Source organism: Pholcus phalangioides, unplaced genomic scaffold (assembly GCF_987345545.1).
Source record: "Pholcus phalangioides strain wild (caught in Gottingen) unplaced genomic scaffold, Ppha-v1.0 ptg000015l_1, whole genome shotgun sequence".
Taxonomy (NCBI): Eukaryota; Metazoa; Arthropoda; class Arachnida; order Araneae; family Pholcidae; genus Pholcus; species Pholcus phalangioides.
In genome coordinates this window covers 36,972,879-37,549,594 of record NW_028301608.1, presented here as the reverse complement: position 1 = coordinate 37,549,594, position 576,716 = coordinate 36,972,879, and the positions used below count along the sequence as shown (strand labels likewise).

Sequence of the window (576,716 nt, the reverse complement as noted above, 5' to 3'; positions counted from 1 at the left end):
TTTAATAAGCATTGTAGACCCCCCCGAAAACGACAATGACGTCCTATAAAAAAATCCATGGGCCTAAACATGCATTTGAAAGTTTTTGAGGGAAACATTTCAATGCCTACTTTCATGAATAAAAATATAAAACCAGCACATCTATAAATCGCAAATAAGTGGTAGAGAAATGAAGAAAGAGAAAACTAATATATAATTTGATAAATAAATAAAACCGAAAATCAAATGATATCACATTTCTCATGATGAAAGATTTACTTTGATAATATGATGAAATAAATGTAGTATATATGCAATGCATTTATTATTCATTGTATCAACAGATTCGAGGAAACTAAATTAGCAAGATACAATGAATTTACTTTCTACGATATCATGAGCAATATATATATATATAAAAAATTATCAGGTTATTTCATTTATTATGTCATGATTAAATCGATTGGCTACCTTTTATTGTATGAAATAGAAAGAATTCTGGTAAAAATGAAAGTAACGAATGGTTCTTTTCAAAAAATTCTAGTCGAAAATTCTATTGCGTCGTAGGTTACATCCGGATATAAACTTGATTAATCGTGAAGATGAATAAGAAAATATTCGATCTCATTTGTATACATTCGCAATTCCTTACTTTCACATCTACAATGTAAAAGTGATTTTTTTTCCCCGTGAAAAGATGTGCATCATTATCTATATCTAGATAACACAGTGGGAAACAAAAATGCTAAAATCTTATCTTTTCCTATTCAAATGAGGTTGTAGCGACTAAGATGCAAGCCAAAACTCTTCTTCATTATGAGAAAAATCTTTGAATATCATAAATCATGAATATTATGAGTGTATATGGGAACAGATTATTACCATGAGTAATCACTTCGAATATAAACGACGTTGTGATTTACTCCACAAATGTATTATTCTCATTCAAATAGATTATGAATATTTGATTCAGTTCCTTTCGAACATTTCAAATCTGAATTCGTTTCCTGCAGTATCATATAAACTCTGTCTCATTATTTTGTTAAAAAGAAGAGAATTTCTTTATTTTCAACATTTGGAAAACTAACGGTGTTCTTGTTCTTAAAACCTTTAGAAACAAAGTTTTCCTTCTTTAAAGAGCATTAAAAACTTGTTGTTGCGGGAACAAAATTACGAGTTCAACAAGATATTTAAATTATACATGAAAAATATGATGGAATTCTGACTTCGAAATTAATTTAAATATGTAAAGATAAGATTGTATGCATAACATTAGTTTTAGAATAGCATTCATTGAAAAATCCAGATACTCCTTTTTGAAAAATTACTCGAATGAACACGATTACATGAGTTTGAAGGTATTTAATTCATTTTGACAACATGCTTTTGCTTGCATTTTAAAATATCTTTATCAATGGAATCATCATATACATCCTGAAATATTTGAATCCATGAAAATAAGTAATTAATATAAATAGAGAAGGACATTTAATATTAGATTAAAAACAATATCATGATGATTTTTATATAGAAAATCATTTTTGAAAGTAAATCTTGATTTAAGTATTAAACACTTGTCAAAGGATAATAAAATTGCATGTTAAATGCAATATTTAAATTACGAATGAAAAAGAATATGGCATCTGACTTTCAAACCAATTCAATATCGCAAGGAAATGGTCATTTTCTGGATGTTATGCTGAAGTGAACTCGGAAAGAAAAGTTATCTGGTCTCCACCGGGAATTGAACCCAAGCTCACTTTCCCGGTTTGCAAGAGGATCAGGATTCGATTCCCGAAGGAGGCCAGATGACTTTTCTTCCCGAATTCACCTTCGTATAATATTCCAAACTTTCCTATTCATTGATGTATTGGGCTGAGGAAAAGTCTCTAATTCAAAGCTGTAAGATATGATTGTATGCAAATATCAGTGTTAGGGTGATAATTACTAAAACAAATTCGTTTACAGTACTTCCTTTTAGAGAATTACTCGAATTAACATGAGCTTGAATTTTCAACAAGAGCTTAAAATTAATTTTAAGAACATGCTTTTGATTTACATAATAAAATATCATCGAATACCATGAATCAAATCCTTTTATAATATAATAAACATCCATAAAAATTAGGGCAGGATCAACTGTTAATCGCAGCTAAAAATATTAGTTGAGTTAATCGACTTGATCAATTCGATTAAAATTTTTAATAAAAGCTTCTGAATTAACTCGATTTTTTTTTTCGAAAAACCGATTAGATGCCATAAAAATAATGTTCTATACAGGACATTAAGGATAAGCGACCATATTTAAAAATATTTGAATCGATATTTTCATAAAATTATATTCAACAAAAACTGATGATTTCAGTTTCAAATCGAGTTCGATGTGAGTGTTGATGTCACTGCAGAAATTCTATATCAAAAGAGTTTTAGAAAACGACCAAAATTTATTATCTCCACTATGAACAGAATTTTTTCGTATTCTTGGAAGCATCAGCTTATCTCCACACGAGTACCATTCGAGAGGAGTTTCTAGCAAAACAAGCAACACAGTATAATCGAAAATAGTTCCGAAATCAGGGGATAATAACCAAAAAAATAACCGATTTTTTTCTTAAAACGACAAGATTCAGCTTTCATTTATTCTGATGGAAATGGTGACACCTCAGAGGTCTTCTTTTTTTTTTCATTTTTCCAAATAATGGGATAAGTTTGCATGTGGTCTTTTAGAATAGCGCAAATATGTGTTTCTTGTTTTTATTTTCGGACTAGATGCATTTTTCTTCCATACTCCGTTTCCCACCGTAACTTCAAAACGGTTAGAGATAGAACAAGGTTTCTATGGTTTGTATTTTCCACTTGGGCTCGTCTATCACTCATTTTCGCTTGGCAGATTATTCGCAGTTCACCCCCCTGTGTATTTCACAAATATTTCACTGTATATTTCATCTTGTATAATTTCAATATTTTAATCTTATATACTAATAATTTTTTTTCATAAGGATGCCGGATAAAATTAATGCGACCACCGGTTCCTGTCGTTTAATGTGTCCGATGATATTTACTAGAGCCGGCAAATAAAAATGTAAGCCATTTCTTTAAAACAAAAATCTATATACACCACTCACACCGTTATTTTCCTCTAATATAAATTTTCTTCTATTTTCCCTTTCCTAATACGGTATTAGAAACTGATTTTTAATCTGTCCATTTAAATATGTGTTTATTGAGTCTGATAAGAATTGTGTTTTACGCTTTAAAGATTAATTCACGGCAGCAAGAGAGAGAGAGGGGAAAAAAAGTGATATATGTGCAAAAAAAAAATTCGAAAGCATTTAGATTCGAGCATTAGAAAGTAATGGGTCGTACAGAAGCCATTAGTACAATCGATTCTGAATTTGTTTCTAGAATTGCAAGAAGAAAAAGTTCATATTTGGCAGGAGCAAAAAAAAAAAAGAGAGCAATTTGCATAAAAGGAAAATCTTAAGGTTATTTCTCATGCGCACTTTTAAAAGCTCTCTCTCGTCTTGTGAATGAAATATAGTGAGCAATAAATGTCAACCGAGAAAACTTGGAATGTTCGACTTCATGACTGGTTGAGTTTTAAGTGCGAACCCCAGAAGAATTAACTAAAGGATAAGGCAATCTGTTTCGTAGTCAAGACCATTCGATGCCAGAGCTTTATCTTTTACAACTCACTAAGTACTTTGTGTGCTGTTTTTGTATTTTTTTTCTTTAGTGGCTATTTTGCTGGCTCTGTGTCAGTTTTAACAGTAGTTATCGCAAGGCTTCGAAGAAACATTCATCGGCTGCTACGAAATCGTGTGTAAAGTATACTCCTTTGATTTTTATCGTCCCGAAAGTTTTTACGACTGATGGTTATGTCGTTTTGTGACCGAGTTCTGATAAAAGCAAACATCTGTGCCGCATACTAAACAATGGAACGGAAAGTTTTCGAGGTGGTTAATAAAGGAGGAGAAAATTTCCCCCGAATTGAAACAAAAATTGTTTGTTACAGAATTTACTGGATTATAAGAACAATTGAACTAATATAACATGTTATGTACAGATATCATTGAACAACAAATTTTGACGAAATTTCTGCGTCCGAAACAAAAATAGTCATGTCTTATGTAATTCTGTATGCCGAATACGAATTTTACCATGAAAAATCTGGATCGAGTACAGTTTACTCTGAAAATGCTTATTTAATACACGTTCAATAACACAATTCAGTTCATTGAAACACAACATATGTACAGGATGATTCAGAAATAACCATCCGATATCAAAGGGATTTATTTTCTTTAAATTTACAGCGTAGAATCATAAGATGATCATTTGATCATTTTTGTCGCACCACGGTCATTTTCTGCTCACGAGGGTCAATTAGACCGGAACCTAGAATTTATTGCCGATTCAGAACGGCAGGCTTATTTTTTATACTCATCGAGCGGTTGGTGCGCTAACCCTGCGATGGGAGACTCCCTGCGATAGCAATTTTTTCTGTGGTCATGTCGTCGTTTCTGTTGTACCCCTGTGTCAGGAGTTTTCTGACAAGAACGAACCGGGTATCGAACTCGCAACACCTCTAAACATGCTTTGGTACTTCAGGCGACTATCTTATCGACCTGGGCTACCGCTCCCAATCATAAAATGAATATAAAGGGAAAATGTGAGGGTTTTTTTTCTCACGTGTTTGATATGACTTTCTTTAGTCACATGTATAAGGTCCGGGTAATATGAAAAATCTTGCAAAACGCGTTTCAATGGAAGGCAGATGCCAACGTTGCCCAACTCAACAGTCCCTTGCACGTAAAGGCAGAATTTAAGTCGTTAAAGCTAATCACTAATTTTGAAACGTGTAAGTCATGCGATTTATATGGCTTTTAGACTATTTTTTTCCTCAACACAAACAGCAGGTTCAGGAATACTCTGAACGTTGATATTGCCAACTGATATAACGCAAACGAAAGAACACAGAAAACTTTCTACTAACTAGACACTATTTTATATTTTCACAAAAAAATGTTCATAAATGACACACTAGAGTATATTAAATTGTTCATGATCTAAAACTTTGACACATTGCCCCTTTATGATCACATAAAAACAACACGAATATATATGAACTTCACCAATATATGTATGTACAACATTAATAAATATAAAGCATCACAAATACATAAAAACAATACAAAGAACATAAAACCGCATTATTTACATAAAACACAACATTAATATACATAAAAACAACGCAAAAACGGCATAATCAGTTCATTTATCTGCGACTGACGCGTACTTTGCAGGAGCATCTCTTGCAGTCGTCCAACTGTGATCAGCAGCATTGAGGTTGGCCATTTTAAATATTAACGTTGTTTTATATGGGGGTCCTTACCACTTTTTCTACCATATAATGACATTCATAAAGCACTTTTCAACTGTTAATAGGGTAATATTTCAAAAACAAGAGCCAATAAAACTTTTTTTTCATAGTGATATTCATGTTCAGCTGGTCAAAACCATTTGTATTTGTATGTTATTATGTATCGGGCGCAATATCATTGTTGTATAGTGCAGTGTTTCTAAACCTTTCTGAAAACAAGGACCATTAAAATGTCTAAAACATTTTGACGGATCACTTCTGTCCCGTATTACGGGACACATCTATATTTTTCATTTCAATAGTTTTTCTACATTTGTCCCGTTTTTGAACGATACTTATTTGAATTTGTGATACAGTAATTATACTAAAGTCGAAATACACAACGTTTTCATAATATAAATTTGATTGTGATAACTATGGGAAAAATTATAACTATTCACCTCACATATTTGTCAGCTTCAACGTTTTTTCCTCAATTTTAATTATTGCTTCAGCGATTTGCGTATTTTTGGCAATAATTTTATTACAATTGGCGATGTCCTGTATTTTACGGATTAATATTTGAGATCCCAATCTACTGCATTTTTCTGAATGAAATATGACCATCACATCATTTGACTACTTTTTTTCTTTTCGTGAAATACTATACATTTTTCAGTCCTTCAGCAATTTTATCAGTAATTAGCAAATTTAACATGAAGCAAAAAATTGCAATTTTTTGGCAAAATTTACTGTTATCCCATATTTATAGATCGCGATTTCCTGCTTTCTCCTCGATGATGTAGGATGAACTCAAGTATGAAGATATAATTTTATGTGAACCCATATTTATATATATTACTGATATCAATTACAACAGATGAATAATTTTATCTGCCTGCGGACCACCTATTCCATCGTCGTGGACCATAGGTTGAGAAACGCTGGTCTAGTACATTTGTATATCTAAACCAACACGGATATGCTAAACCCATTATATATTTTTATCCCTTCATACTACCCGTGTGTGAAGTATATTCCTTAGATTTTCGTCCCCGAAAGTTTTTAGAACTGATGGTAATGTAGTTTTTTGACCGAGTTCATATCAAAGCAAGCATCTGTGTCGTATGCTAAACAATGTAAAATTTCCGTGAGGTTAATAAAAGAGGGGAAAATTTCCCAGAATTGGAACAAAAATTATAGAATTCATTGGATTGTAAGATGGTAATTAACCCCCTATAATAAGGCATGTACAGATATTTAAATATATGAACAAACACGTGTGAATGCCCACCCTTTGAATCTTTAAATAACTTCCGAATTTGGATCTGACAATACGCTTAAATAAAATTCAAGAAAATATTAATATTCAGAACAAAAGCTATCGTAAAGCCAAACTTTCTCGTTCTGTAAGCGATCGATTCATATTCTTACTCTTTATTCCAAGGACCCAAGTTCATAAACATTGTTTAACTTATGCGCTCCCGTAGAGAAATATTTGTATAAGAGTAAACAACACCAAACAACGTTGAATTATGTTTCGCATTTGTATATACTCGAGTTTTATGAAGGAACGATAAATTCTCCTTACGGAAATTGGTTCTGTAACATTCGTAACATTTACTTGGCTTGTAATGTTTACTGCTCTCAGAAAGGCATATTTTTCCACGTAAAATATTTTTTTTTTCAGAGATTCCGTCTTGCACTCAAATTATTCTCTGTCGCAATCTCTTCTTACATGGTTTTTTCTTTTGTTTTTCTATAAGAAATTTTTGAAAACCACGGCTTTTTTTCTTTATTCTAACGGAATAAAAATCTCGTTAGTGAAATTCGTAGTATGTTACGGTAAATATGATATAAATCCAGTTATTATACATAATAACCTTCTCCAGACCAACCGTGACCCCCCGCTCTTGAATATACATAACAACCGGTTATTATGCATAACCACCGAGAATTTTCGTAGGTTTGAGAAATTTCCCTAAATTTATCACTTTTCCGGCGATTATGCATAGTACCTAAGAGTCTCGTTATTAAATTTAATAAATAATAAAAAATTATCACTTTTACCGGTGATTACGCAAGCGTCACGTCGTTAGTAAACATGATAAATCGTACTGCGTGATATACTATATATGTATTGCATCATTATATTGGGGTACGATCGTAAAATGTATTATCATTATATCTACTATATTCATCATACACATACTAGATTCATTTGGAATTTTTTTCATGTTTATCAAATTCACCAATTACGCTAGGGTATTATGCATAATCACAGGTAAAAGGCGATAAATTTCAAGTATTTCCCAAACATCTCAATGGCTCTTGGTTATTATGCATAATAACTAACATATTGCATTTACCATAAAAAACGGTAAATGCCGTTGACGAAGTGGCCGCTTCGTGAACTGGCTGGCCAGATTGAAGCGGCTAATGTCCGAAATTCATGGTTTTGCCGGCCCATGCATATTGATCCCTATATATTAATCCTTATGATTCAGGATCATCGCCACGTTGGCGTATTTTCTTGAGATAATTATGAGTGTTCGTAATTTGCCAGAACTAACCATAATTATTACGGTCAGCTGTGGCAATCCAAACGATCAAAAGAGTCTGATATCGATATCTTAGTGATTCATATATATAGAGATCGAAATTTTGCGGCCGGTCAAATCCCAGTGAAAGCCCGAAATTCGGACATTGGCCGAATCAACTGGGCCGGCCAGTTCACGAATATATATATATATATATATATATATATATACATTTACTAACTGATCTAACTGATCTTATATATATACAGGGTGATTATAAAAAAACTATCCCGACATATGGGCCCCTAACTATCATACCATTCACAGAAACTGAATGAAATTTTGGCATAAGGTATTTTGATGTATGCGCTCAAGAATGATATGGAAAACAACAGTGTCACTCTAACAGTTACGGTTACAGTGAGAAAATATCAAATGGCAACACCAAGTTTTTTGTATTGGAATGTGATCTCCATTTTGAAAAACCCTAAATAGCGTTCGAACGGCAACTGTAGCATGAAAATCACCGGCGGTAGATAGGCTAAAAGTGAGGACAACCAATAAGGACAGAGAAGCAGCATAAAATAAAGCATTTTATTGTGTTTCACAAATTTTCCACATGACCTTGTGGAGGACTAATCAGGCTGGGATCTCAGCCGAACAAACGGTGTGACGAATGAAACGAACATTAATGCTCTAGTGCACGGCAAAGTTCTTTAAATTTTTCCTTGCCTAGCTCCGGGGATTTTCGTGCTACAGGCGCCATTCCAACGCTATTTAGTGTTTTTCAGTATGGAGATCGCATTCCAATACAAAAAACTTGGTGTTGCTATTTGATATTTTCGAAATTTTCTCACTGTAACTGTAACTGTTAGAGTGACACTGTTGTTTTCCATATCATTCTTGAGCGCATATCTCAAAATACCTTATGCCAAAATTTCATTCAGTTTCTGTGAATGGTATGATAGTTAGGGGCCCATATGTCGGGATAGTTTTTTTATAATTACCCCGTATATATATATATATATATACACACACAAAACACATATTTATTTTCCTAATTGATCATTAAAACTTCAGCTTTGGAATATTGAACAAGAAGTATTGTGATAATAATGATAGTTATTTTTTGAAATGTGTATTGCAATTGAAACTATTTTTTTGGAATTTATATCGCAATTTAAATTATTTTTGAGTCTCATAATCATTATTCTATTCAAAGAAACGATAAATTTTTTTCTCGTAAAAATAAAAAAATCAGTCAAAGAATCTTTAATAATATATTTATAAATTTTTTTCTAATTAAACTGATCTTTAGGTTCTTTTTATTTTATCCTGTGTAGTACGTTTTATTAGAGATCGTTTGAGATCACTTCAATTTAGATATTTCATGAAGTTGATGCTCTAGGGGTCTCTTGATTTTTTTCAATGGAAAACTATCATCGTGAAACTTATTAATGATAAAAGAAACCGTTTTTCTACAAAAAAAATCATAAGTTTTAATGATTAATTTATATAAATTTTAATAAAAATTGATTTAAAAAAAGAAATTTCAAGTCTTCAACCATAAAAAGCAATCTTTTCAAAAAGTTTTTTTTTTTAGGAAACATAAAAAATCTAAAACGCCAAAAAAAACACATAAATTTGCACTTATATTTTTTCAGTAATATTTTTTGTCATATTGAGTGGTCTTGAGATAGGAAATATAATTTATGTGTGCGCGCAGAGTTTGGAAGGAAAAAAAGACGACGACCCCAGAGAATAACGAAAAACGTCAGGTCAGAGGAACGGCATTTACAAGAGAGAAAAATTACGAACATGCAATACAGATGCGGTCAACGTGAGGGAAAGAAAACAAGTCCCCCCCTAAGTGAGAGGAAAAGTTGCGCGCACTTGAAAATACGTGAATACAAGGATTGCCGCCAGACAGTCGAGTGGTTAGGGGGCCAGCTTCTGACTGTGCAGGTCTGGGTTCGAAACCCTGGTCGGGTATGGATGTTCACTAACACTAACTAATTCCCTGGGCAGATCGTAAAGACCTTTGGTGAATATGTGATGATCTTATATATTTAATAAAAAAAATTTACATAGTAGGAGGGGATGTTACTACTCCACACAGAAATTCAAGTATCCGATGAAAGAAATTTCAAAAATGCGTACTTGAATCGTTACTAGATAATGTTTCGTTTTTAAATAGAACAATACGATTATTTAATTATACTTGAGTGGTTTATACGAGGTTCTTCGCTGTACAGAACTGCGTTCAAATCCGAGTTTCAACCCCGATTTCTACCGTTTTTCCTCAAAATAGATTGTATCATTCCTTAAAATAAAATTTAAAAAAATGTATCGTAAAAGTTTTGCACATCCACTGTCTTCAATTATCTTTTATGCTAAAACGGGATAAATGAAAGCGATGTTTTATTATAAAAATATTTCTTTGTAAAATGCACCATCTGTATCAAAATGAAATAGATGCATTCTTAAAAAAAAATTATGAAAAAAATAATAACACTTATTCATAATTTCTAAGAATTATTTTTTTCTTTCAACACACTACTACCACCACCACCACTACCACGAAGGCTGTGAAATATAATGATAAAACATAAATAATATGAAAACGGTTTTCTCAAAAAAAAAGCGTTAATTATCAACAAAATATTAAGTGAAGATACATTTTTAAGAATTATTATTATTACAGTTTTTAATATACTTTTTCCCCCATTAATTTTGATAATTACTTTTGAAAGTCTAGGGAAATAAACATCAGCCATTTTTAAGATATTTCAAAATATCCCAAGAGAGAGACAGAGAGATAGATAGAATTTTTTCTTATTATTATTTTGTCACATTTGTAACTATGCTTATATTTGAAAACTAATGATTTTATTTTTTGAACATTGCCCTCGCGCGCCAACAATGATCAACAATAACATTCATTACGAAGCACACAGAAGAGAAAGAGATATATATTTTCCCTTGGGGAAACTGGAATGAAAGTCCAATGTTTCCCTTATTTCCTTGAACAAACAAGTATTTAAAAAAAAAAAAACAATATTCGCATAATTTTCCATCATATTTGAATTTCATTTTTTCAACAAAAAATATTAATAAATGTACACATTTTTTTTGTTTGGTAGTCTCATTTGTAAAATTCAGTTTTTTCCCCAATGAATGATAAATAAGATCATGAATTATTGGATTTCTCTACTCAAATACACACATTGCTATAATTAATATATTGTTTATCTTGAGCAATATAACTGAAATCTTATTTTCATAATTTAAAAATTGAGAAAATTCAATCATATTGAATTTTTTCTCAAATGATACAATTGTAATCATTATAAATATTTACTCAGACATTCCTTAACCAGATAGATCTTTTCATTTCAATTGTTGCTCGTAGACAAAAACTAATGATTCTGGGGAAAAAATAAGGATTTTTATAGAAAAGTCTTAATAATAATGCATTTTTTTACGTTTCATTTCCTGTTAATATTTTTTTTATTTTATACTGTTATAAGAAATGTTTTTTGTGGTTATAGAAGAGTGTTCATCCAAATAATAAGCAGTCACATAATATTTTGTTAACAGTGATTGATATTGAAATATTGATTTTTAAGTGATTTAAGATTGCAGTTGCATGGCAGTTATTACTTTACTCGTATATTATGCTTATATCTAATAAAATCACCATCATCATATCATCTTACAGTGAGCAGTGTTTCCCAAAATAAACGTCAGTATTTCTTAGAATATGCAATTTGTTCGCACATCCAGCGTTAGTGCATTTTAATTATTCTATAACCAAGAGAAAACAATAAATTCAATTTTTGGTACAATTTGGATTTAGAGCATTACACAAACACTGAAAGAATATTTTTATTATATTCGGGAAAAAAATTAGCAAGATTCCAACGCGATTCCATACGAATTTGAAAATATATCCTCGAAAAACATTTCGAAACAGAAAAATATGTCAGAAATTTCTGAAAAAAAATATCATTTTTTCCGAATGATTTCGCTGCTAACAACTCACATATAAAACGACGACTACATTACTATTTTCTTTTTCTTTTTCTCCTTGTATTGAATGTCGAAAAGTAGAGAAAAAATATATATTTTTCCGGAAATGGGTGCCTCGGGTGTCGTTTTTGCCCATAAGAAGACGAGTTATATATATACCAAAAGTTCAAAATTATGAAATATAAAACCCATGTCAGGGGGAATAAAAATAGTACGACTGCGTATATTTCTCTAGATTTATATACAATCATGCAATGCTTTCGAAATTTATGATATTGCTTCTCCAAAAAAATGTTTCACACAAGGTATCTCTGATGATCTCGTGAATCAATCACATGCAGAAATAGCTCTACATTTTAAAAAAAAATGAGTTGCGGAAAAAATGTGTTCATGAATGATGTATAACGTTTAAAAAATACAATTTATACACACAGTGTGTGTGTGTGTGTGTGTGTGCGTGTGTGTGTGTGTTCTATAAAAATCTAGAATTTTAGATCGATCGTTGCCGCTGTGGTGGTCGAGTGGTTATAGTGACGGACTCGCGATTCGAGGATCCGGGTTCGAACCCCACAGTGGTGGTCTGCTGAAGTTGGTTTTCTGTGGTTCCCAACTTCAAGGCGCAAATGCGAGCCGATCTCCCCGTTAAAAAGTCTCGCCACAGAGAGCAACAGTCCTACAACGAAAAATCATTCAATCATAACACTTCACTCATAGTTAGAAAAACTGGTGGCAGATGGCAGAACTACACATAACAAGTATTACAGGGAAACAAAAAACTTCACGTCAGGTTTCACTACACGTACACGCACATTCCCGCATGTACCGATTCGTTGGGGGTTCCGGGGGGTGTGGGCGGGGCTCGTAGGTGGGGTAAAAAAATGGCTCGGGGATCGATGATGTTCTTAAGTCAGTCACCTCGTTGGGCAATTTGCCTGTTGTGGCGTTGTATTTGTATTATTTGTGACACCAAATTTTGCAACTTTGCATATATACCAAATGGGATCCGACTTTAACGATAGGCCACTTTCAAAGTCCGTCAGAGCAAGGCAAATGCCCGAAATGGGCAAAAAAACTGTCGAGCAACAATGGTTTCTGGGCCTCAACAATCACTTTGAAAATTTTTATTTTAGTTACCGTGGTTCCCTAGCAATGCGTCCCAGGCGTGTATTTACGATGTTTTGGCACTTGTTTAATCCTCTGTCAGTATACATGTATTATACAGTAGTTTATGCCTTTATAATGGTTTGCCACATTTCCTATCCTCCCCAAAGGATGATTCGTATAGAAATCAGCATTAAAATGTCTGATTTTACTGTAGTAATGCGGAAATTTAGTGGGGTTTTCTGCCACATCAATAATTTTAAACATTCTATCGAATTCTCGATTTTTGAAATACTGAGTTCGCTTAAAGATATACGAAGCCCAGAAAATTAAATATGAAGTAATTAGCTGGACCTACTTTTGAGTTGGATATCCAATACAAAAGTAGATATAGTTCTACTTTTGTATGTTAAATTTTATTGCTTTCGTTGCAAAGATTCAGTATTGGTTCCCAGTGACATCATGTGTAGCACAAATTGTGGAAACTCATTCCACTATCAATGTGCGGGCTTTTCCGGAAAAAATTTCAGAAAAGTTACTTTAGAAAAAAAAATCGAACTGGAAATGCATAGCGTGTCATCAAGCTAATCGGTCTGGTGTTAAAACTAGAAGTGCCGATGCAGCGTCAAATTAGGTTCCACCCCCTGCAGCCGACCTATATTCAAAAATCTGAGTTGTATAGATTTATTGAATCGATTAACATCTCAGTATATATACCGGTCTAAAGACATTCATCTCTGACAAGTTAGAGGAATTGAAAGAATCATTGGAATTCAACTACGACCTCATTCTAACCTTGCAAAAATCCGTAGATGACTTGAAAAAACCCAACTCCGATCTGCAACTCGAAAACAAACGGCTCAAACTAGAAGTACAGAATCTCACGGTATCAGTTTGTGATCATCAACAGTACTCTAGGAGCAATAACTTAGAAGTTTCGGGATTGCCTGAAGTTGAAAATGAAAATCTGCTAAACGTCATGGAGAAAATCGAGAACATTATTGAGTGTGAATTCAAGGACAATGAGCTATTCACAGAGTTCCGACCACAAGAAAAGATCACCTGAAAAACATTGTGTTACAATTCGAATCAAAATCATTTAGAGATAGTTTTCTCAAGAGTTGGCTAAGGCAAAACAATTCAGAGGTAAAAACTTTAATTCTAGATTGGTGGATATTTCAATTTACGTATACGAACATATGACTCCTGATCTCAAAAAGTTATTGTATAATGTTAAGCAATTTAAAATAGAGCCCCACAATTTCAGTTTTTGCTGGTTCAAAGAGGGAAAGATTTTCTTACGTAAAGGTGAAGCGTCTAAAATATATATAGAATAAAAAAACTCAATGATCTCCAAAATGTTGATACAAACTGAAATGAACTGTTTTTCCGTTGATGTTCACCCAAATCAAACTCTATTGTATCTAGATGACCTTCAAAATTTTTTTAAAACCTTTTCCTCTAATCCACGTGCTAACTTAAATTTACTACATTTAAATATTAATTAGAATTTAAATATATATTAGAAGTATCAGAATTAATTTTGATTATTTCTTTATACTTCTTCACAAACACCTGATTGAAATAGATATTTTAATTTTATCTGAAATTTGGATATTTGAAAATGAGATTCATGTATATAATATTGAAGACTGATAAATCTTATTGTTGCAGAGATCAATCTAGATCAGGGTGTATTAGTTTTTTATAGGAAATGGATAAATTTTAACAAGATTGAAATGCGTTTATTGCAAACTGCCGAATACGTATTGTTACGTAGTAATCAGTTCATGGCTGTTTATCGTTCGCATGCTTATACAATCGAGTATTTCAATAATGAATTCATGGGTTTGATCCAGCACATTACCGCTGATAATCTAATACTAATAGGTTACCTGAATATTGATATTTTATCAGATCAACCGTACATCATTGATTATCTAACCAATCTCTCTGAAAATGGATTGACCTCTCTATATAGTGAACCAACTAGAGTCACTGCAAATACTGCAACATGCATTGATCATTTATTTGTTTGTCATTCTCCAAAACATATAGTTGTATCAGGCATTTTTAAATGTGATGTTACAGATCATTATGCAATTGTGTGTAGGGTTCAGTTTACTAGTCCATATAATTTAAATCTCAAGGAGACACTCATTCATGCAACTCGTTCAATAAACTATAAAGCGGTTTGTAATTTTCTCTCGAACTATGAACTTTTTCTTCTTCTGATATAATCTAGACATTCGATATAATAGTTTTGTATATGCTATAGCTTCTATTAAGCAAAATTTTAGTTTCAATAAAAACCAAAGATTTAAATACAGGAAGCCTTGGGTAGATGATCAGATTTATGAATTAATTCTTCTCAAAGAAAAACTTTGGAAAAGTGCCGTAGGCATCCTTTTGATGAAATTTGTAAATGTGAATATAAATCTGTTGCTCGAAATCTTAAATTACAAATTAGTACTGCAAAAAATAAATATCTCTGCGCTGAATTTAAAAAATGCAAAACAAATAGAAAACAATGGCCTTTCGTAAATAATTTAACTGGTAGTATTTCTAAGAATGTGTCGCCTGATAGCACTGACGATAACATTTTGGCTTAAGACTTTAATTCTCATTTCTGTAATATAAGCTGTAACACCTTGATTGATATACTGTTGATTTTAAAAAAAAATTCTTAACCCAATCTTCAACTTCTTTTATCCACTTGAGGGCTCTGAAACACTAAGCGTTGCAAATTTAATCTGTAGAAAGAATACTTCGGATTATGATGGGATTAACACTAAGATTTTATAATCTTTCAGTTTAAAAACATACAATTTCTCACAAATTGTATAAATAATTCCATCACTCATAATAGCTTTCCTTGTTCATTAAAATCTGCTACTTTGATTCCCACTTTCAAATCTGGAAATAAAAATAACGTGAGCAACACTATCCTCCTATTTCAATTTTTTCTAAACTGATAGAATCCGCAATGAAAATCAGACGTGTTCGTTTTTTACTTAACAATTTCTTTGCTCCTAATCAATATGGATTTTTGCAAGGATGCAATACCGAATATGCTTTACTAAACTTCTGCAAATTTACTTACAGAAGCATCGATAGAAATAAACAAACTGTAGCTATTTTTCTTGATATCTCTAAGGCATTTGACTCCGTGAATCACGAAATTTTACTTAGTAAACTGTATTATACTGGTGTCTGAGGAGAACCACTACTTTGCTTCAGATCATACTTAAGAAATAGAACACAAATAGAACAAAATGTTAAAATTAACAATTCATTTAGTTCTTACTCGAACATTGGTAGAGGAGCTCCTCAGGGATCCATTTTGGGTCCATTGCTTTTCATTATTTTCATCAATGATTTTTGTACTTCAAAACTTTTCGGTAAATTTATTACATACGCCGATGACTCTGTAATTCTTTATTCATGCGACGATCAATTTATATTGATATCTCAAATTGAGCAAGATCTTCTTATTATTAACGATTGGTTTGCTCAAAATGATATGAGGTTAAACCTTGACAAAACGAAATTTATGCGCTTTCGCCTCAGGGGAAGTCTCAACTCAAATCTTGTTCTCAAATCTCATGCAACAGTTTGTTCATTTCACGCTTGTAATTGTCAATGTCTAGGAGAGGTCTTCTCGTGGAAATATCTCGGTATCTACGTTGATTCCAATTTGAAATGGAAATCTCATGTTGAATTCCACACGAAAAAACTCAAATTTTTCTTGTATAACTTTTACCATTTGCGAAGAATTGTTCATCACACTTTCTTGCGCTCTGTTTATCATGCCTGGGTTCATTCATCATTACAATACGGTCTACTTACATTGGGCTGCGATTATAAGACTAACTTATTACCAATTGTAACTATTCAATTCAAATTTCTCAAGTTTTTAGGATACTCAACTTCAAATGACATTTATTTATATATTAAATATATCTTGAACCTACGACAACTTGCCTTCTATAAAGCAATCATTTTTCTGCACAAAAACAAAAATCTTTGCGCACCCAAAATGGATCTTTCCTTGATACGGCCTCATGTGGTCTTTGAGATTTCCTCATATAAAAAACATATTTTTTGCAAAGATTTTTTTTTTACATCGCTCCTATAAAATTTGTAACACTTTGCCTATTGAATTGCAAAACATACGTTTCGACGTTTCCTGCTTTTAAACGACGACTTCAACAATACATTGCTAACATACCAAATATTGAAACTTATTTTAATACTCAGACATAAACTTATACATTTTGATTATGTTTCACCGAAGCGATTTGTTTTTTTTTTTTTTTTTTTTTGCAAATAAATACCTGTCCGACACCTCTATTTTTTATACTCAGTGCATGTATTTTCTTAATTTACTGATATGTATATTTTTTTCATGCATGCATTTCTTTTCCTTCTCTTCGCTCTTTTAACATAGCAATACTAATTTCACTAGTAACTTTTAACATATGCTTCATTGTATGTTGTCAGTACGAATAATCAAGTTACCCCTTGTCAACTCATATGTAACTCACTGTATCAAAAATTACTTCAGCCTGTAATATATTTTGCATATATTTTTTCCCTTTCTTTGTACTTTCTTTTTCACTTTCTTTTCTCGGTTCGAAAGTGAATGAATGTCTTCTTGAAAAATATATATATATCCATGCGATATAATACATTGATTTCAACTTTTTATTTATATCTTCTAAAGCATGAAAATTAATTTATCCGTATTGTCTTTTAACATTCAACTGCATAAATTCATATTGTTTAGGGTGTTTTAAAATTAATAATGAGCCCGTAAAGTACATCGAAGAAATTCCACAGCTTTAATTAAGCATTTCTGGAAGCTGAAACAGGAAGATGGATAACTTGAAGTGCAGGGGGGAAAATCTAAATACCTAGCACCCATAAAAAGAAAAAATATATATATATTCACATTTCTACGTTTCTTTAAATCTAGATTTGTTTCTTTCATGAGTCGCGCAGGAAGTCACCATATTGGGTAACTTAGACAAGGTTTGAATGTCCCTTCCATATCTCTCATAGAAAGAGGGAGATTTCACGTGATCCAAAAAGCCTCATTGAAGAAAACCTGTGCAGTGCCGGGTATTATATCCAGTATTTAATAATTTCTATTAATATTAAACAAAATTAGTTCTAAAAATATTAGATATTGTTACAGATAGTTTTTAATTAATTGCGTAATTTTTCTTTGTTAGTGAACTTCACCATGAATCAAGTAAACTGATATTGTCATTCTCAGAAGTTAGACAGTATTTGGCTATTATCATTACACTTCACTCACTTCACTTCCGAAATATAGGTGGCAACGCTGAAAAATCACACACAACACTAGATACGCACATTTACACTTCTGGCACAACTCGCTAGGTAGTAAATTGCCCATGGCGATAGACCTGAGTTGTGACCATCTATAGCAGGCCTCCGTGCGAAGCTTTCACGTCACTGAAGAAGTCCATTTCATCTGGAGCCATTGGATATAGCAGGCCGACGCATGATATTTATATTTACCTTTTTTCCAGTAGATATATCCAAGTTCAGTTCCTTTCTTTCTGACCCCGACGTTTGAAGTGAACAGACGTACTTCTTCCGCTGAGCAACCGAGCGTTAAGATTTAGTATTCAACCCATGTGGGAAACTCGGTCAGCGTGACTAGTGGTTATATTTTCCTCTGAAGACGGCACCCATTGGTGTTGAAAGACATTAAGACTTTTTATTTTCGTGTATTAACCTTATTCGTTGGTGTCTTCTTAATATACGGTCCCTACTAAAATAAATGGTATCTCTAATAGGTATGTTATTTGAATAGCTTTTTTTATTGGAAGTATGCTTATATGACCGACGACGCGTCGGTTCAAGAGTTAAAAGGGGATGTACAGACTTTTATTAATTGACTTTTATATAACGTTGTATATGCAACCTGTATAGTATGTACCTTGTACCCTTTTGTAAAATGAATGACATATCTGAGATGGACACGTTACTTGAATACTTTTTCAAACTGGAACTATCTTTCTATGATCAGTTATTTATAAGTTATAGAATGTATAAGAGTATCACTCCGCACAACTTGTGTGTGACCGCGATTGATTTATTCAGTTTTCACATACAAAAACGGCTCATAGTTAACAGTTGCTTCAAAATTCTGCTTTGTCAACACACAGAAAAGGTCATACGTTTATAAACAAAACATTTTTTTCTCTAAAATATATATTGTCAGCAAAAAAAAATAAAAGAAAAGTAAAAGAATCGGCAATAACGTTGATCACGGCCATGAACAAATCGGGAAAATATGCCTTTCGGCAACTTCAATATTTTTACGAAATCCCATTCAAAACTGTTTTCTGAATGTATCAGAATCAGCAGTTTTCGCATATACTTCTTTCCTTTTTTTTTCCATTATTTCCACGCGATTTCTTCACCGTTGTACATAGATTACACACACACTTCCCGGTCTTTCTTTTGAAAAAAAAAGAAAACCAAATGACTGCGGGATATTGTAAGCATAAATTCCTACTCAATGCCTTTCTCTCGATTCTTTTCTTTTTTCTTGTTACACGTTGCAAATAGTTCCGCTCCTTCTCTCAGGAATTTCTCCATATCTCCTCTCTTTCTCATTGGCATTTCTCTTTTGCATCTTATGGAAGTAACGGAGCGTGCGGAGACGCCATTATAACTATCGATTCCCGGTGTTAAAACAAAACGTTCATCACTCGGAAGCCATTTCGGGGTTTGAACATCTACCCCTCTTCTTCCATCTTTTCTTTAGTGTTAGAACCTCGTATCCCTTAAGCTAATTCTCGAAGGTTCGTTTGTTCCCGAACCGAGATAAGCTTTTCTCTATATATACGTCCTTTTTTTTTTTTCCTTTTCCTTTCTTATTATATTCTTGTTCTTTATTCTCTTTTCTTTCTTGTTTTTAATGAAACCCAAGATTGTAGCATAATAAATCCCGTGTGCAGAACTAACGGTCAAATAAACTACATCTGTTCAGACGTTCACGACGCGTGGGCGGGCACGGATCCCATAAAAATGGTTCCGCGCAATATTGAGCCTATTGTTCTTTTGATCTTAAAAATGCTCTGATACAACGGATATTGGAACTCGTTGGTTGACTTGTTTTGAAAATATAAAGAACGGGTTATTGCTATATCGCTTTTATTACGTGATACTCACAAAAATTGAAGTAAATATTTTTAATATTTTTTGGGAAAAAAATTGGTGATGTTCATGGATTTTTCAGCAAAATATTAGCTTCGTGAATGATTTTCGGGAGAATATTCATATTTTTTTATCAAAACTCGACACCAATCAACCTGTTGTCCACGGAAGCATCTAAGAGTGCTTGAATGCTTAAGGAAAATAATAATACAACTTTTTTAAACGGGTTTCTCAAATGAAACATATTTTATCTGAATATGGCTTATATGCTTATGTATCGTCCTTGTCTATGTTGAAGTTATTCACATAGTACTTGATTAAAATTGTAAATGCCATTCCTAAGTAAGTAATTATCCCGAAGAGCTCTGTAAGGTGGGCATTCGAAAAACAGTGTTTCCATATTCCACTTTTACGCAGATTACAAAAGCTGCATTTATCAAGAGGCTCGACTATTACTTATTTTTGAGTCTAATAGCTGGCAAACCGAAACAAAGCTATACTAATAAGTGCTTAAAATGCATTTGTGAGTTGGTTAATAAGTGGTCTTCCTTACGTGAAAATGATTTAATCGATTCATAACACACTGCGGAATAGCAAAAATTTTAGAAATTGCACATCTTTTTGTGTTCACTCTGCAAAACATACCTTTGCAGGACATAGGGTATATAATGATTAATTACCGTAGGATCGAGGTTAAATTTTAAGAAGTTGTAACCACTCTCGTCAAAAACTTTCCAAATAGTTTGACGTTGTTCGCACATTTATCCGTCTGAGATTTAGTTTATCCTTTTTTGAGTGGCAATGGGGAAATTACATTCGATTATAACTGCGATGGGATAGATCTGTACGCTTTGTAATTCTGAACCCAATGTACACTTTCTGTATACATTGTACCATATACCCTCTGTAAAGAAGTACGATAAACATATCGGGATGAATCAAGAAGCTATCCATTCTTAGATGAAACAAACATAATTTTTTATGGGCAGCATACAGTCGACGCTAGACATAACAACCCCCCTTTGTCCCGTCGAAAATAGACATTATATTGGGAGGGTCATTATATCGGAAATTAACATTTAGGTCGTTATAATGGAATGGTCACTATAACGTTGGGTCGTTATAACGAGCGTCGACTGTATCTATATTTTATCATAATTATTGGTTTTTTATTGCATTTATTGGGTTACCGTATTTTTGATATAGTTTGTATATGTATTCGGCATTCATATTTTTTATGGGCTTCTTTTCTTTAACCCCCACCCCTCTCGTTTCGGTGCCCTTACGGCGTATAAATCGCATCTATAAGGTCACCCAGAAAACTCAGATTTGTATAAAGATGCGTATGCTTCAAAAATTACAGGTTTCTTAGCAAATTATTCCATTCAATATATTCATAGTTTGGATTTCCTCAAACAAAGAATTACTTTTTTAAAATTTTTGCAATTACTTTTTCTTCTTAGCCTCGATTTGGCACCTCCCATAAAAGCGGAAAGCTCCTGCGCCTAGCCTTAAAGTCGCCTCAGCTTGCAGAACCCTTACAATAATATTTATAGTGAAAAAGCTCCAGGAGACGTCTGAAAAAAATATCGATGTTCCAAGAAACAATTCAATTTACATCCATGTTTTTCGGGAACCTTTGATTGACCTTCTTTTTTTAATGAATTCTCAAAATCATATACATTTTCTATGAAGAATCCTTAAAAAAAACCTTTGGAATAATGTCAATGATCTGTGGGAATCATTTAAATAATGTTTATGGTATTAGAAACCCGATGTAGATATCATTTTATGATTCCCTGAAAAAAAAATAATTTCAAGAGTTACGTGAGGAAAAATGTTTGAGAAGGACTAGAACATGAATATTGTTCAATGACCTCATAGAACATAGGTGTTATTGCAAGGACCCAGTGGTAGTTAGGAAAACCCTAATTTATACCCAAATAGATATCTAAATGGACCTAATCACCCCGGTTTCTCCTCGAGAAACCCCTAGCGATGTCTTAGGAGATATAATCGAGATCAAACTCATGTAAGCATTTATTGTTATTATACTATGATTCCAGAATATAAACTTATACAATTTATCTTTAAAAACATTTTGTAACATTTTATTAGTCTCAAGAGAGAGATAATTGCTATACTGATCGAAACACACACGGCTTTCTAGTTTTCTTTTTCTCTGCTAATATGACTGAAAACACTTTGGAAAATATTACAGTAATTGTGAAATAGCAAAATTATAGCTATCTCTCTCATTTTCTTTAAAAATTCTTCTAAAATATCTTTTTTTTACTTTTATATGCCAATGAAATTTGAGCAGAAAAACAGATTAAATAATTTAATGGAGAAGAGAGAAGAAAAAAAAAAGTGTTATAAAAAGATAAAAAAACGGACGTTATTTTGTTGCCAGAGGGGGTATAATATCTAATAAAAGAACTCAGCAAAAACCAGAATAGATTTTTATGAATGAGGCAATTTAGCTTGAAGTTACATTGCAGATTATATCTCCCTTGCGAGTGATCTTTTCTCTGGAAAATTTCTTCACTATAATAATAAAAGATAACAAATGTCTCTTTATTTTTCGTTTCTTCGTTTATTACATTGATATTCGTTGAATGATGTTCCGCTTTAAACATGATTATCAAATTACGTATTTTTTTTTCCTTCTTTCAAATTATCGTTTGTCATACAGTTATATCAATCATATAGTTGTATTATTTTGGTTTCAAAACAGAAAAAAGCTCGTGGGAAATTTTTTGGATACGAAGGTAATGTTATCCAATGCTTCCAAAAAAAAAAAAAAATGTGAGTGAAATCATACATGTTTAGTGACCTTATGAGGAATCGATTAGTGATTACCACTATACTTTTTACCTCACGCCAACTCTGGCAATATCGCCTTACGGGAATTTTCTATCTATAGTCAAAAATGAAGGCGCCATCTATCGGTGATCACCTAGGGTCCGTTTTTCAAATAGAAAGAACTTGCTATCTAATGTTCCATCTCCAGGATCGAACCCTACGGCAACCTTCATGGCGGTAGACGAGTATCTTGCCACTTCACCACTAAGGCGCTGATTTCCACATTCGTGAAACAAGCATTTGCGTCCTTTGTTTATAGGCCCTAAATTAAAACAATCTCTCATACCTGAAAAGTTCGGCGAATGAGAATTAGGGAGGTTTACGCGTTCATCCGAATTCCGTAGAAAAATAAATATAAAAGGAATTTTTGAAAACGTTCTAAGGGTTTTTCATGGGTGAAAGTAAAATTGTAGGGATTTTTTCCCTTTGCAAAAACATGGCATTGTACAAACGATCGCCGTTTAGTGCCAATTATAGGCCAGCCAGTAGGTCAAATTAAAGTAGACTCTATACTATCCGACCTAATGCAGAGAAAGGGCGGGACTGATAATAGAAAAGCAAGATAGGTCGGAGTTAGGGGTAATATGAAGCAGGATATATGTCAAAAGGCCGAATTGATACTGGCTGTTGGCGAAATTTTCAATTCCACCCCCCCCCCCAATCACAAAAATAATTTTCTGTGATTTGACTCAATGGCGAGTATTTACATAACGTTTGTGATGTCATTTTGGGGGATTAAAAACAAAAGCAAGTCTTTTTTTTCCCGGGTAAATTCTTTCAAAATAATCCCCCCCCCCCTCAAAGTAGGAATTATTTGCAATCACGTGTAAAATTCGGGAGATAGGAGAATTTTTCGGGAGTCCGAGAGATGGAGTGGAAATTCTGGAGGCTCCCGAAAATTCCAGGAAACTTGGCGGCTATGATATCTAACTTATGGAAAAAGCTGTGACCCTAATTCGTATGGTGCTCGTATGAGAAATTTGGTGCCAGAAACCACCCAGACAATTTCTCTTAAGGATACGGGTACCTCTGTAACACCCCTTTCGGTCAATAAATAGTCAAATATAACAAGCAAATCGTCAAAATCGCATTAGATGGCGATCCATTAACAACATCAGCACTTGTATGAAGAATAATTAAAATCACGTCAATTATCTAATGTCTGCAGAGTGTCTGTGATAGCAGAGCGTCTTTTAAAGCTGATTGAATTGCTAATTTCCTCCATCAAACTAGAAAACCTTTTCTTAGACATGAGAGAGATACGTAGAATAAAAAATAGAAGTGGATGAGATTTGGCCATTGAAGGCAGGTTGGTATCTTTAAATTCCTGCTCGAGAGCAACCCCCCACCCCCGGTGCTCACTGAAGCACCCAAGATATTTCATTGTTTATTTCGGATTTTGCTCTCACAATTATCAGCACCCTTGTGGGCAAGCAGAGTGTGGAAGGGAAAGAGACGACGACGAGAGAGAAACGAAACGCACGCGTTAGTTTTACGAATAACATTTAATACAAGCAAAAAAAATAACGATCATACAGCAGTGATCAAGTTGAGGCTAAAAAGAGTCCCCAAAAGAGGGAAAAGTTACGTATATGGAGAAAGAACATGATTACACACAGAGAGGGGGTGGAGGAATTCCAACAGCCCTAACCTATAAATTTCTTTCAAAGAAATTAATTTGACATAAGGTTATATGAGCTTACATCACCTTGTGACTTACACACAGCAAGTAGTTATAAGTAGCTTCTTTTATCTTCAGAGACTGGGTCCCAAATATTAGAGCTAATTCCGAGCAACTGGAAAAAGACCCATACTTCAGCTGGGATTCGAACGCAGAGTTCTCCAACCCAATTCTTGTATGCACCTAGTCGAGTACCAGATTGCAAATGAGAATACGCTAGATTGACATGACTTAGAACTTTCAAGCTAAACCAATGTGGGCATTGATTGAAAGTGATTATTTGCAATCAGGGTCCTCAAAAGCTGTATCAGCTTTAAAAGGTCATCTGTGCCTCGTACGCATCAACTGCAGTGTAGAGGCATTGCAGGAAAGTGCTTTCAAACACCACGCTTCACTTTTTTTTCCATGTCATCGCAAAGCAAGGCGATCCATTAGAATCCATAGTTTTGTGATTATTTTACCCATGTTTGCGAACGACAATATCACCCACTGTTTAATAAACATTACACCGAGAATGTAGCTCCATCTATTATCCGAAGTTGTGACTAATTCCAGCACAACCGGCTTAATTCCAGGTCTGTCCATCAAACGAACTACTTGCCTCATGTTTCTATTTTTATCCACCTTTTCAACTTATGCCATCTCAATGTTAGGGCGTCCTTTCTGAAACGCCCTGTAGCAAGATGTATGGGAGTAATCTTAAGATATGCCTTAAAGTTAACTTTGATTAGACAATGGTGAGATTGCGGATATCAAAAATCACGTGATGGAAATTTTAATTCTGAAAAATCCCTAACTTTTCTACGAAATAATTGCTGTGTGATCTTTAGCGTCGCAATTTAGAAATAATTGCAATTAAAACACCAAGATTAGTTTGTGTGTGTATATATATATTCCGTTTACGCGTATGCGTTAGGGCTTTCATTCATCCATCTCGAAATGAAGAACCGGGAGAATTTAAGCAAACTTGCATAGAATCAGCAGATTGCACATGAATGAGCTGAATTTCATCTTCTTAACGATGGAGGAATCTAAACACGTTTTAAGAGAGGAGAACGCGTTCTTTATGAACTAATTCCAAACGTCAACGAGTCGCTAAAATATTCACAAATAATAGAGATTAATCAAAAGACCAGTATTCTGCATGACAGCAGCAATTACCTTCGCTCTGCTTGTCGTTGTATTCCGCATCATAATGACATTAATGGCTCGAGGAGAAATATCAATGCATCATCTTAAAGCAGTTTGTCTAAAATCATCAGATTCAAGTCTTCCGGGCCATGAACGATTCAAGTGGTTCATCTGTGCATTTTTTGAGGTAATATTTATTAACATTCTTATGCACGTACAAATTTAGTTTTCCGAAGCAAATATTTTTCTTTTCATGATCACTCACCTATTTATAATTTCGAGTTAAATAAGAATGATTCATCTTATTTAACTCGAAATTATCTTCATTATGGACCAAAAATCTTTGGAATTTTAATTGAAATTAATGGCAGAGAGAGAGAGAGAGAGAGAGAGAGAGCGGAAATTAATGGATTAGTGTTACACGCTCATTAAGGTATAAAAAATGAAAAATGTATATATATTTGAGAGTATGTACTGACCACCAAGTATTCAAGTTGTCTTCAATACGTACATTTAATTCTTTGGAGCCAATAGAGGGCGCTAACGTCCCTAATGAAAAGTAAAAATCTTAGGTATTTTGTGATCATTGTAATTAAATATAATTCTCATTTCATTTCATTTTTTTTAATCTGATTTATTCGAGAAACTTTATTACTATTGATCCGTCGTGAGTTTTCAATATGCAAACTATACAGGGTGATTCAGAAAAACACAGAAGCCGGATAATTCATCACCAAACTGAAAGGATAATTCACACAGGCATACCATAACAATCGAAAATCTACATAGCAACATAGGTGCTAAAACGCCATTCGCAGCCGCTACAGGGTATTGTTGCGTCATTCAGTTATAAAGCAATCCCGAACTCAACAAGCATAAAGTCGCTATTCTGCAACCATAAATACGTTATGGAGCCACACATACACTCAGGACACATATTCCGACATGCACTTATTCGTTAGAAATCCCGCATGAACTGCACGTCTGCTACTACTACTTAACCGCACATGTACTACGTTCACATTCCTCTGCGGAATTTATAACGAATAGGTACATGCTGGAATATGTGTCTTGAGTGTATGTGTGGGGCCCCTAACGTATTTATGTTGTCAAAATAGAGCGACTTCGTGTTTGCTGGGTTCAGGATTATTCACCTATTCTCTGTAATTTTGGATTGTTATCGTATGCCAGAATTGTCCTTTCAGTTTGGCGATGTTTTTTCTGAATCACTCCGTACTAACGTTGTAAAATGTAAATTGAATTGTTATCAGCATAATCGGATATTGCATGCCAGAATCGTGGATATCCGATTAAGCGGGGCAGACTGTGTGAAGTTAACTCTAAAATTTGTGTTACAAATTGCGATTTTTTTTTTTGCAGAAAAATTTTTCTTTTTAAACAGGGGGTGCTTACCATAAACAACTTAGATATGCAGGTGAATTGACTTTAAAAAAAAAATCTGTCCATAACTATATCTCATCCACCTCGTTCGACATTTTGCTGTTCTGGCGTTGTGTTTGTATTTGTATTTATATAACGTTAATGTTTGTGTTCAATATACGTTTGTACACTTGTGTTCGTATAAGCTGAGTTTAGTTGGTAAGGCAGTCGTCATCGATCATATTACTACACCTGAATAAAGAAATCCTCTGTTTCAGTTTTACGATAGTTTTGTACCAGATGCAAATTGACCATTTAAGTGCTTTTGTAATTTTCACTGATCCGCATTATGACTGTCACAGTGAAAATCAACGTCGAAACTAGAGGGGGCAGGGGTGAAACTGCCCCGGGCGGCACAATTTAGGGGACAACAATTTTAGGTGGGAACAAATAACACCATAAAATTATCGAGTTTTAAAGTTGTGGGCGACCCCCCCCCCTTCTTTCTCCCTCTGCTATCAGAATGTGAACAAATGCTAATTCCGCACATTGGCTGTTGTTTGAAAGCTTCAGAGGGGCGTAAAACATGCTCCAAGATGAAGCCTAAGCTCGTCATTGCTGAAATAAGAAGGTTTTAAGGAGGTGGAGATATCTCGCAATCGCCAGAATAGAAAGAGATCAAGTTAGCGAGATATCTCGTCATTGCGAGCTGAGAGGGGTAGGATGATATCCGGACAAACAATGTAAAAGAGCCAGTGGCACTTATAGAAGAACTTTTTGAAAAAGAAAAATTATTAAATAAAATCCAGCGTGATAAAAAAAAAATCAAATAAACTTCATGACATAAATTTCGATGTCAAACCGCAAAAATGACAATTTCTCTGATTTTTTTTCAGAAGTTTAACAACTTCTGTTTCATTTAGGAGTATGGATGGGATTGTATACAATTTATGAGTGGTGTGTGCAGTTGATGAGTGTGTATACAATTTATGAGTGGTGTGTGCAGTTGATGAGTGTGTATACAATTTATGTGTATGTGAGCAGTGTTTACAATTTATGAGTGTTCTATACAATTTATGTGCTATTTATGAGTGGTATGTATAATTTATGAGTGTTATGTACATTTCATGAGAAATGTGCACAATTTATGAGAGTCAAATGAAGCTTAAGAGTTTTGAATAAAATTTATGAGAGTCAAATGAAGCTTAAGAGTTTTGAATAAAATTTATGAGAGTCAAATGAAGCTTAAGAGTTTCGAATAAAATTTATAAGCGTTTTGTATAAAATTCACGAGTGGTTTGTGTAACTTATGAGTGTTACATACAATTTATGAACAGTTTATACAGTTTACGAACGGTGTGCATAATTTGTGAGCAGAAAATACATTTTATGAGGGGTGTATAAAATTTATTAGTGTTGTATAAAATTTATGAGTGTTGTATAAAATTTATGAGTGTTATATAAAATTTTTGAGCGGTTTTACAATTTATGTGTGTGTTTTACACAATTTAGGAACGGTGTGCACAATTTAAGAGTTTTGTATACAATTTGTGTGCTGTATACAATCGATGAATGTTGTATATAATTTAAAATGGTGAATATATATAAAAATCTGTATACGTTTCGGTGAAGGTGTTTTCTTATCGCAACTCGTACATGTAAAATATGGTCGAAAAATTGTCTAACAACTTGCCAAAATACGCAATCATTGCATAAAAACGGGACACATTTCAACAAATTTGTTGCGCAAACAAAGTAGATAGATACAACGTATATCTAACTAGAAACATTTATACACAAAACGGGAAATATCCAGTAAAGTATATTTTTTTATTATTTTCAATTATACTTCAGTGATTGCTATTCTTTAATACAATTACTACTCTTGAAAATCGAGTATTTGCTCAAAGAAACAGCTACTCCAACAGCCTAAGCAATAAGTATCACAATCCCCACGTTTTAAACGCAAAACTTCTTAATGACAGCCAGGTCTTGAATAGTTTATAATTCCACTTGCAGCTGTGTGAGTAAGGCTCGACCGAATCTTCATTAATCCGACCAACGCTCGACTGAAATTTAATATACTCGACAAAGTAGTAGTTGTTGATGACTTTGCAGCTCGAGGGGGTTGGGCGCCTCCCACCCCCCATCCCGGTAATGCACCTTATGAAATGCAATGCATCTATTATGCATGAATTCTCAGCGGAGAGGGAATATATAAAATATTCAAACAACGAATCTCGCGTAATCGGATGCAATGAGGCTTACCGACGCTTTTCATGATGCCAACGAAACAAATACCAAATAATCTTTTATACCCGGAGCTAATCATGTCAGTAGAGAAAATGATACCATCACCGAAATAGTATTAATTTGAATATACAGTGCACGCCGCTTGATGTGATCACACCGGGACTGGAGCTTTCTCATAAGAATAACCGAGAAACACCCCAGGCTCTATCACACGATGCGATTTCAGTACGTTGTCCAATGGGAACTTGAGTTTCTCCGGAGATTTATTCAATATTGAAATTGATAACAATAACAGATTGATAACTATATCCGAAAAATCCTGGTTGTAAGTATGATAACCGTGGTCTCTGTGCAATTCCGCGTTCATAGTGAACTTATAGTGAATATTTTTTTTTAATTCAAGAATTGTGAGGCGTTACAATATGGAACTGTCTAATTTGTATCACGTGAATTACGGTACTTTTTATAAAGAACGGTACGTTGCATGTGTCTCTTGAGAAAGTCTCCCAGGCAAGGAACTGTGAATGCTGTCAGTTGGAAGAAACTGACCAAGAACTGAAGAAAAAAACTTTTTTTTTCACCTTACATTTGCCTCAACTATGGGAAAGACAAAAGCAGCGCAACACGTACATGGAACATAGCCGATTTTACAGATCGAATAGAATATTTTGAGCCGATAATGAAAATTTTTGCAACAAACGCCTCCTGATCTACATCAGGGACCTTCAACCCATGGCCCTGTGAGCTTTTTTTCTGTTGCCCGCCGATGGTTTTTAGAAAACAGCTAATTTACAGAAAAAGTTAATAAATTCCAAAAAAAGAAAAATCATTAAAAGATCCCTGGTCATTGAAATCTGTACTGCTATACAGGGTGATTCAGAAAAGATGGGAAAATCTTTAAGAGGAGATAGTACACACCAATACAAACGATTGTCATCTAAGAATACATGGTCTAACATGAAACGCAAACGCGCTAGCGCGTTTCGAAACTGCCCCTCCGCAAACGTTAAAACGGCATTCCTGTTGAAATTTATCGGGATGAAAAAGAACACACCATACATGCAAATGCAACATAAGGAAGAAGGAGAAACCGTATGCAAATCTGCCTCACAATGAATAAAAGGTGCGGATTCAGTATTACTAAAGTGCGCCGTTACCCCGTACGTTATAACTGTTAGAACGGTTGCACGCTGGAATAACTCTTCACGTTTCTTCTTCTTCCCCAGTTGCACGCATGGTGTTCTTTTTCTCCCGATAAATTTCAACAGGAATGCCGGTTTAACGTTTGCGGAACGGCCGTTTCGAAACGCGCTCGTGCGTTTGCGTTTCATGTTAGACCATGTATTCTCAGATGACAATCGTTTGTATTGGTGTGTACTATCTCCTCTTAAAGTTTTTTCCATTCTTTTCTGAATCACCCTGTATTTGGAACTGTGAGATGCTTTCCAGATTCAACACTTCAGGCTAAGCATTTGATACATTAAAAGGGTCATCGTAACGAATTCTCTAGGGAGCAGGAGTCATATTGCGAGAGGCCAAATTCAGCATCCGTACGTGAGGTATAAATTAGTTACAGAATTTAAGTGAATGCAAAAAAACAAAAGAAGAAGAGTAGTATTTGAATAAGCATAATTGTTAAGATTAATTTCAGAATTTAAAGAGTGATTTCCGAATTGTTTTAAAAGTAATAATTCATTTTGAAAAAATCTAGAATTTTGGAAAGAAAGTTTCATAAAATTGATGAAAATTAATAAAAAAATAATTTCACGTTTGTCCGATGAATTTCTGATTTATATCTTAAAAGAAATAATCAATAAAGAATGAATGAAAAAAATTAATTAAAAAGACGAATAATGAATAGTAATTTATTAATTCGTGAAAGGAAATTATTTGAAAATGAATTAAAAATACCCAAAGTTAATGAAAGAAAGGAATTCAGAATAAATAAGAGTGTTTAATAATTTGTGGGACCCTGTTTAATAACCTAGTTAATTATCTGGTTCAACCTTAGCTCCAAAACATGCAAAAATAAAAAATTCTAACATACGCTGATGTCCTGAAAATCATAAACGTAGATGATAAACATTTAAAGTTAATGAAAAAATAATTTCAGGTTTGTGTGATGAATTTCAGATTTATACATCATAAAATAAATAATAAATAAAGAATGAATGAAAAAAAAATTAATTGCAAAGAACTGAATACAATGAATGAATGAGTTAATGAAAGGAAATTATTTGGAAATAAATTCCCCCCTCCCCCGCGCTATGATATTAGTTCGTTCCGATCTTTAAGGAAATGATAACAGTACCTATATGATAACAATACCAGTGATTCTAATAAGCGGCGTATACTGTGACCGAAAAGCTTTTGGGATCGAATTCATGCCAAACAGAGATTCCCAAGAAAATGGTTGAAAAAAAAAGTGTCTGATATTAATCATTCATGTGCGTATTCATGTCTATGAATTCGAATGTTAATAACTAAAAATACATTGGAAGAGTCCTATGTAATTTTATATGGGGACACTGAAAATATTATTAATATATTTTTATTAGTTTTCATTTCTCATCACATCATATATTTAATCCAATGTTCATTGGAAAGAACAAATTTGATACCACTCTCTCTTTGGAAATTCATTAATTAACTGTCGAAAATATATTCAAATGTTTTGATTGGATCATAAGACGAGTTGTTTAATTAATTCGATCTAATGAAATCTCACATTTCACATAACACACAATGTGTAATTTATATTTTTTTAAATTTTATTTCTCTACTTGAAATTGAAACGTGTCTGTTTTCCCCTTGATAAACTAATTTAATTAATACTTTGTTGACTTTCTCCAAGACAATGGCACTGCCATCTAGACAGTATTATCACAAATAAAATTTTAATTCCGAATTTCATATATATACATATAACCGTATTCTCTCCCTCCATATAGGTTCTGTACGTATTTTTGTTTTCTAATTCAATGCAATGTTTTGAATTGTAAGGAGTGTTAAAAAAAATTCAAATTATATTGTGTTTGAAGTGGGTCTCAAACCTTTTGCATCGAATTCGCTGAGATTTAATTAATGCTGTTCTAATTCTCTAAATTTTTCAACGGCTTTAATTCACGGAAATTCAAAAACCTTTTGTTAAATTTGATGGTATTGTGTCTGTATATAGTACGCAAAAGGATTTTGGTTTTACGGGCTTGACTTGAGAACACGTTAAAATTTTTTTGAAATACAAGATACGTCCCATAATTCGTAAAAATGCATAAGAAAACAGTGTATAATTATTAAATCTCCGATTTTAGTGAAGATTGTGAATTAAAGTTTGCTTCATTGGAAACGATTACAGGGATGTCCCTTATACGGGTCATACTAAAACGTATTCACACATTCGAACATTCCCTCGATGTGATAACCTCAAGAACTAACATTCCCTTAATATAATGTGGTCTAGTTCAAGACATTTCTGAAGAAAAAGCCATAAAACAATTAAAGAAAAAAAGTGTCATTATATACTTGGTCGTTAAGTTTTTATCGAAGTTATTAGCAAAGTTCGTTATCTCGCTATTCTCTATAGAAATAAGCCAGGATCATCAATTTTGGAGCATCACCACTGAGAGGTAATGTGGGCAACGTACTGGACTCTCATCTTAAAGATCCAGGTTCAAACGCCGTAAGCGGGGTAGTGGTGCTCAGGTGAATTCGGTTTTCTGCGCTTTCCAACATAAGGGTGCGGATTCCAGCCGGTTTCCCATTTGAAAAAATCTGTCCGCGGAGAGCAGACAGAACTACGACGCGATACTTAGATAGCATGAAAATGCAAGCACTTGCATTGGCGGAGATACGGGGGGCATCGCCCCCCCCCCCCCAGCATCAAAGGTGAAGTCGACCACCTAATGCATATATGTATAGATGAATCGACATCATCATTATCTTGCCCCCCCCCCAGCAATAATGTCCGTCCGTCCCCCAGACCTCCAAGTCTATCTCCGCCTATGAGCACTTATTATCTTCACTTCGAAGTATGGAATGCAGATGGCAGCACCAGCAAGAACACGAAATAAGCTCAACGCATATGATAGGAGATACACATCCACTCAGAACCAGTGCTATCCGAATACTAAGTAAAATTTGAAAAAGAGTAAAATTGTGTTTTGATGCGTGAATGAAGCATCCAGATGTCTATTGATGAACACTTACATTCCGGCATGCACGAATTCGTTAGAAATTCAGCAGAGGATTAAGTACCGTTGAATAGAACTTTTATTATAACCAGGGCCCGCGGATGTTTGTATTTTTTGTATTTTTAATACTTTTAAGCCATTTTTTTCAGGTTTTAGGTCATTTTAGGGATATTTCTGTTTGGAAATTCTTTTCAAAATAAAAAGTAGGCCAAAAAAAAAATAAATGTTCATTACTTTTATCACTTCACTTGTATTTTCCTTTATAGATGACAAGCAAATCTTAGAATCAATTCCAAGTAAATTTAATACAGTAAAACCCCTCTTAACGGACACCCCCCCCCCCAGATGCGGTCACCCCTCGTTCAAGGCCAAACAGTAATTTCCAATTTGTATCATGAAAATATGTTTTTCAAACCCCTGATTAACAATCACTCCTCTTTTACGGACGAATTTTTTTTGTCCCGTCGGTGTTCGCAAAAGAGAGGTTTTACTGTATTTAGTAAAAATTCCAATAGGTGGCCACAATAAATGAGAAACTTAACCAAACAATAAATAAGAGTGAATACAAGAATTTCCGATTTTATATGGGATGTTGAGGGAGAGGATTTTACGTTGTATAAAAGTGTGTATGTGTGGACATGATATAGTGCTTGTACTACAGGGGGAATTTTGAAATCTGCAAATTCATGTTGAATGATTTTGATCCGTAAGAATGCTGCATACAGTAAGATTTCGTAAGCTTAGTTTTGCCATGGGAATATTGAAGATATTGTCGTACATAAAATCAATCTTCAGCATTCTGGTTTTCGTCATTCAGTCCTTGGAGAAAAGCATGGAGCTTATTCATGCTATCTATAAACTCAGCGTCCTAAAAGTGGGGTAGGCCAATTTAGTATCATGAAATTTGAAAAAATAATATAAAAAGCGGACTTTTTGCCTGTAGAAAAAATTTTTGAATTTACGGTAACATCTAAAAGTATTGAGATTCAAGAAAAATTAACACTCTGAGTAAATCAAATCCCCTTCTCCTCAAATTATCCGCAATAACTTTTGCTGTTGTTCAGAAAAGATGTTGGGGAGAATCTTAGGTTTTCAGAAATTTCTATTTTGTCTTTAGATTTCCTAACCCACTCAAAAATTATAAATTGCTTATTTGAAAAAAATTCATTGGCAATAGTTGATGAAATCTAATGTTGCGAATGAGTGCGATTTTCAATGTATACTATAAGAATTTCTTTTTTCTTTGACCTCTGGTTTAGTTTCTAAAAAATGTGTTTTGTTATTTTAATAACATTTTTTGTCATTTTTGGGAGATTTTTCTTCAAATTTTTAAGGCATTTTTTGTTAGTTTTTTGGACAATCAATTTTTATGACCATTTTCCAGGATTTTTTAGGTCAACAACATCCGGGCCTTGAATATAACCATCAGTAATTATAACTTGTCGTTTTCATTTCAAAATTGTGAAGGCAGATGGCAGCACTAGTATAACATTCAAAATGCATAACTCCGACGTTTAAATATTCCAAGTTCACCCACAACATGTTCTGCATGTAAACCCCTTTAATAGAAATTCCCCCAGAGGTATGTATTCGAAGTGCATGTACGGTTAACTAGTAGTATCTATTGATGTAATAGCCAAACTGTGTGTCTCATTACAACGTAGGTCACAATAATATCGTCATTTCACTTTCCTTTGTATATTTCCCCTAGTATCTATCTTCTTTCCCATTCTACTTTTTTCCGTTAATAATCTGTTTCATCTCCCAAGACCTTAATACCTTCAATTCCCATATTGTTCGTGTCTCAAAAAATTCAAATAAAAAAAAATATATTTTTCAAGAAAAGCGGAAAGAGAAAACTTTTGTTGCTTTTTTTTCTAAAAAAAAATTGACGAGTTTGTGAAAAAAGAAAGGTCTACATCCCTCTAACACCTCTAAATTTATCTTCGTAAAATGTGTTTCTTTTTATTTCTCTTGGATTCCCGGAATCGCACAAAGAGATATAAGCGAAAAAAAGAAAATGCCTATTTTTTTTCTACAATCTCTTGAACCTTTCGTTCATATCTTTTATATCATCGAAAAGCGTCATTAAGCGATTCCTATCTCGTTAAGTTGATATCAGTACCTTTTCTGACTCTACAGAAAACATATACTGTGAGTATTACATTTATAATAAAGATGTTTCGGCAAAATCGATTCACATAAAAGTCTTTTATTTTTTCTCTGATTAGTTTTGATACATTATGTAGAGAACACTAGTATACTAGGTTTCCTAACATGGGGAAATTTAGCTGTTTTTAATTAATATTTGGGTGATCAGATGGGTATTATCTTGTTTCAAACCAGACGCTTTTTATATCTACCAGATATTATTTAATTATTAAATATTATTTATTTTATTTATTTATTTATCAAACCTATTATACAAAATACAAAATCTGCGTATAGCACAAGATAGACCAATGAATGTCCTAAAGTGAGTTATATGAAGTAATTTATTTGACCTGGTGTTGTACAACGTAATCAAGAATCCTATTTTAGATAACAGAAAAGAATAATCGATATTACCATTAACTAACCTCCATAAAAATTTAAAAAGAATGAAATTTCTTCTCTTTTGGAGACTGGTAATTCAAAAAATTGTCGGAGAAAAGTTGTTGTGGAATTGTAATGTCATATGCTCTAAATTTCTTAAAATACAAATATCGAATAAATGAATTTTGCATAATTTCAATATCATCAATAGCATTATTGTAAGGGGGATTCCAAACAACAGATGCATATTCAAGTTTTGATCGTATTATATAGTTGAAAAGAATAATCACATTGTATCCAAATTAGTGAAATCTTTAGTTATTCTTTTAAGCCAACCAATTCTGCGATATGAATTACTACAAATGTCGTTAATATGACCACGAAAGGTAAAATCAGAGGTGTAAATTACACCCAGGTCAGTAGCAGAATATATTCTCTGTAAAATATCAATTTTAATGTAATAATAGTACGTGAAAGGATTTTTCCCACGGGTGTAAGACATAACAAAGCATTTGTTAATATTCAAGTGTAGATGATTCTCTCGATACACCAGTAGTAAATGTAGGTTAATTTATCTTGAACAACAGAACAAGATCCCAAATTTACAATAAAGTCAAATATTTTAAAATCATCAACAAATAATAAGCAATTATGAACAACAGCTGCAAGGGCATTAATAAAAGGTCCAAGGACAGACCCCTGGGGGACTCCAGACGTTCATCACAAAATTCATCACTAAGAGACGAGCCAAAAGATACAAAAATCAATCTGTTATTTAGATACGAAGCAAATAAATTACATGTATCATCACAGAAACCAATTTTTTTTAGTGTGTGCATTAATATAGTGGCTAACACAATCAAATGCTTTAGCGAAATCTGTGTAAATTACATCGAGCTGATTTTTAATTTTTATTAGCTATGTCTTCAACAATATGGGTATTGAGGGAAAGAAGATTGGTAACCATAGATCTATTTCTAACAAAACCATGCTGATTTGGGGAGATACAGGTCTTAATTTGAGCATAGATTTCATCTTATAAAATAGACTCAAAAATTTTAGCAAAGCGTGACAGAATAGTCACGCCTCTATAATTTTCAATTTTATGTCTATCACCTTTTTTAACAATTGGAACGATTCTTGCTTCCTTCCATTCATCCGAAAAGATCCCATTTTTGACATTTTTGATTTATATTTAAATACTCAATTTGAGATTTTTATAACATGAAAAAATCCATACACATGCATTTCAATATACACGAAGGTTTGTGTTGTTGAAAACAACATGTGCTGTGCATATGTAATACGGTGGAAGTCAGCAAAAAACACAAACCTACACAAAATCGAGTTCTTCAAATGATGAATTTCGAAATTTTACTTATACATGAGAAAAATAAATTCTTTTACCCAAATTTACGAACTATACAATAGTAGATGGAATATAAGAAATATAAGTTAGACGGAAAAGAACTTTCCAGAAAGAATTTTCTTGTTGATGGGAAAGACGACGGTCGTTTGTAGTCTGAATGAAAATTGCAATGGAAAAAAACTCGCTTCCTATTTTATTTTTATCCGAAGAAAATACAGGAATTGAATAGAAAAGAAAAATTATTATTTCTCTTTCTTGAGTCTAGAATCTTATTTATTTATTTTCGATTTCTTTTTCTCTTTTATCCGACCTCATTTTATATGTTCTAGTCGATATTTTACATGTAAAGGAATCGAAACATCTTCACAAAAAATTGGAAACGCATTCACTTCCATGTCTGGGTGAATTTATTATCGTTTTTAAAGAAAAAGAAAGATTTAAATAACTCGACTTTGATTCTGATTTAAATTTATTACGACATTTCAATGAACTGTCAAGTAAATGGGGAAGAGGTATAAGTGCATAAAAAGAAATCTTAAAGACATTAATTTCACTTTTATTTTAGTTTGAGTTGCTATAGTACAGTCAAACTCGGTTATAACGACTTCGAACGTTGCGCGAAATTTTGTCGTTACAGCCGAAGTTGACGTTTTCAAAAACCATTTTTGACGAAAATTGTAAACAGCGGCAATCATATACTTTGCATGAAGTTTTTGTTTCCTTATCATTACGGTGGCCCATTCGACCGAGAAAACTACGGAAAATTTGTGTAATTAATATGGGGCGTCGCCGAATAACGCCAAACTTGTTGCCTAATGTGTACGAAATCACTGAATACTGTTTATAAATAACCCCCTTGGAGAGAATACATATACATATACATATATATATATATATATATATATATATATATATATATATATATATATATATATATATATATATAATGTATTTGGCGGAGAAAAAATTGGACTTGGCAAACATGTGAGATGAATATTCATAGTTATATTCATTATATCACAATTTATAAATCATGATCATTACTTTCGTTCTTTACTTTCATTACTTTCATTCTTTACTTTCATTACTTTCATTCTTTACTTTCATTCTTTACTTTCATTACTTTCATTCTTTACTTTCATTCTTTACTTTCATTCCTTACTTTCATTCTTTACTTTCATTCTTTACTTTCATTCTTTACTTTCATTACTTTCATTCTTTACTTTCATTCTTTACTTTCATTCTTTACTTTCATTCTTTACTTTCATTCTTTACTTTCATTACTTTCATTCTTTACTTTCATTCTTTACTTTCATTACTTTCATTCTTTACTTTCATTACTTTTACTTTCTTTACTTTCATTACTTTTACTTTCTTTACTTTCATTACTTTTACTTTCTTTACCTTCATTACTTTTACTTTCTTTACTTTCATTACTTTTACTTTCTTTACTTTCATTACTTTTACTTTCTTTACTTTCATTCATCATTACTTTCATTCACTATGTTCCCAATCTTCCCGTCTTTTCAGAGTTCAAGTTATGTTACTTTGTCACTAATACGGTCACTAATACATAGTCACTAATACGGTCACACCTTTGGTCATTCAGGCAGTCGTCCCCACTCACTTGGTCACTCATACTGTCACACACGTGGTCTATCATACGTTCACACACGTGGTCACTCATACGGTCACTTACTTGGTCACTCACATCGTCATCTAAACAGTCACGGCAACCTCAATGTCAGGAGTGAATTTTCTAGGTTCGAAATGTTATAGGTGAATTTTTCCGTAAACTGGACACAAGCATTTGAATCACACTGCATATAGTTCGCATGACTTGATTAGCTGAACCAAGTCATGCCCAACACCGAAAACTGAGTCACGTTGAAGGGCAGAACGCGCGTATAAAAGCCATTTTGTTTCCTTCAGAGAGACATTGGATGCAAAACTTCCGTTGACTTACATACGTGGAACTTGGCAAAGAAGCGATTTCTTTCACGGAGGGGAAACGCATTTCATTCAGAAATACCCTCGTTCTAAAAACTCTATATTGATTCAATCAGATAAGGCAACGGCTCCCTCAAGAGATCCGTCTCGTGAAATACGACTCGAAATATATCTCAAACCGGATTTATATATATATAAATTTTATTTTTCATTTTTTTATTTTATTTTACTTTGAGGAAACTTTTCGAATCCCTAATCCTGGTGCCAAGCAAAGCCTCAAGAGTAATGGATTTTTTTCCCATATATATATATATATATACACAGAGGGAAATGTTTCAGCCTTAGTGGTATCTAAAAAGCACATAACTTTAGCCATACATTAATTCGAATAGAAACTGACATCCGTTTCTAGCTTTGGGCGTGTGTGTGAGTATAGAGCCAGAAACCTTTAAATACATGACAGGTCTATATGAATCGGTTTCACAAGATTATCGACAAGATGTTTGCTTCTGAAAAGTGCTTCGATGTATAAATATTGGGAAAGAAAAAACAAATGACGCATATATATTCTGTACTTTTATTCGCAATAATTTTACTTGCGTTTTATCATTTGTACCAATGTTCCATGATATTTACAGTCATTTCCCGATAAGTCGAACTCCGGTAATTCGAATATCTGTTCAAGTCGAAGTTTTCCGACAGTCCGAGAACTTTTTCCTTATTTTAGAATTTTCTATTAACTTGAAAAGTCGAAGTTTTCGGGAATGAGAGAAATCGAAAGAAAATAGCATTTAATAATAGAATTTTTTTAGCATTTATATCAATAGAATTTAGCATTCATATCAATAGAATTTAGCATTCATATCAATAGAATTTAGCATTCATATCAATATAATTTAGCATTTATATCAAGAATTTAGCATTTATATCAATAGAATTTAGCATTTATATCAATAGAATTTAGCATTTATATCAATAGAATTTAGCATTTATATCAATAGAATTTAGCATTCATATCAATATAATTTAGCATTTATATCAAGAATTTAGCATTTATATCAATATAATTTAGCATTTATATCAATATAATTTAGCATTTATATCAATAGAATTTAGCATTTATATCAATAGAATTTAGCATTCATATCAATATAATTTAGCATTCATATCAATATAATTTAGCATTTATATCAAGAATTTAGCATTTATATCGAGAATTTAGCATTTATATCAATATAATTTAGCATTTATCAATAGAATCTAGCATTTAGCAATAGAATTTAGCATTTGGCAATAGAATATGGAATTCATTTAGCGGATTTATTTGTCGGCTTGCAAAAAAAGGGAATGGCTTTGTATACACTTTATTTATAATTCCTTTCATTTACACGAATAACATGTATACGTCCATTTGCATAATACAGTATGGGCGTCTAACCTATTTCTAAACATTCTCATTCAATAATTAAGTATGGTTAAATTAGATTAACTTATCTTTTCGAATTTCTTCATCTCCAGTAGTTTGACATGTTTTACTAATACGATATTCGCATAAATAGCAATGTTATTTTAATAAATCTTTTTCCCACTATGAAACCCAAATTTCCGATAAGTGGAAGATAACTCGAAGATTTTTGTCGGCCACTGCATATTCGACTTAACGAGATTTGATTGTATATTTTGTGGGGATGTATGTGAGTTTCGATATGAGTTTTGTATTTTTATTGCGATGTTCTACAGCAACCATTTTCCGCCTCCTATTTTTGACAAAAAATGGTTATGGTTATGTTTATTGTTTGATGGAAAATCAAATTTTACTTCTCTTAAGCAGTAAAAATAATAACCTATTCTTTTAATTGTGTAATACTTTTTGTTTTTTGAATTAGCCATGCGTGAAAAATTCCCGCTTATTCCATAAAAACATTTTATAAAAACTGGAGTAAATTTCTTCCAAATATGTCCATTTATCAGAAGAATGAGAAAAGAAAAGTCATTGAAAATACTTTGGTGTGAAGCCTTAACCCACAAATTTTGTAGAGATGATTTCTCAATGGGAAATTCTTTCCTATACCCTTTAGTTTGCACCTGCTGAAAATCGAAAGAAAGCCTACTTAATTAAAAAATATATGGCATTTTGAACGGGGATATAGTGATTTCTAATTGCTGCTTAAAGGATTAATCGCATATGTACTATCAATAGAATAAGGGCCTGCTCACGCGGAGATACTTAAGTCTGGCGACTTATAGGAGACTCAGTATCCAGAGGATCAAACACGTATATTTCTGTAGAGTTACTAGCACAAGAATATTGGCGTATTGGCGACGAAATATCCTACGGGGTGGAGTCACAGTTAGTCAAACACAACAGCGCTCGAGTGGCGTGGTGGTAAGATGCTCGTCTACCACTGTGAAGGTTGCTGTCACGGTGCCAGGTTCAAACCCGAGAAGGATGTAGATAAGATATTTTCCCTAACGGCTTGATGCGACCACCGATAGACAGCACCTTCATTTCCAACCCATCTTATTAATGACAGTAAATTACAATATCGCGATATGGTCAGATTTCGTGTTTGGTGAAGTAATAGATAAACGCAACAAAATTAACGTGACTGTTAAAATATTTTCGTCGGTGAATTTTGCAACAAGATGAACAGTTTTTTTCATTAAGAACATGCAACTTTTATTTTCTACAGAAATATTCTCTGATTGGCAACCCCATATCCCACTCGAATGGAATGCGTGTAATGCAAATATAAGTCACGCACACACACACGTGCGTGTGGAAGTATATGGGGAAAACCCGTACCCGTCCAAGATAAACACAGTCATATTTTTTATATCGGTATGATAGCAGTATAGTCGGCTCCTAAAAGGAAGTAAAGCTTCCTTATATTACATAATAACAAATCCCTCCAAATATATTGGATATTTACAACATGAATTTTGTTTGCTTTAATTAAGGATGATTAGCAGTCACTCATCGGGGCTCACAGGTAATCAGCTAATTTATTAATTCCAAGTAAGTCTCTTTTCTAATTTCGCAGAATGCAAGGAATCCGATTCCCGTTTGTCGTAACGAATAGTGAACGATGAATGTTCATTTTCAAAATGTATGGATGTACCCATAATTTTCTGCCATTTATCATTTTTGGTTTATATAATAACGTAGGATGATAATTGTTTGCAGTTATGATAAAATATCATCAACTTCGTCGCTGCTAGAATCACTAAAAGTTTCATTTTTTTTCCTTCCCCGGTTGATAATGTACAAGGAGAATAAGGAGATGAAAACATTGCATCGTTTTTACTCATTTTCCCGTGCTTTGAGATTTTTTCAGTTGCACCCTGTGGGGGGGGGGGCGAGCAACTCAACTCGTTCAAATCAACTCAACTCTCAAGTTGAACCTGCTTGAGTTTGATTTGAGTATCCCAGTGTGAGGAGGTCCGTTTTTGCTCTGAGTTTCTTATTTCAGAATTCTATAGGATGTTGGTACAATAATATTAGAGAGAGAAGTATCACTAATGCACAAGCCGGTCCCCAATTTGAATAAGTCTGTCCGCAGAGAGCAGGCAGACCTTCAACATAATACTTTGATAACATGAAAATTCAAAAGTATTTACTATATATATTTCTTTTAAATATGAGAGGCATATAACAGCACCAGCAGAACACAAACCACCCATTAACAACTTATGCTTAAATGGTATATTTCGGATACTACTGGTTTGTTGCTTCAGAAATAACAGCTTATAACAGCCGAGGACGAATACAAGGCCACAACGGGCAAAATGCCCAACGAAATGGCTGAGAAAAAGATGCCCGTAACAAATATGGATGTCATATATTTTAAAAATACAGCAATCCAATTAAAATGCAATTAAGAAAACTAAAAACTCGTAGTAGTTTCCGGTAAAGTAATACTTTACTTTTGTTGGGAATTTTCAGCTATTGGTTAAATTAATGGAAATGCACATCAAAATTTCTATTGATAGCTTATTAATAAGTTAATCTTGTTTATACAGAAATTTTGAAAACCATATTTCATAGGAATATTTTGCTAAGATACTTTGAGATACAGTCGGCCCAGCTAAAACGGGTTATGTGGTTGTGGATACCCCGCTTAAATGGATAAAACCCTCAGGAAACAAAATTGCTCCCTTAGATACAACGTTAAAGTTCCCTGCTTAATAGAATAACAGTAGCAACTTTCCCCCCTTAATCGAATAGTACGATTCGAAGGATGACTGTTAATGCACATCAAGCACTATGTATATAATAGCTATATTGGATGAAACATTTGGAATTTTTATGACAAATATGTTGCCAAGTTAAAACTTGGAAAAAACCTAGAGTTGAAAGTAAATACTGGTCTCGAAGTCTTTGAGTTGTCTTCAGTTCTAAATTTAAAATATTTTAGATTTGTTCTCGGTTCGACCCATAGAGGGCATAATTTTCGCAATGAGCAGTCTTGGGTAGGGATTGCGATCTTTATAATTCAACATAATTTTCATTTCATTTTGACGTCTTATTTGTTCAGAAGCTTTAATAATATTGACCCTTCATCAGTTTCAATATACAAATTATATTAACGGTTTTGAACAGCAATTGAATTGTTGCCCGCATAATTGAATACCCCACTCAATCGGATATTGTGTGCTGGAACCGTTGATATCCATTAATACGGAGCTGATCGTATTTTACTTTTCATTAACTGACTAGTATATAGGTGCCAAACACTTTATTCAAAAAAAAACCCGAAAAACATTAGAATCGGTATTTTGATGATATCACGGTAGACAAAAAACCATACATATATAATTATTGCCTAAATAATTTTTTGGCACCGTGTTACATTTGTATTAAAAAAAATCTGTGTAAAAAAATGTTTGAAAGCATAAGAAACATAAGAAAAAAGATTTTATAGTTATTTTGAGAGACAACATCAAAATTATAGTTGCAAAAAAAAAAAAAGCTAATGTCTACAATTTTAACAACAAAATTCAAGCAGTTTTTCGATTAATACATTAGCTATAACAGAAAATTCATCGAAAAACACAATACAGTTATTTCAATCTCACAACCAGGGCCAAAATTTTTTTTTCTCTACTCAGCAGCAAGTATATATCTTTTTAATAGTATTGGCACGAGTTTGAGACACAGAAAGTACAACAGCACGAACTAAATACCTCCACATCTATTTCATTTCCTACATACTATATCCACCTGTCTTTCAACACAAGTATATTATTTCAAAATAATAATACTGAAAACTTCCGAGCTTCTTTTTTTTTTCATTCTCATATATATATATATATATCATATCTGTACCACAAAAGTCATCTTCACAAAGCTTTGGCTGAATTCCATTTTCTAAATCTAGTGCAGCCGCAATAGGCTTAGCCAGTAATGGGAAATCTCTTCTTTCCATGTGATACCGCTGTTCTTTCTACTCTGCTTCCTCATCCGTCAAATCACAAAGAAAAAAAAGAAAAAAAAAGAAATAGTTCGGACTCTTGAAATGTGGCACGCGGTGAAATGTCGCGGAAAATTTCTTTTATGGCGGTGGTTGAAGCGAACCTTCTCATAATGTCCTCGCCATCTTCTTGTATTAAGTATAACGGAGGAAATCTAATCCTTCCCATCTTCGAAGATTTCCTAACGTGTAGTTTCGCACATTCCCGAATATATTCTTCCCGTCATTCGAGTGACTCGTTTTGAATTTTCTATGAATAAATGTATGTTCTTTTTTGCTTCGGTAAAGTTACATTTGTTTATCATGTTCATCTTAGTGATCTCGGGTGAATTCGTGAAGTTATTTCAGAAATATTTCATGAACCTTCAACATGTTTTATACATGTATAAAAGTTCAATGGAGATTTAACGCGTGTCTTTGACTTTATGTTTGTAGAAGTACTGTAAATATATATAAATATTTTTCCAAAATCACGCTCGTAGTTCACTATTTTCAGTAATATTCTCGAAATTTGCATATTTTACTTTGAAATTCAATCCATAATGCATATGATAAGGCAAATTCATTGTTTGCTCACGGAGAAATTCGTATGATGCTGAATATTATATCATTATATAAGAGCTGTCCCAAATTGTTTGCGCAGCAGATATCTCTTTGACAGTTAACCTTTGAAACGTATTTCCAACGGGGAAAAAGTTCTTAAATGACGTGCAGTTACTTAAAATCCCACAATTCGTTTAAGAGGTTGTCTATATAAAAAAATAAAGAAAATTATTTCCCCGTGTGCTGAAACTTCCAATTATTGAAATGTATATCCTGCTCTACACAAATACAATGAACTCAGACATTTTATGTTTCCATTCACAGTGAGTGATATGACAAATGTATATTTTGACAATTATTTTGGAAATTACAGAATTTTTAGAACTTTGAATTTAATTTACTTTTCACAACTTGTAAACCACACATATTGGCAAATAAATGCTGAAAATAAAAACTGCAAACTCTTGCTTTTTTGAGGGATGTCTGATAATTGTGAAAACTTCTTTATCTGATAATTGTGAAGATGTCATGAAACTCACATTTCGGTTTTATCCGAAATTTTTAATAAATTGTATGAATTAACACTAGAGAATATTAACTTATATAATCATACCTTCATTTTTAACCATCTTCAAATAGAATAAAATACATATAGTTAATTTTCAATGCAATGAAGTCATTTTGTCTAAAAATATGTAATTTAAATTTAAAGATACGTACCGTAAGCTTGGGTTGCTTGAACCCAAGACAAAAAAAAATTATCCATGTAACTCTTGGGTCTGCTGATATGCAAATATAGACATGATTCCACATCTCTTCAACAGATAGAAGTTTTGGCACACAGAAGTTTAGCATCACCAGCTAGTGACTGAGGTGTTAATTACTATGTGCCCAGTCTTCCCGTCTTTTCACAGTTCAAGTTATGTTACTTTGAGGAAAAAAAAAAGTTTTTGACCTGACAACTTTCACCTTCACTTCTTTTACTCACGGTAGTCACACGCAAAGTAAAGAGAAATTTATATTTCATGTATAGTCCTTAAAGAAATAACAATAGTTTCAGCTAGATAGAGAATCACTAAACACACGGTAAAATTTGTAAGTAATGAATGTTGTGCTAAAAAACTAAAAATGGGGTTACTTGGACCCAGACAAGAAATTTGCCCAAGTGTGAACCTTAGATACATATTTTTTTATACATTTTCGAATTTCTCGTGAAAATAATTGACATCATCACTTCTTTTGCCAATTTTCTTTCATAAACTGGTTTAGAAGGTTCATGCGCACATATTTGCAGATCTGCAACCAAAAACGTCCAGGAATCACGAAAAGTCTCCTGAAAACAGAAAGTATGCGGATTTTACAGTTGGGAAAATTAGAAGAATGTGCAGTGAGATGAGAATAAATGTCTCGGAAAGGCACATCAACTTACTTTAATAAAAAAATGCAAGTATTAAAAAAATAGCTTGAAGAATGTCATTTATAAAAATTAAACATACCAGCACGTTAAATTGTTTTTGCCAGCGAAGAAAAAGTGAGATATAAAAAATTAAATTAGTCCACTAAAAGTAATAAAAAAACTAGTTTTCAGTTATAATGCAAAGTAGCCTTTCATACATTACTTTTTCACCCTTAGCAGTACTAGTTAGAAAGATATAGCCCGAGTGGCGTGGTGGTAAGATGCCCGTCTACCACCGTGAAGGTTGCTGTCACGGGTTCGAATCCGAGGGAGTAGATAAGGTAGTTCCCCCCCCCTAACGAACTTGAGGCGACCACCGATAGACAGCGCCTTCATTTCCAACCCATTAACGGCAGTAAATTGCAATATGGCCAGTGTTGGTGTCTGGTGAATGTCTTAGAAAGATATAAAGGGATGCGAGAGAGAGAAAATATTTCATTCCAAATCACAGAGTAGAGTGTATGATGTATTATCAAATTAGATAAATATTTTTACAACTGATATGTTTCTAGGGGTTTTCTTTATAGATCGTAGAGCTCCCCCTACTTTTTACACCATTACCTATTTAAATTGTTTATTTGTTAGGAAATGTAGCTTGGGTCCAAGTAACCCAATCCCGGGGGGAGTCATTTCAACCAAAATTTCAATAGATTATTATATATACATGGAATTAAAATTTTGGTTTGGAAAAATTTTGGAATATTAGAAAATTATCACAAAAGTAGTGAAAATTAGTAAATGTTTGGCAAAAAATATGCAAAAATGTTACCTTTTTGGGTCAAAGTAGCCCCAGTTTACGGTAATTAAAATTTAAAAAACAAAACATAGAAAATATGTTTTAAAGAAATGATTTCAATGCGATGTAAATTAACAAAAATGTCAGTGTTTCGGTAAACAATACGTTAAATATAAATACTCGCTATATGGAAATTTTCGTTACATGGAAATTTACGTCACAAAGAATTTTTTGTTGTATGAAAAATTCGTTGCACAGAAATTCTTGTGGAATTGAAAAAAATCGTTATACTGAATTTTACGTTAGATTGAAATATTCATTATATACAGATGTTTTCACTGAATTGAAGTAATCGTTTATAAATAAATTTTCGTAGTATATAAGGGGTCATTCAAGTATTACATCAGCATCGATGGAGGGAAGGGTTTCCAATTTGCTGACTTTTGATGACAAGGGGAAAGGGGGTTAGCATGATGCTTACGTCATCAACCTTCCTTTATGAAGCCATGAGATATTCTCAATGACATTAAATGGAAAAACCATTAAATGGTGCGCCAAAAATGGAAAAACCTTTCGATAGTCTTTGGGCACCTGAACTAATATTCTACCTACTGATAAGTCTCCTACAGGTCCACTTTATTGATCTCTAAATGTTTCACGGATCCTTCAAATGCTCTGGAAATGTTTCCGGGCCGCTTAAGTGCTCTGGAAATGTTTCCGGGCCGCTTAAGTGCTCTGGAACTGCGCCACGCATCGCTCAAGTGATCCGTAATTATACCACGGATCACTTAAGTAATCTGGGAATGTTTCGCGTGTAATTTGAACGATGTAGAACCACACTGGGGGCCACTTAAATGCTCTAAAACTGTGCCACATGTCACTCAAGGGATCTCTAAATTTGCCACGGATCGTTCAAGTGTTTTGTAACTGTGTCGCGGGTTACTTAGGTGATCTTTGAATGTGAAAGTGATTATTAAGGCCTCTTTCAGTGATCTGAAAATGTGTGCCACGGACCACTTAAATGCTCTGGAATTGTGCCACGGGTGATTTAAGCGATTTGTAAAAATCTGCCGCTTACTTCATTTTTACAAAATTAGGTTTAAGGTGAGCAAGCCACATCAGATAACCTTCAGGGCCACATTTAGCCCGCGGGTCAATGGTTTATCGTATACGGCTTAAAGTGTGGATCGCAATGAATTTCTTATTCTGAAAGAGAAATGCTGAGGTCTCTTACCCTTCAAATAGCATTGAAATTAACAGAAATCCATTATAACATATAAAGGTATTTTCTTTCGAAATTTTTTTATAATATTTTTGAACAAAAAAATTAATTCTTTTTTCGTCTGGGTAGGGGAGACGTATGAGCCCTCTATGCCCCCCTCCCTCGTACGTTTCTGATCCCACCAATATGCGTTAGGAGATGGGGGCAGTGATGACGAAATTTTGCTGACGGGGGGGGGGGGGGTTAGAGTTTTGCTGACTTTTGCTGACAACGGGGGAGGGGGGTCAAAAATGCCTAAAAATTTTCATGCGTAAAACTTGAACGGCCCTTAACCATCGTACCTGTTTATAGACGAATTCGTTAGATTAGTGTAAAGTTGTTTCCACTGCTCAGTAACCCTTGTTGCCAAGAAGACGCACAACAGGATTGCATGAATTTCAGAATTTTCAGTCATGCATAAGGGGTGCCTATAAATTCGTAAATAGATTAAAAATTCATAAAAATTGAAAGAATTGGAAAATTTGAATGCAGTCTGAGATAAAATTATTCTCGCGAAAGGATTTTTTTTTCTGGTGCGCAGAAAAATAGTTTGCACTTTTTGTTGATAGAGGGCGCTGAAAGAAAACAAATCACTGAAAATATGTAAATCAGAGTCATCTAAAATGTACGATAAAAAGGACATTTTTTCATTTTCTTGTTACTTATGCTTGAATGAGTTTTTCATCGCATTGTTGGCACTGGTGGGCAAAACCACTACTTATCCGAGGATGATGTCACTCTCTGCTATCCACACAAAGGTTTTTATATTTTGGAAAGCGAGAAAATTCAACTGCCCCTGCGGGAAATTGAACCCATGTCATATTCATCCAAGGGCGTTTACCCGGGAAAGGAAAAGAACGTGGGTGCGAGTCTCCGCAGGGGCAGTTGAATTTTCTCTATTTCCAAAATATATCTTCGCATCAGCCAGCTGTTAAAAAACCTTTGTGTGAAAACCATTACTGTTGAAGTTGTTTTACCCCACTTACAAATCACGGCTGCAGCTTCACGAGCGTTTCAGACACAGAAGAAATAAAAGAAAGGTTCAGTTATAATCATTTCTGCCGTACTGGTTTCCCTAACCCTCTATCGACACAAATTTGAAATAATTTTTTTTTTCTGTATCAAAAAAAAATCCCCCTTTATGAGAATAATTTTTTGCTCAACTCATTTGTCAACCGTAAGTACAAACTCCTATTTTCATGAATTTTCGAACTATTTAGGAATTTATGGGACACCATGTACTATGCATACTTTTCCTGTATACTTTACTGCACTAGCTCTTTTATGTTCATGAAAGTGGCACATGTAATTGAATAATCACTGTTACTCGTACATTCTGAATGCTCCTAAATTCAGTACGTACCGAGTTGAAATCTTTATCTTTTCTTTCGACTTCAATAACAATAGTAGCCAAAACCAAAGAAAAACATATCAATTCAACGAGACATATTCTGAAAGGTACATTCAGAAGTTCATTTCGTCCTACATTCAATAGAAGTTTCTTATGAATTTTACTATTGCCAAAAATAGAACAGCTTCGCTTTATTTGTTGTTTTTCAATGCCGAAGACGAACAAAAATAAATTTTCCAGTGAAATGGAGGAATGTATAGAATTTTTGAAACGGTGGGTGGGGTGGGGAGAAAAGGGCGAAATCTGTGATGTCTTGAAACCAATCGAATATATGGAACCACTCATATATTGAAAACTGCCAACGTGATCTTCTCGAAATGCATCCATATCCAGCTTCGGACAACCGTATTTTATGGAATCCTGTCCTTTCAGGAGCTTAAGTGGTGAAGCAGAAAGTGCTTTCTTGCTCTCTCTCTCTCTCTCTCTCTCTCTCTCTCTCTCTCTCTGTTCTTTGATACACACGCATCCTAGGATTTTTTTTTTCCTCCTGCAAGATGTTTCCTATATAACATGCTCTCTCACGTTCATTCTTTTTAGTTCTTACACATTTTACGCTTTAGCTGTTCCTTTCACAGTCTTATTTTTCTTTTCTTATACATGTATATACATACGTACGTACGTATCTTGCCTTCCTCGTCCTCCTCCAACCCTGGCAACACGTTTCCTGGTTCATGTGCCATTTCCAGGGCACGCGACACAAGAAGTGACAGTTTCATGTGGCATTTTTCTCTCTCTTGTGATTTTGCTGTTTATTTTCAACTCGAATGTTTTTTTAGAACTGGGTTTTTTTTTTCTTTCTTCTAGAATTTTTATAGCGTTCGAATTTTTTTTTTCTTCAATTCCTGAAATAATTGAACATTTTTCATTTCATATATAACCCTATATGAAAATAAATGTAAATTCTCATTCTCGAATTACGGTTTCAAATTACTCCTGAAAAATCACAGGACGCATTAAAAACGTTTTGCCTCGAGAACCTTTTCCTCATTAAAAATAACAAGAATATACAGGATGATACAGAAGTCCTGAACTGTTTTGAATGGAAAAAGATGTTTAAAAGAAACTGAAAGATAGAGACAAACGGCTTCAAGAATTTTAAAGAAAAGATTTCATAGTTGACTTTTTTTTCAACTTAACTGACGAATTCCTACATGCAAGCATTAGTGCCACGGAGAATGTCAAACTTATACACGTCTAGTATTCCTTGTCATGTTATTTGCAGCATGGGTATACAAAAAAAGAAGTAAGGATGTAAGTAAAAAGAATGGAAGTAAGAAAACGTTTGAAATGTTTTTTTTCAAATGCTTTAAACTGTTTGTCTCAATCTTCAACAGCTTTTTTTACATTCATTTTTTTTCAAAACAAGTACTGACCACCTGGATCACCCAGAATTAATTACAAGTGAAAATGTGAAAATTTCAATCAAATTTTAGTGGCAACTGCCCAAAAGAAATAAAATCAACAGATTATAAAAAATGGAATAATGGAAATAAAATGGAATAAAAATGAAATAAAAAGAATGGAAGTAAGTATGGGAGTTAAAAAAGAAAAAGTTTTTCTTTTTTAACTCCCATACTTACTTCCATTCTTTGTAACATCCATGTAACTAATAGCATGGCAATAAATGTCATACAGGCCATACAAAATTTGAAACCTTTTCTTTCAAGTTCTTCAAGCCGTTTGTCTCTAGCTTTAGAAACTTTATCAAAATGCTCTTTTCAAAATGGGTCAGGTGTTCTGAACCTCCGTGTATTTAATTCGTTCAACATTCCAACGAAATTAATTCTTACGTAAAAACCAACTAGCGGAGTAGAGCTAAGTGCTTTTATTACAACGGGTGCTTTTATTCTCTGCAGCAAATGAACATATTTGTTCTCAACATAAATATAGCACTCAGTGCAATACGATAGTAACCATATCCGGCTTCCAATTGTTCAATTCCCCTGAGCTTCAAATTGTTGAATGAGTTGTTTTTTCATCCGACCCATCAAGCTCATAAGCTCGTAAGCTCTGCTGAAAATTCGATGTTAACGAATGTTTTCGCTCGTAAAATGGAATTTATCTCAAGTCGATTTCTCTCTCCATGACAAAAATTTGCGCCACTCAATTACACTAATCTATTCCATGACAAAAAATTTTCTGATTAGCACAATCGTTCGGAGAATGGTATTTTCAAAACAGTTAACATAATGAATGATATCCAATTTATATGATTATTAATTTGTAATTAATATGATTATTAACTCTAAATAATATGATAATTAATGTGATGATTGACACATTAATCATGATTTATATTACGCAATTGTACAGCCTGGACAGAATAAATGATGTAGGAATATCATATTTTCATATGCGCAGAAAGTATTTCATGAAAATGAAATGATTCTAGAATTTCTAGATTTGAATATGTTGACATTGGAGGAATGCAAGTGTCGAGGATATGATCAAAGACTATAATTTTCAGCGGGGATGATATAATGGACCATATGAGTTATTGATACACCGACAGTAAACCGCTTCAAGGAAACACAAGTATCGTTTATTGAGGGACGATTACAGGTTGTGTCGTCAGGGAGTTCTACTCTAATATGATTGTGGATGAACAGAATAGCTTACCTCTAGTGATAGCGAATTCTAACACAATCGACACGTTTAAGTACGATAAACACATTGGGATAAGTCGAGGAAAAGCATCACTTATATTAGTTTTTCTTTTGGTGTATATGCTTTTATACTGGGTTGCTAAATATTGATTATACTTGACATATAAATTTTTTTATAGGCTTCTTTTTTCAGCCACTTTGTTGGGCATTTTGCCTATTGTGGCCTTTGTATTCGTATTTGTATTTGTAATTCAAAAGATATTTAAAAATATATCAGCTAAGAAAATAGCGAAACTGATAGATCTGCCAATCACTAAATCGGGGCTTTACATTTTACTAACATGTGTCAAACAAACATTTTCCACAAAATTGCAGAATTTTTGTCGGAGTATTTTTTTTAATATATAAATTATATATATATATATATTTATATATTTATAGATTGGCTGCAGAAACTTTAGAAATTCGATCAAAGGAAAAGCATGTTCATAGTTTGTTTGTTGCATACTTTCATTCATACTGTCATTTATTTTACTTCTTTCTTTTATTTTGAAAAAAATCGATTGACAAGAAAGAGTTTTCATTTGATTTGAAATTACGCAAAAAATATTTTTTAAGGTAATTTTTCAAAAATTGCCATTTTGAAGCCTGAGAGATCGTGGCGGTCCTCAATTCTGAAATCAACTAGAGAAATTTTATTTCTCAGATATCCTCGGGGCACCATTTGTACTCGGTCCATTATAACTATGGACTTGAAGTTTTGTATATTTTAATTACCTGAGACTAAATTTATTTAACTGTTTTTAGCATATTTGTCTCATAGCTTTTGGCAGGATCAAAATCTTCAAAAATACCCTTTTAAAAATGTCATTAAAATATTTTTTAACCATTCTCTTATTTCAAAGTTTTCACACACATTTCCCATGGTATATGCTACGCTAAAATAAAATTTTACGTATCTCTAAGACTAATGTTTAGCAAATTTCCAAACATTAATAAAAAAAATTCATTAATTACTAACACCTTACGCGCATGACTAAATTGCATGACATCAGTTTGATTGAAGAAAAAATGATTCATAATAACAACAACTGTTCAATTCAAAAAATGAATAAAAATATTTGACATTTCATTGACTTAAAATTCAAATTTTTAAATACTCAATAAAAACAAAATGATTTTTTCATTTATGTATTATGTAGTAAGTATTATAATTAAATATTTATGAATCAATCAATAATATTTGGCTTCATCTGATCAACACTAAACAGTTTTCTTTATTTTGAATTGATTTTCATTCAATGAAATTGTCATTCTATTTCACATCAAAGTATTACGTACACTACATTTCTTTTATTAATGTTTAAAAATTTGAAAACAAAGTATTGAAAACATATGATATAAACATAGCATAGCATACGTAATCAAAAGTATGTGTACTAAATTTTGAAATAAATCAATGAACAAATACTTTTAATTACATTTCTATTAGAGCACAGTTTGTAAGGCTTTTTGATCAAATTAAAAGTTATGAGGGCCTCCCCCCTTAATGTTCCCGAAAAATGTAAATATATAATTTTGGGGAAAAATGCATCCATTCATTTTAATTCGTTGATTTTTATCGTGAAATAAAATTCAAATTTGACAAATTCGAATAACATTTTCGTATTTTATTTGACTTGTTATCATTATCAAGTGAGAATTCATTGAACTGCAATCCAGTACACAAAAACAGACCTTAAATAAAAGAATAACGGTGCCACCACTCGGTTGAAACCATAAAAAAAAAAAAGTATCGAGTTATATATTAAAATAAAAGTAAAATCAAAACAACGTGAGAGAAGGACAATGGCTAGAAGAAATCACAGTAAACCGTGTATTGGAAGTGAAAGCGGCACTTGTCAGGCACTAAAAGGCTCTGGCAAACGCAGAAAAGGGAGGGAGGAAAAATCACACAAAGGCACATTATTCCCACTGCCACCATCACCAACCGTTCGCTCACTTCTACACCATATCATCATCACCACGGTGGATTCTTTCTCGTCCAATGTCTGCTTCAATGGTTTCCTAATGTTGTTAGTTAAACAAGTGAAGCGGCAAAATAGTGATGCGGCCAACTGGAAACTAGATCCAAAGAATCAACGGAAATATCCAGTTCCTTAAGGATGAGGTCGAGGGACGGAAGAGGTTGTAACCGGGAGATAGCTTGTAATAAAAGTCTGGTAAAAGGCTATCGCAGCCTCCAACCAAAGAATCAAGAATGAGCTTTCCCCCCTGCCGCCTTCCCACTTGCCCCAAGGAGTCTTGCCAACAAAGTCGCAGATGTTTGGGAGTTTGCAGGGAGGAGAGAAGGACGCCAAAATCAACGGAAGTTGTGGGTGACAGCATGTCCGTAATTAAGCACCGAGCAAATGTATATTTAGTATTTCGAAAAATCCCAAGTTACCCATATATACATATAATCATAAATGTATGTCTCACACTGCACCACGTCCAAGTATGTTCTTGTTCTTAACGTTATCCTTTGAAGAAACGATATTCGTAACTGATTCCGGTTCTGATAAGTGTTTCAGGCTATTCTTAAATATCTTCAAGTAAGTAAACATTGAAAAAAAAACGAAATTAATTTGTTAAAAAACTAGAGATATGAAACCTGAAACCTCCCAATATATTAATAAAATAACACAAGTTTGTGAATACCCCTTTCAAAACTGATTCCATTCTATGATCAAAAATGCTTGTTTAGTTGTCATATCACCTCTTAAAGTTTGTCCCATGAATTTAGAATGACCCCGTATGAAATATATAGAGCGTGCTGTTGGTTATTGTGTATAGAGATTTCATTATAAGCTCTAGGATTGTCCGAATAGGTCCCTTAGAGCTGCATAGTGTATGAATTATTTTGTTGTGTTGCCTTTCTTTTGTATTTTTGTTTTGAATTGTATGTGATTGTGATTTTTTTTTGGTGTTGTTTTTGCAATTAAAAAAAGTAATCGTGGGGAACAAAATCTCGTCGGAAAACTTATCCAAAAGCTATCGGTTTTTTTGCTAGATGAGTAACGTTATTTTGATGTATTCCCGCAAGATCCGTAAGATTCCCTATCTAGGGAATTTGCTAGTGCTAAAAAACTAGAGACATATATGAAACCAGAAACCCTAATATATCAATAAAATTACACGTTTGTAAATACCTCTATCAAAACTGCTCTTGCTATCATGCAGGTGTAAAGTGTAATTCCTGAAGTGTGAATACTACTTAGGTGTAATAATACATGTTGATCTGAAAGAGAACAAATCACCAAAAATTCCCTTTCAAAAGTAGAAACATCCATACCCAAACCAAGATTCGAATTCAGACCCACACATCCTCGGGCTGTCGCGTCAACCAATCGACTGTCAGGAAGATTCATTTTATTTGTATAATATTTGGCGCTTCAGAATATGCGCCTGCTGATTTCTTTGGGGATTTGCTTTGCGGTTGCTTGTCCGGACAGAGAGAGAGAATTATGAAACGACATTTTGGAACTAAATTTATTTTCAAATACAAAATATACGCGAGCTAAGTACATGTGCGACTGGACACCACGATGTTTAGAATTCAACTCTGTTGCCTTCTTACAAACAGTTATAATGAGAATAATTGATGAAAGGGAAGAAAATAAAATCAAAACGATCTCCCCGATCGTCCAGTATTTTTTTTAATATGTAAAATTGAAGTGATGAAATCCATTAAAGGATCCTAAATATAATCCTTACTTGTACTTCTACGCAACCGTACACGTATACATTCCTTCTGCGGAATTTCTAACGAATCCGTACATGTCAAAATTTGCTATGAGTGTACGTGTGTCCCTAACGTATTTATTTTGCAAGACTTGCGCATGTTTCTTGTTCAATTAGTAAAAAGGCGAAAGATTTTTATCCGCAGTTTGAAGAGGAGAAGCCGGAGCTTTCAAGTAATGTTGTTATCTTTCTTATGTGCTTTGAAGTGAAAAATGGCACGTGCCTGAATTTTCGTGTCATGTGAATACCGTATTGAAAATCTGCCTGCTCTCGGTGGGTAGACTTTTTCCGAATGGAACCCTGGTTCTCCCATTCGCGCTTGTTGGAGAAACCGCAAGAGACGCCAGTGCGTATCTGTAGACAGATATAGTGCCATCTATCGAGTGTAAGGTGTAGCCACATCAGAAATGGTACCAGTGCATAGTTAAAATTTCAAACTTTTTTGTGAAAAATATTCATAACAACCACTGTTCTCTCTAAACACCACGCGTGATTGAAATGTTCCTGCTCACGTATAATAAAAGTTAGAGGGAACGTTGCATTTGTGTCACTCAGGGCTATTCGGTACTTCCATCAATTTTGGTTAAAATTTGGCAATAGACATTATCGTATACCATACAAATATCAACTAAAAAATTGCTTTTCGACTTAGAAGAATTAGTCCTGGGCATTTAGAAATTAATTTCTAACAAATATTTGCTTATACAATACCAGAAATGAGAAGTTAATGAGAGTCAGGTTATATACTAATAGTTGCGGTGCTTACGTAAAACTTTTTTTTTTTCAAATACCTTCACAAGGAAAACAGAATGATAATTCATGCTTTACTTGAAACCAGAAATTTTAAAAAGTATCACCTTTAATTAAAATAATTAATGCCACAAATATTTATCAAATATGAATATTCATCAGTGATGTTGTCAAACTTTAATTACGAGTCTTGAACTGTATTTAAAAAGTTCTCTGGCTATATGAATGCCATAACTGAAGATCTGTGAAAATGGAACATAGAAAAAAGTTCGGTATAAGATTTTTTTTTCCGTCTTCCATACCAGAGAAAGTCACATCCATTTCTATTCAATTCTTGCTGATTCGACAAAAATCTAAAATAACCGGCCTTTCTACACTCTTTTTTTTCCCCCCTTTTAGTACGAGATCCAGGAACGGGCGTTGGGAGAAAGGATATGTGGTATGGAATCGAACACAGGCAAACTGGGACAGTGCCTTAGAAGTCGGTGGATGAAGGATAAAGGATGCGAAAGATGAAGTCGCTATCTCATCCGCTCATCCCCAGCGTTTCCGCGTGTATTAATGCTTCAATGATCCCATTCTAAGAAGCATTCATCATTTTTCTTATATATTTTCTTTCTTTTTCTTCATTCGTCTCGTCTTCATCATCTCAACCATTTCTAACTTTTTCTTTTTCCAGTCTTTCCAATCAACCGCGCAACGTCACCTTCTTCTTCATCATCATCACTTATTCTTCTTCGACAATCAAAAAAAAAAAATTCTTTAAAAAAAAATATTTTTCCGACAATATTTTTTTCTTTTTTTTTATTCAAAAATAGTTTTTGTATTTCTGAATATTTAAAACAAATTCCATTTTGACTTTGAAACAGGGTGATCAAAAGGTCCTGTACACGCATAAAAATTGATATTAAAGAAAACAAATCAATCAATTGACGTAAAAATTGTAGTGTGTACGAAAATACTTATTGCATTCTAGTTTTTTTTTTAATAAATTAAAGTTCAAGAAAAATAGTTAATGAAAGTAAGTGAAAAAATAGTAGGATTAATAAAACATAGTTGAAAATTTCACTCACAGATGACGCTGTATCGCCAAAAGTTGGACTTACATAAAAAGTGTCGTGAATAGTTGGGGGAGGGTGTATATGTACCGAAAAGTTCTGAAGATTTGGATGGTAGTACAAAACAGTTTGGGAAACATTCAGATCCAGCCCAAGTTGCAATGGGTGTTCGTAATATTTAAATATGGTAGTTTTATTCTACGTTAATTAAAACTAACATTAATTATGTATTGTTTGTGTAGCAATTAACGTGTTACGTCGAGTTCAAAATATTATAGTGCCGTCTGTGAGCGAAATTTCAAACTATTTTTTCTTTTTATTTAAAAAAATTAGGCTATGATTTCAGTGCAAAAACCACACTTTTTTACGTGAATTGGCTTATTTTTTATTCATTTTTGAAATGTATCGAGGACTTTACGCTCACCCTGTGGTTTGATTATTATCCCTACGAAGAAATTACTTTAAAAAAACTGTGAGATGCTAAAGGTATCCAAAAGTAGCACTTCATATTAAAAGAACCACAGATAATCACTTTATAGTAATTACTTAAGTTATATTTGCATTAAAGAAGCCAGAGTTCCTTGAGTTTACATAGCAAGTCCTTACATATGAGAATTCTTGGTGACTCTGCAGGTGCCCAAACGGTAATCTATGAAGTGGAGATATTTTTAGTAACAAATTATACGTATTAGTAAGTGGATTGAGCCAGAATTCCAGAAATAGTTCGTGATGTTTTAAAAGTAAAATATTATTTCCAAATAAAAATTATAACATATATGCATTAAATAAGAAGTATTATTAATGAATGAATTAATTAAATAATGAAGTAAATGCATTAAATAAATGCATAACCAGTACTATAATTACCTAAATGTTAATTTAGAATCACACTTTTCGTTGCAGTTGATATTTCAAGTATAGCCAGAAAAACCAAATATAAAGAATCAACATTATATCATCACTAATTAATGTTATAATATAAATACGGGGTTTTTTTTTAGTAATAAGTAACAATATCTTTGTTAAAAAGAAATAACTCGTTCGTAATTTTAACATGCGTGGTGTCTTATATAAATTTTAATTAGTTACTACATTCCAACATTTATGGAATTAGAATTAAATAAGCTACTCGACGTTTTATTGTTTTTATAAAACTATGACTGAACTCAATCCAGGAATTAAAAGCAGATTTAATATGAGGATAAATTCTAATAATTAATTAATTATATTAGAATTTATGTTTTGAGAACTTTCATTCAAGCTGCTACTTTTAAAAATTAAAAATATACGGGGTGATTTCATTATTTACCTGGACACATTTTAGTGGTGAACTGTGTTGATCCTAAAGGCATTCCTTCAATAAAGAAAAAGTATCAAAATAACTTCACAACTCAGACACATCATTCATGCTGCAAGAGGTCGCGCAGTTATGAAATATAAAAAATAATTTAATACGCACACCCCTGTCTTCAAAAACTCTATAAGAAAGTTGTCACCCTATCTCTCCTGAGACCAACGAAAAAATTTTCACCTTTCTCTTTCTGTGTTGCCATTTTTATTTTAATTTGAATAATTTTGATTTTTTTTTTAGTTGACTAAACTAATTTTTACTAGCATTTACCAGAATGGGCCCTTTTTTGGATTGACTCCTTGGTAAATTTTTCTCAATTTTTTTTGTACTGTTATATGATAATAATAAATTTGATTTGATTTGAAAAAAAATTAAATAAAGTGCAACGTTCGTTCAGATATTTTAATTCAAAAACGGAGAAAAGTTGGGAAAGAATATCAAATACTAACAGGAAACGCTGCTTTCCCTCGTTTATGCTGTTCTTTCCCAACATTTCTCCGGATTTTTTTTTTTTAATTTAAATAGCTCAGTGAATATTGCACTTAGAAACGTGGTAATTTTTTTCTTGACCTCAAGAGAGACAAGGCAACAACTTTTTAATTGGGTTTTTAAGTACAGGGTGTCTTTATTAAAAGTTACAACACATTTCATCCTGAATGACGTAAATGTAGGCTCTACGCCAGAGATTCCGAACATGAGCATTAACACCCCCTGGAGGGCAATGGAATGTTCCAGGGAGGCGGTAGTGGCTACGGGTATAACATAGGATTCTATGGGTTAGATTCCGTTGGGGGGCGATGGGACAAAAAATGTTGGTAAACAATGCTCTACACGTCATTTAGATACTTTTCCTAATTGGAAGTATGCATCTAGGATTAACAGTTCACAAGTAAAAGACGGCAACAGGAATTGTTGAATCACCCTGTATATTAAATAACGCAAATTTTCAAAATCGAAAATATAGTAAGTATCAAATATATTGAGAATATTTTTGTTTTCCATAATTATAAATAGAGGAAATTTTGAGAGGTTTCACGAAGTTTATGAACTGAAACTGTTTAAAATCACAAGTACATTAAAAAAATTACATCCTGAATCCTAAATGAGATCAATCCACCTTGAAAAATTCCCACGATTTCATTTTTTACGAGAAATTTTAGTTTAAATTCGAAGTACATTTACCGTATCATACATGTATCTATACACACAAGGCAAGGTGAAGCAGACCTGTTCTGCCAAACGAAAGGGGTTAATAGACGAGCCCAAATGGATAATGAAACAACCCACCAACCCTGTCCTATCTCGGGCAGTTTTCGAGTTAATGGTGGATAATCGATTATGGGAAAAAAATGCATCAAGTCTGATAAAAAACGGAATTTTTGAAGTTTCTGAAAGACCTATGCACACGCAAACTAATCATGCATTTGAAAAGAACAGTAAAACTGCTATAAGGCGACACTAATTTCATGGAAGTATCTGGTTTTAATGGCGAGCTACAAGCGCTGAAAGATTGGCAAAGTTCAAAATCGAATTGTCGCCAAAATTTTTATTGCCGATTCCACAAACACCCTTCTATTCTAGCTACAATTGGTCAAATTTGCCAAAAACTTGTTCATTCCACCAGGTTCCAAAAGAGCTTACAATAAAGCATGTCGGTTTTCTGGTTCAGGAGAAATTCAGTATGTTGTTTGCAATATACATCATTGAAATCATCATTTGTCGAAGTAAATATCCGACGGAAATGCGGATTTGGCGGTCACAGATTTTGGTGACGATTTGATTTTGTACTAAAAATCCTATAAGGTGACACTACCTCTATGTACAGGGTATCCGTATTTAATGGCGAGCTACAAGCACAGAGAGATCGGTGAAGTGAAAAATCGAATTGTCGCCAAAACCTACTAAAATTACTCGACCAACGCAGATTTCAGTGATGCATTGCTAACAAACGACTGAATTTCTCTTGAACTAGATGACCAATTTGGTTTATTTTAGGCTCTCTCGAAAGCTGGTGGAATGAAAAAGTTTTTGGCAAATTTGACCGATTGTAGCTAGATTTATTTGCGGAATTCGAAATTAAATTTTTTTTTTTTGACAATTCGAGAACTTCGCCAATCTTTCAGCGTCTGTAGCTCGCTATTAAATCCAGGTATTTCAATGAAAAGTGTGTGACATCATAGGATTTTGCTCCACTTTCCAAATATCTTCTTAATTTGTGCGTAGATCTCTCAGAAACGTCAAAAATCCTGGTTTTTTCCAGGCGCATTTTTTTCGTAATCGATTATATATTATATTATTTATTATTTTCATAATTCATTTTCATTTTTCAGATTATATATTATTTTCATAATCGAAAACTGTTCAAGATAGTACAGGGTTGGTGGAATGTTTCATGATCTACTTGGACTCGTCTATCACCCCCGCCCCCTTTCGTTTCGTTTGGCAGAATAGGTCAGATTCTCCCTGTATATAAAGAAAGTTTCGTTTTCTGCATAGCATTCTCCCACAAAAGATTAAAAATTACTGAAATTAAAATCGCGTAAAAAATAAAAATTGGAATCAGTGGAATACAAATTCAATAAACCCACTCATATGTGTTAATATCTTTCTAAAATTATGACTGAACTGAATCCAGAAATAAAAGCAGATATAAATGAAGAGATATCTATAAATTCTCACACTTAATTAACTACAATATAATGAAAACTTGTACATGCATTCAAGATAATAAAAACGAGTATACAGATGTTGAAAATCTCAAGAATCAGAAATATCAAATATATTTGATCAAAAAAATTTGATATTAAACATCAAATATGTTTAAAAACATGTTTTCCCCAGAATTATAAATTGTTGAAATTTCGAGAGGATTCGTGAGATTTTTGAACTGAAAGTGTTTGAAATCCCAGGTGCATAAAAAAAAAAAATTCACATCTCGAGATTTAAACGAGATCAATCCACCTTGAGAAATTCCCACGACTTACATAAATACAAAAATTTCAGTTTAACTTCGAAGTAAATACATGTATCTACACAAGGAATATACATGCATGTACGGTACGGTATACACGTATCAAAGAAAGTCCCGTTTACTGCATAGCAACACTAGATTTATGTAGCACTTCCTGTAAATCGTAAATCGTCCCGCAAAAATAATAAATAAATAAAATGAAAAATCGTGAAGAAAAAAAAAAATTCCTTTAAGACACCGAAGAAATGTACCGTCATCTTAAGATATACAAGCTGTGTGTGTGAGCCTCACTTTGCTCCTCGAGGGCGAAGGGGGGTGAGTATATATGCAAATGAGTTGGAGGAAGGGGTAAGAAGAAAGACGGGGGGAATTGTCGAAGCTCTAGAGCGAGTATCATTTAAATATTTGCCATATATTTCACTTTTATGCGAGAAATCCTGAATGGAAACTCAGCGTTTCACTTTTTCGAAAAGCTTTTATTGCGCTCGAAAGTACGTTATAAATGTAGGACAGGATTCTTCTATATAAGAGGAAAGGCAAAAAAAAAGAGTATTAGTTCTTACAATCCCTAGTGATAAATTGGTCAATGGGAAAAATGAAAGAGAGAATTCATGAAATTACCATCGCGGGATTATTTTCTAGGATTACTGAGGAGCCTACTATATAATGCTGACGTGATGCCTGAAAAATGGCTACTGGTCAAGTATTAATCCTGGAGGAGTTATCGAAACTGTCCATTGCTTTGAAGTATGTGCGTTAGTGTTTTTATTTACTTTTATTTTTTTTAAGGGGAGGACGTGATAAACATTTTTTTACGTTAGAGATAATAATAGTAAATATGTGTGCAATGATTTATTATGGGTATTATACATTGTTTTGAAAATTATTCAAATGAATGTTACCTTAAATGTGATGAATTGGTTATTATGCATAATCGCTGAGAATGATGCTTAATAGCCAATCGTCTCTGCAGTTTTGATAAATGTATCACTTTTGCCGGCGGTTATGCATTATATCCAAGTTAAGTCGCAGTTGATATTCTTGTATAAGAGCTCTTTATATCAGGGTAAAAATTGTTAAATAGGAGTTCGTTGTATCGAATCCGATTGTAGAATTCGTCAAATTGGAGTTTGTTATATTGGGGCCTGATTGGATACAGAAAAACTAGTAAAAACTCTATGAATCAAACAATTTGTGAAATGAGAGGCAGCTATATCGGGGTAATTTGTTAAATGAGTGGCCATTAAATCGGGTGTGGCCGTAAAATTTGTTGAATGGGGCTTTGTTTTTTCGTCGATATACAGTAATTTTTTAAATAGGAGTTTGTTATATCGAGGTCCGACTTTCTTTCTTTCAAACCGAACACGGCCCTGGCACTATCGGCTTTAGCCAATTTCAGCCATTGGCCGTGTGAAAGGCCGTAGGAGAGCCGTTAACTAACAGTAGAGGTCCGACTGCAGAATTCGTCAGTTAAGAGAAATTGCTAGTATTTCGGGGCTGTTCGGGGAAAATTCGTTAAAACGGAGTGAATTATAACAGTATCAGGTTCATACCGGGCCTCACAAGTGCGGTCATTTAAATAATAAATCTTATTCCATCAAACGAGACTAATTTATTATATTTACCAATACGAAATAATGAGTATGTATAATAACTGGCAAATGTGATGAATTTAATATTATTTATCATGTTTATATACCGACGACGTTTGGATATTATGCATAATCACCGTAAAAGTGATAAATTTGTGGAAATTTATCAAACTTGACAAAGTGGCCGGCTATTATGCATAATGACCGGTTTATTATGCAAAATAACCGGATTTACCGCATTTGCCATGACAAATACATATTAACCTTTTTTTTGGCAGTGTGGCTCTCATAGTTAGAAGATTAATGGCAGCACTACACATAACAAGCATTACACAGAAACAATCTTCACGTTAGGTTCACAACACGTACACGCACATTCCGGCATGTACCAATTCTTTAGAAATTTGGTAGAAGAATGCGTACGAGGTGCATGTATAGTAGTAGTCTTATATGAGGTTTTCTTAAAATTTTTCAAGCAAAAGCATTATTATGTGTTACTGCCGAAGTGCGGACAATAAGACAAGTGGACGGCCATTTCTCCAAACGGCCGAGAGATTTGGGTAAAGTCTGATTTTCAGAGAATTCGCCAGCACTCCCTGGCCAAACTCTGATGTGCTTCTGTAAAGACGGTCCGATTAGCGCCAAATCCATTTTTTCATCGCCAAAGTGCGATACTTGGCTATATATAATATAAAATTTGAGAGAAAAACTATTTTATTTAACATATACGCGTATAGTTTTTTCTGTCAAATTTTAGAGAAGAAACCACATCGTGACTGTGGATTCACGGATTGCCATGCCAACATTGCTTCTAAGCAACTCTTAAACATTCACTTTTACTTGTGTGAGCTGTTCATGAAGTTTTTATAATTACCAGCTGATTGGCTTCAAGAACTACGTGTCTCCTATTTCTTGCATAGATAAGCCAGAACGATTTTTGACCTTTGCATTTTGGAGGGAAATACCATGTGTAGAGGAGACGTATAACTGTACATTCTTTAACAATGATATAAAAGTATGGTGACAAACAATAAATGACATTTTTGTGCTATTCCAATTCGATGTAAATCATAAATACAGCTTATATTTTTTAAATATTGACGATAATTTTTTTTTCGTGTAACAGCATTCACAGGGTATCTCATTTGCTTGATTCAAAATTCTTCTCCTTTGGATATTTCAATGCTTACCAATTGAAGAGTTAAGACACAGTCGTGAAGTCATTTCATTGAAATGACATTAAATTTGTCAGCGAATAGAAGTAAATTCACGTGAAAGTCAACACATCAAGTCAACTGATACGTATAGTTCGATGTGTTCGGGGAAAAGGACTCGAGAGTTTATTTGAGCATTAAGCCATTACCGCTTCCGAGAACTCAGTAGGCATTGGCCGATGCATAAATTTCGTTAATCAAATGCAAATGAAATATTCCATCCATAACATTAGGCAATTCAGTGCGCCGTTACGACTACTGTTGCGTCCATTTGCTTTCAGGATGTGACAGACAGGATGAAAGAGACTGGCTGCAAACTCGAACTGGTCGAGGGGAAGCACATTAATGTCGCTGCAACGTAGAAGTAGCGGAGCCGGTTATTCTTCTACACGTTAATTAACTTAAGTCTGTCCATCATGCTTCCCACTTGAATGCGTAAAATCAATAGTAATGATCTTTTGTATTTCAAAACCTTCGTAATATTATGAATAGGATGCTGTCAGAACTTGCCTCAGCGGACTTTGCTGGAAGGATTCTCAGATGGCTGAAGTTGGTCAACGCTAGAAGATTTCAAATTCGTCATGAATGCAACGTGACTTCAGGGAATGAAATCTTTCATAATATGGTTAAATACTGATTTCTCTCTCTCTGTTATCAATTATGCACTCTATTTCTTTTTCTTTTTTTGCACTAATCTTTTCCTCTTGTAATATCTGAAATAAAGAAGAAAATAACTGGGCACATGAAATAAATTATTTTCACTCACATTGTGAGGAAAATTATCTTAAATCACCATAAAAATGTGATGCAATAGGTACTGAAAAACACATACACGGGGTAAATGTGACATGTTATGCCAAACGAAAGGGGGTGATAGACGAGCAAAAGTGGAAAATGAAACACCCTACCAACCTGTCCTACCACGAGCCGTTTTTGAGTTTTAGTAAATAATCGATTATGGAAAAAAAAAAACGTCATGTCTAAAAAAACAGTATTTGTGAAGTTTTTGAGAGACCTACACGCATAGTAGGCACAAATACTATAAGGTGGCACTGTTTTCATTGGAATATGGGAGTTGAATGACAAACTAAAACTGCTGAAAGATGGACGAAGTTCAAAATTGAATCGTCTACAACATTTTACTTACCAATTTCGCAAATCATCTCGCAGTTAAAAACGATCAAATTTACCAAAAACTTGTCCATTTCAATAGTTTTTGAGAGTTAACAATAAATCATATCGGTGATCTAGTTCAGGAGAAATTTAGGCTTTTGTTTGAAATATATCACTGAAATTTGCGTTAATCGAAGTAGATGTTTGACGAAAATTCGGAATTGGTTTGTTACAGATTTTGGTGACAATGTTATTTTGATAAAAAAAATCATACAATGTGGCATTACCTCTATCTGCAGAATATTTGTATTTAATGGCGAGCTTCAAGCGTTGAGAGATCGGTGAAGTGAAAAATCGAATTCTCTCACCAAAACCTATTAAAATTAATTCGACGAACGCAGATTTCATTGATGTATTGCAAACAAACGCCTAAATTTTCCCTGAAGTTGATCACCGATATGGTTTATTGTAGGCTCTTTCGAAAGCTGGTAATATGGACAAGCTTTTGGTAAATTTTACTGATTGAGCTAGAAGGATGTTTCTGTAACTGGCGATGAAACATTTTAGCGACAATTTGATTTTAAACTTTATCTTCTGGAAAAGTTGACAAAACGGTAGTTCATTGGTATGTAATAAAGCATACAAACCAAAGCAATCTATGACCAACACAAAGATTTCAACACTGCTAACTACCCCATTTCTCTTCTCAATATTGTCGTTCGTTTCATCACATCCAACAGCAACCAGTTTAGACAGCGCAATTCCTTTCTGTGTAACGAAGTTACAGTGGCTTCGTATAATATCTGCACTGGACCCAGAATCGAAAGTCGCATGTCCTCTACAAACAGAACCAGGTTCTGATAAGAGAACGATATGCTCTTCTGAAGCTACCTGTTTCTAAAAGCATCAAATCTCTAGTTCTGCGACCATCAATATAATTGAATAGAAATGAATTCAAAATAAAGGAAACTTCAGTTCATAAAATTTTTGGGATAGATTCATAAATACTTGGGTTATAACCCAATCATAAATAATACTTTTTTTAAATTATAGAATTTTAAATTGAATTTTAAATGATATTGAGTCAATGAAATCTCTCGTTTTTCTTTATCATTTTATAAACTTGTCAGTTTTCTGTATGTTGAACCAATTTTCATTCAATTGCATCGATATCATTCTATTATGCACGCAATGTGTTAAATATGCAATGTTTTTTGTAAATTTGCGAAAAATCAAGTATTAGAGATATGTAAATTTTCTCACAGGCGTAGGTTGACATATACAATCAAAAATATGTGTAGTAAGTTTTATGTAAGTCAATAGTATTTATAATGATATTTGTACTAGAGAATAGTTTTTCGCACCGTGTTAAAAGGTAGGAGATCCCCTTTAAGTACAGGGCGTTCTGTTAATGGACCGACAAAATCAGATGGTTGTTAGTAGGCATCAAGAGGAACAAAAATAGCAATGGAACATGGTGTTGCAAACCACTTTGAGTGGGTGAAAATCGCGAAAAACGTATGCAGGTTTCGACGTCACGCTGGAATGCGACAAAAAGTACAATAATAACTACAAAAAGATTTATTTGATTAATTATTACAAGAGTTGTTGAAAGTGGTGTCCGCTGACGTCATTGCACAGTCTACAACGACGTAAAAACGATACCCGGACGCGCTCAAAGATACCAGCTATGATTATTACCCCAATAGCTCTAATTTACGTCGTCCGCCGCTCGTGATCCTACCCCAGCACATGCGTTTCGCGAAGCTGCTTACGTCAGATATGGTGAGCGAACCCATGAATGCATTCAGCGATCAACTGACATCCACCTTGCGTCTCTTCTGGACTCAGAACCTGCATGCGTTTTTCACGATTTTCACCCTCTCAACGTTGTTTGCGACACCATGTTCCATTGAAATTTTTGTTCCTCTTGATGCCTATTAACAACCCTCTCAGTTTGTCGGTCCATTAACAGAACACCCTGTATACAGTCAAGTACACTTATAACATACCCTGGATATAACATACGGTTCTGTAATCCCCGATTTTTGGCTCATTCTCTCACTTCCACATATTTTAACCTCTATTATTACATACACTGTGGATATAACATACCGAAAACATTCTCGTAACGTAGGAAATAATACGGATATAACATACTGCAAAAAAACAAAAACATGGAAAAATGAAATAAAAAATGACTTATTTGTACAACATTTACTGTGTGTGTGTATTCGGATTATATCTTGATGTATTCATTCACAGAAAGCAGTGGGAATTTCTTTAATAACGGAAAATTAGTCGAAATAGTTACATTCACTATTAATAGATGGCTGTGTAATGGCTGCGTAATCAGGCGGGGATCCGGGAGTGGGGGGAAATTATCACCCCTCCAAGAGCCAGATATACAATTGAAAAATAATGGATTAGTCCCGTGAAATACGGGATGTAATTCACTGTGCTCTCTTTGCTCCCACTGATTCGCTCTCCCTAAATATTGCTCAGGATCCACACCTGCGCTTCCGATATTTAGAAAGTGCTTGCAAATAGCTAGCAAGTGCTTCCTGTTAGCATCAAATATAATTGTTCTAACGATGAAATCTCTTGGTATTTAAAGAAACTCTTCTCCTTCCTCTATTTCTGCGAAAAATTCACGTCTTTGATGCTTTTCAAATCATCCAATGTTTATTTTTTTTTCTGACACTTTTGGATCACCTGGTAGATGGCAGTGATAAACTAACACGTGTTATGCTCAGGAAAAGCGGAAATAGGAACTGTTTTGAAAGCATCAAATCTCTACCCTTTGAAAGACGGTGCAAAAGCGTGTTGATTGATGACATGTAATGTTTTACGTGACCATTACTTTCCTTTCTCTAAATTAAGTTTACAAATGCTGACAAATTTATATCAGCATATAAACTCAAATAATATCAATAAAACCAATTCAATTAAGCAAAAAAAAAAATTAAAGCATGCTGGTATATTATACACTCTAATTAATTTCCAAAATTCCTCAGAAGATTCCAAAAAGTATTTACATGCGTAATTTATTACGTGATGAATAAGCTTATATCATGCATTACGAAATTGTATTTACGTACAATTTTGTATATACGAAATTGTAATTCATTACAATTATGTATACAAATTTATTTACGCTAATTTCAATACCTCGCTTATAACATACACCGTTGGTTATATATAACGTGCACTTCTTGAATCATCAAGGGAGTGGGGTTCTCATGAGCAAACTTGACTGTATATTAATAAATAAATATTCTCTTACGGTGTTGGAACCTCAAGTTGGTAATGGTTTGGGCTGAAACTTGACGAAAATTTGTTCTAGTCAGTTTTAAACCGTATAATGATTCAGGCAATATGAATTTCAAGAAAAAATTGGGGTTTTTTTCTTCTCTCCAGCCTTATTTTAGGCATATCTAATCAAAACTCATGGGGGTGTCTAAACAAATGTTTGAGCCCTTCGTCTCGAGCTCGTCAAGACGGCCCAGGCTATGAGGCATCATTCATAAAACCTCGTGAGCATCGAACAGCATACGGTGTTCGCCCTGTTTTAACATATAATTATAATTGAAAATTTCATTATTATTGAGTGGAATTCTTTATTATATTTGACTGGGAATCGCATCCTCCGAGATTAACGATAATCATCAAAGAGTTTCGAGGATCGCAAAGTCACTTGGAGCTTTTGTAAAACGAGGACGGAATATTCGGAAGCACGTTGATTTATTAGATTGATTGATGAATTAATTAACTTGGACAGGAAATTCGTTAATTAACTTCGGGTTCGACATGTGGCGGCGTCTTGTTCGGAAAAGCGTAAATAAGGAGAGATTGTGTATGCGTGAGAAAGAGAGAGAGAAAGAGAGTGCGCGCTTCTCTCTCTTACTCTGATGCTGCAATTCACCCCCCGAACTTGAGACTTCGGAAGCGGTCGAATTATATGATATTTCCTCGAATTAACGAGATCAAGTTCTAAAATGGATTAATCTGTTTAATCTCTCTGACAAAGTTACTATGCAGATAAATATATCTATATATGCATATGCGCTTTAATTACACGCAAACGGCTCACTCCGACATACTATGCTAATGAACATACCGAATATAATTTACGAGTAGTCATTTTCATCACGATGTATCACATCTTTCAATTCATTACGTCATGTTTATTCAATGTAGTACATTTTTTTATTATCTGTTGGTCTATTAGGCTGGCCAGTTTTGGTGAATGTCAAGCTTGTAACATCATCATAACAATATGCTGAGTTGGAAGCAATGGAAATAATTATTGGAAATATTTTTCCAGATTTGAATTCTGGAATAGTTTTAAAGGGATAAAATCAATATGGAGGAGGGGAATATTTTATTTTCACCGCTTACACATATTCCTATTTATTCTTACATGAAGATCAAAAAGGTAGTGAGCGAAAAATTCACCGACGAACAATTCATCGATAAAGTGACATAGTGAGTGAGGGGATGAGCAGGTGAAGGATTTATCAAGTGAGTCAAGGAATGTGTGTGAGTGTGGTGAGAGAGAGAATCACTCATACAGTCACTCACCCATTCCCTTGGTCATTCATATGGTCACTTGCTCAATCTCGCTCATGGCTCGTTCATTCGTTCACTTACACACTCAATTGGTCACTCATACGTAGACCAATTGGTCAATCGTACTGTCACTCACTCAATTCCCCATTTAGTTGGTTACTCACCAACTCATTCGATCATTAATCCGGTTAATCACTTACTGGTTAACTTACCCTATCACTTACACGATCGGTCATTCATACGGTGACTCACTCAGCCAATCTCATGTGTTTACCCACTCACTCTAGTAGTTATACGGTCATTCACTCTCTCTCTCTAACTTTTTCGCTAGCTCGTTCGTCAACTCATTTGGTTACACAATCACCCGTTCACTCACTCACCGGTGACGAACTGTTACTTATGAATTTTTCCAGCGGCAATTTTTTGTCGGTGAATTTTTCCAGCAGAGAATTACGTGGAGGTGAATTTTCCGTAAAAATTCCGTAAAAAAATCCAAATCCATAAAAATTGATGGAGCACAATTTTAATTCAGAGAAAAATATGTAAATATGTGTGTATTAATAATGCATATGTCGTTGTTATTATTGTTTTAAAAAAATTCAAATTTATAACTTTTACTACCAATGTGTGAGACAGATGGCACCGCCAACTAAATATACGACACACGCATACCTCGAACATAATACTTCAGGGCCACACAAACTCACTCAGAAAGCATTCCTTCATGAGTCAGTTCGTTAGAAATTCCCCCAAAATAGTTTATGAAGTGTATGTACGGCGAGGTCCTGGGTTCGAACCCCACCGTCACCATAGTGGTCTTCGGTTGAAGTTGGTTTTCTGTGGTTCCCAACTTCAAAGCGCGAATGTGAGCCGATCTACCCTTTAAAAAGTCTCGCCACAGAGAGCAACAGACCTACAAACAGTACAAATGTAATTCAATCATAACACATCACTCAATTCACTTCTGAAATATAGATGGCAGCACTGAAAAAGCAAACAAAACACTACATACGCACTCAAACTGTTAGGTACACACACACAGTTACACTTCCGACACAGCTCACTAGGTAGTAAATCACCCATAGATGGTGATAGACCTGACTTGTGCTCGGTTTGAAAGAAAGAAAAGGTTACTTAACAGAAATGTTTCTTTTACAGAAAATGCTTCCCCCAGTACGAGCCTTTCGGACCAGCAGCTGGATCTGAATCCCGATGGATCAACGGTTCCAGACGGGGAAGGGGAGCTAATAATGTAGGTCCACAAGTCAAGATAAATTTCAATTACGAGTGTAAAAAAAAATACCGAAACATAATCGAACCCAAATTTAAGTGACCTGTAAATATGCCGTGGGCCATATTCAGTGATCTGGAACTGTGCAGCGGTTCACTCACATGGTGTGGAAATTTCCTGCTCAGTTCATATTTACAAAATTAGATTTGAGGTAGTAGGTATTATCAGATAACTCCGAGGGACACATTTTGCCTGTGAGCCATGTGTTGAGCATGTATGGTTTACAGGGTATCTAGTTGTAATATCTAGTCCAGTGATTCTCAAACTTTTTTCGACCGTGGCTCTCTTGCCTTAGTCACTGTTTATCCAGGACATCCTAGGTAGAGGATATCCTCCTGCAGAAGGAGCCTCCACAGAATATTCTTTAAAAGAACCACTTCATGCATTGAATAGATACGCATCGTTATAGATAGCCCCTCCCCGCCGACGCCCCTGACAAAGGTTGGCTATTCCTCTAAGTGCCGAACGCGAAGCACACTTTGAGATACACCGGTCTAGTCTAACCAACGGTATCTAGCAGGTGACACGTATCGGGCCGGTGGTAGCATTCTTTACCCTTTCTGCTGTTCTACACAACATATACCTGTCACTTTCATTTCAAATTTAGTTGATGAATGACAGCACTTTGAACTCATAACACGCTCACTTCAAATATTCATATACAAATAATATCCCTACCCCTCCCTCCAACTTGTGCAAGCCACCTGCTAGATTTTGTATTTGTATTCGCAACATATTTTCTAGAATCCGCCATTTCATTAGAAATTCCTCAGAAGAGTATTTCATTTCCCTGGAAAGGTTTAATCCAAAACATTTCCTGCTAGTGCTGCACAATAAAAAATTTCGTTCATCCAATTACTTCCTAGAGACCCAAAAAAAGCAAGATTTTTTGGCATCTTTGGTCTAGACTCTAAATCATAGGTCATCACCGTCGAGAATAGCTTCGACATCAAGAGTTATTCACACACCGCATAAATTACGCTCATACAGATCCTCAGCCGGAAAATCCCGTTTCGGGGTAGAATTTTCAATTGTGAAGAGAAATTATTTTTTAGCAGGAGTTTCTCTCCGAAACGAAAAATTGTAAATGTAAACTTTTCTGCATTTGAAGAGACCAAACAGATGATCATCTATCTTCTCCTCGTACAAGACAGATGGTACTGCCACAAAATTAACCGGTCCAAGTCCCGCCGACCAGAAAAGTGACTAGAGGGTGTACAGCCTCTTTCACAAACGATTGATTATTATTATTATCATGATCCCATATGAAATCGCATGAATCCAAACGCATCAAGAGACGTCTACTTTTTTTTTTCAGGTAACACAATTTCTATCAATTTTTTTTTTGAAAGCAAATTAATATCAGAAACACATGAGTATAACCCTTGCCATGATGAATTTAGACATCTGTCATATACAGGGTATCCTGTAAGCGTTAGCACGGCATCAACCAATGAAGAAAAACTGTTTTACACGCATTTAACGCTGTTCTTGCCCAAATTTCCTTCGCTTTTCGAATTTGAATATCTCTGCGAATAATGCAGTTAGTAACATGGAGTTTTTTTTCGTTTTTTTTGTTTTTTTTTTTTGTTAGCATCACGAGAGACAGGGCAACAATTTTCTTATTGGAAGTTAGAGCAAATATTTAGTAAATATGTAGTGTAAATATTTAGATTTTTTTATTTTGTTACACACTGTATTTTCACGTTCGAAACTGGTACAGGGTAATTTTTGAACGGCTGTTGAGCATTTTGTAAATTGAAATTATACCTTTGTGACGGACGCACAGTGGTTCGTTTTGCGAAAATCGTGGCCAAAACCCCAAAAAAAAGTTTTGCGGTTCGACCCTGATTTTTTCACAGATGAAGAGTGAATAGCCCCCGTCTTCGGACGTATATTTTTTTTCGTTCATCACCTCTTAGTTTTTGCCCAGAAGGAGCTCCAATGTGGTGATTCAAGTAGCAGTATACCGCACATCAATCTAAACCTTTTACAAAGCCGCTCTCGTTCAGAAATTTCGTAGCTCTTCAGGGAATTTTAGGCAGTTATTTCTTTTCTTTCAAGTGTGTTAGCAATTTAGAAATGCATTTTGAATTTCGTTTTTGATATTTTTATTAAAAAATAAATTATTTTTAATGCCAAGTCATTTTTTAAAAAGTTCATTTTTGTGAGTGGCGGTAGAAACAAGTGACCTGATATGTGACCTCCTGGAATTCATTTCCCAACATACTTTAACATGTTTAGTTTATGAAAAAGGTGAAATTAGCTGTTAATATCTGCTACTCCGCTGACCCCAGCGACTTTTCTTCAACATGCCATAGCTGAGGCTTGCCTTTACAAAGGCGGAATAGATTTGAATTTGAGAAAATTTCTTTAAAAATGGCAGAAATTATTGCTCTGATAACCGCAGATTATTTGAGCTTTAACATTGGAAGCTGCAAAACATGCCTCAGATTTTTTTTTTTTTTTTTTTGTCTTTTTTAGCTTCAAACACACTCAGGGTGCTCCACTATCAAAAAAATTTAGATTTTTAACAAAATACTTATAAAGATTCGTAGCTCAAATTTTAGGCAGCAATGCACCGATTTAGAAAATCGCGTAAAGAAATGAACACAGAATGACGTTTTATAAATGCTTAAATTAAGTAAAATTTGAAAGGTGTACAGAAATCGTAAAAAAAAATGAATTGGAAATCTTGACTGATCTTAACAAACGTTCTCATTTTCTGCGAAGTACTGTACACACAAAGAATCGGTGGTGAACACATATCAGAAGTTGCTGAGACTAATAAGAGAACAAAAAGGACAATAACTGATTCATTAAGGAAACAGCGCACATGCATGAAAAGCTTGAATAAATTCGAAAAAGTTTCTTGCAAAAATTATCAAGATGTGATGCACGAATTAATAACTTTTTCTCATCCATTCATATCTAGCATGGGGGAAACAACGAAAAAAAAAATTTAAGATTGCCGCAAAACGTCTTCAATAACCCAAAACTAGTTTTGACTATTTGAGCGATATCCATAGGCCTATATGTAAAATTGATTTTCTGTGTATCTGTCTGTGTATATGTTCTCTCTAAAAATCCACAATTTTAGATCGATCGTTATCAAATTTTACGTCTACTCATAAACGATACAGGACCCGACTTGAACGATAGGCCACTGTAAAAGTTTGACAAAACAGGTCAAATGCCCGAAATTATCAGGTAAGAATGGTTCTTGGGTCTCAACAATGACTTCCGGAAAATGTTTACTTTATTCACCGGGGTTCCCTAGCAATGCACCTCAGATATGTTTATTCCTTTACAATGGTTTGTCACTTCTTCAATACTCGCAGTATGTTGAGAAAACCTGGGCAACGCCGGCTATTATAGCTAGTTGTTAATAAATCATAATTATGATTATAAAACTATGATACACAATTGATATATAGTAGTGACCATAAGATTTTACACCCAGACCACGACCAGAAACATTTTTCCATTCATTACAAACTGTTATCATAAATTTCTGTGTTTAAATTACGTTTTATGCTTATTTTAATTTCCTGTTTTTACTTCTTTTTGAATTCTTAATTAATTTTTTTATGCAGCATTTCTATGTTATTATAAGTTTTTTAATGCATCTCAGCAATATTCTTACATGTTACTGCAATTCAAATGTCGTATATATCATGATGAGATATCAAGAACAAATCCATGCTATGTTTTTTTATCGCAATTCTATCAATAGCCATAATGCAAACATATCATATTTTATCCATTTCATATCCTTAAAATCCCTTTAATCATATAATCTGCACCCTGCCGTTAAAAAAGCATAATATTTATTGTTCCAAACAGTTTTATAAGAAGATAATCTTGCATAAACTTTATTTACAATTCGTTTCATTTACAAGAGTATCATGTAAGCGTTCATTTCCTTAATGCAGTAAGTATGTCTAGTTTATATTTCTGAATATTCGAATTCAATAATTAAATATTATCAAATTTGAAAAACTTGTCTTTTCGAATTTCTTCATCTCCAGTAGTTTGACATGTTTTACTAATTACGATATAAAGTTTAATAAATAAAAATTTAAAAACTTTCAATAAATCTTTTAATAAAAATCTCTCTCTAGAAAATAAGAATTTCTGATAAGTCGAACTAATGATAACTCAGTTTTTGCCTTCCGCTGCACATTCCACTTATCGAGATTTGACCGAATTGCAAGTCGATTGTTACCCTCGTGGTGTTAAACGTCCATAACGACATACCAAAACAAGATGGAGCGATGAGATCCGAAAGGTGGCTGGAGTCAACTGGATGGCAAAAGCATCCGACAGACTGATATGGAAATATTTAGAAGAGACCTACATCCAGCAGTGGATTGAAAATGGTTGATGGTGAGTAGGAGGAGAGAAATGTGCTTAATTATTGCTAAAACTACCGGAAAGTAAAAGGGGAAATAAAAGGTTGCTCAAATCACAGTAAACAAAAATGTTTTTGATGGGAAAAAATCACGTTTATCTGACTAGGTAACCATATTTCATTGAGAAAAATACGAAAAATCGGGATCTTTTCAAAGGCATAATACAGGACATTGCCTATTATCACCAAAAATGTTCACGTAAGTCAGCAAAATTAATTGCCAAAATTACTGAAAAATTAACCGACGAATGGAAGATAAAAGACTGCTGCAAATCGCAGTGAATTGTCACACTACTCATGCTCTAAATTAGTTGTCGAATTATTTCAGGCATTTTACTGGTCCTTGGGTACAGAAAGGTTGAGAAAAGCTGATCTAAGGACCATTGCATTTAAAATCTATATCACATAAGATTTATTTTTTTCTATTTCGAATTTTCTTGAAAGTTATTCAAATCCCCAGAGTAAAAAACAAAAACGTTTCATATCCAGCCAGAAATATCTTTCAATTGATAATGGTTTCTTGATGTTCTTTGAATAGTTTTCAGACTTGTGTACTTTTCCACAGTGTGAGTTATGGAAAGCTCGATTCGTACCAAACCTCCAATCATTAGAAAAAAATAACCAGCGAAAACAATTCTTCGAGAGTTTCAAACTAAAATTCATCCTGAATTTATCACTTAACGATAGTTCCCCAATTTTATTTCGGAAAATTGATTCCTGCGTAAATATTAGATTTAGATGAATATATTCAAAAGAAAAAAAAAAATCTTTTTTTTCGAATGTATCCGACTCTAATGCAACTTAAGAACTTATCGCAAACAAAAACGTGTGTTCATTCATTCTTGTAAAACAAAAATAATAACAATAAAATAAGAAAGATATAATTTACAGCACATTTTTCATTCTTCTTCAAACAACTTCATTTCTTTCATCATTTTATCGTATTTATTCAACCGAAGTGTTTCACAAAATGACACATCGTATAGTTTTCCCTAATGGAATAAATATCTTTTTTGAAGAATGGGGGGGGAAAATACAAAAAAATAATAAAGAAAAATAATGAAAAATGTACTTTTTTTTTTTTTCGGAATGTGAAATATTTTTAAATATACACATAAAACTTTCCAAACGGATAAAACTTATAACATTTATTCTTCTCCAACAAACACTGGGAAGAAATATAAGTATGTATAAAGAAAAAAATGACCGTAAGAAAAGGAAGGAAAGGGGTAAAAGAACGCGCGCGCACACACTTCACGTAAATCTCAAGGGAACTGGAAAAGAAATTTATCACAGGAAACTCAAATGAAATTTTATTTCTTATTTTCACTTTTGAGATGAGAAGAAAAAAGAGAAAAACAAATTCTTTTTTTATTATTTTTACTTCCAAGAAATAAGAAAAGTAATATATATATATATATAAGAGAACAAAGCGTTGAAGAAATTGAGACCACTTTCCTAGAATGAAAGTTAATGTTTTGGATACAATAAAATGAGTGAAGTATGGAAAAGAAGAAAGAAAAAATGAATAACACTTCTTTGGTTCACTAGAACCAATGAAATTTATAAGATACGTATATGTGCATGTTAAGTAAATGGTTTTCATCGAGTAAAATTATGAACACAAGAGTTCTGACACGTCCTCAACTTTTAAATAATTTTCGTGGAAATATCTCTCATGTGAGTTTTTAATCAATATTTGTATTTAAGCGAGTCCTTAAAATAACAGTCTTAAAGATTGAAAATTAATTTAATACGAAGGAAGGTTCTGAAAATAATGAAATATTGTTCTATGTGATGCTTTTTGTTTTTGTTAACTTTTTATAGTCAGTTTAAGTCTAAGCATTATGTAGTTATATTCTTATTGGTTTTGAAGAAACGTATTATTTTATAAGGGTAATATAAATATAGATTCTGGTGTTATGTGGCACCGAAATCTATATATTTATATTACTCTTGTAAAATAAGACGATTGGTAAAATTCTGAGTTACGGTAATATAAATAAAAAATTCAGATATAAATATCTGAAGAAATTAATATGAAAATTTTTATGTGTCGGAAATTTGATGGTTTTGTGAATGGAAAGCTATAATGTGAATAATTTACTGAATAGAAATTTCATAATAGTTTGATAAAATAAAATGAGTATAGGATATAGAAAAAAAAAAATAATAAATAATGTATTCTTTGTTTTCTTTGGTTCACTAGAACCAATAAAATTTATAAGATACGTACATACATGTGAAGCAAATGGTTTTCATCGTGTAAAGTTATGAACAAGAGTTCTGACAGGTACTCAATTTTTAAATAATTTTCGTGGAAATATCTCTTGAGTTTTTTGTTCTTTTTATCACCAATTTATATTTAAGACACTCCTTGAAATAACAATCTTCAGGATTGAAAATAAATTAAATACGAAGGAAAATTTTAAAAATAATCAAATATTGTCAAGAAACAGGTATTTTTTGGATTTTATGGCGAGGTGAACTCGGAAAAAAAAGTCATCTTGTCCCCGCCGGGACTCGAATCCAGGCCATCCTGCATTCCGACTATCTGCATTCCACCGTGACTAAAACCCAGTAGAATATAGGAAATTTAGTAGTCGCAGATTCATTAATTGCTCTGGAACATTGCCGTGGGTCTCTCAAGTGATCTTTAAATACGCCGCGGGTCACTTAAGTGAGTTTGGTATGTTGCGGGCCACTTAAATTAAGCGGAAATATGCCGCGAATAACTTCACTGATGTGGAACTGCAAAACGGGCCGCGTAAGTGCTCTGGAACTGTATCACATGTCGCTCATTATGTCGCGGGTGACTCAAGTGATCTGGAAATGCCGCTGTGGTGGTCGAGTGGTTATAGTGCCGGACTCGTGATGCGAGGATCCGGGTTCGAACCCCACAGTGGTGGTCGGCTGAAGTTGGTTTTCTGTGGTTCCCAACTTCAAGGCGCAAATGCGAGCCGATCTCCCCGTTAAAAAGTCTCGCCACAGAGAGCAACAGTCCTACAACGGTAAATCATTCAACCATAACACTTCACTCATAGTTAGTAAAACTGGGGGCAGATGACAGCACTACACATAACAAGCATTACACAGAAACAAACTATACGTCAGGTTGCACTACACGTACACGCACATTCCCGCATTTACCGATTCGTTGGGGGGTTCCGCGGGGGGGGTGCATGTGTGGGGTAGCAGTAGTAGGTAGGGGCTCGGGGATCCATGATGTTCTTAAGTCAGCCACCTCGTTGGGCAATTTGCCTGTTGTGGCGTTGTATTTGTAAATGTGTCGCGTGTTTCTTAAGTGACCCGTGGCATATTGAGTGACGTGTGACACAGTTACAGAGCACTTAAGCAGCCCACGACACATTCCCAAATGACTTTATTGATCCGCTGCATATTTGCAGATCACTTGAGTGACCTGACCCACGGCACAGTTCCAGCACACTTACGCAACCCGCGATACATTTTCAGATCGCTCAAGTGACTCGCAGTACATTCCCAGATCACCGAAGTGGCCTGCCACACGTTTTTAAATCAATGGAGAGACCTGCAAAGGTTGAGTACCCTTGCTCAATATAAATCAGTATCTAAAAAAAATAAATTATAACTGAACTCATACTCTCTATAGCAAAAAAAAACTCTCTAATTTCATATTCACATTTTTCTACAAATAATCCGACTTTCTCAATTTGTTACGAAAATTATCCCGAAACAATTCAGAAATTTATAGCTCAGTCATGTTTCAAAACTTCAACACAATTGACAACTACATCAATTATTCATTCTAATAACACTGACAAGTAAAACATTCATTCTACGAGCCATTTTTCAATCATATAACTAGGTATAGAAATTTTTCAAAAAAAAACAAAAGAAATGAATGTTTTTAAAGACGGAATAAAAATGTATTAAAAATACAAAAAAACATTTATTACATTTTTCTTCTTCCGGTATCGAAAGTGCAAATGTATCTTGTCATTCCATGTGAATTCATTATCGTAAAGGAGGGGGGGAGGGGAAAAAACCCAATTTAAAATGAAAGCAAAATTAAAAATTAATGTCTATATCTATTTAAAAAAAGGGACACAACGAGTGTCAGCGAGTTTTGTCACAATTAACGTTCAGGCTCGTTTTTTATCAGCGTGAAAATTAATTGAATCCATCAGTTTACATCCCTACGGACCGAAACTGCGATAAATTAAAAGAGATTTACTTGCACATTTTTTATTTTAGTTTATAATTATTCATTCAACTTCAGCGTTGCTTGAAATATTAAGAAAATGGTTTTTTTTAAGTAAACTTTCTTTTCTTTTCCCATGTATCTTATAATGTTAATTACACGGGACTTTTATGTAGAATTAATGCTGGAACAGAAAAAAACTTGAATCTCATTCATCACGTCTAACGATCACATTTCATTCGAGTTTCTTTTAAGATATACTGATGATACCTGAGAAGAAAAAAAAATGTTTACGGGAGTTAAATTTTCGAAAATTTAAAAAAATAATCAGATACTATAAATTAAATGTTTTCATTAAAGATATGAAATTTGACTTACATGATGTTTCTAATTTCATTTTCTTTGAAGTCTCATCGCAAAGAAATTCAATTTCATCATTTCAGCTGAAATGATTTTAATAAAATAATAATAATAATAAATCAATGTGTGTGGTGTGTGCGTGTTCATTTAAATCGTCATAATGTTTTCAAAATATTTTAAATGAATTTTTGACATTATTAGATAGAAAACTCACAGATGAGAAGATTTCTATAATTTATTAAATTTTGTTGTCCTTTTAACAATATCATTTGAATATTATCAGTGGAGAATTAAGCAAATTCAAACCCATGGCACCCGATGCATGTTATCTCTTCAAATAATAAAATAAGTAATTAGTGGTAAATATTATTAATGCCCATTTTTACATTATAAAATAAGAGATCCACCGCTCATATAGCAAATACCGCAGCACATAATAATACAACAGAATGCCACAAACTACGTATAAGACAAAACTATACTTATAAGCTAATGAAATTTTCTTTTTTAAACCGTAAATGGTAGAAACGAAACAAAATAGAATCTCATCTAGGTTAAATAACATGCATCAAATGCCGAAAACAAATGAAACGTTATCCCAAAAGAGTTATAGATATACTGCCCCAAAAATAATTAATCTATATCAAACAATTAATCATACAAATAATAACGTAAGATCCAATCACAATATATTCATATTCTCAATATACACTAGTCTATAATCCATACTGCAACAATCATAGATTATAAAACAACATAAATACAATTCATTCTAAAAATTTTCGAAAATATATCCATTCCTGTTAATTAAATATAATTGAGCGTGAATTCTCTACACGACACAACAGCGTAATTTTATGATTTTATTTAAATATATATATGTATGTTTTCTTTGTTCAGTCAGTTAAAAATATAAAAAAATGTATATGATTTCATAAAATATTAACCAATCAGAGCACATTAACAAGGCGTTTGCTCAGTCCAATTAACTCTAATTGATTTTCATATGGAACGACATTTTAGGACTTCAGACCCACTGGAAGGACTTTTAGTCACTTGGGGTTACAAAGTGTTTGTGCCATCGTTATATATGTCATCTTGAATTTTTCTCGGTTGTTTTGAATGTATGTTTTATGTTCTTTCTGTTCTTTCCAAAAAAATAATTAATAATAATGTGATGTTGATTAATAAGTTTGATGCAAAGCCACTTGGATAATCAATGTTGTTATATAAGTGTGTGTGGCTTGAATATGTCTTCTTTAGCAGGTCTAGCACGAAGAAAATTAGGTCTGCAGAGCCACTTTTTCCCACAGGTAGCAAGTAATAATCTATTTTATTAGTTGTTTATGATCAAAAAATCCAGCAGTTTTTTTTAATTGAAGCAATTTATCAAAAATTTGACAGGGGACTTTTAGTAATTCAAACCAGTGACGCGTCTCGCATAAAAATCAACACTTAAATTTAGAATAAGTATGCGTCATGGTAAATGTGATAAATCCGATCATTATGCATAATCTGGTAGAGAATTTTGGTAAGTTTGATAAATTTTACTAAATTTATCACTTTTACCGGCCATTATGTGTCATGTTTACCATCCAAGCGTCGTTGGTAAAGATGATGAATCATACTAAATTCATCGCATTTGCCGGCTATTATGACATAATTGCTGTTTCACATTGGTAAATATGATGAATCAGTACCACACATTGCCTTGATAAGATTTATTATTTAGATGGATGATCGTTCTTGTGAGCCAGAGTCTGAAGCGGATATAATGTCCCCTAATTCAACGAATCTTTCCGAACACCCCAGAAATAACGCCTATTATTTACTCTTGTTGGACGAATTCTGAATTCGGACCTCGATATAACGAAAGCCTATTTAACAAATTTCACTATCGCACCTCCAATATAATGAACTATTATTTAACAAATTTTTAATTATAAGCTCTCATTTAGCAAATTCTCATAGGGACAGGATTCGAAATAAAATCGTTAAATCATGAAATTCATTAAATAGAAGTTCGTTACATCGGAGGTCGGATTATATTTATCAAACGTACCACCGAGAGTCATTTGGCAATTTTTTTTTTCAAATTTATCAAATTCACCAATTACACCAGAGTATTATGCCTAATCACCGGTAAAAACGTTAAATTCAAAGCATTTATTAAATTTACCAGGTAGTCTTGGTTATTGTGTATAATCACAGGTAAAAGTGGTATTTTTTTGGGATTTATCAAATCAAACCAGGGTATTATGCATAATCACCGGCTGTGATAAATTTATCACACTTACCAAAACTATTATGCGTAACAACCGGGTATTATGCATAATAATCGTTGTATCATATTTACCGTATCATATGCACACAAAACTTTGTTGTGAAAAAAAACTTTCTTTCAAACCAAAAAAAAGCACAACTCCTGTCTATCGACATGGACAATTTACTACCGAGTGAGTTGTGCCGGAAGTGTGAGTTTGTGTACCTAACAGTTTTAGTGCGTATATATATAGTGTTGTGACTGATTTTTCAATGCTGCCATCTGTATTTTAGAATTAAAGTGTAGTGATTGAATATATTTGTACCATTGTGGACCTGCTGCTCTCTGTGGCGAAACTTTCTAATGAGGAGATCGACTCGCATTCGCGCCAAGAAGTTGGGAACCACAAAAAAACCAACTTCAGCCGGCCACCACTGTGGTGGCGGTGGGGCTCGAACCTGAGTCCTCACGATGCGAGACTCACAAAAAATAGAAACCGGTGTCTGGAAACGTAATATGGCTACACGTTAATGAAGAGCATCCTCAAAATCGTCGAAGTGTCATACGCGTATCAAAAAACGCTGCACATCTTCAATACTTTTAAGTTCTAAATAAAATAAAGAAACATTATTTTTAAATAAATGGCATAAATTGCTAATAATGCACTTGAAGGAATTTTTTTTAAATTCGTATGTTTTTATTGTTTTGATATTATGTATGTACAATATATCATGATATTATGTTGTATATCAATTTATCAACTTCGCTCAGTGATAAACAGTCCTCAGCTATAATCCAGAATAATAATATAATATAAAATATAGAATCATTTTAGCAGCTGATTCGAATCGGTGACTATGCTAAAAATTACGTGAATTATTAAAGCAATTTCTTTCAATCTTTGAAAAATTAACTTTTTTATTAAATAATAAATAATTTCATTTTAAGTAAACAAATCACATGTGATAGCCATTAATGAAAGAAATAAAACCATCAATAAAAAAAAGAAAATTTCAATATTTTATTCAAACGGTTTCCTACCTTTTACCATGGTAAAACTATGCTCTGAAGGAAATATAATTAAAAAAAAAAATTAACCATTGGTTTATTTTAAATTTGAATATTTGAATTACATATATTTGTATATTCTAATGCCAATACAAAATTATACATATCTAAAATACTACATTTTCTACCAATTTAAAGGAAAAATGCATTATTTACATCTTGCGTGCATGATAAAATAGCATGAATTCAATGTAATTGAATAAAAGTTGATAAAAAACAAAGAAAACTGTTTAGTTCATCAAATGAGGCAAAATATTGAGACAAATTTGAGAAAATTATAAAAAATATCATGCAGCGATTTTTTCAAAAATCTCCTAAAAAATATTTTTATAGAGGGATTTATCGTAGTAAAGGATCTCATTATATCGAGAGAAGCTTAACAGTGGACATTATGCAATTCCAAACAAAATTCGAAAAAAAAATGTAGAAGAATTTATCGTTATATCGAGTATCGTTGTAGTGAAGTTTCACTATATTTTATCATTCACGTAAGATGCAATATGCATTTTTTTTAATTTACAAAGCAATAAGTATTGTAGATCTGTAACACATTCTATAGGCATAAGATAGCAGCATATACAATCAAAAATATGCGTACCAAATTTGAAAACAAATCAATGGTTAAATATAATATTTTTAAAATTTCTACCAGAAACTGAAAGAGCGTTGTTTTTCATCATATTAAAAAGTAGGACACACTCTATCACATTATATAAATAAATTCAAAATTCAAAATCAGCGCTACAGGAAATACTTTAATTTATTTTTATAACGGATTTAAAAGAAAATACTATATAACGCAGACGTTTCCCCATTCGCGATACTGCTTTGATTTTACAAAAGCTTGGGAGGCAAAAAAAACGGAAAAAAGATTAGTATGAAAAAGAGATAAGTAATGTTCATTGAAGCTTAATCATTTCTTATCGTTTTCTTTATTAATTTTTCTAAGTATTGAGATATCAAAAAAAAAAAAATTACAGAAATGAAAAATAAACTTTTCTATCAAATGAAGTGAAAAAAAAGGAAGAAAAATCCAAAGAAAAATGAACGAAGCTTGGAACTCTTCAAAACGGATAAGACCTATCACATTCTTTATATGTCCGCAAATGCTCTTCTAGCATGAAAAAAAAACGGATAAACGCTTCGGTAATCTCACGGGAACTCCAAAGAAATTTATCACAGAACATTTCCTTAAGTTTTATTTTTATTTTGTTTTATTTTTTCCTGCTTCTTCCCCTTTAGGAAAATCAAAGAAAAGGTGGAAAAAAAAAACCTAAGGAACACTGGAGAAGAAAACCAAAAAATAAGAGACTTGAAATCAGTCAAGCAAACAGAAGTTAATGTTTCGGACATAGTGAAATTCGTGAATGGTTGATCTTGCAGTATCTCAGTTTACGCTGTTTGATCGGCTGTCGCGAAGAACTAAAATACCAAAAAAAAATGGAACCTCGTTCTAGCATAAATGCGGTTACGTTTAAAATAATGTAGATAGAGTGACAACTAACAACATATAAAAGGGATATTTTAGCTGCTTTCCCTGCCCCCTTCTCAGAAGAAAATATTTTATTTCTTATTAGAATTTTTCATGAAAGTGGATATTTTTAATGATAGTTTAATATCGGAAATGTACTTGTCGATATTTTTGGGAAAAAAAATTAGTCATTTATATCTTATTTCGGAATCATTTTTTATGAGGATTTATTTTTATATGGATGAAAAAATATCTTATTTTTCGAACTTGGCAGAGTTTTTAGAACAGTTATCCAAAAGAAAGGCTATCGTAAAATGTTTAATTGATTTTGCTGCTGAGGAAATAAAATTTCAAAGATGAAAAAGATTAGAATTGTGAAACGGTATGGTTTAATGGGGATGAAGTGGGAAGCTGGTTGGTTAAATTGATCTCGGTTCTCAGTAATGATAGGTTTATTTCTTGCAACTAAAAAAGCGAAAATGCTGAATTTTTAAAACATCTCATATAAATTAATTTCTACGCCATTTTAGAAACTAATCCATTCCACTTAGTTTGTAGAATTTTAAAATGATGTGCTACACCTTTAGTTTTTTTGTGAAAAATGATTACAGTGATGCGCACACGCACCTCTGCTAACGAAAGCCTCGGCTTACGAATTTTTCAGCTAACGTAGGTTTTTATCGTGATTTCTCTACCTATCGAATATGAACATTTTTGTTGATATGGATGCAACGTCACTATGGCTCGCTAACATAAAACAGCCGCATCGTGAGCTAAATTTTAGTGCCATCCATCACCAGAATTTCTGTCACTCAAGCCCGATTAACTCATGTGCATCTCGGAACCATTTTGCAGATGTAACCTCCACTTCTCTTTCTGAAGTTTTTGAACAATTTCATACAAAATGAAACATTCGGCTAATAGAAAATACATTGGGGGGAGCTTGTATTTTTAGAAAACGCATTGTTTCAGAGCAAGACTTTTAGCACCAAATTGAATAGTCTGGACATTCTAGGGGCTAATTTTTACTACCTGCATGCATCAGACGCAATGAGCTGACCAAATTGCAATTGAATGGGGACATCTACTAACTCAATTGGGTTGTGTCAACACCAGATTAAGTAGATTTAAGCTACAAAGGCTTGGGTTGTGCTGCAAGAGGTGGGGACCAGCAATCCAGTCCCCTTCCCTTCCCCCCCCCCCCCGTGAAATGTGTGAACATTTGATTTTTATGGAGTAATAGTGTATTGCTCTGTCACTTTGGTCCCCTTTTTTGAAACATCAGTTTTCCCCCCACCGAAAGAAATTTCAAGCTATGGCCCTGTAAAGCTGGTGATGGTTGTGTAATTAGCGTAAAATAAAATTACCTTCAGTACCTTATCTTCCTGCAAACTCTCATTTATCAAATTTTGCAGCTGTTCATTTTAGCCTTTGATCAATTTTTGTCTTTTTTATAATGCTCCTTTAGTGTTTTATAAATCTTATCTTCAAATTCTGGGCTACCTGGGACGAATTAACTGATTTTCCATAGAAATCACTTTTCGGCTTACGAATATTTCAGAAAGAATTATGTTCGCTAGCCGAGATATGACTATTTTTAGTACATAATGTACTGAAAATTAAATTTACTTCAATAACACTCTAATTAATACTAATAATAATACCATCCACGATCATTATAGCGCGCCTCATGATTCCGTCAAAAATTAACATTAAATCGGGTGATCGTTACATCGAAAGGAAAATATATACGATCGTAGTTATATGAAAACACTTGGGACTTATCCAGTTATCCAGCATCTCCTAGAGATAGAGGAGGTGCTGACTTATCGCACCAGTATACTTGTAACGGAACGTCGCTATGACGCGTGGTCGTTTTAACCAAGCATCGACTGTATTATAATTTTGTTATGACTGGACATAGTAAACTCTATGCATATATTTCTGACAGGGGCGTAGCCAAAAATTTCGTTCGGGGGGGAGGGACCAAAGTGATAGAACAATAGATTTGGCCATCTTTTTCCCTTTTTTCGGTCATTTTCTCTCATTTCGGGGGGGGGGGGCAGACCCCATGCCCGTCAAGGAGTTCCATCCGTCCCGCGAAAGGCGTTCGCGGTGGTGTACACAACAAGATAAATATAATTGGCCTGACCACATTTTCTTCATAAGAATGCGGTTAATCGGGATCCATACGAGGTATCGCGCGTTATCACCAAAAAAGATTTTCAAATGCAAGTAAAGTTGCCAACCATCGCTAAAATGGCTGAAAAACCGACTATGACGGGAAATAAAGGGCTAATACAAGTCGCAAAGGGTAAAAATGTAATTCGCCATTAAAAGTACAGGGTGACCCTTGGAAATACGTAGGCATGAATGAATGAACGCCAGAACTTTTCCACTGGACTTATCCCGTTGCCGAGATCTCTTCCAGCCCAGCTTGGTGGCAGAGTCTGGAACACTTGGGAAATACGTAGGCAACTCTCACACCTCTGTAAATGCATAAAAGGTATGTGCAAGCTTGGAAATGTATAGGAGTCGTGTGTAATCCCAGAAACGAGTTGGAATCTTGTGTGATCGGTTGTATATATACAGGGTGGGCAAAAAGTCCATAAAAACTTTAAAAATGAATAAAAACCGGAAAAATAACCGAAATAGAAAAAGGTTTGCATTGTTAGCATCGCTAGGTCACCGGAATTTTTTTTTGACAAGAATAAAATAACTCAAAAAACATCCGATGGGTGGTACTAGTAGTAGCGACTTCTGTGGAAATATGCAAATGAGGCGGTTATAAGAACTTGCGTTCCTAATCCACAATCAATTCACCGTTGTGAACCATGTATGTGGACCTGCTACACTCTGTCGTTGCTGGATTTGTGACTCGCCTGCAATTTGTTATCTCTTGTGGTGGTGGTCATGCGGAACACATCCTGCTATAATAAACGATTTGGGGGCATTCTTTTCGTTATGTCCGTGTCGTGAATTCGTGAATCTAGTCATGTCAAACCTAGAGGTTTCACGTCTATCGCGCGAGATTCTCAAGCAGACTTTTTGTGTGTGGAAGAGTAGTTATCGTGTATTGATGCATTGGTTAAATCGAACATTTTTGCTGTCTCTTTAAGCTTCGAATTAACTAAGTTCAATTGTATATTTTTTTGCCTATCGTGAACTGACCACTCTACAGATGAAAATAAATTAGAATTTTCATTTTTTTTGCTTTTAAAGCAGTGTTATCAGAAATTAAGCATTAAGTATTGCCAAAAGGATATAAGCTTTAATTAAAATCCGAATTTGATTAAAAATCAAATAATTTCATAAATTGAGTTATGGGAAATCAGTATTCTAGAAAATTATCTTTCGATGGTTGATTTGAAATTCGCTGTAAAATGAATGGGGGGGGGGGTCGTGATATTCTTAAATCACGGTAGTTTTTTGCAGAGTCACTAGAAAATTTAACGAGAACAGACAGAAGACAAAAAAAGGGTACCTACAATAAAATATAGTGGAGAGAAAAATCGAAGTGTAAGAGGGCTTTTCCGTAATTAACGACATGGTTCTTCGGTGTTATCAGGTTGAGAGTTAATGAAAGCGATTCATCTTGATCCTTGGGCATCGGGGATGCAATAAGTTAATGCGATTACTTTTTAATTTATACTCTTTTTTTCCCTTAATTCATCCTTTTCATTTCGCTTTTTCTTTATAAAATCAGTTATTAGTATAGGTACGAAAAAAAAAAAAAAAAAAGACGAAAACCAGCTTTTTGAGAAGAGCTGCACTTTCTTGTTTCTCTAATTACGTGAACCTCTTAAGTGAAATTTTTAAACACATATAATTTCGGTTCACATAAAAGACTTTACTTACGTTTTTTCTATTTGTCTTCTTTTCTAAAACTCTTTCGATCCCGGCTTTTGATGAAGAGAAACGACAGGAGAGAGAATTTAAAGATATCCTATGAAAGAAAATCAAAGAAAATCAATTTTTTAAATAAATTAATAGCTTTAGATTCATTAGCTGATGAAAGATCAAAAGATTGATGATGAGTTACGGTAAATGTTATGTTACGGTAAATGTGATAAATCTGGTTATTATACATAATAACCTATTATTATGCGTAATCATCAACGATTTTTGTAAGTTTGATAAATTTCCCGAAATTAATCACTTTTGGACGCCTCATTTGGAATTTTTTCATATTTATCGAATTCACTAATTACACTAGGGTATTGTGCATAATCACAGATAGAGGCGATAAATTTAAAATATTAATCAAATTTATCAACGACGCTTGGGTATTATGCATATGCGTCGGTGAAAGTGGCAAATTTATCAAACTTACCAAAACGATTGGTAAATATGCATAATAACCGGTTATTATGTACATTATCACCGTGACATATACAAACGGACACGACTATAGAGAATGCTTTAAGATTGTGTAAGACTCATTTGCGTACTTGAAAATAGGGTTCAATATACGAGTACCTTATTATACATATTTTAAAGCTACTACCCATTACGGTGAATCCTCGCTACAACGATACTCAATACAACGATAAATTATTCTACAGCGACGGTTTGTTTTGTTTTTTTGCACATCTTGTTTAGAACTATAGTTTAATGTTAAACTCCTCTCGATGCAACGATATCCTTTACTATGATAAATCCTGCAATAACGATATTTCAGGAAATTCCGAAACTGCTACAACGATACATTTCATATTTTCCCCAAAATCATCTTCAATATATTTTCATATTCCACACCAATCTTTGGAGAGTGCGGGCCACTTCATTGGTTTGAAAACGTATCCCGTGCCACTAAAGTGAGCAGGGAATTTGTATAATTGTATTGCGGGTGACATGAGTGAACTGTAAATGTGCCGCGGGTCACTGAGTTATTTATAAATGTGCTGCAGGCTGCTACAAAATTAGATTTCAGGTTGCGGGCCATGTGAGATAACTCCGAGGGCCACATTTGACCCGAGGGTCATGGCTTGCGCTTATATACACTAGCCAGTATCAGTTTTTATTTTCTCCTCTCTTGCTTTTACCAGGTTCACGGCAATTACTGTAGATTGGTAAAAAAAGTATGACTTCATTAAAACTGCCTCTAATTGCCTATTCATTTGATCGATCTACGAGATATCGTGTGTTAAAATATCGATAAAAGTGTAAGAAGAGGTTTATCAAGTTGTAGATCTTTCTATACTGAATCCGAAGGCATCGGAAAGCACTATGAAGCCTTTATTAAAACTGGTTATTTCTTCCTATATATGATTATTAAAATAACACATTTCTTTGTCAAAAAAAAAAAAATTCCCACCAGAGTAACATTAAAACATTTTGTTTGTTTTCGAAATTTTCCTATCTGTATAAAGTAAAGAATACGAGAAACAAAGTTTGACAGCAACATTAGCAAGTTCATTATTTATTCTTCCTCGTACTTTATGCGCATATAAAGTTTCTGAACCCAATTTTTTTGTATAGAATTTTTTTTTCTATTTCTTTCTTTGCTTCTACGTGCTACTTTCAGCACAAACATGGCATAGCTCTTTCTTCAACATTTTTCAACTCTTTCGAAAACCTGTCATTAACTTGTCTCTTTTTTTTTCGGTCCTCTTTCTCCTTCTACTTTTCTTCTTCCATTTAGTAGGGGGAAAAAAGTAGAAATAAATTGCTTTCATGGGATGTAAGTAACATAAGAAACATGGAATACATTGCATAGAAAACAGATTTTCCTCAACTTATTTTTCCCCCCCTCCTTGTTGGAATGCACCAGATTTTCTCTTTTACCGGGGTTATTTTATTATGATTCACTATAATCTGGGTATAAAACAAAAATTTCTTTATACGAAGTTTCTAAAGAATTTTTTTTTTTCAAACTTATGTGATGAATGAAATAGTTGTGATTAACGTATATGTCCGAAAACTATCATGAAACTGTGATAAGTATATAATACTATATGGTGGAGCTGGACAAATATATAAAAAAATCCATTTGCCGAAACAATTTTTTAGGCTCCAAAATAAACTTTACCCAAAGAAAAAGGTCCAAAATAATGCTTCTTTTGACTTTTTCAGGGCATAGTGACCCTCTTTAATGTTGGCAGATATGCTATGTTGCAGTTTACTATAAATTCCAAACATTTTGTGCTGCTCTCATCTGTAAATTAGTAACTACACAAATAAATTTTAGGCACCAATACCGATTGTTTACTCGCCATGGTGACCTCGCGCGTGGGGTTTGTCCCGCCCTGCTATATGATATATTCAAAGTAGAATTTTTTTCATAGTTTAGATATTATTTTGGAAATGGGTACAGATTTTCATTCACGCATTAAGGGAACTTTGCTGAAAATAGAAGCTTGTTGTATGTGTTAATCAGTGATTCTCAACCCCGATTCATATCCCATTTCTCTTGGGACCCTGGGATATTCTAAGGGAGCCACGGATGAAAATCATGTAAAAAAAGTCACGGCAGATGGTAAAGGGGGCCCACAGAGAACTGTGGGAAAAACATTTATGTTCAGAAATAAACCTTTCAATCGACAAAGTGACACGTGGGGAGGGGGGAGGGGGTATGTGACTATTTTCAGAATCCAACAAAGTCCCCCATAGACCCTGGGCCATCTTAACTCATGGGCCCATCTAGGCATGAACCAGTATCTCATGTTCATAGAAGGTCTACGCAATGAGATCTGGTAATATGATCTTCGGAAGTAAGTACGCAAATATGGTAACGTTACTTCCAGCTAAGCATTGGTCTCCCAGAGCAAAATTGTTCATCATGTCTTTCATAGATAGAGTTTCTTTCTGTTCATTATGTATTCGACTTTTAGATATTACTGTTAGACCATATAGATATATTTGATGTGTCGGGATTGGCGATTTATTGTGTAGGTTCGTTGGATAGTATCGTATTTTATGAGAAATATATACTTTTTTTTCATAATTCGGCTTAGGAAAGAATGATTTCACCTTCCTTGGGATCTACGATTTTCCCAGAGTTCCAGAGATCGATCGTATTGATAAAATTTTTGTTCATTATGAATTTAGTTTTCATTAAATTCGACTGAATAAGTATAAAGAGTTTTTCTCCTACATAGAGAGTTTGGTTGCCCTGGATATGACAGGGAGGCAAAAAGAAGAAAATATGGTCCGAAGGGACGAAAAAATGTTGAGAAACAGCTCTAAATTATAGCTCTGACACCAGTACATATCGAATAGAACGCTTTTATTGATTATGATCGACGATGCATTAATGGCATAAATTTCGGAATCGATCGAGCTTACTTTCCTCTCGACTAAACATTCCCAAAGAAGCTAATCTCCAGATTGCCTTGGAACCATCCTCATGATTCATTATTTGCAGCAAGTCGGGCTAAAACAATGCCGAAGATGCTTCGATGCATCGTTCCGTGGTCATGTTTCTCGTCGATATTGCTATAGAAATATATAGATAAGAAAAGATAATTTTTTTTTTTTTAAATAGGTACAGCCCATTAATGGTATATTACATTTCATTTAACTTCAATTTTCTAATAACCTGTGAAAAATATGTAACTACTGGAAAAAATTTAATATTTTTTGGTGAAATACAGTGAGTCCCATAAATTCGAGAATAGTTTAAAAAAATCATAAAAATTGAAGGAATGTATAAATGCAGGTTGTGCGAAAAAGTTTCTCTCACAAAGGGGATTTTTTGTTATTACAAAATAGTTAACATTTTTGTCGATATAGGGCACTACACAAAAGCATACCAGGTGTGATTGGACCAGAACCTTTCTTCAATCTCTTCTGTATCCGAAGCATTTATGAAGCTTGAGCTTATTATTCGTGGCTATAGCAAAACAACTTCACCGATCGCAATGAAAACCTAATACATATAAGCACCAGTAACTGGAAAATTCAAAAATGAGCTGTTTATTAATAGCCTCCATTTTATGGGACTCTGATTTGTATGTTTCCAGAGATTTCCATTCATTCAAAGCTCTCTAGCAACAAAAATTTGAATTTTTTTTTTTTTTTTCTATACCAATAAAAATCATTCTTCGTGAGAATAACTTTTTTTTAACCGCATTCAAATACACCAATTCCTTCCACTTTTATGAATTTTTAAACTATTTAGTAATTTATGGAACATCCTATATCTGTAGGTGTTATTTTCTATAGAACAAATGACAGTGAAGCCATGATATCATTCTGTAAAATAAATTGTTTGATAATTCGCAAACCTCGTTATAATAACAATTAATAATAACCAATGTGTTGAAAAATAGTGTCTGTTATCGTAATATTATAGCCTATATTATTATTATTAAGTTGAATAGCGCCATTTTAATATTATAGCATATGTGGTGATTCTTTTGTCTATGCCAATCTGGACAAATGGAGTCTTTCTTCATGGCCCCCACATCCTGGGATCTTTGACGGACCCCCAAGTCAGATTTTCTACAGGCCCTTCGACAGTGAATTTATATCATGAAAAAACAAAAAAAACGAATGAAATTGTCTCGCTCCCCCTCCCATGTCTGGAGCCCCGTCAGCCCCACTCCTGGGGCGGGCACATGCCCTTCTTACTCTCATTCATAAACAGAGAATTAAATAATTAAATCAACACCTGAAAATGTGAGAAAAATGGGTAAGTTTTTTCTCAGGAAAAGACTGGTCTTTGATCTCAGGAAAAAAATTAACCATTTCTCACGTACACACATCGAAAAAAATTTACTAAAGTATGAATTTGAAAATTATGATTTCATATAGTTTCAAATGTGAAAAAATAATTTTTATCTTTTCCATTCATTATTTGTTTTCTTTTCATCAAAGAAAAGCTTTTTTTTCACTGGGAATAAATTGTTTGTAAAAAATCAGATCAGATGGATGAAAATAGTGGACTGTATCTTCACTGTGTTGCGCTCTGAGTAGGGGCTGATTAAGGGGGTGAAAGGAGGAAGCTTTCTGAAAATAATAACATTATTATTCTAAGCACAGCTTAGTGGGATAGAAGGTCGTCGTTCCATAACCATACCTTCCGTTTCTACAGGACAAAAACAGAGTTTTTCCATGTAGTGTTTTCACTTTCAGCCTATAAATTAGGGAGGGATGATTTCTGCAATATAAGCTACTATGTTAAATAGCTCAATTGTAAACGTTAAGGCAGAGGTTCTCAACCTGTGCTTCGTGTATGCTTCCCAAAGGCTCCGCTAAGGAAAATGAAATATATCAGTAAATTTTATGAATATACTGTAAATGAAAAACGAAATCTTAGAAGAGGGAGGGGGGGGGGCTCTATCATAGAAATAAGAGGCTAAAAAGTTCTCCGCTAATCAAACAAATGTGATATCTCTGAGTTAAGACTCCATTATTTGATATGTACGATCAACTGTCGCCTTATGAATGGTTCGGTTTTCGAACAGTTTGGTTTGTGAACTAGTCTTGGTTAACGAACGCACAAGCCAGGCAAAAACAAGCCTTACAAACATGCAAAACGGATTAAATCCCGAAAAAAACTTATTTTAGATGTCTGTCATCACATGTCGATTCTTTTTTATTTGATATAAGAGTTGGTTGAATGATCAAATTTCATCAGAGTAAAGCTCTCTCCCACAAATATGACTGCTGTTCTCCTGGATCAACAGGTCATTTTAAACTTCAAAAGAAGCTCTACGTCTACACTAAAGAATTTTATCAAAGATGTTTTGCAATAATATGTGAAATAGAATCATCCAACACTCAACGAATTCTGCAATTCTGATTCTTTGTTTTAATACCCTACGTTGCATATAGTTCTTATTGACAAAGCTTGACAGCAAGTATCTTACAGAAATATGAATTTGGCTGGCAGAGATTTTGAGGGGTTTTTTTTCGCCACTACGATTATAGATGAAATGCCTGGTTCTGTCATATAATTTTCTTTTCAGTTATCTCATACCTATGGTTATTTTTTTTTTTTCAGTGTTAGTTTAACGATTTTCATAGCTTTTTCGTTATGCATAGGAGTTGTTGCAAAAACTCGCAATAGAATTTTGGAACGGTCTCAGGAACGGATTAATTCATTTCACATCGATTTCAATAGGCGAAACTATTTCGGTTTACGAATTGACTTCAGGAACGACCCAAGTTGTCGCGTGACGTCAATAACAACTTTTTTTGGAAGTCATAAAATGTCTCAAACATAACGTGATAAAATGGTCATTACGTCCATTTTGAAACGTCAAAAATGACGTCAAAAAAATTAACATTTGCAAATAGTTCGACTTTCAGAAGATAGATGGCGCTATTTCAAGAGACGGAAGGGAAAAATGTATGATGTTGTGGCGTAGATCGGATTCGAACCCAGACCGTTCGAGGATTGTCCCTATAGGGACATAAAGGCTACATATATGTATCTCACGCATAGGGCAAGCCATGCATGAGAAAATGACCAAATTTTCACGTCATATTTGACGTCAGGCGACTACTTGGGGAATGAAGTTCATGTACCGGTAGACTATATTTTTATTAACGTTGCGAAATGTTAAAATAAAGGTCTTCTAAAGGTGATTTTGCTTCGGAAATTCTCTCGTGACTCTCCCCCCCCCCCCCCATTTTATCAGCAAGTCAACCCATGGACCTTGGGAGCCATTGATATGCAGTGTGTAACCAAATGTTAACTTAATCTGTGAAGATTTACGTCTTAACATGCTCATACCTAGAGTGACCATACGTCCCGTATTTCCCGGGACAGTCCCGGTATTTTCTGTTTTTTTGGCCGTCCCGACTTTTTGGCAAAAGTGTCCCGGTTTTTCCCGTATTTTACACGAAGCCTACTTGAATTTTTATTCTTTATTGAAGTCAAAGAGTGCCATTATTCTTCAACTCATAAATTATTTTATGATAATTACAACTATATATGAGAATATTAATCTCCCACATTTGCCTCGGTGAACGTTTTTTCTCGTGGAATACATTTTAATTCACTGCAATTTGCAGCAATGCGTCATTTTCGGCGATTGTGATTTTTCCGCAATTGCAACAATATTTGGCAACTTTATTTGGTTTTGGCGTCGTTTTTGGCGATAATTGGCAATGTCCCGTATTTTCCCGTATTTGGAATTCTAATGTCCCGTATTTCTTTCGAATAAATATGGTCAGCCTACTGATACCAAGTCTTGAATTTCCAATTAATTCAGAAATCTCCTACATGCAATTAATGATATGCAAACCGACCAAATATAGATATGCAACTGTGCGTTTTGAATTTCGCGCGTTTAAATTTAATTTTCAAAAAAATTGGAACTAGTGCTGCAATCTATTTAATGAACATGCGAAGGTCAAGTGTTTTGGTCGGTCGCTTGATGGAAGCATGTGTCATAATTACACTGACCATATTTCCTCCAGAGAAATACAGGAAATTGGGATTCCTAATACGGGACATTGCTAATTATCGCCAAAAAAGATGCCAAAACCGAAAAAGTTGCCAAATATTGCTGAAATTACAGAAATATCACAATAGCGGAAAATGAAGCATTACTGCAGATTGCAGTGGATTAAAATGAATTCCACGATAAAAAAAAAACCACATTCACCAAGAAAAATGTGGGAGATTAATATTCTTATTTATAGTTGTAATTATCTAAATATAATTTATGAGTTGAAAAATAATTTTAATCTTTGACTTCAATGAAGAATAAAAATTCAAGTAGGCTTCGTGTAAAATACGGGAAAAACCTTATGTACTTTATTTTAAATACTTTATTTAAAAATACTTAAAATACTTTTAAATACTTTATTTAAAAATACTTAAAATACTTTTAAATACTTTATTTTAAAATACTTAAAATACTTTTAAATAATTTATTTAAAAATACTTAAAATACTTTTAAATAATTTATTTAAAAATACTTAAAATACTTTTAAATACTTTATTTAAAATACTTTATTTCTCCTCGATGGGGAAAACCAGGACACTTTTGCCAAAAAGTCGGGACGGCGAGAAAAACAGAAAATGCCGGGACTGTCCCGGGAAATACGGGAAGTATGGTCACTTTAGTCATAATCATGGTGTCATCTCCCGTAATGTTCGCTTTCTATTGATAGAAGTCAGCAAAGATTCGGACCAATGATATAGGCGCCTTACTATGACAATAGTGTATTATAAAAATATGAATTTATTCATTATTGGTCCTTATTAAAGTTAGCTTATTTGAAAAAAAATAATTGCAATTCTCAAAATAACGGGACGTATATTCAAATGATAAAAGACTCATTTCTCGTTACTAGAGAATGGCCACATTGATTGTTTTTTAAAATTTATACGCTTCATCATTTCAAAAAAAATGAAAATTAAAACAAACTTTAGAATTAAATGGCAACATTAAATGGCAAATATAAACATTTCAAATATGCTTTCCCGAAAATAGCTTTACGAGCAGTAAATGGCCTTGGTGCCAACAGCTCTGTGTAATCAATTCGAAACTAGAATGAAAAATGCGGGCGGATATCACATTCATACTTCAAAACCAACATTCATTGAACTTATTGCGTCGACGGATGTAAACAAACAAGCGTTCAAAGTGCATTTACATTGCTGAATGGTAGACGGCAGAGAGAAAGACTTTTTGTAATTGAAAAATCGAGAAAAAAAGCTATATGAATATTATAATGCACTTGAAAACATGGGAACTGTCAGCAAACGTCAGCGGTCACGTCGTAGGTTGGCAGCTTTCACTTTTCTGTCGAACATTTCGTTAGACGGGACTCACAGGGACACCAAATTAGGTCAATACAACCTCAGCCTCCAGACGGACGCCGCGTCCAAATACTTGTACTGTGAATCCTCCGATAAGGACTCGGATTCGCAAAATGACAGCGATCATCAGCAGCAGCAACAACAACAACATCAGTGCTGTCAGGAGGCTGACGTTTTGTCTGTTGGCGACGATAAAAAGTCTTCTTCCAGTTCCGTGCAGCCAAGTCCCCGAGAGAGGTAAAACATACATAAATTTCCAATACATAGTATACCGCTGCTTGGCGACTGTTTTTTTTTTTTTTTCTTACCACCAGAACTGATTTAGTGCTATTTGCTAGATTTACCGGTGTATATGCACATCCAATTGTGTTTAAAAATGGGGCAGAGAGGATGTCAGCTGAGATTCCGTAATCGGGGTTGCGCCAAATTCGGTTATTTCTAATCACCAATTTGCCAAGGTTTTCGCTCCTTAACATTTGCTCGCCAAACATCTTCAGTATCTTGAAAATCAAGATGCCCGATAAAAAAAAAATTCCACACTTGTTTTTCTGCAAACTAGACCATCGTACGGAGGAATTCTAGAACCAGTGAAGAAAGTATTGGCCACGAGATTCACCAACCCATTACATTTGGGCTTTGAGTTCTTATTCTGGCAAACCCAGCGCCAACCAAATTTATTGGTCAAATTCTGTCAATAACTGAAGTGTTTTTTCGTCTGAATGAGTAAGAATACTCTCATTCTTAAAAAAATTTAAAAATTCTCAAGCGAAGATGGCCGATGGCAAACAGGGTTTCGGCCTAAATAAACTTCAATGATGACGAACACGATAACAAGACTTAAGATACTGGTGATAACAAAAAATGATGCTAACATAGATAAATATAGCACGTTAGCACTTCAAAAATGTTATTGGGGGGATGCCAATGAAAACTTTTGGAAGAGCTAAACTGCCAATGCTGTCAATTGGTGACGAAAAATAATTGTTGAATTTGGCGCAACCCAGCTTATAGAATCTTAGCCAGGATGATTGGCAACATATTGCTGCTTTGATGCAGTCTGAAAATTGGCAACAGAAAGGTATACCGTATATTGGGAAGTAACCCCATCCCGATAGGCCTATCATGAATGTGTGATACTTTTTTAAAATGTACGTTATATTACTGTAACACTCATTATTCATTGGGGATAAAAACTATGCTGCGTCAAAATATTATGGTGAATCCTCTGATAAGGACTCAGATACACAAAATAACAGCCAACAACAACAATGCTGTCAAAAGACTGATACTTTGTCTGTTGGCTACGATAAAAATTTGTCTTCAAGTTCTGTACAGCCAAAACCCTAAGGGAGGTAAAACATCCATTTCTATCCTATATCGTGAATTTGTTGAATGTGTTTCACATATCAAGGCTGGACATATCCCTGCACTAGGTTGCCATGGCAACTAGAAAATTGATTCCCAATATACCAAATAGCGTGTAAAAATGGGGTCGTGAGGATGATGTTGGTAGCATATACCGCTGTTTCAGCATAGTCTGAAACTTGGCAACAAAAAATTATACTGTATATTTGGAAATAACCACATCCAATATCATGAACCTGTGCCTTTATATATATACAGTCTATCCCTCAGGGTTTAAGCTGGATAAAAAATTCCTTTTGCAAAAAAGCGAAAATGAGGGGAAAAGCTTTAGCAAAATGCTACAATGCTAAGGGGCCATTCAAGTATTACGTCAGCAGAGATAATTAAAATAAAAATTTAATTAAACAAGAAATTAATAAGATGAACCATGAACTTTTAGTACACCGCCAATCGACTGCTTGTACAAGGGGACAACAGTATCGATTGTTAAGGGACAATGCGAGGTTATGGTGTCGCAGGGAATTTTTCTCTAATAGGGATGTTAAAAAAAGGAATGGCTTACCTCCAGGGGTCGTGAACTCTAACGCAACTGACACGTTCAAAAAGAAGTATGATAAACAGAGTGGGATGAATCAAGAAGCTATCCATACTTAGATTTATGACAACCATAATCTTTTTAAGGGCAGCGTATTAAGTGTATTATATAGTATTAATCATTAGTTTTTTTGTGATATATGCTTTTATATTGTGTTGCTGTATTTTGGTTGTATTTTACATCCCTATTTCTTATTGGCATCTTTTTTCAGCCACCCCGTTGGGCAAAAGAAATACTATAAACATGTTGGAGTAAATCGAGAAGCTATCCATACTTAGAATAAGACAACCATAAATACATTATGGGCATTGTATAGTATTTTATAATTTTTAGCCATTTTTGACCCCTCCACCCCTTGTCAGCAAAATTTCGTCAGCAGCTTAGAATATTTCATACCTTCAAAAAGGGTGGTTGATGAGGTCAGCAACCTTCAAACCCCTCCCCCCTTGTCATCAAAAGTCAGCAAATCCAAACCCCCCCCCCCCGATGCTGACATAATACTTTAATGACCCCTAATGTAATGATTGATGGTTGGATGTCTACTCGTTGTGTACCTCATGTATGCATTTTTGCGGAAGTGGCTACTACTTTTTTCGCATTCTGCGATTTTCTTTTGCATTTTGTGAGAAATGTGACCATAGCTTAAACCCTGCTATCCTAGTTATAACATTCCCACATATAAAATTTTCCTGCTTAGTACAACTTATTTTCAGGATTTTAGCTCTATGTAATTCTCATAAAGATTTCCCATTTAAAGCATTTTCCTGCTTTCAACGTTTCTTCATGGCAATTTTTTGAAAAACATTATAAGTGGGATACACTGTATGTATGTTTACAGCACTCATTAATAATTATTTTTACTTGTTGGGGGAAATTCCCGAGTTTATTTTTGAATGCATTCACAAATAAAGTTATGCCACATTGAAATTTTACAGTGAATTGTCAGATAAGAACTCAAATTTGCAAAGTGACACTTATTAACAATATCAGTGCTGTCATGAGGCTGACATTTTGTCTAGTGGGTGATGATAAAAAGTTGTCTTTGAGTTCCGTGCAGTCAAGTCCCTGAGTTAATTTCCATCCTACTACTAAGTTCAAAAGGTTCCAAGGCTTATTTTATTATGAAGAATGAGTACAGATAAAACCTGTTTATTTGGTGTTTCCTTCGAAGTAACTATCCTGTGCAATTACACATTTTTTCATAAAAAGATGTAAATGCGGATTGCAAGTTTTTTTTTTTCACACCCTCCAGTGCCTTTGTTGCTACTTGCTGCAATACTTCAATATCTGGAAAAAAATTCTTTATTCAAGAAAAAAAAAGTCACATTGGGCTCTGAGATCAGGGGAATAAGCTGGTTGGGAAAGTATCGGAATGTGGTGTTCTGAAAGGTAAATCCAACAGCAGGTAGGACCTGTGAGTCCTTAAATGTCTGCATGATTTGGTGAGATGAAAGCAACCAGATCTTTGGAAGGCCAAGTCATGGTTGCTCCATCACGATCATGCGCCGACATGGGTCCATTCCTCCTCCTGTCAGATTACCTGTCAAAACATCACATTCTGATACTTTCACAACCAGCTTATTCCCTTGATCTTACCACATGGGACATTTTGCTAGGATAAAGAATTTGCTTAAGGTACAACGACTCTCAGGTTTCGAAGAATGGCACTAAGTAGTGACAAAAGCACTGGAGGGTGTGACAAAAAAATGTTTGCAATCTGCATTTGCATCTTTGTATTAACAGTGGCAGAAGTGCATAATTACACAGGGTTGTTACTTTGAAGAAAACACCAAATAAACAGGTTCTATCTGTATTCATTCTTCCGTAACAAAATAAGTCTTGTAATTTTTTTAACATAGTAATATATCATGTATATTACTATGTAGTAATCAAATATTCAACCAGTTGAATATTTTTTATATGTTATGATATTGTAACACTCATTATTCATTACTTTTACTTGTTGTTGAGTTACATTCACAAATTCTCGAGTTCATTTTTTGAATAGATTAACAAATAAAATTATTCCACGTCTGAATATTACGGTGAATCCTCTGATAGGGACTTCGATTCGCAAAATGACAGTGATCATCAACAACAATGCTGTCTTTTGGCGGCGATGAAAAGTTGATTGTCCTCAAGTTGCAAGACTGACTGCAACTTTATCATTTTCAAGAACAATGTGGGTACTGTCCGATTCATTGTATAATAGGGAAACAAAGCTATCTAATTAATTATTATTTTTTTAATTCTGTACCATAGGGTTCATAGTTTTGTGAATGAGACAAAATCGAAATTTTTCAATCAGAGGAAGAAAGGAGTTGGCCATTCATTTCATGATCATCACACTCTTTCATCGTGTAGTAGCACAGAAAGCATTGGTAAGTGAAGTTGATATAAAGTCGGATCCTGATTTAATGAATTCCTCAATTTTATTTGTCCCCATACTAATGTGTTTGTATCGTCTTACCCTGGTGTGTGTTTATCACATTATTATTGTGTTTAGGAATATGCATTCGACATTCTAGTCCCCTACATGAATCTTTGGATATGAAATATTCTAGGAGCCCCAAAGGATTCAAGAAAGATAGGTACGATGATCACTTACATTATTACATTTTTATTACATTATTATGTATTACATTTTTATTATAAATCATTTTCGTTATCAATTAAAACTTGATGGTTCTTCATCACAAGCAATACCAGTATTAATTGTACTGCCCTTGCATTAATCCATTAACGTATGATTCAAGTATGAATTTAAACGTATGTTGAGGGTGTTTTTGAGCTGGAAAAAATATATTGTTGCAGTGGTTTTAAAATATCCTATCATTAAAGAGGGATTTATCATTGTATCAAGAGAGTTTAACATTAGACTATAGCCAATTCCAAACCAGATTTGAAAAATATTTGAAAAAATCAAATGTACATCGTGTTCTTTTCTTTTAATTGACAGAATTTTAAAATCATGTTTCTCTATGTTTTAAATTTTGAATAGAAATCAGGCTTGAAGTTTATTTTCATGTCGGACAAGGCCGTAGGAAGGAGGGTCTGGTCCCCCTTGAAATGTGAGAAAATGACCAAAAAAAGGAAAAAGATGGCCAAATCTATTGTTCTGTCACTTTGGTCCCCCCCTCCCCGAATGCTATTTCTGGCTATGGGGGCCTGGTGTCAGGAATCCAGAAATAGAATAGAAACAACAAATTAAGGAGAATGAATAAAAGATTTGATTTGTGTTTCTGCACTTGATTTGCATCTTGCCTAAAATAGAATAGTTGAAAAATTCATCTATTACCTTCCATAACTTATCATATTATTTGATGTTTTATGTCAGTGTTCCCCAAAGTGGGCAATATTGCTCCCTGATGGGCGATGGAATGGTCCGGTGGGAGCGATAGAAGCTACGGGTATAACATAGGATCCTATGGATTTGCCATGGATCCTATGAGAGAAAATTTTCTCGGAAGAAGGGAGCGATGGAACATTAGGGCAATCATCCTGATAATGAGTGATAATGCTCATTATAATGTGTTTCCCTCTCAATTCATTCATCATATATTGAATGCTGAAAAATTCAGAGAAGTTCATTCGCCTGAATTCGTTGCCCCACTTTTGTGTGTGGTTGTGGTTTTCAATGGAAAGATTTGTCAAGTTTTACATATTTTCATATTATAATTTTATTCGCTTATTTATTTAAGCTTTTCTTTTTTTTAGTTTCACCCCCCCCCCCCCTTTTTGGGTTTCGCTTCTTTGTTATCGAAATAATTATATAATTATAAAGATATGAATAAGTTTTAATTTTACCAACTGTATTGTATAATGTTTTTTTTTTTTTTAATTTGCCTCTTGATAGCACCAGTTTCAGTCAATATTATCTATGTATGTATATTTCTTAGGATTGCATTGGTGTCTTCCAGCTATACACCATTCGTGGTGTTCTCCAATTTGCCATACGATAAAAAAGTTTCCAACTGTTCTTCTAGGTATGTAAGCTGAGGTAGAGTACGGAATATTAAAAAAGGCTTCTATGTGTTTGTGCCCTTGAGCTGTGTTCTTGTTGTCCAATCGATGGTTCCCTGTGTTTCTCTGCTTTGCCTTTGTTCAGATCATTGGTGGCTGGAACACATCAGAGCTTGGATTTCAAAACATTAAGATCGCTTTTTTGAAGTTTATAGTGTCTTTTTCGTAAAAGCTATAAACTTCAATTAACTTTACATTTTTCATAGAGATGTTAAAAAGTCTTTTTCACCGTATTTATGAAAAATATAGCAATGATCATTATATATTGGATGCTTCAATAAGCATGTACTAATCTAAAATTTTAATTTTTTTTCAACTGCGTTTACATGTATGATCAAATTTAAAGTCAAAATGTACTACATGCTTTTTTCGATGCCTGATAAATAAAATATAAACTTGTGTTCGTACTAAGAAATGGGTTGATTGATATGTTTTTGCTGCAAATTGTAAAATATTTAATATCCGGAATCAAATCTAGCACTAGTTCATTTATGAAATTCAGCAATTGCTACTATAACTTCACCTTTATCTAACAATGGCTACCTTCTTCCTTCATTTGCATGTTAGTTCTCTTGGCTTTGCATGCTTTTTAATTGCCTTGCACATATTTTGCTTTGAGTCTTCTACTAATGTTCAAAGTACATAGCTAACACTTCACATCACAAATTACTGGCTAATTTCCGACTACAATACTTGCTCAAGTATTTAAATTACAAAATGTGAGAAAAGTTGGGGGGATGGGAAATGACATAAATGGGGGAAAGGGGGTTTTCTGTTAGCTTATGTTTTTCTTTTCCCAACTTCTCTCCAATTTATAAATTCAAATATTTCAGCAAATATTGTACTAAGAAACATAGAACTTTTGTTGGCCTGAGGAGAGACAAGACAACAACTTTCTAACTAAACTTTAGAGGACAGGGTGTCCGTATAAGAAGTTAATTTTTTCACTTCAATAACTATACAATCCTTGGCAATATGAATGACATATCTGAAGTCCACACGTTATTTTGATACTTTTACCAATTGGAAGTATGCCGCTAGAACCAATGGTTTGCTAGTATTTTGTGGTGCCAGGTGTTAACTATGCACCCTGTATTCTAGTAATGTTATCATACAAGTGTGGTAGATGTCTGTCAACATCACCCTGGCTGCTTTAATAACAGTTCACTTAATTGTATGAGAAAGTGTCTCCATGTAGAGAAACAACAATTCTTGTACCCTTCTATCAGCTTTCCATGTGATGCTACTACAATCATATATCAACAAGATAAATTTATTTTAAAATTGTTTGATTAATGAAGTTCCTCCTCACATGTTAAATCAAAATTGTATAAATATAACAGCTTCTTATATTTGTAATTGTTATATTTTCTGTCTCAAATTTTCAAATATATAAATAATTGGTTGTTGCTTGCAAATTTTCAAAAGGCTGCTCTAAAGGATCAAAGAGTATGTGAAAATGTTTAAAAAAATTCAGTTTTCAAAATGTATTAAAACTTTTTAAATATTATCAAAACTTCAAAAAAAATTGAAATTTATTCAAATTCTCAAACTTCTAAAAATGTCCAATAAAAATTTATTTGAATGCCCATTCCATTTTGTGAAGAAAAAACATTGATTAACTTAGTTTCTTGCATTTTTATTTTGCTAATGATTTCTATTTGCTGCATGCTTCAACCCCTTGCCTCGTTTCCCTTGATATGTTGTTATATGTAGTCGGAGTTACTTACAGAAATGTAAAAGCAGTGTAATAATTTAAATGTGTATTTTTGTTAATTTCAAATTAGTTTGTTAACTTTAGTGAATGCTCTACGTAAGTGATTTTAAACCGCGATTAATCGTTCAATATATCAATGTCGTATCAAGAAACTCTCCCACAGATTTATTATAACTTCTTAGTGGAATCACTAATTAGCATGGTTTCAAAGTTGGTATATTTGCCTTGTTGAAATTCAAGAATGTTTTCATTTTAGTTGTATTAGTTTTTTTTTTTATTTGGACTAAATAAAAATTTCTTAAGAATCTACATATTCAGTGAAGAGTTTCATGATACAGATAATGTTTATAACTTATAGCTTAGTGTTATTATATTTATTATTCAAATATAGAGATGAATTTTATTTACCTTCACAATGACTTGCATTATTTCACTCTTTTGTTTATGTGTAAAGGTCAGAGTCAAAACAAGAAAGCAGTAGAAGACGCCAAGTGTCTGGTGGTGCCAGACCACTCTCTGCTATTAATGATGATCCAGATCCCTTGGACATTTTTTCAGTGTTAGGATTATCACAGCCAGAAGAGGGACAAGTAATGAAATATACACTTTTTCTTCTGATGTGTTTGCAGTATCTCATCAAGCTTGCTGTTTTTTTTTTTGTTTTTTTTTTGTGGTTCTTTCTATTTTTCACCTATTTTCAGAGTAATTTAGGGCATCCAGTAAGCTTTGGTAAATTAAGTATTTAATATATGAGCACATGAAATAAAATCGTGAAAATATATATGTGTATATATAAATAAATAAATATATATATACTTTTTTTTTTGCTCAGGAATCACTTAACAAGTGCAAAGTCGTAATTAATTTTTTCTCTCTCTCAGGATGTTTCATATAGCTTCCTTCTTGCTCCAAGAGGAAGTGGTCTAAATATCTCTCGCAAACAACGAACTCAGGAATGTGATTATCTGATTGTTCCATGCGCACACATGAACAGATGTCATTCCTTCGATCCATCTGTCTCCAACGTATTTTGCTCAAACAAACCTCCTAGCAGCCCAACTCATATCTTGGACAGAAGTATGTTAACTTCAAATGCATTCATATTTGTAATTTTTTTTTTCTTGGAATGATCATTATTTGTTAGAGGAATATGTGCATTGAAAATTCCATTTACTTTTTCTTTGACAAATTGTTTTAACATCAGCATGAAAATATTGATATTTTTTTCCAATTTTCATTTTTTTAGATTGATAATTTTAAAAAAATGCATGGTATATACTTGTATATAAATATATATATATTCTCCATAAATAGGTTTCGAGTGGACAGATTCCAGATTTTGTCATCATAGTGCTGGTGCTGGTATGTACTCCGCACTATCTTATACACCCAATCTTCTCGACGATCCTCAACTGGTGACAGGAAAACACAGTACAGTCATTACATTTTCTTCTTATGTAGTGAGTATAACTTTATTTTTGTCCTATCATTCTTGATACAGTAAAACCCTTCTTGATGGACATCCCCTTCAGATATGGTCACTCTTCTTTTGCAGCCAAATAATAGTTTCCCCTTGTGTAATAAAAATATGCATTTCAAATCCCTAATTAATGGTCACCCCTCTTTTACGGACAAATTTATTTGTCCCATCAGTGTCTGGAAAAGAGGTGTTTCACTGTGTTTACATTTTACCTGAAAGGAGTTATTTGTTTCATATTTCTACAGAGTTGAGCCATGTAGCATGCTGAAATACATACAACTTAAACTGTATGTTGCGAAAAGAGAAGAAAAATTTGTGATTTAAAAAAATTTCCAACTTTACGTTTTTTTTATTGACTTTTAGGCATCAATAATAGATTATGTAAAACCCTCTGACCTAAAAAAAGAGCTGAATGAAAAGTTCCGGGAGAGGTTTCCTCATATACAGCTTACTCTAAGTAAATTGAGAAGGTGAGCATGGTGATCTAAATCTGATTTCTCATTGTACTTTTATTTTGTTGTCAGGATAATTCACTTGATATCTTTTTTCTTTTCTCCCTTTATAGCATTAAAAGAGAGATGCTTAAAATCACACGTTTAGAGGTTAGTGTTTTATTCTGTAATCATTATCATTTATCAATATAACAGTGCTCTTCTACAAAAGCCAGACCTCCAATCCTTATTGTGTTAGAATATTATGTTAAGGGGTCATTCAAGTATTATGTCATCATCGATGGGGGGGGGGGGGTTGTTCCATATTTGCTGACTTTTGATGACAAGGGGGGGGAGGGGGGTTTGGATGATGTTTACTTCATCAACCACCCTTTATGAAGATATGAAATATTCTTAATGGCATCTTACTCAGTGCGCCAAAAACAAGAAAATCTTTCGCTAGTTTGTGAGCACCTGAACTAACATTCTCTGTAATGGTAATTCCCTTACAGAGCCACTTCAGCAATCTCTAAATTTTTCGTGGATCAGGAAATGTGTCTGGGTTGCTTAAGTGCTATGGAAATGTTTTCCCTGCCGCTTAAGTTCTCTGGAAATGTGTTCAGGCCGCTTAAGTGCTCTGGAACTGTGCAGCGCATCACTCAAGTGATCTGTAATTGTGCCATGGATCACTTAGTTAATCTGGGAATGTTCCGCGGGTAACTTGAGTGATGTAAAACCGCCCTGGAGGGCCGCTTAAGTGCTCTAAAATTGTGTGCCCTATGTCACTCTAGGGATCTCTAAATGTGCCACAGATCGTTTAAGTGTTCTTGAACTGTGTTGCTGGTTACCTAAGTTATCTTTGAATGTGCCATGGGCCTACTTCAGTGATCAGAAAATGTGCCACAGGCCACTTAAATACTCTATAATTGTGCCAAGGGTCATTTAAGCGATCTGTAAATGTATTGCTTGGCTCATATTTTACAAAATTGGGTTTCAGGGGGCAAGCCACATCAGATAACTTTCAGGTCCACATTTGATCTGTGGGTCAAGGGTTTACCATATATGGCTTAAAGGGTGGGTCACAATGAATTTCTTAAAGAGAAATTTTGAGTTCTTACTCTTCAAATAGCATTGAAATTAACAGAAATCGATTATAATAACATATAAAGGTATTTTCTTTCGAAATTTACATTTTTTTAAAAAATGTTTTAACATTAAAAAAAAAAATTCATCTGGGGGAGGTGCACAAGCTCGCGTGTCCCCCCCCCCCTCTCCCGCTTACGTTTCTGATCCCACAAATATGTGTTAGGAGGTAGGGGGCAGTGCTGACAAAATTTTGCTGACAAGGGGGGAGGGCATCAAAAATGGATAAAAATTTGCTGACATAATACTTGAATGGCCCCTAATGGACAAACAATTGATTGATTTATTTATTTCTGTTTTTTGGTATGTGGGGTCAACACATTATTAGTCAAGTATTTAGTTTCAGAGTTTTGACAACGGTACAAAAAAAACCATTGCTGCTCAAGTCTGAACAACAGATGTTTCCTATTTTTAGTGTTTAAATCTCTATTAAATATGTGTCGTAGTTCACTTAAATATTCTAGTTATAATCATTTACACTCACACACATCATTAGTAAGACCGATATACCAATAAATCCAAAATAACAAGATATTGAAAGGGTCTGCTTTGAACTTTTTTAAATTGAGCATAGAAATTATGTGTTTTAATCACAATTGAAATTAAACTAACATGAATTATATGACATCAATAGGCTACTTGTAGATATTATACGAAGGTGAGCTTGGAAAAAAAAAAGTGTCATTCTCCTCACCAGGAATCGAACTCAGAACCTCTAGCATACTGGCAAGTGCACTGACCATTACACCACAGAGAAATTATATTTTCCCCCTTATAACACATATATTAGTGTCACTTCCTGGGTAGAGACATGCAGCCTCTCTCAATTTCAGCTCATAACCCTCAGGTGGTGTATGTAGAGTGGATGAGAATTTTTGCTCGGCCAAGATACGTGAAATGAATAAGCTATTTGGATATTATGCTGAGGTGAACTTGGGAAAAGGGTGTCATTTTCTCCACTGGGAATCAAACCCAGGACCTCTTGCAAAGATGTTTTCTCAAGTTCTCCTTGGCATAATATCCAGATAGCCTATTGATTTCCTGTCTTGGCCGAGCAAAAATCATCATCCCTCTCTACTGCCTCCACCCGGAGGCCATTAGCTGAAGTTAAGCGAGGCTACATGTCTCTACCCAGCAAGCATGCTACTGTGTGAGTTTTAAGGAAAGATACATCTTCTCTCGGTGGTTTAATGGTCAGTGTGCTTGCTAGGTATGCAAGAGGTCTTGGGTTCAATTTCCTGTGGAGAGAATAACACTTTTTTCCCAAAACTCACCTTGGCATAATATTTAAATACCCTATTAATTTCACATACGTTGGCAGAGCAAAAATCGTCATCCATTGACTCTAGCATGAATCATGTTTTCTTAATCTTGCAAGCTAATTTTCATATTTTCTTTCCTTCCAAGTGTGGGATTGATCTGTTGACTGTGGCTGAAGCATATGTATTTTTTGAAAAGCTCATCTTGAAGGTACAAGTTATTATTTACCATACCATTATCACCATTATCATTTTCTTTTCATTACATTCACAATTTTCCAATTTTCTTCCCATCTTCAGTAATTCACCATAAAATAAATATTTAAGTATTTCAATACATTAGCAAAATAAAAAAATTAAGTGAAAAAAATTGAAATTTTTATTTTTTTTAGACATGCTTTCATCCAATGCCACAATCTTTACTTATCTGACTTTTTAGAAACAATTACCGAAAATTTTGTTCACTACATCCAGTTGAAAAAAAAAATTCTGTGGAGTGGGGATTTGGTTTTTTCATCTGGAAGTTAGTTATTAGGTGGTTTACATTATAGGAGGCTATGAGGTTCAACTTGATTTTGTGTCTGAAGCAAGTGATTCATTATGACAATAAACGACCCAGAGCAATCACTAAGATGAGCTAAATTATTTTCCAGTTTTTGTTATTCTTGAAATGTAATTTTATGTAAAACAACCCCCAAAAAAAGTGCTTGAACACAGTTTTTGCTCATTCCTTTCAGAATAATTCTACCAAGTGAACTTTAATAAAATTATGTTAGTATTGCTTTGTATGGAAATCTGAAAAATTCTAGGCTATCTAGACAAATTTAAACCAGTAAATCAGAGGTGTTAGTGTGCAATCATACCTGTTCCTAGTGTTGGTATGCAATAATTCTTTTTTCCCCTTATCTCTAGGCATTGATCAACAAGTCAAACAGAAAATTGTGTGCCGCTGCTTGTGTACTTCTTTCAGCGAAGCTAAATGATGTGAAAGGCCAGGATCTTAAAAATTTGATTGAAGTAATTATATATCTATTACCAGCATACTTTCTACCTGAATGTTGCTATAGGTTTTCACAAAGATTAAACTGAATACTCTTAGAATATGTTTATCAAACAGAAATTATTTTACTGAGGGCTGTAACTAGAGGAGGGGCAACTGCCCTGATTGGCAAACTTTAAGGGGTGGCAGTTTTAGGTGGGAACAAAGCACACCATTACAAAAATTATTCAATTTTAAAGTTGTGGGAGCAGCAAAATAATGTTAGCACCGGGTGCCAAAAATCCTAGTTATGGCCCTGTTTTACTGCATGCACACACATACACTTAGTTTACTGGATCTATCATTGTTTAATGATTTTTTTAATTATTGTTACATTTTATGTCTGATTTTTAAAAAATATAACTTTCCATAATTTTTGTATGTAATATGACAATTTTCTGTCGTTGCAGTTTTTCTCGATATCTTAACCCTAATAATAATATTATTTAATTTTATTTGTTTTCAGAAGTTAGAGTGTGGTTTCAGACTTAATCATAGGGACTTGATACGGTCAGAATTTCGTGTTCTGGTTGCCTTAGAATTTTCTCTGCATTTGCCAACATGGGAAGTTTTTCCTCACTATCAGAGGCTGCTGTATGAATCATAGCGATATATTTCACATGTTTTGAAGTATCACCAGATGCTGTTTTGTTCAAAAATATTGTTTATACACATAATTCAATGTTGTGTAGACAGATTAGTTTTGATCATAAGGTGATAATGATAGATTGGTTTCATTCATATGAAGTTTCCACAGAAATGTACCAAATTTTTTCATTCTATGTGAATCGATTCGAGAACATTTATTATTACTTTTAGATGTTGTTGTATGTTGTCCTTAGAAATATTTTAGAACTGTTTTTCTTTGCACTTATATGTATCTTTAAATTTGCGCTGAGTTGGCACACTACACTGTGGAACCTCTTTATACTGTCAATCTTGGGGACCAAAAAAAAGTGGTGGTATAAGGGGAATGTCAAATCAGCAAAAAAAATGTATTGCAGTTTTGAGGGTGAAAAAAAATAAACAATTTCTAAGGCCTTTGCACTCAAAATAGTTCTGTAAATTTGTACATTTTAAGTTGAGTGAACAGAGCTCCCCTTAGTTGCTCTGAATTTTTGATATGTTGTGGTTTTCTTTCTTTATTGTCACAATTATACACCTGATTATGAGATGTCAAAAATTAAGGTATTTGCAATTCCCCTTGCTTTTCTTTCTTGTTTCTTTCTACAAATTAGCCATCCTAAATTTTTCACAATAAATTCTTTCCTGCTTCCATTGTAACATCTTCACTGGGCATCTCTTCAGGAACTAGATACATAGGAAAGAAAATAATGAAATTAAAAAAACTATTTTTAACTTTTCTACTGGAAACAACTCATGGAAATTGTGGAATATTGGTGCTGTTTGAGGGAGGCAAATTTTCAACCGATCAACTTTGCAGTAGCTGTCAAAAAGCTTGCTTTCTTCCCCATGAATCAAAATATGAAACATATTCCAGTCAAACAGGTTAATTTGATTGTGAATAAGATGAAAATAATGACTTTTTTCATAAACTTGAATGGTGTATCAGGATACTGTGTTAACATCAGTTGCCCTATTCTCCAGCAGGAACCATCAAAAGCCGGTAGTATAAGAGGATTAATTGTGTGAGAAAGTGACAGCATAGAGAGGTTCTACTGTATTACATTTATTTTGTCATATTGATGAAATGTGAATAATGAATCTGTGAATTTTGTAAGCCTGCAATATAATATAGAGTTATAGGTTTTGTTTTTTTATAATTTTCTTTTTTATATCTGGGTTAGGTTTGCCAAATTTTTATTATATAAGACTGGTTTGCCAATTTTTATATACTTAGTATAGGATATACTTAAACACAATGTATTACTAAATATATATATGTGCATTGGTTTATGAAAAGTTAGTCACATTATATCAAAATAATTTTTTTTGCGTGTCATGCTATGATTGTTTTTGTAAGTGTTTCAATAATTGTTATCTTTTCAAATATGAGAGATTTTATTAGAATAACTATTTTTAAGAAGGGTATGTTATTTTTTTAATTTTAATGAATGTATCTGCATTTAAAAAAAAATTTTTTGCTCAAGAAATTAATAGTGACTGTAATCATTTTTCATTTAAATAAAAGGAAGATATCATTATTTTCATTTATAATTTTGAATTTCAGGAGGAAACGCATTTATTTTTCATGAACAAAACCTGAAGTACCTGTTTGACAGGTGTTCATTTTAAACTGCATCTCCTGATTTATGAATTAGTTCCAGAATTTTGTTTCAAGTATAAATTGTATATGTTATTCTGAAAAGATATGTTATCCAATTTTGATTGGTTGAATTTCTTATATTTTCTTTTTTAGAACTAAAAAAGAAGTGTTTCCCTAAATTCTATGACTTTGACTTGATATGCACCGGCAAAAAGTAATAATTAGGGGACTTCCTGGTCAGTGAATACAGTCGCTGCTGGATTTTATGAGCTGACAGGATTTGACAGACTAGTCCTTTAGTTCTAAATAATTTGTCATCTTTTTAATGTCTTTCCCATTTCTAAACTTTTGATTTGATGAACTAGTTATTAAGGTTCGTAAAAACAAATGTTGACTATCATACATTGTCGAAATTTGGCGTTCAAATTTATAAAATGCGAGAAAAATATGAAAATAAAGCCCGGCTTCTAAAGGCCAAAGCGACCAGTTTATTTGAAAGAATCGTGGTTAAACGGTTTTCTTTCAGAACTTTTCTTTTATTAATACAGTAGCTTTGAAACAGTTGCAGAAATAAAAATTTAAGAAACAATTTTATCAAAATTTGAATTGTGGATACTGATTTTCTTTATTGTCTTTATATGGTGCATCAATTTGGGATCATCAAACATGAAAGCAAAAGGTTTTTTTTTTTTAATTCTGGGATTGAGAAATATTACTTGTTATGCATACAAGAGTCTGTCCTGGTCAGAGTGATAATGATTATATTCATCCTTTGGAGACGGGTACCCATAGTGTGTCAAAGCGCATTAGGAATTTGTATCTTTTCTCCCTTTGATTATATCAGGCAAAGAGTTATATATCCAAATCGGTTGCCTCCATCATAATTTGTACTTTAAACAAATATATTTAAAAAAATCAAAATATAGTTAACACATAAGATCTGTGAACCTCTGGGGTTCTCGTGCTTTCTATAGCAAATATCCTTGGCCAGGACTTGACAAATCCTCTTTTATACATGAATTTGTGATTTAAAAATTTTTTAATTGATAAGATCAATTTTTTAGCACCTAGGCTACAGTCTTGTGTCAGCTTCTTTCCCCTCTCATGGGGAACTTTATTAGATTGAGTGTATAAAGTATATTGGTTTGCAAATATATATACAGGGTAGTAAGGAAAATTCCTTGGCTGCATACTTTCAATTACAAAAGGTATTGAGATAATGTGTAGATCTCAGATACATCATCCATATTGCAAAAGGTTGCATAGTTATTAAAATAGAGAAGCTAACATTTTATATGTACACCCTGTCCTAAAAAAACAATTAGAAAGTTGTTTCCCTTTTTCTCTTGAGGCCAACAAAAAAATTTCCATGTTTCTAAGTGAAATATTCATTGAGAAATTTTAATTCAAAAATTTTCGAGAAGTTGGGTGGGGGGGGGGGGAAGCATAAACTAATGGACAAGGTTATTATGTTGTTCTTTTAGCTGTGCTGTTCAACTGTTCATGAGTAAAATGCAGCCAATGAACTTTCCTTAACAATGTATATAGAGGATTGAAACCAGATTCAAATATTTTGAAAGCTTAAAAATTATTGACTTCCTTAGTGGGAACTGAAATATGCTGTGCCTTAAGCATAAAATATATATCTCTGATTATTCAGTAAAAATATTTTTCTGTATTGAAGCACAAGCAATCTATTGATCCGATAATGTGGTGCTCTGTACCATAATATTGTTGAAGAAAGCCCATTTGTTGAGCGCTGAGTAACGTATAAAAATAAGAGCAATATTTTACCAAAAAACTAGTTAAAATGCAATTATTGTGGTTAATGCAATTGTGGCATGTTTTATATGTTGAAGTTTTTTGTGTAGAGAATGCATTGAGATGAAACCCATAATTAATCATTTTGTCTTGGTCTTATGAGAGCCATCACTAGCTTAAATGTTTAGGCATAGTAAGTTATATGTGTGAGTAAGAATAGGAATATATTGAATACTAATGAAAATACACACTATGACTTTGTATGTTACAAGAACTTTTCCATTAGTGCCACTAACAAGTTTTTTTTATCCAAAGAATTGCTTGTATGAAATTATTTGTTACTTCCATGCAAGTATTATAACATGTTTATAGTGATTCTATGTTTTCATGGACCATAGAAAATTCATTGAAAAGAAAATTAACCATCAACAGCTCATCACCACATGTATTCTTGAGCGAGACTGATGGTGAGTCACACATGCGCTCTCTCAAGAATACCAGTGGTGACGATTTGTTTGTCAATGGGTTTCCTCGTTTGTGAATTGTGTGTCCATGAGTTGGCTGCAAATTTTTGACAATTGTTTTCCCAAAGTTATGTTTGTAGAGATTTATTGTGAAAATGAAGCTGAGACTGTCTTCCATGCTGATGATATCGTGTGTTATTTTAATGAGTACAAAAACAAAATTTCCCCTCCCATCCCCCCCATCCCCACCTTCCCTTTTTTTAATGAACAAAATCATAATTCTTAGTTTTTTTGATAGGTTTTTCACCGAGTCTGGTTAATTTGTTGCATGTTTAAATTTGCCATTGTGAATGATGTAGTGAAAAGCATTTTGTTTGAATTTGAAGCAGAACTGAAAGTTGTCAGATCATCTCACAGAGGAGAGAAAAAGCTTCATAAAAAATTTGGCAAACTTCATTTAAAAAAAAAACAGATCTCCAGAAAGTGTTTATATGCATTTGATACAAAGATTGTCTCACAGATATATGAAAATATAACAGGTCAAAATATTCAAGTCAAAAATAAGTGACAATATAATGGAAAAAGATATGGAGAGATGTGTATGGTATACGGGGTACACATAAATTATTGTAAGGGTTTCATTGCCTCGTAACTTTTGAATAAAAAAAAGCATGCCAAAAATTATTGCAGAATCATAAAGTACCCCTGAAAATTTTTTTGAAATTTTATAATTGAGGGTAAAAAGTTCTCACATGGCCTTTCTTCCCCTGCACATAAAATATCGAAACAGTGTTCATTTTTCCAAGAGTTTTTCAGCATTTGCAGTGTTACAGTTCTGGATCATAATTCTGTGGTTCAGTTCATCAAATAAGGCACAAGGGTCTTCTAGTTAATGTCTCTTTCATATCCTCACAAGAAAAAGATACATCTGGTGATAGATACCATACATCAAGCGTTACATCTGGTGATCTTGGTGGCCATGGAATGGGTTAACCTTGCATAATTTCTATATTCTCTTGACCAATTTGTGTTTTTAATTTTCATGCAACAATTTCCCATAATACGGTGTGGTGATGCCAGATAGAAAATTTTGAGTCGTGCATCTTTGAATTCGATTATTTTGATTTTTTAAATAATTTTTATTCAAAAGTTATAATGTAATGAAACCCAGACAATGAATATTATGTACAGTACACCCTGTAGAATGTGTGGGTTTTTTTACATTATTTAATAAGCAATGTTATTCTCAGTAGACTTGAGATGCATCTGATGACTTAGAATAGTCTTTTGATTTTTTTCTTAATTCAAGTCAATGATTAAAGATAGAGGACTTGGTATAATCTGCATAGGATCAGTTCTTAATAAATTAACTAACTAATATTAATAAAGTAGTAAGTAGCAGGGCTGTCTTAAGAGTATCATGGGTGCCCGGGTGGGCCCATGCCTTAAGACGGCACTGGTAAGTAGGCTATAGCAGTTGAGAACAAGCAAGTTTGTTGGAAGTGATATGCAAAAAATTTAACATGTATTGTACATTCTTTTGAATTAAAGTTATAGACGATAGTGTAACATGTACCATATATCTACAGGGTTCCCAGCGACCTGAATGTTAGGGAAATTAAAAATGGCCTAAAGATAGTTAGGGAAATGGAAAATGCAAAATATTTGACAAAAGTCAGGGAAAAGTTGTGTGAAAAGGAAAAACCACTTTTGGAAAACAAAAATTCAAAATTTCGAAGGTAAGAATTTTGAATTTTATTTTTCTTCCTGGGTTTTTGTCAGGGGAATGACGAAGCAGATTTTGCTGGGAACACTGATCTAGAATATTTACTAAAAATTGAAAGCTCAAATTTTAAAATTTATCCAAAACATATCATTACTGGAGTATGGTCATCATATTGACCTAAAACATAATTCAAATTTTAATCTAGTCATGTAAAATGGTTACTATATGAATAAAGTTTTTCCACTATGCAAATTTTATTGAATAACTATAAAATGAATAACATCTTTTTAAATAAATAAATATATATAACTATATCCTTTGCTTAACAGCAAAACTTAGCTCAAATAAAGAAGTAGCTGTAGTTTTTATTCAATAAACAATAAAATTTAACCATATTAACTTGGTTATGAATAGGGCACAGATTTTTATGACCTAAAGATGAAACGTCGTTCCTGATCGGTTTAAAATACTTGAATTTTAGGTTTTTAATCGATCAGCAGCAGTGTTTCATCTTTAGGTCATAAAAATCTGAGCCCTAGTTATGAAATAATGAATTATGAGTACTTTGTATTCATAAATTACTCATATTTTCATCAAAGTAAACTTTAACGTTTTACAATTAACTTTCAAATAAATTGATAAAAAAGAAAATAAATTACTGAGATTTATGCAAGCATTGATTTCAAAGTCGCATTTGAAAGAAATTGCGAAGCGTTTTATGTCATGTCAAATCGGAATTTGTTCATCATTCAGACCTTTCGTTTAGTTAGTTTTTTTTGTTGACTCGAGAGGATTTGAACATATAAATACTCAATTCATTTTTAGCATTGTAAGAATTTCTAATTTTAAACCATAGTGTCATGGGCAGAGCTACGGGGAGGGGGCATTGTCCCTCCTAATATCAAAGCCTACTAATCTAATGTATATGTGTATATATGAATTGGCATCATCATATACCCCCTCCAGCAATCATCATCGTGCCGCCACCCTTACTTTCACATCTATCTTTGCCTATGCATAGTGTATGTAGATAGATGACTAACTTTTAAAAGAGTTTCTTAAATTCAAAATAATAATATAATGAAATATATAATTTGGTGTGAAAATGGCTAAAAGAACTCCAGCATAAAAGCTGTCAATAATTGATGGGAATGAAATAGTACATAATATGTTTCAATAATAAATCAAAGGCTATGATTAATTTCCGGTTCTCCCGAGTTTGATTTATCCTAATGTTTTATTAAAATTATTCCAAAACTTTTATTCAGCTTTGAGTTTTTAATATGTGTTGAAAAATTCTGATTTTTCAACCAAAATAAATGTACATGTATGTTAATGTAAAGAATGCAATCAAACCTTGTAAAGATGTTGAAAATATATCAAAAATCCTGTGTACAAACCGATAAAAAACAATGATTTCATTAGGTTTAATGTGAAAAGTATTTATTTCATGTTAAGTGAAAATTTGTATTAAGTGACTTTGTCTTTATGATGTTTGATTGTATATGATCTGAGTGAGCATTATTGTTTTGAACATTGATGAAATCTACCTTAAAATTGTTTCCATATACTTTTATTTAATAAATAATAAAAATACAGTAAAGTTTATGTGAAATTTCACAAATGTTTCATTATTTTCAAAGAGGATATAAAGAATTGATGTGAATTCATTCTGTTCTTTTTCTCACAATGTATTTTTATATTTATTCATGTTGTGTATTGCAATTTTGTTACAATTCTATGCATTAAATATTATTGAAAAATTCAGGGTTTCATTCTTTGTTGGGGGGGGGGGGAACTTTAATGCAATGTTAGAACTTGTAAAAAAACGTGGAAATGGTGTTATAGATGTCTTAATTCAAGTGTGAATATCTCTCTTAAACCCTGTTGCAGTGAATTAAGACCTATTTCGTGTAGTAACAAAAACTGGTCTTCATGAATATGCGTTAGATTTGACTCAAAGATATTTATCTTATACATACTTTTCTAAGGTTAAGTAGATGAAATTTATTGCAATGATTGAAATTACCTCATTGATGAACACTGCATGTCTGGTACTCATAGAGAAAGATGTAAACAACAGTAAAGTATCATTAGATTTGTCTCAACAAGATCTATTCGCAAATACTATTAACTTTTTGCACTTCCTTACACAAAATTGTCATTATAACCTCTTCGTGCATTTTCAATGATTCTGTTTTCAAGTTAAGACCAGAAGTACACATGTGTACCAAGTGCTGTCTCAAGACATGGGTTCACCCGGACATGGCCTTGGGGCCTCACAAAAATTAGATCTGGTTAAAGTTTTTGAGAATTTGTTTGATAGGACCTCAAAAAAATCGATTGAGCCGGGGGGGGGGGGGCTCATGATACTCTTGAGACAGCCCTGTGTGTACCTAACTGAAATGTTCGGTACACCTAGTATAGATATCTCGACCCTAATTAATTTTATAAATTTCCATTTTAAAGAGTATTTTGACATACAATAAACGCAAATCAATCAAAAAAGATTTTAATAGTCTGTTTTGAAATCAGATATGTAGAGATTACCGTAAGGTTGAGGTTTTTAAAGGTATGGAATATATATGTATATACTAGCTATAATATCCGGCGTCGCCCGGGTTTTCTTCAATGAGGCTTTTTTGGATCACGTGATATCTCCCTCTTTCTTAGAGGGACATGCAAACCGTGTCCAAGTTCACCAATATGGAGACTCATGAAAGAAACAAATCTAGATTTAAAGAAACGTAAAAATAAATATATATATTTTTATTTTTTTAAAGGGTGCTAGGTATTTTGATTCCCCCCTTTGAACTTCAAGTTATCTATCTCTGCCTGTTTCTGCTTCAAAAAATGCTTAATTAAAGATGTGGAATTTTTTTTATGTACTTTTTGCGGGCCCATACTTAATTTTAAAGCAACCTAAACTATATGAATTTATGCAGTTCAATAATAAAAGACAATGAGACATTAATTTTCATGCTTGAGAAGATATAAATAAAAAGTTTAAATCAATGTTATTGCATGGATATCCAACTCAAAAGTAGGTCCAGCTAATTGCTTCATACTTAATTTTCTGGGCTTCGTATATCTCTAAGCAAACTCAATACACTCAAACCTGTTTTTGTGTGGTCTTTTTTTGTGTGATTTTTTTTATGCGATTTTTTTTGTGCGGTTTATGAAAATTTCAATCAAATTAGAGCATAACTGATGAAGTTATCAATAAAAAAATTTAGTTGGTTTGATCGGCTATTTAGTTTTTAGATTTTTGATATTTTATCACATCGTTACGTTAGCACATGGCATCGGCGGAGGTTTTAATACTTTCAGAGAAAATGATCTTGTCGAAATGATTCAGGATGAAACCGTAAGGAATGATGACATCATAAATTACGTAACAGATGTTACTGATGGACAAGAAGAACCCAATTATATGACAGCAGATAAAATCTATGCAGGACTCCAACTTTGCAGTAATTTAGAAGGTAATTTTCTTGCAATCGATGCCAATTCTGAAAGAACTTCAAAATTCCAAAAGGAGCTTCAATCTTGTATATATGGCTACCGAGACATATACAAGCGTCTAGTGAAACAACAGTCGTCGCAAAAACTGATCACCGACTATTGTGTAACTGAAAAAAAGTCAACTCTAAACGAGTGCGAGATAGTATCTTCAAGTGACGAAAGTGATTTTGAACCAGTTTACCAGAAGAAAATTCGCGTATTGTCAGACTACGAAGGATAATGGTTATACATTTTGAACAGCTTTGTGTGTGTAAAATAAGTACATATGTAAATAAAATATTTAAAAATGTTCGCATGTGTATTTTCTAAATCAGATTTCAAGTAGCTGCCCAGAATCGTGTCTTGATTTCGTTTAAAAAAGCAATTTCTAGTTATTTCTTAAGATTTTGAGTTATTTTCTACGAGAGACTTTTTTTATGCGGTCCCTATCCACCGCATAAAAAAAATATTTTTTAAAAGTGTTGCAAAAAACATTATTTATAGCTACTCGTGAAGTTTTGTGAGATTTTTTTTTATGCAGTCCCTATCCACCGCACAAAAACAGGTTTGAGTGTATTTCAAAAAAAAATCAGGAATATTCAATATAATTTTTAAAATTATCGATGTGGGGGAAAATCCCACTAAATTTCCGCATTTCTACATTAAAATCGGCAATTTTAACGCTGATTTCTATGGGGGGGGATCATCCTTTGCCTTACTCTCAAAGTGATGCTGATGTCTATTCAAAAAGCTCTCATTACTGGGAGGATTGAATAAAGTGGCAAACCATTATAAATTCATAAACTATTATACATATACGTACAGCATTGAAGAAATGACAAACCATTGTAAAGTCATATACGCGTCTTAAACGCATTGCTAGGGAACCATGGTAACCAAAGTAAACGTTCGGAAAGTGATTGTTGAGGCCCAAAAACCATTGTTGCCCTACGGTTTACTGCCCATTTGGGGCATTTGCACTGCTCTGACAAAATTTTAAAGTAGCCTATCATTTAAGTCGGGTCCCATTTGTATGTAAGCAAAATTTGGCGATGATCGATCTAAAATTGTAGATTTGTATAGGGAACATACACACACACGGACAGAAAATCAATTTTATATATATAGATGTACAGCTTCTTTTCTGCTAGTGATTTCTGAGTGTTACTGGGTAAAGTTTATTTTCTCTTCCATACTGAAGCTTAAGTCTCGAAAATGAAGTTTATATACCTGAGTTCATTGAATCTCAGTGATATTAAAGTAAGGTTCATTAACATTGATCTCTGTTGCTTTCCAGTGAAACCTGTAAGTTTGGACACCTCTCTATTATAGATGATTTTCAACGGAACAAACTACAGGGCTGTCTCAAGAACATTATAGGTCCCGGGCTAAATGATTTTTCTGAGGCCTACTACCTCCAATCTGAAAAATTGTGATTTGCCATTTTCGACACATATGCGTCACCGTGATCATTTTCGTTCCACATACGTCTATATAAAAGTAACATCAATTAACACAATTTTCTGGTTCTTTGGAAAACACAATTCTTTTTTAATTATAACTTTCTGGTACAATTCGTCGTTCAAAAGATATGGATATGACAATTTACTGATTTCAAGCACCTCCCAAAACAATATTCTCAATGGCAGAACATAGTTCTTTAATGACTTCCTTGTTCTCAATTGTGGTTTCTGATCAACATGAAGATTCGTGTGAGGACAAATAGGCAATGCAATGTCTTCTAGACCAGTGCTTCATTAATATTTGGAAGCACTGAAATGAAGAAAAAATTGAGGGAACAAAGTTTTCAGTTGTCGCGATTATCAGTATATTCACTTATGCAGGAGAGGGAGTGCTGTGCTGCCTTGTACATTCATTAATTATTGTGGGGGAGGAGACACTTAAACAGCCTAAGCCCCCAGGTTCTGGCACCTATGTTAACAATGTTAACATGGGTGCTGGACTCATAAAATAATTTCCAATATGGAACAAAGCCACCGTTACTAGACACGAGGCCCTGTGCAAAAATAATTGTGGGGACCCTTTCACAGGATATATTAATTTTTCCCTTGTACAGGGAACTTATGAAACTTTTTTTCATGAATTTCAATTTTCTGGTGACGTTATTCCAGGGCTAGAAAAATCTATTTCCTAACATGCCTCAGGCATGTGTTTTATTTTTTTACTACAAGCCTGACCCTGGCATATAAATGAATTGAAAGTAAATCCAGTTGATACTAAAAATTAACATTCTTTGAGCATGAAAAATTTTGATTCGGGCATCCATTATTCCTAGTTACAAGTCCGACTGGACACGTGAATTCTTTGAGATTTGTCCAATTTTTCAAAATTGAAATATGGCCAACCCTGGTCTTAGTGTTTAATAAGCCTCTAATACTTTTCATAATCATTAACTTACTAAAAAAGAAACAGCCACTTGTTTTTTATACACAGAAAGAAAAACTAATTAGGACAATAAAACTTCTCTTTTACAAACACTGGCAGGACAAAAAAAAAATTGTCAATAGAAGAGAGGCGACCGCCTCAGGAGCATCATGGACCTCTGGGCCAAGTGATTTTTCTGAGGCCTTATCTGGAAAATTCTAGAAAACTTCAACTTCTCATTTTTCTGAAGCCCCCGGGCCATGCGTTAAGACAGCACTGGGTAACTGTCAATCAGGGGTTTGAAATGCATATTTTATTATACAAGGGAGTATTATTTGGCTGTAAAAGATCGGCGATCATTAGGAAGGGTCTTACTGTACTATATTTTTAATTGCTATTCCTGGAACTGTGGGGTTGGCATCTGTCAATACTGTCTAAGGGCATTTCTGATACGAAGTAAAACAACAAAAATATGAGTATTGGCAAAAGTTCTGTGTACATATATAGACCATATCATGTACTTTGATATTTATTCTAGCAAATATATTCCCGTTTTACAAAACACTTTTTTAAATAACACATTTTAAATGTAAATAAAAAATTTAATGCAAAATGAGGTATGCACTGCATCAAGTGCACTGTCTTCCAATCACACAATATCTATAACTACATCATACATGATTTTATAAAAAAAAATTTCCAAAGGTTATAAAACTACACCCATTGCCTTATAAGAGGTAAAACTTACATGTTGCATTCATAATGATTATTAAAGTGACTTTTTCCACCAAAGAGCATTTTTATCAGAAGCTGTAAGTAGTAAATTGAATGCTCAAAAATAAATAAATACAGTATATAAGTAGTCCCTAAAGCAGGGCTTGACAAATTGAAAAAAATAATCAGGCACCAGTCGATTTTTTATCATGAAAAACAATCCTGAATCATGTTTTTAAACTTTTTGGAGAGTTAATGACCCCTTCTCGTGTTGCAAGACATACTGTAATGAAATCAGAAAATTTTGTGTTATACTTAGAACTACAATTTAACAATTACATGTAGACAATTTTAGGTACCAATACCAATTTTCTAGTCACTGCCTGACAACCTGAGATTTGCCAAGCTCTGCTCTCTTAATTACTTAGGTCATACAGAAATGTTTGACACAAGTTCTCGCTGTAAACAAACTCCACACACCAGGAATTAGGAAATGTTACTACTACTACTTAACCACACATGTACCCTGTACACATTCCATTCTCTATGGCAGCGGTTCTCAACTTTTTTTGACTCACGGAGCCCTTTCTGGTATATAATTTCTATGATGGAGTCCCAATGGCCTTTTTTTTATTTACTCGTCAAAGTTACTGATTTATTTTTCTTAATTAAAAAATATTTATAATAATTTTTTTCTTCAAATTTACTTTATTTTCCTTGAGCGGCCACAGAGTACCTGGAGAGTGCACATGGAGCACTAATTGATAACTGCTGCTCTACGAGATTCCTAATGAATTAGTACATGCTGGAATGTGTGTTCTGAGTGTATGTGTGGCCCTAACATATTTATGTTGTCAGTATTATGCTTGTTTCATGTACTTGCTGGGGTGCTGCCCATCAAGAACAAGAAAAGGGGAAACATGAAGAGGTTGGGAGCTATGCAGAATGTGCAAATGGTACTACCTGATGGCGACCGCTTAAGGAGAGCAGCCGCTCTTCCAGTCACCATCATTGTGAGCATAGAAGCACGGGTGGAAAATAATTATCATGGTCAGCAATGATTTTTGTTGAAAGAAACTAAACTTTTACTAAACCACACATGCCCACCTTGTCTATATTCATCTACGGAACCTCTAACGAATTCGTACATGCTGGAATGTACTTGTACGTGTTATGAACCTGATGTGAAGTTTCTGTGTAATGTTTTTTGTGTGGTGCCGCCATCTGCCATCAGTTTTCTAGCTATGAGTGAAGTGTAATGATAGAGTAACTGTATCGCTGTAGACCTGTTGCTCTCTGTGCCAAGATTTTTTAATGGAGAGATTGGCTCACATTTCTACCTTGAAGTTGAGAACCACAGAAAACCAACTTGAAAACCAAGCTGACCACTACTGTGGCAATGGTGGGGTTTCTGGAACTGATATCCATCGTCATATGGTGTTGGTGTGCAGAGACAAAGCACAGTCAACGTGAACTGTGCTCTGCTGGTTGGCCAAGTTCAACAGTGGACAGGAAAGCGTAACCAAAAATGTGAACGCACAAGACCACCTTCAACATTGCGTACAGCAGCGATCATAGAGTATGGATTATGGCAAACAGGCACATAACATTTAATGAGCTCATTTCATTTCATACCGTACTCTGCCCAAGGGCTTCATCTACTATTGTAATTTAATGAGCTGCACTACGAAACAAGACTTGCTTGAGGAACATTGCAGTAGATTATTGACAATTCCTGCAAGGTCAACAATTGCAAAATTATGAAGAATTGCAGGCTTATTGTCTGTAAATGGTGCAACAACATTCCGCATGGAATTGTTCATCACAGCCGTTCGGCAGAAGTGCATAAGCTCGAATGTATGTAGGGAGTTTGTCTCATTGATGTAACATTCAGTTTTTGTGAACAAACTATTTCCAACCCTGTGACTGCACATTTGTGTCAATCATTTCAGTACAACCTAAATATGTAATATTTCAGTTATAGCACAACTTGTTTTCATTATTTATAAGCAAATCAAATAAAAGTTGTACCTCTTACTGGAAAATTAAGAATTTTCTCCATGAACACAATATATCACATGATACATAAGAAAGTGAACACACACTGGTTATCGGTTATCACTTTGGTTAAACAAAATACAGCTATATAAATGTATTTTTCTTCTTCAAGGCACTTCTTATTTATGTCAACAGACAATACAGTGTAATTCAGAACTAATCACAGTACTAAGCAAAGAAGGTTAGGAATGAGATGAACACAATATTTAAGAGTTTTGAATTCCGCAGGATGCTCTATTTTTGAAAAATTGCAATCGTTATCAAAAACTTTTAGTTTGATACAAAAAACATTTTTACTCCATTATGCTTATAAGGATATTATAAATAGAAAAATGCAAGCATATTCTATGTTTTAAGCAGTATTTATCACTGTATGATGGCAATCAGGAAACAATTGGCTATTGCAACAGGGTTTAAATTATTGCAAATGTGTGACCCATAATAATTTCAGTATGAGACAAGATAAGCAATTGTAGATGCAAATGCAGGAAAATTTTGTACATTCAATCAAGAATAACAAAGATTGAAGTGCTTACTGCACAAACACTCATTTACAAATGACAATATTTTTTTGCAATATCAAGCATGCACCGTGCCAAGTATTTTTGAGGAGGGTAAAAAGGGTGATTTGTTTCATGCTCATGAAAATAATTCTGACTTTGTTGGATCTGCAAATGAGCATAGCATACTTAAAATGCATACAGTTATTCCAAACCTTGAACTGCTATGAATTTACATTACAAAGTGCGCTCATACAAAGACAATTTCAGCAATTTCACACTTGAGCTGCTAGATGCACACAGTCACCATGGACTCCAGCATTTCACATCTCATGATAGCACGATCATAAAATAACAGATCTTGAACAAGTTCTCACACGCAGGTTCTTTGAATCCAGCAAGTAACACAGGAAGTAATGCTAAATTATTATTACCCTTGTCTGTAACCACACATTTTCTTCCTTTCCTTTCATAGTCTGATCCTGTAATAACTGTAATAACGGATATGAAACACATTAAAATTTTGAAACAATAAATCAAAATGCATACATATCCTAGATACAATTTATACAGCCAAACCCGCTTATAACAAAGTAAAAAATATACAGCAAAATTATTCATGATATGCAAACTTTGTTATATCTCCCCCCTACTGGCTTAAAAAATGATGCATTCAAGCAGAATAAAACATTTTACTTGCATGATACACATTTTCCAGTAATATGAGCATTTTTAAAATGAGTAGATTAAAGCAATATATTTTGAAAAAGATTAAAAATTTAATGAAAATCCCACATAATTGAATCAAATCAAATTAAACGGAGGAAGAACTTTAAAAAAAATCGAGCATAATGCAGATGAATCAAATTCTTGGCAAGTTACTTACGCTTCAAAATCGGGCAGTTTATAAATCAAATGCTCAAACTCTGAGTAGTTGAGTTTGTCATCTCCATCTAAATCTGCTTCTGCCATAACCTATCAATGAACAAAATGTTCATATTTAACAAAAAAAATTTTAATGAATAATTAAAAAGCAAATAAATTCATTGGAAAAAAACAAAAGTTTTTTATACATCATGGTTCCAAGCGCTTTGCAGCGAGCAAGAAACATTCATTTGTGTGCGTATTTGTGCTTTGAAAAGTGGTTCTTTTATATGTTAAAATATTTACTAAACTATTCTTGGGAGCCGCAGATGAACCACAAACTGGGTAAGAGTGCGGGGGTGACAAAAAGTTGAGAACCACTGCTTTAAGCAGGTTTTAAAATTTCTTTGATCCACATTATAACTGCCACAGTGAAAATCACTAAACCTTTTGTGAAGTGCCACACCTGTTTTTAAGAAAATTTTTTTTTCCAAATCTTGTGCAGCTGACAAGTGTTTTCCTCCCAACACTGGGATTAATAATAAAAAAAACAAGTAAGAGGAAATACTCTATATTATTTTTATATTATTTACACTGTAAGCATTTTCCTATACTAGCTCGAACGGGGGAAAAACCACTGTCTCACTCTCTATATTATAAAACTATGAACAAAAGCTGACTCCGCCCACTGGCAGTTGATTTGACAGGTTGGAGGGATAGAACCCACGTTACACGGAGGAGAAGTATTTTCACAAGGCTCTCTCTTAAACCTTATGCAGTGAATTAAGACGTATACCTATTTTGTCCAGTAACAAAAACTGAAGAAGTCTTCATGAGCATGGGTTAGATTTGACTTAAAGATATTTTATCTTATACATAGTTTTCTAATGTAAAGTGGATGAAATTTATTGTAATGATTGAAATTATTTTGTTAATAAACATTGCATGCTGGGAACTCAAAGTGGAAGGCATATAAACAACAGTAAAGTATCATTGGATTTGTCTCAGCAAGACCTATTGGCAGACATCATTAGCTTTTCACACTTTCTTACAACAAAATTATCATTATAACCTCTTTGCTGTGTGGGCTCATTATTGCTGAAATAAGAATACATGAGGTATCTTAGAACTGCTGAAATAAAGGACATCAAGTTAGGCAAGATATCTCGTCATTGCTGCTGTAAAAGTTAAACAATATCCAGAAGCATTTGTATACGAGTACCTTTCTCAACCCATATTTGAAATAATATTGTGTGATAAACTATAAGTCGGTTAAAAAATAAAGTCAGATACTATAAATAATACAGTTACGTCAGAAAAAAAAACACAAACTCATTCTAACATTGTCTATGATTTCTTTCATGTCATTTTCACTGAAGTCAATGTATCCAGTCAAGCGTTGTATCACTATCATAATGTCGTCCACGCCAACAAAATCATCATCATCAAAATCTAAAATAAAACAACACAGAATTTAAGATTTCAGGCATTAATATTGAAATAAATATGCTCAAATCTAATTAAAAATGTACCTCAATCAAAATAAAGTCAGTGATTATGATCACCAAACACAAAAATACATTAATGTTACAACTAAGAGCTAAGAAAACTTTCATTTTCAAACATTTTCAAGAGCCAGGTCAATAGAACCAAATCCTGTTTCACCCACACAAGAATAAATCACCAACAATGTATAAAAATGTTAACTAGACTTCATGGTCTGGCAGTAACATATGTACTCATACAATGAGCATTTTAACTTATTTGCCAGATCAGACAAATTCACTTGTTAGTGCAAGAAAACCAGCTCCATCATTGATGCAGGGTGATACAATTCATAGAGGGAATCTAAAGGAAAAATTCTAATGATTCAATATTGCAAAACGGTTTTTTTTTTTTTTTTCAAACACTAGAAATAAAGAAGAATCACATTTTTACCATATATTCTAAACACGTATTCTGTCTTCACAACCTTCGGAGATTTTTCATTGAACACAGAGATCATATCTAGAAAATCTTCAAAAGTCATTTCATCTTCAGAGGATGCAAAAGTGCTAAATATTCTGTCTTTGAATGGATTAACCTGCAAAAAAATTAGGGAATTAGTATGTGTACAAATATACAATGTGCTTTGAGATATAAGAAAAATCTGAGTATGAATTTGTAAATTAGGCTCTATACGTTAAAAAAAATCTAAATTTCTTATTGAAGATTATAGACCACTGCATCTAACCTGCAACTTTTTGAGCAGTTGGAATAAAAATTAATATTTTAAAAAATTATTCACAAAAAATTATTTTTGAAAAGATGGTAAAAAGATGCAAGTAGAAAACGCAATATTATTTTCCACAAAAAAGACTGCGACCAATAATTAATATTTCATTATTGACTATAAAAATAGCAACTAGAAAAGTTTGCAAGGCCGGATTATATACCACTGTATATGATATAGGAAGGAAACTGCAGTAAATAAACCCTTACAGCGAGATATCTTGTCAAACTTAATCTGCTTTATTTTGGTTACTCTACAATATCTCGTTCTTAACATGCTTTTATTTCCAATGTGGCAGTTATAGTGCATATCAGGAAAATTTTAAAACCATTTAAAGGGTTAAAAAATAATAATACAGAATCAAAGATACTATCAAATATTTTTATAAGCTATCATGCAATCCAATGTATGTAAAGGACAGAAAACTGGATAAGATGTAAAAATGAATTTTTAGAAGGAAATTTTGTTCTCTCACAGGCATCTATAGCAAATTGAACTATCATCCCCTTGAAATCAGGGTAAGTGCGCTAGAATACTATTTAACCATGCACACACCTTGTACACTTTCCTCAACAAAATTTTTAACATGTTGGAATGTATGTTCTGAATGTATATGTGGCCCCAAGATGTATTTATGTTGTCAGAGCTGTGCTGTTCTTGTATTTGGGTTGTCAGAGTATACTAGACCACTATGCTATAAATAACATTGATATTTTCTTCCTTGGAGCATAGGTGAACGCTAAATGAGCAATGGACAACCTCCTAACTCAGCTGGTAGAGGTGATGACAATGACCCCCAGATGGCGAAGTGCAGAGAGAATGATGATGTCACATTCCACTATTTATACAAGGTGGGAAACCCAGGACAGAACAGGGTACCAAGTTGAAAATATGTTTTAAAAATACAAAAGGGTTAATTAAGAGAGCTGCAAATGTTTCTATGAACACATTATAATTTAATAATTACAAAAATACAATGATACTGTAAGAAAACAAAAGAATTTTTTTCTTCAAAAACAGAAAATTATATCATTTACCCCATTCTGCGCCGAGCATGGGGCAGAATGTGGTGGTAAGGACCAGTAATTATAAAAATATATAAAACTAGTAGAAATGCAGGAAAAAATAAGTTTGCTCTATATTTATTTAGTTTTAAGTGGCTATAAAGGTTTAACTACAGTTTCCGTTGATTGTGTCTGTTTAAAATTTGAAAGAGAGTTATGACTTTCCCTGGGTTGCTTTGTAGCCATTTTCGAAGTTCATCATTGCAATGAAGACTTAAAGGCTTCATAAAATAATCAAGTGGCTGAAGTCTGCAAGAGCAATGTGGTGGTAGACATAGCAACAAAAGCCAACTTTCCCTCGCATGGTCTATAACCTCAAGGTTCTTAGTATGTGTTGAGTGGCCATCTAATATAAGAACTGGGAAGTCTTTTGATGCCTTAGAAACTTCTACAAATTTTCAAAACCATACAAGAAATAATTCAGCAGCCATCCATCCAGTGCTGTGCACCTCAGCCCAACCTCATGGTAGTAATCCTAACTCAAATTCTTTCTGCTTCTTCTTTCGAGGAAAAATGAGCATCAGGGGCATGTAAATTCTGCTTGCCAACACAGAAATAAGACAGGTTACAGTTTCGCTCTTTTCTGAGGATGTTAAAGGATGAGGATGGGGAAGTATCCCATTCTGCCTCAGGGACATGATTCAAGTTATGGAGGTACAGTCACTCACGAAAGATATGTAAACAAATGTTTAACTACACGAAAGTAAAGCCAATTAAATACTTCCAGCATGTACTAACTATAGTCATAATGTAAACAAGTATGTATACCTTACCTTGGTTACAAAATCCTCAGAAGTTACAATATAGGAGCAATCAATCACACAACGGAAACCTCGTGCACCAACGCTCCAGAAAACCAGACTAACATGGCTGCCGCAGTTGCGCTAGGTTGGTCTAGTTCTACTTATTGCTGCTCACTGGCAGCACCTCCTTGCCATTGAGAAAGATCAAATTTCATTCCGCCCCGGTACCTGTTGTGCCCCGGGTTCTCCTATAGAAAACTAGATACAATGCTAGAGCATCATATCTATGTATGTATGTATGTATATCTTATATGTTACGTATGTCTTGCATGAATGGCGGACTCTCTCCCGAAAAGGTATATTTGGTACATATAATCTGTGATAATTAAATACATTATGCTTATATATATACTGCATACATATCCCAATCGATAATTTTCTCGCTGCTTTCCCACAACATATACACATTTTCTTTGTGTATGTTATTGATCTATATAATTGTTAGTTATTCTTGATTTTTTAAACCAATATTTTTCCTTAAATTATAACACATAAACCAGATATAAAACAAAATTTAAAAAGAAGGAAAAAAAGTATTTCACCCTTAATTTCATTACCTTCACTTCAGGTATGCTGATAAAAGCATCATAGTTCACTACAGGGTTCTTGTTGTTCCTCTGATTTAGTGGCACTAGAGAGCTAAATCTTTCAAAGGCCCTGAAATCATAAAAATTAGACATACTGTTAGCGTCCGGGTAGAAGATATTGTGGGAATCTCAAGGAAACAAATAAAATTACATGAAATTTTCCATTATTATAAAACACTTCTTGTTTGTGATAAATCATTTCACACTGAGTTTGCTTGACAAAATAAATTGATGATTTGACACTGTCTGTGCTAACAGCTATTGCAAACTGTGTTCCTTCCCACCCCCCAGGGATTAATCAGTCTTTGTGAACTCATATCTAAAAGGTGAGGCAGCACTTCTTAATTGCAACTAATTGCAAGATTTTCTAGTAATATATTGTGTCTCACTTATTCCACAGGGAAGCTGTAGCTGTCCCCATGCTGATCCCTCTGTGATCATAAGCTAAATGTAGTCTCATTTGCTTGACATCTAATTGCTGTTTGAAATTTTTTGTTGGTCACTGGGATGATTTAATCTTTGAGTACTGGCACCAGGCCTCAGAGGCCTGTTCATTTTGAAATATCACCATAAAGAAATCCCTTTTAAAGTGAAATGTATCATCTCCAGGGTAGCTGAGTTGAAGTCAACTTCGATTGTATGAGCACAGTAGACTCACAATGATCCAGCCATTCGCTTAGTTTATCCCGTCTAGTAATATGGCATTTTTAGGTCAGTTTTCTTTGAGCATAGAAGAGGGAAAAAAATGTCACAACAAGTCTGCGCACAGAAGTTATTATTCAAATAGGATTTTTCAATTAACCCTTTCAGGTTCACAAGGATTTATGGAGTAACAAAGTTTTTAGGTGTTGAAATGAGTTCATTATGAATCTAATTTAAAACATCATACATTGTAAAATATAATATTCAATTTTTTTTATTGATGATGCTAATATATGATTTCCAGCAATGAAACGAACAAAAATATACAGAATATTTTATTTCAGAGAAAATAATTTTTCATGTGTTTAATCACTATTTTACATTGGGACACAGGTTTCCCTTGGTCTTCAAAAGGTGAACTTCCAGTAATCTGGCACACTCTGGTCCGATATGTGCTGGATTAGCATCCCTCTCATCACTGGGACGAAAATTGGTTCCTTACGTCAAACAGGTCTAGCACAAGTATCCATGTCTCATTTGATAATTTTTGTCACACTACTGTGATTTTCTGCACACGGACCAGGACCTACAATTTATTGCTGATTCCGAATGGCAGCCTTTTTTTATACTCACCAAGAGGTTGGTGCACTAGCCCCTCGATGTGGGTCTCCTTGCGGTAGCAATCTTTTTCTGTGGTTATGTCTCCGTTTCTGTTGTTCCCCTGTGTCAGGAAAGTTTCTGACAAGGACGAATCGGGTATAACTCGCGGCACCTCTAAACATCCTTTGGTTTTTTAGGCAAGCATCTTATCAACCTGGGCTACAGCACTCTCCATGTTTCATGTTCGTACATGTTGGGATTTGTTGCTTGTGCAGCCAAATTGGCTGACAATTCAACTTATGAACAAGAAATGAAAAATTTAAAGAGGTCACTGTAAAAAGTATCCACTAATAAAGAACTGATTAATGAACGTAGACAAGAATAAATTTCAGACAATAAATAGATTAGTAACAAAGATACAGATTCTGGAGTTTGTTTTCTTTTTAATTTGTTTATTTATTTCCCCCATGAAAATGAAAGCACTGATTGGTGTTTTATAAACTGCATTCATTAGCCCTTCGAAATTGATTATGATTCTATGCATACAGCTCAAGAAAAATTAAATAGGCCAGGAGCAAGTGCTGGCATTTGTCAGGTTAGCACACGTGATTATGGGTTATATGCAATTTCTTCTTAGATTCAAAATCTCTAACACACAATTCTTCAATTGCAATAATTTAGACAGGAATGTTTGGCCTTCAACAACGAAGCTTTCTTTCTGTAAAACTTATTATGCAGAGATGATCTTAGATCAGGGGTTTTCATTGCTTGATTTTCGGAGCTTTTGTTGTGGCCCGCAGATCATTTTCAGAAAATGGTTGAGAACATCGTAAAACGATTGATTCTACAGTTAATGGAAGAAATAGTTCTAGGATAAATGAAGGGAATAATTCCAGAATAAATAAAATGATTACGGAACAAATTGATGAAAACTCAGAGATAATGAAAGGAATAATTTTAGAATCATTGAAAAAAGTAATTTCAGTTGATGAAAAAAACAACTTATAAATCAAAAGAGTAATTGCATAATTATGGAAAGAAAAGATCTCAAGATATATTGAGAAGAAAAATAAACATTACCAAAATAAATGCTTAAGGAATCATTTAAAGAAATTTTGGATTAAAATTAATCGCAGAATTATTTAACTAATCAAAATTTATAATTAATAAAAATCTTCAATTATTTTTGTCCCTGTTTAGCTCAGTGCCCCCTCCCCCTCCTGCTATTAAGATATTGCTAAACTACATGAGTTGGTGACTTGCAGGCCTGGAGGGAAGGTTTCCATTTGGTCCACTGTGTCTGAAAGGTTGAAAACCCTTGTCTTAGATCCTCAATCTTTATTTTACAGTGTATAAATATACTTGCTGAAGAGCATCAATGCAAACAGATGAAAAATCTTAAAATTGTCAAGAAAACAACAATAGCTTTGCTTGATTGCAATAATTCATTTATACATACTTCAATATTTCAATCTTTGTTAAGTATGTCAGCTCCTGTGAGAAATAAAACATGAACGAGTATTTGAAAATGATGCACATTTATTAATACTACATCAATATTTCTACATAATGTTCTCTGGTTAATTAGTTCATTAAATTTGATAGAAAAACAAAACTATAACTGCACAAACAAAATTAAATTTTACAATCAATCAAAAATAGTTCTTATTTCTTGAGTAAATAAAAAATTTATAAAAAGTATAATTCACATTAAAAAAATCAATGAAAGAGTGTTCAAAATTCTATTAAAACCTCCCTTTTTCAGACACCAGCAGGACAAAAAATATTTGTCCTCAAAACAGGAGGTGACCATTAATCAAGGGTTTGAAATGCATACATTATAAAAAGGGGAACCTATTATTCGTCCGTGCAAGAAGGGTGATAGCATCTGAGGGATGTCTGTTAAGAGGAGTTTTACTGCACTTATATTGGGGATGTGATATCCATTACAATGAACAGTTATATGAAATATAGATTGCATGTCAATTGAAAAAAAATCTGTATTGGTGCCTTAAATTTTCTATTTGGATTGATTTCTGAATTGGACTCTCAGGATGACACAATTTTTTGATTTCATAGCGTGTCTTCCAACATGGAGAGGTTTTGATAAGTCCTGGAAAGGTTGAAACAAACATTATTTGAGAGAGTTTTTTTTTTGAGAAAAAAAATGGCAGGCTTTTGGCCTTTAAGAAATTCGGCTGGCATGTTAATTTTTAATGATTTGTAAAAGCCCTGGATTTCTTTCCTACCTTGTTGGCGCTTTAATTCCTGGTTGGTCATTTCTGTTAGCGTTTTTTCTGTCCCTATTATTTTCTTCGGCTTCTAGGTTGCCATTCCATTTTTCTACACTGGTTATTGTCTGAAAGTTAAGTCAACCCCTTAGAGGTCGCTGGTAGTAATGGTCTTTTGTATAGTGTCATACACCCTTGAATCATTTGAGTGTGTTAGCATTTTAGAAGCTTTTTTGGGTAAGAAAGACATCTGAAAGAATGACTGTTTTACTCTTCGTACCTTCTCATCATGCTTTTGGTTGTTTATTCACCAAGGAAAATTTGCCAACACCTCCATAAAAAGGGATTCCCGAAATTTAAATGACCAAAGATTTGGCAACATTTATATGTTTGACTATCACTATTTTTGTTTCCATCTACATTCACAGATATTTACCTGATATTCATTGAGCTCCTTCTCTGTGAAAACTTTGCTTCGCACTTGGCCCATTAGATGCACTACCGAAAGACTTCACCTGAGAAGTTATAATCTCACAACATCATCTGTTGAAAATATTTTTAAAAATCCTGAGTATACTTATGAGAAAAAAAACCAACTGAGTGAATATTGGAAAAGATATACAGTGAAAGGCATTTACAGGGTGAATTTGACCTTTTTGCCAAATGAAAGGGAGGTGATATGTGAGCACCAACACCCTAACAAACCTGTCCTATCTTGAACCGTTTTCAAATTATGATGTATCATCGATTACAGAAGAAAAATGTGTCAGGTTTGAAAAAAAATCTGAATTTGTTAAGCTTCTGAAAGACCTACAAGCAAACTAAGCACACATTTAGAAAAAGCAGAAAATATTTAGATTTTTTTTGCAATACATCACTGAAATCTGCATTCACCTAATTTTAATAGATTTTGATGACAATTTGATTTTACACCTTGCCAATCTCTCGGAGCTTGTAGCTCGCTATTTAATACAGATATCATGTGGACAGAGGTAGGATTTTTCAGCAAAATCAAATAGTCACAAAAATCTATATCCACCAATTCCAAATTTTCATTTAATATAAGTTATATCTACTTTACATCTACCTTGACAAATACCAATTTCAGTGATGTATTGCAAATAAAAGGCTATAAATTTCTCCTGAACCAGAACAGTCTGATATGGTTTTTATTGTTCTTTCTAAAGCTGTTGCGATGAACAAGTTCGCAGTAAATTTGACAGATTCAAGCTATAAGGGTGTTTGCAAAACTGGAAAATAAAAATTTTGGTGACTATTTGATTTCCTTCACCAATCTTTCAGCGCTTATAGCTTGCCATGAAATCAAAATATTTCAATGGGAATGGTATCACCTGATAGGAATTTTCTCGCTCTTTTTAAATGTGTATTTAGTTTTCTTGTAGGCCTTTCATAAACTTCACAAATTTGGGTATTTTCAGACTTGACACATTTTTTTTCCATAATCGATTAGCCACTGTAACTCAAAAATCCTTTAAAGATAGGACAGGGTTGCTATAGTCCGTTTCAGGTTAACTTTGCAGTAAAAAGGAAGCTACGAGGGAACCTCATCACTCATTGCTATGGCAACAAAAGCCTCTTAACCAATGCGCGGCCTCGGTAAGGTATGGACGATTTCTAGGATATCGCGCCAAAATGTCGTTGTGGTTGCTATAGATTTTTGGATAATGGTAACCGATATTTTTTTTTCTAATTTAAAAATTTCAAATGAAGAAACATCGGTTCAAAACAATATTTTTCATTATTTTTTTTCAAAATCATTAAAAAAAATTGAAATATTCTGTATAAATGATCCAAGGCCATTCTGAATCAACCTCAATGAGGGCGGTCAGCGGTCATGTCTGTCTGTATAAATGATCATCATAAAACTCTGATTTATGGGAACTTTATTTTGCGGTGAAGGAGCACACTCTCTACCTTTCTCTCCACTGACAAAGCAAACTCATCATAGCATTTCCCTTTACCTTTCTCTCCACTGCAAAGTTAACCTGAAACGGACTATAGAGAGTTTCATGTTCCACTTGGGCTCATCCATCAACCCCCCCCCCCCACCTTTACTTTGGCAGAACAGGTCATGTTCACCCTGTATAATGTTACTCAAGGGACCGGAGAAACGCAGCTATAAGCAAGTTATAACCCGCGATTATGCATAATCTCGATATGTCACATTTGCCGTAAAATATATTGACGAATAGTTTAAAGCTAAATGTAGCGATAACTTTTATAGATTAAAAGATTTAAATTGGTAGTAATACCAGCTTAATGGATCCAAAAGCATTTATGCATTTCCACTTTGAGCACGTGTTTAGTCTGCAGTATTTCACAAAGCTAAATAAATAATAACTAATTAAAAAAAAAAAACTAATAAAATTTGTTATACTGGGAAAAGAAAAAATATTTCTGGTATATGAAAATGAAACCATATTAAGAAGATTCCGTTTCTCATAATTATCATAACAAATGCATATATAATATCATAATTTATTTTTCAAGTTGCGAATATAGTGACTATTTAAATAATAATAATGTAATTCATCATTATATACTTCGGAGGTCTTTAAACTTCGCAAATCGGGATATTTATAGAGCATTGTTTTGATCCCATAATACAAGGAATTCAAGTTAGTCTTAATGACTTCTAACATTTACAAATAACATTACTTTTGATATTCCATGAAAATGATTTAATCAATTTTATTCGAACATTTTTATCGATGAAAATTCTAGTATTTCTGTCCATATGATTGTACTTATAAAATGATGAAATTGATCAATGAATTCAATTAGAGGTTGTAGTCACAGCCGTCCGGTTGTTTTCAAAGTAAGTTTGTTTACATTTTGTTGTAAACATTATAGAAAACACTAATCATTCAAATCAAGTTGTAAACATTTATTTTTTTGGGCCTCGCAAAATCATAGGTAATTAATAAAAGATATAAATTATTAAGTATTGTTTTCAACAGTAATTCGATGCTAATTATATTTTCATTCATCTGGAAAAATGAAACCTGTGTTTATTTTTATTGAGAATGGTGTTTATTCATTAACACCAATTTATTTTTGTTTACAACTTACCTGTTTATTTACCAATTTATTTTTGTGTAGGCTTTTGCGGGAGGTGAACCTCTCCCCAATGTGCTGATTTCATAGTAGATTTAACGTGTAAAAATTTAAATAAATGATATGAATCATTTCTAGGTAGAGGAATTTGAGGGGGGACCAAGACTACTTTTAACGAGAGCCCTGTATTGACTTGATTGTATAGTGCAGTGATTCCCAACGTGGGCGTTAACGCCCTCTGGGGGGCGGTAGAAGCTACGGGTATAGCATAGGATTCTATGGGTTAGATTGCGTTGGGGGAAAAAAATTTCTGAAGAGGGGAGCGATGGGACAAAAAAGGTTGAGAAACTATGGTATAGTGCAACTGCTGTGCTGTCCTGTGGGCATCATGCTGGATCCTCATCGTGAGGATCCGGGTTTGAATCCTGTTGACAGCACAATGGATGGCTACAGCTGAAGGCATAAATGTGAACTACTTCACCAAACATCAACTTTAGCCATATCGCTATATTGAAATTTATTGCCATTAATGAGATAGGTTGTAAATGAAGGGGAACAGGTGCTGTCTATCAGTGGTCACCTCAAGCTTGTTACATCACATCACATTATGAATTAACTGTTCTAATGTGTACATTCAAATATTTTTTCTTTCTCTTGAATTTTCTTTCAAATATTGTAAAATATGTAATTTAATTATAAATTCTAATTTGTATAGTGTTATCGTAATTGAATGGGGACAAATAAATTATGTTATGTTAAGTTCCGGAAAATATCTTATTTATATCCTCCCTCAGGTTTGAACCCACGACCGACAGCAACATTCATGGTGGTTGCCTGAGCATCTTATTACCATGTCACTTGGGCCATGAATGTGAGCTGATCTATCATTTGAAAAGTCTCTTTGCAGAGCGCAGGCAGACCTACAAGATGATACAAAATACATAACTTGAAAATTTGAGAATTTACTGTCTTGACAACACAGTGATGGTTGGCTGAAATTGGTTTTCCAACTTCGAGACATGAATGCAATCCAGTCTCACATTTGAAAAGAACAGAGAGAATGCAGACCTCCAACATGATGAGTACTTAATGTGAAAATTGAAGCATTTTCCATCTTCAGTTTAAAATATAAAGACAAATGGTAGCACCAGCAAGAAAAAGAAACAAGCAAAACTCTGACGACATAAATACATTAGGGTCAGGCTGTTGCCAAAATTCTCATTCAGAGGGGGAACCACTTGTATTTCGGGGAGGGTGTACCAAAATGATGGATTTGATAGATTTGGCCATTTCTTCCTCTTTTTCACCAATTTTCTCACAATTTGGGGAGGGGGGAGAAGCAGATTCTAGCGTTCCATTTTCTTGCTACAGCCCTGGTTAGGACCATGCATATACACACACACACATGTTCCGACATCTACCGATTTGTTAGAAATTCCCCTGAGGAATGTGTATGAAGTGCCTCCACAGTTTAGTTGTTGAGGTATTCATAAAATGCTCTCAGACAGTGGTTCACTCAGGATTTAGCGATACACTCAACCAACACCATTCTGGACAACACCTGAACAACAATACTTGCTGACAGATTTTATTTAAATAATAAAAGATATGAACACCCTGTCATATCAACATTATTGTATGTATCAATGCTATTATTTTTACAGGCGCTATTGTTTTTTGTTTTTTTTTTGTATTTAATTACATATTTCCAGGCACACCAATTCTTTGAGAGTGATTCAATATATCTCTCTGAGATGTGAAGCGTGGTTTTTCCAGTCCTTCAATTGTTCTCTCTCTCTTACTCACAAACTATACTAAAATATTATTTAATTTTTTGTACTGCTACATTCAGTTATATATGTAAAGCTCACCTGCTTTACAATCAAATTTTAGATGCTGCCAATCTAATTAAAATTTGTTTTATGACATAATATTTGTTATCCATCACAAACAAATTGGTGATTAGTTGAGCTTTGAGTTTTTGCTGTTAAGAAATTTAAAATTAATTTCTTTTATCAACTTATATTTTTTTTGATTGTATGAGTATTATTGTTTTGATATGGTAGGTATACTCTTATATATATATATATATAGGCCTATATATTTATTTATTTATTATTATTTTTTTAGTTCAGACATGGGAAAGCACAAACATAAAGAGAAAAGGGAGCATAGTCATTCCTTATCACCACCAACTCGAAAACGACATCGTCATCACCACCACCAGGTACAGGAAGAGAGTGCATCTAGTGATCTGAAAGAAGATATTGAAGGAAGAAAATATGCAGAGAAACTAACCACAACATCTATAAATGAACAATCTGTTGTGCACGTTCAAAGTCAAGATGGCCTTAATAGTAAGCCAATAAGTTCAAGATGTCATGAAAATGCTGGTAACTCACATGTGCCAGAAAACCAACCTGATGCCACAAGCACAGCTACCAATTCATCCCAGGTTAAGAAACTGAAATTACCCCGTGAGATGTGCGATCCTCATTTTCCATATGATAGATACAGACATGTTTTGAATAAAATATTTTTCAGAGATAAAGATCCTATTCAAAGGTTTGTGTTGAGTTTTATGATCAGTAAATAAAATATTTCTTTAAAATAGCACATTATTCTGTCCAGTTTTATTCATCATCACCCTAGTTAATAGGCCTGTTATTTAAAATGGTTGCACAAATTTGTGATGTAATCAATCAGTACGTATTGTATACCATAGGGCATTGTTTTCCAAAGTGGGCAATATCGCCCCCCTGGTGGGCGATGGAATGGTCCAGGGAGGCGATGAAAGCTGCAGGTTTAACATAGGATCCTATGGGTTCACTTGAGTAAGGGGGCGATGAGAGAGAAAATATTCTGAAGAAGGGGGCGATGGAACGAAAAGTTTGGAAAACTATGCTATAGGGCATATATGTTCAACCCTTGGCCTGTGGGCCAAATGTGGTCCTCAGACTCATCTGATGTGCCATGTGACCTCAAACCTAATTTTGTAAAAATGAAAACATTTACAGATCACCTAAGTGACCTTCAGCACAGATTCAGAGCCCTTCGAGAGACCCATGGTAAATTTGTATATAATTTTAGTGGCCTGTGGAAAAATTTCACATCTTAAGTTGCCTGTGGAACATTATACAGGTCACAGCTATAAATCACCTCCATCAATTGTCTGCAGCACATTGACACATCAATTAAGTGACCCATAGCACATTTTCAGATCACTTGAGTGACTCATGGCACAGTTGCACAGCACTCAAGCTGAACATTTCCATATTGCTAAAGTACCCAGCGTCAAGTTCTCAAACCGAATGGCCCTCACTCTTCTAAAGGTTGAGCACCCTTTGCTATAGTGCAACTAAAATATCAGTCGTTGTTTCAGTAATATGGAACAGAATGAAATGAAAGTCATATTATTTCTCGTAAAAAACTAAAACTTTCATTCTTAGATATTGTTATCAGTGTGCATATAATGTACAACCACTTTTTAGATGATTAATCAATGTATGTAATGCAATTATCATTTTAACAATATAGCCTTTATTGGTCGTTAATAATATATTACAGGGTTTAACAAGTGAGAAAATATTTTTAAGCGCCAACCAAATTTCTTAATAACCAAGCTTGGCTTATACTAAAAAAAATGGTTTTAAATAAAGATTTCTTCACTTTTCCTGGACTTTATATCCCTTTCCATGTTAAAAAATGTGTCGTCATATAATCAGAAAACTCTCAGTTATCAACTGCATATAAAAAATTCTAGACATCTATGCTAATTTTCTAGTTGCGACCTGGCACCTGCTGTTGTCATGCCCTGACATTGTGCCTCTATTTCTGTATCTGATATTTCACAATATAGCCTACCATTTTCACTGCATGTAATGAAACTCAAAGGACACTTTTGATTGTTGGATCTGGTCTGTTCCCAGCATGCCAGGAAAAGTCAGGTTTAATAACAACATGCATTCTCATATGCATTCAGCCAATTCAATGGATTTTTACAGTAAAGGAATTAAGAATTTTCCAGAATCAGTGACGAATTTGCTGGTAAATACAGGTATTCCCAGCATGCCGGTCTTCCATCACTGGCATGTTGGCTAATGGAGAGAATATGGTAATATATGAGTTGGTGAAATATGTAGGTGTATGTTTTTCAAAATTATTCTTATATCACAGGAAACTTCTTTTCTTTTTTAAATATATACATTTAAATTTACTCTTACCGTGTGAAACTTTCAGAGACACAAAGCTTTATGAAGACTTCTGGGTGTTCTTCCAGAAATATCAGGACATACAGCAAAAGGCAGTTCAAAAACAATCAACCACTACTAATACAGTTGAAGGTATGCTTCTTATTACTGTTAAGTTTTGAAATTGCAAAATGATGGGAACTTGAGTGCATCTGATTCTTCAGGTTCAGGTTCTCATTACTATAATAGTATTTTTGATTTTTGCTTGTTGGCAAAAGTACCTGATGCTGCGAAGTTAGAAACCATTGTAAAGGAATAAATATGTCCTGAGATGCATTTTTAGGAAACCATAGTAACCAAAATAAATGGTTCAAAAGTTATTGTTGAGGCCTATTAATTATTATTTCTTGATAGTTTTTGCCCATTTCGGGCATTTGCCTAGTCCTGATGAACTTTTAAAGTAGCCTATCATTAGAGTCGAGTCCTGTTTGTTTTATGTGTAAACGTTGATGGAGATCATTTGACATTATAGATTTGTATAGGGAACATACACAAATACAGAAAATCAATTATATATATATAGATTATAGGATGTAATATCTTCATTTCCTCAAAATCACTGATACATATTTGATAGAAGATGTGTTGTGTTGTTGAAATATTTTTCCTTTCAACCCATTTAAATTTTCACCAGTGCTAAGTAATATAAGCAGATACCTATTCGCTCCTGGCATTAAACAATTCCAGTTGTACTGAAATATGATATAAATTGTGTAAAATGATCATAAAAAAAGTAGTATAAAATATAAAAAAATCCAAATTGTTTGTATTATATTTGATTTATTTTTCTTGCTACACATTTTTTTAAATAATTGATAAATAATTTGTTGACATCAGTTTTGAACTTCACACATTGAAAAATTATTACTTTTAACTTACAATTAGTGAAACTGAAAATGGAAGTTGTAAATAAAGTCTTACAAAAGTTGTGTATCGATAAACTGTATATTTGTATTAAATTTAAGTTGCCCACTTCAAAACTTGTCCCAAAACTGGATCCAAAAAGTCAATAATCTATATTTTTGTGTCATTTTGTTCATTGGGCTAATCCCTGTTACGTCCTTGGCTCAAACAGTCGCAAAACATTTCCTAACCTTCGAAAATCAGATACTACTTCAAAACTGTAAATCCATCTTACTCACTTTACATTAATCAATTCAATTTGACCTGCATAAAAACTTGTTATATCCTCGCTTGTACATACTTGGGGCACTTCATTTGACTGCAAAATTTGTTAAATCCTAGCTCTTTTCTCCCCTGTTCTTTTGATATTACCAGCCTCCTATCAATATTTTTCATGTATTTTTGTGTTGTTAACGCTGCAAGAGAGCGGCAAGGCTGTTTCACCAATGAGATTTTATTGTCTTTTTTATATTTTTTAAAAGTAATTTTGTATAATTTCATGTCTTTTGAGCACCAAATTTAAACTGATGGTCAGTTTATTCAACCAACTGGCCCAGGTCATACTACAGGAAAATAGTGACAATGATTGGACGTGAATGAGCATTATCAATAGTGCTAAAAAATTCCTGTAAATAATACAAAATATTGATGTTTTTACTTTTGTTTTGTAATAGAATTGTATTATATAAAATTTCTTTGTTGCTTTTTTTTAAAAAAGAAGAATAGGAACTGTAATGAACTCATATTGCTGCAAAACTTAATAAATTCTTCGTACAGCAGCAAACTCTGTAAATCAAAAGAAAATTGTTCAATAATGCAAAAACTATACCAAATTTATGAAAAGTATTTATGAATTCGGATTCGGAATGAACTTTTCTGTTAAAGTGTTAAATTTCAAGCAGTCAGCTTGTAAAATAAATTCTACAAAAAATTTTCACTTTCTGTAAAGAAATATGGATGGCACTTAACAAGTTTTGCAACTGGCCGAATCACACACATTTTGTTCTATAACATCTTCAATGCAGTTAGAATAGAGATGCTATATTTAGTCTAACAACTAGGCATACGAAGTGTTCGCTGTTGACTAGAGGGCATTTGTTTTACTTTTCTATGCCTAAACATCATGAATACACACTATTGTTCATGATTCGAAACTTTACAATTTTCATTACTCGCCACTTGGTGTAATTTGCACAATTTTAAAATATAACATATTAATTTTTTTTAAATATAATATTTTAAAATTAGATGAGTCTGGCTTAATTACCTTTATTTTCCCTTTTGGAAGAAAAAATCATTTCACTTAATTTTTTTATTATATTGATTTTGTTTAATTTACAGAAGATGATGTGAATATTTTCAAAATCAGTCCAGATGTCATGAAAGATATGATGATGCGTGGCCATCTATTCAACGACGATAGAAGATCCCGTCTTACGGAGGAACGTTTGACCGAATTCCAGTACATTGTCAACATATACTTGGATTTTCTGAAAAAAGAGAAAAATAAAAAACTTCAGAAGCTCAGAGAAGCACAGGACAACCTTCCAATAAAAAAATATAAAGATGAAATCCTAAATTCTGTCAGGAATCATCAAATAATATTAATTGCCGGTGACACTGGATGTGGAAAATCAACTCAGGTTCCACAATATCTACTCGCTGCAGGGTATGACAGTATTGCATGTACTCAGCCTAGAAGGATAGCATGCATATCTTTGTGTAAGAGAGTAGCCTATGAAACGCAAAACGAATATGGAAGTGAAGTTGGTTATCAAATTCGCTTTGAGAAAAGTAAAACTGCAAGCACCAAAATATTGTTCCTCACTGAAGGTCTTCTTTTACGGCAGGTTGCGAGTGATCCAATGCTTTCAAGCTATAATGTGATCATACTTGATGAAGTGCATGAGAGACACTTGCCTTGTGACTTTCTCCTTGGTATTATGAAATGCCTTTCAATACAACGTCCTGATTTGAAAATTATTTTAATGTCTGCTACAATCAACATTGAACTGTTTGTTGAATATTTCAATGACTGTCCAGTTATACAGGTGGGTGGGAATATTGGCTCGTAATAATATCCATATTCATAAATTTATAATGCATATACACAGTATAGGGTGTTGAAAACTGAACTATCAGTTTTTAAAATGGAATACAGTAAAATTTCCCGTGACAGACATTGTTTTAAATTATGTTGACAAGTCTCAATGTATTTTACGAGTGCTATCAATTAACGGACACTCCTCATCAGGGCCATCTTAAGAGCATCATGGGCCCCCAGGCCAAGTGGTTTTTCTGAGGCCCTGGCTGGTAACTTCTCAAAACATTCAACTACTTCTCGTTTTTCTGAGGGCCCCTCTTCTCTTAAGGCTCCTGGGCCCTGCCTGGGTGGGCCTATGTGTTAAGACAGCACTGCTCCTCATTGGCAGGCAAAATCTTCTGTCCCAACATTGTCTGTTATGAAAAAGTTCTACTTCAAGGAGCAATTTCATAGTGATAGCTATTAAAGTTATTTTTACAGATGAGATGTGTGTGTGAAGTCAGGAATTGCTGTTAGTACTTCTTTGTGTTGGCGGGGGTTTCACTCTCCTGTGAGAATATTTTGATAATCGTCTCATTGAATTGCACATCTCAACAAAATCTCAGCTAGGGTATGAATCGGCCACCATATTCCTCGGATCTCAATCCCTGCTGTTTCTTCTTTTTGAGCCACTTAAAGATGTCATGTACTGACAGAATCACCCCATTCTCCGGGAACTGAAAGTCATGGCACGGAAGTAAAGTCATTTGAGTAGCGATGTTATAGAAAAGGTGGCTGCAAATATTACATTTCTTTTACAAAACATGCTTGATGGACATTTTGAGAACATTGTGATGTCATTTTCATAAGTTTTTCAATGATTGACAGCTTTAGAAGCCAAAGTCCCACCTGTTAGTGACATTTTGTAAGGGCAACATACTAGCAATAGTTCCTGACACACATATTAATCTCCTATAAGAATAACTTTAATATAACTATTGCTCTTTGATTGATATTCTATTTCAAAAACTACCAGTACATTTTGATTTGTATATACATTTATATGTGTCTATACAGAATTTGTTTGAAAAGTTAGAAATTTTTGCTTTCGTTTTAAATTTTTCAGTATTTGTGATTAATATTTACAGTAAACTCTCGACTATCTGGCCTCTGCACCATCTGGCCTAGTTTAAAAATAATAATGAATTACACTAAATGCATTTTTACTTTTTCACATTTGTGCAATCATTTATCAATGAACAGTGAAATAAGTTCAAATAATTTTTTAAGAACTTAGCTTATGTTTATGCTGTGTTCATTTTGAAATTGTGTGTATTTGTACTGTACAGCAGTGTTTCCCAACTTTTTTAATATAGTGGACCCTTTTTAGTGAAGGTCAAGGCACCACAGACTCCCTGTAGCGGAAATCAATTTCTATGCTGCCTACCCATGAAATACAAAATGTGTTGTTTTTTATAATTTGCATACCATAAAAATTGAAGTAGTAAATATAGGTTCGTTGGAAACACTGCTGTACAGTGTACAAGATTTTTTGTTCCCTGCAATTAAGTTAGACATTATAAAGTTTATCTTGAAATATGTGTAATATTTTTTTCTTAGACTTCCTGAAGTCAGGAAATATGAGTAAGGATTTTTGTATAAAAAAGATGTTTTTGATGATATGGAAGGAGGCAGGAAGTTGGTACTTCTAGAACTCTGGCCTATCTGGCTTTCCTATTATCCGATCTGTTTTTCCACCACATTAGGCCAGATAGTCTAGAGTCTACTGTAATTTGTATTTTCAATCTTAATTTCACTATGCAGGTACCCGGTAGACTTTTTCCAATTGAAATCAAGTATCGTCCTGTCTCATCAGAAGAATTGAAGACAAAAAATGGGAGATTAAATCCTGCACCATACATTCGTATCATGAATCTTATTGATCAAAAATATCCAACTGATGAAAGAGGTGATATGCTTATTTTCCTAAGTGGAATGACAGAAATTTCTATTGTTGAAGAAGCTGCAAAAGTTTATGCAGAAAGGACACAGAAATGGATAATTCTTGCTTTGCATAGTACTTTATCTTTAGAAGAACAAGATAAGGTTGGTTTGTTTTTACTTCATAATGCAAGTTCCAGTTAAGCTAGAACATAGTATCAAACTTAATAAATTTTGATACAATGAAGGTTACATTTTTATCATGCATATTTATATTAAAAAAACCATCTCAAATCCGATTTGTCGTTCAGTTTTAATTTTCATTTGTGTAGTCATTTTTTTTAACCCTTTAATACTCGTGTATAAGCCGACCCCCTGCCCTACTTCAGGACCACCAAAACTGCAATAAATTGAAAACCAGTGTATAAGTAAGCCCCAAAAAATCCCTGCATTTCAGAAAAAAAAATTCTTATATTTTCATGCAAAATGAATAGTAATCCATCAGATCATAAAGCGGCATCTTCGTTTTTATCTACATTTGGGCTGTCATCGCCATTGTTACTTTCAAAGAGGATATCATCTTCAGTTACGTTACCCACCACCAACCAATGATGTTTTTGATTTCTTTCCCTCGGCTTTAACATAATTTCTGTGGGTTTTGAACATATCCCAGAACAATAATGTCGGTTTCTCGAACAATGCTACAAAAATGACTACTGATTGTGGGGGTCGATATTTTCTCATCAAAAACTGACCCGAGTATAAACCGGCCGACCCCCCCAACTTGGGGAAACAAATTTTTCCCAAAAAAACTTGGCTTATACACGAGTATATATGGTATATATTATTGTCAATATTAAAAAAATACATAGGATATTGCACTTCAGAGACTACTTTATATTTATATGATTTACATAGATTCAAATAGTATAAAAATGTAATTTGTTGTGTTTGCAGACTTGCTTTTATATATTGATGCATTCTTGAAGAATGCACAGAACTATATATTCCCCCACACATGGTATTTCACTCTAAAATGCAAGTGTTAAAAATTGTTCTTGAAGAATGCACAGAACTATATATTCCCCACACATGGTATTTCACTCTAAAATGCAAGTGTTAAAAATTGTTCTTGCTTTGCTTATCAAAAAATGGGAGACGTGTATCTTTGAATCATTCTGCTGGTGATTATAGAAACTTTATGAATAGCTCACACAAGTAAAAATTGAACGTTTAGGAGTTGCTTGAAAGCATCAATGCTGAAACAAGCTCAAAATGTAAAATGCCTTTATTTGAAAAATATAATAAACTCGTGTGTTCCTTGAGAGCAACACTGCCAAATAAAGAGTCAAATTATGAAAAATATCACCTCAAATTGTCTTGGAAAAAACCCCAATGAAACTACTGTAAAATGATACTCAAGGGACTCGAAAACATTGGTGGAGATAGACTTGAAAGTCTGTGGAGGGGGTAACGATGATTGCTGGTGGGGGCATGATGATGATGTAAATTCACATATATGCAAATACATTAGATTAGTCTGCTTTACCTTTGATGCTTATCTTTTTGCCCCCCTCCCATATCTTCACCCATGCCCAAAAAATGTATCAATATAGATGTAATAGATTAATACTATGCAAAGTGCTATAGGACTATAGAGTAATATTGTTTTATAAATGATTATCGTTATAAAAGACATCATTATATAGGATTTTCACTATATTTATGTATGTATGTAGTTTTATGGCCTTAACTGATATCAATTCTTAATGCTCTTTCCATTGGAAATATATAATCTTTCATCACTTTGCAATCTTTCAGGTTTTTGACTTTGCGCCAGAAGGAGTGAGAAAATGTATAATATCTACAAACATAGCAGAGACCTCAGTCACTATCAATGGTATAAGGTTTGTGGTGGATTCAGGAAAAGTGAAAGAGATGAGTTACGATCCAAACTGTCACATGCAACGTTTGCAAGAGTTTTGGATTAGCCAGGCTAGTGCTGAACAAAGGAAAGGTAGAGCAGGTAATGATATTTAGATTTCTACGCAATTATTTGTTCAAGAATCATTGAAATTGCAAGGGCTCTTATCATCTCAAAATAATTTGCTAGAAATAAAGAATAAAATATGATTTTTAATGTGTATCATAACAGGCTGATCAATTTCATTGTATTCATTTTTAACTAGAAAGTAGTGTATTTAAGCAATGTTAACTTAAATTCAAAGATACTGTATAAATACAAATACAAACACAGGTCACAATAGGCAAATTGCTCAGCGAGGTGGATGAAGAAAGATGCTTATGAAAATTTTGATGCCAAATATAATCAAAATAAAATTGTATTTGAAGATCTTTTTGATGCTCGTTCTAGCATACTTTATCCATCCATTACTCCATCCTTTACTCCATCTGGATTAAAATTACCAAAAGATCCTTTCATGTGAATAGCAATGCATGTATGAAGAGGCAGAATTTTCATTTTTGTGCTCAAATAGTTTGATCTTTGACATTTTTTTTTATTTATTATTATATCAAAGGTAGAACTGGTCCTGGTGTTGCCTTTCGTATTTATTCGGAAAAAGACTATGAATCCATGTCTGCTTATTCTAAACCTGAAATACAACGGGTGTCCTTGGATTCCTTGATTCTTCAGATGCTTTCTCTAGGCCTTCCTAATGCCAGAAAGTTTCCATTTATAGAGCCACCTGAGCTGGATAGTATAGAAGAGTCTATTCAGAGCCTGAAAGAGCAGGTGAGCAGGCTTCGATGTGTCTGAACAACTTTACTATTGTGGGAATTTTTTATCTTTATTTATTTATTTTTGTATATTGTGCTTATCAATTATATCAAACACAATAGAGCCTCCATAGCTCAACACAGGGATAACTTAACTACACTGATAACTCACCATCTGTTATTCCCATGGTTAGCTGCATAATTAAATTCAATGAGGAAAATCCCTTTCAACTCGGCATGTGATGACTATAAATCCTCTCTTTAGTTGACTATGATTTGAACTTCCATTATTATAACTAATTTCCAGAAATTGCCTATTTTTTATCATTTCAAAAAGTTCTGTGACTTTGCTTACTTGCATTTCAATAATTTTGTTTTCCTGTCCCCTCCCCCCATTTATTTGTTGATTGATACTCATTGTTGGTTACTTCTCATACTTCCTGCTGTTTGACATTTAAAACTTGACCTGTGGACTAAAAAACCACAGATAGATGTGAATGATTTCTGAAATTTTTGAGCAAAAGATGGTTGAGAAAGCTAGATCAAAATGTTTAGAGTGAGAAGAGACAAGTTTTGCTTATTTTAAATAATTGCACTGCTCATTTTGGACAATTGCATTGCTTATTCACAAATAAAAGATCTTCCGGGAAATTGAAATATGATTTTTCCATCTAATGCAGGATTATTTTCTACAGGAAACTTTTTATAGAAAATTGCAGATCAAACATTTCATGAGTTTTTAGATAATGCAGTATATGATTCAACTATATGCAGGTACATAAAGGTTTTTAAAAATCATTTAAGGTTAAATGAAATAAAACCTTGTTAACTTGATTCCCACTTAAGTTGACATGTTTTTTGATCTCCTTGGGGTGTCAATTAATCAAGGTTCCACTGTATATATAACAAATATCAATCAAAGGTAAATGAAATTATCCAAACTGGAAAATTGATCAGACTTTCAGTTCACAAGCTTTGATGTTGTAAATCTGACTAGTGAGCTAGTCATGCTTCTTTTTTATCCTCTCATGTGGCCCATAGAGGTTGTGCAAGAGGATTATACAACCTCAATGTTGGATGCACATTTTCATCTAGAGGCACAAAAACTAGTTTTCGAAAACAAGAAAAACTTTCAAGACTTTCTGCATAAGCTGTGAAATGTTGCAATAGATATATTTTAAAAGACCTTACAGAATGTTGTCTTTTTGTCCTAAAACATCTAAAAGCATATCATCAGCTTATAATGAAAACCATGTACATTAATTTTTTTGAAAATCACTTTTTCACAGTTTTAGATTGAGAACATCATATCTCGACTATTATCACTTTCAAAAATAATAATAAATCTGCAACGATTTGTTCTTTATAGAGAAAAAAATTAACTTTTTTTGTTTGTTATTCAATGGGATTCCCCATCCTTTTTTTTGGTTTCGTCGTGTAAAGTTGAGAATTTTTATGTTTGAGATTTTAATTATAAGGTGAAGATATATTGCATTAGTATATGTTGAAAGTCAATTTTGCAAAAAAATGTATGTGTGCCCTTTTTGCATGAAACCATTTTATTTATATTATCCGTTTCAGACCCTGATGCCACAAATGTGTGGGTTGCTTCTTTTCTCACTGCAGAATTTTTTCTTTTGACTTCAGGGAGTTAAGCCCTGACTTGAAGTACTGTGTAAGTTTTTAGTTAGAAATGTGGTGAATATGAACTTTGAGGGAGGGGCTTTCACATCAGAGGGCTGCACTTGAAGTTGAACTTTCAGGAGAAAATGCCTCTGGGAAAAACGTGATTTGTTATATAAAATTTAGCAATAAATTTCTGGAAAAATTATTGTATGTGAAGATAAATATACTCTGCATCATCTTGACTGAAAAATTTAAACAGTGAATTATTTCTTAACAAAAAAAAAAATTAATTGGAAATTTGATAAAATAAAGATTTGCTGACATTTATTTTCAATGTATTTTTTAGTATCAAAAATGCAAAAACATTTAAAAAATTCCAAAAAATGAATGTTTGGTTCTGAAAGGGATATATGAGTATATAGTCTTAAAAATCTTTAATTAGCGCTAGAATATGTTGCAAGGTTGTATACTCATAGAAAGTATTATTCTTATGATGGAAGTTTTTTTTCTTCAATTTTATATAATAAATTTATATAAGTTTCATTAAGATGTATAAATTTTAGGGTGCACTCACAAACAGTGAAGAAATGACACCCCTTGGAAACATGCTATCTCGATTACCCGTGGAAGTTTCTATTGGAAAGATGCTTATAAATGGAGCTATATTTTCATTTGTAGAACCAGTGCTTTCCTTGACTGCTGCTTTAAGCGTTCAGTCACCATTCACCAATCGAACAACTAGAGATCCAGACTTATTGGTAAGTTATTGTTCATAAATATGTCATAATATAGGTTTAATTTTTTTAGACAAATAGAATAACTATACATTTAACTCAACTGCCACCAGATTATTTGCTGATGACTGTGTAATTTACTGTATCATCCACCATCAATCTGATCAAGAACTTCTTCAACATAACCTGGCTTCCATCGCGGACTGGTGTTCTTTATGGCAAATGCCAATCAATATCTTAAAAATGGTTCACATGAAAGTTACCCGTAAATTACTTCATCTTGAATACTCATACTCCATCAATAATTTAATGTTATCCCAAGCTTCTCAAATCAAATACCTCTGTGTCATAATCTCAGCTGATCTACGTTGGAACAAACATGTTGACTACATTTACCAGAAGTGTCTTAACAAACTTTTCTTCCTCCGCCGCAACTTTAAACACTCCACTCTGGATATCAGACTTCTCTGTTACTAAACTTATATCTCCCCGTTCTTTCCTACGCCACTGAAATCTGGGACTGCTCACCTCCAGTAATGTAGACAAACTCGAATCAATCCAAAATAAATCCACCCGATTTGCTTATGACTGCTGGTCATCTTTCGTTTCCGTGTCCAAACTTAAAAACACACTTTATTTCCTCCCTCTCTCTACTCTTCGTATCATTTCTCGATTACCGTTGTTATATAAAATTTTCCATGGTCAATTCAACATAGATACCTCTGGTATCTTAGCCATACCATCCTACATCTCTCAAAGACTCGACCATTCTCTTAAAGTAAAACCTATTTTTGCTTCCACTGACTGCTTTAAATACAGCTTCTTTCCTCATACCATTGGTGAATGAAACAAACTCCCAAGCTCTATTGTCGAATCTCCCACTACCACTAGTTTTTATCTAATATGAAACAATATCTTCGTCATTTTCAATCGCATTCTCTTGTATAGGCCCCAGGGCCAATAATATTGTATAAATAATTCTATTAATTTCCTTTTGTAACAATATTAGATTGCTAGTTCAATAAAACAAAAATTATTATTTTTTTTTGGAAATATATATAAAATTCTTCTGAAAAATTTCTGAAAAATAAATATACCTATTTCTTGACCCCATTTGATTTAACAGGATTTTAGATGTCAAAAAAACCCTCCCTCTCAAGTATCATCTTTTTTAATGTCAGCCATAAAGCCAGAAATGAATTGTTTTTCAATCATCCAATCATTCTTGAAATTGAAAAGAATAGCAATGTTGTAACAGTATGATTTTTCTTAATGCTTGTTCAGAACAAAACACCTTTGAATAATATCAAAATTTTATTTTTAACCTTTTCTTAATGCTATTATGATGTGTCTGAGTATGTTATGTTGTATCATTTATTTATTCATTTTCTTAGGCATCTCGTCAGTTACTTGACTCAGACCATGGAGACCCATTCACCTTACTGAATGCTTATCATAAATGGCTAGAAGTCAAAGCAGACCACAGAGGAAACTCTCGAAGATGGTGCCAGAAGAGAGGATTAGAGGAGCAGAGGTTTTATGAAATGTCAAAATTGAGAAAACAGTTTAAAGACCTTTTAAGAGTATGTGCTTTTCTAATTATTAGAATTTTTTTCTGATAATCATCTTAAGCATCAATATACTAAGAATATTCTTTTTTTTAATATATATTTCATGTAACTATAAAACTCTAAAACTAAAAACAAATTGAACATGCTTGAAAATTTTTTCCTAGTTTTGATCAGTAGTTATATTCAAGCTCTATAGCAGTTCTCAAACCTTTTTCCACATGTAGCGTGCCTTCCTTAATCAACATTTATCTGCAATTCCCCAGAGCAGTTTAACAAAGAATCTTTTCAAAAAATCTTTGTCGGCCGGCACTCTGCAGTGTCCCTGACATTGGTTGCTGGCTCACAGTTTGAGAACTCCTGCTCTACACTTATTATGGTTCTTATCCACAATTTAAGGATTCTGGTTTGTTGCCTGAAGAGGAGACTTTCAAGAGTAGTTATGATCGTGCTCATAGACATGGTGAAATTAAACATTTGAGGGATTTGAAGAAGTCCTATCACCAGGCTCCAAGGAAACCAAAACTCTTGAAGGTAGATACTGGAATAGATGGATTTGCTGATGCAATGAGTGGTGATGAAGATGATGGAAGAATAGATATCAAAGATGTCGAGTTCAGAATGGCACATGATAGGAAGCAAGTCTATGTAAGTTTTTGTGGCTTATTTAAAAAAAAAAATTATGATGCTATCTTATAAAAACATTTATTTTTATTTATTTATGCAATATTGTTGGTATCATTAAAAAAATTGAAGTATTTACATTTTTGAATTTTGAAACCGTATGCTTTATTTAATCTTACTTATTTCGTTCACTCAGAAAATTAGGGTGATATACATCTTTCATGTTTAAATATTTAAATTATATTTTTGTAGATGTGTATACATTTATAAATGCGGGATCAATGTTTCTCCTTCCTGTTTCGCTGAAGGCAACTAATTATGCTTAGTGTATGGTTCTTTTCTGGGTTTTTTACCCTTGCTTGTTGTGATCTGTGATTATGTCTATTGCATTTTTTTTTTTTTTTTTTTTTGTTATTCAGAACTTATCAACATCCAGTCAAATAACCTCTTATCGAGATATCATGTGCTTGAAAGTTATTGTTGCCAGTGGATTGTACCCCCGCCTAGCTGTAGCAGATATTCATAATTCATACAAGTCTGATTCTGAACAACTTTTCCACACAAAAGTAAGTTTTTTTTTTTCTTTCTTAAAAAAATTCTTAGTTATAAACTTCAGTAAATCAGTTATCACAATGATTGACAATTTCAATTGTTACTACAATGAGCAAATTATATATATATATGTATACAATTTTTTGCTCAGTCAGGTAATAAATTGAAGAACATTTTGCTTGATTTATCTGCATCATAATTGCTTTATAGATGATTTTGTTCTAATATTTGAGGTTGCACCAGATGCTAATCCAAATTGCTTTTTTGGATCACAGTACTGTAATTTCCTGCATGTAATCCATAGTGGGATATAATCTGCCAACATGATTTTTTATATACTTCTAGAAAAGATATTGTCCATAGTGGGCAATTTGTATATGAAAATTCCATGTGCCAGTTACGAAATTTTAAGAAATGAAATGGGTATTGTGTGTCTGTCATGTTTTGTAGAAAAAATATTGATTCTTCTACTCGGATCTACATATTATCTGTTAATGAAATCAATTTGAACATGAAACACAGATATACCTCTAGAATACATTAGGAACACGCACAAGGTATGCACATGACCAGTGTTATCTGAAAAAGTAATTGTGTTGAGAAACTTCACTTCTCTTCCAAAATTTGAAGGGTACTTTTTCAAAACAGAGTAGTACTTTTTTGTACACAAATATGTACTTCCAAATATTGAAAAAATTTAACCGAAAATTAGAAGAAGTATTTTCACTCCATAAAAAAATGTAGAGGGATAAGAAATGAATTTAGATGTGTGAAATACATATGGCCTGGGGGGCAGACAGGTCTTGTGCCCCGGGCGCTGGACCATAGGGGGTGCAAATTTTATTCTCAAACCTCTCCTTCAACAGTACAAGAGAGCACCAAAATGTGCACTTGCCCCGGGTGACCAAGCATCCAGTTGCAGCCCTGCATATAACAAACAAATATGTATTGACAAACACTGCACATAATATCTTTCAGCAAGGTCCAATTCATTAGATATTCTCTAGCATTTACGAGGCTCATGTGCAGTTCATTAGTAGTAGTGAAAAATGTTTATGGTCTTCCATCATAAAAACTGATGGACATCAAGTGCTCAGAATCAGTCGTAGAGATTTTATCAAAGTAGTAATATTTCCTTCTCAAACCTGGTGGATGATATTTCATAAAATCTTTGACAGACTCAGTATGCAACAACAAATAATAAAATAAAAAATAAAAATATGTATAAATAGTATATGATGCTGAATAATTCTTTATAATGTCATAAAAATGTTTCATAAAAAAATTGTGGATTATGTAATTTTCCTACAACATTATAAAGAATTATTCAGCATCATATACTATTTATACATATAAGTATACAGTGGATAAAGATTGTATATAAGGATTATAATCACATTATGCACACATGATATTCCCCAGGCATAATTAATCCTTTTGTGCTTTTTCTGTTTATACATATTCATTGGTTGAATACATTTATCATTATTTTATGATCATACTAAAATATTTTGAATTACCTTCACTTCACAGTCCAAGCCATTTGTATTTCTTCATCCAAATGGAGTATTTGCTTTGCAACCAGATTTATTAAAAACGAGGGAATGTGATATCATTGATGTTCGAAACTTCCGATCGGAAACACCGGTCTGCACAAAGCATCAGCTTGTATCATACATGTAAGTATTGGATATCTTAAATCGGTATTACACTACAAAAGTTTCATAAAAATGATTTTATAAAATTTGACAAATGCCACCAATAAATTTATCAGTTGCCTTTACTCGAATGCAACTGATAAGTTTATTGGTTGCATTTTTAAAGTTGTATAAGCATATCTCATTTCATGTATTCCATAAAATTTCATGGGATACACTAATATGACATGCTATATACACAGCCGATAAAAATACCCTGCTATTTTGTATAGAAAAATTCAAAAACCACCCACCGCTGGAAGGTTAATGAGCAGTAGTAAAGGAAAGAGTGTTATCATTCCGCATATGTTGATTCTAACTTGCAACAATTATTTTGAGTAGATTTAATATATTTCTATATGTTGACTGTATTTTTTTAGGTCCCTACTAGAGACCACAAAACCATTTCTGGTTAACTGCATGCGTATTCCTGCTGCTCATATCTTATTACTGTTATCACATGCAGTAGATACTAATCAAGATTTTACTAGGTATGTTATTTTCCTACTTTATTTATTATTTTTTGCTAGAAAACATTGTTTTTATATACACACATATATATTCTGTATATGTGTGTATGTGGAAGATGCATAACTCCAGGGAAGTATTTCTTAGATTTTTCACTGAGGTCGCTCTCCTGTAAACTTGCATTTTCATGCTTTCAGTTAAATTCAATTTACATTTTCACAATCCCTAAAGTTATCCATATATCATTGTAATATTTTTCCAGTTTGCACCCCTAACATTGCCTTCTAACACCCAAATAAATGTATACACACACCTGGTTACAAACAACTGCTTTAGAGATAGAACAGCACGGCAAACATTATTAGTAATTTTATCACTGTTTATTATTTTAAGCGATTTTATTTTTACAATTTGTTCCACAAAATCTTTTTCTATGCAAAGTCAATCAAATATTTCTTTGTAATGAATGGCTAAATTTTTTTCTATGCTTCAAATGGCTTTTTATGGTATCTGTAGGATCGTATGTGATGGATGGCTGGAAATTAGGTTTCCTGATCCTGATGCCTTGCAAGAGTTTGTTTCAAAAGTATGGCATGTGAGAGATATGTGGCAGCAACTGCTGAAGAAAACATTTGAAGGTATCTTTTAGTTTATCAAATAGATCTGTCACTCTGCAGAGTAGTTTACCACTCAACACTTTTGTGTATTACACGGAAAGTAGATTCACAAAAACTTCAACATTCCACTGGGTAGATAGTGCAAAATGCTGATGTTATTAAAAACTCTTGAAAGAAAAGAAATTTATGAGGAATTTAAAAATATATTGAAGGTGATTTTGAGCAAAGTATAAAAAATATTGTAGCAGTTTTGAAATCTGAAAATATTGTTATAAGGGGATTTATTGTAGGGAAGGATATTGTTGTATCAAAAGGAGTTTAACATTAGAGTGACTTGCAAGTGGTTTCTAAGCTATTAGGCCATGGTGTCTAGGGGATTTTCTTCCTAACGTTTCGCCCACATCTGTGACAGACATCTTCTGAGGTTAAATGAACATAGGTCTCCACGACAAGCGAGAAAGGCTTTGTAGGTCCCGCTTGCCGTCTATTTAACCTCAGAAGATGCTTGCTAGCGACATGGGTGAAGGTGAAACATAGCGATTTTGTTCCTAATGTTAATTATATCTAATATCCCGGGAACCACTTGTAAGTCATTGAACACCGGCCATGAAAGCCTCAGACAATATCCTAACATTAGACTATAGGCAATTCCAAACATGACCTGAAAAAATACTGTTGTTGAAGGATTCATTGCTGTAGCGAAGTTTCACTATATTCAAATACACACAGAAATGTGCATTCCTTTTTATTTCATAGATTTTTTTTCTAAATTTTATTTATCTTTTTTTCATACGGTTTTCTTTTTCTGTTATAAAAACTTTTTTAAATTTAAAATATTCCCTTTGAAAATTTATTAAAATAGTTATGATTGTAAAAAAATAATCAATGTGCATATGCGCGTGAACCCAGTTCGAGCAACTGAAAAGTACAATGTTTGTGATTAGACACTTTTTTTTAAATGAGGAAATTTGTTTTGTCTTTTCAACTTTAAGGCCAAATTAATTTTACCTTTTTATTTATGTAATGCACAGAATTAAACAGGAGAAAATAGACTTCCATTTTTTATTCATTTTTCTGAAACCTTTTCTAAACATATTCCACTGTTAAGGAGTTAATATGATCTGTGAATTAATTGTTACATGCAATATTAGTTCAGACATTTCTTTCTTAGAATTTGCGATGGATAAAGAGCGGAAATTTGATGCAATTCAGATGATGAGCAAAGGTTTGGTACGAAAAATAGCAGAATTATTTGAAATGGAAATAGCTTATTGTGTGAGAAGACTGCTAGCTGCAGACATAAAGAATTTATATATTGGTCCAATGGGAGGTAAACATTTATTTCCATGTTGAGTAAAGTGCATGTCAGTTCTATTGTATTCAGTGAAATATTTATACATTGTTTTTGGTCTTAAAGTTTTGTCAGTATACTATAGGTATTAATTCTGTGTGGTAAATATTGATATGCCATTTGACTAAGCACTACAAGATACTTTGTCACCTGGGACAAGCACACAATTCAGCGCCCCATGCAATGTAGGAGTAGTAGTTCAAGGATGCATTTGGTGCCAATCTGTAGTCCAGCACCCCGGACACCAGACTCACCTTCCCCCCCCCCCCACGCTAGTTGCAGCCCTGATCTTGGTGACTGGACAGCATTCTTTTTTTTTGGTTTTCGAACTGGAAATTCTTTTTTCAGAAGTGTTTTCTGTGATTTCAGAACCTTGAAGTAAAAACTAGTTGCCTTTCCATTGAAACATACTTTCATACCATGCAGCAGATGCAAGTGTGTGTGTGTGTGTTGGGAACTGGACAGACTTCAAGAGCATTAGCCATAACATTTATAAATAGTAACAAATTTTGTTATCTGTATCATCCATTTTTCTTGAATTATGACAAATATGAATATAAATTTTCAGGTGTTTGTTCTGAGGATAGTGAAAATACACCCCGAAATTCAAGCAAAGGAGGATTCGATATGAAACCATATTTGACATACAACTGGTGAGTTTTGAAAATGAATTTGAAATTGGTAATATATATTATCACAGAGCTATCAAAATCTTATGTGTAATACGCTGGCAAAGAAACATTTTTTTAGAGTTAAATAAGAAAAAAAAATCCATACTGTCAAACCCTGATTAAACAAATGAGAAAAAATTAACAATGGTAGAGATGGATGATGATTTTTATTTTTTGCTTGGCTGAACAGGAAAAAAACAGTGTTTCTCAGTGGAGAGAAACAACACTTTTTTTCCTGTTCACCTTGGCATAATATCCAGAAAGTCTATTGATTTCAATCAACAATAGTATTCGTTAAATCGACGAATAGTTAAATTGGGGTAAAATTGATTTCTTCCTATGTATTCTGAATGCCTTTATTGTCTCCTTTACACTCAAAAAAGGAACAGATTCCTGCTCCTCTTTTTTTTCTTTTGTCTCTAAAAAGGGCTGAAGTGTCAATTCACGGGAAATCACATCTTTGGATTGTGGTTTTGGGTGATGAGAAATGAGAAAAAAATGAATAGTTGAAGAAGTATATTCGTTAAATAGAGGTTTAACCTCTATTTTTGTTTCCAGAATTTTGGAAAAAAAGTTCATTTAAATCGGGGAATTAATTAATTGAATGGGAGTTCATTAAAGCAGAATCCGACTGTATATTGCCTTATAACTTATGTAGTCTGTCATATTACAGATCATTGCCTTAATAATTTATCGGAGGTTCACATTCAGTTATTTATTTTAAATTCAAAAGCTTATGTCAATCCCATTAAAACTTTTGTTTGATTAACAGGTTTTTTTCTGGAGGTCTTATATTTTAAAAATCAACCACTATTCATCAGAAAATATTGTTCAAACACAAAAAAAAAAGATTTTTCTTTTGAACTTGAGAAGTTTAAACTCTTTTTACACTTTTTTGACATAACACTTTTTAGTAGAGCTGAATTAAATTGTAACCAAACATTTCCTGCATTTGTTATGAATTCTTTTCCCGATTTTTTTTTTCAATTCAGTTTGAACAGTTGCGAAGACAAACACTTGCAATACATCCTTAAACGCTGGACATGCTCACTTTGTGGTCAAGAAATGGTAGCTTCTGTACTGGACCAAATCAGACATAAGGAAAAATGTCAATCTGAGAATGAAAGTAGGTACTTTTCAATACTGATTATTCTTTTCTTTTTTGTTCAAAAAATTTTATTTCATCCTGCTGAAAAAAGTGTTTGAAAACTGCAAGAAATATAGTATTTTGAGGGATCTGATTTGATTACAATACTGAGCTTTATTTAAAATTTTTAATCAATAAATTTATTTTCAAACTTTAATTCTCAGATTCTGGTTATAAATGGAAATGGCTAACTATGCACAAAAACTGTGCAAAAACTGTTTGCATATAAATAGGATAGCTTCCTTTAAATCTATTCAATTAATAGCTCGTGTGAAGAATACAGTAGTGTTTGTGTGTTGAAAAGAAAAGGCAAATATATAAAGTAAGGGAAAAAATTATGAGTATTAAAAACTATAAAAAGAAAACAAATGTTGTTTAATCTAATTGATATATTAATTGCTTAGTACTTGTTTTTTGTCATCGCAGTTATACTTAATGGTGGTGCCTATAACAACAAATGTTGTCATGAGGATTTTTCTGTTTTTATCACATGGATATGATGGAATAATTTGTCATACATGTGCTGCCACTTGCACTTTATTATCTCACCAATAGATGGAATTGAACCATTATATTTCAAGGTCTGAAATTTTACTACTATTACCTTTGTCATGCTTTGCAAGGCTGCATCCCAAAGCGTTTTTTTTATTTTTTTATTGCAGATTATACATCTGTTTTATTTTACTCATATATTTTTTAGCAAAGGTTCAGCTCTATGGATCCACATAAATCTGTGAACTGCATTTCTTACAATCATAGAACATATTATGAACCTACCCCATGCCCCCCCCCCCCAGAATTGTAGGTCTTACAGGGCCGTAAACAATTCTCATTTTTTTGTTTTTTCATGCTATAAATCTATCATAAAGGGCGAGGGGTCACAAAAGATCCCAGCCTGGGGGCCCTGCTCCAGGATGGGGGCCGTTATACCCCTCCCCCCACTTTTGAGGTGTTATATTACATCTCAATACATTCCCCCAATGTTTATATTTTTTGCAAAAGACCTTCTCCCTAGTAGTGCATTTCAGGGGCTGTTTGGCACTTTTACTAATGAGTCTAGTATGTGTGTAATGAATATAGTCGGACCCCAATATAATGATAATAAATTTTACAATCGTACCTTGATATAATAATACAATACATGATGAATTATCATGTATAGTATATCATATAGTACAATTTATCATGTTTACTAGTGATGAGACGCTTGGGTATTATGCATATTCGCTGGTAAAAATGATAAGTTTAAGGGAATTTATCAAACTTACCAAAATGCTTGGCAAGTATGCTTTAACCGCACATTACCACATTTACTATAACATACATATTTCGTGGCAGTTTTTAAGGAAAGTGGTTTTTTTTTAATTTTTTTAAAATCAAAATCTGAAACAACTAATTTTATAAATATCAGTAATTAGTAATTTTTATAGTAATGGATGTGTATGTGTATTGGAAATATGTTTCTGTTATATTATTTCCTGGTTTTTATAAACGGTTTTGCTATTTCAGATAAAAGTAGTGCAATCTGTGAAGAAGGAAAAGAGCATGTTAATCCTTTGAAACAATCATATTTCTGTGATACTTGTAATAGGAATCTCCTCCTCACTCCAACGGAGATTTTGAAGCACAAGAAATCTCATAACTAGTCTTTGAAGCACTTTAGAGAAGTTGCTGTTTTTACATTTTTGTACATACAGTTTTTGCTCTGAATTTTCCAAGTGTAATTTTTAAAGTAACTTTTGTTATGTTGCATATGAGTGTACATTTACTTCCTACACTAGTGATGGGCAAACTATGGCCCTTGGGCCAGATGCGTTCCTCCAAGGTTGCCCATGCGGCCTGCCAAAAGTGTTCTGGTAAAACAGGATCAATTCACACAACACAATGAATTCCTAGGCTGACCATATTTCCTTCATATAAATACGGGAAACAGAAAATCGGGATCCTTACGCATACACAAATCACCAAAAATTGTCAAAAGCAATTTGCTTATTTTAGCAAAAAGCATTTTAAAGGCAAGGGGGTGAAGTTGCCAATTACAACCAAAAATTTGTCAGAGGCAAGTAAAGTTGGCAACTATTGCTAAAATTGCTGAAAAATTTCCAATGGCATGAAATAGAGCTTTCACAAGATGCAATGGGTGAAAATTTGTGTAATTCATCAAAAAAATGTATATATTTGACAATTATGTTAGATGAATATGCTTATATGACTAAAATTAATTATGATATAAATAATACTATGATAATTGGCATCTAAGTCATGGAAAAAACATCTTAATTCTAGATTTCAAAAGTTCAAGTAAGCCATTGAAAATTAGAGAGAAAATGGGAAATTTTATAAAAATATTGGGACGTCCAAAATTATGGAAATGTCCCATAAAATACAGTCACACTATACAATATAAGTATCTGGCCCGCAAGGAACAGAAATTTAGCATATTTGGTCCGTGGACTGAAAAGTTTGTGAACCACCACCGCCCTACACCAATAGTTACATAAAAAAGCTGTTAAAAACCTTTTTTTTTCCTTTCAGTTTTTTGTTGTTGAGATTATAGATTCCACGTGCTTTAGTTATAGGAATAAATTTAATATTTATGTAACAGTGCCGATGTGAGTGTGTGTTCTTGTCCATACTATATTGTTATATATGTTGCAGTAAATGTAATAAATAGGTAATTATGCATAATTACCAATCATCTCAGTAAGATTGATAAATTTCCTTATATTTATCACTTTTACTAATTGAAGTTTATAAGTATGATAAATATTGAATAAATCATAAGGGTAAAAATATCACTTAAATTTAACCACTTATCAGTATCTCCTGTACATGACTACACATATTTTGCCATAAAAATTAAATGAAAATAATTGTTATGAGGATAGAAACGTATCAATCACTATCAGCATTGTAATGTTAGCTTTCCTCACATTTATCACAACATTTTTAAACATAATCAATATGTGACATGAATGTCGCTCTCCACTTGTTAATACAAGATATACAGAAGACTGGATGTTGTGAAGATATTTATTATTTGAGATTATTTATTATTTTCACAACATCCAGTCTTCTGTATATCTTGTATAATCAATATGGGCGATCAAATCCATCATCCTAGACCCCTTTAGACCTGCTGGAAGGACTCTTAAGTCCCTTGGGGTCACAAAGTGTTTGTATTCATGTGTTTTTATGTTTGTACCTATGTGTATGTGCTTTATGTGTATGTGCACTTACCAAAATGCTTGGTAAGCATGCTTTAACCACACATTACCACATTTACTATAACATCTTGGCAGTTTTTAAGGAAAATGTTTTTTTTTTAATTTTTTTAAAATCAAAAAAAAATATCATATAATAAAAAAAATCATATAATTTTTGTATTTGTATATATGTCTGTGTTTTTGTGATGGTTATTAAAAAAAAAAGTTTGAGCAAAATTTCCAATGAATTTAAGTAATTACTATATTTTAACGTGTGTAAGAAAACCCCTGATTTTTTGGGCTTAAAATTTGGAGAAAAAAGGTGAAAAGGTGTGTGAGTGTGTCTGTGTGACTGACTGACTGACTGACTGACTATTTTTATGGGACCTAATTTTTGGCAGAACACTTTAATTTACCAACTCGAGCTTGGAGTTATACAAACTTACTAAAATGGTTGGCAATTATGCATAATAACCGGATTTATCACATTTATTGTAACATATACATTGTTATTCACTATTTCAATTATTTTCATATCTGTATGCCGGAGGTAAAGGGCACCATATCCATTTTCATCAATATTGAGATAATGCTACTAATTATGCTGTACTTTTGTTACACTGCACATAGGTATAGGTCACTAAGTGTTATTTCAATGATAACAGAAATATTTCTTTTATAAAACAAGTGAGCTTTGTTACTAACAAAAATATTTAAACAGCTCTCTCTTGTTAGTTTGACATGATGCACTTTGCTTCCAGCATACAGATGTATAAAAATAATAAACTAATAACTGAACTGAATGAAAATAGATGCTAGAGCTGAATGACAAGAAACTCGTAATTTTATTCCAAACGAACAGAAACAAACTGCAAATGAAAACAAATAAAATACACATTTTTGCACAAGTTCATAAGGCACTTTTTTTTGTTGCACATAATTTATTGTCAACATATCTTTTCTTGGCTTTTTATTCTCTTCCTTTCGTAAAGATATTTCAAAGAAAGTTCAGAACTGTTTTCTCCTTCGGCGAAAGTGCACATTGAAATGATCATTCACTAACTTATAACGTTGATATGACATTTCGACTTTCATCGGGTTGTTGTAGCGGCAGGCAGGCCATTGCACTGTTTAGTTGATTGACCACTAAATTCTAAATTTAGAAATACTTCAATAAAAGAGGTGAATCTCTCTTTTCTAATGGGTACATTAACTCGTATTACTTATGCTCACCTATTAATCTTTCTGAATATGTTACATATACCACCCAAAATTTCTCAAAATAAGCCACATACGTAATCAATTTTATTGAGTTCTTTCTGGAATCTTTCAATACTTGTGTTCCAGGCATTTTTATCTCTCGCTATCCAAAATTTTTTATTCAAGAACGCCAATGCTGTTAAACGTGTATCATTTATGAACTTTCACTAATAAAATTGAACTATCACTAATAAAGGAAATCGGATGTCCCAAAAAACAGGGAAAAAATGCAGCAATTATTTCTACATAATTTACATAAATAATAGTTTGATGAAATGTCATGTCACTTGGAGTGGAAATAGTGATGCCTTTTTTTTTTTATCGGCAGTAAGTACAAATAAAGTTAGCACACACCAAAATGTTTGGTCTAGTCTATAACAGTAATAATCATGTGATGTGATGAAGATGTCTGTGTGTGTCTACTGGCATTTGTGCACTGTCTCGTACACATGGTCAATTTACAATAAGAGATATTTTCCAAGTCATTTGTTGCATTCTGTGCTGTTCCTTAGTTCAGGTGCTCATTCTTTAGGAAGCTCTTTTTTTTCTCTTTTTAAATCTTTTTTTTCCAACCTCAAACAGGATTTTTTGTTTCTATTATCGATTTCTTTCATTGTTCTCAGAGAAGTATTCTTTTTCTGTAAAAATCAGGAGGAGAAAAAAAAAAAAAGAGTTTTAACTTCTCTTTCATACAAAAAATGTTAGTGGAAAAATGCTGAAATTTCAACATTTCAGGTTAGAAACAAATAGAATTTACAAATGCAACAGTTAAAATGCCCAACGAGATGGCTGAAAAAAAAAATTTCCATAAAAATATGAATGTCGAGAATGTATATCTAAACCATATCAAAAGGACAGCAACCTAATAAGAGCAATAAAAAACTAATAATTATGATAAAATATAAATACCTCATTGGGTATTTTGCCTGCTGTGGCCTTGTATTTGTATAAAAGATTATGGTTGTCTTAATCTATAAGTATGGATAGCTTCTTGATTTATCCCAATATGTTATCATATTTCTTTTTAAACTTGCCAATTGTGTATAGAAGCTCAAATTCACGACCCTCGGAAGTAAGCTATTTCATTTATTCACAACCCTATTAAGAAACCTTCCTGTTACACCACAACCTAGAATTTTCCCTTACCAATCAAGATTGGCATCCCCTAGTCGAAGCAGTTGATTGACAGTGTATTAATAACTCATGGTCCATTTTATCTATCCCGTTGAAAATTTGTACATTGATTGTACATTTTGGGTCGATATGTGAATGCTTGTTTAAAAATGGTTAATACTACAAATTTGCTAATCACTTGAGTGAATGATGGACTTTGAAATTCACAAGTCAGTGTAAATATTACTTGCAAGGAAAAGGTCCCAAGCCGATGCCTTCAAAAAGCTTTGAAAAAAATTACCACTGATTCTGCTCATTTAAATATGCACAAAAAAAAAATGTATATAACTAAACCAGATTTTTTTAAAACAATACGATAAATTATGATAAGAAATTGTAAACATCAGTATTTTGAAAGCCATTAGAGGTCAAGAATGAATTTAAAAATCCCGCAACCCTAGAGTGACATAATTCAAATAACACATTAAAGGCGACTGGAATAAGGATTAAGGTGACATGATTAAGGCTATATCCAGTAGCTATACTGGAAGTAGTGCTCAAATAAAGAGCAAAAGAAAAGAACTAGTTTCTATATAGAACAGAGAAGAAAGGAAGAGAAAGTGAAAAGTTTTTTTATAGATATCGCCAAGAAAAAGCATGAGAGGCAATGAATAGCCCAGTGTTATAATTGTTTTTAATCATTTTGCGGCTTTTATAATTGCATTTTCCCACTGATGTTTTTCGTATTTATCAGTTTCTATGTAAGATGAATGTACTTAAGTTTTTTTCATAAGTTTTTTAGGATGACACATTGGGAAACTTTCCTTGTTAGTTCTTTTTTATAAAGGGCCATTTACATTTATTATAATGCAATTTACAGTTGAAGCTTAATCTTGCACACCTCCAATTTTTATGAATCCACATGTTTTACGAACTAGTCCCAAACAATATGCCATTTCTCTGAATGTCTTTCCCATTTGCGAACTCTCAATTACACAAACTAATTGTTCAGGTCCGTACGAGTTTGTAGAAACGGGCATTGACTGAATAGCGTGTTTATAAGATTAAACAGTATATGCATATAGGATAGCCATTCTTGGCTTCTACCAAAAAATACTTTTTATTACATAGTTTTATCATTACCAAAATTTAAAATTATTATTATTTCTTAATTACGTAATAGTTCAGTATTTAGAAGTGTTCATCATGAAAATGTAGGAAATTTGTCATGAGAGTATAAGTTATCATAATCTGAACGAAAAAATTGGCGTGAATCTATGACGCGTATCTTAAATGAGGTAATTTTCTGCTTACGGAGCTCATGCGAGAGGATTGCGATGCTATCGGTGTCCTTGTGGGTGTCGTTTTCTAAGATGCTTCTCTTATCTCTTCGAGCTAACCTTCGTATCGGTCTTCGGATTCTGGTTACCCTGGATCTTCTGAAAGGCTGAGCCACTGGAGCAACCGCTGCGCCTGTAGTCACCGGGAAATCCGTGACAGATTCTATCAATACACTTCTATCCATCCTATCTTCAGCTTCGACATAAGTCTCCGTGACGTGACTGTAGTCCGGAATTATATTCTCTATCTCTGCGAGGCATCGGCCGTTTTTACACACCTAGAAGTTATAAAATTTTACGATAATCAATTATGTATTAGTGTCTCGCCCCTAAAGAGGACATGCAGCATTTTACGATAGAAAATTTTACGATAAAACAATTCAGTAGAGTAAATGTGCATTGTATTGATTTGATTTCAAAAAGTGTAAATGAAAGATTTATAAATAATTTATATCAGGGGTTCATAACCTTTTTCAACCGCGACCTAAAATTTATAGCAAGATCAGCTTAGGGATCTTGGACTGCTTCGACAGCTATGGGACTGTTTGTTTTTCGAAATTATTGAAACCAGTGACCCAATAAGTGGGCTAATATAGCAGGACTAAGTAGATTTATACGACTCATCTCAGAAGCCCCTGCAAATCATTTCGGGTCGTGACCCATAGCTCAAGCATCCCTGGCTGTAAGTGAATTTGTACGACTCATCAGAAGCCTTATGCGAATCAAGTTTGAGTTGAGACTCATAACTCAATAGCCCCTGACTATTAATGGATTTGAACAACCCATCTCGGAAGCTCCTGCGAATTAAGTTCGGGTGCGACCATAGGTTAAGAACCCCTAGTTTAATCCTTTCTTACGAATGGCATTTTTCCTCTAAAAAGTTGATAACGGAAATGAAGTAACACAGAAACAATCATTTTCATTGCGAATTAAACCTTACCTGACCATCTCCGCATGGCGAACCTTCTGCAGCTGGCCTATAGGATACACAGTATCCAGATGCTGTGTCAAAACAGAAAAGCTGAGCGCAAACTCTGGCGTCTTTCTGTAAATATGGCAAAAAAAGTCATATGAAACATGGAAAGATTTCGAATAAACTATTTTGGCTCGATGACTTATCTCAACTTTCTTTCAAACCGAGCACAACTCAGGTCTATCGCCATGGGCAATTTACTACCTGGTGAGTTGTGCCACTTATGTCGACTAAGGCTGGTCGTCCACTGAAAGCAATAACATGCGCAAGCTACGCGAGCGGCACCAGCCGACATCGAGTCTGACGACAAAGGTCCACTAGTGGGTTCGTTAAATAACTTTGAGCAAATATTAAAAAAAAGAACTAAAATTTTTTGGAAAAATTTATTAGTAAATTTATGAATTTATTCATCAAAGTCCATAATCAATGAGACATCTGACACAAACTTGGAGAAGGCGTTCTTGTTGTAAATAAATGAATAATTATATTTAATCAATTACTACTTACCATCACAACCCATGAACGGCAATTATAAAATTACAGCTTCATGTTCACGTGGAAGAGTGCGAGAGAGAGCCCGAAGGGGAGGAAAAGTAACACAGAGTGAATGGTGCGATAAAGTAAACAATCGCACTACGCTTAAGCAGATACGGCAAGAGCCGTGTGATCCCACAGGAATCACAAGTTTGTCTCGTCTGCTGTTGTAGCCCGAAATCACTAGCTGAAGATCGCACCTTCCAAGATTGCAGAAGCAACCCCCGGCACATCATTAACAGATCACTTAATTGACCTCCGGCATATTCACAGATCACTTCAATGACCTGCGGCACAGTTCCAGATCACTCAAGTGGTCTGCGGCACATTTACAATCACTTAAGTCCCGCGACAAACGTTTTTCAAACCAATGAAGTGGCCAGCACTTTTCTAAAGGTTGAGCACCCGGATTAGATTAAGGCTTTTCCATTCAGAAAACGCATAGTGGCATGTACCAATTCGTTAGAAACTTCCCCAGGAGGAATGTTTACGAAATGCATGTGCGGTTAAGTAGTGGTACAGTGGAATCTCTTGATAACGGGCACCCGCACGAGCAAAATTCCTATCCACTAAAGAGGAGTTGTCCGTCAATTCACAGCGAAATACATTGGAGCCCAGGGCTCCAAAATAGTCCTTTAACGGGAGGTGTCCGCTCAAGGGAAGTGTCCGTTGCAGGGACGTTCTCTACTGTAGAAGTAATTCCATTCGTTCACACTATCACGTAGGAAGAATCAAGGCTTAAATTTGCATATATTATAGTATTATAGGAAGCAAAGTAAAGTATGCAATGTCATCTATTGGCAAGAAGTTACATTTTTTTTTTATGTTCGAAAAATTCAAATTTTTGATAAATTTTGGAGAAAAACATTTTTTTTATTGTTAATTATTTAAGTTTTTAAAATTTATTTTTATTTAAAAAACAGTTAATATAAAATTGAAGGAATATTTGATATATAATTCCTAAATTTAAAAATTATAAATCATTCTAGCATGGCGAGTTCTGTATAAAACTTCTATTATCTTAATAGAGGTGCAGTAGGTAACGTTTATCATTCCTTGGCGAAGAAAGGTAAGTGTAAAAATTATAGAAATAATTATTACAAGCTATAATACCCGGCGCTGCCCGGGTTTTCTTTAATGAGGCTTTTTGGATCACGTGATATCTCCCTCTTTCTTTGAGGGACATGCAAACCGTGTTCAAGTTGAACCAATATGGCGACTTACTGCGCGACTCATGAAATAAACAAATCTAGATTTAAAGAAACGTAGAGAAATGAATATATATTTTGTTTTCTTTTTCAATGGCTGCCAAGTATTTCGATTCCCTCCCCCCTGAAGTTCTAGTTATTCATCTGCCGGTTTCTGCTTCAAAAAATATTAAAACTGTGGAATTTCTTCGATGTACTTTATGAGCCCATAATTAATTTTAAAACAATCTAAACTATATGAATTTATGCAGTTAGACAATAAGGAGACATTAATTTTCATACTTGAGAAGATATAAATAAAAAGTTGAAATCAATGTTATAGCATGGATCTCAACTCAAAAGTAGGTCTGGCTGATCACTTCATATTTAATCTCCCTGGCTCCGTGTATCTCTAAGCGAACTCAATATTTCAAAAATCGAGAATTCAATACAATGTTTTAAAATTATTGATGCGTGGCGGAAAACCCCACCAAATTTCCGCATTTCTACAGTAAAATCGGCAATTTTAACACTGATTTCTATGAGGATTGCCCTTTTCCTGACCCTCAAAGCGATGCTGGTGATGATTATGACGTCTATTCAATAAGCCTCGTCACTGGGAGGATCGAAAATGTGACCAACCATTATAAAGGCATAAATATTATACATATACTGACAGCGTTGAAGAAATGGCAAACCATTGTAAAGGCATATACACGTCTGAAACGCATTGCTAGGGAACCACGGTAACCAAAGTAAACGTTCCGAAAGTGATTGTTGAGGCCCAAAAACCATTGTTGCCCGACAGTTTTTTGCCCGTTTGGGGCATTTGCCCTGCTCTGGCGAAATTTTAAAGTAGCCTATCGTTCAAGTTGGGTCCCATTTGGTATATCTGCAAAATTTGGCGACGATCGATCCAAAATTGTAGATTTGTATAGAGAACATACGTACACACACACACAGAGACACACAGACAGACCGTGGATTAACGAATAATGTTATTCTTTCCTCCATGCAGACAGACAGACAGAAAATCAATTTTATATATATAGATAATAAAATAAATTTCTTACAAAGCAAGCTGTGGTGCCCCTATCCCTCTTGCATTGGTCATCTAGTGAGAGCATGGTGCCTGGAAGTATCCTTACTAGAAGGTCGTTCTCATGAGGAAAATTGAACAGGCAACTCGCCGTTTCACCGCTGCAATAAAGATGCCTCAATAAATTCAAAACGATACGCACAAACGAAAATTCTGCTATTGATTGAATTCGAACCCATGATTTCAATTTGTTTTCTACATCTCTATGACTTAGTCTGAAATTTATTCCATTTCATATCTATTGAAATTCTCTGTTGTAGTGTATGCAGCGAAACCTTCCATAACGGTCACCTCCGAACAACGGCCACATTTTCTTGGAACAGAAATCATCCCATTAGATTCACATGAGGCTGGTTACCCACTGGAAGCTACTGCGAGCGATAATGCGCAAGATTACTATAGCTGTCCTGCGCATATACGTGACTTGTGGTCTCTGACTTGATATCGCTCGTTGTACCTTCCAGTAGACGACCAGCTTAAAGGTTAACCTCCGAACAAGGATTTTCAGATAACGGCCACTTTTGGACATGAAAATAAAAGAATAGTGATTTATATGTTACTGCCAAAATGCCCGAAATCGGCCAGTTCGCGGATTGGCCGGCCCAGTTTACCCGCTAATGTCCGAATTTCGGGATTTCGCCGGCCCTATATATCGATCCCTATGATTCGAGGTCATCACCGCAAAGGTGTATTATTTTATGATAATATTGGTCATTTATAGTTATTATGGTTTTATATGGCAACCTCTTAACGATCAGAGGAATCGGAATATTGATATCTTAGGGATAGCGTTTTTTTGCGGCTGGCGAAAGCCCGGAATCCGGGCATTGGCAGGGTGAACTGGGCCGTCCGATTCGCGAACTGGCTGATTTCGAGTTCTATCAGTAACATAAATGTATATAAAGTGGATCCAGCGTATAACGTTTTTTCAAAAAACGTTGTAGGCGGGAAAACGCTTTAAATGGGAAATAGTAATGAGAATTAGTTGGAGTTGGGACCACGAAAATTAGTCGTACTAAGCGGGAAACGTTCAAAGTGGGAACGTTATAAGCGAGATCGAGTGTATATCTTAAGGAAAACAGCTCTTTAATATTTGTTCTAAAGGAGTTTTTCTTCTTGGAACCCTACGAACATAAAAATATGTATGGGTTTTTCCCTATTGTTTGTGTGTGTGTCACAGGGCACGACCTCCTATATAACCTAGGTGGTTATCTAGGTGGTCGTGCACAGGGGCGACTCAAGATAAAATTTTCACCTATTCAAGATATCGTTTTGGCAACCCTCCGGTGTATAAGCCTCATCAGCAAAAATGACCAAAAACTCCCAGCAAGATGAAATGCATCAATAATTAGTTTTTTCTCTACGAAAATCATTCCATCTAATACATTCACAATTTGGATTGCGTAGACAACACGGTTTTTTTTGCAATTAGTTTTCCCCTTCACAGCTGGTTTTTTGCTCCCCCCCCCCGCTACATCTGTGGTTCCCGAAAAGTGGTTCGCGGCTGTGGGATTTCACAAGTAGTTACTAACGGGTACGTGAAAATGTTTATGCAAAGTTAACGCATATTCAAAGCAAAATAAACGTCGTGCTGCATAGCATGAATTGTTAGTTTAACGTGAAATTAAAAATTTTATTTTAATTTCACGTTAGAGAAATACTAAACCTCTTAACAACGGAAACCTTTTAATAATTTTCTCTCCCTTTTTCCAGCATCTTCTTGGTCCCGTTAGTGGCCATTGTTGGGAGGTTCCACTGTTTATTATTTTACATAAACAAAGAATGGATCCCTATATACTCACTTCAGGAAATGTTTGAATTGCTCTACGCTGCATGACGACCACTTGAACCCTCTTTCTGTGTGCCTCAGGTCGCTCATGATGAAACCGTCCTCCCATGGACAATGTGTCGCTCCTGGACCTCCGAGATAGCTCGGAGGTGGAGAACCGTCATGCACACAGCCCAACCTATTTAACGTGAAATAAGTCATCAATTAATGGTTGCAAATTACCCCATAGTGATGTGAATTTTACACTCACCCCCTTTTATTTAAATCTTTTTTACTCCATTTCTATCAATAAGCAAACACTTACAGATGTCCTATTTCATGCGCAGCTACAATGATGCCACTGAATCCTCCACTGTCTTCAATTATGGCTACGCTGTTGACTTTTTCGAGCCTTTTGTTAACCACGCATGCACCGCCCACATATGCGAATCCTTGAGAAAAAAAAAATATACATTTTAGATCAATAGGGAAAGTGAAAAAAAAAATCGCAGGAAGAAGAGTTAAATGACGCAAACCATTGAAAAGAATATATGTAGTTATTTTTAAATGTTAAATTGGGATAGTTCACCTGCAGTTCCTCTGTTGCACCGACCTCCAGGGAACCTCCTCCTACACATATCCAATTTTGTAATGACTACAGCGAGATCGTACGTCGGCAATCTATGCTCCCGATACAGGTATTTGCCCATGTCAGTCAAGGCACCAGCAGCGTCCACGGCATCGGCGTTCGGTGGCCTCAAGCGATTCCTTTCCAAATATGGCGTGGCATCCCTGTCCTGAAACACATTCGCAAATCTTTTCTTAGAATATTTTTCCTTTATTTAATTACACGATTGATGGATATTTATGATACGATATTAATGGGAAACACCCAAAATTGGAAAAAAAACTCTGTTTCTAGCTTTTCATTAAGAACTGATTAACGCATTAATGAACGTTAGTTTCTGGGCTGAGAATCGATCGAATAGTTAATTCTCACCAGAATTTTCATGACACAGATACTAAATTAGTTAGCATTAATTTAAATCTTGCTACTAACCAGCAAGTACAATTTCATGTAAATATTAGTGCGTTTCCTCTAGTATGATTTTCTGATTGCTACTTGAAGTACGTTCTACTACTTCCATAATATAAATTTTTCTTTTTCTTTGTTTTCTGAGAAGAAACAGGAAAACCATCAGCAGGAGGTGACTCGCAAATTAGCGTATGATTCAATTAATAATTTCATGTGACTCAATCGCCCAGTGACTCACTCGTTTATCGAAAGATCTGAGGCAAAGATCTTTAAGGCTGGACTGCATCTTTATTCAGTACAAAAAAACTGTTACGATTTTCGATTTTATTTCTGAATCATTTTGGGATACTCAATAGCAAATGCTCAAAATTCCGAACTTGCAAATGAACAAAAATTAATTTTTATTAATCTCCTTAAATCATGAACGAAAAATTATAGAGCTGTAAAAATGACATGAAAGCATTAATATCAATAGAAATCTACGACTACCATAATTTCCTGCGTATAATTTGCATATGCAAATTTTGCTACTTTCAGAAAAAATATCATTTCAGAGTTTGCTGTGGCATATAATCTGCATATAAAAATTTCGTTCATCAATAATGAAATTCTTAGAAGAAGGTTGTTTGTCACGTTTTTGTAAAAAAGATTTCGGTTTTTCTACTCATATCTATCTATAAGCCATCTATATAAACCTTTAACAAAAGCATTTTTTCTAAATTAATTTTGAAAATATCCATTTCTATTCCGTCCCAAAAACAATCGTCAGATAGGACACAGCGGTATCTAGTTCACGCACAGCGATTCCGATGGTTTTTTAACGTATAATCCGTATACATGTATTAATACGTAGGAAAATAATGCAATTTGACATTTTTTGGTTAACTGTACATAGAAGTTGAAAATAATTTCCAATATTAATGTTCGTCTTTCAATTGTTTCTTAAATAAGAGGTAATAAATAATAAATAAATAAATAAGAGGTACACAAAGAACTAACGGGCGTAAAATATAATGAAGCTTATCGAGAAGTACTCATTGCATCTGTCAGATATCTTTTAAGATATTGCTTGAATTTCACCAAAAAAATAAAAAATAAATTCTGTTTATGATTGATTATATACAAATCCAATTTACCACAAACGAGGTAATTTACTACTACAATATTAATCCGGGTGGGAAGGGGGGGAGGTTCAGTGGAAATTCATAGAAAAGCTTTTTACTGTACAAATATAAAACCTTAATTTTAATTTCAAAAGTTAGCATTTAAATTTAATGTTAGTTTTTTTTAGTTCCTTTAGCCAAATATGTTAATACTAACCTTAGCGACAATCATTCCAGCGAGGCTGATGCGAACTCTCGGACGAAGTAGTAATTTATAACGGAGATCAACCTGCAAAATCAAGTTAGACTGTTTTAAAGAAAAACCTGTGTTTAATCAACGCATGTTCGCAATATTTATTGAGAGATACATCTAAAAATGCTTTTCTTTCTTGCAGATGGAACAAAAATTTAAACACATAAAAGTTAAATGTGTTTAAAAATGTAATAATGAATTTTTGGAACACTTTTCATACACATAAATAAAATAAATTTACTTGATTTCTCATAGATATACTGGGTGTTTCAAAAAGAGTGTAAGAAAAGATTAAAATTTCCACGGTTGATTCTTTTATTATAATAAAATATCAAAAGCAGTTAGCAAAAAGAGGAAAATCGGCTGTGGAGTGAATCTCCATAAAATAATAATTGAGAGAAATATGAGAATCGAAATTCTTATATAGCCTCTAATCATAAAAATATCAATTAGTATAATTGCCTCCTATCGGAAGAAACCTGTTACTTAATATTTGATTGAAAGTTCACCGAGATATCGATGATTGAATTTCTTGATTTTTGACATATTTTGCGTGCTGCTAAAGTAACAAATCAAAAAGAATGTCTTAGACCTCTCTCTTTTTTTCGTAAAACACAGAAAGTGGCAAAAAATCTAAAATTTCAATCACCGATACCATGACCATTTTTTTAAATCCAAATGCTAATTTCTTCTGGTAGGAAATTCCGCCAGGTTAAATTTTTTCCGGTGTGATGGAGAGAGGCGCAAACTTCAACTACAGACTATAAAAGTTTTTAAGCTACTGGTAAAACTTCCATAAAAAATAATTTTAATTTCACGTCGATTAATACTTATCACGGAAGTGCAGTCATCACAGATTTACTTCCCTCTTTTTGATGATAATTCTTCTTACAATTTATCTTAATTTTTGATCGAAGAGTTTTTATTCAAGAGTACAACACTAATAGGCGTAAACTTGTATCCGACCCATGGGTCTGAGCTCTTCCCTCCCAATGACTATCTCCCTCTTATACAATGCTAACAATATCTCTATGAAAATCAATCGCACTCTCTTGTACTTGGCCCCAAGGCCAATAATGTATAAAAAAGCAAATATTGCATATAGAAATATTGGGTTTGACACCTTAAGGCTATATGGCTGTATCATATCGAATGAATGAAAAATATAATTTTATACCCCATTGAAGAAGCTGATGAAGTATCGTTTGACGTCCCTGCTGTTTCCCCCATGCAATATATATGACTCATAATCGACGACTAGTAGAACTTCTGGCCAAACTGTATCTGGAGCCTGTCTTTTAGAACGGTGGCTTCTTCTCGTTCTGTTGCTGATCAAGTGGAAATCTTCCAATGGCACTAGGCATAGGATAAAATACCGAAAACATTTTTTTTTCCTCTTAAATGAATGCATTAAGTATGAAAATATACAGGGTGTCACATAAATTTGTAAACTGTTTTTGAAAATTCGTAAAAATTGAAGAAATTTGTAGATTTGAATGCGCTTTGCCAAAAAGTTATTCCCACGAATTATAATTTTTTTGGTACAGAAAAAAAAAAGAGAAACTTTTAGATAGAGGGCACTACAGAAAAAAAAATCACTGGAAATATCCAAAAAAGAGTCCTATAAAATTGCAGGCTGTACGATTAACAACAGATTATTCCCGAAATTTCTTGTTACTGGCACTTACGGAAGGTTTTCATTGTGATGTTGACATTGGTGGAATTGTTTTACCTCAGCCCCGAATCACCAGATGAAGCTTTACTAACGTTTCGGGTACAGAAAAGATTTAAGGAAGGTTCAAATCCAATCATCTCTGGTGGACTGGTTTTCAGTGCCCTCTATCGACGAGAATTTGAACTATGTTTGTTTTTGTACCAGCAAAAATTCAAAAATCATAAAGGGTGTGTAACCAAAAGAACTAAAATTCGAACGCGATAGTCTAGTCCACAGAGTAACAAATAGTCACTAAATATATTTCTATACGATGTTTCAGTCGAGGTTAAATGGGTGTGCACTGGTTACAAAGAGAGTGCGGTACATATTGATATTATGATCAAGGAAGGTGACAGTATGTATTTTTATGCAAATGAGATTCAAACCGTTGTCGACACTCCTGGGAAAAAGTCCTCCAACACGTAAATACGTCCTTCACGTTATAGTTATTCAGCGATAATCCATGAACACCCAGGAAGTTGTCTGAATCAAATCCTTGACACATTCCTTGATTTTCTTTTGTCCTCATCCTAGATTCTTTTCGAAGAGACATTCCAAAACTCGCCTATTTTCTTTTTCCTGTTCCTTCATTCCACGAGTTTCTTCCGAAATAAACAAAGGTGAACGTGCTAATTGTCGGATGGAGTGTCAATCCTTTCATCAATCTCATCAGTCAAAATCTGATGAAAAGTGTCGCTTGTCGGAAGACAAATTGTTGTTTACTATACGACCTCCATTTTGAATTGATTAATCGGTCATTAACCTATTAATTGAGTCTGGTGTTTCCCTTCCACCCTCTTTTTTTGATGATTTGATTATTTTATTTGCTAGGCCAGTATCATTTTATGTTCATCAGGGCTAATGAGACCAGCACTTGGAGACTAAATCACTCTTTATGTATTTCTTAAGACGACATCAAGATGGTTGTACATACGACGCTCGATTTTACGAACCTCCAATTTACTAACACGCTCTTTTTATACGAACTGGGTCTTTTCTCCTAATCAGCAAGCCATTGAGCTAATGTTAAAACTGCTCTATTCTACGAACTCTAATTTCTATCAAAACTCTATTTTTTTTCCGCTTTTTTTTTTTTTTTTTTGCTTTCTGTTATTTTATTTTTACAGCCGCCTCCAAGTTCGTTGTAATAAAAGCGTAAACTTTAATTGGATATTCCACGTGTCTTAAGTGAAGATACAGGAAGAAAGGGAAGGTTTTTTTATATATAGAGAATTCACCAATTTGCCATCAACATGCAGGTGTTTCGCGGACACTTATCAAGAAGGAGGGTTCGATTATTGGCACCAAGGGTCACCGTGAATTGGATATGCGTCGATGACGTAATTCACTCTTTGTGCATTGTTATTGGATAGCATACTGGTGGCTGTAGAAATGGTATGATAGATTAGATCATTGATAAGCCATTTCTATTCAGCCAACTGCTGTTCGTAATGCCAACAGTACTATGGAATCTTATATTTACCGAAATGTTGCGATAACGCAAAAAAAAATAAGCTATTCTTATTGAAATCATCAATAAAGGCGAATGACTAATTCATTTTTCATTTCCCGCATTTTTGTACTGCCTCTCCCATTTACTAACTTTCGATTTTACGAACTAATTATCCATTCTGTACGGGATTCGTGAAAACGAGCGTCGACTGTAGTAACATTTCTGTGTTGAATTTCCTTTCCCTCACAGAAATTCATTCTTATGTCGCTCTTTCACTGTTATATGTCACTATCGAAGTTTCACTGAAGGTGATAATTGCAGCATTAATGATACGGTAAAAATAAAAGCTGGAGGAAAGGTGTATATTGAATTAACTTACGGTAATCGGGATGAGATCTTTCGAGAGTTTCTGGAAATTTCCTCTTGTATATGATGTGACTTTTCGTTTTGAAATATTTCTTTGAGTATTTTGGCGTTGGGTAGTTGGCTATCTTTTTTGTGGCGTTCATCCTGCGGAGTTCTTCGGCTTCGTCTTCGTCTAGGAACACTTCATCGTCGACGAACTCGTCATCTGTCCCGCCGATCAGGTAAGTCGGCAAGGGATGGACGACCAAATCGTTCCCGATCGTACCTTCCTGAATAAAAGGAGAAAAAAATCATCCTTCTTGGAAGAATGTGATCATAGTTCCTGAAAACCTATGTTTACATTAGTGCGTATTTCCATTGAATGAGCATACATGAGCATTTGCACGGCTTAGTATAATATATCGAAGGTATCATCATTTTTAGTGAATCGAGCGCACCAAAAATGATCATCTGTGATTTTTACGCACTATACTGCAGCGTGATACTGTCATTTGTTAGAGTTCTGATGATGTGGAAACCGTTCCAATGTACAATACGGTGAAACCTTGTCGCAGCAGTACTCAATAAAATGACACAAATCCCTCTACAACGATATTTTCTCAAACCTTGTTTGGCTGTAGTCTAATGTGGAACTCTTCTCGCTACAACGACATCCTTTACTACGATAAGTCTTTTTAAAGAGATTTTTGAAACCGCTATAAAGTATATTCCGTTCAAAATGGTTTCAAATTTGATTTTAACTTCGTCACTTGTTTTTGTTCTTCTGAACGCTTCTGACAACATCGGCATTTTGAGCTAAAGGATCACCGAAGTTGTTTGCATTGCTACTCTCTGTGTATGACAAAAAAAGTGCAATGCGGTAACATTCTTTACAGGAGCAATGTATGTAACTGAATTTTAATCAGTCAACTAATGAATTACAATTTTTCATGATGAATACAATATACAAAAACGCATTTTTTGGTACTAAAAATGCCAATTCAAAAAGATGGCAAATACAGCAAAAAAAATTTGATCACACGTGAGGATGACGTTGCCTCTCGATGTAACGGTAATCATTCGACAACGATATTTTTTCTTGGTTCACAGAATATTGTAGTATCGAGGTTTCACTGTGCATACTCGAGATATCCCCACCCCAAACACTGAAAACAACACAAACGTGCGTATGGCTGACCATTTGATCCGTATTTAACGACCCCGTTTTTTCGCTAGTTTTGATGTCCCGACTGAAAAAATGTCCATTTTTTTTCAAGGTTTTCCTAATGAATCCTATTGGACTTCGTTATTTTTATGGAAATCATGGGTTAGATTTCCGTAAAAATCGGATGAGATCATATAATTTCCAGAACTTATAAATTATATTATGGCTTTTGTGTGTGTGATTAGAAATTTGAATACTCATCCTACCATATTTGTCTCTTTTTTTCTGTGAAATGCATTTTAGTTCACAGCGAGTCTTATTTTCCTAACTTCGGCAATTCGATCAGTGGTTTTAGCGCTACAGTAAATTGGAATTTTTAGTGAAAATTAATTATTTTCCAGTACTATTAAGAGTTCCAAATTGTAGATGAAATTTTTCTCTGAGAAACAGCCAGTCTAGGTATGAAGAATGTTGGGAAACATGAGACTAATTGTTCGATCATTGGCGAAATGTTTCTTTTTAAGAGAAATAACTATTTTTTTGTATCGATCCGACTATTGGTCAAAATAAGGGGTTAAAAGGGGCAGGAAACGGTCTGAATACGCCAAACTTATTTCGTGCTCATTACTGTATGTCAGTGGTGAATCAACTCTATATGAGCATATTCAAAAAAATCGTGGAATATATGTATAATTGCATTTAATTATTCGAAAATAACCATTTCTATATTTCCGTTATCTCCATTCCTCAAGAGCATGGCAGCCATGTGAGATTCGTCGTGGTACGTCGATCCGACATCCGTGGCATTTTCCTGCAATTAATAAGAAGAGGATTGAATATAAACTTTTTGTAATGCATCCTCAGAGCTTGGAAACATAGTGCAAGGAATGAATTTAACATTTTTGTATAGGAATAGATCCGGAATGAATTCGTCCCGTTTTTTACTGGAAAAAAACAAACTTATTTATCCATATTGTTTTGGTTTTGCGGGGAAGGCGAATGACCTCTCTGGATCCACGCCTGTTAAAATATAGAAAATATGTTTTTTTTCTGTATAATTTTTTTCCTTCATTGACTATCTATGTTTAACTTACGATTGGTTCGTGGTACTTGAGCTGCCCTTTCTCGGTGGTTTCAGCCATGAGAACTTTCATTCCCCGGATCCTCTTCTCGAAGTCAGCGTTTCTCCTCAGCCTGAGCTGAAGGTCTTTGCCGAAAGCGGAAACATGGACCCTTTTCACATCGTTGTCTAACGCTTCACGTTTCGCAACTGACCGCAGCTGGACAACTTCATATTCGGGAACTAAAAATAAATAAATAAATACATAGAAGAAAGGGAAAATAAAACCTGAAAGATTACCATTTAAAAATTTAAATGTGAAAAGGAAAATAACGATCAAATACGAAGTATAATACAATGGATTATCAGTGAAATAAATGCATTCATAAGTATAAATTAAAGAGCATGAGATCGTCTTAAAACGATTTCGAGGACCTGGGGACCGAACATTTTCAAACTCCCTTTTGAGCCCCAATTTAGAAAAAAACGGCAGGGGGAGCGGGAGACAGAATCTGAACAAAGGAAAATAAATATACAGTGCATAGCAAACAAGGAGTATGGCATTTTAATGGCGAATTGTTGATCCTAGAGGCATATTTCCAATTAGAATGTTTTTTTTAAATAACGCGTAATACTCAGATATAGCAATCATGTTTCCAGGGGTTGTACCGTGTAGGCCTACCCCAAAACCAAATTAGAAAGTTGTTGCGCTGTCTCACTTGAAGCAAACGGAAGAAATTCCATGTTTCTAAGTGAAGTGCAATATTCACTGAGACATTCAAATTCGAAAAACAAAGTAAAATTGTGGGGGAAAAAACAGTTAAATACCGAAAAACCATTTTACCCGCACTTAACGCTGTTCTTTCTCAAATTTCCCTGTTTTTTGACTCCGAACATCTCAGTGAGCATTTCACTTGGAATTTTTTTTTTGTTGGCATTAGGAAAGATAGGGCAACGACTTTCTAATTGGATTTTGGGGGCACACGAGGACTATATAAAAAGTTAGCTTTTTTAATTTAATAACTATACAACCCCTTACAATATGACATATGATCACATATAAGAGTATTACAGGTTATTTGGAAATTTTTTCTAATTGGAAGATCAACTGTTCGCCAGTAAAATGTCATACCTCCTGTTTGCTATGCGCCCTGTATAATTTACGGAATGCTGAAAAATGGATAAAACAAAATTATGAGCGCACTAAGCATAGGCGGCGATAGACTTGGAAGTCTGGGGGAGCACGGTCATTTTTTTCTGGGGGGCACGATGATGATGTCAATTCATATATGCATATATACATTAGATCAGGTAACTCCACCTTTGACGCTGCCCCCGCCCCCCGTATCTCCGCCCATGGCACTAAGCAAAAATTAAGGGAAAAATTCAGGATCAATGAAATTTTACTCCTTCTATTTGTTTATTATTGAATTATTATCGAAGTAATGAAGGAAGCAATTTCATTATTGAATATAATTCAGAATTAATGAAAATTAAGAATTAATGAAAGAAATCATCAGAGTAAATAATTTCACAATACATAAAATAGTTTCAGAAAAAATGAAAGAAACAATTTCAGCATCAATGAAAATTCAGAAATGAATCAGTCTGCTCAAGATCTATAATTTGCGGCCCTTGCTTGATTTGGATCTCATTGGCTCACCCCCGTTGAGAAGCCGTAGTTAGAGAGCAAAGTACTTGCGTATAGTATTTTTACTGTATAAAGAGAAAGAATTTGGAAAAATCAGTCGATTTTTAGGCTTTCTATCTAAATGTAGATGGCAGCACTGCATATCAATAACGGAAATGAATAAGAAATTAAAACTAAAATGAATATTAAATAAGAAACTAATTTTTCTATATTAAAAACTTTTTTTTTCTTTTGAAAATTAAAAAAAATATATATATTGTCAGGCAAAACTGGGGCTTCACCTGGGCCATGAGACCCGTACGACCCCACAAGAGGTACTATTACGGGGCACATTAAATCCTAGATAAAGGGTGAAAAAAAATTTTTTGGCCAAAAAAAAATTAGGAAAAATTATATTTCTGCCTACTCCAGGAGGGCGCCAAATTCGAGCTGAATGAGCAAGAAAGATTTTTGTTTTGTTTGGAATTATTGGAATAAATTGGGATAGGGTAGGCGTCGCCAAAAACAGATCCCACACGAGTAGAGAGTTTAATTAATAAGAGAGTGTGCCAATTTAGAATCGGGAACGAGCTTCAAAATTTTGTCTTGAGCCGCCAGTGGCAAAAAAACCCAGCGTTTCTTAAGCTTTTTGTCCTCAAAGGCACCATATTTCTCTTCATCTCACCCCATGTCTTAAAAATGGCCCTTCCAGATTTAGGAGGAACACCATCCCCCCCCCCCACCTCCACTCATTTTATCAAGTTCGTCACAAGAGACGTACGCAGGGCTAGATTGACACGGAGGGCGAGTGCTTCCCCAACAAGACAATCAGACGTTTAAAATATGTGTTAATACATCAATACGCCAATTTAGAATCGGGAACGAGCTTCAAAAATTTGTTTCCATGAGCTCGTGCCCCGTTTGCCCATGCGAGAAACAGGGCCTGTGCATACTCTCGGTGATTCCTCCACCACCCTCGTTCCAGGAGCTCGTATCCTCTTATTGCATAGCGTTACTGGTGAATCTCTGAAAAGAGAATCTCACAATTCTAAAATTCCAAGTACCGCAGTATAGCCCTAAGTGGCATCTGGACTTGATCGAATAATTATTTTAGATAAATGGTAAAAATAAAAAATAATATTTTTGCTATTATTTAAAAATCGTCAGCAAGTCATGCAAAAAAACCTCCGTGGGCCAAACGTTGAAGATAGACCATTTAATGCAGATCAGGGTTGCACACATTTTTAGAGCGCGGGCCAGATAGGCGGTATTTCTGCCGCTGGCTGGTCAGAAACCAGATCACACTATGATCTTTCTCCACGGGCCAAACGTTGTCGTCCCATATACATCCACGTATATAATTGTTGACAATTCCTGTACCTGTGAAAAATGTGTAGATGAAATAAATTTGTGAATTTGGAACTGGTGTATATACATATCGGTTGACCATATAATCCGTATTTTACGGGACATTCACGCACTTCGACCGTTCCAACATTTTTTATAAAATGCCCCGTTTTTTCCCTTATTTTCAGCGAGACTTTACTTGAATTTCTGAAATCAAGAATTGAGATCATTTCCACGACTTAGAAATTATATTATGATGTGATTATGACTCTATATAATTATTAGCCACATAAATATATTCATCCAACATATTTGTCAAACATATACGTTTATTTCGGTTTATTACCTGCCTTTGATAATTCTTTTGGCTAAAATTTGCAACTTAAATTGCTTTTGACAATTTTCACGTAAAATGGACAGCTTTACTCTCCTTGGACATTTTTTTTTGGCTGTAGTCGGCAACTTTAGTGGTCGTTCACAATTTTTTTTGTCTATAGTTGGTGATACTCAGTATGAATACTGATTTCTGTACTTTTTTATGAAAAAAAATATGGTCAGCCTATGTATTTATCATGTTGTTTGTTTTAACACTTTTTCCACCGGGGCACCTTCCGTAGACTGGGTGACACTCTCTTAGCGAACCGAAGGCCGTGCACTCCTACTGTAGACCAACAGGATGAAGATTTCCATGAAATTTGTAAGATATGACATTTTTCTTCAATATTCCCTTCGGTAACAAACAGGAAACAATAATAATAATAATAATAACATAATGAAACTAATAACAAAACGGAAATCTCTTTTAATGAGGTGCGAATCGACTTATTACGAGAAAGTAGCAGCGTTCCTTCATTAAAAAGGAGCGATGCACATTCAATACGATACAATCGAATAGTATAATTACATACTTCCATGAATAACAAACGGTGTTAAATTAATCATTATTAATCAAGAAACGCGTTTAGCAACATTTATCTTCGATGGGAGAACAAAACCAAGGTACATATATTTCCGAATGTACCAATTTTTGTTGAATAATAGTACTAAGGAGCATTTTTTATAATGAATCCGTGCGATGAATTTAATGGGGTTTTTTTTTTGTGGAATTAACTAAAGTAGGAAACCTGTTATGGATCATATGAACACTGTTCGGTGGAAATTTTTTGATGAATTCAGTGAAAACAATGTTAGTTTTTTTTTTTACCGTCCTGTACACGTTCGAGGACGACGGGATATTCGACGGTGTTTTTTGTTTCTTGATTGTTACGAGATTTTTTTTCGTGTGAAAGACTTTGGAAATGAATGAAAAAAGAAGAATCTTGACGACCCTGACACGATGGGAAATGAATCTCTGATGTTTCGAGGAATTTTCAATGTTAATGTGAAAATGGATTTTTTTTTTCCGTTCTATTTCCTATCGTTCGGGTTCATCAGTTATTCTGAGTTCGATCCTTTTTCTTTTTAATGATGAATAGTGTTCTACCACAATGTCCAGATCAAACCCGTTCACTAATCAACCGAATGGCGCCCGTGAACGTTAGGCGCCTGAACGCCCTCCTAGACCACTAGACTACAGAGGAAACGGATATCTCGATCTTTCCTTGGAGCTCGTGTGCACTGAACGGGACCGTACATGGACGGTCGGACACAATTCATGCCAAAGCTCACAATTGCTGACGATGCCACCAGATGGCGACTTATCCGAGGACGTCACTCTCCGTGATTCGCCAGCAATTGTGAGCTTTGGCCTGAGTTAGGTCCGACCGTCCATGTACGGTCCCGTTCAGTGCACACGAGCTCCAATGAAAGATTGAGATATTCGTTGCCTCTGTAGTCTAGAGTGTTCACCCGGAAAGTGAAAGGACGTGGTTTCGAATCCCCGCAGGGGCAGTGAATTTTCTCTCTTTCCACAAAAGATATATGTTCGCATCAATCAGCTGTTAATAACCTTTGTATGGATAGCGGAGAGCGATGTCATACTCGGAGGTAATTTCTAGCAGTGTGGTATCATGCGTCGTATTACAGCGACCTCTTACTTATGCATCGGGGGCAAGGGAACGAGGAAAAAAACGACGCATAAGTGAGAGAAACGTACAAGTGAAATTGAAGGGAAAAAAAATACACTTTTTCACAAGACCCTACAACAGGCATCTTCAACCTGTTACTTCAACGAGCACAAAGGTGCTCGTTGAAGCATCAAGAGTGCTCGATACTTGTGACCGATTTGGTGCTCGCTAGCAACAGTTGGGAGTGTTTTAGATTTGAAGGTTCAGCTCTTCCTAGCCAGATCATGGCCCCACCGTGGAGTTCAAACCCGAGTCCTCGCGATGCGAGTCCGTCACTATGATCACTCGACAGCTACAGCGGCTGGATGTCCAGCTAAAGTTTTATGTGGGAGATTTTGATTTCTAAATTAGTTATAGAGGTGTTCAAAGAGAAAGGAAAACAAGGTGTTAAACCGTACTTGCTTAAAGTACTATTTCAAAATATACTTCTCCATTGAGGAAAGTGAGCAACATTTGTATGCGCAGTATTATTCCCTGTAGCGTGTTGTTCTGGTGAAAAATTAATTTCGTATAATACAGTGCCTCAAACAAAATGTAGCACATTTTACTGCACTTACTGTGCAAGTCTCGGAAAGAAGGGCTATGATCGAGGGCCTTTTTCTGTGGTTCTAGCATAGGATCAGCAATAACAAGTCGTCTGCTAAATATTTCATCATACTTAATGAGTTAATGATCATATTTGTTCATCAATAGATGTTTTGTAATCTGAAGACGACGACATGCTCTGGAATGACGATGACAAAATAATTCCTTCTTAAATTGTGAAAAATAAGTTGAAAGAGAAATAAAAGAGACAAAATCCGAGCCTAATAAATCCACTCGAGAGAGTCTATCGAACATGTTACAGAGGTGTATGAAGAGAATTAACTTAAAAGATAAAGTTATAACTTTTTTGAAGGAGATTATTAGTTTTCATTTAAAATTCTGGAAATAAAATATATTTCTAAAGGGTGTGTAAATGCAGGGTGTTCTTCTTCTAATGTTAAGTATTAACGGTGCCGGCGAGACAAGAAAGACTGCCCTACCTCAAGGTATACACAGGTAATGTCCCGTCTCATCGCAGTTAAAAATGTCTTTTAGCCCCAGTAGTTTTTAGTTAAATTACCCCCCCCCCATACCTCTCTCAAAATATGTTTCTTCGCACTTGAACTATTTCCACAAATCTCTATGTCTCCTCCCCTTAAAACCCCTGTACCCTGTAATGGTTCCCTTCATTTGATTTTCCCCCGTAGTCTCCTCAGGACCTCATGGGGGGGGGGCATATTGCCCTAGTTTGCGAAACAATAGTCCGAGATAAGGTTAATCCCCTACAGCACCATAATCAAAGCAGAATCATGCTTAAAAAAGTCACTGATTCATGGTGTGACTTTGAGCATGCTGCCCGGTATGCAACAGGTCTTGGGATCCAGTCCCAGCGGAGACAAGATGACTTTTCTTTCCGAGTTCGTCTCAGCCTAATATCCAGAAAACATGTATTTCCTTCCTTTGATATTATTAGTTATTATATGATAATTTTTCAGTTTTAAAATTTAGAAAATTCTTTGGTTATACAACTACAGTAAGGCTTTTACGGCTTCAGAGAATGTGTGAAAACAGACATAAAGAGTTGGTGTGTGACCTTTTCTTTGAATGGTAATAACAGATATGGTCCTTCGGATTACCATAGTGTGGGAAATCACATTTTCTTAGGGGGAAAAAAGCGATATGACGTGATTTCATTTACAATAAAAGAATGGGGGGGGGGATTTCTTCTCAATATAAGTTTATGTACTGTATTTTTTCCTATCTTTACGAAGTGCATGTTGAAACATATGAACATTCATATAGTTGTCACTTAGCAGTTCAACACAACATCGCAACCATGGACAATAGCTAAAATTCACAATACCAAAGTCAAATGCGTAAACATGATTAAAAATTCAACAACAGGAGACAAAATATGTATTTTTAATAGCTCTCTGCATCAGAATCCTGGAGGCGGATTCAAAACAATTCTTTTATCTACGATAGCATTCTTGACCAAGGTTTTCCTCTTATGCAACTGGAACCCCGTTTCTATGTCTCTCAATTATACGACGTATGTCTTCAGTCGCACAATTCATTCCTTTACAATGTAAAAATACTTCAGTTACACGACGCACAACCTCAATTATTCGCCGTTTTTCAATTGACTCGAACCCCAAATCTTTGGAAAACAACATCATTTCCGTCCATCGAATCCCCGTAATTTTTTGTAGATAGTAATAATGCGTGGCTGAAATAGTTTCTCACGTATATTGTCACCACAAAAGCCCTAACCTTGATTGCTGTCAGATACGTGAATAAGAATTGGATCGATTATGAATATTTTAGAATGGACATTTAGTACTTTTAGAAAATTTATTAATTATTTTTGAAGGTTTGGCGCAATCTCTTGGACGTCGTATAAACGGGGTTCCACTGCAGTTTCATAAATCGTAGACTCAGTTACGTAGGAGATATACGTCGAGGTTTCTTGAGCACAAGCCAGTGAGGCACAATGAATACACCCATCTCATAGCAACCGTTGTTTCAATGAAAAAAAAAAATACGAAAAGGGAGTTTACGAAGACAAACTTATTCACGAAAGAGGGAGAGGAACATTCAGAAAAGGCGAGGTTCGAATTCCAACGTGAACGAGGAAAAAGTTATTCCTAGCCTTTATAATATACGAGAACCGTATCACGCCTAATTAGCTTTTTCTTTTTCGTTTCAGGCATAACTCTTAGGGATCCTTGAAGACACCTGTTTCAGGTGGTTCCATACAAAAAAAAAAAATTGGCAGTTCATTGTTTCTCCGCAGTTTGACCAAGTGTTTACTAACACATAACGAAGGTTAATCATCAAGATAATGTCCTTGGGCTTTTTATTCGGAATAGAAGTTTTATCACATGACGAAGCTCCTTCCTCTTCTTTAAAAGACAATTTGATAGCGGTATCAAGACATTGATCCAGTCATTATGTGCAATCATTTATAAACTCTCACTGAATGATTGAATGTCAGTCCCTAACAAAATACTATCCGACGCCAGACTGACTTCTGGTGGGGCTGATAAACAACTTAATCAATGGATTTTAGAGTATCTCGCACGTGTTGAAGATTGTCCAATTTGACATTTTGAATCTAGATATAGGAAACGATCGGAATCATTTAAAGACACTAGGTTATCATCATCATTAATTTTTTTTTCATTCTTGAACCGGTTATCACCATCAATGAGTTTATCTTTCATCGAGATAATGTATTTTAATATTTTTAAAAAATATGGATTTCAGTCGGAAAATTGTCTCAAATTGTATTCAAATGATTTTTGATATCAATTTGCATATTATGTAAACTTCTTGGACAAAAAGGATGCCACAGTCAATGCGGCTATTACTCGCAAAGACTTATTCATCATATCGTATAATGACTGTCATTACATATGCAAATTTTTTCTATTTTTTTTTTTTTTTTTCAATTTTGTCATTCATTTTGGTCTGAAATTAATTATGTCGGAGTAATTTTGATTTATAGTCTTTATACGATGGAACTGAAAATTGGATATTGTAATCAAGTGGCTCATTACTTATGAATGATTCGTTTTAGCTCAGCTATTTTTCCGTTCTTGAATATGGCGTATGAATTTATTGTTCCGTCGCAATTCATACAAGACGCATATTTATTGCATAAAATGGATTGATTTTTGAAACTATTCAATTCGATTTGTGTTGATGATTAAAAATTTTGAAACTTTGAGGGAATCTAATATTTAGAATAATATGCTCTTCAAAGGCCGCGATTCCCACATCCTAGAGCAGGGCCACTAGGCTGAGATCTTTGACGGACCTCATACTAGAATTTTTCACAGGCCGCTCTGAAGTAAATTTGTAGTGTAAAGTAAATAATTAAAAAAAGTTTGTTATAGTGATGGGATTCATAACGAGTCACAGGGCTAGAGTCCTATCACCCCCCCCCCAAACCGTACGAGTGTCATGTCCATGGTGGGCATCATCAAGTCCAGAAGATTACGGACTCGGTGCAAAACTCATAGCATCAAACTGAACGGTGTTGACATTCTAGGAGCTTATCTTTTCCATCCGCATGATACGCATAGATGAGCTAACCACATCAGAAATAGATCAGGACACCTTCGAATTCGACTGGATTGGTACGTAGCGTAAAATAAAAATATCTTCAGTATCTCATCTTCCTGCAAATTAATCAATTTCGAAGCTGTTCATTTTAGCCTTCGATCAGTTTTTGCCTTTCTTTTATAGTGATTCTTAGTGTTATATAAAACTTATCTTCGAATTTTGGGCAGTACCTGGAATGAAGTAGACAATTTTCCACAGAAACCCATTTGAAATCGCGTTTCAGCTAACAAACGTGATTTTGGAACGAATTACAGTATAGAACTTGGTTAAGTCGAACTTTTACAAACTTCTCTTGAGTTTTCTGTCTAATTTAATGTTAAAATTTCTTGTTTAATTGGAACTTTTTGGATAGTTCGAAGTTGGAGGGGAAAAGAGAATCATGATTTTTATACGAGTAAGTTTAGTTTGGAAAAATTCTACGAGTAGCCGTACATGCGGAACTAATTTTTTCCACCCTGAAACAAATTTCCATCACTTTATGAAGTCCTCCACAAAATTTCACACTTTTCTGATGACTGGTTACGCCTGTAGGCTAATTTAAAATAGAGTCTTTTAATTATGGACGCACTGTATATAAAATTGATTCTGACTGTGTTTGTATGTGTGTATGTTCTCTATACAAATCTACAATTTTCGATCGATCGTCGTCAAGTTTTGCATATATACCAAACGGGACCCGACTTGAACGAGAGGCTACTTTAAAAGTGCGTCAGAGCTGGGCAAATGCCCCAAATGGGCAAACAAACTGTCGGGCAACAACGGTTTCTTAGCCTCAACAATCACTTTTGAATTGTTTACTTTGGTTACTATGGCTCCTTAGCAATGCGTTTCAGACATTTATATGTCTTCACAATGGTTTGTGACTTCTTTAATGCTGCCCGTATTACGTATAATAGTCCATGCCTTTATAATGATTTGTCACTTTTTTAATCCTCCGAGTAATCGAAGAAAACCCGGGCAGCGCCGAGAACTGTAGCTAGTATATTACAATTAAAAATTATTTAAATTTGGAAAGCAGTTTCGTAATCGATGATAAAATTTTAATAAATGATTACTATTATCGTATGTCAATGTTGACAATTAAGTTGCAATTTGTAGTTATTCTACAGGTCCAGAATACATCAATAATTGGATAATTCGAATTTTTTTCCAGTGACTTTTCCAGTGGACTTCGAATTAGCCAAGTTCGAATGTATCTCTGTTTGCCGGGGTATCACTGTATTTATTTCTATTCCAACCTCGCAGGGGAAAAAAGAGCTGCAGATAACACGCAGCTCTCAATGGTGGCTGTTACGGTTAAAAATCCCATTGGATATGGACCAAGCCACCACACGGTTAGGGGTCATTCAAGTATTACGTCAGCATCGGGGGGGGGATGGGGTTTAGGATTTGCTGACTTTTGATTAAAAGGGGGAGGTATGAAGGTTGCTTATGTCATCAACCACCCCTTTTTGAAGATATGAAATATTTTAAGCTGATGACCAAATTTTGCTGACGGGGGGGGGGGGGTCAGTGTTTCGCTGACTTTTGCTGACAAGGGGGGAGGGGGTCAAAAATGACTGAAAATCTGCTTACGTAATACTTGAATGGCCCCTTACCTACTTAGACAGGTATCACGCATTTTTATATAATCCTCCCTAAGCAATTCCGATGTTTTTCTAACGAATAACTCCACTGATTTTACGCAAGAAAATACAATAATTTATAAAAGTATAGTGCGGACACGGTCAGGGCATTAGTATACCACCATACGAAGGTACGGTGAACTTACGCCCACCCATTCGAAATTCCCATGAACCAGGTTTGAAATTTTTATGGAATAAATTCTTGGAGTATCCTAGCGGTTTCTGGGGCTATAGAACCAAGGTCCATAGAAACTTCTATATTTCCGAACATTTCAACCATATTTATGGCAGATATATTCGGTGAAATATCTTAATTACCTCTCCACAGCCGAGATCTAATCAACTCAGCCCCAGTTTCGATTGAATAATGTTACACTGTAGTGTGAAAGAAATGTTTGAAAAATTGGAACTTCTCATTATACCAATGCTCTTTAGAACCAGAATCTTCTCATCGATTTCATTTTTATTCAGCGTTCCTTTCTCTTTCAGGATCTCTTTCAAAGCGCTCAAAAGTTTTTTAGAGGTACAAATACTTAAGGTAGATTCAATATGGACGACGATGAAAGAGAGTTGATCGATGTTAGCGGACGAAATGGGCTCAAGGAGATTTACTCGTGTAATTTGTTTGAAGAGTTTCCACTCAGGGTTATAGAGGGGGCAAAAAAGAGCACATTATTTTCATACGAATTACATTTACGACCGAAAAATGATTCTCACGTGTTAAAAAAAAAGGTTAACATTATTTTCGTGCATTTTATTTTTAGATCCATTTTTATATAACCACAAAATCATGTTCATCATCAAAGCTTAGCGCATTTGTTACGGACCTAAAAATATTCCAGGCTATATTAAACGCTTCCACCCTAGTTCATCATTCTTCGCTTTCGCATTACCACGTAATTACCCGTATGTTTCGTATATAGCATAAGAAATGAAGAGAAAAACTTAATAAAATAATTCGTATAAAAATATCGCGGGGATTTAATATCTTTGCTCATCGCATTAAAGAAAGATTTATAAACGATTTACGGCTTTGCAGAAGAAAAATGAAACAAAACTATGCTATTTTAAGGACGTCCAGAGAACAAAGAACTCTCGTAGAGAGAGAACTAAAGAAGTAGAACTGGTATTAAAGGGGCATAATATATAAGAAGGCAATTAGATTCCTTCCTAAAAGCGACCTTCTGGTCTTTTGTGGTGCGCATCATCTTCAAACAGCCTGTTGGTGATGACCCCGGAAGACCAGAAGGTCACTTTCATCTTCTATTACGAAAAGAAAAGCGTAAGAACAGATTAGCGGAGGCTTGGGCCATAAAGAAAAATATATAAAAAAAAGAAATCGGTACTACCTTAAACAACAACATCAACAACAAAAGAAATGCGCTTCTTTATTTTTCCTAGTGACCCAGTTACATAATTATGATATCTTCAGATCTGTGAATGCGTGATGAGGAATAGTCGGGCATGAATAGAGGAATTTTCGAACAATCCAGCAGCAGTACCCACATTCTGGATGAATTACTCCCTCTTTGTTATCGGTTATCGTGGGCAGTTAATTTGTCATGTGCGTGCGTTAGTATACTTGATTAGCTAAGAATTTAACGAGTTCTCTTACTGTCACGAAGCACACTATTTCCCATTTGGAATTTATATGTCCATTTCGGTTCTGAATGGGGATAAGATATTGTTCTACACATATTACAAAATGCATACCACCCGATGTCTTTTCTATTACAGTGCATGCCGCTTCATGTGATCAAATCGGGATTCAGGGGGTTCTGATAACAATAACCGATTGATAACTAATGTATATTTGAAAAAAAAAATCCTGGTAGTAAACGATGTTTCTGGTAACTACGATGACCATATGTCCCGTTTGGTCGAACGGGACATATCAATAGGAATTCCTATTCACTAGGAAATGGCGCACCTGTCTAGAACAGTGGTCCTTAACCTTTGGATGCCCGCGGCCCGGTAAATGACTTTTGTGTAAGTGAAAGGCCCGGTCATAGACTCAGCTAACGAGAAAGTAATCGGAAAAATGAAACTGCTATCACTCACGTCCCAGTGTGACTAGTGTTAGGTACTGTTGTGCCAGACATGACCCAGCGGTTGAGAAACACTGGTCTAGAACGAAACCTACCTATAAAAATATTTTTCAAGTCCCTACAGAATCGTTATAAACAGGTTTCACTGTATGAGGGCTGTGGTACATATGTCCAAACTTATAGTCACAAACGGCTACTTCAAATAGCTGTAGCGTCGCGACCTTCTAATTATTTCTGGGCTACAAGTAAAATAATTGCGCCACTGCCCCAGAGGACATTAGGTTGTGGACCTCTATTCTATAGGCTTTATGAAATGCCGAATCTTTTAGGATGGCTATAAGCCAATGATAATTAATTCTTAAGCAATAGCCTCCGAATATTCCCGATTTACATAGAGTATTCAAAACACACGTCAAATCCTGGGATTGCTTTGTGTTCTCGGCAACCTCTCCTCCGTAATAAGATTCGAAATGCCTCGAAGCATTTCAAGCTGGTTTCCAGGCACTCTGTAGGCACACTAAAATTAGGGAGTCACTGTCCTACGCAGCATTGTAGGTACGCAGCATCAAATCTCAGCAGATTCAGATATCGAGACGATCGTATTGATATATAACATGGGGGTATTTGATATGTAAGTGGTGGAGTCGGGTTGCGTTTCTCGGAATATAGCGTAATGAATTAATCCAGGGCTTGACACATCTAAAACAATATTCAGGCGCTAGCCCAATTTCTTAGGAGACAAGCATGATATTTTGCTTAAAAAAAACGGCCATAAATAATATTTTCATGTACTTTTCTCATGTTGAAGCATAATGGAATCAGAAAATTTTATTCAATCCTTAGACTCTTATTTAGAAATTATTTACTACAATTTAGCGATCACATCACATTTGAAAATGTTTTTGGCATTTGGCATCGTTATCTATGGATTATGGGGCTATATTTTTAGAGCATTTCACTTCTCTCTCTCACACACACACACACTACTACTACTACTACTTGCTATAAGCTACATTGATGTTCTGAAATCTAAAATAAGTGAACAATAACTTTAGAGAGACATGGATCTCCAACACATCTTACCAGACAAGTGACTGGGATTTCAGCACACTCCGTTTGTGTAGAGATTGAAAAAACACACACACACTTTTATCTCATGTTTCATAATAAATTGCACATCTCGATGATCTCAGAAGAAATTCGATCATTATTCAGCGGATGGTACGTATCCATTGGAGCACCCTGTATAATATTATTTTATAAACTTCTTTCACGGCTTCCTTCGAGCATATCTTCAGACGGCATCATATATCAGGGAAATCATTTGGGGTTTCCAATCACTGTTCGGTGTTAGAATAGTGATTGGATTTCCCCCCTATTAGCATATCTCGAAGCAATCACGATTTCGTAAAAACAAAAATATCTGTTTGGTGCATAGGTATAACTAGTTTAGAATGTATGCGAAATCTCGAACAACTACTAATAAATTGTCATTATGGTTCGTAATTATCACACGCAACTCTAATGTATCAATAAATAAATTAAGTTCTCTTACAGAGATAACTTTGTTACCTTTATCAGGAGTGTCAACTTGAAATATCCTTCGAAGTTCGTCGGAGGACATCAGGTGATGAAACTGGAAAAATTGAAAAATATAAATAAATTAATTTCCTCTTAATGTGTGTGTGTTAATAATACACAGCTTTATTCAACAGTTTTTTTTAACTGTATCCGAAGGGGAAAAAACACACTGCAGTTGCATAAATTACACCTAATTTTCTTAATGACTTTCTTACACATATAAACCCTTTCAACAGTTTTATTGCACATTAACTTTCAAATATTCTCGTTAACATCCTGTAATTACATAAAATGAAATATTTTATGACCGTGTATAATGGGAATCGGTTCATATACAATGTTCAAACTTTTTTTAACACGAATGCTTCGTTTTGACTCTGCATTGAAATGAAAGTTTGTTTTCCTGTGTACATACGGCCATTTAAGATTTAGCATAAAATGGATCCAGTAGATAACGCGCATACATTTTGATCGATTTAATACAATTTATTTATTATAATCGACATCCTATACAGACTCGAATTTCTATTTCTTACAAGTTAGTTGTAATATTTCAATATTTATTACTTTTCAAAAAGGGATTACATAAAATATAATTCATATTATGGAACTTGAAACGCAGTTTATCCAAGATATCTATATGTATCTACTCCGATAATAATCCATCGCAGTACCGAAATCTCCGCAAACATCTTTTCAAATACCAACAGAAGGTATCATAAAAGTTCATGATTTAAAGATTTATATAAATTTTATGCAATAAAAATGGCGCGCATAAGTCTTCCTCATCTGATACGGATCAGGAAAGATTTGTTTTCTGATAGAAATCAAGCTTTTATAAGATTTTAAAGTTTAAACGAAAACACTTAAAAAATGGGTTTTTTTTGTTTCTTATTCATAAATTTGTTTCAATGAAAAAAAAAATTGCATTGTTTATGATAACAAAAAGAAAAAAGAATACATGTTTGTTTCTAAAAATTATAGCATCTCAGAAATATACGAGCTCAGTTCATGAAATGCTCATGTTGGAAAGCTCAGATTTAGAGTATTACTGTAATTTGCATACAAGACATGCACAAAATAACTGGCTGTTATGCAAAAATGATGACCAAGGAAGAAAAATTCACACTGCCCTCTTCTGGGACTCGAACCACAGCTCTCTCGCAGTCAGGGTGAAAGCGCTACCACTGCGATATAGAAATTTTTTCTTTGAAGCGCATGTATGCTAAACGGTACCGTGTGATGGACGGGGATAAGCAATCATCCAATAGCCCGTAAACGACATGACGGCCACCAGAGGGAGACGTATATGTAAAGAAAGATGTCCTCTCCACTTGTGCAGGAAACTGGTTGTTATGCAGAGATGGTGACTAGGAAAGAAAAAATCATACTTCACTTCACTGACACTCTCGCAGTCCGTTAATTTGCATTTTTACGGTCTAACAGATTCTTTTTGAGCATATCGGTGGTAAAATATTTGCATGGAGTACACCAGTGATTCCCAACGTAGGTGTTAACGACCCCTGGCTGGGCGATGGTATGTTCCGGGAGGGGGGGGGGGCGGTAGAAGCAACGGGTATAACATAGGATACTATGGGTTAGATTGCGTTGGAGGGCGATGGGAGAAAAAAATTTCTGACGAAGGGGGTGATGTGTGTGTGGGACAAAAAAGGTTGGGAAACTATGGAGCAGACAAAGAAGATGCTTCAATTCATATGGAAAAATGTATTGCCATCTCCATGGCAATATGCCAATGTCCATGCACGTCTTAAACTTCCGGAATGAAAAGGTATAGCTTAATGCACACCTGCATCCAGAGAAGTCTCCTGACACATTCATTTCTATTTTCCGGTTTCAGCAACTGAAGATTGGTAATCGAAACGATGTTTTTTCATCAAAAATCTGGCCATGCCCATCATACTTCACCGATACTTCGATTATTTTGTGATATCCGATAACGGTACTTGATGCTAATCCTATCAAGATATTGTGGTAACACACACACAAAAAAAAAAAAAAAAAAGCTATCCAAATGCAAGCCAGCTATTATCGCTTGAAAATAACGATAATGCGATCCATGGTTGCTGCCTAATTTAGATCTTTGATTTTTTTTTGTCACTGGAGATCAAAGACGTCCACATTACAATGTATATTTACAATATAAGCATGCGTTTCTTCATACTGTCCAAGCAAATGCACTCGTAATTTTGGGTTTGCAGAAATGTACTTCTCACTTCACCCGTGATGCTAAGGTTGAACTGTTATAGGTGTACTTATGTAATCAGGAATATAACCAGGAAAGATATACAACACATGTTCGATCATGTTGATGTACATTTGTATGAAAATATTCATGTATCCTTTTCAAGTCAGATGTTCTATTTTTTTTTTTTTTTATCAAAGAAGAGAAAGTAATTAAAGTAGCAATGTAAAAGTAAAGTAAAATAAAGTAGCCATTTTCGGAGACATTCAATCTACTTTATGCAAATTTTTCACACTTTCCTACTAGAAGACGTAAATGCAAATTATAGTTATACACTGTAACCACCATTTCAAGATCTGCGCTCGTAAATTTTTCTGTTGCTCTAGTTCTTTGTGAAAATGGAAAATTGAAACGGCATTTCCAAATGCGTACGTATTCAGAAATGTCTGAGTTTTGAAATATGTATAATTCTATTCCGCTAAATAAAATATTCATGAAAAATGCTATAAGAGAAAGATCAATCATTTTCCACATTATTTTCTTAAAAAAACCAATCCATGAGTTCATGAATTCATTGGTTAGTAAACCAATTTCGAGTGAAAATATTCATGAGTTTTACGATCAATATGACATAACGATTGTGCATTCCATTTAACTTGATGAATCATTGTAAAAAATACCATTTTTCTTCGGGAACCTGAATGGAATATCTATCCACATACAATATATAAGCGTGGGAGATATCACTTCTGAGAGGTTATAGATTGTTATTTCATAATTTCCATAAGAATTCTTAGAAGTAGTTCCATGTACAAAGTATAAGAAAAAAATGGAGCTCGTGATCTAGTTTAGTTCGGGGTTTTTTCTGTTGTTTGGAAAAATCCTTAGAAAAACACATTGAGAAACGCTTCAATGTTACTCCCACGATTTTGTATAAACATACAAAAAAACTATTAAGCAATATCAAAATATTGAAAGAGAAAGCGCTGAATGATGATGATAATGACAATAAAACTTTTTTTTTTTCTCCATTCTATTCAACTGAGATATTCGCTTTAATGTGGGTCAATATATAGTGGTTTTTTTTACTTCAATGTGTCAGGAAAATGTTTTAATGTTCAGTTTGGGAGTGTGCAAGTAAAATAAGAGAGAGAGCTTACTTGATATATAAGAACTCGTTTTGTTGTTTTTCTGTTTCTATTACACATTCAAGTGATTTGAGAGGAAGTCCACCCAATTTTGTTTTCTTCTCATTTTAAGTGTACTTTAGTGTTTCTATGTTTCCGACTTTCACTGTATAATGGAAGAAAAAAATAACAAAGGAAGTACCATTTTTTTTGTATTACTATTATTATTATTATTCGTAACCATCCTTAACTAATGGCAGTTGAAATGTGGTTGACGCCCCTGTTACTTTGCCAGCGTGAAATTGAGGTTTGTGATCTAACATAGTTGGATTCGTAGTCTCAAATAAAAGAGAAGAAAACGAGCGTAATGTGTCATTATTAGATAGGATTTTGTCAGAATCATTAAGAAGTGTATGCTTAGGAGCTCTATTGTTTGTTTCCGTGTATTTTGTACAATCGTCATGAACTTGGAGACTTCATCCACAGCTGATGATCTTTTCTTTACGCTATTCTTGGTTTATAATTATATATTTACTGGTAATGAATAGCGCATTGCACCCAGGATGCCCTGAATTTCATAATTTCGGTTAGTTTGATGTAGAAGATAGAGAAAGTTACCAGGAGATTTCGTTTGGAGGATGTTAGATTTTTGCAATCACGTTGCTATTTGCTACCTGTTAGTTTGAGGTTTTCATTTCAATTGCTGTTTCCATTTCAATCATTCAATCATTTCTGACAGTATGAATTAGCCTTATAATCGATACTTCGGAGGTAAATCTTTCCTTTTTAGTTTCATTCCTTCCATTCTTTCTTAGTTTTTGATGCGTCAATATAATATAGTTATGATATTTCTTAAGGAAAGTAGGAATATATATATATTAAAAAGCCCCACTTTTTCCCCTCGTTTTTTCTATATTGGGACAAGTGGAACCCAAAAATTTACACTCATCCCTTACCTACTTACAGGGGCGTATGCAGGATGAACTTTTTCATGGAGCACAACGAAATTCTTCCAGAGAATTTTCAGTAACTAACTCCAAACAACTTTTTAAATGTAAAGAAATTTTTTAGCCCTTTGAGGTCCTATTGTCGAGGTGGAATCGACGTGAAGGGAAAAACGATACTTCATTGTTATTATAGCCTCACGATTACAGAAAGGTTCCTGTAAATTCGGCTTCTTAGCAAAATTCATAAGTTATTCCAAAAACGCAAAAGTTAGCATCCAGGTGTTTTCCTGTGATCGTGAGCGGAGCCGACTGATCTAATGTATATACAACAATGTGTATATGCATACGTATATCCGAGTTTCTAAAACTATTTGTTCCATCTCTCCCCCCGTCGGAAATATTTTCTCTGCCCCCCCCCCTCCATCCCAAGCGAACCCATAAGACCCTACGTCAAATCAATAGCTTCTTTCGCCCTCCCCCTGGACTATTCCATCGCCCACCAGAAGGGCGATATTGCCCACTTTGGGAAATACTGATATATATATATGAATTGAAATCATCATCATCACACACACACATGCCCCTCCCAGACTTTCAAGTCTATTTCTGCCTATGCCTGTGATCATGATTGCGGGGGCGCCATTGAAGTACAAAATATAAAAATACCAACGAAATTTCCAAAAATACCTCTGGATCGCAAAGGGTTAATATAGCAGCATACAGAAGCATTTTCCTTTCAATATCTTAATTGTTTTATTAAGATACTTGAAAATAGTTTCAATTTTTGATCGTCTTTGGGCGGGGGGGGGGGGAGCATGGTTCTCTGGGCTTCTCGCTGCGTACGTCTCTGCCTACTTGCCCTGGCTTTATCAACCACAGGACCAAACTGAGGTGGTGGGGGGGGGGAAAGCTCCTGAGTCAACACAAGCTTCTTCTACTGGACTAAACGATGAATGTCGAGCAATAGGAGGAATGACTTTAAATTTCAATAAACAGTGTCAGAAACCATTTCAGAAGCAAAAGTTGGTGACTTCGTATTGGTCAATGAACAAATACACAAATAAAAAGCCAGTAAAGATGTTCCTTGGGAGACCAACCGAAGTTAGTCCGACTCCGTCTGGAAGCAAAATTTGGAAAAAGAATTGCTACTACCTTTGTCTACTTTCAATAGCTAAACATTGAAGCTAGAAGTATCATTACAAGTTATGGAGTTTTGACATTTTTATCACCTTCAGAATTTAAGAATGCGGGAAAATTCACATTTTCCTTTTCATTTGCCTAATATAATGGCTAAAGTTTAGGGGAAAGGGATTATTACAGTGCGAGTTTTCTACACAAAAATATCGTTAATAAAAATATCGCTTTGTATATAAAAAGAATAAAATGTTTGGGATTTTTTTATGGTTGAAATGACTATTTTCCCTTTGTTCATTCATTCATTTGTGATAATCTATGATTATCTATCATATGATAATTTATGGATGATTTTGAAGCACAATCAGTCATGGGTTCCACTTGTTCTACTCGTTGACGCAGGTGTAACCCATAGGGAACTATAAATATGATAATGTTGAAAAGAAGACACTGAAAAAAAAAAAGTTTAAACGATTAGCCCTAAAAAGATCAATCATGATTTAACGAACTTACTCCCATATTTTGAAGAAGTTTTGGTGAATTTTCTAATGTAGATGGTAGGTAAAATTATAGCACGAGTGAAATTAACGGTCCCGTTTAAACCCATCTCTATATTTTGTCTTGAAATTATCCAATTAAAAACTAATTTTCAAAATGTCTTATTCTATTGCAAATTTCCAAAAGAGATATTCTGATGCTTTTAATGTTAATTGAAAAAAACGGGGATTATGAGCATGAAAATACGTAATCAAACTTAACCCTTCGACTGAGGCAAAATCAGAGAAAAATGCTTCTTCTCTCTCTCTGCGGGAGAACGAAAATGAAAGATAGATGACACTCAACTCAAACCTTAGTCTGGGAAAAGGGTGGTGATACAAACACAAAATCTAGGTTCAAGCCCACAATCACTGATTCACTAGCGATTGGAGGGAAACATTCTACCCCCCCCCTCCCACTCAATCCCATGAAAACCCGTACTACAGAGCACAAGCAAACCTGTCTGAGATTACATAAATAATAATAAGTAGAATATATATCGTACGCCATCTATATGTCATTTTAAGAATTCCATCTGAAAAAAAAACCCGTTTTTAAATCATCACAGGATGATTGAGCATACTACCACATTTCCTGTGGATGATGAGAACGCTTAAGGGTTAAGAGTCTTAAAGCTGTCTAAATGCTTGATTATTAAACCTCCTACATGTTAGTATACCTATTTTGGTGAATATTCCCTCTTTTTCACTTTATTTTTTGCCATATTTTACTCTGTGTGTAGAATCAACCATATATAATTTGTATTCCTTCGTGAAGCACCGTATCTGGTTCTTCATCCTGAGCCACCATTCTTATCTCCTTGTCCTGGAAAGCTCTACGTTGGGTCAAAAAGTTTTCGAGGTTTGCAACAGAAATCGTCAGTGGCATCTCACGAAAAATAGGAGTTTATGATGAAACTCTTCCATTACGTTCAACTTTTCTACACGATACATTTTTTCATGTTCATCAAATGTATTATATATTTTGTTTGCGCGTGACACAATCACTTACAATAAGTATTGACCGACCGTAATCCTTTTCCGCATTCCAGTATCGACTTCAAAAACGAAGTAACCATCGGTTGCGCTTCATTACCGAGCACCCAGTGACATATTAAATAAATAAGTAGCTTTAAGAAGCGGAATTCAGCTTGTGAAGAGCCCAAATATAGCTCTCGGGTGAAAGAAAACAAGCTATAAAATAGTATTGTGCAGAAAAAAAAAGGCTATACGCACACACCCGGAAGGTTACACTTATGTGACATTGTTATTTTCGAAAGCACCTAATGATGGACACGAGATCGGAGGAGAAATATAGAAATCATGACTCACATGAGGGTTAGTAGGCAAAAGAGTGATGCTGTAGGAGTTATTTTGAATCCAAACACGATAGAACCCGTCAATTAACTTTCGCCTGCGAGGGCTTATCATAGAAACAAGTGAAAAAGAAGGTCGTTTTTTCGTCCTTGCCGCTTTCGATTTTTTTTTATTAGCGTCTTTCTTTCTGCCCATCATTTTACCCTGAGGTTTCGTGTGGCCCCGATTACTTAAGAGGCTTTTGGCGTGTGAACTCGGATCGAAAAACCTCCTCTTGCTGTGATCCCAATGAGGAGGTTAAAATAGGGACACACATACACAAACATTACACACAAACTCACTCAAAACCTATCTATCGACTTATCGCTTGTTCATGAAAACCTGTTGCACAAGAAAGTTTTGTGTGAAGGGGGCTCGGCCCTTGGTTTTTTTTTTTTTCTACTGATTAGAGATGCAATTGTGCAAGGAATCGGTTTCTCCGATCCCCCTTCCTGTTATGCAACTATAACTGCTTTGAGATGCTTTTTTACACCACTCTCTCTCTCTCTCTCTCTCACACTCACTCTCACTACGAAGTCATACACATATGAACAGAGTAAAACGAAACCTGATTTATTAATCAATTAAAACAATTTCGATGTGATTTATTCGATCGAGATTGAGCAATGGTGCAATTATGAGCTGAAGGGAAAGTGAGAGCATCCCGACTTTGGTTTTTTTATTTTAATGACTTATCGATGCAAAAGGTGAATTTTATTTATTCGTGAATGAACTATTTACCCTTAGGAAATACCTTCTTTGCTTGTCCCAGTGGTTGTGAATTTTTTCACTCCCATGTTAGATCACTAGATGCCATACTTTTTACTTACGGTTTGATCACTAGAATACATTTAGGCGGTAAAACAGGTTAAATAATCAAGCATTTAAAGAACTTCACTCCACATGTGTTAAGATCATTAACAAAGTAATTTCAACATAGCATTTCAAGGATGGCTCGATATTAAATTCTCACCCGTTCGAGCGATGATTTCGGTGCCCCTCTGATGTATGATGTACAAGTAAAACAATCCCAAAAATTCGCAGTTGTATTCTCAGCTGGAGTTTGATTCCTTCCTGGCATGCCGGAAAAGCTAGGTTTAATAAGACTCACAATATGCATTCAGCCAATTTAATGGAGTTATAGATTAAAGCTATTCAAAAATTTTCTAGAATCTGTAACTCGAATTTCCCTGCATATGCCGGAACATGGATATTCCCTGCATGCTGGTCTCCCTTGCCATTTGCCGGCTCATGCGGAGGGAGTATGATATTTTTAGTGGACTTCGTTCTTCGTTCTTCTACTAATATAGTTATCTTGTTGATGAATACTTATATCAATTCGTCATTATCGAAAAATACCGCTTTATTCAGGAAAAATACTTTCTCCGAACGTACCTACAGTAATTTTAGTGGGGAAAAGAATTCCTCAGAGTAAACAAGAGATAAAGTACTTAAAGCATATTTTATTGCAAAGTAAATCGTTCGAATGTTTTAAATTTGTATATAAGATACCTTTACTTTTAAAAACAAATAATATTCTTGTTAATTTTACAAAAAGAAGCTTTGATTAATAGGTATTATTTTCAAAAGAATATGAATTGGCAATACCTTTTTGAATCGCTATCATTTCAGTAATTTATCAAACAAGAGAAAATAATAATTTTTCCAACGTTTAAATAATTACAATGCATTTTTCGAGGAATGTAGCATTGAAATATCACATGTTGAACGATAAATACCACATCTCAACACGTCGACAGATATATATTTCCAAATCTACGTATACATGCAAATCAAATTAATCGCGTATTGAATCGATTCATGTCAGAGCGAATTGATTCGATCGAAATTATGAAATCCTAATTGACCTATCACAATGGAAAAAAAAAATCCACGATGGCGTAAATCATTAGCTATTCATCCCATTTGCAGTCACAGAAATCTAGACATGATTGATAGTAAAAACATAATTGATAGAAGCCAAAAAAAACATTTTTTTTTTTTTCAATAGAGTTTCGTTCTGAGTGTATACCAAGGCCAATACCAACTGAATTGGTTCGTAGAGCAATTTTCACGGCTATTATCTAAGCATAATAAAATGCCTGTTAGTACGCAATACTCGACGCAATGAGTAGAAATTGTTCAGTCGATCTTCATTATCCCTTAAAAGCTTTTATTCTTAATATAAAACGAATAATAGTAATAGAGAAAAAACGTGAGCAATAAATATAACAAACATCTTCATACACGCAGGTAACAGCAACCAAAATTCAAAGAACTCATTTTCGGTCCGTAATTGGGGCCTCAACACTGTTGCGCCTAAGGTCATCGGCCTTATTTAGTGCGAAAAACTTATTTACTCGAATAGATAAATTGATAGGGAAACCATCGAACAAGAAGAAAAGAGAGAGAGAGAGAACTCTCTCTGTCTCTATTTTTTATATATATATTTCTGAAACATTTTACTTATTTATTTCCATTATTTTATTTCTTCTTCATCGTTTATGTAAGCGATGAGACCTTACAGTTCCATGACCCAAATACGTTCTCCTGTATATTACGAGTCTGCCTGTCGCCTTACAACTGATTAAAGCCAATAACAATAATACTTACAGTATAATTTTTCCATACATGACATAAGGAAAAACATTTTTCCCATCTTCACCCCCCGTATGTGTGTTGAAAATATAAATTATTCAATTTTTTTTTTTTTCGAAATTTTTCACTCTTTAGAAAAACGCCCTTGTATTTGAGTTTTTGAAATATCGAATGAGGTTTTTAAAATGCAATGTTCAGATGTTTACTTCCTAAACACCTTTGTAACCAGTTCTATTGAATTTAGAAAAAAAATAAATAAATAATAGAAAAAAAACATCCAATCACAACTGCCTAAACTCGATTTTTATCTATTTTATTTTATTTCTTTTTTACATGACCTGAATTCTTGTGAATTGCAATTATGCGGCCCATCTGTCAATCACCTCATGTGGTTGCAGTTAATAGGTTATAACAGTTGGGCAAACATGAAGTAGCATGCGTGCATGCTGTTTGGAAGTGTTTTGTATTTATAACTTTGAATTCTCTCGAATTGCTTATCGATCTGGAAATTCCCAGAATAGAAAAAAATATAGTTGAACTTTTAATTGGAGAATAACTGTAATTGCAATAGATTCTGTTTGGATTAATGCATAGTATTCACTTTTTTTATTTATTTATGGTTCTTATTGATAACGCTGGAAGACTGCTTCGAAATCTTTCCAGTGTCATCAATTTTCATACTAGTATGTTTAGTACAGCGTCCGTCTCCTGTTAAAATCGCTTTCATGCTGATAATTTTGATTTTATTAAGCGGCTGATTTATAACCGGCGAATGAAAAACTGAAATGAAAAATATATAGCCTATATTTCCAAAGAAAAATTTTATAAAGTGAAAATATAATATATTCTGCAACGGTGAATTGACACGTCTGTTAATAAATAGTATTTTATTAATTAATTTATAATTATAAACTAGCACATACACATTACAGTGCATTAATAGCTTTTATAGAAGTGTTTTCACGGATATTATGTTTTACATTTTCTCTCGAAGACTTGGATTAGTCTTTTTGGCAGAATCTGTCATTGTTTTCTCAATGTCATTGATACATTTTCAAAAACCTCTATCTGGTCGGCTGACTCTTTTGATTTTATTATTTTGGATTTTTACGAATTTTTTTAATGAATTTAATTCATTGAGTGTTGAGTTATCGATACAGAAGTTATCGATTTAGTAGTAGAAATCCTAATTTTAAAGTTTCCAGATTCTTTCGTCGTTCTCTGATTCAGCTCTTATTTCATGACTTCTCGTGTTTTTCTTTTGCTGAAATTTTAAAATATTTGCAAACTAATTCTAGATGAGATCAAAATGAGTTTAATAAAATAACAAGTTTAAATTTCCTTTCAAGTTTCACCCAGTTTTTAAGTAGATAAACTTCATTTCAAAAATGTTTTTGATTTTTTTTAGGGGCAGCTTGATTTTGTTAAATGGAAATTCTATAATGTGATTGTAGATTGATTAGATTGATTAGATTCCGTTTTAACAATTTGACTATACAAAGCGGCTAATTTTATTGATTGTTGACTTTATTAGCTGGAGTACCCACAAAAAACATATTTAAAATGCGAATTTTTCATGAAGAATCAGAGGTGTCAAACTTTAATTGATATTTTCCAACTTGGTTTCCATCCATCACTGATTTCTATTTTTGAAAATCAAACTTCCGGCATTGTCATATCGAATGCAAGTTTAGAAAAAAGTCATGATGAATAATGTTGGAAAATTTCTATGGACAATAATAAGTTCCTCTATTCATTGTGAGCATCACCCACGCGCTGGAAAACCATCATTTCGGAATCTGAAACATCATCATGCTCATTATGTTGAACCAAGTGAAAAAAAACAAAAGAAGAGGTCATGAAACCCAATTGTAATGACGGACTTCCTGATCCCTATGAAAGACAAACACAATGAACGATCTTCATAACACAGAATTGATTATAAACAGATAGATATATGATTGATACCATCATAGCGTTTATCGGAACACGTAATCTGATTCTTGATTGATCACGTTAATGGGAGTACTCAATCAGCATTAGAGTAGAAAAAAAGTTGTATACACACACACAATAAAAATATAAATTTTCAGTCTCCCACGTAAATGCATTTGAGTACATGTATTATAGTATTTAAGGCGTTTCCCTAATTATTATACAGCAGTGGAAAATATTATTTAAGACCAGGTGAAAAATATCGGTTAAAAAATGTATAAGTCGGAGTTGTTCATAAAATTTTTCACACATGATGAACACAATGAGAAATAACATCTTGTGAAAACTTATCACAAATTCGGAGAAATTAAAAATATTATAACAATTTCACAAATTAAAAAATTATAATTTTTATAAATATATACATTTGTTTGAGTAAGAGTAAATTGCAGGTGAGAAAAAGTATAAGACCATTCCTTATTTCTTACTTCACTTAGCTTATTTGCTAAACAGGTAGATTGCCGTAACTAGGCATGTGCACCCGCACAGGTCCCACTTAGGAGGGGGGGGGGCGAAGACGCCTTAATGCAAATTTTTACACAGGGCAGAGGAATGGCTAGTTATGACTAAGGTTCATTTCTAAGAACTTCTCGAATAATTCGACTTGGTTGTTTTCTTGCAAAACGTGATTCGTAAAGACTGGACGAGTCGAAAGGCTATCTCTTATCCCTTTCCCATTGGTGCCACAAATGTGACACTGCTTTTTTTTTACTGTAGAATTTTTTTATTTTGGTCTCAGGGAGTTAAGCCCTAACTGAAAGGATTGTGTAAGTTTTGATTCAGAAATATTGTGAACATAAACTTTGAGGGCTTTCATCAGAGGGCAGCACTTGAAATTGAACTTTCCGGTTTTTTTTGTAAGATGGCTTAGAGAAAGTGCCTACTGTAAAAATGCGATTTATTACACAAACTGGAAAAATAACTGGAAAATTTCACTGGAAAAATTACTGGAAAAAAAAATCAGCAAAATTCTGGAAAAACTTTGTATGTGAATATGAATGTACCTTGAATCATCTTTGATGAAAAATTTGAACGAAGTGAATTATTTCTTCACAAAAAATAAATTTAAAAAGTGAAAATTTGAAATAAAAATTGAAATACTAAAGATTTGCTGACAATTATGTCTTCAATACATTTTTTTGAGTATCCAAAATTCAAAAACATACTAAAAATTTCAAAAAAATTAATGCATTGGTCTAAAAGTGTTGCAGAGAAAAGTAAGATCCCCGTTTTAAAAAATACAAAATATTTTCTGTTAAAGTTGGATAGAATATTAATACGTCGAAGACACTGATTACCAATTTCCTAAAGAACAGCGAATGTTATTCTGAGTATACTACAGTACACTAACTCCGTCTTCTTCATCAGATTGGCAGAGGAGAATGGCAGTAATTTGACATGCGAGAGAGCGGAACAAAAAATGTCTTCAGAGAAAATTGTGAACGATTTGAATCCCTCTTAAATCAGTAGAAACGTCCACAATAGATGATTAGGAAGTCCGTACAGTGTGTCCGAAAGTAAAGGCGCTGCCCTGACTGATCCTTACAAACGCATGCAAAGCACCTTACAGTATACTTCGTTTATAATGAATGCTTCGTGGGGCTAATGAATGGAGCATGACCCCTTTAGTGTTGATAAGGGCATGGTGGTTCATTTTGGTTCGAACAACCCACGTTTCACTTATGAGTTGAACGGTATTACTATCCCAAATGCAAGTAGGGCCATCGATTTGGGAATTCTCATTAATGAGTGGCTTCGGTTTTCTGAACATTCTTTAGTGGTGGTAAAAAAAAACTAACAGAATGCTCGGTTTCCTCCTTGAAAGATCTTTTTGCGTTCTCCTAAAGTCATTTCACTTTTCCTTGGCTTAGTTCCTCCTAGACTGGAGTATGCTGTAAGGTTTTTGAAACCATACCTACAGAGGGACATAGACTTGGTTGGCGGGGTGCAGAGAAGAGCTAAGCGAGTCTTTTTTGGCACACGGGGCTTGAGCTATGAAACTTTCTTCATAGATTTTCTTTGAATTCTTATCTTCTTTGATTTCTTGAATATGTTTACATTGTAGGAACGCAGGTGTCAGGGGAGATATGATCGAAGAGTTTAAAATTTTCAACGGGATGGATAGGATGGACCACGAATCATTAATACGCCGTCAATCGATTGCTTTGACATGAGACACCAGTATCGATTGTTAAGGTGAAATTCTAGGTTGTGGTGTCGCAGGGAGTTTTTCACTAATAGGGATGTTAAAAAAAGGAACAGCTTACCTCCAGGGGTCGTGAACTCTAACGCAACTGACACATTCAAAAAGAAGTATGATAAACAGAGTGGGATGAATCGAGAAGCTATCCATACTTAGATTTATGACAACCATAATCTTTTTTAAGGGCAGCGAATTAAGTGTATTATATAGTATTAATCATTAGTTTTTTTTCTTTTGTGATATATGCTTTTATACAAATACAACGCCACAACAGGCAAAACGCCCAACGAGGTGGCTGATAAAAAGATGCCCATAAAAATATGGATGTCATATATTTCAAAAAAAAAAAAAACAGCAACCCAATTAAAAATGCAATTAACACAAATTATAAACAATATATACACATGATAAAATATTATACAATGCCCATAAAGAATACTTATGGTTGTCTTATTCTAAGAATGGATAGCTTTATATTGTGTTGCTGTATTTTGGTTGTATTTGACATCCCTATTTCTTATTGGCATCTTTTTTCAGCCACCCCGTTGGGCCATTTGCCGGTTGTGACCTTAGTGTTTGTATTTGTACAATGGGTAGTCACAGAAGCTTTTAACAATCGAAAATGCGGACTTCCTGATCTGGAGGCAAATTTTCGGATGAGATTTAAAAGTATTATTTTTCGTCATATTCATCATCTGAGAAAACATTTCAAAAAATCCCGATTAGTACTTCTTTTCATTCGCTATTTTTCATGTGACCTTATAGTTTTTTTTCTACCACTGTATGACCAACATCTAACATAAAAATTTAAAAATTTGAGTTTGATACAGGTTTAATATAATTCTGAGTTTACATTTTTTCTAGAATCATACATTGTTGTACCATTCAAAAATTTCAAGTGTTTTGTACGGGTATGTTTAAGCTGCTGATGCATTCCTTTATCGCGAGGAATAAACAATTTGTGACAACACAAGAAAATTGAAAGCTTACTCAGATGCCACAGTCTGGCATTATCGGTTCAATGCGCTTGATCGAAGTTTGAATTTCACAAGCACTTCATTTTTTTCAAAAATTTAAGTGGTGTTAATTTAATCTTCTGTAAATATTTATGAAGTCTATATTAGATGCTGCTGCTCTCGAATCATCATGTTAGATAGTTCCGTGAATATTTTGGAATCTGGAAATTTCAGTATGAAATACAAGAAGCAAAATGTATGGAAATACTGTAGCGAATATGGTTTACAAGGGCAGAAATCGGAGAAAAAAACACACTGACCAGTCATTCCAAAAAATGCAGTACAAAAATATTTTGTAAAACCACTAGAAGGAAAAATTCCGCTACTACTACATAACCGTACATGTACCTTATAAACATTGCTTTGGAATGAGGGGAAATTTGAATTCCTTTTTAGGGAATTTCTAATGAATTTGTGCGTATCGGAAATATGTTTTGAGTGTATGTGTGGCCCTAACGTATTTATGTTGTCAGAATTATAAGTGTTAAGCACTTTAGTGGTGCTGTAAATAGTCTTTCATATTTTGAAGTGAAAATGACTGGTATATGAATTTTCGCGTAATGTTAGTATCGTGCTGGAGGTCTGCTGTGAAATAATACTGAACGCTGTGGTATGCTTCTGAATTGCACCGAAAAAGGCTTATTCTTTAGGTTACATTTTACTTCGTTCAACCAAAACTCTTCGATATGAACTATGAAGAATTTTTTGAAGATATTTTCGCATTATCTTTCATATGTTTCGTTCTCATCAAAATTCTGTGGACTCAAAATTCTTTACCGGATTAATGCCGTCAAAAGTCACATAAATGAACTTTTGATTCCAAACCAGATAAATTTTATAAGAAAACAATTTCGAAAGTATCGGAAAAATAGCTGAACGTTTGTGGGTGAAAAAATTGCGGATGCTGCGGAGAGTAAAACGAAACGTATCAATTCTTTTTCCTTCGCTTAATAACTCATAAGAGAAAAGGTCAGAAATTTCTAGGATTACTACTAAACCACACACACCTCGTCCACTTTCCTCTACGGAATTTCTTATAAATCGGTGCATGTTGGAATATGAGTGTACGTGTTGTGAACCTAACGTGAAGCTTGTTATTGTGCAACGCTTGCTATGTGTAGCGCTGTCATCTGTCACCAATTTTTCTAACTATGAGTGAATGCAATGACTGAATTGTACCGTTGTAGGTCTGTTTCTCTCTGTGTCTCAGGGACTGTCCAAAAATTATTATCAACTAAAACGAATACGAGCAATGTAAAGCAGCATTGATTAAAAATAATTCTCCTGCTTGTGTGCCAATATTTATATTAACGAATATCCCACATAAATTTCCAAGTTAAAACTTGAGCAGAGCTCATCACCGCACGCATGTAATATGACAAAAAACATATTTCATATGCAAAACGGTGAAATATAACCCATTTAATATAACTTTAAATATAGATTTAACTTATTTTCTCTCATCCACTCTCAAAATTCATTACCAAATTGCACACAATTCTTATACATGATTATGGTTGCTTTAAATAACATATTTCTAAAGTTTTAAAAAAAAATTGGACATTAATTTAGTATGTTATTTTTTTTAATTAATCTAACTTTTCAATTAATCAACTTCACGATTAACACAAATTAATTGAGTATATGTAGTTAAAATAATTAATAACTATGATTACGAGAAATCTTGTGTATCATGTGTCAAAAAAAAAATCAGAAAAAAAACTCTTTTAAAAAAATATTATTTCTGTTTATAGTCAAGAAAAAAAATCCTATTAAAATTTCTGAAAATTAAATTTTGAAAATCTTGATAAATTTAATTTTTTTGTCAACAAATTTTGGAAAATACTATCATGCTCCTTAATTACTCTCCTCAATTAACACTCTTTAATACTCCTCCAAATTAAAATATCAGTCTTTTTATTTTGGGTTAAAATTTGTATGAAAATTAATGGAAAAATAATTTCTAATCGAAACGTTGCGCAAACGAAATATCAGTCAAAAAGTGAGGAATGAAATCGGAACCAAACTTTAGTCTAAAAATGCGTATTACACGCATAGACATGCTACAATTAGAATTTCAATAACTAAATAAATTAGATTTTATCACTTGTTATCAGATAAGCTGCACGTAAAAAAAAAAAAAAATCTGCATGCAATTATGTATGCAAAGCTGAACGCACCAGAGACAAATTGATTCATGTCACACACACCATAAAAACTCCGATAAAAACACGGAAAAAATCCCCCATGTTTTGGGCGTTGAACTTTCAGCGCTATTATAGAAAAAAAAAATGGTGGGAGAGATAAGACAAAAAGATATATCGCAATGCGTTATCCATAACGTACTCATTATTCGACAAGAGTCGTTCGTTTCATTCATAATGAAAAAGAAATGCATAATTAGTTTCATTGTGGTAGAAACTTCCTTTCTGTTTTTGATGAGATGAGGTGAAACCTAGTGGAAGGTCATCTCTGAATGGTTTTTCTAGGCTAAAAACAAAGGGACACACACAGAGGAGCAACACAAAGAGAATATGTAGAGTGCTTGTAATAATAAATGTAAAAACAAAAAAAAAAAAGAAGAAAGAAATGCAGCTATTATTTTATCGAGCCTTGAACCAGAGACCTCATTCTCATAAAGAGGTGGAAAAGGTGGAGTATATAAATGATGGTTCTCGTTTTTTTTAATATAAATAATAATAATACACTGTTACTATTATATTATCACTGGTGGTCAGCCCTGGTTTTCCATTCCCTTCTTTAGGTATACATAAAATCTGAAAATGCATTCGGCATGCGTTCATCATAAATGAATGGCAATTTTTAGAAAAATAATTTTACACCCACTATTTTGAATCTTAGCTTTTTTGTAAGAGGATAAAAATATGTTTACAAATTGATATGTTACATTAAAACGTTTTCACGAACACCTACTAGAAAAACAAGAACCTTTTAATTAAAAAAGTACTTACATATTTTAAGAACTGAATTTGGAAATTGGTTATTATTTTTTGGAATTAATTAAACACTTTGCAAGTTGGTTAGTTTGAAATTATCGTCCAGTAATTGAATAACATACATAAAATTGAAAAGAAAAACCTAAAATCTTAAAATATTTTTTCTAAACTTAAGTCATGTATTAGAAAATTGATGATGATTATGGGTATTTATTGTCAACCATAATGCAGTGCAGTGATAGGCAGCCCTCCGCAGGTTTTGAAATAATAATATACAAATGTTTTATAATGACTAGAGTTTTGTTATAAATTACATTGGCTTCCGATTTTATTTTATTTTTTGGCCCGATCAAAAAAGTTTACCTATCACTGATGCAGTATTTGAATAACAGGAAATATATCATTCAAAATCATTCGATAAAATGCTACTGGATGTATGCTACACAACACACACAACACCACATCATAATCAATGATAGTTTTTCAAAATAATTTTACACCCACCATTTTTTCTTTTGTAGGGTGATAAAATATGCATAAAAATTAATATATGTTAGATTTAACGCATATTCACGAACGCCTACAAGAAAAAATAAGAAACAATTAAAAATATACTTGTATTTTTTGAAACTAAATTTGGAAATTGGTCATTATTTTGAGAAGTGTGTTCTCGTTATAATTAACTTTTTTTTCACTATAAAATGTTTTCTTTCATATAAGAAATTTCAGGGCATTGTCAGTAAATTAGTTTGAAATTGTCGTCCTGCCATTGAATAATATACATAGAACTGAAAAGAAAAAAAGAAAACCCTAAAAATTTTAAGGTCTTTCTTCCCTCAACTTTATCATGCATTATAAAATTGATGACGGTCATGGATGTTTACTGTCAGCCATAATATAGTGCTTGAGTAACTGGAAATATATTATTCAAATTCATTGGATAAAAATGCAATAAATATGCTATAACATCATTAAACGAATGACAATTTTTAAAAATAGTTTTACACCCACTCTTTTATTTTTTGCTTTTTTGAAGGGAGATAAAAATGCACATAAAAATTGATATGCTAGATTAACACATGTTCACAAACACCTACTAGAATAATAAGAAAGACATTTTCGATCAAAAAATACTCATATTTAAAAACTAAGTTTAAAAGTTGGGGTTTTTTTGGGGTTTACGTTAATTTTTAAATACTCTTTTTCACTGTAAAAATGTTTTTTTTAATGTAAGAAATTTCAGAACATTGTCATGTGATGAGTATGAAATTACCGTATTTAATAACATACATGGAATTGAAGGAAAAAAAATACTACTTTTTTCTAAATTCATAATCATGTCTTAAAAAATTTATGATAATTATGAATATTTACTATTAGTCACATTGTAGTGCAGTCTAAAAAAATCGGAATTAATATTTTTGCGGTTTTTCATAGCTCAGAACTGTCTCTTTCGACCACGTAAAACACCTGAAGCAGAAATGCTTCAGTCCGCTGTAATAAAGGAAGGAATGTAAGGGAGCAAAACAATTATTTTTGTTACAGTGCGAAGATGGAAAAATAATCAAAGTTCACCACATGCGCAGAAAGTGATACCAGATTTCTAAAGAAAAAATTTATTTTCCGTCTCCGGAAAAATTTGGTTTTAATGGACTGAAACCATTTTTCCCCCCGACCCTTCATTTTAATTATTTTAATCATATTTTAGAGTCAGTCGTAGAATTTTTATTAATTTCAGACGCTCTCTTCCTTTTCCACTACACAGTAGTCCGTTTCAAAAATTTAAGAGCACGTTGAAAATGGTGATAAAATCAAAGAAACAAATTAAAAATATTATCCATAGGTATGAAATTGTAGCGCAATCCAAATCCATTAAAATAAATGTATTTTATTGAATATAATATGGTTAGTTAGAATAATATGTATTTTTGATTTTGGCGGGAAATCGCTGTTTCGAAAGTTTGAGCACTTTATGTGAATTTTAAAGACGTATTGTATCGTCTGAAATTACGTGTTTTGAGAGAGGAATGAAAGAGAGTGAAAGCTTTTGCTAGTGAAATCAAAACACCTAATTCATCGCAGTTCACGGGGGAGGAGATGTCTAGAATCTTCAACTGCAAATCGAAAGGTGAGACTTGTACAAATTTCTAATGTTCTTAGCCGATCAATCCGAGATATACGTCAAGCTTTGCGAAAGAGAACGTTTTTGATGGCAAAACCGAGATCTGGAAGACCACATGCCACATGTGTCTAGAGAATGATATCAACTCAAAACGTGTCTTCGTGCAAAGTAAAAAATATGAAAATTTATATGTGGATAAATATGTCAAAAGATACAGTGTATTGATGTATAAGGAACTGCAACAACATCAAACTGGAAAAGAAATAGTATGCATATCATGCCTAAAACAACATCTCAAGAGATGAGAGTGTTTATGGGACAAGAAACTGTATGTTTCACGGAGAAAAAATGATTGAAAGTAACATTCGTTGAGGAGAAAAAGTAACAAGACTTGAAGAAGAATCAGAAAACACTCGAGTGATATTCGCCACGATTTGACGAGCGTCTCGGAGATCCGAGTAGGAGTTTCAGCATGGGAAATTCTTCCTTTCCTACTTCAACATGCATGAAAAATTAACTCTCACAGTAAACTTTCTTAGTTTCAGACTGACCAGCATTGAGCAGGGTCTAAACCTGATGAAAAATCTTTGTGGCATTCTTATCCGTCAGTTCAGAATCATGGAAAGTAGTCCTTCAGAAGGACTCAGTATTGCTATCGAGGACGCTGGTATTTCCAGAAGCCAGGAATCCTTCAAAATATGATTCTGTCAATGGGAACATGTTTTTTTAAAGTAATACAGGGACAAGAAAACATCATTGACACTTTATTTCGGAATTGCGTGTATCGTACCAGGATTTTTTTTGTGTTGTGCCTAAACTTTTGAGACAGATACAAAAGACAAAAGTTTTGTAAAAAACATTGATTGGTTTTGGATTTTTTTTTTTTTTTGGCATATATTAAATTTTAAGATTCAATAAATTTGAAAACGACTGAAACCGAACATATATTAGAGCGCTCGCAAAAAATCTGGAAACTCGCAATGAAATTGAATATCAAACGAGACGATGGCTATAGAAATGCTCACGTATCAAACAAGTTTCGTATGAAATGATTCAGGCTTCAGAACCGGTTTCTTTGTTCGAGACGCATCCGAAAATTTCTAGAAAATGGATATTTTTTGAAGCAAATTTTTGTATTTCCACTACCACCAAAGCGTATACATAATGTGTGTAGCATTTATTTCTATTTTTTAACAAAAACTAACCAGTGCCACATATATATATACACATACACAAGTCAAAAACACCATCGTTATTTATATTCGATTCATCATTTTCTAATCGACATGAAATAGAGGCCTAGAAATCGAACCGCATGCTTATCCTTAATTATGTCATACAGAGGAAAGCAGTATTTGCAGAGAAAAAAAGATAATCTCCCCCATTTTCTCTTTTATATATTTCCCTGAACTACATGTTGCCTGTCTTAAAGTAGTTTTTCAGTGATAAAAAGAAACGATGATGATATATACCTTTTTGTGGTAAAACCAGTATGTAATCTGTATGAGCAATCCAAAGTCAAGGCTGTTTTGCCTCCCTCACAATGGTTAAACATCCGTTTTATTGTTTTATCCGGCAGAATTATACCTTTTCAGTTTTCTAGTGAAAAGCATTGGAACGTTTTCTAATTGATTTCCTGTCATCCGTGAAGGGTCATGTACATTCTTGAATAGCTCTCTTTCTTTTCAGGGTTTTTCTCACGCTAACAGTTTTCTTAATCATCCTGAATTGGAATCAGACATACATTGGAGTCTGATTGAACATCCTGAGTGTACAAGAACAATACAGTTCTTTGTACCCATAATTTAGTGGAAATTTATTCATACTTGCTAGGAATTATTTTTTGTAAACGCACACACACACAACCTTGAGTTTCCTAAAACATTTCCTGAGCGTTTTCTCTATTTACATATCAATTCATTTCACAATACACGTATCATTTTATGACAAATATCAGGATAATTTCAGGGTATTATACGAACATGAGCGTTGAATCATTGTGCTAATTAATACATGGAGTGATAATTGATTCGATATATTTTTTCGACAATTATAGCAATCTAGCAATTAGTGGTCAATAATAATTCATGTTTCTAGTGATTGTTTTCTTAATATTTCCTTTCCATCACATTAAAAATGAAGACAATAAATGTGTTATTTTTCTTGAACGTGAATAAATATCAAAATAAAATTTCAAGGCCACAATTAGGCAAATCAGTCAATGAGGTAGCCGAAAAAATCAAACTAAAATAGAACTATTATTGGGAAAAAATGCCTATATGCTAATAGTATGTGCAGATGTACAGTAATTCGTACTAAAATGTTATTCTATTATATTCGTGCTGATTTTAGTACGAATTACTGTATTATAAAAATTTCTAAAATGCATCAGACTTCAGATGTATTTTAGAATATTTAGGGCTTCTATGCATGATTTTTACATCAGTTTGTACGGGGGATTGGCTTTTTCAATTGATTGCTGGCTTTTTTACTTTTTTATTATGAAATTATGAAATTACTTTTTTTTATTAATTCTGAAATCATTTCACTTATTCTTGAAATTATTTCTTCTACTATTTAACTGATTGTGAAATTATTTCCTTTGTCAATTCAATCAATTCTGAATTTTAGTCAATCCTGAATTTTAATTAATTTTGAATTTTAATTAATTTTGAAGTTTAATTAATTTTGAAGTTTAATTAATTTTGAATTTTCATTAATTCTGAAATTTTATCACTTCTGAAATTTTTTATTTTGCCAATCATGAATTTTTATGAATTACGAAATTATTTCTTTTCTGCAAATTCTAAAATTATTTCCTTTGCAAATCTTGAATTTTCATGAATGCTGAAGTTATTTCTTTTGCCAATTATTAATTTTTATATAAATCCGAAAATTATTTATTTTCATAAATCATTTCTCCCCCCTTATTTTGCAGTTGTGTCTCGTCCATTACAAAATTGTCTCTTTCAGCAGTACTGAATTTTTTTTAAACACTTTATTTTACCTATTAAATTTTTATTTAATGATTATAAAATATTTTCATCAATTGTGAATGCGTTCTTTATTATTTTAATCTTTCTTTCTGCAGTGTGCACATACTCTTGTGCATGTGTTTCGAAATTTTTGCGCATTCCGTAATCCTCTTGGAATGCCGACTTTTTCCTCTCAATGTTTACGAAATCCAATTCCCAAACAATTTTGTGACTTGGGTTTCCGATCTCTTTAAGACGGACAATACAAGTAGTTTAATTAACAAGTAGTTTTTTAAATTATTATTATCAAACATCGTAAAACCAATTATGAAAAAACACGCTTCTTTTATTTTTGCGTATTATTGACTTCCTATTTCTGCCATAGAGACGTCTAATTCCCCAGCAGCTTCCTCGTTTAGGTATTGAGAAAAAAGAGGGAAAAATAGATTCTCTTCACTATAGAATGAAATGTTATTGACCCAACAGATCACCAAAATACGCAAATTATGACTCTGGTGACCCCATTCCATTTACTTTTGACCCTTCTCTCTCTTCGAATAATATGGAAACTATCCACGCACACAACAAAACAAAATCTATATGCCCCTTAGGCTATGAACAGACACATTGGATGACGTCTCTGTGTGATGGTAATAATAATAAATAATAATAACTAATAACATTGTTTGCGCTGCTGCTGCTGTTGTAATAATTTCCCTAGCCCCAGGCTATTATAGTAAGCTTCCAATTTTGAATTTGATGCTATACTCATTGAGTAATGAATAAATCAAATAGATAGCTTTTTCTATTCCAGGAGGCGTTTCGAACTGAAAGAAAAATATATACACGTTACAGAAATGCGTTTATCATTGCTGCGGGTTATTATGGGCATGAATATACGCTATTCTTAGTACTTGATATTTTTTCGCTTATCGGACATATGGACGCACGTTATGGATATATTCATAAGACGATTAATCTGAATTAAGATGGGAAATAAGTGATATTATTTTCAATATTTTTATTGGCCATAAAGGAGAAAATTGTTATTTACACGAAGTGTTACAATGGAAGAGAGCGATGACAATGTAGATGACGGATCAATAAAAAGGAGGTCTTGGTTCATGAAGAATCCTACGTGAGACCATTCCATGAAACCCAACAAAACTGCGAATATTTCTATATACTTTCAGGGCGTTTCAAATTGTTTGTCCATAGGAATATCTCTTCAACCGTTGACTTTCAATTACAAAAAGTTTTCAAATGGCATTCGGTTTCTTAAAATGTCGTAATATTTTTCAAAGGTTTTATACGTACAAAATGGAAACTTTACATTTTGTACAGTCTCCGTGTGCGAAAACTTCGAATTAGTGAAATATAGATTATGTTCCAGTCAGGAAGAAGATATAATGGATGTTATCCATATCAAGGTTGTGGGCTGTTCGATTTCTTTGAAAATTTTCACTTCCTAACACTAAAAATGGTTTCTGTTTTTGCTTGAGGATTTCAGGAAGACATTGTGCATACGTAAAAATTACGAAAAGTTTAGCGTAAGAGTGCTCAACTTTTAGGAGCGTGCGGGCCACTTCATTCATTTAAAAACGTGTCGCGGAACCCTCAATTGATCCACGGTGCATTTACAAATCTATTAAGTAATTTGGAAATGTGTCGCCAGCCGCTGAAGTGATCTGGAACTGTGCCGCAGATCAATGATTTGAGAATGGTCCGCGGGCCACTTAAGGCCCCTTTCACACGGAGCGGATGCGGGTCCGGATCCGTATGCCCTTTCACACGACCACTGAAGTCTGATTTTGTTTTCACCCAGTGAACGCCATACGTGGATAGCGCGTTGTTTAATCTACAGCCCCCATAGAATATGGGTAAAAAAGATGCCTTCAGTTCGACCCTCACAAATAGTCGATGGGAGAAAATATCTTAAAATATTTTCAAAAGACTTTGAAAAAAAAAATCTAAGAACTGTCTTTTTGGAAAATATGAAAGAAAAATTCCAAAAACATCCAGTGATGTTCCAAAAAAAAAATCAGAGGATATCAAAGACTTTTGCAAGTAGAATAAAGGGGAGGGGCAGAGACTTTCAAAATGTCTGTGCTTAGAAATACTCACATCACAATTCTGTTTTAAGCCCGGATTACTTTATAAAAATGAATTCATAAAAATTTATTGGTTGTTTTTTCCAGTTTTATAAAATAACTTTCATAAACCTTTTAGAGTGAAATCCCATCTTTAGATTAATCACTTCTGAAATATAAAATTTCAATTTTTTTTTAGTTTATAGACTGAATATCGAGTAAAATATACTTGTAGATATCGTGGGGACGAGGAAGGCACCAAACCTACTCAAGTTCTTAGGGCCTTCAAACGTCTTAATCCGGCCCTGAGTGAACGCGGTACGTATATAACGTTGTTTAATAAAAGTTTTTTTTAAAGTTTAAAAAAATTAAAAGATTAAAAACTTTAAAAATAAAAATATTTAAAAAGAAAAAAATTATAATTTTTAAATTAAATTTAAAAGTTATTAAAGTATTTAGTCAATTTTTATATTAGTAATGATTTACAGAACGGCTCATAATTTTGGTTCCGTCAGTAGCCGTTCTTGACAGGTTTTATTGAATAAAATTGTAAAGTATGGATAAAAGGCAGTTAAAGTTGCTATATCTCCTTTATTTCAGAGATAGATGTATGTGGGTACATCCTATTTGATGAACAGGGACCTTCATATGGTGTTTTTGACGGTATTTATGGCAAATATAATTAAAACATTTTCGTGCAAAATCATCTTTAAAACGTAGCCAAAGATGCGGACAAATTTGCTCCGCATCCGCCTCGTGTGAACAGCTCCGAATAACCTAATATACAAAACTTGTGTATGCCGATGCGGAGCCCACAATTAGGTTTTGTCACATGCGGATGAAATCCGCACCCGTATGAACACTTCGAAGTTGCGGGCGAATTTCTACTCGTCTGAAAGGCTCCATATATACCAATTTTTAAAAGTTCATCCGCTCCGTGTGAAAGGGGCCCAAGTCATGTGGAAATATACCGCGGGCCACTTCACTGATCTAGAACTGCACCACGGGTAAGCCACGATGTGGAACTACATCACGGGCAGCTTAAGTGCTCTGAAACCTCGCAGCACATCATTTAAGTGATCTGTAAATATGTCGCGGGTCACTTGAGCGATTTGTAAATGTTCCGTGGATCACTTAAGTGATCTGTCAATGTGCCGCGGGCTACTTGAATAATGTGTAATTTTACCACGGGCTACTAAAACAATCTGTAAATACGCCGCGAATCACGTAAGTGTTCTCGAACTATGCCGTAGGTCACTCAAGGGCCCTGTAAATACGCCACGGGTCACTTAATTGCTCATTCATTGATCTTATTTTAAGGGTCTGTAATGCGCCTGTAAAAGGGTCTTTCATTGGTCTGTAAATGTGCCACGGGGTGTATAGGTGTTCTAGAACTGTTGGGTGGGTCACTTAATTGATCTGGAAATTCGCAACTTGGTTGACTTTTACAAAATTAAGTTTGAGGTCGCAGGCCACATCAGATGAATCCGAGAGCCCCCATGGGTTGAGCATATATGATTCAGCTTACATTTAGATTATATAGGTAATAGTTGCGGTACTCACCTGTGGTTTCTGTTGCAAGGGAGAAGAGCTTCCGCCTGTCCATAGGAGTGATGCGGCAACGAGGATAGTGCTAAGAGGGAGAAGATGCATTGGAAGGGGAAACGAACAGGAAGTGGTCCCGGAAGTGGTCAGACAGGGAAGGAAGAGGAGGAAGGGGAAGAAGAAAGGACGTCGTCTTGGTACTTGAATCCGTGCTGACTTTTATGACCGAGCGGCGATTGACTACCGCTTCTGGTAACCTGAAACGCAACAAATTATGACAATAAAAATCACACAGAACTGATCATATCAAAATATTAAACCCCACAAAAACGTATAGAAAAATTATTTTTTTTTTTTTTACAGAAACGGATGTATATTGGTGCGCATAATTTTAATAAGTATAATTTTAATTGAAATAATACATCAACTCAGAGGTAATTAAGAATGCAATACAGAGTTTGCCTTGATTTTAATGTTGTCTATAAGCAAATCAAATCTTGAATAACAAAACTGAATAGTTTTTATTTCGATTTTTGTGTCCAGTTCTGTCAGTTTTGTGCGATTTTATAGATTCGGAATACATGAAATTTCAGCAGATCTCCAACAAATGACACAAGCAAAGAATCAACTTTTTCTAAATGGAAAAGTATTATACTTGTGTCACCGTATCTTGCACCAAAATGACACTAAAAGATGTACTTTCTAAAATAACAGAAGAGTTCATAAAAGAGAAATTGGTATAATGAGTTTTTCCCCCGACCATGTATTCAAATATACACGGGAACTAAGAGTGTTGACCCTTTAAGTGGTTTTTAAAATTTTCCTGATCCGCATTATAACTGCCAGAGAGGAAATCACTAACAAGGGAAAGCAAAAATATCCTTTCCTCTTCCCCAGCTTCTGTTATCAGACTTCGAATAAAAGCTGGACTCCGCCCACTGGCAGTTGTGGGGAGGGGGGGGGTGAAACATGTTACAGGATAAGCTCTCTCTGTACGGAGCTATGTGGGCTCAGGATTGCCAATATGAGAGGGTTTCAAGAAGGGATTGCCTTCATAACATTAATTTTTTTATATACAGCGTGAGATGTTATAATTAAAGTTCCCGTACTCTGTGAGTAGTTTTTCTCAAAAATTGCTTATCCGGATATAGCCAAATTTTTAGGATATCTGAATGAGAAAAAATGGGAAAGAGATTCATTAAAAAAAAAAAAGTTCAATTTTCGACCACCAGGTAAAAAAGATGCACTGTTTTATTGCATTTCGCATTTTCCCATGGTCCATACATCATATATACCAAGTTTCAATGCAATACGCCCTCCATAACGATCGCTATATGGTTCTGAGTAGTTCCAGTGTACTGACAGTTAAACCGATGTAGCACCCGTCAGTACACTGACACTACTCCGAACTATATAACGCTCGTTCTGGAGGACATATTCCATTGAAACTTGGTATATACGCTGTATGGTCCATGGGAAAAAGGAAAATTCAATAAAAAAAGTGCCACTTTTTCACCTAGTGGTCGAAAATTGAACTATTTTTTTTTATTCTATCTCATTAATCTCTCTCCCATAATCACACTAAGATATCCTAAAAAACTGACTGTATTCGGATAAGCAATTTTTGACAAAAACTACTCAGAGTACGGGAACTTTAATTATAATCACCCTGTATTAGAAGAATATAATAACTCTTTTTACAATAACATATTTTTCATTTCTGAACGCTTCTATTATATGTTGAAAAGAAATAATCAAATGCCAGACATTTTTCTATAACATTACTATCTATACATTTCGATTTCTTTAAATTTTTTGTTTATGAAAGAAATGAATGAACTTGAGGTGTATAAATAAATATAAGTCGAACGGATATCCTTAGGATATACGTTTCTTTGTATTTTTCGTGCACGCTCGAGTGCGACCTTTTACATCTGTAAATATAGGACGTGCGTTATCCTTTATAACCGAGCATTGTCTTTTTGTTTAATAATGTCGAAACAATTTTTTTTTTATCCTTCTATATATCCTTGATCTAAAACTTGAAACGTTTATGAAATCGATATCCTTGGTCTGGAGAAGAAAGTGGGAAACGAAGATGAGGTCGAGTAAAGACGTCTTACAAATTCGTCTTGGATTATATTTTTCTCATTTTAAAATTAATTATTTTTTGAAACTCGATATATAATTTCGATTTCCTAACAGTTAATAACTTCATACTAATCATATTTCAATGCAGTGATTATTGAAAATAAGTATATTATCAATATTATCAATTTTGCATGCAGATGTGCTACTAATTCTGATTTTACGAAACACAAGGAAAAGGTATTTAATTTGTTTTCAATTTCAGTATGATGTAGAAATTTATAATGAAATCGGGAAATTGAATTCTGAATGAAATCGAATATTCTAATAAATGAATTTCAATTATATATTATTAATTTTTGAATTCGATGTATTGCAATATATATATTTTTTTGCTTTTATACAACCAAAATATTGAGAATATTCTAAAATTTTGCAACGTTTGACTAAGAGTGTAGCTTGCGGTGGGTCATGAAATGTGATGAATGCAAATAAACATCAGCAGAAAGTCAACTAATGAAAATCGGATACAGCAGATGTTCTGAAATTTTTGACAATGGTAGTTCGCTTGTCTAGTGACCATGGCGCTTCTATGAAAATATAACGACTGTATAAAACTTTAAGACTCTGAGTCAACCAGCCATTAATTAGACACATATGAAAATTCTCTGGCTCGACACGACGCTCTTAAAAAGTTTGCGATGCCATTAGCAGCCGCAACACACACTTTGAGAAACACTGGTGAACGGGGTGTTTCACGATGAAAAAAAAAATGCCATGAATTCAAAAGTTTTAATACTGTAATACTGGGCGTGAAATTTTTGTGTAAAGTTCTCAGCAAAAGGATATTTGTTATAGTTTCAGTTGTTTACTATTTGGTGGGAAGGGGGTTCCATTAAAAAAATTTAAGCAGTCCAATGAACAAAAAAATAAAAAAATTCAATAGTATCATTTGCACTTTTGTGAAAGAAATTCACTAGTAACATTCAGATGGAAATTCGTCGAGATGTTTATTGAAAACATTCATCATCGAGAAAATTCATTGAAACTTTTGATTTTCTTCATACTTTTTTGCGACAACCTTTATTTCTTTTAAGACTCAGTGAAAAGTGACAAAAACAAACAATTCCAATAATCGATATCTCGACGAATTTTCACTCAAGTTTTACGTAGTAAATGCTCGGTTCAAAAAAGATTCGAAAATTTTTTCTGATTAGCATATTTGTCTCAATTATATACCGTATAAACATTTCAGTTCTTATGTTTCTTCTAATTTTATAGAAGTGAAGCTAACACAGCCCAATTTTCCTCTTTTGCTGACCATTTTCCATACTTTAATTTAATATCAGAATCGACCTCAAAATTTTTGTTCGGACATTTTTCGAATTTATATTCATTATAAACAAATTCGGGAAGTATTGCTTTAAGTTACCAGATGAGGTACCTAAGAAACTGAGACAAATTCACACTCTAGCAGCTGACCACACTAATGAAACTAAGAACAAAGTAAATAGATGAATGCGAAAATGTAAATGATCAAGTATATATTGTGAAGTTTTGTGATAATATTGAGATTATATTGTGAAATATTGTGAATACAATGCTAAAGATCTAAGAAATGAAATTATTTCAAGCATTTAGAAGTCTAGTTTTGAGATCTTAGCACATTTAAATGGATAATTTTATCATAAGTGACTTCAGACGTTTTATGAAGATTTTACACACCCTTACATGGACTGCCAGTTAGCAAATTACTATTAGCAATACACAAATGAAAAATTTAGAAATAATAGCACAATCATCCTAATCTTTTTTTCCAAGGTTCACTTCCATCTCTCTCCACTTCACAATGTTTTTCCATGAGATGACTTGGTCAAACTTGGTCAAATGATACCTTCAACCTTCTGAGATCCTCTGGACCTATCTAATTGGTATAAGATTTCCATTATTGCTATATTTTTTTTTCTCGTTTCCCTAGGTATTCATGTCACAAACTCTCCCTCTTTTTCTTCTCCTTGACCAGAAACATGCAATTACAAAATGCCAGTCATCGCGTCTGCGTCTCACCTCCGACGTCAGCGGTCCATATATATATATACATGGGAATAATGAGAAACGGGTTATGCAAATAAGATACTGTAGCTGTGAACTAAACATTGTGCCATTGGAATTCAACATTTGAAGAAAAATGAAAGACGAGGCACACTAATCATTTGTTGATTCAGAATTACTAATCGAATGTTGTACGGTTGAGGAGAAGAGAGAAGCAAATATAAAATTCGCGTACAAATTCTAACCATCACTTTTTTTTTTTTGAGAATGGCCAATAGCGAATCGAATTCGGGCTGCTTGTTGATTAGCATCATTAACGGATTGATTGCTGTTCGGATCTAGTCAAGGTGAGTAAACTAACACAACTAGCGAATCGGCTGCACTTTGCCAAGTGAAACTCCCCGTAAGTGACGCAAGTGGCTAATATTTTTGCGGTCAAGGTGGCCTTGGTGGGTTTGAGGGTTTTTACGAGTCTTTCGTTTCATCGCGTCCTGTTCTTTTTGAGCAATGATTCTGAATATATCTTTGAGTAATTTACAAAGTCTACACCTTTTGCCGCCCTTTTTGACGGAGTGATCTTTTATTTCTCTTCCAAATTGAGAAAATTCAACTCTCTGACGCGACGTTACCGCAGCATCATAAAAATTTTTAAATTTTATGATAACGTATTATCAATACATACAAACATAAGATGGTACTTAATAGAATTCATTTTTTAAGAGCCTTGTGTGTGTGTGTGAGTCTTTGAGATATTTTGATTTATCACTTCTCTCATAAAAAAAAATGTTTTCAGCAATTCCCTTCTTGATCTTTTTACCACTCGGGACATATACAAGATGTATCATAAATTCGTAAATGGTCTGAAAATTCAAAAAAAAAAAAAAATTGAAGGAATTGGTATATTTTTTCTGATAGTGGTTTACGAGAAAGTTATTCTCACGAAAACGCGGTTTTTTCGGCACAGAATTTTTTTCTTTTTTTTGGAATCTTTTTCGATAGAAAGCGCTGCACGGTAGCCTATCGGATGCGATTGGACCTGAATTTTTCTCTTCAATCTCTTGTGTGGCCAACATATTTGTGAAGATTCAGCTGGCGATTCGTGGCTCCTCACCAATAGTGGTTCACTCACCGATCTCAACACCACAATGAAATCCTTATGCAAGCGCAAGTAACGGGGAAATTCAGAAACGAACTATTAAACGCATCCAGAATTTTATGAGACTGTGACTTGCATATTTCCAGTGATCTGGATATTTTAAATACAAATACAAATACAACGCCACAACAGGCAAATTGCCCAACGAGGTGGCTGACTTAAGAACATCATGGATCCCCGAGCCCCTACCTACTACTGCTACACCACACATGCGCCCCCCCCCCCGCGGAACCCCCCAACGAATCGGTACATGCGGGAATGTGCGTGTACGTGTAGTGCAACCTGACGTAAAGTTTGTTTCTGTGTAATGCTTGTTATGTGTAGTGCTGTCATCTGCCCCCAGTTTTACTAACTATGAGTGAAGTGTTATGGTTGAATGATTTACTGTTGTAGGACTGTTGCTCTCTGTGGCGAGACTTTTTAACGGGGAGATCGGCTCGCATTTGCGCCTTGAAGTTGGGAACCACAGAAAACCAACTTCAGCCGACCACCACTGTGGGGTTCGAACCCGGATCCTCGCATCACGAGTCCGGCACTATAACCACTCGACCACCACAGCGGCTTCTATTGACACAAATTTAAAATACTTTTTTTAATATACTAAAATAGTTTTTCTTACTTCTTTTCATTAAAAAATATACAAATTCCTTTAATTTGTATGTATTTTAAACTATTTATGACTTTATAAGGCCCCTTTGATATTTGATTAAGTTTAAAAATAACATCTATCTCCAATTGTAAGTATTTTTACTACTCGCATTTGTTCATGATATTCAATTTTATCCTTGTGAGATATGTCTTGCGAAAGCAAATTGCACTGGAACAGTGTAATACTCAGGAATATTCTCAAGTATTATTTCTCAAGTACTTATTTATCAAAAAAAAAAGAATTTTGCTACCCTTTGGGTCTCAGGTGAACTTAAGTCTTTCACCCACCTCGTATGATCTTTATTTTCTTTTCATTTGCAAAGCGCACTACTGCAACAGGAATTGGCAGAGTCATGATGAAGGGGGGTTTGATGGGTTATAACTACCCTGTCTCACCAATTATGGTTTTCGGTTTCGGTTTCTATTACCTCCATATATCTCCTGAAACTTATAATATAAATCACAGTATTATAATACTATAGTATTATATAGTATTATAATACACAGTACTTATAATATAAATCCTTATATCACAGTATCTAAAGCAGATCGCTGCGAGTGATTTACCCCAAGCCGAGATTATAGCGTTATTTTGCAGGAAGAAACGTAAACCCCCTCCCCCTTGAGAAAATTCTGTGCACGCCTATACTGCCCTTTCACAACTTTAAACCGATTTTTGAGTTCGAATATCTCTGCGAATATTGCACTTAGAAACTTGGAATATTTTTTTTTTGTTTGCCTCAGGAGAGACAGGCCAAAAACTTTCTAATTGGAAGTTAGAGCACAAGGGGCACCGTATAAAAATTAAGTTTTTTTTATTTGTGACGCACTGTATTTTCCACTCTCAAAACTGGTACAATAATTCAACTGATAATTTTTGAACGCCTTTTGAACATTTTTTTAAAAGGAAACCACGGACGATTGAGGAGACAAAGGCCGTGCTAGTACTTACAGGACACCCTGTATATACATGGATAAGTTAGTTTCTTTGACGCGTGTTAAAACTAGCATCTCCGTTAAAGAGATTCGAGATCCAGTCTCTCACCACCCACCTAAAACAAACAATATTCTCGACAGTAGTTGTGAAATATTCACGATCAAAAATCCAAGCACTTGAATTCCACATAACCTACTTCAGCAGTTTTTTCAGGTACTTCGATCATTTATTTATTCGTCAGTCCTTCGATACAACGTCGATCGGTGTGAACACCTTATATTTGAGAACGTTGAACTCGTTTCTAACCCAATAACACTAACATTTTTTTTTTTTGTTTCTAGAAAAATGTCCTTGTACCATATATCCACGGCATAAGGTCAAGAAAAAGCCTGAATAGAATCTTACCGTTTTTAAATATCAAAAAACCGAGTGACAAACGCTTGATAAAAAATAAATAAAAAAAAATTATAAAACACACACACAGTGTTTTTTTTTTGGCCTAGAACACTTCACCCAGAGATCACTAGAACGGGTTTTTCCCCCCTCGAAATTTCAAGAGATTTCAGAATCAGAACCGGTATCAAATGAGGAAAAAACTGACCTCAAATAAAGAGAAGAACCAACATTATATTTTATTTTTATAGTGATTTATAGGTTGTGTGTTTAAAACACGGTGGGTATTTTTTAGCGTATTATAAAAACGCAAAACAACAACTTCATAGAGAAAGAGTCGTGAAGAATACAAAAAACTGAATCTGTTTTATATAAGTATTACGGTGCGAAGAGATCAGGGTGGTCATTTCCAAATGATCCGATTGAATCGAGGAGGAAAATAAATCGAGCTGACCACACAGATTACCGCTACTAATATCGGACTCTACGTGAAAATATCTCAAAACTCTGTAGTTTCTGTGACAACGTTATTAATCGCGTGATTTTTTTTTAGTATTTTTAAGTGGATAAAAAATTCAGGTCACTGCTGTTAACTCCATCATGTTGATGTTAAGCCGATGTTTTATGGGCCGCTTGTTCTGACTCTGAATGATGTTGAAGATTTTTTTTTTTTTCAAATTAATACTGATGTGGAATTTCACTGATTTTCGATCGAATTTCTTTGGGAGTCATGTGTTCTCTGATGGTGAATGATTGAAGCGGGCGGGGGGGGGGGTTCGATTTTGCCCTCATTCGGCAGAGGATTGTACAAACATTGCGGTTGGTATGAATTTAAAAACTGATTTATAATTTTTTGGATTTTTAGTAGAAAAATGATTTTGAAACCGGAATTTTTAAATGATGTATATAATTGTTACGTATAAAGCTCTCTCTTCGTACAGAATTTCTTGTACTCTTTTCCCTTTTTTTGGTTCACAGAATAGAGCCCACGTACGCTCAGAGAATATTATTGAATACAACCCGCGCGCGTTTTCGGATAATATTGAGGAATTCAACCAGAGTTTGCTCAGAATATATTTTTAGATGCAGTCTGCGTTCACCGCTCGAAATATTTTTGAATGAGGCTCGCGTTTGCTCAAAAATTGTTGAATATACAGCTTGATTTCGTTCGGAATATTACTGAATATAGTCTACGTTTGCTCAGAATGTTAAATGCCGCCCACGTTCACTCAGAATGTTAAATACCACCCACGTTCCCTCAGAATATTGTTGAACACAGTTAACGTTTGCTCAGAATATTGTTGAACACAGTTCGCGTTTGCTCAGAATATTGTTAAATACCGCCCGCGTTTGCTCAGAATATTGTTAAATACCGCCCGCGTTTGCTCAGAATATTGTTAAATACCGCCCGCGTTTGCTCAGGATAATATTGAATACAGCCCACTATCACGCGCGCCCAGAAATTTTTGGTAATTTTGTCACACTACGGTTATTCTCTGCACATTAGAGCTAATTAGACCGGGACCTATAACTTATTGCAGATTCCGAACACGGCAGCCTTTCTTTAATACTCACCGAGAGGTTGGTGGGCTAACTCCTCAATGTGGGACTCCCCGCGGTAGCAATCTTTTTTTGGGGTCATGTCGCCGTATCTGTTGTACCCCTGTTGTACCCTACGAAAGTTTTCTGACCAGAACGAACCGGTATCGAACTCGCGACACCTCTAAACATCCTTTGGTACTTGGGCGAGTATCTTTTTGACCTGGGCTACCACGCCCCAGAAATTTTTTGTTAAATATCGCCTACATTCGCTTAGAATATTGTTGAATACATTCTGCGTTTGTTCAGAAACTGTTGAATACATCCGTCGTTTGCTCAGAATATTATTGAATGCAGCCCGTATTTTCTCAGAGTATTGTTAAATACTGCCCACGCTTGCTCCAAAAATTATTAAATATCATGCTGATTGCGCGGATTTCATATTAAAAAACATTTCCAAGTGCAGATTATCTGCATTTGTTTTACTGAGAAATAGAAATATATATAAGGAAATAAAAATGTTTAAAAATCGATAGATGATAATCGGAAAAATTTAAATTTTTTCCACTCACACGACAAAAATCTTCCATTTTGTTTTGGATTTCATTATTGCCAAATGAAATTTGACTCTACGAATTATAAGCAGAAAATTGCGTTAGTTGACTGTCCATTTGCTGCAACTGAGTTTGCGGTCCCTTGATTAGAATCATGTGAGTTTGTACAAGGTATACTGAGAAAACTGGCTGTTTATGTAGAGAGAGAGAGAGAAAGATACACTGATTTTTTAAAAATTTCATCTCTGCCCATGAACAGGGACTTGAAACCGGGCCTTTCGGATGACGAATCCCTCGGATCCAAGTGACCCGGAGTTTGAGTCCCGGTAGGGGAAACCGAGATGAAATTTTTCCAAAAATCAGTATCTCTACATTAACAGTCAGTTTTCAGTATATCGTGAATTATAACAAGTGGAGAGAGTTATGTTACTGAAAAAGCCCAAACTTGACAAGTTCGCGAATTGGTCAATTTCATTGGAAATTGACTCGGCCAATGTCCAAGTGTTCTGCTTTGGAAAGCAAGTTTGTGAAGTGGCTGGAGATCCCTGGCCAAAGTCCGATAACAAAAGACATGATTCGTCCAAGTTGGCATATTTTTCGTGATAAATATGCCATATTAGCTATGACAATCCGTCATATCGCAATCAGGATGAGGTAATCATTTTTTTTTTCAAAACCATTTAAATAAATAGTTCTGTAGATTTATCATGTCCATGTATCACACGTTTACGATAAAAAAATGGATTTGGACTTTGGCAAAAATTATCGGTCAATTCACGAATTAGTCGCACTTTGGGCTTCGACAGTAACACCATGTATTTCCTAATTCAAAGGGATGTCGAGGGAAATCGGATCAAGTTTATGAAGAAATATTGCAGAAATGTTCATACATGAATCATGATCTCGAAAAGGTACTCGTCAAGAAAATCATAGTAGTCCGAAAGAAAGAAAAAGTATTCATACCCATTTTCCTGAATGCATTCGAATACGTGTATTGACTTCTGATATTACGCTACGCACACGTACGACTTCAGATATCATAGATCATATATGTAATAGTCTTTTTTTTCTTCTCTCTTGCCATCTCTGCATCAAGGAAAGCGACACTTTGAAATATGTTGTACGCGTATAGGAAGTGTATTATTTACTTAATATATGTGTGTGTTGCACATTAAGCAGAACAAAGATAAAAGATAAATAATCCATCTAACCGTCCAGAGACAATTATGTCCAGTCCCGTTTGAAAGGCATAAATGAAACGGCAACCGCTCGACACCGTAGAGCAACTGCAGCTTAACATCAGAGACACACGTATGATATAGTGTATACGACGGCACTAAAGAGAGCATTCGCAGAATTTTAATCGTCTTTTTTTTTTCTTCATTATTCAACCGCCACTCATGGAAATCCTTTACTTTCATTTACAGGAACATGTGGACTGGAATTTGACGTCCAAGACGGAGGATAGCAGTGCCAGCTGCGACAGGCTCGAAACGCACTTAGAAATCACCCGAGGGGACAATTGGTCGGATGCCAAAGAGAATACGAATTTGAAAAAAAAAGCGGAAAAAGAAACGTTTTCTGTTTTTAAATTACTAAAGATGGTCGAAATGCAATAGACAATGCAACCGGAATTCTTTGTCTTATGAATTAAATATTTTCCTCAAGGCGCACGGATGATTGATACGACAAAACAGAGCTGAGAGGTCACATAATATGTGTTTTGCCCATTTATAATATAAAGACTAGTAAATTATTATTATTTTTTTTTTTTTTTATAGAATACGATATTCGGAGGTTTGGGTATTTCCCAAGAAATATTTGAAATGTCTTACAATTTTATTTTGAAAATACAGGGTGAACCACAAGTCCTGACCACGTTTTAAAAATTAATAAGAAATCAACCGATTGTCGTAAAACTGTGTGGCTTGCACTGGAATACTTATCATGGAGGAGATTTTTTTTTTTGATAAATTAAAAAAAAGTTTAAATTTCACTCACAGGTGGCACTGTAAAAAGAAAGCCTCATCATTATACTTAAAATGCAGCATAAATGCTCAGACAACATCTAAACGGGTTAAAGGATGCTCATGTTGAAATGTGGTAGTTTTAAGTAGCAACGAATTGCCATAAAAATTAATTATACATTGTTTGAGTTGCATTTAAAAAAACTCTAGGTCATTGGCCATTTTTGTCGCACCATGGTCATTCACTCACATAATATTGCTAACCTGACCGGGACCTACAGTCTATTGCCGATTCCTAACGGCAGCTTTTTGTGCGCTAACCCCTCGGTTTGGGACACCCTGCGGTAGCAAGCATTTTCTGTGGTCAATTTGCCGCCGTTTCTGTTGTACTTACGCGTCAGGAAGGTTTCTGAAACTTCTTGAGAAGAAAGAATTTCTGAAAATTCGTCTGACAAGGGTGAATTAGGAATCGAACTCACCACGACCTCCAGTATAACGTATGTAGCAGTTAATATAACGTATATAGGTTATATAGCAGGTCGTGACTCATCACACTTCTAAACATTCTTTCGTACTTTAAGCCAGTATCTTTATCGACCTGGGGTATCGTGTCCGTTGACCATGATAAGTATTTCAGCGCAAGCCGCACAGTTTTATGTCAATTGGTTGATTTGTTATTGATTTTTAAAATGTGTCCGTGACTTCTCTCGTCCACAATGTATTTCCCTCTCGAATCGTTTGTGCCCATATTTTACGAGCACTTTCACTTGTGGCAGTTCGATGGCACGAGTCATCATTATGTCAACACGATAGGTATTATCAGATGGATGAGCTAATTGACAAGCTTTTCGATAGACGATGAACTTTAAAAGAACCACCAACCCCATCATTATCGTTGAGTTTAACCATTTGGGTAATGATTATGAAAACGTGTATTTCTGCCCACGCGCTGATTCCATTATAACGAGGTTTTTTAATGCCACGAGGAACGAGACGAGTTATGAAATGGTTATCTGACAACTGAATTATTTGTGAAGTTTCAGTTTTATTTTGCCATCGTGGTCTGATGTGGACAAGGTCACACGTCTTCATAATAATTTTGACTGATAAAAATTTCATACCTGGAAATTTCTCATTGAATAATTTAATGATTCATTTCTAATAATTGCATTTTACTCAGCTTACAATAATGAGAGAAAAACAAAGAACATTTTTGGGAATTAAAACGTTTAATGACTCCATCATAGTATTTCCCTAGAAATTTGCTTAAAAATAAATTTAACTTTTTATGACTTTTGAAAATGAAATTTTCAGAAATTTGTTCCATGAACAGAAATGACAATGTTTTTAAATGGAAGGAAATAGTTTTCTAGTAGATTTTTTTTTCACGTGGTACATGAGTTTTCGAATAATTATAATTACTAATAATTTCAATTAAATGAAGTTATTCAATTTATAATAATTGAAGATTTAGTTGCTTCGAAAGTTACGTTAATTAGAAATAAAAACATGCTAAATTAATGTTCAATTTTTTTTGAAACTTCTTAAATATGCTATTTAAGTAACCACTAATTATATCTACCAAAATTATGTAATTTGATCAAGAATTGGAAGAGCGGCCAAGAATGAGTTAATTATTTATTATAGTTTACTACAGATTGTCATCGCATCACATTTGAAATATCTCTAAAATGTAACTAAATTGGACTCAATTGGCCCGAAAAATGCCTTAGGACCACTGAACTCAACACTGTCCTGATTCTCATTAATATAGTAAAATTCCTCTTACCAGACACCCCTCAGATGCGGTCACACCACTTTTACGGCCAAATAATAATTTAACCTTACACGTATATTTGTAACAAGAAAAGTATGTAAGTACATGTATGCATAATAAAAGTATGCATTTCGACCCCCCCCCCCCGATTAACGTTCACCCCTCTTTTACGGGACGAATGTTATTTGCCCCGTCGGTGCCCTCAAAATAGCAGTTTTACTGTAATTTTTCTTTTTTTCCATTTTACCCGTTTCTGCCCACATCTTGATAAAGGTGCCACCCATATAATCACTTGCATGAAAATAACAATATGATGTCGATAGTTATAAGGTGGAAAACAAAAGTACTTAAGAGATAATAAAATAAACACACACATTCTTCAAGAGTTCATTACTAATTCAGAAATGACCCAATAGACATTTTTCGATATTGGGATAGTTTGTTGAAATTGCATCGATTAAGAATCCGAGAAATTTTTTAAATACATAAACAGGAAGTATGATGTTGGACGAGACACGTGCCCTCAATTGAGGACAGCAAAATATGACAACATATTTGAAAAACAAAAAAGTTGTAGTGAAACGAAATTGAATTATGTCAGTTATTCACATTAAACTGTAATCATTACAAAAGTAATGAATCACTTGCATCAATTCAGTAATCACTTCCATGAAAATAGCAAGATAAAGGAATGATAATATAAAGTGGAAAACAAAAGTACCCACGAGATATAATATAAATTTAGATTACACAAACTTCAAGAGTTCATTTCTAAACGAGAAATGGCTTCTCGATAATTTTTTCGGTGCCAATCTCTGAGTAGGGTTGTCATCTACAAGTGCTAAAATATACAATATCTAGCTGCAAGGCTAATATATCAAAGAAAGCCAAATCTTCGCTCTGCTCAAATGAGTACAATAAGTACAAATCGATTAATTGCTATCGTACAGCCAATGACCTATTAGCAGAATTTTTTAAGGTCACTTCGCAGGAATTTTAGAAAGAAAATTCTATTAGAAATCCAGATTTCAACGTAAACTCTTAGGAAGGCTTTTAAATATTTTGAAAATTTTTTCTTCTTCATCGGGAAGTTACTGACAAAATTGATGTAAAAACGGAAATTGAATAAGAAACAGATAACATCGAAAAATTAAAATCTTATAGATATAAATTTTCGGAACTTTATTCCCGATTTATTGGAATATAGAAGATGTACCATAACTGTTTAAGGAAAAACAACAACAAAGAACACTCGAGTTCATTCAGTTCGTTCTCGGTCTAACCGTACTTTTTACGTGTTTGAAACGTTTAGGTATGACGTAAAGCCAGGATATGAGGGGTGATTTATTCGTTCGGAAGAGAATAATTGCCGTTGGTAATTGAGGTTACCACTGCTTGTGGCACGCCGAGAAAGCATCTGAAGCACGCAAGCGCAAATGACATTACACGACATGACAAAGAAGACCCTGTACGACAGGATCGACTGGAACGCGACCGCAACAGACAATGGACAATGGCTTAACTTACAATGTGAAAGGTTACGTTGAGCGCTTGATTAATGCCAGAAACAATTCCGTGGTCGCCATTCGCTTTCGCATAGTACACATATACCAGAACTTGTGCGTATGTGTTGTATATACCGGAACCCGGTCAAGTATCTTTCCCTTTCTCATTCCGTTGCTGTCGTGACAAATAAAATAAAAAACAGAACTTTTGTCCGCCCGATTTGTACGTGACGGTAGAAAAAAAAAAAAAAGACATGCACTTTGACACAATCGCAATATCTTCTTGACGAAAGTGGGATAGATAAAGTGATAGACTACGGTACGTAAAAAAAAAAGAGGGGGAAGGCTAGTCTATGAATCGCCGAGGAAATATGAACTTTGTGGTCAAATTGACCATATAACTTCACTATATTAAATAACTAAAAATATTTATTTCCACCACTATTATATACTAAGCCTTCTTCCTCGTCAAGTCTGCGATCCCTGTCAACACTCCTATTGCAGACAGACAGATGTGAAGCCCATCGCAAGATTTCAAGTATAATCGTCCAAAGAACTCGGAGGTGGGGGGGAGTACTGTGGCGATGCAAAGCAAGAAAGTGTGTAAACGGGAGGGGGGTATGCCGTTTTACTGACGCGAATCGTTCATCCTAGAGGTGTACTTCCGATTCGGAAAAGTTCCCGAATGACGAGTAGTACCCAGATATATCATTCATGTTTTAAGAGGATACATAGTTATTAACATTAAAAAAATAATAGCATTTTACACATTCCCCGTGTGACCCGAAACCTAATTAGAAAGTTGTTGCTCTGTCTCTCCAGATGCTAACAAAAAGAATTACGTGTTTCTAAGTGCAATATTCACCGAGATATTCGAATTTGAAAACGGAGGTAAGTTGAGAAAAACAGCTCTAAAAATGAGGAAAACCGTTTTTCCTCATGCTGTAACACTTTTTCTCAAATTTTCTCCGTTTTTCGAATTCGAATATTTCAGTGAATATTGCACTTAGAAACATAGAATTCTTTTTGTTAACATCAGGAAAGACAGGGCAACAGCTTTCTAGTTGGGTTTTGAGGCATACGGGGAATGCATAAAAAGTAAATTTTTTTTTATTTTAATAATTATGCAACCCCCCTAGAAACATGAATGACGTATCTCAGTACTACACGTTATTTGAAAACTTGTTCTAACTGGAAGTAAACCTCTAGGATCAGCGATTTGCCAGTAAAATGCCATGCTCCCTGTTTGGCACATGCCCTATACACCTTCTCTATATATAATTTGCATATTTTTTTGTTCGTGGCGCTGTATAACCTCTATATTTCACGTTCTTTGACTTGTGAATACACTTTCATAGCAGCTGGCTAACGTGTGAACTTGTTTTTATTCCTTATTATTTTATCAAGTTTGAATAATGTTTTACTAATGTTGAAATAAATGTTAAAAATTCGATTTTGATAGCATTGATTGCGAGTATTTCAATTAAATTATGGAGTCGGATAACTAGTCACCGGATAAAGATGGATAAATACCTAAAGTGATAATATTTAGTAACGACCCTCAAGTCACAGTGGTGAAGTCACTGTTCCGTTGCTTTCGTGACAAATAAAATGGAAAAAAAAAACTTTTGTTGGTCACATATTCGTACGTGACGGACGGGAGGAAAAAAAAGCGATATGCACTTTGACACAATCGCAATATCTTCTTGAGGAAAGTAGGATAGTGATAAAGTGATAAAAAATATGGTGCATAAGAAAGCTATTTTCCATGAAACACCGAGGATATATAAATTTTATGGTCAAATCGACCATATAACTTCACTATATTGAATAACTGAAAAATTTCCGTTCTCTCTCTTACGGTTGTATGTATTTTCTACTATTGGTGGGTTTTTTTTTTACTAGTTATTACCATCATACTCAAGGATACGAAGATGCAGTTCATGGCCACGTTGCCACTTTCCATCGAAAAATATCAGAATTAATTGGTTTCGAACCGGTTCACTGTTTATGGGGTGTACTAAACGAGACTAAACAAATTTTTTATCTGGTTAAGTCACTGTCTACGAATAACACTCAAGGGGAAGGAGAAAGATGTGTTAAGATTTATGTAAGTTTCGCATAGCCTGACTATTCAATCCGTGAAACTCGTTAAGGGTAGACAAAGCAATTAATGGAGTACTAGAATCATGAAGGAATAGCCAGACGGATCTCAGTTCGTCTGTTTTTTTGAAGTGAATGTTAAATTTTTTTGGAGAGAATCTAGCTATAGCTTATCGAGAGAAAATCTCTTATAATTAATGTCTGTAACTTATATGAAAATGCTTTTTGAGCTTGAGATTCCACTGTAAATGACATTTCCCTAATAATGATTAATTATTAATAAGTAGGATAGTGATAAATTATTATTAACTAATTAAGTATTATTGATTATTATTAGGGGAAAATGTCTTATGCAGTGGAACTTTCGATAACTGATACTATAAACAGTGCCGTAACTAGCCATTCCTATGCCCCGTGCATGAACTTCCATTTAGGCCCCTTCTTGGCCCCAAAATGGCACATTTAGGTACATTCCTGGCCTCCTCCAGGTCGGCCTTGTTCGGGTGCATCTGTTGCACCTGCCTAGTTACGGCACTGACTATAGGACCGAAACTTTTGACCCGCTAACGAGGAGAGTCCAGTAATGGGTAGTAAAATACATTGAAGCCCATATGGAAATACTTAATTAAAAAGTCATTTAATCGGGGAGTTCCACTGTATAGTATATGCATTGCAATCGTACAGGGGTATAACTCGTAATATATAAAGCACAATCGTATAAGGGGACCGTGGGACCGGGGGAAGGGCTAAAATGACAGATGTTTTTGTTGTCGCACAAATAAAATCATATTAATTTTAGGACCACAAAGTTATGGGGGGGGGCGTCTGTCAAATACCCAATTTGTGCCCATCAGAGAATATGAAAAGTTATCTAAAAATAAATAAAAAGTAAGGTATAGTAAGGTTTTTGAGTGAAAGTTCCATAGTTTATATGTATACCAAGAAAACAACTATTTTCTTAAATAGTCTATAATACTTAATACTTAATATATACTTTCTATAATACTTGAATATCTTTTTAAAATTTATGTTAAATTTTAATAAGTCGAAGAAATAGACATTTTCTGGATATTTTGCCGATGCTAATTCGGAACGAAAAATCATCTCGTCTCCGCCGAGACTCGAACCTATTCCTCTTGCAACCCGGACAAGCGCGGTACCATATACACCACTGGAGACACGACCCTGTCTTCCTTATTTCACGCACTGTGGCGGGAAGCATTGAAGTAGAGGTATTATAATATCCTTTACTTTCAATAAGGCAAAGATTATTTTTACATTCTTTTTGAAAAAAAAAATCTCAAAATTACCAACTTAAAGAGAGTCTAAAAAATTTTTATCTTTCTAAAATTATTACAGTTTGTTTGTGTCTTTTTTGAACCGACTTTCTAAGACTGAAGTAAACTTCTATATATAAGTTGTCGCGCGAGATTGACTTATTATAAAACAATCTTTAATATAAACACCATAATTTTCTATGTAAACTCCGCGATTTATACGCTATTAAAAACACATCAGAATTTTTCAGTGTGTAGCAGTTGGAATAGAAATTAATATTTTAAAATTATTTTTCGAATAAAAAGTAATTCTTAAAAAATATAGATGCAGTTAGGAAAATTGACATTCATTCAGCAGAAACGTGACCATTAACGCCTTGCATTTCTTGAGATTTCATCATTAGTGAATAGAATTTGCGTATTCGGATTATACGAAGACATTATTCTCCGAAAGTATTGAAATTCGTATCTGTAGATTACACACTGTAAATTCCGCCAACTTATTTTAAATATATTGTTATTTGAGATATAGATGTATTTTTATGAATGTGTGTTCCAAATTTTGATACAGTACATTGTTTTCGGGACATATGATATGGCATTTATTAATAAAACCTAATAAAACCTTTTTATTGTCGTGAGAAAAATTCACAAAGGTCTTGTCCCACTTAAAAAAAACTCTCTCTCAAACACAAGCACATTGTTTTATGAGAAAAAATGTTTTTTTTTTAAAATAGATTTGCAAAACTTAATAACTAAAATCTTTTACTGTTCGTTCCGAAATAAAAGGTATCTATGAGTTATAAAAGCATCGTGATATCCAAAGAAATAACGTGGTTCCAATATTTTAGAATTGACTTGAATATTTATTTTCATGAGTACTCGTGATACACGACCACGTAAATTACCTTAAAATATACCAATTTTTCTTTTACCTAATTCCATTTTTTTCTTTCAATATACTGCAGAAATACTTCTCTCTAAATCACAAACAAGGAAGATCATGCAGTGACCTATTACTATTATTCTAGAATGTAAAAAGCCGTATTATATTAAATTCACTTTTTTGGAACAATAGCGTATTTTTTGTACAACGTGATGTCAAGATATAAATGGGTGATATACTGTTTATAAGGTAATATAAGACATGAAGAAATAAAAAAAATGGCGAAAGAATTGATCTGGTTTGAATTTTATTTTGTCTCTCCCTGTACTCGCATCATAAAATTTACATTCATAACATAATTGCAAAATTTACAACAGCCTATGAATAATTTAAAATATGAAATTAATCATACGTTGTTTCTTTGGCCACAACAGGCTTAAATAAAGCTTTTCTGGCCCTGTATTGTTAGTGAATGACAGATATAGACATATGAACTGATATTTCAATAACCACGAAAAATAACCGAATGAAAAAATACGTATCGTGGAAAGTTGAAGTAATGATTAATAATGAAAAATTGAATATGTTGAATGAATAGAATGGATGGAATTTATTGAATATACAGAGAATAAATGAAATGATTAATAGTGAAGAAATTGATTTTATATTTCTGCAATATTTCGCATATTCATAAACAAAAAAAATATATCACAAAATGTTTTAAAATTTAAAATCACACCTTAAATCCAGTTCGTTTCTAAAATATTCTATCACGATAAATCACTTAAATTTCTCAATTCCGAGTTAATGAATCCCGATCTGTCATTCAGTGACTTTCTCATGAAAAGTGCAATACCTATATTACACTTTTTTCTTGAAATTCCCTCATTCATCATTATAAATGATTATATGAAAAAAAAGAAAACCAATCGAAATTACGGTCTCTCGAAAACCACAGTTCTGATGACCAATAGATAACAAATACAGAATACGTAGTGTGTCAATATTGAAATGTTTAACAAAACTAAAAATTAATGATGTAATAATGAATTCAAATACGTTTTTAAGTGTGATCGTACGAGGATAATTTTCTCAACGGGACATGAAAGAGAGCACTAATGAGTAAGATGTGCTTCCAAAACAGCAAGTATTTGAAATTCACTCTACGTATGAACGATAAAAATATATGTGATATTTATTTCTCCATTGTTTGGTCCATATTTCCATTGAAGTGTCATGGTAATGGTCCTCTTAACTTCAACTGAAATGTCTCCATTTTATCCGATTCTTTGCGGCACAAGAACTTTTTTTCCTCCTTTTTTATGAATTTTTCAGTCTTTTTTTTTCCTCAAGAATCCTAATTCAGAGACATACAAGTTACACGATATTATCGTCATCAAAATGATGAAGAATCGAGAATCGTATTGTCTCTTCTTCTTCGGCTTTATTCCTGAGAAGCCTATGTAAGAGTTAGATAATATCGAGGAACATTTTTGACTTTTTATTTTATTTTTCCTCCGAGCGTTATTTCTGGATATAAACTGGGTCGGTATACGTATGAAAGGGCAAAGCTCATCGAGAGAAAAAAGAAAAACCAAACCTGAACTGTAATTTCACAATTGCCAAATGCAAGATCTGTATCTGGAAGTCAAACTGAAAGGCTAAAAACTGTAAATTTAGAGAAAAGTGGAAAAAAAGACCTTTTTTTAAAACTGGTTCCTATTTACTCGTCGTGTAAATGTAATCGAGACCTTTTTAAAACAACATCCAATTTGTTTTTAAAGGTCTGGAAAGAAATTTTATTTTGGAAGGACGATGTCGAAGTAGTTTTTCAAGCATTTTATTTGTTCAAATTGTTTCGCATGTCGCTAGAAATAAAAAGTTCCATTACTTCTCTGAAACATGTGAACGACAAATTCAGCGTCTTTTTTATTCTCAAACACACGAACGCATTGTTTGAAAATTTTTTTAAAAATAACTGGTTTCATGCATTCATGATAGTACTCTTGAATGAAAAAAATAACTCTTGCTGACTGGTAAAACTAGATCTTGTTACGAAAAAACGAAGTGGAAAATTGCTTTTTTCATTGGCGATATGGAAAATGAAGTTATAATTTTTTAACTTATATTTTCATTTTAACTTATGTTTTCATTTTAACTTATGTTTTCATTTTAACTTATGTTTTCATTTTAACTTATGTTTTCATTTTAACTTATGTTTTCATTTTAACTTATGTTTTCATTTTAACTTATGTTTTCATTTTAACTTATGTTTTCATTTTAACTTATGTTTTCATTTTAACTTATGTTTTCATTTTAACTTATGTTTTCATTTTAACTTATGTTTTCATTTTAACTTATGTTTTCATTTTAACTTATGTTTTCATTTTAACTTATGTTTTCATTTTAACTTATGTTTTCATTTTAACTTATGTTTTCATTTTAACTTATGTTTTCATTTTAACTTATGTTTTCATTTTAACTTATGTTTTCATTTTAACTTATGTTTTCATTTTAACTTATGTTTTCATTTTAACTTATGTTTTCATTTTAACTTATGTTTTCATTTTAACTTATGTTTTCATTTTATCTCAATATTCGATTTATTCCAAAAGTAATCTCTTGTACAATTGATGTTCCTTTCAATTACTATTATCCTATCATTAGTCATCAATATATTAGTGGTGTATAATAGGAAATGCTTGAGCATAAACACATGTGTATGACTTCATCGCAGCGTTATCTATATTGTCAAATTTTCTGTAAGTTTAGTGAAAATTGGTTGTAAAATCCGCATGTAATAAGAAAAAATATATAGAAAAAAAATTCTCACTGCATCTCTGAAATCTTCCTGAATTTTCACGACATTCAACTGGCGTTTTTATTACATGTGTACTATACAGTATAAGAGTATCTGGCAACGGAATTTGCAAAAAAAAACAAAACAAAATTGATATTTCCTGCACATGTGTAATTAAAAATCATTATCTTAAAAGCTCATAACTCTCTTATCGAATATCCAATTTTTTTATTTCAAACTTCATCATAGCCTTATCTATACTGTCAAATTTTCTGTAAGTTTCACAAAAATTGGTTGAAAACTCAATAAGCACAAAATATGCGATGAAAATTGGAATTTTTATAAGAAACATTTATGTCTTTGTGAATATACGTGGCATTTTCACGAAAAAGTATACAGGTATTGTACAAAACAAAGTAAAACATTGTGTGATATTTACAAATCATTTACAGCTTTTTTATGGTACAGGATTGATCAAAAACTATTTTTTTCTTTATTAACTTTTTGTCGGTCCCCTAAAAATACTTACCGAATCTGCATTGAAAAGCATGAGTTCAAGTATTATGTTTAGACGTCCGAAATTAAAAAATGATTCATTCAGTATCTAGAAATTTGAAAAATTGTCTAAACTTCAAACTGTCCACTGGCTTATGTCTATATAATGAATGAATTTAGGAAGCCTTTACACGATTTTACAAATAAATCTCTAAATTTATTTTTTTTAAAAATCAGAGGAAACCCACATAGATAAATTCAAAAAAAAAATTATTTTCTTTTTGTGCCTTTAAATAGTTTTTGAAACAAATTCTAGTTCTATAAAGAGCCTTGGAAGGGTAGCTAATGAAATTAATATCGATCCGAAATATATACATAATGAGAAAATAATTTGAATTGTCTTATTCTTTTTCTCATTAGTGGTAAAATTACAAATATTAAGATGAATATAGAGCAAGTCCGATCGTGATTTCGTCAATGTAAATGTCAAAATCTCGTGAAATCGGCTCCAGGTGCTCATAAAGAAAACAACCTTCTATGACAGTCGGCGGTATTTTCGGGTTTTTAATAACAGCCTGGGTATATCCTCAATGACGCAGAACACTGTCGAATAGCGACACGCAATTAGTATCAGTGAAGTGACACGTTTCCTAATTCATAAAGCAACTGCTCCAACAGTTCTTTTTTTGTTCTCTTTATCATTTTTTAACCCGATAATAAAACTCTAGGAAATGCTCTAAGCGATACGTATGTATGTATATTTACAAAATAATCAGGAAGTATGTGAATGAGGAGAAAACGCGTCGAAACTGTTGCTCTCTTAAATATACCAAAAGATTAATCTTTTCCAGACACATGAAGGAAGAGAAAAGAAAATTCGAAAGTGAAAAGAGAAAAATGAAATGAAGCGAAAATCAAGAGCGTTATTTTCTCACACATTTCCTGGAACGCGCCAATGCTTTCTACATTTTATTTTGTTTTTCGAAGAAAACGTGTGATCACGCCCATGTCTGATAACTAATTAAAACTATTATATTATATTTGTCGGGATGTTGAAGTATATACCTGTTCGTCGTACACACCTGGCGGCAGCACTGAGGAAAAACGGTGTATGAATTTCTGTTTGAAAATTCCTGAAGAAAGCACCTATTTTTACGTACTTGTAACCTATTAAGTTAACTCTTAAATGCGTAGCTTTGCATATGTGCAAAGCGTTCTTTAAACCTACATTATGAGTCGTTCAAGTATTACGTCAGCATCGGGGAGGGGGCTTCGGGTTTGCTGTCTTTTGCTGACGGGGGGGGGGGTCAAAAATGACTAAAAATCCGCTGACGTAATACTTGAACGGCCCCTTACTGCGGCCGGGTTGAAGATAAAAATTCAGAATTCAGAATCGCTTTTGCACATTAGAAGAGATCATGTTCTTTCCATTTCATATTTTGAATTAGTTGGTAGATGTCCCAATTAACAACAACTCTTTGTTGCAGACCATGTGTGTCTGTGACTTCGCTAATTTGTTAAAATGTTTTCTTTTTGTTTGCATTTCTTTTTTTTTTTACCTTGAAGTTTGCAATCCGAACCTTTTTTTTACTATAGTTTCAATCACAAAGAAGTTGGTTATACAGGGTGCATAGCATTTTACTGGCGAGCCGTTGATCCTAGAGGCATAATTCCAATTTTAAATAAAGTATCCAACTAACGTGTAGACTCAGATATGTCATACATGAGCGAGGCAAAAATAAAAATGTTAACTTTCAAACGAACACCCTGTGCTCAAAAACCCAGTTAGGAAGTTGAAAGTTTTCCCCTGTCTATGCTGATGCCAAAAAAAAAGTAATAATCCGGGTAAACCGTTTCACCCCTGCATTTAATGCTGTTTTTTTTCCCCGGAACTTTCCTCAGTTTTTCGAATTCGAATACCTCACTTAGAAACGTGGATTTTTTTTGTTGGCATCAGGAGAGACAGGACAACAACTTCCAAATTGGGTTTTGGGGCACACGAGGACTGTATAAAAAGTTAATTTTTTATTTTAATAACTATACTACCCTTTGCAACATGAATGACATATCTGAGTACTACACGTTATTTAACTTTTTAACGTTTAAATTTTTTCTAATTGCAAGTATGTCTCTGGAATCAACGGTTCACCAGTAAAATGCCATGCATCCTGTTACCTATGCACACTGCATATTTGGAAAATAATATCACTTCACAATACATCTACTTCATGTGCGAGTTTTGAGGCTCTGTACGACCTCTTTAAGGGCCTTGTATAATCAGTTAAAATTCGAAATAGATTTTTTTAAATGATTTTTCCGGCTTTCAATACTGAGGCTTTCATTAACTATGAAAAAAATTATCAGCTCGAAAAAAAAGTTATGCATTTAAGGATTAAATATCATCTAGAACAGCGGTTGTCAATCAAACACCTCGTGTGGACCAATAAATCTCACAATTTTGAATTTTGCAGACAATCAACACGTGAACTATTTTAAGAGGACGTAAACATCATCTCTCTCTCTCTAAAAAGTAATTGCCATAAAAATATCTTTTTTTATTATTATTATTAAATACAATTATCCATTTTTTTCGCCTATGCTGTTTTGGTGGCAAACAGAGAAATAATATGAAGCATTAAAAAAATCATATGCTCTAATAAACAAATTTTCTGAAATTAATTTTTTTAATAAATGCTAAAACAAACACAACATATTTACGTAATGTCAAAAATTATAAATCTATAATATATATAATCAATAAGTATATATTGTTTATAATTTTTATGATTATGCTTTTAATTGGGTTGCTGTATTTTTGAAATATATGACATGCATATTTGTTACGAGCATCTTTTTCTCAGCCACCTCGTTGGGCATTTTGCCTGTTGTGGAGTTGTATTTGTATTTGTAATTTCCTGCGTATAATCCATATGATCCATTCATCCTTCGTATTACCCGCATATGAAAATTTCAAGGCAAGGAATGGAAGGGGTTGTTGTCACGTTTTTGTGGCAAAATGCCGATTTTTCCCATGTATATATACGCCATCTCTATACATAACATTTTGACAGATAATTAAAAAAAAAAAAACTCCAACTGTTCAGAAATGGTATTAAATCCTCACCAAGAAATTCTGATATTTGTAACATAATTCGTGTATTACACGCGGGAAAATGCGTTAATTTTCTGAGAAATTAAGTATTTCGTCGCACAGTATATATAGGGGAATAAAATAAGATCGCGTGTTACGTAATTAAAAAAAAAATGCATGTAGTGACTATCAACACGGAGCTTTTCTGGAGACATTGAACATTGAAGGACCGGACACACCCCCGCTTCCCATCTCAGAGAGATATCGAAGCTTTCCCGGGGAATTTCTGGAGACAACTTTATTTATTGATATTAAGTTAATTAATATATTGATATTAAGTTGATTAATATATTGATATTAAGTTGATTAATATATTGATATTAAGTTGATTAATATATTGATATTAAGTTGATTAATATATTGATATTAAGTTGATTAATATATTGATATTAAGTTGATTAATATATTGATATTAAGTTGATTAATATATTGATATTAAGTTAATTATTGATTTACATTTCGCACACCTCGAATGTGATTTGTATGCTGCTCACATGCATTACCGTTGGAATTCACTTTTCACTTTATCTCAAAAACTAGAGCCAATCTAACGAAACCAATGCCATATTGGGAATCTATGCCCCCCAAATATCATCCTAAAATCACTGAAATATCTCTGGCAATATAATCAGTGTTGGACAGTGCTATCAATTGATCATCACTATAAAAATACTCTTGGGTTTTTGGTATAAGAAAGATATTAGTATGCTTATTCAAAGAAAAAGTTTATCCTTTTTTGAAAAATAATTTTAAGTTTTATTTTACATCATGCACGCAACTTACAACAAATCCAGGTGAGTTATACGCATGATATCACTGATACGAAGTATTATGTGATTTAAGCCTTTTTCTTCAAAAACTCGTCGATCCATGACGGAGTGAGAGGATATCTTAAGGAATGCACTAACACTTTAATAATAGCCCCATGCATCTTTCAAACACATTCGCTGTCGAAAGAAAAACTATATTTTCTTTCTTTCTCTTCTTTCTTTTTTTTTTGCGAAATAACTATATTACGGCAAAGCTTTTTAACCCTTTCTTTCATGCTTCGTTTGGTACAAAAACGATGATTTGTATGTATTATACGAACAATACACGGCACACGGTTAAACGCTTTCTGAGATGCTGCTGGTTCGCTTAAGAAATGTGTCATATCACCCTAAAAGAATCACATTTTAGAATAATAGATATATTTACTTTTCAACGATTCACTGATTACGCCACTGCCGTCTCGAAAAAAAAGCACAGAATTGCATTGGAAGTAATATTTCGAGATCAGCCAATACGAAAAGAAAAGAGAAAGTTCAATATAATGTGTTTCCCTACAGACGTTTTTTACGTATTTAATTTAAGGGACGCGGTAGCCCAGGTCGATAAGATACTCGCCCAAACTACCAAAGGATGATCAGAAGTGTTGCGAGTTCGATAGCCGGTTCGTCCTTGTCAGAAACTTTCCTGATACGGGGTAGAACAGAAACGGCGACATTACCACAGGAAAAAGATTGCTACCGCAGGGAGTCCCATGCCAAGGGGTTAGCGCACCAACGAGTGTGAAAAAAAAGTCTGCCATTCGAAATCGGCTCTAAATTGTAAATCCCAGTCTAATTAGCCAGCGTGTGCAGAAAATGACAGTGGTGCGACAAAAATGATCAAATGATGATATTAAACTTGAAAGACTTAAACTTAAGGGGACCCTTTTAGTAGGTTTGTAAATGCAGATGATTTGACTGTGGTAATTTGATTGAGCTGAAGATAATCATTCTTGATATCAACCTACATATCCTAAAAATTTGGCATATACTGCATATACGATTCAGTGTAATATCGACATTTTCCAGTTAATAAAAACTGCTTTTTTAAGCTTATTTCAATTTAGGTACGTAATTTCACAGTTGCGTATATTGCGCGCATAATTAACCCAGAAACTAAATTTCACAAATTTACATGAAATTTACCAGACTACTGTAAATAAATGTGATGATCAAAACTATATGAAATGTTTTGTATACGTTCATAAGTTTTTCTTTCATGTATAAATTTATAAATTTAATTTGTTTCGAATTTTTTGGAAATTCCATTTCAAATTTAATTTTGAAGAAGATGTGAGCAAAAAATTAAAACCTTTTCTCGTTGTTTTGATTACATGACATGTTAGTACCAGGCTGCAAAAAAAACATGCTTTTCATTAAACGAGTTTTGAGTAATCCTGTATAGTTTTAGCTAGTCCCAAGCTTTGAGTTATCACAGTTTTACACAACTGTGAAGTGAAATTATACACCAAAATTGAAATAAGCAATTAAAAAAAAGTTTTGCACAGAAACGCCATTTCTTTAAATAGAAAATGTAGACAATACAACGAGTCATATGTAGGACAATATAGGAAGAATATATAGGTTGAATAGGAAGAATATATAGGTTGAATAGGAAGAATATATAGGTTGATATTAAGCATGATTATCCCTCCTATATATATACTCCCTCTCTATATATATCAGCTCTATCAACATTAACATACCTGCTAAAAGGTATGAGACCCCCGCCCCCTAATAATTTGACAAACGATGAAAATTTATTTATTTCTGATAATTTAGTGAACAAGGAAAAATAATCAATTTATTCGGTGTACTGGTTTATTAAATCAACAAATATGAGAAATGACTTGAATATTGCGTTATCATGGAAAAAATAAGAAATACAAACTAAAAATACATTTATATAGTATTACTTTTGAAATAATATTCTAAAAATAGTATTAGATCGAATTGAAGTAGCTTATGATTTAGTTCGTTTTTTGTTTTTTAATTATGTAAAAAATTGAAACATGTATTGCGAAGCTTTTTTCCAGACATAATTCTGTATTATTAAGAGACAATAAAATAATTTTTTTAGCTTTTTTCAAAAAAAAAAAAAAAAAAAAACGAGTAAAATTCATAAATTTCTATGGAAAACACAATTTAGTCGATTTCTTAAAAAAAAGGTATTATTTTTGTAGAAGGGTTATAATGAATGTAACCCATGTGCTCATTGATAGATTGATAAAAAATTTCAAAAAATATGCACATAACTTTTTTCTTCTTTATTAAATTATTACCAGCAAATAAATGAGTTTGTAGTTAGAGGCATTTAATGAGTATTAAATTATTTGTAATTCTTACAAATATGTTTAATTCGTAAATGCTCAGAATAAATACCGAAAAATTTCTTGAAAATTTCATCTTCGATATCAAATAATGTTTTTGATATAGATTTTCTGACATAAATAAATTAAATAATTCTAGTATCAAAAACATGATATAAGTAATTCTAAAATCAAAACATTCTGATATTTATTTTACAAATATCACATAGTTATTGAACATAGGCGCTATAACATAGTTATTAATATCAAAATTATTCGCAAACTACTGGAATATCGTGTCAAAAGTTTGATTATCTATTAGTTATCCAATTTGTATGTGGAAGATACACTATAATAATTTTCAGTATTTATTTGTTGATTGAATGTTTGATCCCATTATTTACGACGTTTGCAAACTATTTTTTCGGTATTTTCCGGCATAAGATTCTAAATTACCATTTGAATTTATATAATAATTTCATCGTATTCAGTTGAGATAAGACTGTTATAGTAATATTTTTTCGAAACTAATTATATTTGTGAAAAAAAATGCCTTAAGATTATTTTACTTTAAGTTACATTATATGCATTATGTGGAAAAAATGTAATAATTAACTTCAAAAATTATTGTATTCAATCGCCCTGATTTATTTTTTCAAGTTCGAAGTGGAATAAAAAGTTTCTTGAAGTTTTTTAAAAAAAATACGTAATTAACTTTTAAAATGTTTTGATACTATTGGGGTCCACATCGCAATTTTATATAGAACTCTTTATATTTTCCATTGATTAAAATTTATCGTATAACTTTTTAGAGAAATAATTCCATGATATATAATCTCAGAGGAATGTCAGTTCCCGGTTCGCATGAACTTTCACCACTGACCTATAGATTATTTCTCATCCGTTATTGGGTCAACTTCCCAACAAAATATTATGAAAAGATTATCAAAAGAAGAATTCGGCATTTTTTATGAGAAGAGGGAACTGTAAACGCTCTTTCTCTCAATATAATACGGCTACGAGTGAAACTAACTTAACGCGATTCACCGTACTTCTATGAAATACAACCTAAAAGAAGTGTTTCCCCCAAAGGCGTTGAACCTATAAACGTACGCGACCATGTTTTTTTTCCAAAATATCTACTAAGATGGAAGGCCCATTATGGGAAATCAAACGGAAATCCAATCGTAAAATAAATGGAAATTAAGTATAAAGAAAATATAAGAATTGAATTTCAATCATTTTTATCAGATGCTGGAGCCGATTACGCGATGGAATATGAAGTTTCTTAATGCAGAAATATCAAAGTGAAATAAGTTTTTATAAATTTGCTGTGGCTATTTGAGGTTGCTTTTCTATATACAGGACGATAGTCAAATATGGGTTTAAATTAAGTTGTGTTTGAGATTATACCAATAAGTTGTCTATTAGTATTTACCATATTTCTTGACGCAAGCACCGTAGTAAAAAAAAAAATATTGAAACAAAACAAATTAACATGCACGACACTCTAATCCAGTATTGCAATTTAACTTCCATGTTATCATTGCTTCCTTATACAAAAATAAGTTTATATTTAAAAAAAAGGTTTTGTAAATGCTCATATTCTGATCAGTTAAAATATAGTTTGATTAGCCATTATTTTCAAATTTAATACGACATTATTCATAATTTCCCGGAAAAAAGTTTTTTTTGTAACAGAACTGACATAGGTGCCGTATTACAAGTAGGATGGCTCGATTAATCGAATAATTGGTTTCGTTGATCGATGGATTGTCAATCGCAGTTAAAGACTAGCTGAGTTAAACAACACGATTCCGATTAAAATTCGATTAACATTTTCGTAAAAATATTGCATTTAACTTGATGTGTGTGTTTAACAAAACTGATTAGATGTCTTAAATTATGTACCTATGTCATTTTGGATAAGTGATCGTGTTTAGAAATATTTGAATCAATCTTTTCATCAAACTTTTCTGCATGGGGAATGCAATTCGATCCAGTGAAAAATGATGATTTTAGTTTCAAATTGAGTTTGATGGGAGTTTTAGGAGACAAAACCAAGATTCAATGTCTCCATTATGAACAGCAGTTTTTCATCAGAGGAGAAGAGCATCCTCACAAGTTACATTCGGGAGGAGTTTCTAGGAAAATAAGCGACAGTATGATCAAAAAAGTGGTTTCGAAATCAGTGAATAACCCGAAATAACCGATTAAAAAGAAACAAGAACGATAAGGTCCAGAACAAGTGTCTATTTTCAACTGACGAATAGATGCATGAGAAATGAATAAAATATATTTTTATAGCATCTATTATTATTATAGGATTTAAAAAATATTCAATTAAGCAGTAAATTAATCGAATAAAATTTTTTGATTAACCAGGTGAAATTTTTAATCGACTCCTAACCCCAATCACAAGTCTTCAAAATACGCTTTCGAAAACGTAAGGATTGGCAGAAAGGCAAAGAAACACAGTGTATCGGCGTATCCTATAGTGGCTTATGAGCACGAGTGACACATAAACAAGAACCAACGCAAAAATAAATAAAATATCTACCTCTCAGCGTATGGTGATCGAGGATGGAGATAACGGGCAATAATCACCACGGATTCAGTACACAAACGTATAAGTCCACATTCCGGACCACAGTGGTATAGTAGTAGTCGTAGTAGTAGCAGTAGTGTAATAATTCCAAGGTTGCACGCTGTCACTGATGATGCTGCTGGGGTTCGCGCGGCGGTCGAGCAGGTCACTGATGATGCTGCTGCTGCTGCAACTCTTCTGACGACGGCCAGCACCGGGCACTATCATTGATTATAAGTCCGAGCTTTGCTGGGAAAAATCCTTTCAGCAGCAGCACGAGCGAAGAGCCGTCCGAAAACAACAACAAACACTTTCTCTGGTCCTTTCTTTTCTCTCTCTCTCTCTCCAAGCCGTGGCTTCTTGTCGTTTAGGGGCAGCAGCAGCAACACAACGGCAGGTCTCACTTTTTTTCTTAACTTTTTCTTATTTAGTTCTTCTTTTTCTTAATGCTGTATGAGCCAGTCACGAGTCACTGCACTTCACTGTATGAGCAGTATGAATATAGCCAAGAAAAACCGAACGAGTAGAGAGAGAGAGTGCAAGTTGGGAAAAGAGAATACGTCTTGTGGGCCGTTACCTGTTTCTCTACCTCTTTTTTTTCTTATTTCCTTTCTTTTCTTGAAGAAAATCCCTTTTCCTCCTTACTGACCCACTTTATAAGAAAATTCTTCTTCTTGTTCTTACCATAACACTTTTTTGGTTATAGCCGGTTTAATTTTGGCGGGTACGGATAAGTGGGGCGACCGGGTTCCTTCTGGTAGTTGCAGGAAAGAAGTCGTAAAAGAAAATAAGATATAAAAAAAAAAAAGGAGAAAGTTTTTCTCTCTTCCTAAGTTATATATGTGTGTGTTTGTTATTAAGATTATACTCTCCCTTTTGAACTACCTTGAGATATCAAAACCGATGAGATGTTGTAACGTATGGAAAGAAAAGATGGATTGGCGATAACTAATCCCCTGAATTTTCATCGTTGATGAAACTTCTTGAAGAAAATCGATTTGTAATGTTATTATTATTTGTTTTGCCTTCTTTTATTAGTTACTAGCTGATACCCGGCGACGTTGCCCGTCCCGTAAAAAATGTATATATGTATAGCTTATTAATTATTTCTTAATCAAAAAAATTTCTGCATCAAGTAAGAGAAAATTACTTTCATTTTTAAATATTTTAATTAAAAACTTGAGGCAATCGCTTGTGGATACACAATATTTTTTCTTTTTCCATGTGGTGTGTAGATGTACAAATTTTTGCTATTACCAACACGCGAACAGGTGACGAAAAGGTGTCCGTGTGAAAAACAGGGCTCAAGTAAGTTGATACCTGCCACTGCTAACGACTGGCCTTGCGCTTTGTTGATTGTCATGGCAAAAGCTAAACGAATCGGGAATTGTAATCGCTTGAAAGTGAATGGCATTTCTTCGGTGATAATTGGGATACGTGGAATGAAGACTTCTTTTTCTTTGTCACATCCAGTTAGAATCGTTGCTTCAATGATGAAATTGTGCAATTTCTTCACGCAGAGTCTGGTGCCATTGCAGAGTTTCGGTGTGTCCAAATGTCTTAAAAGCATTATAGGTGCTGCGACTTTGAGGGTCAAATTGTGTGGTGGCACACCCGGAATATCCAAAGGAGTTCAGAAATTCTGCAGGATACAGAACTAAATGTCTGTGCCGTGTCTGTGACAGTGTCAAACGATTTGTAAGATGTGGAGTCTCCTGGAATAATTTTTAGGATTTTTCGTTGATCTTGTTCACACTGTCATTTTTCGGTGCCAGAATCGCTCTCAGAAAGCCACTCATGGTTTTGGTCATTTTGTTGAATTTTTGGGAAGACTTTGTCTGCAAGTTCTTGAACTGAGTTTAACAACTGGCAAAATCCATTTGGGAACTTAATCGGTCCAGTGCTTGGGTCTACTGGTTGGTCAACTGACGTGAAAATGATAGCAGTGCTGAGTCATTTTGCAGTTGAACTCGCAGGTTGGTGGATAATGATAATTTTTTAACTTCGTGCCAGAGTATTGATGATTTGAGGCAAGCATTGAGTTCATCAGTTGGCGTTGAACATTTTTATTCCCAGTTTTGTCGTCGTAGTTGTTGTCCTCTGTTGTTAGCGACGTCATACGTCCAGCTTGTAAACTGTTATAATAACAGAATTAAAGGTGTGACAAACCATTGTAAAGGCATATATTCACGTCTGAAACGCATTGTTGGAAACCACGGTAACCAAAGTAAACGTTCCGAAAGTGATTGTTGAGGCCCCAAAACTATTGTTTCCCGACAGTTTTTTGCCCATTTCGGGCATTTGCCCAGCTCTGACGAACTTTTAAAGTAGCCTACGGTTCAATCCCGGACCTGTTTGGTATATATGCAAAATCTGGCGACGATCGGTCTAAAACTGTAGATTTGTATAAAGAGCATACATACATACATACATACATACATACATACATACTTTCACATTTATATATAAGATTAGTGGTTTGGTTTTGAGCGTGTCGGTAAATCTGATTATGGAAATAACTTCATCTGTGTCAAGAGATGCGAATTGAGAGCATCTTGCTGGATTGGGGAGAAGCGCTTTCTTTTCTAAAATAACTCTCGATGTTATCGTTCTCTCTCTCTCTCTCTCTCCGGGATAGGAACTTCTTTATTTATTTTCTTCTCTTGAAAACTAGTCTTACGCACTTTCTTACTGGAGGAAAAGTATGATTTCTTTAAAAATACAAAACAATAATCGTTTTACGAGAAGATGCATTTTACCGTACTTTCGCATCGTATGATCCACGGATTATACGTTCATAAAACTTCGGAATAATTATTTTTTACTCGCAGGAAAGAAGTCATAGGTAATGAAAGGAAAACTTTCTCCTTCTTTCAAGTGTTATATGTATGTTTGTTATTAAGATTATACTCTTCCTATTGAACTACCTTAAGACATCAAATGAAATGTTGTAATGTATGGAAAGAAAAGGTGGATTGACGGTGACTAATCCTCTGAATTCACCGTTGATGAAACCGCTTAAAAAATTTATTTGTAATAACAATAATAACATTCATATTTATTTCTTTTATTAGTCATCAGCGACCTAGAATTGGGCATCAGTAAATCTGATTACGGAAATAACTTCATCATGTCAAGAAATGTGAATTCACTGCACCTTTCTGGGTTTTTTTTTTCCCAAATGGCGTGGTGGTAAGATGCTCGTCTACTACCGTGAAGGTTGCTGTCATGGTCCCAGGTTCAAACCCAGGGGAGAATATAGATAAGATATTTTCCCTAAGGAGCTTGAGGCGACCACCGATCGATGGCACCTTCGTTTCCAACCCAACTCATTAATGCCAGTAAATTGCGATACAGTAATATGGCCAGAGTTGGTGATTAGTGAAGTAGCATCTTACTGGATGGGATTTTTAAATGATTCGTGATGTTATATCTCTAAAATAGGAACTTCATTTGCTTTTGCTTCTGGAAACTAGTCTTTTTACTGTGGAAAAATATAATTTCTTAAAAAATAGGAAACGATAATCATTTGGTGAAAATCTGCATTTTACCGCACTTTCGCAGTGTATGATCCACAGATACTACGTTAGTAAAACGTCGGAATCAATTTCTTTTTTTTTTTTTGGTTGCAGGAAAGAAGTCATAAGTAATGAAAGGATATAAGAAAGGAAAACTTTCTCCTTCTTTTATGTGTAATATATGTTTGTTGTTATTACACTCTGCATTTTTAACTACCTTGAAATATCAAGATGATATGTTGTAATGTGTTTGGAAAGGAAAGACTGACTGACTAATAACTAATCCTCTGAATCCACCGTTGTTGAAACTTCTGGAAGAAAATCGGGATTTCTAAAAAAAATAATATTTTTTTTATTAGTTTTTTTTTTTTATAAGTGGTTTGGAGTTTAGCATCGGTAAATCCGATTATGGGAAATAACTTCGTCTGTGCCAAGAGATGCGAATTGAAAGAATTTTGATGAATTGGAAAAACGCTTTTTCTTCGGAAATAACTCGTGATGTTAACTCTAAGATAGGAACTTCAAGGGGATTTATTTTTCTGTGCTTGGAAACTACTCTTACGCATTTTTTAGGGAAAAAATATCTTTTTTTTTAAATTGAGAAATGATTATTTTACAGTACTTTAGTAGTGTATAAGTTACGGATTTATACGATAAAAAAACGGAATTTTTTTAGTGTGGATTATGTATCGGTACCTTTTCTTTTGCAGTTTTTTTTCCGGGGGAGGGGGGAGATGGAATATGAATAAATATATATTTTTTTAATTAATTTTGAAAACGATATTATGCTGTATAAAAATACAAAATGGATGAGAAAAAATCGACGTTTTCTACGAAAAAATGACCAACAATTCATTCCACTCTTCAAGATTTCATTATTAGTGAACAAAAAATTAGCACACGTAGATAATACGTGATCATAAATTATACAGAAAAATTACGATGATTCTGGAATATTAAATATTATTAAAAAAAAGAAAGAAATGGATACGTGTTATTGTCTAATACTAGTGTTCCATGAAAGTTTTTCTGAGTTTCCGTAGAATCAAAAACTATAAAATGTTTCACTGGTGTCGCTATACAGATACTACGGTTTCAAATTGCTCAGTGGTGTTAACCGTTTGAAGAAGAGAAATTTCAACAGGTATTCATGTTTGAGTTCCAAGGAACAGATTCATAATCATCAGAGGTTCCGCGAGAACTTGAATGTTTGAAACGTCTGGTCTAATCATGTAAATCCATCGAATCACACAAAAATCTTATGAACTTGAACGATGGTGGCGTCTTAAATTAAAATAGTTACGTTCAGTGCAATGAGCTGGTAACCACACAAGAGTATCGACACATTAAATTTGTATAGACGATGTACATCTCGAGTGCTACCCGAGATTTTGTTTATAATGATTTAGTTGTAGTACAACCAGTCTGGTACCTGAAATCGGAGAGTATTCGCGTCAGCAGAGTACCACCGCATTTCGTGTGTAAACGAGATTTATCCGTTTAAATAAAAAAACTCTACTATCTGTATATTATTTACACTTTTCTTGATATGTAAGCTTTATGCCAGGGGTGCTCAACCTTTTGGATATGGTAGGAAACTTCATTGGTCTGAAAACATGTCGCGAGCCACTTGAGTTATCTGGAAATGTGCCTCGAGACACTCGGGTGATCTGAAAGCGTGCCACAGGCAATTTAAGTAATCTGGAAATGTGTCCAGGGCAATTTAAGTGATCTGGAAATGTGTCCAGGGCAGTAATTTAAATGATCTAGAAATGCGTTTCGAGTCATTTAAATGATATGAAAATATGCCACATAAGTGAAATATAAAACTGCCTTGGGCCGCTTAAGTGAACTGCAAATGTGCCCGGTCGTTTAAATGAACTGTAAATATGTCGGCAAACCGCGCTTAAGTAATCTGGAAGTGTGCCACGGTCATTTTAGTAATCTTCAAATAAACTGAGTCACTGAAGTGAACTGGAGGTGTGCCGCGAGTCACTCAAGCGATTCTGAAATGTGCTTGGAGTCGATTAAGTGAACTGTAAATGTGTCACGAGCCGCTGAAATGATTTGGAAGCGCGTGGCGGGCCACTTAAGTAATCTACAAATGAACTGAGCCATTTAAGGGATTTGAAAATGTGCCGTTTGCAGCTTAAATGATCTGGAAATGTGGTGTGAGAAACTGAAGTCATCTGGGAATGTGCCACGGGCCCCTTAAGTGATTTGATGATCTTTCGTGGTCCATCTGAGTGGTTTGGTTATTTTCGCGACCCACTTCAGATGACTCCGAGGGCCATAGGTTGAGCATGTGCGTTATGCACTTAACGTTATGTCAAATTTTCGTAAATAAATAGATGAATCAATAAAAGACGTCATCTCGTCAAAAACCAACACACTGTACCACGCTCACACCGAGTCTTGGGAGTTACCGGATATTAAGTAAGCCTCGCATTTCGATAAGAATTTTTGTGTGGTACCTAACTCAGAGTGTTCCATTACTTAATTTTAAATGCTGTCCATGGAGGAATCTACACTATACCACTAGGAAAAATACATTTATTTTTTTTTCTCTTCAAAATGAAGTATAAAATTGCAATGTCTGGACAATATTCAAGGAAATGACCAAAACCAAGAAAGAAAACGCTGTCAAATTACTTGAAAGTTTCCGCATATTATCTAACGTATCTTAGGAAATAGCGGGTTTTCTTTAGTTTTTCTATGTGTAAAGTATATAATGCATATTTCTCTTCTCCTCTTCCTCTTTTTTTTTTCTTCTTTATATATTTATATATATTTAGTGTTTCTCTCTCTTTCTCTCGTATTTTGGACGTCTAAAGCCTGTAATTTTAGCAAATACTGTTTTACGCATGCGTGAGTGACCCGATGTCCACAATGTAACGCTTTGGTTGTTCCGACAAGCACCTTCTTTTGTCGGAGATTACAATTCACGTTGGACCACTTAAATTTTTTTTTTTTTAAATTTGAATTTAACAGCTTTTTGTTTCAGTGTTGTTTTTTTTAACACATTATTATGTGGAAAGTTTTTTTTTTCTTAATATTAGTGCAATTTTAAATGTTAAACGCTGTAAAATGCTTACATTTTGAAACTTCTCTTTTCCTATTTTCAATTTCACGCACGAGGTAATGCGTTAAACAGAATGAATTTCAGGGCATTTTTTTTTTCCATTTAAACTGTTAATGGTTCTCTATTATGATTATATAAGCTTTGAGATAATGTAACTTTTTGTTCTGAGCAAAATCTTTAGGGTTACAAAATGTTCGTGACAAGTCGTATTTAGAGAATTAAATAATGAGCATGTCCGGGATAGTGAGCAATACACTAGTCTGAAATTCATCATAATATTTACGAAATAATATATAATATTCATGAATTTTTTATATAATCATGTCATTATTTTTGTTGCAAATATTTCCCTTAGAAGCAAACGTAGAAACTTTAAAAATTCATAAAAACCAGAAAAATAACCGAAATAAAAAACGGTTTGCAGAGTTGGCATCGCTGGGTAACGGGAATTTTTTGACAGGAAAAAAAACTTAAAAACAGCCGATAGGTGGCGCTGACGTACACAAGTGAAAGACAAGATACGCAAGTAACGAACAGAATGTCTTCAAATCATTTATTGCAGAACGTATTCTTAGTAGTTTTTCTCAAAAACTACTTATCCGAATACAGCCAAATTTTTCGGATATCTTAATGAGACCATGGGAATAGAGATTCATGAAATTTAAAAAAAAAAAGTTCAATTTTCGACCACCAGGTGAATAAGTGGAGCGTTTTTTTATTGCATTTTACATTTTCCCATGGTCCATATAGTGTGTATATCAAGTTTCAATGGAAAACAACTAGAACGGGCGCTACACAGATCAGTAGTTTCAGTATATACTGACACTGCTCAGACCAATGTAGCGACCGTTCTGGATGACGTATTATATCGAAACTTGGTATATTAATGGGAAAAAACAAAATTCAGTAAAAGAAGTCCTACTTTTTCACCCGATGGTTGAAAATTAAACTAATTTACTTTAAATTTCATAAATTTCTCTCCCATTAAGATATCCTAAAAATTTGACTGTATTCGGATAAGTAGTTTTTCAGAAAAACTACCGACAGTACACACGTGAAATTTAATTGCAATCACCCCGTATCTGCAAATGCCATGGAAAACCAAGCAAAAAGCAGTCAAATAAACCATCATCAATAATTCCATTATATTTCACCATAAAATTTCTCTTCACGTACACCAAGCCAATTAACATAATATCGGCGCACGCGATATCGATCCAATTCCAGATTGAAACAATTAAACCAGTTACGTCAAAGTATTGATAGAATGAAATCCAAGTCTTATTATTATACCAAAAAAATAGTTACAATAATTAAAGATGACTTCAGATGACAAAAAAGTAATTGAGGCATAACAACGACAACTGTTTCTTTTATGGGTTTATATCCTTCAAAGTCTGGTTTTAATTAGCGTTTCTATGTGCAAAAAAAGCGAAGAAAATGGTGTCTCGATAATTAATGTCATTATGGATATCATCTCGATTGTAAAATATGTATTTATTCGCATCATTCATGCTATAAGTAGATCAGGAAAAGGAAATTGCGACCGGGGATAAAAAGAAAGAGACTCAAGAAAAAGTATCTATTTTTGTCGATCTCATATGTTAATTGATTCAGTTATTTCCTGTATAATTTCAACTAAAAAGCTTTACCAGAACCAGGAAAAAAAAAACTGAACATAGTAAAATAAGAATTGATTTATGCATCACGTGAAAATATTAAATGACAAATAATGATTAATTCGTATATAATGATCGGAATCATTTTTCAACTGTTTTCTTTCTGCCCACTACATCCTTTGTGAAAAATTACTGAAAAAATATTTTCTATATTAATATTCTATATTATTATTATTATCGATGATAAGTGTTGTGATATAATTAAAAAAAATTACGATGACTGTTTATAGAATTATGACCTAAAAAATTCTAGAAATATTCTTGTAATTGAAACCAAAATCCACTATCAAAAATGTATTGGCAGCATGAAAAAATAGCGTCATTGTTATCATTTGAAATTAAACTATTGAAATTTCAAAAAAAAATTAACTTTGTCATATAGTAATGCATTGTTGTAACATAAATCTCGAAATGCAGTTTCTTCAAAGAATTTTAATGACCCAGAAGTGGTGGATTGATTATAGAAAATGTGATAAATCTGGCTATTATGTGTAATCACCGACTACTATATTTAGTATATAAATATGATAAATATCGCGAATTTATTACTTCTACAGTGATGCATAATCTCCGGGTGGTATTGGTAAATTTGATAAATCGCAATAAATTTTCTAAATTTTCCGCACATTATGCATAAACTTCAGTCTAAGATTATGAATTCGATCAGTAATGTTGGTTAAGTTTGCACAGATCGATAAATATATTTAGTATATGTTAGTTATGCTTTTGCTGATATTGATAAATACTAAGTAAGTTCAGGATGGGGAATATTATACGAAGATATTACAACATGGTGCCGAGTGGTCAGCACAAAATTCCGTTCTGGTGAGAACTTTTTCTAAAAAAAATATCAAGTCCAAAAACGTGTTCAGTGCCTTGAACACGTTGCGCTATATGTCTGAAATTACTACCAGGGATTATTACACTTAGATGAGAAAATTAACATAAAATCAAAAGGAAATGTGTGCTTTATTTTATGTTTTACAGCGGGCTCATTTCATAACAAGTCTACCAAAAATAAAAATTGAACGTCAGTAGCATGGCCAACCCGTATTTACTTTGAATTCGGTGAGGTGCTGTCAAGATATGAAAATACCCAATTTTTCAACTACTTGTTGCGTGTATTTGTGGAGCTACATGAATTTAAATTTTTGGACAAAAACAAAACTATTATAAAACCGAAAAAAAATATTACTTTCCTAAAAAAGTTATAGTTTATCACCATAAATACGCGTTGGAAATTTGGGTATTTTCATACCTCTGACAGCATCTGTACGTGTACGGAATTTGGAAAAAAAAACACCAAGTCAGTCGCGCAACTGATTAAATTTGTTTTTGGTTGATTTATTATAAGATGAGATCTGTAAAACAAGAAATAAAGCATAGTTCCTTTTGATTTTTGTGATAATTTTGTTATCTACATGTTTACTATCTGTGTTAAAATTTTGAACATGCAGTACAATGCGTTCAAGCTGTATGTGAAATACAGCTGAGTTAGTTGAGGTTAATTTATTGAGCGCCAGAAAATACAATAGTCTAAATTTCTTATATATCCTAGCACAAAAGAAGTAAATTTCAATAGTTAAAATATGTCTTTAAAATGGAATTCAATATATAAATGTTACGGCTACGGTAAATGTGATAAATCGGTTACTACGCGTACTCACCAACTGTCTTGGTAAGCTTGATAAATTTATCACTTTTATCGGTGAATATTCACAATACGCAAGCGTCGTTGGTAAATTTGATAAAAATAAAAAAAATATCATTTTTACCAAAGATTATGCATAATAACCAACTGTCGTTGGTAAATTTGTTAAATACTTGAAATTTATCATTAATCACCTTTATGTGTGATTATACATAATACCCTAGTGAAATTAGTGAGTTTCATATATATGAAAAAAAATTCCAAATGAATAAATAGTATGTGTGATGATATAGTCGGGGCCCGATGTAATTATAACAAATTTCACGATCATACCCCGGTATAATGATAAAATACGTGTATGAATTATCATGTTTAATACATCATATAATACGATTTATCGTGTTTACCAACGACGTGATGCTTGAGTATTTTGCATAATCGCAGGTAAAATTGATAATTGTTTTAGTACTTATCAAGTTTACCGATGACGCTTGGTACTTGAGTAATCACCGGTAAAAATGATAAATTTAGGGAAATTTATCACTTACCAAAATACTCAAAGATTATGTATAATAACCGGTTATTGTGTATAACAACATAATTTATCGAATTTACCATAACATATACAAAACATATATATAAAAGGATAAAGTTAAAAACCATCTTTCGAACTTTCTTCGGAAAAAAAGTGAAATGACCGCTAATACGACGTAAAATTCTTATATAAATATATATACATTTTTAAAGGTTGATGAACTGTAGTAAAGATAACAGTAAGAAAAATAAAATAAAATAAAATCGGAGAATAATTTCGCACGAGCTCCTCCCACAAAGATGTCTTCAAGACGATCTATTTTAGAGAAAAAAAACCAACAAGCTCCGTGTAGTGTGTGTATGTGTGAATCTCTTCTCCACCAGATACAAAGGTTACAAAAACAATGCGATGTAAAAAAGACAGTAAAATATAAAGAAACCTCTCAAAAACACTCGTCGACACCCACATATAATAGTATATATTATAAGCGAGGAAATCGGCATCCTATTTTTAAACCTTAAAAAAAAAGCTATTTTTTTTTATAACTATCCCAACCAGTAACGGATTGTTTCTGTGCAAGTGGTTGAGACATGATCAGCAGGTAGTTGTTATTATGCTCTTCCAATATATACTTCTTTACTTTTTCTTTCTTATCATATCTATCTTCATGTAAGAAAAAGATTTTCTGCATGAACGAGCTTCTTCTTTTTTTTTTCCTTTTGCTTTCTTTCTCGTAAGAAACCGAAACTAAGATGTAAGAATGGTCCGATCTCGTCGCCTTTGACTATTTGTGGCACTTCTGGCCATTTTGGAATTTTTTTTTTTGTAACGTTATTGTTATACTCCATTACTTGTAGTCTCTTCCACGAGGAAATAAATTGAAAAAATAATAGTAATAATACATGAAATAAATAAAAACTCGAGTGTATGTCTATGTTATTGATTACCGGTTTCGATTCAAGTCCCTTACTTCCTAGAGATTAAAAAAGGATCGTGAGATATCCTATCCGGTATTTTGGTCAAGGATTTTTTTTTTTTAATGTTTTTTGGATTAAGAATGGCTTATCCGAAGGAAGTATTATCGAAGAAATTGCGTACCGAAGCACCTCAGTTTAAAATTTTGTTGCGGCTTTCTATTTCGTTTTAGTGAAATATTTGAAAGTGAAATTTTACCGGATTTCCGTTTCCTTCTTAATAAGTTATAATCCCGTGAGTGTGTGGGTTTAATTGAAAAAAAAATTATAATTCAAAAATTCTAGTAATTTTTTTTTTAATTTTGAGCTCGTTTAAATTTTCGCGGAGGTGCTTCGAATCTTGAAGTAAACGTTCTCAAAGTGATCCAGATTTCTCCGATTCATTTCGTCCGCAATGTCAATACTCGTATAAATCAATCAGTATGGTAGGATACAATCAAACTTTTTTATAACGACGTCGGTCGGTTGTAACTTTATTTCGGCTATAAGATCTATACTTAGCGGTCACGGCTGATTGTCGTATTTAATGATGATAATGTAGCTTGCTTATAATGTCTATAAAATGTCGGAAGATGTAATAAAATGTATGACATTTTATTGATGTCTATAAAATGTCTATAAAAGACCTCGGAAATAACGATACCTCTCGACGCTTTTGATTTTCTCGGGAAATAACTAGAACTAAGATCCGTCACACTGACGGAATGTCAGTGTGATTATCTATTGATACCTAACGATAACTTGCTTGAGACTTGGACTTGTTGATTGGTATGCCCGTATACGTATATTACCGTATTTTTTCCAGTATTTTTGACCAACTTTTATTTAAATAAATAAAGATAATTTGCGTGATTTGAGAGAATACAACCATAATTATTTTTTCACTCATTCGTCAGCTGTATTTTTCGAGAAATAAATTCTAATTCACTGCTGCAGACTAACTGTAGCAGTTGATTTCACAACAAGGGTTATTTATATGCAATAATTAATAATTGACAATTATACCAAAAAACAAAATCATTTTTGGCGGGAATTGGCAATGTCTCGTATTTATAATCCCGATTTCAAGTAATTCTCTCGCTAAAATATCGTCATCATAATCGTAATGAAATTTCAGCTACATGGAGAGTACTCATAACTTGATAGCATAAATTAATCATCGGTATTGTTGCTTTAATATTGATTCAAGTAACACCGCTAAACTGAGAGATACTCAGGTCACATCGCCATATGACATTATCGGCTTATTCTCCACAGGGCGGGGGGGGGGGGATAACAAGAATGAAATCATAAATCAAGTATAAAAAGGGTAATCTAAGTATAATATCATATGCAATCAAAAATCAGGTCAAATAATACCGTTTAAATAACTAAATTCATATAGTTTCAGTTTAATAGTAAATAACAAAAATTTAAAATACTATATTAACATACTGATATTTAAAAGTTTTTTATAGGAATTTTCTGGTTCACAAAAAAGAACTAATTAAATTTTCAAATAAAATTGGTTTTTAACCTTTGTCTTTTCATTGATAGAAAAGTCAATTTACAAATACAAAATCCACAACAGGCAAATTGTTCAACGAGATGGCAGAAAAGTTATGCCCATGAAAAATATGGATGTCAAATATCACTAAAATACCCAATATAAAAGCATATATCACCAAAAAGAAAAATTAAAATAATGTGTAATACACACTGCCCATAAAAACCAATGATTGTCTTATCTAAGTATGGATAGCTTCTCAATTTTTCCAACTATGACTATCGTACCTCTTTTTAAACGTATCAATTATGTTAGAATTCACGACCCTCGGAGGTAAGCTATTCTATTTATTAACAACCCTATTAGTGAAAAACTCCCTTTGATACCTGGAATTGTCCCCCCCCCCCATCTAAGCAGTTGATTGACGATGCATTAATAATTCATGGCCCATCCTATCCATCCCGTTGAAAATTTTAAACATTTCAATCATATCCCCGCAAACTTCTATGCTTGTGCAATGTAAACACCAACAAGAACATGCGTAACTCTTTTCTGCAGCCCCATCCAAACAATGTCTATGTCTCTCTGTGGCTACGGTTTTTAAAATCTAACGATAAATATTTTATAGTTATTTTTTTCGGAAATTTGTCAAATTGGGAAAAAAATAATCGAAATGGCCTTTCCGGAAATAGTGGGCGTATGAGAACATTCTCTGAGAATAGATAAGACCTCAGATCTGATTTTAATCCATAGGTATCTAAAATTAAAACTTCCTTAAAGCGTTCCGTGTTCTGCTTGATCACCGTCCGAAGAATTCAGATCACATGTGAAATGAAATTGAATCGCTTCTCAGGGAAGTGGCCATTTTATCTCTTTTTCTCTTCCTTTTCACAAAGTTTATCACCGTATTGGCAATCGATTAGGAAGCGTATAATACACGCATAAGAAAGGGAATTATAGGAAATGCAGTCACACCGGTAGATATGGATTTCCTGACAGGAAAAACTCTCGTCCACTCAACAGACAGATTTACTGCATTCCTGATGCGCTCTTATTTATCTGTTTTTTTCCTGATATTTCCGTGAGATGTAATATCTCAAGTTATATACGAGACCCGGTGATGCAATACTGAACCCGATACGCTACTTGGTCTCATAATAACGTGCGGTAACGGTAAAGGAAAGTCGTGTTATATCAGGAAACAAATTTTTCAGGTTTTTATTTTTTCGTGTTTCTAATAGTAATCATATTCATATCGATTTTGATCAATAAACTTGATTGAAGAGAAGATTTATCTCCCATTAAAATAACATGCAATGAAAAATAAAAAGATTTAAAAAAAATTATACTCTTAAGATAAAATTATGAGGAAAATAACTCATTTCTCTTTTTTTTTTGTTACCTGTAAATTAATAAAATTGATTTATTCCGTCCACCCGATGGCGTTTTCTCAATATGAATCTATATGATATTCGATCGATATTTGTAAATTATGCAACAAATTGCAACCCAGCTTGAATGATAGGTTACTTCATAGATTTTAAGGAACTCAGTATTGATGAATTTCTGAACGTACATTTTCTTATCCCTACCAAAATACTGTTTAAGAAAGTGTTTCTCGAAGTGTGCGTCGCGACTCCTAGCGGTATCACCAACCTTTGTCAGGGCGTCGCGGCAAGCTGGAGATATTGATTTGTGTATTTAGTTAGCTTTTTTTAAGGTTGTTCTTTTACATGAGAAAATGTCTACCAAACGCTTCAGAGAAGCTGCCGATGAACCATGAATTAGGCAAGGGATACGCGGTTGACAAAAGTTTGAAAACCCCACGTTAAGAATTTGAGAGGACGATAATACACATGTATGTGTATAGTCTATGATTCCGAGCTCACAGAATTTTTATCGGGCATTCAATATATTTTTATCGTGTACAGATTTCACTATATTTTCATACCACACAAATTGACAACAGGTCAGCGCAGCTAAAATAATAATAATAATAATAATTAAAGCAGAGATTCTTAAACAGGAATCATTGAAGGGATTTAAAGAGGGTCTGTAAGCTTGGATGTGAGAAAGCAATTAATTCTTGACATTACTTTACAGCGGGGTCCGTGACCTTCATCTTATTGGTGGCAAAAGGGTTCGGAGAACACAGAAGGTAAAGAACCTCTGAATCAAAGGGAGCGCTGCGAAGACTAGCGTTTGATCAAGCGGTTTATTAAAGTTTCTACGTTTACCGTATCCAAGGGAAAGGGAATGAATTTTAAATATATCTCACGACCACCCACTCTCAGTCTATCTAAAGGTACTGGAGTGCCTTAAAGCATTAAACATAGAACATAAACCTCTTAACGGCGATATTCTCCTCAGGACATTTAATCTCAAAAAATCCGTGGCACTAAAATTTTCTTGGCACATCAGTTGGAAATAAAAATATAACAGCGGCAAACCAACAGCTCAATATAATTTTATCCGCAAAATATCTTACAGAATCTACGATCTTCCGGTATCCTTGAACAGTGGGTTTTTAACCAGGGGTGCGGGAGAGCTTTTTGGAGATGCGAGATGGAAAAAACTCAAAAACGTAAAATTAGTCACTAAAAAAATCGATGGGTATGCAATTTTTACTTTACTGCGTTGACATAACACACCTGTGGGTATTTTTCCTAATATAATAATAAATTTTTTTCTATTGTTTTATAAGCTTAGAATTTTCAACAATTAAATAATGGATTATTAATGGATAAATAATTAATAATTAATAATAATTAATTAATGGATAATTATTGCAATTATATATAATTACATAAAACTACATTATACGTTCGTCTTCAGTAAAATGATCACTGCATATATTCCTGACGGATGTTAAAATAATGCGCTCAACTGGGTTGACCATGATTAAATAAATTAATAGTGAGTATCTTTAATTATGGAACGTCACCCAAAAAAACTGCTAACTGTGGTGAAATTTTCCAGTTTACTGCTAAAAAAATTGCTGATGGTGGGGGGGAGGGGGAGAGAGATAAAGGGCTACTGCCAAAATCGCAGTGAATTGAAATGCATTTCACGAAAGACGACGTTGAAGCATGACGAATATGTGAGATGAATATTCATTGTCATAATTATCGTAATGTACGCAATTCCTAAATTACGCAAATTATCTTCAACGATTTCAGTAAATAATACAAATTCAAGTAAGCTTCATTGAAATGAAAGAAAAGAAAGAGTAGATGTGGCTAAAAATAAGAGAACGTACAGGAATTTCTCGTAAAACAAGGGTCATGGGGGCCATCTTCTGCTTGAAGCATTTACCTACTCCCTCAAAGTTTGCAACTCTCCCTTATCACCAACCATCGGCAAGAAAATGAGGAAGGTTTTTACGTACTGTACGGGTGTATTATTTTCATTTTTCAATCTACCATAAGGTACACTCAACATTTGTGGAATATTCCACTTACGGATGTAAACGTATTAAAGTGTGTGAATTTTTTTTTCACGTCATCTATATAGACCATGTTGCGAGATCAAGACCGTACAGATAAGTAAAAAACACCATTTGATTTGGCATAATTCCATTGCCAGTTTCCTCTGATTATATGCTTCAAATATACCATTACTACGTTTAACTTTAAAAGTTTGCTCTTTCAAAAGAGTTCCATGGTTACGGAGAATTCTAAAAAAAAATGTTTTGTCTCTGTATAATCTTCCATCATCATCATAATCCTGAATGGGCAGATCCGACAGTTCTAGATCCTACAGAATTTATCTCAATGAATAGGCAATAAATCATTCCTAAGACCTTTAGAACTGTAGAGTGTGTGTGTGTGTGTGTGGCCCTCTGAATTTTTAATGGTTTACCACCAAGATCTTTTTGTACGTAACAAGGGTACATATACGAGAGAGAAATGATACCTGTATTCGTGATCAATGAATAGGAAGTGTTTCATTCCAGATACACTATAATAGGTGTTTAGCGTGAGAGTTGGGTGCGCCGCCCTCCTTCGAATTTGTTCGCCGAGGTCACTCGCTCATTAAACGCCGTACTAGAGCATTCGGAAATGGGACTTTCCCATCCCTTTTTTTGTTTTGCTACAACGTAAATTGCCCGGGTGGTCCTTGGACAGATTTTCATCATCATTACATTGACGGAAGCTAGGAATCTCACACACAACAGTGCTAATAGTAAACTTCCATTCACTTTTATCCACTGTCAAAAAAAAAAATTGTCTGATAAATTACGATAGGAAAACAATTTATGTTGCAATTCTGGGGGTTATTAGGCTGAAATTTATCCACCGACTGTCTTCAAGGACGTGCAATGCATGGTATGGAATATATTTCCGTTTTGAGGATAAATTCGATGACGCTGAGTGTTTGTTACCTTCCTTTTAATTATTTATCCCGCCGCGAAATGAAATTGTAAAACTGAATTGAGATCGTGACGAAGAATATTCTTTTTCCTTATACTTATCCAGCTTTGCTCGTCATTATGGATGTCATTACGTACATCGAAGAAGCTATTAAGCCTTTGTGTTAGTAGCATTCATTCATCGATGCAGAATTAAATCAAGGGCGGAAATCGGATTGATGCGAGTCCTTCGTTCACGAAAAGATCGTTTGAGGCCTATCGGATGTACTAATTAGTGATCATGATTTATTGGGACCTTCTGATCGGCCTTCTACCGATTAGTTCCATAAAATTTTCTAGATGATACTTGGGATGGATTTTTCCGTCTATGAAACTACACATTATAAAAGATATTACAAAATTGAATCCCCAGCAAATAACTCGAATATTCTTTGATTATTATTAGTTTACAGAGAATGCAAAGCTCTTATACAGTTCGATGGAACGTATTCTGCTTAAATATTGGATATATATATAATATATATATATATATATATATATATATATAAAAAGGGTGGTTATAAATAAACTATTAATTTATTGCACACCCAGCTCTGGTCATATATCGCTATACGGCAATTTCTTTCCAACCAGTAGAGTTGGGTGTGTTGTTGCGCCCGTGGCGTGGAGGGAAGATGCTCGTCTACCACCGTGAAGGTTGCTGTGACGGTCTCGGGTTCGAATCAGGGAGGATATATCTAAGATATTTTCCGTAACGAACTTGAGGCGACCACCGATAGACAGCGCCTTTGTTTCCAACCCATCTCATTAATGGTAGTAAATTGCAATGCAGCGATATGGCCAGAGTTGGTCTTTGTTGAAGTAGTAGAGTTGGGTGGGAAATGAAAGCGCCATCTATCCGTGGTCTCTCCAAGCTCGTCAGGTAAAGAACTTGTTTCTGACATCCTACTCAGACGACACTATGACGTCCTACTCTTTCTGACACTACGCAGAAGTATGTAGTGCCTATTCTGATGGATGTATTTTGATGAAACTTGGTATAAAGGATATATGAACCATGAGGGAAAAGAAAGATTCAATAAAAAAGTAGAACAATTTTATATTGAACTGTCATCAATATTATCACCACCAGGTGAGAAAGTGGCAGTTTTTGTATTGCAGATGTCTTTTTCCTATGGTTTAAATATAACGTATATACCAAGTTTCAATGAATACGTCCACCACAACTGGCGCTACATACGTCGGAGTGGTGTCAGTTCATTTGCACTGACACTACTATGACCTCTATGACAATCACATCAACCGTTTGCCATAGAGGTACTATTAAAAAAAAAAATTCAAAAATACTCAGAAAGCGTTCAAAAAGATACCCTGTACCAGTTTTGAGAGTGAAGGGTCCCGGGTTCGAACCCAAGAGAGGATATAGATAAAATATTTTCCCTAACGAACTCGAGGCGACCACCGATAGACAGCGACTTTACTTCCAACCCATCTCACTAATGGCAGTAAATTGCAATATAGCGATATGGCCAGAGTTGGTGTTTGGTGAAGTAGTTTTGAGAGTGAAAATACAGCGTGCCACAAAATGATAGAAAAGAGAAAGAGCATTTATCTTCCTTGTTTTTATTATCATTATTCTTGGTTTTAATGGTAAAGCATTTATCACTGCATGAGATCGGAAAAAAAAACCATTATTTTTGAAAACAAGTGGCAATTTCTGGCGGGTTTACTGATTTCATTTTTTGGCGTTATAATGCGGATCAGGGAAATTTTAAAAACCTCAAAAAGGTTCAAAGCAAAAACAAAACAAGGATTCGTTTAGTGTGAAGCACGTTTAATAATTTTGTTAGAGAAGGTCTGAGTTTTTAAATAAATTTATTTAAATACTGAGATTTCGGGTAAAACAAATAAAAAGTCATAAATATATTGAAAACTTTTATGTTTTCAAAATCTCACGTAATCTTCTCTCAGTAAATTCACGTCTCATATTTCGTGCCGTCAACGATAGCGTAACGTTAGAATTGGTTCTGGTTTTTCCATGACATTGAGGTATGATATAGGGGGGGGGGGGTGAAAGGCCACGATGGATATCTTTACAGGGATTTCCTGCTTTTCTGGCCTAGATGAGTCATGATTGGATCCGCCTTTTTTTCTAAGACGTCCTCGGCACACCAATTGTGGAGGTTTCAGATTGAAATCAAACTTTTTCACATTGACTCTCAAAGGATTCCTTAAGCTTAAATACTTGCAGTAAAGACTGTGTTAGGGTTTAGGCCATCACATTTCGCTTGGTCATTTGGATTTCTGTCGATCCATTTCTTTCCGGGGCGGTTCGAAATAAAATCTCTACATGTGTGGGACCAATTTTTGGGGACCCTGCCCAACCCGCTTTCTCAATTTATCGCCATCCCAACAGTTCTCAAGGGAAAAAAAACCATTTTCTTAAATATATTTTTGCTCTTCAACTTCAGATCTATCCCTACCCCCTTTCCCAGAATTCGCAAAAATTATTTTCCCTAATATTTTTGGTCAATAAAATTTTTTTCGCTCTCTTGTTTCGGATTTGGCACCCATTCTAGAACGGACAGACATAATTACCCCCTTTATCTCAGATTTGGCGTCCCTCCTAGAACGGACAGAAATAATTTTCCCTTAATTTTGTTTCCCCTCTTTCTACTTGTCGCCCCTCCAGAACAGTGCTTCGTACGGCCCTAGAGCGCCCCTGTTACAGGGTGGAATTTATTAAGGTCAGTATAACTGCATTGCGTAACATCAATTACAATTATTTCCTGGTCTTTAGTAAGTTTGACGCTTTCAGCTTCAAAACGAGTCTCTAACGACATCCATCTCGGATGTTCATCTCTCTCGCAGACTCATGGCATTTAGTTAGTCTATTTAAAGAAGACAATAATGCATATCTCTTAGAGCTTCCTATTTCCTGTAAGCGAGAAAAGAGATCATTGGAATGATGGAATGTCATCATGAATATACAATAAAAAAACATACGTTTCTAGTAGTGAAAGTTCACGGCACGTACTTCATATGCTACTCGATTTTTCGCGTTCTGAAAAGTGACACAGCAGAAAACTCGCATTGTATGTATTGTAAAATATGGTACTAGTATCACGATGCGTGGACATATTTGTTTTCTTAAGACAGTATGTGGTATCGGTTTCTTAATCCGAAGGGTTAATGACTTATTGTCTCTCGTTTTATGTTGGAAGAAATAAATTTACATTTAAAAATTGTATTTCGTAAATTACCCTACAAGAAATTGTAATTTTCTGATAATAACCGCAGTGTCGAAACATTGAACGTTGAGTTACTGGACACGCCCCCGCTTCACATCTTTTAAGCTGGTGTTACACTATAAAAGTTTCATAAAATTTCATTTATAAAAATTGGAAAATGTAACCAATATGCATTGCTAGCTGTTACATTCGAGCAAACTTAACTAATCCGCCTATTAGTTGCATTTTTCAAGTTTTATAAACCAACTTTTATCAAACTTTTATAGTGCAATGCCGGCCTTAGGGTGGTATTAGTCCGGGATTACACTATATAAAATTTCTGTAAAAGTGCTTTTATAAAACTTGAAAAATACAACCAACAAGCCGATCGGATACATTCGAGCAAATACAACCAATCAGTTTATTCCTTGCATTTTTCAAGTTTTATAAATAAAGTTTGATCAAACTTTTATAGTGTAATTCCGGCCTTACACTATAAAAGTTTTCTAAAACAGAAAAATTCTTTTATAAAATTTGAAAAATTCAACCAGTAAGATCATGGGTTGTATTTGCTCGAATATAACCTATGAGCTTAATTGGCTGGATACTAGGCCCATCCACACATGGCCTGACGGCATCATGTCCAGGGGGACGGGGAGGGGGGTATATTATGAAATATGTCACTCTGATTTTGAAAAGTAAGTCTTACGTAAAAATGTATATAAATATAAGCTGCTACACATCTCTCCAGTTGGTACGGGGCCTTGCAGAACATGATTTCACCTGGAGCCCAACATGACAAAAGAGGCAAGTCTGTGGTCTGACCTTTTAAAATTTCTGTTCACAATAAAGTTATTGATTAAAAAGCAATTCGATAAGTGGGAAAGACCTCGCTCCCGAATTAGGGGGGGCACGAGAGTATAATGTAGTCGTAGGGAGGCCTATTGCGGCGGGGAAGTCTAAACACTTATTTAACATATGGGGAAGAGGCATAGGCGGTGATAGACGTGAAAGCATTGGTGGGGGGGCACAATGATGATTATTGATGGGGGAATGATGATGATGATGTCAATTCATATATACGCATTTACATTAGATCAGTAGGCTTCACCTTTGACGCTGGGGAAGCCCCCCCCCCCCTCCCCGTAACAGTAATTTTAATTTTATCCGATTTTCCGCTCATCTATTCGAATTTCTTGCAAAAAGGAGTTCAGTGCGGGCTTTATATTTTTTCAGTTTTTAGCACGTGCTTTCGTCTGTTAGTACCAGGGCTGTATGACAAAAATTGTTTCGTGACACGCCGGAGTCGGTACAAGGTGACGTCACGAGTGACGCCATTCCCCTGCAGAACAGAGTGAGTCCTCTCTGCTACATTGTTAATTACGGTAGTTTGCACCGCCCATTATACTGAATTATTTCCGAAATTATCTTCGTAATTATTGTCATTAGTACCTATATATTTATTGGCTGACTAGTTCAATATTTTAAAAATTTAAAATAGGAAATTTTGCATTTGCTTATGAAGTAACTTCCACTGAGAATATATCGCTCGGATCCATTTCAGTTGACTTACGTTAGCCAACCTTTATTGGGTTGATTTAAATTCAACTCGAGAGACATTTAATTTCAATTATCTTTTCAATTTTCTAATATTTTTTGTAATTGGTTTTTTGCTTTCATTTGAATTAGGTGTGGCTTTTAGAAACCTTGGATTTCGTTATTACCAATACAACTGCAACATAAAAACATAGGAAGACAATGTAAAAAACATACTAGTATAAAATATTTGTTATTATTTTGATTGCTAATAGCAGAAGACACATTATTACTTACCATTTATTTTTTGTGGTTTTATCAATTTTTAGCTTAAAGATTACGGAAAGATTATGAAAATACCACACGTGCCAACCTTTGACACTTAAACAACACCAAGAACGAGAGATCCCTCACTTGAAAACACTAAAATGTATAAAATCAGCACGTTTCGTGTGCCGATGTTGTCAGATTAAAAAAAAGTGTTTGAGCAGTGACGTCATGCAGTACTTCTGAGACAAAAAACATGGATGACTGTGATTAGCTGATCCACTGCGATTCGAAATTTTATATTCATTATTGACAATCATTGGATTTAGATTATTGACAATCATTGGATTTAGATTATTGACAATCATTGGATTTAGATTATTGACAATCATTCGATTAACTGACGATTACTATATTCTTTATGAGAATGCCATCATATGATGCCATCATCGTATAATCTTGCTTATGATTTTGATTGCCCATCGGCGTTTGTTGTTTCGATTTTAATTATCTGTTATATGATCTCAGATTGACGATCATTTTTACATATATATTATTTTTTTGTTGCCATTGTCCGAGGCGACAATGTTTTGTTGTTTATAATAAAACTTTCCGGATACACCCATCCTTCGGGAACGCTTCGATATCTCTCTGAGATGGGAAGCGGGTTGTGTCTGGTCTTCAAAGGTCAAAGTACTTCCGAGACCACACCCACTGAGCAAAAGTGACAAGCACGACTTCAAAGAGTTTAAACAGCCCATACTGTATAACCCTGAGCTACGCTAGGTAAATTACCGGAAAAAAGTAGGGTATTCATATGTAATGATGAAATCGAACTCACAAGCATTTATACAAATACAAATACAACGCCACAACAGGCAAAATGCCCAACGAGGTGGCTGAGAAAAAGATGCCCTTAAAAATATGGATGTCATAGATTTCAAAAATACAGCAACCCAATTAAAAATGCAATTAATAAAAATTATAAACAACTAGCTATAATACCCGGCGTTGCCCGGGGTTTTCTTCAATGCCGCTTTTTGGATCATGCGATATCTCCCCCTTTTTTGAGGGACATGCAAACCGTGTCTAAGTTAACCAATATGGCGACTTCCAGCGCGACTCATGAAAGAAACAAATCTAGATTTAAAGAAACGTAGAAATGAATATATATTTTTTCCCCCTTTTCTAAGGGTGCTAAGTATTTCGATCCCCCCCCACTTTTGACCTTCAAGTTATCCTTCTGCCTGTTTCAGCTTCCAAAAATGCTTAGTTAAAGCTATGGAATTTCTTCAATGTACTTTACGGGCCCATAATTAATTTTAAATATCCTAACCCCCATGAATTTATGCACTTGAATATTAAAAGACAATACGGAGGCTTTAATTTTCATGCTTGAGAAGACATAAATAAAAAGTTGAAATCAATGTTATTGCACGAATATCCAACTCGAAAGTAGGTCCGGGGCTAATTACTTCATATTTAATCTCCTGGGCTTCGTATAACTCTAAGATCAGAAACTCAATATTTCAAAATCGAGTATTTAATAAAATTTTTAAAATTATTGATGTGACAGAAACCCCCACCAAATTTCCGCATTTCTACATTAAAATCGGCAATTTTAACACTGATTTCTATGAGGATCATCCTTTTCCTGACCCTCAAAGCGATGCTGATAATGATTACGACGTCATTCAAAAAGCCTCATTACTGGGAGTATTGAAAATGCGGCAAACCATTATAAAGGCATAAACTATTATACATAACTGGCAGCATTAAAGAAGTGACAAACCATTGTAAAGACATAAACACGTCTGAAACTCATCACTAGGGAACCACGGTAACCAAAGTAAACGTTCGGAAAGTGATTGTTGAGGCCCAAAAACCATTGTTGCCCGACAGTTTTTTGCCCATTTGGGGCATTTGCCCTGGTCTGACGAAATTTTAAAGTAGCCTATCGTTCAAGTCGGGTCCCATTTGGAATATATGCAAAATTTGGCGACGATCGGTCTAAAATTGTAGATTTGTATAGAGAACATACACACACACACACACACAGACACACAGAAAATCAATTTTATATATATATATAGATAGATAGATATATACACGTGATAAAATATTATGCAACGCCTAAAGTATTATTGAAATAAAATATACCGGCCAAATTAAGATTTGAATTGATTTTTCTGTAATTTCCTGTCCTGGTCCTTTAGTGTTGAGATACCAATCATAAAATTCATGAAAAAAAAAATTTTCTTGTATGTTTTCTGGACTTCCCCATTCCATAGAAACAACATTAAAATTTAAAAAAAAAATTAAATTTTATTCTTCCTTAAATATCGGTGATTTAAAAAACTGAATTCATGGCATAAGTGCTGAAATGAATGAAATTTTTGTCTTGTAAATTAAGTTTGGAATCTCTCACGCATTCAGGGAAAAAAAATCAAGTGCTTTCATGTAAGAAAAACATATTTTTTTAAAATCGGTAAAAAACCGATGGGAACATTGGCCATTAAAACGTTAAAACAAGAGCGTGTTCGTATATTAATAAGGAACGTAATACTTCATATTAAATTCAAATGTCAATCATTGAATTTTCGTAATACCACAATTACTATGAAGAAGAAAAATATCTGAAACTATAAACATTGAATATTAGAGCACCATCTGTTGAGCAGATTCTCAACTATTAATTGCTTCATCACGTTGGTCACAAACAGCAACCAAGACAATGCTTATACCCGAATTCGTATTAGCAGTCTTTTTATATTTTTGTATTGTATTCTTGTCTTGAGAGCAATCTCTTCCCCACCTCCCAGAGGTGAATAAATTCTCTGATGGCCTTCATACAAGACTTGGAATACCGAAGAAATACTATAGATAAGGGGTTCTCTATGTTTTTTTATTGTTGGCCAGTATTGGAAAAAAAAAAGTGCATATCTCAAAATGTAATTTATTTCGCTTGATTTCTTGAGAAAAAACATGAATTGCATTTGAAAAAAAATATATATATATATGTTAACATACCACAATATGGTAGAAAAAATACATTCAACCCTAGAACACACACATTACTATTTGATCAGTTCCTGAAGTGACACAGTAGAAATCACTAATCCTTCCCTCCCCAATAAAATGTCATACCTTTTGTAATTAAACAAGTGGCTTTCTTTTGATTTTCAGCAGATGCAAAATAATAGCAGCGAGATTCAAACGTGATTTTGAAGTGCCGAAAACAAAAAAACATCTCTTTCAAAAGTGTTTCTCATTTACTGCTCCTAAACTTATGAATTCATTTCAGTTAAAAAAACCAACTGCGAATAATACTAACCACACAAATATGAAATTTACATATATGCAGAAAGCATTAGAAATTATGATGACATGTTCTGAATTTGTTCACACGCATAAAAAAGCTAGATAAATATATAATTAACAATTTTTTTTTCATATTACTGCTTAAAATTATTTATTTATATGCGTATTAATGTTGTACCCAGAATATATATATATATACTCGCATCATCTTGTTTAAATTTCACTAAATATGGATTGTCATTTTACATTGAACTGTTATACATCATGTCTTAAATTTCTCGTTTTTTTCTATAATTATACTGCGTACTTGGCGGCTCACAATGACGGCGAAAAAATGTAATACAATTTCTTTTTGGATTCCTGGAAGGACTTAGTGTCCCTTGGAGCCACATAGTGTATATTCGGTATATGTGTATGTCTTTTTTTTTCTTTTGTATTGCTTTTCGTGTGTTATTGTCCAGTATTTGTGTAATGTGTATGTGTGTGTGTATTTGTTTACAATTAAAAAAAGATAAGGCATATATATATATATATATATAGGAACAGTGTTTGATTGAGAAATCAACTTTATAAAATACAGGGTGATTATAATTGAAGTTCCCCTACTCTGAATACAGCCAAATTTTTAGGATACCTTAATGAGACCCTGAAATAATATATCTTATTATAACACATCTTAATGCCCCGGTATGTGGGATTATTACTGCTAAAATAAGAGGCTTTTAAGGAGGCGAGATATCTCGTCAATGTCACTTATCGGGGTTAAAGAAGCACTGGTTTGGAAGCTCATCCGTCGTCAGAGTATATATTCGGTATCAAGGACATTTGTTTCATATATAAGTAGGGTTGGTAGGTGCCCTGTACTTAAAAAAAATCTCCCTGTGTCCCTAAAAAATATATGTTATGTTTTACTTTTCAGAGAAAGGTCAAATTAACAATAACTAATAGCGTGTAAAAAAAAAACAAGCTGAAATCTTTTATACCAGCGGTTTCCAATTTAATTCTCAGTGCGCTTTTTAGTATCAATTTTATAACCTTTTCTTCAATTTATTTACTGAATTTACAGATTTGTTTAATTTTCCTGGAGCTGCCGCGGAGCCCTTGTGCATACTGTGTCATAGCAGCTCCGCGAAGAACAGGTTGGGAAGCACTGTTTTATAATATTTATACATATATTTCACGCTAATGTCTGTTCAGACTAAGCAAGTTGTTGAAGACCGAGCATTTCCAGTTGCACTAAATTGTCTAAATTGATGCGCGTGATTATGCACGTATCTTCTTCTATATATATAAAATTGATTTTCTGTGTGTCTGTGTGTGTGTATGTTCTCTATACAAATCTACAATTTTAGATCGATCGTCGCCAAATTTTGCATATATACCAAATGGGACCCGACTTGAACGATAGGCTACTTTAAAATTTCGTCAGTCCAGGGCAAATGCCCCAAATGGGCAAAAAACTGTCCGGCAACAATGGTTTTTGGGCTTCAACAATCACTTTCCGAACGTTTACTTTGGTTACCGTGGTTCCCTAGCAATGCGTTTCAGACGTGTATATGTCTTTACAACGGTTTGTCACTTCTTTAATCCTGTTAGTATATGTATAACAGTTTATGCCTTTATAATGGTTTGCCACATTTTCAATATACTCTCAGTAATGAGGCTTTTTGAATAGACGTCATAATCATCATCAGCATCGCTTTGAGAGTCAGGAAAAGGGTGATCCTCATAGAAATCAGTGCTAAACGATCAGTCGATTTTACTGTAGAAATGCGGAAATTAGTGGGATTTTCCGCCCCATCAATAATTTAAAAAATTGTATTGAATTCTCGATTTTTTGAAATATTCAGTTCGCTTAGAGATATACGAAGCCCAGGAGATTAAAGGATAATTATGAAGTAATTAGCCAAACCTATACTTTTGAGTTGGATATTCGAGCAATATCATTGATTTCATTTATATCTTCTCAAGTATGAAAATTAATGTCTCCATATTGTATTTTTGATATTTATTTGAATAAATTCATGTCGGTTAGGATATTTTAAAATTAGTTATGAGCCCGTGAAGAGTGCATCGAAAAAATTCCACAGCTTTAACTAAGGATTTTTGGAAGCTGGCACAGACAGATGGATAACTTGAAGTTCAGGGGGGGGGGGGGGAGGGTAACGAAATACCTAGCGCCCCTTAAAAAAGGAAAAATATATATTCATTTCTACGTTTCTGTGTAAATCTAGATTTGTTTATTTCATGAATCGCGCAGGTCGCCATATTGGTTAACTTGGACACGGTTTGTATGTCCCTCAAGAAAAAGGGAGGAGATATCACGTGATCCAAAAATGCCTCATTGAAGAAAACCCGGGCAGCGCCGGGTATTATAGCTAGTACCATATAAAGTAAAACCTGTCTTAACGGGAAAAAACCTTGGTCCCGTGATTTCAAGGCCAAAATACATATTAAAGAACCTGGATTAAACGCGGAATCTATTTAACGCGGAAACGGAAAGTAAATTGCACGCTCTTAACAGAAAATTTTACACAAACACTTCCAAGTTTTCGCGACCAAGGGATCATACAAAATGTTTAAGGTGTTATATAGAATTTTTTTATGCAATCTTTACTTGCCAACTTAGGTTCTACATCATCCAACGCGACATTAGCTAAAACCGTTTCTGTACTTTAGCTATGATATTAATCATCCATATGTAGTTGAAAAGTTTCTTCCTGAAACTGTAACAATTTTTTTTTGTGGATAATCAGGCATCTCTTACATGAGAAATCAGTGTAAGGGTTGCATTTCCAAATGATATGCAAGACTTACAAAATTGCATGCAAGCTCCTTCCCTGACAGCAGTGCTGAAGGTTACATAAACATTGCCGACAGTCTACGAACTGGGTCTGACACGACAGCTATTGGCACTCGCATTGAACATTTTAGAGAAAAAAAAGAGGATTCACATGAGACGAATGTCGTTATTTCGGAAGAAGAACAGGGCGGGGTGAAAGTCTTATGCAGAGACGCTGTCGAAACCTTGAAAGAACTGCAGCACTTTGTTTTGCATCGTAATGACATGGTTATGTCATGATTAGTATGATTTCTGAAGCAAAACTGTTCGTTGAAAGTCAGGCAGCAAAGGTTCTGAAACTGCCTACGGAAAACTCTTATTGACAACTAGTTTCATTTAAAAAGTACTGTTTCTTTATCTTTCGTTTACTATTCGTTGATGTGAACAGTTAATGTATGCAATGTACTGTGTATACTGTAATGTTAAAGTCAATACGTATGTAATTTTAATAAATAATGACATTTTTTTAGTAAGTATAAAGAAAATAATATATGATATTTTATATTACTCACAATATTACCTAGATTATATATTATAAATTATCTATTTTTTTTTAAATTATTTACTTTATCATTAATTTGTTTTTATTTTATTTCAATTGCATACGAGATCGTTACATAATTTTACCCATTATGTCAATAGAACCTTTTATAGACTAAACGAATGAGACGTTTCTTGATGGAGAGACAGCATCGTTAATATGAGAGATTTAATTAAATGATTAAATTATATGATACATCAGAGACCCATCGGGAGCGCATTTTCTTGCATGCGTCCGGTCTCACACTTCGACATCGAATGATACTAAAATGATAGTACCGCTACATGGCAGGTGTCTTTCTGCTACGCACCTACATCTAAAGAGCAGGTGGTATTCGCTAACATTCGGCCACCCTGCTACAAGAACGTCCTCGTTCACAGATACATTATTTTGCACAGCACAATTTTTCTGGAGTATATCAACAAATACACTAATTGCAAAACTAAATTATGGAAACTATAAAGCACGATACGCAATATAAATGCCAAAATATAACAAAGTACTAAAATAAACAAACACACATAATATGAATTGAAGTCAGAAAATAATGACAGTTCTCTTATAGTTCATAGTCTTTCAAATACGACGGCAATTTTCTCGCCCTTTTAGTACGGTTCACTCTGTTTGAATCATTGTCAGGATCGCAATATTCCTCTCTCGGTGTACATGCATTTGATACATGATTATCGTTGATTTGTTTCACTTCACCATCATCGTCATTGAGCTCTGAGTCAATAACTTGATCTTCATCGTCAACAAGATGGAATAGTTTCATCTGAGATGCATGGGCTGTTGTTGTATAATTTTGTCGTCTTCCTCGCCCTTGACCACTTTGACGAAAATCAGTGATCTTATATGTGTCTGATGGCAGTATTCCAGCAACCACCATTGGACCTCGGTACTTTGCTTGTGTTTTGGTGCTTACTCCGGTCTGCTCTGGTAACCGTCGTACCACTATCACATCACCAACAGAATATTTAAAAGCAACGCTGTGATGAGCATCGTACATCTCTTTCATTTTCTCTTTTGAGTCCAGAATATTTTCTCGAGCTTGATCACGCAATTTGTTTGGTGACTCATATTCGGAAGACGTTGGCAATAATTCCGGTGGGAAGTAACCGGGTCTTTCGGGTTTGTACCCATGCAGAAGTTCAAAAGGGGACTTGCCTGTGGACTTACTGGGTGCCCAATTTATTGATCTTTGCACTTCAGGCAATACTCGATCCCAATCCCTATGCGACTCAGTTTTAACAGACGAGGTTATCATAGGTATAAGAACTCTGTTTATACGCTCGACTTGACCATTTGCTTGTGGCCTTTGACTACAGATAAGTGTATGTCTGATTCCATGCAATTTACAGTAATCTTCAAATGCTTTTGACGTGAAGCAGGTTCCTCGATCAGTTATAACACGATGGGGAGTTCCATAATCACTGATGAATTCATCAAAGTACTTGAGTACACTCTTCGTGGAGCAATTAGGACACGGTCGTAAACGAACAAATTTCGTGAAGTTATCAATAATGACCAAAAGTTCTTTGTTGCGATGACAACTGGATATCAATGGTCCTAGGAAATCCATGTGAATAATTTCAAACGGTCTTTTACCTGGGAGTATAGGGTTCAATTTCCCTTGTTTCTTTCCTGACGGTGCTTTTGTAAATGCACAGACCACACACTGTCTCACATGTTGTTTGACGTAGCTCACCATTTTTGGAAACCAAAAATGTTCTCTGATCATCTGTACTACTTTTTCTGCACCATAATGACCTGAAAAATCATGATATTTCACAGCAAGGTATTTTCTCATGGTTCGTGGCATCACAAACAACTTTCGTTGCTTGCAATTAATTTCTTCGATGCGATAAAGTATACCTTCATTCAACTCATAGTTATCAATAGTAGATTTATCATGATGAGTACGTTTAGATACTGGCTTCTTGAGAACGGAAATAATTTTCTGCAATTCTTTGTCCTGAGACTGAATAAGAGAAACTCTATCTCTTTCGTTGGAAATGTAAAATGCCTTGGGATTTACATTAAATTCGCTTGGACCGTTAGAACGAATCCCGTCATACGATGTATTTTCGCATTCTTCCACAGGTGAACGACTGAGAGCATCGACGTGCGTCATATTCTTTCCAGGACAATGTTTCACCTCATAATCAAATTCGCTAAGTTGTTCAGCCCATCTCGCAATTTGAGGCTTAATATTTCGTTGAGTGTTCAAGTATATGATAGCAGAACAGTCGGTAACAAGCGTAAATTTCAAGCCAAGTAGTAACGGTCGAAGTCGCGTCATTGACCATACAACAGCAATGAGTTCAAGACGACTGGAGTGGTACTTTTCTTCATTAGGATGAGTTCTACGACTCACACAGTACACCAGCCTTAGATTGTTGCTATTGTCCCGTTGAAGTAGCATACCTGCTAATCCAACCGCACTTGCATCAGTGTGCAATTCTGTTTTATCACGAGGATCGAATAACTTTAACACCGGTTGTGACACTAGTTTTTCTCGCAAGATCGCAAAAGCAGTTTTTTGTTCATCATTCCATTCAAATAACTGATTGTTCCTAAGTAAACGGTTAAGAGGAAATGCTATGATAGCATAACGTTCTATGAAGCGCCGAAAGAAACCAGTCAAACCCAAAAATCGTCGTAGTTCTTCTTTAGTCTTGGGAACTGGATACTCAGCTATAGCAACTAATTTCCTTGGCCCAGGCTTCAATCCCTCTCTGTTTACCACGAAACCAAGATATTCCACTTCAGGCATACAAAATTCACATTTGGATAGTTTCAATGTCACCCCAGCTGTTTGCAGTTTTTCCAGAACCTTTTTCAATTTTACCATCATGTCATCGAAATCATATGCGCCAAAAAATATATCATCAACAAAACATGTTACAGTGTTCCACAATAGATCACCCAAAGCAACAGACATCGCACGCTGAAAAACTGGAGGCCCATTTGCTATTCCAAAAAATAAACGAGTTGGCTCGAAATGCCCATCAGGTGTTGTAAACGCAGCTTTACGTGATGATTCATCATCCATTGGGATCTGGTTGAATCCTTGACATGCATCGAGAATGCAAAACATGCTAAATCCTGAAAGACGGTCAAGCAAATCATCAAGACATGGAAGGGGAAATTTATCTTTCACGGTTTGAGCATTTAACTGCCTGTAATCAATCACCATTCTGTATTCACCAGTCTTTTTGGGAACAAGTAGTACTGGACTACTGTACTCCGATATACTATCTCGTATAATTCCTTGATCTTTCATTTCAGTTGTAATTTTTCGCAGTATTTGTCTTTCATAATGTGAAGCACGGTATGGAGATCGTGCTACCGGTTTGCTTCCTGGAATTTCATTTATGTGCATCACAGCTGTATTGATGCATCCGATTTCGTCAGGTTCTTTCGCAAAACATGAACGATAATCATTAAGTAATTCGCACAGCCTATTTTTTTCTTGTTCCTTTATGACATCGCCGACTTTAATTTCTTCACAAATAATAGGTTGCCTATTGCTTGTGATTGCTTTTGCAACCATAACATCAGAAACATCAACACTGGAATCAGGCTCGCTATTCTCATCATGCCAGAATCCACGCAAAATACCTCTATTTTTCTCTATTGGTATTTGGCATACCTCCTCGACCTGAATTTTACACAATCTATCAAACTCATCGATATTAAGGAACTGTGACTTTCCTTCTTTCCGTATCAAGATTAATTCCGGTGAATCGATAACATTATTACCAATGAGTACATTTGGTCCCTCAAAAGTATCGTCTTTTACTATATAGAATGTAATACTTCTCATTACTACATTATCTATGGCGACATTCACTTCTGTAATTCCTAGAGGTTTACTAAGACCACCAATACCTCTAATAGGAGAAATAACCTCATTACGAACGTCGGCGTTTACCCTTTGAGCAAAATTTTGTTTCATCATAGATATGTCAGCACCTGTATCTACAACAGCTTCAGTTTCTACCTCATTGATTCGAACAGTTTTGTTGTGAGAAGGAATGTTTACTTTCGGCATGAACATAGCTGTGTTCACCAGAAGATTTTTTGGTTTTGTTGAACAATCTTTAGTACCATGACCCTCTTTTTTACAAGATGTACAGAACTTCACCCTTTTTGGTTTAGGACAATCTCTGGAAAAATGTCCCTTCTGGTAACAGTTATAACACGCATTATGGTCTGCAGGTTTACCAGTATCAATGTCCTTTCGCCAATGATAATCTTCTTTCTGTGGTTTGTTTTTGTTAAATTTTTCTCGAGTCAAGTTTTGAGTTGGCGGTCTAGAGCCTTTTGAATATTCATTATTATACACTTTTTTACAAGTGCTCATGACCACACTTTCATATTCATCAAGCATTTCTGTCAACTTTACCACGGTTGTGATTTTTGACCATTCATCAATGAAATGATTACGAACATCTGTATTCACACTACGTTTTAGTTGATCGGTCACGATAAGTTCTTTTAGCCCCTCGAAATCTTTTATTCCCAATCCGCTTATCCATTCCTCGAAATAATTTCTCAATTCGAAACCAAAGTCCTTCCACGTAATTTCCGAACTTTTCTTGTGGTTATTGAAAAGCTGACGGAATTGTTCAGGGCACAATTTGAATCGTCTCAACAGAAGTTTCTTAACATAGTCATATTCAGCAGCTTCCTGCTCAGGTTCTCTGGCAATGAGAGCAACAATTTCTGATGGTAATACACTAATGAGATGCGTAACCCAATGTTCTTTCGGGATGGACATGATCTTAGCTTGACGCTCAAAAGAGGTCATAAATAAGCTAATATCATTCTTCATATCAAATTTTGGGATCAATTTATGAAGATCTACTTTAAATGAACTATCATTTTCCCTCGCTAGACCCCCACCAATTGAACTTAGAGACAGTTCTAACCGTTTCTTTTCCAATTCCAATTCCATCCTTTTCATTTCCATTTCATCCTGACGCTTTCTCATCTCCATTTCATCCTGACGCTTTCTCATCTCCATTTCATCCTGACGCTTTCTCATCTCCATGTCATTTTGACGCTTCCTTTCCTCGCGCTCATCAATCTCTCGTTGTATTCTAGTTTCTATAACGGTATCGACAAGGACCCTAACAAATTCTTCCTCATAATTCTTCGAGTTTAGAATTAATAGTTTTAAATCAGCAACTTTAAAATCGGGATCAACTGTTTCCCCAAGCTCCTCGGCGAGAATTTTCAAGTCACCTTTTCTCGCTTTCGCTAAGAATGACATCTTGCAATATTAAAAGAAAATAATAATAATAAAAGAAAAGAAAATGACCAGTGCTATGGTATTATTGCTAAATAATGATACGGAATATAGCATTAAATTGACTCTGATCATGAAACGAAAATAGTTCAACTCACCACTACATGGCAACAATAAAAAAATAAATCACTTCACTGCATATACACGAAAAGAAATGAATAAAAAAAAATGAATTCACTGAAAATTAATCGAAACTCGCGCAAAATCTTGTACATCGCACTTGCGCGCTAATATAACCCTCGCATCGTCAAACGTGGAACCATATAATAATGTGTGAAATAAATTCACTGTGGATCAATCAAAGTTTGCGCAAAATTTTAAACATCACACTCGCGCACTCTCACCATCACAACACCTCGACACATCGGAAACGTCGCAGAATAATATACATCATACACGCACTAATATCTCGCACTGCATATACTAATATCGCGCACTAAATCATCACAACATCAGTCATCATCATATTTTCACCAGCAAGGATAGGAGAATCACTGGAACATCGGAAATATCGCTGAATCTTTAACCTCAACAGCCATTAGACTACTTCGGGAATCCTCGGGTGACATCGGCAATAGTCGGGAGACATCGATATCTTCGGTAACATCGGAGATCCACGGAATCTTTAACCTCAACAGCGATTAGTATACTTCGGCAATCCTCGGTAGACTTCGGATATCCTCGGGTGACATCGGAAACAGCAACCAGCGGACGTCATCGGCAATCATCAGTAGAAAAGAAGAAACTTTTTTTTTTTGTTTCGTCGTCGAGAAGACAAACTTCGCAAGCTGCCGATTATGGGCTCTAGTTCATAAACATCAACGCACGTGGGATATGCATAGCATCATCGTTATCACTATATATCTATGTCTTTGTCTATGTCTATATCTATCCCACTTCTGAATTATAGACTAAACGAATGAGACGTTTCTTGATGGAGAGACAGCATCGTTAATATGAGAGATTTAATTAAATGATTAAATTATATGATACATCAGAGACCCATCGGGAGCGCATTTTCTTGCATGCGTCCGGTCTCACACTTCGACATCGAATGATACTAAAATGATAGTACCGCTACATGGCAGGTGTCTTTCTGCTACGCACCTACATCTAAAGAGCAGGTGGTATTCGCTAACACTTTATTAAGCGGAAACCTGTGTTCAACGGAAAAAATCGCGATTCCTTGCGATTCCGTTAAAGACAGATTTTACTGTGCATTTCAAGTTAAAAGCTCTCTGAGAAATATGATTTCCGTGTTTTTATTTTTGAAAAATGGCAACCCAATTTTTATGACTATTTCTCAATGAGTTTCTTCGTTAAAAAATAACATTTTTAGCTATAAGGGGTTGTTGTTATGATTGCATGATATCCATGTTCATCACGGATTATCGAGTCTTCCCGAGAAAATAACGATCCCGTTCCGTTTGTCTATGATGTAGAAGAGGAATGGATGGTCAGCGACGAACTCGATTTCGGGGTGACGAGGGATGACCATCGTACGAGTTGTAATGGTCACTTTAGTGGCTGCAGCTGCTTCGCTGCCTTCTTCATTAACGTCTATCACAGCCTTGTGGAAAATCGAAGATACGTGGAGTCTGTCGTCATCACTTATTCCGCTCAAGTTGGCTGATCCAGTATCGAAGATATCCTTTATCCCAAGTCTTTCCAGGCCCTCTTGTAGCTCTTTTTCGTATTCGAATTTGAACTTGGGTATGACAATTCGTTTCACTTGTGTCTTCCGCAGGCTATCACGGATCCTGCAGACTATCCCTGAAGTCATTTCCAGATCGGGGTAGTGATTGCGATCCTTCGGCAATGCCAACAACATGCTGATGTCTTCGCCTTTGTACGGCATCTCGAGGAACTTGTATCCAGTGCTTGTGTCGTCGTGATAAAGAAATTTCTGCTTCTCAAGCTTCATAAGTTTGACCTGAAGATAAGTGGAATCAAAATTTACATGAGAGAAACATTAAAAGCTACGTACACCGTGTGATTCAATGAGATTCGTCTTGAACTATATGGCGTATCTCGAGAATGCAGTTTAAGCGTATGACCTAATTCAGAGATGAGTTAACGCAAGAAATGAAATTCATTTACAGAAGCTTATAAATGAGAGACAATCTTTCACAATCTGGACCCCCCCACCCCCGAAATACGTTGGCCAATTCACATCATTTTGCAGCTCTAACCAATATTCGAATCCGTAGCTGTTTAAATATTTTTTTTAGACTCGCTTTTTAGACCTTTTTTGCGTTTTTACGGAAGCTTTTGCATTACTGAGCTGAATTGTAAGGGAATAAAATCAAATGTGAAATAAATAAAAAGATAATTCAGAATGGGAATCTTTAATGGTTTGCCAAACCCCACTATTTTTGACTCTGTGTGTTGAGTGCATACTCCATTAAGACGCCATTGCAGTCAAGCACACATACCTTCCAGGGGCTGACTCTTATAACCTATGGGTCACGCTTTCTCTATCGACAAAAAATTTAACAATTTGTTTTTGTTGTACAAAACAAAAAATTCCCCCTCCGTAACAATAACATTTTTGCAAGCCGGATTCAAATATACAAATTCCTTCAATTTCTATGAATTTTTAAACTGTTTACAAATTTGTGAGACAACCCTGTAGATATATATTTTGAATTTTATTGGAGAAAAACAATTGATTTTTTCCCCTTTTGTTATCGATTAAAAAACCCATCACTAGCGGCTTTCCTTGCGCCCACCAGTGTCGCATACAGCCGTATAGTCGCCTTTGAGTAATAATTCTTCGAGAAATAAAATCCCAGTATAGCGGGGTATAAAATTGAAAATACTAGCCATCTATAGGGTGATTTTATAACAATTTCTATTGCAGAATCGTTGAGTGCATCCTTTGAATAGCATCTGTACAAATTCTGAAATCGATCCGTCTAATTAGAATGCTCTGCATAACCTCGCCTAGCATATTATGCATGAAAAGTTTTTTTCTTCCTTTTTTATTTCAAATTAATGCCTTAATCTCATCTTGATTATGCCAACAGCTTTACGAAATAAGACAAACACGAAATTATAACTCACCTTCTTCTGACCGTTGTCGTTGTTCGTATTGTAGAAAGTGCCATCGTAAGTGGAATCTTTGTTAAATGTTGTCTTCCACGTTCCCTTGAAATAGATGGCATTGACGAGGATCAACATCGTTAGGGGATCTATAGGCTGCGGAAACAAATCCTTGATCATACCACGGGTAATTTCGGCAACCCAGCTGTTGATGTCGTCCTTTGCTGCACCACCGTTGTTTGCGAAATCTAATGTTTTGACTAGAGCTTGATAATAACGCTTCATGTCATCGACGAATGAGGGTTTCACGGGATATTGATCTTGAATGAATATTCCGTCAGCTACCGTAAGGTTGTAGTCCTTGTTCTGCTCGAGGTATGAGTCCAGCATGTCCCGGAAAGAACTTTTCAGGTCTTCGTTCGACAGCTCGTGATCGGAGAGCCTCATACCTTTCGAGATCTGTGATGAGGAAGATCCCGCGGTACCGTCGTAAAGCATTGCCATTGCAGCGTATATACTGAATGGAGAAATGAAAAAGTTTCCGTGGCCCGGTATCAGCTGTCGCCCGAGATCGAATCCGAAATCGTTGATGCTCGAGCTGAGGGAAGAATTTTGCGACGGACACTGACCTTCAGCGAGAGCACATCCGATAGACGCGATGACGGCTAATAAGACAATCATCGTCCTCATTGTCGTTGATTTCTCGCCGATTGTTGAGTGTAGGCGACGTACGTCAAGCATCCTGGCTGGTCTGTGCCGTGCATAAAATTCCTACGAGATACTAATAATATAGTTCTTATAAAAATAGTAGACGTGTTTGCTCAGCTTGGTAGCCTTATTCACTATGAAACCACGTATGGCGCATTTCCGTCTCGTTTATTATAATAGCGATATCGTCCTGGCTGGATTCTACTTATGTCAATATGTACATAATTGCAAAGTACGTAACAAGTGTTGATATTATGGAGGGTGAGGGTAAGTATCATTTCATTGCTATAACCAATGACATTTACCAACCTGGATGGTGTTTATATTGACGTGATTATACCATAAAAGTTCGAATTTGCGGCTGTTGGAAATTGTTCAAAAATCTATATGAAATCAGCTGTATTTGCAAACCTTGTACAATTTATTTATTCTCAGCTGAATTGACAAATTGGATAGAGAGGCAAAAAAAAAAAAGAGCAATTTGCATACTTTTTCGAATACAATGATTTGCGTTAATCTTTTAAACTTTCAGACTCAAGTATTTTCTAATTTATAGAATGATTTCTATTGTGAAATTCGATTTAATAAAACATCTTCGCGTGATATTTCTTACCCCGGATTTCTCGAAAATTACGTGGAAATCTCGTTTTCGGAAATTAAGCATCACGTTTTAAATAAATTCATTACTTCACTGTATTACCACCTTTCACACGGGGAAAAAAAAATCATCCGTTGAAGCTTTTGAAATGAATGAGTTCTTTTCGACTCACCTTTTGTGTCACATAAACGGGTAAATAAAAATGATTAACTGAAGCTATGGGTTTTTTTTTTCTAATCACAGACGCCATAGAAAAAAAAAATTTTGACGTGAATTTGGCTCATCCCACAAAATACTTCCCAGATCTGGAATCAAAAAAATTACCGAGTGATGTTGGTTTTCAGATTGACGTAGCAAAATCTTTGAATAACAATTAAAATCAAACATACTCTACTTAGTTGATGTCAATCTCCGCTCTTCCTACCAACGTTTTAAGAACTGGCTGATGTGAAGATGAAAATTCAGGGAAGAAAATTCAAATGCCTCTGTGGGAAATCGAATCCACGCCCTCTCCCACACGAATAGCGGAGAGTGACATCATCGTCATATAAGTCACCATCTTTTATCAGGGTCAGTAATTGTGACTTGCCGCCTCAGTTAGGTCTGACTACACGCGTTCGGATAAGATACTCGCTTACTGTAACAAGGAAAGCTCAGAGGTACCGCGACATCCGGACAGTACAAATTGAGACACGAGACGCGTGTACGCGGAGTCGTAGCGCGGAACCGCAGATTTTTGCGCCCCACGTGCACGATTCTTATTCCCCGTATAGGTGGGGTTTTTTTCCAAAAATAAACAATCATTTTTTTCGATTGAGTTCACATTCTTGTATGAAATATTGTTTAAATATCAATGTTATTTACATAAACATGGTATTATCAATTATTTGTTCAACTATGTAATATTCCGGAATTACCATATTTTTTTCTGAAGTTTAATTAAAAATTATTGTTCTTTCATTCGTTTTGACTTTTCAGTAGTGCTAAATTTTCATTCATTATGGGATTATTTTAATTTCGGAATTCATTATATAATTTGGGAATATTATTGATACACCGAATTTTTATTAATTGTTTGATTGTTCCCAAGTTTCGAATTTTCCTCAGTTCTGAAATTTTCATCAATTTTTATCCACCCAAAATTTACATTAATTTCAATAGTTTTGAATTTTTATCGATTTTTAGAGAGAAATTCCCTTTTATTTTTTTAATTTTAGCCTACGGAATAATTTTCCTTAAATTTCTGAAGTTGCCCTTAATTCCAAATATTCATTAATTATGGCATTTCATCGATCGATATTGTGAATATTGTTACTCTTCATTAAATCTGAATTTCAATTATTAATTTCACGAATACTGGCATTCATTACTCTCGTTATTTTTCATTAAATGTGAATTTTCATTAGTTTCGGAATTATTTATTAATTTGAAATTGCGATAAAAAAATACTTGACTTTTCGTCAGTTTTAAATTCTCATTCATTATGGGATTATTTTCCATTAATTACGGAATGAATTTTCATTCATTCAAATATTTCTATTAATTATATAATAATATTTAGTTTTATTAATTGTGGGATTCATTCTGAATTTTGAATTTCCGCAAATTCCAAATTTTCGTTAATTTCCATAAAAATCCTGAATTCGTTTTGATTTTCATCCATCTTGAATTTTCGTTAATATATATATATATATATATTACTTACTTATATATATTACTTACATATATATATATATATATCCCTCTATCTCACACACACACACAATCCATTTTCCATTTTTTAGTTTTTTGTTTCTTTTAACACAACGGAATATTTTCCTTTACTTCTGAATTTTCTTTAATTGTGACATTTCATCAATCAAGGAATACAATTTATCAGCCAATTTGAATTTCCAATGATTATTTTTAACTATTATTCATCAATTTTTCAAATTGAACGTGTGTTCACGTTTCCATATACACGGTATTTTAATAGATATTTTTCATCATTCCCGTACTTTAATAATCTTGGTAACCTAAGTTATGATGTTAGGTCTTTATTTTAATGCCGCCTTTGCTGATGATTATATAATATCCAGTCTCCAAGTTCCTCCGCACACGCACACGAACACACACACACACAACACATACAAACAAACAAACTTCCAGTATGCATCTATTCGAAGGTTTCAACAGCTGGCTGAGGTGAAGATTAAATTCCGGAAAGAAAATTCAACAGCGTCTGCGGGGAATCGAACCCAAGTCCTCCAACTTGCCGGGTGAGAACGCTAGACATCTTCAGATAAGTCACTATCTGGTGGCAGTGTAAGCTATAGTCAGCTTTGGCCTGAGTTCGGACTAACTGAATGTACGGTCCCGTTCAGCGCACACGATCTCTAAGGAAAGTGGGTCGTTGCCGTTGTAGCGTAGTGATCTCACGTGTTTATCCGACAAGTGAGAGGACGTGGGTTCAATTCCCGGAGAAGGCAATTTTTCTTTCCCGAATTCAATCTCCGAATCACTCAGCTGTTGAAACCTTCGTATGTATAGTGGAGATTGACATCACCTTCGAATGCATCTATTCTCCAGAAATTTCCCATATAGCAATGTTTACGAGGTTCATGTAGTTGCACGTAGTACTACTATCACAACTTAACGGTAGTCGTACCTCTTTCCTATTCCTCTGCGGAAACTCTAACGAATTGGTATATATCGGAATGTGCGTTTATGTGTTGTGAACCAAGCATGAAGTGCAATGCTCCTTATGTGCTGCTTGTCAAGTGCCGTCATTTGGCTTCTGAATTAGGAAGCAGTCTAATTGGCTGGTTGTTTTTTACTTGTGATATTTTATTGTAGTAGTAGTGATGCATCGCACTTTTAGTGAGATGTAGTCTTTTACCTGTCCTCTGTGCTCTAAGACAACATGGACTCGCAACACCCGTTCCGGCATATGCCGATTCGTTAGAAATTCCGCAGAGTAATGAGCACAAGGTTACATGTACGGTGAAAAAAGTATTAGAGATGACCTGATAATGAAATCGTCCCATACCATACCACATTGTTGTGAAATAAATAAATCACATGAAATAATGTGGTTTATTGGTCTGTAGAATGCATGGAAAATGCTACTAATTGTTTGCGACTAATTTTACTAAATACGAATCATTGGTGAAACGTCGACACAAAACATTTTCCAAGAGAGGAATATCCAGCACAAAACAGATGGCGATAATGGTATGGAACAGGCAAGGACTAACCGAGCGTGTGCAAGGTGTGCGGTGCACCCGACATTTATGTAATTTATTTTATTTGTTGCTGCCTTCGTCTGAGGTGGTTATGTTACGATGTTTTCAATAAAATTTTCCGGATGCACCTATCCTTCGGGACCGAAGTCGGTGGACGCTCACCGACCTGGTCCTTTGCTCTCTTGGTCACTCACATGCTTGCAAACTTCGAGATCATTCATTATCTTGGTCCCTTTTTCTTTAGGTCTCTCACATGCTGGCACACTGGTTTTGGTCGCTCACGGGCTTGCAAACTCTGAGGATGGCTTCATTGTGGTCACTCACCATTCTCAGAAAGTTCTTTCGGGGCTGCTGGGTTGTTCCGAATCAAACTTTTCAGGTAAAAGAAAAAATTTCCGAACATTAACAGCGGGTAAACAAGTTCATGTCTTTTATGCGGCTTAAGCACTTCAGAAACAATGTATAAAAAGTAAGGCCAAATCGTGAATTGGCTGGCCAAAGCCCGAAGCTTCGAGATCATTCATTATCTTGGTCCCTTTTTCTTTGAAAATGAAAGGCCACTTCGTGAACTAGCAAGTCGGTGAAGATTGAACAATTTATTAAATTTCCTAATTTCCGAACCTGACTATGTACGCAGGTGTCATGGAGGTGAAGCTATCTACACTTTAGCATGAAATATTTATGAGAAATGTGTGTGTTTTGACTCGTAGTTATTTTTTATTTTCTAAATCAGCTACCATACAGTATCGGTTATGTAAAGAGAAATATTTTGATGAGTTATTGTTAAAAAGCAATCATTTCACCAGGCAAAAAAAGGCTATTATATATACATGGAAATATGTCACGGGTCATCGAGTCTCCCCGAAAAAATAACGACCCCGTTCCGTTTGTCTACGATATAGAAGAGGAATGGGTGGTCAGCAATGAACTCAATCGGGGGTGGAGGTCGAATGACCAACGACATTGGTTGCATTTTCACTACAGTGGCTGCAGCTGCTTCACTGCCTGCTTCATTGACGTCTATCACCGCCTTGTGTAGAATCGAAGACACGTAGAGATCGTCGTTATCACTTATTCCGCTCAAGTTGGCTGCTCCAGCAATGAAGATATCTTTGATCCCAAGTTTTTCTAGGCCTTCTTGTAGCTCATTTTCATATTCGAATTTGAACTTGGGTATGACGATGCGGTCGACGTATGTCGTCTTCAGGCTGCCACGGATTGCGCAGAATTTGTCTGACGCCATTTCCAGATCTGGGTAGTGATTGCGATCTTTCGGCAATGCCAAAAGCATGCTGATGTCTTCGCCTTCGTAAGGCATCTCCAAGAATTGGTATCCAGTGCTTAGGTCATCGTGAAAAAGGAATTCCTCTTTCTCAAGCTGCATAAGTTTGACCTGAAGGTAAGTGGAATCAAAATACACATGAGGGATGTAGTAAAACTACGTATACTACTACTTCAATTGAAATCATATCAAGCTGTGATGTTAATTGAGAATGCACTTATATACAGCGCATGACCTATCTTGGTTGGTGGAGTTAACCACACCAAGAAGGCCTCCGCACGAAACTCGTGAAGGCACTGAAGAATACCATGCAACCTATAGGCATTGGATGTAGCAGGTGGACGCATCACCCAACTTTACCATTTTATGTGGTATATCCAATGGCTGTAGAGGAGATGGCCTTCTTCAGAGCCGTCACAAGCTTCGTGCAGAGGCCTTTTTCTAAATACATGTGGTGTTGAGTTGACGAAAAAAATTGAATTTACATATAGACGCTTTTAATTGAGAAATTTTTCTTTTGTAATGTGGTCGTAAATACGTTGGCTTAATCAGAGTAGTTTGAAACTCTAACCACTAGTCGTACCTTTACACAGGGCATGTATAAAGAAGCATAGGGATTTTCGGAATACCCTTTCAATTTTCAACATCTGTAAAAGATATCTTTCCTCAGACGTAAAACATGGAATTATATACCGATTACAAAATGAAATCAGCTGTTAAAAGAAGTTCCAAATGTATCTTCAATGATTTGTACGTTACAGTCCTTAACCTGCTCCTAGGTTCCTTTAGTCGGCATACCCGTTAAGCATTGTTAGCAGTTCCATCTACGTACGATGTCGCATCTAACAATGCGTTCAACTATTCTAAATTTGAAAAAATATAGTTGAAATATCTTCCGATATATAGAGTGTGCTCATATAGCTGCATGCACAGAAAAAAATTGCAAGTTCAGAGATGAATATGATATTCCTCTATAAGTTCTAATTATAAATGCATGATTTCAATGTTATCGACATCGCATACTGGCATCATAAATAAGTTGGGGCTACGCCTGCATATATACCACGCACACATACTTCCAGCATGCATCTATTCGAAGCTTTCAACAGCTGGCTGAGGTGACGATTAAATGCAGGAGAGAATGACGATTGAATTCCTCTAACTTGCCGGGTGAGCACGCTAGACATCTTAAGATAAGTCACTATCTTGTGGCAGTGTAAACTATAGTCAGCTTTGGCCTGAGTTCGGACTGACTGAATGTACGGTCCCGTTCAGCGCACACGATCTCTAAGGAAAGTGGGTCGTTGCCGTTGTAGCGTAGTGATCTCACGTGTTTATCCGGCAAGTGAGAGGACGTGGGTTCAGTTCCCGGAGAAGGCAATTTTTCTTTCCCGAATTCAATCCCCGAATCACTCAGCTGTTGAAACCTTCGTATGTATAGTGGAGATTGATATCACCTTCGAATGCATCTATTCTCCAGAAATTCCCCATATAGCAATGTTTACGAGGTTCATGTAGTTGCACGTAGTACTACTATCACAACTTATCCGTACTCGTACCTCTTTCCTATTCCTCTGCGGAAACTCTAACGAATCGGTATATGTCGGAGTGTGCGTTTATGTGTTGTGAACCAAACGTGAAGTTTGTATCGGTGCCATGCTTCTTATGCGTTGCTTGCCAAGTGCATGTCATTGGTTTATTGGTCTGGAGAATGCATGGAAAATGCTACTAATTGGTTGCGACTAATTTTACTAAATACGAATCATTGGTGAAACGTCGACACAAAACATTTTCCAAGAGAGGAATATCCAGCACAAAACAGATGGCGATAATGGTATGGAACAGGCAAGGACTAACCGAGCCTGTGCAAGGTGTGCGGTGCATCCGACTTTTATGTAATTTATTTTATTTGTTGCTGCCTTCGTCTGAGGTGGTCATGTTACGTTGTTTTTAATAAAATTTTCCGGATGCACCCATCCTTCGGGACCGAAGTCGGTGAACGATCACCGACCTGGTCCTTTGCTCTCTTTGTCACTCACATGCTTGCAAACTTCGAGATCATTCATTATCTTGGTCCCTTTTTCTTTAGGTCTCTCACATGCTGGCACACTGGTTTTGGTCGCTCACGGGCTTGCAAACTCTGAGGATGGCTTCTTTGTGGTCACTCACCATTCTCAGAAAGTTCTTCCGGGGCTGCTGGGTTTTCCCGAATTAAACTTTTCAGGTAAAAGAAAAAATTTCCGAACATTAACAGCGGGTAAACAAGTTCATATCTTTTATGCTGCTTAAGCACTTCGGAAACAATGTATAAAAAGTAAGGCCAAATCGTGAACTGGCTGGCCAGAGCCCGAAGCAGTCTAGATTCCCGTAGGCTTCGGGATTCCAGCGAATAAGGGCCCTTTCACACGCAGCGGATGCGGACGCGGATGCGGGTCCAGAAGAAGTTTTAACAATTGGAATATACTGCACTCTTCAGACGAGCCGAAAAATCTCCGCACCTAGGAAATGTTCATGCGGGTCCGGACGTCGTCCGCATGTGTCAAAACCTAAGTGCGGGCTCACCATCCGCACATAGAAGTTTTGACAATAGGTTTATTCGGAGCTATTCACACGATGCGGATGCGGAGCGAATTCGTCCGCATCTTTGGCTACTTTTTGAAGGTGATTTTTCACGGAATTTTTTTAATTATTTTCCATAAATACCCTTAAAAACACCATATGATGGTCCCTGATCATTAATATAATGTACCTACATACGCCTATCCCTCCGTTTCCTTCTGAGATGGAGATATAGCAGCTTTAACTGCCTTTTGTCCATATTTCACAATTTTATACAATAAAACCTGTCAACAACGGCCACTGACGGGACCAAAATTATAAGCCGTTCTGTTCATTACGAATATTTGATTGACTACATACTTTAAAAACTTTTAAATTTAATTTTAAAATTTTAATTTTTTTTCTTTTTAAATTTTTAAAATTATTTAAAAATATAAATATCTGAAATATTATTTTAAATATTTGTTATTTTTTTAAATTTTTAATGTTAATTTTTTTAAACTAAAAAAAAAATACTTTTATTAAACAACGTTATCCACGTACGGTGTTCACTCAGGGCCGGATTAAGACGTTTGAAGGCCCTAAGCACTTGAATATTTTTGGTGGTTCCCCCGATACCTACAAGTTTATTTTACACGATATTCAGTATACAAACTTAAAAAAATGAAATTTTATATTTCAGAAGTGGGACTAATCTAAGGATTTCACTCTAAAAGGTTTATGAAAGTTATTTTATAAAACTTGAAAATGTAACCAATAAACACATCTGTTACATTCGAGAGAACTTAACTGATCCGCCTATTGGTTGCATTTTCAAGTTTTATAAACGAACTTTTATACTGTAATCCCGGCCTAAGACAGAATTGTGATGTGAATATTTCTAAGCACAAGCATTTTGAAAGTCTCTACCCCTCCCCTTTTTTACTACTTGCAAATTCTTTGATATCTCCTGAATTTTTTTTTCTTTTTTTTGGAACATCGAATGTTTTGGATGTTTTTGGATTTGATTTTTCGAACATTGGATGTTTTTCGAATTTTTCTTCCATATTTTTCCGAAAAGACGTTTTGTAACAGGCAAGCTGTTAACAAGGATGTACAGTAATACTTTTATTCACGAGACACGTGAGATTTAAGTTGTATCGAGAGAAGAAGACATTCTCGAGAGTTCGATTTTAACCTTCATCACGAAGGGTTGTGTGTTTCGCATGTTAATGCAAAATAAAGGAATGCTTCATGTTCGTCGCTTCGTATACACCTCACCAACCGTCACATTGGCGCCCAACGTTTAAAATAGACGCGTGAGTGTTTTTAGCTAAGCGGACATCCTAATTAGGTAGCAAGTGAGTGAAAATGTCTTACTTAGCGAAATATCGAAAAGACGAACTCCGTCGCCTTGCCGAAGAGATGGGCGAACCTACCGAACCCGAGATGAAAGTGATAGAGCTGAAGAAGCTGATTACGTCCAGTAAAGAATACGATGAGGTCTTCGCAAAAGGAGTGCTACAGACCCTCGTAGAAGAGAGAATTCGACAAGAAGAAGCAGAAGAAAGAATTCGACGAGAAGAAGCAGAGGAGAGGATTCGACGGGAAGATGCCGAAGAGAGGAACCGGCGAGCAGAAATGCAGTTCAAACTCGAGAGACTGAGGATAGAAGCGGAGAAGTGCCAAGCTTCCGTTCGACCGGCTGTGAATCGAGACTTTCAAGTGTCGGTTCCGCGTTTTGAATCATCAGATGACATTTCATTGTTCCTGGTCCTGTTCGAACGACACATGGGAATACACCAGATTCCGGAAGAATTGTGGATTACGTATCTCATCAATAGCTTACCAAAGGAGGTGGCTAGGATCTGTGCCAGGGAGCCTGACGAGAAGTTCAAGGACTATCGGTATCTCAAGGAACTGCTGTTAAAGCGATTTAAGCTACATGCGGACAGATTTCGACAGCTTTTTGTAGAACATCGGAAGAACTCGGAGAGTTCATGGCGTGATTTTTATTTTGAGTTGAAAACGTATCTTGAAGGGTGGTTAACAGAAGTTAAGGTCACAACATTCAAGGACTTGATTAATCTAGTCATAGCTGATCAGATGAAGAAGAAGTGCCCTCCACAAGTGAAAGAACATTTCATCGATGTATGGGCCATGTTGATCTCCCCATCGGAACTAGCGGAGAAACTCGACGCGTATGAAGATGCCAGGAGTACTTTCACAAAGAAATTCAAGCAGCAGTACGATGTCGAGGGTCGTCGAAAGCAAACACCGAGGAAATATCCATGGACGTCATCAAAACCAGTGATTCGTGCAAATGAACAGATACTTCCCATGATCAGCCTGGATGAACAGCGACCTGTAAGCTGCTATGGATGTGGATATCCGGGGGTAATTAGAGCGCAGTGTCCGACCTGTAATCCCGAAATGACAGCGACAACCGTTCAGTTTGGTCAGTTGGAACTGAATCTATGCTCTTCTGTAACAAAACCCGTAGCATTGTTAAAAATTCATGTAAATGGCAAAGTGGGAACTTCCTGTGCCGACAGCGGTGCTACGCACTGTATCGCAAGTGATACTCTGCATCGTATTTTGAAAGAGCAAAACGCCAAATTCCATCGGGAAACTATCGAGATGCGTCTTGCAAACGGACAGCAATGAACGGTGAATGTGTGGACCACAACGGTATTGGTCAACATCCAATGGAAGCGACGAAGGACGAAATTTATAGCTCTTCCTGGAGTCGTCGGTAACAGAACTCTTTTGGGAATCGACTTTCTAGAGAAAGCTGGTATCGTGTTGGATCTCAAGCGAAGGCAATGGTTTTTCGGGGAAAATACTCGGAAGCGATTCCACTTTGAGAACGAGTCTACGATTAAAACTGTTCAACATGTAGTAGAGCATGTTAACTCGAATTCTTGCCAACTACAACAAGTTGAAGGACAGCAACGGAAGCAAGTGCTGAACAGGTCCTGGAAAAAGAATGAAAATTTTTTCAGTCCAGGGGGAGGAGACACTCCCGAAGGCGAAGTTCACCATGGTGATATGGCATCGGAACCTCAGCGGTGCGATCGGTCTAGACGTCTCAGGAACCAAACAGGTCGCGTCCGTGACTATCCACGTCTTGCTGTCCATAGCGAAATCCACCGATCCGCAAGAAGCTTTCATCACCAACCGGTGCAAGGGCAACCACGAGTTACTCCGACAGGCAGGCAAGTACTAGACTTACGTCTCCGCAGGAACGAACGAGTCGAACTTTCCGGTGCCAGGCGACGCAGTCCAGGATCACCAGGATATTATCACATACTGCATCGTTGTAAAATGCCAAGCCAAACAATAACGTCTAGCAATAGCTTCCATGAGTCAAGGACCCAAACAAGTATAAGCAGTGCTAGAGAAGGGAACGATAAATGCAGGGGGAGCGGCATTAAATATTCGGATCAAAACCCTAACGCGCGTCGATCAGAAGGTCGCAGCCATGCCCAAAGAAGTCGTGAAAACAGGTTGACTCCCATGCAAAGCCTTACAAGAGTTTCTGTGAAGCAGAAAGTGGAACAAAAACGGGATGAACGCAAAGGTTATGTTGACAACGGTTCCAAACCGAGTTCTCGAAGGAAGAAGTGGTCGACAAAGTTCACGCCACAACGAGATGGACCGTACCCTGTGCTAGCCCAGAGATCGCCTACGAGGTAAATAGTCGCTGATCCGGCCAAATCGGGTGTCTCTGTCAGCGTATATCGTACTTCTGCTCTCACACCATGTGCGAAACCGGATGCTGTATCCGTAGTGTCATCACGAAAGAAAGGACGACCACTCAAAGTTGGAACTAACAAGAAAACTGAACAACTTCCCATAACGCCTATTGCTGGTTCCTTGCCGGGACGTCCGCGAAACCAGAGGGGGAGTATGTAACAGGCAAGCTGTTAACAAGGATGTACAGTAATACTTTTATTCACGAGACACGTGAAATTTAAGTTGTATCGAGAGAAGAAGACATTCTCGAGAGTTCGATTTTAACCTTCATCACGAAGGGTTGTGTGTTTCGCATGTTAATGCAAAATAAAGGAATGCTTCATGTTCGTCGCTTCGTATACACCTCACCAATCGTCACAGTTTTTTTTTTTTCAAAATATTTTGAAAATATTTGAAGACATTTTCTCCCATCGACTACTTGTGAGGATCGGAATGAAGACATCTTTATTCCAATATTCTATGTGGCTCTAGACTAAACCACCAAAGAGTGCCTCTAGGCTGCCTATGGCCACTGAATCAGGGGTGAAGGAGAAAAATAATTACAAAAATTGCGAAAAAACAGTTTTTATGCACGAATTTCGAACTAAAGATGCGGGCGATTCGTCCGCATCTTCACGGCTCGTTTGAAAGGGTATGCGGACCCGCGTCCACATCCGCTCCGTGTGAATGGGGCCTTAGTGAAATAAAAGGCAACTTCGCGTGAACTGGCCAAGCAAGTCGGTGAAGATTGAACAATTTATTAAATTTCCTAATTTCCGAACCTATGTACGCAGGTGTCGGGGAGGTGAAGCTATCTACACTTCAGCATGAAATATTTATGAAAAATGTGTGTGTTTTGACTCGTAGTTATTTTTTATTTTCTAAATCAGCTACCATACAGTATCGGTTATGTAAAGCGAAATATTTTGATGAGTTATTGTTAAAAAGCAATCATTTGGGGGCAAAAAAGGCTATTATATATACATCGAAATATGTCACGGGTCATCGAGTCTCCCCGAGAAAATAACGATCCCGTTCCGTTTGTCTATGATATAGAAGAGGAATGGGTGGTCAGCAATGAACTCAATCTTGGGCGGAGGTCGAATGATCAACGAAGTAAACACCATTTTCACTACAGTGGCTGCAGCTGCTTCGCTGCCTGCTTCATTGACGTCTATCACCGCCTTGTGTAAAATCGAAGACACGTAGAGATTGCCGTTATCACTTATTCCGCTCAAATCGGCTGCTCCAGCACTGAATATATCTTTGATCCCAAGTTTTTTAAGGCCTTCTTGTAGCTCTTCTTTATACTCGAATTTGAACTTGGGTATGACAATTCGTTTCACTTCTGTCGTCTTCAGGCTGCCACGGATTGCGCAGAATTTGTCTGACGTCATTTGCAGATCTGGGTAGTGATTGCGATCTTTCGGCAATGCCAAAAGCATGCTGATGTCTTCGCCTTCGTAAGGCATCTCCAAGAATTGGTATCCAGTGCTTAGGTCATCGTGAAAAAGGAATTCCTCTTTCTCAAGCTGCATAAGTTTGACCTGAAGGTAAGTGGAATCAAAATACACATGAGGGATGTAGTAAAACTACGTATACTACTACTTCAATTGAAATCATATACATATACACGCTTTTAATTGAGAAATTTTTCTTTTATAATGTGACCGTAAATACGTTGGCCTAATCAGAGTAGTTTGAAACTCTAACCACTAGCCGTACCTTTACACAGGGCATGCATAAAGAAGCATAGCGATTTTCGGAATACCCTTTCAATTTTCAACATCTGTAAAAAATCTGACGTAATTTCAACATCTGACGTAAAACACGGAATTATATACCGATCACAAAATGAAATCAGCTGTTAAAAGAAGTTCCAAATTATCTTCAATGATTCGTACGTTACAGTCCTTAACCTGATCCTAGGCTCCTTTAGTCGGCATACCCGTTAAGTCATTGTTAGCAGTTCCGTCTACGTACGATGTCGCATCTAACTAATAGTCGAACGATGCGTTCAACTATTCTAAATCTGAAAAAGTATAGTTTAAATATCTTCCGATATATAGTGTGTGCTCATATAGCTCAGCGATGAATATGATATTCCTCAATATGTTCTAATTATAAATGCATGATTTCAATGTTATTGACATCGCATACTGGCATCATAAATAAGTTAGGGCTACGCCTGCATATATACCACGCACACATACTTCCAGCATGCATCTATTCGAAGCTTTCAACAGCTGGCTGAGGTGACGATTAAATGCAGGAGAGAATGACGATTGAATTCCTCTAACTTGCCGGGTGAGCACGCTAGACATCTTAAGATAAGTCACTATTAGGTGGCAGTGTAAACTATAGTGAGCTTTGGCCTAAGTTCGGACTGTGAATGTACGGTCCCGTTCAGCGCACACGATCTCTAAGGAAAGTGGTTCGTTGCCCTTGTAGCGTAGGGATCTCACATGTTTATCCGACAAGTGAGAGGACGTGGGTTCAATTTTCGTATGTATAGTGGAGATTGACATCACCTTCGAATGCATCTATTCGCCAGAAATTCCCCATATAGTAATGTTTACGAGGTTCATGTAGTTGCACGTAGTACTACTATCACAACTTAACGGTAGTCGTACCTCTTTCCTATTCTTCTGCGGAAACTCTAACGAATTGGTATATATCGGAATGTCGTTTATGTGTTGTGAACCAAGCATGAAGTTTGTATCTGTGCAATGCTCCTTATGTGCTGCTTGTCAAGTGCTGTCATTTGGCTTCTGAATTAGGAAGCAGTTAAATTGGCTGGTTGTTTTTTTATTGTGATATTTTGTTGTAGTAGTAGTGATACATCGCACTTATAGTCAGACGTAGTCTTGTACCAAAATTTGGGTCGCAGGAGCTTCCGAGTGAATCTTACGAATCATCTCACGGTCTTTGACAAATACATTACTGCGTCACTATTTCCATTAATTACGAAGAGCAAACAATACCATGAGTCGGAATGCTGATCTTGTTGTTGATTTTGTGGATCGTGCCTGAAAAAGTTAAAAAAAAAAAACCCTGTTCTCTATGGCAGGGTTTTCCAACTGGTGTTCCGCAACACCCTAGGGTTCCGAAAGAAATTTTTTAGGGTTCCGCGGACTCAAAATTGACGGAACCCCAAAAATCCCTGAAACGTGATATATAGCTTCAAAATATTTCTTATGACTGTTTCAGCTGAAGCAATTTTTTAAAAGACGACTTCCTGGGAATTAGTATTCCCGAAACTCAAGACTCCTACATGCGGATTTTATGAGGGGGGATCTTCCTCCAAAGATGCAGAACTTTTAAATTGTTTCTTTGTATTCTGTTGTCCCCCCCCCCCGTCTCTCTCTTCCCTTTGATCGCCAATTGAGCTTCAGAAGAACTCGAGAAACGCATTGATTTGTGAACTGCATTTTTTTCCTTCCAATTAATCTTTTGTTTCATATTGAAAGAGAAGCGTAAGGGAAATTTCCCACGAGTGACGATCATGTATGCGGGTGAGTTCACCGAAAATTTTCAGATTTCGCACCCCAGTAATACATTGTCGCTCTCAATGTCCAATCAGTGCTGGTCATATAACATCACGTGACAAGCAATTATTTAGCAAAAAAAGAAAAAAAAAAAACCTACATAGTCAATTGTTAAAAACTGAGAGAGACTATCCCTTCACTTCATGTTTTATGTTGTTGATCAAGTTGGAATTTTTCGTCCCCTCTGAGACCACGATTTCAGTTTTTGTGCTGAAATTTGTGAGTAATTTATATAATCTTCATATTTACTATAGCTGGTGTTGGTTTGGAACACTGGGGGGGGGGGGGAAGAATTCACTCTTTCTCTTCCTTCGATCACTCGTTCTATATTTCGTATGAGAATGGTGTATGTCAACACTCAACCCGGTTGACTAAGTGCACTGAGTAGTAATTTGTTCCTTGTTCTGTATTTTGTTAATTATAAAAAAAAAAGACCATTTCATCAAACATTTTATTTACAATTTTCGTGTTCTTTTGACAGTTTCTTGCATTTCATGAATACTCAAACGTGAAATTAGTGATACTGTTAATTAGTTATCATGATTAAAAAACTGTGGTAATTTGTGGAATACGACTATGGTAGTCCAGGTCGATCGTCCACCAATAAGATATTCGCGAACTGTGCCACAAGATGCACAGGCAAATCGTGTGTTCGATACCCTCTTTTGTCCTTGCCAGTGCCTTCTCTGAAACAAGGACTATTACTAAAATAGTGCCATGACGCACAAAAACGTTTCGTGTACGAACCTCTTGGTGAGAAATATAAAAAGCCGCTCGGAATTGGCTGTGAACTGTGTATGTAACAGTCCAATTAGTCCTATTGTGCAAAAAATGAAGGCGGTGGGGAAAAGAAATGATCAAATGCGCATGTTTTTCGTTATTCTGAATCTATGTGTATATCTAGGATGACCAAATGAAAAAAAAAGAAAAGAAACGGACATTTTCATTGATGTAGGGCCTATAGCTCATGTTAAAATAACGAATTAAAGATTTAAAAATTTCAAAACGTGAGTATTAATTTTTTAACAAAATTGACAAAATTAACATTTTTACTAAAGCGATGAAATGTGTACTATGTGTTGCTTACAAATATATATATACACTTTTTATCTACAACAAGTTTGGATTCATGTTTTGCAGAGCGCATGCTGACTTTTGGGACACCCCGTATATTGAAAAGATTTTCAAAATTTGTTAAGGGTTCCGCGGCAAAGTCTCGTAATGGAAAGTGGAAAACCCTGCTCTAGGGCAACATGCACTCACAACACACGTTCCGGCATATAACGATTCGTTAGAAACTCCGCAGAGTAATGTGCACAAGATTGCATGTATGATTTAAAAGTAGTATTGTTGATCTGTTAATGCAATCGCTCCACAACACATCACATTGCTGTGAAATGCACCCCCAACAACCTAAATTAACGGGTTATAGGTCTGGAAAATGTATGGAAAGTGCGACTAAATGTTTGATCATTGGTGGGGTGTTTACACAAATCATTTTGCGAGAGGGCACTGAAAGAATATCCAGCACAAAACGGATTTTGATCATAGTATGAAACAGGGACGGGTTAAGCGAAGGTGCAAAGGGGTGCGGTGCACCCGAGCCTGTGTTTTACTAAACTTTTTAAAAAATTTACAGAATTAAAAATATGCATGAACAGAGACGGATTTTTGGTTTAGCTATCTATGGGCTACAAAAGTTTTGCCGCTCTTCTCTCTCTCTTCCTAGTCTAGTTTACTTGACTATTTATTTCATAAATTTGCCGTGCAATAGCCCGCTCAGTACGGACTCGTATGTTTATCAGTTACCTTTTTTGTCTCTCTTTCTCTTTTCAATTGATCTCTTGCTGTCTTTTGTATGAATGTTCAGCACATCATTTGAATGGCGTTTGTATAAATTTTAAAATCGATCTGACAGGTTAGAATGCTCTGAATTAGCCAACTTATTTACTGACCTATTTCTATCAAATATCTATGATATTTCAGATTAATGCCTTAATCATTCGATCCCAATAACAGCTTCATACAGGGTGGACAAAAGCTCCGAGAAGAAATTTTAAAAAATTCATAAAAACTGGAAAAATAACAGAAATAAAAATGGTTTGCAGGGTTAGCATCGCTAAGCCACGGGAATTTTTTTAAGATAGGAAAAAAAACCCTTCAAAAACGGCCGATAGATGACGCTGACCTACACAAGTCGAGGAAAAGATACGAAAATAACGAACTGAATGCATCCAAATCGTTTATTACAGCAGTATGTGTTTCACATGACCACCACCACAGGGGACAAATCCAACAAAGCTTTATCCTTCGCATTCAGCATCCTTGTTCACGTACACGGTTTACAACGGTGAACTGGTTGTGGATTGGGAGTGCAAACTATCAGCTGCTTTTTTTTTCCCTGTCTTACGATGCTAACCCTGCAAAACGTTTTTTATTTCGGTTACTTTTCCGGTTTTTATGAATTTTTAAAGTTTCTACGGACATTTTTGCCCACCCTGTATAATTAGACAAGCATGAAATTATACATCACCTTCTTCTCCTCGTTGTTGGTTTTGTAGAAGGTGCCATCATAAGTATCATCCTCGTCAAATGTTGTCACCCAAGTTCCTTTGAAATGGATGGCATTGACGAGGATTAACTTCGTCAAAGGATCTATAGGCTCCGAGAACAAATCCTTGATCATACCACGAGTAATTTCGGCAACCCAGCTGTTGATGACGTCCTTTGCTGCACCACCGTTGTTTGCGAAATCTAATGTTTTGACTAGAGCTTGATAATAGAGCTTCATGTCATCGACGAATGAGGGTTTCACGGGATATTGATCTTGAATGAATATTCCGTCAGCTACCGTAAGGTTGTATTCCTTGTTCTGCTCGAAGTATGAGTCCAGCATGTCCCGGAAAGAACTTTTCAGGTCTTCGTTCGACAGCTCGTAATCGGAGAGCCTCATACCTTTCGAGATCTGTGATGAGGAAGATCCCATGGTACCGTCGTAAAGCATTGCCATTGCAGCGTATATACTGAATGGAGAAATGAAAAAATTTCCGTGGCCCGTTATCAGCTGTCGACCGAGATCGAATCCGAAATCGTTGATGCTCGAGCTGAGAGAAGAATTTTGCGACGGACACTGACCATCAGCGAGAGCAGATCCGACAAACGCGATGACGGTTAATAAGACGATCATTATTTTCACTATCATTGATTTCTCGCCGATTATTGAGGATGGTCGACGCATATCAGGCATCTTGGCTGGTTTGAGTTGTGTATAAAATGTTTCGACAGCGTCCACCACTGGATGACGCTGTCCGCATAATACGGGAAAGAACGCGCCTGCGTGATTGTGAGGCGGTACTTGGGTTTTTACCGCTCAAACGAGACAGTCAGTCATAAAGCCGTGTATAATTAAAGAAGAAGAATAAGCAATGGAACCCATTGCTTCAGCCGGCAAGGCCTTTTGTAAGCCATTGTAATCGCCCTGAGGGCAGATCTCGGCAAATTTTCTTGCATCAGCATTCCGCAAGAAGAAGGAACGAGATAGTCACGCGATTCACTCGTCTCCATAAGATGATGATCCTTATAACATAGCTCTTTGAAAAATATAACAACTTGTTTACGCAACTTGGACGTCAGAGTGGTGCCTGCCAGTCTGGTTTATTGTTATAACAATATCGTCTTGGATTATATCGCAATTATACAACTGTCATTCTACACAGTAAGTTTTTCGGCATAAAACTTATAAGAAAGCAAATGTACTCGCAAACCGCATAGAAATCAGCTGAATTGGGAAACTACTGTAGATGATAAGGAGATGAAAAAGAAAAGTAAATTTGTATAACCTTTTCCGATATAATGATTTTCATGATCATTTTTAAATTATAAGATTTTCACGTAATTCTTAATTTTATGCAATTTATAATTTCAAGAAAAATGAATTGAAACTCATGTCGCATTCGACCATAGAATTTCCCAAAAAAAACAAACTTTTATTCAACAGACAATCACTTACTTGAAAGAATTGGAAGATTCAGAGATAAGATAGGATTCGAAAAATTGACGAAAAGGATCAAGATCATATTCAATGAAGAGGTATATTGTCAAAAGAAATTCAATTATTTGGATAAGGTGGAGGAAAAACGTGAAAAGGTCCACCTACACAAGCTTATCTTCCTCATTCCTCAATGGATAAATTGGATTTGATTATTATTTTTTTATTTTATACAAAAATTGCCACGTTTTTAAGACAAATAAATTACACTGGTCGAATGGTCGACGCGTTTCGGCTCTTCAATGGAGAGCCGTCATCAGGACCTCGTGGTCAGAACTCACACGAATGAAGAGTGATGTTTACGTCTGGTCGTCCGAAGAGTTCGCCTTTGTATTTGCTGCGTCCGAGTGGTCTTTGGATGCGAATTGGGGAGCCATCTGTTGTAAAGTGTTGAAAGTTTTTTCACGACTGAGGTTAATAAAGCCTGTCCAAGCTGACGAAATAGGTGGTGTGTTTCTTCCATCATTAACGAGGAAATTCTGGCATGTTCTGATGAAGTATCCCTCGAGAAAATTCAATTCCGAATTGTGTGTTGCTTTTTTAAAAACAAATGCTTTGTCAAAATCAAAATGATGTGAATGTTGCCAGCAGTGTTGGGCAATAGCCGAATTATCCGTCCGTCCCTTCTCAACATGCTTTCGGTGTTCGAGAACTCGAATATTTAGATTTCTTCTAGTTTGTCCAATATATCCATTTTCACAATTCTTGCATGGGATGAAGTAGATACCAGATTCTTTGGAGGGTGAGATAGGATCTTTCAGATGGGAAAAGGTGAGTATATTTGTTGGCTGGAATATTGTATGGAAGTCAAATTTCTTGAAGATAGAAGAGATCATGAAACTTGAAGAAACGAATGGAAGAACAACGGTATTAGAAAACTGTTTTGAGTCAGCTGGGAGCAGGTTCGTGGTGCATGTCTGGGTCATTTTTCTGAGGACCTTGTCGATGATAAAAGGTGAAAAACCCCGATTAGAAGCGATGTCACGAAGGATATTGAGTTCATTCTGGAGGGAGGCTGAATCACTGCAAAGTTTTAGTGCTCGATGAACAAAAGAAGAAAATGCCGAAAGTTTCTGATTGGGAGGATGAAAGGATTTTGCATGAGGTGGCATGGAGATAGCGAATGGCTTACGGTACACAGATGTATGAAATTCAGTGTCTGTCTTTTTAATGAGCACGTCGAGAAAAGGCAGTATATTATTTTTTCCCATTTCATAGGTGAATTCAATATGTGGGTCAATAGAATTCATAAAATTGAATAACTCAGTGACATTGACATCAGTCTCATCAACTAAAGTGAATGTGTCATCAACATACCTGATCCAAAGTTTGAAGTGGTGGGTTTCCAAAAGTTTTGTTTCGAAAAAATCCATATATATGTCACAGAGGATAGGCGAGAGTGGGTTGCCCATGGCAAGACCTTCTGTTTGGCGGTAAAACTTTCCAAACACTGAAAAATAATTGTGCGATACACAAAGTTGGGTGAGTTGACATATTTCTTCGATTTCAATCGAGGAGAAGTGGAATTCTTGCAGACGTTGTTTCAGGAAAGAAATTGCACCGCTGATGGGAATGTTAGTAAACATGGATTTGATATCGAAGGAAATCATTGTAGCGTTATCTGGTTGAATGCTGCGGATGATGGAAACGAATTCTGAGGAATTCTTTACTGTGAAACGATGTTTTTTGCAGAGAGGGGACATAAGTTCAACGAGAAATTTAGCAAGTTGATGCGTAGGTGATCCAATGCAAGAAATTATAGGTCTTACTGAAAATGAAGGTTTGTGTATTTTTGGAAGAGCATAAAGTCTCCCGCAGTTTGCGGCGGATGGAAAGATGCGTTTCTTGGTCGAAGAATGTAGAATGGGAGTCTGATTGATTTTCTTTTGAACCAGTTTTAGAAGGGTAGGAGCTGGATCCGTATTGAGACAAGTATATGGTCCATCGCTAATTAATTTTTCAACCGACTCTTGATACATGGATTTATCAAGTACAACAATTTGGCCACCTTTGTCAGCTTGAGTGATGAAAATATTGTTGTTTCTTTTAAGTTCTCGAATGGCAGAGATTTTAGTACCAAAGTGAATCTCAATCTGAAGCCATTCAAAAGCTATGCACTAGCTAACCAAATGGAAACCATCAGATCTAGCATAGCCATCTTTCTACATCAAATTTTTGCGCCCGATTGGTGCATGAGTAAGATGCGCGTCATCAACCATGAAGGTGATCGTCAGGGAGGGGTCGATGCGAAGAATACATACGTGACCTACCGAGCTTGAGATGACCATCGATAGATCGCGCCCTCATTACCAACACAACTCCATCGATAGCACATTGCTGAATGGCGATATGACCGGAGTCGGTGGGCGGGTATATGATCTAGGTTGGATCTAATTCTTTCGTTATTCCAGTGCATTGGTTCTTTTCCTTTATTTTAACGCGCACCCCCAGAGCAATACGATTTACCTTTCCGCACCCCACAACTACATCCAACAAATTCATCTTACACTAAATAAATGATTATATTCATATTGCTCTACGCCAGTGTTTCTTAACAAGGAGCCATATGTCCCCCTTGTGAGATATTCTAAGGGGCCGCGGGTAAAAATCACATTGAAAGGGAACCATGACAAGTAACTTTAGGGAGGGGGGGGCGGTTCACAGAGAGGCTTTGAAAAAGAAACTAAGATGGGAAGAAATGAAGCTTTAAAGGGAAATATTGGTGATAAAAACATGACAAATTTCAGAATGTAACAGAACTAAATAATAAGTTTATTTAGTTCTAACACATCGTTCTAACTCATACAATGATGTGCGTACCCAGGACTACCCTTTCTAGTCTAGAACATGTCCGGAAAGGCCATATTCCTTCGGCTGATGATAGTTATCCTTCGTGATAACGAAATGTGATGTTGGATTTTTTTAAAGTATGTAGATTGATAGATTGGTATTTCCAGTCCGAAGCCCCGAAAACTTCGAGCTACATGGCATGCAGAAAAATCTAGGGCCCATGTTAAAGTGGCCCTGTCAGTGGCCCCTCACCCATAGAAGACCTCACAATGAGATCTGGTGCTATGATTTTCGAGCTCAAGTATGTAAATATGCAGCTTTTGCAATGATATTAGATTTCACTTCCAGCTAAAAAATTCTGGAGACTCCCAGATTATTGGTCCAGTAGAGAGCGCACCCACAAAAGAACTCTTGGTTAGGTGTCCGGAGAAGGACCTTATATTTTTTAAAAAATGTTTCACTATAAGTATACTATATGGGGACGGAGGGGTTAAAAAAAAGACGGCAAAGCCACAAGAAAAGAAAATATGGTCTAAAGGGGACCATGGACGAAAAAAGTTTAGGAAACACTGCTCTACGCCACCCCAGCCTGGCTGTAGAGCCGATTCAAGTGAAACCAACAATATCGAAGTGGAAATATTTCGAAATGTCATTCTCGCAACTCTTCGAGATTCAAAATAGAAATATATGACATGATGTCGCTCTCCACTTGTTAATACAAGATATACAGAATACAGAACGAACCGAGCACGCCAGGCTCTATCGCTATTGCAATTTAAGCACAGTGGTCATAAGACCGCGGACGCACCGGGAAAACCTACTGGTGTTTCAGCCAAGCGAAGCCACCCCAAGAAAATCCAACCCCCCCCCCCCCCCCAGGGTGCCCTTCTCGTCACCCTGCCTCCCTCACATTCCCAACCCAACAATAGCCCTGCATCTCCGCCCGGCTCCACCAGCACGTTTGTGCCCCCAACCAAACATCCTCAGCCCCAACAGCCGCCACCCGACCACCCAAAAACCCACATCACTCCCCTCGACCGAATTCTCCCGCCCCCAGAACCATCCCGGAGCTTCATTGTAATTCAAAACAAGATATACAGAAAACTGGATGTTGTGAAGATATTTATCATTTGAGATGTTGATTTTTTTTTTTAAGGAAGGAAAAAAACTCATCTCTCTACCGGGAGTCGAACCCCGGTCCCTCTATTGCCGGACGAGTGTTGTGACCACTAAGCTACAGAGGTAAAGAGAAATGGCCCTCATATCGAAACAATCACGCATTAGGTTCAAAAACTTTTATTAATCATTTTGGATAAATTGGAATTTCAACATTTGAGGGGAAAAAAATTGTTGCTCTACATCCCTACATGCAAAGATTCAGATTTGTTGAACCTAAAAATTTCCTTACGGTCATTAGACCTGCCATAAAAGAATTATAATGTATAAATAATTCCCAATTTCACCATATTAGCATAATACTAGTGTTTCATTTGTAAATATTCATCATCATAACATTATGAATAGTGTTAAAATTCGGTATCGAAGATTTTGCGAAATTTGTCAGTACCTAGGATGACATTTTCAAGACCTTTTTTTCTTGGCCAAAAATATATAATCAGATGTAATTAGATACTGTGCATTGAGTTGTTATCTGATTATGATTTAGGGTGACCATATTTGATCGATGAAAATACGGAAACTAGGATCATACACATGGGACAACTCCTATTCTCGCCAAAAATGTTGAGAGTTGCTGGCAAAATTGCAAAATATTGCTCGTAAATAACCCATGGCGAGAAATATAATGCTATAATAAGCCTGCAAAGATTTGAAATGCATTTCACGAAATATCCATAATTATCATGATGTAGTTTATAAATTATGCCAGCAATCTTCATCCTTGATTCCTGTAATAACAACATAGATAATAACCCGTACACAGGTGATATCAATGACTAAGTCGGAGTGTCAAACGCTATAAATTGTTGTTTTCAATGTTATATATCAATAGACAAACATTTCCTTAATGTGAGGAGCCAAACGAAAACAAAAGCGATGAATGTCGTTATAACCGATGTCGTTGCGATTCTTTGACGTTATAAGCAAGATTCATTTGCATTATTCTCTATGGAGATCAGTCCGAACCACCATTATTGACGCTAAAGCCGAAGTAACGTTACAACTGAAGTCGTTACAACCGGGTTTGACTATATATATATATCTACGATAAATGAGAGAAATCGGTCATTAGGCAAAAATAGCGGTTATCATGCCTTTTTACCAATCGTCTTGGTTAGTTTGATAAACGAATCACTCTAATTTACCGGCGATTGTGCATAATTACCAAGTATTTTTGTTAAATTTGATAAATACTTGAAATTTTATTTCTGATTATGCGCAATACCCAAGTGAAATTGGCGAATTTGATAAATATGTTCAAAAAAATCTAAATGAGTTACTAATTACGATACAGTAGAATCTCGTTTACGCGATCTTCACTTATCCGACATTCCGTATTATCCGACGTCCCACCGAAAAAAACAACAACACAAGTGCATCAATCGGCAACAAGAACTGCAGGTTCAGAACGTGAGCGTAGTGCCTATTTTTTGTTACCTACGACTCTAAACGCAGCTAATTAGTACCCCGACTGTACACTGGACTGAACTGTGTAAGTAGGTCTATTGTGTTTAACTTCAAAATATTCTGCAACTTTATTACAATACATTATTATGGTAATATAAGTTCATTTTTTTCTGTTGTTTTGTTGTAAAACATGATTATTAAGTTCGTAATGTGTAAACTTAAACTGAAGAGCCAAAAAAACTGGTACAGTCATGCGTATGCAAATAAAGAGATATGGAACCAATCCGAGTACGGCGCTGCGGTCGGCAACGCCTATATAACACAACAAGTGTCTGGCATAGTTGTTAGATCGGTTACTGCTGCTACAATGGCAGGTTATCGAGATTTAAGTGCGTTTGAACGTGGTGTTATAGTCGGCGCACGAGAGATGGGACATAGCATCTCCGAGGTAGCGATAAAAATTGGATTTTCACGTACGACCATTTCACGAGTGTACCGTGAATATCGGGAATCCGGTAAAAAATTAAATCTACGACATCGCTGCGGCCGGAAAAAGATCATGCAAGAACGGGAGCAACGACGACTGACGAGAATCATTAAACGTGACAGACGTGCAACCCTTACGCAAATTGCTGCAGATTTCAATGCTGGGCCATCAACAAGTGTCAGCGTGCGAACCATTCAACGAAACATCATCGATATGGGCTTTCGGAGCCGAAGGCCCACTCGTGTATCCTTGATGACTGCACGACACAAAGCTTGACGCCTCGCCTGGGCCCGACAACACCGACATTGGACTGTTGAGGACTGGAAACACGTTGCCTGGTCTGACGAGTCTCGGTTCCAATTGCTTCGAGCTGATGGACGTGTACGGGTATGGAGACAACCTCATGAATCCATGGACCCTACATGTCAACAGGGGACTGTTCAAGCTGGTGGAGGCTCTGTGATGGTATGGGGCGTGTGCAGTTGGCGTGATATGGGACCCCTGATACGTCTAGATACGACTCTGACAGGTACGTAAGCATCCTGTCTGATCACCTGCACCCATTCATGTCCATTCCGACGGACTTGGACAATTTCAGCAGGACAATGCGACACCCTACACGTCCAGAATTGCTACAAAGTGGCTCCAGGAACACTCTTCTGACTTTAGACACTTCCGCTGGCCACCTATATCCCTAGACATGAACATTATTAAACATATCTGGGATGCCGCAACGTGCTGTTCAGAAGAGATCTCCACCCCCTCTTACTCCTACGGATTTATGGACAGCCCTGCAGGATTCATGGTGTCAATTACCTCCAGCACTACTTCAGACATTAGTCGAGTCCATGCCACGTCGTGTTGCGGCTATTCTCGCTGGGGCCCTACGCGATATTAGGCAGGTGACCAGTTTTTTTGGCTCTTCAGTGTATACATAGGCGGAGATAGACTTAAAGGACTGCGGGGGGGGGGCACGATGATTGTTGGAAAGGGTTGGAAAAAACCACTAATAGATGGCAGCAGAAGCTCTATCCACTGTTTTAGTAAAAGAAAAAAAACTATTTGTTTAGATGCATGGAGACCATAGAGGACTGGGGGGGGGGGACCATATAAAAAATTGAATTTTTTTATCTCGATACATATACGGATCTTAGTAAAATAAATGGCATATCCAAGATGTACATGTTATTTGGATAACTTTTCTTATTAAAATTATGCTTCTATAACCAACGTGCTTACACACATATACGTATATTCTTCCAGTGGTTCGATATAACAAATGGTTCAAAAGATAAAGGGGTGTCCAAGGGCTTAACTTTACACCTTGTATACTGATACATGGCCGAAGATGCCGGGATATCGACTAACGGCTCATACTTGCTTAGTTCTTGCAGATTAGTTGTACATAATTGGATCACTAGTATAGACCTGAAAATGTGAACATCCTACTTGGCCAAGGAAGGATTCACAAAATTTCTATCCTTTCTCTGCATGTAGGGCAGCCAAGCTAGGGACAAACACTGGAAACAGAATGAGTGGCCTGTCTATAAATATCTGGAAGCAGGCATGACAAACATTGTGAGTGATCCACTTGTCAGCTGAGAGATGATCGTTTTTCCTCGACTTCACCTCATGCTTGGATTGATGAAGCAGTTTGTCAAAGCATTGAATGTTGATGGTGAATGTTTCGAATATATAGTTCTTTCTTTTTTTTTTTCCTGCTCTGTCTTTCGAGAAGATCACAGCAAGTGAGGCGTCAAATTCATGCCCTTGTGCGTGGTCCTTAATTTGTCACAAACATGAATGGAAAATAATTCAAATTAAAATGATTCGAAGTCAGCGTGGATTTCTTTTAAGGAAGTTATACAAAATTTTCTTGATAACAGAAAGGCAGATAACTAAGAGATTCTGATTACTAGAATTCTGTTGGCACTTTGTGAGCTCCAGTGCAACATGAGTGTAAAGCTACATTTCCTGTTTAGTAGACTTGATCCCCAAGAATCTTGGGGCTGTGAGAGGTGAACAGGGAGCATGGGCGGAGATACGGGAGGGGGGGGGGGCCTGGGTGGGCAATGCCCCTTCAGCGTCAAAAGTGAAATTGACTGATCTAATCTATATATGCATATATGAATTGACATCATCATCATCGTGCCCCCCCCCCAAAAAAAAAAAATAATGGCCATGCCCAGACTTCCAAGTCCATCTTCGCCTATGACAGGGAGTGACAGGGAGAGCGTTTTATCAAAATTTCAAGACGATGGAAGAATGCTACCAAAGTCGCTGTGACAAGAATAGGATGGTGGACTACTGTTGGAGCATCAAACGGGATTTCCCTCGTAAAGTCCAGAAACACAAGAATTATAAGCTCAAATTCTTGCTTGCCGGAAAAAATAGGGCCGGAAAAAATTAATTCAGGAAAAAACTAAACATTTTATTCTGAACCCCCCCCCCCCCAGAACTTACAGGGAAAAACTGAATTCAGATTTACAATCAGCATACTCGAATTAGAATTAGAAGATCGAATTCTTGTACAAATGCAACAAACATTTTGTTGCATTTGGTCAAGCACTTGAATGGTGGCAGCGTCAGCAGTTGTGTGCTTGTCCTGTGTCTGGCCCGACCGTCCATGTACGGTCCCCGGTACAGTGTACAAGAGCTCCAAGGAAAGATTGAGAGGTTCGGTGCCTCTGTAGTCCAGTGGTCTAGGGCGTTTACCCGAAAAGTGAAAGGACGTGGGTTCGATTCCCCACAGGGGCAGTTGAATTTTCTCTTTCCAGAATATATCTTCGCAACAGCCTTTTGTAAAGTAAATAATGTATGCATGTAATTCAAATGTGAATGCCCAGCACTGTCAACGGAGGCTCTGTTTGATTATTCCCGTCGCAGTGCAGGCTCTGTGTGTGTGTATATATTGCATATTCTGTAATAGGAAAGGCAAACAAAACTGCCCAGGACGGAGGCTTTGTTTCTTCGTTTCCCGTCACAGTCGAGGCGCTGTATATATGTAATTTTGTGTTTTTCGACCATTCTCAAAGCTCTCCCACTTCAACATATATGCTAGCTTCTTCTTCTTTCTTGCCCACAAGTCTTTTCCACACTTCTTTCGAAATCCCAGGCTGGGGTCTCCGGTCCTTATGTGCCACTGGGCGCACGTACAATTTTTCTCCCTAGTCATTGGATTCAGTCACCCATTTTTGTCAAATGACTTGTATGTTGCATCGAGTTGATGGCCGTCTTCATGGGGAGAACGACGCGAGTGATTCGAAACTTGTGAGCACGGGGGCAAGGGGAGCCACCACTATAAATCTTTGCTAACTTTTCCGACACAACTCTGCCTCTTTTGAGGTAGCTGGAGCAAGGTGCTTTGCATCAGTCCGGGGTTGTGAGTGGTTCTATCTATCTATCATAAAATTTTCACGGGATGATGATGCTAATAATATAGCTCTTATAAAAATAGAAGGCGTGTTTGCTCAGCTTAGTAATGGAATCGCTTGGGCCTCATTTCCGTCTTTTTTATTATAATAACGATTTTATCCTCATTGGATTCTACTCACGTCAATATGTACAAAATTGCAAAGTATGCAAAAAAGTGTTGATATTACCTATCTAATTACAGCCAGTTCTGTTTAAAATATTGACTCTACAGAAGACCTACCTCGAAGATCATTATGTTGTTTGATTATACGAAAAAAGATCGAATTTGCAGCAGTTGGAAGTTTCAAAAACGTATATGAAATCAGCTGTATTTGCAAACCGAGTAGAATTTATTTCTTCTCGGCTGAATCGACAAATTGGATAAGGAGGTAAAAAAGAAAGATAAATTTGTATACTTTCCGGATACAATGATCTGCCCTTAATTCTTTTAAATTGTTAGATTCTCAAATAGTTTCTAATTCAGAATGATTTCTGATAGGAAATGTAAAAAAAAAAAAAGAAAAAAAGAAATCGTCAAATATTCTTCGTGAAACTTTCCCCGAATTTCTTTTCGAAAATTTCGGAGAAAGCACGTTTTTGGAAATTGACACTCATGTTTACCATATTTCAGTAAAAAATGAAGAAAAAGTAAAGAAAAAAAAAAATCAGTAACCACTTTCTTGCGCAGAGAAGCTTCGAAAACAGTGAGTTCTTTTCAACTAACAATATGCATGTCATACGACCGGATAAATAAAAATGCTTAACCAAAGGTACGTGGTTTTTCCATATCGCACATGCCTTAACAACACTTTTACGTAATTTTGGGCGATCCCACAAAATACCTTCCAGAGATTTGGAATCCAAAAATTACCGAGCGATTGTTTCCAGATTGTCGTAACGAAATCTTTGAATAACAAGTTTAATTGTTGGCACGGTAGCCCCCCAGATCGATAAGATACTCTCTGAAGGTGACTCCACTGTGCACACGAGAACGGCCTGATGCGAAGATGAATTCAGGAAAGAAAATTCAACTGTCTCTGAGAGGAATCGATCCCACGTCCTTTCCCACGAATAGGGAAGAGTGACATCAGATAAGTCGCCATCTGGTGGCAGTGTCAGTAACTGTGAGGCGTTGTCTGAGTTATGTCTCGCTGTCCGTGTACGGTCCCGTTCAGCGCATACACAAGCTCTTCAACGATATAAATTTTATTGCTTTCGCAGCGTAGTGGTCTAGCCGCTCATCCGGCATTTGAAAGGACGTGAGTTCGATTTCCGGCGAAAACAATTGAATTTTCATACTCGCTTACTGTAGCAAAGAACATTCAGAGGTATCGCGACTTCGATACCTTATTCATCCTTGTCAGAATCTTTAATGACGTTGATGCACGACAGAAACAGCGATGAACTAACCGCAGAACACATTGCTACAGCACGAAGTGTCCCCCCGAGGTCGGCAAGATGAAACCCCTGAAAGAAATAAGGAATGTTCCAGTGTCGCAAGAAGTTCTTTCCGGGACGGCTGGTTCATCCCGAATTCAACTTTTCTAGTAAAAGAAGAAATTTCCGAATATTAATAGTGGGCAAACAAGTTCAAATTTTTTATGCTGCTTAAACACGTCAGAAATAATGTGTAAACTTACGCCAATTCGTGAAATGGTTGGCCAAAGCCCGAAACAGTCTAGCTTCTCGTACGGTTCGGAGATTTAACGAATACGTCACTTGAAAGGCCATTTCGTGAACTGGCCAAGCAAATCAGTGAAGACTGAACAATTTGAATTTGTCCAAAATATTATCCCAATTTCCGCACACGACTACGTACTGATGTATCGGGGTGCAACTATTTACACTTCAGCTTGAAATCTTTATTACAAATGCGTGTGTGTGTGTCCCGTATTATTTTTTATTTTTTAAATCAGCAACCCTATTTGTATACAGTATTCATTATGTAAAGGGAAATATTTTGATGAGTTATTGTAAAAATCAATCATTTCGAGGCATAAAAGACTATTATAAATCGGAATTTGTCACGGGTCATCGAGTCTCCCAGAGAAAATGACGACCCAGTTCCGTTGGTCTATGATATAGAACAGGAATGGGTGGTCAGCAACGAACTCAATCGGGGGTGGAGGTGGGAATTCCGCCGACTCTAACACAAAGCTCATACTAGTTACTGCAGCTGCTTCGCTGCCTGCTTCATTGACGTCTATCACCGCCTTGTGGAAAATCGAAGATACGTAGAGATCGTCGTTATCACTTATTCCGAGCAAGTTGGCTGCTCCAGCACTGAAGATATCCTTGATCCCAAGTTTTTCAAGGACTTCCCGTAGCTCTTTTTCATATTCAAATTTGAACTTCGGTACGACGATTAGGTCGACAGATGTCGCCTGCAGGCTGTCACGGAGTCTGCAGAATTTGTCTGAAGTCATTTCTAGTTCTGGGTAATGATTGCGATCGTTCGGCAATGCCAGAAGCATGCTGATGTCTTCGCCTCTGTAAGGCATCTCCAAGAACTGGTATCCAGTGCTTAGGTCATCGTAAAAAAGGAATTCCTCTCTCTCAAGCTGCATAAGTTTGACCTGAAGATAAGTGGAATCAAAATTCACATGAGGGATGCAGTAAAATGTATCTCGCGATTCAATTGAAATCATATCAAGCTGTGGTGTTTGTTGAGAATGCACTTACAGCGCACGACCTAACATGGTTGACCTAATATAGAAGAAGGTCTCCGCACGAAACTCGCGCGGTCACTGAAGAAGGTCATCTCACTTACAGCCAGTGGATGTAGTAGGCCAACGCATCAGACATCTTCACCCATTTATGCAATATATTCTATGGCTGTAGAAGAGATGGCCTACTTCAGTGACGTGCGGGGGCCTTTTTCTATTGGGGGTGTTGAGTTAAGGCAGTAAATTGAATTTACATATACAGACGCTTTTAATTCAGAGATTTTCTTCACAATGTGGTCGTTAAATACGTTGGCCTAATCAGAGCAGTTTGCAACCCTAACCACTAGCCGTATCTTTACGCAGGGCAAGATTTTCGGAGTACTGTTTTAATTTTCAACATTTGAAAAAAATATCTTTCCTAGATATAAAACACGGAATAACTATGTGTATAAAACTATGTATCCCGCGATTCAATTGAATTCGTCTGTAGCGTTTATTGAGAATGCAGTTATATATATATACAGCACATGACGTAACTTGGTTCGCGGAGTTAACCAACACTACCTATAGAAGAAGGCCTCCGCACGAAACTCGTGACGTCACTGAAGAAGGCCTTATCACCTAGAGCCATTGGTTGTAGCAGCACGACGCATCAGCCATCTTTACCCTCTTTTATGTAATTTCAATTATATCCAATGGCTGTACAGATTCCCTTCTTCAGTGACGTCACAAGCTTTGTGCGGAGGCCTTTTTCTACATGTGTGTTTGGTTAACGCAAAAAAATTGAATTTACATACAGACGCTTTTAATTGAGAGATTTTTCTTTTATAATGTGGTCGTTAAATATGTTGGCCTAATCAGAGAAGTTTGAAACTCTAACCACTAGCCGTACCTTTACACAGGGCACGAATAAAGAAGCATAAAGATTTCTTCGGAGTAGCCCTTTCAATTTTCAAAATTTGTAAAAAAATATAATTCCAAATATAACATAAAAAATATAATAATATATAAAAAATACATATAATATATATATAAAATATATATAAATATAATAATATATAAAAAATATAGTTCCAAATGTATCTTCAATGATTTGGAAATGTCCGTTGCAGTCCTTAACCCGATCCTAGGCTCCTTTAGCAACGTACCCGTTAAGACATTGTTGGCAGTCCCGTCTACATACCCTAACTATTCTACAATTGCAAAAATGTAGTTGAAAAATCTTCCGATAGAGTGTGCTCATATGGCTGTATGCACAGAAAAAAATTGCATGTTTCAGCGATGAAAATGATAATTCCTCGGTATGTTTTAATTATAAATGTCTCATTTCAATGTGATCGACATCGTACCGTAAGGATAAGCGCAAATTGGGCCGCGTGCGGTGTTCGCGACTCGACCCAGTACAGTACTTTGTTTAGCAGCCAATGGAAATCAAAAAGACAGCCCAAATTGAGACATCAGTCGCGTGTACGAGTGGACTCGTGGCGCGGAACCGCAGATTTTTGCGCCCCACGGGCACGATTCTTATTCCCCGTATAGGTGTTTTTTTTTTTCAAAAATAAAGTCATTTCGATGGAGTTCGCATTCTTGTATGAAATATTGTTTAAATATTAATGTTATTTACATAAACACGGTATTATCAATTATTTATTTAACTAATTCCGGAATTACCTTATTTTTTTGAAATTTTATTAAATATTATTGTTTTTTCATTAGTTTTGACTTTTCATTAGTGCCAAGTTTTCATTTATTATGGAGCCATTTCAATTTCAACCTCCTAAAGTATGGGCCCACGTTTCTCAATTACATTTTCTTCGTCACTCTTTCCCCTCTTCACCTGATATTTTTTTTCTGGGGCTTTCCACGCTTTTGGATGGTCACACCGACCTGGTCCCCTGCTCTCTTGGTCACTCATATGCTTGCAAACTTCAAGGTCATCGTCATGGTCCCCTTTTTTTTAGGTCACATTTTTGGTCACTCACGGGCTTGCAAACTCTGTGGACTTCTTTGGTCACTCACGGGCTTGCAAACTCTGTGGATCACTTCTTTGGTCACTCACGGGCTTGCAAACTCTGTGGATCATTTCTTTGGTCACTCACGGGCTTGCAAACTCTGTGGATCACTTCTTTGGCCACTCACGGTCTTGCAAACTCTGTGGATCACTTCTTTGGTCACTCACAATTCTCAGGAAGTTCTTCCGGGGCTGCTGGATTGTCCCGAATTAAACTTTTCAGGTAAAAGAAGAAATTTCCGAACATTAACAGCGGGTAAACAAGTTCATGTCTTTTATGCTGCTTAAGCACTTCAGAAACAATGTATAAAAATAAGGCCAAATCGTGAATTGCCTGGCCAAAGCCCGAAGCAGTCTAGATTCCCGTAGGCTTCGGAATTCCAGCGAATAAGTGAAATGAAAGGGCACTTCGCGTGAACTGGCCAAGCAAGTCGGTGAAGATTGAACAATTTATTAAATTTTCCAATTTCCGAACCTATGTACGCAAGTGTCGGGGTGTAGCTATCTCCACTTCAGCTTGAAATATTTATGAGAAATGTGTGTGTTTTGACTCGTAGTTATTTTTTATTTTTTGAATCAGTAATTTCTAAACAGTATTGGTTGTGTAAAGTGAAATATTTTGATGAGTTATTGTTAAAAAGCAATCATTTGGGGGCAAAAAAGGCTATTATATATACATCGAAATACGTCACGGGTCATCGAGTCTCCCCGAGAAAATAACGATCCCGTTCCGTTTGTCTATGATATAGAAGAGGAATGGGTGGTCAGCAATGAACTCAATCTTGGGCGGAGGTCGAATGATCAACGAAGTAAACACCATTTTCACTCCAGTGGCTGCAGCTGCTTCGCTGCCTGCTTCATTGACGTCTATCACAGCCTTGTGTAAAATCGAAGACACGTAGAGATCGCCGTTATCACTTATTCCGCTCAAGTTGGCTGCTCCAGCACTGAATATATCTTTGATCCCAAGTTTTTCTAGGCCTTCTTGTAGTTGTTTTCCAAATTCGAATTTGAACTTGGGTATGACGATTCGGTCGACGTATGTCCTCTGCAGGCTGCCACGGATTGCGCAGAATTTGTCTGACGTCATTTGCAGATCTGGGTAGTGATTTCGATCTTTCGGTAATGCCAGAAGCATGCTGATGTCTCCACCTTCGTAAGGCATCTCCAAGAACTGGTATCCAGTGCTTAGGTCATCGTGGAAAAGGAATTTCTCACCCTTAAGCTACATAAGTTTGACCTGAAGATAAGTGGAATCAAAATTCACATGAAGGATTCAGTAAAACTAAGTATCTCGCGATTCAATTGAATTCGTATCAAGTGGCGTTTATTGGGAATGCAGTTACAGCACATGACCTAACTTGGTTGGTGGAGTTAACCACACCAAGAAGGCCTCCGCACGAAACTCGTGACGCCACTGAAGAAGGCCATGTAACCTATAGGCATTGGATGTACATAGCTGGCCGACGCATCAGACATCTTTACCAATTTATGTGGTATATCCAATGTCTGTAGAGCAGATGGGCTTCTTCAGAGACGTCACAAGCTTCGTGCGGAGGCCTTTTTCTACATGTGATGTTTAGTTAACGCAAAAAAATTGAAGAAGGCCATCTCACTTACAGCCAGTGGATGTAGTAGGCCAACGCATCAGACATCTTCACCCTTTTATGCAATATATTCAATGGCTGTAGAGGAGATGGCCTACTTCAGTGACGTGCGGGGGGTTTTTTCTATAAGTGGTGTTGAGTTAAGGCAGTAAATTTAATTTACATACAGACGCTTTTAATTGAGAGATTTTTCTTTTATAATGTGGTCGTTAAATATGTTGGCCTAATCAGAGCAGTTTGAAACTCTAACCACTAGCCGTACCTTTACACAGGGCACGAATAAAGAAGCATAAAGATTTTTTTGGAGAAGATGTTTCAATTTTCAAAATTTGTAAAAAAATATCTTTCCTAGCAATAAAATACAGAATTATATACCAGTAAGAAGCCATTCAAGTATTACGTAAGCAGATTTTCAGCCATTGTTGACCCCCATGTCAGCAAAAGTCAGCAAAACTCTGAGCTTCAGCCCCCCCCCCCCGTCAGCAAAATTTCGTCAGCAGCTTACAATATGTCATATCTTCAAAAAGGGTAGGTTGATGACGTATGCAACCTTCAAACCCCCCCCCCCCGATGCTGACGTAATACTTGAATGACTCCTAACAAAATAAAATCAGATGTTAAAAGAAGTTCCAAATGTATCTTCAATGATTTGGAAATGTCCGTTGCAGTCCTTAACCTGCGATCTAGGCTCCTTTAGCTTACCCATTAACACATTGTTGGCAGTCCCGTCTACATATGATTTTCGACTATGCGACCAACTATTCTACACTTGCAAAAATATAGTTGAAAAATCTTCCGATAGAGTGTGCTCATATAGCTGCATGCGCAGAAAAAACAATTACATGTCTCGGCGATGAATATGCTATTTACACACACACACAACAATCCCTCTCTCTCTCTCTTCCAGCATGTATGTATTCGAAGGTTTCAACAGCTGGCTGAGGTGAAGATTAAATTCATGAAAGAAAATTGCGTCCGCGGGGAATTTAACCCACGTAGTTCAACTTGCCGGGTGAGCACGCTAGACATCTTCAGATAAGTTACTATCTGGTGACAATGTAAGCTCTGGTGTGCTTTGGCCTGAGTTTGGACTGACTGAATGTACGGTCCCGTTCAGCTCACACGAGCTCTAAGGAAAGTGATTCGTTGCCTTTGTAGCGTAGTGACGTATTTCACGTGTTTATCCGGCAAGTGAGAGGACGTGGGTTCAGTTCCCGGCGGAGGCAATTCTTTCCTGAATTCAATATTCGCATCACTCAGCTGTTGAACCTTCGTATGTGTAGCGAAAATTGTCATCATCGTGGGATGCATCTATTCGCCAGAAATTCACCATATAGGAATGTTTACGAGGTTAATGTAGTTGCACGTAGTGACACTATCACAACTTAACAGCACATGTACCTCTTTCCTATTCCTCTGCTGAAACTCTGTTGAATGGGTATATGTCGGAATGTGCGTTTATGTGTTGTGAACCAAACATGAAGTTTGTATCCGTGAAATGCTTCTTATGCGTTCCTTGTCAAGTGCTGTCATTTGGCTTCCGAATCAGGAAGCATTTAAATTGGCTGGTTGTCTTTTTACTTGTGCCATGGTGTTGTAGTAGTAGTAGTAGTGATGCATCCCACTAATAGTGAGACGTCTTTCTCCCTCGACCCAAATTTTGGGTAGATTTTTTGGGTAGGTACCCAAATTCTACCAAAATTTGGGTAGCAGGAGCTTCCGAGTGAATCATACGAATCATCTCACGGTCTGTGACAAATGCATTACAGCGTCGCTATTTTCACTAATTACGAAGAACAAACAGTCCCACGGGTCGTAATGCTGATCTTGTTGGTGATTTTGTGGATCACGCCCGAAAAAGTTCAAAAACCCTTTGCTCTAGGGCAACATGCACTCACAACACACGTTCCGGCATATAACGATTCGTTAGAAACTCCGCAGAGTAATGTGCACAAGATTGCGTGTATGATTTAAAAGTAGTATTGTTGATCTGTTAATGCAATCGCTCCACAACACATCACATTGCTGTGAAATGAACCCCCAACAACCTAAATTAACGGGCTATAGGTCTGGAAAATGCATGGAAAGTGCGACTAAATGGTTGATCATTGGTGGGGTGTTTACACAAATCATTTTGCGAGAGGGCACTGAAAGATTATCCAGCACAAAACGGATGGTGATAATGGTATGAAATAGGGGCGGGTTAAGCGAGGGTACAGCGGGTGCGGTGCATCCGGGCGTGTGTTTTACCAAACTTTCGAGAAAGCTACAGTACTAAAAATTTACATCAACAGAGACGGATTTGTGGTTTAGGTATTTGTGGGCTACAAAAGTCACTCTTTTCCTTTTTCACCTCATCTCTTGCTGTCTTTTGAATGAATGTTCAGCACATCCTTTGAATGGCGTCTGTACAAATTTCATAATCGACCTGACACTTTTTTTTTAGAATGCTCTGAATAACCCAACGTATTCACTGACCATTTTCTATGAAATATATCTACGATATTTCAGATTAATGCCTTAATCATTCGATACCACCAACAGCTTTATACAGGGTGGGCAAAAAGCTCGCGCGCGGAAAAATAATCGTAATAAAAAACGGTTTGCAGGGTTAGCATCACTAGGTCACGGGAATTTTTTGACAGGAAAAAAAAAATAACTCAAACACAGCCGATACGTACACAAATCAAAGAAAAGATACGCAAATAACGAACAGAATGCCTCCAAATCGTTTATTACAGCAGTATGTGTACCACATGACAACCAACACCACTGGGATAGCACGTTGCAGGCGAGTAATAGACCCAACAAAGCTTTATCGTTTGCACTCAGCATCCTTGTTCACATACATGGTTTACAACGGTGAACTGATTGTGGATTAGGAGCGCAAGTTACCAGCTGTTTTTTGAGTTTTTCCTTCCTGTCTTAAAAAATTCCCTTGACCTAGCGATGCTAACCCTGCAAACCGTTTTTTATTACGATTATTTTTCCGGTTTCTACGCGGACTTTTTGCCCACCCTGTATAATTAGATAAGCGTGAAATTATACATCACCTTCTTCTCTTCGTTGTTGGTTTTGTAGAATGTGCCATCATAAGTATCATCCTTGTCAAATGTTGTCACCCAAGTTCCTTTGAAATGGATGGCATTGACGAGGATTAACTTCGTCAAAGGATCCATAGGCTCCGAGAACAAATCCTTGATCATACCACGAGTAATTTCGGCAACCCAGCTGTTGATGTCGTCCTTTGCTGCACCACCGTTGTTTGCGAAATCTAATGTTTTGACAATGGCTTGATAATAAAGCTTCATGTCATCGACGAATGAGGGTTTCACGGGATATTGATCTTGAATGAATATTCCGTCAGCTACCGTAAGGTTGTATTCCTTGTTCTGCTCGAGGTAAGAGTCCAGCATGTTCCGAAAAGAACTTTTCAGGTCTTCGTTCGACAGCTCGTGATCGGAGAGCCTCATACCTTTCGAGATCTGTGATGAGGAAGATCCCGCGGTACCGTCGTAAAGCATTGCCATTGCAGCGTATATACTGAATGGAGAAATGAAAAAATTTCCGTGGCCCGGTATCAGCTGTCGGCCGAGATCGAATCCGAAATCGTTGATGCTCGAGCTGAGAGAAGAATTTTGCGACGGACACTGACCATCAGCGAGAGCAGATGCGATAGACGCGATGACGGTTAATAAGGCGATCATTATTTTCACTATCATTGATTTCTCGCCGATTATTGAGGATGGTTGACGTATATAAGACATCCTGGCTGGTCTGAGTTGTGTATAAAATTTCCGCCAGATGATGATGCTGATAATATAGCTCTTACAAAAATATAACAACGTGTTTGCTCAGCTTGGGAGCCTGATTGGCTTTAGAATCGCGAATGCAGTCTGGTTTATTGTTATAACGGTATCGTCTTTGATTATATCGTGATTATACGACTGCCATTCCACACAGCAAGTTTTTCGGCGTAATATATATAAGAAAGCAAATGTACTCACAAACCGCATAGAATTTGTTTTTTCTCAGCTGAATTGACGAATTGGATGATAAGGAGGTAAAAAAAAGGAAAAGAAAAGTAAATTTGTATACTCTTTTCCGATATAATGATTTTCATGATCAAAATTGACGAAAAGGATCAGGATCATATTCAAAGAAGATGTATATTTTTAAAAGAAATTCAATTCTTTGGATAAAGTGGAGGAAAAACGTGAAAATATTCCTATCTAATTGCTATCTATTGCGGAAAATATTCCGCAATGGATAAATTGGATTTGATTATTATTATTATTATTAACGTGAACATTTTTAGAACCCAAAGTGAATCTCAATCTGAAGCCATTCAAAAGCTATGCACCAGCTAAGCCAAATGGAAACCATTAGATCTAGCGTAGCGATCTTTATACATAACATTTTTGCGCACGATTGGTGCATTGGTAAGGTGCGCGTCATCGACCACGAAGGTGATCGTCAGGGAGAGGTCGATACGAAGAACGCATACGTGACCTAACGAGCTTGAGGTGACCATCGGTAGATAGCGCCTTCATTACCCACCCAACTCCATCGATAGTACATTGCTGAATGGCGATATGACCGCAGTCGGTGGGCGGTAAAAAGGTTATGATCTAGACTGAATCTAATTCTCTCGTTATTCTAGTGCAGTGGTTCTTAACCTTTATTCTAACCCGCATCCCCAGTGCAATACGATTTATCTTTCCGAACCACTTTACGTTTTCTATTTGTTGGGAGAAATATAGTTTTTGTAACTGATTACATTGATAATTTTATAAATTCCTTAAAATTTTTTTAATTCCTTTTTTGGCCTATGGTTTATTGTTTGTCCTGACTCTTTTTTTTTTCAAAATTAATTCAAAAATTAAACTGCAATTGTCGCGAAATTTGTTACTACCTAGGATGACATTTTGAAGACCTTTTTTCTTGGCTAAAAATATAATCAGATGCAATTAGATACTGTGCATTGAGTTGTTATTTGATTATGATTTAGGATGACCATATTTGATCGATAAAAATACAATAGCTAGGATCATACACACGGGACAACGCCTATTCTCGCCAAAAATGTTGAGAGCTGCTGGCAAAATTGATATTGCTCGTAATAAATATTTTTTTGAAATGAAAAATAACTAGTTATTTAGATGGCACCCGAATTCTAGAACTTTCAGCTAAATTGTATCGTTAGCTTATTTCTAGGGCTAGGATTATTATTCCCTAAAAATTTCTAAAACATCCATTTATGCCTTAAAAACCGTAAATATGCCCTATAAAACGAAAAATTATGTCCTAAAAATATTTCATTCGAATCTCAGATAACATTAGTTTCAGCAAAATGATGTGATGATGAGAAGTGTTGATGCGGTTGAAATCATTTCGAACCATTATCTATTGTACAAACAAATATTCTTCGTTTTAACTAACCACTACGAGTATCAGAAAATCAATAACGTAGCTTTCAACTTTTTTTTTTTTTTCACAGTTAATGTACGAAACATAGGGCCGTATTCACCGATATATTGCGGGTACCGGAAAATCTAGACTGAAGCGGAATAGCAGGGAAAAATTTAGTTTTGTCGAAATTTATACGCAAAAAATGCCTTGAAATTTTGAAAATATGCTCTATTACGTAAAAATAGCGAAATATGCGAAAAAATGAAAAAATATGCAAAAACATAGAAATCCGAGCCCCACTTATTTCGCTGTTGCGAATGAATGAATTTTTTTTTTTGATTTGAAAAAAAAATTTGCGAATGAATGCAAAATTTTTAATTCGATTTTGTTTCCTTTTGCGATGAACGTAAATTTTTTAGAGATTGCGTAAAATTTTTCTTTTTGCTAATAAATGCGAAATTCCCCATTTGAGAATATTTATTTATTTTTACGAATAAATTTTGAAAGCTCCGATTTCTTTTCTTGTGAAATTTGGATTTTTTCATTTTCGTATTTACGTATATACCCAGAGTACTGATACTATACATGAATACAAAATCTGATCCATACTATAACTAACACTATATATCTGGTATCAAAAGTAATTCAAGTTGAATCTCAGCAGTGCTGCCATCTGTTGTGGAAATTCAATAGTCTAATATAAAATAGAAACCTATTCTGGTATTTGCACAACTCTTTGTATGTATATGTTGATTGGAGCACAAAAAGAAAATGCTGTTTCTCCACTTTTCTGCGGAAATATCAGAGAAAAACAAAAGAAAGTTGAACTTTTCTGAGAATTCTTTCCCGATTAGTTGGATACGAAGCTTTTATTTTTTGACAAAAGTGAAAGTAAACGGAAAAAATCGCGTAAAAATCCCCCCCTACGTAAGATTCTATTTTACAGATACTGTATAATATATTTCATAAAAAACCGTAGAAATTTCAAAATAACAGGAACCCTAACCGAAAATGTCAATAGCCAAAAAAAGCTGGAACAGGGATTCCCAATAATTGGGTCCACGACACAATTCTGTGGTGTTTGGTCAGAAAATGATAACTTCAAAATCACATTTTTGAGATATAAGCGTTTTCATTATCTTTTAAAAATCAAAAATATAATATATACAAAAATAAAAATATCATACGTCAGCATATTTTTTAGCCGTGCGCACGTATTTGTGCATTTATCTCACTTCTAATTAGTTATAATTAGCAAGACTTATTTTTAGATCAAAAATCCATTTGTCGGAGATATCATGTTTTGGTCAAACACCACAGAATTTTAGAATTACAAAGAAAAAAAAACAATTTATTTCGTAGTTTCCCAGCCCAATTAGGATGTCTGACGACTTACAAATAGCCTTACTGAGGGAAGTGAACTTATAAAAGAATGGTATAGAAGAATTCTTAAAGTTCCAAATTGGCTTTTTAAAATTACCAATTTAATTCACATTTTAGAAGCTAATCTTGAAAAAGTACATGATAAACAGCCTCCAGTAATCTCAAGGAACTTGGATAATATTGGACCTTCTGATAGAGTTCTCAGATCCATGGTGAGGGAGAGAATTAGGGCTCCGAACATTGACCCACGATATGATTCTGATTTTGAAGAATGTATATCAAATAATAGTGTAGACTTGGATTCAGAATACTACCCGAGTGAGTAGTAATAAAATATCCAAGTTTTTGTACATATTCATTTTTATTATTGTTGTCACTGTTATTATTTTTATTATTTTTGCTCTGTAACTGTAAAAAGATTTGTTGTAATTTGTTTTAAAAGAGGCTATAATGCCCAAAAAAAAGAGGATTGCCCAAAAAAGAGTTTGTCTACATTTTAGACATAAAAACCACAAAAGAGGCCACAAAGAGGCCCAATAAAAGAGGCAATCCCAAGGTTAAAAAAAAAAACAAAAAAAAAAACACACACCTTTTGGAATAAATTGAAAAAATTTAATGAATTTGGTGAGACAATAATTTTCATCTTATTTGATATAATAATGGAAACCCGCTGGTGCCTGGCGCTGGGAGGCCCACCAGCGTGAGAACTTCCTTTGTTTTTTCTGGAGGATTCCCGCTGGTGCCTATCTTAGGCAGCCCATCAGCGTGAGAATTTCTATCCCTGTAGAGGAGACCCGCTGGTGCCTGGCGATAGGAGGCCCACTAGCGTGAGAACTTCTTTTGTTGCTCCTGGAGGATACCCGCTGTTGCCTGGCGCTTGGTGGCCCATCAGCGTGAGAATTTCTATATCTTTCTGGGTGATACCCGCTGGTGCCTGGCACTAGGTAGCCCACCAGCGTGAGAATTTCTATATCCTTCTAGAGGAAACCCGCTGGTGCCTGGCGCTAGGAAGGCCCACCAGCATGAGAATTTCTATATTTTTCTTGAGGATACCCGCTGGTGCCTGGCACTAGGAGGCCCACCAGCGTGAGAATTTCTTTGGCTCTCAAGGAATACCCGCTGGTGCCTGGCGCTAAGGCCCACCAGCGTGAGAATTAAAGCTTTCCAAATTCTCTGTTGTACATTTTTGATTTTGAATATTTGCCATGCTACTGTTAAGACAATGTTCCACCGAGGACTGTTGTCGCGAGACATTGATCTAAAGCATGGATAAGTTAATATATATATATGTATTTTTTTTTTTTGGATATGGGGATCGGGTTGCGCTATGGCGGCCGCAGCGTTGTCGGTGCGAGAGGCGGGAGCGTTGTGGGAGATTGGGAGGGACGTCTGGCTCTCGGAAAGGCTGTGATGTTGAGGCTCATTTTTCCGCTATAGCTCACCCAATTGGGTAAAGGGCAGAAAATCACTTCATTGTGGTAGGCCTGAGCTATAGTCGGTTTCAGCTAAAGATAAAGCCTTACTGAGGCGTTGTCAAGAAGAAAGACAAGTTTGTGTGTCTATGTAAAGCATAATTTCCCAACCTTTTTTGTCCCATCGCCCCCTTCTTCAGAAATTTTTTTGTCCCATCGCAATCTAACCATAGAATCCTATGTTATTCTCCTAGCTTCTACCGCCCCCCCCCTGGAACATTCCATCGCCCCCCAGGGGCCATTAACGCCCACGCTGGGAATCACTGATGTAAAGCGTGAGTGTATGTTCGTGTACAGCATAGTCTCCCAAACTTTTTGTTTCATCGCCTCCTTCATCAGAAATTTTTTCCTCTCATCGCCCCCCAACTCAAGTAAACCCATAGGATCCTATGTTAAATCAGTAGGTTCTATCACCCCCTTGCACTATTCCATCGCCTACTTTGGGAAACACTGGTGTACAGCATAGTTTCCCACCCATCGCCCCCTTCTTCAGAAATTTTTTTCTCCCATCGCAATCTAACCCATAGGATCCTATGTTATACCCGTATCTTCTACCGCCCCCTGAAACATTCCATCGCCCACGTTGGGAATCACTGGTGTACAGTAAGTCACGTCCAAAGCACAAATGCAGTATACGCGAAATCCAAGTTAGGGGGAAAATTAAAATGCTCAACATTACAAAAACCATTGATATAGTTTTTCAGTTTGAATAATATAAATTACTTAAAAATAAATTTATTGTTAAATTCACACGCAGAAGCACCGCTGCAATGTTGACTGTAGTAATACTATTGCTATTGGTTTCACAAAAACTGTTACTTCCGGGTGATTCCTCTCGATATGTGTATGACATGTTTCAGTTATTTTGCAGTCCAATAGATGGCATTAGTATCACATCACGTTTACTAGTACTGGATTGACGAGAACATTCCCGCTGAGAGATGGCTGCAGTTTCTGCCGCTTAATGGGTATCTATGGTGGACACCAAGATTTTTCCGGAGGTCCACGACTAAAAATATTTGGCAACCTATGCACTAGAATAATATTTATTGATTAAAGATTTATATATAGGTTTTTGACTAATGATAATCGTTGATTACACATGTTTATAGAGGATGTCCAAAAATGATAATAATATGGAAGTAAATAACTAAACAATGATTAGAGCTAATGCTAACGATAAATAGCACAATAGTAAAATCGCGGTTATTGCATTTTTGTAAAAACAATAGTAAATGTTGAATCAAACAGAATTTGAAAATTAGTTCCTAATTTTGCCAAGATATGCCGCTGTAGGATAGTAGTGATAATGATAAACAGAATAATAAAATGAATGGCGATATTGTTAATGTATCTGCTTATGAAAATCAGTATGATATTTTTTTCGACTTATTGAACTGAGTCCTAACACTTTTTCGGTAATTAGAAAATTCGCAATTGTTTGCAAACAGCCTGGTTTCATCCAGGTCGATTGCAACAAGCCGGAATTTTTTCGATTAACCTACTGTATCCAGCATTTACAACAACAAAGGCATATCGTACTCTCTTAGAAAAGTAGCAGATATCATAGGCGTCAGAACCTAGGGGCCGAGGCCATTGAGCCCCCCCCCAACCAATAATAAATTTTGTATGGGGGGGGGGGTGCTGAGCCACCTTCCCCAATGATTTCTGAAAAAGCAATGCAATGTTTCCCTCTCCTGCGTACGCGCTTGAGTCCCTTATATACGGGACGGCCAGCAACTTTCATACCCCTAAATTTTTCTTCATGTCGGTGCCTGAGGAAGATATAACAATATCTCAACTTCAAGCAGTGCACGACAGTGTATACTCACATGTGAGCTCCTTGAAATACTAGACTGAGTAATCCCCATCTTTGACAAAAGTGTAACGTTAAATGCCAGTATTATCGCTATAGCCGATCGCTGTTCCTTATTCGCCTTCTTTTTTCAACGATTTCTGAGACATCACTTAGAGTGCAAAATGTACAACTTTGTTTAAAGATGGGGGATGAGTCCATCGTTGTCGTTTCCTTAGCTCACATAATAGAAACCAAACTAAAAAAAAAATATCGCAGATTGCTTCTATATGTATTTCTTTCTCCTACGCGAGATCACCTGCAGGTGAAATTCATAAATAATTTTAAAATCGTGTACGGCCCCCAATTTCCTTCAACAAAAATGCAGTAAAAGACGCATTTTTACCACCAACCGTTTATAATTATTCACTTTCAAAAATATTCAAGTCATTTTTTGGACATAATGTATGAGATGTATTAAGTACCCCAGAATATGCACTAGAAATCTTTAAAAGTCAAAAATTCCGAAATATGTACAAAAAATGAGAAAATATGCATTAAAAAAATCACCATCCACAAAAAAAAAGAAAAAAGCGGATAGAAAAAAACGGTATCTGTATAAGGCTGATGATAATTAGGTTCGAACGATACGTAAGTGCTTAATTTCCATTATCGTAATCAAATTCCTGGACGAAATACGTTTCCTACAGTGAAAACTATTATTTTATTCCGATTTGTGTATTTATTGAGTATTTAAAATAGATTGATATCGGTTTTCTCTCTGCGAATGCATAATTTTATCCTCATTTAACTCGACTTGTCCTGGCGTATCGGGAAAAATCCACCATTCAAAAAGCTGCTGTTATGGCATGTCGAATGAAAGAGACACGTTTGATAACCGTTCAACCCACAATAAAACTATTCATCCACTCTATATTGAATATATATGTATTTGGTCCTTATCCCAATATGTATTTTCAAATGACAGAAATTTGATCACAAATAACAAGCACGTTTTTTCTTGCCTTTTTACGAAAGACAATTCGAACTGTTAATATCCGTGATCTGTTTAATCTCACGCCCAGATCACAATGGGGGCCTTTCTCAAAATAAACGTATTAATAAAATACATATATTCATATAAAATCGCGTGTTGTTCATGATACTGCCGTGTTTTAATCTAATTGTCCTACATAACATCATCTTCCGTTGATGATGACCCATGCGTATGACTCAAAAAGCTCGACAACTGTACGATAACTTCTTGGCTATTGAATAATAATAATAATCTTTCATTCAAGTCACAGTTGTTAACCCAAGCAGTTGACACTGGACAAACAGTGGAAGAGAAGGAAGAAATATCTTCACCGATATCACTGACCAGAACTAAAACAAATATAGCGCATATAACATGCAAAACATAATGGTGTAATCCATCACAGAGTAGTACGTGCTTTGACCTTTAATATGTGTGACGGTCATGGTCAGATATGACTGAACGCATGATCGAAATCTGATGCTAATTAATATTCGTGTTTCACCGGAAATTATAGAATCAATTACAGATTTGTGCAAGGTGCGTAGAAAGGTCCGTTTGAACTAAATTAACTCGCGAGGGATGGGGGGGGGAGAGATACAGCTATGCAAATTAGATAACGGAAATGTAAAGTGACTACGGCTACTTAAAATAATGATTAAAATGGAAATGTGAAAATTAAAATTGTGTATACGTGTCCTCCCCTTCCCCCCAATACAAAGATAACAAGTAAAAATTTGAACCCCTGTCATCACGAGAAATAAATTCTACCAGTATCCGAGATATCAGTGATTGAGTGTTTGATTTTTACTGCTTTTCAAGGGCTAAAATATCTACGTCCTCAAGGAAATACGGAGATGGTTGTAAAAGCCAGCCAAATTCAAGAATATCGATATATATCTCGGTAAAGTTTCATCCAAATGTTAACGGAATATCCCATCAGAAATTTTTCTTCCCATTTAAAATATTTTGGCTACACACGTAACTGCAAGCTTGACAGGCATTCGTGTTCATCATTTTTTTGTACAAACATGCTTGAGTGTCTACGGTAGGAATTTTGTGCAAGTATTTTTTGATTGTACCATCGTCTTGAAGTTTGAATGAATTTCAGTTACGCGTGTTAGTGCACATTGCGCTTGTTGAAGCGAAACTGAAGGTGTGTACCGTGTAGGTATCTCGTACAAGCTGTGTTTTACCAGTGTCGTCACTCTTCATTCAGCTTTGCTCGCTCTGTTGGTAATTTTTTTTTAAACTTTTCTTCCGTACACAAGAACAAGGGCAGACAAAAGGGCAGCTCATCATCTCTCGCCCAAGCTCAACATATTCCAAGTATAAACTAGTTCTTATGTGCAAGTGTACTTATACCGTGTGGAAGCGAAACGGAAATTGTGCATGCTTTCACAAAACCATTGAACATGCATGTTTAGCAAGCTCGCAGTTATGTGTGTAGCCACCAGTGCTTGCCAATATCCATCTACACGCGTGATTCACACATCAAAATTCAATTTCACACCTCCGAATATTCCCTTGATTTTAGAATAATACTTTGTAAATACTCCTTGGTGAATTAAATACTTTTTTAACAGAGTATAATTTCGCTATTTCCATAAATACTCCCTTCCCCCCCCCCACTTAATCACCCTTAAAATTTTGGAAAAGAGTTTACTCTTCAAAATTATTTTTTTCGTATAACATCGGTAGGCACCTTTATAAGCTGTTCAAGCATCGATTTGCTGCCTCATCTACCCTACAGTTCGGACAAGGAACTGTGAGTTTTTTTTAATCCCTTTGAATCAAAGAGAGAGACCATTGCGAGTGATTATCGGCAGATGCAAAATCCACAATTTCTACCAATGAATGGCGTTTTGGGCAGCCTTTCACGGGTGGACTTTTAAAATTATTTCAGGAACTAATTTGTAATGCTACAAAATTATATTGCTAGCGTGTATTTTTGAAAAATACAGCAGCTTAATTTTTTTTTTTAAATGCAGCAGTCAAATTTAACAGCATTGAATGAAAGTAAAACTTTTCCTGCATTTAATGCTATTTTTCTCCAAACTTTACTCCGTTTTTCGAATTTGAATATCTTAGTGAATATTGCATATTCAGAGAAACGTGGAATTTTTCTACAAAAATTTTTTGACATCGGGAGAAACAGAGCAAAAACCTTACTTTCTAATCGGGTTTTCCGGCACACGGAGGACTGCATAAAAAGTTAATTTTTATTTTATTTTGACAACTATACAACCCCTTGCACCATGAATGACATATCTGAGTACCATACGTTATTCGGATACTTTTTCTAATCGGAAGTAACGCCTCTAGCATCAACGGTGCGTCAGTAAAATGTCATACACCCTGTAACCTATGCACCCTGTATATACAGTATATATATTAATTATATATTATGAAAAGGCGAAAAAATTAGAAGGAATTGAAAAATTGGAAAACGTAGGAAATATTGAAAAATTATGGATCAATGAGGAGGTCGTTCTCAAGGGGGAACCCCCCACATTGCTTTTTCCAATTTTTCAATTCCTTCTCATTTTTTCGCCTTTTCATAATATCTAATAAATCTGGTTTTTGTCAGTTGCTCTTTTAATGCATGCTACAGTATATATATACACATAAATGTAGCAGCCTGATTAAGAAAAATTTAGGCCCTGTTACTCCATTTGAATTCGTTCACTACTAAAACTTTTAGAGAGTGACCTACCTTATTTCTCGCAGAATTTTTTTTCTCTTTTCTCTTATATTCAGTAGTGTATCTTATTGAATTTGTTTCTTTCATATACTATATATGAGAAGAAAAAAAATAAATAATTCTTTAATACTGAATTTTTTTTTTCAGACCATATTTCGTAACGTGTAATTTAGTGCGTATTGAGATATTTTTTCTAACGGTGAGATTCTAACAGAAATGGGCGTATCAGCAGCTCACTTTCACGGAATACGATTTGAATGACCGATATATAGGTATGTCTCTATAAGACCGTCATTAGCAATTTTTGAGGAACAACTTCCCAATATCGTTCAAATAGATGAAAGAAAAAAAAGGCGCATAGAACTTATTTTTCTTTCCTTCAAAATGCGGTTGACAGAATATTCTTTCTGAGCTGAGATAGCGTACCATTAGATTTGCACGCTCTGATTATGCTACTGCTGCCGTAAGAAACGTCAAATTTTCTAATAAGAGCTTTAAGGACAAAAATACGAAAGCGAAAAGGTACTTCATTTTTTGGCCCCGTTTTTATTTTTCCCCCTTATTTATATTCAGAGTCTATAATCGTCTATTTGTCAAGGTTAGGTCAGCGTTCGATTACACATGTAATGAATATACATAACAACTGAATAACACGCATATTTCAGCTTATTCTGCCCCCCCCCCTTCCCAATTGAATGTTATCCAATAAGTATCTTCATTTTGTAGCGGTTCACGCGTGTCATTCATAGTTTGAAATAAATACAGTAAAAGTCCGATACAACGAATACGACTTATAAAAAGAATCTCGCTATAACTAATTATTTGCAAGTGATTTCCCAATACTTAATATTAAAGATACAAAAAATCGGTTATAGCGAGTTGAAAATCAGGAAGCATTCGCTATATATAAAGTCAGAAAATTCTGAAAAACGTTTTCCTTCTCTCTCATCAAGAATTAAAGATGATAATGCTTATCATGACATGTTCTTATCGTCAAAGTTACTCTGATGTGCAGTGAATGGACTCAGAAAAGTCTCAATTGGTTTACCTTCCTCTTACTATTTGTGGGCTTCTTCACTATACACGGGGCTTATACGATGATTTTATTCTACTTTAGTCTCTTCCAGTGACTAGGACCAGAAGTTTGAAGTGGTTTCCACACAAATGACTGAAAAAGTCGTGCTAAAAAAACTTTCCAAAGAACTGGAAGAACTGTTAACGAGACCATGAAGCCATAGAAATGAGTGCGAGCATCGATATCATAATTATTATAATTAAGACTAGTTGTTCAGTTGCTCTACCAAATCACTTTGATAATACAAAATTCTACGCAAAAATGTCTTGGAGAGTTAATTAGTGTGAGACAAAAATCCAATTTCATGTGAATAGAGTTCCGTTTATTCGTTAGCATTAGAACGAAATTATTTAAAAGACGTTTTAATGCAGATAAAGCAACAGTTTCTACAATTTCTTAACCTGATAAAGTGGAATATGAAAATTTGCTTATAACGAAAATTCTGTTATAATGACAATTTTCTTCGCGATTATAAACTGTCGTTATAACGGACCTTTAGTTTTTCCCACAATTTTCAGCAAGGCTTAGTTGAATTTTTGAAATCAAGAATTGAGATTATTTTCAAAACTTTTAAACTTTATCATGGTAATTATGTCACTATCGTGTTTAATTATCGCCAAATTCTTCATCTCACATAATTGACAAATAATATATGTACGTTTTTTGGTGAATTGAATTTTGACTTACAGTGCCCATCATTTTCGCTATTCGCAATTTTTCAGTAGCTCTAGCGATAGCTGGCAACGTTCCTTACATTTGACAATTTTTTCGGCTGTAATTAGCAACTTAACTTGCTTTTGACAATCGTATACAGACATGCAGTCGGGTTCAGAAGGATAGGACCTGTAACTTATGCCGAGTCACTGACGACATGAATTAAGTCCCTTCCTCTGAGTCCCACGATTAGGGCCTCTGGTTTTATTTTTTGTATTTTTGAATTTTGAATGAATGTATACTGTCACAAGGTTCTCCAGGTACCTTATAAAAGGGACCCCAATCTCCCTTGTACAGCCTGCCTTTTCTCGTGTTTGTCTAACCTCGGGCAGGCTTTATTGAAATTGTACGTGAATGAACATGACTCCTTTAGGTCCTACTCGCCAGAGCCCTCTGATTTTGTTTTCTTTGTTCACTTTCGCACGTCTGTGTATACATAGATCATGTGTTTATATTTATACGTTACACGTTGCACACATTTCTACGTTTTTTGTATTATATTTGTGTATATACACGTAAATTTGAAACTCGTATTTGAATGTATATTGTCAATGTGTGGGTTATATTGTCTAAGCACACAAAAATAGGGGCCTCCTGAAATCCTTGTACAACCTGATTGTTTTCATTGTACCTAACCTCTCACATGGTTTATGAAATTGCATATGAACGCACATACATGACTACGGGTCATTTAGATCCCATGATAGGGACTCCAATTATTTACCCCCCACCCCTTGTATTTCAAAATTTTTTGCGGTATAACCATGACCTCTGGGCAAAGAGCTAAAATCGCGTAATCGACATGGCCTGGTCGTACTCGTTATGTTCTACTTTTGACAATTTTTCGGCTGTAACTGGCAACTTTATGTGACTTTGACAATTTTTCCGGGTGGAAATGGAAATTTTACTTGACTTTGTAGGTAACTTGCTTTACTCTACTTGCCTTCGTTCTGTAACTGGAAACTTTACTTGCTTTTGACAATTTTTCCAGCTGTAACTGGCAACTTTACTTACTTTTGGCAATTTTTCCAGCTGTAACTGGCAACTTTACTTGCTTTTGGCAATTTTTCCAGCTGTAACTGGCAACTTTACTTGCTTTTGGCAATTTTTCCAGCTGTAATTGATAACTTAACTTGCCTTGATGCAATAACATTGTTGGCAATATCCCATAATTTTACGAAAAAAATATGATCAGCCTAGGTATTTATTGTGTTGCTTTTCTTCCGGAACAACTTTCGCAGGCCGGTTGAACCCTTTAGCCCCCCCCCCCCGGACTGAAGGTTGCGCACCCCTGTGTTGAGAGTGTTTGGCTCGATTTGAAAAACGAGTGAAAAAGAACGAGTAGTGATAGAAATGCACTATTTGTGTGCTACATTCTACTTAGAAAACACCAGCTATTGTTGGTATTGGCAGAGACGTCTTTCTCAGTGGAGATTTTGAAAAAAATACCCTAATTCAGTGTTACACTGCCGCGTCATCTGTGGACGAACTTCCTAACTGACTACATAATTCTGTCTGAATTCAATTCTGAGACATTTGAAAGTAGTTTCTACGAGTTTCGATGGGGGCGCGGTAGCCCGGTCGATAAGATGCTCGCCTAAAGTACCAAAGGATGTTTAGAGGTGTCGCGAGTTCGATACCCGGTTCATCCTTGTCAGAAAACTTTCCTGACACAGGGGTACAACAAAAAACGGCGACTTGACCGCAGCAAAAAATTGCTACCGCAGGGAGTCCCCCATCCAGGGGTTAGCGCGCCAACCTCTCGATGAGTATAAAAAAAACAAGCCTGCCGTTCGGAATCGGCAATAAATTGTAGGTCCCGGTCTAATTAGCCCTCGTGTGCAGAAAATGACCGTGGTGCGACAAAAATGATCAAATGATCAAACGAGTTTCGATCTGACACTATTAAAAATAATAACACAACATAATACGTGAAATTATTGCTGCAAATGGTGGGTATTTTGAAAATATCGTATTTATAGTTTCTCAGACTGCAGCGTCATCTACTGTAACAATTTATAAGTAACTTTGAAATACTGCCTGGGTGGAAATTTACGGTTTTCCTTAGCACAATGCACAATGAAAGCTCATTTAAACGTGGTATAAAAATACATAAATGTGTAAGTTTTGCGTTTCGTGGTCTCTCCTTTTAACTCTTCCTTTTTTTTTCAAAAAAGTACACATGAAACCAGAAATATATATGCGAAAAATCAAATACCCGAGAAACAAATTTGGAATCTCCCTTGAGCTAAAGGAAAAAAATAAGAAAATCCTGGCAAAGGTATCGTCGTCCTTTGGACAAAGTTGCGCTCAATCGACTGGAAAAAGAAATCAAAGGATTCGTCAAAACGAGCGCTTTTCGAACTTCGTTGAAGAGGCCACTGCGAGTGAACGCTCCCTATGGAAAGTTTGGAAGATCTGCAAAAAGAAATGCAAGAAAATTACCAAAATTCAAAACGAACGAGGTAAATTGGTCTTCACTGATGCTGAGATAGCGGCAGTGCTTACCGAAACTTATGAGGGTCAATTCAAACCTAACACGAATCAACCGATTGGCACTCAGAGGGAACACCTGAATATAATTGAGGAATTTCTCAACAGACCACGTCATCAGAGTCTTAGTGGGTCTCAAGAGTCAGAGCTAACAAGTATGGAGGAGATTAGAGAACTTATTTACGAGCTCTCAATCAATAAAGCCTCTGGTCTGGACGGAATCTCCAATCTTGCTCTCAAAAATCTGCCCCTATCTGTCCTTGTGTCTCTCACCAACATTTTTAATAGCTTGTTAAAAACGTGTCACTTCCCGAAAGAATGGAAACTTTCAGTAATTAAAAATCTATACACAAATCTGGCTCTAACCCTCCCATAGCCAAAAATTTTCGACCGATCAACCTTCCGAGAAATCTATCTAAGTTCTTTGAACGTATCCTTCTTATACGATTCAATAATTATCTCAACTCCTCTAATTTCCTTCGTCCTGAGCATCATCGATTCATAAGAAATCACTCATTCAGAAGAATCAGGCATTCAAGAATGCATTTTACCCGTTGTTACGTAATTCTTGAAAATGTTCGCCACTCGTACGAACGAAACGTCGAAAGACAAAAACTATACATCACGTCGACGAAAAAACCCCGAAAACTTTAAAATTGAATTATAATTCAAATGGGATGTTAGAATACAAAACTAAAAAATTATATACATTTATTATCCCTAGCGTAGATCAGCGTTCCTTAACCCATGGTCCGCGATGATGATGTCATAAATGGTCCGTAGGTAGACTTAATAATTTATTTGAAAAATTATTCAATTGTTGTTACTGATATTAGTAGTATCCATAAGTGTTCAAATAAAAATTACACATTCATACTCGTACTTACGGTCGGGGATATAACCATCTTATATACCAGCGGTTCTCAACCAGTGCTCCGCAGAGCCCTTGGGGCTCCTTGTGCACTCCCCAGGCCCGCTCGAGGAAAATAATAAAAAAAAATTTTTTTGAATGATTATAAATATTTTTAAATAGTAAAAATAAATCAGTGACTTTGATCAGTAATTAAAAAATTTCTCCAGAGGGCTCCACCATAGAATTTTTTTACTAGAGAGGGCTCCGCGAGTCAAAAAAGGTTGAGAACCGCTGCTATATACGGTATATCCATGATTGTGAAAAAAAAAACGCGGTAAATTTTTTAATTAGTTAAAATTGCGGAAGGACGGGCTTTCTTCAAATCACACGATAAACCATTTTAAAGTAAACCTTTTTATACGGACACCCTGTCGTCAAAAACGGAATACGAAAGCTTTTGCCCTGTCTTTCCTGAGGCCAACAACAAAAAAAAAAATTCCTTGTACCTGAGTGCAATATTCGCTGAGATATTTGAACTAAAAAATCGGACGAAAGTTGGACGATAACAGCATAAACTAATGGACAACGCTTCTTTCCCTCGTTTATGCTATTCTTTCCAAACTTTTCTTCAATTTTTGAATTCGAATATTTCAGCGAATGTTGCACTTAGAATTGTGGAATTTTTTTTTGTTGGCCTCAGCAGGGTAACAATTTTTTAATTGAGTTTTTTTAGGACAGGGTGTCTGTGTAAAAAGTTAATATTTATATTTTTATAGCTATACAACCCCTTGCAACATGAATGACATATGTCTGGATTCTACACGTTATTTAGATATTTTCTCTCTCTCTAATTGGAAATATGCCTCAAGGATAAAGGATTCACCAGTAAAATGAGTAAAATGCGGCAAGGGGAACTATGGAATCACCCTGTACACGATATATACAGTCGAATCCCGTTTTAACGAATACCGTTATAGCGAAAAATCTCGTTTTAACGAAGACTTTTCTAATCCCCAGATAAGTTTACATGGGAACAATGCAAAAACATGAAATTCCTTTATATCGAAATATCGTTAAACCGAAGTGATTTTCCGGTCTCTTGGAGTTCGTTATAACGGGATTCAACTGTATTTATAATAAAATAAATAATGGGAGCCCCCCCCCCCGAAAGTTTTTCAGTAATCTGAGGTAGTTTCGGTCCCGTTCACTTCGAATTATCGAGACTACTGTAATGGCTTGATTAATCGATTAAACATTGTCATCAATTAGTGGAAAATTTTAATCAATTCTCCTTCTTGGATGAAACTCAATTCATATTAATGCTTGATAAAATATGATGTAACAAAAAACCCAGTACATTTTTTTTTTTCACTTTTGGTTAATTTTGATTTAAATCACTAGATTATAATCACGTAACAAAAAAAAATTGCTATATAGCGTCACGAAATATATTCATCGACGCTTCATCGTCCTTGATTATGATTGATGACATACTCGGAGTCGTGATTCACGTCTAACCTCGCACGTGAAGCTGCAATTTACATTTCCAGCGAATGTGGACTTGTATTTATTTATGGTCTTTAATGAGTTGATTAGGAACAGTTCAACACTCATCTTCTTATTCTTTTGGTGATCTTAGTGACCAGACAATGGGTTATCAATCTTTGGAGACAAACAATCATTAACTCATCATCAAGTCATTAACTCATCGTATTACAAATTGCCCCTATATATTCTTTGGGCTATGTCTGGCTCAATATTGGTGATATATCTATTGAAAATTAATGCAAACTAACATCTCGGTAATGGTGGCTGTCTGAAATGCAGTCAAACTCTGTTATAACGAAATTGAAGATTCCATGAACTTTTGTCGTTATAACCGAGGTAGATGTTTTAAAGGCCTTTTAAATATAAAAAATGTAATCAAATATTATACACAAAGGCGTTATATCAGAATGATTAGGATGGTCATATTTTAGCGGGAGAAAAATACGGGAAATTAGTATCATACGTACGGGACATTCTTGCCAAAAAGGTTGCCGATTCGGCGAAAGCTTTTTGCAGTTCATTCATGCTCTGCAGTATTTTTCACTTGAGGGTTACCGTCAAGTTATAAACATTCTCTGTTCTGCCTCATTCCCACGTTTCGACAAAATTCCAAAAGTAACACATGATCCCCTATTTGCCCAATCAGAAAATCGAATCTCTGCCAAAGTTCTAAGAAAGGTCAATCACTCACTTCTTGGCAAGAATTTTCAGGATTCGGAGGTTCGGTTCTTCCCAACGGACTGACGTGGTTTGAGCAGCCTTTATAGAATGATTCTTTTGTAATGTTAATTTTTTTGCTTTTTAATTAAATTGATTTCCTTTGATAAAGTCGTAGTTTAATAGTTTAGGGAGATTTAATTGAAAAAATTCACTGAAATTAGGTGTTTTTGTTTTCTAAATATGATTGAATTATTAATAGTTGAATAAAGTATAAAAGCGGCACACAACGCAAGAGTCTGAATGTATTCGATGGGTATGTTTCATTTAACTTAAATTTCTTAAGCTCGTAACACCGTTTCATAACACTAGTCTGCAGTGAATTAAATGAATTTCACGGGGGGGGGGGGAATTGGCAAACACCTCAGATGAATACAGGGTGCTCTCCATAAATTCGTGAATAGTTTAAAAATTCTTTGAAAATTGAAGGAATTTGTATATTCTTCAATGCGATTTGCGAAAAAGTTACTTTCGAAGGAAGATTTTTTGATGAAGAAAAAAGTTCAAGTTTTTGTGTGAAAGTGGACGCTGCCCGAAATCAAATCACTGGAAATGTGCAAATCAAAGTCCTATAAAAATCCCAAATTACTGAAAATGTTTGTTCCTGCACGCAAATACAGTAGGACCTCCCAAATCCGGACACCCATAATCCTGTGACGAATCTATAATCCGGACACTTCGGCCGAAACTTATATTTTTTTCAACTGGGACTTTTGATGTTTTTCTTTACCAAAATTCTGCTCCGATTTTTTTTATAATACATCAGTCATTTTATTTCTTTTTTGTACCATTCATTGTTAGTGTCAACAGCGATTTTCCAGCTTCTGGGAAGCAATGAAGGCAACTGTGTATCTCACTAATGTGATTAGTCCGATGAAAGTCGGCTAAATTGTGATCAACGAAAACTTTTCTCATTTTATTTCTCCACACTGTACAGTTTACATTAATATTCGATTAAATTTTTTCCAGCGTCTATTTTTCCTGTGATTATTCAATTGAATTTCTGAACGTGCCCAAAACGTCAAGTGATGTGGCAGGTAGAAGCTGCGAACGAAAATATGATGCTTTATGACTGTCGCAACTGGGGGGGGGGGGGAGCAGGTGGGTCTCATGCCCCGGGCACTGGACCAGAGGTGGCGCAAATTTTTTTCTCAAACCTCTCCTTCAGCATTTCAATGGGGCGCCAAACTGTCACTTGCCCCGGGTGACCAAGCATCTAGTTGCAGCGCTGTTTAATGTACATAAGAAAGTGGAACTTTGTTTTATGGAGAACATGAAATCGAAAAATCTGTCATTTGCGATCTTCAGAAACAAAAAAATATAATATGTAAAAATTCAGGATTTATTTATTTTTTTCGGATCCGGGCAATGACTATTCTATGAAATGTTTAAAAAATAAGTGAAAGGAATATTTTTTCCGATAGATAAAACTAGTAATAGTATGTAATTTAGAAAAAACCCGTTTTTTTAAATTAAATTACGTGTTACGATAGGCATATGTATTGCTTTATTGTGTTTTTTAAAGGATAATATGAATCAAAGCGTTCAAAGAGGTATATTACTGCTTTAAATATGAAAACTTGGGAAATAAACAAAAGTGGATTATACAAACAACAACTCCGGAAGATTCCTTAATCTGGAATCACCTGGGTTCCGAGGAGTCCGGATTTGAGAGATCCTACTGTACAGGGTCGTTATGATTGAAGTTCCACTTTGATATGACCATAAAAAAGGAAAACTACTCGACAAAATGTTATCAAAGTTGGTAATAGTTTATAGAAGATCATGGGATTAAATTTTCCGCAAGAGAAAAAAAAAAAAAGGTCTAAACTCACCACCAGCGGGGAATGGCGCTATATACAATATATTGTTAAACGAAATAAGACATTTAACACATTTAGAAATAAGACGGTTTAAAATGTTTTTAATTGTTTCTAAAACGGAACTATTTGTGGGGTTATGCAATGGCTGCATGGTTTCATCACCATTTCACGAATGACCAGATTATAAGCCGACACTTCCCCATTTCTCGGCCACCCCAGTCACCAGACCTCAACCCCTGTTACTTCTGACTATGGGGTTACCTCAAAGCCACTGTTTATGGTGATAACATAAACAATTTGGCGGAATTGAAAAATGCGATACACGAACATATCCTAAACATTTCTCCTGATATGCTAACAGCTACTGTTGAGAACTCAGTAATGCGATTCAACTTGCTTTCAGAAAGTGGTGGACGCCACATTGAACATGCTTTGTAACACATTTTAGAAACGATTAAAAACATTTTAAACCGATGTGTCTTCGTGTCTTATTTCGTTTAACAATATTGCATACAGCACCATTCTCCGTTGATGGTGAGTTTTTAAACGTTTTTTTGTGGAAAATTGAACCCCATGACCACCTGTAAACTATTACCAAGTTTGATAACATTTTGTGCAGTAGTTTTCATATTATGGCCATTTCAAACTTCAATTATAAAGACACTGTACATGAGATTTAAAAAAATAATAATAGAGCTCTCTCTCTCTCCACTGGGCCCAAAAAATATTTAATATTCGTGACTCCGGACTGTGTAGACAGTCCATGTTCATTCACATCCCCCAAGCAGTGCTTCGAAGAATTCTTTGGCCGAAATTCGCGTTTAGAACGATATCGCTCCCCGAAAAGCGCTTGAACGGACCTGGGAAGCTCTCGCAGAAACACAACGGAGCAGACTAGCGCTTAGAAATTGTGAGATCTTTATACTTTTGCACATTACCAGCCAATCAGAGTTAAGCAACTGTGACATCATAAAAACGTCACAGTGGACCGCGAGGCTACCGCAACTTTTGATCCATTTGATAATAGATATATAATAAAAAAAAATTCTTCCCCTCTTCGAACCCATTCAATTTTTTTTCCTCTTTACCTTCTTCGTTCCAAAAAAATTTATTTTCTTATTGCATTTAATTTCTTTTAACCGTTGCACAAAATAAATGTGGTTTATTATATTATAATTCACCCCCCAATTGTCAGATGCAAGGAAATGGGGGGTCATTCCCAAATAGCGAACGTGGCGAGACAGGGGAATGGGGGCACGCCCCAGTATAATAAGTTATCGTTTATCGAATCACTATAAAAAAATGCTTTTAGTTTTTTTCTCTGATTTAATCCAAACGTGGTTCAGTTGCATCAAGTTGACAATAATAACGGCTCGCGAAGTGAGCGCCTAGCAAGGATTCATCGATTCATAGGGTGCCGACCCATTCCTTGTTATTCCCATTCCATGTTATTGGTTCATAATGAAAATAGATTCATTAGGAAATGAAACGTAGAACTTGCGTTGCGGCAGGCCTCTGTATTTATTGCGTGTTAATATCATTATTATTATGATCCTTATATTATAGTGTTATTAAAAGATATGTGTTTGTGTGAGCAACGACATGTCATGACATAATAGACCCTGTTTGGCGAATCGCCAAACCCACGAGTCGAATTTTTGACAAGGGTTTTATATTTTTTTTGGATATCTAATATTTAATACTGATTTTATTCTAAACTAGTAATAACTTTTGAATTTAGCAAAATATATATATATATAAAGCGCTTCATAAATAGTTTAAAAATTTATAAAAATTAAAGAAATTGGTATATTTATTTGAATGTAGTTTGCAAAAAAAGTTATTCCCACGAAGTTTCCTTCGTGGGAATAACTTGGTCCTAAAAAACATTTAGCTTAAATTATATCGATAGAGGGTGCTGCACACAACCACATAACTTGAAATATGCAAATGAGAATATTATTATGTGGTCCTGTAAAATGCAGGGTGCGAGATTAACAGCGCATTTCAGAGTTTTCATGTTACTGGAGGTCACATATAAGGTTTCTATTGTGGTGTTGACATTAGTGGAATAACCAGTATTGGTGAAGTTGTTTCACCTAAGCAACGAATCGCTGGCTGAACCTTAACGAACGTTTCGAACACAGGAGAGGAATAAATAAAGATTCGGGTCTAGAATTGGGTGATTTGTTTTCATGCAGCACCCTTTATCGACAAAGAGGAAAAAGTTATAGAATATACCAATAAAATATACTAATTCCTTTAATGTTTATTAATTTTTAAACTGTTTATGAATATATGGGACACTCTGTATTTTTAGTCGTTCTCCAATTATGCAAATTATCTCAATCTCCTTTTTTGGTGAAGTTTGTGAATTGAAGTGCGCTTTACTAAAGAAACAGCACATTTTAAAAAGTCGGAAAATTACGGGAATATCCCGTAAACGGGTCATACCAATCAACAAGTCGGTAAGTCAAGTATGTTTATTGTTAAGTATCAATAAAAAAAACGGACTAAATTAATTTTTAAGGAAAAAATCAGCGTTCCTGAAGAAAACACCAATTTGAAGCAGAAATATCGAAAAAGTACCGTTATATTCGAGTTCAGGGTGTTTTCATCGACGTTATAAGCAAGGTTATTAACTCTATTCTCTCCCGAAATCATCCGGGGCCGTCAATTATTCACGTTATAGCCGAAATGTCGTTATAACTTAGTTAAACCGTTTTACCTACAGCTACAAATTTCTCTACTCCGTAAAAAAAAAAACTTTAATTATTATTTTTTTATATGGGTTTTAGTTTATTTCCCTAAAAGTAGAATACGCATCTTCATTTTGATTAATCTAGGTTGAATTAATGACAAAGGTGAATGAGTCCCCCCGAGTCCCATTTAGCCACAATCGGTCACTGTATCCTAAGAAAAACGATTAGCCTATAGAGAGAGAGGCACTATAAATCACCGAAACAAAAAGAAAACCAACATGATGAATAGATGAAGTCCAGTCTGGTGAAACTTCTCTGTGTGACACTTACGAGATCTTGTTTTGTGCTCTTTTGAATTAGACGTCCGTGATGTTCTCCAAAGAAATTAACCCACTTTCTATTAATTTCCAACAGCATCTCTCCGAAAAAGAAGAAGAGTATCATCAGGGTTTTACCTATTATGGTATAAGAACGCAACTGTCATCTCTTTTCATTCTCGTATACGATTGACTGAATGTTTCCTTCTGCCCGTCTTTACCTTATGTATCAGACAAAGATGTTCACACGAATCGGTCATTCGCGTCGTTTTTTGTTACGGAGAATCTCCACCGAGAGAATCATTCATTTGTGGGAGAAAAAAAAAAGCTTCTCTAATTCTCTTTCGTTTTGCTTCGCGAGATGCGCGAAGCTCTGTCTGTGCATAATAGATGTCAAACTACACATTACATCAACGGGGATATTATTTGATGAAGAATATGTTCTTGGTAATACTATATCTGTAATATAACAACCCCCCCTTGTTTATTATTGGCAAACTCTTGAAGCGTTTACACGAGATTGGAATTGGGGGCAACTTGCTGGGTCGTGGTTAAAAGATAGGGCACAACGAGTTGTGGTGAACGAAGAATTCTCTGGTTGGACAGGCGTCACAAGTGGGGTTCCTCAAGGAAGTGTCCTGGGACCGCCATACTTTTTTCACTTTTCATCGATAAACTCGATCAGGGTATCGAACTAACGATGGGATTGCTAGCAAGTTCGCAGGTGACGTGAAGCTAATGGGGTGTGGTCGGGAATCAAAGCGATAGTGTGGAGTTGCTCCAGACCAACTTAAAAAGGATTGGAGCATTGGCAAATGAATGGAGTATGACGTTTAGCGTTGGCAAGCCGCTCTATTTGAATCGAACAACCCACGGTTTTCTTACGAGTCGAATGGTGTCACTATACCGGATGGATGCAACTAGGGTCACCGATTTGGGAATTCTCAATGACGAGCGGCTTAGGTTTTTCTGAACATTATTCAGCGGTGGTCAAAAAGGCGAATAGAATGCTCATTTTCATAAAGGTCTCTTCGCGTTCTCCTAAAGTCATTCTTCAGCTTTTTCGAGGCTTAGTTCGTCCTGGACTGGAGTATGCTGTAAGGTTTTGGAGACCATACCTACAGAGGGACATAGACTTGGTAGATGGGGGTGCAGAGAAGAGCTACGCGTGAGAGATTGGCTCGCATTCGCGCCTCGAAGATGGGAACCACAGAAAACCGACTACACAAAATTGACCAGAAAGAGTTGTATTTTTTTTAGTTCTTCACCCCTAGGGGTAAATAAACGGGCCATTTCAGTACCTCCCTATAAAAAGACTACATGTTATATTTTCTCTTCTTGCTATCTATAAGGGATGTGGCAAAACACATCATTTCATCTGTAGAAGTGTTAGTCGGGCTGGTGGGGCACGACCTCATATTTTTACATCGTTATTTCTCTTCAAACCACTCCCCCCCCCTCCCCATCTCATTTCGTTGAATCTTCTAAAACTGGACACGGGGCAAACAGGTCTCTGCTTTAAATGTCTTTGGACACTTTTATGTGAAAAGAATATTGCCAATGCAAAAACTGCTGCATTCAACAAAGAGAAAATTTTTGGTGTACAACCAACAGTGTGTATGCATAAACAGTTAACTCTCGATGCATAGACTTCAGCAAATGTAGTTCAAAATAGAACGAAAAGAAAGGTAAATTTATTTTGTTTTTTTCCCCCAAAAACCAAAATTCGCTTGTAACGAAAAGTTCGTAAAAACAACAATCTTTACTCTGATTGTGAACTGTCGTTGTAACGAACTTTTACTGTACATATATAGTCGAACTTGATTAATTCGAAGCTCAAGGGGCCAGCAAAAAAGTTCCAATTATCCAATTCATCAATATAGGATAATATACTTTCACAAAAAGTTAAAATGCTATCACTTTCCATGCCAGTTTTATCGTTGTAGCAACTAATATTTGTATAAAATGTTAAACGATCACGAAAACTACCAGTGTTCTATTTGTAAATATGCCATAATATCATTTTTGTTTTCGATGCTCACACGTAAAAATTGCGCAAAATCTTCAAGTTCATTTAAAGATAAAACGAAGTAATTTTCCAGCTTCAACATTCTTATGTTTTCTGACGTGTCCGTAGTCTCTGCAAGAGTTAAAATAGTGACCGCTGTTGCTCTTTCTTAGTTTGTTTACGTCATCATCACGAGAAGATTCAAAATTCGACTTTATTCCATACTTCTTCACCAATATCCTCCGCATCCGTAAGTCTGACAATTTTTTTTCCTAGATGTGAGCAAGCGTTTGGACATCGTTTGAACGTGGTAAAAAATGTTACCAAGCTACATTAGTTATTCTAAAATAAGCGAACAATAATGCTAGCACATTTCATCATATAATAAGCTGCGATTTCAGCACCACTTCAGCTTTTAACGATCACTACACACAAAAACTTTCGTACATCTCAAAAAGACATTTGCATCTGCAGGGATTGACGGATGCTAACATCATCCAAGGTCTGGTGAAATACCAGCTGCAGTGAGCAGAAAAAAGCCAGTGCGTTAAACTAATAACGGAATTATTGCTACTTAGAGCGAAAACAAAAGTTGAGATTTTGTTGGTTGTAACGTTTTAGTTTAGACTACATCATGTTCTATTCTGGAAAAGACCAGGAAACCGTAGAGTATAAATAGAAAACTCAAGGGGAATCCCTGAAATTCGAAATATCCAAGTTCGACTGACTTTTTTGGATTGCATTTCTCTCTCAGACATGATTTTATTAAAATATAATTATACAGGGTGCGTAGGCAACAGGGCGTATGCCATTTTACTGGTGAACCGTAGATCCCAGAGGCATACTTCCAATTAGAAAAAGTATCCAAATAACGTGCAGTACTGAGATATGTCATTCATGTTGCAAGGGGTTGTATAGTTACTAAAATAAAAATGTTAACTTTTTATGCGGACACCCTATGCTAAAGAACCCAATTACAATGTTGTTGCCATGTCTCTCCCGATGCCAACAAAAAAAAAAAATTCCACGTTTCTAAGTGCAATATATTCGCTGATATGTTCGAATTTGAAAAACGGAAGATAGCTGGGAGGGAAAACAGCGTTGAGTGCGGGTAATATGGTTTACCCGTATTTATAAATGAACTGACGTATGGGAAATAACTTGCCATTTCCACAAAATATAGAAAAAAAAGTGAAAACAAAGCTCAAATAACAATATTAAATCCTATTATAAAAGTTACGATTCAGTTGCATAATCTCTAGAAAAGTTTTCTTAATTTTTCTATTAAAAAAAAATCTTAACACTTGAATGATCATTAATCACCTTATCTAATCATAAAACATGACCGATTATCCTATTGACATGAATAATAAATCGATCGGTCGAATCAATTACGGATATTTTTTTTACCCTACAAATGAACGTGAATCGATTCAAAGTATACAGGAGCACAATCCCATTCATACCATCTCAAAACAACTCGTACTAATTTTTAAAGATAAGACTGTGCTTTGTTTGAGTATTCCAACCGAATATTAAGTGATATTGATTTTGTTGTATTTATAAATCAAATGTATAATCAGATAACACTTTTGACACTTATATATTATCTACATCATCTACGGATCCGATGATATGGTGCTATGTCTTTTTTTGTTTTCCTTCCGATGGCAACACGGTAGCTGTTATGAATATACAGAACGTACTTGTAATAATCGTTGAATAATATCTATGGTATATATCAGAGAAAAAAAAAATGAAGGCGTTATTCGATCAATCAAGTGAATGCTTATCGATCTATTGTTCGCGAGTCGTGAAGGAATAAATTATAAATAAATCGATGGGTTTCATCCGGTGAAGAATCGTGTTCAAATGGATTTTACGTGACCTGAAAAAAAAATGAGGTGTATGCATTGATATATTACATGTCGTCTCGCTGGAATCATAACCAAGACATCTCATAATAATGGTAATAATGGAGTTTGTTTCTTTCTTGTGGTCTTTGTTATAATTGGAGGTCTTCTTCTTCTTAAGGGGAGGATTTCATGCTCGACGGAACATTAATGTAATATGATTTTTTTTTTGTCTTCTATTTCGTCTTCTTGCACGCGTGTCTCTCTTTTATATACAAAGTACACGTCTTTGACATTATATCTGGGCTTTGTAACAGATATTGCGTGTTTTTTTTAAGTGTGTGTAATACTGAGGCAGAACAAATATGCATTTGTCGTCACAAACGTGTTGTTTTAAAGGTATCCAACTACTCTTAAACCATCGTTTTGGAAGAAAATACAAGGTTTTTTTTTTTTCTTTTCATATCTTTTATGAAAGCCCAATTTATTTGCAATTCCACAAATACAAATACAAAGGCCACAACAAACAAAATGTCTAACTAGGTGGCTGAAAAAAAGATTCCCTTAAAAAATACGGATGTCGAATATATATCTTAACTATATCAAAATACAGCTATAAAAAACCAATAATTATTCTGCCCATAAAAAAATTATGGTTGTCTCATCTAAGTATGGATAACTTCTCCATTTATCCCAGTATTTTTATTGCATTTCTTTGTAAACGTGTCAATTGTGTTAGAATTTACAACCTCCGGGGGTAAGCTATTCCATTTGTTCACAACCCTATTAGAGAAAAACTCCCTGCGACACCACAACCTAGACTTGTCTCTTGCTAATTGATACTGGTGTATCTTGTAAATGTAGTTTTGTGACTGATATTAATAACTATAATATATTAATATGGGAGCATGGAATCCAAAACCTGACGGCATATTCCAATCCAGGACGAACAGAAGTGGAATAAATATTTTTGAGAATGAAACCAAGCATTTTCTATTTGATTTTTTGACCACCACTGAAAAATGTTCAGAAAACTTAATCCCCTCATCAATAAGAATACCCAGACCGATGATCCTAGTTGCATCCAGAATAATAACAGCGTTCCATTCGTAAGTGAAATATGGGTCGTTCGAACCAAAATGAGCGACCATGCACTTGTCATTACTAACAGACATAATCCAATCACTTTTCCTCCGAAATATTAATAAGTAATATGACTAACAGAGCTCGTCCAGACATGTTTGATTCAAAATTCCTGGTTAATTAATTCATTAATTAACCGTGGGTCCCCCACTAGACAGTGCTCCCAATTTCGGACTGACATACATGCATTTTCACATACACACACAATGCTCCCTTGCCTTACTCTTCACAACGGCCCCCCGCGGGCCGGCATGAGGGCAGCTAGTGTCAACTGACAGGTACTGCCAGAAATCCCCATTCGTATTCGTATTTAGACATAATCCATTCATTTTTCCATGCTGTAATCCTGTTTAGGTTGCTCTAGAGTCTAGAGCATAGTTTCCCAACCTTTTTTGTCACACCGCCCCCTTCTTCAGAATTCTTTTTCTCCCATCGCCCCAACGTAATCTAGCCAATAGGATTCTATGTAATATCCGTAGCTTCTACCGCCCCCCCCCTTTGGAACTTTCCATCACCCCCAACGGAGGGTGTTAACGTCCACGTTGGGAATCACTGCCCTAGAGCAACTCCCTATATAGCTTTGATTCCTGACTACTCCCGATAGCTTCACGTCATCTGCGAATTTGATAACAATCCCATCGATACCCTGATCGAGTTTATCGATAAAAATTGACAAAAGTAGGAGCCAAGGACACACTTCCTTGGACTCCATTTGTGACATTTGTCCAATCAATCAACTTCCCGTTCACCATAACCCGTTTTGACCTATGTCTCAACCACGATTCTTCTATCCAATTCAGCAAGTTTTGCCCCGCAATCCAAATCTCACGTAAACGCTTCAAGAGTTTACCATGTTTGACCCAATCGAATGCCTTCTGGAAATCAATATATACAACATCGACATTTTTGCTTTTACCCAAAGCCTTAGTCACGTGATCGTAGAGGCAAAGGAGCTACAACAGTCTTTAAATTTAAAAAATTCTGAAATTGAAAATTTAAATTTTAAAATTCGATTTTAAATAATATTGAGTCAATGAAATGTCATCTTTTTTTCGCTTAATTTCATGAACTGGACAGTTTTTTATTTTGAATCAAGTTTCATTCATTCATTCCTTGATGTCATTATCATGTGCATAAGCTGTTTTTAATTCAGTCCTTTTTGAGAATTTACAAAAAAATTAAGTAACCAAAATATATGTAAAACTTTTGCCAACATAAGGTAGCACATACAATCGAGAGCATGTGTAAGAAATTTGAAATGAACCAATGATAAAATAGTATTTTTAATCGTATTTCTATAAGAACATTCGACATGCCCAGAATGACATTTAAGAGTGTTTCGACATGCCAAGATAAACGCATCAAGTCCTTTTATGATATACGCGATAAGTTAAATGAAATTTCAAAAAAATTGACACGTACATCAAGAGATTTGTGTGTAATTCGCGGGCATACGATACAATCTTTTGAACTTCAGTTTGTAACTTGCATCATTATTAGTTATATGTACAGTGAAAATAAAACATTTCATTCGTAGAATTTTTTGCAATCGCGTGTGGCGAATATTACTTGAATTTTACTTATAACATTTGCATAAAAATTACATTTCATAGAAAATGAATATTGTTTTCACAACATTTCGAGACACTCTCTCAATAAATGTTATTAAAGTTCACTTAAGTGTTAATTTATAGAAAAGTGACAAGAAAGAGAATGGTAGCGGGATACCGTAATTTCATTCTTGAGAGAAGTCTTTAATATATTATTGTTAAGGGAATGATGGTTTCGATGCTCATAGTTTCATACCTCATGAGTTTTTCAAAAATTTTCCAATTTATTTCCATCGTACGCAGTTATTCTTATACACCAGGGGATCTTAATCTTTTTCAGCCACGACTCAAAATCAACATGATTAAATTCAAGACTTATCAGTCTATCCTTAATTTGAAAATTCCTGTTAAATATGTCAGATTAAGAAATATTTCGTTTTCGAGATTATAGTGCTTGGTGTTTTAACATGAGGGACAACAGGGTCTGACCACAGGGTCCCTTTCAAACATGGGGCCCTCAATTTTTTCAACGCTTTCACTAATTCTGAAATTATTTCATTGATAAATTCTGAATTCGCATCAATTCTGGAATTCTGAATTTTTATTGGTTTTGAAATTTTTTCTCCCCTTAATTTTCAATTATTTTTGATTAATTACGAAACAGTTTTCAAGATGTTCTGTAATCATGTTGTTTTCTTTCATTTTTCTCAAATTCTCATCATTACTGCATTTTCAGTAATGTTTGTTTGAAGATTTTTTTTTTTTTTCAGATGTAATTTTCAGCATTCTTGCACGTTCTATAATAATGTCATGTCTTCTTGGACGTCAAATTTAACGCTAAAAATACTGTACCGTGCATAAAATCATAATTCAATACACCTCCCTCCCGATTTTTAAGGGTATAAGACGTCATTATAAGTGGGCTCGACAAAAGAGTATCCATACTTTTCGGACCGTTACGCCGTGTTCGAGGCTTTTCATCAGCAGACGTTTCGTACGCAACTCTTCATCGTTGCATGCGATGGAAAGCAGGGAGATGAAGCGACCTCCTCCACAGACTGCGATCTACTGATGATGTCGACGCAGTAGTGGTCGAAACGTCTGCTAATAAATTCAATTTCGTTCATAAACGAAGAAAATACAGAACAATATAAGTGGGAAAAAATTGCTAAGATGCCGACATGGCTCTTATTAGCAATCACAATTTTTTTAGACATTAGATGCCTGGAATATATTATTCAGAATACTTAAAAGAAAATAATAATAAATGAAAGAGAGACAAAATGAAAAAAAAGAAAAAAACTGGAGAAATGAAAGGAAAAAAACTGGAGAAAATAAAGGAAAAAACTGGAGAAATACGAAATATAAAAATATTTCATGTTGTGGCAGTAAAAGCATCGAACTCGGCCAGCCCGAAAAGTATGGATACTCTTACATTGGCTACTCCGACCGTGAAAAAAATTCATCATTGATCGCTTTGATCATTTTTTGTTCACACCACGATTATTTTCTGCTCACGAGGGCTAATTAAAGTGGAACCTACAATTTATTGCCGATACCGAACGCCAGCGTTCGAAATTTTGCCTTTTTCATATATTCACCAAGAGGTTGATGCGTTAACCACTCGGTGTGGGACTCCCTATGGTAGCAGTCTTTTTCTGTGGTCATGTCACTGTTTCTGTTGTACCCCTGTGTCAGGAAAGTTTTTTACAAAAACGAACCGGGTATCGACGCCTGTAAACATCCTTCTGTGCTCTAGGCGAGTATCTTATCGACCTGGGCTACCACGGCTGGTAAAAATTTTTGCCATCTTTTTTCAGTAATATATTTTATATTTAAAAGTGCAACTAATTACTTCGTGAGCAGTAATGTGAGTTGTGAAATCAATCATGGTTTATATGTAACAGTAATCTTTCCTACGGAGGTTTGAACAACTGGCTGACGCTATGATGAATTCAGGAAAGAAAATGCAACTGCTTTTTCGGAAAAACAAACCCACGTCCGCTTGGGTGAGAGTGTTAGACCACTACACTACAAAGGCAGCGAACCTCTTCCCTTAGAGCTCGTGTGCGCTGAACGGGACTGTACATGGCCAGTCAGTCCGAATTCAGACCAAAGCTCCCGATTGCTGACGCTGCCACCAGATGGTGACTTATTCGAAGGTGTAGATGGTGGTGTGTGTGTGTGTGTGTGTGTGTGTGTGCGCGCGCGCATGCATCCAAAGATGACGTCACTCTCTCATGTTCAAACGAAGGTTTCAACGGCTGGTTGACGCAAAGATGAAATCAAGAAAGAAAATTCAACTGCTTTTGTGGGGAAAATCGAATCTTTGCTACCAGCACAAATTCATGATTCCAAAACATCTATCACGTGTCATTCTCCAACACTCTTTTATTTTATTTTATACATTTTACTCTTTTTTTTTCTTTTTTTTTCGTTTATTATCATTTACATAATGAGATTTTACAATCATTAAGTAATTTGGATCGTCAAGTTTAAGAAAGGAATGAGACGAAAAACGGCAAAATAACTTTTTGTATTCTAAAGCAGTGGTTCTCAAACTTTTGTCTTCCGCGGTTAGCAACACCCCTAGGAGCCGCTACTCACACTTTGGGAAACACTCTGCTCTAAATTATCTCTAGTTTTGCTCTACATGTGAGTTGACATTGAATCAATGTCTACGTGTGAGTGGAAAGACAGAAATAAAGACCAGTCCCTGGAGGCAGACATAGAGCCAAAAAGTTTGGTGTTTATTTTAAATGGAAACCCTACCACTTATATAGTTTCTTTTAGATTTCTTAAAACTCTATTTTCGGACTTATTCCCTTTTTAAATCTAACGATTCATTTAATGTTCGTACACGGCATGTTACGACTAAAAACAGTTTCATTCTTTTTTCTTTTGAACACATATTTTTTTGAAGTTACGGACATAGTCACGGATTCACTCACTGTGTAAAGCTTCGAACTTGTAACAAAATGTATCAAATTGACATCAGAAGGTGTGTATATTCAAATAATTATAACCTAAAACGGCTTCTTAGACAGCGGTGCAACGCTATGTAACGGTACACAAAAACATCTGTTTGTACAAGTTATTTCCATATTTTGATAATTTTTGCAGAAAATTCTCGTAAAAGAACTCGCAATATGAGATATTTTTTCTTTAGCGTTTGCGTATGCTGAAACACTTTTTCGCGTATTAATCGTGTTGTTGTTAGGAACCATCGAGTCGATTTCGACTCCTGGTGACTCTATAGATCATGGCTCTTCAAGCTGGTCTGTCATTCACAGCATGTCTCAGTTGTGCTAGCTTCATTCTAGTGCTTTGCAACACCTCTTCTATCCATCTGGTGCTTGTGGTCTGCCTCTTCCTGTCGTTCCCTCCATTCTTCCAAGCATTACCATTTTTTCTAGTGAGACTTCTGTGCACATTACATGGCCAAGTAAGAGAGTTTCTGTTTAATGACTGTTGCTTCTAGAGAATAGTCAACCTTGACTTCTTCGATAACCGATTTGTTAGTCCTTTTAGCTGTCCATGGAATTCTCAGCATCCTCCTCCAGCACCAAAGTTCGAAGGAATCAATTATTTTTTTTTATCTGCTTTCCGTAGTGTCCAGTTCTCACATCCATACATAAAGACAGGAAAGACCAACGCATTTATAATTCTAATTTTTGTTTTCATTGATACATTTTTGCCTTTCATTATTATATTAAGCTTTCTCACGGCTGTTTTACCCAGAACTACTCGTCTTTTTTTTTCCTTCTCTGCAAGTTCCCTCTTTTACAGTTCTTGATCCTAGGAAATCAAATCTGTCCACAATCTCAAAACTTTCACCATCTAGTTGAAAACCGTGCATATCTGCTCTAGTCATGAAATTTGTTTTTTTCGTATTTAGGTAGAAAGTCCAAGCTTCTCACTTTCTGTTTTTATTCTTGATATAATGTTCTTCAGGTCCTCTTCAGATTCTGCCATCAGAGTTGTGTCATCAGCATATCTAAGGTTGTTGATCACTCTTCCTCCAATTTTAACACCTGCTTCCAATTTCTCTAAATCGGATGCTCTCATCATATATTCTCCATAGAGAGTAAATAAGTTTGAGAAAAGGATGCATCCTTGTCGAACCCTTTTTTCAATTCCAAACCATTCGTTATTATTTACATAAGAATCAAGCGAATATTTTCACTATAATTCTTTCAAGAAATTTGCACTTAACTTATATTTTATCTGATATTTTTCTTGAGTTATGTATGATTTCACCTTGATTACTCTTTAAATAGCGCCTCCTTTTTTCACAATTTTGTATTTTCATAGTAAAGAGAGGGAATATCAATAAATAATAAAAATTCCTATTAATTCAGTATTATGACGTAACACGTTTCATCGGTATTGTTTTATATTAATTTGAAATTATCTTCCAAAATACAAATATCGAATGTCATTTTTTTGAAAAAATTCACTATTAAAGGAAATTTAAATTTTTACGCATGGAATGTTTATCGTTGCTGAATATACGTTGTTTTAATATACGCGTATATTTACGGACATATTATGTATGCGCAACATGTTTCAGCTGCACAAGCAAATGTTTTTTTTTTTAACCCTTTCATGGGCTGTTGGATCTATATTTCCCACATACACACACCTACTTCTTTTTATTAAATACTCCTTTGGAAAGTGTATTTTCACTATAATAGTTTGGTCTTGCTTGAGTTTCCATTTATATTCTTTATTCTCCATCCCCAAAAATTTATGGAAGACCAGTATATTCAGTTAAATATTATTTCCCTTTATAGTAATCTGAAAAAAAATAATAAATCACAAAAAAATTGAAAACTTCGAGGGAAGAAAAACCAGCGAAAAGGTCAACACTCTAGGTCCCGTGTACACTTGAATAGATATATGGCAAGTACATGGTCAAAAACCCATTATACCAATGTCTTTTCTCAATTTTTTTGGTTATTTCAGATCATTTCATTGATTCATTTTTGTCTCACCACGTTCATTTTCTCCAAACGGGGGTTAATTTGACAGGTCCATACAATTTATTGCCGATTCCGATCTTTTAGTGTCATTTGGGTACAAAATACGACTTATATAAGTATATACTTTCTCTTTATCTAGAAAAAGTTGATTCCCTGTCGGAGTCATTTTTTGAAAACTGTTGAAATTTTACGTGTTTAGAGTTTTATAAAATCACATTAAACTGAGGAGGATAGGAAATAAAATTCAAGGTATATGAAAACTATTCAACTTTACTAAGAGCAAGATTTTATCTATTTATAGATAACATTAAAATCAAGACAAACTTCATTCTTAATTAACCATTTATCCAGCTAATTAAAAAATCCACTCTAACTAATTAAATTTCTGTGTGGATGCACATGCGTTGTTTCAATTAAAAGTATGTCAAAAACACTAATACACATAAAGGTTTTGTAAAAAAAAAAATTCTCTACGTTTTTATGAGGTTGAACCATAAAGGGTTAAAGAGAAATGAAATTTGCGGTAACGTGAAACATTCCAGAATTTAGAGAGATATAGATGGCTTTTTTCTCAGCCAGAGATATCAAGGAAACAGTTATTTTCCGGATATTATGCTGAGGTGAGCTCGCCCAGGCCCGGCGGAGACGTGATGACTTTTCTTTCCGAGCTCACCTCTGCATAATATCCGGAAAATAACTGTTTCCTTGATTCCAGAATTTGTTTCGGCCTGTAGACATGACATATTTGACTACACTGTTCACTTGCCGGGTACATAAAACTGTATCACATCAATATTCAAAAAGTAATAATAATAAGACTCACCATCATTTGTGAAACTCGGCATTTCGATACATTACTGGTCACACAAATTTACTTAACGCCGCCGTTATCCTCGGTCATTACTCCAAGCACGATGCATTACTTCACACGATATTCACAATTCAAGCTATATTCGATACTTCTACTATAATCGATCACGAATCAAAATACCAATGAAACCAATTTTCAAAGACTTTCACAAAGCATAAAAAAAATCCAATACTGAATATTTCATCCGAAAAAAAAACAAAAAAATACTCTTTGTTCTCTCAATCTCGATAAGGTTTCACATCCACATAAAGCTCTTGCCAAAGTATAAATCCAATAACACAATATATCGAGCTGTCAATCATAGAGCCATTTTGAATACCGTCGGTGAATTGACGTAAGTTACTGGTTGTTACATATTATCCTTTACTAGACGCAATGCCGCATATAATCTCTGGTGTGTGTGTACCACCTTCTCTCTCTCTTTCTTTCTCTGTTGTATGTCTGGGTTAAACAGTTAGTTAGTTAGTTGCCTTGCAGTTCTCTCTTCTTTTTTTCTTGTTGATGTCTTATAGAACGAACGTTGTTCCAGAAAAGGAATGGCTTTCTTTTCATCGAAGTTTTATCCTTCTCTCAGACATACATATACACCGACCGACCATTGTGCGTGCTGTTTGTCTTTTCTCTCAAGACGCTCCGGGGTAAGATAGTCGGGGAAGCCATGTTTTGGATCACTGAACCCAGCGGTAGCCCAGTTTTCACACTACCGACCTTGAAAATAAAAATAAAAACAATAAAATATATAAAATAAAATCTTTATTACGCACATCAACCACGTTTTTAGCTCACTCACAACCTGCTTTACAACCTGGTTTTTTGAGAGCAAAAGAGAGACAGATCTCTTTTACGCTTGGCTGTTTTAGAGCTTTTTTGGCTACCCTTATTTATTACTTTACTCTCTTTATAATACCGTACTTACATGCGGTTAGTCATTTTGGTATCGACGTTTCTCCCTTCATTAAAGGATAAAAAAAAAAAACAAACATGAAAAAACTCTTTAAGAAGAAAAAGAAGGAATGTTTTTGCATGTGTGAAATACGAGGTATTCATGTTGCGTTTGAGTTCATGTGTAGGTCAGGTTGTTTAATTGGTGAAAATGACGTTGAGGTTGTTTGAACACATTGATAAGGTTGAAAGAAGGAAATGTTTATGAAAAACCCTGTGAGTTATTTTGAAATTGATTTGGTCATTTCTAATAACTTGAAACTGATTTATTTTTCATTCCGGAGGTCAATGAGTCGTTATAGCGAATAAAGCATCATGAATAAGGCAATGACCGCGTGAGCGTTATGTCCCGTTGAATGATGGTCTTTTTTTTTTATATTACTGTATTGAATGATGACGTAAGGTATCCGACTACGTTAAAAATGTCATTTGGGAAGAAAATATCAATTTTTATTTTTTATAAAAGCCCCATTTGATTCTAAAACATTTCTAAAACAGATTCTTAAACCCCACTTGCGATTCTAAGACAGACCTTGTTTTGTTTATATGACGTTTATAACCAAAGTTACTTTCACTTTAGTGTTGCGTTTTTACATACTAGTAAGAAGCTTATTTTCAAGAAAGGCAACGTTTCCACAATTACTAAATTTACAGTAGAAGTAAAAAACATTTTTCCCCCTCCGGAACGTACTGCTTTGCTAATGTGAAAAATAGCCCAACAGATTGCACACGGGAGTGATATAAGAATTTTTAGCTATTATATTTCTTGATCATCATTCAAGGGAATTAATGTACATTTATATTTTGGAAATGTTTCCGTTTGATTAAATTTAGAGCTGGCCAAGTCTGAGAAAATTGGAAATTTCTACGCCACCTGTTGATTTCAGAAGGCGAACACAGAGGAGTCTTCCAACCTTTTTTCAAGTCGGGAACTCTGTCTGTACCCATCACACAAAAAGAGCACCCTTATGGCAAGTTTAATATACGAATGCATAATGATGTTAATCCTTCAATATAATTTTTATACGGTGATAAATCGGAACGTTGATTGGGTGCTCGCGAGCGCAAAATCAGCCACAGGCGTATAGCATATAGCGGTGCTTCTGAGCAGAGGCGTATTTACGATTTTGCCTCCTGTGGGCTACCCGAATTTTGCCGCTCTCCTCTCACTCTAGTTTAATTTTCTTGGAAACTCATTCTTCAAATTCGCCACCCTGCGCTATAATCCGCTTAGCACTCCTTCCTTCCGCCTGTAAATATGCCCATGTCTCCAAGCCTTTCTTTTGGCCCCTCACATGTTTGCATACTCTTTTGGTCACTCATATGCTTGGATACTCTTTTGGTCACTCATATGCTTGGATACTCTTTTGGTCACTCATATGCTTGGATACTAATTTGGTCACTCATATGACTGCGTACTCTTTTAGTCACTCACATGCTTGCGTACTCTTTTGGTCACTCACATGCTTGCGTACTCTTTTGGTCAACCACATGTTTGAGTACTCTTTTGGTCACTCACATGCTTGAGTACTCTTTTGGTCACTCCCATGCTCACACACTCTTCAAGTCATTTCCATGCACATGCATATTTTAAGTTACTCTCGTGCTCACACACTCCCTACGTCACTCTTTTGGCCATTCACATTCTTGCACACTGTCTCGGTCATCCACATGCTTGCACACTGTTTCGGTCATCCACATGCTTGCACACTCTTTTGTTTAGTCACATGCTTGCAAACTCTCTAGATCAGCGGTTTTCAACCGGTGCTCCGCGGCCACTCGAGGATAATAAAATAAATCAATAAATTTGATAAACAAACAAAAAAAAGAGGCCAAAAGTGTACCGCCATATAAATAATATACTAAAAAGTGCTCCTCGAGTTAAACAGGGCTCCGCCATAGAAATTATACACTGAAAAGTGCTCCACGAGACAGAAAAGTTTGAGAAACGCTGCTCTAGATCACTCATTGAACTAGTCTCTCCCTGTCTGGGCAGAGGTGGATTCATGGCAATAAAATTTTGTCCTTCTCTTATTATGTGCTAATTTTCTCCGCCACATCATTCCTAAAATGTATCGTCCCTCCAAACTTGCCGTCTGGGACTATGACCCTCCCTGTAAATACGGCACTGCTTTTGGGAGCACGATGGTGCTCGCAAGCAACAGGTTGAAGATGCCTGCCGTAAGAAATACATTTATTTTGAGGGCCAGACATGTGATATGTGGCTATTCCTCACCGGTCACTGCAATTCGCGGAGAGAATGCTAGCCGATCTTCCCCACAAACGGTAGATATGTCTTCAACACGATATGTATAAGTCACTGCCAAAGCTTCAAGTGCGGCTAATAGATTTCGGCCAAAGTCAGATTTTCAGAAATGACTCGGGATTTGGCCGGCCAATTCGTGGAGTTGTCGGGGATCCATGGCCAAAGTTCGATGTTCTGATGTAAAACTGTGCAGTAGACACAAAATCCATTATTTTTCCATCGTCAATGTGTGATAAATGGCTATATGAGATAGCTGTATTGGATTAGCTCCATGTGACGAGAGAAAAAAAAGAGAAATTTGAGAGAAAAAAACTACAGAAATAATAACGTAGACATCTATATTTTTTTCATCTTTTTTTTTTCCTTTTGGCCAGGGATCTCCAGCCACTTCGCGAACTGGCTTGCCAAAGACCGGAATTCGGATATTGGCCGGATCAATTTACAACGCAATTGGACAATTCACGAACTGGCCGATTTAGGGTTTTGGCAGTAACATATATAAGCACGAAAATTCAGGTATTTTCTAGTTTCACTTCTAATACAAAAGACAGATGGCGGCACTTGTCTAACACGAGACACGTTTTTGTCGAACATCATGAAAACGTTAGGAAGTCACTCATACACACGAGCAACACATCGAGCCAAATCGTAACGAATTCTCACTGAGGAATGTTTACGGGATGCATGTTAGGTTCAGGGCTGTCTTACCTTAAGACTCTTAAGAGCATCGTGGGCCATCGGGCCAACTGATTATTTTGAGGATCTACCCCGCAAATTTCCGAGAATTTCAACCACAGTTCTGATTTTTGTGAAGCCCGTCTTCTCATGAGGTCCACGGGCCGTGCCCTGGTGGACCCATGCGTTAAGATGCACTGGTTAGATTCCAGTGGTAGGACACTCGACTCCGCTTAATCTGATACCAACGAATCCAGCACAAAATATTCGATTATGCGGGGAAAAATTCAATTGCCCCCTTTACAACGTTAGTATAGTTTGTATATTGAAAACTGATGAACGATCAATATTAATAAACCTTCTCGACAAGGGCGTAGCGAGGGGGGGGGGACTTGGGGGTCTGGTCCCCCCCCCCCGAAATGTGAGAAAATGACCGAAAAAAGGGAAAAAGATGGCCAAATCCATTGTTCTGTCCCCTTGGTCCCCCCCCGGAAATGAAAGTGGTCCCCCCCCCGAACGAAATTTCTGGCTACGCCCCTGCTTCTCGAATAAATCAGACATCAAAAATGGAATGAAAAGTGTATTTTATTACAATGGTCACGCAATACCTGAGATTTTCACTTTTCATCAGAAAAGTTAACGTCCCCTATTGGCTCAAAATAATTAGATGTGCGTATTGAAGAAAAGTTGAATACGTTGAGGCTAGTACCTACCCTTAGTAACACATTTTTCATTAATTCCAAATGTTTCATTCAATGTAAAAATTATGTGTATAGTTATAGATGTGCATTAACAGTTGATGTGGGAAGCGTAATATTCGATTAAGCTGGGAAAAGTAATTGAAATTGTCATATTAAAAGCGGAAAACTTTAACATTGTCTCTATGGGGAAATTTTGGGTGCTGGAGGATTTTAATCATTTAAGCGAGGTATCCGTTCATCCGGTATTGGATTAAGCGGGGCCGCGACTGTATATGTGTATATTCAAAGCTGGATGTTCAGAATGCGCTGCCATCTATTTATCCAACTGGAGCTAAATGATTGGCAATGGGAAGCCGTTTAATTTTTTGATGAAGAAGACAAGGGAGAAATAGAGGGTACTTTGTAGTTCAAATCTGCTAAAGTTTTTGATTCAACCATTCAGTACAAAGGAATATTGTGTTAACAGTCATTCTAAAGAACGTAGTGGTAGAGCAAACAAGTTTGGGAAAATCAGGTCTAGTGTTACGCTATCCTTTCAAGAGATGCTGTCATCTATTTTCTAAATAATAAGTTAGAAATCAGCATATTAATTAATATTTCAGAGCAGAGATATCTGATTTCGCAATTTATTACGCGTGGCCATCACAATACCCTCACATCCTCACAGTGGCAGCAGTATGTTATCTACTAACATGCATATTCGAAACTTTGAAATTTGAATGGTTTTTTTTTGTTTTGTTTGTTTTTTTTCAAACTCAAATAGATGTTGATAATAAAAATGAACAATTACGGTCAATTTTATTTTCAAATTTTTTAGAACATCAAGCTTTGAAGCATTGATTTAATCTGAAAAATATTCTCTTTGTTCGTCATCATATGCAACAAACACACATTTAATATATGAATGAGTATCAAATGTCGCACATTCCATGCCATCCAATAAGTAAGGTTTTTGTGTGTGAGTGTGTAAGAGGAGGAAAGAGGTTTTATAGAATGAAATAACGATGACACCACACCGCGAACAACAACATCTATAACCATTAATAAAAACCATTACTACTACGACAGTAAAAAAATAGTCACCGAAAAGAGAGTTTATTGCCCGCAGTGCATTTTGTTAAAAAAAAAGAGAGATATCTAGAGAGAAATATAATACTGTATATATAAGAAAAGTATTGCCCTAATTCTTAGGTTATGCCTCCGGAAACGAATTGCCCTAAATAGTTTTCTTTCCACCAATTACTTCTTTCTCATCAACGATGTAAAAAAGGAAAAGATTTAAGTCGTGAACAGAATTAACAAAATTTTCGTTTTCGGTGACATCTTCCTCAAATTATCTCGTTCTCGCTTTTCATTGCCTTTTTCCTCAACTATTTGTTTTTTTTTTTTACTTCTTCTGACTTTTTTTCCTTCTCGAAATTATGCTACTGATTGAAAATGAAATCATTTTCGAAGTAAAAGTAAAGGATTAACCGCATTAGTTTCTAATGTTTCATGTTTAGAAAAGTAAGTGAAAAAATTTTATTCAATGCTTTCGAGCGAAGAATCGCATGAATAATTTTAGTAAGACTTGTTTGTAACAGGGTGTTTCACTGAGTGTGTCCTGAAAGAATAAAATTTCTACCTTATTTATTACTGTTCTATTTTACTGTTAAACTCGGTAACAACGACCTCGGTTGTAACGACACCTCAACTATATTGTCAATAATTAGCCACTCGGGTTGATTAAGTCTCATAGTGAATAATGTTAATGAACTTTACTTATAACGTCAATGAAAAGGAACCACCTCTGCTACAAAGACAAATTTTTCGTCACGTTTTTTTCGTGTTTCGATAGCGTTCTCCTATGAAATTCCTAAGCTTATAGAACTTATCACGTTCAGGGGATGTCCCCCTGCTGTTCTAGTTATACCTATCGCCTTAGTTATACCTAACGTTGAAAGGAAGATTTATTGCGCGTTTGACGCTGCGACTTGCTCTTCGACATTTGACTACACAAAACATTCCAGCATTTTTCCCCTACCGACCTTTTCTTACAAAATTGTCCCGTTTTTTCAATACGTATCGCTTTGATATTCAAATCCTTACTGACTTATAAATTGTGTTGTAATGATAACACATATAAATTGTGTTGTAATGATAACACATATAAATTGTGTTGTAATGATAACACATATAAATTGTGTTGTAATGATAACACATATAAATTGTGTTGTAATGATAACACATATATAAATTGTGTTGTAATGATAACACATATAAATTGTGTTGTAATGATAACACGTAGTTGTTATCATTATTGATTGTGTTGTAATGATAACACATAGTTGTTATCATTATTGATTGTGTTGTAATGATAACATTGTAAATATTCATCTCCACATTATTTGTGAAGTTCATTTTCCCCGTGAAATATATTTCAGCAGACTTTCTTTATCGCTGCATTTTTCGCCAAAGTTATATGTACAATACAGTCAAACCTCGTTAATGCGTCACTCTTGGGAGAGCAAAAATATGACTTAGTAAGCCATAGCTGCGCTAATTCCTGCCCGAGGACAATAGGGGCTTCCAAAAAGTGATCCGGTAAGGGGAGTGACGTGTTATCCGGGTGACGCAGTAACGAGGTTTGACTGTATTTGGAAAGTTTTCCGATATTTGGATCCATCAAGGTAAGGAAGATATTTTTATTCGTAAGGTGAGGAATTACAATACAGGTTGACGGCCACAGTCCTTTGGCCGCAAGATAATGACGAACAGTTGATCATAGAGTCATACTTCGAACAAGTAAAAGTGTTTAATTAACGTATAAACCCCTCAGATACGTCATTCATATTACAAAGAGTTATATATCGTTATCAATATAAAATAAATTAAACATTTTGTTTGGACATTCTGTCCTAAAAACGCAATTATGAAGTTTTTACATTGTTTTTCCTGAGGTCAATAAAAAATCCATCGTGGATTCATCGCGATTTCTCGCTCGTCTGCTGCTGTCGCTCGTTCAAGATCGTTTGCAATGGGTTACGTTCTGTTACTTTGTGTGCGCAATGGGATTAGACTTGTGAATACGGACAACTACGCGCGACTGGTTTCTCTCTTCAAGTCACTTCTAGGGGGGTCATTCAAGTATTACGTCAGCATCGAGGGGGGGGGGGTTCGGATTTTCTGACTTTTGGTGACAAGGGGGGAGGGGGTTTGAAGGTTGCTTACGTCATCAACCCCCCTTTTTGAAGATATGAAATATTCTAAGCTGCTGACAGGGGGGCGGGGGTCAAAAATTTCTAAAAGTCTGCTTACGTAATACTTGAATGACCCCTAGTGGACGACCGGTCTAACACGTAACACACCCACACAAACGTTATTTCCCATGTAATTTTTTTTTCCTCCAAGGACACTGCACATTCGTGCGTCTAGAATGAGGCGGACGATATAGTTTTTTCACTCTGAAGCTTTCATTTATCTGATTTTCATTAGATGAGTATTTTACCAGCCACAGATCACAAAGTTTTCATCATTTCAAAATAATTTTTTTTGAAGACGCAAAAAAAAATCTTGAATTCATCATATCAATTTTATTATTTTTTGGCATAAAAAAATTACAGTATTTCACTTTTTTTTATATTTTGGCGAAGTATTTGCCTTAAATTCAATAATAATTTTCCGCATTACCGCAAACGGATATCGACGTCCAGGATCAAATCAGCAAAAAAAAAAAAACTTATATTATTTAATAAATGCAAATTTCAATTATTTTTTTTCCAAAGAAAAAAAACTGCTATAAAAACATAATTTACAAATCAATATCCACATGTACATAGATATATATATATACGTATAAACTTATGTATATATATTTTTTAATGAATTTATTTACTATGTTCGGATATTCTAATTGAATCAATAGCCCACTGACATGAGTTTGAAACATTTGACTCTCGGGATATGAATGCAGTCTCTGACCGCTGGTCAGTCAATTTTTCCGTTATTTTTCTAACTAATGTGCTTATTTAAAAAATATATAACAAACTACATTTGAACACAGCTGGTTATTTGATTTAAAAATTGTAAAAACTAAGTGAAACAATCTACACATTATGCTGTTTTTCTTTGATATTCATCTTTTTCTACAAAAAAGGAGGAAAGAAAACTACTAAAGAAATTGAGGATACTTATGTGAGGGGGGTCGTTATGATTTATCGGGTCACGAGCACCACCTACGTCCATCATTAAAACACGAGCACCTAATATCATAATTCTGATATATACTTAAACTCAAATATTTGTGAAATTTTTCTAATCTTTCAATGGGACTGGAATATTTTGTTTAATTGGGAAATGTAAAATCGGACTTAAGCATCGGCTCGGTGCTTCATTGAGCACCGTGGTGCTCGCGGGGAACTGATTGAAGACTCCTGTTTCGTATAATAATTTGTTTATTCGCTTGCCTGGCCGAAAAAAGGGTGGGGGGTAACCTATTTTATTCACCTACTGTGTATGTTCCTGAGGGAAATGTTGCGATCTGTTTAGGGGAGACTATTTTCAGAAATAAAATGAATTTATTGCTGAGTGTTTGAGACCGTATTTACCGGTAAATGGATATTCCCTTCTCTGATGGTGAACTATGTTCAAGAATTGACGATGTCATATTATATTTCTCTCAAACTTTGTAAAAAGTAGTTCAAAAAGAATAGGCGCAATTATTTTTCCCTTGCACTGTATACTCTAAGTTACATCCAATGTTTATACCAAGACATTAGGTACACTGCCTAGTAAAAAAAAGAAGCAAGTGGAACACTCGCTACTTCAGATCTTTTACGAAATTTAAACACACGTTTGTCGGGGTGTTAGATTTTTTTTATAAGGTTTTTAACTTTTTAATATATTCTCACACTCATATTTAGCTAGATACGCGTCCATGTTTCTCTAAGACCATAGTTACCAGATTCGAAACATAAATGAGCATGTTTACGCGAGTACCCTTGGCAACATTACTTACATGTGTTTACAACGAATGGCTCCACTAAACCAACAAAAAAATTTCTTCCAGTCAAAGCTTAACAGCTTTTTATACGTATACAGCATTTTTTTAGGGAAAGCTTTTTTTATCATAGGGTATATCAAAAATCAGGCAATGCTCCATCCATTTCGTTTATTTCTGAATGGAAGGAGGAAGAGTGTGCTCCCACATAATGTTACGGGGCCCTAGGCAGGCATCTTTGTCCCCCCCCCCCCCGGAGCAGATTCTCACTTATTACTCGAAGTGAATTTATAGTGTGAGAAACAAAAATAAAATAAGAATCGTGCCGGTTCCCCGGGCTAGCGCCCTGTCAGTCCCAATGATAAGAAATGAAGTAATGATAAGTAAATATAAGACCTGTGGTGTCATGGTTTTGAAAAGTACGAATTCGTAACTTCCCATTTCCAGCCACGTAGAAGAGGCCCCGATAATCCTGGAGAGCTGAAAATGTGGAAAATTGGGAGGAATTTCAAAAACGTATGAGAACGCTCAAAATGATATAAAAAATTCGAGGTCGTCTGGTAATCCTACGCAAGACCTTTGGTGGATGCAGCCAACTGTGACTCCACAGACTTTTCTCAATAAGTTCCATAGGCTTCCGATTGGATTTAGGAAATGGTGATTGACAATCCAAGTATCTGAATGTCGGACTGTGCTCTTTCAACTACTTTTACGAAGTTTGAGAGGAAATATATCATAGCACGTCAATCTGAAATACGTTATCCTCATTCTGAAATATATCATCGTGATTCTGGAGAATGCAATCGTCATTCTGTAGCATGCAATCGTGTTAAAAAAATAAAATATGCAATTAAGAGGTAATTATAGCCATTAAGCATACTAAAATACTCAGCGTACTTAATGTCATTAGTTAACCTGGTCCAGAACATGAAGTTATGAAACTTCATGAAGAAATGAAAAATTAACCTCAGCTCACACTTCCTCCTAAAGCTTGCACAGTAGGTACAATAAAAGAGATAGCAACTGTTTTTTGTCCAGGTAGTGTACGTGTTTATTTATTGTTTCTATAGCAAAAGAAAGATCAAGTTTATCTATTGTATGGCAAAAAAGTTAATTTGAATTATACAAGTACATAATGAGAGACCTCCACACACACATATCTTCAGTCCATCCTGTACATATTGTTATTCTCAAAATACAAACAACGCCAGATAAGTAAAAACTGTTCGATGACGCAAGTTCGTCATCGTCTTCAAACGCACTCTGTAAACTCATCTCTGTACAAACGTGTCTTGTGCCCAATTTACACTCAATAATCCCCCTTTTTTTGTTTTCTCTTTGAAATTTAATCCAATATAAAGAAATTGTTTGGAATGATATATCTTCGTACTCCAGTGTACTTTCTCGTAGATTACGTTGGATATTGCACAAGTGTCACTTCATTATAATTTTTTTTTCTTTTTAGTATCATATCGAATCGAAATAACTCAACGATTCTATAGAACTACAGTCGCAATTCTCGTTGTAACTCTTATCCATGTAATTTTGTTTTTTGTTTTTTTTTGTTTTTTTTCCGCACCAAGCAGTATCTTTGGCTCAAGACGCACTTCTTTCGAGAAATTCAATGATATAAAAATTCAGGGCAAGTTCTATATTTTCTCACAGATGTCCAAGGTCCAAAGCGTGATGAAGAGCCGCCAAGTCCGAATGGCTGCTTACTCGCCAAAATGGAAAGTTGAGCTAAAATGAAGAATAAAAATAAATTAGAAACATATTTTAATTATAACTTTGTCACATTAATTCTTTTCGCGAAATGAAAAAAAAAAAAAATTACATGCCCGGCAAGTTGAGTGCAAATTCTACATAACTTGGAAATTTTTGTTTCGATTGACTCCAAATTTTACGGGAATGTGATAAATTGAGTTTATTGATCTAATGAGCATGATGGTGATCAATTTTAAACAAGGGTTCTTGAACTCTTTCAGCTGCGACAAGAAATCAGCAACATCACCAACTTCCAATCGATTGGTCTGTTCTTAATTTAAAAATTTCTTGATAAGGTTTTCGCGGCCATCATTTGATGAAAATTGTTTGTTCGGGTTCGAAGACCGTCGTCTGTTTGAGTTAGTTCTCAACTTTTCCCCAACACTAGCGGTTGGCAGCATCCGGAGAATTGATTATGCCAACTTGAAGACTTTTGATCTAGTTTTATCAATTCTCCTGATGATGCCAATCACTGGTGTTGGGGAAACGCTGAGAACTAACTCAAACAGACAACGGTCTTCGAACTAGAACAAACAATTTTCATCTTCATAAAAATTTCTTATTAAATACTTCTGATCAGGGTCGCAATTAGGACTTTTGCTGCCCGGGGCAAACGTTATTTTGTCGCTCCATGCAACTTTAAAACTCGATAATTTTGTAACGGTGTTCTTTGTTCTCACCAAAAACTGTCGCCCCTAAATTTTGCCTCTCGGGGCAGTTCCCCCCCCCCCGGTCTCCCCCTCTAGTTCCAGCCCTGCTTCCGATTAACAAAATGTGTCAACAGGTGGGGCCAACAGATGATTGAGCTCGGGCCCTAATTATTTTTTTTTCATTATAATTCTGGAATTATTTCATTTTTCAATTCACACATTCATTAACTTTAGAATTATACTTTTATTATAGAATAAATTTTAGAATTATTTTTCATTAATTCATTAGTTTTTTTTTTTCATAAATTCTGGAGTCATTTTCTTCCATTAAAAATAATGGAAAGATTTTCACATTTACTGTGAAATTATATATTTCTCTCCTTAATTTTCAATTATTTTTCATCAATTCTGGAATTATTTTGGATTAAATATAGAATATTTTTTTTAATTAGTTCTGAAATTATTTTCATCTTTCATTGAAATTTAAAATTCTGATCATGTCTGAATGTTATTTTAATGTGTTCGTAATGTTTATACTTTTAATTTTCAACATTCCCTCGTATGCTGTAATAATATCATGCCATTCCAGATGCCGACCTTTCCCCAAATAATACTGAATATAAAATCACTGCTGAAGAAGATCACAAAAATATCTGGGTCCCAACCCAGTGCCACCGAAATCTTTAACACGCCCTTCAAATCAGTGCTGCGTCAAAGAACCAATCCGGGATTTAGAACCGGAGTGTAAGTGGATTCCCACGACCCATCTCAGGAGTCCCTGTCATACATAGGTTAAGTACCCCTGATTTCGAAAGAAAATGTATTTAAATTTATTGCACCAGAATATCACGTTTACTTATTCGTCACCTGATTCGCATAATTTCGTAGACAATACAGCACAACTGGGTATATCATCTGAGCACATCTAATAAATATGGTATATTGACATAATGTATTTTACCTTCACTTAAGTGAACTCGCGCAAATCCGCATTTCGTGTTTAGTTTACTCATGTTAAACAATGCAATTCTTGATATTTTTTTTTCTTCTAAAATTTTCATTAAGTAAATGTATTTATGATATTCCAATTCTTTTTTATATATTTTCAATTCTGCATTTTTATTTCTTATAACAATAAATTTTCATGGATTTTTTTTTAAGTTCATCTTCGAATTTCATTTGCGATATTGGATGAAAATATCCATTTTTTTTTAATGAATCGCAAGAAGTTTTTTTCTTTCTTTTTTTAAAAAAATCATCAATTTAAATCATAAAATTTTCTCTTTTTCATTTTTTCGATCAATTTCATTTTTTATCAATTTTTTTTTTCAAATGATGAAAAAGAAAATCTTTTTGCTTGATTGAGTTCATTAAAAAGAAGAGTTCATATTGGTCATTAATTAATTAATTAGAAACGTTGTTTTCAATAGTAATTGGAGCTATATATATACAAAAAAAATTATATCAAATTCGGAATTTTTTCAATGATTAGGATTATCGTGATACTCCGTATTGTTTCGCGTTAATTAATAGGAGCCGTAACTAATAGGGTATAAAATAACTATTTATTTTTTCGTATGTATTTCAAAAATACATCTATTGTATTTTCTACGAGAAATTCCCAATGAATGCTTGAAATGATGCTGATTTGAATATGTTATTGATAAGAAAAATATTTTTAATTTTGTTAACAGTGAAGATATAGAAAAGCTTGTCATAATACTTTAAACTTGCCAGTCGTGTAATGGTCACCCTTATACATTTTGAAATATGTGCGGTTAGTGTAGTCTTTGAAAATTCACAAATATAAATTGCAAATTACATGCGACACAAATTTACATTGATTTAGTGTTACCAATCGTGCTCCTTTAGGAGGACATTTCCTACTTTCTAATGTCGTTACAAGTGCCTTCCTACGTTTTGGAAAATTCACCTATTTTTGTCCTCCTTTTCAGAGGTTTCCGGATATTTTTTTCTGGAATATTTTTTCTCCACTTTGAAACATATATTTTTTCATTGATGTATATATATATACATATATGAGTGTTTTGTGTTTTTTTTCCCCACACGCGTTCCCCAATAGCGTCGAAATTCCCAGAACTTTTTCTGCTTCTGCTTTTTTTAGCGGTTCGGTTTTAGAGCTGGGGAAAATCATTGTTGTGGCCGGTTTTATCGGTTGGAATAGTGGCGCCATCTGTTGGGGAATTGGGGTAAGTGACGTCACTATGGGTGTGTGCGCAGACGTCCTCCATTCTTGGTGTATATAAATCAATATAGAGTTACGAATTGACCCTCTTCCCCCCCCCCCCGTCAGTAAAATTTCGTCAGCAGCTTAGAATATTTCATATCTTCAAAAAGGGGTGGTTGGTGACGTAAGCAACCTTCAACCCCTCCCCCCGTCATCAAAAGTCAGCAAATCCGAAACCCCCCCCCCCCCAGATGCTGACGTAATACTTAAATGACCCCCTTACCGGTGATTATATGTAATCCCCAGCTAGTATTTGGTAAATATGGTAGAAAATCATCAATAAATTATTTAAATTTACCTTCCTAATCAGAACACGACCCACCGCTCAGTCTCAACCAAGAGATATCAGCAAGTCGTATCTAAATTTACCGGAAATTTTGCTCCAATTTCAGTCTAGGATAATGGCTTGTATTTAAAAATGTTTATAAATGTCAAGAAAGCTGACATTACAATGCTGGTAATAATTTATACGTTTTTTTTATCTCCATACCACTTATTTTCATGTACCTTATTTTAACAAGCATAAGGAACCGTTTTTGCGGTTGATATACACATGGGTAGTGCTATAGATAAAAAACAACAACACTCCCAGAAGAGTAAAAAATACTTCCGAGAGTATAGAAGGAAAGCCCTCACATCTCCTTTCTTCACTAGAAGTAATAAAACTGACCAGAAGGTGGACACAATTCATTAAAAGCGAGGGGAGACGGAAAGAAGAAATATATTTTTCAAAGTGAAGGGGAAAAGGAATTTCCCCCTGAAAAAAATAGAAAAATAATTCCGGAGAACTTAAAAAGAGGACAAAGGCGTGAATTTTCTGAAACGTAAGGAGGACGCGTGAAATGTTATCAGAAAGGAGGACATGCCCTCCTTGATTGCATACATGAACACACATGTGCAGATGCATTTTTGCTAAATGAGCGATGCACTAAGTGGGAGAGAGAAGTGGGGGAAAAATTCATTTTAAAAACACAATTGACTTTTTTTCCATGGAGATTTTTTGATCACATATTTTCTCGGATTTAGTACATATTTTGAAATTTTCTCCTTTTCGGGATTTGTCAGTGCATATTTTGGGTATTTTTAATACATATTTTGCTATTTTTAATACATATTTTGCTATTTTTAATGCATATTTGAATTTTAGTGCACATTTTACCATTTTTTTTAGTGCATATTATCCGAGCTATACTCATGATACATGTATTTGAGAAAGAATATGTATATAATAACCTGCTTTGCTGCCTCCTCTTCATCCCGTCCATCTCCAACGACGACGTAAGTACATTTTCGACTGAACCTTGAGACGATCCTTTCGAAACAACTCTCCTTCCCTGGAAAAAAATTCCTTTTTTTTTAATATATATAATCCGAACGAAGACAAATAAACTCAAAATCTTCCGAACCGAATGCTGTGAGTACATTGCGAACATTATATGCTCACCTGTTTTTGTAGCGCTGTATATGTTGTCTATAGAGAAAACACCACCAAGATTATAGAGAAGTACTTTCGCTAGAGCTGGTACAAGCTGCGTCGTTGTTACTAAAACATTTACACAGTTTGACCTAAGAAAAAAAAATATCATGAAATCATAAGCATGTACATTTTTTTACATTTCATGCGCTCAACACGTGTAATTTCAATCTAAAAATAATACCACGGCTATCTTTTTGGAGAGATATCCAAATAATCACATAAACTACTGAAAACTAGCGCAGTTTTTATTTGATTTTCTGCTTTTTTTGTAGGTTAAGTAAGTAGACTATAGATGGCAGCACTTCATGAAAAATATTTCTTTGAATTTTTTTGATTAATTTACTTTTTCTAATTGATTTTTTATTTTATTATTTTATAAAGAAGGCTATTTCTAAAAGTTGGTAATCATCGGGATTTTTTGACGGGTCCCCAGAAATTGATGTGTTCTGAGACCCTTGCTAGGGTTACTATATTCGAAAAGTGAGAAAGGAGGACGCGTGCACACCCTTATTCATGTCACTTATCCAAATTTCCACAGTAGATGGCGCCACTACTCTGACCAATAAAACCGGCTACAACAATAATTTCCCCCGAATCTAACACAGAACTGCTAAAAAAAAGCAGAAACAGAAAAAATTCTGAGAGTTTCGGCGGCTATTGGTGAATGTGTGCGTGTGGAGAAAAAAACACAAAACATTCATATCAATGAAGAAATATGTTTCAAAATAGAAAAAAACATTTTCCCCAGAAAAAAAAAAAATTCCGGAGAACTGAAAAGGAGGACAAAAGGGCGAATTTTCCGAAACGTGGGAGGACCCTTGAAATGACAAGAAAAATGAGAATATGTCCTTCTGAAGGAAGACGGTTGGTAATCCTAATTTATCCTAACTCTAAAACATAACTGCAAAAAACAGCAGGGGATCTCGACGGCTATTCTAGGTGTGGGTTTGACAGTGTTTCATCCCTGGGGTATTTGGATGAATCCCATCATTTTCTTGTTCCTTTCCTTAAAAATGTTACGATAGAGTTGGAGTGTCGAACTCACTGCCCCCGAAAGACCTGTTGCGGCCCGTGACTTGTCAAGCAGATCCGAAAAATATTGTTTTTCATAATGAATCGGTAACGAGAGCCGCTACATGTATGAAACCAGCTACGTATTCGCAAAAAAATTTTAAGCCTTTTAGCTACAGTTCTTTGTTAAGGAATGGATGACAATTGATGCACAAAATGTGTCTTAAACACACGAAAGCATTTCATGATATTTTCTATTCCGAGACGTATTGTGGTTCAAAGAATAACAGCAATAGTTGATAACTTGCGTGACCAGTTGGAAGTAATATCCTCAAATGCACAGTGTTTTTTAATAGCGCTCCACAAAATTTTGCGTGTTCAAGACAAATTTGAATTTGAATTTTTGAAACAAATAATTTGTTTTTCAAATGACTCTGATGGCGATAAGGCGATTTTTAGAAATGTTTTCTATTCACGAAACCGAAACAAAGGAAAATATTTCTGACGCTGTGCGAAAATGTATCAAATTATACACTTAAGAAAAATATTAATTTCTTTTGAACAAGTTCGTAGCAGTGAGAAAGGGTGGTACATCAGCGATGGCTGACAAAAATGTAAATTTTGCTTCAAGACTCCAAGGGAAATTGAAAGAAATGTATTTAGACATTCTTTATATAAACGGAAATCTTTCCATTCCGTCATCTATTAGCAGGTCCTTTGCTGCAAAGAGTTGGGAATAAGCAGCGCTCTCAAGCCTGTGACGAACACTTTGAACTTTAACTGATCCAGGGAACTCAAGCAGCGCTTATTCCCGCAATTTCGTGAAAACTTGAAGAAAAAATTCTACGTGCTACCTCATTATACAAAAATTCGTTTGTTGTCTTTTCGTGAAATTCTGAAAAATTTTTTGTTTTTACTCTTAAACGAGGTAAAACGGTTCCTAGAAATGAAAGATTGAAAGGTTTCATTTCTTCATGGTAAGACACGGGTGCAATAACCTAGCATTTTTAATTGATGTTCCAGGACGTTTGAACGACTTAAATTTCCTAGTTCAAGGAAAAGATAAGCTAACAACAGAAATGCACATGACGCATTGAAAAGCTTTGTTTTAGGTGGATTTTCTCCCAAAAACCATTTAGAAAAGAATATTTTCAATGTGTCAGGAGGTTGATCAATAAAAGTCTTAGTTGTAGGTAGGGTCGTAATTAGGTTGGGGTAATCAATCGTTCAGCGTTCCCCGGGGCCCCAAGCCAAATGGGGGGGCTCACAAAAATTCACACTTATTTTGCATAAATTTTTCCTTTTTAACGGCCCCTAAGTAAATGTCTGCCCCGGGGCCCCGAGAAGGTACTCTACGGCCCTGTTGGTAGACTAAGTAGGGCTAAGTAGAATTAATTTTGTGGGCTTATTTATAATTCTTCCTTCTTCCTCCACTTCCCTTCGACTGCAACTGAAGAGTTCTTAAAATGTCTATAATTAATTTAAATTACTATTGAACAAATTTTCACCATTATTCACTAGTCGATTTTTTAGATATTACATTTTTGGTGGCCCACTTGAGAGATAATTTTGAAGCAAATGGTTCACGGTCCGATTGAGTTTGACACCCCTTCTATGGAGGAACCAAAAATTTGAGCCTGGAGCCCCGCCACATATTCCAGTTCAGGCACGAAAGTAGAAACAAAATCTTACTCTGTCGCCCTGCGCCCTAGCATTCATTTGGCGTAATTTGGAACGGGAAAAAGATTGTACCCAGCGCGTTTCCTGCTCCATCGCCCGGGAACATCAGACCGTCTTGTCCTTTCCTAATCTGTTCCAATCTTTTGCGCCCCCCACTCCGTGGTATGTGGGAGTCATATAAGTGTGATCATATAAAAAACGAAACAAACCTGGAATGGATGATTGACAGACACTTCAAAGCTAACGTCAACCAGCTGTCCGTTAAAGTCTCGATTTCTGACCGTAGCTGAAGCCATTGCTCTCTCTTCACGGGACCGAGCAAACCTGTAATAAACGTGAACATGTAAATTATATCAATGTAGTTATTATAGTAAATAAATAAAATAAACTATATTAGAACAACATATTTCAGTTTTTCATAATTATATTGTTGCCCTCTCTGATATCAAACCAGTCATGTGTGGTATTAAAGATAATCAATCACTATCATACAAATATAGATGGCGTCAGATCTAATATCAACCAGTTGGTTCACGAAATCGTGAACCAACTCTCTTTTAAATTAGAATATTAATTACCTCCGACATTGTTCCTGTACTGGTTATAGATTTCCTTGATCCTTCTGTACCGGAAAGCTAGTTTTCTCATCCAGTCTACACCTCCTCGGACACCAGTCGCTAGACACAGACTAGCGTTTGTGGCTGCCGCGTGGAAACCATCCGCTTGGAAATTGTAATTACTGAAACACAAAATATAAAAATTGAAATTCGTTGAGTGTTACAAGTTTTTCACACGCAACAATGCAATTCTGTATTACGAATTGCTGAATCAAAGTTAGTGTTTAGAAAATGATGCACTAGATGGCGGGAGTTTATATACATTTCTTAGAAATGAAGATCAAGGTACTACTCGTGTATTTGAGATACATGTACTATCTTTGATGTTTTAATTAACCTCGGTCGGGCGCAATACAAATCCTAACACCTAACATATCTTCAGGAGAAACTCATCTATAAGATTAAAATGCTTGGCTTAAGAGAAAACCTGTCAAACACATAACTCTTCAAAGTTATATATTTGGGCTTTTAAGTACTTTTTCTACATGTCCTTGCAATTTCTAATAACAAAATTTGTACAAATTTTTAAGTTCACTCACAAAAAAATGGGTCTCGGTCAAGCTCGGGTTTTGGTCACGGCGTATTTGCCCCCGGGTCAAGTGATTTTTCTGAGACCCTACATGGCAAATTCTGGAAAAATTCAACTACTCATTTTTCTGAGGTCTCCGGGCAGTGCCAGGGTGGGCCCATGCGTTAAGACGGCACTGGCTTGGGCAAGTGCAGCTGCAGTGAGCCATAGAATGATAAGTACCGTAAAAGGAGACGAAAACACTTTGACTACATACTTCATTTTCACTAACAGTTTAACAAAGCGCTCACTTAAAATTTTATCATATTTATACAGGATGTGAAGTCAAATCCTTAGACACCCTTCATCTTTTGAACGGTTGGTTATAGAACCATACTTTTTCAATTAGAAAGAATACCCAAGTAGCATGTCCATCTCAGATGTCATTTATTTCCCTAGAGACCGTATATGTATCGAGATACAGAATAAAATTTTTTTATACAGAGTTCCCTGTCTAACTTCCAATTAGAGCGTTTTGGCCCTGTTTCTTCTGATCCCAGCAAAAAAAATCCACGTTCTAAGTGCAATATTCACTGAGATATTCGAATTCAAAAAACGGAGGAAATTTGGGGGAAAAGCGGCATTGGATGAGGATGAAAACGGTTTATCCGTGCGCACGCGCTTACACACCCAGACACACACATTTGGAGCTGTTTTTTTTTTCCAAAAAATTTCCTCCGTTTTTCGAATTCCAATATCTCAGTGAATATTACGCTTAGAAACGTGGAATGTTTTTTGTTGGGATCAGAAGAGAAGGCAACATCTTTCTAATTTGAATTTAGAGGACAGGGAAACCGTGTAAAACATTCAATTCTGTATCTCGATACACACACGTATACGGTGTCTAGGGAAATAAATGACGTATCTGAGATGGACATGTTATTTGGATACTTTTTCTAATTGAAAAAAAAAATATGCTTCTATAACCAACCGTTCAAAATATAAAGGGTGTCTATGGACTTAACCTCACACACTGCATACACTTGTTGTCAAAAATATGAGTCTTAATTTTGAATATTGTAGAGGGTTTCAAAATGTTTAACTAATGGTCCTGCCTACGTCTGAGTAGCTGATAATTAAATCGATAAACGATCCGAGCAACTAATAATCTGTCTCAAAAATAATATACATCAGAAGTTAGGATGAATAGTTTTCCAAGAGAATTACTATTCCATACCTTAAATCTTGTCCATTATCATCAGAGGCAACATCATCGATATGGACCTGATCACATTCCTTAGCAAGAAATAAAATGCATCAGACACTGAAAATCAAACCATTAAGTAATAAAAGTATTAAGATAATGTATATATATTTTTTGAATTGAATCACGAATTTAGTGCAGGGTTACCTCTGTAATAAAAATGCCTGTAGGTGACAGAACACTAAATTGAATTGCCAATAACAAAATTAAATGTTAAAGTCGAAAATGAAAAAAAAATTAAAAAATTTGGAATGAATAAGTTTTTAGGAGATCAAGAGCGCAGTCCTTATTGCCCCTCACATCAAGACAGTATTGTCTTCAGGAAGTAAAGGTTGTTTTCGGTTACTTACCTGAACCCCATAAACTCGACATAATAAATGTTTGGAGTTATTTTTAATGGAGTTTGTACTAGGACTCCAGCTCCTTGAGATGACGAATTCATTGAAGTTCATAAAAGTCATAAAACGTACGATTGTGTAAGTCTTGCAAAATTTTGAAGGTACCTTTACATACAGTTTGCTTCTACACCATATTTTAAAATTGTGCAAAAAAATTAGGAAATTTTGCAAACAACTTATATATACAGTATTTGATATAATTGATTGACATGGAAATTTGATTCAAATCTCATTTGGAGCATTCTAAAAAATGTATCTGGAATGTTCAACAGAAAAGCACATGATAACAAAAGCTAAAATAGTGTGGTTCCGAGACGGAAAAGTCAAAAATATGCGCATCACACTAATAATCAAATACCAAAATATGTTCAAGAGGTTAATTTCTCACACACATTGCCTAGAAATTTTGCCATTGCATATAAAATCATGAGCTCGAACCTGAAACAAATCAATATTTTCTTCCCGAATAATTTTCCCACTATTGCCGTTTTATAAAATTAAAAATCGTAATTTACACTCACTTCCAAGTCATTGAAAAAAAAATGCGTATCCGCCAAATTGAATATCATTTCTTCCATCCTCAGACCTAGATTCACCGAATGCGGCGCATCCTGAAAATAAAAAAAAAATAAATACACAAAAACATTACATACCGGAAATAATATATGAAATAAAACAAGAAAAAGAGACACTAAGAACTGAATCAGAACATTACCTTATACAAAAGCTTGTTTCCTATAGATAAACATATAAATTAAACTAAACACGAAATAAAAATTCTACAACTAACACTTTACATATATACACAAGATAAATCTAGTATTCGCATTTAAAACAAAAAAGTAATCTGAATACATGAGACTAAAGGGTCTAAATAAAAAAAAAAATAAGCAGTGACGTTTAAAACAAATGATGATTCGCCGAACAACACAACATACCGACATGTCGGCGCAACTGAGACATTTTTCACATTTGTCACACGTTTCGAGACTTTAAACCCAAACGAGAGAGAAGAGAAGAAAAAAAACTCTTGAGTTAAGTGCTATACAACTAAAATAAACCGTTTTTCTTTGGCGGTAAATTGCTTTCCTCACTTCTTGGCAATGAGGAAAGAAAAAGAAATATTATTATTATTATTATTATTAAAAGAAATGGCATTTTTCTTGAGACTTGCTTCTTCTCTCTCTCAACTGCATCTTCATCACAATCTTTTCTCTCTTTGCAGCACCTCCTCACGTATACTACGTACACTAAACTACGTGCGTATGGTATGTGTATAAATAAATAGAAGGAATTATAAATACAAAAATAAAATATAATAGATGAGAGAGAATGGAGGGTGTTTAAAATAAGATGAGAGATATTTCAGCGTGAATGGAAGCCAAGATTATAATCTCGGCAACTTGAGGGCTCGAAAAAATACTTTTTTTTTTCCCACGACTGGTGATATTCCGTATCGTACCTTGTACAGTAGTAGTATACACCGTAGTAATATCGTAGTAGTATCCATCGTAGTAGTAATATCGTAGTAATATCCATCGTAGTAGTAATATCGTAGTAGTATCCACCGTAGTAATATCGTAGTAGTATCCACCGTAGTAATATCGTAGTAGTATCCATCGTAGTAGTAATATCGTAGTAGTATCCACCGTAGTAATATCGTAGTAGTATCCACCGTAGTAATATCATAGTAGTATCCACCGTAGTAATATCATAGTAGTATCCACCGTAGTAATATCGTAGTAATATTGTAGTAATATCCACCGTAGTAATATCGTAGTAATATTGTAGTAATATCCACCGTAGTAATATCGTAGTAGTATCCACCGTAGTAATATCGTAGATTTATTTCAAAGGTTCTGTAGACCATAAGTTTTCGAATGGTTGTTCCATAAAAGCTTTTCTAGGTCCCGGCATTATCAGAGAATTTTTTTTTTGTTCTGTGAAAAAGTCTGGTATCTATCAAGTGTTTCGGTGAACTTAACTGTCTGTCCTAGATTACCGTCAGCAGCCTACGTGTCCCATGAGAAAATTTTGGTTGACCGTAGAGGAATATGGATATCAGGGCCGCAACTGGGAGGAGCAGGCGGGTCTCGTGCCCCGGGCGCTAGACTCGAGGGGGTGCGAATTTCATTCTGAAACCTCTCCTTCAACATATCAAGGGGGTGTCAAAATACACGCTTGCCCCGGGTGGCAAAGCATCTAGTTGCGGACCTGATGGATATTACTTGTAATTTTTATGTTTGCTATTATCTTCCATTCCAGCCGGACTCGTCATCGAGTCACCAACGCAGAATACACAAAATGATTAAAATAGTACATTCTTCATATATTAATAAACAATAAATATTTTCAACAATAAATATTGCCCAGCGCATTCGTGATGTTTCGAGCGTCCAATAGAACCCAGTAATTATTTCAAGAATTCTTTAAAACAAGAAGATTTTTCCAAGGGCTCCATAAAATATGAATATTTTATCAATGTTTTTGCGCGTTTTAGAAATATTGGTTTAGTTCCTGCTTCTTAAAATTCGAATCGGGAATCTTAGGAACCGAATGCTCACAGATGAACCAGATAGATTTCAAAATGTATGTGAAGTTTCCTTGAGCCATCTAAAATTTAACAATGATATAAACCAGATTAAAAAAAAAGAAATACGTCCCGTACACCTAACCCATGTTATTCAAAGCAGCGAAACGCAATCAATGGGTGATTTCCTCAGCTAACGGCAAAATATATAAATAGTTATTTGTACAAATGAGGGGATTAAAGTCAGAGTGAAAGAAATCATTTTCAACAATTCTGACTCAAGTCCAGAAATGCAATCTAAAAGGGCTGAACTATTGGAAGAAAAAATTAACTTAGTCTCAGCTCCAATAGTTCGCCACTGGATTGTGGAATCACAAAATTTTTAATGTGGTACTCCATGAAAAAAATTCTAGCGAAACGTTCTCTCAAAAAATGAAGATTAATCGACTTAGTCGAACACCATCGAAGATTAGTCGCCATCACTCTGAATTTAACCCCCCCCCCCCCCCAAATATGAATTAGTTTTTTTTTACCCGATTTTCTATCGTACGAGCTAATTTAGCGCCTTCATGTTTGCGATCACTAAAAGATCCATGGATGTCAAACGTCTGAGAACAACTCGACTAATACGTCGACTAAATTAAATGTTACGGGTTCGCATTCCGTCAACACGATTCGCTCTTAAATACGATACTCGGATATATACGCCAACACCTTGCTAGAACGCTCGGCTGGTGGAGTATAATGAAGCGAGTGCATCGGATCGAATCGACTTGTTCGCGCAATAAATGACAAGACAGAAGCATCCACGTCCGTGGGGCGAACAAAACATCCCTTTATGAGAGCAACAGCTCGTTCATTTATTTCTCGGGTGCCGCTAAACGATTCCCAAACAGTCTTTCCGAGCCCGCGGAGGGCAAAATCCAAGGTATACGTCTTTATTCGCCTTCGACTCGTTTGAAAAGAAAAGATTCTATTCTAAACACACACAACAGAGAGAAAGAAGCCTTTAAGGTAGCGAGCGTATCATGATCATCACAGCGAAGAAAAGCCCAGAAGCCGGGATGGGACGTACACATAAGAAGCTCTCTCTCACGAAAATACAGATGAAAAGATTTCAGGTAAATATAGAAACAAAGTCTTATTTCTTCTTGCCGTGGATCCTTTTTTCTATTATTTTCGTTGCGATTAGCGATGCCTTAAACCTCTTTAAATGATAGCGTTAGTTTATAGAAGACGACATGGGAATTTTAATCGTGGGGGGCACCCTTTTCCTTGCTGTGAGATCAATTCGTTGAGGAAAGTACGCACATACCACAGCCATTGTTGCAAGATAATTATGAGAGTTCGAATATTTCGAGGGGAAAAAACTAAATTTTATATTATAAATGAAGTTTTAAAAATTGATAACCCACAGAAAATAACAACTAGATTGAAGTATGATTCTTGGGGGGCGGGGGGGGAATTATTAAAAATTTCTAAAATTATCAGATGGCAATACTTATCATCAACCATTTCATATCTTGCAGGATGTAGGTGTTTTTAGAATTTTCCATTTTCCTCTGTTTGATGCTCTTAGGGTTATTCTAACCCTAAAATAGTACATCACTCCATCTATTTTCCATCTGAAGGCCGAAAGAGATCGATGGTGGATCGATTGCGTGCTCTCGAGATCTTGATCTAGATACACGTCTGATTAACCATCTCTATTCGAGCTGCGATCGAGAATTCCCATTGAGATAGCGTTGAGTCAGGGTTTCCCAAAGAGGGCAATATCGCCCCCTGGTGGGCGATGGAATGGTCCAGGGGCACGATAGAAGCTACGGATTTAACATATAGGATCTTATGGATGTTCACTTGAATTAGGGGTGGAGGGGGGGGGCAATAAGAAAAAAATTTCTGAAAAAAAAGGAGCGATGAAATGTGAAAAGTTTGAGAAACTATGAGTTAAGTGTATGTCAGAGTTGCCGTATGGGTGCTCTTTTTCTCATGTCACCATTTAAACAGTGCCGTCTTAACGCATGAGGCCTACCAGGTAAGGCTCATGGGCCTCAGTTGCATCATAATGTTGAGAAAGTCTCTTACGAGATTATATTGCTCGCGACTCAAAATTAAACCCGCTCTTGCAAGCAACATTTACTTTGGAAGACTTGATTTAGAAGCCAATGATATTGGCTTCAGTAAACGTCTTGCACAGAAGGCTTCAGAAGAAGTATTGCTTAGATTGAAAACTAGCCTCAAGAAGTCTTGTTTGTATTGACTAGCTTCAAATGAAATTGGCTGCAGAAGACGTCTTGCAGAGAAGGCTTCAGAAGAATTCTAGCTGAAAAACAATACTTCACTAGAAATCTTGCTTTCATTGCAGACTGGCTTTAGAAGTCTTGTGTAAGTTGAAAACTGGCTTTTAAAGCAGCTTTTCTTTCAAACCGAGCACAACTCAATTCGATCGTCATGGGCATTTACTACCTGGTGAGTTGTGCTGTAAGTAATGCACAAAGTATTGTTGTAAGTGCCTTACAATAACCTACATTCTAAGTGCGTATCTAAGGTTGTATCTGATTTTTCAGTGCTGTGAAGAAGCCTTGCTGAAAAGGCTTTGGAAGGCATCTTGATTATATTGAAGACTGGCTCCAGAAATCTTGCTTAGAAGGCTTCACATTGAAGACTGGCTCCAGAAATCTTGCTTAGAAGGCTTCACATTGAAAACTGGCTTCAGAAGGCCTCCTAAATTGAAGACTTATTGTAGAAGGTTTTTGACCATAATCTTCTACACTGGCCAGTGAGAGTTGAATGTCATCCACGTTCGTCATCAGTTTACTAGAAGTGTTCAATTAATAACGGGCTAAACCACGAAAAGTCGCGAATTGAACCTTAAGACCTTACTTAATCGATCCATCCAAGATCTCGAATTTAGGCAATTCGAGGGTCTTTCCCTGGTAAAAATACGTAGGGACAATAAAATTATCCATAGAAGGTAATCACGTGAATGATAAATAGATATATGTGAGAATAAATATTCTTTCAGATGGATGCCATATTCAATTCCAAGATCAAAACCAATCAATACCCTCACCCTTTCCAATGTATGCCAATCAACTGATGGGACCGGGAGTTACCCCCCTTTACCGTTTGGTGTGCACGTGGCATTCATTAAATCAGTAGCAATCAGCAGTACCAAGTTAAGTACCCCACCCCACTTCAATGAAGTCGAGGACAGGATGAGGTTATATCCTGGTAAGCGATTAATACACACATCGAAACACATTGGTATTTGATGGAGAGGACGGAGGAGGGTTTCAGATTTTAAAAAAGAGGGTGGGAGGAGGGTATATGCGCAATAAAGACCTCCGTTTGCTCTGGATTTTTCGTATGCTTTGTCAATTCTTTCAGGGTCGCAAACACTCCTGTTTTTCCTGCCCCCTCCGCCATCAAATTAAAGGGAGAGTGAAAATCCTGGAAATCCTGTTCCCGTCGGCACACAAACTGCTCTCGTGTCTCACCCACTCGTGGTAGGAACCCTACTTACCCTGGAATGCGAGGACATATAATTGAAAGGTACTACGCTATTTGTTTATGATGTGTCCCTCGAGTACTGGAAATTGAAGGGTATCGAAGGGGGATCGGTACAAAAATTACGAGCAGACTCTGATGAACGATTAGTTTTACTGAAGGGAGAAATACCTGAAGTTTTGTTCGGTAAATATTCATACTCGATATATACCTGTACAACGCCTTTAAATCAATGTTTCTCAACCTATGGTCCACGTACCAGAGGTGGCACGTGAAAATGGTATAGGTGGTCCACAGAAACACTTGAAAATTTAATTCTAACGAAATGAGAATTATTCAATTGTACATATGTATTACTAGTATATTCAGAAAGGTTGAGAAACGCTACTTTAGACGCGTTGTATAAATGTGGAAAGTCTTTCTCAATATGTCAAGTCACTAAAATGCCATCGTACCCAAGTTTATGTTTGTGCATTGTAGACTACATTTGATCGTAGAGGAGTTACTGAAAAAGTTAGGCAGCCGCTCGTGCTCTTGGGTGAAATCTTATAGAGCACATGTGGAATGCTCTATCACTGTGGTTCCCAACCTTCTTGCGCACATTGGTGGGCATGTAACATTTTGACCAAGGTGGTGGGCACGAATCAGAGGCATACACAAGGGGGACAGGCATAGGGGCCCCCTAAGCCAAAAAAGAATTGATATGCTATTTTTTGCATATTTATATGTCATTTTAACCAATTTCTGTAAATTCAAATGCTTTTTGAAGGGTGGCAACTCAAAATTTCTCGGGAAGAAAATTTTTGTGCTCCCCTCCAAAGTTCTTTCCTGGCGAGAATGACCAGATTCGGGATCCAGAACGCCCTCGGAAACAAAAGAAAGGGGTGGTGAGTGCTACGATCACCATGTTGGAAACCGCTGCTCTCTGGATTTTTTTTTAGAACCCACATTCACTAGAAAATGGTCATTGCCTAGAATGAGCATCAAATAGGAATAGACAAATTTTGTACCATCGAACAGCTCTTATTGAATACGATCAGTACACAAAGCATCCATTCCAATATTAATTTTAAACTTGTATTGTGTCCATTGGCCAAAGCCCACAATATTTGACATCTCATCTCTACAAAACCTATTGAAATTAGAAAGGGGGGGGGGGCTCAAGTCCCTTCCTCCCAACCTCAATAATTTCTACAACTTTACGCCTATCACTGGCGTACGAAATTCAATGTCATTTGATGAAATATAAGTGTCTTAACTTGTTTACTTTTGATCTGCATATTCAACGACCGAATTCTTTATAGAAGGTACCATGATCCATGTCCTCTTCAATGTGGAGGCAGGCAGGGCACTAGCCCTGGGAGCACAATATGAATGTTATTATTGTTTATGGGACGCCTGCGAAAAATTCTAGTACGAGGGTTCAGCGAAAACCATAGTCAGGGTCAGTCTAGGATCAAGGACCCCTTACCCCCTTAAAACTTAAATTACATACTCGCTTTCGGTAGGAAGTTCCATTCATTTACACTGCACAAAATTACTATTGAAAACAAATACATGCTCAAGCTTCGCAAGCCAGTGAATTTAAAGGGAAATGAATGACCAATATACGGTCAATATTTCATATTACAGGTCTGACATCTTTGCATTTAAAAGCTTCACAATTCATCTACAGTCCATAGATTTCAAACTGGAGTTCAAAAGCATGATTCCAGAACAGCCCTCACCAGTGCCGGAACTACCCCCTCTAGTTCCACTTTATATGGGAACAAAAAAATCGTAATAAAATTATCGAATTTTAATGTTGTGGGGGCGACAAAAATCCTAGTTCCGGTCCTGGCTCTCACAATCATTAAGGAGATTAGGCTTTCACTAAAACATTGGAAACTTCAGATCTATACGAAGGTATTTAACAGCTGATGCGAAGATGAATTTAAGAAAGAGATAAAATCCAACTGCCATTACGGGGAATCGAACCCAAGTCCTCTCACTTGCCGGGTGAGTGCAGTAGACCGGTGGTTTTGAAACTTGTCAAGCTCACAGTCCGGTTGATTTCATTTTTGTGGGGGGGGGGGGTCATACACAGTACTAATGAGGAAAAATTAAACAATGAATCATTCACTGCCCGGTTCGACTAATATCAGAGCCCGATACTGGGTTGCGGCTCGGCGGTTGAGGAAACACTGCACTAGCCACTATACTACAAAGGCAACGAATATCTCAATTTCTCCTTAAGACTAGTGTGCACACGATTTCCCGCAAGAGCACAATTGAATTTTCTCTCTTTCCTAAATACATCTTCGCATTATTAGCCAGCTGTTAAAAGAGTCCGTATGGATAGCGGAGAGTGACATCATCCTCGGATAGCTTCAGAACTAGTCTAGAAGAAGAGCCGCCTCGGTTAGTATCGTTCCAGTCAGCTACTGTATAGAGCCAGCCATACACACTTCTTCAGACACATTGCGGTGCGTTACGCCACGAAATACTCCTCCGACTCGAGGAAAAGACTCAATTTAACCACAGCTCAAGTAAAAGGACGGGTATATAGTAAGTACTTCAAAGACGGAGCCATCTTCGTTTCTTTTGTTCCCCAAATAACAAAAAAGACATTGAACCAAGACTAGCCTCTGTGTGTGTTTGGGTGTCAAAAGAGGTTACCACATAACAAAGAATGCTTCTGTTTACAAGGATCCACTTTTTTTTTTCTTTTATATTTTCTATGTCTCCATCTATACAAAGCATTGTAGGTACCATTTTCTTTTCTAGACTAGAGGGTGCGACGATGACAATGCTTCCATTTGTGCTTCATCCCCGAGACACCATGGACCCTTCCAAACAATCCCAGCCAGCCGCCCCTTTTTTTCACTTTACCAACCAAAGCAAAAAAGTCCCGGCGTCTCATCACACTGTGCCTCGGCGGGGTCCTCGTCCGCCGCCATTTTAACATACACGCGGTTCGATTCCAGCCGTTCTCAAAAGAGCGGCAGCAGTTTTTCACTCTGTTTCTATGGGGAAAACGAAATGTTTGCGGCAGGGTGACTGAGAGGAGGGTAAAAGCAATGGGCTTGGATCGAACCATCATCCATCCATCCCATACACACAACATACTGCTTTACTCATCGTCGTCGTCGCTCCTTCCACACAAGGGTGGGAATAGAAAAATAATAATAATAGTAATATAAAAAAAGAGGACGACGGCGAAGCTCCCGGGTAACTCGAAACCCGAGGACCGTCCCGATGAAATCCGAGAACGAACTCGGCTCCCTACCCTGAGCACACTCCTCCTCCTCCTCCTCCATCATCCTCAGTATATAATGTAAGGTACGAAGTACTCGCTATTTGGGAAAAAGCACAGTCGGGAGCACAGGAAAACGGAACCAACCTCTGGTAAGAAGCAGCAGCACACATATGAGGAGGAGAGATAGATGGATGGATGCCTTGAGAGAAACCCCCCATCTCCAAGAGAATACAAGTCTCCAGAATGAAAAGAAAAAAATTAGAATGAGTAGTAGTACACATAGTAGTACTTTTTACCTGACCCTCTGAATAAGAATGGTAATTTCTCAGAAGCATGTTGAACATCGATGTTATTCAGTACGTTGAGGCTTATTTTTATTAGAACTGAATATGGGTACTCAAAAAATCTGGATGGCATCCACGTTTTATAAATGGGAGGGGGGGGGGGGGAGTAGAAATTACGTTTCGACATGAATGCATAAGAAATAATTAACCCATTAGCTGTCATTGACGAGATATCTCGCCTCCTAAAAAGCTTCTTATTTTAGCGTTGCCAAGCCCAGATATTTTGTAAAGTTCATTTCTCAATGACACACATTTTCCTATACACCTTCTGCAAATCAGAAGAAAGCCTACTTCATTAAAATCAAGCCTATGTCAGCGGTCATAATTTAAGCGTATGCCTTTTTGAAGAGGATTAGTGATTTCTGCTGCGCCGCTCAAAGGGTTAAGTTAACGTTGGCGGTGCCTTTATAGAGGTGAACGTGTGAGATAGATAGAACCGCTCACAACCCCGGACTGATGCAAAGCACCTTACTTCCGTTACCTCAAAAGAGGTGGAAAAGTTAGCAAAGTTGTGTGTCGGAAAAGTGTTTAGTTGTATCGGAAAAGTTGGCAAAGATTTATAGTGGTGACTCCCCCTGCTCGCAAGTATCGAATCACTTGCGTCGTTCTCCCCATGAAGAAAGCTATCAACACGATGCAACGTACATGACATTTCACTGAAATGGACAGCTGAACCAGACTAGGGAGAAAAATTGCACGTGCGCCCAGTGGCACATAAGGGCCGGAGACCGCAGCCTGGGATTTCGAAAGAAATGTGCAAAAGACTTGTGGGCAAGAAAGAAGAAGAAACTGGCATGTTGAAATGGGAGAGATTTGAGAATTGTCTAAATACACAATGTATACAAAATATAATGAACGTGTGAGAAAAAAAAAATCCGGCCTATTAAAAATTGGGCATGTGGTCCCTTTACAGAGGTTTTTTTTATACTTGCGCTAATAGTGGAAATCTTGTGTGGTATGACAATTTATCGATTCTTTACAGAACTAATGAGAAATTATCTCAAAATCATTGAATGAAATAATTTTAGAATTCCCTCCCCCCCCCCGCGCGCCCTCGCTGAAGTAATACTTGAATGACCCCCTGCAAATAACATTGAAATTAACAGAAATTGATTAAAATAACATATAAAGGTATTTTCTTCGGAAATTTCAATAAAAAATATATTTTTTGCATTAAAAAAATAAGTTTTTTATCGTCGTACCCCCCGTGTACGTCTCTGATCCCACCAATATGCGTTAGGATTCAGAGGGGGCAGAGCTGATGACGAAATTTTGCTGACGGGGGAGGGAGGGCGTCAGAGTTTTGCTGACTTTTGCTGACACGAGGGGGGTTGAAAATGGCTAAAAATTTGCTTACGTAATACTTGAACGGCCCCAAATGATTTCATACTATTGAGAGAAATACCTTCCGATGAATATTCATATTCGATGACAAAAATTGTTTCCGAAATAACGAAAATTCATTTTTGATGAAAATGGTTTGATGATTAAATTAAACTGGACTGTAGTGGACGTATTTCATTGAAACTTTGTATACACGTTATTTGGCTACTATTTCACTTGATAGTCAGAAATTAAACTATTTTTTTACTAAATAGTTCTTTTCTCCATAGCCCATATATCCTATATTCCAAGTTTCATCGGAATGGGTGGTACACACGTCTGAGTAGTGTCAATTTATTTATAACCACCCTGTATTTACAAATTTTCTATTTATAATTCAATGAAAACTTTTTTCTCGCTGAAATTTTCACGTTAGTTTTCTTTTTATGTGCTGTTGGAATACGAAAAAATAAAGTTCGTATAGGGCTATACTTATGTGGAGAACCGTAGTAACATAGGCCAATCAAAATCCCCTCGGTATAAACACGCTCCGACACTACCGAGCATTAATTAATTATTATCTTTACGTAAAACGAAAAGAGCCTGGTTTTCATTCAAAGAAACGGAGAAAACATTTTAAAAACAAATTTACACTTTTTTTTTGCTTTTTCTTATATGGCAAAAAATTCTTATATTTGTCTTGAGAACAAGTTTTTTTTTTTTTGAATTATAATGCAAAGTGAATAATTAATAATTAAACATAAAATCATCATCCATGTAAGAACATGACTGATAATTTAATCAAAAAAATATTAATCACTGTGTCATTATTGCAATATTTCTCAAACTACTAAATAAAAATCGTGAATTTAATCAAAGTAAATTCATTTAATACTTAAAAAAATCAGCTTATTATTATCATTTCTGGATTGCAAATTAAAAAAATTTAACCTGTTTTTTTCTGTTAATCAAAATATATATATGTGTGTGTGTATTCAGTAACCCTTATTAAACTTATCAATGAGGGGAAAAACATTATTTCGGAGAAAAAAATTATTTTGGAACAAATAAATCTGTTGAATGATGATGATGATGCTCCTTCTTATTCATTTTCTTATTAAATAGTAATTCGAAATCGTATTGCCTTTTCTAAGGGGAGAAAAATGACTAGGAAATGTGTTGAAAAAAAATAATAATGGTATAAAAAAATTTATTTGGAGAAGTTTTTTTTTGTTTAAAAAAAAAATTATGTATAGGGGAAAAAATGTAAAGAAAATAAGAAATGTGTTCTTAAGAAAAGCAAAAAAGAAAAGTAAAGAGAGAGAGAGAGAGAGAGCAAAAATGCTTACGGATTGATTGTAACTCGAAACTCCCGCGCCATATTTCCCATTATCCCAGATAAAAATATATATATATATATATATAGAAGGGGACGAGTACTAAACAAATAGAAGAATGTATCTAGATCGGGTCGGAAATCATTCTAAACAAAATATCTCCAACAGTTATGTCACATTATTATTAACCCTATCAGAGGCATTGACGAGATAACTCGTCTTCTTAAAAGCCTTTCATTTTAACAATGACAAGCCCAGATATTTTGTAAAGGTAATTTCTCGATGGAACAGTTTTTTTTTTTGTCATCCACATTACTTTGCACCTGCTGAAAATCGGAAGGAAGCTCACCCAATAAATCAGTGGTTCTCAAAGTGTGTACCGCGACTCTTAGGGGCATCGCTAACCTTTGTGAAGAGCGCCGTGTTATGCTGGCGATATTGATGTGTCCCATTTCTCAGTGCTTTGAGATGGTTCTTTCATAGATGCAGAATATCTACTGGAGTATTCTGGAGAGCCGTGGGTTATCTATGATAAAGACAAGGGAGCCGTGGTCCCAGAAATTTGAGAACCACTGCCATGAATTATATATACGGCATTTTAAAAATTTGCGCATTCATGCTTCTCGCATACGGGAGACGATATTGTTCTTGTGCCGTAGGGTACGCAATATTTTCTTGGGCAGGGGTGAGGGAACACTTTTTTTTTCTTCCCAATTAATTAATTTTTTTTTTTTGTTTTTTATTGCAAAAATACACCGTAATCTTGGCACAGTGGGGGGGGGGGTGCACCTATATTTTTGAGTGGAAACTTATTTTTAGTGGATCAAAACGAAAGACATAGCCCCTTGATGTGAAAACGTCGGGGGGGGGGGGGGAGTTTCTGGATAGGCACATACCGTAAGAGCTAAAAATTTAACTTCCAAATCTATACAAGCAGCGTTTCCTGTGGTAAATTACCGTAAATTTAAATTGAAACACATGTAAAAACAAATACGAAAAAATCTTTCTGCGGGATCCAATCATCGACTAAGGATAACAATACGGTTTGAAATCTTATTTTGAGATGAACCCGGGTGATACAATGCTTTAAACGTGTATATATGTATATAAAAGCCACAAACAAACATCACCACTGGGGTTGCACGCCAAAACAAGTGCTACATGTGTCTGAGTAGTGTCAATTTAATTAGAACCACACTGTATAATTTGTGTCCCGTGTAATAGTTGTCTTCATGTATAATAGGTCTGTGGATCTTATTCACCCTACCTGTAGAATACGAAGGTGTTGAACCATTCCTATTGAAGTTGAATCAGAAAAATTTACATAGTGCTGGTGTTAGTTTATGCATATATTAGCATATCATGCTTTTCTTCTAATACTGAGTATAATCAATGATGCAAGATATACAGGAAATACAAATACAAATACAAATACAAATACAACGCCACAACAGGCAAAATGCCCAACGAGGTGGCTGATAAAAAGATGCCCATAAAAATATGGTTGTCATATGTTTCAAAAATACAGCAACCCAATTAAAAATGCAATTAACACAAATTACAAACAATATATACACATGATAAAATATTATACAATGCCCATAAAGAATACTTATGGTTGTCTTATTCTAAGAATGGATAGCTTCTCGATTTACCCCAACATGTTTATCGTATTTCTTTTTAAACGTGTCAATTGTGTTACAATTTACTACCTCCGGGGGTAAGCTATTCCATTTATTAACAACCCTATTGGAGAAAAATTCCCTGCGACACCATAACCTTGCATTGTCCCTCACCAATCGATACTGGTGTCCCCTTGTAAAAGCAGTCGATTGGCGGTGTACTAAAAGTTCATGGTCCATCCTATCCATCCCATTGAAAATTTTGAACACTTCGATCATATCTCCTCGACACCTGCGTTCATCCAGTGTAAACATATTCAAAAAATGAAGTCTCTCTTCATACCTCAAGCCCCGTGTGCCAATAAGGACACGCGTAGCTCTTCTCTGCACCCCTTCAACCAAGTCTATGTCCCTCTGTAGGTATGGTCTCCAAAACCTTACAGCATACTCCAGTCCAGGACGAACTAAGCCTCGAAAAAGCGGAAGAATGACTTTAGGAGAACGCGAAGAGACCTTTTTGAAAATGAGACCAAGCATTCTATTCGATTTTTTGACAACCGCTGAACAATGTTCAGAAAACTTAAGTCGCTCGTCAATGAGAATTCCCAAATCGGTGACTCTAGTTGCATCCGGGATAGTGACACCATTCAACTCGTAAGAGAACCGTGGGTTGTTCGAACCAAAATGAGCGACCATGCATTTATCTACGCTAAACGTCATGCTCCATTCATTTGCCCATGCTGCAATCTTGTTTAAGTTGGTCTGGAGCAACTCCCTATCGCTTTCATTTCCGATTACCCCCATTAGCTTCACATCATCTGCGAATTTGCTAGTAATTCCATCGATACCCTGATCGAGTTTGTCGATAAAAAGTGAAAAAAGTATGGGGCCAAGGACACTTCCCTGAGGAACTCCACTTGTGACGTCTGTCCAACCAGAGAATTCCCCGTTCACCATAACTCGTTGCGACCTATCTCTTAACCACGATTCTATCCAATTCAGCAAGTTGCCCCCTATTCCAATCTCGTGTAAACGCTTCAAGAGTTTGCCATGTTGGACCCGATCGAATGCCTTCTGGAAATCAAGGTAAACAACGTCGACATTTTTGCTCTTACCCAAAGCCTTAGTCACGTAATCATAGAAGCAAAGGAGGTTAGTTACACATGACTTCCCCTTCCTGAACCCATGCTGATTATCCGACAATACATTATTCTCTTCTATCCACTTCACAAACTGCCTTTTGATGATAATTTCCAAAATTTTCGAGAGGGAGCTCGTCAAACTCACTGGACGATAATTAGACACCACTTCTCTACTACTCTTCTTAAATATCGGAACAACGTTAGCCAGTTTCCAATCTCTCGGGACGATACCCTCAGCAACACTACTCCTGTATATCTGTGCGACTGGCCCCAACAATTCATTAGCACCTTCCCTGAGAACCCTGGGATAGATATCATCTGGTCCTGGTGCTTTGCTTGCACATACATTTCTTAGAAGATTTAGGACCTCCACGTCTTCAACTTGAATATCGTTGAGCGTTTTATTACCCCATGCAACACCCGTATATCGAATATCATTATCTCCATTAAAAACCGACGCGAAAAAGTCATTGAAAGCACTACACATGCCTACATTGCTCTCTACTTTTGAGCCTCCTATCGAGAGGGGGCCAACTGTCCCCTTACATCCATTATTGACGTATCGAAAAAATGATTTTGGGTCAGAGCCAATGTTATCTGCCAACCTAGATTCAACTTGCTTTTTACTATCCCTTATCGCTTTCTTCAACAGTCTTCTTTTATCAGTAAACAATGATAGGTCACCTCGTCCACTTTTATACTCTCTGAATGCTCTTTTCTTTTCAAGATAAAGGTTCCGCACGCTATCCGTGAACCATAGAGGGTGTGATGTACAAACACGCTTTTTTCGAACAAAGGGTATGACGTCGTGCAAAACAGAGGACAGCTTCGTACTAAATTCTTCCCATTGACTTACCACCCCTACTGATTCCAACCGGTCTTTGAAAACTTCCGCTAACCTTCTTCGCAAAACATCAAAGTTAGTTCTCCGAAAACAAGGAACCAGTCTTTCGTTATCAACCTTACCCGAGGAAAAGTTACAGTGAAATCTGACGATACGATGATCACTGGAAGAAAACTCTTCCCCCACCGAAACATGTTCAACTAGATCCTCAGAACTAGTAAGAACTAAATCCAAAATAGCAGTACCCCTAGTGGCTTCTGATACATGCTGATACAAAAAATTTTCGAGCACCAACTTAAGAAAGTCTCTTTCATACTGATTTCCAGATGAAAGGTTCTCCCAATCAATACCCGGGTAATTGAAATCCCCTAGTATGAGAACCCTCTTTCGCTTACACCTGTAGGAAATTTCATCATGCATTTTGGCGATATAGTTTTGATCCCTATTCGGTGGATTGTAACAAACCCCAACAATAAGCTTATGACGTCTTTTGCTCTCAAGTTCAACCCATATGGTTTCAATATCACTTCTCTGCACGTTACACTCTCTAGCCTTCAAACATGATTTCACGTATATCAACACTCCACCCCCTTTCCTATCAGATCTATTTCTCAAAAAAGTATCGTATCCGGAGATGTGTAAGAAAGATTCATCCCCATCGTTTGCCCAAGATTCTGTAATGGCTATAAGATCCAAGTCCTCCACAACTATCATAGTTTCTAAAAAATCTTTCTTATTACCCAAGCTCCTGGCATTTATTAACACACATTTTAATTTGCCCGGTGGTTTGTTGTCAATCGAGAAGCCATCCAAGTCAGAGGTGGGTAATTCCCCGTCAGTACTGTATGTTGTGTGAAGATGCTGATTATTTTGGAGAGATGTTGATTTTTTTTTTTTTTTTGGAAGAAAAATTCCTCTCTTCTAAAAAAAATGAACGTCCTTCCAAAAAAAAAAAAAAAACTCAGCTTCTCAACACAACATCCAGTTTTCTGTAAATCTCGCATAAACAAGTGAAGATCGGCATCATGTCATACATTGGCGTACGCAAAGTGGGGGTTTAGGGTTATAACCCCCCTTAAGCCAAGATTATAGTATTATTTTGCAGGAAAAAAAAGTAAACCCCCCTCAGAAGGAAAAAATCTGGACCCCCACCTCCGAGAAAATTCTGCGTACGCCTATGATGTCATATAATCAGTGATTATGCTTGATTCAGAAAGGGTTGAAACTGAGCTAGAGGGATTGGATATTGATACTTGTCACAAGTATCTAGAGCAGGGGTGTACGAGATTGTGAGAGCTCGTGGGGGATATGAATGCGCAACTTCCATTATATCTTATAAATAAGGAAGGGAGCTATTTTGTGTAAAAAAATTTCTGGATATGAGTGAATATTGCCGTTCCGCTGTAAAAAAGGCTAAAACAAGTGTTTTTGAATAGTTGAAAATCATAGAAATTGAATTGTTTTATTTACATACATATAAATTTAACGAATTGAGCACAGAAATCTGCACTCTTAATAAACGCTCTCAGTATGTGCTTTTGAATATGCACAATTGAAAAAAAGAATTTTTCCTTATAAGGGAGATTAAAATTAGATAAGAGTTATTGGGATCGCCATATCAAACAGCTTCACTGATTACAATCGGCCCTCGGGCAACAGTTTGAGTATTCTTGATTTAGATCAAGAATGCCAAACTTGTATTTTTTAGGCCAAGGAAGAAGAACTGTTTCGGGCCAAACTTGAAATACAAACGATAACAGATCTGAATACTTTATAGCCGATATTCCAACTCACGATATTCCAACCAAATAAAATGAGGCAACCTTTTTCTCCCTCTTTTCGTGGACAGATTTATATTTACCCATAACAGTATTACAACTGTTTGGGTCTGAGTATTTCTTTTTGGACACCTTATTTAAAGTGCAGTCTTAACGCATGGGTCCACCCGGGGGGCCTCAAGAGAAGAGGGGCCTCACAAAAACGAGAACCAGTTGAAATTTTCGAAAAGGGGCCATTCAAGTATTACGTAAGCAGATTTTCATCCATTTTTGACCCTCTCCCTTCCCTTGTCAGCAAAAGGCAGCAAAACACTGAACCCCCCCCCCCCCGTCATCAAAATTTCGTCAGCAGCATTAGAATATTTCATATCTTTAAAAAAGGTGGTTGATGACTTAAGCAACCTTCAAACCCCCTCCCCCCCCCCTGTCATCAAATGCCAGCAAGTCCGAAATCCCCTCCCCCCCCCCTCGATGCTGACGTAATACTTGAATGATCCCAAATTGGCCAGGCAGGGCCTCAGAAAAATCACTTGGGCCGGGAACCCATGATGCCCTTAAGACGGCCTTGCTCATTTATAGCTGAACTGAGACAATAGTTGGACGCTCTCTGATATGCAGGGTGTCCCAAAAAATCGTAAATTGTTTAAACATTCATAAAAGTTGAAGGAATCGGTGTATTTGAATGATGTTTGCGAAAAAGTTATTGCTGCATGAAAGCAAATCACAAAATTCTGGATCTGAACATTTTGTCAATCTCTTCTGTGTCCGGAACGTCCGTAAAGCTTCAGCCGGTGATTCTGGTAAAACAACTTCACCAATAGTGTTTTATACACCAATGTCACCACCACAATGAAAACGTCAGTACTGGGTGTGGTAGCCCAGGTCGATAAAATACTCGCCTGAAGTACCAAAGGATGTTTAGAGGTGTTACGAGTTAGATTTTCGGTTCGTCCCTGAAAGACTTTCCTGACCCAAGGGTACAACAGAAACAGTGACATGACCACAGAAAAATATTGCTACCACAGTAAGTCCCATTAATGAACTTTTAATCGCACACCCTGCATTTTTATAGGACTCCGATTTGCACGTTTCCAGTGATCTGGCTTTGTGTAGCGCCCTCTATCGACAAAATATTATACTAATCTTTTCTGTACCAAAAAAAACCCCCAAAAAAAAACACATTTATTATGAAATGTGTGTGTAACAACACCTTTTTCGTGAGAATAATGTTTCGCGAACCGCATTCAAACATACCGATTCCTTCAATTTTAAAGGATTTTAAAACTGTTTACAAATTTATGAGACATCCTGTACGTGGGAGTAAAAATCCCGAAATTTATCTGGAAGCAATTGCATAATATTTGAAAATACGATAGAGAATGTGCTTACGATTCACGTAAAATACGAGCATTGGTTGACTTTTACAAATATTTCTGCACCAATTGAATAACCACACAAGTGTGTGCATTTTAAATTATTTTTCATACATTCAATAAATAGATCCAAAGAAAGAGGGAGAGAGAGTTATATTATATAGAAGTATGCATATAGGGTGTACTTACTTTGCAGTATCGCGTAGCAAACGACCCCGTTAATAGCGAATGGAAAATAATGATCGTTTCATCGAGGTCCCAAACGAAAACTCTTTCCAGGTGATTTTCTGGATCAGGACTAGGATTCGTCAGTCTCCTGCCTCTTCCCTTTCCGGACTTCCCTGTTTTCAAAGTGATGTGACAGAAATTAAATCGATGAATTGAAATATGATGATATATAAAAGAGTATATAGTACATACTTCCATCATGCGATTCGTACCTTTTTTCGTTGGCCCATTCGTAAGGTCTGATTTGACTGGCGATGTCGTCGTGTTGTTCTCGATGTTGTACTGACTAACATCTGCGGATAAATAAAAATGTCGTTTAGAAACATTTTTTGCAACATTATGCTAACCGAAACTCAATTTATTCTAAGATCATCAGCGTATTCAACATAATTCATGCACCAGAGACATTCAATGACATTTATCCTCGTGGTACACTCTAAAAACGGACGATCGAAATAAGCAGTCACCCTCCCCTCAACTTCCCACACAGCGTGGGCCATATTTAACATGTTAATGAATCTGTGGGCCACTAAGCTATACTAAACATATCGTAAAGTGGGATGACTTGGTGACTGGCCGGATGACTTGGGTACATGCTCTAATTTTTCAGTTTAGATGACGCCATAGTCGCTGTGAATGAAATAGAAGTCACCAGAGTGAGCTTCGATTCGAAATTGTGCCTAAATCTCTCATAATTATCCCGTTCTTTTTTTTTAAAGCCTACTTCTGTCATGACCTGTGTTTCAAGATTCCATGAAACAATTGCAAAACTTTGTTTGCAGAGCTTTGTGATTACATCTTATTATAGTCTTGATAGAAATTTTTTTTTGGTAGAGGTGTAGTTCTTGTTTCAAATGTGAATGCTAAATTAGCTAATTAAATCAATTTGTAAATTAATGGTTGTGTGATTATTGAAATGTTTAAGAATATTGTGTAAGATCATATTAACTTTTCAATCCGTTCAATAGATTAACACACCACATTTGAAAATTAACACAAAACCAGGCACCTTCGACTTGGCAGATTTCACTGTAGATATAAAAGAATAACTTCCTGTATTTATATTTGTGATAAAAACAAAATTTATGTGTTTATATCTTTTTTTATTAGTCCTTAATTATTTTCAGTGGGATCAGATGAAAACATGCGCTTCGAAGGACAAAATATCAAGGTAAAAGAGTAGTGTACTTAAGTCACCTGAAATGGTGACTTGGGTACGACTCTGAATTTCCTTTACTCTATTATGATAAGTTGCAAAGCAATTATCCTTGCATAAAAACATAGAGAAAACTTTTGTCTAGTGTAGGCAATTTTTAGTAAAAAATATCAATTAATAAGGGTGATAATACAAAAAATGTCCAAAATCTGTACTCAAGTCACCCTACTTTACGGTAAGCTATTAAAGAGCTTGGCGACGGGCCGGCGTAGTTGATGACCACTGCTCTAAAGTATAAGTTAATTCATAGAACCCTTGGGAATAGAATAGGAACTTTGCACGTCTCGCAGCACCTCTGCTCAATCTCGAGGTTTGTAGGAGGCACTTTGAAATGCGACGCACTAATTAGGAACCACAAACTCATTGATGTTTCTAATTTAATTTTTTTTATCGCCACTGCTCCCACGCATCCCCACTGAAATCTTTGATGGTTATCAGAATACAGTTTTTCATAGGGTTCTCTCTATAATAACAATGCAAAAAAAAAAAAAAATTGAGATTTCTCGTGGGCCCCCCAGTATGAATTTGTACTCGCTGGCTGACCAAACGTCTTCTTCCACCCGAATTATAAAGGCTCTCTGGTGCTTGCTTTGACCAAGATCACCTAAAGCCTGAATCAGGCTTTCATTTTTTTGGATATGGGTAGTATATTGATTGATTGGTGACGCATGTATTGGCAAATTATAATACAATTCTATGTAGGCATGCACAGAAATTATTGTTGTCATTCATACCTGTAGTCGAGCAAGGCGGCAACTGCGATAGCTGATAGGTAGCTGTCGTTGGTACGCTTGGCGTCGTCGAAAGGCCCAAGGGCGACGCAGTATTAGCGGCGGGCACGTAGCTTCCGTAACCCTGCGACGTGTAATACGGATATCCGCTTTGACTGTAACCCCCGTAAGAAGTGTAGTCGACTCCCTGGATATGGAATAATAAATCAATTAATTGAATGATCGAAAACTACAAAACAATAAATCAAAATACAGAAGAGCCCACGTATAACGAAATCGAATATTACGAAGCATCGATTACAACGAATTATTTTCTAAACCAAATTAGAGTTAAAAATATAAGTTATAACGAAATTCTATGTTGAAGAATATCGGCCATAACGCAGCTTTTTGTAAGAATGGAATTTTTCTTATACGATTAACTTCCATAGAATCAGAAAATATCTTTCAGATGTAAAGCATACCAGTAATAGAGCCATAACTAGAAGGGAGCACAGGAGGCAGCTGCCACAGGCGAGAAATTTTAGGTGGAAACAAAGAACACCATTATAAAATATAGAATTTTAAATTGGTGGGGACGATAAAATCATGTTTGCTCCGGGTGTCAAAAGCCACCACAGAAAACATACTTCAGTCGACGGTGAGGTTCCGTCGAGTAATCTATCGAGTATCGGTTAAAACGAATATCGGATATTGTGAATGTTTTTTCACGTTCCCGTGCGACTTCGTTACATCCGGGCTCGATTGTATAATCAATATATCTTTGTGATTGAAGTACCTGTTGAGCATGACTATACGATTGTGAGTTCCCCGTACTTCCAGCGAAACCTGTTGATGAATATGTTCCACCTGAAATGAAAAATTTGAATTTGTTTTAATTATAAATTAGTTAAGCTTTTCTATAATGCATAAGATGTGAACTGCTACTATACACAGTACATCCTGAAAAAACTATTTTTCAGAAACATATACATACAAATAGGAAACACCATATACAATGAAAAGAATGGCTTACTGTAGCTGTAAGGATTCTGAGACGTTTGCGTACCGTTCCCAGCTGCAAATGTTCCGTACGGATTCAAGTATGAGTTCTGTGAGATCGTCGAGGAGTTTGTTTTGCTTTGCTGTGAACTGATTTGCCGAGAACCTATTTTTAATGATAAATAAAAATTACATAATAATTATACCGTATTAAAAGAGGCAATTTTATGTGCAATATTGGAGGAAACACGCATATTTTCGTTCACTAGACCTGAATATAATATCCTGTAGTATATTTTTTAAGCATGATTTCCACTGAAAAATATGGTCTGGAATTTAAAAGTAACATATACAGTAGATTTCCCGACTATTCCGACGCTCACGAAACTTGGTTTGTGGTGGCCAATCGAAATCATCGGATAACGGGCAGGGCATATCATCAGTGGCAATTTTCAAGGGAATAAATCAACATGTATAAATATTAAAAATTAAACGAATAACTATTATAAAATACAGTCGGTTTCGCTAAAAAGGATGACGGAAAAAAGGGGGATTTAAATGAATAAAATCCTCCGGCACCTAAAGTTCCCCGCTTATATAACATTAACGATTTTTTCCCGCTTAATCGAATAATATGCTTTATACATCAAATGTTAATACACATCGACCACTATACACACACATGTTGTTTTGATAGAATGAAACATTCAGCCAATAGAGAGCGCTAACTTTCCTAATGAAAAGTAAAATCTTAGGTATTGTGATCATTAGAGCCAAAGCCTCCTAATTACAAGGAGGCCTAAAAGACTTTGTTAGAGCCCGGAAGTTCAGGTAAAATACCATAAGTCCTTTTTTTTTGCTTATTTTCAAACATTTTTGTATATAAATACCTTTTTCCAATTTTTCCTACCACACACACATAAATGCCTATTTCACAATTGTTTTATGTTTATCCGTGGATTTCAGAAACGTATTCTATATGATTTGGCTGTTTTAGGTATTAAAAACTTCAAAATGATTGTTTTTTTTAAAAATTTCGAATATTAATATTCATTCTTATCAGAAAAATTCATCCCACCTCTCCCAGCTCCATTTGAATGCATATAGGCATAAGTGCCTGAACAGTGTTGTCTTACGTGCCGCGTCACAAAGATTTTTCGTCTCTGTCGTAAATAGTTTTCACCTACAAATCCACATCATACCGTCAAACTCACATCGATATCGCAAAAGTTCTAATAAAAACATAATTGCAGTCATTTACTAATTATTATTCTTCAATTTCACCTAGCACTGTTTTGTACGTTAGCTAATTACGCATTTAGTATTTGATTAAATCGCCTGCGATCTAAGCGTTTCAAGAATCATAAACACTTCTTTTGCATGACAGTATCAACTTGGCCTTTAAATAATACTGTAGTTATTTATTACTGTAAAAAAGCATGTGGAACAATAGACGGAGTATGGGCAATATACTTTTGAACCCTTAATATCTTAGTTTTTAGTTATTTTTTTCCATTAATTATAAATGCCTTTTATTAATGCCTGTTTTAGTCATTTTTAGTGCTTTTTTGCCTGCCTATTTTTACAATTGTTGGTGACTAAACTTCCGATCTCTAGTGATCATTATAACTGAATATGGTTTTCATTTCATTTTTGATGTCTGATTTATTCGAGAAGTTTTATTTATTGATCCTTCATAAGTTTTCAATATATAAACTACGCTAACGTTGTAAAATGGCAATTGCATTATTCCCGCATAATCGAATATCGTGTGCTGGAATCATTGATATCCGACTATAAGCGGGGCCGACTGTGTTATAAGTAAATATTTTGTATGAAAAATACACACTAGCTCGGTATTTATCTTTTTGTGGAGTATATTCGTAATTAAAAAAAACAGCATTTAAATTTTTTTTTGCCTTTAATTAGAATTAAAATAAATACAAATACAAGGACACAACAGGCAAAATGCCCAACGAGGTGGCTGAGAAAAAGATGCCCATAACAAATATGGATGTCATATATTTCAAAAATACAGCAACCTAAACACAATCACAAAAATTATAAACAATATATGCACATGATACAATGCCCATAAAGAATATTACGGTTGTCTTATTCTAAGTATGGATAGCTTCTCGATTCACCGAATAATAACATGATCTACCAAATAATAACATGATAACCGATTATTATTTTCATTATATTCAAATTTTTATTGTATTCTATTCATTTTTTTTCCTTTAAATTCTACTGACCATAATTTGGTAGATAGAAAGTTAACCAGATTTTATCGATTGCCCTTTAATTTTGCGCACCAGTGTAGTAGATACGAGTTATCGGGTAATCGCGAAAGCCCATGCTACACGCATCCAACTATTTTGACTGCCTTGTGAAACGTAGGTATTTGAGAAAAATCTATCAATGATTATGACTGAAAGAACTTGGCCTGAGTTCCGAAATAGACGAACTAGGCGTTTTCCCAAGGCCTGAATTTTTTTTGGAGAGGGGGGGGGGGTGGGGCTAAAAACGAACTAGTCGTAAGGAAACCTAATACAGTCGAATACCGTTATAGCGAAAATCTCGTTTTATAACGAACACTTCCCTAATCCTCCAGATAAGTTTACATCGGAAAAATGCAAAAACCAAGAATTCTTTTAAACGAAATTCCGTTATAACGAAAAGATTTGTCCGGTTTCTTGGAGCTCGTTATAACGGGATATTAATATAACTCGTTATAACTAGTCAAGAGTGTCTCTCAGGCGAAAGCCATACTTTGATAAGGAACTATTATCAACAGGATTCCTGATTTTAATTTATGTCTTTAATTTACAAGCTCATAGTCGAAACATTTAATAGTTTCAAAATTAATGAAAAGTTGTAGAATTGAAACAAATTTTCAGTATAAAACATTCGAGCAGCATCAAACCAAAACTTCTTCGCTATTTCTTATTAATCGGGAATATGTACTACTACGTGGACGTACCTGTGACTCCATATGACTGTGACAAGACACCATAAGCATTAGCTTGATTGGCGGGATTGTAAAAATTCGTGGCAGCCTGCATCGAATACGCGGGATTCTGTGCTCCAATCGGAGGATAAGCTTGCATGCTATAGTAAACAAAACCACATTAAAATCCATGCACGGAAGAAAGAAAAATATATGGTGGTTATAAATAAACTGACACTTCTAAGATGTATGTAGCGCTCATCCTGATGGAAGTATTTTGATGAAACTTGGTATATAGGATATATGAACCATGGGGGAAAATAGACAGATTCAATAAAAAACATGGTTCACTTTTTGACCTCCAAGTGAAAAAGTGGCGCCTTTTATCGCAGTTATATTTGTCCCATGGTCCAAATAACATATAAACTGACACTTCTCAGCATAATTATACTGACACTACTTCGCCCTATGTAGCGCCCGTTGCGATGGACCTATTTCATTGAATATATTGGTATATACGTTATTTGAACCATTGGAGAAAGATAACTACGATAAAAAGCACCACCTGGTGGTGAAAAATGCTTCATTTTTTATTGAATCTTGCTTCCCCCCATGGTTCATATCTTCTGTATACTAAGTTTCATCAAAATACCTCCATCAGAATGGGCGCTACGTACGTCTGAGTAGTGCCAGTTTATTTATAACTACTCTGTACTTTAATAATGAAACTTCACCAACAGTTTACTCATTAAATCGGGATCACACACACACACACACACACAAATATACAAATACAAATACAACGCCACAACAGACAAAATGCCCAACGAGGTGGCTGATAAAAAGATGCCCATAAAAATATGGTTGTCATACACACACAGAGACAGGTTTAATAGAGAAATTTATCAAATCTCAAGGTTGTACTAGAACTAAATTTCCGCAAACATCACACATCCTTGATAAATAAAAATAAAATATCTGAAATTAATTCATGAGAAAAATTGTAGATAATGAGTTTTAGAAATTATGATAAAGAAATATGGATGTCAATAAAATTTAATTCTTGTATTCAATATAATTATTCTTGATCCACCGTTAACATCACCAAATACAAAAAACACACGCACAAGTAACGCTCACGGAATCCATGACTTTTAGAGAACTTAGATTTGATAAATCCGGTTACAAATAAAAATTCAATACGAAAACTTGAAACAAAATAGATCACTTGATGCCACATAACCAACACTACTTGTATGTAAAAAAAAAAGAAAATAATTAAAGTAGGAACTCTTAGAAACTTCATGGATATTGAACCTGAAATCCATTATAAAAAGGAGAAAAACTTATTAAAACAAAGAGCCTAATTAAATGTTATTATTCTTCGAATAACAATTTGAAATCTTATTTCCTGTCTTCTTGAGAAATCAGTGAACCGAAATTTCAGACATTTTCTTTGTTGTTGGTTCCTATTCTTCTTTTCTCTCTCTTACAAGATATCCGACATTTTATTTTATTTTAAAATTTACTCTGAAGTCAATGGCCTTGTTTGTTGTTTTGCTAATCCCACAGTTGAACTATTCAATACAATTCACGAAAATTCCAAGAAAATTCTGGTTGTTTCTGGTTCAATTCAACAAGTTGATGTTTGATTCATGATTTTTAATTTCCATGGCTTTGATGATGCGATCATTTGTACGGCTCGTGACTTTTCTCATTAGAATGAGAAAAATCATGTAGAAAATACGTCATGTATGAAATTACTGTTCAGAAGAAGAAGAAGAAAAAAAAACTGCTCGTGATGAATTTGGAAATGAAAAGTTATATTTCTTAATGAAACATGATGCTAAGCAACGTCTATATTTATCGAGGGAAAAGATCTAATGGACGTTAGTGTATTAAATTCGATTTTTTTTTTCAATATTAAACTTAATATTGATCGAAGATTTATTAATGGTTTTAAATTCAGCACGGTGGTGGTCAACAGTGGCTGTTTAATAGCTGATATATCTAAAAGATAGTTCTTTTCGCACGTGACAGGTTGTTCTTGTGGATAACCATTTGAAAAGAAAAATACCGAGAGAACATGGTAGATGTGTGACAACTTTGACCTCATCAGCTGTGTGGCGACAAATTTTTTTGGACGGGATTGCTATCCTGTGTGGGGTCGAAATCTTGAAAGAAAAATTCTGGTGACGGAAAGAAAAACCTTTTCCTCTTTTATTTTTTAGAGGTTATGACAGAATAAATAAAAATCTAGTTTTTCCCCCCCTTGTTCGCTAGTTTATTTTCTAAAGCTTGTCTAAAAAAAAGCGCAAATGCTTCTTGATCGATGAAAAAGGAAAGCCAATTTTTTAAACATTATATTTCGGATCAAGAAAATCTTCATGAGTTCGAGATGAGTTGAGAACAGTTCAAACTCTGTCAAATATTTGTCATATTTTTTTTTTCATTTTCTTGACAATTTATTTTTCCTCCATTCTTGATAATCGTGATATTCATGACTATAAATCGAGATTATTACTATTATATAAGAAAGCCTATTTTATGAAGTAGAAGCAAGAGTACGTCATCAATTTTAAAAATTTTATTCTACATTAATTGCCTATTATTTATACTGAATTGGTGACTATTATTAATGTTGAGAATTTATACATAGACTTATATGATTAGTGTTTACATTGGATTTAGTGTTAAAGAGTAACAAACATGCTACAAACGAGCATCATTCGTTCCCGAATGGAGATGAAGAAATATTGCGACTGACACGATTATAAACACGCATTTCAGCCCATAAAGCAATTTTAAGATATTTTATCATTTTAAAATCATTTCAAAATATTGTTTCATCAATTTCAACAGGATTTAGTATATAATAGTGAATAGTCATTTGCAATATGCCTTGAGAGAATGAGGATGAAATTATCTTTAGTTGGAAAAAAAATAGGGAGCAGATGAAGTCAAGTTCAATATGTATAGGAGGAATACATGATAACGGTCACCAAAAAGATGAAAAATAATGGACATCCAAGAAAATTTTGCCCGCGTTAATTAATTTAAAATACACTTTAGATAACTAAATAACAAACAATCACAAACACTTTGGAAAAACTAAAAGTGTTTGTTAGTATGAAGTAAAATATATTGAAACCGGTGGACGAATTAAAAAATTCCCCATAAACGAGAAGCCTCCGTTATGGAAGGTGGTTCCACTGCGGAATTCATTAAACCACAAAGTTGCATTGGTGATTACGTGAACCTCTAAAACTAATATTATGTGTTTTAACCGATTTCACAAGTATTTTTCATTAGTATTTGGAATTCATAGAAATAATTTAGGTATTATACAATTCGCAACATCAATTATCAGTGAAATATGGGCCACAAGCTGGAAGGTTTTGTACATTAATGCGATGCGCTAGCACTTTAAAATTCTAAAGCTGCCAGTCACTTGACCAAATACAATTTGAAGAAAATCTTCTTACCTTGCGTAATAAGATGCAGAATAGGAACCGGAAAAATCTACAGCAGTTTTACTTGGACTCAAATCACCTATAAACAAAAGAAAAAAATCTAATATTATATAATATCAAACATTGATATAAAAATCGATAAATTTCTAAAATGTTGATAATATTTTACGTTTGGTCAAGGTGATGTGGAATAACTATCACCGATGAATCTATTTTCAATATGATTTTTCTTGAATCAGAAATCATCAAAGAAATAAAAATAAAATTACAATAACATCAAATTTATCTCATTAAAATTATTACCAGTGTCGACGAAACCAGTTCTTATTGCGGATATCCGATTAGATGAAATGGATACAGCTCGCGGGTATGATTTATTATAACATTCAGTGCATTTGAATAAGAATGGGCGTGTGAAAGAATTTTCTTTTTCTCCATATTAAGGTCGATAATACGAGACATCAACCAATAGGAGAAAACAATTTCGGCGTACCTGTGTACGTTGCGTTTAAAGAATCAGCGGTGGGGTAACCAGAATCGATGTGTCCTGAATCCGCTCCTGACAAATGTTCCACTTTAACTGGAATGAAAAATTTCGTTTTTTCAAAAACAGAGTTTCAAGTATTGAAAAAAGAAAGCTAACTACTTAGTAAAGAAAAAAAAGTTTTTTTTTATCTGAATAGCATTCCTTATGCTACCTTGATTGGTATAAAAAATTGTTTTTTTTTTGTTAATATTCAACTGATATAGTGTTCAATGAAATCCTAAGACAGGGGGGTCTTCAACGCACGACCTGCGGGCCTCGTGTGGCCCTCGAAGCTTTTGCTTGTCGACGAAAGGCTTACATAGTTTCAGAATTCATATGAAATACTGAAAAAAAAATCTCAATGAAAATATGTATTCCGAAATTGGTGAAAGAAGCAACTTCAATGTTACTTTCAGAAAACATTTCACAACTAATGAGAGGAATAGTTTCAGAATCAATGAAACATAATTTCATATAATTATTAAAATTAATAACTTCACAAGTGTTTTGCAATTCTTGAAAATTCATAATTAGTATGAATGAAAATTCATACAAAATTCAAATTTGTCAAAAATTATTTCAGGATCAATGATGAAAATTCAAGGTTGATGGTAAATAATTTCAGGATTGATGAAAATTCACATTTGATTATAAATGATATCAGAATTAATAAAATCCATATTCAATGAGAAAGTAATTTCAGAATTGAAGGAAATTCACATTTAATGGAAAAAGTGAATCAGAATTAACGAAAATTCATAGTTAATGAAGAGAAAGACACAATCAATAAAGTTACGAAATAATATAGGCTCCTGTTTGACTCGAAGCCTTAGACCCCATTGGGCCCACCCGTCAAGACGCCTCTAGATACCACAGTGTGAATTTTCAGCGCTCGGGATTCATGGAATTATTATTTTGGCCCAGAATGCCTGTAAGTTTGAAGACCGCTGAATTAGAGGCTTGACCTATTCGTTAAGGCAGCAATATACAACTGTATTATATCACTATATTTCATGAAGCCCTTATAACCAGGATACTATCTTGCAATTGCATATAAATACCGTTCTATGACTCGGTGGATCGCGGGCTTCATGGTGAATTTTAATTTGGCCCGCGATGTCTAAAACATTGAAGACCCTCCCTGCCCAAGGTTTAATTTAAAAAAAACAAAAGAAAAAAAATAAATTGTATTTCACTAATAACATGTAGTTTCAATGTGGTTGTTGATGTAACGTTTTCCTAAAAAGTGTTGATGGATGTTGACTCACTGAAACTCAACCGAAATAAGCCAACTTGGCAACGAGTCGTTTCAAAAAGTGCGTTTTAAAGTCTTCTTATTTATTTATTTTCTTGTGATGAGCTACTTTACGGTTGGCTGGCAATTTTCAAGTTGGCTGATTCCAAACTCTAGCCTTTGTTTAATTTTTCTTTTCGGCAATTCAAAAGAAAAATTCTACGTTTCATATTACGGAAGCTGTTGTAAAATAGTAAATAGAAAATCAGGAGAAAACAAATTCCTAGAAAATGAATCTACTCAGATTTAAGAAAATAATTTTTTGTTGTCTGTGAGAGAATCGGAAGAAACACTCTGTAAAGTTGTTTACTAACTTGTATTAATTAATTGTACATGCGTGTCAATTACCCCACGATAAAAATTACTTTAAAAAAAAAACAATGTCGGACTTTCGTTTCATTTCATTATCACATGAAATTATTGATAATTTTGAAATATCTTTCAATACGAACACAGTATAAATTATATTTCTATTAGTCTGTGATTATAGTAATAAGTCAATCAAAGTACCACTAGGTTGTTGCTCACTGCACATGCCCCATGCTGAGGTCGAGTTGCTATAGGATGGAGAGTCATTAGGACTGGCCATAGAACTCAGGACACCTAAGAAATATAGAAATAATGCCATTTTAGTGTTTTTTTAATACATCATCAATTGAGGAGATAGTTAAAGTCAGAGTAATGTAAGTCGATTAATCCTCATTTTGAGAAAAAAATGTTTTACTAATTGTTTTCATAGAGTCAAATGTTAAAAATTTTGTGATTTCACAATCCAGTGGAGAACTATTGAACTGGTCGAGTTCATTTTTTTTCTTCCAGTAGTGTTTAGCATTTCTAGATTCCATTTCTAGACTTGAGTCTGGAAATTGTTGAAAATGTGACTCACTACTCTGACCTTAACCCCCACCCCACCCCAAATCATCGAAATTTTGGGAAACAAAATATAATTACAGAAAAAGAAATACTTTATACTATGTACCATTTGTTGCCAGAGTTGGAGGTAAACTTGGTGAGTCTGAAGCCAAGGAATGAGGTGATGTCTGACCGCTATCACCTTGGGTCTCTGGACTCGACAAACTTCCAGGGTGGCTTTCTTGACTGCTACAAAACGACATTAGAAGAAACATATTTATTAAATTTTGAAGAGAAAAATCATAATAAAAAATCATAATGTGAGACTAAAACGTGTGAAATGTTTATAAGTTCCAATTTAAAAAAAAATCAATTCATATTCTAGACATGGACTTATCAGAAGAATTGGGGCGAATTGGACAGATTTCATTTTTAATCACTTTAAAGTGAAATAAACAAATTTAAATTAATTTTTTGTTTTGATGACACCCATACATATGTGTTATATGATCAGAAAATATTCCAAACAAATAATTTTATTTTATTTTTCAGAAATAATAATTAATTATATACGCACATCAACTCATTTATCCATTTAGCCCCTAAGTATATATATATATTAACTAGTACTACGTATGTAGTATGAATTACAGTAAAACCCTCTCTTAACGGACACCCCCTCACATCTTCCTTTTACGGACATATAATTTCCCCCGTATAATAAAAGTATGCATTTCAAACCCCTCCTTTACGGACGAACTTTTTTGTCCCACCGGTGTCCGCAAAAGAGAGGTTTTACTGCATGATACTTTTAATCTGAATCGTCTACATTTCCCTCAAAATTATTGTACGTGATGTTAATATGACTGTCTTTCTTCAGGTATTTTTGTCAAAATTTGGGTCATTCCGCTTTTTATAAAAAATCAAACTTAATTTTCGCCTTAATTTTTCTCTAATTATCACGAATGATTGATTCACTTTTTGTGATTGATGACAGAAGTGTGATTTTTTTTTCCATTTTGATGTGAAGGAAATGTTTCACAAAAAAATAAATAAAACTGCACTGTGTGCCCTTTATAAGGAAGCAAAGTCAAGGGTCTTCAACCTTTCAGACATTACGGGCCAAATTCGAACTTCCTACGAAACCCACGGGCTACGACATCAAGTCATACCGTGGCATTTAGAAACATCAGATGGAATCTAGATCTACAAGGATTTACAAGAGCACACAGTGGCGTCTTAATGGATTGGACAACACAGCCCGAGTGAAAACAAGGTTTCCAAACAAATGATCAATTTTACTGATTCTGAAATAACTTCTCTCACCATTTCTGAAATTATTGGCTCGCGAGCCATGCGTTAAAGACCCCAGTTCTAAATAAATCCACTCTGATTTCTTTCAGTAATTCTGAAATTATTTCTGTCACTAATTCTGAAATTATTTCTGTCTCTAATTCTGAATTTATTTCTGTCTCTAATTCTGAATTTATTTATTTCGAAATATTTCTGAAGTTATACGGGTTTCATTTGACCGAGCATTACAAATTCAATATTCTTTGTCCAACTGACTACAAACTGAGATTTTGATGAAAGAACTGCGAATGCATAAACAATACAAAACATTATTTTAGAATTTGAACTTGAAAAAAAAAAACCAAAAAAAACAACCTCCCAAATCTCTCTCACACTCGCCATCTTTTTACTTTCTCGAAAAAGCGATAAATAATCCCTAAAAAATATACATACAAGAGCAGATAAAATTTCAAGAAAAAATTCAAGCCAATTACAAGAGAAGAAAGAAGAGACAAATGTGGAAAAAAATGCTGCGGAATAAAATAAATCCTTCTCTCGAATTAAAAGATGAATAAACACGGGATTTTCTTTTTTTTTTTTTTTTTGCTCATGGAAAAAAAACTCAAGCGATGAAATGATTTTTCTTGATTTTTTAAGCAAAGGATGAAAATCTTTTTTCACTCTTGTATATAAGGAGCAAAAATTTCTGTTCTTACCCAACAGACCAATTACAGTAAAGGACCGTCAACGAAAATTTAACACTCTGACAACTGAAGATCCAAGGGAAAAAAAAAACAAACAAGTACAAAGACAAGTACACAAGAGGACTTCAAGGGAGGAAAAATAATAAGGACGAAAAATATATATAATATTCGGGACTTAAAAGGCACAAAAAAAATAATCTTGACTGTTATTACGGTTATTCACGATGAATTGCGGTTAAACGAAACAGCTGGATTCTATTTTTTTTTCTCCCTCCACCCTTATTAGATTGAAAAAACATAAGAGTTAACAGAAATGATGAAATTCTACACAGCTCTTTTTCTGTGATTTGATTTTTCCCTTTATAGGAAAGGTTGAGGAAATAATAATGAATTTTGATAATTTATTTTTCGATATAAATTGTAGATATTTATTTCATGTTTAGTTGCATCGAAAATATTGTAAAGAGTTTATATTCGTGATTTTGTAGGTAGCGTTTTACGTTGCTTATTTTCTACGGGTGAAATTATAATAAATAAATCGGGAAAAAAAGTGATTCTCATCAAGTGCGCAGCTAGATACAGAGTGGTACCTCGATATAGTGATAATCTGTGGATGAAGAAAAAATACCGTTGTAGAGCGAGGGGGGTCTTCAACGAATGGCTAGCTGTCACATTTGACCCTCGGAGCTTTCTATTAAAGCCCGCCGATCATTAAAAAATGGTTGAAACATTGAAAAACGATTAGTTCTAGAATTAATGAAAGAAACAATTCTAGAATAAATGAAAAATAATTCTAGGATAAATGAAAAATAATTGTAGAATAAATGAAAGAAATAATTCCAGAATAAATGAAAGAAATAATTCCAGAATAAATGAAAGAAATAATTCCAGAATAAATGAAAGAAATAATTCCAGAATAAATGAAAGAAATAATTCCAGAATAAATGAAAAATAATTCTAGGATAAATGAAAAATAATTCTAGAATAAATGAAAAATAATTCTAGAATAAATGAAAGAAATAATTCCAGAATAAATGAAAGAAATAATTCCAGAATAAATGAAAGAAATAATTCCAGAATAAATGAAAGAAATAATTCCAGAATAAATGAAAGAAATAATTCCAGAATAAATGAAAGAAATAATTCCGGAATATATTGATGAAAATAAGAATAAATGAAAGAAATAATTCCGGAATATATTGACGAAAATAAGAATCAATGAAAGGAATAATTCCACAATTGATGAGAATTCAAAATTACTGATTTTGAATGAAAGAAATAATTTTAGAATTTTCCAAGCAAAATCATTTCAGATCATTTGATCATTTTTGCACACCACGGTCATTTCCTGCACTCGAGGACTAATTAGACCGGGACCTACAATTTATTGCCGATTCCGAACGGCAGGCTTGTTTTTATACTCATCGAGAGGTTGGTGCGCTAACCCCTCGATGGGGGACTCCCAGCGGTAGCAATTTTTTTCTGCGGTCATGTCGCCGTTTCTGTCGTACCCCTGTGACGGGAAAGTTTTCTGACAAGGACGAACCGGGTATCGAACAAATCATTTCAGATGCAGTGAAAAAGTTTTTAAAATAACTTAAGAATAAATCAAAAGAGAAATCATTTCTGATAGAAATCATTTCAATGAAAGAAAAATTTGAACAATTATTGAAAGAAATGATTTAAAAATATATTGAAAAGAAACAATTTCAGAATTACCGAATAAGTACTTAAAGAATAATTTAAATTGATTACAGATTAAAATTAATCTCAATTAATTAATTAATTAATTGAGATTAATTATTATCAGATTGATATAGGTTATTTTCGAATAAGTTTTTGATTAATTTGCCAATTAAATTAATTAATTAATTAATTTAATTAGCAAATTAATCAAAAACTTATTCGAAATTCGTGAAAAAAATGATTTCAGAACTAATCAAAATTGATAATTAATAAAAGAAATAATTTCACAATAAATTTTTTGTCTTATTATTATCACACACTATCTTCATTTAACTCGGGGACTCCATTGACCCCACTATTTTAAGGTCTCACCAAATTGCTTGAGTTAGTGAACTTCGAGCTTCATGGGAAGTTTCAATTTGGCCTGCCGTTTCTGAAAGGTTGAAGACCCCTGTTGTAGAGGGATTATTGTTACATCGAATGGCAACATTGTCATCAAATTTATGCTACTATTACCATCTTTTCTAAATCGGTGTACTTAGTACCACCAGAAAATGAGCTTTCGTGTATTTATCCACCACAACAAAAAATTTAGTTGATTAATTGCTGAACAAAATTGAGTTAGATTTGTATTGCCCCTGTAAAAGAGGTTTATCGTAATACACTTTGGTGTATTACGCAAAAAAAGCAGCGATACCAAAAACTTCATCAACACTTTCAGTGATCAAATGGTACCATATACGGATATTATAATGTTATAATAATTATTATACGTCCTCGGAAGGACTAAAATTTGTGACGAATTTTTGAAAATATGTTTAAGGATATTAATAATAATAATGTTGTAGCGGTATCAAAATCTCCCCGAAAAATATCGTTATAGAAGGGTTTATCGTAGTAAAGTATCATTGTGTATCAAGAGGAGTTTAACATTAGACTATAGGCAATTCCAAACAAGATTTGAAAAAAAAAATATCGCTGCAGAGGGATTTATATCGTTTCATCAAATATCGTTGTAGCGAGTTTTCGCTGCATTTGGAAATATAATTTTAGTCTCAAAGGGTGCAGTGAACTTGAAAAGGTGAGAATCCCTTTATGTAAATTACCTCAGATTAAAAAACATAAATTTTAATTGTTTTCTACGCAATTATGACTCGACTTCCTTGCAAAAAAAACAATCAATTATAGATTTTTTTTCCTTATAAGTACCGCATTTCTTACAATTACAAATACGGGTGTATCCACCTCAATCTTCAAAAAAAATTTTTTTGACATTTAGCGAGCACATATTATTTTTAGTAAATGCTCAGGACCAATTCTGAATAACTTAAATGAAATTTTATTAATTGATATTTGAAATGTATTTAATAATTTTCATAGCCAATTGCTTTAAGACTGTTTTTCGAAGCAAATTAATACAAAATGCAATTCATAGCATCTGAAATCAAGTGTAATTATTCTTGTGAGACAGACATTAGATTTTTATTAATAAAAACATACAACCCTAAACACCTAACTAAAAAAAAACATTGTTTTTTCCATTTGAGAATTATAGCTATTATTCAAATAACGAATTTTTCATGAATGTAGAAGTTTTAGTTAACAGAATTGGAAATAGAATAGAACAGATAGAAGTTTTTAATTTAAGAATAATTCATATATATGTTTTTTTAATTTAGGAAAAATATAGAAGTTTTTTATTTAAGAATATAAATATTTTTTTAGTTTAAGAACATAGAATTTTTTTTTAATTTTAAAAATATATTAAAAATTTCTTTTTATTTTAAGAATATAAAAGCTTTCAATTTGAGAATTATTAATTTTTTTTTTATGTAAGAATAAATATTTTCAAATCATTTCTTTTAATTTATTGCATTAATTTAATTGCTTTCTACTTTTGATTTCAATCAAAAAATTTATATCTATATTATTTAAACTGAAGGTACTTGTTTATTTCATCTCTTATTATATATTATCTCTTATTATATATTTTGGCTTCAATGATATCTCAATACTCCAACGCGCTTCTCGAATCCAAGTCAGAGTGTACGCATTTTAAAATTTGTACGTATTTTTTGTACATGTAAAAAAACTGAACAAGATAACCATAAGTGGGTGATAAATAATTTCACTTAGTTTCCCCTCTCTTATATAATAAAGTAAAAAGAAAGTTATTTAATGAATGCGCGTGTGGGGAGACCCAACCTCATCACCTTTCACCTTAAAACTAAGCAGATCGCAGTGAAGTATATAAAGTGTGCGAAAAAAAAGGGAAAAAAAAAACCAAAACAAAAGTGAAAAAGTCCTGTTTGAACGCACAAGTTCGATCAACTCCCACTCATTCACCTTAGTTCCGGCAACACAGATCGATCATCCCTGTTTGTGTGCCCCGACCTGTAGTTTTTTCGCTGACGTTTTTTTTTTTATTGTATTTATTATTATTTTTTCAATATACGCTATTCAATCAATGCCTTACGTAATTGCGTGGAAAAATAGTATTATATATGAAAAAAAAAAAATAATAATAATAATAAATTCTGCGGATGATAGATTCGCGAGAGTGGTTGAATGAAATAATATATATATTGCCAGCGTACGTGTCTCCACGAGTGGAGAAGTTTCTTACAAAGAGAATGAAAATAATAATAATAAGATTCGTATTCCAGCGCACATCACATGCCAACCGACGTCTTTTGATATAATAACAAATAGGTTAACAAATCAAAAGAGAAGGGGTTTTTTTTTTCTTATGGCACACCCCTTAATCTACATATACATCGTACATATTCACCACACACACGCACACACAACAAACGTTCATGCTGAGCCGTATGCCATCATCACATTGTTGCTATTCTTTTATACGTCATGCATAAGTTTTTCTTTTCTATTATTATTAACTTTTTTTGTGGTTTTTTATATTTTTAGGCAGTAGTTAGTAATATGGAAAATTCTTTTGCATGATTGATTGACTGTCCAAGCTGATTATGTTTGGCAGTGATTTGAGAAATTGCTTTGAATAGCGTCAATATTACGGCTTCTATTTTTATAACTTAGAAAATGTTATCCTATCAATTTTATTAATTTTTTTTTTTCCGATCGACGTAAAAAGTACCGTAATGGGAAATCGGAAATAATCCATTTAATTCATTAATACACACGAGTTCAGAAATGAGTTAGGTGGAAAGTAGTTTCAAAATAAAAATTTTAAATATATATTCATATTTGGCTATAATATATACCCTGCGCATCTCTATAAACTGGGAGAATAATAAAGAGGTAACAAACCATTGTAAAGGCCTATACATGTCTGAAATGCATCGTTAGGGAACCACGGTGACCAAAGTAAACATCCCAAACGTCATTGTTGAGGCCAAAGAACCATTGTTGATCGAGTTTTTTCTCTCCCCCCCATTTTGGGCATATGCCTAGCCATTGGCGTACGCAAGGGGGGGGGGGTTATTATAGTGTTATTTTACAGGAAAAAGCGCAAAATCCCCCTTGAGAAAATTCTGCGTACGCCTATGTGCCTAGCTTCGATGAACTTTTGAAGTAGCCTATCGTTAAAGTCGGGTCCTGTTTGGTATATATATATATATATATATATATATATATATGCCAAATTTTTGGCGACGATTGGTTTAAAATTGTAGATTTGTATAAAGAACATGCACACAGACAACAGCAGACAGACAAAAAATCAATCTATATACAGTAGAATCTCAACTATCCGGCCTGCGTACTATTCAGCCTAGTTTCTTGGCGCCATGACGTCACCAAATTGTCGGAGCTGTCACCAAACTTTGCTGAGTTTGTTGCCAATTCGGCGATATTTACAGAGGAATGCGTTAATTTCCATTTTTACATAAGATAATGACTATTTACAGGCAAAAAGTGGTACATAATAAATGATAAATAAGAAATATTTACACACAATTTTCTTAACAATATTTATATTTTTGGACTTCCTTTTTCTGTAATAAATTTTTAAAACGTACAGTACATTGCATAACAAACATTTACATTATGTATATATTTATACATAAAATACTGACAGGTACCAAGAGGTCACAGAATATGAATAGGAGCGGTTTTTGGTATTAAAATTGTGTTTTTGATGATATGGGGGGGGGGGTAGGAAGTGAGCATTTATAGAACTCTGGCTTTTCCGTTATTCGGCCCACCTTTCCGCCACATTAGGCCAGATAGTCCAGATTCCACTGAACATAAAATTGATTTTCTCTATCTGTTTGTGTGTGTATTCTTTGTACAAACTCACAATTTTTGACGAATCGTCGCCAAATTTGGCATATATACCAAACAGGTCACGACTTGAGCGATAGTCTACTTTAAAAGTTCGTCAGTGTTGGGCAACAGCCCGAAATGGGCAAAAGCGGTCGGGCAACAATGATGTGAGGACCTCAACAATCAATTTTGGAATGTTTACTTTGGTTAAAATGTTTCCCAAAAAAATGCGTTTCAGACATGTTCTTCACAATTGTTTGAAACTTCTTAATTGCTCCCAGCATGAAAAGAAAATCCGGGCAGCACCGGGTATTTTTGCTAGTGTTATATAGATAAATAAAACTACTTGAACTTATAAATCATTTTTTTAATGTGGTTATAATTTTGATGTGTGCTATATTGGAATCTTATTTACTACGGTTCATTTATATTGGACTCGTGAGCATCTAAGAGTGTTCGATGCGTGTTGCCGATTCACGAGGTATCGATTCATGCGAAAATCTAAACACCCCCATCCGTGCATTATACTTATGATATTTGGGTTAGAGCAAACTCAGAGTTGCTATACGGGTGTTCTTCCCTTTATACTAGGCTCGCTCATGGTGCTCGCGACATGAAAAAGTGAAGACTTCTTGAACTAATGGAAAACTAACGAATAAATTATTATCGGTTATTCCTACCCAGTAAATGCATCGTGGACGCTTTGTGGTTGTATGGGCATCGTGCTGAACTCTCATCGCTAGGATCGGGGTGCGAATTCCGTTGTTGGCACAGTGGTGGTCGGCTGAAGATAGTTTTACGCAGTTTCCCTACTTGGCAGATAGCAGGCAGACCTTCATCGCGACACATACATAACATGAAAATTTGGGTATTAACAGTTTTCACTTCAAAATATGGAAGGAAAATGGCAACCAATAGACTTTTTTGTTTAATCCAAAACTGGATGAAAAATACATGATTTTTGTATGATCAAATTTAGTTCAGAAGAATTCTACAAGGTTCTCCAAAAAGAAAAACTGCGTTTTTCTCGAAAAAGTTGTTAAATAACAAATTTTTAGACTAATAAAAGTTTGAAAATTCCGTTTTCTTTACTTTGTTTTGATAATTTAATGCCCATTTTAACATTGCTCAGCTGGAGTGCATTGAGACTGTTACCACTTAATACCGATTAACCTATAGATAGATCAAGGTGTAACATAAAAGAAATCTTAATCTTTTTGTCGTCATTAAGAGTATGGAAATTATCGGAAAGTTCAGATCGTAATACATTAATGAAAGTATATTTCCTTGATAGCATTAGGCTGATATGCGAAAACAGTTTGTTTTCCTTTAAAACAAACATGTGTGTTTTAAAGGAGGATTATGAACAGTATCCATAAATCTAGTTTGAACATGGTCAATAAATTCTAAGTGATGCTCATTCCAGATCATTTATTATAATTATTGATTTTTAAACTTGAGAGGCAGTTTCATAGCTGATGATAAAATTTTAATAATTAATAATTATTACCCTGTGTGAATGTTGATTATTAAGTTGCAATTTGTAGTCAGTTTACGAATCCAGGATAGATTAATTAGATATTTCGAACTTCTTTCCTGTGACTTTCGAAGTAACCAAGTTCGTCTGCACTATGTAAGATAATATAGAATCAGGGCCGTAACTAGGCAAGTGCAACAGGTGCACTCCGCACAGGGCCCACTTGGAGGGGGAGGGCCCAAAAAATGGTCAGAAGGGGCCTAAATTCAAATTCTTGCACAGGGCACAGGAATGGCTAGCTACGGCCCTGTATAGAATATTTGATTTTCTCCACAAGTCACCAGAATTTTCTAGCGGACCACTGGTTTGTGATCGTTGGGTAAAAGGGTTTTTTTTTTTTCGCTATAATCTTCCATGATGGTAAGTGTGGATTTGACAGGCCCGTCCGTGACCATTACTCAAATGCTGGGTATGGCCAGTGAAGGACTGCACCGCAAGAAGAAACCAATAAGACCCGAAGTCTACACTTCTAAGGGATTTGATGAAATCATAGTCGATTTCATGAAATCCCTTATAAACGTTGACACCTTATTCATACGGAATATGAGAAAAAATATATGCTGATCAATCGCTGATACAATGATGATTTTCAACATGTTTTGGTTTCAATATTTTTTCATTAAGATTATATACTGCATACTTGTAAAAAAATAAGAAGTTACATAATGAAAAACTCATGTAAACTCTTAACATATCATTCAACACGTTGTATTTCTGAAACGCATAGCAACTCGAGCGTGATTAAGGACGTGTTCATTTGACTGGATTAGATAGAATGTAAAAATAAACACGGGCTTAGTGATAATAAAAAATAATTATCACAGACAAATTTTTTTTTTTTTGTTCTCGAAAGTTCTTAGTTTTGTCCTTGGCATAATTTCTTATCAATGACGCCATTTGAATGGCTACCGTAATTATGATTACACGCGACAAAAAAAATATTAGTTATTAAAACCACCAAGTTACATCATGTATCTATTTCTTATCTATTTTAGCGTTTAGTTTCTACGTGCCAAAAATTCCTAAAAGATTGTCTTTCTAGAAATTTATAAATTTTCGGTAGTACAACATAATTCAATATCGTTGTTTTACGATAAACATGGGAATTATTATTTATTATTTTAGTGATTCCCAAAAAAATTAACACCCACTTTCCTCGGGGTGGAGGGTGACTAGAGATGTTTTAGTGGGATAAAAACATATATAGAGGGAAATCTTCAGATATTTAGGCAGAGATTACACTACAAAATTTTAATAAAAGGCATTTTTTATAAAACTTGACAAAATAACCAACAAGCCCATTTTAACATTCACTCGAATGTAACTGATACTTTTATTGATTGTATTTTTCAAGTTTTATAAAAAAACTTTTATCAAACTTCTATAGTGTAATCCCGACTTAAGATCCATTGTATATCACTTTGAAACAAATTAAAAATAAATATGTAAGTGAACTATTCGACATAATGTATGAATCAGACCATAATATATTTCGTCAGATATTTAAAACTAATTTTCATCGTGGCAAATTAAAAAACAGTTTTTTGTTCAGTTCAAATCGAAGAATAATTAATTATCCTTTCGTATAAAAAAGTATTTCATGATGTAGTTCACAAAGTATTTTTTTTAATAAAGCTTACCAATCATACGGTGTATTTATACGAAAAGTCTCCGAAAGGAATAAATGTTTTACTGAGGATTTTAAAATTCATACTAAAAGATAGAAAACGACCAACAAATGGAAGGATGAAATTGAGTGGTTACATAAGTGCCTTTCGTAAAATGATGTTTGGGAGGATATAAGTTATAAAAATTAATGATACAAGGGGTTGAACGAATTAAAGTTATAGTGCTGTATGTCAATAATCCTCATTTTGAGGGAAAAAGAACGTTTTATTAGAATATTGTGTTGTAAATGAGTCCATGTTAAGAATTTTGTGGCAAATTTTTGTTTCGATCTAGTGGCAAACTATTGAAGCTGTGACTTCGTTCATTTCTTCTTCCAGTAGTTTAGCGCTTCTAGATTGCATTTCTGAACTTAGTCAGTCACAATAGTGTTGATAATGTAACTTATTACCAATGTAACCTTAACCCGTCCAAAGTCAAAAATAACATCCTATCTCTGTATTTTATTAAAATAAATTGAGTCCGAAACACGAAACAATTGGATGGAAACTCGTCGGATATTGTACATTTAAATTATTGATTTTTACCTTTTTTCATGGGACAAAAACATTTTATGACTTGGGAAACAAACCAAAACTGGGGTAAAAAAAATCAAGAATTCCTGAAAAAAAAATTATCTAAATGTGACGGGGGACGATTGCTTTTTTTTTATTTCCATAACAAGAGGCGCAACTTGACAATTGACAATTTCTATTATTGGAGCCGTATAAAAAATATTAAATTTTTATATTTTCTCTAATTATTGTTTTAAAAAAGTGCCGCCATGTCTGAATAAAATTTTCCTCTTTTTCCTGATTTTTTTTATGGATCTCATTTCGATTTCCGAATCAACAGTAGCATTTTTATTCCTTCCAGACACTCTTTGTGAAAACCTCATGTATGTAGAACATTTACTGGAAAAATGAGTCTCGTACGGGATATCAGCGAAGTTCGTGTTCGTGATATAGTATCACTTAATAATTACTAAAAATAGTTAGGGAAATCTGAATATAATGTTTCAATTATATTCAATAATCAATTCAATTCAATAATCTAATATTTCAATTGCTCCAGTAACTAAAAAAAAATTTTTATAAAGAAATACATACTGCTCATACTGTTGATTTTAACAATTTGGAAAACCTCATTTCCAAATAGTTAAAATCAACAAATTCGTTACACAGTGGTTGGTTCCTCGACCTACAACAAACTTATCACGATTGAAATACAATTGAATATTGTATTTCATGTATATATATCAACGGATCATGCTGATCCCTTGGGAATACGTGAGGATCTAAAAAAGAAAAAAAATACAATTGCTCAAACTGGTGAGAACGTATTCGACTAACCAACGTAAAACGTACGGGAAAAGCTCATTCAACCCATGGAACTTCGGTTAAGTTGAACAAATTAGAACTGAGATTTTTTTCGGAGAATACTATGAAAAAAGTGTCTCCCTCGCAAAACCGTTTTTACTGTGCACAGAATCCTTAAAGCAGAATGTTTTGCTTAATTCTGCAACATGTCCTCAGCTGACTGAAAATGACGTGCGTTAAAAGTTCCCACAATAGTGTTTTTTACACAGAAAAATCTATTTCTTGTAATTCTGATTGTTCTGTGAAGTGCATCGTACTTTTCAGCATATTCTGCTTTCGGGCATAGAAGATCGAGTACAATGTACGGTGCCGTTCTAACTGATTTTTCGTCAAGTAAAGGGAAGCTCGTACCCATGAAATTTCAAAGCATAAATCGTTAATTTCATTTTAATATAAGGTACTAAGTAATACTGCGTATTCGATCTGAGACTACTGCACATCTTCTAAATAAAATTATCTGCACCTTCAAGACCTGAGCAAGTTATTTTTGGGGTTTGGTTCACGATCTTGGCTTCCCATTTCCCTTTTGGGTAAAATCTCAATCCTATGGAAAAATCGAAACAAAAAAAATATTTTAAACTTTTCTCTTCACATTAAGCCTTCGATTTTTTTCTCAAATTCTATGAATATTTTTATACAATTTAACGAGAAATTTAAGGATTTTAGTTGGTGGAGGTTTTTTTTTTCGGAAATTTAAACTTCATGTGCAACATTTTCAGAAATCAAGCCAAATTTACCCATGTTTCTTTTTTCCAATGAGAAATTTTTAAAAATCATTTCAATGATAAATCCTCCAGTTAAAGCATGTAGCATCTCACTGCTAAGAGAGACACAAAGTTTCAAGACATTTGAACAAGTGGTGTTTGAAAAAATGTTCCTTACTTAACCGAAACAGTTTTGAGAAAAGAGCATTTCAATAGAAAACACTAAAATACATTGAAATTTTAAACTCATGAGACAAATTTTAAGAGGTTATATAAGACTCCTGAACAAGCATTTTGGTCATAGAATATGCGGTCAAATCACAATAGTAAAGGTGGTAGGGGGTGTTTTTAGAGAGTGCTCAACAGCGCTTCCCCAAAAACAAATATTTTTCTGACAGATTTGCTGCAATCAGTGCAAGCAACCATTCGAGTGTGCAGGTAATGTGGTACACCTTTTCATGGTGTAACCTGGATAACGAAACTTCTACTGCATATTATTATACAGCTTGATGTCGCATCGTAACCTTGATGGTCCAATAAAATACAAACTCCAATCCAATTCGAAGTTGCACCATCGAATTGGATTGGAGGTTGGTTGATATCACACATTACAACAAACCCGTCGGCAAAATATGAAATTTGTTTATGGTGAAGGGCTGTTGAGCACTCTCGAAAAACACCCTCTACTGCCTTTACTATTGCGATTCGACCACACATTCTATTGAATATTGAAGGACCGGGCACACCCCGCTTCCCCATCTCAAGGAGATGGGAAGATTCTATTATAAAGAAACGCATTCTATTATAAAAAATGCCTGTTTGGGAGTCTTATATCGAATCTTAAAGTTTGTCCCATGAATTTGGAATCACCCTGTGTGTAATGTCTCCAGCGGTTTATATTAAAATACTTAAAAAATATTTTTAATGCAGGAAAAACAAAAACTCGAACGCAGTTAGACGCAGAAAATTTTAAAGTATTTGAAAACAGAAAAACATACAAATGTGTTTTTTAGCAAATTTGCGTGTACCAACCCCCCACCCCTTCCCCACGATGACTAAATGATATTTCATATTTCCTACTTTTAAATACAGTTAAAAATGAAATGGGTTAATCTTACCGTTACTACTGCGATTAACACTTCTGGTCATCTCTGTGCACCCCAATCTCATAAACAGCAGCAGCAGCAGCAACAACTTCCAGAAAGGTTAAGGGAGAAAAAATGAAATAACACCATCTAATCACATCGTCGTGTCATAAATCCAAGGCTCATATAAACCATGACGTCCTTATTAGATTCTCCGCCTACGCCGTTCGGTCGGTCGGACGTTGCTAACTTTAGCAAGAAAAGGAGGGGAATTAAACATTCATGGTTCGCAAGGAGAACAAAAGGCCAGTAAGAAAAATAGAGAGGAAAACGCAGCATACTAGTTTGTCCAGTATCCGTCTTCTCTACTTGTCGTCGAAAGAGATGCTATCTCTGAGGACGAATTAAGCTCCCTGTGTGTGAGAGTAGATCCCGATGTGAAGGCGTGCCACGCCTCTAAATGTAACCAACGAACGAACGAAATGTGCATGCATGTTAAGAGAAGCAGAAAGAAAAATTTTAAAAAGAAAAATATAAAATTAAAAAAAAAAGTTACACAACATCGAAAATGGAGAAAAGGCAGGTACAAAAGGGAACGCCTATTTTCTATCAGCCGAAAAGCTATTGTGCGCACCTCGTTGCGTTTAGAAATTGTAATGGCACAGAAATAAGAATGAACGACGATGGTGATGGTGTTCTTCTTGCGTTGAGTTTATTGGAATCGAATTTTTTTTTTTTTTTTCCTTTTTTTCTGAGGTGTGGCGAAAACGATGTTTTCCCCAAGGACGGCGACCTCAAGTTCTGATCCATTTCATTCATTTATTTCTACTTTTACTTCATTATCTCTTCCTCTTTTGTGATAAGTTCTGTGTCAGGAAAAAAAATCTATTTCATTTTTATAATGAACGCTATGAAGTTTCACTCAAATGTATTTTTCTAAAAAATTATCCTAAATTTTTATTTAATCTAATTCATGTTCGATGTGTTAGAAACAGGCGGATAAAACATCTTTTACTGTTTGTAATAGTAATCGCAGTACGCAAGTTATCCAAAGCGATCCTGGAATCCATAATGATCTAATTTTATTTTCTCTGGAATAAGGTAGGTCCTAGCTCGCCTCGAGAGAGGGCTTTCAAGCCTGATGCTCTTGTCATCCCATATATGTTTGGTAGAGGTGAAGTCTGGGAAGTTGATGGATAGTTGATGCAAGTAAATATCTTCGGTCTCCAGAAGGGAATGCACCGTTTTTTCCACGACGACTTGCTGTTTTTACGTCCACGAAAAAAAGAACTGCGCCCCCAGCACCATTTTGAAGAAATTTCATTTGTAAGTCCAGTTTCTCTCCTTGTTATTGCGATTCGGTGTATCTGTCGTAGGGAAACTGAAAATAAGGGTTATTGAAAAGAGGCTGGCTGGAACCAGAATGTGTGATGACTTGATGAATGTGAATTCCGACGTATCCCAATAAGCATGGATGAAACCGGGCTGTTTGAGGAAACAATTGTCAGTTTTCTAATTTCTTTAAAAGTGTACGGGCTTATCACAATAAGGCTAAACAATATCAGACTGATTAGAAAGTGCTTGATAATTTTAAAATAAACCGGGCGCTTCGAAAATTGAACACTTTCTACAAGTTATGTTTCTCAATTCACTTACGTCATATCCATTAGATTACTGTCTGTCTTAAGCATGATTCTAATTCTCATATATTTTTCCCCGGGGCATTCCTGCATTTTAACGTCTGAACATATCTCTGAAAATATACGTTAATCGGCACTCTGGATAAAAATAGTCATAATAGCCACGCCAGCGACTAGCGAGGCATGGTTTAAACTAGTGATGTGCAAACTAAGGTCCGCTTATTTGTTCTATATCCGGCCCGCCGCATATTTCGACATGATAGCATAGAAACTTTAAATTTGAGAATTAAAAAAATCATTTAAGAGGGTGTTTTTTTGCGCAACTGGAAAATATAGTTTGAATAGAAATCGATTTTAAAACTTTTGCATGTTCAAAATAAATGGAACACGTTATGCAATATATAGATATGCATAAAGTTATTAAAATATACTTATTTATTTTTTCAGAGTTGCAAAAGATAAAACATTGTATCTCGTTTGCAATGAAACGATGACAGTCTTCAAAGTATAAAATACATTCTACCAATTCATTTCTAAGATAAAAAATGCAAGTTGTGGTGGCCCAGGTGGATAAGATACTCGCCTGAAGTATCAAAGGATGTCGCGAGTTCGATACCCAGTCCGTACTTGTCAGAAACTATCCTGACCCAGGGGTAAAACAGAAACGGAGACATTACACGCACATTCCCGCATGTACCGATTCGTTGGGGGTTGAGGGTGTGGGCGGGGTGCATGTATGGTGTAGCAGTAGTAGGTAGGGCCTCCAAAAAATGGCTCGGGGATCCATGTTGTTCTTAAGTCAGCCACCTCGTTGGGCAATTTGCCTGTTGTGGCGTGGTATTTGTATTTGTATTTGTATGACCGCAGAAAAAGATTGCTACCGCAGGAAGTCCCACATCCAGGGGTTAGCGCACCAACTTCTCGATGATGGGAAAAAAGGCTGCCGTTCGGAAATAGTAATAAATTGTAGGTCCCGGTCTAATTAGCCCTCGTGTGCAGAAAATGAGCGTGGTGCGACAAAATGATCAATGAAAAAAATACCAATTATATACACTCATTTCGTTTTTTGGCCAGTTCCTGGTTTGCCCATAATTGATGTAAACACTCATACTCTGATTTTATGATGAATGTTTCTTGAAACTTTCACTCACCGCATTGAGATGACTACGCTTTCCTGTTGATGATCTTAAAATCGGTTCCGCTGCTAGGACACAACATTGACTCGGGCCCACTTATAATATAGTGTTCTTTGAAACAGAGGCGTGGGGAGTGGTCCGTGCCTAAGATACAAGAGCCAACAATTCTGAAACCCTCCCTAAGCAGAGCGCTGAGCAAATCAAACATTAGAGGGTGCTCCAACTACTTGGAACAAATATGTTGTGTGTTAGTTAGAAAATAATTTTTTTAATGTAATTATTATTGCTACAGGTATCTCTCGCTTTTGTGATTTCGCTGTAGAATGATTTTTAAAAGCTGATTTTCGGAATTCCAACCTGCAAAATTTGACTTTCAGTTTAATTTTAATCATGTAAATGGGCTTGAAAATTGAAGATATATAACATAGTTAAATCCTTTGACGACGAAATGTGTTGAATTCGATGATGTACGTGAGACAAATATATATAGAGAAATTCTCAAATACAACTCACCAGGACCTCACTGATGAACAACGTTTGGTAACACATTGGCAACACCATAAGAAATTTAATTGAAAAAAGCTGTTCCTTTGAAAGTAGAATTTTCATATTTGCGAGAAGAATGAGGATTTCTCTTTGCTGCTCAAGTTTTTATGAGGAGACGAAAAGTGCTGCTTGTCAGCCGTATCTCGACTGTTTAAATAAAAAGAGTAGGCCTACAGTAGTTATCAGCTATATTATGCTCTTCAGGAAAGAAAACATCCAGACACTCACTAGAATCAATCAGAAGCAGTGAAGACAGGAAAAAGTATTAATTCAATTCATTCTTAATTGCCTAAATTCACGGGATTTATTCATAGGTTTTTTAATAATTAATTGATTAAAAAAAGATCCTTTGCTGTTGGATTGAATTTTTTTTAATCCTTTTGAAGAAAACCAACCCACTATGCATATCTCACCTATGTTAAATTAAATTCCACTCACTTTACGCGATTTCGTCTTATGCGACTATTTTGCGGAACCAGTTAATCCCGAAGCGAGAGACACCCGCATTTCAATTACATCCACAGTTGTGTTTGGGCACACATAAATTTATTAACTACCTAGTAGGAAAATTTGCCTGTTGTGGCTACGAATTCTAAGTTGTAGGCACACTGGGTAAGCGGTACTTGCCTATGCCAGAATCAGTCTCAACTCATTTCATTGAAGTAACTGAATAGTAAATGAAACTGTCTGACATGTGTCTAAAACGTTGATCCACGGGGCCGTTTTGAGATGATCAGCACCCCCCCCCCCTCCCCCCCGGGCCAAGTGATTTTTTTTAAGGCCCTACCAGGCAAATTCTAGAAAACTTCAACCAAATCTAGTTTTTTTAGGCTCCTTCTTGTCTTGGGGCCGTGCCCAGGTGGGGGCCCATGACATAAGACGGCACTGCTGATCCATCGAACTAAATCCCTGCTTATCTCGAAAACACATCATTACTTCTAATCCAAACTCTATCACACTCCAATAATTTACAATTTACATCGCCTTACCAAAATGACTTCAAAATCAAATTGAAATAGCCGCTATATTTAAAGCTATTCCCTTTCCTTAAATTGTACAGATATAGTAACTATTACTTAAACTTATCTTTTAATATATATTTGAATATTTTATGTGTTGATGAAACGTACGTGCGAACTAAATTTTCAGTTTAAAAAAGAAAATCATAAAATGCAGGCTGATTCAAAACTCAACGTGTAAACTTTTAGGGGATGTAGAAAACACAAAAACAAAACAGAATCACAAAAAAAACCAGAATAGAATTCTACTTGCCCTAGAAGTTTGTATGTTGAGTTTTGAATCACCCTGTACAGTAATGTTTCATTATGTTTTTTCTAGCCACCTTGTTGGGCAATTCACAGTGTTCTGACCTCTGATTTTGTATTTGTATCTGTAACATTCTCTTTCGAAAAATTTGTGGAAACTTTTTTAATATGGTGGTAGATTTTTTTTTATATATAGTTTGTATAATTTCACAAAAATCCATACTAGTGAATAACTGTATACTTGGGGGAAAAAAATTAACTACATTTATATATATTACTCCCAAAGCCCGAAGTGTGGCCAAGTCACGAATTGGCCGGTCACTTCGCGAATTGGCCAAGAGTTTTTGCTAAAGTTCATGTTGCAGAAATGATTCGGACTTTGGCCGGCAATTTCGCAAAGTGGACGGAGATCCCTGACCAAAGCTCGATGTGCTGATGTAAGACGGCAACCCGATAATAGAAAAATCCTTTTTTTTTAATAGCCAACATGAGCTACCTGTCTATTTGACGAGAGAAAAGAAGTGAAATTTGAGAGAAAAAAATATGAAAATAATTATATAAACATAGGGGTTTTTCCAGCCAAATTTTGGCGGGAAAAAAATCGTTACCGCATCGTGACTGGGTTGTCATAACTAACGTGAACATAATTATCACGAAAAAATACGCCACTTGACCCAGAATTATGTCTTTTATATGGGACTTTGAGGGATCACCGGCCAGTTCACGTCGCGAATTGGCCAATTCCGGGCTTTGGCAGTAACGTAAACAAAAGAATAAACAGTACTTATAACCGAGAAGTTGGAAGATAAATCAGCTTATTTCTCAAATACACACTTGTAGGACATCAGATCATACCAAAACAATCAGAGTCCTATATACTATATGTAATTGCTCATTTATTCGGTATGATTCGAGATTTTTACATGACCTTTCGTAGCTGGTGGCAGTCAAAGTTCATCTGTGTACGGAGAAGAATAAAAGAACTTTCTCCCGTCGTCTCGCCAGAATTTAACATTTTTTTCCTCTCATATTTGTGTGCTCGTATCTTGTTATTTCTTACATCATTAGGGTTGGAGACAGTCGCCCACGACATACTGATGCCCGTGAAAAAAAAAGAAAGCAAGAAGCGGGGAGGGCACTTGTCATATCCTCGTTCACAGAACGCTTTTCTTGGGATTTTGGGGCCGAAAGGGGCAAAAGACAAATACAACCATTAAAAAAAATAAAGGGTGGATTTGTACGCCATTGCTGTGATTATCGCGCCATTTCGAATTTTATGATGAATCTGAACAATCAATCTGTTGAAACAGAAAATTTTTTCAGCCACTGATCAAAATTTTCACGTGTTATTGGGATCAGTGAGAAATAGAAGGGTTGATCTAGTGAAAGATGAATCCCTTGTATTGAAATATTAATTTAAGTAGGCTACTATATAGTTAGAACTACGTTAGATTCTTTCTTTCTTTCAAACAGAACACGACTCCTGTGTGCCACCGCTCAGGGCAATTCACTATCGAATGAGTTGTGCCAGAAGTTTGCATGTGTACCTGACAGTCTGAATGCGTATCTAGTTTGTATGCGTGAATTCTTATAGTGCTGTCGCCTACTTTTCAAACTATGAGTGAAGTGTGATGATTTGAATACTTTTATCGTTGTTAGGTCTGTTGCCTACTGCGGAGAGACTTTTTGGGAGACCGGCTCACATTCACTCCTCGAAGTTGGGATGTACAGAAAACCAAGTTCATCCAGCCCACCGCTGTGCTGCCGGTGGGGTTCGAAACTGGGTTTTCGCGATGTGAGTCCGTCACTATGATCACGCGACCGCACAGAGATTTATTTAAGATACTGAAGGCAAATATCTATTGTTTCATCAGCTCGTGTACGTTATTTTTAAAGGTGGCCTTGGAGGGGGGGGGGGGAAGGTGAAAGCAATCAGTTCTTTATCATATCCATCACCTCAAAGATCTGTCATTTTAAATGCTTTGTACTCCTCGGTGAAATTTGGCGGGACCATTGGTTGCTTGCTAGGATGCATGTGGGCAGGTATTATCTAGAGAAACACTATACCCGCAATCAACGTTGTTGTACGTTCATTCTTCATTCCACAATATTGATGGTGAAATGTCTTAAATGTTTACTGTGGCTTCATGTTCAATTAAAAGCGGTCCTTGGTCACCGAAAGGATCCTCTTGATAGTATCACAGGTCCCTGGGCCAAATGATTTTTCTGAGGCCCTACTTGACAAATTCTCGAAAACTCGACTACTACTTATTTTTCTGAGCAACTCCCTCTTCTCCCGGGTGGTCCGGCCGGCCCCCGGGTAGTGCCCGGGTGGGTCCATGCGTTAAGACTGTACTGGTCATCTAAGCTGCTGATTGAGTTCCTTGGTCATCAAAATTGTGTATTGAGTTCGGCAGTTATCGACGAAGATCACCAAGCTGAAGCTGTGAGAGTAAACTGGACTGGATACTGGCATTCATCATCGATGAAGATGGCCAAGGACCAAGCTTATTGAAATCCTTGGCATAGGCGTAGACTTATATTGAACCCCATGGGTCCGAGCCCCCCACCAATATTTACCGTCGGCTCCATAACACCTATAGAAATATTGGATTGAGCCCTTCTCCCCCCTCCAATATGTTTGATTCCTCTCAATATTTTCAATAACTGCACCTATATTTCTTGGTCATAGAAGATGACTAGGCCGAAGGTCGAGAGTGAACTGGACATCCAAACTACTAGTAATGGTTATCGAAGGAGTCAATGGTTATCGATGGACGAAGTGAGAGAATGTACTACTACTACAAAAGCGCACATGCACCTCGTCCATACTCCTCTGCGGAACTTCTAACGAACTGGGTACATGTTGTAAACCTAACGTGAAATTTTTCTGTGCAATACTTTTTATGTTGCTGTCATCAGCCATCTATTTTTCGAACTAAGAGTGAATATTTGTACCATTGTTGGCCCGTGCCTGTGGACAATGTACTGGACGGCTACGCTATTCGTACTTCTTTTTATCAAGAGAGAATTACTCTCCTATAAGTTGGATACCGCTACGTCTAATGCCATGTTGATGAGATGTGATAGAAACGCACGTGTGGGTATTTTGCCTGTTGTGGCGTTGTATTTGTGACATAATCCATATTACACCTCCAAAAAACACTACTGTGTATATATTTTCTGCAAGCTCTGGCCACTTTTTTCATTTGATAACAACTAACATAGGATCCATAATAAAACACAGGAATTAATCCGAGTGACAACGATATCGAGAGATATAAATTTCTCCTATACATCATTTCGATAAACGTTCGTAAAATACAATAAATACATTTTATTTTTTGTTTTTCTTTCTATACAGAAAAACTTGGTGGTGGTCATCATAAATCCATCGTGTTGAAATAAGGACGGCATATCATGCCATGTGCAAACCTGTTTCATCTTTTAGCAATATCCATTATAAAAAATAAAAAGTAAAATTTAGTGCACCCCGCCCATTTTTCTAAAGCCATCGGGAATTTCTAAAAGGTGAGGAAGATGTATAGTTGGAGGATAGAGGGATGGGAGGGAATATCTTTTCTTTAAAGGTAGAATAGATCTGAGAAAAAATAAAGAAGGCTCTTGAGAAGGGGCAATAGATGAAATAAGAACAGATTTTTGGCATTTATCTACTGCTCTGTGTGCGTAATCAACCAACTCACAAGGAGGTCCATCACGGAGGCCTTCATATACGTTCGATCTTCTTCTTATTTAGGATCTTGTTCATCTTTTCTTCTCCTTTTTTATCATTTTGTTTTTATTATTATTTCTTGTGTGTGTGTGTCACATCATGCGTAATGTTTACCACTCTTCAGGTTTTTTCCCACCCAGGTTGAGACGTTGGATGACCTCTAGTCGAATGAAAGAGAAAAGAAAAGTGTATATTATAAGAAAAGAACATCTGAAGAGACACTTGAAGAAGAAGATAAGAAAGGAGAAAAAAAGGGTTGAGAAGTGTTTAGGAAGTGCGCGATTATATATATATACGTGTGTGTGTGTATATAAAACGATAATATCAGTTAACGAGAATTATTTTTCTTGTAAATTTTTTTTTAATTTGAAATTTGAATTTCGATTTTTATCTATTTAGATCAAAGTTGTTTGTTTACTTATTATTCTAACGCAAATATTTCCATCATTTTTCCTCAGTTATCGTTTCAATAAATTTGTTTATTTATTCCTTTTTTAAAAGCATTTAAAAAAAAATTTTGTTTGATTTTTCAATGTATAGTGGGTGATTGATTGTGGGTGTTTGTTTTTTCAATACACTGAGTTATGAACGACATCGAAGATTCCATGAAATTTGGTCGTTATAACTGACGTTTCAACACTTTTTTTTATGAAAGATATAATCATAGGCAATAAGATCCTTTGCACGAAGTTTTCTTTATGATTAGGATCAGGATTAGATGGATGTGAAGGGGACAACTACCCCGGGAGTCAAATGTTAGGTGAGGACAAAACAACCGTTATAAAAGCATTGCCTTTTACAGTGGTAAGGGAGTGACAAAATCATGTCGTCATCGCGAATTGTTAACGTTATAGCCGAGGTGTCGTTACAACCGAGGTTGTATAACCGAGCTTTGACTCTACTTTGATCACCTAATAAGCCAGCTTTGTTCGAGTCATAGGCACTCTCATCTGCATACGGCAGGTATGCGACAGGTGCGTCCACTCGGACCTTTAAGCGGTTTCTAAAATTTTCCTGATCCGCATTGTAACTGCTGCAGTGTAAATCACTAAACCTTTTAGAAGTTTCTCTCTATTTTCAAGAATAATATTTTTTTCTGATAGTGTGAGCTCCCTCCAACACAAAATAATAATAATAAAACGGGAAAAACGATCGTTTTCTGTTATTGATGTTGGAAGCATAATCGTATACTACCTAGAAGGAAGAAGGAAAACACCCCCCCCCCCTCTTTCTCTCTCTCTCTCTCCTTCTGTTATCAGACTTTGGAAAAAGCCGACATCGTCCACTAACATTCGATTGACAGGACGGGGGGGGGGGGGGACATGTTATCCGGCAAAGCTCTTTGTGCAAAGCTAGTTCGGCTCGGAATTGCCGAAATGAGAGGGTTTCAAGAAGACGAGATATATCGTGATTGCCGCTGTAACAGTTAAGCGGTCCTGCATTCACGGCAATAAAAGTGAGAAATAAAAATTTCAGTATTATAATTAAACTATAGCAATGGTTTAAAAAATAAATGCCTACGTAAGACTTTTGAATAACGTAAACCCACAGAACTTCCATCTTTTCAAATCGAGCACAACTCCGGTCTATCGTCATGGGTAATTTATTACGGAATGAGTTATGCCAGAATTTTGCATGTCTACAAAACAATCTGAAAGTACAGAACGAAACGTGTAACACTCTGAAAGTGTATCCAGTGTTACACGTAATTGTTAGCGCTGCCATATATTTTTTTCAAACATAATTGAAGTGAAGTGATTGAATATTTGTACCATTGTGGGTGTGTCGCTCTCTGTGATGAAACTTTTTAGCGGAGGATCTTCTCGCATTCACGTCTCCAAGTTTAGAACCACAGAAAACCAACTTCAGCCGAGCAACACTGTGCCACCAGAGAAGTTCGAAACCGGGTTTTCACCATACCAGTCCGTCACAATGAACACACGACTGCACAGCGGCTCAACTCATAAGAATGAAAATTTTATCTGCAATCGGGACAGTCAGTAGATAGGAAGTGCAATATTGTACATTTCAGAGCATTATCCCACGGGACAGAAAAATGACGGTTCTTGTTAGTTCTACTGCATAAAAAACTAGCAGAAATACCTGGGTTGTTGTTCGGATACAAAGATGAAAGAGGAAACATGTTGCGAGAAAAAATTAGATTTAATTATTCATACCGTCATGGTGCTCCCGTCTTGCTGCTCTAATATTCACTCAAAACTCTCGCGAGCAACTGGTTGAATAGGTTGACAGTTTTGTGTGTCAAGTTTTCACGTTGAAAAGTTTAGTAAATAAAGAGCACCTCACTCCCCTCTAATTAGGACCGGCATGTTGATCAGCGAAAAGTTTGGAATACCGGTGTTCATTTTTTAAACATGGCTTTTTAAAAAAAAATTCAACAGTGGTTATCCTAATGCGTTAAATAAGAGCAATACAGACCTAATAATTCTGTTCAATAAAGGCTCCCTCCGAGGCAATGTGATTGAATTGCAAAGAGACATAACTTGGTCGTGTTCAGTAAATGACCAAGCACCCCATTATCAGAAATTTTCAGCGTATCTGCTAGCATGGAATGCGGTTCCTAAGTCATGGAACTAAGTCATCAAACTATTTTTTAGACCGATTTTGTCGTGTGACGGACGGCTATGAAATTTAACCAAAACCTAAATATTTTTCGATTTGTCAAGTCCTGCACTAGTTTGTGTGTGGGGGGTAAGTCGTCTTTCTTCTTTTTTCTCATGCAAGTTTTTATAAAACTGCTCGGATAAGCAAGGTTCTAGTATAGGCTATTGCCCTCTCCCATTACACAATAAAAGTATTATTAAGTTCTTTTATAAAACTTGGAAAATGCAACCGATAACTGCATCGGTTACATGCGAGTGAATGTAACCATTAGTGTCATTGGTAGTTTTTTTTTCAAGTTTTGTAAAAGATCTTTCATAAGACTTTTATAGTGCAATCCCGGCCTTACTCTCAATCGATGGCTTCCCACCTGTGCTGCATTACCTGGGTGCAAATATGAAAATTAAAAAATAATTCCAATAATTAATGCTTTATAATCAATCTGAGAACAGCGAGACATAACCAAATGAGTTGAATTAGCCCCACGTTTAAGAGTTTCGTGTAGCGATGCTGATAATGGGTAAAATGAATGAAATTTTTTTTGTATAAAAATGTATTTTTTGTTCCTTTCAGATAATATATAGATTCAGCCTTCAATCACGTGCGATAATTTTGCTTTTAAGGTTACGGGATTAAAAATGATAAGTGATTCTAATGTAATTTTTTATACAATTTTTCGCATTTGTTTTTATTTCATCGGGAGCCTTGAACTTGACCGTGAATTCAAGAGGAGAGGAGAGATGTATCACAAATTTAAAAAAAAAAAAGATGTCTCTCATAACATGTAATAACACTTTTACTCGGAGTCTTTAATCAATATTTGATCACGAGAGGAACTTAGGACTCGATAGATAAGAGATGCGGACAGAAACTATCGTCAAAATTATGATGTAGCAACTATCTATCTACTACTAACCATTCTTCGAAACTATGTATACTATTACTTTGCGGAAATGTTTTTATCGTTGATTATTGATTTAATAACGCGAATTGAGTCAAACACTTGTAGTGTTACGTGAATGCTGCTTATGCGAAAAGCCCTTAAATTTTGTCAACAATAAAAAAAAAATGTACGGTTTTTCTTTATTTTTTCAATTTAAAATTGAGAGTTTTAATGTTATACAGGGTGCAGATATGCGTAGCGCCCATTCTGATGGAGGTATTTTGACGAAACTTGGTGTATATAGGATATGTGGATCATAGAGAAAAGAAATGTTCAAGAAAAAATAGTTCAGTTTTCGACCACCAGGTGGAAAAAAAGGCGCTTTTAATCGCAGTTATCTTTTTCCCATAGTTGGCAATGGCTAAATAACGTGTACACCAATTTTCAATGAGATGCATTCACTACAACGAGTGCTACATATATCGGACTAGCACCAGTATAATTAAACTAACCTTGCTCAGCTTAGAAGTTTTCAAAAACGACGTTCGTTCGAGACCACTTACAAAAGCTCAGTGCGAAGAATGTGTAAATTACAATTTCTAATTGTACTTTGCTGTATCCAATTAACGTGTAGCGCTCAGATACGTCATTCATGTTGCAAAGGGCGTGTGTGTTATATCGTCATTATGATAAAAATGTTAACATTTCATACGGACGTCCTGTGCTCAAGAACTCAACTCAACTCAATTACAAAGTTGTTGCCCTGTCTTTCCTGATGCCAGCAAAAAACATTTCTACGTTTGTAAGTGCAATATTTGCTGAGATATTCAAATTCGAAAAATGTAGGAAAGTTGGAACGAAATAAAGCGTTAAATACGGCTAAAACACTTTACCGTATATTTTACGCCGTTTTTTCCCGTAACTTTCATCCGATTTTCGAATTTAAATATCTCAGTGAGTATTGCACTTAGAAACGTGGAATTTTTAGGTGACATCAGGAAAGACAGGGCAACAACTTTGTAATTTAGTTCTTGAGTACAGGACGTCCGTATAAAAAGTTAACATTTTTATTATGATGACTATACAATGCAACATGAATGACGTATCAAAGTACTACACGCTATATGGATACTTTTTCTAGCTAGAAGTACGGCTCTAGCATCAACGGTTCATCAATAAAATACCCAAAGGATGTTTAGAGGTGTAGCGAGTTCGATACCCGGTTTGTCCTTGTCAGAAAATTTTTTGACATAGGGGTACAACAGAAACGGCGACGTGACTACAGGATGTCCCACACCGAGGCGTTAACGCACCAATAAAAAAAAGGCTGCCGTTCAGAATCAGCAATAAATTCTAGATCCCGGTCTAACTATCCCTCATATGCAGAAAATGACAGTGGTATGACAAAAATGATACGCCCTGTTACCTATGCACACTGTATATATATGGTTAGTTTGTACTTTTTTTTAACATAAATTCATTGAATCAAAAAGGTGGAACACTACTGTAGCATGGAAATCAAAACACGAATTATAGTCGAATTTGTTATGTATTGTATTAGCTCAATTACGTACAAATACATGTATATGCAAAGAGGGAAAAAGTCATTATTGTTCAAAATTTCAGGAATTTCACCAAAACGAAACAGCTAAGTTACATTGAGGAAGTGAATTGCCGATTACAGTTCTTGAAATGTTAGGGAATGTTAGAGCTGGACCTGATTTCTGCATGTGCTTCAATAATTTTTGGGTTTCGTATTTAAACAAAAAATATCTTTGTTGAAAAATCAGACATTTTTTTCAAGTTGAGGCCTTCTAAAGTCTGCTTTTCTCTGCCCAAAAGTAATATAATCGACTGAAAAAGCACCATTTTAGTTAAACCACTTTTTTGTAAAGCATTATGCAGTACATTTATAATTAGAAGTATATACAGGGCCGTATCACTAGGATTCTTTTGTCGCCCGGGACAAACGTTATTTTACCCGAACCCACAACTTTTAAATTCGATAATTTCGTAACGATGTTCTGTGTCCCCACCCCCTAAATTTTATCACCTGGGGCAGATGCCCTCTGTGCCCCCTCCCCCTTCTTCCGGCCCTCGGTATATATATATATATATATATATATACATAAGTATTTATTTATTTATGTGTATATAACTAATAATTTATTTAAATATTTTAATCATAAAGAGTACGCAGATTTTTCAAAGATGTGCAAAAATATAATACGGTTTATATGATGATCATTCGAATGCGGTGCTAGTAAAAATGGAAATTTCCCATGCAAATTTTAAAAACGCAAAATCGTTTTAGATATTAATACGTTCACTGCAGACCTGCTTTGATACTTAAAGAAAAAAGTAAATCTAACTATATCTTAAATGCTAATTTAAATATAATATTGATAAAATTTTTGTGAAGAATATTATTTGTGATCACAGAACACCCATCCGTCTTGAAATTTGCTATAAATGGCATAAAAGGAAATTGAACAGAACGACTTAATTATAAATACACGTAACTCACTTCTCTTTTTCCTCCTTAGATTCAAAATCAAAAATATCCCGTTAAATCAACAAAAAAAAAAAAATAGATTCAGTACTGAAAATGAAATCGATCAAGAAAATAACTCGGCGAGAGACTGATTATTTATTGAAGACCGGTATCGACCAATATTCGATATACATTACGTCAATCGGCATTCGACCTCGACCCTGTCCCGATGGTTGTCCAGATAAAAATACAAATTTTCCCGACCATTATCATTATTCTTTTCTTCTTCTTTTTTTTAAAGTGTTACGATTTGTACTCATTGCTAATAACTAAAGAAATGGATTTTTTTGTAGAATTTTTTACGATCTTCCTACAGTAGAAGATCGAACACACTTCACTCTCAATTTAAAATGTAGTAGATGGCAGCCCTAACTTCTAAGTGGTTAGTACGATAGCGAATCGCCCATAGAGTTCATAGACCGGGGTTGTGCTCGATTTAGAAGCTTCAGTGGTCGAATAAAGAGAAATTTGGGCACGATATATATGTATGCGTTACTGCCAAAAAGCCCGAAATTATCCAGTAAGTGAACTGGCCAATTAAGTAGAAAATTGACCCGGCCAATGTCCGAATTTCTGATTTTGACCAGGTAATTCACGAAGTGGCTGGTGATTCCTGGCCTAAGTCCGAAAAGAAGGCATGATTCGGGGTCATAACCAAATTGCCGTATTTTTATGTGATAATTATGGCCACGTAGCCTAGCGAGATCAAAGGAATTGGAATATCGATGCTTCTCAAATTATAAAATACTTATTTAAACTTTTTGTTTAATATTTTATTTATTATCATCATGCTTAGGGTCGTCCTCCTAACTGTGAACGTGGTGAGACGGGGTGGTAGAGACATGACCGTAGGGAGTGGTCACTGCTCTCACTCTATAGCGATTATCTTTATATTTATTCATACAAAATACAAATCATACTGCAGTCACGATGCTGCAAGCAGTTGTTTTTTCACAATTTGGCAGAAAAAGCTATATTACTGAAAAAAGCACCGAGTGCGACCGATTTCCGACTTGCAGAAATGATTTCGCTAGCCATTTCGCATCGTGACTGTGGTTCGATAGAGTGCCATAACCAACGTGGACATATTTGACACGAAAAAATACGCTAACTTGACGATGATCCCGAATCATGTCTTTTGATAGTGGACTTTGGCAGAGGGGCACCGGCCACTTCAAAAACTAGCCGGTCGATGTCTGAAATTCGGACATAGGCGATTTAATATTTAACGAAATTGGCCAATTAGCGACCGGGCCAGCCAATTTCGGGCTTTCGCAGTAACAACTATATATGTGTCTACATTATTATATAAATAGTTTTTCCCTCGTCACGTGGAGATAATCCAATACAGATGCTATATATAGCAATGCATCACACGTTGCCGGTGAAAAAATGGATGTCTTGCCTACCGGACCATTTTACATCAACACATCGAACAGGGATCGCCAGCTACTTCACGAATTTTCCATCCAAACCCGAATAATTTCTGCAAATCAAACTTTGGTCAAACCTCTCGGCCATTTAGTGAATTTGCCGCACTTCGGGCATCAACAGTAACATATGCTTTTTCAAGCAAATACGAGAACGAAACTTATGAGCATCTCATCTAACGAATGAATGATGGAATTTTTCATTAATGTCTCAATTTATTTATGAAAATAAATTATTGATAAATTAGTTTTGCACTTTTTTTATGAATCTATTATTTCTTCAATTTAGATCTTGTTGCGTGAGATAATTTTTTGGGAGTGCTAGTGCTATAGACAATCACTGAAGCCCGAACATGCCTTAATAATGAGTATCTCGTGTATCATGTGTAACTCGTATCTTCATAAAATTATCTGACTTTCGAAAACGCTTTAAAAAAGTGATGTGTGGTCACCATAGTGCGTGATAACATGTGTATTTTGTAAAATGTATATCAGCCTATTAATACATGCATTACAGTCGCGACTGTTTTTGTTCTTTTCACAAATTTCGAGGGAAAAAAAACGTGTTTTGTTTTTAAATCCCTCGAGGTGATTCGAACTCATCGCGATGGCTGATCAAGGGTAAAATGAAGCATAAGAATCGGGAAGACACTTGAAGGCCGAGGTAAAGAAAGATGAGCACCTTGAGATAACTCCTGGTCCAATGAAAGACCTACATTTAGCTTAGAAACGAACTTGGAAGAAATCAAATTCTATCTGTCTCTTGACATTAACCAATAACTACAGCAAAAAAAGACCTTCTCTGAAAATGCCTTCGTTGGTGTCCAACAACAAAAAAAGAGTACTTGTTGGTCTCAGTGTCACGCTAAAAACGCATCCTGGATTTATTTTAATTCTAATTCGTCATGAAATTCTGAAGTATTGGTTTCCAGGTGAAAACTGTTTCAAAATATTTTTGAAAGCTACTTTTATCCTTGCTTTAAATCGTTTTGGTGAAATAAATCAGATTTGCAAATGTTATGCCATGACAGAGCTGTAACTAGAGGGGGCGGGTCCTTCATATCACAATTCAGCTACTCTAATCAGATCAAACAAGGCTAAAAAACTAAAGATTGGATCAATTCCCTCACACTTTCATTGTACATGGAATGTAATCATTGCATCACTTTGTTCTGTTATCTGAAATCAAAAATAGGTTTAGATCATTCCTTATATGATACGGTGCAAAGGAAGAGATTTCTGAAATAATGCCTATCTCACTTTCGTTAAGAATATGAAAATAGGGAAATAGTAGTGCTAAATAAAGCTCAATTATTAATAACTGTCATTAACATGCTTTATAGATTCCACAGAATGAATATTACATTAGAATTTAACGAGCATTAACACAACGAGCGATATAATCACAAGAAGACAAAGGTCTATATGTCTCGTTTCAAAGAAGAAGATTCGATGTGTCTAATAATAAAAGTGTGACCTAGGTACAACGTCATCGAATAACTCAATAGTGTCGAAAATATGAAGCGCTAAAATTATGTTGCCACATAAAGAATGATCCTCACAAGGAAACAACGGTAAAGGATAAAACAAGGAAAAATACGAAATTCCAAATGCATTTCGACACAAAACAATGGGTGCGCCGTCCTCGATGAATATAACCACTTTCACGCTGACCAGGGATCCCAGTTTGGTTGGTTACCAAAGTGGTCTGTTCAAGTCAAACATCGTGGTTAGAATGGAGCTGAGAGCCTGCCTGTGAGCTCTTTCATAGCGAGCATTAGTATAGTTTTCCATCCCGGCATGCTATCACCTTATGTGAGGTGCCGTTCAATTCGTTTTAGCAAATTCTATCACAGTAGTATTAAAAGAAAAGCAGGTACAGTCGACGCTCTGTTATATCGACAATCCATTATTTTTTCGCTATAACGACCAGTGTGTAAGTTCCAAATGTTTTTATATTCATATCCCAGGTCATTTTTTACCCAATATAAAGACACGCGAAGCATCCGATTTCAGTCCTGTCCTGACTCTTTTTTGCAAATAAATGAACAAAAGCTTCTTTTTTTTTTCGTTAGTAAAAATTGCGTTTGACATTGATCTTTGATAATTTGGCGTAAATTAGATTTAATTTTGTAGCTATAATTGATTTATACATATTAATAATTTGAATTAAATAATTTTCATACATATTTCCTTGCATGCAATTAATTTTTTTTTAATTTTATTATTATCTTCTAAACCGATCAATTTTCATTGCAACTGCTGACGTTATAACAAAACGAATAACTTAACCTCCTCAGTCCTGAAGGAAACTTTGAATTTTATATTGTTTATGTCGACAAATGAGTATGAAAAAATAATTTACTACCAAATGTTTATAACATGTAGAACTAATTTTGAGGTTTCTGCGAGTAGCTAGGAACTTTTTTTGAGTGTTAGCTAGTGTCTCTCTCAAGTGACACTAAGGCCGGTATTACTCTGTAAAAATTTGTTGAAAGTTCTTTTATAAAATTTGAAAAATGCAACCAATAATTGCAACATTACATTCGCGCAAATACAATCGATAGGCTCATTGGCTGTATTTTCAAGTTTTGTAAACGATCTTTTATCAAACTTTCAAAGTGTAATCCCGGCCTAAGACTGAGAAGGATAATTGTTTGATCCGTCCAAATATGGAATTATCTCAAGAAGTTTATATTTTTTTTCAATCTTTCGATATTATGGCCTCCCAGTATAACGTCCGTTTCCATTTAATGATGGGGTGGGGGGGGGGGGAATGTTATAACGAACTTCGACTGTAATAAGCCTCTGAGAAAATTACGATCCAACAATTTCAATTGTTTCTCAAAAATAATGCGAGACAACAAATAAATGATTCTGAAAATATCGGAAAAGGTTCGAGATGATGACACCTTGTGAGGCTTCTAGATAATTCAATACCTCTAATGCTGAATTACATACTACTACTACTAATGCTACTTAACCGTACATATGTCTCTTGTAAACATTCAATTACACACTATACTGAAATTACACGAAGTAGCAGTAATAAGCATTTTAAGAAAGAAGAAAAAAACCCTCATGTGAAAAATTTATGTGTGAAAAACTAGGTCTTATTAAAAGTTTCTCGGTAAAAATGAAATCCACACAGAGAACGTTACACACTGTAACTTTTTGCCTCAGTTTCAAGCAGGGGAAGGGAATGAAGATTTTTTCCTGTAATAAATTTTCACACGCTAAACAACCTAATTAGACCTGCATATGCTCACATGCTCCCTATCTTACGCATTATAAAGAATATACCAAGTCTGTTTCTTTCCTCCTCGCGGTATGTACATTTACTTTCAGATGACGCTTCCGAGGAGCGGGAAGAATGCAATCTGTTGCCTTTTTTTTTTACATAGAAGTTGTTTGTACCTAGTCTCTTCTTTTATTTTATTCCAGCGATAATGAGTACATTCTGGAAGAAAAAAAAAACTTTTCTTCACGACGGAACCATAATTTACCAGTAATATATCTCAAAGCTCTTCCAGAATTCATTTACACGCGTATTACAAATTACATGATCAACGCTACGTATAAATGCAATTTATTTCAGTTCATTTTCATCGTTATTACACGCACGAGCACGGAATTAAGATTTTCATTTCATTTCCACTTCCAGTATATTTTTCATCACCATCGTTAAAAGATAAATTCGGGAACAGATACGGTGAGAAGATAAGAAAATTAGAAGACTAGACTGACTCTCTCATTCTGTCTCAACTGATTAATTATTTATCAGCACTGACATCAGTTCTCACACTAGAAGTCGTCCTCTACCCTTCACTTTTTTTGACGTAGTCATCAGAAAGATGCGATGATGAATAAGAGGAGGAAAAGACGTAATAAAGAGGAAGGATTGAAGATAGAGAAGAGCACTGCGTGCAAGGTCATAGCGTTAATTAGGGCAAACACTAAACAGAATCCAGGGCTCTGCGAGAATGGCTTCTGCCTATCGAAATTTTTAATTATTTACATGTCGCAGAACTTGCCTTGAAATTATCATGCAATATTTATGTTAATATTATTATTATGTAATCTCTCTAATCACTCTCTTATAGTTAATATTTCACTGTTATGATCGATTGTTACATCATAAAAACTATCTTTTAGTACTTGAAGCACTCGAAGAGCAATAAAGAAAAAAAATAGCGAAAATTAATATTTATTGTTTAGCTAATAGTTACCGTATTTTCCCGTGAAATGATCTACGGTTTTACTTAAAAAAAGAACATTTGTTCGTGTTGGGAATAGGCAGGTTGCTAGAGGCCCTGTGTAATTGCAAAAGTTAGTGCGGATTATAGAGGCTGTTTCCAAATTGTTTGCGCAACAGTTGATTACCTTAAAACATACTTTAAAAAACATAAATTATACATAAAAAAATAACGAAATTAACTTTTTATAGTCTCTGTGTGCTAAATTGCCAGAGGTATCCAGTCCGCGAGTACAATGAGCCGATATTGCCATATGGCGATGTGGCCTGGATATCTTTCGGTTTGACGGCCTCCGTGTGCTAAAACTTCCAACTATTAAGATGTAGATCCTTCTGTTAAAAGTCATTGGCGAAAAATTTCATATTTTTAAATGCAATATTTATCGAGACATCAAATATATAAAATTGAAATTTCTTTATCTGGCGTCACTATTCCAGTCTCAAAAATTGCAATAGTAACGTCAGATAAAGACAATACAGTATAGGACTACAGGCTGTTCTAAATTGTTCACACAGCAGATATCTATACAAATGTTGAGTATAGAAACGTACTTTCAATTATGTGTTGGCAACTTGTTTGGTCACTCTACTGGCAAGTTTTCGTTTGTTCAAAAGTTGTCATTTTAGGGACTGTACAAAAATAGAAACAACTAAACAGTTATGTTTTTTTATTCGCACTAAGTAGCAATCACATCATTTTTGACTATCATTTTGACACAACTACAGAATTTTATTTAGCTACTTTATATTTAATTTACGTTTCGAAATTTGTGAACCACATCCTCAATCATTGGTGACGAATGATCAAAGTCAAAATCAAATATCTCCGTTAATATTGCACCTTAAAAATTATGAGGTTTTTTTTTAATTACTTCTCAGAGATGGATTTACATTTCAATAACTGGAAGTTTTAGCATACAGGGTCTACATAAAAGTTAATCTTTCTACTTTCTTATATACACGAGCTTTTGAAAAATAAATTTAAGACACTTACAGTAACTACGCGTCATTTGAAAACTTTTTGTAATTGAAAGAGTACGTTCTTAAGTCAACACTTGTAGAGATATCTGCTGTGTGAACAATTTAGAACAGCCTGTAGTCCTATACTGTATTGTCTTTATCTGACGTTACTATTGCAATTTTTGAGATTGGAATAGTGACGCCAGATAAAGACGCTAGAAAAAAAATTAATTTTAATTTGTGAAAGGGGTCATTCAAGTATTACGTCATCATCGAATGAGAGGAGGGGGTTTCCGATTTGCTGACTTTTGATGACAAGGGGGGGGGGTTGGATAATGCTTACGTCATCGACCACCCTTTATGAAAATATGAGTTAGGATTCAGAGGGGCAAAGCTGATGACGAAATTTTGCTGACAAGAGGGGGGAGGGGATCAGCTTTTTGCTGACATGGAGGGGGAGGGGGTCAAAAATGGCTAAAAATTTGCTTACGTAATACTTGAACGGCCCCAAAAATAATTTTCGAAACATTCGTAGAGATTGCGAAAGATGTAAGAAAAATCAATATTTTGTTTTACTAAAAACGGGACGAACAACCCCTCCATATCTTGAAATTTCATTACTGATCAATGAAATTTTCACATGGGGATTATGAGCCTGTTTCAACCTTTAAAATGGTTAACGGAAGTGCAGTAGGACCTCCGATTTATCCGAGCCAATGTGGATAGGACCTATTTCAGATAACACGAAGCGTAATAGAATTTTACTTCAATTATACCGTGATAAATGAAGATGTAAATAAAGCGTTTGTGCATTAAGACTTGTTTTTATTTTTTTATTTTTTACGTCGTTCAAGAGTATATATATATATATATATATATATATATATATATATATATATATATATATATATATATATATATATATATATATATACAGTCAAACCCCGTTAATGCGTCACCCGGTTAACACGTCACTCCGCTTACCGGGTCACTTTTTGGAAGTCCCAATTGTCCTCAGGCAGGAATTGGCACAATTATGGCTTACTCCGTTTAACGAGTCACTCCGCTTACTAAGTCACATTTTTGCTCTCCCAAGAGTGACTCATTAACGAGGTTTGACTGTATATATATATTTATTTATTTTTATTTTTTTTCTTAGAAAGTAACCAAATCTAAGTTTTGACACCGTCCTCGGGTCCCAAGTAACATCTAGTAGAAAAATCGTCATGCACTGACATGTTGAACCAGCAATTTCCACCCACTTTTGACTTGCAGAGCCCTTTCCACTCTATAAATTCCATGGCTGAGTACCATAGGCCTCTTTTTTTTTCAAGAAAGTTAAGAAATAAGCTGTTATTCGTACCACCCCCCCCCCACCCACATTTTATAGGACTCTGATTGCATATTTCCAGCAATTTGTTTCTGTGCAACGCTCTCTATCGACGGAAACTTAAACTAATTCCTTTTTCTGTATCAGAAAAAAACTTCCCCTTCGTGAGGACAACTTTTTCGCTAACTGTATTTAAATATTCCGATTCCTCAAATTTTTATGCATTTTTGACCAATTTACAATTTTTTGGGATACCTGGTATATCATGAATTACAGTAGTTGATGGAAAGGGGGTGATTTTGAAAAAATTCTCAAACATTTAACTTAAATAAACCAGTAATTATATGTAAAAATTATGGTCAATTTCGAGAAATCGGAAGAGTGATCAAAATTGCTATGATGCGTTTGAAAAAAAAATGCTTTTACTAGCATTCTCTACTGTTGACTTAAAACATTATTTTCTGAATTGATGCATATTACAGTAATATAGTAGTCTTTTATAGGAAAAATTTATGTTTTAAATTATTATTTTAATAAAATTTATAATAATTGAGCTCAATCATAAAAAAATTTAATATTGTCAAATATCAATTAATATGCTTTTTAATTTTTTTTTGAATAAAAAAGAATTTGTTTTTTGCTAGTTTCGGTTTCGCTAATTGTGCGTGCAAAGATAAATTAGTTTCGTTTTGCAGCGTCATCTATTTGTGGCTTAAAATGATACCTCTCGATTTTGCACGTATACATTTTGGTAATATCTTTTTACTTTCCATCATTTCTTCAATAATTTGCAAGATGTTTGGGTATTTTGATAGGTCTTATAAAAAAATCGCTACATTGAAATATCGGCTAATACGATGTCTGTCTATTCTGCCTCCATGAACCTTAACCATTGAAATAAAGTTTTGAAACTTTATGTAATATATTTCGTACTGCTTATTCATTATATTTCAAAAGTAAAGCGCTTCTTCAGGCGGCTCTGTGTGAATCTAGATACCACAGTATGATTTCTTACCCCTCTCCGGGCTTCATTGAATGTTTTTTTTGGTCCGCAATGTCGTGGATACACTATGGGCATCCAGGTATGGATGTCTTATATCAAAAAATGTCCTACGCTTTATTAACCAATACTCATAAAACAGTGGACCCCACTTATGTTTTACGAAAAACCTTAATGAGAAACGTTGTAAGTGGGAAAACGCTTCAAACTGGAATCTTAATGAGAACTTGTTTGAGTCGGAACCATGAAAATTAGTCGTATAAAACGGGAACGCTATAAACAGGATCGACTGTGCATTACATGCAGGGCCCTCTCAAGACCAATGTTTTTTATTCTTTCACTCCCCCCTCCAGCCAATGCTTATAGCTGGATGGGGGTGGGGGAACTCATCACATTATTTTCTAGTAAATCTACAGGGCAAAAATAAATAAAAAATTAAGTAAACAACACAGTATATATTATCTGCCTCCCAATTATGTTTGCCATGCATGTAGATATTGTAATGGGTCTTAAAATCGTTTTCGCACCGGGTCACAAAGTCTTTGTCTTTATCGAAACTGTTAGGGCTTGTGATGGATTTCATATTCGCCAGGCATTGATAGACTCCTCATCAAATAGGTACATGTGCCTCAGACAAGGATGATGCTGATTTGGGTTTCAATATAAATGTATTTTGTTTTCATTGTGCCATTTACGGTATATTTTTCCATCTCTTTTCAGCATTATGTTCCATCATTGTCAGGGTTGCCATACATGGGTGCTCTGCTTCCGATGATGAGCATAGACGTTGCTCGTGACTCAAAAAAGTTCGAAGAACCCTGCAATAGATTATATCTGTGCCAAGAGTCGCACCCAACGCACTAAAAAGAAAATTCTTCTATAACCACAAAATGTCATTGGTTTACAATTCTTGTTCGTGGTTGACCAGCTGAAGGACGTTGTTTTAAGGCCTGTTCGATTTCTTTCGTCAGTCACTTGATAAAGAAAGGAGATAAGAAACTCAGAATTTATTGTAGGAAGCAAAGGAACACTTTCTCAGAGATAACGACGTCCAGCGCAAGTTCAAGCGTTTATTATTGTCCAACTAACAGTCAACTCCCCCGCACTTGATGGGATAGAAGATGAATTTATTACTTTACTCATTATATCTAGGTCCCCCAACAAATAGTGGGCGAAAGGACAGTGACTGATACTGATTGGAGAAGGGGGTCAAGGCATAGGGAAGACCTCCCGTAGCCTTAAATGCCGTACACTTACTTTCCTGGGATGGTCGACCGGAAGGATTGGTACGTCCCGTCTAGGAAAAGTACCAACACTTCATCATTTTGTCAGGTTTCAAATGAAGACGGAGCCATGTGAATGTTGAGGGGTTCTCATCCTCACCATTATGTTCAGATGGCTATCATGTAGAACCATCATATGAAGCAAGTCAGATTTATGTGCGAGTTGACACTCATAGAAGGGCATGGTTTCCATAATTTAGTAATTGAAATTTGGCTTTCAGTGCTCATTACTACGTCATCCATATCAAACCCGTTCACTAATTAACCATCGCTAAATGACACCTTTACTTATTAGGTACTGGCTTTACGGTGTCCATGCTAGTTGATATAAGATTGTAGAAATTTAATGACCTGCATTCACTACTTTAAATTATTGATTTAAAGTTTTTTGAGAGAATGCCATCAGCAGAAAAGCACCAAAAATTGCACGGGGTAATACTGACAAAAATGCCCTGAGAGAAGAATGCGTCCAGATTCGATCCGCTGCTTGAAGTGTAGAGACTGAAATAGTACAGAGAATCATGAAGGTAAGCAGCTCTAAAGTTGACGGGAAAACTGAGAATAGGATTGAAGTTCGAAAAGAAACCTTTTTCAAGCATTCCGGATCCACGATGGTTTTTCGTCCACGACTTGGTCCGCGATGTGTTTTTCGGCTCACACTGGAGTAGGGTCGTAACTAAATGTCATCTGCCTTTTATGAGTGAAAGTAGTACTTCAGTGTCCGAAAATATTCTGGCAAACAATGAATGGGTTCACAATTCATGAAACCCCGAGCATCGTTTATTACAATGTTTCTCAACCATTTTCAGCCCACGGCCTCTTAGACCATGTTTTCGTATCGTGCACCCCCCACCGTTCATCCAAGAGCAAGACCCTTCCTACTCATTGAATTCAATTAAATAAAAACTAAATTTATAATGAACAAAAATTTTATTAATAAGATCGAACTCTGGAGCCCTGGGTCCGGATTCAGAAGGTAGGTGATCATCCCTCACGAGTGCCGAATTATGTAACCAAAAATAGGTCAGTGAGTAAAATACGGGACGATGCAACGAACCTACACGATTAATCGGTTCTTCCGACACATAAATTTGGATCCGCAGCGACCCTAGGCGATCATCCAGTGAGCTTCCATCTCGTGGGGGTTTTTATGCATGGCCTGGGTGCACATCGTGGGTCCTTGGATAAAGTGATATTCCGGGACCCCCCCCCCCCCTTAATGCTTTGCTAGAAGTAACAGCTTACATAATTACATACTTGTATGCGAAAATCCTAGTACCAGATTCCATCATTAAAGGCCCGGTGTACAGTTCTACTGGATTCTGAAAATAGTCACAATCCCCCCCCCCCACCCACCCACACACACACACACACTATTTCACTTGAAAGCTTATTTCTTCACAGTTCTCTGTGGGTCACCACTCCACCTCTTGTCGCGACTCCCCCCCCTCATACCCCCCCCCCCAGGATTCCGCATGACCACAAAGGGATGTATATAATCCCAGTTTGGGTACCACTGCTCCGGTGCATAAGACGTGTGCAACCTGGACATTTATCCAAATCTTTAAAATAAAGCGCACTGAATTGAATTTAAAAACCTCTCTTCTCTCTCTCATAACTGAGATCAATCCTTGCGTTTTCGTGAGTTGGCGTTTCTTAAAGGGCTTTTCCCGTTGCGTTGCCTCGTCGAACGGACTCATCTAGACTGTGGTGATTCTCGGTATGGGAACAGCTGGTTTGTTTTTACATTGGAATAGCGTTTTCCAAGAAGAATGGCTGCCACTTACTTAGCTGTGTAAAAGTTGTCATCTGGAAATTGTTTGGAGATAAAAAAAAATAAATAGAGTAGGAAGTAACCTTTCTCTTTTTCTGAAACAAACATTCAGCAAACGCCATAAACTGAATGAAGACACCTGCCGCATCGCGAACTGACATCATGCGAACGAAATGCTAAGAACAAGGACTTTGATATAAAAAAAACAAACGTGAATATATATATATATATATATATATTGCTAAAGGGAAAGGTATGTGGAACAAGAAACGACGGGAAAAGAATTTACCAGGAAAGAATAAAAATTCCTCGGTTGTGTTTTCTGGAAAAAAAATAAATTGCTCAGGGTGTTCAGGGAAAAGCCCCAACTCGCATAAAACCTCCCGTTTCTACAGAATCTGTCCCCGCACTTCAATAACATCTTCTGCATGGCACTTGACCCTTGAAACCCCTTGCCTTATTAAAACAGGGAACGTTTAAAAATTGCTATTTTGAAACATTGCACGAAATATACCCAGCTCTTTCACGACATCGCAAAGAAAAGCTCCCATGCCTTGGAGCCAGATTTTTAGACCGGGATCTTCAGCATAGTAACTAGGTATGTCTTGGTCACAGTTTCTCAACCCTGATATCAGTCAAGTTAGGCCGTGAGTGATTCGCTGTTTTATTTCCTCCATTTATTTCCCATTAGTCGTGTAACACGCTGGGACTTCCACTCCCGAAAGAATCAACCGGGACGCGGGCTTCCAAACGCTGAGAACCACTGCACACACATTACTGTAGGTTAAAATTTACGTAAAAACACACGATTTTCATTGGACATCCGGGCTGGAAACTTGGTGGCATCTCCGAAGAAAAAGTCATGCCCAGAAGCTCAAAATACTCTACAACAGGGGTTCTCAACCGGTGCTCTGCGGAGCCCCGCGGCGACTCGAGGAAAATAATATAAATCAGTAACTTTGATAGATAAATAAATAAATGAAGCCTACAAGGGGTTCTGCCATAAAAATTATGTACAAAAAAGGACTCCTCGAGTCAAACAGGGCTCCGCCAAAGTAATTGAGTACTGGATAGGGCTCCGCGAATCAAAAAAGGTTGAAACCGCTGCTCTACAATGTTTCGAGATCCCCCTTATTTATCAACACAGACTTTATAGTCCTTGACATCTATTGAATAATATTGAACGTGGCACATAAATGTTCAATAGGGAAACATGAATCACCATTAAACGAATATCCAAGCAGTAATTCTCACAATCAGGGCCAGTATAGTTTAGTCATTATTTTAATATCAGTTATTTCTAGTATACTGTATCCATCGTTTGAAAAAATGAAAAAAAATGTAAAAATACAGTGGATTCCCTCTAAAATATTTCCTACTTAGAACGTATTGCCACTCAATACGGCTTATGTTCGTGGGGTTCCAACTATTACTAACACTCATCGAGTTTTTCCGTTTAAATCGTTAGTTCGGTTACCAAAATAAATGACGTTTTTCACGGTGGTTATTAGTAAAACGTTATAAGCGGGAACCACTGCATATGTATCGAAGCAATTCTCGAGTCGCCAATAGGGCAAAAGCCCTATCTGCCTCTCCGCCCCCTCCCCCACTTCTTGCGGAAAGCGTGCATACAAATATGAAGACGCCGAGTAAAAGTTTTCTGCATTAAGATTTTCCCAAGTGCCGTATAATTTTCGGGGCCTAAAAATTCGAGCAATATACACGGTGTCCTGTAAGTGCTAGCACGGCCTTCATCTCATCAATCGCCCGTCGGCGTCGAAGACGTATGATTCCAATTTAAAAAATGCTCAACGGGCACCAAATATCCTCCTTTTTTTTAATTCGAATATCTCAGCGAGTATTGCACTTAGACACATGGAATTCAATTTTTTTGTTGACATGAGGAAAGACAAAGCAACAACTTTCTGATTGGAAGTTAGAGCATTGGGGAACCATATAAAAATTTAGTACGCGTACTTTTGAACGCCTGTTGAGTATTTTCTAAATTTGGATCGTACTTCTACGACGGACGATTGATGAGATAAATGCCGTGCTAGCACTTACGGGACACCCTGTATATTCGATGACTAACCAATGATATCTGACCCACCAGTCACTTAGCACCCTAATTTCTGCTTTGCCCAGGCTTGAATCTAGTGGGGGGAGGGTCGACCCTTCCATGAGCCTGATAGCATTTGTCCCGGAAGATACGGGACAATATCGCAATTGGTCGTCCATCCCAATACACCACTTTGAATCAAAGCCTGCGGGGAGGGAGGGGGGGGGGTAATTTCAATATCGGGCTCCGTGGTTATATATATGAACTCGATTCTTTGTGACCTAAACTCAAGACGTCGTTATATTAAAGGGATCAGATCATTCGAAATGCTTGGAAAAAATAATGTCTGAGGCTGTTCTTTTGCACATAAAGAAAGAGTATATACGCGGACGACGGTGCCATTAGGACTCTGGGGCGCTGCCGCTAACGAACTACTGCCGGGGTCACACACTGTCTTCTTTTTTTTTTCCTAAAGGAGTTGCATAGTCATGAAAGTTCGCTTCTCTTTCTATATAAGCATTTCTTTTCTTTCATATTTCGCCTACACTTTTTTTCTTTTACTATTAATCTTGCTCCAGAGTCACTCTTAGGCCCTCCTTTGACCGTATATATATTTGCCGAGATAACAAACGCATCTTCTGTTGTTTTTTTTTTTTCACTTTCGGCAAAGACAGAAAATCAAAAAAAAAATTGTCGAAGGGAGGAAATTAAAAACATCTACACATACACATCTGTAGACTACTGCTACTACTATGATAATATACACAGTCTAGTTCTCAAGTCCTTGACTAAAATACCATGAGATTTTTCAAGCAATGTGTGTGGTGTGAAGCTATAATTGAATGTTATACCACTTGATGAGCTTGATGTTTTTCGTGGATTCATGTACAATGTCCAGGGTTTCTGGTGAGAATATCTCTTTGAGAAATACATATCTTGAACCAGCACATATCCGACTGCGCGGGGAACAATTCAATCGCCATTTTACAACCTTAGTACAATTTTTATATTAAAAACTGATGAGGGATCAACATTAATAAAGCTCCTCGAATAAATCGCACATCAAAATTGAAATGAATACTATATTCAATTCAATTTTGATGTGCGATTTATTCGAGGAGCTTTATTAATGTTGATCTCTCATCAGTTTTCAATATATATATATCATAATTGAAATATATATATATATATCATAATTGAAATATATATATATATATCATAATTGAAATATATATATATATATCATAATTGAAATATATATATATATATCATAATTGAAATATATATATATATATTTCAATATATATCAGTTTTCAATATATATCAGAAACTATATTCAATTACAATGAGCACAATACCCAAGATTTTTATTTTTCATTAGGAAAGTTAGCACCCTCTCTTGGCTGAACAGAGAACAAAAATAAAATAATTAATGTATGTCGTATTGAAGACAACTTCAGTACTTGGAGGCCAGTGTGTTACCTACTCTCAAATGTGTTTTTTTTTTTCAATCTTAACCTAGTGACATATTTTCCATTAATTCCAAATTTTTCATTCATAAAAAGATTATATTTATAGTGGATTAATAGTTGAAGTATCAAGCGTAATATTAGATTTACCGGAGAAAAGTGAAATTATCATATGCGGGAAAATGTTAACATTGTCTGTATGGGACAAATTTTGGTGCCGGAGGGTTTTATCCGTTCAAGCGGAGTATCCGTTATCCAATTAAGCGGAGCCGACTGTTTTCAGATTTACATTTGTTTATTCGGATGCCTCCCTTTGAATCATAGTTGAGATTGATTTTTGAAGATTTCTCTTTTTCCGAGATCTCACTCACAAAACTATATTCCATCTTTCCTAGAGAAGATCTATTTCGAGGACAGGGGTTCTCCGCGGTTCCTCTTGCCCAAATGTATATCCACGCTGGAATGAGCTTCAGTAACATTTTTTGATAGAACGCGTCTCAAAATGGTGAAAACAATAACAAATTAAAAACTACCTACGCAATTTTCTATGGAAAATTTCATTTTTATGTCCAATTTCATCTATGAATGAAATGTTGTTATTTTTTTCACAGTGCATTTAGCTAATAATGATGCAGGTTATGGACCAAAATTTAAAAGACTACGGTAAGCTCATAAGATACACCCAAATCTGTTGATGTACGTGAGAATTTTTTGAAATTTCATATAACATATCGTGTATAAGATATCTTAAATGAAATAATATTAGACACAATTTTTAGATAGACCTTAAATTTTGGTACACAACCTCAACAATATATGGCAGAACATCACATCAACAAAAAATTTGTCAAATTTTGACAATCAAATTTTAGTCAATAAATTTTAAGAAATCGTTTCAAACTTGAGTAAAATGTCAAAAGTAGCATTCTTCCTAAAACGCGTTCAAAGTTTTTATTCACGGGTTACTTGTATGTAAAAACGCAACACAAAAGTGGATGTAACATCAATTCTAAGCGCCGTATAAACAAAATAAGGCCTGTTTTGGAATCCCAAAGAAATGGGACTTTCATAAAAAATTTGAAAAAGGAATTGAAAATCGATATGTTCTTCCAAAATGGCGTCTTAAACGTAGATAGATATTCCTAAACATCATTATCAGATTCAATCTGGTGCAAATAACGGAAGCACGCCGGCACCTTGGTGACGTGCTATAGCCTGTCGCACCACCTATCAAGACAGAATAACCAGACACACCTCCACGTTAAACAACCTATCTAGACAGTAAACATCAGCAGGAAGGCTACGCAAAGCGTTGAGAAACTTCCTTGACCAAACACAATTTCCAAAGCTCCCTCCAATCTGTCGAGCATGACAAAATTGGATATCCAATGAAAGCTTTCATGTTAAAAAAACGGGAATGGACTTCGAGTCGGGAAAAGAATCTCGTCAACATCACATAGTGTATAATCAGAGTTCAGATTATATTATATTAAGAGAGTAGAGTTCAGATTATATGCAAATATGCATTCACATATTTTGGCCTTTTTCATCATTAATGTATATAAATGCATGAAATCTCAAAGAATTTTCAAAAGGTTTATTAAGTTATACTCAATCAGTTTTTTTATATATTTTTTGAAATAAATGTTGCTCATGATATTTTCATACCATTGGGTTTTTTTTCTTAAGTGAGTTTTAGCAAATTAATAGAGATGTTTGTAATACTGTATTATTCCAAATATTAACGTTTTCTTTTTGGAAGATAGAGATATGTCAAAGGTTTTCAATTCTTTTAGAAATAATGCCGAAATTCTTTTGTTACTGGTAATTCGTTACTGAGCAGCAACAACAAACTAGAAATTAACAATGTCTGAATAGAAAATATCTAGAAGTTGTCGGCACTTATTATTATTATATCTAGTTGTAGTTGTAACTGAATATACTCTGAGAAATGGAAAATATGCATTTTAACAACATGTCTATCTTTTTTGTATTGCATTTATCTCATTTTTGGTACTTATTTTGGGATTTTTAACTTTTTTCAGGATTTTTTTAGTGCATGACTTAGTTTAGATTTTTAATGCATATTTTGGAATTTTTTTAGTGCATACTTTGGCACCTTTTTAGTGTATATAATCCTTGTTCTGATAATCAGCAAGTGCCTCAAACGTCACACACAAACAATTCTATGCAAGTCAACTGAATAAATAGCACTAGGTAATAGATATAATAGCAGTAAGGTTGGTCCTTATTTACTGATTGTCTTTTTATAGTGCACGCTAAGCATGAAAGTTCCTAAATGAGGTTGCATCTCTATTGAGAATTATATCGCATTTCTTGCATTCCTACAAGTTATTGCGCTTTGTCCTTGAATATGGATCAAACAGCCTTTCAAACTTATTTGGCTTTTAACTCCATTCCAAACAACATTTTGAGAAAAATATATTCTCATTTGCTCATGTAGTATCAGCAGCTTCTACCACCCTCTACTCAGTCCCATCGTTCCTTGACGGGCGATATCACCCACTTTGAGAAATAATTAATATAGTTGATCGCAATTGAAATATATAGCATCTTAATATCACAACTTGTCACGAATTAGCATTGCGTAAAAAAATGAGCCTTAACGGAAACCAGATTTCAATGTATATTTTTGAGCATAATTTAAGAAATCCTGCTGATATATAAAACTCCATATTACGTGTAATTTTCTTCCTGTACGTAATATATACCGCGAAATACTCGATGGAGATATCAAATTGATTTACAACCTGATGATCAATAAGTTATTAAAAAAGGTGACTTTTATGAAAGGAAATAGAGGTGAAAATCTGGGGAAAGCCCCCTCGGCTTATATATAAATATATTGCACGTGGTGCCCTGGGGTTTCTAAAATCAACACGGGGAAAGACCCTCCCGTAACGGAGGTTAAACCTCTTCCCCGCTGAGTTTCATTGGAAGGGGACTAGAGATTGGGTGGATTATATGCGCGCTGTCCCGGATAAATGGGAACGCAATTGCGCATCTGGAGCCATAATCTCTGCCTGCCCACAGCTGTTGAAAAGTCCCTCCACCCACCGCAAGAGATCATTTTTATTAGTTGTTCACTAGAGGGTGATGCTCATAACAGGCGCCGGCTGTTCCAGCCTACTAGACCCATGGGACAGAGAGATACGGAAAGAGGTTTCGAACCCTCAAAAACCACCAGACAATTCATAATTGACATGTGTTTTTGTTTAGTTCCAATTTAGTTGATTATCGAAATACAAGGAATCTTCATACAAATACATAATTGGACAATAATGAATTCATGGACCATTTAATTGGCAAACATTGAAATATCCAGGAGAATAATTTTCAGGGGTTATTTATATCAAGCAAATGACACACCCTGAATGCTATCACATGTGACAAAAAAAATTATTGACAATATTTAAAAAAAATATGGGATGGTGCACTTCAAGGCAACATGTTGCTTCTTCACTGTATTTATATGATTCACATAGATTTGAATAGTTTAAAAACGTCATTTAATATTCGCCAACGTACTTTTTTATAATTGTTGAATAAGGCAAATCAATGTTTCCTCCACACATGGTATTTCCGTCCAAAATTCAAGGGTCAAAAGTTGTTCTGGCTTGGCTTGTCAAGAAATAGGGGAAGTGTGTAGTTTTGAGCCAATAGGCTAGTGATTATAGGAACTTCATGAACAACTCACAAGTAAAAATCAAATGTTTAGGAGCTGCTTAGAAGGATGAATGCCGGAACGAGCTCAAAATATAAAATGTTTCTACTTGAAAAATAAGAGAAAACCATATTTTGCTTGAGATGATTATACACTCCGATTATGCACGGCCAAATAAAGGGTTTAGAAATCACTTACCTCACTGAATTCGTATGATGACTGACATTAGTGATATCACTCTCTGCGTCCTGCCTAGGTCGCTTTACCTGTAAATGATATGCAATGAAATGTAATCAATTCTTTTGAAATAACTTATTTAATTTCTTTCAATTTGGTGATAAGAAAAGTTTAAAACTTTATAATATATTCAAATATTGTGAAAATCACATGTAAACCATGGCCCCCACATCCTGGAGCAGGGTTCTTACGCTGGGTCATTTTGCGGCCCTCCGGGTCAGACTTTTCATGAGCCCTTCTATAGCTAATATGTAGCATGAAAAAGTAAAAAAAATGATGAGAGTTGTCCCGGGCCCAGGGCTAGAGCTCTGTCAGCCACGACCTTGTGGGATCCATGATCAAGGCCCAAAAAGGTTTAGAGTTCTCCGCCCCCCCGCCCCCACCTTAAAATTATGTAAAAAATGTCTCTTAGCTATAAGACACTGAACTGAATTAGAAACAATTAAATTAAGTATTGAAGTAAGACGTGGAAAAATTAATAATAGATTCAGATGGTAAGTTATACTTATTATTTTAAGATTTTCAATGATTTAGGTGAAGGGGGTGGTCCTATTTGACACAGGACCCGTTGACTCACCTGTAAGACAGCACTGTATGCAGGAATTGAAAAAGAAAAATAATGCGAATAGGGCGAAGCCCAAAATAATTGCATTTTTTTTCTAATATGTGATAAGATAATAATAATAATACAATACAAAATTGGTAGCATATCAATAGCGTTGTAGTAGGAAAAACGCAAAACATATAACAGAATTTAATACAGTAATACCCCGACTTACGCTACCCGAGTTGCACGATTTTGGAGTTAACGCGATTTTCTGTGTCACCCGCTGCTCCTTGCAACAGTTCGTGGTCCATCTGTGGCTTCCCAGAATAAGTTAGTAGATATTTTTGCATATAAAAACAACTTCAGAGCATAAATAGGCACGCAAATCAATATCTCCAGCTCGCTGCGACGCGTCTAGGAGCCGCAACGCCAGGGCCGTCATTTCATCTTTTCCGGGGGAAGGGGGCACAAAGCACATGTACTCAATGTATGTATGTATGTATATATATATATATATACTCAATATATATATATATATACCATTTTTAGTGTATTTTCAAAAGCCAGGGCCTGCCCCCCCCCCCCCTAAATGACGAGCCTGCGCAGCGCAAACTTTGAGAAAATCTGGTTTAGTGTGATGTTCTTTGATGAGAATGCACCTGATCTGTTACTTCAATTTTTTTCTACTCATGGCTCAAAGTCGCTTTCTTGCTTCCAAACAGAAGCAGCTAATTTAACATTAAACATTTAACATTTAAACGTTTAACACATGACTTTCATTCGCACATATTTTAGGGGGAATACAATCTCTTTCACTGGACTTGATTGCAGTCACAACGCAAGTTAGATTTCGTAAAGCTATAAGAGCATTATAGTTCTTCCGGAAATTTGGTCTCCTTCCCGATTATTATATGTATTTATTACACAGGGTGCACAGGTAACAGGGCGTATGGCATTTTACTGGCGAACCGTTTATCCTAGATACATACTTACAGTTAGAAAAAGCATCATAAAACGTGTAGTACTCAAATATGCCATTCATGTTATAAGAGGTTTTATAGTTACTAAAATGAAAAAAAAACAACTCTTTATACCTTCCCCGTGTGTCGAAAAATCCAATTAAAAAGTTGTTGCCCTGTCTTTCCTGATGCCAACCAAAGAACTTTTCAAGTGCAATATTCACTGAGATATTTGAATTCGAGAAACGGAGGAAAATTTTATTTAATAGGGGAAAAAAACCAGTGTTAAATACGGATGAACCGTTTTACCTGCATTTAACGCTCTTTTTTCCCAACTTTACCTTTATCCCTAACCTTTAGTGCCCCACAAACTTTGTTCCAATAATATGAAGGTCGGGCATTCCTTTGCAAGTAAGGTGAAGATCATGGTCCCCTATACTGATTCAGCATAAAATAATATAAGAACCAAAGGAAATTGTTTTTCATCCAAGCTTATGGACCCTCTCCCACCCCTCCCCCACCCGAAACCTCTTCAAGTACCCCGTTCGTGGATCCATGGACCCCCTGATTGAGAAGCACTGCTCTAGACCCCGAATTTTTCTTGCACATTAGAAAAGTTACATAAGTCGATACCAGTTTAATGGATAAAACCAAGCACAATGTGGAAACACTGAGTGTATATTGAATTTTTATATTCATGTTTTTGTTCAGTTATTTGTAAATATTTTTATAAAGCGTGGTAGAAACATTCTGTACAGAGGGAACCTCCCATAGCGGACACTCCCCATTAGCTGACACCTCTCGTTAACGGACACTTTTTGAATTACGTGAATACGGGCCTCAATATATTTTACTATCCATTAATGAACACTTCCCCTTAGTGGGCAAAATCTTCGGCCACAAGGAATGTAAGTCATCTCAGTACGTAGTAAACAAATTTGATGATGCGATTTCATTGTATTTTGCATGACTGGATAATTGGATAAAGAACTTCTGATCCTGACGATATTCACTTAGTGAGGTTCTACTGCATATACAATAAGGAAAAAAATGAATAATTATATATGTTTTTATTGTGACGTCATTTTGTAGTCAATTCCATCATTGTAACGCATTTTAAACGTATTATGACCAATATTTTCCCTTACGCACGAATATACATCATACGTGACTGGTCACAAAATATGCATGAGCACATATTATGAGTTTGTATGATTAACACAGATGCATACTGTATCTTTGTACGTATCCACAGCTATAACACGGCTTCCTTTAAAGCGGCAAAACATTCTATATTTAACATGTTTTGTTTCCGGTTTGTTTACGCTTGTAGAATTTGTCTAGCCGTCAAACAAACTATTAAGTAATAGTAATACGTTTACGTTTATCCAGCAAATTTTCCGCCATACAAAACGCCAAAAAAAAGAAAGAAAGAAAATCGTCATTTAACTGTCGTCTACAAATTATATGATTACGGTGAAATAACGCTGTAAAAACACAGACAAAGCAAACTCTGAAAATAAAACTGTAATTGATGTAATAATGTCGTTTCAATATCTAAATTTCACTCAAGTATGAATAATATATGGTAATGAACAGGCCTGAACATATTGCAATTGTTTATTGTAGCATTAAAGCAGCGATTTCTAAGCATTTTACATTAGAGGTAACCTAAATTGTTGAAGAAAGTGATGGTCATATATAATGACTCTCCTCTCACTAGAATTATGTAGTAAAAATATCTCGTGAAATTTCCCGGCATCAAATTTGATAATTATATTATTTATACGTATTTTTTTATCGTATTTTACAGTTATTTTTTCATTCCAAAATGTAGATGAACCCCCGATGTAACGAAGAAAATTTTCGATTCCGTCCAATATACTGTAGAATGTTCTCTCATTAGATCACAGATATAGCGAAACAAATTTTCGGTCCCTTGGAATTCATTGGGACGAGGTTTGACTGCAACGCTTTTTATGTAAAATGTCAGAAATGTGCAAACATTGTGACCGTGTTGTTGATGGTGATGACTTGGTGAATGATTCTTTGAAAACCACGGAAAAGACTGACAACTTAATCTCAACACTCGTCATCGAGGGAGGATTAGTATTTTCACCTTTCAAAAGGGATTATTACGGCTTCAGAATTACGCTTATTTTTTTGAAGTGGGTGTTTTTCCCCTTCCAATACAATTTACGATTCAATTCCTCTAAACATCGAGATCTTATTTCACCACACGACTAAATTTTAAACAGTTATTTTGAATGATGGTTTGATAAATAATGCTATATGCGAACAATTTTTAGGATTATACCATATCCAGATGAAATACATTCTTTAACGTTTCAACACTGATAATCATTTGGGAAATACCAAAATGATGTCCCTGTGAAATTTAAAAACATCTCCATTTTGAAACAGATATTTTCTGGATATTATGCCGAAGTGAACTCGGAATGAAAAGTTTCCTTGACATCTCTTGGGCTGAGAAAAAAGCCCTCTGTCTTATCTATTCCATTGTTGAAAATTGTTTAAACAAAAATTTATACAAAAATGAGTTTCCTAAAATTTCATATGGTAATGAACAACTATATTCAATTAACGTTTTCTTGTAATTTGCAAGCGGGTCCCGACTTTGATCTGAAGGAACACTTACAAAGCAGGTAGTACGTCTTCCTACGACTATATTCGAATATGTTTGTTTTCTAGCTAATACATTCATTTATTGACAAAATTATTAAATAAAGCAGTACAACTCTGTTGAAACTGGACGCTTAAGAAAAATTCCGGAGATAATTTTGGCATCCCCAGATTAAGATTACACGTTGACATATAACTCTCAATTATAATTATATAAGGAATCTACTCTCGTATGGAATTGAATTTGACTCCTGACCAAAAAGCTATGGGCACCTGGGACAAATTTTCCACTTGTGAATGCCGAAATTTGACCCAGTTTAATAAAATCCAAAAGCATTATCCGAAAACGATACATATTTTAGCTGTTTTCCACCTGAAGCCTCAACTAGATATTACAGGGAAAACAATATTTCCACAAAAAATATTTTTCCCATAATAAGCATCTATTCCGAACAGGATTAACTCCTAAGCACTGTCATTTTTCTTCACAGATCATCTGAAAAGGAGATGCTTTTTCTAGAAAACTGAACCATGCGAAAAAAAAACGAAATTCAAATTTTCACAAATGCAAATTCAAGGACCACAACAGGCGAAAATCCCCAACTAGATGGATATTAAAAAATTCTAACAAAAATAAAATTCCATAAAAATAATGGACGTCAAATATATCTAAAAATGCAGCAGCTCAAAATAAAAACAATTTTCACAGAGAAACTAAAAACTATGAGTAAATATGAACTATTATATAAAGCTTTTTACAAACCATTTAATTCTAATCGAAACTAAAATTAATAAATAGTAGAATTTAAAAAAAAAATTAGAAGCACGATTAAACAAATTATGTTCATAGGGAAAAATAAATTAAAAATAATTATTATCATTCACACAAATGAATAGTGAACATAGAACATCAGTTGAAATGTTTGAAATCTTCAAAGAGATAAACAGACAAAACACTCACCTCGTGTTCAAATAATCTGTTCCCTTCCAAATCAACCATATTTGGTAAAACACACAACATGAGAATTATGGAATTATTAAATGAAATTCAGGATGAAATGAATTATTGTCTTTTTTTCCTAGATAATTCTATGATGATTTTTCCGAGGCAAAATGCCTCCACATAAAGAGCAGAGATTGCACAAAAATTGCAATGACAACTAGGCAATGGCCATGTACCAAGCAAGACACACACTCTCTCTCTCTCTCTTTTCTCACTCACTAAAGTGGCTTAAGAATCTCTCTCCACAATCTCTTTTTTTTTTTCTTTTTGCTTCTTTTTAAGGGATGTTGCAGCTTCTACTGAACTCTCTATGAAGGGTTGCAACCATCACAACTACAGAGAGTGAGAAAAAAAAATCTTTTCGCTCTCCGTTATACCCTGAATCCCGCCAAATTCCTCAACATTAAAGAAGCCAAATCACTCACATAAACTGCCAAGAAGCTAAATACGAAATATCTCTCAATATTTACCATAGATAAATTTAAGATTTTTCATTTTCCTACTTAGATTTTTTTTAGGGTAGTCAAATCCTGGAGCGAGCCAATCGGAAAGGGAATTTTCCAGACCATCCGGACAAAACTTTAGGCGTGATAATTAAAAAATTCACGGTCCCGAATTCGAAGCCCTGTCAGCTTCAATTCTCCCTCCTAATGGTTATATTATTAATTGAATGCAAACATCCAAGATTCATCCTAGCTCGAAATGTTTCTAATAATAAAGTATTATTACACTTAAGATTCGAGATAACGTTTTTGATACTTTTGATACATTTTTGATGCTACTTTTAATACTTCTTTTAATGCTACTTTTAATACTTCTTTTAATGCTACTTTTAATACTTCTTTTAATGCTACTTTTAATACTTCTTTTGATGCTACTTTTAATACTTCTTTTAATGCTACTTTTAATACTTCTTTTAATACTTCTTTTAATGCTACTTTTAATACTCCTTTTATCATACTTTTAATGCTACTTTTAATACTTCTTTTATCATACTTTTAATTTTTTTATACGTTACAATACATTTTGATGATACTTTTCATCCTTTTTTGATGCTATTTTTGATACTTTTTATTTATTATTTTCATTTATTTTTGTTTTTGATTTTATTAGTTTATTCTTTCTTGTGAAAAAGAGCACCATTTAATTTTACGTGAATCCATCATCGTGAACGTTCATCGCGTGTAATCAAATGGATCCAAACAAATTTTTTTCTCGAAAGGCGCCAAAAATAGATCCCGCATGGGTAGAAATTTATTCCTCGAGCTGCCCCGGTCCCATGGAAAAGGAGCATAATAATTGTTATATCCGATATAATAAGAGAACAGCACATAGGAAGGAACCAAAAGTATTTTATTCGTTATATCCGAAGAAGCCCATTCGCTAATCCACGTTTTCGTAAGTCCTTGTCGAATTTTGCAGATAAATACATGTATACCAAACCGTAACCATTTGTCAGAATTCGACAAACGTCAAAAATTTAAAAGAAAAAAACTGCAACAATGATATCTTGGCTTCAATAATAGCTATTGGTTAGCATATAATTCAACACTGTAGACTTATTCTTTTCCAATGACAACAAAACCCAGGAGTATTTCTCACTAGCAAAATTCTCAGGCACACCATGATAAGATGATTGTCTTGGAATCACAGTATCTGGAAATTACAGCTTGCTTCCCTTAACACGTGATGTATAGGACATTTCACGCAACATTTACCTAGATTTTTCCCATATGAGTACAATGTACTACAGCTTGCACCATTGGAATAATTACTGGGAATTCCTATATAAGGACCCTTTTCCCGGAACAATAATTCTTTCTCGTTCGTTAAGATAGTAATAAAAAAGAAAGGCAATGATTTTTTTTTTTTTAGCAGAAAATAGGAAGAGCCACTTTAGGGAAGCAGGAGAAAAAAAGCAAAAGGGTCGTTTTTTCCCTTCTCATGTTTGGATATCTATTGAGAAGGGGGAACACACCACGAAAGTGAAGGTACCAGCCATTGTGGGGGTGTTGGAAACTAGGACTGGGCAAAAAAAATATATGTGCTTAAGGTGCGAGAGAGGGAAATGGACCCTATTTTTTTACTGGTATCTGGCCGTTTCCCCTTCACATCTTTTTTTTTTTTAAAGTACTCCTTGATAACCAATTGCTGCTTTCCTAGAAACTGCCAAAAGAAGGGGGTACCAACGTTTTAGTGGTGCCAACTTGGAATGAGAAAATAGGTCAGCATAGTCACTGTTAACTATAACTATCATCGTACCAGGGCAGGATTAACTATTAAGCAAAATAAGCACGTTCTTAGGGAATCAAGAGAAAAGGGCAACCACAAAAAAGTTGACATTGTTTTTAATTGTAAAATTCCCCCCTAGCATCAACTATCCAGTAGGAAACCTTAAAATTTTAAGAGCACTTTTGATTGCACAGTTGAAGATTTTTATCGAAAGGTTGACCAGGCCCGCAACTAAAAGAGGGCAGGCGGAAGGTCTGTGTTCCCCGTGTGCTGCAGGGGCACCCGGTTTACCCTTTTTGCTGTTAAAAATTACGGGGAGGAGGTGTGTAGGTACAGGCTCGCCAAGCGGCAGTAAATTTTCGTTTCTAGTTGCGGCCCTAAGGGTGCTGCTACATAAGCAGGGAAACGTTTTCTAGAACAAAACAAAGAACGTTTTCTAGTAATAAAACATTGAGAAGAATTACAAACAGCCAAATAAATTGAACTATGAAAATAGATGAAAAATCAATTTGAAAAATAAATTGAAGTATTTTGCGGCTTTGTACAATATGTGTGAGCATAGCTAACGGAAAAGGGAGCTGAGCTCCATTTTATCCTAGAAGCATGGTGATCAACCTATAGTGTTTCGTAATTCTTTGCACTTTCAAAAATCTAGGTAAGGGCCCTAGTAAAAGTTATGCTTGTGTGTTTATGCCGGTGTTCCCACAAGAACCGTGGCAGGCGGAAGGCCCTGTGTGTAAATATACCTCAACTTCGTATGTTTTATATGACGTATCTATAAATTGGTTTAATTTTGTTTGAATTTTGCTAAATCGGCCTGGTTGAACAAAAATAATTTTGTGGCCTTGTAAAATACCTGCAAGTACCCTCCGCCAACAACATAGAGGCTGACAAGGTTCTAACCTAGAAAGCCACGGGATTGACTACATTTTATCATGTTTTTGTATTATAAGTTTACAATAAAATAAATAAACGTACGCCTTCGGGAAATTCACTGAAACCCATTGAAAACATGGGCCTATAGACTGGCATTACTGTTATAATTGAGTGAGTTTGTTGAAAAAGTCTCGCAACTCTAATACAACAATCTAAAAATTTCACAATTTCAATCTATGGCTTTGTCAAGCAGTGTAAGGGATGTCTGGGGTTCTCTCAACTTCGAGATGAAAATTCGAGTCGACCTCCCAGCCGCCACAGAGAGCAACTGGCCTACAATGGTGCAGTTATTCAATAATTACACTTCATTCATGGTTAGGGAAACTGATGATAGGTGGCAGTACTACACATAACAAGTTATTAGCCAGATACAAACTTCATGACACGTACACGCGCATTCCAACACGTACTTCGTTAGAAGTTCCGCAGAAGAATGACTTGCGAGGTGCATGTGTGGTTTAGTAGTAAGGAGTATGGCTAAAGAATGCCATTGAAAATGTTGAAATATGCAAAATAATACTAGAAAAATATAGAAAAAATGCTCTATCGCGTAGAAAATAGCGAAATGTGGGTGTCATGATCCCTAAAGTTGATTTTTATGACTTAAAAAAAATACTTCACTTTGACGCAAACCAAATGCAAAAAATTTCGTATCAATTCATCAGTTTTTACTTCTAAAATCGAAGAGAGCAGAATATACAGTGTAAATCAGTGTTTTTCAAAGTGAGCGTCGCCAACCTTTGTCTGTGGCGTCGGGGCGAGCAGAAGATATTTACTCGTATGCCTATTTATGCTTTGAAAAGGTTCTTTTACATGGTAGAATATCCACCAAACTATTCTGAATAGCCGCTGATGAGGGGCCGTTCAAGTATTACGTCATCAATATGGGGGGGAAAGGGGGTTTCTGATTTGCTGACTTTTGATGACAAGGGGGGGGGGGGGTGTTTGGATAATGCTTACGTCATCAACCACCCTTTATGAAAATATGAGTTGGCTTCAGAGGGGCAGAGCTGATGACGAAATTTTTCTGACAAGGAGGAGGGGGAGGGGGTCAAAAATGGCTAAAAAATTTCTTACGTAATACTTGAACGGCCCCTAAATCAGGAATTGGGTGAGGGAACCGCATGTGACAAAAGTGTCAGAACCACTGATGTGAATGTATACAAGAAAAAACACTTTAAACACAATTTTCTCAGATTGCAGTTTTGCTTGTCCGTAAGATTAAAAACAAATTACTGTACCAACATAGCTGGAATTCTGTATGAATATTTATACGACATGTATCATTAAAATGAACCTCGGAAATGGATATCTGACAATTCGTTACAATTTTATGAATTTTTAATGCCTGAAGAAAGAGACAAATTTCAAAAATCTGATAATTTTGAACATTTTTTTTTAAAAAATACTACCTATTAGTCAATTACTAAATCGGAAGTTCATTTTACTAACACATGTAGAAGGACATTCTACGCAATTTCAGAATTTTCGGTGCAGTCGTTTTTTTTTTAATCTCACGAATAAGGTGCAAAAACAGAAATTCGATCTGAGAAAAACACGTTCAAAGTTTGTTTCTTGGATAATTTTATATACACTGTCATTTCACTTATTCCTTCTTTTATTTCAATAGAACCAATCAACCGATTGACAAGGAATTTTTCTTTGCATTTGATTTGCAATTAAATGAAATATTAAATGAAGTAAAATGTTTTTTAAAAATACATATTTTGAAGCCTCGGGGGTCGTAACATCCCCCAGGTGCGAATCTAGGTTGATGTGTTACGAGGGACAATTTATTGTTTCGTTGAATCGTCCCGTATTTTACGGGACAGATACATTTTTTTCCAAAATGTTTTCTTTCTTGGGAGTTAGCGATTGCTCCCATCGCCCCCTCTGGATCCAAGCATGAGTCGAGGAGTTATATGCAGCTATAAATGAAATGGATGTGGTCATCTTCAGTAGTGAATAGAGCAGACTTCTTTAGCCTAGAACAGAGGTCTTCAACCTTTTTCCAGTGATGAGCACTGCCTGTACCCATCATCAAAAGAAGAGCAAGCACCCTTACGGCAAGTTTGACATAGGAATTCATGAAATCAGGATGATTTTAATCTTTCAATGCAATTTGTACATGGTATTTAATTGGAACGTTGATCAAGTGCTCGCGAGCACGAAGTCGGACATGAGCATCGAACACTATGGCTGCTTCTAGGAGCACCGTAGTGCTCGCGAGCAGCGGGTTGAAGATGCCTGGCCTTAGAACGACCGGAGGCAGGCATCTCTCTCTCTCTCTCCAGCTGGGAATGTAGCCGAAGCAGACAGCTGCAGCTGTGAATAAAGCCGGGGCAGAGACACTATTAGCTGCGACTGCAGAGAAGGCAGACATCTTCGGCTGAAAATGAAGCCGAGGCAGATGTCGCCATCTGTGAATAAAAACGAGTCAGATATATCCTTTTACGAATGGAGCCGAGGCAAACATCTTCAGCCGCGAATGAAGCCGAGGCAAACATCTTCAGCCGTGAATGAAGCCGAGACAGGCACGAATCCGGGGCGATGTGTTAGGAAGGGCAATTTTTTGTTCAGGTTCGTTGAATCGTCCCGCATTTTACGACACAGATCAGTATTTCCCTCATTTCTTGTTTCTTGAGAGGGCCAATCGCCCTCATCGCCCCTTCTGGGCCTTCTTCTTCTTCTTCTTCAAACCGAGGACAACTCAGGTCTATCGCCATAGGCAATTTACTACCTAGTGCCGGAAGTGTAAGTGTTGTGTATGATTTTTTCAGTGCTGCCATCTATATCTCAGAAGTGAAATGAGTGATGTGTAGTGACTGAATATTTGTACTGTTTGTAGGACTGTTGCTCTCTGTGGCGAGACTTTTTAACGGGGAGATCGGCTTGCCCCTTCTGGGACCAAAGCACGGACAACCCCTTAAATCGAGAAAAAGGGCATGAGAGAGCTCGCTATATCAATACTTTTTTGCGGAAACTAATTATACGACATCAGCCCAGTGTTTTTGAAGACCTTCAACCAATCGGGACTTTTACAGAGCCTCATACATTTGTTTTTCTAGTAAATTTATAGTAGAAGCAAAATTATAAGTGATACGGTACAAGGTTGATCCCCATCCTTCTAGGTAATCTGTAACTATCCGCAAAACGCCCGAGCATAATTACTTACGAATTAATTACTTAAAGAATGACCGATACACCATTGTAATCACGGAAGTAATATGAGAAATCGTTTTTATTAGAGTAAGGACTCGATGAACTTATTACCTTAGATTAAATGATTCCAAAATAATAGGAAATACGAATAGAATAGGGTTTTTTTTTTTTTTTAAATTCATGTTTAAAGGTTCAGGTTCTTGAACCGATTTCTCTTGAAGTTGATAGAAAACCCTGAAGAGAAAAAAAAAAGAGTATTTCAATTCAAATGAAGGAGACTTTTGTTTTACAAAACGTACTTAAATAGCTAATTACTCCTTGTTTTCAGAGCTGAGGTAAAAAAATATATTGTTTAATAATTATGTTGTGTGTTCACCCGTGAAGACTATGGATATACGCGGAGTATAAGAAGCACAGTTTGTTACTGATTAAACTCTTTCCGATGATGAATGGAATAATAAAGACAAAAATAAAAATTGTTAAGACTTTTTACTTGGCATCTTAATGGCAATGGTAGAAAAAGAATTAAATACTCCCTTTAATGAATGGATTATTATGATAATTTTTTTTTATTCCTATGCTGGGCATTTTTGACTTGAGGAAAAAAGAATAGCGGATAGTGAAAGACTGTGCACAGGAAGAGAAAAATAATAAATTCGCATAGCTTAGGCTCTAAAACACAGAACAGTTTTTATTCATTATATGTTCTTATTTTTATTTCTTGCTTTGTCCAAAAAAGAAGCTGTCGCCAAACCATCTGCGTTGATCTACGAAAGTGTCGCCAGTTGTCTGCAAGAAGACATAAAGCCATGCTTTGTCCGTTGTTTCGAACTATCAAAAGCATCACTCATTAAAACCAAAGAGAATTATTTAAAAGAAAAAATGTATAGAAATAATAATAATGTCCATGAGGCTATCGCCCCCCCCCCCAACATTCTGCTTTATAAAAATTAATTGAAGAATTTTTTCAGGCTTAATTTTTTTCATCATTAATTATGGCTTATACATACGGTGGTTTCCCCCCCCCCCTCTACATAATGCTCTTTATTATTTGCGTTCTTAAATAATGCTCTTGTGTCTGATTTTTCGGTCATTTATGATTATCTCTGTTATGTCTCTTTTTTTATATTTAGTGAAGTCTGTCTTAATGAGTCAAGGGAGCCCAGGGCTCGAATATTTCTGTGGTCCCATCTTTTGAACTTGATAAAAATTGTGCTGGAGTGGTGAATCTCATCATTTGTAAAAGTCTCTACGCGGAAAACAGGCACACCTTCACGAGGTGCATGTGTGATTTAATAGAAGTAGTAGTGATTCTTTTATGAATGCAGAATACCTACTACTTTATTCTGGGGAGCCACAGATGAATCATGAATAAGACAAGGAAACAATGAGTGACAAAAGTTTGAAAACCAACCTTGCCTGTACTCACATTCCGACATCACCATTTCGTTCGAAACTCCCAAAAGAATGTTTAGTAGGTGCACATACAGTTAAGTAGTAATAGTGGTAAAACATTTGATTGAATGTCGTAAACAAAAGGAAATAGAATATTTAAGTGCAATCAGGAGAAAAAAATTAAAATCTAGAAATAAGTGAATTTTTAAATTATTTTGGGGGTAGGGGGCGTACTTAGAATAGGGACCCGTTTAGTTTACCTGTCCACACATCACTGTAATCATCAACAATATGGTGATTAGTAACGTATGACAGTCAGTGAAATAGAAAAGTTTAGCATGCATACGATTTTCTACAGTTGAAGCCGAATTTGGGTAGTTGCGAAAGACACAGGACACAGGACCGCAAAATATTTGGGGTCATAAGACGGATTCACAATACAGTGATACCTCGACTAACGAAGATTTCTTTTTTTGCGTTTTTCTGCTTTGGTCTGCGAATACCGATCCGGCTAACGAAAATATTAGCTGATATGGATGCATGCGATTACATAAAACAGCCACGTCATGAGCTGGATTTTCATGCCAATCAAAATGAATCCAATGAGTAAAAGTCACTCGAGCCAGATTAGTTTATTTTCTTCTCGGAATCGCTTTTTCTCTCCAGATAAACTTTTTTTTCAAAAATATTTCAAGTCCTTTCATGTAAAAGTTATTGATACTGAGCAGCCTGGACATCCTAGGAACTTATCTTTTCCATCTACATGTGTGTGAGAGAAAAATGGGATAACTATAGTTATCGACAAAACCTCACACTTTTTTTCAATTTGCGCACGAACCTGATTGCATAGCGTGTATCAGGGGTGGCCAACAGTTGGCCCGTGGGCAGCGTGTGGCTCCTCGACAAGATAAAAGTAAAGAATAAAATTAAAATCCAAATGTTCAAAATTACATTCATTATTATTAGTGACGAAAATAATTTACTATATTCTCATCATGTTGCTTTTCAAAAACATAAATTGCTCATAAAGCTTTATCACGGGTGATTTTTATTTCTTATCTCTTCCGCCACTTCGTTTAGCGAACTGCCCATTTTGCCAAAATAATAATTACAGAAAAAAAATGGAAAAAATGTTTCATTCGTAAAATTCAAACTATCAATGGATTGGATGGAAAAACTCTGCAGAAGAAGCTAATTTTGATTCATTACATCTAGCTGGGAACGCAACCAGATAAACAATGAATATGTTTATGAAGACGAAAAGGAATACAATGGCCAGGGTAAAAGTTTTAGCGGCTAAATTGGTCGTGTTTCATCATACTACTTATGACGCATACAAATCTGTGAGTTTTACGGGTCATTTTACTGGTACGTCGGAGTGACACCCGTAATGCGGCCCATCACGCTGCATTTAACCGTTATGTTGGCTCTTGAACAAAAAGAAGTCGGCCACCCATGGCGTACATAGTGTAAAATAAAAGGATGTTGAATTTTTTATACTACTTTAAATTCTCCTTCATCCAATTGTGAAGTTGTTTATCTCAGAATTTGGTCAGTATTTCTATTTTTTACAGTGCTTCCCAGTGGTTTTACTTATCTTCAAATATTGGGCCGTTTATGGACCGAATTAAAAACGATTTTCCATATAAACCTACATGAAATCGCATTGCGGCAAACGAATGTGATTCCTGAACGAATAGTCTTTGTTAGCTGAAGTATCGATTGTATATCGATTGCTTTATTTTGACTCTCTTTAACTGCTAACAAAGTTAAACTAATAATATTCTAAGAATTCCTAAATATGTCACATGAAAAATGCCTCGCATTTTAGCGAGGAAACGTTTTGTTGTTAGTTAATATAAGAAAGACAAAATATTGAATTCTTTGGCCAATGTTTTCACCTGCCCACCCCCTAGCTTGAAGGTTTTTGTGAATCCATTACTTATTAAATTTATAGAGCCACAAATCGAAGAAGGAAAAAAAACTTTTGGTTTCTGTAGACCACGGCCCTATTCAGAAATAAGAAAAAATATGAAAAACTTACTTCAAGATGTTTCTTCTCGTATCATTTCAGCTATGTATCATTTTTTTGCATACAGTGTCCGATATTAAGAAAACACCCGAGAGATTAAGTTTCTATAAAATCATCATCGAGTTGAATTCAAACACGGTTCACGTACACAATAATAATACATTAACTATATCTGCCAATGCCAAAAAAAAAAAAAAAAATTATAATCAGTTAAGAACGGGACTATATCGGCAGGATTTTAGAGACATTTGATGATCCGTCCTCCGTCAAATTACTTCTTAGTTGAAGGTGTACTAAAGACACGAGACGAGAAAAGTCAATCAAAGTGAAAACTATCTAAGATCTCTGGATTCGTGGTAGAGTTGTTCCTCTTTCCTTCTTCCACCTTGTTGTGCCTCAGTGACAGTGATGTGCCGCGTTGAAAGATAGATATCTTAGCTGACGTGAGCTTCTTCTTTGGCACATCAAACAAATAAGGAGGACGACGCGGAGGGAAAAAAAAGTGATTTACTAGCGCAGAAAATACTGACTGCTATTTAAAAAGCTTCCTAGAGAGAGAGAGAGATTACGCACTACAAAAGACAGTTTAAAAGAATTTTAAACAGTAACAAGATGAGTATTTAAATGAAAGAATCGGCAAAAAAAGAAAGAATATTTCTTTTCAGGGAGGGTACTGGAAATTTTAAGCATCTGTGGAAAAACAAACATCATAATACAAAATCAAGAGTAAATAAGAAATTTTAGGCATCTGTAGGGAACCAAAATACCCACCGAAACCAAATCAAAGAAAAAATAATAGAAATTCTAGGTATCTGTGGGGAAAACAAGACACTCACCGCGAATCAAAGGAAAAATATTTACATTTTAGGCATCTCTATGGACGGAAAACCCGCACCATGACACCGAACCAAAGAAAGATAACGGAAATTTTAGGCTTCTTTTAGAGAGGCAAAACGCTCACTATAACACTGAATCAGTGAAAAATAATGGATATTTTTAAAGCATCTGTTTGGAAGCAAAAAAAAATCATAATATGAATCGTAGATTAATAAGAGAATATACATAATGACATAACACCGAATTGAAAAAAAAAAAATGGAAATTTTAGGCATCTGTAGGCAAAATAAAATAAGCTCCGAATCAAAGAAAAAATATGCACATTTCCAGCATCTGCAGGGGAAACAAAACACGCACCATAACATCAAATCAAGAGTTAATTAGAACTTTTTGGCACCTGTAGAGAAGCAGAATAACTACCGATACCTAATCAAAATAAAATGAACGGCAATTTTAGTCATCTGTGGGAAACAAAACATACAGTGGATTAAAGAAAAAATATGGACATTTCAGGCATCTATAGGCACCAACCCAAAGAAAGATAACGGATACGTATTCCCCAAAACTATCATAAGTAAGAGAACTCACACCATGACATGACACCGAATCAAAGAAAAAAACGGAATTTTTTTAGACATGTGTAGAGAAGCAAAACACACATCCCGATATCAAATTAAGAGAAAATAAAATAGCATGCCGCGATCTCTTCGTTTCAAAACCACGGCTTACATCGCTTTAATATTCAATTTTTAGCTGTTGCGGTGAATCATAACCAATGTTTTTCCCTCGCATTTTAATTTCTTTGCTAAATATTTCATTTTTTTAACACAGTTAAAACTAAATTGACGTTATTGCCAGGTGTTTAATGAGTAAATTATAAAATTCTCAAATAAATATAGAGGGTGTTTCGAAAAGAATCATCCGATTTGAAACGCCTATATTACGACGAAAAATATTGAACACTTAAGATTTCATATTGCACCGCTAATCATAAAGTTTTTTACAAACCAAATTAAGGGAGTTCAACATGTCCCCCTTGGGATGCACGGCATATGTCTATACGGTAGTCAAAGCCGCGCAAAACTTTTGCGAGCATGTTTGCGTCCACTGCGAGTGGATTTCTGTGACTACGTGCGAAACTCTGTCGGACGCGTCCCATATTTTTGTCTGAAATGCGGGGACAGCCAAGGGATTTATCTTTACACGGACAACCCGTGTCTCAGAATTGTTTATACCATCGCCTAAGGCTCTAAGCGGTAGGAAATTCAATGTCAGGGTATTGTTAACGAAAAGCACGATGAAAAGTTGTTACGGACTCGCACTTCGCGAAGCTTAGAACACTAAACGATTTCTGTTGTGCAGTCGCCATCTTGACAAACACTAAAGTGGCGACCGAAGGAAGAGCTACCTGTCGGTAACTGAGTGAAACTCGAAATTTCCCTCTTTCTACCTGTAAGTACATTATTCGATCAAAACGGATTAAAAGCTGAATAGTTACGGTTTTTTTTAAAATCGGATGATTCTTTTTGAAACACCCTGTAGTTTAAAAGATTTAAACATACAGAATTTAGTTTTGTATTTTTTTATAATTCTTTTATGATAATTACATGTGGAATATAGAAAGCTAAGGCGTTTCTGCGATACATATTTTTTTTATTCAGTCACTTTCCTGGGTGCGGCATATACAGGGTACCCCATATGTTCGTAAATAGTTTTTAAAAAAATCATAAAAAGGGATAGAATGAGATTTACGGAAAAATTATTCTTACGAAGGTGGATTTTTTTTGTACAGAGAAATAGTTCACATTTTTGTCGATAAAATACACTGCACGAAATAAAATCACTGGAAATATGCAAATCAGAGCCCTGCAGGGTGCTCCTTTCCGAATTTTCCTGTCACTTGCGCTTACATATGGTCTTCTCTGCGATGTTGACATTGGTACATAAAGCACTATTGGTGAAGTTGTTTTACCTCAGCCACAAATCGTCAACTGGATCTTCACGAACGTTTCGGACACAGAAGAGATTGAAGAAAAGTTAAAGTTCAATTACTCCTGCCGGACTTTCGTGCAGTGCTCTCTAACGACAAAAAAATTGAATAACAAAAAAAAATCCTTTCGCGAGAAAAACCTTTTTAATGATCAAACAGCATTCAATACACCAATTCTAACAATTTTTTATTTTACAAGAGTTTTTGAACTATTTACGAATTTATGGGACCCCCTGTACATCCCAGCAACTTATTTATCAAGAATAACGGTAAATTATAAGCATCTGGAAAGAAGGGTTCTGCGCCCCAAACATTTTTTGCAACCCCATTGAGAACTGATTGCACGCATTCTATGGAGGAAATGGTAGCATCCAAAAAACCCATATATCCATATTCATACACACATTTAAGTACTGAAAAATACATTCAAGGCAATGCGGCCACTCCAAAAAAATTCCGTTTAAATTCAGAGTTAATTCTTAATAAATGGGAGCTTGGACTGGGACCTCCTTGCCTCAACGGTTGAGACTGTGATACCAATGAGATTCGAAGTGTCTCAAACTAAGCTGGATAGGAATGAAGAAAGATGTCTTATGTCGAGATTCTTTAGTCAACGCTGAACACACACACATACAAACATACCCTTTCTTTTCAACGAAAATGTCTTCAGACATTCAGTCGTTCTCTCCATGTTTCTTTTTTCCAATTTGTTTTTGCCTCTATCCTCCTTCGCTTTCCACATAAAAATGGCACCTGTTCAGAAATGTCTTAAGAAATCGCGCAAGAACTGAGCATGCGCGAACGACAAGTTGTCACTTCTGTGTGTTTCTGGAAACTGTTAACGGGAGGGGGAAAAAAAATGAAATAAATAATAAAAGAAGTTCTTAATGTAGAAGAAAAAAGAGACGTTTGTTTCTTCTCCTAGAGAAAAAAAGAAAGACTAAAAAAAAAGTAATAAGGAGGAAAGAACTAAGAAGTCTTTCTTATATTTTCCGTCTATAAATAAGTAAAACTGATCGATATGATAAGGATGATAACGCCTACTTGTTAGTATACCGATACGGTCGACGTAATCGTGACTTTTCTTACTTTGAAAATGGCATTTGAAAATTGCATGTGGGTATAGGAATCATTGGAAATAATTCTATTCACAATTCGGTCGCGGTTACCCTGACCGATAAGATACCCGCCAAAATTACCAAAGGATATTTACAGATTCGATACCCGGTCCGTCATTGCCAGACACTTTCCTGATGCAAAGGTACAACATAAACACGGCGACCTGACCAGAAAAAAAGATTGCTATCGGGTGGGGGGGGGGGTTGACGCACCAACCTCTCGTAAAAGAAGCCTACCGTTCGGAATCGGCAATAAACTGTAAGTCCCAGTCTAATTACCCCGTCGTGCGCAGAAATGACCGTGGTGCAATACAAATGATCAAAAGTGACTGCTACGCGAAGATAAACTGACTTATGACAATGCCGTCAAAATTGCGACAGCGATCAGAAATCGCAGCGAATTGTACTGCTGTGAATCAGGGCCGTAACTGGGATTTTTGCCACCCGGAGCAAACATGATTCAGCCGTCCGGGCAAACATTCTTTTGCCGCCCCCACAACTTTAAAATTCGATAATTATGTGTTTTGTTCCCAACTAAACCTGCCGCCCGGGACAGCCGCCCCTCCGCCCTCCTCTAGTTCCGGCAGAAGTCTGTCTCTAACGTGCATCGAATTGCGATACCTAAAACTATTTCCAAAAAAAAGACTAATGAAAATGCGCTTAAGGAAGCTCAACAAAGAGGCAGGTACTTTCGTTGTTCTAGAAAATTTCATTATGCTAAAGGCTGTCCAGATAAAAAATTAATTTCTGATGGATACTATCGTAAAGACCATTTTGCTAGACATTGTAGGACAAAATGTCGCATTGAGAAATTACGGGAGACCCGAACAACCCAAGTAGACGTTTGGAAAAGTGATGGAACGGCAAGGATTATTATCGTGTAGCTGTTGGTGATGATACACAATATATATTTTTTTGAAATATATGACATCCATATTTTTATGGCCATCTTTTTCTCAGCCACCTCGTTGGGTATTTTGCCTGTTGTGGCGTTGTATTTGTATTTGTATACCCAAGGGCGTAGCCAGGGGGGGGGGGGACTTGGGGGTCTGGTCCCCCCCCGAAATGTGAGAAAATGACCGAAAAAAGGGAAAAAGATGGCCAAATCCATTGTTCTGTCACTTTGGTCCCCCCCCCGAAATGAAAGTGGTCCCCCCCCCGAACGAAATTTCTGGCTACGCCCCTGTGTATACCATCGCCATGTGGATCAAATGCGAAATATTGGTAATAGTGTTTCATCTAACTAAATCCTCTTCTGTTTTAGAATGTTGTTCAGGTAGTCAGCCTCTAGTGTCAAACATGTGGATAGAAGATAGAGACGTCGCAGAAAATCCTCTTAAGGGACCAGTTCGACGGAAGAAGCGAACATTCCCGAAATTTTTACCATTTTTACCATCCCTAATTTTTAAGAAAATGTCCCGCTTTCTCCCCCTATTTTCAACAAAGCTTTATTGAATTTTTGAACTAAAAAATTTAAATTATTTTCATGGCTTGTAGATTATATTATGATACAACTCTGCAATAATTAATTATTGAGAAATATGTGAGATGAATTATATTTGTCAAAAATATACTTTTTTTTTTGGTGAGCACATTTTGACTTGTAGTACTCATCATTTTCCGAGATTAGCAATTTTTCTGCAATTTTAGTGATAGTTGGCAACTTAACTAGCTTTTGATGATTTTTTTTTGGTTGTAATTGACAACTTTACTTGCTTTTACACATTTTTTTTGCTGTAAATGTCTAATTTATTCGCCTTTGAAAAACATTTCCGGCTGTAATTGGCAACAACAGCTTCTCTTGCGTTCGACACTTTTTCACTGTAAATGGATACTTTACTAGACTGACAAATTTTGTGGTTGTAACTGGCAACTTCACCCGCCTTGATGAATTTTTTGGGATTAAATATCCTATATTTTTTGTCAAATAAATATGATCAGCCTAGGTGTACACACCGTGTTGCGTGTGTCGATACTTTTCAAATTGAACACCTTTCACGGGCCGAATAGAGCCCCTCGGCGGGGGCCGGACAATGTGCACCCTGCTGCAGTGCATCACTAAAACTAACGCGTTTCAAGGAAATGCAAACGGAGGGGGATCCACCGGATGGCCACTAATAAAGTGCATACTTTATTATTATTTTTATTTTTTGCCCTTGTTTCAGTGGGTAACTCCGACCACATGTCTCTCGTCCACAAGTTGGTGGCAAAAAAAGAACGTGGGGAGGATGAAGAGGAGAGATATAATGATGGCAGGTCCTAGCAATGGTGGAGAGACGCTATATAGAGCCAGCTATTTCCCTAGCACACAGTCTCTCTCCCCCACTCTTTACTAATATATCCTCGACAGTGATTTTTTTGCTCAGTCCCAACTGTGTGTGTTCCCCCCCCCCCCCTTGAGTTTTTTTTTCTTTTTTTCATTTGCTGCTCGGGTCGCGGCAAAGGTCAACAAGGTCACTTGCTGGCACACAGGGTAGAAGCGAAAGGCGTGGTGAAGCATTAATGAACTGCTCGGGTATTGTAGTTAATGAGGTGGGCAAATCCTTCATCAATTCCAACCCCCGCCACCTCTCTTTTAATTCTGTATTGAAATGCCCCAGTGGCTGTGATGGGGGGAGGAAATATTTCACCGACTTATAATAGCTTTTTTTTTTCCCTGCTGTGGAATGTCACAGACCCATTTCCAATCCGAAAACGTCACGTGGTATCCTATATTTATTTAGTTTTTTTTAATTATTTATTTACTTACACGGCACGTGAGAATAGCTAGTCATGCTGGTTGTTGCCAATGAAACGTACATACAGGGTGATTAAGTATAATTAATTCCCCTTGCCGCATTTTACTAGCGGACCGTCGATCCTAGGGGCATGCTTCTTAATTAAAAAAATTACCCGAATAATGTGTAGACCGCAGATTCGTCATTCATGCTGGAAGGGGTTGTATACTTATAAATAAATTATAATAAACAAATTAACTTTTTATATGGACACCCTGTCTTCAAACACCCAATTAGTAAGTTTTTGCCGTGTCTCTCCTGGGGACCAAAAAAATTCAAAGTGCAACATTCACTGGGATATTGGGATTCAAAAATAAGAGAAAAAGTGGAAAAGAACAGCATAATGGAATTTGCAAAAAGTTTTTATGCTGCTCCTTCGCAGCTTTTCTCAAACTTTTAAATTCAAATACCTCAACAAGTATTGCACTAGGAAATGTGAAATTTTTTTTGGGACCGAGGAGAGACACTAATACTACTTAACCTCACATGCACTTCATACACATTCATCTACGAAATTTCTAACGAATCGGTATATGCCGGAATCCGGGTGTACGTGTTGTGAGCCCAACGTTAGTTTTGTTTTTGTGTAATGCTTGTTATGTGTGGTGTGCTGCCATCCGCCATCAATTTTTTCAACAAGAATGCAGTGTAATGATTGATTAATTGTTTATTGTAGGACTGTTGGTCTCTGTGGCGAGACTTTTTACCGAGGAAATCGGTTCGCATTTGCCGAAGAGAGACAGAGCAACCACTTCTAATTGGGTTTTTGAGGACAGGGTGTCCATATAAACAGTTAGTTTTATATTTTATTTACTATAAAAACCCTTATATACTATACTATAAAAACCCCCCGCGCTGCATGCGCGGTTAAGTAGCTGTAGTAGTAGACGTCTGTGTGTCTAACCCAGACTAAGCAGGCTTGGTGACCCAGACTAGATGTGTCTAACCCTGTCAAACTTTTTTTATTGTATCCTCATCTTCTTTAGAAGGTGATATTTTGATTGAAGATGAATTTTTTTTTATTCTCATCACTCGAAATTTGGTGTCCTGGAGTCAACCCATAGGACCTATGGGAAGGCCAATGTTATACTCACAGCTTCCATCATCCCCTCTGGACAATTCATTCCATCACCGCAGACAGCAATATTGCCCCCACTTGTGAAACACTGGTCTAATATTTTCAAATAAATACTGTACCTATGCTCTTTTGGCCTATTTCTAACGGTTCTGCGGTTCTGCCATATACGGCTGTCTTAGATACTTTTTGTCTCTATTCAATGTTCATTTGTTATGAACGTTTGAAAGTTCTTGCTAAACGTGGGTGCACAGTGTTACTTTTATTACTAATATTTATTAATTAATAAAAGTCTTACATTGTGTAACAAAAAAATGTTCGTCAACAACTGAACGTTATCATAATTTAGTTTGAAATCTCTCTACTCAACACTACAACAAACAGGGATAGCACGAGCTTACCTACCCAAAGGTTCACGTTCCGCCCCTACAAACGACCCTAGTTGACAAGGCTTTCGCATAGAGGAACTTTGAATTTTCCTAATTTTTTTCAGACAAAGCCTCACACCATTATCCACCAAAAAATTTCGTAACCATACGTACCGCTTTTGAAGAAACTACCCCTTTATATATAAAAAAAATATCTTTCTGCTTTTTGGTCCAGAAATATTTTACCGCTCTTATTTATGCCAGATAACTCAATCCACAAAACACCACTGATTTTCGTGAGCCTTACACTTATTCTCTGAAGATAATGTATAACGAGAGGAGATTTTTATTGATAAATTCTTTTCATAAGGCGTTTCTGGTGCTCCAGAATTCTTCTTTTGCCTTTATTCGACATTTCCGGGAAAATAAATGTTTGAGGGCACCAAAATGCAAACTTTCCCCCTTATGATAGAGTAGGCCTACATTGTTTCTGGTATTACAATTCCCCAGGCATTCTGTGTTCCCTCAAATTTTTTCAGCAATTTCGTCGTCAGACTACGGCTCAAAAGCTTGATGCCATACGAATTTTTACTATTGGAAATTTTTTTTAAAAATCGATGTCCGATTAACGCTGAAGCTGCCGTCCTTTCCAACCAGCCTCTCCGAGTGCATCGCACGCCTTGCACGCTCGATTAAGCGGCCTCTGATAACAAACATACCGTAAAGCAGGATTTTTCATATCGATTATATTTAAGTAAATATTAAACTAACTTTTTCATCCGTAAAAATCGATTTATTCTCACTTAAATGGAGGAAAAAAATACGAGAAAAAGGTCAAAATTACGTCTATTTTTTGAGCATCTAAAAAATATATTTACGCTCTTTAGATAGAATCAATTTATATTAAGGCTTTTTTATTTAACTTCCATTAAATTAATTGAATTAGTGTTCTCTCTAAAAAGAGAAAAAAGTCAACGTTTTTTTCCTTCTCTTCGCCGTCCAAAGAAAAACGAAAAATCTTAGTTGCTAAGGCAACGATCATTCTCAGTGAGAACGCCCCCTCCGTCAAGGGCGGAGCTTATTCTCGGAGCTCCCCTCCAATGGGAGAAAGGAGTCCGTACTCGATTTGGGCCGAACCAAAAATCGACAATCGGGTCGATTATTATTTTTCGATTGGTTGAACTGCCATAACAACATACGCGATATATCTTACAAGTACTGCTTTGGTGCATTGGTTGACATTCGTTCGAGTGTGTGTGTGTGCCCCCTTTTGTTATTATATGCAAGAAAAAAATATATATGCTGTATACTATTTTTCCGAAAAGTTTCTTCTTAAAATCTCCTTGGTATAGGCTACAGCAAATCGTCAAACATGGACATGCCCGTAACTTAAAATAATAGATACCCAATGAATACTTCACGTGCCCTAAAAATATTAGTAAATATTATCACTGGATTTACTGACTGTAAAACAAAAATTTACAATATTTGCAAAGAAAAACATCATATGTGCTACGAAAATCGGAATTTTAAAAGAAGTACAAAATGTTAAATCATACGGTGGCCATTAAAAATCTAAAATCAGTCAAACTACATATCAATAATTCCCACGCTGTTGGAGTGAAGGGCTCAGCCGCACACACCCATGGCTCTCACATAATGATCCCTCACGATGACTGACAGGACTCAAGCCTGGGATGTGAATACCATTTTTCTTAACTTTTGTATTTACTATAGGGTTAAGGTCCTTAAAAATCCTTACCTGGAGAGGCCGGACAAAAATTCCAGTCAATGAGGCCAGCTACAAAATTCAAGTGTCATGGCCAGCCCGGGCCGCCAAATATTAGGGGTCGTATAAAAATGGATCAAGAAACTGTATGTTGACTACATATCAAGACCGCCTAAGGCCGGGATCACACTATAAGAGTTCGATAAAAGTCCTTTTATAAAACTTAGGAAAAAAACAACCAATAATCGTATCAATTACATTCGCTCCAATGTAACCTATGCGCTTATTGGTGGCATTTTTCAAGTTTCATAAAAGAACCTTTATCAAACTTTTATAGTGTAATCCCAGCCAATGAAAGCTTATCTGTGGAATTCTGCACGTGTGTGTGTGTAGGAGCACTTGCATCATTGCCGATAACAAATAATAGTATTTAAAAGTTGCCGTTTTTCGTTGGTTCGGAGTAATTACCGAGCACAGGGGCCCTTATCTTCTCCGTCAGGAAAAGTATTGTTTCAAAGATAGAATATTGTTCATTTAATGAATGGACAATCAAATAATGGTGTTATCCTTGAGTTAGGGTCTCAGGGATTAATTTTGTTCCTGATTTTTATCTCAATATTGCAACATTTGGTGGCCTTAATCTCGCGATTGGGCAGTGGAAAACCGCAAAGAGAGCAGAAGTCACAGGAGCAAGGGATAAAACACATATATTAGGGCATTTTTTTTCAATTATTTCCTCACTTAAATTCCCTCTCAGCCCACACACTTTGGGTAGAGTAGGGTATAAAACATAGCAGTTCTCTTCTAAGTAAATACTATTTGAAAAAAAAAAGAAGCTGGCAATACGAAGCCACCAAAAGTGCAACCTTCCCCGTTATGTACCATTAGTTTTTTTTTTTCTCATATTTTCTATCAAAGTGACATCCATAAGTGGCATCACATAAAAGTGAGTGTTTCTTTTAAAAGTGACGCCCAATTCTAATCGACGGTCACTTTTCTATTCTTGTTTCTACTAATTGTATTACCTAAATGACAGGCTGTCCCATAAATTTGGACAGATTTTAAAAATATCGTAAAACATCAACAAATTGACGTTTCGTGTCGTGGTTTACACCCTTGGATTTATCAAAGGGTCAGATTTTTTTTTATTTTATTCGATAAGAAAGGTTGAATTCTTGCCAATAGGTAGCGCTTTGGGTGCCACGTTAGACTCTCGAGATATTCCGGCCGTGTGCTATCCGTCGTTTCTAAGCGGGTAAACCATGGCACTCCATGTAATGTGAGCGTTTATGTTATTTAAATCATACATGATCGACCCACGGACGCTCGGGCCTACGGACCAAATTTGGCCCTCGGTGTCATATGATGCGGCCCGCGGTCTCAAACCGATCTCAAAATGAAGTGAATGATATATTTGTGCAGATAATTTAAATGAAGCGTGATGCATTTCAAACATCACTTAAATGTTCAACGGAACATTTCCAGATCACTTATGATCACCATCGGCTCATTTTCAGATCACTTGAGTCACCTGCGGCACAATTCCGGCTTCAATCACTTAAGGGATCCACGGCATGTTAACAGATGACATGAATGTCCCCCGGCACCGTCCCAGATCATTAAAGCGGCCTACAGCACATTTACAGATGACTTAAGTAACCCGCACTGTAGGGTCCTACAGTTTCACATCCCCTAAGTGGCCCTCCGCACGTTCCAAGATTGCAGAAGCAACCCCCGGCACATCATTAACAGATCACTTAATTGACCTCCGGCATATTCACAGATCACTTCAATGACCTGCGGCACAGTTCCAGATCACTCAAGTGGTCTGCGGCACATTTACAATCACTTAAGTCCCGCGACAAACGTTTTTCAAACCAATGAAGTGGCCAGCACTTTTCTAAAGGTTGAGCACCCGGATTAGATTAAGGTTTTTTCCATTCAGAAAACGCATAGCGGCATGTACCAATTCGTTAGAAACTTCCCCAGGAGGAATGTTTACGAAATGCATGTGCGGTTAAGTAGTGGTACAGTGGAATCTCTTGATAACGGGCACCCGCACGAGCAAAATTCCTATCCACTAAAGAGGAGTTGTCCGTCAATTCACAGCGAAATACATTGGACAGCACAGGGCTCCAAAATAGTCCTTTAACGGGAGGTGTCCGCTTAAGGGAAGTGTCCGTTTCAGGGACATTCTCTATTGCAGAAGTAATTCCATTCGTTCACACTATCACGTAGGAAGAATTAAGGGTTAAATTTGCATATATTATAGTATTATAGGAAGCAAAGTAAAGTATGCAATGTCATCTATTGGCAAGAAGTTACACTTTTGTTTTATGTTCGAAAAATTCAAATTTTTGATAAATTTTAGAAAAAACATTTTTTTTCATATTAATTATTTAAGTTTTTAAAATTGATTTTTATTTAAAAAACAGTTAATATAAAATTGAAGGAATATTTAATATATAATTCCTAAATATAAAAATTGTAGGTTCTTCTAGCATGGCAAGATCTGTATAGAACTTCTATTACCTTAATAGAGGTGCAGTAGGTATATATAAGTTGTGCGAATTGATAACGTTTCTCATTCCTTCGCGAAGAAAGGTAAAATTTCAGTGCAGGAATCGGGCAATGCAAGTGTAAAAATTATAGAAATAATTATTACTAGCTATAGTAACCGGCGCTGCCCGGGTTTTCTTCAATGAGGCTTTTTGGATCACGTGATATCTCCCTCTTTCTTTGAGGGACATGCAAACCGTGTTCAAGTTGAACCAATATGGCGACTTACTGCGCGAAATAAACAAATCTAGATTTAAAGAAACGTAGAAATGAATATATATTTTTTTTCTTTTTCAATGGGTGCCAAGTATTTCGATTCCCTCCCCCCTGAAGTTCTAGTTATTCATCTGCCGGTTTCTGCTTCAAAAAATATTAAAACTGTGGAATTTCTTCGATGTACTTTATGAGCCCATAATTAATTTTAAAACAATCTAAACTATATGAATTTATGCAGTTAGACAGTAAGGCGACATTAATTTTCATACTTGAGAAGATATAAATAAAAAGTTGAAATCAATGTTATTGCATGGATCTCAACTCAAAAGTAGGTCTGGCTGATCACTTCATATTTAATCTCCTGGGCTCCGTATATCTCTAAGCGAACTCAATATTTCAAAAATCTAGAATTCAATAAATTTTTTTTTAAATTATTGATGTGTGGCGGAAAACCCCGCCAATTTTTGCATTTCTGCAGTAAAATCGGCAATTTTAACACTGATTTCTATGAGGATCACCCTTTTCCTGACCATCAAAGAGATGATGATTATGGCGTCTATTCAAAACGCCTCATTACTAGGAGTATTGAAAATGTGGCCAACCATTATAAAGGCATAAACTAATATACATATGCTAACAGGATTAGGGAAGTGACAAACTATTGTAAAGGCATAAAACACGTCTGAAACGCATTGCTAGGGAACCATGGTAACCAAAGTAAACGTTCGGAAAGTGATTGTTGAGGCCCAAAAATCATTGTTGTCCGACAGTTTTTTGCCCATTTGGGGCACTTGCCCTGCTCTGACGAAATTTTAAAGTAGCCTATCGTTCAAGTCGGGTTCCATTTGGTATATATGCAAAATTTGGTGACGATAGATATAAAATTGTAGATTTGTATAGAGAACATACACACACACACAGAAAATGAATTTTATGTATATAGACTAGCTGATACCCGGCGACGTTGCCCGCCCCGTAAAAAATTTATATATGTATAGCTTATTAATTATTTCTTACTCAAAAAAATTTCTGCATCAAGTAAGAAAAAATTACTTTTATTTTTAAATATTTTAATTAAAATCTTCAGGCAATCGCTTGTGGATACACAATATTTTTGTTTGTCCATCTGGTGTGTAGATGTACAAATTTTTGCTATTACCAACACGTGAACAGGTGACGAAAAGGTGTCCGTGTGAAAAACAGGGCTCAAGTAGGTTGATACCTGCCACTGCTAACGACTGGCCTTGCGCTTTGTTGATTGTCATGGCAAAAGCTAAATGAATCGGGAACTGTGACCGCTTGAAAGTGAATGGCATTTCTTCAGTGATAATTGGGATACGTGGAACGAAGACGTCTTCTCTCCTTTGGCACATCCAGTTAGAATCATCGCTTCAATGATGCAATTGTGCAATTTCTTCACGCAGAGTCTGGTGCCATTGCAGAGTCTCGGTGTGTCCAAATTTCTTAAAAGCATTATAGGTGCTCCGACTTTGAGGGTCAAATTGTGTGGTGGCACACCCGGAATATCCAAAGGAGTTCAGAAATTCTGCAGGATACAGAACTAAATGTCTGCGCTGTGTCTGTGACAGTGTCAACCGATTTGTAAGATGTGGAGTCTCCTGGAATAATTTTTAGGATTTTTTCGTTGATCTTGTTCACACTGTCATTTTTCGGTGCCAGAATCGCTCTCAGAAAGCCACTCATGGTTTTGGTCATTTTTGGGAAGACTTTGTCTGCAAGTTCTTGAACTGAGTTTAACAACTGGCAAAATCCATTTGGGAACGTAATCGGTCCAGTGCTTGGGGTCTACTGATTGGTCAACTGATGTGAAAATGATAGCGGTGCTGAGTCATTTTGCAGTTGAACTCGCATGTTGGTGGATAATGATAATTTTTTAACTTCGTGCCAGAGTGCTGATGATTTGAGGCAAGCATTGAGTTCATCAGTTGGCGTTGAACATTTTTATTCCCAGTTTTGTCAGCGTAGTTGTTGTTCTCTGTTGTTAGCGACGTCATACGTCCAGCTTGTGCAGCGAATATTATTCAAACGCCTTTTACGCATTTTTTAAATTGAAACTATACCTATACGATGGGCGGTTGATGAGATAAAGGCCGCATTATCACTTACAGGATTACAGAACAACCTGTATATAGGCTAGCAGAAATACCCGGCGCTTCCCGGGTTTTCTGCAATTAAATTGGAAAAGTGACAAACCGTTATAAAAGAATAAACTGTTATAATAACAGAATTAAAGGTGTGACAAACCGTTATAAAAGAATAAACTGTTATAATAACAGAATTAAAGGTGTGACAAACCATTGTAAAGGCATATATTCCCGTCTGAAACGCATTGTTGAAACCACGGTAACCAAAGTAAACGTTCCAAAAGTGATTGTTGAGGCCCCCAAAACCATTGTTGCTCGACAGTTTTTTGCCCATTTCGGGCATTTGCCCAGCTCTGACGAACTTTTAAAGTAGCCTACGGTTCAATCCCGGACCTGTTTGGTATATATGCAAAATCTGGCGACGATCGGCCTAAAACTGTAGATTTGTATAAAGAGCATACATACATACATACATACTTTCACATTTATATATAAGATTTCAATTTTTCTCTTAGTTCAGGCAAAAATATGTCTCGCATTCATTTTCCTGTTAATATACCGGATTAAATTCCTAGGACTTCTGTGATTTTGCATATTTCACTATTTTTTACGCGATAGAGTATTTTTTCATATTTTTCTAGCATTATTTTGCATATTTCAACGAAAAGTATTCTTTAGCCCCAGACTCCTTATACTACTACTAAACTGGACATATACCTCTGTGGAGCTTCTAACGAATTGGTGCATGTTGGAAAGTCCGTGTACTGTACCTAACGCAAAGTTTGTTTCTGTGTAATGCTGTTTGGTTATGTGTAGTGTGCTGCCATTTGTCATCAATTTTTATAACCATGAGTGAAACGTAATGATTTAAGATTCCATACTGTGAACACCATACTCCTTTCTTTCTTTCAAATCGAGCACAACTGAGGTCTATCGCCATCTAAGGGCAATTTATTACCTAGTGAGTTGTGCCGGAAGTGCAAGTATGTGTTTACCTAACAGTCCGAGTGCGTATCTAGTGTCGTGTTTGATTTTTCAGTACTGTCATCTATATTTCATAAGTGAAGTGTAATAATTGAATATTTGTACCGTTTGTAGGTCTGTTGCTCTCTGTGGCGAGACTTTTTAAAGGGGGAGATCGGCTCACATTTGTGCCTCGAAATTGCTAACCACCGAAAACCAACTTCAGCCACTTGTCTAGAACATAGTGGAGAGAGCTTGTGGCGACGGTGAGGTCAAGAAAAACCACTAGGATGAGTATGTACTGAATACCAAGATATTTTTTTCAAACTCAATTTTTATGTCCTTCAGCAAGGAGTAGCTATGGTCGCTGTGGTGGTCGAGTGGTCATAGTGACGGACTCGGATCGCGAGGTACCGGGTTCGTGACTCGCATCGTGAGGTACCGGGTTCTTGCCTCGCGATGCGACTTCACTACTGAAATATAGATGGCAATAATGAAAATCAGACGCAACACCATATACGCACTTGGACCGTTAGGTACACACGCTCACACTTCCGGCACAACTCACTCGGTGGTAAATTTCCCAAGACAATAGACCGGAGTTGCGTGCGGTTCGAAAGAAGAGAAAGATTTTTTCCGATTCCTTCTCCCTTTTCTTCAAGATACAATCAAACATAGGCACCAGAACCCTCTCAATGCTTTCTTCATATCGGAGCCTCTGCAGTTAAATATACGGGAGTAGACCAGGCTTGTCTTCAAGGTGGTGGTGGTGGTCCCGCTATCCTTTAACCCGGGCATTTTCAACCCGTTGCTTGCGAGCACTACGGTGCTCCCTGAAGTACCCCTTGATGCTCTTGCCCGAGTTCGTGCTCACAAATTGCATTCAAGGATTGGCATCATCCTGATTTCATGTGTATTCGCATGTCAAACTTGCCGTAGGGGTGCTCTTCTCTTGATGATCTATCTGTACAAGGTAATGCTCGCGACTGCAAAAAAGTTGAAGACCTCTGCTTTAACCTCTCAATAATGGTGTGACTATAAATTGATTAATCATACAAGCGATTCCGTCAAGGTCACATAAATAACAAAGCTTCAGTATTGATATCCGTTGCCGTTTTTGAACAAAGCTATAGCGGGTGGAGAGGTGTCCGCGTGGCCCCCACAAGAATGGGGCTGACATGGCTCTGGCACTGGACGATTCTCATTTCCCCCCCCCCATTTTATACTCACTGTAGAGGGAGCCCATAAAGAATCTGGCCTGGGACCCGCCGAAGATCCAAGGCTGGGGGGGGGGGGCACTGCTGTAGGGTATGGAACTATCTGTGTCCCCTCCGCTGACTTCGCCTTTGTCATATAATGATTCTGTGGTATAATGATCTAAATAGGTATCAATTAACCCAGTATGTCTAAACCTGTTTTAGCCCATGGCCTCCCCTTGGATAATATAATCTCCTCATGCCCCCCCCCCTCTTATCCAGGGTTCCCTACCCTCGTCCAAGATCAACCTTTTTAACTTGTTGAAATAAATTTAGTCAAAACTAAAAATTTATAACTATAACAAAAATTTTATAAAAGTTGATATGGCCCCCTGGACAACAAACGGATCCTGCGGGGGGGGGGGGGGGGTTATCATGTGTTCTAAGAATTTAAATGGGGAGATCGGTCTGTTTCGTAAGGTACGTTATGATCCAACAAAACTGCACAAAAAAATAACCCCCCTCCCGACCAGTGCCGTCTTAACGCATGGGCCCACCCGGGTACGGCCCAGGGGCCTCAAGTGACGGGAGGGGGGTGCTCACAAACATGAGAACCAGTCGGAGTTTTCAAAAATTTGCTACGTGTAGAGCCTCAGAAAAATTACTTGGCCCGGGGGCCCATGATGCTCTTACTACTGGCACTGCTCCCGACACATCTCTATTGTTCTATCACTTCGCAACCCCCCCCCCCCCCCCGCCACGAAATGAAAGTGGTTGCCTTCTGAAAGTTGCCCCACCCCCTTTCCCGAGCGAAATTTCTGGCCACGGGACGGGCCTGGAAGGAACTAACAGTGAGTATACAGTATTTTCTTAATTATGAAGATCATAGTACCATACCAGATCCCATGAGGGGATCATGCCCGAATTGTCCCTTGCATTGAGATGGTCCATGTTCCATGAGACTCTGCTGACTTCATTTGATCATTTTAACGCATTTTTTTTCACAGCCGATTTGTTTTCAAAGCTCTCTATGACCCGTAACTACCTTTCGTTGCTCCCCTTTCATCAAGGCCGTCTTAAGATATCCATATGCCCATGGCCAACTGATTTTTACGAGGCCCTACCAGGCAAATTTGCAATGTTGCTCGAAAATTTTAACTATATCTTATTTTTGAGAGGATCATTTTCCCTTGCGGCCAAAAGCGGAGATAGACTTGGAAGTCTGGGTGGGGGGCACGATGCTGATGATGTCAACTCTCTTTTGCTCATATATGCATTAGATCAGTTAAATCCACCTTTGACGCTGGGGGCACCCCCCCCCCCCCCGTATCTCTGCCCATGCGTTAAGACGTCACTGCCTTTCACCTAATTTTCATCTGTGGTTCCCTCAACAAAATATTCCAGGACCGCAAGTGGCGGGGGGGGGAGGGCATATGGTCCTAGGTCAAGAGCTACTGCATTAACCTTCATTCGCACATTATTTTCTTATAATTAATGTTGCCAAAAAGTAGGAAAGGTAAACTTTAGAGGTTTTTTTTCGCTCGATAAGAGCATGTTTTTTGTTTCTTTAGGACATATTTTCAGCCTTTTATAGAGTCACTATCAATATTTTTAGGTCATAAAAATCCCAACCCTACTTATATCAGTAATAGGTATCGCCCTCTAGCGACAAGTAAAAAAGACGCAAACTAGAATCGATGTTCACATATTTTCCCCCGTGCATCACACATTTAAAAACATCAGAATTTGCTAGCCCCTGCGTCTCATCTACCGTTTGTTTTGTTTTTTTTCTGATGATGATTTTTTCTGGGATAAAAACAAATATTTCTAAAATAATTTTTTTATAAAATACAGTCGAATCCCGTTATAACGAACTTCTAGAAACCGGAAAAATAAATTCATTTCGTTGTAAAGGAATTATAGGTTTTTGCATTGTTCCTATGTGAACTTATGTGGGGGATTAGAAAAGCGTTTGTTAAAACGACATTTTTTCGCTATAACGGTATTCGTTAAAACGGGATTCGACTGTAGTTGCCAAGAAATTAATGGATGCTGTATAGACGTGTCATAAAAGATATAGACATAAATATGGATCAGAAAGAGATGTCAATAAAAATATGGATGTCAAGCATAACCAAAATACAGCAATCCAATACAAAAAGCATATATCACGAAAGAAAAAAACTGATAACAATTAATATAACTGATAATAATCATCTCAACTGATAATAATTAATAATAACTATATAATGCACTGCCCATAAAAAAGATCATGGTTGTCTTATCTAAGTAAGAAGTTTCTCGCTTTATCCCATTATGTCTATATCGTACGTCTTTGTAAACGTATCAATTATGTTAGAATTCACGACTGCCGGGAGGTAAACAATTCCATTTATTGGAGACCCTATCAGCTACACCACAACCTGGAATTGTCCCTTACTAAATGATACTGATGTCCCCTTGTCGAAGCAGTTGATTCACAGTGAATTAAAAACTCATGGTCCATCCTGTTGAAAATTTTAAGCAGTTCTATCATTTCCCCCCAACACCTGCGTTCCTCCAACGCAGGAAAAACATAAACACATATTCAAGAGTATGTTTACATATTGATCGGTCTTTTTATATCAACACGGGGGACAATCAACCGCTTCAATTCTTTTAGATTTCATTATTGATTAGTAAACTTTTCACAAACGTATTATATTCCCCTACAGACTATACAATGATATACAGTCGATCCCGCTTATAACGTTCCCAAATATAATGTTTTCTCATTAAATTGAATTTGGGGGAGGGGCAAAATTTTTATGGCCCACACACGCACACGCGCTCACACACACTAGCAGAAAAGCCAGTAATCCACAAATTTACCTCTCTGCCTAGAGAGTGACGGACCAGGTCAGTGAGTGACCAAATGTGTGACCTACAGAGTTTGAAAGCATGTAAGTGAACAGTGACCTGGATCGCAAGAGACCAGTTCAATGAGTGGCCTATAAAGCAAAGGACCAGGTCAGTGAACAACCAAAAGTGGGCATAGAGAATGTCTGAGCGTGGGAGTGATCTAAAGATCAATGGACCAGGTCAGTGAGTGACCAAAAGAGTACCTTCAAAGTTTGAAAACTTGTGAGTGAACAAAATAGTGGCCTACAGTTTAAAAGCATGTGAGTGACCTAAAGAGGCATATGAGTGACCAAAACAGTTTAAAGTACGTGAGAGACCTAGATAGCAAGAAACCAGGTCAGTGAGCAACGAAAAGAGTATAACCTACAGAGTTTGAAAGCTTGTGAGTGAACAAAAGAGAGACCTGCGGAGTTTGAAAGCACGTGATTGACCAAAAGATTGATCCAAAGAGGCATATGAATGGCCAAAACAATGTGTAAGCACGCCGGAGACCTAGAGAGTGTCTGAGAGGTGCAGGTCTGCAAACTTGTGGAATGATGGTCAAGAAAATAAGATCGGGAGGAAACCCTCAACAGTAGGTGGCAAAGAAAATCAGACTAAAATGAGAGAAGGGCGGCAAAACCACAAATCCTCCTCTCTGTGCTGAACCCATTCATCCCCACCACCCATATATTCAGTTATGATTTGTCTATACAGATTTGAAGTTTCACCATACCCTCAAGTCACTCGAGATTTACTAAAGTACCACCTGTACCTCAACACACATATAGCCTTGGATAAATCACCGAGTTCACTCCATTGATGCATTCTTATGCGAATCGATCACTACTGTGTAGACATAGCTCATAATGCTGACTTGAACAAACTTTCCAGATAAAACTCCAAGTCTAAAATCGCGAGGCCGGGAAAAGTCTTTATTTAAAGTACAGAATATATACTGTGTGTGTGTGTATATATATATATATTTATTTATTTAAAAAAAAACCCTGATAATCCTCTGAAAACCACAAAGCGGAATAAAAATCACTCTTTCCTCCACTGATTTGAACAAGGGATTTTCTAAGCACCAGAGGCGCCGCACATTCAAAATAATAATAATAATAACCGGTAAAAAAGGTACTTCCCTTCCCTTCAGAGACTGGCATAATCCTCTAATCCGCTTCCGTGATCCGTGCGGGTCAAAGGAGCAGCGGATTAAGCAGGTATGGCAGGAACTTGTCAGGGGCAAGCAGTTAATACTTTTTTTGGAGCGACGGAAATGGCCCATGATCCGATTGATTCGATCCCCCCTCCCCCCACTTTTTTTTACGGGATTCCCGTATTTTACTTTCATGTTCAGAATTTGTTTGGAAATTTGTTTTCGTTTTGCTTTGTTGGATACGGTAACTTGTGCGAGTCCTGCTGGTCTTTATTCTACCATGTTTCGGGTTTTCAAATCTTATGTCGGAAAATATTTTGTTATAAGAATATTACATTAGTTTAATACAATGTTCAACTCGTAGCCCGTGGGCCAAATGTGGTCGTCAGAGGCAGATTTATGGTTTTTTCTCCGCCTGCGGGCTACACAAATTTCGCCGTTCTCTCTAGTCAAATTTCCTTTACCATTCATTCTTCAAATTTGCTAACCTAAGCTATAGCCCTTTTACCCCAGCCAATCTCTTGGAGTAATACTTCCAGTCGTTCACATGGTTGCACGTTTCCTTGTCACTCTTTACGTCACTCACTAACCTGGTCTCTGGATCTACAGGTCACTCTTTTTTTTTGGCCATTTACATGCTTACACATGCTCTAGGTCACTTACATGCTTGTAAACTCTCTAGGTAGCTCACTGACCTGGTCACCTGCTAAGTAGTCACCTACCTCACCACCAAAAGTCACCCTCTCTTTTGGCCATTCATATGCTTGCCCACTGTTCTGACCAATCACATGCTTGCACACGCTCTAGGTTACTCTTTTGAACAATCGTATGCTTCCAAACTGACTAGATCATATTTTTGATCATTCACAATTCGACTGTATTCGATTAAGCGGAGGTCTTTTGTCATCTTAGAGGTGGTATGAGAGATGACTTAAATTTTCATCATCCCTATTCTCTTACACCAACCATGGCTTCAATGCACTACTGCATTTAATTGGCGGAGCGATGATAAAGGGGGGTATGAGCTGTTAAAGTCTCACCTACGGCACCCCGATGTACGAGTGAATTTTCAATTAAGCGGAGAAAGTCGTTGAAATCATCATACTAAGCGAGGAACATTAAGATTGTTTTCATGGGAGAAATTTTGGTGTCGGAGGATTTTATCCGTTTAAGCGGGGTATCCGTTTGTCCGATCAAGCGGGGCCTACTGGATGTATATCCTAGATCGATATATCCCTACATTTCCTTTATACAGAATAGATACGAATATTTGAGGAGCTTCCCTCTTAATTATCAGAGCATCGAGCACAAGACTCAATGATGGAAGTTGCGCATCAAGAAAGTAAAACAGAGTAATCGACAACTCCATTTATCTGTAGGGGGTGGGGAGTGTAGATCGAAATCAAGCCATTTCCACAAGGCAAACAACATACAGCAGCAGCCTTTTTATTCTATATATTACTTTTTTTTCCCTATGCCCCGACCATTTCCAGTTGCTGATGGATTCTTTCCTCCATTTCCATTCTTCTCTTGGTCAGAATATATATAAATGCATTATCCTCAGCGCCTTTTTCCGCCTCTCAGAGTAACAGCAGCACTTCAGCGAAAGGTTCTTCTTCAGCGGGTAAATATTAGTAGCCGCGGTGTCTTTTATTCTTGGTACTCTTTCTGTTCGTTTCCTCGTAGAAACATCCACCTACTACTAATCGAACAACCTTCTTATTTTTCTTTTATCCAAACAACATGAACATGAAAAGCAAAGGCGGTGAATTACCCGTGGAGCGAGTGTGTTTGCCGGTATGTAAAGGAACCGTGAAAATCTTGCTGGATACTACAATGTATACGTACTTCAATGTGAATCTAAACCTGTTTTTCTATGCTTATCTCTATGATGAAATTGATTAGAAAGTTCAAAACCTCACAGAGATTTTTTTTATTCATTATTTTTTAAGGGGCCATTCAAGTATTACGTAAGCAGATTTTCAGCCATTTTTAACCCCCCCCCCTTGTCAGCAAAAGTCAGCAAAACACTGACCCCCCCCCCCCCCCGTCAGCAAAATTTCGTCAGCAGCCTAAAATATTTCATATCTTCAAAAAGGAGTGGTTGATGACGTAACAACCTTAACCCCCCCCCCCCCGATGCTGACGTAATACTTGAATGACCCCTAATTTAATGATGTGTGCTTCTGATCATTTCATGGTTTGAATTGAATATTATATGAATATAAATTTGCCAGACGAAAGGTTAGACCCCCTCTCCCCTGCATAAAATCTAACATAGGCCAGAGGTTTTCAAAGTATGCGTAACGGATCCCAGGGGCGTCGATAAATTTTGTCAAGGGCGTCGCATCGAGCTGAGGATATTGACATATGTCAAACGTAATATGATTTGATTTACCGCACACCAACTCCGGTCACATATCGACTTACTGCAATTCCCAACCAGTTGAGTAAGGTGGGAAATGAAGGTGCCATCCATCGATGTTTGTCCCAGGCTCGGGAGGTAAAAAAAAAACATTTTTCTGATGTTCTTCCCTGGATTCGAACCCATGGAGACTTCATGGTAGAAGACGAGCATATTGCCACTACGCTACTGGGAGGCAATGCAGCAATTAGTATAAGAATCAGATGTCGTCCGACCATTCTCTCAACTCACGAGAGTCGTAGGCACATGATCGTTAGTGTGGAGAGGGATCCGCTGGTAAAGACAACACACTAGAGTGATGGAGCTGCCGGAAAATGTTGGTTGAGTAAGGTAAGGGAGCCACACAGGCTAATTATGACAGTCATCATTAAAATGATGGAAAACTGAGTCATCTGGTGAAGGATGACAGCAGCTTGTAAAGGAAAATAGTTTGTAAACGTTAGGCATGGTAAGAAAACGTTCAGCGAGTGCAAGAGGAGAGCTCACAGACTCATCTTTGAATATATTTTATATAAAACATTGTTATAAGTTTTTATCTACAATGTTTTGATTGATTTATGATCACATATTATTTTAGCTACATTACGAGCATAAAATGAATTTTATTAACCATTGGTGACGAAAATCTCAAGAACGTAGTTCCGAACACCTGTCGTTAAATGATACAAATGAATATGCATGGGTCTCACAGATCCAACCCGTGCACTCGAGGGATAAGATTGAAATTGTTCTCCATTATACAAGTATGAGGAGAATAATCGGTATAGTTGGATCGGCTCGACTGATTCTATGAAGCGTTTTCGGAGAGCATCATCCTCAGAAAGTTTGGATATCTTCAGGATTCCCGGATGATTTTTCCCCCGAAAATTCTTAAGGATCCCCCGCCGGAGATAGCGATCAACCCCGCTGGGTCCTTTCACCGCTGGGTCAACCACGAGGTCGAGACAGGGCTTTTGTCGCAGAGAGTCCCTCTTGCCTGTTGCAAAATACACACACATATTTACAGTACAAAAAAAAGCGACCGGCTTTTCATTTTTTTCTTTTTTGGAGCGGAGAAAAGACCTTCAAAAAGAGGCTTCGACGTGTTATAAGGCGAGGGAAAAGTAAATATTTACCCTGGAGTGCGATGGAAGAAGCAAAAAACATTAAAGATGAAAAATACGATGCGGCAAAAACCTTTTAAATGATTTCTTCAGCTCACACACACACAAGAACGTTCGTTTCTTCCATGTAATTCCGATATTAACACTTTGGTCACCATTGTTCGCACAAATACTGGATTTTAAATGCGTCGAAATGACTCTCGATGTGTCAGTTACTTAAAAGCCAAGGCAGAATTGGTGAAATTTTCATTGAACTATTGATTTCTGGTGAGGTTGAATTTTTGGCTCTTGGAAATTCCATATTTATACAAGTTTTAAATCTCCAATTTCATGACACTTGAAAATTTCCCGCTTTATTGTCCGCGTTCCGGCAAAAAATTATTGCCACATGCATCTAAGAGAATACAAGTTCTTATACATTCAAGAGATGATGCATTCATTCTTGTGCATTAAAAAAAGGCACGAAGTTCATTGGCCGCTGGACTAAGATCATTATATTGAAACTGCCGTTGACTAGACCAGTGTTTCTTAACCTGTGGTCATTTTCATAGACGTACGCAGAATTTTCTCGTGGGGGGGGGGGGTTCAATTTTTTTTCCTTTTCAGGGAGGGGGGTTACGTTTTTCTGGCAAAATAACACTATAATCTCGGCTTGAGGGGGGGGGGGATATAACCCCAAACCCCCCTTTGCGTACGCCAATGCTTATTTTGCCTTGCGGTACTGGAATATCCTAAGGGGCCAAGGGGAAAAATCAAGTGGAATGGGAGCCATGACAAATGGTTAGGAGGGCCACGGACAGCTATGAATAAAAAGTCGGATGTGAATAAATAAAGCTTCTAAGGGAAATATAGTGGAGGAATGTGTGACTGCTGTCAGAATGCCGCAGAACGGCCTATAGATACTACGGTCATTTTAACGTATCAGTCATCCGGGATTGTCCAAGTACCTCGTGTCCATAGTGGAGTCTTACATGATGAGATCGCGTATTATGATTTTCTAAAGTACGTAGTAAATATGTAAGCTGCCACTTCCAGCTAAACATTCCACTTTGCACGCAAGGCTCATAGTGTCAGCAGGGGACCCAGTATAGAACCCCCCCATCCCCACAAGAGAGATTCTAGCCGGAGATTGATCCGCTGCGGAACTTCTACCGAATTTGTACATGTTAGAATATGCGTGTTGTGAACCTTCCGTGGAGTTTGCTTCCGTGTAATTCTCGTTATGTGTAGTGCGAACACCATCTATAGCAGAAAGCCTCCACGGGAAGCTCGTGACGTCACTGATGAAATTAATTTCACCTGTAGCCATTTAGTTTCACCTGAAGGCCGACTTATGCGATATCTTTACCTTTTTTTATTGCAGTATATCCAATGGCTACAGGTGAAATGGCCTACTTCAGTGGCGAGCTTCGCGCTGAAGCCTTCTGTTATAGATGATGTTGGTATAGTGCTGCCATGCGTCATTAATTTTTCTAACTATGCGTGAAGTGTAATGATCGAATAATTGTACCGTTGTGTAGGCCTGTTGCTCTTTGTGGCGAGACTTTTTATCGGGGATATTGGCTCGCATTCGCTCCTCGAAGTTGGGAACCACAGAAATCCCAGCTTCAGCTGACCACTGGTAAAATACGCTGCTTTACCGCATACCAACTCCGGTCATGTATCACCATACGGCAATTTCCAACCAGTAGAGATGGGTGAGAAATGCAGCTGTCATCTATCGGTGGTCAGTCCAGGAACGATAGGTAAGGAACATGTTTCTCTGATGTTCTTGCCTGGATTCGAACCCGTAGACCATGACGGTAACCTTCATAGTGAAAGACGCGCACCTCACCACTGCACCGCTCGGGCGTATAAATGTCATTATCTGCCTCAGAAATCTCTCGTCTTATCATCGTCTTATCAATTAAGCCACGAGGACACCAGGTGGTAAAATATACCGGTACGCTTTGATTTATATTCAGACCAATTGCTGGACGAAACCATTGTATTAATTTTACGTATGCATGAAATTTAATTTTAATATTTTAGTTCATCAGTAGTTGATGATTCAACTATAAGTTAACCTCTATCACAGGGTCCACTTTTGACTTTACGGGGGGCGCTGGGCAGGAAAAAGCCGACATTAGAAGGCCTCAACTTGGGGGGGGGGGAAGTCTGGTCTTTCAACAAAAATATTTTGTTTAAATTTGAAGCTCCAAATTAGTGGTGTCCACATGCAGAAATCAACTTCAGCTCGAACAGTCCTAAACGCTTCAGAAACATTAGTCGGGATATTAACCTCATAGGCTTAACTTCCTTTACTTGCTTTAACTTTTCGTTTCGGTGCATAAGGCTTTTAAGTAAATGGCAATGCTGTTTTATCAAGCTTTTTAAGGGAGATATAGAATTCATCTATCCCCTCCCCTCCCCTTTCTCTCAAGATTTTCAGTGACGAGTGTTAACCCGAAATTTGCGACGAGGTTTTGATAACATTTGTTGTCTATGAAAGCTGGATGGCAACGAAGATAAACGACGACATAACCGGAGTGGCGACTTATTAGGGTGATGATTCAACGAGGTTTTATGTATCACATAAAAATCAGACATCTATTAGCACTTATGGAATCATTCATTCCGTTAAAACAATAAGTTTCACGATCTCACGAATGCCCTTCGCCATCCGGAAAAAACTTGAAGCTTTAGATAAATAGAGTTTATCTCAATTCGTGGGTAAATTTCTTTACCCTTGAACACTCGGAACTAACATAGGTACATGGTTGTACATAACACACATCTCTGAACGCAATGATGGAGCGTGTAGGTAAATATGAGTGAAAAATAGGTGCAAATAACCTGTCTACAAATCTACAAATTGCCCTATACTTTTATTTTGATAAGTGCCTCACGCTTCCCACCAGAAACCCTATTTCCCTAGGACGCACAGCCCCGATCCCGCCCCTTAGTCATCATCATCACAGCTGGACTTCTCGCTATAGCCCCACTCATTCATTCATTATTTTCTTTTCATAGATATTTCCGACCGGCCATCACTTGACCATCGCTGGCCTTTCTACCTTCCCCGAAGTACACAATAATATCCTACCACTATGTTTATCTTTCCTTTGGACGGGGAGAGTGGTAAAACCCCTTTGAAACCCCGTAAATGCCTAGCCGAAGAACCCTTTCCCTGCCGAAAGCTCAGTAGTTGTCAATTCCGGGCATCAGAGATGCTTATCTACCCGCTTCTGTGTACATCTACTATGTGTATATGCGTTGTGTAGACGGTCCATTCGTGCATTATCAATGGGGGAGAGATTTGCAAACATGTATCGGGCTGATCTATATCCAGAAACTTCAGCTAATTCTGCACATACGGTGAATTTACTTTACGGTAAAGTGATTGAACACTTTCAAATCACTCAGTGTACTGCATGATTTTTGCAATAAACATACACAGATGTCCGATCGATACATATTGTATATAACTCCGGGCAAACACATTTTCATGATGCTATATTGCAATAAATAGAGAGAGTTAATATATTCTTAAGAAATTTAAATTCAGTTGTAAACATACACTGTACGTATATATTTTCAATAAATGGTATTAATATGCAATGTCTGCATAAAAAAATTTCTATTCCTGCATTTGTTGAGCGTGTGCGTTGGCAAATGTGAAACATTCCGTCTAAATCGACATTATGCAGTCTGACTTTCTGGATTTTCAGGGCAGCATCAAGGGAATAACTGTTTTGGACCACACAATTGCGAAACAAACAATAACTGAAGAGAGTATTATTATTTTCTCTTGCGCCCGGGACCTCGACCGACTTTAATCCTCCACTTCTTGACTACTATTACTACTAAACTACAAAAACCACACACACACACACACACACACCTCGTACATATTCCTCTGGACTATTCCACGCTGAACTTCTGCCGATTTGGTACATGTTGGGATGTGTGTGTATCCGTGTTGTGTACCTAACTTTGTGAAGTTTGTTTCTGTGTAATGCGTGTGTTATAGTGCTGCCATCTATTTTTCGAACTATGAGTGAAGTGTAATGGTTGAAGGTTTGTACCGTTGCGTTGTTGGCCTGTTGCTCTCTGTGGCGAGTCTTGACGGGGAGGTTAGCTCGCATTCACACCTCAAAGCTGTTCGCGAATGAGAGTCGATCTCCCCGCTAAAAAGTCTCGCCAGAGAGAGAGCAACAGGTCTACAATGGTACGCATCTTCAATCATTACCTTTACTTGACTAGACAACCTGTCATATAGGATAATTCAAAATAACCTCTACTAGTGGTTAATTTGAGTATTTTACTAGAGGGCAGGCACATTGATCATGGCCATCTCTCTCATTTATTTTATTTATTTATTTATTTTCGAATATACTGTCATAACAACTCCAGTCAGGAACCGTTTTATGCCAGACGGTGTATGCATGTCAATCCTTTATGCACAGCGAAGATATACAGTAAAGCCCACGGAAATCATACATTTCGAAGATATAATAATATATAATAATAATATATAAAATTTACCGTTTTAAGGTATGTTTCTCGATGTCAAAAAATACAATGTGCGATCATGTATACTCGAGAAAAAAAATCTATGGTCCATTGCCCGATTCTCTGGGATTCTTTTTTTTTTTTCCTTGCCTTACCACGAAACTTACCACACAATACTCAATTTGCTGCCTGCACCGTTTTCTTTTTTGGAAAAAGGAAGAAAGTTATTCGGAAATGAGCCGTAAAGTCTGTGACGCCAGGTACAACGGCGTCACTATTCAGTAGCGAGCCCATCATATTTCATATAGGTGCAGGCAACCGAGACCCCTTTGCACATTCAAGAAGCACACATCCAGGCGGACAAAGAAAACGGAGTTAGTTACTTTTGGGGTTGGGCGACTGATAATCGACCGACACATTACACCGCACTACCAAAACTGTATTGTTAGTTACTGTGATGTACATACTGGGAAAACATGCGCCGTATATTGAACGCTATATTTTCTCGAAACTTCGCTTGATACATCAGTAACAGTAGTCTTCATCACCTAAAAAATAGAGAAAAGTTTCTCTGTCTTTTTTTTTACCCTTGCGGGAATCCTTAAAAATAATTTTGCATGCTTTGAGGGAACACTTGAAACAATACCCATTTTCTTGTGCAACGTTTCTCATTCTATGGTCCGCGATGATGACATAGGTGGTCCGCAAAAGCAGACTTGATAAAATTATTCGGGCGCGGTAGCCCTGTCGATAAGATGCTCGCCTAAAGTACTAAAGGATGTTTAGAGGTGTCGCGAGTTCGATACCGGTTCGCCCTTGTCAGAAAACTTTCCTGACACAAGCGGTACAACAAAAAACGGCGACTTGACCGCAGCAAAAAATTGCTACCGCAGGGAGTCCCCCATCGACGGGTTAGCGCACTCAACCTCTCGATGAGTATAAAAAACAAGCCTGCCGTTCGGAATCGGCAATAAATTGTAGATCCTGGTCTAATTAGATCTCGTGTGCAGAAAATGACCGTGGTGCGGCAAAAAATGATCAATGATAAAATTATTCACCCATTTGAATAATTTAGTAATAAACTGATGGGTTAAATAGTATTATGCCTTTGAATATTAAACCTTCACACTTAAGTTCACTATATATCATCGAGGAGAATGCAGGAAATTGCGATCCTAAATATATGGGATATCATTAAATTTTTCCAAAAATTGCAATTGATTCCTTTAAATGCAATTTTTGCAAATTACTGCTAAAATTGCTGAAGGAGGGGGGGGGGGGTAAACGATTGCTACAAAATCACCGTAAATAAATATGTATTTAACGGAAAAAAATATTCAAATGATCTAATGACCATATTTCTCATTGAAAAAAAGGAAAATTCGGAAAAACTGGGATCTTAAACAATTTTCAAATACAAATAAAATGCCACAACAGGCAAAATGCCAAACGAGGTAGCTGGATAACAATTCGTGAAACACGGGACTTCGCCAATTGCATCAGAAGAAACTCCAATCACCAATCGTAATTAAAATGACAAACAAATTGAGGACGAAACGTTAAACCTGACAAATAAAACGAAAATACCCACGTTCTAAGGAACCCTTGATAAATAATGTCTATGCCCTGAGGCAGAGGCGTGGGAAGTGTTTTGAAACTGAGGGTGCTCGTCTTGAGCTTTATGTAGGAAATTTTGATTCCTGAATCCATTGTGGGTGCTTGGTTTCATGTAACAAATTACGATCATGCCAACCACGTCACAATCTAAATTATACTGCGCAGGTTCTGATGCCAATGCTCCAAGAAACGCTTCAAATGATATTCACACGTGTTTAACATATCTATTTATCTACTATTTGCTCTGCTACTTGACACTATTTCTCCCAAAACCCCTTGGGGATGTTTCGGGAAACAGACTTTAGTCTGAAATCAGTAAACAAACACCGCGCTCTAAAACAAGAAGGTTCGCAACTAGATGCTTGTTCAGCTGGGGCAAGCACGCATTTTGGTGTCCCTTTCAATGTTGAAGGAAAGATTAAAGGGTGAAATTTGCGCTTCCTATGGTACGCTCCCGGGGCACCAGACCCGTGGTGAAAAACACCCCAGAAAGGTGGAGTCGACTGATCTAATGAATATATGTATATATGAATTGACATCCTCATCATCCTGTCTCTCCCCCCCCCCCCAGCAATAATGACCGTGCCCCCCAGACTTCTAAGTCTATCTCCGACTACGATTATAATTATAAATTATTAAAATTTGGGAAACAGTTTGGCAACTGACGATAAAATTTTAATAATTGATAATCATTATCCCTGGTGAATGTTGATGATTAAGTTTCAATTTGCAGTCATTTGACAGTTCCGGGATGAATCAATTGGATAATTCGAACTTTTTTCCTGTGACTGGATTTCCGATTAACCAAGTTCGACTGTATTACGGTTTATAGCAAAGAAATTCTATAAAATTTTGGGAAAAATCCATTTCCAGTCTGCGATGAATGAGACCAATGGCAGTCGAAAAAAAACCTCTTGTAGAATAAATTATTGATGGTATAAATTGATCTCTAGCAATGTCCACGAGATCGCATGACATCGATCACAACCGTCTGGATATTGAATAGCAATGGCTAGAATAGAGCCGTAAGTGGGCATACTCGACCACAAAAGAATCGATAGGCGCCAACAACCTAGCCCACTCATTTTTCACTTCAGCAACTGCTTCAAAGGATTGACAAAAAAAAGGACTCGTTTACAACAAAGGATTCTGTTGGTTTTTCAAACAGACCAAGACATCGATTCTTCACAAGAAGGACACGGCCAACTACAATGGCGGACACACAACCACGACATAGACCACAATACTCGAGACTGGGGAAGAGAAAAGTGGACAAAACCCAATTTAATGCCTGTTCTTGGCTAGTTCCGTGGTGTCTAGAGGATGGTCTACACTCTATAGAGGCAATGGAGATATCACTAGACATCCATAACTTTTCTGGTTAGCCACTGTATCCCATTTTTGCCTGAGCAATATTTCACTCATGCAGACAACCGAAACGTGTTCTTCATTTTATGTTATGCCTGTAGGAAATAGTTCTTGCCTTACCCTGTGCTATTACTCTCTCTCTCTCTCTCTTTTTTGTCCGTTTGTACCCGGTGTTTGTTGCACTGGAAAAGGCCGGTATGGAAGGAGGCAAGGTCCCATTTTCGATTGAATAGACATACAAGACTGCACGGGGCGTACCAACAAGCCATTTTCAGACTCCTCTCTCTTTATATATTCTTCATTCCGATTTCCCTCTCCATACAAAGCTATTATGTCTCCATGAAGAGATCCTTTGTCATGGCTCTTGTAGACGGCATTTTCATTGCGGAACTTACTACGTACGTACTTCCACAATCCCTACCATACCCGTAACAGCGGGGTCAGGATATATGGTGAGTGTGATAAATGAGAGAAACGTCAAGGATCGATGTTCAATATCCGATTTTTTTTATTTTTTTTTATTTTACGACGGATGTGAAGGCTTGACTTTAATTATTTTGTAGTGGGATAGTGGAAAAATGTTTAATTATTCATGGTATTTCTGTACAGTAATAAATATGTGGATACTCAAGGCATTGGATCAATGACCCTCCAGAATGATGACCAGAAAACAAATAATTGTTTGAAGGATCACGCGAATCTCTCAAACACAAAATGAGATGTTTTCTTTCGAAGCGTTTTTCAGTACTTAAAAAACTGTTGAAATTTCCTGAGGACATAAAAGTGTAACTTGACATTTAAAAGGAAAATTATCTTTAAAATATTGTGCTTACAATAATTAAAGAGTTTCAAATAATATTGAATTCAAAAATTTTATGTCTGTGTATCATTTTTCGCAACAAGAAATTTTCTTAGAATCTCTTCCTAAAACACAGAAGGTACCAAGGATCCCTGCGGGCATGCCATATCCTCTCGTTGTATTTGGCACTTTTTTTTTAACCTCGTCCCGAGGACCCTCACTCATCAGTCACCAAACAACCTTATGAAAATCATTGCTGGAAGCCAATGGTTCTCAACCGGTGTTCCGCGGCCATTCGAGGCAGTAAAAGAAATCAATAATTTTGATAAATAAAAGAGGCCTACGGGGGAGGGGGGGGGGGTGCTTCGCCACAGAAATTATATTCTAAAAAGGACTTCACGAGTTAGAAAAGGCTGGTAAGCGCTGCTGTAAGTTAATTTCTAAGGAATTTAAATTCAAGGGTGTATTATGAATAATTTCATTCATCGCAAATTTTTTGTCAAAAATTATCAGAAAACATTTGTTTTATGCAATTTCATCAGCAAAGATTTAAAACAGTGCATGAACATCACCTTACAATAATGCCTGAACAAAGTTTTTTAAGCAACGCATAAACAACAATAGTTTTAAACAATACTTCTTGGCTATTGCATGAGCAACAATGTTTATTCACAATATTTTATAACCCGAAATAAACATAAACCGTATTTTAACTCCTTATATTTTAGCACATTAATATCCGACATTATGAAAAGTAGAATAAGAAGAAAATCATATTAAATTAAAATAAAAGTATGAATGAAATAATAATAAATAGTTATCATATTATCAAAGATAATAATAAATAGTTATTATGTAAATTATTTGGTAAGTCATTTTAATTCTAATTAAAGACAAAAAAAAACAAAAGCAATGTTTTTGAAACAATTCGTTTAAAGCAAATTATCTAACCTGGTACTGTTAGTTTAAAGTATCGTCAGGTTAAACAATGTTTTTAAGCGATGCATAAACAACAGTTTTAAACAATGCCTTTTAACCTGAGCACCAACAAAAGATTGTCATAAAAATAAAATTATTTTATCACTACATAACTAACAATGGATTCCAGACAATGTTTTTTAGGCGTCACTTAAGCAAAAATGTTTTTCACAAATGCATGAAAAAAAATAATAATTCTTTGAGTTTAAAGGAGCATAATCAACAATTGTTTTGGCCGATACAAATTTAATCATTCTTTTAAACAATGAATTTTAGGTTAGGTTTTAGTTGTTGGGTAGGCTTATATTCTGAATCAGGTGTTGTGGAACAATTCTGATACCCAAAGGGCACAGCAGACAAAAAAATTTTGGATCCATGGTTTCAGATGATGCATTTTTTTAGCAACAACGATTTCAGTAATTTAATAACATTTGCCTTTTTGTTTATTTCTAGGCTGATTCCCTTTTCAAAACATGTGATAATTCATTATTAAACGTAAAAGCGCATTAATATGTCCATTTAATTTTATGCTTATAAAGTCTCTCTTATAAAAGCTCTGTCAATTTTAGATTGCAACAAAAATGATTTTTCGGCACTCTTTCCCGGACTATATTTTATTCCATTCTCACCTTCATTCACAGTATTTAATTTTAGCATTGGGAAAAGGTCATGATACTTTTTTTTTAAGAGCGTACGTACTTCACCGGATGTCACAACACAAAGGTGTACATGACATCTATGGCTGGTTACTGAATACCACCTGAATCAAAAAAAACTTTTTCTCTCTTTCAGCATTTCGTAAAATATATATATATATATATATATACATTTTTTTTTTCACACGCAGAGACAGATCACTAACTGACATGAAACTTTTACCACAGTGACGTCACCGCAAATGTACCTGACAGCTGTTGTCCTGGAAGACAACATGAATATGAAATAGAAAAATAGACAGCGTGTATATATAATACAGAAATGAAGGATACAAGAGAGGAAAAATATGTATCTCGAACGAAAAAAAAAAACTCCACGAGACGAAACAGACACACAACAGGTCCTTCTCTATACCTTATTTTTTTTATACTCGTATAGTAAGTACACCACGCATATTGCTTCTGTTCGTTTTCCCCGCATCTAGTATTTGAGGAAGGATGCAAACAGGGCCCATGGAAAGCTGTCAGTTTCGTCCGCACCAGTTAGTTCTCTCTTATTATGAACTTCTTATTATTCTGGCGTATAACCGACGTATGACCCACATATGTTGTGCCCCATTCATTCACTCGCCCTCTTCTTTTTTTCTAAGAAGCTTTTCATTTCTTAGAGACTGTTGTAAACAAATTTTTTTTCCCCTTATGTATGTACGTACTCATTGCTGAGCGAGCATATCCCACGCATCAGATGATAACGATATATACTCATATACGTACTTATAAAAAAATTTATATAAAGCACTGGTAATAGTGATAAAAGCGGGTCATCTTGGAGGACTGAGAGGGAAAGTCTCTCTATGGGAGCACACCGACTGCTGCTTACAGTTTCAATACCCATTCATACAAATAAAAAACAAATTCTATGATGATGAACAGAAAAATTCCGATTCTTTTTTTAATTTAAGGAATGCTACATTGCAAAGTATTCGTCGTTATAGGATACGTTCTCCTTGGAATTGCCGGGCTTTGTTTGTGGCAGTGCATCCGATGCTCTAATTCAGCGCAGGAATTCCTAAATGTTTGCATGTATATATGCGCTGCGTCGTAGGGAATTATAAACATCTCAAGAAGTTTTGTCGGTGCCCTGAATTTCCGTGACACACTCGTTGGGAGTCGAAGCCTTATTGCGCACTTTTAATTTAGTTATTTACTTTTAATGATCTCGCGGCACACCGTTTGGAAATCAACGAATTGTTGGTTATGGTGATTGTGTGTAAGTACGTCCGAAAACATTCAATCCAGTGATTCTCAAACTTTTGTCATCAGCGGCTGCCTTACCCAATTTATAAGGCCGAACACATACTTGGGTTAGGGTTCAATCTGCGGCTCATCCTGAATAGTTTGGAAGACATTTTCACTTATAAAAGAACCACTTCAAAGTCATAAATAGGCTCACATATCAATACAGCCATTTTTTAGCCATTTCAGTCTTTTTTTCAGATCCTCAATTTCTTTGTTTTTACTTATACTTCCTTTTTAATATTAATTATAAATGCCTTTTTTGTGTCTATTTTACGTATTTTTAGTGCCTTTTTATCTGCATATTTTTACAGTTTTTAGACCCTAAACGTCCATTCTCAAGTAATGAGATGGCAATTTAAAAATCATTACATAATTCATAGGCACTTCAACCCATACTTCAACAATATCAATATGTGAATGCATCATATAATGATTCCCACAGTCATTTAGTTGGGAAACAGTATGTCGAGAGAGAGAGAGAGTCGGGGATCTTTTCACCATTCCTTCATTATTCTCCTCACTCATTTCCACTTAAAACTTAAGACGATAAATTCCGAGAGAAATAAAAGATGAAAAAAAAAATATATATAAAAATCCGGATAATGATAAGAATCGGGGAAAAATGCTTCTATCTCTGGACTAGAGTTCAAACAAAATGGATGTCTTTTGAACATGTATATTTATATTCTAGATATAAGAGCATTCCCCCCCCCCCAATTGAAAAACACACACACATAGAAACAATAGAATATAAATTCGAGCAACATTTTTTGCATAAAAATAAAATAAAATTGAGATGAGGATAAAGTTGATTCAAAAAATGAAATGATGTCGATAGTGATGAATCCGGAAAAAAATTATGGATTGAAATAAAAATATATAGAAAAGAGTCCGAAGTGAGTGCCGTTGCCACTCGTTAAATTTTTTTTCATAAATCAAATGTTTATGAATAGACACAGATATCTTGCCTTATTTGATGAATATTAAACAGCTTTTATTATTTCAAATCCATTTATATTCAGTTATATGTATGTCATGCTATTTTATCATGCGCACAATGTGTTGATGTAATGTTGAAAAAATTGTTAATATTTAAAAATCTGCAAAAAATTAAGTAACGAAGATATGTACACATTCGTAATGTTAAGAATAGTATATGCATTCGAATATAGGGAATTTGAAATAAATTGACGGTTAAATACTCTTTTTAGAGCTATTTCTACTAGAGCAGAGATGGGCAAACATTTTTACTACTACTAAACCAGACATGCACCTCGTCCATGCTGTCTAAAATACAAAAAGAAAAAAAATTGGCTGGCTGGACATATTCAGACATTGATTCATACCCTATATCCCTTGCAAGAGCCGCCATGCCGTAAAACTCGATGGACATGACCATGACCTTTTTGAATGTTGGAGTCCATCCCGGCATGTTGGGAAAAGCAAGGTTCAGCAGCGATTACAATATGCATCTGACTAATATTCAATAGATTTTTAAAATAAAGATACACAGCACCTCGTTGGGCATTTTGCCTGTTGTGGCGTTGTATTTGTATTTGTATTTAAAGAGTTTTCCAAGATCTGTGACTCGAATTCCCGGCATACCACCTAAAGAGGGGGAAATACGGTAATTGAAATTTTATGCTTAGAAATAAAGTGACGGGATGTCTTGCATACTTTAAAGACTGCCACAGTTTCATTGCAAATAAGACACTATGGTTTATCCTTTACAACTGTTAAAAAATAAATACAGTAAGTATAACTTAATAACTTTATGCATATTTATTGCATATGTGTTCGATTCTTTCAATATGCAAAAGTTTTTAAAAATCAATTTCTATTTAAACTCTCACCACTATATATATTACTGAGACTGAACATTTTTCTATACTATTATTTTGAAATATGCCGCGAGCCGGATAGAACTTCTTACCGGGCAGCATCTGGCCCACAGGCCGTAGTTTGCCCATCACTATGCTAGAGACTAGACCAGTGTTCCCCAAAGTGGTCAATATCGTCCCCGATGAGCACTGAGATGGTCCGGGGGGGGGACGATGAAACAAAAAGTTTGGGAAACTATGGACTAGACCAGAGGTTCTCAACCGGTGCTCCGTGTGTACTTCCCAGGGGCTCCGCGGCCATTCAAGGATAATAAAATAAATTAATAAATATGACAAACAAACAAAAAAAAAGGCCTAAAGAGAAGGATACCGCCATATAAATAATATACTAAAAAGGGCTCCTCGAGTTAAACAGGGCTCCGCCATAGAAATTCTACACTGAAAAGTGATCCGCGAGTCAGAAAAGGTTGAGAACCACTGGACTAGACCATAGTTTTTGACACTGCCGTAATGGAAACATTTCGTAACAAATTCGTGCAAGTTCGTATGAATTACTTAAACTACCAAAGGATAAAATCTGTGTGTAAGTGCCAAAATATGAATTACAGACGAGTAATATTGAATTTTTTGTGTTGCAAAGTCACGTATCGAAAGTGTTTGCGGCACAACGGGTGGTAATCTATTCGGTTCAAATATACAAATCGATTTCGGCCACCTCGTTGGGAAATTTCCCTGCCGTGTCCTTTGTGTTTGTATTTGTATTTTGAGGTTTTTTATCGTGTTAAAAGGTATGAACGCCCCTTTGAAGTCATTCAGCTGTTTTCGAAATCGATGAAATAAAATCAGTCAATTTCAAGCAAATTCAAATGTCATAAATTCATAAAGTTATATAATGTTAGTTGTAAAGGATGTGAATTTGTAAATCATTTCAAGATTCATGGCCCTTCAACCCACATTTCATCAATACAAATGTGTGAATGCATCACAAAATGATTGCTACCATCATTTAATTGGGAAAAGGAAAGTCGAGATAAAAATCCAGATAATGATATGAATTTTCAAAAAATAAAGAAATTCTTGCTTTTATCTTTGACTAGAGTTGAAACAAAATGGACATCTTTTGAAATATATTTATATTCTGGATAAGAGCATTCTCTTCCCCATTCAAATACACACACACACACACACACACACACACACACACACACACACACACACACACACACACACACACACACACACACACACACACACAGAGAGAGAGAGAGAAACAACAAAATATAAATTCGGGCAACGTTTCTTGCATTAAAAAAATATAAATAAAATTGAGATTAAAATAAAATAGATTCAGAAAAAGGAAAAGAAAATGGTGGTGATGGATTCTCAGAGGGAAAAAAACTAGAAAAAAAAATTATAAATTAAAATAAAAAAATACAAGAAAAAAGGAGTCAGAGAAGTGAGTGCCGTTGCCACTCGTTACGAATGTAAATCACGGGCGAATTTGCCTCCGCCTCGTAAGTTTTAAAAGAATTTTCTTTGGAAGTTTCAGGTTACTCGAAAAGCTAAAATGTCGGAGGAAGAATGGCTGAAAACGCTGCCGCATTTCTAGCAGTCGATCCACCGGGGGGCGCCAAACATAGCATTAAAATAAGCGGAGATTTCTTACGAATCTTTTTTTTTTCTTCTCACTTTAAATAAAAACAGCTTAGTTCTTTCTCTATAGAAATAGTCTCCGGAATTTCTAATGCGAGAGAAAAATTCCATTTTTTATAACCTTTAAACAACACTGGTGATGATGCAAGCTTAACTTAACTTTTGAAAAACACATTTGATAAGCGCACACATGGTGAAATTTTTTTATGAGAAAATTAGATGCTTTTTAGAATTGTAGAAAGGCTTTTTGAACGAAAAAAAAACCAATAATAAACATCGATATAAACAAAGTTGTACTGTATATGAATGAGTGACTGTGACTTAAAATTATAATTTTTTTTTAAATTAAATTTGTAATATAATGAAATTTGATTCAATATCTGATGTAATTGTGAAATCTAATTAAATTGATTGAATGAAAATTCCATTTCAATGACATATCTCAGGAAGTACGTATAAGACGTCTGGACCCTCTAATGCAAGAGAGAAATTGAAGAGTTAAATTTCATTTTTACAATCTGTAAACAACTGTGGTGATGATGGATGCTTAACAAGTTCTATATGGAAAAACATTTTGTAAAACATATTTGATACGTGCACACATGCCGAATTGTTTTATGAGAAAACTAGCTGTTTCCCGCGGCTATTCCTTCGGTGCGATGATTCCTTCCAGTAACATTTGAATCCCTCATAACCTCCTTGGGTGTTGTATTTCCAGAAATCCCGTTTTCGTGAGACTATGTTATAAATACAGTATAATACTAACCGGATTCCATAGTTATAGCTTCCAGCGATTTGAGCTCAGTGATGATTGCTCCATATAACTTTTGAGCCCCCCCCCCTCTTATGTTCCCCTAACAGTATTTCATATTGAGCCCCCTTCATGACCACTTTATAGGGGCCGAATTTCGAAAAAACTCCTCGTAGTGAGTCTTTACGTCACAAAATAAAACTAAACTAAACAGTCACTAAATAAACCAAATTCCATAAATATAGCTTCAGCTGTATCGGCTCGGCGATGATGAATCAGACTGTGAATCAGTCAGGATATGTTATTATTATATATACAGTCGAATCCCGTTTTAACAAATATTGTTATAGCCAAAATCTCGTTTTAACGAAGCACTTTTTTAATCCCCCCAGATAAGTTTACACAGGAACAATGCAAACAACTGCAATTCCTTTATAACGAAATTTCGTTGCAACGAAGTGATTTCTCCGGTCTCTTAAAGTTCGTTATAACGAGATTCGACTGTATATAGATTAGATGCTTTTTAGAATTGTAGACAGGCTTTTCGAACGAAAAAAAGCTATAATAAACATTGATAAACAAATTCATATATGTATAAGTGACTGTATATTAAATAATTTTTTTAAATTCAATATGAAATTTAATATAATTCAATAATGAATGAAAATTATATTTCAATAAAAAAATCTAAGAAAATGTTATCTTTCGCTATGATATTAATGATTTCTCGCTATTACACTCCAACGTGCAAATTTCGATAGAAGATTTCAATTTTTCTTTTACATTTATGTTAACATGCCCATTTCGACAAAAAGAAAAACCTGTATAGCCGTTGAATGAGAATCAGTGTAGGAGTCACTAATAAAGTAAAACTTGGTAAATTCGAACTTTTACGAACTCCCCCTTGAGTTTTCTATCTGATTTATTGTTAAAATTTCTCAATTCCAACTTTCTTCGAATTTTTCCGGATAATTCGAAGTTGGAAGGAAAAAAAATCATGATTTTGAGCAAATTTAGCTTGGAAAAATTCAACCAGAAGCCAGACTTTGTTTTTCTCGATCAAGTTGTTGAACAACAAATTTTTAAAGTCTAATCGAAAATTCTGTTTTTCTTCACTGTTTTCCTTTTGTTTTTTTAATTTAACGCCCATTTTAACATTGCTCAGCTGGAGTGCATTGAAACCGTGCTCAAATTAATACCGATGATACTTCTCAACCTATGGATCAATGTGTGGCATTCAAACCCTTAATCTTTTTTCGCCATAAAGAGTATGGAAAGTATCTGAAAGTTCAGTTACGTTAGTGGAAGTATATTTCTTTGACAGCATAAGAATGATAAGAGAAATTAGGGAAAGTTTTATAATGGGTGATCATGAACTGTTTCCGTAAATCAGGCTTTGAACATGGTTAAGGAATTCTGCAGTGATGATGAGTTCAGAACAGTGGAATAATGTAGCAGCTAAGATCAATTATATATTAATTATAAGTTATTAAATTTTGCGAAACGGTTTCTCTCGTAACGGATGACAAAATTTTAATAATTGATTATCAGTGATCCTATGTGATCCTATTTCTATTGCTGTCGGGAACATTGTTTAAAACCCCAGTTGCCTAGAGCATTATATAAAAACTATTTTTGTCTGAAGTTCAAAAATCATTTTCTGTTCAAAAATCATTGTTGTTGGAAGCATTGGTTAAAACAATATTATGACATGAATGTCGCTCTTCACTTGTTAATACAAGATATACAGAAGACTGGATGTTGTGAAGATATTTATTATTTGTGATGTTAATTTTTTAAGGAAGGAAAAAACTCATCTCTGCCTCTACCGGGAGTCGAACCCGGGTCCCTCGATTGCTCTAGCGAAGGAAAATCTCTATCTCCTCTGTAGCTTAGTGGTTAGAGCACTCGTCCTGCAATCGAGTTCGACTCCCGGTAGAGGCAGAGATGAGTTTTTTCCTTCCTTAAAAAATTAACATCTAAAATAATAAATATCTTCACAACATCCAGTCTTCTGTATATCTTGTAAAAACAATATTAGATGAAAAATTCTGGAGCAAGTCTATATTTGATTGACGTTTGTTCTTAATTAATAAAGTTTGATTCATTTTACTCCCGTTTTATGTTAATCTTGTCTATTCTGCATGTGGGTGGAGCGACGTTTCACTCTATTTTCAAAAACTTTTCCGGGATGTCTCAACCGGCTCGAAGATATTTGAACAGATTTTTGAGCGACAAAAATTTCAACTCAATACATACACGTCTATTTTAAATTCCATATAGTAAGAGATATCGAGATATGACTATTCTACTTTTCTTCTTCTAAATTTACAAATAAAGCATATGGTTTAGATCGTAATCCACAAACTATGCGTACATACCGCAGTTAATTATTACCTAAGAAAAGTAATGCGTTCAGAACTTTTGAAAACTGAATAAATCGTAGGAGAGCAGGGCTTAACTTGAGTAGATGTGAAGAGAACGACGCACAAGGCAATAAAACAGGATCAAACTACATCAACTAATACTGCTTAACCGCACATGCGACTAGTATACTGGAAAATACTCTTCGTAATTTCTAACGAATCGGAACAAGCTGGAATGTGTGTTGTGAGTGTACGTGTGGCCCACCCCTAACTTATTTATGCTATCAGAGTTGTGCTTGTTTTTTGCTATAGCCAACTAATGCTGCCATATGTATTCCATATTTTGAAGAGGAAAAGGGCAAATGTCTGAATTTTTATGTTATGTAAATTTGCTTTTAAGCCAATGGGCAAAAAGCTTACGTTCAACATTCTGGATTAATTAGGTTAGATTAAAATAATTATTTTGACTTTACCATTTTTAGCGTCAAAATTAAACTGTGAATGCTAATTTGCAATCATTCTAAAAGATATGAACTAAATCAGAAAATTGAACTCGGTATCACATCTGATCTAAACTGGGTCTAAGGTCTTAAAATAAGGAAAATTCGTCACCTACACTGGGTAATTTAAACTTAAAAAGTGATTAGATATAACTTGATCAAAATTTTATACGGATGTGTCATATATCGACTATCAATTTATAAGATGGAACAGGAAACACCATCGAAAAGTAGAGGTCAAGGTTTGTGTTCACAAGCTTCTCACCATGAAGAGCCATATCGCTAAGAGCAATTTGATACTTGTGGTAATCTAAGGTGCAGGGAAAAAAAATGCCAATGGCCAACAAGCTCATGTATGCATTCTACAATTGGATTAATTACAGGTTAGATTATTGAAATTATTTCAACGTTTTTTAGAGTATCAAGATTAAAAGGTGAATGTTTATCTGGAACCATTCAAAAAGATATAGTAGATAGTATTTTTTAAGTTTCAAGCGTCATAGCATAGCCAATGAAACTCAGCATCGCATCTGATCTAAACCGGAACTATCTTGCACGGTTGTGCATAGGACAGTCACCTCACACAGTTATACTTTCTATTACAAGAGAGTCGGGAGCCGAGTACACCCCCCCCCCCAATCACTGCCACAGTCCACTGACAATCCATATAGAAATTCCATTTCCAGATAGATTTCGGAATTTGTATATGCATGTGGCCATCTGGTGGCCCATGTCATTCACGAGCTATTAGTTGATTGCTGACGCAGTCCTTGTACGGAGCCTTTCAACATGTATATACGCTCCAAGGTTGCAATGTTCTATCTGCTTCCATAGCTTAAATGGTAGAGCACTCGTCCAGCAAGCGCAAGGCCGCGATTCGAGTCCCCGTGGGGGTAGAGATGAATTTTCTACCTTGTAATCTTCATCTCCCCAAATAACCAGTCTTTCAATGAATCTTCTATTGACAATTGCTCACATTTTTGGTTGTTCATACCATCGTCATCATTTTACGATCGCTTTTGGTTACGGTCATCTTCCTCTTCTTCACATCTTAAATTAACACAATCCGTCTCGTATTTCTAAATTAATAAATCTCATTGGTTTTTACGACAAATTATAATTTTTTTACATTCTACATTATATTTTTAAGTTTCAAGCATCATAGTTTTATTATCATAGGTACCTTCATTTTCCTGACGTTTCAAGAATAAGTGTTATTTTATTCTTTAGCTGGTCATTTATTTTGGATCAGTGTGATTAAAATGGTCCTTGCCAATCCCCTAAACTGGACCTAACACCTTTAAATCTGTGAAATTCGTCACATACTCTGAGTAAATTTCGTTCTTTGAAGTGGCTTAAAAGATTAAATGAGGAGCTTATTTTCGAAAGGGAGCATTTCCTTTTGTTTTCGAAATTCATTTTCCAACGATTTCCAAATCTTTGGGACGATCTCTACCGGATTATGCAATAGGGTTTATTACAATGGAAATAATTCTTGCAAAAATTGCAATGTTAAGTTAACCGTTTCTACCAAAAGGGAGCATATTAACGTCGTTCATTCACTTTGATATTTTTAGTAGAATTTCTCAAGAATGGAAATATTTTCTTTACCTAAAATTTTGTTCGCTAACGAGGAGTGTCAGTTGATGAATAAAAATACACTGAATCCCGTCGACGTAGTTCAAAAAAGTGTCCATTGGCGTAGGTACCCGCTAACGGGAGTGTCTATTATGGGAGATTCCACTACAGAATGAGACGGTGTTTCTTAAGTTAATAACGAGAAGGCAGTAAAGGTACCTTCCTGGGCTAGTTAAAGCCTTCTGAACGATGTAGAAATAGAAGACGTAGAAATTTCCAATTTTTCAAACTTTTGACCAGCTCAAATTTTAATCAAAAGGTAACATTTCAACTAATTAACTTTCAAAACGGAACATTTCCAAAATTCATACGTGGATGACTCTCTTGAATGTTGATCAAGGAAACAAAGAATTTAAATATTCTTCTACTATTCCTATATGGTACGTGTTGGCTATTTTCTACTTTTGTAAAACAAACGTTTTCCGGAAGAATACGTTTTTCACTTCTACTGTAAATTTCGCAAAAGCGGAAATGTTTCCTTCTTAAAATAAGCTCCTCAAATATATCTTGACTAAGTTTTTTTATAGATATTTCGTATCTAACATATGAATCTTAAGCCTTATTAACCAACATGCAAGTATTGTAGAAGCCCGCAGAGAGTCGCTCTTCGCACCGAGCCGTAAAATACCGAAGCCCAGCAGGCGTGAGGGAAAATATTTCCCGTTTCGGGATCGTCTCATCGCGTATAAGTTCCATGCGGCCACCGTTCCAATTCACTCCGGGAAACGATCAGCGAATACTCGCGTCATCGTTCTACGAACGCCAAAAAAAAAAAAATTCTTTTACGGACATCGGGAGTTTGTGATCACGTCATCGCGGCCACGCAACCGGCGGACCGACCGCAAAAGACCCGAAGGCGACGGCTTACTACGGTCTCGGTGGCCGCCAACAACAAACGTAACACAACACGGGCGCTTACAAACACATGGGAAAAAAAAATTCACCGGGTGTGTTTAAGCGAATAACAGGGAAAGGTGGATAAGTTTCACTCACTCACACACACACACACACACTCACATCATTCCATACACACCAACCTCTACTACTACTCACACACACACACATCTAATAGCCGCTATTCCGTTTCCAAGCGACTCATTTAAGTATAAGAAATTCTCAAATTACTGGAAATAGGATTTAAAAAGTGAAGTAAAAAGAAGAAGAAAAAGATACCGAAGAGAAGAGACAAGCGCTCGCCTCACACTTTAAAAACGGGGGAAAAAGCGCAAAAATTTCAGGAAAGAGAAGAAAACAAGAAATAAAATCATTTCTCTAAGAAAAATTAAACTCGGTTCCCTTTTTCCCAAAAAATTAATAATAATAACATACAAATAATAAGTTTTATTAAGAGGATGGTAAACAATATCTAATTTGAAAATTCTTTCATTAGAAATTAATTTTCTTAAAAATATGATTTTAATTATTTTATTTTTTTTATTTAATTATTAGGAATTCGATATAGGCTCTTTTTTTTTAAATAAAAATTTCTTATTTATAATTTTTAGGATTTGTGGAACGTTATTTGGTATTGAGAATTTATTAGAGCTCTTGTTAATATTAAGAAATTGTAAAATTAACACATATGGGGTTTTTTTTATGATTGATTTTGAATATTTGTTCTAAAGTTGGTAATTTTGATACGCGATTAAATTTTTAATTGAATTCAGAGATAGAAGTTTATGGTATTATTGTATTTATATGCATCGATGCTGTGGGAATGAATGTTTTTCGTATCGTTGATTATAAAATTTTCTTGAGTCTATATTAATAATTGAGGCTAAATAATTCGATAATCATTGTGATCAGGTTTCACTTATTAATTATTGAATATATAACTAAGTTTACATTATTTTATCAATTAATACTTCACATCTTTTTTCATAAATTTACTCATTATGAAAGAAATTACTCGTTATCGTTGCGCCATTTCTGCGCGAGTCATCCTGAAAAATCCCAGAGAGCCACTGCTATTATAGCTTTATTATCACTTTATAACCGCAAAGATGATTTAAATTGACTTTTTGGTGTATAGCCTATAATAGAACTAGAAGACTCTAGTTGTAAATTTCATTTAAAACTACTTAGAAGGCTTTCTGCAATATTTTTCTTAGCTTAGGTAATAAGTTATTTCGTTTGATATTTTATCATTTCAAAATTTTATCCTTATTATGTTTGGAACTTTCAATTTATCATTATGTCGGAATTGGTATTTATTTTCTTACCATAGAATTGACTTGATTCCTGAGGCTTGAGATCGTATATTGATCACAACCGCTTTTGATAGCTGATTAAATTTTTTATAGCTACCACTTAAATATTTACATACCTTAATCCAGATGCACTGAAATAATTTCACAAACAGTTCTAGTTCACGATTGCCTCATGCATATTCCATCGATAGAGTGGCATGAGGTGTACCTTTATGTATCTAACTCTTCCCCCCCCCCTTCTACCCTCGCGAAACAATTCAATTTCGCATTTCTTTCTTCACAGAGTGGCGGGGGTTCTGGTGACAAAATCACCCTTTCACCGTTTAATCAACATAGCGCATAGTGCAAAATATTTGCTTGCCCTGACCGACTGAGAGTAGTTGAGGCCCGGTTCGACTTCAAACTTTTTTCGAGTTACGATCACAATTTGTTCTTAGTAGAAGTGTATGCGTACGCTTCAATTCTCGAATGAGAAATCTCCGAATTTAAACTGAATGGAATGGTTCAATTAGATTACAGATGAAAACCTCGTAAGCATCTCATCGAGCACAATGTTTGAATACTCTTAGGTGCTTCAATGAACAGCGCATGCTTTTGAATGCCGCATTTGAAGACGCCGAGGTCGCTCCTTAAAAAGAATAGTTAAAAAGACAGCAATATATATATAAGCTATTTGTATGAGTTTCCTTCAAGTAAAGTATTTGCTTGAGAAGTGTGAGGTCCAGTCAAAGAGAAGATCCATAATACCTTCCCTTCTGAATCAAAGATGGTCCTTCAGGGGGAGAGGGGCAACATATGTTGATGTGACTTTTGATGGAAAGACAATGCAGTTTTGTCTAACGTGGCAGTCAACTCTTCCATTCCACGTCTCCCCAACGAATCGGTACATGCGGGAATGTGCGTGTACGTGTAGTGAAACCTGACGTGAAGTTTTTTTTGTTTTTTTGTAATGCTTGTTATGTGTAGTGCTGCCATCTGCCACCAGTTTTTCTAACTATGAGTGAAGTGTTATGATTGAATGATTTATCGTTGTAGGACTGTTGCTCTCTGTGGCGAGACTTTTTAACGGGGAGATCGGCTCGCATTTGCGCCTTGAAGTTGGGAACCACAGAAAACCAACTTCAGCCGACCACCACTGTGGGGTTCGAACCCGGATCCTCGCATCGCGAGTCCGTCACTATAACCACTCGACCACCACAGCGGCCTATATCTCAACAACTATATAGAGTTTTGGGGAACACGGGGACTGTATAAAAAGTTTTTTTTTTCTTTTTTCTTTTTATAACTATACCTTGCAATATGTGAATGACGTATCTGAGGTTCACACGTCATTTGAATACTTTTTCTAATTGGAAGTATGTCTCCAAGAGCAGCGGTTCAAAAGTAAATTGTGATGTCATTGTTAGCTATGCACCCTTGGGTCACAGTGTGGATAGAAGCCTACGCATATGGTAATATTTTTAGTGACAACAGGCAGACATTTGTAGCTGCACAAGAAAATCCGGATGCTCTGTATAATATCGAAACCGAAGGCCTTTACTTAATATGTACTGTATTAAATTTTTTAACCTTTTAGGAATCACACACACACACAATTAGAAATCATCAAACCCTCCTTCAAAATGCCATACCTTTTTTAATGAGGTAGGCTTTCTTAGATTTTCAGCAGTTGCAAACTAATGGGTATGGGGTGGGGGGGGGGAGTTTTCCATTGAGAAATCAATTTTACAAAATATCTAGGCTCATCAATGCTGAAATAAGAGGCTTTAGTGGAGGTGAGATATTTCGTCATTGCGCCGCTTTCTGCGTAAGATAAAGAATGCACAGTACTGCAAATTAAATTTCACAAACACCAAGAACCAGTATCTATGTCTATTAGATGAATATAGTTGAATGTAATGGCGCAGTAAACTCTACGTTACAATTGACTGTAATTGAATTGGATTTTCGGTGCATACAGTCGATAAGAAATTGTTTTGAAGATGAAAATACGTTGTAATATCTCAGGCATTGTGACTATATTTTTTTTATTTGGAACTTGCAACATGTTTTAACATTGCAAAATTCATATTCGTATTTGTGTCAAGAAAAATGTTTATCACAAATTTTTATTTCATCTGACATAAAACTCATTAATTTATTAGAAATGCGTATTCTCAATGCATGATTATACATTCGGATCATCTACGAGTCACAAAATCATGCATCAATAAATCACTGACCATTTGAGCACTGTACGTGTTGAAATGCATAAATTACTTTCGGGAAAAGTTAATCTAACAATTGAGGAAAAAGTCGTTTCAAAATGAGTTTTTTTATTCGAATCACTTTCAGAACTCTCGAGTGAGATATTAAACAGGCCCGTAACTAGGCTGAAACAACCAGGGCATTGTCCCAGGAACCCCACAAAAATACTTACTTGTTTTACATAATAACTCTTTCGGGGCGGGGCAGAAAGTCGTGTGCCGGGAATCCGAAAAGGCACGCTACGGTCCTGCTATTAGAAGAAGAATTACACAATTAGAGAATTGTACAATCTCTCAGTTACCCAAAACCGGTTTTTTTAACAAGATAAGGCCTGTCCTGGGATATACCAGTTTCATCAATTTTTATCGATACTAAAAATACATTCGATTCAGCAACCCAGTTAATCATAGATACAAATCACGATCGTGCGCGATTATTAGTGTTAGTCAATGAAAAGACCTGCTATAGATTTTATAACGGAAATGAAACCTAGGCTCAATTTAAACGTAAACTTATTTCTCATAAGCTTACCATATCTGCTGATAAATTCAATAGGAAAAGCACAAACGTTCACATTTTTCTCAATATTACCGGATATTCAGGGGTGCATAGCAAATGTGGGGTATGACATTTTACTGGCGAACCGTTGACCCTATAGGCATGCCTCTAATTAGAAAAATTACCCAAATAACGTGTAGTACTCAGATGTGTCATTAATGTTGCAAGGGGTTGTATAGTTGTTAAAATTAAAAAAAAAAAACTTTTTATAGTCCCCGTGGGTTCAAAAACCCAATTAGAAAGTGGTTGCCCCCGACTCTCTTGTTGCCAGCAAAAAAAGGACACTTCTCTAAGAGCGATGACATGACCACAGAAAAAGATTGCTACCTCAGAGAGTAACACTTTAAGGAATTAGCGCGCCAATCTCTCGATGAGTATAAGAAAAAGGCTGCTTTTCGGAACCGGCAATAAATTGTAGGTAACGGTTCTGATTAGCCCTCGTATGCAGAAAATGACAGTGTTGCGACAAAAATGATCAAATGAGCAATATTCGCTTACATATTCGAATTCGGAAATCGGAGAAAAATTAGAATAAAACAGCGTTAAATGGGGGTAAAATGGTTTTTCCCGCATTTAGAGCTGTTCTTTTTTTTTCAATTCCCTTGGTTTTTCGAATTCCAATATCTAGCAACAATTCGAGGATGTGGCTCATGCCACACATCTGCACAATGTGCTTTAATATACATATATATATATATATATATATATATATATATATTGTATCTTCAATGAAAATTACGAACTTTTGAATAACTCCTAACTGTAATCGATTTCTCATATGTTTTATATGGTATGTGTTTTATTCATATTTTTCTTCGTGTTTAAATTGTCTTTTACTTCTTTTGCATTTTTTTCCATCCTTTTTTCCCTTAGTTCTTTCACTTTGTGTTTCATATATAATTTCGTGTTATGTAATAGGCTATCCTATTTTTGCCAAATTTGTTAAATTGTTGAAGACCAGCGGCCAAAGCAATAAATTTGATTGAATTCCAATATCTCGCCAAATATTGCACTTAGAAACATGGATTATTTTTTTTTTGGAATCAGGAGAGACAGGGCAACATCTTTCGAATTTGGTTATGGGGCGCACGGAGAATGTATGAAAAGTTAATTTTTTTTATTGTAATAACTATACAACCCCTTGAAACATGAATGAAATATCTGAGTATACCTGTAGGATCAACGGTTCGCCAATAAAATACCATAAACCCTGTGTTTGCGATGCGCCCTGTATAAAATTGACGAGTTTTGATCTTGCAGGTATTTTCTCTAACACTGTATTCGATTTTTCCGAAGTATAGAATATGTATAATTTTTTAAGTAAAAATATGTAATGATATCTGGATATAATTATGTTCAGCGGATCAAGAAAAAATGTATCGTTGTAGACGAATTATAGAGACAATCATTATTATCACGTGTCACCAAATCTATGTTGTTCGTGAAATCTCGTATAAATTGCGTTTTTCATACCACCAGAAAATGCATTTGTTGGCCACCCAAAACTACAAAAAACTGGAAAACAACACTTTTGTGTTTTACGTAGAAAGTAGCAAAATTCATGTGTTGGGGGCGGGATGGTGCAAAATAGAGTTTTGTGTCACTAGATGTCCTCAGGAGAGCTGGTGAGATGTTTAAAAGGTGATTTTGACTGCTATATAAAAAAAATTATCGTTGTAGTTGTTTCAAAATCATTTCCAAAAATATCGTTATAGTCGGATTTATGGTAGTAAAGGAATCGTTATATGGAAAGGAATTTAACATTTGATCAAAAACAATTCCAAACAAGATATGAAAAAAAAATATCGTTGTAGAGAGATTTATCGTTATATCAAATATTGCTATAGCGAGATTTCACTTCATCATATTTTTTGGAAATAACCGACTTTGTTTTGAAAAAAAAAAGTATCTTTTTTATTTTGAAGAAACACGATATCAAAAGAAATCTTAGAAATAGGAATGATCAATGTATCTTATGTATAATTATTTTAAACATGGTTACTAAATATTGTAAAGAATTCACAAATATGTGCATACGGCTAAACAACATGCTGATGTATGATATTTTCATTTGTATTTGTGTGCATTCTTTATTTTTTATTTTTAAATGACGATGAGAAAATGTGTATACCTCGAAAATGTGATTTTGGAGTTATCATGTTCTGACCTAACTCCACAGAAATGTCAGCAAATCTTTATTATTATTTTTTTAATTTTCAACTTTTTTGTTATAATCTATTTATTTTTAGAAGAAATAATCCACTTCACTCAAATTTTTTCAGTCGAGCAAGGTTCCCGACATGAAAATGATATTAATCTTCACAATCAATTTTATTGATAAATTTTATGTAATAAATCACACTTTTCCCGGAGGCACATTCTCCTGGAAGCAATCTTAAAATCTTCCCTGAAAATTCAACTTCAAGACTTTAAGTGCTACCCTCTGATGAAAGACCCCAAAGTTCATATTCACCATATTCTAACTCCAAACTTGCGCAATACTTTAAGTCAGTGCTTATCTCCCTGAAGTTGAAAAAAAAAATCCTACAGTGTGACAAAGAAATCAGCACATTTGTGCACGTAGAGTCTGAGAAAGGGATAAGATCACATATCCTCCAATAAATGTTTTTGAAATCGCTGAATTCATATTCAAACACAGTTTATATACAATTTTTTCATTATATTTCTCTGTTCATCTTTTTAAAATTCATAGAATTTTTATTCGACAACGTTCAGAAAATTTTTTTTTCGAATCTCAGCACTGTTTCTATAATTTTGATTGAATCAGAGAAAAGAATGGAAAATATAGTTTGATTGCACTTGTTAATGAATTTTTATCGAAGTGTAGAAATAGAATCCATAAAAATCTGTACGCATTGCATTCGATAAATTGCCTTTAATCCACGTTCGCAATTCTAAATTAAAAGAACTATAATACTAATTAATCTGTAATCTCTTAAGTTTATTTATATCCCTTTGGATCGAAAACTGTTCGTTTGTAATTTATTGTCTGTTTTGTCCATTGTGCTATTCGTTCAATAATATATATATAGATTTATTTTTCATATAAATATTCCACTTAATGACACGTTCTATGTCTTGTTTTGAAGTGCGATGTAGGTGATGTTTGAAATAGTTTTAAAATTAAAATTTTTGCGGCCGGAGGAAATTCTTGATATCAATGACAATGTGCTGCATTTTCGAACGGAACGAGTTTATGTATCCATGCTGGTAACTTGTCATCATTACATGCTCAAAAAGAAAAATATGCCTTTATATTTTGAACATTCCGTTTTTATAGTATTTCCATGTATAAAAACTTCTACAATTTCATAATTTTTTTTTTCGTGGAATACACAATGATAATGGGTGTACCCATTAGTATAAAAAACTGGAGTCTTTTATGTAATATTATCGTTTTTACAACTTTTATCATATTCCTATATTAGAGTGGATGTAAATGAAAATAATTTAAATACAGTACAGAGGAAACAAAGTTATAGTTAATTAGTTAATATGAAGAATATAAGAGATATCATTACAGGTCCATATGCTAATTTATGGGTGTTGAATATAATATAACAATTTAAATATTAAAATTACCGAATTGAAATATTGAATTTTTTTCTTTTCCGAAACATGGATTTCTAGAAATCTAACTCGAATATTCCACAAGATGCAAGATTATTTTTTTGAATGCATAACCATGTATGAAAATTAGATTGGTAAAAGCTTATTTTTATTCATATAAAAGTATTTTTCCCCTCTATTTTTTAAATTTTTAGTAAATTTTCAAAAGTTCGAAAATAAATTTAAATTTTTGCGTTAAATCGTATAATCAATAAATTAATTAATATATATGCTCCAATATTTTCCACAATATCATGAGCTTCTCAAATAAAGATTAATCAAAGTTGATATACGGAAGAAAAAAATTGAAATAAATTATTGGACTGTTTAAATGCATATGTTATTCACAATATCAGAAAAATAATAAATATTAACTATAATAAGTGAAAAGATGATAAAACTTTTGCAACACTTACATGAATGTAATGCGACAAGGGCGAACTGTTATAGTAGGGCACATTATACAACATGATTACGATGAAATCTTTGATTTCTTCTCGCAACACGAAGATAATAAATAAATAAATCTTTAGAAATTTCTCTATGCACTCATGAAATTTAGGTCTATTGAGCGAATTTATCAGTTCCAAAACATTTCAAGATTCAATTAAAGAAGAAAAGAAATAGAAAGGCTATATAATATACATTCAATTGTACGAAGGCATAGCGCACGCAATTTAGTCAGTGTACTCGTGCATTACGAGAAGATACAGGAGATGTATCTGTGATAACTGCCACGAGAGGGCGGTAAAGATGTTTAGACACTCACCACCTTGTTTCAATCCGGATTGGTTGGTGGATGAAACGCTCGCGATATGATTGGATGGTGAGAGTTATATGCACGTCTTTCTCTCCCTCTGTGTACCCCCCACCACCCTTTATTTCTTATTTTTATATGGAAATTCGCATCTTTCTCTGGGATGCAGAATGTGTTTCTAGTGAGAAACCCTCATTAAAACCATTCCCTTCGTGCTTATCTTCAGCATATAAATCACCAACATATTTCTGTCTCAGAATTTCTCAACCTATGGTCCGCAAGCAGACGATTATTTGAGAATTTCTCAACCTATGGTCCGCGGGCCACAGGTAGTCCGCAAGCAGACGATTATTTGTTATTTGATTCTAGCTGAATGAAAAATTATTATGACATGAATGTCGCTCTCCACTTGTTAATACAAGATATACAGGAACTGGATGTCGTGAAGATATTTATTATTTGAGATGTTAATTTTTTTTAAGGAAGGAAAAACTCATCTTTGCTTCTACCGGGAGTCGAATCCGGGTCCCTCGATTGCTGGATATATACGCTCTAGCGAAGGAAGATCTCTATCTCCTCTGTAGCTTAGTGGTCAGAGCACTCGTCCGGCAATCGAGGGTCCCGGTAGAGATGAGTTTTTCCTTCCTTAAAAAAAAATTAACATCTCAAATAATAAATATCTTCACGACATCCAGTTCCCGTATATCTTGAAAAATTATTAGTTATTGGAATTTTGTGTGCGTATGTGTGTGTGAGAGAGAGATTAGTAAATATATTCATCTGGATTGGAATAAAAATTATATCTTTGTACCGAGGTTCACGATACCTCAACGAGAAAAATTTAATTGCGATCCTAAATGCCGGATATCGACGTCAAATTCGCTAATTACTGTTAAAATTACTGCAGGGTGGGAAAATAAAGAATTGTTGCAAATCGTAAACCAGTCAATTTCACGAAAAAATATTTAATTGACTGTAAGTATATATAATTAAAGCTAGAATGAGGAGACGTAAAATAAAAATAAATTAGAAGATTGAAAAAGTATGGATCAAAATGAGGATGTCGTTCTCAAGGGGGAACCCCCACATTGCTCCAAACTGCAAAAATGTTTCTAATGGTGTTTAGAATTTTACCATCAGTTCCCCCGACATTTTTTCGATAAACAAGCTTTGGAAGTCAATGAGTAAATATGAGAAAATACAAAATTTACAAAAAAAAATATGAAAAGTCGCATGAAAAGCAAAATGTTACATAGATATTAACACAAAACAGTGTTTAAAAGTTATAAAAAAATATAAAAATTTGTGTTTAAAAGATATAAAAATAGAAAATATAAAAAATTTAACCAATAAAATGAAATGAAACCTACCAAAAATGATATTTCAAAACACGTGGCGTGAGCTAACAAGTTGGAGAGCGTGGGTGAAGTTTGAAACCCATAAAATAAGATGGATAACCGTTGCCATTCAAGATGTTTTTATATATATATATATATATATATATATATTTCATTCAGAAAAATATGGAAACTGGGATCTCTTAAATGCGGTGAATACGGGATACATTGCCCCAAAAATATCGCTATAAGGGTAACCGTGAAACTCTGTTCACGATTTGAATAAATATTACAAATTCAAATAAACATTGTAGAAAAAACGAGGCGAATGTATTGAGAAAAAAAAAATCGGAACTACCAAAAAAATATACATAAGTGGTTTGTTGAGTTGTTTCAAGCATTTTACTGGTCCTTGGGTTCAGAAAGGTCGAGAAAAACGCCGGTCTAAATTATATGTAGTGCAAGGCCGGGATTATACACACTATAAAAATTTTACATAAATTCTTTTATAAAATTTACTAAATGCAGACGATAAGCTTATCGGCCTCATTTGTAAGAACTTTTGTGAAATTTTTATAGTGTAATCCCGACCTAAGTCAGAGAAAAGTAATTTTTTTTAATTCGGCTGTCGAATTTGAATTTTCCACAATCTGTAAATTTTTCGTTTTCAGGCCTAAATCCCTCGCATTACGCGTTAATTGTTTCTGTAAAATAATCGCGTAAGATGAAATCGCGTTGAGTGAGTTGTGAATTTAACATGGGTAAAATAGGAATAGGGAGGGGGGTTCCTTCAGAAAGATAAAACATTTAAAAAAACCGACATTCTAGCAGCAATTTTTTTTAAATGAAATTATTATTCAAACTTTTAAATAGATCTCTTGTATTTAAGATATATGAATTAATTTATTTAATACACGGTGGTTATAAATAAACTGACACTACTCAGACGTATGCAGCTTCCATTCTGATGGAAGTATTTTGACGAAACTTTATACTGTATATGGACCATAGGGGAAAAGAAAAGAAATGCAGTAAAAAATAGTTAAACTTATAACCACCAGGTGAGAAAGTGGCGCTTTCGCCGCAGTTACCCTTTTTCCATTGTCGAAATAACGTATATACCAAGTTTCGATAGAACACTTCCTCCACAACGGGCGCTACATGGGTCAGAGTAGTTGGTCATCTTCGTCGCAGCGCGGTCATTTTCTGCAGACGAGGACTAATTAGACCGGGATTTACAATTTATTACCGTTTCCGAACGGCACCTTTTTTTTTATACTCACCGAGAGGTTGATGCGCTAACCTCAGCAGTTTTTGTTGAATCCACTTGTATTTTCCCCAAGTCGAAAAATATGATCAAAATATTGATTAAAATATTTTTAAATATTTAAATCAATAACTTATCAGAAGTCAGTCACTTATCTGAAATGTTATATCTAGGAACATAATTTAAGGCATCGTCAAACAGATCAAAGCATATTATAAGCTTTTAATAAAAATTATAATGTAATTTTGATAGAATTTAATCGAGTTGATTAGCTCGACTAAAATTTTGAACTGCGGTGATCAACAATTGATCGATTGATCGGACCAGCCCCAGTACATGCGTATACTATCATAAGTCACTGATCCCGTTAGCCACCAACTAAAACAAAGCATTTTATAGTTTCGAGTTTCATCAAAGTCACATTTTTTTTTTTTTTTGGCTCGTCTCATTCTATCGTTTCAAGAACTGCTGAGGATAGTTTCAAATGTGTTTTTGCATACGAAAACTGTTTTTCCTCAGACTCTGAAGTGAAACTCGAATATGTCATGGACCTTCCTTTCCATTACTCAAATGTATCATTAGGAAATAAGTCTAGACGAGACGACTTTTCCCCGCTTCATCACATCATTATTTAGTCTGAGAAATTCCTCGTCGTCATCATGATAAATTGAAATTCGAAAATCTCTTATCGGGTCGCTGTATTTTTTTATATAGTTAAGATATGCATTCGACATCCATATTTTTTTTATGGGCAGCTTTTTTCGGCTACCTTGTTGGGCATTTTGTCTGTTGAAGCCTTTGTAATTGGTTTGGTATTTGAATTTTTTTTAAATTAGTGTTGTTGATAATTCACGAAGCTGCGGCTTAGGCCCGTTGTCATAAATTTCGTTCGTAGGGTGACCAATTTCATTCCAGGGGGGCGGGGGACGAAGTGATAGAACAATATAGATTTGGTCATCTTTTACCTTTTTTCGGTCATTTTCTCGCATTTCATGGGGAGGGGATGAGACCCCAATCCCCCCCCTCTCGCTACGGATTCGCTGTGGCTTATACAGGGTGATTCTTAAATCCACTTGCCGTATTTTACTGGAACAGTTGATCCTAGAGACATACTTTCAATTATAGAAAGTATCCAAATAACATGTAGACTTCAGATACGTCATCCATATTGCAAGGAGTTGTATTATAAAGAAAATAAAACTTCAATTAATAATAAAAGTTATTCAAATAAAGTAAAATTCACTTTTCATACGGGCACTTTTTTCTCAAAAATCCAATTAGAAAGTTGCCCTGTCTCTCCTGAGGCCAAAGAAAAAAAAAATTCACGTTTATAAGTGTAATATTGGCGAGATATCTGAATTCAAAAATTGGAGAAAAGTTACGAAAGAACAGCATAAATGAGAGAAAGAAGCATTGTTTATTAATTTTATTAGTTTACGCTTTTATTTCCAGATTTTTCTCAGATTTTTGAATTCGAATATATCAGCAAACATTTCACTTAGAAACGGGGATTTTATTTTATTTATTTATTTATTTTTTGTTGGCATCAGCAGAAACAGAGCAACAACTTTCTAATTGGGTTTTCGATGACAGGGTGTCCGTATATAGAGTTAATTTTTTTTCAATAACTAACAAACACTTGCAATATGAATGACGTATCTACCGGACTTTTATACACTCTATTTGGATAATTTTTCTAACTGGAAGTAGCCTACGCCTCTAGGATCAACGGTTCGCCAGTGAAATGCGGCAAGTTATGGAATCACCCTGCATATCCCAGAAAATTTTATCAGTAATTACGATAATAGGAAGTACCCCGACATGATGTTCTCTTAAAACTGATTGAATGATTTTATAGCGAGTTTTTACATATAATAAATCAATTCTTTTACTATTATTATTATTTTATATAGGTTGTAATTGCAGGGGAAAACGTTCACAAAAGATACAGTCAAACTCGTATATAACAGCAGTAAAATAAGCAGCAGTTCCGACCGAAAAGAATGATGTTAATACGTAGAGAAAGACGTCTGTATATATATTGAATTAACCAGCGAAGAGGTCCACCGGTTAATTCAATACATATACGGAAAACTGGCTGTATGAAGAGATATTAATGTTTATAGAGGAAAATAAAATTCATCTCTGCCCTCACGGGGACTCGCACCCCAACCCCCTTTCTCTCGTATGCTCTGATGTTAATAATCAAATGTTAAGTGCTATAATGTTAATGATCCTGGCTTTTAACGTGAATAAAATGCAACAATTTCAGATATAACGACACATTTTTTTCAATACTTTGTTTGCCTCTACTTCTAGGGTGTGTTTTTTCAACTAAATTCTTTGAATTTTATCTCAATACATCGATTAAATGTTTCCTCAGACGTTATCGACCCATGACTATGACGATAACGGGATTCGTTGCATGATTGTCGATCATTGGCGTCAGTTTCCGTTCGGGTACGTAAATCACATTGGTTCTAGAAGCCATAGATTGCAATCTATATATCGATATGTATTTCGAAGAATTGGGATCCTTAACTTTGTTTAAACTAATGCGCATTCATTACGCTTTACCTTAAACTTTGTGATTACGTATTTGAAAGGATCTTTTGGAATAGGCATTTGAGTATTACGTGAGAGTCTGATACTTGTCGTTTTCTTGTTGCTCTTATAAATTCCAATTTCAAAGGTGTGTCATATACAGGGTGGTTATAAATAAACTGACACTGCTCAGACTTATGTAAACCATTCTGAAGGAGGTATTTTGATGAAACTTTGCATATATATATATATATATATATGATATTTGAACCATGGGGGGGAAAAGGAAGATTCAATATAAAAGAAGTTCAATTTTTGACCACCAGGAGAAAAAAGTGACGCTTTTTTATCGCAGTTGTCTTTTTCCTATGGTTCAAGTAACGTATATACCAAGTTTCAATGAAATACGTCCACCACAACGGGCGCTACATAGGTCGGAGTAGTGTCAGGACGATTAAGCTAAGAGTAGTGTCAGTATAATTCAACTGACACCACTCCGGTCTATGTAACCGTTGGTGTATCATTGAAAATTGGTATATATAAAATTTGACCCACCAGAAAAGATAACTGCGATAAAAATTCCACTTTATCACCCGGTGGTCAAAAATTGAACTATTTTTTTTGTTAGTGAATTCCCCCCCCCCCCCATGGTGCATATATCCTACATACCACGTTTCATCAAAATACCTTCATCAGAATGGGCGCTACATCGTTTACTTATAACCACCCGGTATTATAGCAAGGGTGCAACTGCACAATCTTTTCTTTTTTAATCAGCGGATTTGTGAAACGACTACCACTCGCGGGGGAGGGGGGGGGGTGTAATTAATTTTTATAATATTTGAACTGGCACAGTGCAGTTCTACTCTTTTTTTGCTCTCAAGCTATATTATTAAATTCATATCACACGAAGAATAACATATTGCCACTTTCACTTGCCCTTAACACAGCCGTTTCGTACGAACAGTCTAACGCTCGGGACCCCACACGATACCTTCAAGACAGTACTGATTCGTCTTTCCTTTTGTCTATGTTCATTTCTGTGGTTCCCTCGACCAAAAAGAGCCCCTTTTTACAAATTAAATGGATTTCTTGCCGTGCCTTTTCCTTAACTTTGTTTTTGCCCATGAGCCCCCTTGAATATCTCAGGGCGAACAAGGGGCTGTACAAAATCAGGTTGAAAAGAACTGGCATAAGTAGTATTAAAGTAAGTTTTGTACAGCTCATATTCTTCGAAAATACATAATTCCAGATTTTATTAGATGTTGAAGTCGCATCTACGGCACCCGACATATGAGTGAGTAAAGGTTAGCCGTAACTGTGATTTTTGCCGCCGGGGGCAAACATTATCTTGCCGCCGCCACAACTTTAAAATTCGATAATTTTATAACGGTGTTGTTTGTTCCCACCTAAAATTGCCACCCTCTGCAGGGGGGCAGTTGCCCACCCCCCAGTTACGGCCCTGGGTTCAAGGTTCACTGTAATTCCGGAACGAACATGGAGAGAGCAGGAGATCTATGCCGCAATAAGATGCTTTTTTTTCCCACCAAAATCTTATTTAGCGGGCCGGAGGTTTAGCACCCCTGTATTACAGTGCTTATCGATTATAGTTGCGCAAGCTTTGCTTTTTCTCCTGTCTTGAAAATTTTCTTGAGAATTTAAACCTTGGTTAAACTATCGACACAATTTTGTGATTCTTTTAATATTTGTACAACCGTGTTTGACTGTAATTGAGGAGCTTATTTTCAAAAGGGAACATTTCCACTTCTGCTAAATTTACAGAAGTAAAAAACGTATTTCACCGGAATACCATTGCTTCATAGAAGTAAAATATATCCCAACAGGTAGTACAGTCGAATCCCGTTTTAACGAATACCGTTATAATGAACACGTTTCTAATCCATCAGTTAAGTTTACATAGGAAAGATGCCAAAAACCTGGAATTCCTATATAACGAAATTGATAATGAAGTGATTTATTTTTTTTCCGGTTTCTTGGAGTTCGTTATAACGGGATTCGACTGTATATAGGAATGGTTGTAGAATATTCAAATACTATGCTTCTTCCTCAACTTTCAAGGGAGTTATCTACATTTGAATTTTGAAAATGATCCGTTTTGAAAGAAAATTAGTAGAAATGTTTGTTACCATTTTGATTAAAATTGGAGCTGGTCAAGTTTGAAAAAAATTGAAAATTCCTACGCCATCTGTTGATTCCAGAAGGTTCTACCTAACCCTAGAAAGTACACACACATATTTCCCTCTCGTCATTAGCATAGGAAACATGATCATTCTACTATGTGACCTCCCACAACGAACATTCTCCTCCGCTAACGGGCACTTTTTTTGCTATGCGTCGATGGGACTCAATGTATTTTACAATTCATAAACGAACGCTCTTCGTTTACGGACAAAATTTTAGGTCCCACTGATGACCGTTATCGGGAGGTTCCACCAAAAAAATACTGAAGTGAATGGACGAGATAGATATGTTTTCCCTTTTGGTAGAAACGACTAACTTTGCATTGTAATTTTGACGAAAAATATATCCACCGGAATAATATAATTTATTTATTTTAATCGGAAAAATTAATCTTCTCAACAGCCAGTTGTTAAAAACCTGCGTATGGTAGCGGAGAGTGACGTCATGCTTTCATAAGTCCCCATCTAGTGGCAGCGTCAGCAGTTGTGAGCTTGGCCCGAGTCAGGTCCGGCCGTCCATTTCAGTGTACACAAGCTCCAAGGAAAGATTGAGAGATTCGTTGCCTCTATAGTTTAGTGCAGTGTTTTTTAACCTTTTTTTGCCCATGGCCCCCTTTGAACCATATCTTTTTTCTCGTGGCTCCCCCTGTCTTACCCAGAGTCTTCAACCCTCATCTAGAAGCAAGATTCTTTATACGTATTGAATTGATTTTTTCAGTGAATTTATTTATACTGAACGAAAATTTTGCAAAGAAGATTGGCCTCCAGACCACTGGCCTAGAATTTATTGAGCTCCCCAATAGTCCGAGTTCTATTCAAGACCGTCTCAACATCATGGTCCCCTTAGGCAAAGTGATGCTACGGTAGTCCCATACTTAGCTGAAAATATACAGCCTGCATATTTCCTACTTATTTTCAAAATTTATTGTACTAAACAAAATATCATTATGGTGGGGTCACTTATGGGCATGAGACCCCCGGGCATGACCCCTCACACTGGGACTGAGAGTTTTCATCATTCTTTGTTTTTCGCACTATAAATTTTATACAGAGGATGGGTCTGGGAAAAATCTAGCCGGGGGACTGCGAAAAACCCCATCCTAGGGAACCTACCCTAGGATAGAGAGGCTCGGGTGGGTCCTTGCCCTGAGACAACCCTGGTTTTATGGGTAGTTTTGTTGGACTTTGTAATTGTATAGTCACTAATATAAAAGCTTTATTTCTCACACCTTAATTTTTCTTCTCAGCTCTCTGCAGCCCTCCTAACCACCTGTCATGGGCTCCCTTTCTCCATTTTCTTCCGTGGCCCCCTTGAAATATCCCAATATCATTATGGGGGGGGGCATATGGCCCCTGTTGAGAACCACTGGTCTAATGCGTTCCAGGAAAGTGAAAGGACGTGGGTTCGATTCCCCGCAAAGGCAGTTGAATTTTCTCATTTTCCAAAAATTCGTCTTCGCAACAGGCAGTTGTTAAAAACCTTCGTATAATTAATATAATCGCATAATTATAGCTTAATTATAGCGATAGAGCTTATCCGAAAGATTCAAAAAACGTTAAAAAATTTAAATGCTCCCTTTTTTATTGAAAATGATCTCAATTACAATATTATTTTACGACTATTGACCCGAACAAATTTCCCGTGAAGAAACTATTAATAGTAATATAATGAAACAAATGAGAGGGAACGCGAAGTTCCATCAGATGTGGTGGCGGAAACGTGAGTTTGATGCATTCAGTCATCGGGGGCCCTCCCGTGGATTCGTCGCACATTCGCTGTTGTTTACCGCCCGTGGTGGTATCGCGGGCAACGGCTGCTCGGCCTGTTCTCTATTAACATAATCAACTCCCCACCTTTGCCATCTCTCTGCTAGACATTTCCTCCACTCTGTTTTTTTTTTTCCACAGGTCTATCCCAACATCAAAAACTTTTATTTTTTGGTTGCCAACATCGACCTTCCTTCGGAGTCAGAGCCCTGACAGATGTCGGACTTATCTGTCGCTGAAGTCTGCCATATTAGTATTCGTAGGCCCCCGCCGTCCCATAACCGTAGCCAAAAGCAACATCCTTATCAAGATAAAGCCAAGTTCTGGAGTGATCCGTGATCTGTCTTCATCCTTCATGAGACAGACCATCGCCTTTGATTTTACGAGAGGGTATATATATGAAAAAAAAAAAAAAAATCTTTCTTTTGTTATTCGTTTCACGAGACCGAGGGGACAAAATCCGCGAGATTTCCGTTAAAACAGTTGGTTTTTTCCACCCATTTTGTTTATTCGTAGGAAAGATCTTATCTCGAAATATATCCGATATGCAAATAACAACTCATTTTTTTTTATTATGTAAGGATAAGTAGGCTTATTCTTCTGCTGATCTTCTCCATGTATACTAACGAGACCCCCACCGTGATATATCACGTCATCCTGATCAAACCCGTTCATCAATCAACCGTTTCATGATCCATGTCTCGTCAATTGCCGCTGTATGCTCTAGTCTGCGATGTTGATTACTCACAAATTCATCCTGCAGTAATCCACACGTGCCACTAAAGCAGGCCGAGTGTGCGGCAGGCGCGGTCATACCTGGCCTCGCATTTACGGTCACAATAATTTCTTACATAAATTCTTAATTTTCATCAATTCTGGAAATCTTCATTTTCATCTAGAAAAAGCAGTAATTCTGGAATTTTCTGCATTTTCCATCTCGGAGGAAGAAGTAAGCCTGGAATTATTTCTTTCAAAACTTCTGAATTTTCGTCACATCTGGAATCGTTTTTTTTAACAAACTGTGAAAATTCTGGAATTCAGCAATTTCATCATTTTTGGAATTATGAATTTTCATTAATTATGAAAAACCGTTTCTTTCTCCGATTCTGAAACCATTTCTTCCACCAATTCTGAAACTTATTCTTTCTTTTATTCTAAAATTATTTCTTTAATTTATTCCGAAACTATTTCTTCCATTTATTCTGAATTCTCCTGGGTGCTGGAATTATTTCTTGCATTTATTCTGAAATTTCCGCGTTTTTCATTTTCTGAATTTTCGATCCCCCCCCCCCCCCAGAATGTATTGAATTCGGGGCTAAGGGACCCCCGCTATTTTTTTCGCAATGGGTTCCGCGTCTGGTAAGGGTGGCTCTGTACACCACCAATGGCTCGGGACTCATGTGAGAATCATTTTGCCATTCTTATACATGCACAGTTCCTTGCTTACAATATAGTGGCTCGTGGATTTGAGGATTCCAATACGAGTGGGCAAAAACACCTTGAATATGTGGAAGCCCATTTTCTTCATGATGTGCTTTGGGAGATCCAGTATCATACCTGAAACAGCGAAATAAATTTTGCCTGAATGTCTCACTCGGGGCATTCTCCCTCATTAACTAAGCAATCTTTGATGTTTCTGCTGCTGAGATTGACTCAAGAAACATAAATTTGAAAATTTCAAGAGATAAATGTAGATCAATTGAATTTTGTCGTTTGAAATTCCCACTGTAAAAACCCACGTCAGTTCTCTTGTCATCTCTGAATGTGCTGTATGACAGATAATACCAACAGTGAAAGAGCTTATATACATGACCTAATGTTCACATGCGCCGGTCTTTAATGGTTGATTGATGAACTGGTATAATCTGGATGACGACCGTAATTAAGGTTCTCATGTTCTGAGCAGTCTACAATCATTAACTATCGACCAGAGAGAGAGCTGCGAAGCTTTAGGAATGTCGTCTTAGTGAAGATATAGGAAAGAAATTAAGAGCATAAAAAAATCAACTCAGACATTCTCCGCGAACGGGTCTTTTTTCATGTAAATTGTTGTGCGTATGCTAATTTTTGCAAACAAATTGAATAACAATAATTGACTAATTTTTGCAAACAAATTGAGCAGAGTTTACAAGATTGTGCTTTTGTTGGTGAAACCCTTTTACGAATACCATCATTGTGCACCAAAAGCTTTGCAAGGGCTTTCCGTGTTAGAAGGGGCTTTGAAAATTCTCCCTATCTCTTCATTCGGATGTTACCGATGTTCTATATCTTTCTGATGGATAGTTGTGACTCAGACTAGACGAACTTCAATTTCGTATACCTGTATATTTTCGTGACTGTAACCGCAAAAATCTTGAAAATAGTAAAAAAAAAATCATTCTGCGCAATTCTTCTTAAAAATCAATGACGGAAACAATTGATTCGTAAATTTCCGTAAATTACGGAAACTATCGTTTGAAAAAATCAATGAAAAACACCTGATTATTAGTGAAATCTGAAGTTTGTAGTTACTAAAACAGGGTAATCGTTTCTTTTAGCTCTATATTAAAATTATATTATCATTTATTTTGTTCAATCAAAAATAACCATCATTATGATATTTTGATTAATTTTGTATATTTTTTACGTTTGTAGTATTTTTCATTATTGATTAATTTTGAAAAATCAATTGATTTTGAATAAGTGTAAATGTGCCTGTTAATATTTTTCAGTCACAGCGCTTCGCCAAATACCTTCTCGAAACCCTTCTTTATTATTCTCTTTACGATGGAAACATTATCATAAGAAAATTATCATGGAAACCCAATAAAGTGTGAGACAACTTCCAGAGTAACCTGCTGAATCCTTTTCCCGTTATTCTCCCGAGATAGTAGGATTTACCAAACTCACCCGAACCCAAACCTCAACGATTGGATGCGGAGGAGGAGCTAGAAAACTGTTAGATGAAGAGATGACCCTAACTGATATCCAGCCAACTAGGCACAAACGAGCCGCATATTAGCGACACCTGCCACGACCGAGTTATAAAAAAAATTATAAGGTTGAACAAAAAAAAACCAACTTTCCCTCCACATCTTTTACAAAGTTTTCCGCTCAACCGGCAAACATGCGATGAGGGTTCGAACCTGATTACATCTGACGCGACGTATGCGAAGCGACGACGATTCCGTCCACAGATTAGAATCGCGGCCTCTTGACGAAGATCTAAATCTTTCCGTATTTTTTACGTTACTTTTGGCCTTTTTTCGTGTTGATGAGGCTTTGCAAATAATTTTTCAAAGAATTTACGAGAATATCATGAGTTTGATGATTTTAAGAGAATTTGTAACACACGCTTGTGTGGGAATAAATTACATTGAGCAGTTGAAGTTCAGCGAATAGCAGCTTATATATAGCATTTATTTATTTATCCGATAGAATAAGAATTCCGCACTTTTTCATTTGCTTCATTTGCAAATCTGATTGGAGTTTCAAGTATTTGTGGCATCCCTACCCAATCTCGAGGTGATCGAAAATAAATTTATGTACTGATTACAAATCAGTGTCCTGATTAATATTTTCAATAGAATTTTATTCACCAAATATTCAATTGGAAATTTTTTCACGCTAACAACTTACATTATGTAGAAAATCCGGCTCAAAAAAATTTGTGAAAACAATAATTTCCCTATATACCCAGCTCTTACATTTCGTTCAGTGTATCATATCGTTCTCAAAAATATCATCTTCATACAGTATTATGAGGAATTCTGAGGATTCTCATAAAAGTTTTGGAGGATTTATAGTGGTATTTATACTTTTATTAATCGATTCTCACCTGATTACTAGAAACCAACTCAAACTTCCCGTTAATTCATAACGGACATCAAATAGATACAATAACATTCTAAATATTCGCTCCCTTAATACGTAAAACATTGAAGAAAAGCCATTTTACATACCTCATTCCAAATTTTTATAACAACTTCTTATAATCATTGTATGATGGAAAGAATATATTATCATACCATATGATATAATTATTTACCCTTTCATACAGAAAAAAAGTCCAAAAAAATCACCTTTTCTCAATAGCTAACATCCACGATCACTTTTGAAATAAACGGAGCTCTTATCAGAAAAAAAGTGCAAAATTCAATTTTATAACTAAGTACACTTCTTGGGGGATTGCCTCCAATTGTCAAAGTCAATTCTCGCATCATAAGTTCTAGCATTATTTCTTCATTCATTATTTATATGTGTATGTGCCTGAAACACTATTAAGTTTTGGTTTTTTATGATTGTATTCTAATGGAATACTTGTTCACTGTATAGATACAGAATTAATTTCGATGTACTTATTTGTTTGTTCTCCTTCACATTTTTTTTAGCCCTGTCCTTGAAATGACTTGCAATTATTCACCGAAATACTTCGTGTTCATCAATCAGTATAGATTCACGGTGATCTCTTGATGAATTTGTTTTTTTTCCCATTATCATGTAACATTTCATCATAATTGATAAACTTTTTCAAAAAAATATATAATAAAAATGAAATGAAAATTTAGTTTAATAATTTTTAACATACGCGAAATATAAATTACAATTTAATATTTTTCTTGAAAAATAATAGTACTAATTGGAAAAATAATTTTTTTTTCAAATTATTTTACGTGTTTTTAAATTAACTCTATATTGAGTTATTTTTGCTAATTAATTTATTAGAATCAGTATTGGTGCGTCCTGATTACTACTACTACTTATGGAATCGTGGGTAAACTTTTGCCTAATAAAGCTCAGAAAAATGCATGCCGTATGCATTTTGACACGCTATGGGTGTCGTTTTCAGAGGACAAAAAATATCACGCTGACCAAGAACCCTACTTGGAATGCTTACAAAATCTTAACCCTCGGTTGCTCAGCGGAAAAAAAAAGTAAGTCTTCTATAACGCCCTGATTGGCTGCTTGCACCATTGATCGCAGCGCCATGGCTTAGGTTCATTGCGAGCAGGAATTGTAAGAAGATGCTGAAAAAATTCGATTTTAAAATGATGAAAAAATTTGTTTTCAAATTAATAAGAAGATTGTATTCGAATAGACCAATCAGATAGCTCCATTTCGCAAGAAACCAATCACGGCGTTATGGAAGACTCGAGAGTTAAGATTTGGTGACCAATTCAAGTAGGATCCTCGGTCAGCGAGATATTATTTTTTTTTCATCCTCCATAGTGTGTCAAAATGCATGAGTTTTGTATATTTTCCTTTTTCGTTGATGATTTTTCCAAGTACTACTACATAACCACACATGCACCTCGTACACATCCCTCAACGGAATTTCTAACGAATTGGTACACGCCGGAAGGTGTTGCAATCCTAACGTTAAGTTATCCTAAATGTAAAATTTGACGGCGGAGAAGAAACCTCAAGCTTGTTTTATTGTTCTCGCGTTACATTACGCAACTCTTCTTTATTATTATTATTATTATTTTTATACGTCAATCAATAAGTTTTTTGTTAACGACGGTCGCCTTGAAAAAGAAATTTGTTAAAAGAAGAATAAATGAAAAAGAAAGAAAAGAAGAATGTGTTTTGCCGAAGGCGGATCGTGTCGTTATCGCAGCTGATAGATCCGATGAGTGAACGGACCACACCTGGAGTCAGAACAAGCTCAAACAACTCATGAATGATCCTTACGACCACGACAACCATCGCGATAATGATTTCGTTCTCGATCTTTTTCTTCTTCATTTCATCAATGTCAAGAAACAGCATTCTATTTTTTTCTGTCGGTCACCGATTGATCGATTATTCATGGCTTTAAATTATTTTTTAGTTCGGGTTACTATGACTAATATGACTAATCTAATCAATTAGTACAACCACCCAGAAAACACTGAATTCTCGTTAACAGTCGAAGCTCGATTTTTTATGAACCGACACGCTTCTAGGCAATTGACACTTCTGGTCCCGAACAATATATATGCTATTTCTCTTTGAAAGTCTTTCCTATTCACGAACGAATTAGCGCAAGGGCGAACGAATTTGTAAAAACGAACGCTGACTGCATATAGAAATTCGTATCCCACAATTTATAGGGCTGTGATAATCTGTTAAAATTTCTAACTGGTCAAATGAAAAAATTTTAATCGACCAATCGACTGATTAATCGAATTTTATTCAAATGTTTTTCGTTAATATATAATATTAAATTGATGCTATAAAAATATGAAATGTATCTCATATGTATGTATTTATTTATTTTTATTTATTTATTTATATATAATATACATATGTTACTCCCAAAGCCCGAAGTTGGCTATTTCTCGAACTGGTCGGCCCAATTCATCCGGCCAATGCCCGAAATTCGGGTTTTCGCCGGGCATTGGCCAGCCCCCTATATGTCGATCCCTATACATCCCTGTATATGGATCACTAAGATATATCGGTATTCAAATTCTTTTGATCGGTAGGGTTGCAATAGCTAACCAGAATGATTACGGATGGCCATGGCTAATTATAAATGGCCATAATTACTACGAAAATTAGCCAACGCGGCGATCACCCCCTAATCATAGAGATCAATATGGGGGTGTGTAGGAAACGATATATATAAGGGCCGGCCAAAATCCGGCGGAATCTCAAATTTCGGACATTGGCCGGGTCAAGTGAGCTGACCAATACATATTTGTTCACCTTTATTCAAGGGCTAATTTTCTGAATTCCAGAATGTTGATCTCTAAAACAAATTTTACTGTTATTACTGTTTTTCTTACACTTGTAAACTACAGTACAATGCATTACATGAATAGTTTGCATACCTATATATTTACACTATTTTCACCGTTTTCTATTCTGTTCCAGCGAACACAAGCAACCCAGGATATTTCTCCTTGTTGTCTGCAGAGTGCGGCATTCCTGAATCTAAATCGACTTGTAATTTTTGAAAGATACATCAATAACAATGACAACTGTTGTTTTCGAATTACAGAATTCTTCAAAAACAAAAAATGAAGAACCATATAATTTTATTTGGTTTTATTAAATTGTCAACTGTTTGTGGAATATTCTTTTACATAAATTTATATCTCTTCAATGCCCACAGTAAATTTTAAATATCTGTGAATGCGCAAACTTGAAAATATTGACGATACCATCCGCGGAATTTGTCTCAACCCTAAAAGGGAATTAAATGTTTTCCTGTCGTTCTATTTTCGCACCCACAGCACAGACGTAAAAAATCGAGAGACAGTATTTACTTACCTATAGAAACAGTACCATGGCGTGAACTCTTGGAAACAGTATACGTGAAAAAAACTGACTACAAATAGTTGAGCACACTCTCTCTTTCTTCGCAAACTCATGAAAGTACTAAGATAGACAGCTCAGGAATAAAGTCAGTCTATGTGCAGAAATATTCAGCTCATTCATACATTCAAATCCGAAACATTTCTCAGCAATTTTACTGTAATATCAGTTGACTTTTTATGAAAAAAACACCAGTATACTGTAAAGAGGATAGTTTGAAGAAAAAACGAACCGGAGGAGGATTTTTAGCGTACGGCGAAGGGGGGCGTAAATCTAATGTCATAGGAATGTCACAGAGGAAGAAACGGGACTGCTAAAAAATTCCGAGTATTCTCACATTAAAAACCCGTTTGTGCAGACTTCCACATACCATCAGCAAATGGGTTGTATGGGGGGAATGAAATGTACAATAACGGATTTCTTTGAAGACATATTCTCAAGAGCTTTTTTATACATATTACTTACCCTTATTGCGGCGTCCAAAGCAAAAAAAGCGAAAATTTGATCTTTCAGGCAGATAAGATGACATAGAGCCGTCTCGCCGAGACTTCGCTTCGAAATACTTTTTTTAAAAGGTATTTTCATCCCTTTCTTACCTCTCCTTTTGTCAGCGTAATATACATCTTAGTTCAAAATTTTTTAGCCCTAACCCTCCGAAGCAATTACCAAATATTAAGCGAAGCTTTGAAAAGGCCTTTTTTGACGTTGTAAATCGACTTGCGCAGTTGTATTTATTTCAACGTAAATGTTATTAATTTAATTTGAGAACTTCAAGATGAATTTTTTTTAAATAAATTACGGATTCCTACAAATTAAATGATGTCTTATCATATTTCTTGATGTAAATACAGCGTTCGAAAAAAAAACATTGTTCAGAGAGAGAGAGAGAGAGAGAGAAATGTAAGCGCTACATCTTTCCCAAACAAAATTTAGCATCCATGTAATTGAACTGTTTTATGCAAAAGTCCATTTTTCGCAAGGTTTCAACATTTCCCACTTCAGTACATGCTTTCACTTGTTTTGTTGTGTCTTTCTTTTGTGACGTCACTTTCTGGTAAAAGATATTCACTGCTGAATTTTTTAAGTTTTTTGGAGAAAAGGCTTTCGTGCAGTCTTCGGCAGTTTTTGCTGTTTATTAAAAAGTAGTTTTTGTGATTAATGTTTTTTTTCTCATGAAATGATTTAATTGTTGTTTTCTTATTTTTTTTTATGGTCAGAACCAATTCTGAATAGTTGAAATACAGCTGAAATTTGAATGGTGATAGTCGATAGTAAATGCAGCAGGTCTCCACAGTTATATGTTCAAAAGCATGAATGCCACGGTGGGTTAATCAAGAAATACAGTAATTAGAAATCATATTAAAAATTTTATCAGAAGTGTTTTACAGTTTCCAAAAAAAAATTCATCTTGAAAAAATAGAAAGGTTTTGTAGAATGGTTTGTTCTCAATAGAGACGTAACTAAGACTTTTCTCAGGAGGGCAAACTTCACTTTAACATCCCCTTCCCCATTGTAAATGTCCATAGTTTTATAGCATATATTATTATGCTTTGAAGAAAAACTTTTTTCCCCTTTTTGTACCTAAAATTTGCCTCTCCCTTGAGATAGCTACTCTTGGACCACTTCTATAGTTTAGGCCCTGGTTCTCAATGCTAATATTTGCCCCACGATCACATATACTTCTGAGATGATTATGATAATTCTCTAGATTGGATAAGCAAATCCTATAAACCCAAGAGTAGCATATATATCCTCGGCTCGATGTCCTTGATAAAGTTTGGCCGCACCGCACCTACAGGAGCCGTGACGCATACTTTGAGAACCACTGCTTTAGGCAATAATTCCTATGGTGAACGAAAGTCTCAAATCACAAAACTACTTCATGTCAGTGTAGACAGATTGAAACGCTGCTATAACATGTACCCAAAAACCGAACGATTGTAGACATTTAAATCCTGATGGATATCGAACTAGCGTCGGAACCTGAAGTGTTTTGTGTGCTCGTATAAACATAATATTTCATAGCACTGGGCTGAGCATCCCAGATCATTGATCGTTTTTGTCGCACCACGGTGATTTTCAGCACACGAGGGCTGATTAGACCGGGACCTACATTTTATTGCCGATTCCGAACGGCAGGCTTGTTTTTTTATACTCGTCGAGAGGTTGGTGCGCTAACCCCTCGATGGGGGAACTCTCTGAGGTAGCAATTTTTCTTGCGGTCATGTTGCCGTTTCTGTTGTACCCCTGTGTCAGGAAATTTTTCTGACAAGGACGAACCGGGAATCGAACTCGCGACACCTCTGCACATCCTTTGGTACTTTAGGCGAGTATCTTATCGACCTAGGCTACCACGCCCCGAGCATCCCGGAATAAGTTCATAAATTAAAGTCTTTCATATAAATCTCGAGCCGAGTTCATTACCTTACTTCGAATCCGCAAAACTAAATTATAAAACCTGTGTTCATAATAAAATATCTACAGGGTGTCCCACAATCGACTGACGGTTTTCAAACTGAGATAGCTCTAAAATAGCGACAGATATTAAAGTCATTCTTGCAGAATATACATGTGAAAAGTCAGGAATTTCAGCTACGTCAATCATGTTTTTTATTTCCGAAATTAACTTTTTATTATACGGACAACCTGTGCCCAAAAACTCAATTAGGAAGTTGTTGCTTTGTCTCTCCTGAGAGCAACAAAAAACAATTCACGTTTCTAACTATAAATGCTATATTCACAGAGATATCTAAATTCAGAAATTGGAGAAAAGGTGCTAAAGAATAGAATAAATCGGGAAAAAGAAGCGTTATGTGTGTGTCCATTAGTTTACGCTGTTCTTTCCTAATTTTTCTCTGATTTTTGAATTCGAGTATATCTGTGAGAATTGCATTTTAAAACGTGGAAGTTTTTTTTCTTGGAAGTCAGGGTAACAACTTTCTAATTGGGTTTGTAAGACAGGGTGTCCGTATGAAATTTTATTTTTTTTAATTTTAATAACTATACAACCCCTTTGAACATGAATGACGTAGCTAAAATTCCTGACTTCGCTCATTAATATTCCGCAAGAATGACTTTAATATCTATCACCGTTTTCTTGCTGTCCGATTTTGAAAATACTCAGTCGATTGTGGGAGACTGTATATCAATCCATACAAGTAAATTTGTAATTTACCATAAATTATATGACAAAAAGTTGATATTATTTCTGTAAAAACCCATTTCCATGATCATTTTAGTGTTTGTCGAATGTAGCATTTTTTTTTTCAAATCGATTTTTTTTCGATCGATCATTTGTGGAATATAAATAATTACATTCTTCCTATGACTTCTCCGCAGTACTGCGTAACTTGCAAAGAAGTCCATATATGGTATGATGTACGCAATGAGTTACATTTCTGAGAATGCATCCACGTATTTATCACGTAGGTATTTAATTACTCAATAATTGTTTTCATACCATTGAATCTCGACGCTCGGGGTGCGTAAAGTCATCACTTTTTTTTTTACAGTGTGAAACTCAGAATAACACAGTGAACCGTCAAATTACTTTACTGCAATAGTGGCCCTCACAAACCGAAAGCATCTCACGAATGATGCAAGAGCATATGGACCATTTTAAGAATTATTAATTTGTTTTTATCTTATCTCACAATCATTAAGTTGTTCGCGGGGATATTTTTCTTCGCGCAAGTAGAAGAACAACCCGACATTCCGGATGAGGATCGAGACCACGAACGCGACCCGAACGCACTGAGAATGTCAGGAATCCCGTCTCCGACAGAGATTTTCGTAGAAAGAACGGCTTACAAAAAACTATTTCTTTCCTTTTTTTTCAACTTAGAACTTATCTGAGAGAGAAAGAATTCCATTTATATATATTTTTTCCTTATATGTGTGTGTGTAGAGAGAGTTCAATATTTATTTCCTTAATAAATGTTGAGGAAAAAATGTGATGAATCTTCAATGCGGAAGAGGTAATGGACTCGCACAAGAACTTCGTTGTCGAGCAAATGAGGAATTCACCCCGACGGTGACAAATTATCCTGAAGTATGTATGTATTTTTCAAAAAAGAAAAAAAAAGCCATATAAAACTAATTTCTTGGAAAAGACGTCACTGGGTCACAAAGAAAAAAAAAAATCCAGCAAAAATCGTTTTTGTTGTTGTTGTTACATCACCATCATTAAGATCTTGATCTCATGCTTCCGTTTGGGCTGTGTCATGAGCATGAGCTCAAATATAATTGCTGTTTTTTTTAGCTATAATTTTTTTTTATCTTCATCATTATTATTATCATTACATATTTTTTTTTTTTGTAATTTACCGTCGCAGAGTTTGTCTAGGATGGAAACACAGTGATTAATGTTGCATGCCCCGCTTAAAAAAAAACCACAAAGACTTTGATTGTTCTTATGAGAGCTTTCGAAAGTGCCACAACCTGCGTCTTATCTGTGCGAAAAACTGCATTAGCAAGTGCTAAATTGTATACGTAAGCTCCTTCCTTCACTTTTTTTTCTATTAACTTTCCACATTAGCCAAATTTTGAGTATGAATGATGCGGTTTGTTTTGTATGAGTGTGATCTGTCCTCCCCGCTGTGCGAATCACTACTCTTATTATGGCTGCTCGTTATTACGCTAGATATACGTTTTGCTCGCTAGATGCGTCACCGCTATGCTTAGTTACAGTCAGTCAATACGTTAAATCCGTCATTATGCTGAAACGAGGAATACATTGCTATCGAAGTGTCACGTTTTTGTTTGATTGTCTTGAGAGATTAAGGTATCCGACTACGTTGAAAACGTCATTTTAGAAAAAAATATCGATTTTTTTTTTTTTTTTTTTTTTTTTTTATTGAACAAACAGCACAATTGACAAAACAGACAAAAAAAAAATTAAACAAACACTTTTCGACCCAAAGGGATATAAGAAACCTTCCATGGGTCGTATTGATACATTACATAAAGAATTTCTGGCAACATACATAGATATATTTTACTACAATTGCTGCATTCAAGTCACACCAACTATATTACCTTAAAAGTTAAACTATAGTCTGATATGTCGAAATACAGATATATTTTCTTACACAACAAAAATATAAACAAATTTTACTCCTTATATCATTTGCAATTGCATTAACTATCGAACGAAACGAACCGCTCCATATCTGCTATTTCCAGTATACGATCCTTTATAGTCTTTTTAAACATATAAAATGATTGCTGTTGTCTAATAATATCATCAAATTCTCTACATATTCTTGGAGCAAGAAAACATATTGATTTTTTGAAAATTGTTTTTTTAGGTAATGGTATTTGATATAAATATTGTGATCTCATAGTTCTTTGTATATTCACTCTGGGATACCAATCAGGATTCTTATAGATGTATACTAAAACTTTATACAGATAAAGTTGCCGTATATTAAATTGGATCAATGATACTTTATTTTGTGCAGAACTGTTAGTTTGTATAATGTCACGTCGCAAACAGTCATAAAGATTATCAATAGTATGGATTGAATTTTTATATGTTCCCCCCCAAACTTGTAGTCCATATAAAATATGTGGGAACACCCATGCAAAAAATACTTCTTTCAAACTTTGGTGTGAGATGATAGCCTTTAATTTATACGTCATTGCTGTGATTGCTCGTAATTTATTAACAACTTGATCAGTATGATCTTTCCATTTTAGGTTAGATGAAATAATGATTCCAAGATATTTATAATGCTGTACTCTTTCAATGTATGTTCATTTTTCATTTTTTATGAAAGCCTCTTTTTTTTAATTCCCAAACAGGCTTTGTTGTGTTTATATGACGCTTAGAACAGAACTTGACAAGACTTTTCGTTTTTACTTAGAAGTACTTTGAACGTGTTTTGCGAATTATTGACATTTTTTTATCTGAGTTTGATACATAATTTATAAAAATCTGTTCATTGTATCGTTATGGAATTTTAATGATATTCTGCCATATATTGTTAAAATTATTAACCAAAACTTAAGGTCTGCTACATGTATTTGTCGGGGCGCGGTAGCCCATGTCGATAAGATGCTCTACCAAAGTATGTTTAGAGGTGTTGTGAGTTCGATACCCGGTTCCACCTGGTCACAAAAATTTCCTCACACAGGAGTACAACAAAAACTGCGACGTGACCGCAGGAAAAAATTACTACCGCAAGAGTCCCCCATCGAAGGGTCAGCGCAACAAGCCTGCCGTTCGGAATCGGCAATAATTTGTAGGTCCCGGTCTAATTAGCCCTCGTGTGCTGAAAATGGCCGTGGTGCGCGACAAAAGTGATCAAATGATGTATTTGTCTAATTACTGTGCTTTATAAACGATATGTACAATGAAATTTCAAAAAATTCACACGTACATTAACAGATTTGATTTGAATATAACTTATGAGCATACCATAGAATCCATTAAATTTTGTTTAAAAGCCCGAATCATCCTTAGCCAAATGTAATGTGGAAATAACAAAACATTCCATTCATGAAATGTTTTTAGTCGTGTTTGAAATATAACATGAAATTTGCTTAAAATTTGCTTAAAATTTCATATAAAAATGATTTTTTCATAGAAAATATGGCATTTAGGTAGTCCAGAATTTATTGTTTTCATCATTTTGGCACACTTTCTAAAAATAATATTAAAGTCCATTCACTGCAGTACCATTTTATAGAAAAGTGATAAGAAAGGTAGCTCTCTCTCTCACACACACACACACACAAACCCCAATATTTCCATAGGTATTATGAAGATGGCAAATAATGAGTGGGCTCGGAACAATGGGCCCAATGAATGAAATACAAAAAAATAACACTTTTAAAAGCAATTTCACTGCTCTTTAAAATTTTATGGGGATAGTTTTGTAAAAACGGGGTATTTTTTATGAAAAATAGAGGGGGAAAAACGTTAAAAAAATTACCTAAAATTTGAAGGATTTCCACTCAACGAAATTTAAGAGTGAAAATTAATTTTGATGCGTTCTGGTAAACACTAGGCCCAATGCAAGTTTACGCCTATGAATGGTATCAGATTGGACAGTTCTGAACAGACCCCCCCCCCCCCCCCATCCATGGAATCATTTGCATTCACTATTATTACACGAAGGACACATTTAGTGCGTTAAGAACTCCTGGCACCTGAAGGAAACTATTTTCTGAAATGAAATTTTTTGAAAACGTGGATAAATTCACAGAAAATGATCTGCATACATCTGCATAGAATAGGTGGGGGAAAAAAGGGGGGAAGAAGGGAAGAGATCCCTTTTTTCCTTCACTTCTTTGATAGCCCATTTCACAAGCACTGTTTTTAATCAACCTCCATTGTTCTACATGTAACAGATACCACGCTGGGAATACTATAGCCTATTTCCGGAGGTGAACGTAGAGATACTTTGGTTTCATAATCGAAAGAACATAGGTAAAATTCTCTCTTTCTCTCTTTGAGTTTTATCACTCGTTACACCTGAATGGATATTGTAACCCACGCTAAATTAGGATATTATATACAGGACAAAAAAAAACAATAATTATTAAAAAAACGTCCCAAACATAATGGGAATTTTTTTGCTTTTCTATATCGGGTGACTAATATTAAAGTGCTACTGCAATGTACTTGACGTATCGAGAGGGCGGTACAAGTATTGAATGGCATAGAGTAGACATATACACCTTGTCCGTTGTGTGTTTATATCTTACGGTGCATAATTTGAGGCTACAGTTTCAAGAACTAGTGTTTTTTATGGATCAAAAATGCTTTTTGAATGAGTATCGCCATGCTTCTTTTTTTGGCAATGTATGGCAATGGTTATTTTCTATGATGCCTTTTTAGTGATGGTACTTTTTATTCGATAATATTTGGATTTTTTTTTAGCTGTATTTGCCAGTAGCCATCAAGTTCACTGCAATCAACGAGATGAATCACTTTTCTATCCAGCATTGATTGAATTGATGTTGAAAAAATAATTTTAAAAGAATCGCACATGCAATAGGATAATTATCATCACTATAGTAAGTCGATAGTATATTATGCGAGTTTCTTACAACATGTTAATTTCAGTACAGTAGAAAACCTCGATTACCCGACGCAACGACGTAATTGGGGCAATCATAAGTCGGAAAATTGAAGTTGCTTAAAATTTAGCAGAACATTACCTTAGGGACACGACACTGAGTAAAAATTTGCAATCTTCAACTCTCATTTTTTTTGGCAGTAGATGACTTGCAACCAGCAGCTTGGTCTTTGATTTTGTTTCTCTGCTTTATAATCGTTTTCAAAGTTTTCACAGGGATATTCAATTGTTTTGCAAAATAAACTTTTGTCATTAATTTAAAATTACTGTCGAATTCTCTCAAAATGTCCAGTTTTGTTTTAAGATAAAGTGCTTTTTGTTTTCTCGACATTACGAATGGCGAATTTGACACAGCCAGCAAGCAAACGAAAGAAAATTCGACATGAAATGATCGGAAGAACTTACTGAGTACGTGTACAGTATGTGCCTCTTATTAGTAGACTTGTACTCTCCAGATGCTTACAATGTGTGGACTTTCTTATCCTCTGGGATTAACGCTTAAAACATTGGGAGAAAAAATATTCAGAAAGAACATATGGCCGTCAAAACAATTAAAACGCATTTTGAATTGTTTGTGGGCTCGCCACGTCTGCTTATTTTCAGAAAATAGCAACAAACAAATCACTCAAGTATCCACCCTAAATAGCCATCAGCCAGCTCACTGTGTATTTTCGTATACATCAGCGGTGAGAATATGCAAGAAGAACTGTTGCAGGAACGCGTTTTAAGGTATCCGACTACGTTCGAGAGCACTTTTGCAAAAAATGGTACTGGATTGAATTTTCATGGCATTTTTTGGTAGAAAGTGTCTCAAAATGGTGAAAGCAATAATAAACTTCGGACTACCTATGTAAATTTTTATGAAAAAGTCGTTTTTATGTCAAATTTTGAGCAAAATTCGTGTAATATTCGAAACACGATTGCAAAAAAGTTCTATGAATGGAATAATTTTTGACATTTTCACAGTACATTTAGATAATAATGGTGCAGGTTATGAACCAAAAGTAAAGGGATTGTATCATATGCTCATAAAAGTACACTCAAATCTGTTAAAGTACCAGTGAATATTTTGAAATTTCACTCCACATATCGTCTATGAAACACTGTAATTAAACAAATATATGTGATAAACCTATGATTTTGATTCATCAAATCTAAAGTATAGAGGTTTCACATCCTCTATAGACGCTTTATTTCAGTCATTATTATTTAATTTATAAAAATGTATTTATAAATATATCTTTGGAGATGGACCACCATCATCAAAATTGGATTGTCATGATGGCATCCAACGGGAATGCACTCTCAATGCTCTCTCTCCACTTCATCTCCCCATTTTCGCTCTCAATCGCGAGCAATTTCTCTCCCGATACAACTCTCCCATTAAAGCAATGCTTCTACATGAAAGCTTGGAGGAAGGTAGACGGGAAGAGAGAGAGAGAATGTAGTGTTGGTGATGATGATGGTGATGAGAGAAAGGACCGTCAGGAACAATCCCCATAACATACCAGGGATTGGCGTAGCCATAGGTAGGTCCATAGGCAGTTCTAATTAGTAAAGACTGAAAGCTGGGCTCAGGTATCGCCAACTTCCGCTAGTCCGGACGTAATTCGAGACACTCGAGTGGTAGTGAATTTCATGATGTTGGAGAGAAGACAACATCATACTAAAGGAAGGATGCGAATTTCGGTTCGACAGAGAGGGAGGCACACGCACCACACATTGCCACCCTCCCTCCCTCTTATCTTTTGTTTTGAGAAAGACAATGTTACCTGCCAGCGAATGCGGATTATAGTAGATGCAATGAATACATATTCATAGAGGAACCGTTCTAGTAACGTTTGTATATATATGCGGGGGGGGGGGGTGGGGGGAACCGTTCACATCCGGGGAATGGAGAGCATATTTGTCTATATAGAGTTTGGAATTATAAGCCCCTTAGAGACTCATGAATTGTAGATTGGGTTTGATGGGTGCCTTGGGACGTTCCACACCGCGTACACATACGTTACCAGATAGAGTGGGTGTGAAGAGCAAGCATAACGCGCTGGATAAATTTTTCAATATGTGCTTCCCAACCTTTCCGAACCTAGGGACCACTAAAAATTTTAGACCAGATTTGCAGGCCACTACTTTACAATATTTTGGCCTCTTCTGGTTTTCCAACTTGGAGTCGTGGATGCGAGCCGGTCTCCCATTTGGATTTTCTTTTTCGCAGAAAGCCGGCAGACCTTCAACACGATACTTACATTATATGAAAATGCTGCACGTTTACGATCTTCTCTTCAAAACGTGGAAGACTGATGGCAGCATTGGTAAGAATACGAAACAAGTGAACTCTGATAACATGAATATAAAAGAGTGATGATTCTCAAAATTTTGTCACCCGTGGTTATCTTGCTCCATTTATGATTCCTCTGTGGCTCCCCAGAATTATTTAGAAGATATATTCTTACAGCATAAAGATTAACCACAAAAACCACTATAACTACTAGCCACGACGCACACCTTGAGAAAAATTGTGTGTAAGAGCCACGCATATACATATACAAACATGGTCCGCCATGTACTGATTCTTATACCTCAGAGAAATGTATACGAGGTGCATGTACGGTTAAGTGATAGTGGTATTTTGGCCCAATTCATCATTCACGCCCAAGTGGCGCAGTGGTAAGATGCTCGTCTTCCACTATGAAGGTTGCCGTCAAGGTCCACGGGTTTGAATCCGGACATAGAGCATCAGAAACGAGTTCTTTACCTACTGAGCTTAGGGAGACCACCGAGAGATGGCGCCTTCATTTCCCACCAAATTCCACTGGTTGGAAATTGCTGCTGTATGGCGATATATGACCGAAGTTAGTGTGCGGTAAAGTAATTCATCATTCGAATCTTATATATGAAATCCGTCGATAATATTTGCATACCAACCGATCACAGTCCGGGCGGATCATCCTGCGATGATTTACAGCCAGCTACCTTTCGAAATGGTTCACAAAATAGGTACGCACAAAATTAGTTGTATACCATAGAATAATTTTCGTTTTAATCAGAATTATAAGTTCTCATGTCTGACTGCAAAAACCACCGATATTATCCTCACAGACCACCTCCGGTCCGCGGACCGTAGCTTGAGAAACGCCGTACCAGCAATTAAAGTAATTTGGGGTTTGTGACAGATTGAGGGCAATTTTATCCATATTCTTGTCAGTCCGACGACAAACTTCTCCGGTTGATGCAGCTGGCAGCAGCAGCAGCACACCGAAAAATAACGAGAGCGGATGGAGGAGGAATGAAAGAGAATTACGAGAACATTTAGACGTACGGTAGTTTTATTTTACAGGTGTCGCGAGTGACGAGTGGGTGCCCTTCTCGAAATTTATAAATATAGTAGATATTCAGTAGGAAACTTACATGGGCGTGACTATCTGTCGACACACTTGATAGAAGATACGTGATGAAAGGGGAAGCGCTTTTTACCAGTCAAGAAAAAAATATGTATTCATGGGAAAAAAAAAAATCAACTCATGAAAGAGGATAATGAAGGAAAATGAAAAAATAATAATTTCACTTTTTCTTGGTGCCTGACATACATTTTTTTTCCCCCCAGTGGGTGGAGATGATAGACCCATTTACTCTTCCTTTCATTATGGAAACGTTATCTCTTGGCTTTTCTCGTCACGTATAACTATTTCCCCAAAAAGCACGAATTTCTCAAAGAAATCATTTTTTAAGTGGAATCCATCTCGTGATATTTTGAAATGAATTTGTATATTCACGCGGTAGAGCTTTTAAACTTAGTTTGAAATGATGGCAAACTGGTGTATCCATGAGAGAAGCCACGGAATTTTTTTCGATAGCCCTTACAAACATGAGTTGGAAGAGCAAATTTTCGATTGAAATGAGAGCTGGGAGCATCCATAGTGATACGAATTCGGGAAAATTTGCTTCTGCATTGTTACCAAAACAAAGTTGAATATCTAATCCATTGAAATTGTGGTTTTTCAATAATAAAAGGATAAAATAAACTTCATCTCTCATATGACTTGTGTGTGATGCGACGTACCGAGCTTTGAGCTCTCTTTACTAGAATAAGGGGATGAAGATAATTTGCATGATTTATAAATTGCGTTTCTCAATGAATATAAATCACAAACATTGATCTCACACTTGTTCGTCATGTTCAATTTTCTTTCCCGTGAAGCATGTTTTAAATCACTGAAGGTTCGCCAGTACTGTGTTTCACGCCAAGTGTTCTTTATAAGAAATATTTGGTAATTTCACCAATAATTGATAATAATTTTGGCGAGAAATAGCGACATCTTGTATTTATGACCTCAATTTTCCGTATTTGTCTCCATAAAATATAACCAATTTAATCGTATAAAATATCAATTTTTTTGGAAACGGTACATCTGATTTATTAATTACTAAAAAAATTAACAATCAGTTATTATGAGTTATTTTTAACTATTAACTAAAATTAATTATTAATTTTTAAAACGTTGTTTTTCACCTAAAAAGATCTTGAAGACGTCAATCTCGGTTGTAACGACAGAATTTCACAAAATCTGCGATGTCGTTATAAAAGAGTTTGACTGAATTTATTGCTCCATCGGTTTTCTGCCATTATACTGATTGTTTTTCTGGGCCTCCTAAAATGTCTTTCAGGTATCTCAGAGGGAATACCCGTACCACAGCTCAGAACCCCTGCTCTATAGCAGTGTTTCCTCAACCTGTGGTCTGCGGAGGTGGTACGTAACAATCGTACAGAGGGTCCGTGGACAGATCCTTATGATAAAGAATAATTATTTCAATTGTGAATAATGTTTAATAATTGAAGCTGAATTTGTTGAAAAATTATTAAATTGTTAAACTGGCATTAGTTTTCGCTCGTTTGGGTTCAAATAAGAAACAGATCCTCATATACTTTGGGTAATCATATTTCATTGGGAAAAATACGAGGTGTCTCTAATTGTCTTCAAAACAGGCGACTCAATAAAAATGCAAATAATTGCTGAAATTGAGGATTGTAGCAAATATAGCAGTAGAAAAATGTATTTCACGTAAAAATGTTAAAACCTAATGATTATATATTTCATCGAAGGGAAAAATACGGAAAATTGGGATATCGAAAAATACACGCTATTCATATCACCAATTGTCGCCAGAAAACATTGCTATAAGTCGGCGAAATCACTTATTATTGTTAAAATTTGCTGAAAAATCACCAAAAAGAGGTAAATGAGGGGCTACTGGAAATCTCAGTTAACTACAGTTGATAAAACGTTCAATATAATGTATACGTGAGATGAATTTTCGTAATTATAGTCATAATTAACATAACAAAAGTTATGAAAATTATCTGCGTTTACAATTTTAAACACGGGACGATCGTGTAAAACATTCAGTCCAACCAAGGAATAGAGGAATGTCCCGTAAAATGCCACGCATATAGTCACACTACTCACAGCGGTCCGTCGAAACTTTCCAGACATATTACTGGTCCTTGGGCACAAAAAAGCTTGAGAAACGATGCTCTATAGCAACGTTAAATATTTATTTTTGATGATCGACACAACAAAATAAGACACATCGATCGTGATCCAAAATGCACGTGTCTTTGGGGAAAACTAGAAAAAAAAATGTCAAGCCAAAAAAGACGGGTGAGTTAATAGTAGCTGTACAAACACACACGGTAGAAAAATAAATTACACATAAACAGAAAACACAAAAAGGAAAAGAAAAAAAACCAGTTAATAGCTGGGAAAGAGCAAAAAAAAAAAAAAAAAAGAGAAGTTAAGATGATGGAAGCAAGAGCTAATCTAATCCGCATCCATCTTGGAAACGTCTAACATCAGATTCCCTCGACGCTTTGAGAAATATCTCGAGAAGTTTCACTCGGCTACTTCTCAAAGAAGCCTCCTCCGTATGCTGTTGATTCATATTTCTTTTTTGCTTCTTCTTCTTCCCTTAATTTGTTACTCTTCTTCTTATTATTATTTTTTTTGCCATCATCCATTTATAAAGTCCCGGAAAAAGAAAAAAATAAAGAAACAAAATTAGAGGAGCACATTCTTCCCCCATTAATTCCCGTCGTCTTCCAGAAAGTTAATTACGCGAGACGTCGCCAAGACGCTGCCGTTGAAGTAATCCAGGCACAACCTACATTGTGGGATGTCGTCTTTAATACTACTACTACTACTACTACCACGACGACGACTACTGCTGCTCCAAGTCATCGTCATCATCATCATCATCATCACCATCATCAAAAGATAGACTACTAACTGCTATTTGAAAAAAAAAAAGAATTCTAGAAGAAGCAGTATTGTTCGAGTTGAAGATGTTGTAGGTGGCAGGCATATTCTACAACGGAAGACACCACCGTCTTCGAGTGTTTTTCTTCTGAGGTCTCCTCCGTTTAATTTGATATGCATCTTCTTTTCTTGATCGTGTTCTGAAGTTTCCTGACGGAGATTATGTTTTAACATGTAAAATTATCGGCGTAAACGTTTTCTGCACGTTATTAACGCTTACTGATGTGGTTGGTGGCTACGATTTATATCTCCAGGGAAGCCAAGCAAGAATCCGGAGGAGAAACGTTCCGCGTGTATCACTTATCAAACACGTTATCCGGTTACAGTACTACAAAGATCGCATCTAACACTTGAATTAAAAACTCGTATTCATGGCTCGTTCAGACTTTCAGTATTTAAATTACGTGTTAGTTTATTCATGGTATGGTATCCGAGTGTGAATCCGTGGAATGTGTTACACATGTCACGAAATTTTGTTCATGTTTTTAATTTTTAGGACATATCTGATGTAGATCTTATATGAAATGCGTTTTTTTATATTAGGGTACCAATTATATTTCCCTGTTGACGCATTGACACCTCTAGCTCCTATATCTGTCCGAACTAAAAAATGGAAATACTGTTTAGCTTAGTTGATTCGAAGCTCCAGGGGGACAGCAAATAATTCGAATTGTTTAATTCATCAATATATAGGATAAGGCCGGGGTTACACTGTAAAAGTTTGATAAAGGATCTTTTACAAAACTTGAAAAACAACTAATAAGCCTATTGGTTAAATTCGCTCGAATGTAACCAATGCGCTTATTGGTGGCATTTTTGATGTTTTACAAAAGAACTTTTCTAAAACTTTTATAGTGTAATCCCGGCCTAACTACACAAATTCTTAATAACTATGAAAATGTATTGAATGTTATCACTAGGGCTCGGATTTTTATGGCATGTCATATTTCTTTATGACAAGTCATATTTTGGCCATTTTCGAGCTACTGGTCATATTTTAGGAATTTTCAAGCAATAGTCATTTTTGATCTTTTTTATTACAGAAAATTTTATTGTTGAGCATTTTTTCCGGAGATATAATATGCACTCACAATGAAGTCTTATCTTTTCTTCCTTTTTCATTTTTTTGGAAAAAAAAACTTTTGGATTTTTTTCCCAGTAGCCCCTTTCTTTGTTCTCGGAAGATCCTTTTGCTATGTTTCTGAATGGACGCCAAGCACTTGCGAAAGACGTTATTCATTCGGATGCTCGAAATCTTCGCTTCCAATGCATTTCCATGATGGGATTTTTTCCACACAGGGATTTTTTTTTTCAGAAGTGGCGGACTTAGTTTTTACACCCACACCTCGTCACTTTAAAACTCTATAGCTCTATAACAATGGTTTTATTTTTTTGCATTATGTTTTAAAGTAAAAATCATTTTTCAAAAATCACCACCCTTCTTCCCCCCCCCCCCCCCAAAAAATTGTCACTTTCTGAAGTTTTGTAGTTTTACCTCTTTGTCCCTTTCTCAAGTTCTGGCGCTGTCTAAAGTTGGATGTTCAGACTAAAAAGTTACGGAATTTTTTCAGCACTTTGCACAGAACATTTTCAGCACCGATGGTAGCTGCTGTGTGGGCATCGTAAGGGATTCTCATCACTAAGACTTCTTAATTTTTAACGAACAAAATGCAAACTTTGCTTCCTTCCTTGTACAGCGCACGGGGCACAAAACCTCTTCCCCTGCCCTCGCCGGTCGCAGCCCTGCCTACAGCGGTACAAATATTCAAGCTTTACACAATTCGAAACACAGACGGCAGCACTAACTGCATATACAACACGGTGTTAGATACGCACTCGGATGGTTAGATATATCAGTTATCAGAACATATACACACTTTCGGCACAACTCACATCTGAAAGTGGATAAAATGATGGTAAATTGCCCAATGACAGTAGACCAGAGTTTGTGCTTGATTCAGAAGAAGAAGATGGTACCGTACTGTATTTTATTCCGTTAAATATGTTAAAAGTTCCAGCACAAAACCGATTTGATGCGCAATGCATCTTGAGAAACAGTCAACGAGATTGCAGAAACTAGACGTTTGCTTTATGACAAGCCTTCTTCAAATATTGCTCCATCTGGTGAATTTTTGTCGAATTTTTAAAGAAACCTTTGCAAAGTAGTTTTCCAAAATATTTTTTCGAAGAAACTAACAATAGCAGTTTGTTTTTTAACCGCTTCACAATCACGGACGAAATTTTTTGCCCAAAAGGTCAGCAGAATAAATTCAATCCAGTTCTCTGTGTTTTCTTTCCCCCCTCTCCTCATCATACCGAAGCCTTCCGGCAACCCCATGAACCAAAGATGTTTTTTCTATACTTTTGTTAGTGATTTTTCCCCCATGTACAATGTATCTTTCTACTATATACAGCAAGAGCGAAAGAGAATACGTAAGGTAAGGGTGAAAAGAAAAATCTACTGTGCATCTACTATACTCTCTTATTGTGCATAAGGTAAGCGTGATTTTTATTTGAATCTGGTGAGAGAATTTTCATTAAAAAGATGAACTGATGAAATTTTTGTTCATTTTTTTTAATTAATAAGGTAAAAAACAATTGCTGAAAAAGAATTGATGAAATCATGGGAAAATTACAAGGTCATATTTTTGAATTTTGAGCTCATATTTTCACGTCATAAAAACCCGAGCCCTAGTTATCACTTACTTTCTTTGTCGTTGCAACTAGTATTTGTATAATGCGTAAAGGATCACGCAAACGATTTAATTACTAAATTTATAATTTTAATTTGTTTTCTTTTAAATGCTCTTAAACATTGCACAAAATCTTGAAATCGATTCAAAGATTGAAAGACGCGATTTTCGAGCTTCACCCACACAACAACCATTTTTTTTCACCCAAAATGTCCGTAGTTTCTGCAAGTGTTGGAATAGGGACCTCTGCTGCTTTCCTAGAGTCCGTTTCGTCCTCTTCACCAGAATATATTCAATGTGATTTTATTCTATACTTCAGTGGTTCCAAAAGTGTGCTCCGTCAAAGATTTCTTGGTGCTTCGAGAAGATATTGTTGCTTGTGAATGGCAGAACTTTTTTTTAAACATCATGTTCGAATAAAGTAGTGTTTCTCAACCTATGGTCCGTGATGATGGCCCAGGTGGTGGGGACTTGATAAGTTAATCCCAATTTCGAATGAAAAATCAACTCAGAAATACTCACTTTTTGTGATTGATATAAGTAATATCATTGGTTCAAATGAAAAATTAGGCCTTCATACTTTGGGTAACGTTATGTTATAGAGAAAAGGTATGGAATATCGCTGAAGTCGAAAAATACAGTTTTTGACAACTTTGGTATAACTACCGAATCGCGGGCCAAATAAAGGGCTGTTACGAATCGTAGTAAACAAAAATGTGTTTCACAAAAAAAAGTCATTCATCATTAGGCTAGGTGACCTTATTTCTTTGAGAAAAATACGAAAATAATGGGATATTACAAAGCAAAATACCGGACATCAGTTGTTTCAAAAAATATTGCCATTACTAGTCATGAAAATTGCACAATATTGCTAAAATTACTAAAAAAAGTACCAACGATTAGGGGCCGTTCAAGTATTACGTCATAATCGATGTGGGGGGGGGGGAGGGGATTTCCGATTTGCTGACTTTTGATGACAAGGAGGGAGGTGGGTTTGGATAATGCTTACGTCATCAACCACCCTTTATGAAAATATGAGTTGGATTCAGAGGGGCAGAGCTGATGACGAAATATTGCTGACAAGGGGGAGGGAGGGAGGGGCTCGGCGTTTTTGGCTAAAAATTTGCTTACGTAATACTTGAACGACCCCTTAGAAAATTAAGGGTTGTTGGAACTTTCAGTGAAGGTAAATGTATTTTACGGTGAAAATGTTGAATATGTAGACAGATGAATTGAATTATATAAATAGATGATAATTTATTAATTATACCCATAATTTTATTATCATTATATAACCTGCAAAGTTATAGAAACTATATACATTGAAGATTTTGGCAACGATTTAATTATTCACAAGTTTCGATGAAAAAACGGGACAATTCTGTAAAAGCGTCGGAACGGCCAAAAATGCGTGAATTGTCATGAAAATACTGTACATCCCTTGTCATGAAAAGATAAGAATATCCCGTAAAATACCGGACATGTAGTCACAATACGCGTACTGTAGATTAGCGGTCAGTCGAATTATTTCAGACATTTCGTTGGCCCTTGCTAACGAAAACGTTGAGAAACGCTGGAATAAAGCGCAACGCAAATACGAAAGAGATTCGTAAAATACGTGTTGGTACTTTTCCAAACAAAAAGATTACATTTAATTCATTCTCTTTTAATTTTTATGTATGCATTCATTCACAGAAATTTCACATTTTTTTCAAAGCATTTCACCCTACTAGAATCTCAATGCGCTTTTGAATTTTCTTTCCAACCACGTTCTGTAAGCATTTTGGAGCTCTTCAAACTGGTGTACTGTTTCAAAATGTCATTTAGCCCGTGGGCCGCTGCTTTTGCGTCTCCAAATCCCTTGTCATGAGTTCCTCTTGATTTGGCAAAAAAAAAGTAAAAAGTTCTTAAGGAATACAAGTATGGGGGGGGGGGGTGTGGCTGCTCTTGTCACAATGCAAAATAATAATAAAACTAGACTTGGTGTGGTTTAGTTGCATGGTGTGGTATCACTGTACGTAGTATGTGATCAAAAGTACATAATGTTTGCTTTAAACATTTTCCATTTTTTTTTCTTTGTAGGAGGTTGTTGATTTTTACAGACCCCCCCCCTCCCGCACTCTCTCTCTCTCTCTCTCTCTCTCCCCCGCGAAGAGCCGGTGGATCTATAACATTTGCTACTTTACCAAACACCAACTCCGGCCATATCGCTATACTGTCATTATTTTTGCAATTAACATGTTGAGTTAGAAATAAAGGCGCCATCTATCTATCAGAGGTCGCCTCAAGCTCGTTAGAGAAAATATATTGTTATCTGTATTCTTCTCCCGGTTCGAACCTGAGTGGCTGTTTGAACACTGGCTACAACATATGCTGCGCTTAACATAAAAACAACTTACAAAAGCTTAATATCTCATGAATAAGCAGTAAAATACCGAGTAGTCATCGCTCTTGGCTTAGGTACACTAATTTTTTCAATGTCTTCATATAGGTTTTTCATAACCCAGTATGTTCGTAATTAACTAAATGTCTTTCTATGACCTGGCTATAGAAATTTTTTTGCCTATCTTGCTTAGATTTCAAGATAACGCAAAAAGTTCCTAAATTTTCTACCAGGTGGCGTTATAACCTTTCTTATGATTTGGCACGTACTCGTATTGTTCCATGATTCCATCTGCCATATTTCAGGAGTTATTGAAGACTGTGAAATTTTTAATGTTCTTTATTTCTCTCCAATATGATCTTTCGTTGCTCCCGGGCATCCCAAAATGATTCTTAGAGGTAGAAAATGATTGTAAGAGGTGGACATGTCACTATATACCAGATTTTCAAGTGGTCATAACTTTTGATCGACTGAAAATAGAGCGATGGAACAAGTGTTTAGGGATACTATATTCGATATGCGCTACACGATAATGACAACCAGAACGTCACCTGGTGGAAAATTTTGGAATTTTTTTACTTTGCCTTGTTAAGTAACCCGGCTTAGAACAAAATCTCAGCTTAAATCTGAGAAATTCTATTTAATGAGATGGTAATATATATGAAGCTTACTCAGCATGTGTACACTGGCTGCCAAAATTTATAACATTTAATGCCATGTACTACTACTTTCAACCACCGATGTCTCAGAAAATTTTCTTCGCATGTTAGGGTTAAATTTGTTTCGGTATTAATTGAGAGTAGTAAATTTAACCAATTTTCATTTTTTTTACTATAAATCGCATAAAACCTTTGATTTCACGTTTATTCAAATTATAATTTTAAAAGTGATAAGACTATTACAACTGAATTAAGGCTTATAATTTTACATATGGAACTATAACTCTGCAATGCTCCGTAGTATTTTACTACTTTTTGGCTCTCTATAAACTTTTACCGCACAAGAACGAGGCATCTCAGCCTAGAGTAGATGGTAGAAATACATAAGAGCTTCATATCTCTATTATTCCTTCTTTATCTCATCATTGTTTCATCATCATCTTGCTACGTTTGATAAGTAAAAAATATCAAGTATATAGTATTACATATACAGGGTGTTTCAGAAAAAAACATCTACAAAATGAAAGAAAAATTCAATCATATGATGACAGTTCAAAATCACATAAGAACATCAGTGCGTAAACTCCACCCGGAGCCGGGAGTACTACTAAACCACACATGTACCCCCTTCCATATTCCTCTGCGGAACTTCTAACGAATTGGTGCATAATGGAATGTGCGTGTCAGTGTTGTGAACCTCCCTCTCCAGCGTGGTCCAACCCTTCCGGGTAAACGGCTTACATCCCATCAGGGACAGAGCCTGGACCACGACTGGCCTTTAAGTCTTTAAGTGTTGTGAACCTAACGGAAAGCTTGTTTCTGTGTAATGCTTGTTATAGTGCTGCCATTCACCACATATTTTTCGAACTATGAGTGAAGTGTAATGTTTGAAGATTTTACCGTTGTAGGCCTATTGCTCTCTGCGGTGAGACTTTTTAACGGGGGGATCGGCTTGCATTCGCACCTCGAAGTTGGGAACCACAGAACAATAGAACCCACCCGGAGCCGCTGCAAGTTGTTGCATCACACACTTTTAAATACATTTGGTTGCGTCATACGCATGGTATTTTTGAGAAAGTGCAGCAGTCTATGCAGCGTCTATGTAATGCGTGTATTAGTGCGTCTGACAAAAACTTTGAACATTTACTCTAGTAGTATTGTTCCTAAATAAATTATTGTAGAAGGATTCTTCTTCGTCGTCTTTGTATATCGTATTATTTTGAACGATGTCTGCTGTTTCAAGATGGCGCTCGTGCACCTATGCTCCTGTGTGATTTTGGATTTGTTGTCGTATGCCTGAGTTGCCCTTTCATTTTGCCGATGTTTTTTTAAAACACCCTGTACAGGAGAAAGGTGGCTGTGGAGACAATGGAAAAACTGCTTTTCTCATCTTTTTCCCCTGATTTCCTATATGTAAAATAAAGATGCCGGTTTTTCAGATATTTAATGCTGATACTCCAACTATATGTCGTTCAAATTTGTTACAAAACCTGTGTTGACATATTTAGAGATGCAGGCGAGTAGTGCTAAAAGGTATGCATATTATGGTCTATCCCTAATTCTGTGGCACTAAGTATCAAGATCGTTCAAGTGTTTTCAAAACTGGTGCTCAGTGATGAAATTTTCTCCTAAAAAGTGCTGCTTGACTTGAAAAGTTTAGGAACCACTTCTCTACTTATTCATCAGCGTCCGCATCCGTAAGTAAACCATTTTTTTCCCCTTATTAGAGTTAAACAAGCGTATGAACATGAACCTCGTTTGGACATAGGGAAAAATGTTGCTAAGCTATTTTGATATTCTAAAATAAACGAACAACAATGCTAGAGAGAGATGAATCTCTAACACATTTTACCAAACACCTGCCTGGGTCTCTGTGCGGTTGTGTGGTCACGCTGACGGACTCGTATCGCGAGGACCCTGGTTCGAACACCATCGGCGGCACAGTTAACGGTCGGCTGAAGTTGGTTTTATGTGATTCTCCCCTTCAAGATGTGAATACGAAGCGATATCCCCATTAATCTATTTGTGTCGACGAGTTTTTTTTTTCTGAAAAAATTTGTAACACATACGTTTTCTCGTTAAGCTGTACTCAAACGAATACAGTTCTTCGTTAAGCTGCATTCAAATGAGTACAATGAGTACAAAATGAGTTAAAAAGTCTCGCCTCAGACGAAAGAACGCCACAAAAGTAAGCAACAGATTTACAACGGAACAAATATTCAATCATGGTTTGAAAATAGATGGCAGCACTAAACGAATTCACGCACAACACTAGATGCACACTCAAACTGCACATACAACTTTCGGCACCACTCATTCGGTAGTAACTTGCCTGTAGCGACAAACGGGAGTTGTTTTCGGTTTGAAAGACAAGTAACTATAGGATTCCAGCACTTCAGCTTTTAAACATTCCAGGGGCGTCGGAAGTGTTTCGAACCTGTGGGTGCTCGTCTTGAGTTCCATATAGGAAATTTCGATTTCTGAATCAATTCTGTGGGTGCTCGGACCTGTTTTACAAATTTTCGTGGGTGCTCGAGCACCCACAGCACCCCCGGCTCCGACGCCACTGAAACATTCTATATGTGTAGAGATTACCACTCACACAAACTTTCGTATTACCTGAGCAGTGATCTGCAGTGAGCAGATATCTGCTATGCAAATTTAATAATGAATTCATCTATGCGGGGGCAGCTACTACCATTACTACTATTAAACCGTACATGCAGCTCGTAAACATTCTTCTGGAGAATTTCTAACGCATTAGTACAGGGTTTTCCAACCGGTGTTCCGCGGAACCCTGGTAGCTTCAAAAATTTTCTTGTTACTGTTTCACCAGAAACAATTTGTTTTTATTTCTGTTGAGAACGGGTACTCTAAAATAATTCAGAGAAAATATTGGGGTAATCGACCAGTAGGAGACAAACAATATTCATGCTGGCTCCTTTCTTCCTTCCTGTTCTCGCTAATAACCGAATATTGTGAAAAAATAATTCTGTCCCGGAAAATATGGTCACATTATGTGTAACTCATAAATATAAGCCTATATATATTTTGACACTTTTATCTAGTGCAAGTGAGGATTCTTGTTTCGCAGAGCGAATGCGGACTTTTAGGACACCTTTTATGTTGAAGAAATATGTCAAAATTTGTTAAGGGTTCCGCGGAATAGCCTCGTTACCATCAAGGGTTCCGCGTGAGCTTTCACGTTCGAAAACCCTGGACTAGTACATAGCCGAAACGTGTTGTGTGTGAATATGCGAGATCCTAACGTATTTATGTTGTCACAGCTATACGTGTTTCGCGTACTAGTGGTGCTTCCACCGTCTTCCATATTTTGAAATAAAAATGGTTGATGCCTGAATTTTCGGAAGTAATGTACGTTGTATTTCTGAACTTTTTATTTATTTGGCATTTCATTCAGTAATAAGTTTCAAATCTGAATAATGATAAAAATTATACCGTCATTCTTCGCAATTATTTTACTAAATAAATAAACATATTTCCCAAAATTATGAAAAACTGTACCTGCAATAATTAGTAAGAGAAAAAAACGGATATCATTTTGCGTTCAACGTATGTATAATTCACCATAAATCATCCGATATCCACCAAAACCCAAGAATCCCGATGACTTGTGCTATTATTGCTCCACTTCACCCAAAACCTAGTATCCCTATCTTTGAAACTCATCACGGGTGGGAAAAAAAAAATCGTGGTAAAATAAACTTTCCTCCCCATTCCATTATCCATATCTCAAAATTTCGTAGAAGATTTGTGACAGCCACAGAAAGCAAATGATTAGTTCTCTATTCTTTTTCAAAAAAAGAAATTCTTTTCCTTGACGAGCGTGTCATCAAAATTTACATTCCGTTAAAGCCGTAGCCGAATTTAGCACGTTGCATGCAGCAGCAGCACCGACAAATAGAAAAATAGAAGAGGAGATTCCGTCTCGAACCGCTAAGGCAATTAGTCGTCGCAAAGTCCCTCCAGTAGGCAGGCATCAGCGTGTCTAATTATAGTGGAACCGTATCTCTTTACCGGGTATTAGTCAACGAATTACTCTCTCTCTCTCCCAGACTTTAAGAACAAGAAGAAGGGCAATCT

The 576,716-nt window shown here is 35.4% G+C and overlaps 8 protein-coding genes, 1 non-coding gene and 1 pseudogene across 18 annotated transcripts; 3 read left to right on the top strand and 7 right to left on the bottom strand.

Annotated features, from left to right (window-relative positions):
- Window positions 1–99,027: 99,027 nt before the first annotated feature.
- Window positions 99,028–114,461, top strand: LOC149075957 (CDK5 and ABL1 enzyme substrate 2-like). Of its 2 annotated transcripts, XM_089243482.1 has the most exons (12): window positions 99,028–99,470; window positions 103,456–103,574; window positions 103,700–103,784; window positions 105,093–105,179; window positions 107,388–107,523; window positions 107,815–108,010; window positions 108,248–108,393; window positions 108,777–108,883; window positions 108,979–109,015; window positions 111,395–111,457; window positions 112,159–112,263; window positions 112,752–114,461. In XM_089243482.1, the coding sequence occupies exons 1-12, from the start codon at window positions 99,160–99,162 to the stop codon at window positions 112,890–112,892; spliced, it is 1,533 nt and encodes a 510-aa protein (XP_089099608.1). In that variant the 5' UTR covers window positions 99,028–99,159; the 3' UTR covers window positions 112,893–114,461. The 2 variants fall into 2 exon arrangements, with proteins under 2 accessions (XP_089099608.1, XP_089099609.1); XM_089243483.1 differs by lacking the exon at window positions 105,093–105,179 and having other exon boundaries at window positions 112,752–112,998.
- A 10,404-nt stretch (window positions 114,462–124,865) lies between these two features.
- Window positions 124,866–139,341, bottom strand: LOC149075956 (calcium and integrin-binding protein 1-like). 2 transcript variants are annotated; one of them, XM_089243480.1, is made up of 9 exons: window positions 139,252–139,306; window positions 138,961–139,033; window positions 137,124–137,230; window positions 135,916–135,950; window positions 133,185–133,284; window positions 130,427–130,571; window positions 129,831–129,940; window positions 128,511–128,599; window positions 127,962–128,115 (listed from the first exon to the last, which is right to left on the bottom strand). In XM_089243480.1, exons 3-9 carry the CDS (start codon window positions 137,175–137,177, stop codon window positions 128,094–128,096), a joined length of 555 nt encoding a protein of 184 aa, XP_089099606.1. In that variant the 5' UTR covers window positions 137,178–137,230; window positions 138,961–139,033; window positions 139,252–139,306; the 3' UTR covers window positions 127,962–128,093. The 2 variants fall into 2 exon arrangements, with proteins under 2 accessions (XP_089099605.1, XP_089099606.1); XM_089243479.1 differs by lacking the exon at window positions 138,961–139,033 and having other exon boundaries at window positions 124,866–128,115; window positions 139,252–139,341.
- Window positions 139,342–139,486: 145 nt separating this feature from the next.
- LOC149075955 (putative ATP-dependent RNA helicase DHX34) lies at window positions 139,487–165,282 on the top strand. 2 transcript variants are annotated; one of them, XM_089243474.1, is made up of 18 exons: window positions 139,487–139,624; window positions 141,896–142,330; window positions 144,005–144,108; window positions 146,260–146,969; window positions 148,766–149,047; window positions 150,704–150,908; window positions 151,423–151,637; window positions 153,811–154,005; window positions 155,376–155,564; window positions 155,949–156,197; window positions 156,593–156,739; window positions 158,259–158,404; window positions 158,803–158,913; window positions 159,407–159,528; window positions 160,679–160,837; window positions 161,427–161,511; window positions 162,522–162,655; window positions 164,186–165,282. In XM_089243474.1, exons 2-18 carry the CDS (start codon window positions 141,903–141,905, stop codon window positions 164,320–164,322), a joined length of 3,618 nt encoding a protein of 1,205 aa, XP_089099600.1. In that variant the 5' UTR covers window positions 139,487–139,624; window positions 141,896–141,902; the 3' UTR covers window positions 164,323–165,282. The 2 variants fall into 2 exon arrangements, with proteins under 2 accessions (XP_089099600.1, XP_089099601.1); XM_089243475.1 differs by having other exon boundaries at window positions 139,542–139,624; window positions 141,901–142,330; window positions 164,186–164,448.
- Window positions 165,283–166,704: 1,422 nt separating this feature from the next.
- On the bottom strand, window positions 166,705–367,108 carry LOC149075949 (A disintegrin and metalloproteinase with thrombospondin motifs like). 3 transcript variants are annotated; one of them, XM_089243477.1, is made up of 15 exons: window positions 366,622–367,108; window positions 224,560–224,798; window positions 197,729–197,792; window positions 183,320–183,528; window positions 182,944–183,036; window positions 181,095–181,350; window positions 178,726–178,904; window positions 177,513–177,584; window positions 175,746–175,953; window positions 175,482–175,608; window positions 175,191–175,355; window positions 173,363–173,489; window positions 170,536–170,640; window positions 169,570–169,873; window positions 166,705–167,780 (listed from the first exon to the last, which is right to left on the bottom strand). In XM_089243477.1, exons 2-15 carry the CDS (start codon window positions 224,647–224,649, stop codon window positions 167,740–167,742), a joined length of 2,040 nt encoding a protein of 679 aa, XP_089099603.1. In that variant the 5' UTR covers window positions 224,650–224,798; window positions 366,622–367,108; the 3' UTR covers window positions 166,705–167,739. The 3 variants fall into 3 exon arrangements, with proteins under 3 accessions (XP_089099603.1, XP_089099602.1, XP_089099604.1); XM_089243476.1 differs by lacking the exon at window positions 366,622–367,108 and adding an exon at window positions 255,548–256,137; XM_089243478.1 differs by lacking the exon at window positions 366,622–367,108 and adding an exon at window positions 234,872–235,389.
- LOC149075954 (serpin B6-like) lies at window positions 291,172–293,878 on the bottom strand. Its single transcript, XM_089243473.1, has 2 exons — window positions 292,992–293,878; window positions 291,172–291,858 (listed from the first exon to the last, which is right to left on the bottom strand). The coding sequence occupies exons 1-2, from the start codon at window positions 293,709–293,711 to the stop codon at window positions 291,307–291,309; spliced, it is 1,272 nt and encodes a 423-aa protein (XP_089099599.1). The 5' UTR covers window positions 293,712–293,878; the 3' UTR covers window positions 291,172–291,306.
- Window positions 298,194–298,916, bottom strand: LOC149075953 (intracellular coagulation inhibitor 1 pseudogene; annotated as a pseudogene). Its single transcript, XR_016194198.1, has one exon. The product of XR_016194198.1 is annotated as an intracellular coagulation inhibitor 1 pseudogene (transcript).
- On the bottom strand, window positions 305,909–311,954 carry LOC149075952 (leukocyte elastase inhibitor-like). Its single transcript, XM_089243472.1, has 2 exons — window positions 311,140–311,954; window positions 305,909–306,605 (listed from the first exon to the last, which is right to left on the bottom strand). The coding sequence occupies exons 1-2, from the start codon at window positions 311,851–311,853 to the stop codon at window positions 306,054–306,056; spliced, it is 1,266 nt and encodes a 421-aa protein (XP_089099598.1). The 5' UTR covers window positions 311,854–311,954; the 3' UTR covers window positions 305,909–306,053.
- On the top strand, window positions 321,201–321,274 carry TRNAF-GAA (transfer RNA phenylalanine (anticodon GAA)). The gene has a single exon. It is a non-coding gene; the product is annotated as a tRNA-Phe (tRNA).
- On the bottom strand, window positions 323,803–332,013 carry LOC149075950 (leukocyte elastase inhibitor-like). The gene is made up of 2 exons (XM_089243471.1): window positions 331,269–332,013; window positions 323,803–324,507 (listed from the first exon to the last, which is right to left on the bottom strand). The coding sequence occupies exons 1-2, from the start codon at window positions 331,980–331,982 to the stop codon at window positions 323,956–323,958; spliced, it is 1,266 nt and encodes a 421-aa protein (XP_089099597.1). The 5' UTR covers window positions 331,983–332,013; the 3' UTR covers window positions 323,803–323,955.
- Window positions 367,109–377,255: 10,147 nt separating the features above from the next.
- On the bottom strand, window positions 377,256–536,036 carry eya (eya transcriptional coactivator and phosphatase 2). Of its 4 annotated transcripts, none has more exons than XM_089243467.1 (19): window positions 472,413–472,798; window positions 467,264–467,331; window positions 419,271–419,392; window positions 418,802–418,894; window positions 416,965–417,051; window positions 416,484–416,550; window positions 413,032–413,159; window positions 410,080–410,211; window positions 409,843–409,913; window positions 409,068–409,251; window positions 407,330–407,410; window positions 407,079–407,230; window positions 388,370–388,459; window positions 387,424–387,482; window positions 385,640–385,800; window positions 385,271–385,385; window positions 382,338–382,459; window positions 382,127–382,227; window positions 377,256–377,971 (listed from the first exon to the last, which is right to left on the bottom strand). In XM_089243467.1, exons 1-19 carry the CDS (start codon window positions 472,470–472,472, stop codon window positions 377,891–377,893), a joined length of 1,974 nt encoding a protein of 657 aa, XP_089099593.1. In that variant the 5' UTR covers window positions 472,473–472,798; the 3' UTR covers window positions 377,256–377,890. The 4 variants fall into 4 exon arrangements, with proteins under 4 accessions (XP_089099593.1, XP_089099594.1, XP_089099596.1 ...); XM_089243466.1 differs by lacking the exon at window positions 472,413–472,798 and adding an exon at window positions 535,733–536,007 and having other exon boundaries at window positions 377,695–377,971; XM_089243468.1 differs by lacking the exons at window positions 416,965–417,051; window positions 472,413–472,798 and adding an exon at window positions 535,733–536,036.
- Between the last annotated feature and the right edge of the window lie 40,680 nt (window positions 536,037–576,716).

Excerpts from the sequence above, each read along its gene's own strand:
- LOC149075957 (XM_089243482.1), top strand. The coding sequence starts at position 99,160 with ATGGGAACTGTCAGCAAACGTCAGCGGTCACGTCGTAGGTTGGCAGCT. Across the intron at positions 105,180-107,387 it reads GTTTCCAACTGTTCTTCTAG|GTCAGAGTCAAAACAAGAAA; the intron begins GTATGTAAGCTG and ends TTATGTGTAAAG. Across the intron at positions 108,011-108,247 it reads AACTCATATCTTGGACAGAA|GTTTCGAGTGGACAGATTCC; the intron begins GTATGTTAACTT and ends CTCCATAAATAG.
- LOC149075956 (XM_089243479.1), bottom strand. The coding sequence starts at position 137,177 with ATGGGCCAAGTGCGAAGCAAAGTTTTCACAGAGAAGGAGCTCAATGAA. Across the intron at positions 130,572-133,184 it reads TCAGCATACCTGAAGTGAAG|GTTAATCCATTCAAAGACAG; the intron begins GTAATGAAATTA and ends ATTTTTTTGCAG. Across the intron at positions 128,600-129,830 it reads TGAAAGAAATCATAGACAAT|GTTATGGCAGAAGCAGATTT; the intron begins GTTAGAATGAGT and ends GTTCATTGATAG.
- LOC149075955 (XM_089243474.1), top strand. The coding sequence starts at position 141,903 with ATGGGAAAGCACAAACATAAAGAGAAAAGGGAGCATAGTCATTCCTTA. Across the intron at positions 158,405-158,802 it reads CATCAGCTTGTATCATACAT|GTCCCTACTAGAGACCACAA; the intron begins GTAAGTATTGGA and ends GTATTTTTTTAG. Across the intron at positions 159,529-160,678 it reads GCTGAAGAAAACATTTGAAG|AATTTGCGATGGATAAAGAG; the intron begins GTATCTTTTAGT and ends TTTCTTTCTTAG.
- LOC149075949 (XM_089243477.1), bottom strand. The coding sequence starts at position 224,649 with ATGCATCTTCTCCCTCTTAGCACTATCCTCGTTGCCGCATCACTCCTA. Across the intron at positions 197,793-224,559 it reads CCTTGCAACAGAAACCACAG|TTTCATCACCTGATGTCCTC; the intron begins GTGAGTACCGCA and ends CAATTTTTCCAG. Across the intron at positions 173,490-175,190 it reads CAATTCAAACATTTCCTGAA|CGGTGAAACGGCGAGTTGCC; the intron begins GTGAGTATATAG and ends TCTTTATTGCAG.
- LOC149075954 (XM_089243473.1), bottom strand. The coding sequence starts at position 293,711 with ATGCTTGACGTACGTCGCCTACACTCAACAATCGGCGAGAAATCAACG. Across the intron at positions 291,859-292,991 it reads ACGACAACGGTCAGAAGAAG|GTCAAACTTATGAAGCTTGA; the intron begins GTGAGTTATAAT and ends ACTTATCTTCAG.
- LOC149075952 (XM_089243472.1), bottom strand. The coding sequence starts at position 311,853 with ATGCCTGATATGCGTCGACCATCCTCAATAATCGGCGAGAAATCAATG. Across the intron at positions 306,606-311,139 it reads CCAACAACGAGGAGAAGAAG|GTCAAACTTATGCAGCTTGA; the intron begins GTGATGTATAAT and ends ACTTACCTTCAG.
- LOC149075950 (XM_089243471.1), bottom strand. The coding sequence starts at position 331,982 with ATGTCTTATATACGTCAACCATCCTCAATAATCGGCGAGAAATCAATG. Across the intron at positions 324,508-331,268 it reads CCAACAACGAAGAGAAGAAG|GTCAAACTTATGCAGCTTGA; the intron begins GTGATGTATAAT and ends ACTTATCTTCAG.
- eya (XM_089243467.1), bottom strand. The coding sequence starts at position 472,472 with ATGTTGTGTGTTTTACCAAATATGGTTGATTTGGAAGGGAACAGATTA. Across the intron at positions 467,332-472,412 it reads ACAGATTATTTGAACACGAG|GTAAAGCGACCTAGGCAGGA; the intron begins GTGAGTGTTTTG and ends TATCATTTACAG. Across the intron at positions 407,231-407,329 it reads GAATGGGCCAACGAAAAAAG|GGAAGTCCGGAAAGGGAAGA; the intron begins GTACGAATCGCA and ends CTTTGAAAACAG.